Here is a 576,716-nt window from a genome sequence, read left to right as displayed (position 1 = left end):
ACAGCTCAGTGTTGTCAGTGAACTTGCTGAGGGTGCCTCGATCCTACTGTCCATGTCACCAACAAAGATGTTAAACAGCGCCAGTTCCAACGCTGACTCCTGAGGAACACCAGTCGTCACTGCTCTCCACTTGGGCGTAGACCCTGAGGTAAGCAGAATTATCAGCACTTTAAAATTACCATTTTATTGGAAAGGGCATAGACCTATCTTGAAGGGCTAAAATTATATGTTTTACATGAACTGGCAAATTTCTTAAAGAAACAGAGAAATTTAGGGCCATTTTTCTTTCACTTGGTTCAGTTCCATTATGAGTGATTTGAAATTTTAAAAAACACCTCTACTGTAGTTTTTTTTTGGAGATCATCCTTTGCTGGATATTCCCTTAAATCATAATAACATTATCTATAACAAAATAGATGGGTTTTATTAAAGCAAGTGGAAAAGCTGATTTCCAACAGTGATGCTCATTCTGATTGCTGAGATTCAAGGCCATAGATAGCTACACACCCACAAAAGGGACCTTGGACAAGCCGAAGTCAGTGCCAGAATTTTACCTTATTCATTGTAAAAAGTTTTAATTTCTTGATGGATGTGCTTGTGTCTTTGCTTCCTTCTCATATTTTGCAGCATCTCAGCATGCCTGTTTTGACTGTCTTTCTATTTTTTCTATTTCTAATACCTCTTCACTTATTATGCATAGGAAGAGGCAATGAAAACACCCATAAGAAAGCAAATGAACACCAGAGCAACATGTATGCCTTCACTCTTCCTCCTGCATCTGCTATAATTCTACCCTATCATATTTCCATCCTTGTCCTTCCCTCTTAAATCCACAGGAATCAAGAAATCTGTCACACTGCCCATACTTTTGAAATACACTTCTCAAAAAGAAAAAGTTTTTAAAAAAATTTGCCTAAACGCCAACAAACCTGAGAAGATTATTACAGATAACAGTATTTGATTCGGTGAGAACCTTTGGCAATTTCAGTAGACAAATCCTCTTCATTTAGCCTCTTGCCTCAGCTTTACTAAATTGGAAGAGCATTAGCACAGGATACTCAGCCATGGTACTGACCCGTGTGTCATGAGACCACGGCCAAGTTAACTGTAGCTGCAAGAGAAAGATCAAAATGGCAAATTCTGATTGCATCTGGAAGGGATCTGGAAAGCCACTGCAGACCTGGAGTCTGTACACACTACTTACCCTTCAAGACTACTGATGATATCCTGTATTATCTACAGATGTGCACTTTGAACTCTTGGGTCAACTCTTGGGTCAAACACTTGGGACTATTGGATCCCATGGAAGCTTCAAGTACAAAGTCCTATGAGGAATCATTGAAGAAGGGATCAGCTCCCTGATCTTTTATTGATCCCAGTTGCCTGCTGGAGGGCTGGTGAAGCATTGTTTAGGAACAAAAACTGTCCATGAGAGGAGAGCAAAAGTGCAGAAGACGGCAAAGCAGAAATGCTATCAATCAGCCATGCAACACAAGCAGCTGTCCAGGCCAACTAGCCAAGAGCACAGAGAGGACTCTGCAGTGACAGCTCATCCAAAATGTGACCCGCTGCCTGGCCAGTTTGTTAATACAACTCCAGAGCTTAGGAGTTGTTTTTAATAAAGCTCTCTGTCTGAAAGAGAGGAAAAAAATCATCTAGGACAGTGCTGATTAGGCATAATCTGTGCTGGTTGGGTGGTTGACTGCCACTTTGGGTTAGTGTTGAAACAGTTGTACATCCCGGTCTCCAGAAAAGATCAAGACAAACAATCAGGCTCAAAAGAAAGGAACCCTCAAATCATAGAAAGACTATTTCTGGAAGATAGAGTTTCAATTTGCAGATTAATTCTGGAAAGTTACCAGGGTTTGCTTTGCTTTATTTATTTGTATTATTTACCTTCTTATAACATGAGCTTCTCAGTTCATCTCTGCCTTCACTTGTGTATCTACAGAGCCCAGCACAAAGCAAATGGGTCTTAGGTCTAGCAACACTAACGTGTTACAAATTATGCATAAACCTTTTTAAAATCTAAAACTGTAACTCTACCAGATATGAAAACTGTCATGTTGTTACTCCTTGTTTTTCTACGTGCACTTATGAATACTTTATATCTTTCTTGAATCACTTTATTTCTTCGGTCAAATGGTTTTTGTATGAGGGAGGTTGTGAGCAGAGTAGTCCCGGGAACTAGATGCAAGATTATTTCTGTATTTTGGAATAAACGCTAGCAGGTTTGTTGTGCCTTGATGCAAATGCAAAATGCATCACATTAATGATGACTCCAGATCAGGGCCCTGTACAGCGGTCATGTTTTATGCATGAGATCTCTGCTCCTCCAAGGCACATCAAAGGTTCATCGCTGACCACTGATAAACACATTCATCCTCATTTGAAAACTTTGTTGTAAGCTGTGTTCTTCTCTTGTCTTTCCTAATGGTCTCTGAGTAAACACCTCTCCTGGGAGATGCTGCAGTCCAAAGCCAGGTTTCAGCTGAGTCATCAGCTCTCTCAAGGTTTCCTTGCAGCATTTAAGGCATTTAAGGTGCATTGTTTTTCAGGACTTCTGAGAATTTTCACGTTCTTTGTCATGTGCTTTTCTTTCAGCCTAGAAACGCGAGCGATTTGCCAAGCTCTGGGCCTGGATTATTGCATCGCACTGAGCTGCAGACATGGTCGGCGGTTTGCTGGGAGCTGGGTTGTGACTAAGTCCCACCACAAAGATGTTTAAAACCAGCTGGAGAGTTCCAGCCTGCAGACTCCTCTGCAAAGGAGGGAGCTCCAGCAGCAGTGTTTTGGAGAGGAGAGGGGAAGAGACTAAAGTACCTGCCTCCCCGTTGTCTCCTCTCATTGATTTGGGCCTTTCTGGAACACATTAACCTGGCTGCACTCTTGTTCTCTTCCTTAGTTCCCACTTCTGCCTGGTTTTAGGTGTCCATTCTGACACGAAGGAGCATGTCCTTTCTTGAACCATCTTCTGATGGGTCAGGACTTGTGCTTTTCCCTGTTTGATCACCCACTTTTCTGGACTGACTGAAATCTATTTGCCTGGCACATAATGACAGAAGCAGGGCTGAGATGTTGTGTGAGATAGATAAAGCATATCATGTCTCGTCTATCACAGTGAAACAGAGTCTATGCAGAGGTAAGGGTGGGAAAAGCAAAATAATTTGATTATTAAAATTCCAAGGTGAAAGGTGTGTCTTTTTTTTCCTGAAAATGGTGTTGGGGCACTGTGAGATCATAGAATTAATGGAGACTGTCCTTATTAAATGGGTAGTTGCTTCTCATAGTAATAAAAGAATTTATGGAAGACCACAGCAGTTCAGCACATATCAGCTTAAAATACATTCAGAGGCTAATCATACAGCTGCCTGAGAGCTATGCAGAGAGTACTGAATTAATCAGGTGCTTTGGACTATGAAACACTGCAAAAGAAAAAAAAAAAAAAAAAAAGAAACTGAATGAAAAGTGAAAAAGGAAAACATGTCTGCTCGCTGAAGTGCCTGTAACTGAAATGGTACCCAGGGACCCCTTTAACAGGAGTCAGCAAAAGAAGTGACCTTCATTATCGAAGTGCTGACTGGGCACTTTCTGAGGTCTGCTTTCCAACGTCTCAGAAAAAGAAATATTGGGCAAAAAAGTGTGCTTGGAATAAACAGCGATTCACAGCCTGTAAATGGACTGGTTTTAAAGGGGAATCCTGGCAGCGTCCCATTTTGGGCCTGTAAATGACAGAAGGATTTGCACTTTGTTGCTGACTGGCTGACATGTTATTTAGTCTATTTAGTCCTCAACTCTATAAGGGAAAAATGGGCATAATAATTCCTCTTTTCTCCAAGCTTCTGTCATATCTATTGGGCTTGAAAGCACTTCAGTGTAGGAATAACCTTTTTTGCTATAAATACCTGTACTCGGCATGTGGTGTGTGGACACCCTGCAGAAATCCTGTGCTATTTGTCTTGTTTAATAAGTAATTGATAGGTGTGTTTTTACTCGCTTGATCATTAATGTAAAGTCAGTATAGAGTGACATATATAGTCCTATATCCCTGCCAGCACTGCACAGAGCTCATTGGCATGCAAGTGGACAGCGGAGGGTCTCACATGCAGCTTTCTGGGGTAGATCTCCTGGCAGCGCTCTGTTCATTCAGGTAGCAAGTGCACTAATTGCGCACAGTGCAGCAAATTTATTCCAGCCAGGAGCATCCGTACAGCAGGACATGGGAAGCTGCTTTGAGAGAATTGCTGCAGAGCGATTTATTTTTCCATAGCTGCTGCAGTCAATTGCCCTAAGCGTGTTAGCGGGGCTCTCCGTCAGGATGTGGTCACGGAAATGCCAACCTCGCTGAAGACAGCCGGCAAAGAGAGCCTTGGGGTATCCCGGGACATCGGAGGGTTTTGTTCAGATCACTGCCTGGAACAAAGCAAATGAGTCTGCAGGTTCTTGTGATACATTTGTCACCCCGCTTTCCACGACACGCTCTCCACTGTGACTTTCAACACCGCGCGGCTGACACTTGAGGTACAGCATCCTCTTCATGAAATTGTTTTGCCCTTGAAGATTGTAAGGGGTCCTCTGACTTCCCTGTTCCCGTGGGCAGGTCACAGTTGGTGGCAGATCCTGGACAAATGAGAAGGTACAACGTTCACTTCCTCTTTGCTGCTCAGACCTGTAGCTCTGGCAAGGCCAGGGTATAAGTATTCATGTATCCTAATTTTTTTGAAAAAAAATAGTGGGGTTCATATCACTGGACTTTATTTAAGGCACATAGTTTAAAAGTAGTTCCCCACTACACTTAATGAGAAAGATGCTACCGCAGACGTGTCCCTTAGGAGGGGATGAATCACTCATAGGCACCGCCTGCTCTGCAGGTTTTTCAGAGAGAAGCCCCCATCCACCCTGAGAAGGATTCTCACCCTTGAGACTTCGTAGCTTAGGCAGCAAAAAAGTTTGGGAGAAAGTGATGGTGATGAACACAGTCGTTGCTGTAGAAGAGAAAGATTAAGCCCAGCTCCTCAAAGATATATTTAGGCCTCTAACTCCCATGGCAAGCAGGAGTCCTAAGGGGCTTGGCAGAAGCTGATAGAGTTACAAAATCATCAAGATTAGACAAAGCTGCGTTTGCTTTCCTTTGATCTATAATTCTCTCCTGGATTTTAAGAAAAATGCGTGGGGGGCAGGAGACCTTTCCAAGACTCATGCCATTGTTTTGCTGCCAGGCGCTGCCTACAGGCAGCACAAACCTGAGCTCCTGCTTTCAGGTGGGGTCCATGGGGACGTCTGAGGAAAGGTATGGGGCAGGACTTGAGGCAAGGACTTGTGTTCATGGCGCCACCCATCGGGAAGGGTGTCAGATTTGCCATTAAGGGACAAGCAGCACTCCTAAAAAATTCCCCAACCATAAAACAAAATTCTGCTGAGCTTTAAAACTCTTGTATGCAAAAGTATTAATAAGCAATTCAAAATTTTAGTTTTGCCCATTTTATTTCTTCTACAAAAGCTAACATTTTAGAAACAACAGAAAAATTAGAAGGGTGAAGAAAGCAAAGTCACATGGGATGACAAGCACTTCTCTCTTGGTGTTCAGGAGTTACTCATTAGATGGTGTCTTCTTTCATTGACTCATCCCCCAGATGTACGTTAAAGACAAAATGGTGTGGGTATAATGATGTGGATGAATTCTGCATTTCTTGTTCCTCTTTTTCTAACCATTTTCAGTTTAGAAGCTCTGTCAGTGTCCAAAGAGCTTCTAGAACCAACAGTGCTGTTACCATGATCACTCTTAACCTGGTATAAACTCTGGGATGCATGTCATAGCAGGAAGTGAGGGGTTTAATGATTTCTCTATGCTAACTGCCATCTTTTGTATTCCCAAATAGTTTTGTTGTTGTTGTTGTAGCCTATACTGTTGCATCTGATGGACGAACAGCTGGTCAATTATTTCCTACAGTCAGAAGCAACGTTAAGGGAGTCAGTAACTGGACATAAAACAAAATCTGGACAATGTAGGACTTGGCTCACTTGTGTATTGTATACTAAGAACTAGCACCAGCTGCCTTAAACTGATGGGTACATACACCAGTTAATCTTCCGAGGCTTTATTTTAATAAGTAGATTGAAGAAAGGAACCCAGGTGCAACATAGATGAGGAAAGAAGGTCTTCTCCAAATGATCACAGTATTTGGTGGCCTCAAAGTTTCCAGCAGATGGGTTCATACAGTACTGGTCACGGCTTCAGCTGTCACTGATTTTTCAATTTTGTTTGACTTCCAGTTTGTTGCCTGCCAAAGCCCAAATAAACTCATCTGAAAAATGACAAACAGGATGGTTTGGAAAGTGGGGAAGTGGGACAATAACAAGGTCAGCTGTGACAGAATCAGGACCAGTCTCACCATCATCTGCAAGTATCAGGTTTGTTCTGTTGGTAATGCTTCAGCACTTTTTTCCATTTCCCATATTTTTCCTATAACAGTGTGTGAGTGCATATGTTCTGATCGGATAGGAGCTAAAGAGGCTGTTAGGACAATGAAAAGTAAGACCAGATCTTGATTACCTTCCACAGTTTTACTTATGTAAATTGTCAGGGATATTGCAAAAAAATCTTGAGTAAGAAATGAAGGATTTGACAAGGGAAAGTGGGAAATCACTTAAAGCCAAACTTCCTTGTTTGCAAGCACTGACAACCTCTGTAGCATTACAGCGTTAATTTACAAACTTTAATAGAGGCCCAAAACCGTAAGGTCCTCTTTAGCCCATGAGTTTCTTCTCCAGCTCTAATGCAATCTGTGATGTAGTCCTGTGTAGATTGGTGTTGTCTAATGCTTTGCTGAGAGGACATAGAAATGAGATTGTGAAGGAATCCATGTCAGAGTTTAGAAACAACGTTTATTTCTGAATTTCTTTTTTTACCATAGAGCAAAATGATGTTTCTACACTTTATACACGACAAAAATGTTACAACATATCTATCAGACAATAGATGATGCATACTGATATCTTTCTTAAAGAAAGGATAATTCAGAGACCTAACGGTCTTTATTGACAATTGGTCAGTGGCAGTGACTATTGTTGCAGAAAAAATATTTTCAAAACTATGAGTTTAAAAGGTGCAGAACTGCATCATCATGAACTGCCTGATGGAATGGTGCCATCCAAAGCTGAGGAGTTACACTGGCAAGACACTAGCTCATTCAAGGTGGTAACCACCAGCTGCTTTTCAGGTGTCAAGTAACTAGACGTATCAAAATGAAGTTTAGTTCCATTTGTTGATCTTTTAGAAAGACATAGTTATTGTAATTGCAAAATGAATATTTAACTTTCCCATTCTTTGAAAATTAACGTTCAAAGCCCGTCATTTACAAAGGCAGTGACAGCCATCTTATCCCAAGATGAAGGACTGAAGAGGAGCAAGGCAGAATAGTGAAGGCTTTCTGCTAGGTCAGGGAACAATATTGAAATGATGAACTGGAAATTACTAAGGAAATAAAATTGCCTAAAAAATTTGTTGAAATTTTCCTAAGAGAAATTAACATGATGGAGAAAATTCAGCAGAGGGAGGGCAGAGCTGCTCCCCAAGTGTGGGAGGTGCTGGGGAGGAAATGAACCAAATGCATGACTTGTCCTTGGGTACTGGCACAGGACATGTCTGTGGTAAGAGTGGAACAGTCAAGCTGAACTACCAGCTGAACTGAAGAAGAGACCACACACTATGGGCAAGAGAAAGATCTCTGGTAATATCCTGGCTGAATCAGGAGTCTTATTCCTAAAATATGCCTCTACAGCTTTAGGCAGAGCCAGTCCTCTCCCAAGTGCTGAACTGGCCAGGGACATGTACAGTGGGACAAAAGCCCAACAGGAGCCTTTTCCTCTTCTCATCTAATGCCTAATTATAGTGTAAAACATTCATAATAACATCAGTAGCCTCAGCTGATGGGATAGGAAAGATTGATATTTGCTTTAGGGTGCTGGAGGAGAGGGAAGGAGCCTGAAGCAGAGGCAATCCCAGTAGTCTGTGGAGCACGACTCATGAGGGGAATATCGCTTTGGATGGATGGTAATGAATTGGTCACTATGAAAGGACAAATAAATCTAATGCCAGCTTCCCAGGCTGCCTCCCTGTGTTACAGATGTGCATATTGAGGGCAGCGGTGGCTATGGAAAAGCTCTATCTGAAGAGCCATAATCTCAAAAGTTTTGCATGGTCTTTGTGACTATAACTCTGCTCTCTGAAGTAGGGCCAGTATTTCCTTCTCAGGCTTCCTTCAGAGGAATTCAGCACAGCTTGACTATCTCAATCATATATGAAAGGTACATAGCTAGTGCTGTTCTAGGTGTTTGCACAGATGATCTCTTTGGGCTTTTCCTAGGCATAACACGAGCACTGGAGGCATTATCTTCAGTTACCCTTTGTAGCACTTCATTGTGCAGAACTCATTGAATTTGGTATTTACACATTTTTTCTGATGCTTCGTAAACACAAAGCACCTCCTACTAAAGAAGATATTAGGGAAAGTTGTACCAGTCTAAAATTTTAGAAGCTCCATTCCTTTTGTGGAAATTAATACTGATTTGCATCAGTGTTGCTGCTGAGAAGAAATTGTGGTCCACGAGGAGGATGCTGGAATTTCCACTGTGAAGGGAAGAGTTCCAGTAAAAAATGCATGGGAAGTTGCATTGAGTAATCTTGAATATTAAATGAAAAAATAGAAATATATGCAACTTTTTGAAAGTAAATTCTGTCTGATTAGAACGAATGATTTGGGAATACTCTATAAGGTAATTAAGCACCTATTAAATTAGAAGGGGTCAATGCAGAAGACTGGGAATATAACCATGTCCAGAGTCTGCATTCCTGCATCATGGTTAATTTAACGTTGCACCCACATTAAGAAGGTCTCAGCCTCTCCTGGAGTCTCCCCAGCCCGTCCCCTTTGCTGGCTTCGCTGGAGCAGCATCAGAAGACCTGCTGCCAAGACACGGGATATCAGCTGCTCAAACACAGCTGAGGGAAAGTGCAAAACGTAAGGTAGGGTGTCAACAGTCAGCGTTTTGCTGATCAATAGCTGCTGATTTTTGAAGGATACACAGTGAATGCTCCAAAATTAATTGCTGGAAGCTGATATTAATGCATAGGGGAAAAAAAATCAAAGGAGAATACATTTAAACTCCACCCACGAGTGATTTCTCCATGCAGAACACTCTAGGTTATATTTTTCTGCCAAGGGTAACTCAGCATCTTTCCTCAGTAAGAATGAATTAATAGTTCAGTTCTTAAGGCAAAGGCATAAAACTTACCTTTGCTACTTAATATTTTAAAAGTGCCACCTGCAGGTGTTGCTTTGGCCCTTGATAATTTTTTTCATTTTTCTCTGCCCACTGACTCGCACTTCTTTGTACAAAAGACCCTAGAATACCACCCTTTGACCATGTAGGTGTGTTTGCAACATCCCTTCTGGAGCTTGATGCAACTGAGCTGAACCCCTGGTCAAGTCAGAACATTCACAACCACATTCATTAGATCCTGTATCTTTAAATGGAAAGGAAATCCACTGTTTTATCATGAGAGCATGTCCTCCTGGGAAGCGGGAAAGGAGAAAAAATGCTATCATAAAAGTAGTTTATAATACCCAAACACGAATATACTGAAATATACTGCTTGTAATTTTTTTTAGAGAAATACAAGAATGTATATACTGGCCACTTTGCCATGCTGCAGACTAGAGAGCAGAAGTGGGTTTTGAAAATGGGGGCTCAGGAGAGTTAGAGTACCAAAAAAGTGCCAAAACTGAAAAATTCTCATGCACTGCAGCTTGTATTTTTCTGCTGTCCTGAATACAAAGATCTTTCTAGGTTGGGTTTGGGTTTTTTGGGGGTTTTTTTTGGTAAAAACAGTTCCTTTGCCTATGCACTCATAAAGCCATTTAAAAATCCTCTTATTTTACTGCTTTTTCTGTGACAAAGAAAAAAAAGCCCATAAAATCAATTTTCATTTAAAATTTTACAATTTTCATCCACAGGATTTTTTGAGCAGATCAATGTTTTTTAATTAGCTTCAGTTCACCTTGTAGGTTCATGTAGAAAAATTTGTAACTGCAACACAGGGAGGTCCACCAAGGTGGAGTGTGTACTTGCTTCAGAGGGCTTGTCAAATATTTGTCTGGAGAGCTCTGGGGAAGCCCATGATTGATAAATGAGTGGTAATAAAGGAGAAAGTAAGTTGTATTTTGATGATATGGAGTACAACTCCACTGAACAGTCACCTCCTAAAGCTTTACCAGCCCAGGAGATAATGGCCTGGCTCATGTACCCACAAACGAGTAACATAGGGTTCAGGTCTAGATGGAAATCTTTGCATCTCGCAGCCTTTCAGTAATATTTTTGGCCGGAATTACAGCTCACATTGCGTATCATCATTTTTTCCACATGAAGAGAAAGCATTGCCGCATTTGGAAGATTAAAAATTGCAATTCATTATTCAAGATACCTACTGAATTGCCTACGTTTCCTTTGCCTTCATTAGGAGTTATTAGGATATTTGTGGGTAAACAGCAGCTATTCCATTTGCACTTAGCCGGAGTTCCTGCCCTGTCCATGCAGTAATGTTATAATCAAGTTTTTGTGACATTACCCATTTGTCACCATGGGAACAATTTTGAGATCACAAATATGGGCTGTGGCACTAATGAATAAATAAGGAGGAAAGAGTGCTGATTACAAAGAAGGCATTAAAAATTTTTGCAATCAGCAGTAATAACAATAGAAAAAATATGCATGACAGATAATAAATGAGAAAATTCTCAGCATTACAGTTGGAAAACTCTACTTGTGTCCTGCACTGTTTCTGTGCATTAGGCCAAGATGAATCTTCATGAGGCTGCCATCCGCCTTGGAGAAAAATAACTGCTGATCAGAGCTTCATTTTAAAGGATGAGTTTTCATTACAAGAATAACATTTAACCAGTATCAGCTTCCAAAATGTTGTGAAGAGAAATATAAACCTGAAAATGACCTTGAACAAAAATATTTTCCTTTCCGCATATGATTTTAAAATACTTAATAATGATGGATTTTTTTTGTTTGTTTTTGTTATTTGATGAAGTGAAAAGAAACCAAGTAGGACCCTCAGGCTAAAATATCTTCTTATATTAGTAGAAGAATTCTATTTTGACCAGATTTCTGGTCTATCTACAGGTTATAAGGAACCTTGGCTGCTGGTTGATGATGCTGGTTGATGATGATGTCACATCCCTACAGACAGTGATTATTGTTCCTGGAGTGGGCTAGACCTCTTCTTAGACCTGTTCTTCCAAAGTCTTCAGCATCCAGCATAGGCCAGTGGGTCAGGGGGCTGCACCCCAGCCGGCAGCCTCGGTGATGCTCAGGAACTTTGCAGTTCTTCTGACCCCCATGTGCACACCCAGGGGAAATACTGGGTGTGGGGAGACTTATTTGCAATATAATCTACGTCACAAACGTGTTCATCTGCATCAGCTGAAGAGCCTGGTGTCAATTCTTCCTGATGGTGTGGGTAGATGACAGACCTTCATGAGTCAGATCCAGGACTGGCATTAAAGGGAGGACCAAGCAGCCCATCCACAAGATTTTTTAATACCGGGTTCAGAGTCTGGCTCAAGTGCACTGGAAAGCTGTAAGCTTCTTCCTTCTCTCTGCCAGCTGCTGCTCCCAGCTTTGCTGAAGATACCACGATCACTGGGGTTTAAAGACTTTCACAGCAGCAGCAAAGGCCAGTCTGCTGGCATGTCTGATGCACAAATGCATCCCCCCCTCCCTGCTGCTGCCCCGCTGGCCTCCATGTTCTCATCCAGCACTTTCTCTTAATTTCTCGTTATGAAATAAGGCAGCTAGTTCATGCCACAGATCCTTTAATTCATTCTCATGTGAAAACATTTACAAAAGGCTTGTGGGTTTTGGCTGTCAAGCCATGGAAAGCTGGTGTTTCTGACAGTGCGTTTAGTAAACATCCTTCCTCCCACAGGGAGGGGAGAGAACAACTACAGTTTCCAGCTCTATTAGGGTAAAGACTTTTAATCAACAGATTTTAATCAAGAAGGTAGGCAGGATAAACCACGTAACTAATATATTTGGCTGTCATGCCAAGCTCCAGATAGTGTCTGTTGAGGATTGTAGAGGCCAGGGAGGACAGGAAAACATTAATATTGACAATTATAAAACTCAATTATGCCGAAACTTAGAAGAACAATGGAGCAAAAGCAGATTCCAAGGCTCATATGGGATAAGCAGTAACAGCACAATGGAATTATGTCTTCTCTGCATTTCATTAACAGTTGGCATTAATAATAGGAACACTGCTGTCACGTGAACTCCTGCGTCACTGAGTTCAATGTCCTGCTACTTTAGCACTTCACTGTGAAATCCCTTCTATAAATTTATTCAACACAGAGTAAGCACTGCAACAAATAAAACACAGTGCCAGCATGTGTCTTGTGTGAGCAGAATCTGAGCCTCCCTGTAGCCTCCCCTCCTGGAGATGAGGAGGTTGTAGACCAACCACCTCCAGCTTTTTGGAGAGTACCAGTGCAAAACTATCCATCAAGTCCCTGACACCACTGCCATGATCCTCGTTATTCCATAAACTTTTTAGATTTTGCAATAAGCCAAATCATCTCCTCACAAGCTTCAGTAGTTATTCAGACAGGGTTTGCAACTTTTTTCCTGGGTTAAGCCACCTGGCCAAATAGTGGAGTTTCATCCCTGTCTCCATCTGTGATTGTGCAATCTTTTGCAATTATCTTTTATGGTAAATTCAGAGAAAATAAGTCCAACTCTGCAAACAGTTCATACATTGATTAAATTAACTCATATTCTTGTTCCCATTGGAGTGGTCCATAGTCTTGTATCTGTACAGAGAAGCTGTCCTCACTAAGATTTTCTTGTCACTGTTGGCTTCTTTTCTGGACACTCATGCATTCAAAATCTATTTGTACGACAAAACAAATGTAATTTTTCAAGAGTTTATGAAATCACCTCTTCAATTTGTTTGTACATAATATACACTACAGGAACATACCATTAGTACATACACAGATATTACTGGATGCGTTTTATTGTTCGAGTATACAAGTTGCCAAAATCACACATTTAAATATACTCAGAACTAGAACTCACATCTGGAAAATCTGTCTACCAATATTGCAGAGAAGCAGCCACCTACTCTAGGATTTTGTATTTTTCATGCTTTTCTCTGGAAGAAAGGAATACAAATGACCTTCAGATCTTAAGGGGAAAAACCACTTTTCTCAAATGTTTAAACAACATGTGTATGTAGAGTTATCTGTGCTGGACAGAGATAATTCTGTAATATGCATTCAGTGATATTAATGTAATATGCTAATATGCATAGCTTATTTTATACGTCTTCTCTTTAAAGAAGTTAGTATTGCAGTCCTCATGTGTATCATATCTCACTAGAGCAAAGAAATGTGACTTTATTTCCTATTATCCCTATTATTTTAAAATTTATTTCTTTCAGAATCCTCAGAATTTTTACCCCTGAGGGTTTACTGTTCTTTAATTTCTTGTGGTTTTTTTCATAGCTTCCTCAGAGACCTCAGTCTCTGCCAAGGCCTCATTCTAAGCTCCCATGGGAAGTGCCCTTGGATAAAGAAATTTTGCATTGTATTTTAAATGGAAAGGCAAATTGAAACCCCATCAGCTCACTTTCCAGCTACTTCACCATCCTTCAATCAATTCATTTCCTCTTCCTTATCAAGAGGTCCCATAGTCACCCAGTAAATTTTCTTGTTACTAGGAATTTTGAATAACTATTACTTCTTTATTCAAAGCTCTTTGTGATGTAAGTGAAGGTTTGAAATTGTCAGCTTATTTTGGTGACAAGAGTGTTACCATACTCCAAATGGCCTGACCTGTTGTTTGGCAAGTTCCTACCCTGCAGCAAAGACAGACTTGCAAGGTGACCTGCTCGCTCTCTGCAAGCTCAGTTGAGTTTCATCAAAAATCCAGGCTAAACCTGCACACAATTCCAGCTGAGCAGCTGGAGGGGTCCAGCTGAAGCAATGTGTCCATGTACTTTGTGCCTGAGGGCAGAATCTGGCTTTTCCCTATTTTTCAGCTAAAACAATTAGGACACAGGAAAATCCGCTTGAGAGCCACTCTCTTTCGATTTCACAGAATCTCAGAATCATCTAGGTTGGAAAAGACTTTGAAGATCATTTAGTCCAAGCATTAACCTCACACTGACTGTTCTCAACTCCACCATATCCCCAAGTGCTATGTCAACCCAAACTTGAACCAAATTTGATGGGATATTTTCAAGTAGTCATTTTTCCTTACAGTTCTATATTATCTTTTCAGCATTATTTTTTTTTTCAGCTTTAGTGCCCGTTCTAGTTGAATAGTGTCTTTTTAGAGTACATAGCATCTTGCTCTACCATAGAAGTCCAGTAGATGTTTCCAAGCAAAACACACCTACAAGACCTACCAACATATTTTCACCATGACTTTTACACTTGTTACCTTACACCTTAACTGTCTGTGGCTAGTTAGTTATGTGGCTGTTTCCACTTTCTGCCTCCTCGTATGAAATTTCTTTGGATGTGTTCTTCACTGCACTGGCTGCTGAGCACTACCTTGGTCTCTCTCAGGGTGCCATGCAGTCAGTGTTACCTTCTCTTCCTTTGAGGGAATCCCTTGTTGCACGTATCCGTGATCAGATGATCACTGTTCACATCTGGTCCCAAACGTGCATTAACACTCTGGGAATAAACAGGACAGAGTTATGCTTACACTGTATGGGAAGAAATCAAAACTTTAGACCGTTCATAAAAGTGCATTTATGTAAATTACCTTTATGTTCCACAAAAAAAGTGATTCTGATAAAAACAATGCCGAAATCGTATACTTTTAAAGTAGAAACCTTGATGCCAAAAATATTTAAGGCTACAAAATCATTTATTTTTCTTTTTTAAGGTTGAACAATCTGAACATCTTTGAGTTGCATAAATTTTCCACAAATATTAGTTTATATAATATTCTGTAATATTCATCATATCAGAAAAGATATAATCAACCCATTTGACCATTATTAAAATGTGAATTATATACAATCCCCTCTCTCTTATTATTACAGTTCTTTTATATTTCTTAAGCCACATGAAATTTAATAAATCTTTGCAGGACTTAATAAAGAGCAGAAGATTTATATATGTACTGAGACATTCATTTAGTCTTCATAGCCGTATTGAATTTATTTTCATCGGATTCCTCATCACCTGCTAGTTACCATATTTATTGCATTCTCTCCATTGCTTCTCAAAGCACGTACACTTGAAATGTTCTTCGAAGACTATCTGTACAGATGTTGTGTTCATCAGGTAAACATAACAAAACCGCCTGGTCAGCCAGGACATTTGACTTAGAGTAATTGAGAGGTTGTGGGTTCAAGGCATCACTGTCCATTGTGTGACAGCTCCTGGAAGGCATAGTTGCTCTTTTTTTTTTTTTTTCCAGAAAGGGCCCTATGGTTTCAAAGAATAACCAGAAATCTGCCTGAATATTAGCAAGAAACAAGTGTTGTATTTGATAACAAATGGATTATTTATGATGATTCAGACCCAGTTCTGAATCCATTAGTTCCTCAACAATTACAATGTGCAGGTTTTTCCAGAGAGGAAAAAATTTCCTTCTGAAACCAGTTACAGCAGCACTGCCTCCTGCAATGATCCCCAGATTGACTGTGTGACTGCCTGGGACCTCTCCTGGAAATTAATGAGTATGTCCAGAGATTAATAGGAATGAAATTGCTTGAGACTCCAGACTGATGAGGATCTGAGAGATCCACCCTGCCTTTGTAATACCGGTATCTCTCCTTGAAACAAGGGACTTCAGGGACAAATTATGGGACTGTCCACATGCTCTCCTGCCTCCACAGAGTGGCTTTCAACTGTGTCAAGAGTACAGGGCAAGTTTGCAGCAGACACTATGAGAGCATCAGTTTGGCTCAACTGCCAGCTACTTCAGCCCTCTGACCAGGTATTGGTCACCATTAGTGAAAAATTTACCTTGTGAGGAGTAAAATATGTTGCATCTACTCAGGCTAAAGTTGTGTTTAAAATGCTTTTCTGCCCTAAGGCATGAGAGATCCCGCTCCTTACTAGCTGCAGGAACAAAAATAGGTTCTATTTGTAAGAAGTGATTCTCTCCAACTTCCACTTCAGCAACTTCTTCATCAAATAATACTATTTGTCTTCCTTTTCAACCTGGCCTACAGGGCTAGACCAAAAACCCCTCTGGAAGGGAACCACAGGTCAGTCCCTGTTCGGTGTTGGGTCAGCTACACTTAAAACAATTCAGTCATGGCACTAAAAAATGTATTAATTGCCAGCTATCTTATCTCTAATCAGCAATGGAAAAGAAAATCAGATTACCTGGGTAAAAATCTTTTTGACTGAATCACTTCAGATCAAAATTTCATCTACTGCATCATCCTGCCCTCAACTACAGCCAACAGAGATGGTTAAGTAAGAGCATAACACAGTGCAAATAAACAGTGAGACTTGCCGGAAAACATCTTTTTTTTTCTTATTTCCAATGACTAAAACTGTCTTCTTGGATGAGGTTTGGCATATACAGAATGATGAATCGTGTATGAGAACAGACCCTAATACCATGACAAGATTTTAGTTAGCAATTGTTCCCCACTGACATTCAGTTAAGTGATGCCCTGCTCTCCTAGAAAAGCCCTTGATGTCTTAACATGATTACATTTATATTATTTGAAAAGATAACTTTAAAAAGAAACAACTTAGCATACAAAATTAATGCCACTGGGACAGGTCATGTTTTGAACTATGTAAAATTTTCTTGAAATGATTAACTTGTTTCCCTGTTTTATGCAGATACCTGGCATTAAGCATTTTCATGAAATTTCTAATTTTTTCTATTTTTCGATACTGCCTGTCTACAAAAATGTTATTTATTTATTTTGCTGCCTGTCGGCAAAGATACAATCCCAACTCAGGAAAAGAAAGAGTCAAAATATTGACTGAAGCAGTACCAACAGAAACACAGAGAATATTGCTTGTGGTTGTAAAAAGGCAGTTTTATTTGGAGAAAATGCAACTCTGCTAACACTGTGGAACTACACATCTGTCTAAGCATTTGTAAAGCTGTTTCCATACCTCAGAGAAAGATTGCAACATGCCTCACTCACTGAAATAGAACAAATATGTCCTGGAAAATTGTATTAGAATAGCCCAGATGGAGATTGTCAAAATATAAATCTTTGTAAGTAACTGATATATATCTCAGGGAAAAAAGAAACAAACAGCACATGTAGGCCACTGCTAATGAATCACATTATTCATAATGCTGTTAATGACTCAGGCATGGATACCTTGTGTAATTAAATTATAAGGAAGCATAGTTTAAGCAGATGGAGCTTGTCAGAATTTTAATATGCTGCAAACTCCATTTCATACTAGAAACAAGGCTAATTGTTTTGTCAAGATTTATATTCTAGTACTGTTTTTATATATTAGAATCCAGCAGTTTAGATTTTATCTTTCCAAATAGCTACATCCTATGCACATCAGCCTGAGAGTTGCTCAAATGACATTTCTTGATTTTTTTTTTTTGTTGTTTCAATGACATCTCCTGAATCCTTAGTTTAGCCTCCATTTCTACATTCCTCACAATATAGATAGGAGTTATATCGGAGTAAAAGTTTTATTCTGAAAAGCTGTACCAGCTTCCAGTTCAGGGATTCCCAGGGAGCAAAAAAAATTATTCTGATAGTAGCAAAGACCGCAGAAGTAACACCATGCTAGATATACAGACAACAAAGTGCTATTAAGGAATTCTGAAAGGTAGGCAACCAATTGTGTCCATCTTTTTTTCAGATAGATGAAACCGAGTAAACACCAACAACACTCTTCAACAGCTCTTGACCCCTGGTCTCTGTGATTTGCTGTCAGCATTTGCATAGGGCTGGGTGTGAGTTCAAGGTAAGAACCCATGAGACCCTTCTCCATGGATGCGAAAATGTAGGACAGTGACTTTCCTTCAATAATCTGTAAGTAAGAAAAATCTCTGCCTGGTTAAGGACACAGAACAACAAGCAGTAATTTTTGGACAGAAAATGGAATAATATTTTTGGTAAGCGTGTGTCCTTTCAGGCTTCATTTTTGTCCTATGTCCTATTTTCAATTGATAGTCTTAGAGTATGTGAAAATAAACACACTCAGTGTGGAATAAATAGTCAAATAGGATTGCTGCATAGAATCGTAGAATGGTTTGGGTTGGAAGGGACCTTAAAGCCCATCCAGTCCCACCCCCCTGCCCCAGGCAGGGACACCTTCCACTAGCCCAGGTTGCCCAAAGCCCCGTCCAACCTGGCCTTGAACCCTTCCAGGGAGGGGGCAGCCACAGCTTCTCTGGGCAACCTGTGCCAGGGCCTCACCACCCTCACAGGGAAGAATTTCTTTCTTATAGCTAATCTGAATCTACCCTCTTTCAGTTTAAAACCGTTACCCCTCATCCTATCCCTACCCCCCCTGATGATGAGTCCCTCCCCCCTTTCCTGTAGCCCCTTTCAGTCCTGGGAGGCCGCTCTAAGGTCTCCCCGGAGCCTTCTCTTCTCCAGCTGAACCCCCCCAACTCTCTCAGCCTGTCCTCACATGGGGGTGCTCCAGCCCTGTGATCATCTTTGTGGCCTCCTCTGGCCCCACTCGAGCAGGTCCATGTCCTGATGTTGGTGCCCCCAGAGCTGGACCCAGCACTGCAGGGGGGTCTCACAGAGCGGAGCAGAGGGGGAGAATCCCCCCTCGCCCTGCTGCCCACACTGCTCTGGGTGCAGCCCAGCACACCGGTGGCTTTTTGGGCTGCCAGTGCACGTTGCTGGCTCACAGTCAGTTTTCCACCCACCAACACCCCCAAGTCCTTCTCCTTGGGGCTGCTCTCCAGCCCCTCCTCACCCAGCCTGGATTTGTGCTTGGGGTTGAGGCACTTGAGGCATTTTACACGATCCCTGTCCATGGTCAGATCTCTTCTGACATCCTGTACATTATAGACTTCTATATTTTACCCACATACCTCTACACAGATCCCAGAAAAGTCATGTAAAATATACCATTTTTGTTCTTATGAGACTAAACAAGGGACACTGAGGTCTACCAGTACTGAAGACTCTGGGGGAGATATGATTAGATGAGGTATGAAGAGATCAAGGACCTACACTTAGAGGAAGGCAAAATCCAACATCAGCACAACTGAAACTAATAAAATTCTTACTAGGAACACCCCTTTTACCATTTGTTTATGGCCAGCCATCCAAACATACCCCACACTTGCTTATGCTCTGTGCCTGTGTTGCGCTTAGGGTGAGAATAAGTTTGGCAAGAGATAAATCCCCTTGCATTCTAGCTGGTCCTCAGAGATTAGAGGGGCTAGGGGTGGCTGGACTTATTCCTTAATAGGTCTGTCAATTGGAGCCATAACTATAGGTCTGACCCGGATGCCCAAACAGCCCGTATGCTGTAGGTCCGGTTGTCTTCAAAAGAAGCCATCAGATTCACAAATAGTGCGGATTAGTGGCCGTCACTATAGGTCTGACCCAGCCCAAACAGCCCATACACTGTAAGTCTGGTTGCATTCAAGAGAAGCAGTCAGATTCACAAATGGTACAGTTTATTTTCATGCAACATCTACAGATTCTTTAAGATTGCCTACAATAAATGCACAAACTGCAGGTTGGCTCTATAGCACTACACAAAAGAAAAGGATTGCAATCACACACACACACAGTTCCCGGGCATACACTCGGCGTAGCTGAGGAAGTCTTACCAAAAGACATCCCTTCTGGGGGGGCAAGAGCACAAACCCATCCATCTGTCCCTCCGATTTGGTGTTGGATTATCGTTCCTCCAACTTAGGTACAAACTTGGGGTACTATGTATCTTAGTAGGTATGGTGAGTGGGTGGGACGGTAGTCAAATCATTATTCTGTCAGTAATGACATAATTAATTTCATGGTGCCAAGAGGTACAGATGGTTTTTGTGGGAAAAAGAGGGAGGATGGGAAGCAAGGTCGAATTGGTACGATGGGTGCAGCTGGGTTGTGTGGGAAAGAAGGGAGGATGAGGCACAGAGTTGGACGGTTGCTACAAAAAATCATATTTTGAGGGAAACGAGTAGAACAGGAGATAAATCTGTCCTTGAAGTGAAAGAATGGGACCATGCGACCTGCACCCCGTTTCGCATTCCTCATTGGCGCCACATCAAACACAAATCACTGGACCTTCATCCCGTCCTGTGTTTATTCTGGGCACTCTGTGTCGAGGAAAATGTGTGCTTCGCAGATTTCTCACTATTTTGCTGTTTTGCCTTCCTCATGCTTCCAATACCTAACAGTCTGAAAAATGGAGAAATTTAGAAGTGTTCCTCAGCTAGTTCCTTTAAGACTCAGATGTGCTATGAAAATGTTTAATTTTCCTTTGTTAACTCCTACCTCATCAATGCTAAAATGGAAAACGGAAGTATCTATTGAACAATTCTTCCTTTTCTACATCACCACTCAAAGGGTTACAGTCTCTATGTAGCAATGATCTATATGCAAAACCTGGCCTGAAGAGGTTTTTTCCTGATATTTCTAATGACTGTTACTTATCTTTAATCCTGATAGGGATTTCCAACTCATTCCTAACTCTAGTTTCCCCGGCCAGTTGCTTCCTTTTTCAAACTTTGAATTTATTTCCTTTGCCGTGATGCCATAGCCCTCGGTATTAACTAGGATGGATTTTCAGACAGTTTTGAAACCATGAACAGCTAATAGGGTATTTTTAAAAACTGCGGTCTTTATACTTCTCATTTTAAATATACACCCCCAGGCTATACTGCCAGCAGCTCCATAAATTCTGGACCGTTTTCTTTGAAGGCGCGGGTCTATGTGGTCTGAGTTTGGGTCAAATCCAATGATCACTGGTCCCCGTCGACCACCACCTCACTGTGCACTGCTCACTTTAAAATCTTGACTCAGAGTCATTACAAGAAGGTTGTTTATCAATACCAAGAGGGTGTCTATGTTGGTTTTTTGCTGTGTTTCTGTGAGACATATTTAATAAGGTGTCTGTCTGATGCTGCCTCATGTGACATTTTCAGAAGCTGAAAAGTGGGGTTATATGTGAAACCACCATATGGTAAGCACGATCAGTGTTTTGTTGTCAAATTCAGAGGACATTTCGAATGAATTCCCATAAGATTTAGTCATGAGTTCAGTTCTATTCAATGCTTTCTTAATAGCCTGCGTGATGGAATAAAGAACTCACCCACACAATTTGTGGATGACAGCTATGAAGGACTGCGAGAGCTTTGAAGTTAGGATGGAAATTTTGAACTGGACAAATGACACAAAAATCATAGAGAAACAATCCATCCAAGACAAGGGCTGTGGTGTGCTTTTAAGAAGGAAACATTGGAATTTCATGTAGAAAACTGGAATTTCCTGATGCAGAACAGTAGGGGGTTAAGATGAATACCACAGATAGCCAGAGAGATGTTGCAGAGCACACAGACACATAGCAGTACAATTCCACCTGTAGGACCCAGGGACTTGGGAAAGGATCCCTAGGGATCAGGAAGACTGCTCCCCTTCCCAAAAGCAGGGCAAGCTGATCTTGAGATATAAGACCATCCATTAATGCAGATTTTCACAGTCTCGTCATGTAATTTATTCCTCCTCCTTTCTTCCCCCACATAAAACTCATAGTATATGAATCTGATGAAATCAGAAAAAATTAATATTTACCTGTTATGTTTTGGGACCTCTGAGATAACTTTAGGAAGTCCTTCTTCTTCCATCCCTCTGGCGGCAGTATGTCATCCAGTTTGCAAACCTTGGTCCTAAGGCACATCATTGCCGTGAGGGAGTCCCAGGTGTGCTGGGGGTTTTCTCCCTGTGAGGCTCTACATCCCTGAGCTCTAAGCCTCCTTCCCCCTCCTCCCAAAGCACAGGTTTTCAACTCTTCAGTGCTTTTTTTGGTTACTCAGGCCACAGATTGCTAAGACATGTCTAGCCAGAACATGCTTATAAATCATCCTTGTTTGGAGGGGAAGCTGTGCATATAATGTTGTACCATTTTCCTGGTTTGGGGTTGGTTTTTTTTTTAGTTCCACATCTCTTAATTAAATCATGCATTTACAGTCCAAGGCATAATCACCTCACTGTACTGAACAAGTCACAGCCTGCACTTAGATTATTGCATAGCTATTCCATATTAAATTATATTCACAGCTATTAAAGGTGAAAGAAAAAGCAGTATTGAGGAACACGTGGCTACTGCTGGATGGCAATAGCCTTACAGAAGGCATTACAAGATCCACAAGGTCATTTGCAATTCACCATGCCTAATTAAGTTGTTCTCAACATTAACAGCTGAAAAGCCATTCAAAGTAGTTTATGTATCAGCTTTGTTAAGTAGAATATTAGCTGTATGGGGGTAAAAGGAAATAATGGACAAGGGAAAATTCCTCACATCTTAAACAATCAGGACATGATCCAAAGAAAAACTAATTATAATGATTCCTTTCTGTGCAAGTTAACAGATTTCATATGGGGAAAATACACTGCCATGCCAACTTTGGGACCTGACAAAGCCAAAACAACTTTCTCTCTATTACAGCTCTGAAGAAAAGAAGACTGAGAGAAGGCTTTCACAGCTCTTACTGTTCTCATTACAGCCCAGGAGGCTGCCTGGAACCACAGTCTACTATTGGAGTAAACCAACAAAATTCAAGCTTTTAATGTTGGTTATGCGGAAACATAAAATACCATTTCCATCACTGCATCCTTCTTCCTTTGAATGCATGAATATACTTTAGAAAAATGTATAAGGAACTCCAAAACAATAGGAATATTAAAATAAAAGTGAACACTGAGGAGACCAGACTGTAGATTTGATCCACTACAACAACACCCTAAAGTTTAACTCCCTTCTTATTCTCTGCTCATGGCAGCTACAAAGAATAATTTTTTTTTTGACTGAATGCGTTTTTTCAGGCATTTCATTTCAGTTGAATGAAAAAGTGTTTCTCCAGAACTGAAATTGTCTCTGGGAATTCTACCGTCCTCCTAATAAAAAAGATGATCTTATTGAGATGTTTACTTTCAGGTCATTGAGAACTGAAATAGAATATTTTTATTTTTTCAGCCCAGTCGTGGTCTCTGCACCACTTCTACAAAAAGTCCCCAAAGTCTCACCAAATTCCCAGGCACATGATTTTTCCTGCATTGCTTCCAGGAGAGCCCGTATTTCTCTGCCAGTCTCCCAGCCCCTCTGCGGGCAGCTGGGGAGTGATTCCTGCCTGCTGCGAGATTGGTATGCAGAGCCTGTCCTCACGGCAGACCTGGAGCCAGCGGACTGCTTTCCACCCAGATGACCTCGATAAATTTATCCAGTGAACTGCAATTAAAATGAACTGAGTAGTTCCGCTCAAACCAAGACATTTAGACCATCTCAGTAGACGACATTGGGACATTCAGCATGAAAATGCCAGCGATTCATAAGTTGGCTTTGTTTTACACAATGCAGAAAATTAAATGTCTCTCTGCCTGAAGAAAAAGTCAGCTTGTTCACACTGTTTTCCTTCTTAATATGAGTCATTGTGACACAGGAAAGGAAAGATGTGGTGGAGAAGCCCAAATCCAATTGTCCATTGAAGCTAGTGCATATTGGAACATATATAATTATTCAATTTAAACTGTCCATTTGAGAGGACAATAATAAATGGATAAAGACCGGAGATACAAAATAATCTAATAAGTAATTATTAATCAAATTCTGACCAACCCGCTGTTTGCAGTTTTACCTCTCGAGTCTAGAACCAGCATTTCTTTAAAGTACAAAAAAATTTCCAAAAATTAATCACTCTTTTTGTTCTTTGTCCTAAGTAACAATTTATTGTATTTTACAATCAGCAGTAGGACTTTGGGAGTTTATATCTGCAGCTGTTCACTGCAGCTCCACAGCCTCATCTGACATAATTCAATGCAGCATTTGTGACTTCAGTGGAGCAGTGTATAGTTACACTGCCTGACAATCCTGCTTGCAAATTTTTGATGCTCTGAAATCCTGCAGGATCTGCCACCATTTTTCCTTGCTAACCACCTCCACGATGCTTCTGAGACCGTGCAGTGTGTATGTGACAGGGAAACATGCCTCGCTGCCTTTGACATGGGATTTCTATGCCAGGCTGTGCCGAGCATCGCATTCAACTGCCGGCGTTACATCACAAGCTGATGCAAAGCACAAATCCAGAGCTGCTGAATTGATGGTTCAGGTGATTCTTTAGCTGTCTAAATGCTAAAATAGCTGCAGTAGTCAGAAAATGCCAAACCCAGTGATACACTGTCTACTTTTGAATTATTCAGGATACCCTTCTCAAAGATCTGAAAGGGCTTCTTTGATGTATTCTGCAACATTCACCAGGGTGCCACATCTGCACAGGAGTCTGCTGTTTGCACATGTTAGGGTAGAAATCCCGTCTTTGAGCGTATCCCTTGAAAACACAGCACTGTATACAGGGCTCTATGCATCATGCATCACTTCACTGCCTTGGAGGATGCTCTGTGGATGTGTGAGCTAAAAGCAAACCGGTTAATGTTAACATGTCAGTTTTCCAGTTTCATGTGATCTCATTCTTAGAATCATAGGGTTGTTTAGGCTGGAAGTGACCAAAAGATTATTGAGTCCAACCGTTAACCCAGCACTGCCAAGTCCACCACTAAACCGTGTCCCTAAGCGTCACATCTTTTAAATACTCCCAGGGATGGAGACTCAACCACTTCCCTAGGCAGCCTGTTCCAATGCTTGACAACCCTTCCAGTGAAGAAATTTTTCCTAATATCCAATGTAAACCTGCCCTGGTGTAACTTGAGGCTGTCTCCTCTCATCCTATCACTTGTTACTTGGGAGAAGAGACCAACCCCCGCCCCCCCTCGCTACTACCTCCTTTCAGGGAGTTGTAGAGGGTGATGAGGTCTCCCTTCAGCCTCCTTTTCTCCAGGTTAAACACCCCCAGTTCCCTCAGCTGCTCCTCGTAAGACTTGTGCTCCAGACCCTTCACCACCTTTGTTGCTCTTCTTTGGACATGCTCCAGACCCAAAATGTGTTTCTTGTAGTATCTGCCTTTCACAAACCCATGCTGTCTGGGCCTGATCGCTTGTTTGTCCTGTATGTGCCATGTGATAGCGCTCAAGATGATCTGCTCCATAACCTACCCTGGCACTGTGATCAGGCTGATAGGCCTGTAGTTCCCCAATCCTCCTTCTGGACCTTCTTGTAGATGGGTGTCACATTTGCCAACCTCCAGTCACCTGGGACCTCCCTGGTTAGCCAGGACTGGTGATAAATAATGGAAAGTGGCTTGGTGAGCACCTCCACCAGCTCCCTCAGCACCCTTGGGTGGATCCCATCCAGCCCCATAGACTTGTCTGTGTCTAAGTGGTGTAGCAGGTCACTGACCATTTCCCCTTGGATTGTGGGGGGTTCATTCTGCTCCTCATCCCTGTCTTCCAGCTCAGGGGGCTGGGTACCCTGAGAACAACTGGTCTGACTACTATAGACAGTGTGAAAATATGCTTTACTGATCATCTTATTCCACAGCCTCTTGGAGCTACTGGGGAAAAAAAAGTTTATCGAACAGTCTTGTGGTCTCAGACTTGCAGAGGTGCTGGTGGAGTGGGCTCTCTACCATGTAGGATATGAGGAAAACAGCACACGTCCTACACCTGCTCTCACCCCTGACAGCCATGGCTTTGCAAGGCGCTTCACTGCTTGTGTTGAGTGTGTTCAAATGCCATTTTCACCTGCAAATGACTAAGCAGACTCTATATAAATTTTAAAGTCAGGGTTACTGCCCTGCATACGTGTCTGGCATCAGCACTGTCTCTCCACAGAGAGAATCTTTTGTAACTCAGTTAAGAAAAAGCTGTAATTGTTGACTGTCAGTTGCCCCCCCATCAGTCCCTGAGGGATGCTCTTTGGTCAGAGCCCCAGTCCCATCCCACACAAGTGCAAGAAAAGAAGAGCACACAGCAGTGTGTGTAATGAGCAGAGAGCTCATTAACAATTAGGACATCAAATTTGCAGAAAACTTAAAGTATTTATTCATGCTTTCTTTGCCTAAGCTTGAATTCGTTGTGAATCTGGAAAGGGAAACTGGACAAGTTTACTGACAAGAAGGAAGTCTCTGCCTCTCAATGAAGTGTTGGAAGTGGGGTGAGTAACCTGGAGAAGTGCAGCAGTTATTCTCTTCCCTGAGTACCCCTTTTGGTCTTTGAGATGGGAATACCGTGCTACCGAAATTACTGCGCTGAACCAGTACATTGTTTCTTAAACTTTTGCTGTTATGCAGAAATGTGTTTATATTGCAACACAGTTAATTGAGTGGGAAAAGGACAGAGAGCGCAACAAATCCAAGTGCATTCCTGTTAATTCCAGTACTCTGCCATGGCATGCTCAAATAGTAAAACTGCTATTAACATATTGTCAATATGTAGAGCAGGGAGAACAGCAGGAACTCCTTTGGACTCTGACCCAACTCATGCTGCAGTGTACCTCCCAGCAAAGGATAGGCTTGCTTACCTTTCTGTAAGGACAGGGTTGGAGGATTTACATTTATGTGCAAAAAAAAATCCATTTCTAAAGTTGTCAGCTACAACAAAAAACTTCTATGGTTGTTCTACACCTGAAATGAGTGAGCAAAACAGGGGGGGCAGATCCTGGGTTGGCCAGGGTTCCTTGTGTTCTGCTCTGGGGCAAAACGAAGGCTTAAATAGCTGATATTGATGAAACTATGCAGATTTATATGCATAAATGCTCTGGGTTGCTACCTATGGACCAGTACAGGCTGTCAAAACCAGGCAGCTCCTTGTATTTACTCTAAGCATTGAATCCAACCCTACTACTCTCTAAATTACATGCTAGACTGGCTTGTTTTAACCAGCCTCTGTGCTTACAGTACAACTCAATCTCTTGTCCCCATCCTCTTGCTACTTATGTTTCAGGTGAAACAGCTTTATGCAAGGAACTAACTGGGATTTGATGAGGGAGATGGACACCAGCCAGGGCAGGAGGCCAAAAGCTTACCTGCCACGGCCTTTTGATTAGCTTGGCAGTTAGTGACTTGCTGTAGCTTTGCACAGGATCCCAGCCTCCACAGTGAGACACCTCATTGCTTTCATGCCCTTACCCCAAGCCCATCGTCCTGTGGAGCTGGCAGTGAGCCCACTGCCACCTCCCGGCGCCTCCCTGGCTGTAAATTGCCGGGGTTGGCTCCCATGTGCTGCATCCGCTGTGAAAAATGAACTTTCAAATAAAGAAGAAATGCAGTCCTATAAATCTGTTGAGGAAAGGGAGAGGAATATACTTTGCACGTGCTTGGGTTGTAGAATAAGCGATTCAGCCACAAAGCTTTTCTTCTAAGAATAAAGCATTCAAAAAAAAAAAAAAAAAAAAAGACGTGCAGAAAACGAGAAGCCTGCAAAGGCACAACTGGTGCTTTTTTGGCTTGGTGCTGAGTGATGGGTCAGAGTCACAAAACCTCCTTCCCCCTGCAATGCAGCCATGCTCTCTGGCACGCCGGGAGGTCGGTCAAACCGAGCTGCCCAGTGGCAGGGCCCCAGCTCTCACGTTCTGCACGCAGTGGCAATCCCCCCATCAAAACACACTGCGCTCTTAAACGCCAGGTTGTGCCATTTTTCAGGTTGTTCAGAGGAAGAGGAAACTGCCTTAATTTCTGTACTGTTATATTTCACTCATTATATTTATTGTTTCTTACTGTGCTCGTTTATTACAAATGCATATTCTGCCTTGAAGTTGATTGTCTCGGCAATTCATCATTCCTGAAACCGCTTTGCTTTGCTTCCCTGACTTACAGCCCGGAGCTTGCCTCATCTGAATCGCTTCTCTTTTGTTATTGACTTCACTTTTAGCCACAGTTTTTCAACCAGGCCAGTAATCTGACTGCCTGATCATCCCCGAGTGCCTTAACACGTGGCTGTGTTGCAGGGGAGAAGAGGTCTTGAGGCTCTGACCCGTCATTCAGCACTGAGCTGAAAAGGTGCATTTATGTCTTTGCAGAAGTCTCATTTTCTGTCCGTATTCTTTGAGTGCAGTATCTTCAGGAGAAAAATGTTCTTTTTAGATGGTCAGTCAAGAATTATAGCTTCTTACCTTACCTGAGTGCTCTTTTTGTACTTCTCTATGTTTATTCCTTCCTCTCAAGGATGGATAGAGCAGACATTCAGTGAGTAAAACACTTGCCATAGGAAACTGTAATGTTAGCCTGAATGCCTGAAGTGTTCTGCATTCATCCCCAGTAATACCTTCCTCTGCAAGTGGTGTATCTCCCCTGGGCTAGCAACAGAGCAACCGTCAGCTCACAAGTAGCTTTCAGGGGAAATTTAGCCCTTCCTGTCCAAAACCCTGATTCCAAAAATGGTTCAGCTGTTACTAAATGGTGAAAGTGTCTAAAATCCATCAATCTGCTTTTTAAAACAGTTATGGGGTTTGGTTCCATCCTTACACATAAGAGTAGTTATGCTTTGTTTTTACTTGATTCGAGTAAAAATAAAGACACCTGTGATCATGTCACTTCATGGTAGATTTTCTCAGTGCATTTAAGTGACTTCACCCCCTGATGGGCGTTATGGGGAGTTGTAGGTCCACCCACAGCACCTGAGGGACAGTGGAGATGGGCAGGACCGGGGCGTGCTGGCATGCCTGCAGCACCCTGGGCTTTATCCCTGAAGCTGCCCAGAAGCAGGGCGTGCAGGCACAGCTCAGTACATGAATGACCCCAGGCACTGCAGTACCTCAGCCCTTCAGAACATTGCCTAAAATAGCAAATATAGCTCTCAGGTTTAGATAAGAAAATGTCCATGAAAAAACCTAGAGATACAGTTTCTTCTTGTTGTGGAAGAATTTGTCAAATCTGCACTGAAGCCAAAGCACTGTTGCTGATCGCCCTGAGTGCTTCACTAAGAACTGGTTATTTCACAAAAACTTCCAAGCTGCTGATCCCTGGCCATCTGCTCTCTGGAGGCTTAGGCTGGCCTAAATGCTCTGCTCAGCTTCTAGCACAGGTCAAGGTGCTTCAGCTGATGGCGGGGGCTTGTCAACCTGCTGGGCTGGGAGCTGAGTTCAATAAGAAAGTGTGTTTCAATTTTAAATATGTTGGGTCAAAAGATCTATTTCTTAAAACAAACAAATAAAAATAACTACAGTGACGACAACAACAACAAAACCACTTAAAAAGGGTTGGTACCTAAAATATGAAAGTCATCATTAGAATAACTTGTTTTAGTTTGGAGAGTAGAGTCTAATGAACTTTTTTTTTTTTTTTTTTAATATTAGCTCAATTTCTATCTTACACTATCTAGCAAAGAAATAGTTGCAGGAAGACATAAATTATTTAAAAAAGATAATTTAATCTGACTTTTGTGTGACTTCATTTTAGACTTGATTGATCTAAGGTTGAACAAGAAAGTTTAGTCCATTGAAACCAGAATTACCAACTGTAATGAGAACTATGCTGGTGTTGAATTGTGGTGGTTTTGTACCAACTATGTTTTAATTTCAAATTAAAACTCTTCTTATTCTCCCAAAGTCTGCCTAGTTTTGCCCACAGGTCTCCTGCACACCAGCATCAGCATGTTTCCTGAATGTTACCTTGCAAACCTCATACATGTGGGAATTACTATGAAATAAAAATAAGCTTGGGCTTGTTCACATCCACCTGCTGTTTTCAAGATGAAAACACATAGGAAAGCAATTTAGAGTGACAGAACACTTTTTAATTAAAAAAAAAATGTTTTTATGGAAGCCTAGAGCATCAGATGAATTGTGAACCAGAGGAGAAACATTATGTTTTGGACTTACTAACATCTCCTGTACGGCACAGTACTGTTAAATACCTTGGAGGTCCACCAGGAACCTAAAATTCTCCACTCAATTAAAGCAAGCTAATTCAAGGCAGCAGCATATGTCAGACCTTTTTTATAAATGTTTCCACAATTTAGAACTTTTTATATACTGTATCTAAATTGTCAAATATTTCAAAGCTGTATTTTCTTTACTTTTGTGGGTTTTTTCCCCACAGACTTACTGAGACTTCCTGCAACTAGAAAAGACTCGTTTTGGTCTTCCCCCAACCTTTTGTAGTTTACCGGGTTTCAGTATTTCTTTTGCATGTTTGAAAACATACCACTGGGATAGATAAATGCCTTTGCTGACATACAGTGTTTCATCTACAGCTGCAGCAAGGCGTATGCTTCACTCCAAGTCCCATTAATAACATAACTTCAATGAGCAGCAATTTTCCATAGTCAGTTCTGACTTTCCCAACTTTTAACTAATTCAGGCAAAAAGATACTTTTCCACTGCAACAAAACTAATCCTGTAGAAAGTCCTGAAAGGGGCTGTCTTTGTTGAGTCCTGCTCATGAGGCCTGCCTTTCCACATGGTGATATCCTCTTCAAGATGGTTAGAGTGCAAACAACCTCTAAGCAAACACTTTATAACTCTTTTTAAAGCCTTTCATGTCTTTGCCCAGCAGGTCTTGGTGTCATTTACCGCCACTTTTGGTCCCCGAAGCAGCACTGCATGTGGGTCAGCAGGTCCCCCAGCCATGTCCGTCTGTCCTTGAAGCCTGACCTGATCCATAGAAACACGTGGCAAACAGGACCCTTGCCCAAACTCCTGCCTGAGATGCAGCTCTGCAACAACAAGATGAATCTGGTTAGCTACTCACTGCTTGTCTACCAGGAAGCACGTCAGGAGCCAACTAAAAGTAAAATATTTTGACATATCGGGAACGTTCAGATTGCACAATTTCTATCCATGAGTGTGTACTCGCACCGCTGCCCCCACCTCTTCCCAAATGTGCCTGCAGGACCTCAGCTGTGTTTCCCCCCCTGGCCTCCCACCATCCAGGTGGCCAAATTTGTGCTTACTCAAGTCAGGCTTTAAGTCTGAAAACATTTGTGTAACATAATGTTAAGTGTACGTACTCCACTCACGTGACTGGATATGCTGTTGTATTGACAGTCACACTCTGGTGTAGGGTTTGCTCGAGAGCTTCTCAGTTTGGGTGGTTTAGGAGCAAATATAGAATGTTTCCAACCTCACTCATGAATGGGGCAAAACTGAGAAGGGGTGCTTACGTCAGTAATTTCTGGTAGGCATTTGTCCTCTTATTGGTTAATAGACACTAAAGTAATTGACAGAGATATGCTGGTTTTTATTATTTTTTCTATTGGAAGACAAACAAGTTAACACACAAGAATGAAGTGAGTTTTGACTTTGAGTCTTCTGTTTCAACCTGACAGCTCAACTATGTAGTTAAAGAGGAAAAATAAATAAATAAATATTTTCAGTTTATTGAAATATAATTTTCAGCTGACTCCAAACATACTTGTGATGGTTTCTCTTCAGTAGCTTTGTCTGTCCTCTCTTCAAAACCAGACATTTTTTAAATGCCAGATTTTCTTGAGAAATACAGCTCCTGCCCCAGTGCTGCTTAGTGCCAGTTCAGCTGCTTTTACAGGGGAGTGCTGCACAGGGGAGTGCATCCCTTCCAAAATCAATACTGTAAAACATAAGAAATATTTCCAGCCTTAACTTTGTGCAAAAAAGTGTCAAGGTTTCCTGGACAGCTTAGGGCTACCAGAATCTAAGCAAGTACAATTAATATCTAAGCTATAGGAAGGCTACCAAAGAGTCCTACTAGCACTGAAGCTGCTTTGACTCAGAAGGATCAATAACACTTATTTGCAAGTGTTTAGAGTACATTATTTGCATTTGTGAAGGTAATGAAAATACTATTGAATTTTAATTAGCATTTTCTGACTCTTTTGGGAGAACTCTGATTCAACCCACTGATACTTTCAGTATATTTCAAGACAACATTGTGGGCAAAATTCAGAATAGTTTCTGATGTTCTGCCATTACAAAAAACACCTCCAAAGCATAGATTTCCATAAGCTACCCACTGCCACAAGTTATTACAGAAGCATAATAATGGTTCTATTGTACTATAAATTGTTTTGTCATTTTAAATTTCTGGTAACTGCTGAGAAGAAAAATTAAATAAATAAAATGACCAATTTTTTTTTATGAAACCAAGCTTCATCTGTGAAAATGATTTTTTCTACTGCACATAATAACATTTAGATAAATAGATCAGCTTTTTCTCTACTACATGCTCCAGAACAAATAATTGTACTAGATGTCCATGTAAATGTTTTAGATAGAAAAATACACAATGGGAAATAATAAATACTGTAAGTCAGAATGGTCACACAATGTAGGATTGCTATTCATCTGATGAGAATGGGTGTACCGTGAACAGGCTTTTCAGGTAAGAAAGGTAGATAGAGTAATACACAGCTATTTTAAAATAGACCATTAAAAAAAAAAAAAAAAAAGCAAGCAGTAAGGTTGTGTTCACAGAAAAAGTGAAATGCCTCCATTGCAACGAATGTTATTAATGTGTAGATAGAGTTGAGACATTCAGATTCCTTAACTCTCAATTTCCCACTTTCAATCCATTTATATCTTTAACTGTTCTTGGCTCTACGCTCCAAGTGGGTTTTAATTCTTATTTTAAATACATGTTTCCACACTAGGAACAAGTAAGTAAACTCTTTTTTATTGATCATCATTACTTCAGCAATGAGAGTGAAGTAAAGCTTCAGACTCATCAAGAATCAATCGCAACTTCTGTCAGGAAAGACACGACCCAAGTGAATTTTCAAAAGAACAACCTCCTGTGCCCAGCATGGAAGTTCTCCAAGAAGAAAGAGCTTCAACACAACTGATGTGGTCCTTATCCGGTCCATAGTTTAGGTGAGTAAATCCCTTTCAGTCGGGCCTGGATGGTGTTCTAGAAGCTGGCAAGAATAGCTGGTGCTCTGTACATGGGTGTGGTTTTTCAGGATTAGACGTATATTCCTATAGAGGAGGTTAAACAATAGTGGTGAAATCTTTGTCTGAATCACTTGGCCATAGGTAGAACAGGAGCTCAGAGAAATAATCTAATCTGAAGACTAGCACTGCTTTAGAACTGAAAGAGGCTATAATCAAAGCCGTGCAGATCAATGCAGAATGAGATGAGCGTGACAGGTGATCTCCAAACATAGCTCATGCCAGCAAAACGCAATAGCTTTTCCTGTAACAGCTAATTTTATAAGCATAAAACCCACCGTAGGACCTATATGTTGGGCTTTCAGTGTAATGTTTACTGCAGTGACACATTTCTAGTCAATTTGGAGATCAGAGTGTAAATTCAAGACGACGGGCTTAGTATAAAGAATACAGTGATATGATGTCCATGGCTGTGGGAAAGGACCTGATGGCTTTGTCTCAAACCAGAGAGCCTCTGTGGCCTCAGAGTGTGTGGTCCTCACAGAAACCACACTGAGTAGGGATGTTTTCAGGCTCATCCTGGGTTGCTCTGAAACCTGGTACCTGATGAAACAGCACATCCCTAAGAGAAAAACTCTGCAAAGGGGTAAGCATCATCAGAGTACTCTTTTTTCCAGTCCCTCTTCCACAAAGGGTGTCTGAATGGACCATAGCCTTACACCACACGCTGCTTGGTCCCAAGGATGAACACAGGTGGTTTATGGCATTTACAGGGCAGAGTTAAGAACTTCAGTACAGAGGTTGGCATGTCTGGAATACATAAGAAGAAAAACAAACCCAAACAGTCTTTGTGATGCCCATCTTCCACAATTTGCAGAAATTCTTGGTATTCTCTGTCAGTATCTTCGATGTGTCTTATACACACATCATCTGCATCACATCTGCACACGTATAACACCATCCAATGCCAAATTAAACTGTGACAACTTTGGTACATGGTTAGAAATAGGGTGTCTGTCAATAGTTCGAAGTAAATAGCTTTGGCTCTACACGCTTGGAAGATGATCTTGAATCATCTCTGCTACCTGCTAAGAATGGCTAGTGCAGTTTTTTAATTCCTCCATTGAAATTCTGCCCCAGCTCTAGTCCCCTCGTTGCAAGCATCCCATTCATCAGCTCTCTCATGCTGCTTCAATTAAATCCTATCGCGCTCCGAGGCAATGTAGCATCCGCTCTGGAGAAGAATTTCAATTCGGTAAACAGGCCTGTAAATATGCTGCTGTGGATAAATTGGCCATCAGTGTGATAGAGAGAAGTAAAGTAAAATGTGTGATTACAGCTAGTTTTTATGTGCTAGGAAGCCACTGAGACATTATTGAGAGCAGGAACTATGTTTTTGCACCCCGTGCTTATCAGGCAGTTTTGTACCTATTTTATATTAGCTATTTTCAGGCAAATGTTCTATGTCTGACTGATACTTCTCCCTTGGAAAGCTACTTTTAAAATAATCTTGACCTAGATTTTTGTAATGAAAAGCAGCAGACAGTGCCAGAAAATGTTGTGCTGTTAGTGCCATTTCATCTCCATTCCTTAAACACAGTTCATTTAAAAGATACAACTTTAATCCACAGCAGAAGACTGATGGACAAACACTTAGCTTTCAGACTTGTGTGGATTTCAGGCAGAGTGCTCGACTCAAACATGTGTCTGCTGGTGGAAGAGAGGGCTGTCCTTTTGCAGAGTGTATTTCTGGTTGCATCCTTGCTTGGTTTTGGACCTCTGCTGGAGGCAGTAACGATGCAAAGACAATTTTTGGTGGCTTGACCATCATCCAGGAGGCCAGGGTAGCACTCCTTGCCCATCTTGTTCCCTCTAAAGCTGATCCCAGAGCCTCAGCAGTGAAAAAGGATAAACTCTTTTTTTGTAGTTCACTGGCCAGGAGGACCCCTGGGCTGTGGATCAGCAGTAGCGACCTCATTTTGGCACCCTGGGGACCAAGCAAGTGCAGTCTGGCACTTTATGCCAAAATATTAGTGACTGCCTGAATGCCTTTCCCATCTCCCAGAGGGATCTGTACGCTGCAGGAATTACATACATCAAACATTCCACTGCATCCTCATAATCGTTCTTCTTTATAGCAACATGTCCAAGAATGAGGAAACAGCCCTTAGGAGCAAAATAAACTTTTACCTTTTACCAGGTAAATCTTGCCCCAAGCCCAGGTTCTCACAGACAAGCACAGAAAACTACCACATCTCTGACATGGCAAATGGCAAACAGAGGAAAACACCCCAAACACAAAGATAAAGCAGTCTCGTTCCCAAGCTGAAGTCATCTGGTGACTTTCCTTCGAAATGCTGAGTTCAGCTACACTCAGACTCCTGAAAGCAGGGAAATGTGCAATAAATAATTAAATTACAACTTTATTGTCAAGGTGTTTCCCAAAATAGAAATGTTTTCAGAAAGGATTAGCCATATTCACAGGAGGTAGGGCCTTCGGAGCGTATTAAAAATGCTGATTTGGAAATAGCTTAAACTGCTTATTGCTGGCAGCAGGGAGAATATCTTGGGGCGGAGGTGATCCCTCATACACAGTCTTCCCTGGCATCTGCTGTTGCTCACCTGCAGACAGGACACCGGGATGAAGGATCTTTAGGGGTTTTTTTATGTAGAAAGCAGTTGATACCCACTGATAGGCATTCAACTGTTTCCCTATGCAGATGAGGAGCAGCTTTTACCCATTCCTGCATCCTGCCACATCTGCTCAGGTCACATCCTGATGCACGGAGACTTCCACAGGGGAAGTGATGGGGGAGTGCATTAAAGCTAAAGCTGTGCCTATACCATGACTTTTCAATTATACACTCTCCAGAGCTGGAGTTTAACTTTCTTCAAGGTCACAAAGCGCCATGGACCAACCTTATTTCTGCAATGACCTTTGTCCTTCTCTGTTCAGCGGTGCCTGGAGCAGTGATGGGCTGGCTGTTGGCTGCAGTGATAAGGGGCTCTGGCATGTGCCCAAGACCTGCGATCCCTTCAGGGAGGCTGGGAGCTTGTGGGACTGACCATGTGTCTCTGCAATGTTCATTCAACCTGCTGAATATTGATACATTTTGCTTATCCCTTCATACCTGTCAGGATGCATTTCTCTGGAAAAAGAGGGAGAAAAATCCAATATCTGAATGATTTCCTTGGACTGTCTGTGTTCATCTTGAAATCATCCGTGTATATATGAATATGGGGTATAACAGTTAGAAAGGAAAGGGGAATTGATTTATCCTGTTTGTTGGTGGTGGATTAGCCTGAGTTTCACTGCTGCATATTGGTTATGTTCGAACATGAATTCCTGTCTGTGCTATCCTCACAATACCTAGAGCATATGGAGAGTACGTCTATAAACAAATAAAACAAGCACATGAAATATTGTTCTTTTATAGCGTGCTTTGCCTAGAAGAGCTTGATGATATGCCATTGCAGGGGTGAGAATTCAACTGCAATAGTAAGGCCATGATATTCAATGAATTAAATTTTGACAAGCTGTGTCTATACAAGTCTATGAAGGCGGAAGAATCCCAGTTATTATGATTTCAGTATGATCTGACATTGAGACAGCTCTGCATGGGCCAAAAGCACCCATCAGAGCTCCTGGGAGTGCTCTTCCGTGGCCTTGCTTGAGATCTATAAAGTACATACAGCTGCATTAACTGCAAGCAAGCTCTATCCGTTGGGTTGATTATAGACTCCTAGTCAATCTTTTCAATCTGCTCTTGCAGTTTGAAATGCTTGTACTTCCCTTCCTTCTTCACCTCTTTCACTGCAGCACAATAGTCAAGAGAAACATTAAAGGTTCTCGCTGCCAGATGAAAAAAAAAAAAAAAATACTGCACTGTCTCCCAGTTGCCCTTGCACAAATCCCTCAGGTTGCTGATCATTTTAGCCAGTTTTCCAGTGTCTTTCATAAGATGCTCCTTGTAAGGCATTTTATTTCCCTGTAGGAACCTGAAGCTCAGCAAAATCCATGCCCTGAATAAAGGAGTTATCCACTGGAGCTGCTGCATCCCTTTTTCCTCTCAGTAGATTACTGTTTTATGCAGTGAGATGTGATGAAGGACAGCATACAATTCAACTCTGATGGGAAAGAAGGAGCTCAGAAGCAGCTTGCACTATATTTTGGGGGAGCCATATCACCTCGTCAGGACCTACCAAATGTCAGCAGAGTACTGCACACTGGCAAAGCTGGATCACCCAAACACCAATTGAAGGAGGACTGCCCAGGGTTGGGAGCACTGGGAAGTATTAACTGGTTTATTTATGGTCCCTGTTAGATACTTTCAGATACCCTTCCTCTTAGCCCCAGACATTTTAGGTGCTTAATGCTGTGCTATGAATATGTGAGACCACTTCACCCATTCATTAAAAACGAGATCTGCCATAGTGAGTCAGATGAAATAAACATCTAGCCCTGTATTTTGTCTCCTATACAGCCAACAGGGAAAGACTATGAGGACACGTACAGAATGAACCTTGCTCTGGTATGTGCCCTCCTGTAGAAGGGCTACAGCTGGCACAATGATGTTAAAGTAGCTGGACATGTGCAGAAGATGTGTGGCAACAGATACATGATGCCATAGTGGCTATTGTCTGGACACCCTTGACCCATGGTACTTGCTGGAGCTACCAGCAGAAGGACATAGCATTTGCAGGGTTACTCACTTCCCAAGATAAGTTTTAGAAGGAACATGCACAAAAGGAAAAACAAAGGCACCAAAAAACCCTCAAAAATATTACTACAGGGCTTTCCTGTATTATGAGCCTGAAGACAGTAACAGGAGGAGAATTATGTCAGAATTGGGACCGCAAATGAAGACACTTGAGAGCTACCAGTGTAATGTGTTGTGTGTATTTTTTGCGTTAGTTTCTAAGTGTATTAAAACATTAATTTCTAGCTCTGCCTAAAAGCTCTTCTGCCAAACTCCCAAAAGGATCTGCATATTAAAATCACTCAGGTATTCATACCCTTCTCATGCAAATTCAGTTCCAAATTAAAATAACTTGTGCAAAATCTTGTAATGTATCTTCTTTTTTCCACTTTCTGTTGCCCAAGTTCTTTCTTTAATCAGTACCGGCTGGGATAAATCAACCGGAGGATGCTCTGTTTGTAAATAGGTCATCAGTCAGTCATTAGTCATCATCCAGCATGACAGCTCACCTCTGCTGATGTTTTAGCGCATTGGCAACAGTCTGGGGAACACAGCTCAAAAGCTCAGTTTAGGAGGAAGTCGTAAAGTTTGCGGCCTCCACCACCTTGAATGAAAATGAGCTGGGAAGGTGGGAAGGGAAGAAAGCTCTCTCATAATTTGTAGAGGTGATCCTGGTTTCAAATGCCACTTCAGGGATTAAGACAGGGATGCTGCTTAGCAACATTTCAGCTATGGTCCTTTGTGGATATAATCACTGTGATCTTCAACAATTGTATTGCTGTAATATAGAAACTTAACACGTGTTATTTTTACAGCTATTTTCTTCTTCTGATCATCTTCCTAAAATGTTGCAGGGTTTTAGATACTCCTAAAATAGATTTCTCTGCTGTGCTTTGTGTTCAACTTGAAAAACAGCAACAAATTCTTCTTTTTTAATTTTTTTTTTTCCCCCATCACTGAAAGGTCATGAGCGATAAGAGATTTCATGTTGGCAGCATCCAGCAGTCCCACTTGCACATGCAACACTATTGTTGACCTGGCCTCAGCTCCCTCATCTCTCACCTTAGCCAGAAGATGCTCCCCACAGGTGTCCAGAGCACCACTGCTCAAATAACGGGGCTGGCAATGCTCCATTTCTCTGTTGTGCATCATCTAAAAATTACCAGATCTGATCCACGGTTTTTTCTGTCCTCTGAATTTACGGTTTCTAGCAGGCACTTCACAAGAGTTTTGTTGGGGGTGGTCGGTGTGTATGCGTATTCTAAATTTAAACTCTAATTTTGCAGAAAGGCTTCAACAGAATGGAAATCTGAAATTTTGTTACCAAATTCAAACAGTGTTTCTATTTTTTTTACCATTTTGAGTTTATCCAGTGTAATGACTGCCATTCTTTACTGCACGTACCTTGTTTTCTGGAGCCAACTATTCTCTTGCAAAATGCTTATTCTGAGGTAGTTTGGGAAAGGAACTGTGTTTTCACTACATGAAAATTATATTTCTTTACCAAAGACTATAATTGCTTAGAAAGTGATACAGATGGATTATTGTTCTAATTGTCCAAAAGCTGTATTGCATCTCTGTACCAACAGGTGGGAAATTCAATATTCTTGACTCTTGTTATTAACTGGAACAGCGTTATGTCCTCTAGGGTATGATAAGAGCTGGGGAATAAACAAACCACCTGTAATGAGTTACCATAGAAAATTAAAATTCTCAAAATCAGTTTTCTTTATTGTGTTAAAACAGAAAATAAAATTTCCATTCTCATTTTCATTTAAAGCATTTAATAAATAATTTATTAACATTTTTTTTTTCCTTTTTCTCCTTTTTTCTTTGTTTTTGTATTCAGGTTTTTTTTCTTTTTTTGCTTTTCCCCCTTTGGCTTCTTTTTGTTCCTATGACACAATAGGAATGGGAAATGAAAACAAACAGAAAGTGCAAACCAAACTTTTTTAAGATTTAATTTTTTATAAAATACTTAATAAATTAAAAAAGCCTCTATCCTCAAAGACCTGACATTTACAGTGGTTATTCCAGCCCTTTTCCTTCTCTTCTTTTCCACTTTTAGGGTTCACACTGTCAGAGACTTCTCAACACCTCCAGCCTCCACCTGGTCCTTTGGTTACACCCTATCTTCCTTTCTCCAGCTTGCTCTTACAGGGATTTCCTCAAGCTTTGCTTCACTGACTGAAACAACCTTCATCGAGTCCACACAGAGCTGCAAATACATCCTGTCCACAAAATAAAATGTGAATCTGTCTCTATTAACAGCAGGGTAAATACTTCCTACGTAGCCTTAGGACAAAAGTACGTCACTAGGACCAAAGAGTATTGGTGTTTCAGGTCCACTGTCACCTGGTGCTGTGCTTTGTCATGACTTTATGAGCTCTTTAATGATGCCAAAGTGGACAGTCCAGCATTAGGATAACATGAGGATTAGTTACTTACTATAATTAGGGATAGTTTGCCCATGATTGGTGTCTACTCGTGATGACTCTGGAGAGGCACCCAGTTGCTTAAGTAGTATGCTGATCTTGTATACTCCTACCTACCAAAAATCTGCCTGGAAACCTCACCACTATCTTTAAGGTACTGTGACCCTCACTGTTCCGACTGTCATGTCTCCAGTTAAACACTAACACCGACACGCAGCATCTTTTCAAGGAATATGTATTTTTCAAACTGTGACATCTCACTAAGCACCCAGGTTCCAGCTCAGCCTTTAGCTTTTGATTTGATACAGGAACCATGGATCCAACACTCAGAGCAGCCCAGAGGTTGGCCCTCCTGCCTTTTGGCAGCAGCCAAAAGAGAAAGAAGTTAATTTTGGTTTATTTGAGTTTATTAACAGGCTTGATGTGACGAGGTATCTCCAGGTAATGTAGATCTACCTTGGCATGATGTTGTGTCATTTCTTGACCCTTCACCATTGCAACCCAACACGCAGCAGTTGAGCTACTGCCATCACCCAGGGACAGCAGCTTTGTTTTTCCTGGCACATCAAAATCCACAAATTCATTGCTGATTAAGAGGGTGATAGCTTCTCACCCAGGCTGTGCTGCACTGAATCATGGCACTGCTTTCTGAGCACCAGATTTATCGGCCAGCCCCATAATGTGTTAAATTGTTATGACACATTTTGCTTGTTTAGAGCAACTGCAGTTCTAATTAAGATTAAAAGCAAGTTATGACTCAGAGTCCAATAGAAATACAATGTGAATTACATCGCCTTAAATTTAATTTACTTACCCATAGGCTGAATATCCTCATGAATGTAGGACATGCAGCAAAACAATTATTCCAATTAAAAGGAAAGATTTGGTTAAGCTAATTTACATTTTAGTCCAGTCTCAGCTGTCCATTAAGAGAGAAAATCAAAGTGGTTAAATTGAATTATAGATTAGGATCTTGTTGACAAACCCTAGAGAGCAAGAGACCGTCAGGAATAAGCAGAAAAGCAGCTGTAACAGATTCATGGGCAAAGTCAGAAGAGTTTCAAAAACTCCTGGCACTAGTTCAGATGTACAAGTTATAAAACCTGAGGTGACCACTGACGATTTGTCCTTCCACACAGCACAAACTGCTGGAGCTCGAATGAACACAGGACAGAGCAAAGCAGGGCTGGAAAACCAAAATATCAGAATAGAGAATTCACTGGTGACTTCTTTGCTAAATTGTTCCAGTGATTAATTAACTACCACTGGCTGAAGCAAGCAAGGAGCTGCATGGTTACATCTGGACTGGGGATCAACTTGAATCCTTCAGAAGAGCCGCGGGAATGCTGGTTGGACTGGTGGAGGCAAGACAAGGAGCTCACCGAGTGTCCAGGCACCGGTGGGATGTGAAGGAACAAACATTACCCAGTTTGGGACCAAAGGCTGGACTGCGTGGGTCGTTAATGAGAGCCAGCTCTCAGGCACAGAAACAGACACCTGAAACTTTCCCGTCTCTGGACATACCATTAGTCTGTCAGTGATTTATACAGCGCCACCAGACCGAGCAACAAGAGTTTTTTATGTGTTAAAGAAATGAAGCACAAAGCATACCCGAGTACCCCAGAGCTACACGTCTTTTGAATAATTACCAGTGGTTTGGGGGTGATGATTGCAGGGGCAAAATTTATGTAAAGACATCCACCTCTGACCACGTACAACCTGGTAAGTGTGTACATAACTGAGGAAGGCACAAGAACGAGATTGTCTCCTCAGTAGCGTAGAATCCATCAAAAACTGCTGTCCTGAATTTTTATGACCTGACTTCTTTAACACTTATTCAATATGGAAATTTTTATGTAGTTCTCATTAACAGATCGCATGGCCGTGCTGTTACACACAGTGTTAGGCCACCAAGGGAGAAAAGTCTTTTTCAACGGGCAATAGATACGTTGCCCATAAATACATTAGGCCCTCTAACAGAAAAGTATGACAACATGTAATTCATGCGACTGGTGCCTGACTCGTGATGACCAAGACCTTATACTCTGTTTCTGGTTTCTTTGCCTTTCTGTTCTCTGTAACACAGTGAGATTTCAACAATGATTATCATCAATTTAGAAGATACATGGAATGATAAAGACAAAGGCAGGCAGAATTATATTATTTCTGGTGAAAATTGGAACATAATCCTGCTGGTCACAGACTTGTTATAGGGGTAAGATTTTCAAGCTTCCCCTGTTACAACATAACCATGTAGTTCTCCTGGATACACTCTTCTGCCCCAGGATTTTCTAAAACTGTCATTCTCATCTTGCACCTCTCATTCACTACCAAAAAAAATCAGTTCATCCTCCTCTCCTGCTATTCCTCAGCTGACGACGTGACTTCTGCTGTTACTGGGTTTTCTCTTGTGCTGTTTAGAAAGTACTCTGTAGGAATACTCTCGCAACTGTTTGAATAGCTATTTTATTACTTTTGATCCAATTCCATTTATCTTGAAAAAATGAAAAAATCCTACCAAGAGATTACATTTAGATATCCGTATGGTATAACGTTTATTCTACTGTTGGCCAGTATAGTGCTGCTTATCTGCTGCATGAATTGGAAAATGTACTTCAAACAGGGAAGTGTGAAATATAAATGAAGCACAACTGACTGTCTGAAGGGATTCTGTGGGTAAGCCACTACTTGTGATAAATGGTTAAAAAATGAATTGGTTTTGTCTGTATTTTTATTATTATTATTTGACTTTTGTTGTTGCTGACCTGCCAAATAAAGAAATCAATTTCCTGAGAGGTTTCAGAGTTAGTTTTGTGGAAAGTTCATGCCTTTTTTTTTTTTCTTCTGATCAGAAGTGTTAATTATGGGGGTTTTTCTCCATTGGTTTCTTACAACACATATTCCTATAGTATGATGGTAAACTAATATAATTTTCCATTGAAGTCCTTAAGACACTCTCTTTTTTACAATTTTGACATTACCCTTCTATATTTATTAGTGAAAAAATGTAAAACTTCACATTCAGAAACTGTGGCTTTATGTTTTTCATGCTAATTCAACAGCTTTTTATACTAACATTGCAAAGGAGAGCGCCTGGCTGCCCCAAGGAAATCCATTCTAATTTTGATTTTGGATTTCATAGTTATGTTAAAACTGGAATTGCATAAAACTGATTTTGGAGAACAATTAAGAATTTCATTTCTACATTCTTTAAATAGAAGTCTTTAAATATTCAAGTTGCAAAGCAATGTTTATTCTTTCAGCTGTAAGTGAAATAATAAAAAATAGCTCAGAAATTCTGAGTCTTAGTTCTTGTAATCTATCTTTATGAAGGAATCCCTCCTCACATCACACTGCAGACTCCTTCACAGTTTCCTAATAAAAGAAAGGGAATGAATTTTGGTTAAGGCTTTAAATTTTAGGTTTAGAAACAGCAGGGAAGTGTTACAGGCCTGGGAAGTTATAAATGTGATCTGGAGATACTGAGTCCTGTTAATGCCCACTGAAACTGCAGCAGATTCATTAATTTTTAACCAAATATTTTTAACCAGAAAATCCCAAATTCCTGAAACTGAAAAACCTAATGGGAAACAACTTGTTTCAACTAATAATCCACAACTGTACTAAAAAGAAACAACTATTTAACATGGTCAAAATGTCAGAATTGAAGGTTTCATTTTAATTGGCGGTAAATGATCTAATGCATTGATCTAAACATGCACGGGCACACAAAACCAAACAATATCCTTTTTGTGGTTTCTTTTTCCATTGCTGTTGGCAATACATTTCAAGCTATTAATTTTTCCGCTTGAACATATTTCTCTTCCTTTAAATAGCAAGGTTTAATATAAGCTGGAAAAAAGCTAAAAAAACTACTAAAAAACTACTCCAGCCACCTTTGGCAGGGGCGAGCCCAGCTTCCATGGCAGTCAGGCTGCTGCATACACCTCTCGTGCTGGGTACACACTGTTGCTAGCTGATGCAAAAGGAGAAATAAGTGTTAAAAATCATTCTCACTCTATTCTAGACATCCTTAAAGCTGGCATAGCTGGAGGGGAAGATTTTTTTTCCGTGTGATTTATAACAGAATACTATGCACAGTGGAGAGCCTGTGTTATGCTTTGTATTTGATTTCTATGGGATTGAAAGAAAATAGAGGAGCCCTACCTGTGTGTCACGAACACAACGATGAGAATGGATGAACCCTGTGTGCTCTTGTGCGATTGCAGCAGGGTGTTGGATTTGATTTGTTTAAAAACAAGTGTTTTCATTGTGCTGAGGCATGTTGGGGAGGCTGGAGGTCTCACAGACTCTGTCACTTCCCAGCACCCCAGGGTAAAACCAACAAAACCAACACCAACATGAAAAGCTGCAAATATTGTCCAGTTAGCAGACCAAGACAAGGGTTGGAGATAAAGCAGATAAACATTAGCTAGATTGTCTCCTGCCAAAAGGTTAAGGACAAATCCACATTTAGAGGGAGTATGAAGGCAGCAGAGGCCGCTCCTGGGCTGGAAGGACAGACTTGGTGGCAAAGCATCTTCCAGGGTGATGTTCCACCAGAAATGCAGGTTACAGAGTGGTTCTTCACTTTCACATGTTGTGTTTCTACCAGCTTGGCCCAATCCTGCCGTGAAATCCATTGCAGCATGAAGCCAGCAGATGCTCTGTTCAGGGCAGGAAAAAAGCAGTACTTCCTCACACAGTATGCTGCTCTGGCACCACTCGGTCTCAGGACACTGCGGATGATAAAACTTGACACGGGTTTAAGAACTGATTAGGCAATTTCATGGAAAAAATAATAAATATTTGTCTAGGGCTTTGCATTAAGAGTAGAGATATTGATGGTCTCTCAGACTGCCCCGTTTGCCCCTGCTAGAACCTTGCTCTGAGCTGGGAGCCCCTGTGCAGTACCCTCTTGCAGACATCAGCCATGCATGCCACCTCTGTCAGGTTTCCATGACAACATGGAGATGGATCCTCCGGGAGGGAGGGAGGGAGGGAGGGAGGAAGGAAGGAAGGAAGGAAGGAAGGAAGGAAGGAAGGAAGGAAGGAAGGAAGGAAGGAAGGAAGGAAGGAAGGAAGGAAGGAAGGAAGGAAGGAAGGAAGGAAGGAAGGAAGGAAGGAGAACACCCAGAACATGGCATGCCTTTCACAGTGCCACAAAAGTTTCATGGTCTCCCCAGTGAATTGCAATCCTATAATCTCTGAGGGATGTCCCTCTGCCCTTTTGCTTTTTATACTCACCTGCAGACCTTTAAATGTTAAATAGGAACATGCTTCACCATATAGAAAGATTGATGAGTCTCTGGTAGTGGATGAGCTTCAGACTTCCCCTCAGGAGGCTATATGGGACCATACCAACCTCCTTGCGTTCACATGGAGGCAAATATTTTCCCCTTGCCTTGCCTGGTGGTCATGGCTTTCCACATTAGCTCTTTCTAGCGACTGTCAGGTCTTCATTGGCATTTGTTTCTCATTCAAGGTTTAGGCCATGCTCTTCCCAGTGTCCTTATGATGTCAGTGGTGAAAACAAATGAGTAACAGGAGGCAGAGGCTCACGCAGATACATCAGTGTCAAGTTCATGGAAGCATGGATGAAGTTAAACAAGTCACAGTATTGCCATTATTGCTAGTGAACTTTTCAACTAGGAGAGTCTGTGAGCAATTGCCAAAAGGCTCCTACCACTGCAGCATCTTCGCAATTGCACTGAGGTTTGGCTCATTTTGGACCCTTTCAAATCAAGCCAGTGAAATACTCTGCTTTTTTTGACCTAGTGTATGTCACCTGCAGAAAATGAGATTTAGTTTGGATGCCTCATCAGTTCATCTGTCCTGGAAGCTCATGAACTCCTGGGCACATCATTTCCTCCTCTGTTTCAATGGATGATAAATCCTCACCTGATGAACCACTGCAGGTTTTGAAGAACGAAGACTGTACGTGCGTCCGCCAAAAAGCTGTAGCAAAAACCAGAATTAAAACTTAGCTGCAAAAATAGGGGGCTTTTTACTTTCTTGATATTGGTTTTAAATCTCACCATTTAATACGGCAGAATTAGGAAGTTTATTCCAATAAGCTCTTCCAAAGACTGCCCAAAGAAGCCCACGGCCATGTGGCCTTAAAAAAAAAGCCAAAGTTGTTTCTTATAAATGAAGAACACAGGGAGCACAGGATCATTTGATAGCAATAGCTAATATTTCCAAATCCTGTTATAAATGTTGTTATTGAGATAAAAGAAGAACAATTTTAAACTCCTGAAATTTGCTATCAGGTCTTATGTAAAAGCTTTCTGTGAACATACTTGCAGATGCCCTTAAAGAACTATCATTGTGTATGTTTTTAGCTTTTATGAGAGATAGCATTATCTGATAGAATAAAACTTAGGATAAAAGGGAATAAATGCTGATGTTGTTTTTAATAAAAATCCTTTAAATTCATATGGCATCATATTATGTTTCAGTGTATGCTTGTACAAAGCCTAATACAAGTGGGTTTCATACTCTGCAGTGATTTGCAAGTGCTGTTGTAATAGAGAATAAAAATGTTGCCTTTTGTAATATAGATAAAAAATTATCCCTTTTTGAACTTTTTGGCTTGATTTGAATGCACATTTTTACTTAAAATACTGCTGAAATGGTTACTAATGTTTTTAATTATTCAAAAAACAATTCCATAAATATATTATACCGACTACTACAACGGTTTTCTTAAACATGTGGATTGAGTATGCTGTTAGGAATGTGTTATATTAAAAGAATTGTTCTACCTGAATTCTGAAAAACCAAACCAATAGTGATCTCTTCCAAAAATACTTTTCTTTTTTTTTTTTTTAAGTGGATCTAATAATGAATCAGAAAGGTAAGCATATTTAACACAAGTAGAACAAAGAAAGCATTCTGGTATTTTCATTTTCTCATGACATGTAAATGCCATAAAAAAACCACCAGATATTTGTAAGGCAGCATTCAGGATAGAAAGTAACTTTTTTTTTTTTTTTTTTTTTTCTGAATTGGAAAGTAGGCTGTACTTTGGTTAGTTCTTACTTTATTCAGGCACATTTCTCAGGAATATCTGGTGCAGTGATATTGCAGGCCATAAAATTGCATTATTTACTTTCTGTCATTTGTGAGGACCTGAGTTTATAGTCATAATTCACTGTTGTTTCCTTTCACACCTCGGTGAGATTGATAAGATGAGACAAATAGTTTAGCATTTCCAGCTGCAAGACACAGTGCCTGGAAGCATTTAGCTTCCAGAAATAAACCCAAAGCTGCTCCTTTGGCCAGCATTTACAGCTAATTTCCTTTCTGGTGAAAGCTGGAATCAATCACCTTTACGATATTTTATCACCAGGATCTGGAATAGACGGGCAGATGGATCTACTCCAGAATAATCAGATGTTTGCCTTTTCTCATGCTTTTTGCTTTTCATGGGGAAGTGTCTCCAAAGGTGCAGGAAGGCTGGTCTGGAGAAGCACCTTAACTAAACTGCTGTAGTGCTCTGGGTTTGCTGAGTGTTACAGCAAGAAGAGTCACCATACACAATTTCATCCTCTCCTATTGCAATGGGAATTTGGAAATACAGAAAAAGACATATTGCTACTTTGTGAAGCGTGCCCACTTTATCCTTAAAGCATTCATAATTCAGGGCAGAAGGTACTGTACTTTTCCCAGGAGACAATCCACCAGCCTATTTTTTTTTATCTAATCTCTACTGGTTGTATCTTTGTCATCTATTTTTTCTTAGCTACATCTAGCAAGACTCTAGCAACACATTACTGAGCAGTCATTATGTCAGAGTAGTGTCGCAGCAGTAGAAATCTCAGTATACATTAAAGAGTATGCAATCTATCATATGGGAGACCTGGTCTGACATTCTGGAGCTTGAAATGGGCCACTTCTAGGAACTGTTGCTAAAATAGACTTGGGTACTTCATAGATAAGCAGAAGTGATGTTGTTACTTATGTTTTCTTCTGTGCCACTAGAAAAAAGCCCACTGGAAACTATTTTTTCCATTTTACAGGTGAACCTCTAAAAAAACCATGTATGTTTTGCCATGCATTAATTTCCCCTGGACCATATTCCTCTATTTTACTTACACAAGTATCATAAAAGTCAAGGTCAAAAGCTTTACTAAATCAAAATATAAGATGTTCTTACCTCTCCCCAATCCATTGAGCCCATTACAATGTCACAGAAAGAAACTGAATCAGCGTGACATGATCTGAATAAGCCATGTTGAATCTTCCTTCCTTGACATCTCCTAAGTCTTTATCAATACCTGTTTCAGGACACATTGCAGTATTTTTGCAGGAATTGAAGTTGGTTGAGGTTGAAGTATAAAAAAGCATTACAAATCTTGACCTTCCCTGAATTATCAGATGATAAGTTTTCATACTTCCATTGCTGGAGGATCAGTTTGCTCTTGTTCAACTATTAATAACTCAACAGAGTGATTTCTTGATGTTTCTTTCTCTGCAGTATCTCATCTTGTGTTTCATACCTTCTCATTTTGTCCCATCATATGATTGCTATTTTTTTTACTCCTTTGCAATGAGGTGAAACAACTTTCAATTTCTGTGGCCTTGGTCATCATCTTGTGCCCTTCCTCGGCCCTGCTAGGACAGGCTGGTGGATTCATGGAGCCGGAGTTGCTGAGGTAAATTGCTGTAGGCTTTCCACTGATGGGACTGTGTCCCCAGCTTCGGAGTATTATGCACATATGACCAACCCAAATTCAGCTCCGTATTCACCAACCCTCCAAGCTGCTGACTGGCTTAGTAAAGTCACTAATCAGCTTGAGTGGTTATTGCAAAAGCATGCAAAAATCAAACATATCCTTCCAGTCAATCCTAATTTCTCAGTTCAGAATTTTAGATTTTAATTTTAACACACAGTTCAGAATGGTGAAAATATATCCTTATATTATTATATTAATCCAGTTGGTAAATAATTGTTTGGCAATAATGTAAAAAGGGTATAAAATGTAAATGTGTGTTGCTTACTTTTCAGCCCCAAATAGAGAAATGTTATTGGAGTTGTAGGATTTGTTTGGTTTTTTTTTCAAAAATGATATGACTAAATTTTCACTTTAAGTAGTAGGAGAAAATGTGAGATTTTTTTCTTTGAAGGAAAAATAATGCAGAGAAATGTTTGAATCACGAGTGACTGAAATTGTAGAGTTAGAAGAATTTTTTAAACTATATTTTATATGTAATCAGTTAAATCAATCAACAAGGTTGATTTCTGATTGCATAGGGTATTTAAAACACAAAGTGAGAATATTGCAACCATTTACTTTTCAGGCTGAATTATGTTTGTATTTTCATGGAAATATTATGCTGTCTATGACTGACAGAAAGATTTCTTGGACTTTTTTTAATGAGTTTTTGTAAATCACTTCAGTATGTTACATTATTGCCATCTCCTTAATGGCTTTGTGATTTTTTTTTTAAAGGTTATTGAATATTTTTTTAAAGCACAACTTACTGCTTTTTAGTTTTACTAGGAAAAGATAAACTGATGTGGAGGTTGAGTGTAGCTTAGCAGAAAGAAGAAGTCTAACAGTATGAAGACGTAGGTCAAACACAAGAAGTTGTAGAGCAGGCCTACCCATCTGGCCACAACTTTCATTACTTCATATGAGAGTTGCTTTCTGCAGAGAATGTTGTAGTGCTGATCAAGCACCTGAAATGAGATGATGAAGGGTGCTCACGGCAGCCCAGGAGGATGTGGGCTCCTGCTCCTCTGGGATATCTTGATGGTGCCAAGCAGCCTGCTGGAAAACATAGCCAACTTTGAAGCCAACTTCATTTCTCCACATCCTGGCACGTACCTTGGGCCACGGTGGCATCTCTGAGATCATCAACTGCAGAACCAAGGAGAAACATGAACTGTGGTTCACAGCAGGGCAGAATCTTCACGTCTTTTGCTCTTTTGATCAAACAAGATGAATATGTATACAGGACTCTTCTTCTGTCTTTGCATGTTACCTACAGACACATGGTTGAACCGAGCCACTAGGCAGGACTTCTGTTCTGCCTTTTGCCTGTGCTTTTTAACTTCTTTTATTTCTCTTCTGATCATCCCTTATATTCTTTTGCTTTGTTCTTTTATTTTTGTTTTATGGGAAGCTTGGTACCTAGTGATGGTCCTGGGCCATGAAGGCAAAATCATTTCTTGGATGATCTGGGGAGTGATTTGAATACCACACAAAGCCAGAAGACAGAAATATTGCAAACTGTCTCATATGGAGGGACTACTTGGTCCTTTATTTATGGGGGTACACCGATCTTTGATGTGCTGGATGGAAAAATTTGTGTTGCTTCAGGCAGCAACATGAAATAGCAAAAATTATCCATCTATTTTCTATTTGCCATCGGTGTATTTGTTCAAAGTCTAGTATGGGTAGGGTGGAGCAATAAGGAAAGGTGGTGAATTCTGAGCATCATAAACTGAACACAGAAGTCTAGCCTTAGGAAGCCTAAAAAAGAATAAGGAAAGTCACAAGTATATAGAGGAAAAAGCACATTTCTTCTGGTTGGGGTTCTTGGTGTTCCTTTTCAGTATCTGCTGAACTCATCATCTGACTGAATTAACTGAATGATTTTATCCTCCTCCTTTTGATTTAAAAAAATAATCTAAAACAAGTAAAAAAGATATGTATTTTTAAAAAAATTCACATTCACTCCTTTTTTTATTTATGAGCTATGCAATTCCTTCTGATCCATGTGCATATATGTCTCCAGCCTCAGCCACTTTTAGTCTCTTCAGTATATATCGAAGCAGGAGCTGGTCATTAAAACGGTTTTGCTGAGTCCCACCGAAAGTTGTCTAAAAATCATATTTTACTTTTAGCAAATTCATTAGGGACTTAGAAGTAGGCAAGGAAAGATGCTGAAATACCTCAAGCACACAATCATTAGCTTCCAATAAGGCCTTTGAAAGTATTAACCTTTAACTGACTGATCTATTTATTGAGTATTGATCCATGGATTTGCTAGATGGAAGATGAAAAACTCTGGACACTCTCTCTGCTTCTTTGTGAAGAGTAATAGATGCACTCCCTGATGCCAACCTCTAAGGCATCACATCCGCTAAAAGCTCCTCTTCAGCTCTCCTGAGCACTTTCAGATATACCCATTTTGGGAGGCATTTTTTTAAGAGCTCCCCTACATTTTGAACTATTCTTTAAATCCCACATATTCAAGTAAGTTTTGCATGAATGTGTAAATAAAACAACTTTTTTTCTAAGAAATAAAACCACACAAACCCAAACATAATACCTATGAATATGTTTTGCCTTGAAGCCGTGATCATAAAAAGGCTGTGCTAAAGGTGGGTGTTGCCTGCTACAGAGCTGGTTTGTTTTCCTGCTAAAATCATAGTACTTCTGTAATTTCAGGGATGCAGTCTGCTCTCCGTCATGTAAGAAAGACCCAAATTTGAACCAGTTTTGGGCATGCAGAGAGCTAATGTAACCGGCTGGAATCTATACAGGCCCTTTAATGAAGAGAAGAGCTTTTGTGGTGAGTTAGAGCACTGAGCTCCTCAGTGTCTCAGCAGATGGTCCCAAATCTGGCATCCAGCAGGACTATGTGTCTGCTAAGGAATGCCCACCTCTTTACTAGCTTATAACTCTCCTCTAAAGCCCTGCAGACATCTGTAGAAAACAGATAATCTGGCAATAATCACTGAGGACAAACACTGGTTTCCAGTACAGACTGGCAAATGGCTAAACCCTGGGTTTGTCACTTGATCACGATCATTGCCTGAAAGTGGGGTTGTCACAATACTGTCCCAGTATTAGAAGGGTTTTTTTTCAGGAATACAGACAAATCTCTTCTTTATCTGAAGTCTTTACAAAGAAAAAAAATGAATTTAGCAAGCAAGAGACAGTTTGTTCACTGTAATGGGCTGTCAGAGCTTGGGAATCTCAAGCTATGACAGCCCATTACCGTGAACAAACTGTCTCTCTTCTAGTTTGCATAGGCATTGCATATTCTTTTAATATTAATAATGATATAGAATTAATGATTCTAATAACCAAGCTATTGTAAACACATCACAATGTACCTTTCTCACATTCTTTCCTAATGGGGTTATTCAATTTTAGCTCTGTAAGACTGCAAAGCAAGAAGAATACTTGATCCCAGACCAAGAAATTCATCAGGTCTCCCAGAGACTATCAGCTGTTTGGGCAAGACTTACTGTGTAAAACAGTGATTCTCCATTTTATCGGAGGAAAAGGAGATACATTAGCTACTGCATGTCCACAAATGGTTCTTGTCTTACTGACACTGGAGACACCAGAGCAGGGAATGGTCTCCTTTGAAAAATCCAATATTGCTTTGTTCGTAGGCTGGTTTCCATTAATACACACACCCATGAGAAGACAACAGAATATGACCAAAGTTGCCTTCCATGAAACCAGACTGTTTTGTCTAAAAATGTTTTAACTCTTTCTTTTCAGACCTACCTTGATGGTCTCAGAACAAAACCCAACCAAACTTTCATATTATTAACCATGCTGACTTCTCTATTTTCCTTTGGATCATCTCTCCATCTTTTTTAAAGTATGAGGACAACACTGGAAAACAGTTAACCATTAAGTATTAACCCAGCTTTCCTTCAAAGTAAAGTAGTGGTTCACAAACCTCCTCAATATTTTCCTTTGGGATGCTTGTATCCTTTTATCTGAGATGTTTGATTTCAGCAGCTACTATCTCACATCTGTCTTGCTGACAAAGATAAAACTCTCATTCCACATACAACAGCAAAAAGATACCTGCTGGATACATCTGCATTTTCCATGTGATCTAATTCCCTCAAAGGCCTCATATTTCATTTTTAAGAAATGCTACAACTGCCCACTGGGCACTGCCTCGTCCTTGCTCTATTTGCCTTCCCTTATCAGTCATTCCCATACTCCCTTTTAACGATGAGAGCAGTTTGCCCTGCATCGCTTTTATTGCATCTGTGGGATTTTATCGTGTGTGAGCACATGTCCTTGAACATTTCCTAAGTTTCATAAATATTCCCCGCATTACATTGGCAGGGCTAATCATGCCAAAGATTGCTCCGAGCTTTGGAAGAGAAGTTTTGATTATCCATACTCTCTGGTGTCCTTTTTGTCAAATACTCTCCAAGTATCAGAGCGAACACCCAAGCCCACAAGCAATAAAACACTGTTGAGGTCTACAATGTCTCTCTCACTATGACAGTGCAAGAGTTAATGCACTTTTAAAGACTTGTAGCTCCTTGAGTGTCTCAGAGTGCGTAGTTCTCCTTGCTTTTAGACACCTCATGGAGAGCTGGAAGGTTTCATAACCTGGTGTCAGGCATGACAAATGTGCTAGCTGAGTGGGGCACTCAAACTATAAATGAGAAATGATTACTCCAGGAGCACCTTGATGAATTTGGAGAAAATCAGAGATCGCTTTCTGTCCAGATAGTCAGTGAAACAAATTAATGGAAAGGTTGCTGAAATGATAATAATCTGTAAAAGCATATGTTATGAGTAGCTAATAATGTCCCTTCTTTGTTGGAAGTGATTATTTTCCTTTAGCAGATCTGAACAGCTAAGTAACTTGCATCTTTTGCTCGTTCCATTCCTCTGTACCAAATTACAGTACAAAGAGTGAAGTTATCCTAAGGGTAAAAAGAAAATAGAACAATATATTAAACCTAGTTGTAAGTAATTGCATATTTTCTTAAATAGTCCTTTTAAAAATTACATTTTCTCAAATCCTTGAATTATGCAGCGTATTCAAGACATGAAAACAGACACAACTTACATGCTCTGAAAAAATAGCTGCTATTTTATTTACAATCTTTACATCAGTGGGACAAAATTACAAACATTTTAGAGTAAAATTTACAGGTCTAAGTGAGGACAAACTAGGGATGGATTGTTAGCTATAAAGAACAATCAGTTTGCATAGAATGTCATCATGTATTAATTGCTTTTTATGGATTTGTGGTATCACAGGTCTTACTATATTAAAGTTTTTGTCACTAGTTTTCTTGTTTCCTGGTGATTAAAGGGAACTGCACTGGATACCTTGTTATGTAGCCAAAGCCTGGGAGATACTGAGATTTCTTGTCCAGGCTAGTGCTATGATTATGTCTGCAATGATGTACCCACTGCTTCTTACCAACAGTCAATGACTATTGTTAATACTCCATGTTAAATTAAATTCAGTTGTCCATTAAAATTGTCATCATCATCTCTCCCTATTTTAGGAATAGTAGTGTCAGCTCTAGCTTTGAGGACGTGTATGTGAAATATAGGATGCTTGACCTTGGAGAGGGAAATTTTAGGTGTGGCTAATTGAGGTTTTTTATGTAGACTTTTTTGTTCATCTTTTCCTGAAGATATCTCTGTTCAGATATCTTCTTAGAAGATTCTCTGTCTTACTGTTGATGGGGATCACAAACATCTCTTTCTAGTATGTGCAGAGAGAAACTTTCTTATCTCTCACTTTAGGATGTGAGATCTTTCATGTAATAAATTTGGACTTTTAAATTTTGCCCTTCTTACCGTCCTTTCCTGTTGATGTATCCAATTCCACATGAGAATATTCTCAGGGACAGTCACTGTTAGTCCGTATTTTGTGTTTCCAGATAAAGCAGATAGGATGGGCTCTTCCTGATGTTCCTCAGCTTCAGAAGGACAAATGTTTCCTTCTTTGGGGACCATTAGTAACATGTGTGGTGCCTCTGTGGAAAAAAAAAAAAAAAAGTCCAGTAAGAGGTGTCTGTCTGGAGTGGAGGCACAGAGGGAGACTGAACAAGGTCAGAGCAACAGGAGGTGCTCCATGGCAGAGCAGGTACAACCCCGAAGGGAACGCGGCCCAGGGATTACCCATGCCAGTGCAGAGGGAAGGCATAAGAAGGAAGGAGCAGCAGAAGAAAAGAATAAGAAGAAAGGAGTGGCACAGAGAAAACACTACAGTTTTCCATAATTTTCAAGGAAAGATGATTTGAAAACTTCCCACATTTATCCAGTTACATGTCTGAGTAAATTTTCTATTAATAATTAAAAATACTGCCATGGTTTGGAGGTAAGGAATATATATTACCTCTGTTGTTCTTTTCTTCTGAGACTGAATGCATAATCTCCATCTATATTAGAAGTGGTTCCCCTGTCATTACAGAAACATGACAGATTGATACCTCCATTTACCAGCTAGGTTACTGCTGCAGCAAATTAACATGAAATACACAGAATTAAATTAAACAGATGTCCAAATGTGATCACATATGAACAAAATTTAAGCTTAAATAATATGAAAATCCATCAAAGCTTTCTGACTGTATGTTTTCTTCACCTAAGAAGGTCTATGGTTTCACTACAGTGAACATTTCAGTCTGCTTTCAATTTGGGGGAAACCACAGTTGCCCGTCACCTGCAGAGGGGAAGTTTTTTGTCTCCATGTTCCAGGAGAATTCCTATCTAACTTTCCTAAATTACCAGCAGCATTAAATACATTGTAAGAAAAAATACAACAATTTCTCCTGCTGCAGGGCATGACAAATTTCACTTAACCATAACAAAGCCATATCTTAGGCATCAATTCTCATTTTCTGTACTGGATGATCCATCATTTTCAGGATAGGCCAATCTTGCTCAAAGAAAGGAAAAAATTCCTATTCTTCTCCCTGACAAAGCTTTCAGATCCATTACACTGGCATTTTAATAGATGAACACCTGCAGGGTATGAAGTGTATTCATCCTTTAAAAGTTAAAACATACAAAATAAGGTATATTATACATAATAACTCCTCCACCATCTCCTAAGCATTAAAATGTAGAGTAGATTTATGCAAAAAATGTCACTACTGACATTACTGATACTATTAAGCAACGCTCAGCTTCTTGGCTAAATTATATTTTAATATCATATAGTCTTGATACAAAAGGCATAACAACTCTCTCCCAAGCTTAGGTCCTAGGAGGCCTGGCTTTTAAAACCCAACCAGGGGAAGAGTATTTCTTCAGTTAACTTACATAATGGGTGCTTGGTAACTATGTACCCCTCGTATGAATTTCAAGTATGTTTGGCTGGAGAAGCCTTTCACAGTCAAATAAAAATGCTTGTTGAGCAGTGCTGGTAGCCAGACTCATTGCAGTGGAAAAGCATCTGCTGCTGGAGTTCAATCTGGATGAGTCTGTAAGAAGCCAAATGAAGTTCTAAAGCCAAATTCAATGACTTTGTGGGAATGGAACAACGATGTCCTATGGAAATGCTTACTATTGTATTTGTGTAATAGAGTTATCCATTCTGATTGATTAATCATGGAAGGAAAAAAGATAAAAGGGGAAAGAAGATGCTGAGAACATTGTACAAAGTCCTTTTCATCTAGAGAGACTTACGCAATCTTACTAAGTAAAATTTCCCAAGGAAATGAACGACCAGAAAAAACACAATTACTTCAACCAAACACCTGTTTTAAAACAGCGTATTCCCATGTGGAAGGCTGGTCCTGCCCTAGGGAGATCCTCTGTGAGATGGTGGAGATGGAGGCCTGTGATGCTGGACATGTACAACCTCTACACCCCAAGGGACAAACAGGTCCCTGGCCACTCTCCTGGGTCTGACTTTGGTGCTGCCGTGGGATGTCTGGGAAACACTCTGCTGTGCAAGCAGTCATTCACCGCCTCACAGCACTGGGACACAAATAAAGGAAGAACAAAAGCAAAACTGCAGAGAATAGGGGTAAATTAGGAGAAAAAGAGTTACAGCTGGAAAGAACATAAGGCAAAGTAGCAATAAGACACTAGAAGTAATGAGAGATAGAAAAATGTCATTTTGTCATTTCATGGGCAAGAAGAAACAATGAATAAGAAAGAGGCTTGAATGTTTAAAGCCCATTTTTCTCAGTCTTCATAGGAAAAAAAAAAGAATACTAATTAGGTTCTTCTGAGAATTAATATTAATGTAGCTAACAAAAACACAACGCAGAATCAGTGCAACATTATTTATCTGAGTTATAAATATTCAGCTCATCAAGACCTGGTGAAATCCATCTGAGCACTCAGGGAGCTAAACATAGCAATTTCTAAACCATTAGTGATTACCTTGGAAAACTCAGAAAGGGGTGGTAAGGTCCCCAAGGTACAGGAAAGAGCAAATACGGGACCTCTTTTTAAAAAGAGAAAAGATAAGGAGACAGAACTATAGACTTATCAGCATAACCTCTGTAAAGAAGGACACTGAAACATTGTTTAGCAATCTATTTATAAGTGCTAGGAAAAGAGTAAGATGATAAAACATCCAATGTGATTTTCTCAAAGGCAGTAGTGTCAAGCCAACAAATTTTCTGTTATCAAAAGAGTAATTGGAGAGAGAGGAAAGAGTCCCTATTTTTGCTCTAGCAGCTCTTTCTACATAGTTGTACGTGACATTCCCATGAATGAAATATGATGAAGGTGAAATCATCAGATTATTGATGGGCCATCAGCTGAAACACTCTGAGATTAGTTATCAGTGGTCTATTTTAGGGCATGTGAAATGTGTCTTGCAAAGGGCTGTCCTGGATTTAAATATTTTCCTTAGCATGCAGATAATGAAACAGAGAATCTGGGACACACTGTGTGGCTGCGAAACCATTGATAGTGGTGATACTAAAGAGTATTTTTTTGTGTTTGACAAAAATATCCTGAGGATTGCTTAGAAGCTTTTGATCCTGTTTTAGAGCAGGGAGATGGAAAAGATGACCTCCCAAGGTCCCTTTGAGATGTATTTTCCAATGACCATATTACTCTCAAACTTTGATAATTTACTAAAGAGATTGGAAAAATCTGTCTTGTCATTAAAGTGATGGTGATTATCTGCCTTTGGGAAGATTGTTCATGCTTATAGAAATGAGATATTAAGACGACAAATACATTACAATAACACTACCACTACAAAGTGGGAACAGAGTTATAAGTACTGAGCCACCAGTTTGCGTGATTAGATAGATGTGGTAAAAAATGCACAACAAACTGGAAATTATTGACTAATAAATATGAGGGAAAATGAAACAGAGCAAGACACAGGAGTAGTTAAAAATCAAAATTGTGTGGTCATATAGGAGAACAATTAGCATCGCTCAAAGGCTCTATATTAAGAGTATTAACAAAAGTTTTCTGTTTTCTCATATCATTTGTTAGTCAAATGGAAAGAGAGTCTGGCTTCATTCTGAGCTGTCAGTGATTATAGCTGTGGCTTTTATCTGGTTTTGATAAAGCAGATTAAAGGATGTAAAAAAATGGTCATACTGGGGGGAAGCACAGCACCTCTCTGCTCATGGATGAGTTTTTGAAGTGGCCGAAGGAGCTGAGCATGTCAGCCACAAAGCCAGCTCCCTTCCTGTTCCATGGCTTTAGTAAGCCTGGGTGGTTCCTCTCCATCAGCATCCTCCTCCTGGGGAGGAAGGGTTGAGCTGGGTCTTGGCTCACCATCAGCACTGCAAGGAAAGCTCAGGGAAGAGGAAAGACACAGGGAAAAAGAGGGGAGAAATACCGGAAGGACAAAGAGAAATGTGCTGCCTCTGGAAGGATGCTGCTGCAGTGTACGCGTGGTGAGGTGGCTGTGATCTACAATAAATGAAAAACAAAGTCCTTGTCAGCCTCTCGAAGGGACTCTCCTTCAGTTGTTTGGTTACTGTCCTTTCTCCCATAGCAAACTCTCTCTCATTTGAGAAAGGGATAACATCCAGAATCGCTGTTATTTTATTCAAGAAATAGATCCTCCTCACATGCAAATTTTGGTCCAGGTTTGTTTTTTTTTTGTTTTTTTTTTTTTTTTTTTTTTAATATGTCCTTAGACTATGTCACTAGGCATATATACTTGAATTAAATGCAGCCACTACTCCTTCCTTTTGGTCTCTCCAGGCATTTCATTGATACAGAGGACTGGCACACTTGATACATGCCCTTTGGCTTATTTTGAGCACAGCTTTCAGCAGGCAGGGCACTGCTGGTCTGGGGGACACAGAGACCATTCTGGGGTTCCCCTGCCCTGCACGGCCACAGGGTCATGGCTCCCTGTTGCCCATCCTGGCTTAACCGTGCATCACAGTTTGTTGTGAAAAATGCAGAGAACCCGTCACTTTATAACACAGTATGAACATGCAGGCAAGCAAGTGCTCAACCTTGGTTTTTACGGGGTGAGGAATGTGCTGGAAGCTCCACTTTGAATATTTCAAGCCTCTTTAAAGAGAAGCACTGCCACCAGCTCATGGGAGCTCCTCAGTGATTGTCCCAGGGAACGGGCTGTTGTTTGTTCCAAGTGAAGGTAAAATAGCATCTGGACTATCACTCAAAGAGGTAACAAAATGCTCAACTAGGGAGGACTATTCCCTGCAAGCAGAACCCTCAGTAGGAGCTGTTGTTATTTCTCCACTGTGCTACTGGGATCCTCTCACCCCAGCTGCAGGCTTTCACCTCAGCAGTTTGCCCACATTAGCAAAAAGATGTATCTGACTTGCTCCAAACTTCCTGTTTCAGCACCAAACATCCTCCTTCAGTCTATAGCTGCAGAGAAAGCTGGTTTTCCCCATTGCCTCAGGCTTTGAGAAATAGCTGTCATCACCATGCACCTTCTTCCACTGTACACAGAGAGGGCAACCTACACCCAGCTCTGAGTTTCTGGCTTTCTCTGCATGCAGTGTTTCCACTCTGCTTTTCCTCTCTCCCTCTCCTGCTCATCCATTTAGATATAGCGCTAACAAAGTCTCGGGAGTTGTTAAAAGCACTGGAGGGAATTTTTTGAAATATATACACTGTTTGTGTAGAAGGATTTATTTATGCGCTCATTTCTAATTCACCCCAGTAGCCTCACTTTTCCTTTCGTGTGGTGTACGTTAGTTTATTAGTTAGCACGAACTTTAAAATACTTCAGGTTTCTGAGATCAGATGTGAAATAACGGTCTTGGATTTTGATACTAGCCTCAATATTGGAAACACGGTTTAATTTTAATTCTATTTAAAATGTCCTTTCTCTGATCTTGCATGATTTTCCTACCCATGTAATGAGAACAGAAGTGTCTCCTACCTCTCAGCCTTTGGCTGTCTGGTGCACTGAGGCTATCGATGCTTCAGAACAGAGGTGGTGGTGTCAGGGGTAGCTCCACTCTCTGCTGTGATGAGTTGGTTGTCTTGGCGAAAGCGTCTGTAGAAATGCAATAATAATTATCAATATGAAGATGTAAAACATTGCTATTTAGCATAAATGAAAACAAATTCTGAAACATGAAATTTAAGCTCTGGATTTTGAACTCCATTGCAATTTTGTAACTCCTTGGGACTTGCTTTACCATTTATTTTTCTTATTTTTTTTTTTTTATCTTATACACAAAGTATTTTGTGTCAATAGAGTAATTTACAGGGGGCTAGTAGAGTTCTTGGCCTTTTATAAATTAGTGTAATAGAATATTACCTCCTTCTTTCATTCTCAACCAGGAATCCTCATGATTTATGACATTTAATGACACTTGATGGCATAACGCACTTATTTATTTTAGAATCTCTGCCATGCAAAGCACTGCACAATGAAAAATGTCATTTTTTAATGGTGCCTAGAAGATTCAGAAATAAAATGTAGAAAACTGCACTTTATTTCCATTCTGGCAGTCACATTCATTAAAGCAATTAAATTAAATTGAAATTAACTTCAGAAGATCTTCCACATGCTTAAAACAGCATATTTCCCTACAGTCTTTTGTTGTTACTATTCTTTTGACATTACTGCCTGATCAGTTCAGAAATGGTGATTAATGACACTTAAGAAATGAACTTGATTGCCCTGAATGCTTGAACCGATTATTTACGAAAATATTGGAACGCTGAACACAGAATATTGATTCTCTTTCACGAGATGGTAGACCTCAGTCCCATCCACGCTCACAGGGCTTGTCACTTTACTGACATAATAAGTAATAATCCCTCTCATTTTCCCCCTTCACATCTCAAAGCACTTCACAAACATGACTATTTCTCTTCACATTAATGAAGCAGGTTAAGGAAAAGGACTCAAACGTCCTTAAATCTAGAGCGTTTATGCTCCACCGCTATGCCTGATCCAACAACTTAGCTGAAGTCTAGCACTGAATGGCTGAATAAAGGGAAAATCCCCACATACACCGCATATCCTCAGTTCTGCCTTCTTCTGAGTCAAGATCACTTACTGAGAAAATGTTCTTCCGCTGACCAAATAGCTGAAAAAAACCTGAAACACATCCTGCCAATGTGCATAACACAAAGCACAGATTTAAACATCAACTTGAGCAATGATAAAAGTGAACATTAGCAGTGATAGAATCTTTATAGTTGCTTTGGTATCTGAAGGATTTGCAGTATCTGGGACAAATTTTACCAACGTTTAAAGTAATGAAACTATGGACAATAACAGATGCCCAGATTTTAACAATTCTCTTGGTACAAATATTAATTGAATGGAGGATAAGAATTTCCTTTTTATTGGCTATAAGCTGCAGATCACAGTTCTCGTTAGGTTTTTTGCTCTGTAGCTGTTGCAGGCTGTAGATTTTCATGCAGGAAATTTGTGTATATCATCCCTATATACAGTCATAAAGATAGCAGGGTGAAAAGTTTCCAGGCAGAGCCCTGGGTACCAAAGGCCGAAGGGCTGAATCTTCGTGGATGCAATAGATATCAGGCCACTTACCAGCAAACCAGCAGCAACATAACGTCAGCAAATATAAGCTGATAATTTGGCTATAATAAATGTTGTGGTGTTTCTGTATCACTCATCAGCGGCGCCGTTCACATGTGCTGTGAGGGTATATTTAAGAGCATTTTAACTCAGGGATGTGAAAGGTGGTTGTGGTGCTCCTTATGGATCCAGGAGTGGACAGAGGCTTCCTTAGGGCTCTGCACAAATGGAATTACTATTAATTACTGCACAACCTGCCCTTTAAGGGCAAACACCCCACTTCCAAAAACCAGGTTGGGAAGTCAAATAGAACAATGGGGTGAGCTGCCTTTTACCCTTTGTTTAAGTGATGGACCCTGTTTCCCCTAGTAAGCGTTTCCACAGCAACAGTAAATAGTACCCCTGTTGAGACAACAGTATATTGCACTCCTGCTGAGAGGAATTTGCATTTCATTTGCAGATTATTATACCCGAGGCTTAGTCTAAACTGCTTTCAAATTTCCTTTGCTTCTATTGGGTATTCACGCCTGTGTCTAGATAGAATTTAGAAACTCGAAATTATTCTCATATCACGTACAAGACCATATGTTTCACCATAAGAAGTTTGAAATAAGAAATGTCCATCATTTTGCATGGATAGCTAATGTAAAATGGACAGATTAATAAATCCAGTAAGAGCCACATCCTCTTTCATCTACACGGATATACTTTCTATGGATCAAAATGGAGTTACAGAAAGTAGCTGGCTATCAAATTTAAAAGTTAGGCTGAATTTGTTTTGGAAAAAAGATATTTCACAGAATCGCTGAGGTTGGAGGCAGCTCTGGAGATTGTCTCATCCAAGGGGCAGTGAGAGCAGGTTGTTCAGTGCTGCATCCAACTGGGTTCTGACTGTGTCCAGGGATGGAGACTCTACAACCTCACTGAGCAACCTGCTCCAGGGTTCAAACACCCTCATGATAAAAAAAGGTTTTTCATATGTTTAAGTGGAGTTTCCTGTTTTTTTTTTTAATTTGTGCCCATTGTCCTGTTGCTGGGTACCACTGAGAAGAGCCTGGCTCCATCTCCATCATTGCTCCCCACAGAATTACAGAATCATTCAGGTTGGAAAAGACCCTTGGGATCATCGAGTCCAACCATCAGCCCCACTCTACAAAGTTCTCCCCTACACCACATCCCCCAACATCTCATCCAAACGACCCTTAAACACATCCAGGGATGGTGACTCCACCACCTCCCTGGGCAGCCTATTCCACTCTCTGACCACTCTTTCTGGGAAAATTTTTTTCATAATGTCCCCATCAGGCTGTGGATAAGATCCCCACCCTGAGCCTTCTCCTCCCCAGGCTGAGCAGTCCCAGCATTCCCAGCCTTTCCCCATGATGCTCCAGTCCCTTCATCACCTTTGTGGTCCTAAGCTGGACACTCTCCAGTAAGCCCATCTCTCCTCTACAGGGGGGCCCAACACTGGACCCAGCACCCAACTGTGTCCCACCAGTGCTGAGCAGAGGGGCAGGATCCCCTCCCTCGACCCAGAAGGGTGGTGGCCAGCCTTACCACGACGACATGTTGCTGGCTTGTATGCTGCCATCTAATATTACAACATCACTCTTCTTCCTGCCTGTAGATTTGATCTCCTTGTTTGTATTACTCACTTCTGTAGTCCTTTCGGTTTAAAGCATTCTTGTGAGTAAACGCTGCTCACAGTGAGGAGCTGGTGAGTTGGGACTCGCTGTCAGAGTCCTGGTGCATGTCAGCAGCGCTATCTCCACACCCTATCTCAGGTTCTGCCGTGCTGTATCTTTTGCTTGAAGTCTCTTGCTTCTGTCCCCATCACAGAAGTCAAATGCCATAGATATAAGATAAAAATCAACTAAATAGTTCTACTAAACAGATGGGCAAGGCACATTATTAGCACAGTATTGTTGAGTTAAAGCATCTTTGAGAAAAAAAAGGGGATGATTAAATACAAGTTCTAAATGACACACATATAAAGCAGCATAACCAAAAACTTCAGAGCACTTCTAATTCCACCGCAGTTGCTCAGAGGCTCAGTCAGACAAAGCTGCCCTTCTGCTGGCAAGGGTGCCCAAACCCTCAGCCACATCACTCTACTCTCTGCCAATGAAAAGATGAAGGTGAAATGCTTTTTTGATCATTAAAATGTTGTAAAATATATTGTACAGAAATGAGAATTCAGGAAGCAGCCAGACATTATGCTTGGTAATTCTTGTATCATTACTAGTTTGCTGGGTCACTTTGCTTTTGTAAATAAGTGCAGTGGTACAGCTCTGTTTTACCAGTGATATGCAAAACCACTCATCAGGTCAGGTAATATCTGTAATAACACCATTAGGGTATCAATTGTTATTAGAATATCTTTCTATCTAATATGTTAAAGGGAAAATGGCTGGTTTCACATTCAAAACTGTTCTTGGAAAATGCCCACTTTAACAAAGAACTGTATTCTATTAAGAAAATAAATCAAAAGTATGGAAAGACTATGTCTTGGGTAACTAAATTCTGAAAAATATTAGGGCTGTGCTAGGTTGCCAAGTCAGGTGCTTAGTTTCTATTATGGAAAACTAAATTGTATTATTGCTGCTGTTCTTGCAGGTTTTCATATCCAAGTGAAAATTTGATACATGTTGGAGAAACTTGGGAAAACCTATTTCTTCACTAGGTATTTTTTATGGTAAAAAACCGTGCTGGGCAACAAAATCCATTACTTATTATCAACACAGAGGCAGACAGACATTACTGGAGTAAAATTTCAGCAAGAGGATGAATTGGGGTGATGCTCTTTCCAAGACATGGTGGTGCAGAATGTGCCCTCATCCAGGCTGGGCAGGCACCAGGATTTGCGTAAAGCAAGAGATCAGTCTCTGTCCTGAACTTTCCCCGAGATCAGAGCAGTTGCCAAAGTGCAAAGGTAAATTCTTGAGACCTGTTCCAGTCCAAAATCTGTAGGATTTCAAATGGAATTAATGAGGAGGTGGGAAAGGGCAGTAGAGAAGGACTGCTCAGGACCAGCCCTGGGGAGGTGACTGGGGACCACTCCTGAAGGCTGGGAGAAGAGCAGATCTGTTGGTATCACCTTGTTCAATAACAGGGACATGGAGAGCACGGACGGGCCAATCCTACACTCAGCTACAGAGATTTTATGCATTTAATCTCCAGGGCCGGGGCAAGAAGCAGCATGAGACCATGCTGCCTTGTATGACACACAAGGACAGCAGGGATCGAGGTGCTGTAGTGGGTCCTTTGTGGCCTTGCTCTGTTGTTTCTCAGACCTCCCCACAAATGAGCTACTTCATTTTCCCTAAGCCATAAACTGTTTGGACAGTGACAATAGTGGCCGTGTTTTGCTTTTCAGCTTACAAAACTGCGATAGATGTAAAGATTTAGCTACAGGCTTTTTCCAAAGTAGCGGTGAAGACCTCACATGTATGAGCTGTTGTCCCTTTGCAGTATTTTCCTTAGGAGAAATAAGCATGGTAATATTTCCTCCTTAAGATGCCCAGGACTTAGAGCAAGTTCAGCATCCAAATTACTTTTTTGATATTTCTAATTACCCTTTGGCCTTCAGTTCTGTACATTTGACATGGACATGGCTGTCCCCTGCCACCACCCCACCTGGGAGAAATGTACCTTTGCAGAACTCGAAAACATTTTTCTTCTCTAAGATAAAAGATAGAAAAAGTAACTTATTTCACAATAATTCTTCTTCTCTCTCCCTCTTTTTTTGTGGTTTTTTATTTGTTTGTTTTGGTTTTTTTTAAATGCAGGTAAGAACTAGATCCTGTTCTGTGAGAGAAGACTCTGATTCACCATTACTACGTTCCTGACCCATAGGGCTATTCTACAATTTTATGGACCTTAATTGAAAGGAAAAAAAGCCAAATGCTGCTTGACTGCACAATAACACGAAACCTTATTAATAGTTACACATTAGTTATTAACCCCAGACATAGCCTGAATCATTTACTGAGGCAACCAGTCTCTTTTGTGAAATTTAGGTAGTGTTTGGGCAAAATAGAAGATGGCCCTGAGAAGGAAGCACCCCTCCCTCTTTCTTCAAGTGACAGCCAGTGGTCAGATAGGAATGTTTCTGTCCCTGTGAATTGTCATTTTTTTGTGTTTTTCAAGCTTCCACAGCTTCAATGAAAGGAACAAGCAGCGTTCTCAGTTTTTCCTAGACCAGCCTGAATCCTGATGGTTGTGGTGTTCCCTCTAGCACCCAGCTGAGGTCGGCAATAAAGGCAGAAGTGTCCTGGTCTGTGTGAATGTTGCAGTCAACCTTGCATGGTGATTTTGTCTGGGGAGCTGTGGCATGTTCAGAGCATGGACAATCTGCTGGGCAGGGAAAGGAGGAACCATGGCTTCCACCTTCCAACCCACAATCCTGAGGACAGAGCAGCCCCATCCAAATCTTTTTTCCTGGTTTGATTTAAAGCAGGTCTTCACCACCCTTTTTGGTGGCACTAAAGGAAATGTTCGGTATGTACGTACAGACAGTGGCTCACGTCCCCAGCTTCCTCCATTCTTGTGTTCTTATTGCCCATCTCACCTCTCCGTAGCCCATGGGATGCAGCAGTGTCCTCTGCACTGCAAGGGCTGCGCAGAGGGAACCCCAACTCTGCCAGCTTTGAGACCATCTACTTACTGCATGGTGGTTCTGAAGAAAATGTTGGAAGTCCTACAATAAATAAGTTGGGAAAATAATAAGAATAATACATTTTCTCATTCCTCACTGCAAGCTGTTGACTTATTTCTTAAGGAAGGTGGGTTTATATCCCTTCCCAAAATAATCATGGAGCATATAAACCCATTAAATAATTGAAAAACCACTGAATATCTTACAAATGAAATATAGAGAACTAAATGAATTTGGAGGAGCATTATTCTAATGTCCTTCAAAAGTGTGTCAAATGCTTCTGTCTTACTGCCTGTTACATTACCCAGTCATTAAACATGTATTATCTTTTGAAGGAAAAGCAGAGATTAATGACCTGAACCAAAATGATGAATTCACTGTGCGAGATGAGGTAGACTTCTGAAACAAGCCAGCAAACAGAGAGAAGAAATATTAAAACTAGATAAATAATAGAACAAGAAGGTCAAAGAAGGAGAAATTAATAGGCTGTTATTTTAAATTATTTGAATTCCATTCCCTACAGTTTAAAAAAATATTAACCAGATATATATTTATATTTTCTCTGCTCTGACTTTCCTCTAGAAGGAAATTTCTCCCTATCATAGTGAAAAAGTTCCATATTGCAGTAGAAACCGAGGCTGTTTTAGATGGAACCTGAGAAGGGAACTTGTCCTTTGCTGTGCTGCTTCTGATGAGGATCCCGGGGCAGCAGGGCTGGGAGACCGAGGGATTCACTGCATCGGGCTCATCCTTCTGTGCAGCACGAGCCCCACCACTGCCACAGAGGGAAACACAGCGAAGCAGTTCTGAATAACCACACTTTGCCTTTAGTGTTTAATCATCTCCTTTGTATGCCATACATGAATTATAGTCACTGAAATTGAAATTTGTTACATAAAGGATATTAATGTAGTTAATAAGACAAGCAATCGCCCACCAGTGGCCCTAGATATATCCAATAAGTTTTTAATGTTTTTTCATTGTTGCAATTTGCTACTATAAAATCACTAGGCTAATTTATGTCTGCTTCATCTTTAACAGGAGGTTTTCTGATGCGAGTAGCTTTAAATATTGGTCCTTTTTCCTAACATTTGGGTATGCGATATTTTCAAGTAGCGCTGACCATTTTCAGGGTCAGTTTGCTCCAGTGTTCATTTAACTCTGTTCAGAGGAACGTATTTGCGTTTATGGTAAGGAGTATGCGCTGAGTGGGCTGTAAGGCCATAAGGTGCATAAAGTTGAAGCAATTACTGGAGCTTCATGGCAAGCAGTGACACAGGCAGGTGCCAGAGCAGCATGGGAAGCCACCATGGCTGTCCCATTGCATGGAGGAAGGCACCACTCGTTGCAGGTGTCAGACCTGTTGCCTCTCCAAAATTGCAGAAGCCATTCCAGCTGGGGAGGACACACATCACTTCTTGACAAAGCGAGAAATTTTTCTATGCTCCTCCCGTAGCGGTTCACACAGGTGCGTAACACTTCACCGCTGGTTTGATGTCTTCGGCTCAAGTGCAGGGTTTGCAGTAGAGAGAGGAAAGCCAGGAGTTTGTTCCCTACTAGCAATCCTCCCTGGGAACTGCAGTGAGGAGAAACAAATGTCAGGAGAACAAAAATAAATGGATATAAACAAGCCATTTGCCTGTGCTGGGATGGAGACGGAAACAAAGAGAACTGTAATAGCAGGAGATAGGAGGGGTTGCTGAAACAGTCACTGCTGCAGAAGTCTGCTGCTGTCCTCCCGGATTTGAAAAGGTATCCCAGTTTAGAGCTGCCTTTGGGGCAGAACAGCGGGAGACCATGCAGAGAGCAAAGCGAACAGTGATCAGTGCGCTCCTGAAAAGCAAAATGACTGTTAGGGAGGAGAGAGGCAGTGCTCAGCATGAATGCCGGTGGAGACTGAACCTGATGTACAAAGAAACAAAGTAGAAAAATATCATCGGGAAACTAACGGAAATGTACATTCTCAAGGTAAGGAGTGCTACACACATGAATAATGCTAATTCGGTGAACTGCAGCAGCATGCCTGGTGCTGCCTTTGGGGTATTTAAAATATATATTGGTTTTGTAAACCCATATTTGCAATTCAGCAAGTCTGTGACATTCCAGGCAGCGAATAGACATGTTGGTCAGGGTAAAGTGCAGTTATTCATTCCCTGAGAGGAACACATTTTAAGGTGTGCTGAGTACCAGCTAAAATCTTCACCCATCCACTCTCCTGTTAAGAACACCATCAGGTTTCCCAGTGATGGTGCCAAAGCAGGAGATGGTGGGAGTGCGTTGGGCAAGGAGTGTGGCTGGTCCCAGGGTGTCCCATCCCCAGGCAGCGGCCGAGCCCCTCACCGTGCCCAGGAGCTCCTGGCAGATTGCTGCCTGTTAGCAGGACTGAGCGTGCTGTACTGAGGAATGAAAGAGATCAAATATCACAGAGCAGAACATAGTGCAAAGTGGTAAGGTTGCAAACATGGGATATATCGAGATTTCACAGTTCGCATCAAGAAAAAAGCATGACCGCAGTACCAGTGCTCTTCCTTTGTAGGTGAAAAAGTATTTTACTGCTTACTGGGAATAATGACAATTTCTACTCGCTGTGCACTGTTCTGTGGACAGATACTGCATGGTTTTAGAAGACTGTTACTGCAAAATAGCATTAAAATGTTTAAAACTAGCAATCTCTAAGGCCTTGAGCTACTGACAGTAACGATTCAAGTTCAGGCATGACACGATGCAAACAAAAGGTACCTATTGCAGCAAAGTCCTTCAGAGCGCCTGTAAAGAGCTCTCTGACTTCTGGCCAGAGCTTGGCAGGTAGAAAAAGAATTAGTGATTGAATTTATACCACAAGAAAAATGCCACAAGTATTAATTTTGCAGAGTTGCAATGGCAGATCACAAATTATTAGAGCCCACACTTAATGAATCATGAACAGGATCTGCTAGATCAGAGGACAATACTATTGCTATTGAAAAGGAATTTTTCTGTGGTCTCTACCAGGACATAGACCTGTTGTGCTGGGTCACACAGTAGGGAACAAAAGCACACACTGATAGATAAGAGAGTGATTGCTTTTAAAATAATTGAGATACTTGACAAAGGGATTAGCTGGGACCTGAGGTCCAAGGATACAAAATGCCGCAGCTCATCACACAACCTCACGTAGTATTATTACTAGCAGTGGGAGAAAAGACACACTTAGTAGATTGTGAGACATTACCTAAAGGTCCACTCCTAACTTGAAGTAGTGAAGAGCAATGGTAAGACAAAGGAGTCCCCTACTGAGTATTCAATTTGTGAATCAGATTTGAATGTTTTGTGCATCATATTGAATATCTAGTTTCTTGTAGTAAATAAGATTTTCATCACCAGGTATGAGTCTCTCTTTCCTCTCACTCACAGATGCTGATGTTTCTCTTCTACTTTTCCTCCTGGTCCCTTCACCCTAAACCAGTCCACCCTTTCACAGTCTTCCTTGTATCCTCTTTAATTCCCTTATTATTCTCTATTTTCACCTCTCATTGTCCTCTGGCTGTTTGTTTGCATGACAGAAGCATTTACACATCTCAAAAAATACCCCAGTGACTCTACTGATCTGTTTCACACAAAGCCCAGAAAGTGTTTTTATCCTTTGTAACCTCACAGCTGTCTTTGAAAATACACAGCTATAAGTCTTTTTGCTGTTGTGTCCTCATTGTCTCTCCTCTCAGTGGCCCTCACCCTCACCTTTCCCACTTCTCTGTGTAGGTACCATAGGACTGAGAACTGTAGGACTCCATTTCCTTCCTCTCCACCTTAACCACAGAGACTTCAAGTTCAAGCATAAGTTTAACTACTTCTAACAACTCTTCAGCTCCCAGCCTGTGTGTGCCTGTCCCAAATTAATCAGCAAATATCTCAGATTTTTATTATTGGCTGTTGAACCATGAACTCATGTTCAACACAACTAATAAGCTTCCTACTTTTCCAGGATCTCTTTGCTCCTACCCAGGACAACAACACAGTTGCTAATATCGCTAACAATCAAAACAATTGATCACTATGTATCTGAAGCAAAAAAGGATCAAGGAACAAAACAGAAAACTTTTGTTAGTACCTTTTGTGACGTAACACGTACCCATCCTAATCCTCTATTCCCCAGAAGGAAAGAATTTCACCAGAGGGAAGTTCACCTGGCTGAGAACCAAAAGCTTATTAACAGGGGGAAAGAGTGGTCCAGGAGTGTCTTGCCCATTATGAAATAAACTGTAAATATGAAACACACATTACATTAGAATCCTGACAGGTTATAAAGAGCTATTGAACTCTGATGTCATGGTTTAACCCAGCCAGCAAGTCAGCCCCACACAGCTGCTCTCTCACTCCACCCTGGGGGGGGATTGAGGAGAGAATCGGAAGAGTAAAAGTGAGAAAACTGGTGAGATAAAGACAATTTAATAGATAAAGCAAAAGCCATGTGCACAAGCAAAGAAAACAAGAGATTCATTCCCCACTTCCCACCGGCAGGCTGGCGCTCAGCCATCCCCAGGACAGCCGCACTCCATCACACATGTTGGTGACTTGGGAAGACAAACGCCATCACTCCAAACCTCTCCCACTCCCTTTTTCTTTCCCCAGCTGCATGTGCTGAGCATGATGTCATATGGCCTGGGACATCCCTTGGGACAGTTGGGGTTAGTTGTCTTGGCTGCGCCCCCTCCCAGCTTCCTGTGCACCCTCAGCCCGCTTGCTGCAGGGGGGCAGTGAGGAGCAGAAAAGGCCCTGACACTGTGTGGGCACTGCTCAGCAATAACGAAGACATCTCTGCATTGTCAACACCGCTTCCAGCACAAACCCAAATCCTAGCCCCATACTAGCTACCATGAAGAAAATTAACTCTGCTCCAGCCAAAACCAGCACACCTGGGAAGATAGATCTTTCGTGGGAGGCAAAAACCTACACAACCCTAATGGCTGGGAAACGCAGTCTTTATCTTTAAATGATAGACCATGGAACATGGGAAGAAAATCTAGAAATAATTCCATGGACAAGGCAGTGTTCCACAGAGAGAGGAATGAGAAATCTGTATTACGTATTTTTTCATCAACAAGTCTGGCCCGTGACTCTCATCTTTCATCACTTTTATCTTTCTTGACAAGGTCTGGTCTTTGGGGAAAACGTTCTCTTCTCTTTCATGATACACCAAAGGAACAGCAATATTCTTACACATTTTTTCCTTGTGGTGTTAAGAGGAAAGGGAAAAAAAATAAAAGACTTAGCTGCAGTTGATAAATCAAATCACTTATTTTCCTGTAAACACTTTTGTTAAATCTTGACATATTAACTTTGCCAAGTATGACACACGGCTGGCTTTTCCACCCATACCTCCAAGCCAGTTCTGCCAATCATTTGTATGACTTTGCTGCTCATCATAGCAGAGACAGAAAAATAAGCCTTTGGCTTTTGACTGCCTTCTTTTTTTAGCAAACTTGATAGTGAAAAAGAAAAAAAAGACAACATAAACAAGAAGACTAGAGGGGAACAGAGATTTGGTCAAGTGATAGCTCCAAAAGGCAGCCTCCAAGAACCCTTTGCTCATTCTCCCTTCCCTTGCCCAGTCCCTCCTTTTCACTGCTGAAATCTTGGAGGTGGCTTAACTTGCAAATATGCCAAAGAAAACCTGTTGCTGATCCATTTTGAGCCTTCTGGGCAACTGGTATTTGTCTGCCATCCTCTCACGGGCTCCATGCCACCTCCCCAGCCTGGAGGTGTCTTCTGGTCAGGAAATAACAATGCACCTTGTTACAGCTGGAGGAGGATCTGCTGGTTTAGGTCACTTCATGGTTAATTTTTTGGCTCCAGTAAATCCAACCAGATAGTGATTTATTATGAGCTTCTATTTTGTGTCATTTGTTCTACAATAATAATATTCAGAGATTCATGTCCTTGTTGAGGAAGAAAATCAGTACTGCAAATCCCTCTGACTTTCACCCAGCAGCTGCTTTGGGACATTGCAGTGTCTCACTGACTTCATGCTTTCCCTAGTGCTCAGGCTAAACCTTCCTTGCCTTGGGGATCTGTTCCCTTCTTTGGGTGTCTGCATCTCCCAGACAGCCAGAGATATGATGTTACCTCTGCCATTAGGAAGGTAATCCACCCTGCTCCTTAATAATTTTTAGTCTTCTGTCAATACCCAGCCTACCAAAACTGCTCTAGATTACTTGCAATCATATTCTAACCATGGCCATTCCTGCACCCTCTGTCATCTGCCGTGTCAAATCCAATGTGTCTTACATGTAAATGCATCTCAGGACAACAGACATGGGAGAAAGGGACTCTGCAGGAATACAGAAATATCAACAGTAGGACAGATGAGGGTCCACTCTGACTATACCCTTTATTCCATGTGGGAGATAAGGACAGAGCATTCTTTCAACTTCGAAGGAAGAAAATAGTTAATTTAGCTGAAAAACTTTTATAGTTGTTGGCTACCGTGACCTAAAGTATTTCAAAACAAGTGATTTAATTTAAGAATTAGTCCATTGAAATATAGTGAATTTCCAGGGGAAAAGAGTAAGAGAGAGACAGGGATCAATTTCTCAATATTTACACATTTCTGCTTACGTCTCTCAGGACTCAAACACACACACAGGTGAATCTCTCAAAGATAGTGTTAAATCCAGCGCTGAACCTACAGTTTTCTACAGATAACCTCAGATCTGTCCCTCACTCTCCCCCCCATGGTGTCATACACCTTCATACATTTTGATGACAGAAAAAGACTTTTAGATATCAGATCCCTTTGCTCTGAGATTGAAGGAGGAAGTTATGTGACATACTTGCTGATAATGTTTCAATAATAAAATTCTTTCTACCAAACTATTAATTTCTTTATGAATTCAGCCAGCAATGTAATGTGTTCTATACCACACCAAAATACCATTTTGAACTGTCACTGCTTATTCTAATAGCTTGATTCTTTCATACTTCATTATTCTTTTAATTGAAGAGACATTTTCTTCCTTCCCTCACTGTCATGAATTTAAGGTTGACAGCTGTTTAATTTTTTTTGTAGCACACCTAGATTCAGAAACCATTAAAGAGCAAGGTGCTACCCAGGGCAAATCTGAGCTGAACATGGACAGTATCCATCCCTCCATCTGCTCCTGACGGCTCAGCAGGGTTGAGTGACACAATTACTGCAGAGGCTGCAGTAAAGACTCCTTGAGTTTTAGGTTTTAGGGAAATTTTGCCTGAAGTATTGCACTTTTAATTAGTGGAGAATTCCACTCGCCAACAGACTGAGTATTGCTATATTCCTCAAGTGTACAAGTTTTACTGCTAATCTGCAAATGATCTGCTTTTATTCCTCTGTATGCCTCTCTGCTGCTGCGAATATCATCATTCAATCACCCTTGTTTCAGAATCTCCTTCAGCTATTTTTGTATTTAATAGGGCACATCTCAATCCAGAGAAGTTAGTGTGATCTCAGAAGACCTGGAGATGTTGGCAGAGCTGAGATAACTCTGTAAAACTGCATAAAGCTCAAGCTGTGCCAGGGGATGAGGGAGGCACCAACGCAGCCAAGGGCTGTGGCTGGGATGTCAGCCCAGCAGTCATCCCGGTCCAGGGATTGGACCCAGCAGTGCCAACACGTACCTATTTGATCCCCATGTCAGAGACATGGGGGGTCCTGGGGGTGTGTTTTAGCATCCCATTTTCAACTCTCACTTAGGATACAAAGAAAACTTTTACTTCTTGATTTGCCAAACAATAATGGAAAATATGACTTCTAAAGGCTTAGAGATCGGAGAAGAAAATGGAAAACAGATGTATTTTAGGGGGGGAGAAGCAATGGAAAGATTTTATCATTTGAATCCACTGATCATGAATACAAATTAAGGACAATTGCTGAATAAGTGTTGATAGCAGTATATTTACCTGGTATGTCAGCAACAATAAATAGCTTTTTTTCCCCTGCTCTAACAAACACTATGGTATTTTAGACTGGCTTCTGGAAGGCTGGAGAGCCTTCCTGTGTAAGCTGATGCCTCCAGTGCTGTGAAAAGCTTGGCTATTGCAGACCTTGTCTGATCCACTCACCGAGTGCAACCATACAGAGATGTCAGCTGGAGCTGAAAAGCAGTCAATCCTCAGCCTGGGTATCAGGAGCAAATCAGCCAGAGCAAAGTGCCACTCTGCTTTGCTGCTCCTCGCATGTGAGACTGCCCAGTTATGTGTTGGACATCATCCTTTTAAGGCTGATGAAACCAGCAGCAGAAGCAGAAAATGCAATGCCCCATGCTGGAACTATTCCTTACAGGGTGCAGTTCCTGAACTGGTCCACAATACCAGGACCATCTACCTCAGAGCTACTGCCCTTCCCTGGAAGGCTGTTACCAGCACCATTTTGTTTAAGGTTGAAACATAAAAGTCTACAGAACAAAAATAATAAGCAGCAGGATAAGGAAATAGCAAACAACATTTGGACAGGACAGTTCAGTCCAAGTGAGGGAATCTAGCCGATTCAGCAATCTCAGGATCTTTCTAGACAAATCTTCCCCATTATAACAGATAACATTCCTTGAGATAAGCATCTGGTAAAGACAACAGGAAAAGAGTCTGTAACTTCCACTCTTTAAGAAGAGGGTTACACAGAATAGGAAGGAGAAGGGACACAGCAGTGACAACTGCCCTGGGGATTCTGGCAGAAATCCTGAAGGAATGTATAGAAGAACTGGATTATTTCTGCAGCAGTTTATCTCCTTAAAGATGTTATTTTGAAGACTTCTTTCAGTTCACAACAAGATCATGACCTCAAAGGAGCTGACTGATAAAGATGTAGCAATTGTACCATGGCTCCAGTCTTCACAGTATCTGCTTGACCATTCAATGGAAGAGTACGCTCCAGGAAACAGACATGACGAGGCTTAAGCAGACCTGTTGTACAGCTGATCAGAAAAGAATGATAATCATTTTGGAAGAACTCAAGACATTTTTGGCACAGCAGGAAGTTGCCTTGTTGATCAGTGCAGGCACATGGTGGCAATCCTCCAATGTCTATTCTGCTGTCTAATGCGGTGATTGAGTCTTAAACAGTGCCTAAATCTCCATCCACCCCGCAGAAATACATCTTGCCAAAATAAAACATTCCACCAGTCTCTGTGCCAGTCATCTGCAAAGCTGTTTTGATGGGGATAAAGCGGAGGCAGCAGATACTCATGGCTCATCCATGAAATGCAGCCTTCATGCAAGCAGCAGTTTGCATGCAACACTCTCATGGTAATAAGTGACAAAAGTTTCTTCTCACCTCAGGGTCCTGTGCTAGAAACTGAAGGATCTATATGCCCAGGAAAAAGGCCGTATGATCTCATGGAGTTCAACAAGGCCAAATGCAAGGTCCTGCCCATGGGTCGGGGCAATCCTAAGCACAAATCCAGGCTGGGCAAGGAGTGGCAGGAGAGCAGCCCCGAGGAGAAGGACTTGGGGGTGTTGGTGGATGGAAAACTGACTGTGAGCCAGCAACGTGTGCTCACAGCCCAGAAAGCCACCCGTGTGCTGGGCTGCACCCAGAGCAGTGTGGCCAGCAGGGCGAGGGGGAGAGATTCTCCCCCTCTGCTCCATTCTCATGAGACCCTACTTCAAGTACTTCATTTAGCCCTGGGAACCCCAGTAAAAGAAAGACATGGACCTATGGGAGCAGGTCCAAAGGAAGGTCACAAAAATAACCACAAGGCTGGAACACTTCTCCTATGAGGAAAGGCTGAGAGAGTTGGGGTTGTTCAGCCTAGAGAAGGGAGGCCTTATAGTGGTCTTTCAATATATATGGGGCTTATAAGATGGAGAAAGACTTTTTATCAAGACCCATAGGACAAGGGCCAATGGTTTCAAACTGACAGAGGGAGATTTAGATGAGATCTAAGGCAGAAATTCTTCCCTGTGAGGGTGGTGAGGCCCTGGCACAGGTTGCCCAGAGAAGCTGTGGCTGCCCCCTCCCTGGAAGGGTTCAAGGCCAGATTGGACGGGGCTTTGGGCAACCTGGGCTAGTGGAAGGTGTCCCTGCCTGGGGCAGGGGGGTGGGAACTAGATGGTCTTTAAGGGCCCTTCCAACCCAAACCATTCTGTGATTCTATGATGTCAAAATAGCATTCGAAAGCAAATGAAGCATACCAGTTTTTATATGAATTCTTCCCAGCCATTTCAGGTCTGTCACCCCAGATCATGCATAAAGCTATTAGTTCATTTATTCTCTGAATCATTACTACCAACTGTGCTAACTAACATAAAAAAGACTAATGGATTCCTTGAGGGAAAATTTATATGCAAGGGTCAACTGTTTTTTCTTTTTTAAAAGAGGCAGGCAATTATCACTACTTTTATTTAATGATGCCTTCTTTGAATATATGTCATATTTCTTGGAATAAAAGGCTACAAATTTGAGCATTCACTTGAAATAGAATTATTAATTCATTCAACATCAAATCTACTGTCTCATAATTACAGACAATGAAAAGCTCATCTCTCCCTCCTAACAGTGTCAAGCTGTTAATGCCAATCAAAAATGCTGAAGAACATTATAAAAATTGAACAACGCAAGATGAATGTTGAGACTTACTGTTCAGCCCGATCGTATGAGATGCTGAATGTCATCAGGGCACATGGCAAAATGTCAGTGTTATTTTCTTGTAATCTGTAAAGGAAAATAACACAATTGTGTTGTAAGAAAGATTAGTGTATATTTTGAGTGTAATTACAGCATGGACTATGTATCTTGAGCTAGTATTAGAGTTATGGCCAAGAGAAGATTTCTTGTAAAATACTTTTGACAGAGAACGACCTATGGTGGGTTTTTTTTAAAGCAAATACTGTACAATTTTAATTTCATTTAAAATGTCCTGTTTAGCACTGAAACACAAATAGCAGCTTTTTTAGTTTTAATTTAAAAATACAAAATTTTATTTTCTTGTCAGCTAGGAAGTTTTCGTGAAGGTCTAGGAGAGGCCACACTTCCACTTTTTTTTGAAGCGTCAGTGGCAGCATGCAGCAGTCATTGTGAACTCTTCATTCTTATTGGCTTCTCACTAGCACTATCCAATGAGTAACTACGACTCAAAACACCTACTTAAGCAGCACAAAACCTTCATGAAGTTTAGGTTTAAACTTGCAAAATCCATGTTTGTCTTGCAATGCTAAAAGCAAAGGTATTAAAGCTAACGTACTAAAAGCCATGTAGTTGCTTTTCAGACGTGTTAGACCTCTGTGCCCTCTCTGCCTTCTGGAAAGAGCAGAAACTTGGCGTCTCTGAAAACAGCCTGTACAGTTTTAAGAGGTTAAGCCTTGCATTTCACCCACAAAATACTGGCATACCATGCAAAAAGACACAAGATCTTAAAGAAAATACTTTTGCTTGAGGAGCTACTCACCCAAACCTTATTCTGGATTTGTGTTACTGAACTCCAGCCATGGCTGGTGTTGTCCTGTACGAGATGTCACCTAAGTGCTTTGTACCAGACAGCCTCAGCTCAAGTGCTTATGGTTCAGAGAGACAAGGTGATGTACCTCTGGCACTGGGACACTGAGGCACAACTGCTTCAGTAGCCAGGATGGCAAGGGATCTCCAACTGAGGCAGGGCCCAGTTCTCCAGAGCACAAAGCCCTTGCCCAAAGCAACTCACATCACTCCTCTGCCATGGTGCAGCACTGGCATGGGACAGCCATTAGAAGCCGCCCAAACTTGTTAGGCTCCCAGTAAGAAGTGGAGCACAACCTCCCAGCTTCCCAAGAGAGTTTTCCACCCCTTGGGTCACTGCTGTGCATGATGACTGCAATGAGGACCCACGATCACCACAAAGGGGGTCACAATCCTTCCATTTTCTTACTGGTCTGAAGGTTGTTGTTACCTGTTCATCTGCCCTTATTTAATAGATCAGACTGGGCTGGTTTACTCCAGGTCTCCCCTTCAGGTCCTGCAATGAGTTGTAAACATTGCATTTGAAGGCAGGCTTCTGTAAAACGATGTACTGCCACAGCTTAATAAAGCAGCCTGAAAACATGACACTTGGTTTAATAACAGTCTGTGTGCTTTGCTATCTTCCCTAAAAGCTTAAGCAGCTCTACCTTGTACCCAGCCATACATCTCTTATTCGAAATATCAGTCCTTCTGTTATCTTCCAGAGTTCTCTCTTCCAACCCAGCAACTGGTCTCAGTACCCAGCAGCTCGGTCTATCTCCAGAGGTGGACTTCAGCCTGTGGATAGGAGGCTCCAGCCTGTTCCTCCCAGGGTCTATAACCTGACAAACATACTATGGAATGAATTCAATAGGAATTCACAGTAAACTCCAAAATAACCACCATCTTTCACAGAACTATTTTGAGCAGCTTCGTATTTTTTCATATGATGGATTACTCGTTTCCCGCCTTCTCCCATAAAATCATCTCATATTGGCTTTAAACTAAGTTGCCCAAGTCCATGGAAATGTACTGCATTATTTGATTCTATAGTAGGTGAGTCCCTAGGTTTTAAGATCAGTTAATCATACATTTCCCTGTCCTTTACAATTCTCTCTGTTACATCATGCTTTTCCGCAGCAGCGGTGTCCAGCAACTAAACCTTTTGCTGCACGCTGAAATTTTTGCTCTTGCAGATATTGCTGAATTATGTGATGTTCTGGGATAATTTTGTTGTCGCCAGCTTTCTCTCAAGTCCAGTGCTTCTTGGTATGCTTTGTTACATTATGATGGGCATGTTTTATGATGAATGGAATATTGTTTATTTCTAACATACAGCTATTCATTTGTTTTCCATTAGTTGGAAAGAAATGAGGCAAACCTACTTACCTGCTGGTCCCCAGGCAGAGTCTAGAAGGAGGAAGAAAGATTTTAAATTATGTGGGCTGATATAAATGCTAACTTTTAAGCACAAGAGGTTGAAAGTATGAAATCAAAATGAAGGAAAGAGAAATAACAGCCAGTCTGAAAGATTTTAGTAGGGAAACATTTTCACCTCTGCTCCTGAAGAAAGGGTTTGTCCCCAGCCTCCAGAACAAAATGACGTGTAGAAGAAAGAAAATTGCTGCAAGAAGGAGTAAGTGCATCGTGGATGGGATTTTCAGAACAACACTAAATGCTAGTTCTTGCTGCACTCACTGGAATACAAATTAAAACTCCCATAACCATTGTCAACTGTAAGTAACTTACCTCTTCTGCATCAACCTACAAAGAGACTGTAGATGCATTAACTCTGCTCTGTTCAGAGCTGAGGTACGCTCATGGAGTGCCTGGGCAGGAGCTGAGAGAGGGACCTCTCCTATGTCCTGCTCCTGCAGTGAATCACTAAACCCCTTATGCCTTGATTCTAAGCCACCTTAGAATCAATTTTATCATCATAAAATCATCATCATAGAATGGTTTGGGTTGGAAGGGACCTTAAAGATCACTGAGTCCCACCCCCCTTCCCCAGGCAGGGACACCTTCCACTAGCCCAGGTTGCCCAAAGCCCCGTCCAACCTGGCCTTGAACCCTTCCAGGGAGGGGGCAGCCACAGCTTCTCTGGGCAACCTGTGCCAGGGCCTCACCACCCTCACAGGGAAGAATTTCTTCCTTAGATCTAATCTAAATCTGCCCTCTGTCATTTTAAAACCAAGACCCCCCCATGCTATTTTGCCCTTACACACATATCTGACCACCAGTCAAATCAGAAAAATGGAAAAATTACCTAATGGAAAACAATAAGATCTACCTGCCTAGCAGGGATACCTCCTCTCAACTCAACTGATCCATGAGGAATGGGATTGCCTGATGGACACCATTAGTACAGAGTACAAGAAAGAATACTTCTGTGAACAGTAGAAACTCTTGAAGTTAGGCTTGACGTAATGAATGTGTAAAGCCTTGAACGCACTCCCTGGTGCCTAATATTGGGTCAAATAAGAAAACAACCATTTCTCAGTTATTGGAGAAATTCTGAGGAGGAAGTAGGCTACAAATTCCCTTGAAGAGCTTATATATCTGGATACCTGTACATCACTGCCACATTTGTTTGAAGCTGACTAAAAATTCGAAGATATATTAAGGAAATGCGAAGGAGTTTGTCGGGTGCTCTCAGAGCTGGATTGCTTCTTTAGGAAGCCAGATTAAAGTTGCATTAATTAAATTGGAGAAAGTGAAATCACGCAACAGCTGCCAGACTTCTGTTTCAAAATAAACTGTCCTTGCCCAGGAATAATCTGATTCAGTACCTTTTTAAGGACTAAATATTTTGCAGTCACAGAAACCTATTTCAAGCAACCCAGAAATACAGCTCCAGGTATACAGTATTACACCTGTACAAATTACATACACTGGTTACGTGGATTTTACAGAAATCTGGGATAAGACCAAGCAAACAGCCTTGTTTTGTGGGGAAGAGAGGCTGCCCTTCAGCGATTGAGTTGGCAGCACAGCCATACAATACGTTGCACGGGGGCCTGGGGTGGGGGCACACAACAGTGAAGGACAAGAGGGAGCAGCAGCCACGACTCTGCCTCAGGACGTGGGTGCCCGCAGTGGTGGCACTGGGTGGCTCTGGAAAAGATGGGACCTCTAGCTGTTATTTCACTCCCATCACCAAGTCAAAGCCAGGGGCTCGGGGTTACATGCACCAGTGGTTTATCGCTCCCTTGAATATAGACAGTGCTAAGGACATCCTGGACATGGCATTTTGTCTTTTCTACCTCTCCTGCCTTTTATCTTCCTTTTTAGGTTGTGAATTCCTTGGATCGGGAATATTTCATCAGAACAGCATTCTGCACCTGGCATTGCAGAGCCTCCAAGGCTGCAGAAATGCAAGTAGTAACAATAATAGTAACATTAATAATAATATAGTAGTAATGATATAAATTACACAAAGCTGACACACTCACCACTGAACTCATGCCAGCAGATGCTGCTTTAGCAACTAAAAAAACTCCCCAAAAAACAAGTCAGCAAGGTGAGAAAGCAGAATCTTTGCTCACCCAACTTGTGTCAGACTGTTAGCCAGGTCATGAGAGACTATAACAGTAATTTATTAAATAGGGTATGAATTAGATATATCAAATTAATATTGCACAAGTATTTTTAAAGCCCATGTTTTGGAATGCTTCAGGTAATCAACTAAACATTGGAGTAAATTCTTCCCCCCCCCCCCCCCCTTCCTTAATTTGAAAGGAAAATGGGGGGAATAAATTATGCACTTACTGCAGGCCCTTATTGCCACCTGTATGTTTGCTAATAGCTTTTCTTTTCCTTCTGAATATGTATTATTTATGCACGTTAAAGAACAGCACACAGCACAAAAGGACCTGGCCCTCAGCCTGCTCTCTTAAAGCAGGAAAAAGCAAGGTCATGCTGCAGATTCTCTGTTTCATAGTGAATGACTTTATATGCTAATTCTGTGGGCTGGTAACGTAGATTGAAATGTCTTAGCATTCCTCACACACACGGCAAGGTGGAGTGGGATTATTTTATGTTGCATTTTGTTTTGAGATTCAATAATGTGGGGGAAAAAAACCAAAAGTGTTCTTCATTCCCCATTTTCCCCCACTAGAAGCTACCAAAAACTCATGGAAACTTCACAATTGAATCAATACTGAAAACATTTATTTTCTTTTTGCTTCTTCTGTTTTTATTTTATTGGTTTTGGTTTTTAATTGAAGCAGAACTATTCTATTTCAAGACTAGCTGCAATTTTGCAGCAACAGTAAATAAAACCCAAGTTACTCTGGCTCTATTCCACACTGTTTATAATTTTGCTCACCAGGTACATCTCACCTGAAAGCAGTACCTTGAGCAGCAAAGCAAATACTAGACTGGTAGAGCTGCCAGTGGACTCACGCTTCTGTGGCTTCATGGACCTCTGCCATGGTGGAGACACATAAACCATCTGAAGCCTCTGGTTCAAAGACATGAGGTGCTGATGAGCATGAATGTCTGTGCTTACCTTACCTGTCAGGGAAAAAACACATGTGGCCATGATCAAAGCAACGCCCACCAAGGAATACCTTTACTCCCTGGGCTTTCTCTGGAGGCAGGAGTGCTCTCAGAGCAGATTTCACCATTGCTGGATGTTCACCTCCACCCCAAAGAGCATGTGGCTGGGCACAGAACATGGTGGTGGAGGGGGCTCCCCTGGCCCGCCCTTGGCAAATTGCATGGATAAAAACACCCAGCATGAAAGGAATGTGGGTGCAAACCACACAGGTGTGGGCAAACACACTGTTCTGGAACACACTGGGACCCAAAGCTGACCATGTTATGGAGGAAGATGACCACCACCTGGATTAAGCAGTAAATCAGTGATCACAAAAAGACTTTGGGAATGAAGAAGCTTGAGAAGAGGTAGCAAAGCAGCATGAACATTTGTAATGGTAGGAAGAGACCTTGGGTGGACAGAAGTAAAAGCTGGTTTGATGCTACCAGAAGCAGCCCAGATGCCACCATGACCTCTCCAAGGCCACACAGAGCAGCCTTCCTGTTGGACACCACATTTGGGAGGGGTTTGTACACACACATCCTCTGTGTTTGCATGTGTGCACTGTAATTACAACTTTCTGGGATTAAAGACAAGTGTTCAGAATTTTGTAGCCATTTATCACCATTTTGTGAGTGTCTAGCACTGTGGCTTACCTGTGGTACCACTGGTATTGATCCTGAATGTGCAGTTCACTGATTGCCAGTTAATTAAGTGTTGTTAATAAATCAATAATCCACTTCAGCCCTGATTTGGTTTAAACTGTGTGAGGCAAGCAGGTTTTTTTTCCTGCAGCAGAGGGGTCATGGCGGTAATTCCCCATCAGGGGATCAGCCATTTCTAGTGAGTGCAGAAAGAGATGGGAGGGAACCTGGGCTGCGTCCATGATCAGTTGTATGTGCTATGAAGACTATAGTTGGGATGGACATGCAGAGCAGGGGACTCCCAATCTTCCCATTTTTCCCACTGCATGAGTAAAGCAAGCAAAAGAGATGAAGCTTCCTACAAATAGCACCTTGGATGGGACCTCCTAATATGAGGAGCATTGTGTAACAGGAATATTAGTTATATATTAAAAATTCAAAGTGCTAAACCTCATGTGCTGCTTCCACTCACTATGCTATTGCATATACACAAACAGCACATTCACTTCTGTCCTACTGCTTCTGTCTTTCTGATGCGGCCATGAGACACTGCCTGTACCATAAGAACTCATCGCAGCCTGAGCAGAAAGGCATCAGTGCAGCACATGTTGTGGGCACAAGCAGATCCCTGTGAGCTCAGGGTCCCTGTGGACCTCAGCAGCAGGCACTCAAATATCACCCTTCCCTGTGAGGTTTGCCAAACCCTCCCTTCACCCTCCTGCACCCCCGTTCTGTGCACAGGATGGGCTACAGAGTGATACAGAGAGTCAAGAGCTGAGCAGAACCTGGAAACATCCCTCATCCCATCCCTCTCCCTAGGCTGCAGCGCACCCCAGCACAGACCCAGCACACCAATACAAAGCAGATACTTCCCCAGCAGTAAACACTAGATGAGCCCTATAAGGCCCAGAGGACAGCGCTAACTCAGAGCTCTCCTTGACACACCTCCAGCAGCTACAACACCCCAGGACGGCCTCTAAGTCTTGAATTTACAAGCTTGGGCTCTCACCCTCATGGCTCAGCTCTTCAAAGAGAGCAGGCTAGGACATACTAGGCTTGTGGGGCACAGGAAAGCTGCTATATACAAAGCTGGGGGCATTAATTGCTTTGCCTTTTTTTTGTGTTTTCTCTGTTTTATTTTGGAGAGTGAGTCTGGGTAGAAAGATGGGGTTGGGGATGGGCATGTAGCTGCAGGTTCTGTCCCAGTTCTCTCTGGCAGGCAGACACTGCAAAGAGCCAGTGGTGCCTGGGTGGTGTCCCCAGGGCTTGCAAAGCTTGGAGAGAGCCCAGGAAATGCTCTTTACAGTTTGTCTCCTGCAGCCTCTGCTTAGCACAAAGATGCAGCTGAGCTGGGAGGGATTAGGGAGGAGGTCTGTAAAGGGACCAGAAGTTTCTTCTGGGAGAGAAGAGGAAGAGGAAAAAAAAAATATCCCAAAACTGGTAGGAAGGAGAAGTTACCATAGCAACTAGCACCACTTTTGCCAGAGAAAGTGAGGAAAGAATAAAAGATAAGAAAGTAGTAATCAAACCAGCTTAAGGAATATAAAAAAATAGAAATTGTTTATGAATTATATATAAGTCTTCTAAGAACTCTTATAAATCAATTCAAAGGAAAACAGATATGTTGAATGAATTTAAAGAAAAGGAAAAGATACTATTTGCATTCTAACACTTCACTATAAATTATGGATTTTTTGTTTGGCATTGCTGCTTTGTTTGGGAAACAACTCTGTGAGGCAAGTGAATTAATGAAAGTTCAAATATGTAAATATAACTCAGACTCTGTGATGGAGCCATCTTGCTGCTTACACCAGCACAGGATAAGCAACCACCAGTTTGGGAGAGCAGGCAGAGAGCCACTTCGGTTTTCACTGTGGCTCTTGTGAGTACCCCTGTGGAGAGACTGAATTACCCTGAGAAGTAGCTTGCCCTAAAAAGAAAATATTTTCTGGCATAACAGATAGTCATCTTAAGAAATTAATTGTCAGAAGAGACTCAGTGGTAAAAAGGACTAAATATGGTTAAGAAGAACAAGATTTTAAGTTACAAGAGTGAAAATACAAAATCTGAGCAGAGTCTTCATTACAGAGTTTTGCAAAGATTATGAAATCCTCATGCCTGGTACATAAAGCAGTTTGAAATCCGCAGTGATTGGAGGAAATGAAGCTGAAGGTTATTGCACACCCAATGCATCCTGCCTTGCACTTTCCCAGACCAGCGGGTGCTGCCAGCACATGGGATGACAAGGACCATGGGGCTGGCTCACACCCACAGTGCCTCTGTTCACCTGGAGCTGGGTTTTCCCAGTGATGTGGAGATGTTTTCTGTTTGCCTTCCCTTCAGGAGCGAGTCTGGGTGGAGGGCAGCCAGTGCATCAAACCCATGAGTTTTTCCTGACTTCCAAAACACATCCCTGAGGTTTCATTTGCATCTTCCACTTGTGTACCCAAAGCAACTGAAAGACATGTTGTTGCTCTCTCCCAATGTCCTAACTAATGCCATTAATCACAGGCCTCTGCAATCGTATTGGCATGCTGCTTGCATTACTTCGTGAGCAGCACACACTTGCTTCGCCGCTCCCTGCTCCGAGGACGTCCTTGATGCAAGACCTCTCTTTGCATTCTGCTCCTCTGCCTCACTGAGGTACATTAAAGTCTTTCTCTGTAAGAAGTGTCCCACTCAAATACATAAATCTTGAGCTCCTAAAAGCAACTTCACAGAGCAGGTGGTTTATTTATTAATGCACACATTTATATAAAGTGCCAGTTGCTGCAAGGGCTTACTGTTTTAAATAAATATACCAGCCAGACAGTGCCAGACAGAAGAGGTCAAACCGCTCTGTGTTAGCATGCACGCTGCAAAGGCTTCAACACTCACTCATGGAGATGTGCTGGCCTCTGAAGAGGAGCCTCATCGCTTGGTGGAGGCAGGCTCAGCAGCATCAGGAGAAATCCACTCTTCATGATTTCACCCCAGCACAAAAACCCCCTACTTCAGCTCCCTGGGTTTGGATGCAAGTGAGCACCCACAACAGCAGGTTGGACACAGGCTTTTCCAGAGTATCCTATTTAATCTGATCAGAAGTGGTGAAGAGAACAAGGATTAAGTTCCTAATGGCCATATCTTCTAGGATACTCAGGCATGGGAAGATGCAGGCAGACCTACAGGCATACAGCTGAACTGAAGATTTGCTTCGTTACGTATACATGAGGATACGTTACGTATACATGAGGATACTGGGCACAAGGGCTTGATCCACTTGGGTCACCAAGTCTCAGTAAACGGTAGCAAAGGGAGATCCTTTCTTGACCATTGCAGACCCCACCTGTGCCTCCTCCTGCATCTTGAGACATGACCTACTTTTGAAATACCGCTTTGGGAACCCAAAACTGACACCAATGGATGTGAGACACTCAAGTGCTCTGTAAAACCTATTCCTGCCTGCCACAGTCCCTTCCATAAGGGGAGACCTTTTTAATATTGTATTACATTGCACTATGTGGCAGCTTCATAATAAATACATGCATTACATACCATATTGATATCAATCATATCATTAATATTTCATATTGCACTGTGCATAAGATCTACTAGAAAAATGTAATAGAACATGGAAGTGGTCACATAAGGGTGAAAATTTTCATAAATACCAAGAGCATCCAGATGTAGAATATGAAACATGAGCAGAAATAAACAGAGTTTGGGACAGTCTATATGTGATGTTCCCTACATATGTACAGTTGGCTACAGGCCTACAGACAGTGTTTCCTAAAACTTCAGACTATGAAAAATGAACAAGTTTGTGCCCATCGTGCCTCACTGCTGTCCCATGGCTCTTCTAGAGGCTGACCAGACTAGGTGATTTTTTTGAAAGAACAAATGAAACACCTTTCCCCTCCATAAAACTGTTGAGGTATTCCTAAAAATTGCCCTTTTTTTTTTTTTAGTTCCTTTAAAGAAGGAAACCCTCAAAAAAGTCAAACAGTAAGTTGTAACTTCAGCTTATGTTTTTTTCCATTTAAAAAAACAAAAACCACCCAAACTAAAATATGTCTTATTAAAAAAAATCAATAAGAAAAGTATACTGTGTTCTACAAAATTATGCTTAAATCTTTTAAAAAGTTTCTTTTCCATAAAAATTAGTTCAGTCATAGGGTAGACACTCCTTTGATAAGCATCAGAATATAACTGATTGCTCTTTTACAGGGTTTTTTTTCTGTATATTGAGGACAAGCAATGCTACCTCAGCAGAAGAGGTGGAAAACTGAAACTGCACCTATGAGTCTCCTGAACCCATTTTTTTACCTCTAGAAGCCTTTTGAAAACAGAAGTTCTGCAGTATGTGAGCCCCACCTCAGAAACCTCAGCTCAGGGAGGGGGGAGGGGGTTCAAAAGAAAAAAGCTAAAGATGGCATTTTACTAATTTAGGAACATGACCCAGATTGCCGAGGTCAACACATCACCTTGCTGTAAATAGCAGAGGAGGAGCCAGTGGTGGGAGAGGTATTTTCCTCTGTTAGTTCAGATCTTTTTTACTTTCCGTTGACTTCTCAACGCACCACTAAATCTGTCATTTGGTAAATTGGAAAATGTGTTAAAAGCTGTTCTGAGTACAGCTACGTGAGCAAAGCCAGCGCCAGCAAAGGCGACCAGGAAATAATGCTGAACATACACGTTGGAGTGTGCATTGCACAAAATGCAGTAAAGCATTTCACGTGCCACAAACCAGCCTGAAATGGAACCACTGACTGATGCCAGGCAGCGCCTCTGTCACTGCCGATATCAAACTCGCACACGCTACAAATTCCCCATCATTTCCATGAAACTGTTTTTGCTACTGAAGCAGCTCAGAAGCAGCAGAAGCTGAAATCAATACCTGGCGCTTTTAATTAATAATTTTCTGCTACCTCCAGTCAATTATAAGAACATTTTAAAGGAATGCAGTGGAACATTATGACATTGGAAGTTCTTTCCATTCCGCCAATCTTTGTTTCAAGTGTAACTGAATATTTTTTTTATAGGGATGACAAAAGTTGATGTTTGTCACCCTCACATGGCCTGCAAGACAAAACTTGATCACCAAGTTCTAATCTATAGATTGGGATGATGAAAATATTTTTGTTTCTTGGGGAGGCATGCAGAAATAGTAGGGAGAAGGAATCAGTTTGCATCAATAATGGGAAGAAAAATGATTTTTTTTTTCTTGATAAAATAAAAAACTGAAAAATTCTGTTTCATCTGAAACATTGCGAAAAGGCACATGACAAAGCTTTTTTCAGGCATAGTTAGTGCAACTAAATGGAAGCAAGGTCTGGCGCTAGAGTGCTTTGGTATGAGGCAGCAGACAGGTCATAGGACACTTGCCCACGGGCACACCATGGCTCAGCACGCCTGCTTTCCAAGGAAACATTGATGGAAGCATTCATAACTACTGCTGGTTAGAGAGAGTGCGCGTGCTATTGACATCTCCTGTCAATGCTTTTCTGCTGTTGTACAGCACAGGTATTCCCTGGACCCAATGGAGAAACAGCACCATTTTCCCTGATCAGTTTTCAGATTCATTTTCTTGGATTAGACAGTGATTTTCTAAAGGATGTAAAAGAGAAAAAAAAAAGCAAAACAAACTTGCGTGAAGATTAAAATTTCAAGGGAACTGTAAAATCCATATTGTTTACTTGCCTACTAAGGATTCAAGCCCATTGAAGAATTTTCAGCTAATTAAATTGTTTAATTGGCCAAAAGTTCTGGCATTAAATAATGAAAATAATTTTCCATTCCCAAGACAGAGTATCTAACAGAGCGGCTCCTAGAGTACAGAGAAGAATGACATTAATTCAGTCTTGGGGTGCTCACTGTGAAGACTTATTATGTCAATTCAAGTGTCCACTTTTCAAACTATTTACTTGATACAAAGACGTGCAGGGGAAGATGGGCTGTATAAAGTCCCCCTGGGTGGGGACAGGAATGTGCCACTCGGTGGAACATTTAACCTGTCACCTTTACCAGTCCTGGTGGTCTTTGTACAGATTGGCTGAATATTTCTGTGGTATCAAGTCTATGCTGCCCATTTAAGTAACTTTGAAAGAACAAAAATATCAGCCACTCCATACAGACTCATTCAAACCCCTTAATTTCAGACCCATTTCTATCAGTCTATCAAATCAAAAGGAAAGTGCAAAATGCATAAAGTAACAAAGATAAATTAAAGTATGAACAGCCTTTCATAGGAGTAATAATTAAATAGCCCAAACTCAGCTTGGAAGGAAGCGCATGACAGAAGTCTGTAAAGTCAAGAACGGCCTGAAGAAACTGTGCAGGGAATAATTGTTCCTGTCACTTCCAATAAAAGAGCAAAGTAGCATCAGAAGGGAGAGACTCACAGCGGGCACAAGAGGTTCTCCTTCACGCACCGTGCAGATAATCTGTGACATCCCTTTCAGCAGGTTCTTGTGGATGTTCGTGTTAACAGGGACTCAAAGAGCAATTGGATAAATACACGAAAGAAGAAAAATATTGAGAGCTATAGTGTAGAGAGATACTTGAAGTCTCTTAGCTGCAGCTCTCTAGGGAGTACTCTAAGGAAATATGAGCACATGTGTGTTTTAATTTTTCTTTGTTATTTCCTATTGACACTGCTGAGGACAGCACGTTACACCTGATAAATCTTTATTGTGGTCTTGTAAAGCAGTTGGTGTGGTTTTAGTTTTGGGGAGCTGCTGCTGAGGGTGTGGGTTTCTTTCCACAAAACCTATTAGCTGATGGAAAAATTAATTTCCCCTTTCTAATCATTTTGTGTGTTCTGTGGTCAAAACAGAGCTGTTGCCTCTGAAGGTCTCTGTGTCCCAGTGCTGTTTCCACAGGGCACAGCATCTGTTTTAACAGCTGCCTGCCAGGAGAGTGAGACCAGAGAGAGAGCACTTCAGGCAGGTCAAAGCATCACTATAGCCTGGACATCACTATGCAGAAGCAATATCGAAGGTGTTATGGGCCAAAAGAACACAACTACACCAGAAGCAACCACCACAGCTGTTAGTTCTTCCAAGACCTTCTCTCTTCTACCTGGAATGAGAGCAAAGGTGCATTCCCCAAAGTGCTCCTGTAACGCCTCCTCTGAAGGCACATGGAGAAGATTATCTTCCTTTTGACCAGTTGTGGCAAACCTACACCAGAGTTATTTTTGATATGCTACTCCTTACACTTCTCACAGAAAATTTGTAGTTACCTTGACCCTCATGTTAACTCTGAAAGACATTGCCAACAGGGATGGGTAACGCAGAAGCAATGAAGTAGTAAAATAGCTGTTTAACTTTTAACTAATATATAGTTACATGCTTGAAGCATTTTTTGTTTTTCACTCCAGGTCTTCAAATGACAGGAAAAATTAGAAGTGTATTCTGTTGGGTTTATTTCTAAAATTCTTGACCTGCATTATTTTAAGCCCTAACTTTTGAAGTAATCATAGATACAGCCACATCCCTCAAAGGCATGCTGCTATTAACAGTGTACTAATTTTAGTGGATGCATTATTGCTACAGAGCGCAAGGAACTAATTCATATTACAGTAACGTAACCTCAACTGTATCCTGCATAATGTTAGCAACACATGGAGTCATAGTCAAGGATGAAATATTCCAGTGCCAAACCATATTCTCTTTATACACTTTGTTCAGCAGGTTAGACACTTCTTCCCACTGGTGAAAGTCATCAGTCAATAAAATTAGTCTAAATGATCATACAACAGAGGGCTGTGGCCTTTCATCACAGATAACTAGAAGGCCTCTACCCACTAGATGGTATTTAGATGGACTTCAACTGCATGGGTGAGTTAATTTCCACAGGCTTCAGAGTATTTTTAGTTTTTATTTTAGTTACTTTAGTTACTTTAATTTTAGTCACTTCAACACATTCTTTCTTTCCCCTGCTCCTGAGCTGAAGACTATTAAATATGTTACAATGGAAGAAATTTATCCCTGCCTACTACAATATAAAGGAAAATAAAATAGCATACAGCAGATGACAAGACGCAGGTCTGATTCTGCTCTCACACTGACCAGCGACATGGACATGCAGTTTCTGTCACTGATGCAGCATCACCACATTTATACTAGCACAATCAAAAGCAGAGCTCAGCCTGAAGGTTTTGGTTTTTTTTCTGGTTTGGGTTTTTGTGGGGTTTTGTTTTGTTTGTTTTTTTAAATACGGGAGCACATTGTTTAAAGGCTTTTAATCTTAAATGAACTCGGTTCATGGATAGAGTGAACTGGTATTCCATGAATGAAGTTCTGCCTTTTCTCCAGGCAGCCTGAACACTAAGTTTACTGTCCCAGGGATATAATAACCCAGGGAGCCAGTTATTTCTGCATGAGAAAGCCCCATGTTGAGCAAAGGATGCATATTCAAGACTACAGTCACCTTAAAGCACATTACCAGGGGATTTCACTTACTTCTCACTAATTTCACATTAATTTCACACATCTCTCTTAATAGAGTCACTGCATTTCAAAAATAACACATGGGGGAAAAGATTCACAGAGTGAGTAAAACACTTCATAATTTCTTTACATGCCACACAAAAGCTTGCTACACTTTCACACAACCCCCAAAGACTGCACCCCTCTTTGAAAATGAAAATAATAAAAAGCAATTTTTGCTGCTTTTGAGCTGATCATGTCCAACCCTGCTATGAACAGGGAATGAATCCAGGTCCAATATGTACACATGCACTATTTGACAGAAGAGGCAATTCGTTAGCCAGAACAGGAACTGGGCTGTTACTAATTAGTAAGCTGTCCCTAGGAAACTTTCCAGAATATATAAATGCTCTAGTGCATAAATCCAGGTTGTCATGAAAACAGTCAATGATGAAATTATTCCAATCCAGAGCCATTTAAACTAGCTATAAATGACATATCCACCTTCCTGATTCAACCAATAATAAAAAGCAGTTAGGAAAACAGTCCATATTGATATGTAGTTGGCAATAAAGTTTTTCAGAGATGAAACAGCAGAATATCTGTTTTTCCATAGTCATTTTGTTGACTAATGTTTAGCAGCTCTTGCACTGACATAATTGCAATGTAAATAGTCCAATTAATTAAATTATGAAAGAAAGTGGGGAAAAAAGGAGGATAATGGACTTCAAGAATGAATAGAGAAAATATACCCGAAAACAGATTATCACATCAACATTAGAGTCAGTGAACTTGATAAATCACAATTAAAACACCCAGAGAGCACTGATAAGTAACTCCTTGACATTACTACAAGAACAGAGAACAAACCAGAGACCAGCCTCCAGAAGGACCCAATTTTCACATGGGGTACCCAGTACAGGTTTACTTTATGCTTCACAGCAGCTATTACAAACTCAACTAGGATTCAGTAAATTTACGTACCTGAATCAGTAAATCATTATTAATCAAGAATTAAGGTGCATATATTTAACAATAGATAAAGGGTGAGATTTTTCCAGCAATTTTCAGCTTTCGCAAGGCCTGTTGCAGACTGCAGAACCTGAGCACAGCTAAGGGTCTGAACTAGAACCCCCCTTGGACCAGTCCAGCTAAATCCTCAGGCTGGCTTTGGCTCACTTTGCTTCAGGCCAGTTTTTCTCTAGAGGGAACAGAAGCACCAGTCACCTCCAGGAAGCTCACTCCATGTTGCCATAGTTGTCCAAACCAGAAAATTAAATGGTGGTTTTGGCAATGCCTCTCACTCCCCAACCACATGGTAGGCCTAAGCAAGTAGATTATTTTTTTAGCTAAATTTATGTGGAATGAATCCTTTCCTTAGTTTCCATCAACTATATCAACAGCAAATCCCATTGCTGACAATTATTTTTTTCTGTCATAAACCATATTGCACAGAATGGTTGAGGTTGGAAGGGACTTTTGGAGGTCATCTGGCCCAACCCCCTGCTCCAGCAGGGTTAGTTATAGCAGGTTGCCCAGGGATGTGTCCAGATGGCTTTTTAATATCTCCAAGAACGGAGACTCTAAAACCTCGTTGGGTAATGTGTACCAGTGTTTGGTCAACCTCACAGTAAATAAAATTTAAGCGGAATTTCCTGTGTTCCAGTTTGTACCCTTTGCCTCTCATCCTCTCCCTGGGCACCACAAGGAGAGCCTGACTCCATCTTATTTTCACCCGCCCTTCAAGTATTTATCCGCATTGATAAATGCCCCTGAACCTGATCAGTCCCAACTCTCTCAGCCTCTCCGCAGATGAGAGATTGCTCCAGTCCCTTCACTATCTTCATGACCCTTTGCTAGACCCTATCTAATATGTCCCCATTCTTTCTTTTCCTGGGGAGCCCAGACCTGGACCCAGAACTCCAGGCATGTCCTCATTGAAGTAATTTGTCATCAAGTTCACAGTTAAATCACTACCTGATTGACCACACACCAGGAGGCTGCTGTCTGCTTGTCTCATGGGAATAAAATCATACAGCTAAAATAAAGTTGTAACACCAAAAACTTTTTCTTTTTTAAAAAAAGGAGTAAAACATTTTTTGCTTATCGGTCAACAAAAATACTGGGTAGCAGGAAAAAAAGAAATCTGATTAATTCATTGTCTGACAACTGAAGATAAACAGTTTTAAATAAAACCAACAGATGTGTATATAATCACTCTATGGAGGTGAAAGAACAAGGAAAGAGCTGATGACTGGAGAGAAAGCTGAGGCAGACTGGCCACGTTCAAGACAATAAACTTGATTAGGTTGGATGGGATCACTGACCACGTTGCTTGTGTCACACTGTTTACCGACTTCTTTTTAAAACCATGAGAAACTTCTTTATGAACTAACTGTCTGATTACAGGGCAATTTATATGTACACAGTATGCTGCTTATTTATATTAGTAAAATTTCTTGATGTAGCATTCAGAGCTTGTTGTTTTAGATTCTGTATGTATAGGCAGGAAAAACAGACAAAAGACCTAACTGACAACGATAAAAGACAAAAAATGAAAAATGGAGTGGAAAAGCTATGTAAAGAAAAATTCATGGCATTTATACGTGTATTGGAATAGGTATACGTACCCTTCTTATCAATAGAGAATGCGGGCAAGTCATACAAATAACCTCATTTTTGCAGCTCATTCCTTTTCTATTATTACAACTTCAACTTCTTTTGGGCAACAAGGAAGAATGAGACTTGAGAATTTGAAGGAAGATGGATAGATACTCTTTTCTACCTCTTCCAGTCAGAAGGTCACACCATCTGATCTTGTTATAACGTAATCTGTGCTTTAATTGTACACTTGGGTTTTTCAAAGAAATAGATTATTTTATTTTTAAAGGTATTTTAAACACTAAAGCATGCTGGTGCTGGGCAGACTATTCCCATTGGCTATTTTGATAGCACAAAAAATAACTTTACCAAGGTGTTAGTTAAATTTCAAAAACTAAATCCAGTTAGCTAGATTCATAAATAAAATATAGCCAGCTGGAGACAGAATGTAAGTTATCATCATTCAGAGTTTGGAGAGTACAAGATTACTACTTTTAAACTAAATTGTTTTTTAGGTCAACCTCACCTTGGAGAGAAAAATCAGAAGTCTGATATTCTTAAGCAGTCAGCCAGGAACTGTAAGACTACATAAATTTCCAAGAAGTATGTACCTGTGTCATTAACAATGCAACTATTAAATATAAGCAAAACAAACGTTGACAGCATGTACCAAACATTTGCACGCAGACTTGCAAGAGATTACCATGAACGTTTTGCTGTCAGACCACACGGGACGATCCAAAGCATCTGTAACGCATTTAATTCACTCTCAGGACTTTGGAAGAGAACAGGGATCTTTCTCCTAGGGCACTTGAGAGCAGTCACCTTGTCATCCAGACTGTTGGATAAAAGTTGGATAAAGTTGGACACTAAATGCTTTCAGCGTTGTGAGTTACCCTGACAAGTTTGGGCTGCAAATCAGGCCCATAAACACCATACAATTTAAAAGAAAAATCCAAAATACTCTCTCTGAGGTCTTACTGCAGAAATACCCACAAAACCACTTCAAAATCATGTCTCAGGTAAGCTTTCAAGTGCTCTTTTCCTCTGTCGCAGTAACACAGGGTAGGACATTGCCCAGCTGTCCATCCTCTCCCCTAACCCTCGGCCACGATGGGCACTGATGGGCAACAGGAATACACTGCTCGTGGCTGGCCCTTGGTGACTGACTGTGTGTGTTTCAGGTCTCTGACCTTCCACTGCTCTCATTGTAGCCTACAGACAATGATATTATTTTAGAAATCTCTCTAACATTTTTTTTTGTTTTCAGTTAGAGGATTGTAATGGCTTATTCAATGTAAAAATTGTGTTTCAAAATTGGTACGAGTCCCTGGAAAAGTTCCTCTGTTAAACAAGTTATTTAAGTTTCAAACTTGTATCTTACCTTTAGCTTTCTAAAATATTTTCCTTCTCTTTCTGTATATGTATTACCTTAGAAAGAAAAAAAAAAAAAGAATGTTTGGGCTTTTTAAAACTGATTTGACCTGTTCTGTACATACCTCAGCTTACCCCTAATGCATTTCTTTCTATATTTTGTACAGTTTATAACAGGGTATGAAAACAGACAAGACACCGATATGATTTCAAGCATGCAGAAGTGAACAGTTCTTACCTGGAAAGAAAACTATGTTTAAAGGATAAAATAAATTATTTTAGATTTGGCTCATAAATATATAGTTTCTCATTTGGGGTGTAATGGGTATATGGGGCTTCGATGAAGTTAAGACTTTTTAATAACACAGGAGATTGATACTAGCTGTCCATCAGTTAAATTAACAATTTCATCTTCTGACTCATTCACAATATGCTTTTGTAGGACAGACAGCTTCGCTCTTCAACAATATTTTTGTTTCTTTTTAGCCTGCTCACACAGGAAAAGGAATTTATCTATAGGTAAATGAGAGGCTTATCTGACAGGTCAACAATAATTTTCTTTAGAAACCTGCCTATGTCCACAGCCCAGTGAAGGCAGAATTTACCTCACTGAGCTTTAAGCAAGCCAGTTCGGGTACCTCAAAAAGGTAAGGTGTAACAGCATAGGTCTGGGCTACAGCTGAGATACCCATCTCCTGATTCAAGGCATAACATAGCTTTTACCCATAGAGTGAAGATACAGAACAAGGGAAAAGACCCCAGATTTAATTGATCAATGGTTTCTTAAACGCAGATCTATAAATAATTCAAATTCTTCTCATTTATAATACAGACATTCAGAACTACATTGGCTTCATTTGCAAGTAGCTACAGTGAATAAACTACCTGTCTGGCTGGAAGCTGGCAGACATAGTTGTAACCATATCATTCACATATTCATCAGTATTTCATGGCTGCTAAATCATTCGCCTTCTTGGAGACTTTGGTCCTACTCTGATTTGTATAGATTTCATGGCTGTATGACTTTTGTATTTCACTTTGTATCTCAGTGACAGAATAATTTTGCTGTACCAAAGCCATCTTACAATGACAGACTATGGTTTAGTTTGCCCAGAAATAATCTTGAAGGGGAAGAAACCCAAGACATATGAAGATTTGCACGTATGGTAAGTGAGAACATACAATGGAAGTGATCTTTTCAACATAGCAGAGATAAAGCATAGAGAAATATTCCCCCTTGAATCTGACAAAACAGGAAATTAAATAAATCAAGACATTTTAATGGTGAGAGATATTAACTGTAGAGATCAACTGCTAGGGAAAATATTTGGTTTTAATCTCTTAAAAATCTTCAAGCCTAAACGCCTTTCTGGAAAACACATCTTAATCAATCACCATTTATAAGGCAGAATTCAAAGGTAATGGAGAAATATGAGACCTTTGATGTAAAAGTTACCAAATTAGAATACTTTGAATTTCTGCTTCTAGTTACAATATTTCTTATTGCAACTTACCCCACATGCATTAAAACTTCACACAAGGAGAACTCATTCTTTGGAAAGATCAGTCCCAGTGAAACCAAAAGCACCCATGTAGGGAAGGCTGTTCTTGTTTTCCCCTTAAATTAAACTGAAGTGATTACAAAATTTGGAACAGCTGGAAGTGGTCAGTGGTCAGCTGAAGGAAATCACAGGAGTGGTTCCTCAATTTGTCAGGACATGTGCTGTGTTTGAATGAGGGTTCCCTTTTTGTTATCATTAGTTCTTTACGACTCTAAGAAAAGGGAAAAAAAAATTAAAAAAAAAAAAAAAAGGAAGAGCAGATCTTAAATTTCTTAAATATTTGTTGTTCAGTTGGCTGGTTGTTCCCAGTATCTTTAGATCAGCAAAAAATCCAGGGCATCTTTTATGAGCTGCTGTGCCTACTTGTTTCTTTAAGTGGCTTACTGGCCTTGAAAAAGCTTCCCGTTGTTCTTTTGTTGAGTAATGGAGAATTTTTCACACAAGAAAGAACTACCTTGATTTACACTGAGGAAAAACAAACTGTTACCATTCGCGGGCCATATATCCTCTAGGATATGGCCATTGAACTCTTCATTAAAAATTTGTTAGCTTGAAGATTTATTACCAAACCTCCTAGAGAGCTCTAAGCAAAGCCCTGGAGAAGGGCACGGGAAAATCCCCTTAAAAGACCTGGCTGGGAAACCCAGACTGACTTCTTCACTAAAATTAACTAGAACCGATACAGCCCAAGGAATATTTCAGTACTATTTACTAGCATTTTCCAGCAAACCTCTCCCTTGACTTCCCATCTCTTAGAAGACTCCTAACTACATCTCGTCACAGCAAATCACTCTTGGGGAAGGTTTGCACCTCGCCATTGTCAAATCAGCTAAAAGCCCCCCTGGGGTGGAGGGTCTATAAGTCAAGTTGCCCAGTAAATGCATCCATCGCAGCTCTTGCATTGAGGCTTGACCAGGTGCCCCTGGACCACGCCAGGTCTAATCTGCTCCTAAGGAAACCTCTCCATAGAGGTGGAATCCTGATGATTTCACTGTCGGAGATGGAAACGGTTGCATGATAGACAACCTCACCTCCAGCGCTCGCCTTAGTCCTGCCGCCCCATGCTTTCCTGTTGACACAGGCAGAGAAAGGGGCTGAGTCTTTCGATAACAAACTCTCAGATGCTACAAGATTCATAGCCTTACTAATCTCTGTTCTCCAGTGATCCAGGACAACTGATCACCATCACTCAGATGATCATCAGGTCACCCTGCTCATCTGTGGGCCACATGGATGTCTGCTGATACTTTCTTGCCAAAAAGGCTTATCACATCCCCTTCCATCATCTCTCTTCCAGACAAGACAAAGCCATTTCTCACACCTTTCCTCAGGAGAAAGGCCAAGTTGCTCAAGCACCTTCTCAGTCATGGCAGTGTCCTGTAGGATACCCAGCTTCTCTGGATATCTCCTGAGTTGTAATGCCCCAAACTGAACACAATTTTCCAGACCACTGTTAATCAGTGCTGAGCAGACCCCAGTAGTTACATCCATCTTGTGTTGACACATTTCCTAACAATCCAGAGCATTTTTTTGGAGATGAACCATGGTTTATTTCTGTACTAAGGAAGTCAATGCATTCTTCTCTGGGAAATCATATTTTACTAGTAAGTAGAATAAGCATCTATTCCTCTCCCGATTCCCACTACATCTTCTTACACCTCCTGCTCAGCAAAGGACACAGTGCTGAGAGAGAGCATACTAACTCCTCTCTTCTCATCCAGATTAAACCTACTGTGTTGTTGTGTGGTTTTTTTTTTTTTCTTCCCAATGAAAAGCAAATAAATGAATTTTCAGCTAGATGCTGAAAAGTAGCCTAAACATAGTAGTTCAGTCCAGGGTTTCCATGAAAATATCTTACCAGAATATTTCCATTTCTCCCCTCCACCCTTGACTGCGTCTCTGATAATGAACTGTATCTCATACTAGTTTTGAAGTGTGGAGCCAGGTGTGATTTTCAGCAGGAGATAATCTTGGCTTTTCTCATATGTGAAATGAAACTCTCAGATCTTAATTATAATCCATTTGAATGAATTTTCAAATAAAGCAATTGGAAAGAATTTTAAATAATTTCTGCCTAGATGAAAAAGAATAAGCAATAACTTTTGGCTTAAAAGAAAGAGAGAAAAACAAAAAACAAACCCACACATTTCGGCTGGCATCTAGTCTTAAATTTATAGAAGGGAAAGCCAAGAAAACAGTGGATATGCTAGTGTGCTGCTCACAATATCTTTGGAAAGGATAGCAAAAGCATGGAGACACTGGAGTTTCTCTGCAAGGATTCATCTCACAACTGGAGGCAGAGGGATCTTGAAAGCAAAAGCCAGCACAGCCAAGAAGCAGAATTTGTTGGCTTAGGAGCGCTAGAGAGAAAACATGCCCTTTTCTGCATCCAGACATAAGCTCTAATAAAGTTGTGCTGCATGATGTTTTCTAGACCTACATTGGTCAGTCGTGTGGGTCTCTCTGAAGTGTGCTGACTGATAGATATACCCTTAAAGTCCCAGGTGCCAGAGATTTAGGCACATGAGTGTGTGAACATGATCCCTTCCAGAGGATTGTTCACTTGTGCAAAACTGAACATTTGCATAAATCTGGCAGGATTAAGAACTTCAGTTGCATTTTCCAAGTTATTTCAAAGCAAAGCATAACGGGTGTTGGTGAGACTCTGAAGACTCATCCAAAGCTGGAATAATTAGAATTTACATGAGTTTTCCATTGGATTAAAGTAACCAAGATTAAAAGAAACATGAGCAATACTGCCAGTGCATGGAGGTGTGCTTGGAAAACTGATTAACATGCATTAAAAAATAAAGAAAGATGGTTACTTATGAAGTCTTGTCTCCTTTAAGATTAATCAAACGAACCAATAAATCTAATACATTCTGAGTAATGTCTACAACTCAAAGAAAAATGCAGGACTTAGTCTGGATCTCAATATGATCATGTTCCTTAAGGGACTAAAATTAAGGTTTATTAGAAAAATAAATATACCACTTAAAAAGTGAAATGGAACACGTACTTTTAGTAATGAATTTAAATTTCACTACATACAGCAACAGCAGAAGCAGGATGATTAGTTCTTCAATTAATTTTTCATCTTAAATAAAAGAAATATCTCTATATTATAGAGGAAATACATTTAATATGCCAGCTAGGTATAGAATATATGTCCCAGATGTGAGAAGATTTTCATTAGGAACGACAAAGCAAGAAAATATGGTCTTCTGCATATCAGCAAAGGAAGATCTCAATTCAATTAATAAAATTGAAGGAAGTTTTACTGAGGTACCAATTCTTCATCCTTCTCTGAAGAGATTATCGTTGTCCCAAGGAGTATGTCCATGAATCATGTAATCATCTTGCAAAATGAGCCAGATCCTGTGCTTTGCTTAGGCCGTGCAAAGATGTTCAAGAGGGGCTGTACAAAAGGCACACAGCTCCAAAGTGCGTGTTCCCCTTCCTTTTGCACTGAAGCCCACACACTGCTGTATTGGCTCCGGGGGGAGGACGCAGCTCTCCCTGCTTCAGCTGAAGCTGCTGAAGGTGGCACAGCCATGCTGCCTTTTGTGGTTACACTCTTTAGTGCTGCGAATTTTGTGATTTTTGCTGAACAGGCCAAATGCAATCAAGGGAAAAGTGGCCATCTGGACTCATCTGGCCTCTCCATTGCAGAGACGGCGATGAGAAGCGATACAGTGCGATACGAAAGCATTCATTAGATGGAACTGGCTAAAGCTGCGTTTGCAGGGAGCACAGTCCTGCTGGCACGGAATACAGCCGCACACCACAGAGCCCCTGAAGAGGATCGCATTGGAGATAAAAGCCTGGCTAAACCTGCTGAAACTCTAAAAATTCTTGGCATGCTCAGAAATTATATATGGTATGCAAAGGCTGCAAGGTGGGGGTGGCAGGGACATGTTTAGAGTGCACAGGCAATTCCAGGACTAAGTGGTATCTGGCCAGAGGTTATTTTCATTGCAATTTTGGAATCTTGTGCCAACACCTCTATCAAATAAAGCCCTTGAGCACTCAACCACAACACTCTCACTGGACCAGGGCAGAAACTGCCAGCAGGAATGTGGTCAGTCTCATCCTGTCCTGGCTTAAGGTACGGGTTTGCAACCTCACCCACGTACCCTCTAGCCTCTCACTGCTGCTGGTGCTCATTTCTCACAGGGAATGAGGGCAGATTAGCCTGGAGGAGAGAGTCGGCACCAGTGGCAGTCAGCAGCCTGATCACCATGTACATCCGAGGATCCAAGCGCTGGCCAACCCTTTCTTTCCCTTCAGGAACACACCTTAGTACCAGCCCTGGCTCTTATCTCCAGGCCCATCCTTGCCCTCAGCGCCAGCATCCAGTCAACCTCCCCAGATAAGCCAGACCTCTCACTTGCAGACTCCCTGGACAACATTCAGTCCTGCTGGGACAGATTTCACAGCCTACATCTGCTTGGAAAATGTCTCAGTGCCTTCAGCTTCCTTCTTCCTCAAGTTGCTTCAAGCCTCGATGTCTCACAACATCCAATGAGGTGGAAAGGCAGCGGTAGCAGTGCAGGAGATAGTGGATGTGTAGAGAAAGACCGATCTTTGAAGGGGGGAGTGGAGGAAGGAGGTGGAACTCAGTCATGGGGCTGGTCCCAATAAAGTCAACAGCCACTACCATATTTATTTAGAGTGTCATATGCTCAGCTTTGACCATGCTGTGATATGACATACTGGTCATTAAATGACAGCAGCCCATGGAAACAGATGAATTGCAATCATAAAGTCTCCACACAAGGTGACTTAAATATTGTTATCTCCAAAGCCAAATTCTGCCAACTGCTCTACAAACACCAGTCCCATGTATGTCTCCCTTCCCAGGGCAGGATAATGGATTTGTATGATTTAAATCCTGGCATTAGATACACAGAGAAGTCCTAGCTAGGTAGGGCCTCGTTTTACAGGTCTATAAAAGACTGAGTTACCATCAGGAAGGCACCACAATGTTTCTGCTTTTAACCACATAACAAATATAAAATCCTGCCTGATTACTGATTTGAAAAATATACTTCTGCTGTGAGGCTCATGTCTACACTAAGAAAAAATGCATACAGTTTAAGTGCAGATGAAATTCTTAGATCACCTGGGTCATAACCTGAATGTCACAGATCATTAAACTTCATTGGAAACCCCTATTTCACTCTCAGGGCAGTAAGTGAATGGAAATCTTTCATTCTTTGCAAAAGGATCAGCTGTTCTGTGCCACAGGAGACCAGCACACCATGGATGCATGGGCTGGGCAGGGAATGAGATAGATGGCCCATGCTAGACTGTCCTGTGGAGGAGAGCAGGAAAGAAGAAAACAATCTCTATTAGTTCCATCTGGTTAAAAATTCCTGAATGACCTGCAAATACTCCTGCTTACCCTACAAATGTGAACAAGAACCATCTGGCAGGCATCCGGACGGAGCAGCCACAAGCAGAACCTGCACAGCCACCCTGTCCATCTCCAGCTGGGGCAAATCTCTGCTGCTTCAACATAACAGCGAGTAAATACAGCCAGAATGAGTGTGAGCAGCTGTGCCTGGAGGTGGATTCCTTCCTGGCACCTGCAAGCAATTGCCTGAAGCTGTTAGACATGAGATTTGATTATAATCATGGTCTTCACGTGTTTGGAGCGTGCTTTGGGCAAGACAGGCTTTTCTCTCCTCTCTTGCCCATGAAGGGTGGGTGGGAGGTTGCAGAGAGTCACAGACCCCAGTGTCAAAGAGGACCACAAAGGCTGACTATGGCTGGATTTCTCTTCCTGGAATAAATCCTATCTTTTACAGTAAAATCTAATCTCACCTGACACACCCAAACTGATGGTAAACTCACCATTTCTCCTGGCAAGCTGTTTCAGTGTTGGCACCTACACCTGCTAGCAAATTGCGCCCTATTTCCAGGATTGATGTCACTAATGCAACTCCTGGCCTTGGGAGGCAGAGCTGGTCCCAAAGGAGGCCAGAAGGGGTTGGATACCCTACGCAGTATAGCAATAAACTTCCGCAGATTTTCAGTAGCCTGGTTATGGCAGTGCCCTGTCTTTTTAGGTCAGACAAAGGAAACTTTGCTCTCCTCCTCCTAATTTCCCAATAAATACTAAGACTATAAGATTAATCATTCTTGCCAACTTGCTAATTTTACTAGGAAAGGGGTGATCTAGCTAATAAGAGATATCTTCATGTTCTCTACTTTTCTTCCTTGTCCTCACGTCCTGTGAGTCTAAGCAGGAAACTGAGCCACCTTTTTGATAGACACTGAATCAAAATATCCAAAACCAGGCACACCTGCATTCGTTTCTTATGGGTGAAGTGGACTTGGTCTAGTATTAAGACTCTCAGAGACATACCTGGAGTACGGCATAACTAACGCTACCACTCAAACCCTCACAACATTGACACACGCAAGGACATGTGGTCTTCTAGCATCCAAAGCACTTTTTGCTGAAAATGGTGCTTTCACAGTGGGTTCCTGGTGTGCAAGCTTTCACATGTAGCTTTGGGACAACTATGAGCTCTGCAAACACCCACCAGCCCATGCTGTACCCAGGCCCACAGAGTCAGGCCCCACTTCAGAGAGCTGTCTCTATCCACTAAGACTCAGTGACAGGTAAAAATCACAGCATCTTCCTATTTTCCTTTATTTTTTGAAAGATGATTAAGTCTTCGTTATCAAAAGTCAGACCTAATGCAAACAGCCGCTGCCTCTCTTCCTGACAGTTCCTATGTCCCACAGGGCATTGCTATCATTATTATAATGCTGTTGTTACTAGAAACAGCACTAATATCAAATTTACATCCGGTGCTCCTATCAGGCAGCCTCATTATACCCAATATCGAACAAATACCCAGGGACGCATGTTCCCCGCCACGCAAAGGGATGCTGTCCCAGATGTTCCCTAGACTGAATCAAACAGAAAATGTCAGACTGCACTTTCAGCCGGTTATCCTGATAAATAAGTCTCTTTAATTAAAAAGAGCTCTTGATTTTTTTTTAATCTAATCAAATACTTTTTTTCCTTTCAAGTGGTCAATCTCCCCTGCATTAGCTCCATATTAGTATTCGTCTGTGTTCAAACCCAGCAGGGAATGGGACTTGCACTGAGAAGCCTCTTGCTGAGTGAGCAGCCGGACCCATAATGACAATTAGAAAGAGGTTTAGAGGCTATTTAAGCCTCAGTCAGTCTCTCTCAGTGCCTTCACACAGGATGCAATTACCACCTATTAGCAATGAAGACAATTTATTAGTAAGTTTTTGAACTTTTTGCCCTTTAAAGCAAAACAGGTTTTGTATTTGTCTTATTTCTCACTTTCTGTAAGGAAAGGGAGTCTAAGGACATTATTAACCCTTTGGATGGATCTCTCCAAGGTTAATGAAATGAGGCAAAGGTGCGAGAGAGCATCAGTGATGTTTCACAAGGGAATTGGAAGAACAGCACTGAAGGAGAGTTGGCAGAGGTGATAATAACCAGAGGAAGAACGAGGAGGACATACAGGGTAGAAAACCCTGACTGTTAGAAGACATTCATCAGCCTGAGAAGAGCTCCTGGAGAGGTTTCTAAGCGTGAATGTCCTGGTCCAAGTCCTGGACTGCATTTGCGAGAGTTACCGTTTGCCTTTGCTCATTGAAAGCCAGGAGGGGGAGGATGTGTGTCCAGAGGAAGGCAACAAAGCTGGTGAAAGAGCTGGAAGAAATGTCCTATGAGGAGCAGAACTTTGGGTTTATCAGTTTGGGGGAAAGGAAGTTGAGGGGTGACCTCATTGCTCTCTACAGCTTCTTGAGGAGGGGACATGGAGAGGGACGTGCTGAGCTCTTCTCCCTAGGATCCAGGGACAGGGTGTGTGGGAATGGTTCAAAGCTGGGCCAGGGGAAGTTCAGACTGGACATGAGGAAGCATTTCTTTACCGGGAGGGTGGTCAAACACTGGGATAGGCTTCCTGGAGAGGTGGTCGATGCCCCAAGCCTGTCAGTGTTGAAGAGGCATTTGGACACTGCCCTTAACAACATGCTTTATCTTTTGGTCATCCCTGAAATGGTCAGGCAGTTGGACTAGATGATCATCATAGGTCCCTTCCAAGTGAAAACATTCTATTTCTATTCTATTCCTATTCCATTCTATTCCTATTCTATTCCATTCTATTCCTATTCTATTCCATTCTATTCCTATTCTATTCCTATTCCTATTCTATTCCTATTCTATTCTATTCCTATTCTATTCTGATTTCATACCAGAAGGTGCCTGCCTGTGGGATCTCCTAGGAAGTAGGTGGGGAAATGCAGGACAAGGCAGCCAGGCTGGACAGCAGTGTATCAGCACATGGTATTTGTTGCACATTGAGACAAACTCAGGAGGAAAAGTTATTGTGAGGCTGAGTAATTCTTTTTGTATTACAAGGAATATGAGCAATCATTCCCACCTCTTTTCCAGACCCTGCTAGAATTAGCAGACTTCTGTTATGCCCTCTCTCAGTGCCTCTTTTTCAGGCTGAAGAGCCTTGACTTTGTCTCCCCCCCATGCAAAACCTCTTTGAATCCTTTCCCTTACCCTTCTCCGTGCAGATGGCAAAGGCAGAAAGTCTCCAGACCATGAGCCCTTTCAGGGCTTGGTGCTTGGGAGCATGGCAAAGCTGTTTGGAAATCTGGCTGATTGAGTCATTAGAGTGCCTTATTATCACCTAATTAGCAGTGTAAATATTAAGTAGTGCCTGATCCTGTCCTTAATATCAAGTCCTCGGTCCCTAATGGAAGAACTGGATGCTGGCAGCTACACTGACCCCAGGAGATTATGGGGGCAAACCTAAAATAATAATAATAATAAAACACCAAGGGATTCTCCCTTCTCCATGGCCACTGTTCCTTAATGTCCCTCCTGCCTTAATTCAGCTATTGCAGGATTGGGCCTGCTGGTATTTTCAGGCCACTGCATGAACCTGGCTTCCTCTCAATGCATTTTCCCTGGCTAGACTTTTTGCTGGCCACTAAATCTTCCCCACACTCAAGAAATATTCACTGTAGACTCCCCCTCCCCAGGGAGCAGTAACAAAACAACATTACCTGGTGGCTCATTTCCAAAAAAAAATCGCCATTTTTAAATAAACAAATTGTTATCGTGATCTCAACTGCCCTTCAAGCCCATTTGAAATAGGACAAAAATTTCAGGACTTATGAAAATGAAAGGACAGAGATACAAAAACGGTTCACAGGAAGATTGTGTAAGCCTTGTTCCCAGAGGAGTTAGGCTGAAAATGTCAAGTATTACTGAACACAGCAGAAACACAAATTTTTGCTGCACTCAAAATACATTGGGATTTACATCCCTCATCAGAATGTCATTTTTATAGCTATTTTTTATTAATTTTCCCTCTGTAATTAAGGAATATGAGAGAAGCATTGTATTCTGGTGGGATTAGAGCAAATAATGGGGATTGTGAAAGGCCTAGAGCCACTACAATAATACTTTAATCCTTGCAAATATACCCCTGTCCTTCTTGTCATTAAAAAAAAAAAAAAAAAAAAAGCAACATGCCAAAAAGCTCCAACAAGAATAAAAAGCCTTCCCTAGGGAGACAGATCTGACAGTCCTGGCAGCTCGACATGCTGTGCTACTCACGTCCAGAGCACTAATACACCAACTCCACAAAAAAAAGCAACTGATTAGGGCTAAGGATTGTCCTAAACATGCAGTCTATCCTACAGGCTAGGCTTGCCATTCAGTCCTAGCTAATTTTACTGTGAAGGGGTCCTTTTCCCACTGATAAAAAGTTTCCACAAACCGGAAGTCAGCTAAAACCTATCCAACAAATTTAACGGTGGGGTTTTTTTTTTTTAGGAAAACAGTGCCAAAATCAAACATTTTTGCATAGATGTTTATGTCAGTCTACCAACCTCCACAAACCTTCCTAGAATAGTCTGAGGCAGATTGTAGACAGGGTGACAACTGCAGGCAATGATGCACAGCACCTCCGTTTGACAGTGGATAGCTTAGCTGGGGTGTAAATATGATATATATAATACTTCTAACAGTAACATATATAATACTGGCTGTCTTCATACTTCATGTTATGTGCCCCTGGATCTCTTCTTGGCCCAATGTGGAGCTAAGACATAATTACCATGAGCGGAAGGGGGAGCAGATCAATGTGTCTGAAATGAAGAAAGGGCTGCAGCCCATCAGTGTGAGTACTGAACATCCTAAGGATAGGATGAGGGCATGGAGAACGGTTTCAGGTTGTGAGATCCAATGGGATAGTGGAATTTTTTAAGCTAAAAAAGAAGAGACCAGCAGGTTTGTTTTTTTAAGATGTGAATTTCAGTGTGGTGCTGTTTGTCACCATCTGCGGTGGAGGCCACTGGAGAGCCAGACTTGCCTGGAAACTTGAGTTTTATCTTGTGAATTAATTTGAACATGTGCTTAGAAGCTGACAGCTGACAGTCACAAATCTAATCAAGAAAATGATGGAGGCAAGCACCGTAACTGAAAAGGGCAAAGAAATGTCAGTGTTTGCAAAATGTAACAAGAAACAAAGTATGGTCTTATTTATGTAGATTGTAGCCTCCTTTCACCTACAATAAAAATAGACTTCTAATTCTGAAAGGTTATAAAAAAGTTTATCTCTGCACAGAGACCAACACAGCCACAGAAGGCCCCACAAGGAGAGCTCCCTCTTCAATGCTGGTTCGCTCTTTCTGCACTCATTCTTCCAGCAGCGTGACATGGACACACAACACGGCCAAATCAGAGCACAGCACTTTACCCTTGATTTGCACCAAACACCAGAGAAGTTTAATGGTTTACTTAGACCTTTTCAAAATATATAGTAGCTAGCCAGTGAAAACCTGGAGCGTTCATGTTCTTAAATGAGCTAATACCATAATTCAGGAAGAAATAACTCTTTGTTACAGTACTCTGGAAACCCCTTGATTAAAAGTAGGCCTGACTGTGCTGTACACGCACGGAGCTGGAGATGGCTCCAGGCCCCAAACTGCAGCCTCAAGAGCTGGATAAAAAATAGAAATGCCCAGATCATGCCTGCAGAGGAGAATGGGCATCAACCCCATGATTGCTGAGGTCCAGATGGACAACCTCCACAGAGGACCACGTAGCCACTGACCTTGACAAACCCAGACTCGACATGTAGTAAGGTCCGGGTTGGATCTGGGCGTGCTGTGCTACACCACGCTGTTACACAAAGGCAGAGATACTCTGGATGGCTTGTGTGCCCATCGCATCTATACCCACACGGCTGGCACAGGGAGGAGTGCTCTGAAATAGCAGGGTCTGGCATGGCACACACATCTTCATGCAGTTTTCTCATGTTTTGCTTCGCAGGGATTGTGTGGGTATTATAGAAAGTCAAAGAAATGGACTTAAACCCTCAACTGTCCATACAGCTGAGTACAACCTGGTTATTCTGCTGGCACCAGGCAAGGGAAGGAAAGGCCCAGGTAGAGGAGAGGGTGGCATGGTCTCTTCGTGGTCTAATCAAAACCTTTTAGTACCTAGCAAGAGGAGGAGGCATGAGATGGGGAGAGAGAGAGTCCTCCACTGTTACATCGCTCAGGAAGGCCAGGACACATCAAGCGAGAAATATCACCCACCAAACCGAGTCCCTCCCAACTGCCCTCCGCTCTTCACTGCAGTAGATCTGGGGTCAGGAGCAAAGGCAGCATGCAGCCAAAGAGGAAAAGACAGAAAATACTGCTGGCAATTGAAAAGGTAACCAAAAATACTGAGTGATTTTTTTTTTTCTTTATAAAATGTACATAAAGAACATATACCCTTTGAGGTAAAAGTGAGACCAGTTTGTAATTTAACCAGATACATTAACAACAATGACAAAAAATAAATCTACAGTGGGTGTGCTAGTAAAATAAGAGACCAAGTTTTGGCTATATACAATACTTGAGATCGTTAAAATGTAATAATCATTATATATACATTAAATACATACAATTACAGTTATTTATATAATATTTACACACACAAACACACAGATTTTTTCCCTTTGCAGTTGGTAGTGTGCAAGCAGAAGCGCATCTGATCTTTCCTGAGAAGGTGCTGAGGCTGCTAATTCCTACTCACAGCAACGTGTGTTTCTTCAATCTCTTTTGTGGTCATATCCGTCAAAACCAATTCAGTAGATTTACAGTCGTGGTTGTTGCAGTGTTCCTGTTTCTTCCCTACAAGCGGGGGACTGCAAACCTCCAGCCCGCAGAAGGTGAAGACTTGTTGCATGCAAAGATCCTGGATCCTGAGGAATCGGCGGTGATATTTCTCCCGTTGTCAGCCATGACCTTAGCTGTGAGCAAAGCTACATTAATATTCATTTGTCCAAGCACTTGCCAACATTCCAGTCTCTTTCTCAATGGAAAAAAATTTACAGAGAATAGAAATGGAAGGAAATTGGCTGCAAGTCACCTGTCATAGGTCCTTGGTAGGCTCCGATAAGGTGACATTCAACCTGACCATGTCATACAAAGAACCAGCTAGGAGAGACCATGTTAGGTGAGGCTACCAGGATGCATGCAGACACATCTACAGAGGGAACGCAAACATAACCGTCCTATTTATGTTCCTGTTTCTTGTCAGGCGGCAGACACAGATTTTATAATTAAAGTATTATGGTTGCTCTCAGTAAGTTCAGAATGTAGCGAATGACCAGGAGCTCATGGCTGAACTTGGATGTTTTTGGGTGTTTGAGAAGGGGCACAGGGGAAGGGGGGGAATTACTGCCCACATGTACAGTGTCACTGTGTTCTCTGATGACTTGATCAGTTTGTTCTCACTTAAGTGGTCTCATTATAACACAACTATTGCTCTGAGAGGTATGGGTAAGATGCTATTTTCTTAAAGGAAAGTCTCAGTGTCACCACTGAAACCTCTGAAAGACTCGCTTTCCAGAAGCACTCCAGTGCAAGTGGGATGGCATCTTCACAGACTTTAGATGTGGTGTTCTGGGGAGAAAATACAACAAACTTCCCATGATATAAAGCTCCTAGTACAAGCTCCCTAATCTGACAGATACAAAGGAAAATTATATTGGAATTTAGTAAGTCACACCAGGATATACTACCTCAAGTATCCTGTATTTGGGCTATTCATAGCTCTAATTTTTTATTATATCTCTTTTCTAACCCAGAGATACAAATATTGTAGCCTGGCCAAAAACAGCCAAAGGGGGACCTGAAGGTGGTCTGGGGATACAGAGGGAGAGTAGCTTAACACCAGAAAGGGAGGAAACTACGTTTTAACACTACTGGCACAGGAACAAAAGATGCTAAACTGACCGTGAACACATCTATGCTGGCAACAAGAATGGGGGTGGCAAACGTCCCAGCAGCGAGGATTTGCAACAGCCTTAAGAGGGCAAAAATCAAATGCATCCTCCCTCTTCTACCTTTTAATTGGTTTTAAGATTGATGAGTTTGTGAGCAGGGGCATGGTGGGTGGCAGCAGGCGTGCCCAGCACATCCCTCCTCAGCCCAAGTCCCGCAGAGCTCCTTTCCCTGCCTACACCTGCCTGTGCCAGAGCGCGTTCCCGTGGGATCTACGGGGTGACACCAGAGTTAGGGGTTTAGGGAAAGATGACATAAAACTTCCGAACACTGAAGGTCCGATGACTGTGGGAGTGCATGGGCTGTGGGTCGCTAAGCTCTTTTGCACAAAGGAAAAACAAATTGTTAGGATGTGCTGGCTGGTTTAATTCCTTCTGTGCTGCTGAGAATGACACCGGCATCGTGGTGGGGCAGCCATAAACAAGGGAGCATGGTCCTGTGGTGTTGCTTTTTTACAAAAAAACAACCAAAAAAAAAAAAGAATTTAAAATGTAATAATAACCTTTTTTACAGCTTTTTATAGTTTTATGGGAAGATACAAGAATTAATCCAGATGGCACCCAATCTCTTTATTAGCATATATAGGCAGAGAGTGCTTATAATACCAAACTGTATCTTTTTTATTGAACTGCTCTAGAAAGCCATTCTTGTGATGGATCACAGTTCTTCTTGGGGAGGAAGAGAGTTTCAATTATCCTTTGATACATGAAAAAACATTACTAGCAAGTAAATCCTCCAAAAATAAAACCAGGTAAGCCTCTTCCACTAAGGGTGGAAAAAAATCTGATCATTCTGACTGAATTACTCCCTACAAGGGATTTCACTGACCTTACAAGGCAGTAAAAGAGAAAACAAAGGAACAATAAGCTGTTTTTTCAACTGATCAACTTTGTTTTAAAGTTTGGGGATACCAACTGCTCCAAAAGCTGTTCAAACTAAACTACACTATTTACATTGGTGAATGCAGCAGAGATTCAAGTGCTGGGTGTCAAGAGGGAAACTGGTCCACCAGTGGAGATTGGTATTTGTGCGTGGGGCTTGCAGCCATTTGGGGACTGGCAGCTGCAGATCCATTTCAATTGGGTGAACCAGCAGTTCCTTTCCCAAATTAAGAGGAAATTTCACATTTCCAAGGATTTCAGTGGGCCTGACAGTAGCACACCCTTAGATAACTGTCTCCAAAAACTGGCTGATATGAGATGGGCTTGGCGTAAAGACCCTATCCTTCACTAGTTAACGCCTTCATCACATAAGCCATTGCCACTTCGATGGGCTCTCAAGGAGCTGCTCTTGCTTTCAAATAATTGTAGTGGGATTTGTAATGTGTTTGCCCCCTTTTAGTCTATGCTCTTTTATCCCCCCTTGTGTCCCATCCAGGATCCAAGCCTGGCTGGAGGTGGCTGGAGAAGTGGTGGGTTGGGAGCACAGTGAGATCAAAGTGCTTCATAACTGTATGTGGGATTTCACATTCCAAGGACATGCTTTGTGAAAGAAATGAACTTGCATGGCTTTGTTGGAGGCAAGGAAAGGGAAGCACTCCAATAATGTCCTTATTCTCCCAGATCATCCTGAGAAAGAATTAAGAAAAACTGGAAAGTTTATCATAGGCTCCACCTACCTTTGCCTTGGGAACCCACAGCTAACTCCCACAGCCACTCCCACAAAAAACATGGTCGCCGATCCCAACAGCCAAGTGCTGTAGATTCTGCAAAGGCCACATTTGCACAATCATGTATTTGATGTCCAATTTAAAAATACATCAGAAGCATTACTGGATTGGATAGCCAAGAACTGAATCATAGGGTTTCGCAAATTTCATAGAAGAGTGTCCAGTTCAAATTCCCTTTGTCAGACTGTCAGTTCAAAAATTTTACAAATACTACATTTATTGTCACACCAAAATGAAAAAGAAATAAAAGATCAAGACTAGGAAATACATATCTCACTTTGTATTTCTTACAGTTCAGACAAAGTAAAAGCCCGTTGCCTTTTCAGTGGCTTATATTGGGAATGTAGAGGAAGATAACACTACTCCTAAATCAACACCTGAAAAAGAAAACCAGCTTCTGCACCCAAGCAGAGTAAAATGGAAATAGGCAATGGGAAATAAATTTCCTTCCGCACAAAGACCTGGGCTTTTCAGGACAAACAGATTATCCTGCCCCAAAAGAAGACGTCTGTGGTCTTTGTCTGTCAATCAAAAATCTTTATCAAATACTCAATGTGGTCCTCGACCAGAGGAAAGAAAAATCAAAATACAAAGAGGAAATATGAATTTCAGCTTGCAGTCTTAGCTTGGGATCTAAACAAGCAAGCACAATCTCCATTTCATTATCTTCCGGCTGCCTTCATCACAGCTGCCCAAGCATGAGAGGACATTGCAGGGAGTTTCCAAATCCTCCCTTCCCACAGAGTTCCCCGTCACACCGCTGCCATCAGCCCTGGAGCTGGAGCTCTGCCTGCCACTTCCAAGATGCCTCTCCTGGCCTGTGGTGAACAATTGGCATCCAAATTTCAGTTTACTTTGAGTCTATTTTTGGAAGGGATAAAGTCAAGGGAAAAACGCAAAAATATTTTAAAGGAAATAGAATGCATCACATTTTACTTCAAAATGATTGACAGATTGCCACTCTTTTTTTTTTTTTTTTTTTCTGTATTCCTCATTTCATCTGAGCAGGACAGTGAAATCGGGTGTCATAAAACACAGCAGAACAAGGTTTGTCATCAGCTTAGCGTGGCAAGGCATCCCCCTGAGTGGCAGGGACCTCAAGCAACACCCACCAGGAGCATCCCTGCAGCTGCTGCCCAAACCAGAAAATGAGCAAAAAGGAGCTGCCTAGATCACACGATGGTCAGAAACAGAATAGGAAACGTAACAGGAGAGTCTGCTGAAAAACAACCCCGTGCATCCACTTCTGGAAGGGCTCCTAGCAGCCTCGGGCAAAGCCAGCCCCTCTGAAGACAGTCACAGCAAACACACCACAGAGAAGCCTCTCAGATGATCCCGCAGTTCTGTGGCTTTCACGAGAGATCAGCGGGAGGATACGTGTGAAGGTTGGGTTTCCACAAATCCTGAATTACCAGACACACCAACCTCTTAAGCAAAAATATGCATCAAGGTCTCACCATACCTGACCTGGTCCTCTGTTCACAGTCAAAATCCAGTGCTTGCCAGTGGGAAATTTGGGGGTTTTTTAGGGTGTCAAATCCCACAATCCATCCAGACTTGGGGCTCCCACCGTCTTCCAAGCAGCCTTCCCGTCGCAGTGCGGGGGATGACAAACTGCCTACAAACCAGGGAGCTGACAGCATCCTCGGAAAGCTCCAGCCCCTGAGCATCACCAGTATGGACCATTGTATCTTCAGACAACACCAATTTATCAGGGGAAAAACCAAGCCATCCCAGTCACACCCATCTGGGGTGCACGGGCACATTGCTCAACAAACACACATACCACTTGGCATACCTTACCTGGAAAGAGGCTTTATTGAACATAGCTGTAAAATTATCTCTTCAGTTGAATTACTGAATTTGCACAAACATTTCTCTACAGAATAAAAAAAATCAAGCCTTGTCATTGTTTTACTGCATCTTGTTGTGCTTTTTATACTCATATTTGCAAATATTAGACTCGTTTGTTTGTTTGTTTTTGTGTTTGTACTCCAATTACTTGCATATCAGGTTTTTTTTAATCCTAGGGTGCTGAGAGAACACAGAATAATAATTATAATAATTATAATAATTATAATAATAATACTCTTCTTTAGACAAAAGTCTTTTTTTTTTTTAAATGAAGTTAAAAGCTGAGATAATTTAAGGAAAAAGGTCTTCAAATTGTCATAACCAACTGTAAGGGAACTTTACAATGCAGTGGAAAACCGGCTGGCTAACGGTACGTGTTCGGGTAGCTCAAAACCATTTGTACAGCTTTTATTTTTTTGTTGTAAAAGTGGATTTTTTGTTTTTTTGTTTTTTTGTTTTTTTTAAATTTCGCTACAGTAACAAAATAATCTTTCGCGATCTGCACAGAGTCTGGCTCCAGGGCAGAGGCACGGCACCCTGGGTGCTTCGCTGGCGCCAGGTTTGCAGAGGTTGCCAGGTTGCTGGCTCTGCGGTTCGCTCGGGGTCTCGGTGCGCACCGCCGTCCCCCACGCACGCCTCCCCGTCCCGCTAACGCTGGGGCCGACCGCCTTGCGAATGGAGGTTAGAGTAAGAAAATCACTTCTGTGTTTTACCACCTTCTGCGCTAAGTGTATCTTAACAACCTTCTCCTCTGGTTGACCCACTTGATAACCTGAAAAAACAACAACAACAACAAAAAAGTGCTGCTCCCATTTCCAGGACCAACGGAAGCTATTTTCTAATGGATAATAAGCTGAAAGGCCATGGCTGTCTGGAAGGTTAAACAACAAACATCTCATCCGAAAGGGCTTACGCAGCAGCTTAGGTCCATCCATCTCCAGAAGCGGCTTCGTCTCCTTGCCTGCAGTCTGCACACCCAGGCTCCGTAGTTTGTTTAGAAAATAGTTTGCACAAACCACATTTTAGCAGTGCAAGCTTCTGTGTTGAAACTATTATTATTATTTTATTTTATTTATTTATTTTTTTTTTAAATCAGGCTTGTTTCATTGAAGGCACTTGGTTTCCATGGCAATTTATAAAAGACGGTGGTTTGGTTTCTTCACTTCATTAGAACAGATGACTTAGTCGGGGAGGGGAGAGGGGTGTTCGAGTGGCCGCAAGCAAACTCCGATAAGCCTGTGTAATATGTAAGCCCAGGTCGCATATCCTGGATAGTAATGCATGCAAAAGGAGACAGCATACAGTTATCAAGCATAGCCATGAGAAATGAAACATAAATGTCTTAAAACAGCTCTGATTTAGGGTTATTCTCTAGGGGAGGTGACAGCCAAAGTAGAAAGGGCCTACAATTATTTAACTCTATACTAAAAACCTTCTTGAAGGGAAAATGAATGCCAGCTCTTCACATACCCTGTTTACAGTGAGGTGTTTCTCTCTCTCTCTCTGTTTTTGTTTTTATTTCCTCTCTCTCTCTCCTTCCTTTTTTTTTTTTTTTTTGGCAGGCCATTAGGTTTCCATGGTAACAAGCAAACTATTCATTTGAAACAAAACCAGCCATGACTTTGTGCTTTGACAAGGGTTTCTATAGCTCTTTTCCGAGAGTTCAACCAGATGATGCTGTATTCATTATTGACCACAAAAGCACCTGAAGGTCTCTTCCTTACTTAGGCCAGATCTCGTTCTCACACGTGGTTCATAGTGAGTTACACTCCCGTGATGCCTTTTATGTCCCCAGTGCTTTTTAATTTTTTTTTTTTATTTATTTATGTATTTATTTAACTTTTGAGTCAGTCAGTGGAGGAATCTTTGGTAGTTTGTTTTTAAATGTCCATTTTACAAAGACTCTTTCTTCATGCCAGTGCCTGGTGAATCTTTTGTAGCCTCTGCCAGGATAAGGTCACCTCTGATGACTTAAGACAGACATGAGGATGATAACTGGGATAAGTCGTATATGCGCTAATGTCCCAACAGCACCTGATCGTAAATCTACAAAAAGGGGGGAAAAAGGTAGAATTAAAGAGCTGCCCAGACACAGTCAGCATTGCTACAAGGCTTAGAAGACAAAGGGCTCAGCCACCATAATCTGTCCTGCACACCAGCACAGAGGCAGTCGGGGAGGACAACGGGGTGGTGCTCACTCGGGCTGTGCCTGCTTGTCACAGCGAGTGCCACCGACCTCCCTGGCAGAGCCCTGGTCTCTGCACGGACAGTGCTCTGCAAGGTCACCTCCTACAAAGAGGGGACGAGAATAGTGCTCGCCAACCAAACGAGGCAGGAGACGTTGGGATAAAAAAAACACCTCGCTGTGTAGTTAAGGGTCTGTATTGTAATACACACATGGGGGTGGAAGGATGAAACAAGGTCCACAGGGAATCACAACACTGATATTCATTAATTTCATATTGTTTGGACCCCCTGAATATTTTTTTAATGGTGCTTTCTCTGTCTTCCCACCGCCAATCATGGCCGTCCAGCTCAGCCCCACCATGGAGTGCAGCCCACTGCTCTCGCCTCTGCCAAATGCCTATCAGTCCTTCACTTGCATCTCTGCTAAACCAGCATTTTCCTATCTGAACAAAGACATTTTGACTCCAGAGCTTGCTTCCAAGGGAAACAGTTCACTTTAAGCCTCTCCAACTGAATCGAACAATATATTATTCTCCTGGAGAAAATCCATTTTAGAAGATGTCTCAAATTTATAACCACAAGAAGCAATTTGCTCTCCCCTACGTGTGGAAGAGCCACTTACTGTTGGCCGGTTGGTCTGATTTCATACACTCTCCTTCTACAATTGATACATCATCAATAGCAATATCACCTTCGATGCCGGGACCCCGGATCCCTTCAAATATGAGCTGCACAAAAATAAAGAAGCAACAGATCAGAGGATGAAGAATGGAAAACGTTCAGCTGCATTTTGTGCAGCATTACACTACATCAATGGGCTTGGAATAATTTACAAACACTTTCTATGGTGCAAAAAAACTGCAAATGAGTTCAGATGTACTTGTAAGGTGAACACAGAAGATATGTGAGCTGTGAAGGCTTTTACTCTTCAGAATGAGCTGAAAAATACCAGAGATACTAGTCATCTGCCTAGTTGTCTACCTGGTGCCTCCAGGTCAGCTTCACCACTATGTTAACTGTAACATGTACTTATGTAAGTATGATATTTCTGGAGCCAAGAGCAGGATTAAACGGAGGAAAAGATTTAAAAAGATTTGGGGTGTTTTTCCCAGAAACTCCTGCCACCTGAAGTGAGTCACAGAGGCACAGGCACAGCTTGAAGAACAGCATTTGTGACGTGTTGAAGGACTGAGCACCCACTTGACCACAGACTGCATGAAGACACACAGAAGCCCAAAAAACTCCATAGCAAAATGAGGTTTCTGGCTCTTGAAGGTAGCCCAACCAGTCCCTCCACCCCATCTCCCACACTGGGATCCCATCTGCCTGCCAGTGGTGCTTTTCTGCAGGCAGGAGAAGGACAGTAGCTGCCCCCCTGCAACCTTCCCCTGGCCCATGAAAGCTTGGGAGAAACCTCTCAGGAGCCAGGTTGGTGTCCCTTCACCCGTAACACAAAGCTGTATTTATCTCAAGGGGTCAGGAAGGGACCACCTTTGATTTGGAACCCCTGAGGTCCCACAGTGATCTCCTGCGATCACCTCGGTGGATTTTAACCTCCCAGATACCCTGCTGTGGCAGGAATTGATGACGGTGACAGCCATGCTTCTCTTCTGCCCCTTTCAGTGGCTCATCATCATGTCTAGAAGCTTTGATCCCTTCTAGGAACGGTCTTATATTTATCAGAGGACATTGTGATGTGTTTTATGGCAGGGAGGGTCAGGGTATAGATTTTATTCCTCTTTAAGGCTTTAACCTCTGCTAAATAGATGCCTGTGATTTCAAGGTCCTATTAATCACTTTCCATCAAATATTCCTAGTCTGAAACCCCAACTGCTAAAGCTGGGAAAGGAAATGGTGTCTGTATGGAGATGGGTGGCTTGTTGCAAGGTCAGTAACATTATTTGTCGTGATGCTTGTTATTAGCTATGGATTACTATTGTACTAAAGAAACAAAGTTATCCGCTCTCCTTCCCCAAACCCAATGTGATGCTGGCCTGCCATACTGCTGCTTAATTAGCTTTGCAGAAGAAAGGACTCATTCTGTGTTGCGAGAAATTTATTCACTAGAAAACTTCAAAGCCTTTCTAAAGAGATGAAGGAATTATGTAAGGAATATATTTCCCAAGCAGCACCATTTGCACAGTTATCTCTCCTTTCCCTTTCTTCCCCCCTCCTCAGTCCTTTGAAATATTTTTGGTTAACTTAGATGACAAGTTTTTTAACTTTAATCTGCAACAATATATGCATGAAATTCAATGAATATTATAAGGGCGTGCTGTGGCACTAATGGAGACATTAACTCTAGGGGGTAGAGTCAATTTGAAAAAAAAAATTAATTCCATCTGGAGCAAAATACTTAAATTACACTTCATAATGATCTAACTGCATCAGGGAGATGTCTGGGGCACTCGGATGGGCTCTGTTGTCATTGATTTCAGCAGGACACAGATCCAAGCCTCTTCTTTTGGCAGCTTCCAACATTTCTTTGCTCATTAATACAGTTCAACCAGAGCTGCTCGTTTGAAATGAATACCTTTCATTATAAATGACGAGTAAACACTCGGGGCAGTGGAAGATGACCCTGTAAATCACAGGGCTCCAGCAGCGAGTCCAGCTGGATGACTATCACCCAAGGACCGTATCACAAAGGTGCACGATGCCACCGGCATCGCACTGCAGACGCAATTCTCCACTCTGCCTTTCCACGGAGGGCACGTCCCTCAACCTTGGCCACAGATACATCTCGTCCTTTTGCTAAGCTGAGCGTCTCCAGGGGGTGCCTGACCCTGCAGCCGTAACCTGGCAAGGTAAGGCACGTATTTACAGCCTGCCTGTTGTGTCCTAGGCCAGGCGGCAAGGTCTGCGCTGGGAGCACTAAATAAACGTGAAAGCTGTGCATTTGGAGCTGGAGACTCCATCGGTATTTTATTGAAGTGCGACGCTGTAGGTTAATTACTCTAACAAGGTGGATATTAATGCAACAGGGAACTGTAATTGGGAAAACAGTAAGTTTTTCCATAATTTACCCTGTTGTCTGAAAACAGTGTCTCAAGTAATTATCCCTCTGACAATTTTTCAACTTTACCTCTGATGATGGGAAGTATTCAGCTCGAGAGGAGGGTGTCTTCTCTTCTCCCCCAAAGTACAGCTTGCCCTCCTGCTCCTTGGCAGCAGGCATATAACCAGCCAATGGAGTTTAAAGTCAAATCTTTCCTGATAATGAAAAACACTGTTTCCAGACAAAAGGACTCTATACAAATACAACGGCCAGCATTTAATTAAAATCTCCATTTGGCAGTGCGTTTTATGGGCCTCAGAGACGAGTTGCTCTTAGCCAGCTTGGCCACATGCTCAGAACAAATCACCACAGATGAGTGTTGGCAAGGCCTGGAGCACAATCCAGCCTGCAGTTCACAGCTATTTGTGGGACGTGCCAGATGATCAGAATCCCCGATCAGTATCCTGCAAAAGCTATTATCTGCATGTCCGTGACTTTACAAAGCTGCTGTTAAAAATACTGCATTGAGCTGAAGAATGGGGGGGCTTGCATGGACAGCAAAGGCCACTCTGCTCTCTTAACAGAAGAAATGGAAATAAGCCCCGAGTGCCTCCAGGGGTTCAGCTTGTGCTTCTTCAACAAGATTTCAGACAGATTTTACCTTCCTGGCCAGTCTCCTAATGGTAGAGAGGAGCCTCATGACTGTCCCCAGCCGGAGAGCGTGATGACAAGGGTGTAAGCCCCTTGCACTCACTGTAAGGGGATGAAAATCTCAGTGGTCATTTAGTTAAGGGCAGATCAGGCCCTCTTTTGCCAAAAATGTCTTTGACACAAGAAGGTGTCAAGGAAAGTGTAGCTGAAGGCGGTGGTAGTGCTCCTGCTCAAATCTGGACAAAACCTGACACCTTCCTCGATGCCAGCGTGCAGTGTATCACTTCCACTTGCTCTTTTTTTGGTGTTTATTCTTTAAAAATACCTAATAAGTGAATATCTTACTGAGATAGATTTTATGCAATACTTTTTCTGATTCAAAGCACTGTTGGCCTCTCAGTTCTTCATGAGAGAAGCTTTGGTATATATCACAGGGACCGGGAAGGTATAAAACAAATCTGAGCTGTGCTTTTACCCATATAAATTAACACATAAAAAGTTTTAATTTCTGTGTCAGTGTACTGTGTTACTACAAAGATTCACTTCAATTCACTCTCTTTAAATTTAACTGGGAAGTTTATATTCTTTCCTACTTAGACTCCTAAATGGAAAATAAAGTTTGCTTGATGCAAGAGCTGCTAAAAAAGTAATTTAAGGTTCCAACCACTCTGACATTTATTTGTTATATTTGTGCAGAGCTTTATGGCTTTACATTCATTTTATGCTGAGGCCTTTAAACACAACAATGTAAAAGGTGAAAAACAGCCAAGTAGAGGAGCTTCCATTTTGTGTACCAGCTAGTGGCACCAGTGAATATAGTTTTAAAGCAATGTGAGTGAGGTGCACCAGTAGCAGAAGTGACCCCTGTAACTTTTCTGAAAGCGACGGGGCCCTGTGCAAGGGCTGATGCTCAGACTCCACGGTGAAAGCAGCAACCTGGGTACTGGGAGGTGCTGGCTGTGGCCTCTGGCTGCCCTGCCAATGCCTCACCCCGGACGGCCCCCCTGCAAGGCAGACACCCCAGCTTGCCCCCCCACCCCCCCATGCGTTCCTCTCCATGCTGATGAGCCCCAGGTGTGCACCTCATCACCCTCCTCCGCTCCTCTGCGTTGCTGGTGCCAAACCCTTTGCATCTTTCTGCCTGGGGCTGATGTCCTCGTCCTTCCCCTGCTTCTGCTAAAGCCCATCCCAGGTCTCAGGGACCCCTCTCAGACACAACTGCAATCACTTCAGTTTCAGCTTCCACAGCTGTCTCTCCTCTCCCTTTACCAGTCCATTTATTACGTTCAGATACTAAATCATTTTTCTCTCCTTCACTGTTCAGACTTCTTTGATTTAACCTAACTTCACCAAAGCAAAACTCACCCACACTGGTCAGCTCCCTTCTACTTGGCCCCAAGCTCTGAGTGTACATTAAGACTCGTATCCCTCTTCTCTGCACTCTTCTCCCCAGTTCTGCTACTTTGTTCCACTCAAACATCATGGCAACACCATACTTCGCACACCCCTCTCCTGCAATTTTCCTCTAATTTTCCCCCATGCAATGCTTCTGCGATCACATATGCCAAATCATTTCTCTCTGTCGTTGCCTCTCATGCATGGAAATAAAAACAAAGGGTCAGGATCAGTAATTACCCATAAAGTGAATCCCAATCTGCATGTTTAAGATAGCAGTTTTGACGTGCACTGAATGACTCTTTTTTTCCCAAAAGCCATTATCTCCCCCAGGAGACCTGAAGGTTACAGAGAGGGGAGAGAGGACCCCGGAGAACATCGCACCGCAGGGCACAGCTTGTGACTCCCATCTTCCATCACGATACTCCCAGGCTCAAACACACGAGGGCTTGCTCACGGCAGCTGCCTTTTTGGGTTTGTTCCAGTTACAAACAGCTCACAGCGGGAATGAGAACTGCCCATAATAGTCTATCAGCATCTCACTGTCAAACCAAAAATGAAATGTGTGAAAACCTGTCATAACTTGCATGCGCCTGGTGAATGAGGTGTGCAGCTCTGCCGTGCCAGGAGCTCTGCACAGGCAGCACTGCTGCTCTGGCACCTTTCAGTAAAGACTCAGAGATCATTCCTTTTTCTGCAGAAAACGCATGTATTTCGAGACCTCTAACACAGGCACTGTGCCATGGACCCTAAATATTTTTTCACAGGAAGTAATTTTGTATTCTAGTTGCTAATCTAAGATAGAAAAAGGTTTTATATTGGCTGCTAGCATCTTCTGAAAACTGAAAGACATTTTGCCTTCAAGGAAATAGCTGCTGCTCTGCCATTAAAGTGGGCATTATTAAGCTCTATGGTGCTCACCTATTTAAAGCAAGGAAAGGAATTGTCTGTCCATAAAGCAGCTTTCAGAGCTGAAACGAAGCTGTGAAATCCTGTCAGAAGGAAAGGGTCAGTGTACACAGGCCCCCCGCTCTGAAAACCAAATATTCCCGCTCCCGGTGTGCAATGCACAAGCCATTACCTGAAATGAAGTCGGGGGGTTTATATTAACGCGGGCTTGGTTCCAGTGCTGTCCCTTATTTCCACTTGAAGACCACAACGGGTTCTCTATCGCAGTCTGACCTTTCAACCGCAGGTAAACGTTCAAGCTTCCTAGAAAAGAGGTGGAGAACTGGAATTGGTTAGGCTCGCTGATGGAGCTGGGTACAGCAGCAGTCCCCTGCCCAACCCCCCTTCCCATTTTGCATGGGCCTCTGCTGGGTCTGAGTGGATGTGGAGAGTTTCTTGTTGTAAATTCAAAAGCTTTTAAACCTGGGAACACTGTGAACTGGTGATGTGAATTCACAGCGGAGGTAAACTGAGCGCGCGGGGAGTGCACTCCCCCGCTGGGACACGAGGCTTCCCAGGGTGAGGTGGGCAAAATGAGTTCTCCATGCTTTAGTGAAAATGAGGCATTTATAACCTCCTTACCCAAGGAAAATAAGCAAGTTGGTTGCTTTATGCTTAGCTCGCACTTATAAAGACTGTCCAACTTCTCATTTACTTTGTACATCGTTTAACTAATCAAGTGCCATAGAGTCTGGCAAATCTATCTCAGAGATAGATGTGATGTCCTTACTCCTGCTAAGGAGTATTTTTGAAGGACAACATAATCCTCTGAGTTAAAATAACCTCGGTAAAGTCCCTCATTGTGGAGAAAAACCCCACAAACCTGGGTCTTGCCCCTCTGCTGACCATTAAGTTATTGGTTCCAGCACAGACCTTATTTGCAACAGGTAACAGATCATCTGCATTCAGCAGCCCTTCTCTCTGGTTAACGTCACTGGCTCAGACCATGAACAGAAACCAGACTGTCTTGGTGCACCAAGAGACAGCAAATGCATCGACTTCATTTATCAGGGTTCAGTAATTCACACAGTTTGGAGATGTTGTTCCTTCTTGCCCACCACTGTTATCTGCAGATGTGCGGGGCAGTGGCCTCTTTGTACTATGTAAAACATTGCATTTGCCTTCATTCGAGAAAGTTCAGACAGTCAAGTTCACACAAGACTACTGTTTTTTTAGGGTGTCAGACATGGCAGCTGGGAAGCTCATACAAATTATATTTGCAATGAGACCTCTCAGATCTGAGGCAGCTGCACAGTGACTCAGCTCCTGCTAATAAAAAGTTCTTATTTCTAGCAATAGCAAAAGTCGGTGCCTTGAAAAACATAAGGCTAGACGTGTAATGGAGCAGCAAATATTCTCATCACGGCTATTTCACCAGGGTGCCCAGAATGAGGCCATACATCTTCTTTGAAGGAGGTGGGGGAAGCAATGCTCGCCAGAGCGACTGGGCAGCACCGTGTCTCCCACCTACCTCCCACCGCAGCATTTTATTTTTCAAATGCAGGGGAGGGTGCAGAAGCAGCACAAAGGAAACACGGCTTCGAACGAGGACATTCCATCCCTGCCTATACGCACACTACTGGGTAAAACAAAAAGACCTGAAACAAAAAGGGCTTGCAAGAAGGGGAATGCTCAGGAGGGTTCCCCAGAGCAGCCCTAGAGCCCAGCCCAGTAATACGTCACAGGGTTGTGCAGGGCTGCTCACAGCAAGTGCCTGCTCGGCCTCAGCCCTCTTCCAGACAGCAACAACAGCTCTTGGGCAAGGTTTATATAGGTCAGCTACAACAGTTTTCCTTTCCTTCCCATCTGCTGCTCTCTAAGACTTTTTTCAACAACTGCACTGGGTCTGTGGTCTGAAAGAAGGCAGAGTCTTAGACAAGACTACCTAAAGTTATAAAATAGAGTTATATATAATGTTATTTTTCTAAAAGACAAAAAGCAATGCCCATATCAAGCAAGGGGTGAACTGCCAGCTAATTATTTCACCTGTTTGTGCAGGCTGATACAGCCCATGCCACAGGGCTGTTTGGAATAAGTGAATAATTTGGGTAGGAAAAGTATGCAATGCCATTACTGAAGAGGTTACAGAGATTTAAGATTGTTCATGGCATATTCAACCTCTCTGTGTCACATAATTTCTTCAAATTAATCACAGAATGATCGCAGTCTGACTTAAAATACAAAATAGCCATTACTGTAGCAGATATGCTCGGTTGTTGCCCAGCATGTTGGTTATACGGATGTACCTGCCTGACCCTCGTTGCTGGAGATGCACACACACCTGCCCGAAACGTCGCTGACAACTTAACTAATGACATCTGAAACAGATGCTTATCCTTGAAATTCTGCCGGTAAGGTTTTGGAAAAGTTACACGGCCTTTGCAAAGCTGATGCTGTGGGGGAGGATGGGTTGGCCATAGGGTTCACAAGAACCCATCTAAAGATTTCAAACTATTCCAAACTCTAAAGAAATAGCTAATGAAGTGACTCTTGAGTAGGAGACAAAAACAGCGGACAGGAGTAACAACTGTGAATTAAGGAACAAAGTTTACTTCCTGACAGCATCCTGCCAAGAGAGCGCGGGGTGCTCCGGAGATGTCGCCAGCCACAACACTGGGGTGGCACTTTGAGCGCTCATCACTCTGCAAACACAAACAGCTCTCACACTGGGCCCTGACAGCATGTTCCGCTTCCATTTTTTGTTTTGTGATGGCTCTCTAATGACAAGAAAAATTACTGTTCTTAGAGCATCAATTAGAAGTGCCCCATCTTGGGGTGTAGATGGAAAAATCAGACCTATAGATTGTTCTACAAGATGGTGACAGCTCTAATGGAACTATAACCTATTTCTGTCTTAACATAGAGACACGATAAGGACAGTGACTCTTCATTTTCTTCTTCCCCAACAATGGCTTATTGTTTGCTGCAAATCAAGTAATGGGAACTTTTATTTCTGTTATGTTTTAGGGATAATCTACCTTCTCCTTTTGATGGGTGTGGAGCGAAGCGCACGCAGTTTCTCTGGCAGCCAGCACTCTGAGAGTTAGCACTGTGCGATCTGTCAGGAATTACAATCTGACTTCTAAGTAAGAGCCATCTATTTCAGGTAAAGAAACACTTTATCTCTCTGAATCTAACTGCCATGGCATGGGATGTAGGTCCTTGTTTATCTCATCAGAGCTGTGCTGTAGCGTTAAGTGCTAATCTCAGATCTGTGCTCTGCTCTCTGCAAAGACTCCCAAGTACCTCTCCTTATCACTACAGAAATTTTCAGCCTCTTCTCCAGAGACACCGAAGACCTGAACAGAAGGCACAGAAGCTGAGCTGGATAAACTAGTAGGGTGTTTTTTCCCAATATAGGGCAACAGGCATATTCTCAAATTGATGTCACTGGAGTCACTTGTTTTTAAGAATGGAGAATGAAGTATCTTCGCCCCAAAGCCTCCAAGGCCAGTCCACAGAGGATCATTCCCAGATGATATTTTGTTTTATTAGGGATCCTTCAAAACCTTGTCAGAAATGCAGAAACATTTTGAAGAGCACTGAAACTGTTTTGGAAACAAAGTACTTTGCCCCTGAGACATGGGAACAATAACCCAAATACTGCTTGGAAATCTTATGGATACTGATAACTAGGGAGAATAAAGCAATCCAGTGGAAATGCACCAAAGTCTGCTGAACTTTGCTACAGCACTTTGGATGAAAAATCAGAGGTTAATGGCCATGCAACTTCTCTGAACACGCTGTCACCAGGTCCAAGGAGGAAAAGGCTGGAATTTATTTAGCCAAATTCCCCTGAAAGACACTTCCAGTTTTCAATTAAGTCAGGTCAAGAATTAACAGCTCACAGTTATTCAAAAGAGAGATCCTACAGCACAGAAGTAATACACGAAGTCTCAGCAGCTCCTATCCTGCTCTTGTGAAGAAATCTCTGAGCTGGCAGCACATATTACAGCCAATAGCTGCCCTGACTGGCAGCGCTCATTCCCAAATGGGGATAAGAAACACCTTCTATATGTCAACTGCAAATTCCAGAACAGGCATGAAGGGTCAAGGCTTCTAACAGCCTGTGATAAAACAGTCAATCTGTTCTAGCAATAAGATTCAGAATTATTCATGGGGCATTAATACTTAATTAAATGTAATTCTTCTGAAAAAAAATATTACCAATTAAATATTTCCCACAGAATGGTTGAGGTTGGAGGCACCTCTGGAGGTCGCCCCATCCAAACCCTGGCCCAAAGCATGATAGATCAGAACAGGTTGCCCAGGACCATGTGAAATTGGATTTTGGATCTCCAAGGACAGAGACTCCACAACCTCCCTGGGGAACCTGTGCCTATATTTGACCACCTTCACAGTGGGTTTTTTTTTTTTTCTTATGTTTAAATAGAATTGCCTCTATTTTAGCTTGTGGCCACTGCCTCTTGTCCTGTCCCTGAGCATTTCTGAGCTTCAGCTTCTTTACACTTTCCTTTCAGGTATTCATATACATTGATGAGATCCCCCTGACCCTTCTCCACGCTGAGCAGTCCCAGCTCTCTCAGCCTTTCTTCATCTGAGAGATGCTCCAGTCCCTTCATCGCCTTTGTGGTCCTAGGCTGGACTCTCTCCAGTAAGCCCATGTCTCTCATGTACTGGGGGGCCCAGCACTGGACCCAGCACCCAGCTGTGTCCCACCAGTGCTGAGCAGAGGGGCAGGATCCCCTCCCTCGGCCTGCTGGCCACACTCTGCTTGATGCAGCCCAGGAAGGTGGTGGCCATCCTTACCATGAGGGCACATCATCTGAAACACAGAAGGAGGCTGAGGGGAGACCTTATCGCTCTCTACAACTACCTGACAGGAGGTTGTAGCAAGGTGGGGTTGGTCTCTTCTCCCAAGTAAATAGTGATAGGGCAAAAGGAAACAGCCTCAAGTTGCACCAGGGCAGGTTTATGTTGGATATTAGGAAAAATTTCTTCACCAAATGGGTTGTCAAGCACTGGAACAGGCTGCCCAGGGAAGTGGTTGAGTCACCATCCCTGAAGGTATTCAAAAGACATGTAGACATGGTGCTTAGGGACCTGGTTTAGTGTTGGACTTGGCAGTGCTGGGTTAACGGTTGGACTTGATGATCTTAAAGGTCCTTTCCAACCTGATTCTATGATAAGGTTTGATTTGTCTGGGCAAATCACTGTGTGATAATAACCCCTTTCCTAACCCAAAGTAATTTCTAAGACAACAAACCTTTAAAAACTCATTCAAGTAGTTACCTCATCAATATAACTATTCCTACAATAATCATGTGCTTAAATCATTGAAGTCTTAGAATTTCTTCACTCATTAGGTTTTTCTTTTCATTATCCTCATGTGAAAAATTTCAGTGACAGTTCACATCTGGGAAATCAAATGGTATATATTTTCTGATTTCATAATTTATTTCTTGTATGCATGTTGCATTCTCCTGTGTTTCATAACATTTTATCATTATAAGGAATTGAAATTTTGAATTTAGTAGACAGGTATGAGCATTCAAACATGTGGCTGACATTATTAATTTATTATTTTTCTGTCAGTCTGCTCCTTAAAGACAGAATAACATGTTTAATTTTGTACAAAACTATTCAAAAGTAGATAATTTTGAGCATTAGCTAAAATGATGGTAACTACATTTTTTAACATTAAGGAACAAAAGTGATATTGAACCATTTTGGCTTTCGACAACTAGGTGTCCACATTGCCATGATCAAATCCGATGCAACTATGATCACTAATCATCACCATCTTTACTTGTGGGTCAGCTCCTTCATCAGCCAGCATTATACATGGCAATTCAAGAAATTACACATAAAGAGGAAAGGGTGGTCTCAGGAAAAAAGCTAAGGACACAGACACTTGCTGAAAAGGTAGCCCGGGAAAAAAAAAACAAAATTGCATCGATGAGAAGTCACTGTTTTCTGGACAGATGTCAGCCTCAGTGGTTGATTTTTCTTATATTTTATCCCAGCTGTAAGGTATTCCAGAAAAACTCTTTGACCCTTTATGTTTATAGCTTTGCTCTTCACTGTCATACACCAGAAATAGTCTGGTATATGACTATATAGGCAAGTTTATATTTTTGTCATTAAGCATGGCATGGCTCAATCACTTCCTTCCAATAAACAGCCAAGCTCCCACTGCAATACCGAGTCAGGAGAATTTAAACCTAGGGCTGTATTCACACACTTGCAGTGCAGAGACAACTGAAAAAAAAACCTAAGTGAACTTGTCTGCTCTATTTAAAACCTGAACTCTGCCTTGGGTCAGAAAAAGGTTTTCTGAAGCAACCACCAGAATGCACTGTGAGGATGTGCTTGCCCTTGAAATATATATAAAAATATATCTAGTCGGGTCAGCTTGGCACTGGAAAGCCTCTTGACACACTGGTAAGCACCAAGCACCCCACAGGGATTTACAGGATTTATAAAAATTGGTTCTCTATCATTTATACATTTATATTTTCCCACACCTTTTTTTCATACCATGCCAAGAAATTAAATGTGTGTGTTGAAAGAGCTACGACTAAAAATAGACTTACAGATACACCTTGAAAATATATACTCCCACAGCTTGTGAGCAAATTGTTCACGACTTTTACAAAGGAGCCGTGTGCTGCTGCCTCGCACACGGGCTGTGCCACTCCAGCTGCCAGCACATGAGGAGTGCTGCTGATAATTGCTTGATCCTGAATCTAGCCAGGAGTGACTCAAAACACCGTGTTAGTATGAGGCAAAGTCCTTGAAAATATCACCTTCTCTGTTTTCACGCTCTAAAGTTCCCTGCTCAAAACCTCACATGTGCACTTCCCAGCTGTAAGAGGGGCCCCTGCTAGCGTGCTGGTTAGTGGAAAACATAATTTTACAGCGATTAGGGGTTATTGGGCACCTCTCTTGCCCGCTTTGGTTGTAACTGGCCCTTGCAGGTGTTGGCAGTCCTCCCGTGCCTTTGTTCCATACAAGTGGCCATTTCTCCTGCTATTTCTCCCAAAGTGAAAAGACAAGGTCATTGGCTTTCTCTCACCTATGTGCTGTCCATACATGTGATAGTAGAAGCTAAAACAATAGGCTGTGTTCGTAGCTCCATAAGGATTTTTTGGAGCGACACTGAAAACAGGACTAACAAGTCTGGCCTTTTCTCCTTCCAGCCTGGGGCGTGATGTCTCGATGTACATGTAGAAACCTAGGGGAAGTCCAAATGGAAATCATTAGGTTACAGTCTTCAAAATCCAATACATATACATGCAGGAAGACACCAGGGCTATGAAGCATCTTGATTCATTTCTCACATTCATCTGACATCACCATGTTTTCTGGAATATATTTCTTCTGCATTAAGCCCATGTGCTTTCCACAACTGCTTCAAAGATGCATTTTCTACCGAGAGTAAAATCAGGGCTAGCAGGTCAGTACTCGTAAACAACTTCAAATCGATGTAACGTTGTAAATGCACAAGAAAAGAAAAAAATCTTTATGACGGGGTTCAGCCTTCAGTCTCAAGGTTGCAATTTGTTCCTATAAACAGTGTGCAGGGAGGACTTGTAAAGCAAAGGGAAAATATCTCGATGGAAACCTTTCAAGTAACATTTTCAACTGGCCATGTCAATCACATGTTCGAAAGCTCACTTTCACGAAAGAAGACATTATTCATTTATTCTGATCCTGGACTGTGCCCACAACAGAGGCAGTATTTACTTAATCCACCCAAGCAAATACAATGCAGAGTGATTTTTTTTCCCCTTTGGTAGTGCAGGCAGGGGGCATACAATAAAATAGTATGAGTTACTGCAGTACTTGATAAATTCGGCACAATATGTCTGACTTTTCAAATGCAAATATACACTGCAGTCAAGATGGCACACTTCTGTTAACCAGGGTAGCAGATTGAAAATTACACATTTTAACAACACCCAAAGTAAAAATGGGGCAAAAAAAATTCTCATTGTGACAGTCTGAGAGAGTCCAAGTTAGAATTTAAATGACATAAGCCAGAAGAATATTTCAAGATGTGCCAGAATATTTCCCCACTAGACTATAACACAAAAGCAATCGCTTTGAAAATGGCACAATAGAAACAATACAAGATGCTTAATGGCACCATTAGCGGGTTGTGCTTTGGGACCAGCCGCACGCATCAGCACCAGCAATTTCTTTTAGAAGTCCTTGAAGTATGTTTATTCTTGGTACGATCAAGAAAAACGAAGTAGCTGGCTGAATTGGCTGTCCTGGGCAGGTCCCTCACCCCAGGAAGCAGCAGTGCCGGGGGAACAGGCACACCGCTGGCACTTACCTTCCTTAGAGCCAGTCCGATCTGCGTTTGGCCCCGTGTTCGGGGTGTATTTTGTGTCTCTAGTGGCAGTGCTTTGTTTTGTCCAGTCAAAATTGTCCGTGTCATCTTGAGTAAAAAGGCAAATGTTACCATCCTCAAACCCACAGTGGAACTCTCCTGCCAACGCAGAAAATGAGCAGAAAGTTAGTGGCTGACGTTATTCATCCTACGCTTCTTTGTCAAAGTACTTGTCAATTATAGCAAACACATTGTGGGATGATGCTTATTAGCAGCACTGGAAAATCAACGTACATTTATTTCACGTCAGCTTCTAGTGTTTAGTGTATGTTTTCTTTTGCAGTAACCTCAATGAAAAAGAAATCATGGTCATCGACGTGTGTTGGTGTAACTTGAAATTGCATTCAAATCTTATTGTATAGCTGCTCCTCACGTACTCAGATGTATACAACTGCCCTTAGAGACATTGTCTCTTCTTACCCAGCTAGCATTTTTAAAAATCTAAGAACAGGCAGCATGTCCATAAAACATGAACTAAGGGAAGAAAAGCGATAAGTGGATTATTTTGGTTTAGGGGTAAGAACATTAGGCAAAAGAGGACAGCAACTTTTCAAAATGAAAACGTTATCCCCAAGTGACATCTCCTAAACTATTATTGGTTTTCAATAGGGAAGGGAAAGCAAGTAATAGCTAAAATGAGAGCAAAGGAGCTTTAGTGTAGACATGAAGAAAATCTCTAAAAATCAGGACAGTGAAGCACATGAATGGATTGCTCAGGAAGAGCACTGAGTTGCCATCACTGGATTATAATAACCAGTTAGACAAACACCTGAGAGGAAGGTTTAGGTCTATCTGAACCTATATGGGCAGGACAGGTAACTGTATCATGTCCTGAAGACATCTCCTAGACTTTCACTAAGATTTCTGTTAGGTACTTGACGTCGGGTGGTAAAAGCTTAAGTCTAAAGAATAAAAACACCAAGAACCCCAGAGAGGATTACTGGGAACATCTCCTTTGCAAAACAGAGGTCCCTGAGACACACCAGTCCAGTGTTCCTACCTGCTGGGTTATGATGGGACAAGAAAGTCCTACTGTCAGACATTTAGGAACCAAAATAAAACTTCAAAGTTCAGTTTTCATCCCAGAACAGAGTAAGGCCCCATGTAAAATGTGCAAAAGCTTAATTTTATGCACATGAACAGTTCCTGCCAAGTTTACTCTTCCAGCAAAGTCAATTGATTTATCTGAGAAAACAAGCAAATCTCTCTTCTCTAGGGAGAATGCAGCTGTCTGCACACTGTGTCAGCTATGGCCTTCTTTATAGGGGTGCAATTTATATTCATTGTTATGAGGAACTCTAACACCAGGCGCCATGGGATTATTCATCTGTGCTACACTGAGAAGGTATATAAATGTTTGCAGGTTTGGGGTTTCAGTGAACTATAAATCCACTTAAGCCAGTGGAGCTTCACTGTAAATCAGTGAAGACAGAGGGACCTGGAGCTTAGCTTCGATATGTACTGCTAAGCAAGGATGCTGGTCTGAAGCTTATTTAAAATCAGGTAATACTGCAGACTGAAAAAGCAGGCTTGAAAAATTCATCCCAAAGCACAAGGTGCATTAGGAGTGATTTCCAAATCTTCCTCCTTCTGCTTCTGCTTGTCCAAAGAGCAACACAAACTGTACTCCCTCCACAAGTCCATATAAAACACCATTCTATAAAACCAGGTTATCACAAAAATGCAGTCCACAGAAACTTCCTTGGCTATTAGTACCTCGAGCAGATTGGCTTGATTTCTCAGTAAATCCATCAACTTTATTAGATCCTCCAGGAGAATTAATTTCCTAAAGCACAGTTCTTTAACTGGCAAATATAACTGATAACCATCAGCACGTTGGGGAGCCAATTTCAGGACCTTGCACCTTGGTTTGGTTCTGGAAGCAAGGTCTTCTCAATCGTGAATTTTGAACGATGAAGAAGTGGCAATACAGAAAATCATTTGATGGAGGAGCACCATCATGAGCATTGCAGAGGAGAAATACAAGTAGAGGCCTGATTGTGGTTCTTCCTGAGAGGTGAGCAAATCAAAAAACGAGGCCACAAGGAATACACATGGGCAGATTACCTCCAAAATCCCTTGAGAAAGAAGCATGTGAATAGATGAATAGATGCAGACCAACATCTCCGTCTTTATCCCAAAGACCAGGAAGAGAAAGCAAAGACCCTGACAAAGCTCTTGAAAGACACAAGGACTCTGAACAAAATGCCAGCTGTGCCTCTCATCTTCAAGAATACTTTTTATGTGACTTGAGCTCCAAATTTGCTTGGTTTACACTATATTTTGTGCATTTGGCTTCCACCTCCACTTATGCAAGCCCTTCCCATAGCAAAAATGGTGCTGCTTCTACACAACATGATGAAATTAAAGGGCAAAACAGTAACTAAAGGAGAAAAGTTCTGACTACCAGATCCAGTCCTGCAGCAAAGTGAATTAACACAAAGATTTTTCAGCCATTCAGCATTTTCCAATACTGCCCCTCCAGTACCTTAAAAGCTGCATTTGCATGTCGCACCATGCCCTCAGAGCTTCATTAAGAAATTCCACATCAGCAAAACAAAAGATTTTTCTTCAAGTTAAAAAAAAAAAAAAAAAAATCAGGCCAGATGAAAAGAGGTAAGTAAAAGTTTGCCATTTATTTAATAGGAAAACACTAGTTTCATGTGGGACTCCGCCATTTAGAATACATTGGAAAAGGTTAGTGCTAAATATTCTTGGCACTAAACACTTCTTAAAAACTGACAGAAGAATAAAAATGGGAAATAGTTCCTGAGGATCAGCTCAGGACTTTTCTTACGCAAGAAGTAGGAGCATTTAAATAGATCTGGATGGTCTTGACCTGTTCATTAATGGGGCACACTGAGTGCAGGAGGAATAGCCAGCCCTTCCCCAAGCACCCATGGGTGCTCCAGCTCATGACACTATGGTTTGCTGAAAGCACTAACAATGGTGTAACTTAACATTAAAGATAGTGGTCAGTGTTTGTCAAAGCAAATGCTAGCTCTGGAAGTAGACTCAGGTTATTAATAATTTCACTGGCAATTAGGGCAAAATCTGAAACTGTTCTCAAGGTGAAACACTCTTCATTATAGTATGAATTTTTGTCATCTACTTCCATAAAATTCATAGTCATTAATAAGACTAACATCTAATCTCTTCCATTATTCAAGTGTAAATCCTAGTTGTACTAATTGATTCAAAATCCTTATGATTTACATTAAATGGTTTATATTATTATATGTTACAAAATAAAATGTAGATCTGAGGCTAACTCTCAGTGTTTAAGTCATTTGATGCTACTTCCTTATGTATTGCAGAAATTTCATAAAAAAGAAGGATTTATGCAATGTGATTATTCAAGAACTGAAGCAGGAAGAATGTGACTTCAGTTTCCAATACACGTATCTTATCCCAGTTGAATACAGCTCTTATTTTCCATTCACAACAGTGTAAATAAAATCAGAATTCAGCCCCACAGGTTTAGAAAAAAACCAGAACTTTTGTAGAAAGCACAGGTAACAATGAGATTGAATTCGTTATGGGAGACACAGAATCTCTCTTCTCCAGCTTACAGTTTTGAACCCAGTTGCAGACTGAGATTTCTTCCCTGTCAAAGGATTTCACTCAAAAAGTCTTTGGGGAAAAAAGGCAAACCAAAATTTTAACGTGTTTTGGTCATCGGAAAGAAGTTACCCTGGGCACTCTATAGTTCTGGTGGGCGAACTTTCCCAGCACTACCAGTGCAGACTTAGCAAGCAGCTGAAGGGTGGCCAGGATGCCAGAGCTGCCCCCCCTGCCCTGAGCTAACACACTCCCCATTGCATGGGCCATTTGGATGTCACCTGTACTCGACCACGTGGCCACTACAGCTACAGAGACGTTTTGAAAATTACAGTTTCAGATCTTAAAATCATAGTGGACTACAGTGTGAAGCACGTGGGATTGCAATGCGTTTTCTTCGTAACATCAGAGAGTATATATTTAATATATTAATTAGCAAGGATCTCATCTACTGCTCATTTAAGTCAATGGGAGTGGTTCCTTCAGCTCCCGTGAGCTTTGAACTAAGCCCCAATTAATTATTAATGCATTGCACAGGATCTTCTGCAAATAAGTTTAAAATTTACAGATAGGCTTAGCCGTTGCGTGTGAGAGATGGAGAGAGAGGCTGCTCGCACAGCCCGGTGCTGCTCTTCTGCCTGATTACGGCTGCACCACAGCACCAAGAACGGCAGAACAAACCCCATTCCCTACACAGGAATAGTTTTTGTATATGTTGTTAAAGCAAGAGTACTGGCAGAATATGTTGCAACAGCACAACATGTATTCACTGCGGTGTGGAAGAAAATCAGGAAGTAGATCGATGTGGGGACTGTTAGGAATAAGGTGGTTTTACTGGGACATACTAAAGCTCCAGCCCAGTCTCCTGTCTGCAACATTTGTGGGGATTTGGTGCCCGTGGAAAAGCGTAAGAACGAGCTGCAAGAGAAGTTCTTTCTACCCTGCAACATCCCTGTGCCCCAGCACCAGCACATTAGTGAATAAATAGAGTTTGCATTTTCAATCGTGCCTGCGGAGCTGCCTCCTGTGAATTTGTCTAAGCACTTTCACACCCTAGTTACACTTTTGGTCTCCACATTTCTCTGTGCAAATGAGGTCCATGATTCCTGTATGCGCTGCATAAAAAAACATTCTTCTTTTGGTTTTAAAGCTGCAGATGAGCTTCTGACTACCCTTGGAAGTATCAAAATAACTCAAGAACTGCAAACGTAGTTCTTATGCAAGGGCAAATGAATTTAGAACATTTCATAAACTGACTTTTCCTTCAAGATTTTTATCACACCTGTTGAGGCGCAGACACAGTTCCTACACAGTACTTGAACTTTCAGCTATTTAATTTATCGGTATGTAGCTACTCCCATGACTAAACCACAGCATCACCCATACACAGAGAGCTGCGACGCCCACAAGTGGATGTTATTTCAGAGCATTAGTATTTTCCTTTTGATGACTGTTTGGGCAGTGGGAAAGAAAGATGAGCTGGAGCTGTAATTTTTCCTTTCTCCATCTACTCTTGCTTTAGTGCCTTGGTATGACACCTTCAGCCACCAGCCCAGCTTGCACGCAAAACTAAGGTGGCCCCTGCAATCCACAGGCTGCAATTGAAGGTGAAATACTTATAATTTTCTTTTTAACTGTAAGGGACAACAGGTGCAAGGACAATTTTATGCACATAAAAGCTAAAAAGATAAAGAAATACTTACGTAGATGTGGATTTACTGGAGCTGGAAGACAGAGCAAAAAGAAAATTAGCACAAAGAAGAAATTCTAATTCATCAACATTCAGATTATCCTAGATTTCCTGTTGTTCCCACCCCCTCAAGACCTTGATCATGGCTCCTACATCAACAACCAGCAAGGCTGGTAACATCCTTTTTGAGCAAATTTTGTGGCTCCCTGGCTATTCAAAGACAACGATTTCAGTGAGAAACAGTAGCCTCTCCCATCCACGATGTGTACGCTCCATCACTAGGACCTGCAGCTTGGGGAACAAGATGCTGTGGTTAAGCATCAAACCTAGATTATTGGCGCAGATACTGTAAGGGTGGGGACAGCTGCAGAGCAGAACTCCAGGGTGATGCCTTTGTATACGAACTCAAGAAAAACTACAGAAAGGAGGAATTCATCAAAAGCAGAGGTTCTGCACTGGACCTTGTTCATCACTTAAACTTTCCTTTTAGCACTGCTCAAGAATACTTAGCATAATGAATTACTGTTCTACTCAATAAATAATACTATTCTTCAAGATGTCTGTGTAAATATGAGTCTTAAGAAACAGACAACACTTGCATTCTTCTTAGAAATGCTATTTTTTCTTTTAAATAGCAGAAAACATAAGCACAGCAAGTTTGTGAGGAGAGGTTTGATCTCACTAGACCAAGAGACACAACCAAGAAAACACATGAGAGTCTTCTGGCACATAAACCCTTTTCCAGGGAGGATATACTTGAAAGAAATTTAAGACAATGACAAAGGAAGGTGAAGTCTGCTGTCCTAAAAAGCTGCCAGCAGTGCCAGCACATCCTGTGCCTGCAGAGGAGCCACCTTCCATGACCAGGACAGGGACCCACCAGCACGGCTGGGTCCTAGATGCTGCTCTCCTGGCCCTGTGCTCTCAGAGACAGGAGCATCACTGCAGCATCCCACCTCCCTGCATCCCACCTCTGCCCACTCCCCATCCCATGGCAGGAGAAGCCTTGAGATAACTTTGCTGAAAAATATTATTTCTGTCTGTTCTTTTATGGGCCTGTGAAATGCCCCGCATGACAACTGGGTATCTTTGGGGCAACTGGTAAAACCAGTACTCTTATTTCACAGACCCTTGGCAAAATTACAAAAACCTCTATGTACACAATTCTCTAATATTGAAGTTCATTTATTTATCACCTTAATAGGCTGAAACAGAATGAAAGTCAAACCTCAGTAGTACCTACAGATATCTTAACCATGGGAATGGCCACCCAGGCTGAGGTCCAGAGTAACCTCTACAATGCTAAAAACTGGAAATCAGGTTTGAATGAGAAATTAGTCTGCGGTTCTGTGCCACCTGTTTGCAGAAGGGTGAATTTGAGGATGAATGGCTTCGGAAACGGCCCTTCTGCTATAAGCCCTTACACATGGGAGAAACAGAAGGATGCTAAGCTCACAGTTGGAATTGCATGTTACTAACAGAAAATTTGAAATAAAATTTTATCTCCAAATAACGGGTACATCTGGTAATGCCAGGCACCATGTTGCTCCATGTTTTCTTGCTGCCCTTCTCACACCTTGTCTACAGACATGAACTCTAGGTTTGTGACAGATTCTGCATAGTTCTAGATTCAATCTAAAAGTTGCAAAACAGCTCTGAATTAGCAACTCTGCCATTTTATCTTGACTTTTCTGAAACAAATGAACAGTGATTTGCCCCAGTGCAATGTTCTTAAGAAATGTAGTCGTTACATTATATTAGATAACCTCATAGCTTTTACCAACAAATTACCTTTCATCCTCCAAGAAACATTCATTTTGTGAAATCCTTGAGTGATTGAACTTGGAATTAGCTGAAATTGCTGGGAACTACATTTACTGATGCTTGATTTGTAACTAAACATACGGGCTTTTATGGAAACGATCATCAGCGTGTAACCTTGAGTCATGCTATTCAGATTGTTCACAGCAGAGCAAAAAAGGCTTCTTGCCAAACTAGCTTCAGTTTGCACTGACTGACAAGAGCAGAAAAGAAAATTAAAGCAGTTAGGCTGAACTTTTCTAAGATCATAAAGTAGGAAAAAAAACCACCACAGCCAAACAAAAAACCCAGGCAGATCACTCCTCTCAGTAATACAGCACACTGCTGTAAGACAATGCGTAATGGCTCTAGCTCTCACTGCGGAAAGGTAAGGCTGCTGCGTGCACCACACACAGGTAGCAAGTTAAATTAGCCATAAAGGGAAATTAATGGATGCCTGAGAGAGTAAATTCCCAAGGCTGACTTTGAAATGTCTGGAAAATCTGCGCACCTCAGAGGGTTATCACTGCCCTGCGCGGCCGACCCGGTTTTGCTGGCGGAGAATCTCGGGAGGAGAACAAAGTGTCATGAAATGTTTGAGCTTGGTTAGAGCCAAGACGGATGATCCCTTAATCTTCCTGCCTTTCCTCCAGCAAGCAGAGAATAAAACCTGCTGGAATTTCAGTTTTTTGGATGATTTTAGGTTTCAGTGATCTGTATTTGTGCAGATCACAGCAGAAGCACGTGGGCTGAATGTTTTTTCTGAATGCTTGCCCTTCTATTAGGTGTAACTGCATTTATACCAAGACTGTTAAATTTCCCACAGATCCTTCCCAACACAGACGCTTGTTCAGCTTACAAGTGAGGTGGCCTTCAGGGACCACGACATGATGTCCTTCCTTTAAAAAAAACCAGCTGCAAACCAAGCTTTCTTAACCATGAAAAACATAAAGCCAGAGGTAAGTAGAAGCATGCTAGATGTTCAGCTGCTATGTTTTCTGCCACTGGAAACTGGTTCCTTGTGGTAATTACAACCAGCACCTAAAAGCTTTAATCAAGATCAAGAGTCCACACCTCTAAGCACTTGGTTTGCACAGGAAAAGCAATCTTCACTGTAAATATTGCTAATCTACAAGGACAAGGCTTTCTTCCTCCCATAATAGCAATTATCCTAACTTACTATTTATAACACTGGATAATAATGGAAATATATATCTGTGCAAAGTTATAAATCCTATCATCTATGCCCTATTTGGTGCCAATCTTATTTTTCTGGGGCTAGAAATATAATCATAAGAATAGTAATAAATAATAACTACAATATATACACTCGTCGTCCATACAGAATCTGGGGAGTGTCTAAACCTCATATGAAAACGTGCAAGCTGGACTACAAAGTAACTGGCCACCATCATCTATCTGCTGCTGATTCTACAAACCAATAGTAGTAATGCTGAGTTGGGTTTGGTTTTTTTTTTTTTTCATAGAAGGGATCTAAGCTTGCTTCTTTGATCACTGGTTAACTTTAAAAATATTTAAACATAAGTGCATGCCTAAAACAGCAAGTGCTGAAGCTTTAATTGGAGGAGTTGGGAGGACTTTACAGCCAGTTCGTATCAAATAGGCTGACACAGATTTATGTAAAGTGATGGAGATAATATTTAAACTGTTACTACGAGACATATCTGTTTTGTATTAGCCTACAAAACACTCATTAGTGCTACTGAAATTGCCCTGTTTGTATTTACTCGGCAGACTGTGTTCACTAGCAGAGTAACATATGTATCTACCAAAGAATTTGTCAAGTGATGTTTGGCTGTAATTATCAATGTCACTCCTACTGTGATGATTGCTCTTTTCTCCCGTCCTTTTGGCATTCAGAGGAGAGAATAATTCATGGCAGGCAAGGGATTTCCCTATGAAATGCCTGCACTATGGGTAAGTTTTTGATTCATGGGATTGGATACTGTGAAGTTTTTATTTTGTATTTACAGCTCCCACTTGGGATGGCAGGGTATACTGTAAAGAGCTCATTACTGAGGTTTTCCTGCTTTAATATCTCCTTATTTTGGACACTCAGATGGCTACCAGCAGGATAGCACATTGGAAGCTGTTATTTTTATATATTAGCAATTTCCACGTTAATCCCCAGTTGTGGGTTTTAATTTAAAAGGTGATGTGCTCTGCATCATGTACAAAGGAGTGTAACCCAATAAAAATGACTTCACAGGTAGGATTAATGTGGCTTAACTTTACAATCTAGAAGTTAGACACCTCATCTAAGAGTGTCATTGGAGTGTCTCTGAAGTCACTGGAGAGATATGGGCATGTCCAGAGGGTGATTCATACCCCAGAAGAAATCTGGAGAATCCTCCTCTCCAGTAAGGCAGCAAATGCAGCCAATGCTCTAGAAACGTCACATTGATCCTTACACACTTTATTCTAGAGAAATCAGTTCTGCACAGTACCTACCCAAGATTGTCCTACTACAAAAGAGAAGCGTAAGCTGTCAAAGTAAAAACTAGGCAGTGCGCGGCCTATCTATCCTCTATTTGCACAACAATGAAAACTCAACTGTAAAAGTTAAGGCATTTCTTAAAGGCAAAAGACTGCTACCATTTTTAGCAACTCTAACTACAATGTGTCTGATCTGCTTTTCACACTGCATTTCTTTAAAATGGGGTGAAATCCTGTTAGCCTGCTTAAAGTTTAAAAAAATGAGGGGAAAAGTGTTCGCAATGGGAATCCTCGCCAGCAATACAAATACATCAGTGCATTTATACCTAAGAAAAGCGCTTTTGTACTCCAAGGGTGATTGAGCACCAGACAGGGTGCCTAGAGAGATTCTGAAGTCTCCATCCTTGGAGATATTCAAGACCTGAATGGACATCGTCCTGGGTCCTGGTCCTCCAAAAAGAGTATTCCTAAAGTGGTGGGATGAGAAAGAAGGGGTGACACTGCCAGAGGCAGGTGTGCTTCTGGGGTACTGAGCCAAACTGAACACACAGAGGCACATCCACACACACAAAATCCCACTGGAACTATGAAAATTCAAATGTTTTCTTCCTTGCCCGAGGTCTCACAATCAAAAAAAAAAAATAATGTAATGGGAGAAAAATGTAAAAAATTATCTTAGTTCTCCTTTTAAGAAACATTCCCATGATGTCTTTTATTTCCTGGGTAATGTTTATAATTATTTCTTACATTGATGCAGGCCTGCTGCTGTGCATCCTGCTAGCCCATTAACTGCTTTTCTAAGACTCCAGCATTTCAGATTATAACTATTGGATTTACACTACAATAATGTATGTGATATCATTATTTTATAGCTGAAGCTATAACATCCTTAAAATTAGCTTGGTAACAGTTTGCTGACACTATAGTCATTGGACGAACGCTGAGATAAAATGCATATTTTAAGCACACAAAGCCTCATCGGTTCTGGGATCCCTCTTCAAAGGGAAGTCGCTTTAGGTTTATCTTATTGATTAGCATCTGGCTCATGATTTCTGAAGCTGTGAATTTGTCAGCACCAGAGTAATAGCACTGCGTATTGCTCCAAAAGCATCTCTCCATCTGGGGCACAGGCAACGGCTTCCTCTCTCCTGGGTGGCTGGATTTTGCATTGGCACCTCATCAGCACGTTTGAAATGGGATGTTGTTCACATCTGCGCTAATGGCAGATTCTAGCAGAAAATTTTTCGGTAGACAAAATACGCCTTTTATGCTGCATGGGAACGTTCTTCCTGCCAGCCAGGGGCTAGAAATGTAAATCACATAATGTTTCCTTAAAACCTCAAACTCAGCACGGTTGTGAGCCATAGCTGAGACCTCAATCAACCTCCTGAGACTTGCCAGAGTACAACCACCACCAAAAAGGAGCATTAGTGACTGAGTGACCTAAATGGTGTTTTTTTCTCCTTATAGGAGTACTGGTCAGTATTTAAGTCATGGGAGAAATTTTGAGGCCTGTGGACGAGGGCAGCGGCTGCCTGGCACGAGCTGGCTGTGAGGATACAGGTCTCCCTATCACAGCCAGCCTGGAGAGATTGGGATTGCTGCAGAGAAATCCCAAATGTCTGAATGAAGCTTCTGCTCCTGATCACCTTCGGGAAGACTCTGGGTCTTTCCCTTGTGCACGTGGGGAGCCCCAAGGAGACCGGACTCCTCCCGCTAGTGCCAGAAAATAGGCACTTATTAGGGTAAAGAGGTCCAACAAGGAGCCAAAGTCCAACAGGAACTGCAGCACAATGGCCATCATCTCCTCATTTGTATGTCCACAGATTTAGCAAACAAGTCCTTTCTTTAATTGAGAATTTGTTCTCAAGAGCTTTGGGAAACGCAGACTTTGCAAACACTGTCCTGTAACAGGCAAAACCTAAGATTCACTCACTGCCACCATTAGCAAATCTGGCATTCAGTGAAATGTGCCACGACATTCTTTAGAACTGATACTTGAGATTGCTTAATGTAATTTTTCCCCTTGATATTAAAACAGTGATAAAAATAAATTATGATGAGATTGAGTACAGCTGAGCTAATGATTGATCAGGAAGAATTGCACACACAATGCACAAGACATTTAAATTTTTTTTCAGATTTGTTCACCACTTAAAATTATTTGATAACAACTTTTGAAAGTAATTCTTGATCCATGGGTGGTTTCTGGGCCTTCTGCTGCATGTGATTTCCTGCTTTGGGCTCTCTGATCTGCACAGCACTAATTACTGTTGGATCCAGCTCCTGGAGCAATTGGACCTATGTGGCTGGCTGTGACTTGTGCGTCACATGGCTTTTGTCTTGCAGGATTAGCAGGTTCCTCATGATAGAATCACAGAATGGTTTGGGTTGGAAGGGACCTTTAAGGATCATCTAGACCACCCACCCTGCAATGAGCAGGGACATCTTCAACCAGACCAGGTTTCGCAGAGCCCCATCCAACTTGACCTTGAATGTTTCCAGGGAGAGGGCATTTACCACTGCTCTGGGCAACCTGCTCCAGTGTTTCACCAGCCCCATTGTGAAAAATTCCTTTCTTATATCTAGCCCAAATGTACCCTTCTTTACTTTAAAACCACTACCCCTTGTCCTATCACTATAGGCCCTACGCCAAAAGTCTGTCCCCAAATGATAAACTCATGCTTTCATGATTCCATGTTTACAAATATCTCCCCCTGCACACACTTCGCTTTTTCAATTATAAAACATTTCTGCTCAGCACATCAGGTTCCATTGCAAACTGCACAATGATATCTTTAGCAGAGCTACCTTCTCTCTAAGGTACCTCTTGCCCATTCATAGTAATTTTTGCAGAAGAAAAACAGAAAAGCAATTCAGTTATTCATTAAATAAATATCCTAAGAAAGTTATTTTGAGGGATTTTTCAGAGCTCTAGGAATGAATTCCTGGTAATGCTGGGAGACTGAATGGAAGGATGTATGGATACTGTATTTGTCATGGCAAGACCTTTTAGAGGAAAATATCTAAATGGCCTTTTCCACTTGCATAGGACTAGAAACGGTCACTTTCTTTTTTAAATCATTCACATCCAAATAAAAACTTCTCAAGAAGTGCCCATTCTGGGGTGAAAAAAAGTATTTTGATGATATCACAACACTGATTTGACACTTGCAGATTACGACTTGTTTTGCAGAGTTCTCTTCAAAACTCATTGCCCTTCAAAGCGTTCAAAGTAAGAACAAACCCTCAAAATGAGCTATTTCACAAAGCCAACATTAATCTGTTCTATTTTTTTCCTTTATTTCACAAAAACTTTGATACGATTTTGCATTTTGGTTGTTCAGATCATTTTTTTTTTGTTGTTGTTATTCTGAATCTTCCCAGAGGTGGAGACTTTAATTTCTACCCAGTTTTACCCAGAACCTTCCTTCCTGGAAGCCCCTCGCAGCATTATTTGCAGGACTGGCAGTCAGTTCACAGCGTGCAACCCAGCCGCACCCTGCACAGCAGACAGAATTGTGCAGAACGCACCGCAACACATTCGCTTGTACACAAAGGTCTTCTTACCACTATACTTGATGACCCGAATAGTTGAGTCCCCCTCCCCAAATCTGGTGATGGGTGTTAGACGGACTTCATACGCCTCTGGCTTGATCAGCTCAGTTAGGTTGTAGGTAATTAATTCTCCCTTTTGAATATTTCCATTCACAGTAATTTCCTGTTCCCACCAACGCTGTTGTCCAGCCTAAAATCAAAAGAAGGATGCAAATGTCAGAGCTTTCGGGATAGATGTTCTCTGCACCTTAGAAATGAATGGGAGCACACACAGACCTGGGCAACCCCAGGTGTGTCCTTAAACCTTCAGACAGCCCACGAGAATTAGAAATACAGCAAGAACACAAACCTCCCTGAAATAACCCACTACTGAGCATTTCTGTAAGATATAGATGACTGATTGCAAACCCATGTCACCAAGAGGCCACCCTTGCCTGCCATCTGCCTTGTCCTCCTCTGCCCGTGCAGGTCCCGCACCAAACCTTGGGCAGCCCAATGGCATTTTTAAAAATCTCACTGAATCCTTCCATCTTTAGGACCCTAAATTTCTTTGCAAATCTGCCCCTCTCTTTAAAACCTACTTGTCAAAAAACCTTAATTTTTTTCCTTAAAAATATGCTGTTCATTTCAGTTCATTTCCGCAGCTTACTGAGGCTGAGTCTACTGGCTCTCAAACGCTACGCTTTCAAACCTGACCAGGTAAATTGGCTCCTCATATTTAGTAGCCCCATTCCCTCCGTGATTTTAAAATAATATTGGCCAACTGGAGCCGCAGATGTGTTGTGTGCTGCTGTGTACACCAGGCTGGGACAGCCGTGGCTCCGTGAGCTGGGTGCTGCCTCCTCGTTAGAGGCAACGAGGTTTCACAGCTGTCATTTGGGACATCATTTGAAGCTAATAAGAGCACAGTGAAGAACTGAAATGCAGTTTGATTTCCAAGCACTTACCACTTTTGTTGATGAGTGAGAAAGAAATAGGTTAGCTATTAATGGCCTTAGTGCATAATTATCAGCAATCCTTGTAGTCTCAAAGATGGATGGATTTCAGAGAACAATGAAAGTCAATAGGAGCAATCAAGAGGCTGTTTTATTAAAAAAAGCAAAGCATAGATTTTTGTGCTTTATAGACTGCACATTCTTTTCAACATCAAAATCCATAGTTTCTTTTATTTATATGTCTTACCAAGAAATGAAAAGAAAAAAAAAATCTAATTAAGAAGAAGGCATCACAAGAAGAGAGTGCCACATTGTCTCTAACATTAACTAGTTTATAGATAAGCAGAAATCATACACATTTTGGGCAGCTGAGTGATTTGATACTGCAATATTACTTGCAGATACTCTGCCTTATTACAGACACTATCTGCAGAAAAACAAAGGAAAAATCATTAAATATTTACCGCACATCCCAAGACAACTGTACAGGTGCAGTGATGCTAAAATCAGATGTTCCACTAAGCTTACTACACCTGCCAGCGCGCTCAAGTTCTTACCTATTACATGCTCACCAATACAGATTTTTAAGGACAGCAAACTTTTTATTTCAAAACTTTAATTTGCTGATGCAATAAAAATGCACACTGAAATCGCTGAAATTCAGTACTAAATCTACCACATTTCATCCACATAAATTTGCAGCAACGTTAACAGACTCCAAGCTTTAAATTCATAGCACTGGGACAGAGATGTCAATACTGTATCATCAATACATATTGTAAGTATATTACACAGGTACAGCTATATGCCCATTAAATAAAACTCAGACTGCAAAGCAAAGAAGCAAGAGAATTTCTTAAGAAAGTTGGGATGATGGAACAGCTCTAGACATCAGCTTTGCTTTGCTGCCACCGGTCAATGTGTGTTTTACTGCACTTTGAGTCTTTGCAGGGCTTGAGTTAGACCAATGCTGAGCGCATCTGAGATGTTACTTCAGGGTTTCTGCTCTTGCACATGCTGGGTGAGCCATGCTATAAGGCTCAGGTGGCTTTTCAGGGCTGGCCCTGCAGGGGTTAAGTCATGCACAGAAGAAACACCAGGTAAAAAAAACTCAGATTAGGTTAGAAATGTAAAAACAAGTTACCGTAAGGGAAAACCGCGTTGCTGCCTGCCTGATGTGCAAGGCAGAGGGATGTTGGTTAATACAAATCCTGCACATGCACAGGGCAGTGATCTGCCTTTGAAACCTGGCCCTGGCACCAGAAAGCTTTGGGATGGACGTGTGGGTGTAGAGCAGGACGGGAAGTAAGTGCATTGCTGAGGGCACCCCAGTGCAGGGCTGGGAGTCGCGAGCTGCTGAGCCCAGAGATGCTGCAGCTCAGCAACCTGCAGCGTCTGCCCCGAGAAGCACCACCAGAGCATCCAACCCCAGCCGTGTCACCTTCTCCCTCTTGCAAGCATTAAAATGACCCACTTCATAAGATGTGATATTAATGAAGTGTCCACCACAACTTTGTACAGAGCCTGAACGGTGGAGCGTTCCTCTGTTAATGGTTTCCCAAGGCCACTAAGCTATAGAGAGTTATTAAATGTAATAACGATACTGAAAATATGTATCTTTAAAAGATCATCCCAGTGGAGCTCATGAAAAATTTCAATTTGACAGATTCTGTTAGATGCCAACTCTTTCACAGCTTTGTACCCAAGTACCGAGACCAACAAAACAAGACAAAACCTAAGATACAGGTTGTTTAAGAGAAATTCAGTCTTTTCTCCTTGTCTCTTCTTTAGATAGCCATGAATAAGAACATGCCATGGACACCTGCTTCACCCAGGTTTTGCAGTGTGATATTTTGACATCGCACAGCTCGCGAAACAAACATCAGCATGCATTAGGGCAACCGTTCCTCCCATCCTCTGCTCTGTGTTTATGCCACACACACCAATCCTGCTCCCATCTCACCGAAACCTTCCAGGCACCACTGAAACCCGGCTGCCCAGGAGAAAAGTGACAAACACTGTGTATGGTCAATACTACGTCTGGAAAAGCACGTGAAGGTGCAAGGCCAAGGCTCTGCTTCTCATGCACACCAGGTAAAACAGCCATTGAATTCTGATCTGCATTGAATGCTCACAACAGAGATGCACAGATTATTTAAAACATTGCAAAAACCAAACAGAAACAGCACCGGGACCTTTCATATACGCTGAATAATGCATAAGCGCACCTTCACAGGCTGTCAGGGAGCCCTCCCGGTGACGGGTAAGCCCTGTCTTGAGTAGACCCTTATCACAGAATCACAGAATCAACTAGGTTGGAAAGGACCTTGAAGATCATCTAGTCCAACCATTAACCTAACACTGCCAGTTCCCATCTACACCATATCTCTCAGCGCTATGTTGACCCTACTCTTAAACACCTCCAGGCATGGGGACTCCACCACCTCCCTGGGCAATCCATTCCACTGCCTAATAACCCGTTCTGTAAAGAAATACTTCCTGACATCTAGTCTAAACCTTCCCTGGCGCAACTTGAGGCCATTCCCTCTTGTCTCTTATCCTTGAGAGCAAAGCGATGACTGTGCTGCAGAGACAATATTAAGGATAATTAAGAGAAGATTTAGACTGTATTTTTAAAGAGGTGCCTGAGGAACTTGCCCATATGGATCTTCTCGCTGGACCCACGTGGACAGACAGTCACCACGCCCAGCGTGGTCAAACTGGAAAGTGCTTCCAGAGAAAAGCTGCTGCACTCAGGAAAGGAACTGGAAACAAGCCTTTGTGAATGTTTGTAAATGTACCAAGTTACCCAGCTAGTCAAATAAAATTTTAAATGTACGAGTATTTTTGGGTTTGTATTTCTTAAACACAACTTTAAAATTTTCTAAACTCGATGTGGCCATTTTAAAATGTCCTTCAAGTAAAATGACCAAAATAAATGAGAATTTTTTTTCTCAAAGAGTAACTTTTTCATTCACACACCCCTGCTCCCACACTGAAAAAGAAAGAAATAAATAAAAATAAAATTCCTGAGAAACTCCATTCTACCCAATATTTCTGGCCCTACCAAACTGTGGTAGGAGCTGAACTCACAGTATCTTTCTAGACAGTGATTACAGTAAGGCACCTAGTGCTGTTCCTGGCACAATTTCTAAAATGTTTTATAATTAAGACTGAGTCTTTTATCTGAAATACGTGCTTGATTTTAAATTAAAATAATAAGCAGCAATTTATAGAATTCTCAAATGGGGAACAAATTTATATGCAACTAATTCAGCCCACAAATGGAAACCTAAATTCTATATATTTTTCTTATTTGGTCCAAACAGCTCCTCAAAAAATTTAAGTGATGTTTATATACTGGAACAGAAACTACTCTGCAGACCTCACAAAGACTGCTGGTCCTTCAAAAGGAAAATTCCTTGATCGTACTTCTGATTCCAATTTTTATTTTATTTTATATTCTTAAAACCAAACTATCAAGTTGAATACAAGCAGTCTTCACAAAGAAGATTAAAACCATTGACTATGTCCCCGAAGTGAGTGGTATACTACCAAACATAATTTCATGATTGTGTCTGTCCCTTTCAAAAAAATTAGGAATCGGAGAAACATAAAACTCTGAAGAAAATGACCTAATTCTCAACATTTAAAAAAAAAAAATATACATCATTAGTGGGTTTTTAAGCCACATTTTTTATGCCAGCATGTTGGTTACCAATTACATTTGTGAGTACTGTATTAACAATACTGTGCTTCCAGTTGTGTGAGCTAATACTGACTTTCTGGCAGCTGTTTGAAGTAAGCTCACCTTTCCTTCAAGGTACTTCTGACTCCTTTACAGTCGTCTTGTAAAAATATTCCCTATTACACCTCATCTTTGGATAAGGAAATATGAAAACAGAGATTTCAGCAAATATTTTTGATAATTAATACTTCATGTTTAAAGTTTACAATTAACAAAACTAGTCATGAATTTGTAGCAAATTCAGCTGCTGCTTTAGATTATCACCCTTTTCTACAACCACCCAAACAAAAGCAATAAAGAAGCTCCATTATTTTATTCATTTTGCTAAAAGCAAAACAGTTTGATTTTTCATTTCAGTATTATGCATCCTAAGTCAGTAATGGATATTGGTATTTCTCCATAGGAAGCAACACACATCTTTTTGCCTTGCAATCAACACCAGATCCGTTCTAATTTTCATTTTTACCATGGAAACCAGAAAAAAACACAAACACCTCAAAACTGTCACTAGGTTTGGCACAAAATGTCCCCTTGCCCGATTTTTTAGCTCTGCTGTTGAACAAATAAATAAAGAAAATCAGTATCTGCACAGCTTTCGCCACATTCAGCTTTCAACCTTCTCTTTCCACTGGGAAATTAAACCCAACCTCGCACTGGAAGTGAAGCAGCTGAATGGAGGCATCGCTCCCGGAGCTGGGGACATCCCTGACAGACCCCTGCCAGTCGCTGCCTTCCAAATCTGGTGTGAAACAGCAGCAGCACCCTTGGCTGACAAATATTAAAACTGTTGAAAATAAGTGTAGCAGTTGAGCTCGTTTACTTGCTGATACAGAAAAAAATGAAGGTCAGATCTACATGGAATCGGATGCAACCGACTGGAGGAACAAGGGTTTTCTAGCGCAACATTTTTAAAGGTCTGCATGATGCTGAGGCACCTAACGCCAACAATGAAATGCCCAAGACACCCTAAAAATAGGATTTAGATTCCTACAATGCCTTAGGGTGGTTTAAACTCCTAGCATGAAACTGGGCAGGCTCTGGAGGCACCCAAAGCTCTTGGTCACTCACTGGTTGGCATTAAAGCACCAAGAACAACCCAGCTTTCTGTCTTTGCTCCTGCCTCCAGAGATCTGGGCATCTATTCTGGGTCCCTTGGGTGGGAAGGAGCCTAATCCGCATCACCCGCTTCCTCGAAACCACCTGTACAGCCTCTCCCTAGCATTCAGGCTGAGCTTTTTTATATCAGAAAGTGAAGACTGATGCTTCAAAGAGAGAATACACAAGCAAACACAACTGTAAAACATCTGCCTGCACATCAAATCATGTGTCCAGATCTTTAAAATTAGTAAGAATCAGGATTGGCTTGAAAAAGAATTTTTGAAGGAGAAAAATTCTTATAATCAAAGCCCTTTACCTTACGAAGACAAGGATGAAACACATTTTGGGAAATTTACTTTGACAAGCTAAATCAACAGTTTTCCAATGGCTTTTGAATATTTGTAAAGCACTGAGGAGAAATCACATTAGTTTCTGGAGCATTTGTTAGCATTATCATGTGCCTAACCTGTCATTAATTTAGCAGAGCATACCTACGTTCAGTCAATCCAGAGCATGGAAGCCTTCACAGGGACTCCTTGGTTACCTCTGAATATTTAGAAATCTTTGTTCCCTAAAGCTAGCAGAAAAGAAAAATGTATTTCCCTGAAGCCTGAGAATAGGACTGTAAAAATGTGGCAGTGTTTTATTGCAGCAGGCTGAAACCATCTCCTCTATGCTGTCAATGGAAGGGTATTTATTCTGTGCCTGCTGCTGAGAAACACTATATTCTCTAAAATACTTGAACATATAGATTTCTTGAGAAATTAATCCTATGGGATGATTAAATATTGATTGCCTATATGCACAGTTATGTTTATAAAAAATAAACACATCCTTAGTCCATTGTACCTGGCCTATTGATTTCAACCATAAATTTCTTCATTGACTCAAAAAGTCAGACAAGCATCTCCTTAATTAATGACAACTGAATGCAATGTAAATTAATCTACTGTATACTCCTATAAAAAACTGTGGCAGTCTTTAAAGTAATTTCTTCACAATTTATAACAATGACGACAATTGATTTTCCTTAATAAAAAAAAGAGTTTTCTTTAGCAGTTATATATATAAAATAGCAATGTTCAGTTCATGGGCAAATACTTCTTCCATCTGCAGCACACCGCAAGGGAAAACTCCCATTTAGTGTTTGCCTTATTTCTGCTGTGGAAATCCAGTGGCTGCTCTTTAACAATTTTGCCCAGCAATATAATCAGAGCTATCTGGTCTTGAACATAAACCTTATCAGGTAGGTGTCTCCTGTGTCATCTTCATTTCAAAGGACAGTTACGGCCCTGAAATGACTCACAGTGACAAATATCTGTAATTCAGGCAAAAACAACAAGGCCAGCTGCAAAGCATGTTCTGCCATGCTCATCATCAGTTTATTTTCCACTGTGCATCCTGTAACACCACTCTTGATGACATCTCTTTTCTTTTTTGATGTTTTCACACACTATCAGTGGAACTGCCCAAACCTCACACTTGTTTCCGTGCCGAGCTGGTACCTGCTCTCTGCTCTCCTGCAGATGCCAGACGCTCTTGAAGCAACAGAGACCAAGAGGTCAAGCCCAGCGCGCCATGAGGTTTGCCAGGGACGTCCCCTGAGCTGAAGTGCCCTGCGTGAGGTTGGACACCGTTCTGAGGCTGGAGATATTTGCTGGAGGAGCATGTGGCCACCCCTCTGCTGGGCAGGACCTGCCTCTGCTGCCACCAGCACCCAGCGCTCAGCCTCCCTTCACCAGGAGACGAGGCACGTGGAAACGGCAGCCACACGATAAACCTCTTCCTTCCCTCTTTTCTGCCTGGAAAACAGTATCTAAAGCACATTTAACAGTGGGCACAATCCTTTTCAATTAGCTAACTTCTAATCCATAAGAACAATCGCAGGCATGTAATCGACTTTCTCCTTGCAGGATTACATTAACAATCATTCTGTATTTGCTCCTACCATTTATTTTACTTATTTTGTGTTTACCATGTTGTGTAATTGGTTTTATGTGGCAGACACAAAAGCATAAAAAAAATTACTCTTTTTTTTTTTTTTCTTTTTTAAGGAACTAAAAGTCCTTGAGTCTTTACTAATTAGGAACTTGGAGTCCAAAGATGCAGAATGTTATAGACACAGTTTTTATGGTCTACAGATTGATGGATGAGTGATTCAGATGTCAGAAACATCTGTCCATGATCCAAATTTATGGCCTGATATTTGAAGAAGAAAGAGACAGAAACAATTTAAGGAAAGCTGGTATGCAAAAGCTGGAAGCTAGATGATCCAACAGTTAAGTCCTCTTTAAATATGCATTACATCTGAGGTTTTAAAGGCAGGGTGGAAAATGGTAGCCCAGGAAAAGAGAGGTCATTTTCATTAGATTAAAATCAAAATACAGCACAAATATCTGCTAAAAACTTTTTTACTGGAAGAATAAATACACTGCCTTCTGTTTTTCCATACAAATTAATGATAATAAAAACATCTGTTATGATATCAATTAGGACACTTCAGCCCATTTGCTAGGTAAACTGTAATTTAGGATATTTCATAGCTGGGAGGTGGTTGTTGTTTCTTTGCTTTTAACAACCTTACACACAGGGACAAAGGGCAAGCTCTGGATTTATAACAGGTATGACTTTTTTTAACCAGAAAAGCAATAAAATTTATTCCCATTCACTTTTTTGTTTGTGGCAAAGTTGATGCACATCTGTACATGCACGGCTATGAGAACTATGCTATGGCACAGACAGAAAATTATATACTCCATTTGGCAGGCAGTGGCCATGCAACCTTCACAGAGATCCCTTTCACGAACACATAATATGTATTTGAATACGTCTGACCCTGTACGCTGCTGAATGAAAGCAGAAGTTAAAAATACAATAAAGCCGAACGGTGACCAGAAGGAAGCACACAGAGAAGTGACCTGCTCCGGGCTGTTTGAAGAGACTTTCTTATTATCAACTGACTGGGACCGCAGACATCTGTAGACTGAAAATAAAGGAAAGGTAGGAACTTTAATCTTTCAAATAACAAGCTTGAACAAGTTACTCTCTGGTTTACAGGTACCGCTTGACTTTTTATTACTTCTTTAAAGCGGAGCTGTTCATTTTCTAGGTCACCGCGGCTGCATCGCTGCCAGCAGTCCGTGGAACGTGGCTATTGCCTGCTGAGGAGCAGAGCAGCCACCACGGAGATCAGAGCTGCAGCCCCTTCGTGTCTGCTCCGTGAAAGTCTCACTTGTTTCATTTGTGTTCATCCTGCTGACAGTAAATATCAGAGAGCTGGAAGCACTCGCTCATCGCTGCTTGAATGTTTGTGCAACTCAGGATTCACTGTTATCATTTATAAAGATTTACCTGAATCTGTCTCCGGTGAAAGACAAACTATGGAAAGGAAACACCTCCACGTGATGCCCAGACAGCACCAGGACTGTCCTGAGCAGCTTCCACCCTCTCAGGAGCTGGTATGGAAAAGCACAAAGATATTCACAGCTGCTCAAGCAAAACTGAACATGTGCTCGGTGAAGCAAGAGCTTGAAGGTGAGGTTCCAAAGAGGGTTTGTTCTGGGTGGATAAACATTCAGAAACACTCTGAGTGATGTTTGGGACCATTTTTGTATGCACTTTGAAAACATACAAGAAAATGTCAAGGAAATTCAACATGTAGGGTTTCATGGCCTTTTACACAGAATCACCTTGGTTGGAAAGGACCTTGAAGATCATCCAGTCCAACCGTTAACCTAGCACTGACAGTTTCCAACTACACCATATCCCTAAGCGCTATGTCAACCCGCCTCTTGAACACCTCCAGGGATGGGGACTCCACAACCTCCCTGGGCAGCCCATTCCAAAAAATTTTTAGCCCCAAATCCTGAATTTGCCTATGTTCCTAACCTGATGCACGCTATGCTATATGCATTTGCTAATTTATTTCATGATCTTCAGGCTCCCCCCATGGCTGAACTCCACTTTATCACTGAACATCTAATGAAAACAACTACTGGAGCACTGGCCATCTCCAAAGGCCGACCAACAAACATGTACAAGGATGCTTTGAAATACAAAAAATTTGGAGGAATCTGGGTCACTAATTCCAAAGCCAAATCCAAAACTGAAATACATTAATGTCAGAATATTTTTCAGAGAGCTATTAATGAGACTGAAGAATGTTCCTTATGTGCAGACAATGTCTTGGCAGACCTCAGCACCTTCAGAAGCAAGCAGAGGGTGACCAAATCTATGCAGTTCACCATGATGAAAGACAGACAAAGTTGTCCTCATTCTTCAATTCCAATGTTAAGCAGGATAGTTACAAATGAAAGGCTATGTGCAATAGTGACCCTGAGAAATGGAAACTCCCTGTACTCTACACTGCTTTTTCCATAAATGCTACACGCAGGAGGATTTATCATCTCCTGAGTAACACTGTGATACAGAACAGCTGCCCTGATGGCGTCGCACATGCCAGTTTTATTGCCAATTAGTTTGAACGCATCCTCACTCCATGGTTTAAATTAAAAAAAAAAAAAAAAAAATCCAGTCTGCTATTAATGATAGATAAAGTGTTGTACCCATCAGCTAACTCTACTCACAGATCAGACGCTGCACCTCACACTGACCATATTCCCCATCGACGTTTCAGGACTTGTGATTGCTCGCTCCCAGACCCTGCCACAGCACCCCCAGTGCCACCTTCCCTTCCCTGGGGTTGAAGTCTCTTCTGCTCCAGGATCAAAGCTCACCTCAGCAGTACGGAAAACTAATGTTTCCTGATTATCATATTGATGCTTAATATCAACTGTCTGTCTGGCTTACTGCTTGCGGTATTGTTTTGGAACTTTTCTTGAAACAAAGTTATCTACAGTTTGAATAAAAATGTGAACGCTACTAAGAAGTCAAGTATAAAAACCTTTTGAAAAATTATTTTCTTTCTTTCTGTGGCTGTAATATGTGGCTCTGATCTCCCCAGAGAACAATGAGTATTTTCATCACTGCCATCACCCATGCAGTCCTAACCCTGTTAGATTCCACCATGCCATGTTTGGCTTGACCCACTGGAGATGCATCCTCTCTGCCTTCATTTTAATGGGAACAGTGGAAACACCCGTTGACTGAAAGTGGGTGGTATGATTTTGCTCTTGGTAGAGCAAATCTTGGTCACAATGTGACGCTAATGTGTGGACTCAGATCAACCACAACCTTGAATGTGATGACACTGCATTCAAGTCACTATCTTTTTTTTTTTTCCCCTCCTTAAAGAATCCATTTTAAGACTTTAAAACTGGCTGGCTCCCAGATGAATTCACTGAAGTCTGCGGGATTAAACAGGAGCTGCACTGTTCCCAACCTCAGCGGGGCAGGTTCTCCTGCTCTTTCGCTACTGCTAGACATCTGCCAAGAGTTTTTCATTTTTTAATCCCTGTTCTGTTGGACGTTCACAAAATGCGGCTTAATTATTAACCCCCGTTAAGGCTAGTTTTCAGAGAAAGTTTTCTCATTCCTTCTCAGTGACATATCAAATTTGAAGTTCATGTATTGGGAAACTGGGCCGGCACTGACTCTCACACTTCAAAGCTCACAGTACAGCCACATCACGGGCGAGCTGGGCACCGCCAGCAATGCTCCTGCCAACAGCACGATGTGGGTTTGCATATTAAGCAGCGGGTTCATCTATCTGCAATAGGCAGACCATTCTTTTTATCAGGGCAACAAGAGTTATAATTATCAAAGTGGCATCAAGATTAAGTTCCTGAGTTTAAATTAAACACTTCATGCTTATACCAACAACTACATTTCCATGATCAAGAATCTATCTGTCCCAAGACACATTTCATATTTCAGTGGCGACGACTTAGTGAGAATCCCACAGTGCTACAACCTTCTCCGGATGGATCTCGAATGACAGATAGTGCACTCCTGTCACTACTGAACTAACTAATTTTCTTGTGATTTCTAAAAGCTATTTACAAATGACCATATTTTTTCATACAAAATAATTACACAGTGACAAATTAATGACTGTAGCTGCAATCAAGATGACAAACCCAACCCTTTTAAAGTACGGCACGCTGGAGCTTCGCTGCTTAGTCAATACTATGAACAAGCAAGGTTGTCTTGGTAAATGAACTGGAAAAACAAGGCTGCATTTTAAGCAATCTACATGAGTCTCTGCATAAATAGATCAAGGAGTAACAATGCGTTAAGACAAGCGCATGATGCCAAAGTGCATTTCTAAGGAAAGTGAACATACTGATTTTGCTTAACTTTTTAAGTAAGAATGAATTTTTGCCAATAAATAACTGCTCAACTGTCAGATATGTATGTTTCAACAAAGCATTTTTTAAATACTTAAGACAATTGCTGCACAAAAGGAAAGGAAATAGCCACTAGATGTTTAATGAAGTTCTCAAAATGTAAATGTGATGTTTTAAATCAGCTCAAAAACACAGATGCATTGCAGTAGGGTGCTCATTTGCTTACTGAAAGGCAATATGGTTTGTATTCAATTTAAACATACGTATGTTTCAGAGAATAAACAGTTTTCTAACAACAAAAGAATGGATGAAGCAGTTGTCTATAGGAACAAATCATGCTCATCCCAACAATTTATAAGTTTTGTAATGCACATTATTTTACAAAAGGGCGTACTTAGTATACATTGGCTAGTATGTTCTGATATAACTACAAACATCCCTCAGCTAGGAGCAAGCAAAACCTGTGTTTAAGGAATTGCCATGCTAATTGTGTTATTAAAGAAGGATAATTATCATTTACCACCTCTTCTCTCCAAACTGCAACTAAAATTTGCACAGGACTTTTAAAAACAAAGAAATTCTTTCTAGCCTCAGCTGGATGAACAGAGACAGTACAACACTGGAACAGAAACAGGTTTTGTTTCATAATGGCACTTCTCTTTTTTTTTTTTTTTTTTTGGCATAATGTATTTTTTATAATGAATTTTTTCCTAAATTACATATATCTGTTTCAGTAAGGACAGAATTTATGGTGAGAGGACAGCGAGACTATGTCCAGTAAAAAATACCCAAGTGTCTAGAAGACATCTGGGGTTCCTAATCTATTATCTTCAGATTGACACCAAAGTTAAGACTATACAAAAGTAATAGCTGGTTTTGCAGAAACCTGGAGACAGGAGACAAGGGATCATCCCAGCAAGAGGAAGCCCCAGTCTGCAGAGTTCCCAGTGCTGGGGTCTGTCCTGCACCAGCTGTCCCTTACTCAGTCATTAAGGCTGCTCACGGGGAGTAATGTTTGTCAAGTCTCAGCTTTGATCACTGGCAAACAGTTAATTCATCTCATTTTTATTTTTTACATCCAAAGACCTGCAGTGTTCATTTTGTAAATGCACTCATTAACAGCGCTAGGGAAAATCCAGGCAGACCTCAAACAGATTTAATAGTTTTTGTTCAGGCACCATATCTAGATGTGCAGATACTTATTCAACCTGAGTGGCCTCAGAAACAGGTCAGGGAGCTCAGAACATAAATATTCCCTTTAAAGGTTGCCAGAATTGCTCATCCCGGAGGGGAGTGCAGAGGGGAGATGCTAAGGGATGTGACAGCTTTCTTAGCCACACAAGAGCAGTTCCATTTCTTACCAAGGACCAGAAATACAGTGAATACTCAATACTTGGCTGACAGAAAGAACACAAACTGGACTTTTTTCACCGTGAAGTATTGTGCAGTGAAACTCCATGTTCTTGTTTGAGTTTGGTAGCCCTTGGAGTCTAAGCTCTTTTGTCATGCTCTTTAATTCCGAGAGCTGCCCCTGCCGTCCCTATATCTGGCTGCAGCGCTGAGTTTGAAGATAACTTGCCCATGAGACCAGATGCAAAGCCTACAGAAACAGAGAGATGTCTCAGGAGGGTGGTGAGGGGAAACACTGCACAAAAAAGCCCAGCATGAGAGTGACAGCATGTATTCTTGGTGACATGGGACATCCAGATTTCAGGTGAAGTGTCTCTGAGGGTGAATCTTGATGCTGCCTTTAAATACACAGAGGTAAAATCCCTTTCCCAAAGCGAGCCCTACTAGCAGTGAATATTTCTGACCGTTCTCTCTGTTTCAGTTTCATAAAATCATCTCAGAGGAATGATGTGAAAAAAGTTCCTTACAGCCCATGAAATAAGGCACGGATGTATCCTACTGACACGGGAAGAACGCAGCAAATCTATCTTTAGAACAGGTCTTGAAGGTGAGAGAACAAAGAAGACGTAAGGACACATATGGAACAGTCACAGGGAGAGTGCCGAAGCTCATTCAATGAGCAATATTTATCCAGTGGGTCAAACAGCTCTATTCTGGCATTATTTAATTTTGGGTCATGTGATGGTGTCAGGAATAGCTTTCTTTAGGCTACTTCTGCGTGCGTGAATGCCGCGTGCTCACTTCCCGTGCAAGGGGCAGTGGCAGCCAGGAATTCGCTGACGTGGGGGGATACGGAGATCAAAAGCGCAAATAGTCCAAAGGGAACTCAACCAGTTCAGAGAAGAACGGTACATGAGGGGACACAAAATGTCACAGTTGAAGGACAACCTTTGGCTCAGACACCTTCCACCTCCATTCCCCTTTGGGTTGCACCTCTCCTTCAGCACCCATGGCTTGTCTGGGGTGCCAATAAACTCCTGGGATAACGGACCTACACCTTGAGCGAGGGCAGCTGAGCTTTATCCTGATACCCTAACATATTTTAACAGGGTACCTGCAATATACTATGCAATTTATTTATGATTCCTAGGCATTGATGCTGCTCTGAAACTATCTTCACTAAAGAGGAGGCATCCCTCTATCAGAATTAAGTTTCTGTAATGCTCAAAGGCCTTTTCAAATATTTATTTATGTTATATTTTACTATGATGAAAAGCATGCTGCATGCCAGACACACAACTCTTACTTGGCATGCATTTGCCTAAGGACACATGCCATAATTTTTATGTAGATCTTCAGTTTTCAAAGTTTCATTGCTCTGTTTCTCTGTTAGTTTTCATTTTTGCATGAATATTTCTGAGCAACTGTATGACATCGTATGAAATCAACCCTAACAAGAAAATCATTGCTGTCATTTACAGATTTTTTTTAAAAAGTCCTGCCTCAAAGGAATTTATATAAATAAGGCAGAGTAATGAAAAATATTTCTAGGGAATCATATTTTTAATTTTAAACCTGGATCTGATCAGCGTCAAAATCCTGACTGCCTGCTGTTTGCATTCATTGGACAACTACACAGCAGCAGGGTGAAAAAAAACCAATCGCGAAAACACACATCCCATCTTATCTGCTCTTCTGCTGTTTGTACTCTAAGTGGAGCATGTTTTCATTAAGGGCCCAGCTTCTGCTGGAGGGGTGCCCACACGTGCTAGACAATGTAAAGAACCGGATGGTGATGGTGATTTGTGCAATTCAGCCACCGCTACCCGAGGCTCTGGCTGCAGCCCACAAAGCCAGCGCTGTGCTTCGGTGCACACACAAGGTACGTCAGGATGGGGAGCCTCAACCCTACCACAAGGGTTTAAATGTAGTCAAAAGCAAATAACTCATTTACTAAAACAAATTCCTGCAGCTTGAGTAATTTTTTTCTCGCTAAATTGCTCTTCAGTTTACTCCATTTTCTCCCGCATGTTTCCTAAAGTTGGACTGATGCACTGCATTTGTCAACAGTAACCAATTCATATTGCAGATTCTTCTGCTGAGACAGAATAAATGAAAGTTGAGTGTTACCACCACGCACAGGCTGAGGCTATAGCCTGGGACTTGATTCTGGCAATGTTGGGTGAGAGCGTATACTTCTAAGTACAAATAAGTCTGTATTTTTTTTTTTCACTGAAGGGAACCGTGCAACAAAAGCCTCAGGTTACATCACTGTTGCTGCTTCAAGCACAAGAGGGTGATAACCTCCTTCTCCTCATGCAGGACTTGTCCTTTAGGGAATTACCGTTTCACCATTGTTGGCAAAAGTCAAGAAGGAGACTTGGCAACAGAGATCTCTGGCTCCTGGAATGCATAAATGTACACAAAGCAATGTACAGATATGCCTGAGACACCCTGAAGACAAATATCAGATATTGCCCAAAAATGCAAGGTATCCCAGGAGGGGGTTCCACAGAGCTTGCTATGAAGCTAGGGAACTCATACAGTCTGCCCCAGGTCCATGTTTTTTTCTTTTTGATTAATGTGATCCTACCCTTTCTTTTTTTTTCTTTTTTTTTTTTTTTCTTCTATAAACATCTTTCTCAGCTTTCACAATACTGGTGGGACCCTCCTTGCCTGCTGCACCTCTCTTCCCTATCAGATCTGACCAAAACGATAAGCTGGGTTTAGAAATCACACGCAGTAATTTTAGGACATACTCATGTGTCTTGTTTCCTTAAGAAACCAGACTAAAAAGTTCATATGAATTAGGTATTAAAATTAGTAATGAAATAGCCAGAGTTTATGCTTATATAATGAGAATCAGACCAAGGCAGTCCCAGCAGGCAGTAATTGCTTGGATCAAATGAGTATGTTAGATTTTGCCTCTAAATTTTTGTGAAGAAAGGGAGTTTAGTTTCACGGTCCACGTTTTGTGGTAACGTGAATGGGCACAGCTCTGCCTGGGATGTTTTCTATTTGTATCTCTAGAAAATACAGCCCACAGCCTTCAAAACAAGCTACTCCAGAGGTGCACAGCTCAATTCCCAGACCAGGGAAAGTGGTTACCGTCAGGAGCCTCTTTGGGATCAAAGTCAGAACTTTGGGACCTGGCAGAAAAAGATGTATTTATGCGTATAACTTTTACCTCTGAATTTCTTAAGAGGTAATCAGTAGAATTTTTTCAGAATCATACGTAAGAATTTGCCTAATCTATCCAAAGATTGGGAGATGTAACCATTTTTAAATGGCAATTAAAAGACTTTGGTACAAAACTTAAATGGCAGTCCTCAGCCTGCTCTCTCGACAATCAAGCCTCAGTCTTGTGAAGAATAAGCAAAGGAGGTATCAGTATTGCAAACTGAAAATTGTAAAACAGAACCAATGCTTCTCTAATTCAATTTACCAAACCCAAGAAAATCAATAAGAAACATGCCTTTGCATGTTGCACTCTTATTTTTTTTTTTTTTCCCCCAAACTGTCTCTGTCTCATTTCACAAGTGCAGAGATAACAGAAAATAAAGCAAAGCCTTGTCTAGACTTCCAAAAAGAAATGCACGCTGTGAAATCTTTGGGACAGCTTACATCTCTCTGTAGAAGGCAGCTTAAAATTTTTCCTGAAAACAACAGTAGAAATATTTCAATACACATGTGAATTTTCAACCCTCTCACTTCCTCCCCTGAAATTAATTACTACAGATGCAAGTAATTATTTTTGAATGGTTCTGAATACAACTTCTGGATACATTTGGATGTATAGCTATTTTACATGTTCTATAGCAAACCCAATGAAAATACCCACCTTGCAAACATCTTTCCCTTTGCAGTAAGATTGTGTGATGACAGCACCATGATCCTGATAGAAGGAACATCTGGAGAATTACTGCCTATCAGGTGGGGGCCTTGAGTGTGCTAAAATAAATTCCTCATAAGTGACTTCCATTCTAAATACTTCAGTAAATAACGATTTCCATTCATTTATTTCCATTTTCATTCTATAGGCAGAAAAATGACACTATTCTTGTGACTCCCTCCTTCAACTGACAGGACCTTCCCTCTCCTTTTTTGACTTTCTTAGCTTCCCTGATATGTTATTAAACCAAGCTCCACTTCTTTTCTCAAATAACTTTTCTAGCATTTGCTGTACCAGTTTCTCTCAACTTCTCTTTAACTAGTGCTTAAAATGGCAGATAAATTTCTCCTGTGTCCTGCTTTCCTACCCTTAAATTATCCTCTTGTGCCTGAGACATGCCTTTATTTTAACTCTGGTAGGTGTCAAGAAGCAGGATCTGACAGAAATGTGTAACACTGTTCTGGTAATTAATACACGGTGGAGTCTGACAGCCCTATTCCAGGAATATTAAGAAAAATAAAGCAAACCCCAGAGAAAGAGGGCTGGAGAGACAGATGGAACCTGAGCCCTAATTCACTGCAAACACATGCCTGTGTGTCCGAGAGCTCTACTCATGGAACGCAAACATGTCAAAATCCTTGTGTTTTCAATATAATACTATCCCTTTTGGTCACTGCAACAGGCAATGTGGGCTCTTTAGGGGTCAAGGAGGTAACTGGACTTGCTCTGCCAGGTAAAGGCTGTGTGCAACCTGCACGGCCATGGTCCTGCAGAAGAAGCTGTAGAACCCCTCCATGACTAGATCAGGATCGCTGAGATTAACTAACTTCATTTGTTCTTCCTCTGCTTTCAGATCTGTATCTTCAAGTATGAAATGTCTTGCCCCCGTTTTCTGCCAACAAGTGGTCAGAGACTCTTACCTATTCCTCTTGACTATACCCTGCTCTTGCTGTATCCCTAATTTCCAACTTACTCTGCCATACAAGACTCTGGCAAACACAAATGAGCATCTCAAATGGAGCTTAGTTTAGGCTTCATGTGTCTCTTATTTTTATGCTCAGATCTGTACTCAGGTTCTTCCTTCAGCAGTAGGAAAATTGCCACTGATGCTCTGAGGTACTAGAATGATGTGCTGCTCTTGAATCAGGAATGTGTCCTCCTCTCACTGCCAGCCTGGAAAAACCTCATGAAAACTATGGGGCAGAATGGATGGGCTCAATTCTTTCTTTCCTTTCTTTGACACGTGGAACTCAGACAGCAGATGTTCTCGCACAGATGTACCAAGATAGTTGGTCACCACTTTTATGCTCTCTAAATTTGGGCATCACGCAGGAGAACGCATGGTAGTGAAAGGAATACTTTAATCTTTGCTTCCTTTGGCTCTGGCAGCCCAAGTAGATATTATATACATTGCGGTATTTCTCTGTCACCTTCTGAATCTTTCTTTATGGCAAAGGTTGGCAGCAGGACTGGCCGTACACTGAATCCATTGTCCTCAAGGGCATTCCTCCTTTCGGGAAAGGGACCAACCACTTCAAGTCCCTTTTACCCTGCCAAAATTGTCTAGACTGGTTTTACAAGAACTGCAAATCAGTCCAGGTCCCTTGCTATTACTCCTCATCAACTAAATGCTTTTTTTTTTCTAAGTGAAGAAGCCAGAAATTTCCATGAGGAGAAGACCACATCCATAATAACTCCTTGGAGGGACGGGGCCTGGATGCATACTGCAGAGCTGTGCCGTCTCCTCAAGACATGCTTGAGGGCTCTGAGCACTATCAAAGCACATGAACAGCAGCTCTTACACTCACTCAAAAAGCAAAACTCTATGGCCACTTAGTTAGCACCGCATTTTTTAAAACGGTTACTTGTCACTGTTCAATTAAAGAGGAGCGCAGCCATGCAGACTGCTTGGTGGCTAGATGCTCCGTCACAGCAGGCTTGGCAGATAGTGCAGCTCAGCATCCTCAAAGCTGATTAAAACCCAGCACCGGGAAGCCACTGCCCATGTGCTGCATCAACTAGAAACACAGACAAGAGCCTGTGCTTGTTAAAAAAATAACGTGAAGCGCAGAACGAATCCCCAAAAGGCAACAAGAGGAGTGTCTAGGCTTAAGCAGAAAGTGAAGTGCTCTAAATAATTCCTGTTCCTCCCTGATTCTCCCAGGAGGGAGCATCCGTCACACACTACCATGCCAGCAGGACAAATTCAACTGAACAGACTTCTGCTCACCATCAGTGTGCTGTACGTGCAGTTTGTAGCTTTAAATAGAGGGGTGGAGGGAGAGCTATAAAATGATCTGAATGAAAGACATATAGATAACATACATATAAATGCAGTGATTCTTATGGATTTTCAATTCACTTCTTAAATTGATTAGTTTTGTTCCTCAAACGTTTCTTTTCAACGTTACAAAGCAACCATGGAATCCTGAAGGTCCCGATAGCACAACAGCTGCTCCTGGCATCCATGGTGAAATAGCTCATTCCTCCTCCTTGTACCTCTACATACACAGAACTGAATTATTTTCATTGCATGCACCCCGCTCAGCACGGCATGGCTCCTTTGCTTTGGCATCTCTGTTCCACCTGCTTTCTGCCTGCACTGAACCTCTGGCTCTGGCCTTTTCTCTCCGGTAGTTTCTGTTCGCAGCAAAGCTTTTCAAAACTCTTTTTGCCTGAGCTGGTCATTAGAGACATCTCCAGCTCTACAATCTTACTACATGCCAACCAGTGAAGAGACTTTCTTGTCGTTATAACACTGTATAATGTAATTATTCCTAGCAGAACAATCTGTCTTTAAGGAAAATCCTCAGTCTAGCACATTCTATTATCAGGCTTCTTTGCCCTTTAAAAGTTTCATTATTAAGCACATCTTCTGCGTTGCTTTCTACAACCACCTGGCAAATACAGAAATGGAGCTAAACCACTCTGCATCTCCTAAGAAACTCTCACTTTTGTAAAATGGCATTAAAAATATTGTCAATATTACAGACTTCAACAAGAAAATTCAGCAAGCCTAAACCTGCAATCTACTAAATATTCCCAAAATCCTGCCTGGATTCTGTCTCAAGTGAAGCAGCAATGTTCAGGTCAGGTAAAGAGGAAGAGATGCTTGTGCTCTGATTTTGGCATTCTTAATACAAAAGCAATTTACTGATCAGATAAAGGTAATGGTGTTAATCGAATCAGAAGCAGCTACCGAGACACTCACCCGGTGCATAGCCCACTGGCCGTGTTTTGCAATGCATTAGAAGATTAAAACGAAGATTAAGAGCAGTCCCTTCTTACAATAGCGGCACGCTGGGCTGCAGGCTGCTCTCTAGTTCAGACCCTCGCTTCAACCTGGAAACCCTCCAGCCCTGACTCTGTGATGAACTTTGCGCAGCTGTGAGCTGTGTTTTCTGCCACTCCTGAAGGATGCTCGTCCCCACTTTTATTGTTAAATAAAAGCCACAGAAAACCCAGTAAAAAATACATTGCTAAGTCAAATAAACTAAACACAAACAGTGAAGAAGGCAATCTGCTGGTAGCTAGTACCAGTAGGTGCCAACAAAAATAAGAAGTTTAATTATCACCCTTGTTTCAGGGGGAATTACTGCAATAATGGATGAGTGTGTCCAGATAGCTCACTAGGTTCTAAATCACCCGCTTTTAAATGTAGCTTCAGATAGACGAAAGGAAAATATTTTGATTAGCCTGACAGAGACTGTTGTCAAGGAAATTAGAGCAAAGTAACTCGAGATAATTGTATAAATAGATAATTAAAAGTAAAGTAAAATGAAATTAAAAAAAAAAGAAGCTAAAAATCCGAATGCAATTAATTTAATTATATATTCTTTTACTTCAGCATTTTTTTTTTTTAAATTTTATTAATTCCTCTCTGGTACTGGGAATAATGGAACTGATTTGTGCCCAATGATGCAAACACATATTGAGAGTCACCAATTTTCATTTCAAATTAGTTAGATTCAGTCAGAGACAAACTCTGAGTGAAGAAGAGCCAGCACCCTCCAGGTATCAAAGCCCTTCCCTGGACGTGTCCCAGTCAACTGCACAAGTACCACGGAAGTTATACAAGCAAAAAACCCCATCCACTCAGCATAAATAACATGCTCAATCGGTATATTTATTTTGCAGCTTACAAAGTTAATCACAGTAGGAGATCTGCGAGATAAGAAAATACTTTCTGCACTCACATTTTCAAAAATATATGTCTTCAAGAACCTGTCTTAATCCCCGGTCTCTTTCTCCCCGCATGAACTATTATTTCAGGCATTGAATAACCAAACATATACTTTCTGAATCAATCTGTTGTGATATTATTTGAAGAAAAGCAAGCTCAACAGGAGAGCATAAAACAAGACCAAAACAATATCAGATAGATTCTCACGAGTAAGCAGCAAAACATCCTCATTTGATTGTAGCTGGTCCTGGTTGGGAGTGGGAGCTGGGGGCACATGCCCAGGACCCAGGGTGGTGGGACCCCTGAGACCCCAACCAGGCACGGCACGGCACAGCCAGACCCCAAATCTGGCAGCCCAACTGGTAAGGTACAGAGGTGGACATGGTGGTCAAAGAGGTGTTCACAGCAAGGCGCATCATTTTCTAACCATACATTTGCCCTTGAGAAAGCCTAGCAATGCCGAAACCCAAGCCATCAGTATCAAACTGGCACACTTGCAGTGTTTGGTGTGGACACACTCTAGACAGGATCGTGAACGAGTGTTACAGCACAACAATTTTCTGCCTTTAGAACATAAAATTGCGAGATTTTGTATGGGCTTTGCTATAGGAAAATGCAAGTGCAAAGATCACTTTGCCCTGCAAAGGGGAGTAAGCAGAGGTGTGGCCATTTAACGAGAGTTTAAGCAATGCACAGATTGGTTCTTTCACTTTAATTGACTATTAAACCTCAAGTTTGTAGCAATAACCTTCAAACAATTCTTTTAGAATTGTTAAAGGGAAAATTAACAGGGATGGTTATGTTAATTCAACATTTCCTCTGCAAGTGGGTCAGTCCCACGCTTCCTTAACAGTGCCAATTCCCATTGAAAAGTTCACAGTGAATCTATGAAGACACAAGTGTGATCAGCTTTAATGTGGTCAAAAAAGACGTCTTGGTTCTCAGGGATCACCGCGTGCTCCCGTAGGAAAGCTACAGCTATCCCTGTATTTATCTATTTACATGGAAGATCTAAGAAAAAATATATAGATACATACAGAGAGATAAAAAGTTTAATTTCACTGCAAGTTTCTTTCATGTAATCTTTCCAGCATATCTTGAGCCACAGCCTCTGCAAACTCTCTGAGGAACAGCTCTTTAATCTCTGTGTTTCACACTGCAAAGGTGCAAATTAGTTTCCAGGATCTGCAAGAGGACTACCTCTGCAAGATGGCAGCAAACCTACCAGAAGGAGGAGGAACAACTCTGACTCACAGAAGATGAAAAGAAGGAGGAAAAAATAAATAAATAAGTTTTAAAATAACATAAAATGAAATTTAAATAATAAATACAATACAATAAAATAAAGGCCTGGCAGTCCTCACAGAGGTCAGCAGACTTGAAAGGCACATCCTGCACCAACGAATTTCTTTCCTCACCTGCCTGATCCCTAAGCGATAGGCGAGGATGCGGTCCACAGCGTCGGGGTTCATCTGGGTCCACTGGAGACTGTAGGAGTAGACACGGGGTCTGTTCTGCCACAGCGGGTTGTAGGTGTCGTAGTAGAACTCGGGTGCGTAGGCTTTGCCTGTAGGAGACAGGAACAAAACCGGGGAAAACAAAGAAACCAGAGAATGATCAGGCAGCCAGTTTTGGAGCCAAGTGTTGAGACCTGTTGAGACCCAGCCTGCAACCATCCCCTCCCGCTGTGTTTTGAGTCATTTTGTTAAACATCTTCTTCCAGAAATACATTTTGGAATTATTTGCCTGCATCCACTTTTTTAAAGGATTTGTGGCTATGGTTTGCCTTTATCCTTACCTCACTCCACAGTGGCACCCACGGCCCAGGTGTGGGTATGGGAGGGGAAAAATTAACTGAGCCCCTAGCAAAGGCAAGCTGGAGAGATGTACCATGCCTCTGCACTAATTTTTCATGGCCCAGCTGACTAAAATAGAGATATCAAACCAATCTGCACTAAACTGAGCAGAGAAAGACTCAGTGACAGCTGCTGTACCTGGCACAAATAATATGAAATGACAGCTGTGAGCTGGAAATACAAGATGGATATTTCCAGTGACCGCTGCCTTCATCACATCTTCCCCTCTCCAACTTCCCAAGTGAAAATGCATACAAGCTATCCTTTGTAACACCGCAGATGTGCACGCTTACATTATTTAGCTGAACATACTGATTTGCACAACAGAGGGAATCGACATCTCACACTGCATGTTGGGTACACGAGTGTTTCACCAGAATGATATTACAGCCTTCACCCTTTATAAATATGAAAAACCTAAGGATGATTTCCTGAACACAGGCCAAAGTATTGCTTGAATTCAATAAATTCGAGTTCCCTTTGACTTAAACCCAGGAATGCTAACGACACCTTTACATACAAATTACCTTTGTACCTGTATGATGTCCCATAAAGAGTGATTTGTCTATAATAGCAAAAATGACACAGGGTGCGCAACCTGTTTGCCGAGCCATGGGCATGTAGTGGCATCTGAGATGCAGTAGGGCAGCTGAGCCATCTAGACCGGGTGGATGATATGACACCAGAGCTATAAGAGACCCAGGACCTGCTAGAGCCATAGTTGGAGCTGCGTGCACCATCCTAGAGCATCTCATATGCCACTGGGCACCTACATACAGGCTAATAAGTTGAGTCCATAAAGGCTACAAATAGATGTGGTAGGACAAGGGTGTCTGCAAAAACCTTTGAGGGAACTTCACTCCACTGGAATACACAATTCCAACATATCCCCCAAACAAATCTCAGTGGATTTGTCCTAAAGGAAAGTCAAAGAACCTTAGAGCACACACCAGTATGTGTCAGAGAGACATAGATCAGCTTTCTATTTTTAAGTCATTTTGCATTGATCTTTTTTTAGCATGTCATACCAACAACGCAGCATTGCTTCCGTTTCTTAAAGCAAAAAGGTTTGGATTGACTTGAAACAATTTTAACAGCTGCATTTGTAGGAAGCGTTGTTAACCACCAGTTTTTGTCCTGACTGTTACAACAGGAACGAAACCCCTTTGGTTACCAAAAAAATTGGTAACCAAAAAAATTAAATTAAAAAAAAAATAAAAATGGGTGCAGCCCTGCACAGAAGGGCTTGGGGGTACCAGTGGATGAAAGGCTGGACATTTGCCAGCAATGTGCGCTCGCAGCCCAGAAAGCCAACCATGTCCTGGGCTGCACCCAGAGCAGTGTGGGCAGCAGAGTGAGGGGGGGGGGATTCTCCCCCTCTGCTCCACTCTGTGAGACCCCCCTGCAGTGCTGGGTTCAGCTCTGGGGGCACCAACATCAGGACACGGACCTGCTCGAGTGGGGCCAGAGGAGGCCACGAAGATGCTCGGGGGGCTGGAGCACCCCCCTGTGAGGACAGGCTGAGAGAGTTGGGGGGGTTCAGCTGGAGAAGAGAAGGTTCTGGGGAGACTTTAGAGTGGCCTCCCAGGACTGAAAGGGGCGACAGACTCTTGATCAGGGGGGAGGGATAGGATGAGGGGTGATGGTTTTAAACTGACAGAGGGGAGATTTAGATTAGATGTAAGGCAGAAATTCTTCCCTGTGAGGGTGGTGAGGCCCTGGCACAGGTTGCCCAGAGAAGCTGTGGCTGCCCCCTCCCTGGAAGGGTTCAAGGCCAGGTTGGACAGGGCTTTGGGCAACCTGGGCTAGTGGAAGGTGTCCCTGCCCGGGACAGGGGGGTTGGAACTAGATGATCTTTAAGGTCCCTTCCAACCCAAACCGTTCCATCATCCTATGATCTGTCATGGAATGGGTCCATCCTTGCCCTGCCTGGCTCTGCCTCCTTTCTCTGGAGTTTCTATGATTTGAGCTTAATGCTATTAGAAACAGAATGGGGGCAAACACAAACCAGGTTCTGCTGTGTTAAATGTTACTTTTTGTCACTTGAATTATGCAAAAAGGAGATGAAACATGGGAAACCAAAACATTTGTAGATGTTATCCTCCTGCGAAGGTCTAAAAGAGACTTGTTATTAGAGAAAAACAGAGGCAGAGTGAGGTCTTTCCACCTCCCAAAGCTTATACCTCTGTCCTTCTGTTTCTGCAAGGGTTTTTCAGTAATTTCAGTAATTGTGAAATGCAGTGAAAAAACCAGAACAGCCTCATGGGAAGACGTGGTCTGCCTGCTCATGCCGACCTATGGGAGGGGTATGCATTCGTTACTCACCTCCCTTAATTCAGTTATTAGCTTGTGCCAAAACGCGTGCTGTATTTAGGGGTTTTTTTTTGTCCTCAAAACTATTCTTATCTACAGGTGTAAATAGATATGGTTGGGGAGGCAATTTGACCTAGAAGTCTGAGAATTTCAACCATCAGAAAGGTAGACAGAAGAGGGGAAAAGTGTATAAAAAATATTTCTTTTTTAAAAAAGGGACAAGGGGAAAATAATGTGAATATATACCAATCTTGTAGTTATTGATAAAGCTTTTATCTTTGGGTGTGTCATACCCTCCAGCCATGCTTTTCTTTACAAAGGATGAAAAGCCCTTTTAGCCAAGATATTTTTGCCAATTGCCCAACAAAGCTGCACATTCAATCAGACAGGACTAAAGTAGGTATGCTAGTGCTGAAGTAGCAAACAACAGTACTCCAAGGACAAGCAAAGCAAAACTGCTGTTTTTAAAAAATGAAATGTAAGATAAATGAAAAGATCAGTGGTCGACAAGATTTGTTTTCCTTATTTATGTGCAGTGGAAATAATAGAGAAAAGCTCAAGCTGAATGCAAATTATAATCTTCCCCCTTCTATTGCAGGTGGACATAATGGCATCTTTGGGGGTCCACAGAAAGGATCCATAATTAGACGCTTCTCACAATATGGGCACTTGAACAACACAGTCACCTTTTGAGAAATAATGAGGACTCATGAAGAGTCACATTATTCTAAATCCCTCTGAACAGAAGAGCTTTCTGGTGTGAATGGAGATGTTGAAAATTTAACAACAAAACATTAAGATCTTAACTTGTGAACTTCAGAAGTACAAGAAAGCTGGGCAGTGTTTCAGAGGGCACAAAAAGCAGACTTTGCCTTTGGAGGGGTGGGAGCTATGGGACACATAGGCACTCTGCCTGGGCTTGGCAGGCATTCCCCCCACCACAACCATTTGCTTTGACTCTGGACAAACACCCCAACCAATCCTGCCACCACCCAACCGTGCCTCTTCCAGAGTCAAGGCTGTCCAGCAAAGATAATCCTCCACTAGAGAAATGAAGAAATGATAAGAGTCGAACAGACCTAGAAACAGCCTTGGCTTAGCACCACTTGACTGTAGGGAGGCAGAAGCTTCCTTGAAGAGAAACACCTGCAGTACAGGTTAGCTCAGCAGCCCTGGCCATGCCTGGAAGAGGTTATCACATATTCTCCACCTGCAGAGATGTCCCCAATACCTCAACCAGGCATCCCTCAGGGCTGCCAGCTCTACCTCAACCTGCCTTTCTTCCTACAGCCATGCCAGCTTCACTTTTCAAAAGCAAACCCCCTTGTTTTGTTCCGAGTACAGGAAACATTTTCCTGGCTCACATCATTTGCCCTTTTTAAGCACAGGCAGCAAAAATGGCCTTCCTCTCACTCCCTTCAGCTTTTGCAGCATTCAAGGATTTTTTCAAACGTTTTAGGACAGGCAGGCAGAGCTCAGCCTGTCCCTGGGACCAAACCTTGCGAGGCTGCACCTAACTGGAGGTAGTGGTAGCTGACCAACTGGCCACTCCTCTGCTGCCCATCTGCTGCTGGGAGGGACCCCCTGGTCTGTGCCAATTCAGATATATATAGGGGAAAATGGTGAAACTCTTCTCGGTCCTCAGGAGGCTGCTGGTGAGAGGAGCAGCACACTGTGGCCATCAGTCGAGGGGTAAAGGCAGGGTGAAGGCAGGGTGAAGGCAGGGCAGCTTCTATGGATCCAGGAGCACTGCATCCCTGGGAAGGGCAGCCTCTCACTGATGTCCCAAGGCAGGAGAGTTTAATACCATGATATTCTTTGTTAAGGCAATCTGAACTTGGGTTTAGAGCTCCATTAACATGTACTAGTTTTAATTAATCCCTCCCTCTGTGCTCACGCTGCTGGAATCTGACTGTGATGCTTGGGGTTCTGCCAGGGAGAGGATTGTTTGTGCATTGTTTGTTTTCCTTTCTATCACTAACAAAACATTTTTTTTTTCAACTTCTGAATATGTAGGATGTGCAAAATAAAGAAGGTTGGGATTGTGCACACGGGGAGGGTGCAAGTGGGGTAAGGAGAGCTAATACTGTATGCAGTTTTGCTCATCTGGGCTGGCCCCTGCATGAAACAGAAATTCATGGACAGACCAAATGTTTCTGTTTGAAGACTACACTGCTAAAATAAAGTGTGAATTCCTCCCCGGCATGCTTGCAGAGGCCACCCAGCATGACCAGCACAATTACACATCCTGCTGCATTTGTTGCTGTTGTTCCATCAGCCTGAATGCATCTGCATATGAAGTCTACAATTATCAATTATGGCTAACGGCACTCCTGGGCACACAGGGCTTGTGCAGGATTTTAGCTGGCTCTCTCCTCAGGTTAGCACAGGGGGAAGAAATAAAACCCCAGCACCCAATTCTCCACTCCCATTCTTCTGGATTCACAAGCACATCCCAGCCCTGCTGAAGCTCCTGAATAGTAGAAACACTGCAGAGGCCTGTGATTACTGGCAGTGAGCAGCAATTTTTCCTTCTTGCATCTTTAATTTCTAGAGGCCAACCAGCTCTTTTTATGGGGCATTATGGGTGCATTTTCTGCATCTGCACTTAACACCCAGCAGCCAGGGGAAAGTCCTGCTGACAGACCCCCTTCCAGGGAAGCAGCCACAGGCTCTATAAGAGAGTCCCCCTCTCTGTCCTCTATCACCATAGTTAAAATTTGCTACATATTAATTTCTATGAAAGTCTTAAATAGGACTTTAGGGAGATGCAATACCAGGTCTCAAGAAATACTGATCTGAGGACATGACTGTGATTAATCAGTGTGGCACAAAGGAATGTAAGTCCCAAGGTCCTTTCTGAGTAGCAGTTCCCAATCACTAATGTGTCTTCTGGGTGGGACAAGAATATACTCACTTCTAAAATGTACTGAGCGTGAGGACTTAGTTGAAGAGTACTTCAAATAGTGGATAGCCAGCTAGGGACAACTTAAACAGGTATATTCATAGGAAGAAAAAGCTTACTGCCTGCAGACAGTAGCAGTGATCTGAGCCAGCTTCAAATGAGACAGCATCTCTACTGAAAGCAGTGTGGCTGCTCCATTGATGTGCGCAGGCAGGAGAAGCCAACGTGGCAGCAGGCAAATCAGTTCTGAACTCGTGCAGAGCGTGGAGGCTGCTGCCGTCCAGCAGAGCGTTGCCCCGCACTCACCATCGGCTCTTGGTGTCTCAGGAATAAGCACCAACACAGGAATAAGCACCAAGCACTTCTCTGCTGCTTGGCAGCATGTGCCTGCGGGCAAGCGGTAGGTAGGGCACTGTACAGCTGCTTATATGAGGAAGAAACTATTCATTGTACAGCAAAGTGAAGAAAGGCCATGGAAAAATATACTTAACAATGATGAATTTGGAAAATACTTCCATAAAAGTGTTTTATTGGAAGTTTGTGTTTTGTTTTTCTGGTGACAGGTTGCATTTGTTCTAGGTGCTCTCCCTTCAGCACTGCCTGCCGCTGGGCAAGCAGAAACTCCCCTCAGACACGTGCGCCGTGGGGATGGGCTGCACTGCTCAGCCTAAACCTCACTGAAATGCACCCAGGCCTGGCCAGGAAGGAAACAGTCCCTGGGTGAAGGTTTCACAGAAAAACATGGGATTTGAGAGAAGAGGAATGAAGTGACTCTGCAGAAGCGATGGAGCAAGCTGTTGCTTTTTTCCTGGGGGCCGTGGGAACACCCTTCTCCTGCCACACAAACCTTCTCTGGAGCAAAGCCAGCCCAGGGACAGGATGCTCTGAAACGGCTCAGGGCTGGCTGGGGACACTTCTCAAGGTCGAGCAGCTCTGCTGCAGCTACGGCATCGCAACCACCCTCATAAATGAGGTAGCCAAAGTGCACTGCCTCTTTCTTCCTTTCTAGCATGAAGGCTCTCCACAACAGGAGCATCCCTGAGTTTCTGCAAAAGTTTGCAAAACCGCCTCAACAGCTCTGGCACCATCATCACCTCTGAGCCTTAACCACTTCTGCTCTTGATTTACAGAAATACTTGCCAGCATGGCGTGGGTTACAGCAGGACTTCCTCGGGCACTCGCTAGTACACAAGAAGGTACAGCTTATTTGATTACTGATATGATGTGTTTACCCATGTTTCTAAACAGTAATTAGTTTTTCATTCAATGTGCACCAGCTGACCAAACCATAAGCAGACACGCATCTTTTTCTGATGTATGGATGAGATGACAGCAGCTCACTAGTATTAAAGAGCATACTATAGCACACAGTGCTAAAACATCATCATTTTCTGATGGGTGAGTCATTAAGTTACAAGCCTAGTTTCGGTAATTACTTATTACATAATGAATCTGAGAGTGGATCAGGAAGAGGAACAAGCATCACCTGTCACCAGACCCAGTGCTGCAGAACAAATGCAGAGCTCGTCCCCAGTAACAGCCCTTCTCACTCACAGAGCCCTTTTGCAGTCATTGGCATCTGTTGTGCACCATTTGAATTCCTCCAGGCAGTACATCCAAAACATTATCTACCGACTCTCCACTAGTGTAAAGTTAAAAATGGTATGAAAGACAATATGGAACTGATCCACAGACAACAAGCAAACAAAGAGAAAAGCTGCTTCAACTGCTTACCATTAAATTCGTGCTACGTCCCACTGCACCGCTGGGATCTCAGCAAATGCCAAAGTACCGTCCTGAACAGAAGTGGGTTGATGCACTTACTCGAATGGGTCCTGAACTGGTACCTATCAGAAAAACTCCTCGACCAGGCACAGGAGATCTTCCTGGGGTTCTTTTCAGACCACTCAGTCATTTATCCCTTAGAAACTTAGGGAAATAAAATAATCTTCTAAAAGGATTGTTTCATTTCAGTTGCCAGTACATGGTTTCCAAAGTAACGTAAGAAATCAAGAACATGCACGGCAAATTTAAATTGTAATGAGTGCAAACATAACCCACTGATTTCCAGCAATGGCAATAAACTAAACAACAACATTCTCTCCCTAATTATAGCAGCTGACTACATACCCCAGATGGAGTTTCAGAGTACTGGGTTAGTGTTTATGCTAGCTTGTCATGCAGAAACAAACAGTAGTAACTGTGCAGGCACAGCACCAGTAACAGTGACAGCTTTAGTAGACACGCAGACAGAGCACTAAAGGAATCATTTCCTTCCTTTGTCTGTTTATGTTCCCCTTATCTTCATATCTATTTCTGCTAATTCGCCTGGCGTTAGATGGTTTGCGAATGCAGCATCTTTGCCATCTCTGTTCCATACTGGTAGCACATATGCACTTTAGCTTATCATGACAAGGAGTTCAGTATAAGCGATGATCAGGGTGTCTTGAACTTTATAACAGCAGCTATAAACGTTTAGAGAAAAATAAAATAAAATCAGAGATTTACAAATACTTCCCCTTTTGGCAAATTCAGCTCCAGACCTTTCTATCTTTAAAATGCATGAAGAGTATAAATCCTAAACAAAACAATATATTTAACTGTGTAAAATACTGGGAGACACAGAGTTTATGAAAAATGCTGCCCATTACTGTGCTCTCTTTTATTACAGGATATATATTTTATGAAGGATTTTCAATAAGAAAGAGAAGATACTTTGTTCTTTATTTGCATATGTGAAAGGAAACATATGTCTTCTCCTAGATCTGCTCCTCCTCCCTACACAGTCCCACTCCTGCAGCCTAAGTATCCCTGTCACCTCCAGCCTCCCTGGAATCCCACACCTCTAGCTCTCCACATCCCTGTTTTGGGCTTTCCACCATCACTGACCCTACCGCCTGTGCCCATCCATCCCCAGTCCAGGCTGGAAGGTGGCTGATACACAAGCGGTTCAGGATGAACACCACCAAGGAATGCATTTCAACATTTGAAAAAGTCTCTCCCTATGATTTTCTGGCCAAAACTGCTCTTAGTGGCAAACATCCATTTTCATACAGCCTCAGTCCTTCTGGAAACTCCAACTGGTCAGGTACCAGAACCACCTGTCCACCCTTGTTCTCCCCAACTTTCCTCACAGCTTTCCTAAACCAAGCTTTCTCCTTATTGAAAGCTCATTGTGCTTTGCAGATCAGTCCCCGCTGCAGCTTTCTGAGGGTCCTCTGCTCTGTGACACCATTTAGAGGCTCCACCCACAGTTCTCTTCAGTATTCTGTATTTCATATGCTACCAGCTTCACACCAGAAGTTAACAATGCTTTTTCTTCCATAGCAGTCTAGCTCTAACCAAACTAAAAGCTTGGTTTATTCCCTTCTCCACCTACGCAGCTACAGATCCCCTCTTCCCCTGCTTGCAACCACCATCATCTTCACATCACATACTTTTGGATGGTATTTTTCATTTGGAACTTTCCACAGAGCCTCAAATCTTTCCATTCGCACTATTACGTCGCAGGTTGCATCTGCACAGCATCGCTAAGATATTGCCTGGTCAAAACTTGAGGATTGACAGCAAATAGTGCAGACAGGGCCTTCCCTTAGTCCTCCTAAAGAGTGACTCCAGGGAGTGGTAGTGTTTGGAGACAAATACAGATCCTGAGAGTTGCAGTTCTGCAGTTCTACAGTCCGTACCTGTAGCCCCACTTGTGAGACCCAGGTAAATTCTGAAATAGTCATTTATGCTTGTATGAGAAAATTAACACTGATACCCGGCTGGTCAGACAGGAACAAGGCAGAGCGGGCTGCAAAGCAAAGCCCGGACTAGAGCCCAAAGCTCTAGGTCATAAGTTGGGGTTCCTGCCCTACCGAAAGCAGGTTTGCCCACAGGAAGATCTTTGGGCTTTGCTTTCCAGGAAAAGACAACCTAAGCTGTAACAGAACAGTCAGCTGAGCAGCTGAAGAGGCAGGTAAGTGCAGAGTAGTACTAAAGCTAATCGAGTACAAGAATTAATAATAAATAATCCCCACAAAGTAGGCAGATGAGGCCGCTCGTCTAGGGAATTCTTTACTGCAGGAACAGACAACCACATACCTGCTGCTCCCATCACTGTGAACTTGGGGAGGACACTTTACCACACTTTCCAGTAAAAGCCTCTTCCAAGGGATAAATAGATTTGCTAATATATTGTAACTGGCAGGGAAGGAATGATTTGGGAATCAAACTGAGCTTTCAAATGTTTCATTAGAGCACAACTTTAAATGTATACATGCTCTGTCCATCCTAAATGATTTAAGAGGTTCCCATTCCAGGTATAGGAAAGTCTGCTTTGACCCAGTAAACCAACATCCCAGTTAACACTTACACTAATACAAGTTTAAGCCATGGAGTACACTACACATTTCATCCATGAGATGCCTTCTCCACGTGTTCTTTAATGATTTTTTCCCCTTTCTCCCTGCTTCTCCTGGTCCAATCCCGAGTCTCACACAGACCGCAGCACTTCAATCAAACGCCTCGCCACCGATAACCAAACGTGACATCTGCTGGCTGAGCCGCGGAAGAGCCCGCGCTGCTCTCTCTGCAATTCCTCCTCCTTCCAACACAGTAAAAAACATTCCTTTTCACATCGAGACCAGATCTCACCAAGAACTAAACACAGCGTGTTGCAGAGTTTCAATTCATTTGGGCCTAACGCGTCTGTGTTTGTTGACAAAAAGCTTCAATACAATTTGAAATCACGTTTATAACACGGTACAACAGATTTGGATTTCCTTTCAAACAGGTCGTGGTAAGACGTGACCTGTGCGATGACATTTTGAGGGATAAATAAATCTAGTTTAGAACAGTCTCTGAAGCTGGCAGATTCACACACACAGCCCCCTTTTTATTGATTGGCGAGCTTTCTGCAAGCTCACATGCACATATATACATACTTGCCATAATTTCATGTATTTTTATTGGTATTTACACACATACTTACATATACCCTACATATATGTGTGTATGCATGCATGTTTGCAGACACGTGTCTGTGCCTGACTAGAAAGCTGTTATTAAAGCAAGGTGAAATACAGCTCAACAGAAAACACAGCAAAGCCTCTGCTCAAGGTGGAGGCGGTAATTTACCTGTCACCAAAGTGAACTCTACAGAAATCCCCCAGGAACTGCGGGCGTGGAAGGGGGAAGCAGTGTCACTTGCCAGGAAGTGCTAAAGACCTGATAAACGAACGATGGGTAGGGAAACCAAAGAGGTGTCATATAGAGAGCAGGATGCTGTTGTGAAATCATAAATAATAACGTGTCACCACATGCACATAAAGAAAACTGTGGCCTCAGAGAAGGGGGTGAGGTGGGGAAACTCTGACAGTGCCTGGCAAAACACATATCTCGGGATCAGAGTGCAACCCTGAGTCACAGAGGAAAAATTTGCAGCCAGGAGAGGATGCGGCTCCGTGCAGTCCTTTGGGAGCAACACAAGGAACAGGCAGCTGGACCAGCTCCATTCATCCCTCAGCCAAGCTGCTCCACGGGTGAGCCTGGGGATCACTCATGCCACTCCTGAGCATCCCCCTGCTGCCGGGTACCACAGTTCTCCCTCCGCACATGCCTGCGGCCATGCCCACCCGTGGCTCCATCCATCGGTCCCAGCTCAAGCCCTGCTCCTTGGCCAGACTCCCCTGATGCTTCCTAAGCTTATCAGGTCTTCCTAGGCAGCTGTAAACTCTTGGCATGCAGAGTCAAGCAGCTGCCTTAGTGCCATCCCTTCCCTACCATGGGCTCCTAGTTCCTGGTAAATACAACAGCTCGTGGCTGCTCCAATCCACTCCAGAACCAGCATGAAATATCCTCACATCACACAAGCAAACAATCATTTTGGAGGAAGAAACTAAAGAAAATGCCAGCCAGAAAATGAACTGCCCCTGCTTCCCACCAGCAATATTGAACTGCAGGTTTTTACTCCTCCCTGGGCGTTCCTTGGGTCAGCTCCACAGTGGCGATGCTCAAGGGTTCCCTGTTAAATGCTCTTTAGTGCACTTTCTTTGTGCTCTGGGGGATTAAAACACTGCTGAAATTATTTGCAGCAATGACAGCAAGCAGGATTCTTCACGGGGAGGGCTGGGTTCAGCTCCAATATTAACTGGGGCATGTTCTTCACTCCCATGTATGAGGCTCCCCCAAAACACACCTTCAGGGTTGCCAGTAACAGAGCAGCCAGCCCATGGAAGGGATGTCTTTTGCTCTTCTTTTTTTTTTCTGCTTATCCAACATGAAATAACTATCACCAGCCCAGAGCATCGCACACACAAGCATCATCCAAGGAGGCAGCTCCATGCTCTCTAACTCTTGGGGTCATCAGTTTGGCACCCAGACATAGACCCTACAGCCCAGCCACCAAGAGCTCTCTACTTCAAAAGCTGCGCCATTCATCTTTATTATTCTGGTTGCACAAAGCATCCTGTGGTCAACAAGAAGGGACACGTTTACTCTTAGTTATCAGACTCTGGAGGGTACTTTGAAACATCCTGGGATGCAGTGGCAAAGTAGAGAGGCAGCAGCAATGTTGTGCTTGGGGACATCTGACTGCAGCTCGCCTCCCTCCCCTGGGGACCACACTCTATTATCCCAAAATGCTGCAAACCATGGAGGTCAACTGCACATCCGATGTTTAGACACATTCCTGGAGGCCACATCCACCAGTGCCCAAGAAACAGTGGTTTCCCATCCCCCTGGGATGGCAGCCTCCTACAGTACTGCTTGCCAGCAGACCGGGAAGCAGGAGATGGCAATGTCATCTGGAATCCAGACTCACACTGAGCGTGTGGGACTGGTCACTACTGGAAACCCCTGCCCAGGATCTAGCTTAGTGCTGGGATTTCCCTCGGATTGGCTTTATTGCACTGCAAAAGGAGAACCAGGCCAGGCTCATCATGTTCTGCCGTGGCTTTCAAGCAGCAACGCACAGAAACACGACTAAAGCCAAACAGTACATGCAAGTGGTAGTTTCTCAGGTGGTTCAATCCACTGTTGCATTCACAATCCTTTCCTTTTTTGGGTGCACTAACTTTATTTTCCTTCTTCCCCCAGGGCAGACTTGCATTAAAAATTAATAAGTCTGAAGCACAGTGAAAACCTCAGATAACCCCTCCCTCCACTCCTCAAATTAGATACTTCAGCCTCAGGATGGAAATAATTAACTTCATTTTTCTCTTCTTACTAGATGACAGAAAAAGCACGGTTGAGATCCAGTAATAACACCTTGCCACTTTTGCTAAAAGGTCACATTTGGCACTGCCTGCTCCACTGATGACCTGCGAGAAGTAAACATCCCAAATTTTAAAACTCTGCCGAGTTTGGAAATTAATTGTCAAGAAGGCAGTCTCTGGCTCAGAGTCCACTGCCTTCACTGGGCTTTGGACCAGGAGATTGGTGAAAAAACCTGTTAACACAGTAAGAACTGTCTTTCGTATTTGACCACCCACAGTTTAAACTGCCCCGGTCAATCATGTGGGGTAGGGCAGCAATCTGCTTCTGAGGGGGCTGGCAAAGCTCCTCTTAATTCAGATTCTCCACCAGCAGGAGCAAGTTCAGCGGGAAACAAAACAACATCAATACTTGGCGTGCTTTGGAAACGGTCTTTCCTGCTGTACATTTTTAGGAGACGCTCTGGGCTCTGCAGCACTGTTATAATCTCCACGGCCTTCAAGGTCTTTAATTAAAACCACATACCTACTGTGCTTAGCAGATGAATAAAAAATATTTTTTTTAAATGGCAGTGATATTTCAGGAGAAATTTTAAAGACCACACAAGTGAGAACATAGGTGACATATGGTCTTTGACTATTTTTTCCACTTCCTAGAGTTCCCAGCCATCCATGACTGTCCCTAGATTGGCAAACTTGAGAAATATTTAAACAAGCAGGGAGATAAAATTACTTATTCTGACATTTTTGCGTGTATTTCTGATTTAAGGTAAGCATTGACTAGTTAATATTTAACTAAGGTAGAGCTTAACTGCTTATTCCTAAGGTCTGAGAATACAGCAGATCTCTTGCTGCAGCCAGGAAAGCTGTGGTTGGACTAAGGAGGGCTGCTGCTCCCAAAGCGGGGGAATACACAGATGTGGAGGACAGATGTGTCCTGCTCGTGAGGAGCAAACAGTGCTGCAAGAGACAAAAACCAAACCAAACCAAACTTGAAGAGGCCACGTGCTACTTTTCCTGGAGGAAGAGATGGTCCATGCCCAACTCCAGCTCCATGATGCGTTTTCCATCGGAAACAGGGCTGCCGCGAGGTGATGCTCGCAAGGGAACGAGGTGCATAGGAAAGCACTTCAAGTTTCAGACCAAAGACACCAGGTGGGTGGAAAAAAATAAAATAACACACACTGCCAGTTTGAGTTTGAGACATGGAACTGGGATACAAGACTGCTGTAATCAGTGACACAGTAAGAAATTTTCTGCTGTTCTTGGGAAAGATATAAATGTTACTGCAACCATCATTAAGCTTTGCATGAGAGACTGTAATTTATATAGTCAGTTTATAGCCTGTAATATTCATTTAGACTTACAGGAAAGCTACTAAGTTATAGCTAATAACTTATAGCTAATAACTTATAGTCAGCTTGTAATCAACTCTTCCTTAGAGAAAGTGCTACAGACAGCAAGGATTTACAGTAGTTTGTATGGGTGCCTTCATAAAGAAATAAATTAATTCTAACAGTAATTCAAACCACTCGCTCTACCAGCTCTCCCCGTATTTAAATCTAACAGACCATGGGTGCTAGAGGAGCCTCAGCTCCATACAGGCCCTCAAGGCTCTACCTCAAACTCACAGTTCCTCACCAAACCAGAGCATTTTCCACCAGGCTGGAAGGACCCAGCCCATGATATATATCTGTCCTGAGAAAAGGGAAAACAACACACTGAGCTATCAGTGACGTTAAACACCTAGTCATTTCTTCCCTCATCTTCCCTGTGATACTTTTCCACCACTGTCAATCAAGACACTGATAATCCCAATGCCACCAGACTTGCAAAGCATCCACATGCCCCACAGAGCGACTGGGACATCTCTTGTAAACACAGCAATCTCCACAGGTACCACACAGGCACAAGGGCCAATTTTAACAAAACAACCAGCAAAAAAAAACCCAGAAGAAACACATCAGACAGGGATCAGCTATCCCAGCTGTGCTTGGAAATGTGTCTACAGAAATCAAGGGTTTTGCCTGCTTCTAACATCGCTGCCCTGTGAACTTCTGCATTATCCAGGCACCCAGATCTTTAATGTGAGCAGTCCTGGTGAATTAAAAGCTATTTGCATGCAGGCAAAGACCCTGAGTGGAACAGCCGTTATGAACATGTCTGCACACGGCAGCATGAAAAAAGATGAAAATGCAAATAATGTAAATGGCTTGCATGTGTAATCTCTGAATTCCTTCTAAGAAGGGAGGATTGGGAAGAAGCAGTCCAGTCTGGGGCACACGTCAGGACGTGCTCCCACCAAGGCATGGTGAGACGATGCAGTGGAGGTGTACACGCTTGGGAGTTTCTCAGGACAGCAGCCGGTGGGCAGGACTGTGGGTGACCGCAGCAGGGTGCCACCCAGATCCCAGAGACAGCACCAGCAAGCTAGCTCTGCAGTAGAGAATAAAACCACACCAACACAGCGCTGGGCTTCATCTCCAAACCCTACTTGAAATGCCAAGAGGTCTCCAGCGCGTTGGGGAGCAGACAAGGCATGAAGGCATCAGCCGGTGTCTCCATGCAGCACTGCAAGACCAGGCAGCCTGTGCTGGCAGTGGTTTGAGCATCTCTGCACGGGATCACGTGTGATCCACCACGTAGCACTGCCCAGGGTCTGGCTCAGATGCGCTGTGTAACACTCCTCCGCCTTGGCAAGCGACTGGCCGGCGAGGAGAGAAAGAGCAGGCGAACCCGACGGTCAAAGGGACAACGAGGGCTCAGAAAGCAAGAATACGTTGCAAAATCATTGATTTCAAACTAAATGAGGTTGAAGCAACCGATATAAAGTTCTGTCCATCAGTTATGAGAAATGCAATGGACAGATGAGGTATTAATAAAGCTGATTTCAGAAATGGGATTGCAAGCTGCTAACATGTTTTTCAAACACACCATTTCAACATACAATTTTCTCCATTTTTAAACACTGCATCATTTTCACATAACTTTAAGGAAAGTCTTGCCGGGAACTGGTTTTCGTTGTGCTATTGAATAATGGTAGGACGAGTCAGCTAGAAGGTGAATTATAAGGTACAGTTCAGCCTGGAGATTAACGCAGAGGCAAGCAATACCAGATGAACTCGAGTGAAAAGCAGCTGAATGCAAAGACAGTGTTGGATTTTGGACTCCACAGAACAGGTGGCAAACGTAACATGTAAGTTTTCCCCCCACCAAGTTTTCAGTCAATTCAGCGGGACTTTCTGAGGCCCAGAGTCTAACTGGCTGGACATAACTATTATATTAGATATATTATACAATATAATTAATGCAGAAACAAATGTAATTGTACTAGTGTTTCTTCATTTCATTTTACATTGTCTTTCCACAGAAAATTATCCTCAGTTTTGTGGCAAAATGGGACAGAGATGAATTTTCAAGGCAACGTAAAACGCTGAGGCAGAAGGCCGTAGCACACGGGCGCGTTGCAGCCCGGTCCCCAAGGAAGTAAGGAGGAAGGCAAATAACCAGGCGGTCCCTACCTAAAGTCACAGTCATGGGCAAAGATCTCCACCCTGTCAAATCCCCTCTGTGAATACTGCATCCCCTTTAGGGGAATGAACCTTGTTGATATTTAAACATGTTGCTTCTGTGTCCCTGAATAGGCTTTGAGAAGATCTCTGCATGTGACAGGCTTTGCTCCATGGCTAGATGCCAGCTTCCCCTCAAGAAGCCTAGATCCTTCCATACTAGTTATTCCTTCAGCTAAACCCCTGGATTTTGCCCGTGAGCAAGTGAAAGCCTGGGCCTGGCATCAGAAGCCCTGCACTCAGGGAACAGGGCTCCACAAAAAGGCAGTTTCTGCTCAAAGTTGAGGATAACCTGCTGTAATCCATCCCAAGATGATGATTTCTCAAAATGGCTAAACAACTTAAGAACCAGGCAAAAAATAAAAAGTATGCTACTTAAATTTTCTGTATGCACAGATAATTTAAATCCAAATTGCTGACTTCAATCTGTGCTTCTGACTCTTCTGAGGTTCAGCTATGCTCAAAGACTGCCAGGGAGGCAGCTGTTTCCAGTAACGACTCAAAACACAGGCTACAAGACAGGAGTCACGTCACTGAAAAATGGCTTCATTCTTTGGCTGCTCTTGCTAATGGCAAAGCTTGGTGGATAATTTACACAGGTTATTTTACTCCTCAAACACAAGCAACAAGCAAAGGGGTAGGGTTGGTTTGTGCTCTGGATGATGAGCAGGAGCGTATCCCTGAGATCTGAGGTCATAATTCAATAACACACATGACTGTCAAAGCGGTCTTGAGTCTTGCTACAGTAAAGAAGCCAATGACACAGTGTGGACAAAAGGTCTCAGAGGAGTTTAATTAATTTAAACTGACTGTTATTCCACTGAAACATCAGAGCTGTGGCAATGCTCATGAGTTTGGCTACACTATTCAAGAAAATTAAAGTACATTAACCAAAGGTGAAGTGTGGCTTCAAACAGGTTTTAGGTTATGAATCTCCAACTTACTCCCTTTCTCATTTTTGTTTTCCCTATTACCTCTCTCTTTCTTGTCAGGTTTCTCTGTCACTCTGTACTGTTCCTGTTTCAAATTGTGTTTGAGTTGCCCAGACTCTGAAGCATTTCAGTAATTTTTGGCAGTAGGTGGCTCGCAAAACATCACTGCTCCTCTAGCCAACCCTGCCACGTAGTCATACATAAGTGAATTTTTTTAACTAATTCTCAATTTCTAGCTGTAGAAAATATGCTAAAGACAATTTAGGAATGGACATAAACTTTTTCTTTGGTCAGAATACAGTCTTATTAATAGTCCACAGATTATGCCTTATGACTTCTCTATACTGGGACACGCTAAGGTCTGAAAGTGTTTTATCAGTACTTTCTTAGTGCCAAAAAATTCTCTTCTATCAAGATAATCTCTTACATCGATTATAATCTGTCAGAGGCTTGGAATCATCTTACATGATTTTGTTGTACTGGGGTAAACAACCCAAAAAATCTTCAGCATACACCCAGTGTCTTTACATCATTTTTTAGTACTAAAAGAAAGAAAAACGTTTAGTTTAGATCTTTTAAACAATTTTGTTTCCTTTTTGGCATGATTCTGTAAGGAATTGGGCTGGGACCAAAAGCCAACAGACTTCAAGGTTGCCTAGACCCTGCCGTCAGACAGAATGGGGACATCCCTCCCATCTTGCCTCACTGCAGCTCTCAATAGTTTGAGCAAGTTTTGGTAAATCTAAAATATCCCTCAGCTGAGAAGTACTGGGAGCTGCCTCTAGAAATCTGTACAGCATGACCTCCATTTTGAAAGGGAATGGAAAAATAGCCAGGGTGGGGGGAGAAGCAAATGCCCCCAGCACTGTGCAGGGCTTTGGGGACAGCAAGACCTGGCATATTACTTTGCTGTTCTGTTAAATTATTACCGAGTCAGGGTACAGCTGAGCCCCATGCACTTACTTAACAACCTGCTGCCATCAGTCTGTTCATTTGTGGGTATTTTTTTATGTACGAAGAAGAGAGGGAGGCTTTAAAACACCCGGAGATGCCATTAGCAGCCATTCACACACAGAGGACTCGTTGTGCCACCATCACTACTTACCTCGTTGGAGGCATGGCGATAATAATCTCAGTCTCTGATTGCTTCTCAGAAATCTCCTCATGGGAGGGTTGGAGGTTTTTTGCGCCTATAGAGGCAGCAGGGAGCTGTCCCAGCCCAAACCTCACGTGGCATGCCAGATAGTGCCAGTGCAACGTGCTTCTATCCTTGGGGCTTCCCTTGATGTGGCCACCTGAGAGTCAATGATGCTCCTCAAAAAGAGCCAGGAGTTGCCTTGTATGGAGAAAAACACCACGGCCCCAAGATGAAAAACACAGTGGAAGACTGACGCAAGCCACTTTGGGAACCCTGCCACAGCATGTCCAGCAAGGCCAGGAACAGGCAGATGTGGCCACCAGACACAGTGCTGCCAGTCCTGGGGACAAGGAACCCACCTCTGAAGGGTCTCAGCCACAGCACACTAATCTACCCACCCCAATACCACCAAACAGAAGCCAACAGTGGAGCTGAACCACAATAAAAGATGCAATAAAGAGCTGGTATATTGAAAAGAGATACACAAAGTTAATTATAAGAATTAAGTGAATAACTTTCTGTTGATTCTAATTTTAACTGCAAATGAAAAGCAAATTTTGATTGAAATCAAACAAAAATTGATGTTTCCCTCTGCTTTTGCTCTTAAAAACTGAATCCTGAAACAATTCAGTGTTGAAGACAAGATCCAAAGGACAAGGTTCCAAACACTCAACCTGGAAAAGAGCAAAGTGTTGATGATGGGGAAAGATGCTGCTGCTCCCACTTTCCCAGCAGAACCCCTTCACTCTTTATCTGAGCTCTGTAATGAGCTAATTCCGGTGCTATGAGGTGCATTGTGTTGGCTTTGGGGAGAAGGTAGGATGAGAGTGGAGAAACTTTCATCCTCTCCTGCTGACTTTGTTTTCTCCTTTGTATATGGCACTTGAACTTCTAGAGCAACAGAGATGTTGGGGTGTGCTCAACCCCCCTCTATCACCGTTGTGCTTCCCATGGTGGACACGCTCCACAGCCACGTCCTTCCTAAAATGAAAGCATGAACCTATTGATTGCCCTGGATCTAGCTCATTATTTTATTTAGTTATTTTTTACCCTCAATCCTTCTGTATTTCAGGCTCATTTATCAAATAACTATGCCACTCATCCAAACCTCTACTCCACAAAGTAACACTCCTGTATCCAGAGGGCTCTTCCCAGAGCACACATATATTCTTACTAGCCACAAAACTGATTGAGGAAAAAAATAACCCTGTTTTAAAAGATTTAATGGGACCTCATTTCTGGACGCATATAAATTATTTAGATTAGCACAAACATGAATTCTGCAGTTGAGGAAAAAAACTATGTTTTACTGCACCAAAGAAGCTGTTTTGATGTTTGATTAGGTTTTCTTTGAACTCAGCAATTTTTCAAAAAACATACTTCATTTTACTAGATTTAACCTCTCTGACTTAATCTTTGAAGGCCCCCATTTCTTCTTAATTCTGTTAAAAAGCCATTTCTGCTGTGTACCGTATCAGAATTTGTTTGGTTTATTTCCACACACACAAAAAGTTTCTCTTTTGTTAATATTTTAAGTTTTTCAGGACAGTGAATATTCCTTCTTGTACAAGTGTGAAATGCTTAACACAAAGCAGATACTACCCCACAGCTAATAATAAAACAGAATAAACAACAGCAGATTTTGGTCACGGCATAAACTGCATGATAACCAAAGGTGGCAGTTCTTTTGGACTCTAAAATCTGAAACTCGTTTCCTCTGGAAATTTGTGCAAGCTCTGGAAAATAAATATTAATGGAAAAAATGTTCCTATAGTTCACCTGCAAAAAACCCCACCTTCTGGATAACCTATATTATTTAAACATATTTTAAGTAAATAACAGGGCTGTGCTGCCAGCTCCTGCAGCAAAGCAGCCCGTGGGATGGAGAAAAGGACCTTGCCTTGGTCTGTGTCGAGAAGAAGGGGCCATGTTCTGCCTGATACCCTTCCTTTTTATTTGGCATTTTGAAACTACCCAAAGTTATTGACCTAATTAACATATTTGACATATCAGCCATGAAGCATGTTCTTAACAACAAGCTCATTTACATTTACTCCTCCAAGAAGAAGAGAAAAGATTCTCTACCTATACTAACACAGCACTTTCTCCAAAAAAACAGCACAGAGGTATTTTATTTGGTTTTGGTGCTTTTTTAATCATATTTGATTTTTAAATTCTGTTTTCTGGAGAAAGTGGCACCACTAAATACAGGTAGGTTTTCAGTAAAGCTCCCCTCACAGTCACGTATTAAAACATTAAAACAAAGCAGCGTTGACTCTTAACTTTTTTCAACACACAACTGCATCACTGTAAAGAAAGAGGGAAGAAAATATGGGACATTTTCATGCTTGAAAATCTATCTGCTACACCTTGAAAAATGGAAATGCCAGTATACCAGTCTGGGGACATGAAACAGCTCAGTAACTGACCCTGAACCCTTTTCTCTAAGCTGTCTCTAAACTTACCCTGTTTTCAGGAGCTCACAGATGTCAGACATCAGTTTTCCCCATCACACAGTGATGAGGTCACGGGGTTGATAACACTGCAGTGATAGACCCCAAATTTCTGCAGCGTGCTGGAACTTGACTTTCCCAAGAGCACAGCACGCATGGGCAAAGGCAGCGTACCTGCAATTTAACAGTTTAAGCAAATTGTGCAGAAAATAGTACAAATGCTAGGGTTTCATTTGGTTGGAGAGGCTGTGTCTTCCTCACTGCTCCCATTAGCTGTCCTGGCTGCACCACAGACAGCTCTGATAGACCACTGACTTGCAGGCATGGTTTGACCATGGCCAGGACGCTCCTCTTCAGTAAAGCACATGGAAGAAATCATCCCTCTGTCACTATGATATTATTAAAAGTGGTTTTGGTACTTTCTGGGGAACAGATACATCCAAATCCAGGCTGATCATCACACATGATCATCTCAGAGGGACCCTCACCTGAACAGAAGATGTGGGCAGTGACACAATATGTACAGTGTTACAGCTCAACCATCGCACAAGAGGCACAAAAGAGCACGTGGGTATCTCCAAACCAGTGCAACACCAGTTTCTTCCAGGGAGTCCTGCTCGGGAGGAAGAGCTGGGCTGGACCAGCTGGCACTGCTGGGTGGCTTCAATTCTCCGTGCTGCTGAGCACTCGTACATCCCATGAAGTCAGCGGGCTCTGCACTTGCTGACAGCCACAAAAATAAGACAGCTGGTCTTGTTAGCATTGAATTGAGGGTTTTTTTTAAAAAAAAGGGACAAAAAGGAAAAAAAATGCATCGTACTCCACTTTTGCATGGCTTTAAAGCAATTTTCCAAAACAGACATCACTGTGATAGCATCTTTGTTAGACTGTAAATCAGCAGTAAGGAGATGAAAATTCAATCCAAGGCTCTCAGTAACACTACCCAAGAGAAGAAGATAAAGAGCAAAGGGAATCGGACCTCAGCCTCGGCCTTGCACTCTGGCAGATTTCAAAAGGATAACCATCAGAAAATTGGCCATTAAAGCAAAGTATCTGAGTGCCTGCTGACAGACGGGAACGCACCGCCGAACTACCCAGGGCCAAACTACCAGAAGTATCTCAGCGGTTCAGGAAAATGTCACGGCTAATCTCGAGGCAGATGAAGTATCTAAAAGCAATAAGTAGGTTAGTGCTCCATGGTCTGGAGCCAGCAGCCAGTCACAAACAACCTGCACAAATTCAGGCAGAGAGTCCAAGCAGCACTTTGATTTCAGAAATGTCCTCAGACAACACGTACATGCTCTAAGATGATTTGGACTTTAAAGAGTAATACTAAATTGTTTTATTTAAAGTAATCTTTATGACAGGACAATGAATTAAAAAAAGAAATCATTTGTCTAACACTCAAAGAAGGTAAAACAGAGGATTTTGGGGCAGGAAGCAGATGGAGCACAGAACTGCAATGGAATAAAGAAGGATAGTAGCATCCCAGTACCCGACAGGGCAGGTCAGCTATTTTAAAAGAAATATTTGTGTATGTTGTTGGTATATTTGCGTGGACATTCTTTGACCTCATGTGATTTTTTTTTTCTATGCTTTGAAACCAACGTGGGCCATGTGGGGAGAAGAGAGCGGGGAAGGGAGAGGATGAGAAGGGTGAGAGAGGGGAAACAAGAGGTCAACCTTCTGCAGCCCCCCTCCCCTTTTCATCCTTCAGTCTCCCCCACTCTTTGAGTACTAAATTTGGCTTAAACTAGAGGGAAAGGATATCAAGTGCCTAACAAATAGTCTAAGGGAGAAAATGGCTAAATTGAATTTTCTCGTAACGTGGCAGAAAGCTGGTGAAGACCCGCTCTGCCTCTCTGTGTTGCCCTTCAGCAGTGGCCCCTGGGGCGCCCAGCTGTGAAACAAGCCTTACTCTGCATTAACATGATAAAATGACAAAAAACAAACTCAGGAGAAAAAAAAAAAAAAGCTGAAATAAACAAACAGGAATAATAACACTGAAGAGAGGATCTTTAGATTAAAAATTAATGGCAGCTAGCTAACGGGCACTAGCACACTGCTGCAGGGCTCCCGCATACCCGTGCGGGGACTTGCTTGAACAGAGGGGACACAGAGGATGGATGCAAGAAGGCATTGGGGAGATATCACAGTATTAGAGAAGCAGACGCATAAAGAAGGAAGATTTCAACTTTAGAAAAAATAAAATCCACCAACCCTCAAGGCCGCTGGTGCTGACTCTACATGACAAATTTTGAATTCACCAAAGTGGATCAGTTTTCCTTAGACTTCAGTCGAACCAGGGTTTTACCCTGCCAAAAATATCAACAGTAAATGGTTTGGAGGGAAAATTTCACATATTAAAAAAAAAAAAAAAAAGATAAATATTTAAAAGAACAAAGCAAATATAATTCCTTAATTCCCACTGAGGGAAATGTGTATAACAGAAACAGAAGTGTATCTACCAAGGAGAATATTTGATTTATTCTATGAAAAGAAAATGTCTGTATTTCCAGCACTGCACTTGCCTTTCCCATATAAGCTTCCTAAAAGACCAACAGCTGTCCCTAACAGCCCCAGTAACACCCCTGTGACTGTCATTTACCATTCCCTTCTGATTTTTAAAATTAAGGGGATGCTACCAATTGAACCACAAACATTTTTGTGCCAGCCAAATGGACTTTAGTGTTGCTAAGATAGAAACACTTCACAGTGTAGAATGGAAAGAGAAGAAAGAATATTTTTTTTTCCAGATTTCATTTTTCATAAGCACTTTGTGTTAATTGACCCGGGATGGCCAGCTATGCAGACAATATCCCTGTATATTTACTGAGGACATCAGCAGGAGAGAAAAAAACAGAGCTTTACGCCTGAAAAATATAACTGGATATGTTCCTATTAATGAGAGAGGGTGAGTGACAGGCCTTGGTATATGAAATTATTGTAATCTGATTCTTGAGCCTGATTAGATTTCCAGTAGATGCCTTCCTTTTAGCCATGACCCAGCAGCAGTCAATGATTTCAGGGGTTGGGTATTTTCAGCATGGGGAGGTGCATCCATCCTGGAGGATGCAGGGAACGGAGCAGGAATCCTGCCACCTCCTGGCTCGGGAAGCTACAAATCCCATTTGGCAACACTGAACCTTTTCATATCGACAAGCCAGAATAATTTCCTCCAAAGTCCCTGAGGAAAGAGCCAAGGAGCTCACCTGCAGTAGCTGCCAGCAGAGCCTGGACTACAGGAGCACAGCCACCATCCCTGAACAGGGGTAGGTGAGGCTTTGACCACTGGCTGGAGGCTACCGGCTAGCAGGGCTCATACCCTGGGCAAAATAGCAGCATGATTACCACAAGGCTTTCCAGACAAAGAATTAGAGCATAAAATCATATTATCACTCCCCACTTGCGCACATTTGAGGCTCATAGGTTTGTTTGGCAGAAGCTGTCCTTTTGGCGGGGGAGGACTGCAGCGTTACAGCATGGCAGCGTTGGGAGGAATAGTCAGGCCGTGCTTGCTTCAGTTCTGGGTTACAGTTTTGTTTAGAAACAAACATAAAATGAATTGGCACGCACCTCCAATGGGTGAAAATCTTATTCTTTGGTAATTCTGCCAGGGACCTGGTTTTGCCCCTACATTATGATTACTGAGTTCTATAGACCCCTTAAACTCACAGTGTGTGAAGAGCTGGTGCTACAGAAAAGATAAGATGGTCTCTTATAGCCTTAAAGCTTACTAAGGTAATGAAAATATTCATTTAAACTGTGCTGGCATACGTCTCATTGAAGGAAAAAAAAAGTGAATAATTGTTTTCAACTCAGCAGTTAATCTTTCAGTAGTTTAGGAAGACTATTCTTCTGAAATATTTTAGACAGGTAGATTATTCTTGATCCCTACATTTCTACTTCCACGCTTGCCAATGAGCTTTCCTAATGTGTCCATGTCATTGTACTCATCTGAGAGCTGTTACCAAAAAACTGAACTGGTCAACCGAAACTCACACAAATAACCCAAAGCTCAAAACAACTGCTAGCAGTTATCGACTAGAACAATGAGGAGGAACAAATGGTTTCAGAAGAAAAACCAAGCATTGCAAGCAAGAATTCACTAATGCCTAGCACCCCTTGGCCACTGGTAGGGACTACCCAGCTGCAGTGACTCCAGTTTCTGGCACAACAGCTACAGGTTCCTGGAAAATGGAGAGGAAAACTGCTGAATTTGAAGCATTTGTAAAGACAAATACAACACAGCTCTCGCATGTCCCTCCACCAGTCTGGACACTGGTCAATCATTCCACGATGGGTAACCACGCAGTGAGGAACAGAACCGACATTAGAGGCATTGCCATGTCTTCCAGGCCACAGACATTCAGTTCAGCTTGTGAAACTTGTGCTGATTTACTTGCCTTCACGCTGACAAAAACCCATTGTAGACTGAAAACAGTTCACTGGCAAAATGCTGACATTTTGGGATTGTGCAGGCAAAAAGAGTACAAAGAATCTGTTGCCAAACAAGTTTTCTAAAATAGGATTTTTCCTTGTCGCTTTACATGAATCCCATGGAGTTTTTAAGAAAAAAAAAAAACAACTAAAATGGGAAGCTGCAAACAATATACACTTCTGTCCCTTAGTTCAGTGCAAAAGGCCTTCCCTAATAAAAAAGGATTAACGAAGCTATAAAACTTTAAATGGCAGAACACCGTTTAATTCAGCTAACAGGGCCATGGAGAAGAACTTGATATCCTGCAATTTCAAGTGTCTGCAATTTATTTTAAGGTGATGCCCTTGTGGCAAAAGCATCCCGGCTTTCACAAAAGGCTGGCTGGTAATTCTGATAGGATTTCAGCTCGATGCTGTACAGACCCCAGCAATATCACATATGGTGCCAAGGGCGAAGAAGAAACACCGAGGCAGAAATCGCTGAACAGGTTTCTAGCGAGGATGTTCCCGCAAGGCTACGTGAGGAATCGCACAGCTCCTGCTGGGGATGGATGCCGGATCATACAGAAGGGATGATTCAGTGTCCAGCTCCTCAGAGTCAAATTTCCTAAGGCATGGAGGAAAGGAAGGCAGGAGATGGGAGATCCTCAGGCAGACTGAGCAGACACCCCAAGCTAGACTGCGGATGGACGCAGGCGGGTATGTGCATGCCCCCAGGTTTGCTCACAGTGTGCTCTGCTCTCTCTTTAATTCAGTAATGCCAGGAAGCTCCAAAGAAAGGGAAAGCTGTGGTCATGCTGGTAGCTAACAATTATAACCTACATAATTACGAGTTGATTGGCTTGACGTTGCTCTTGGCCAGAAGCACTGAAAATGTGACGCAAGACTGGAGAAGTAAATAATTAAAGATTGGCTCGTTAATTAATGCAATATTTTATGGTGAAGAAAATCCACAAAACAGAACAACACAAAATCAATATTCAAAACCGTCTTCGCTCAATGGTGGGATCAGAAGTTAGTTGGTAAAAGTAACTATATCAACATAATGCCATTAGTAGCTTTCTTTACTACTACCCAGTGTTACGGTTACTAATTGAAATAGTATCTCACAAATTATATATAGCATTGTCAAGCCAGCACCATAAACCACGGACAGACAGATTGCACGATGTAATTTAAGCAAAGAATCATGCACGGGTGTGTATTTGGCCCCTTCAAACATACCGATTAAGCAGCCGCAAGAATTTAACAGGGATGAAACAAAATATTGTTTCCCTGACTTAAAAAAACCTCCTTGGACAGCAAATTTTGTGCACAATTCAGCCTGAGGCAGCCACCAGCACAGCAAATTGCAGCACAAGTGGTTAAAGCTTGCCAAAGTTATAAGCCGCCGAAGATAAAGTGTTATGCCAAGACTTGTCAGGTAACCTCAATTATGGGTAATCTTAATCCTAAACAGCTCCCCAGGTGCGCAGAATATTGTTAAACAACCCCCGCTGTAGCACCAGCCCTTCTGACAGCAACGCAAGGGCTTGCTTGATCAATCTCTTGCACGCTGAGAACCTAGAAAATATAGTTTAACCTTCCCTGCTTTAAGGAAGCCCAACTCGCTGGGGAAAAGGTGTCTCCAGGGTGGTCTGGGCTGGCAGGAGCCAGGATGTGACCCAGGGAGGGCTCAAGTCTGCCCAGTGAGGAGACTTTCCGGGGAGGAGGACCCTGCCAGCCTCCTCCAGCACTAAACTCCTTCCTCCACCTGCATGGAGGCTTCTCAATAGTCAGTGCCATTCATGACATTTTCTGCATTTTTTTTTTTTTTTTTTTTAATTTGCTTCCAGCCTTGGCAGGGTTTAACACCACACCACCTGAAATGTACTTCTTGTTGCTCTTTGGATGTGATATGCACTAACAACCACTGAGTAAAATATATAGCTAGCGAAGCTATGAGTAGCATGAACTCAACTTTGCTTTCCCACAAATACAATTTTGCTTGTATGTTCTTATTTATCTTTAAGACAGTAGCAGGTTAAATCTGCCTCAGATTGGCCCACCTGATATAAATTAACCCCCTTTTCCACATGTGATTTATTTTGCTTTCATCTTCTCAAATCTGGCTCAAAATACAAATGCAGTAAAAACAGGTTTTGCAAACTCTAGGGCCACTATAAATCTTTTAATCCAGGCTGCTTTTAATACTGTACTGAAAACCTTTCTCTTAGCATACCAATGCTTCTCTGCAGCCCCTGCAACGTGAGCATTGCAGCACACTGCTACTACATGAAAACCTGGAAATAAAACCAACTAAAAATGGGCTACAACTCCCATTATTCCACCCAAAAGAAAAGCTCTCCACTATCACCAGATTCCTGCCATCAGGTTATTTATGTGGCTTTTTTCTCCATGTGCGTGTCTAAGAAGTGACCTGTTTTTTTTCTGTATTCACATTCCTGGTGAAACGTAAGCCTCCTTTTTAACCACTTTGTCATTTTTCTTCCACACGCTTTCAGTTCCCCAGTGCTTTAACTTCATCTGTCCTGATGAGACTTGGGACCAGAATACAGCTGCTGCTCTTTCCTGAGAGCAGTTTCAACTCCACGTGTCAAAGAATATATTTATAAATATGTCAGTTTTAACCTTAAAAGACTAAGGAAAGCATGAAAGTAAAAATGTTACTTTCAGCATCCTTAATCCAACCATACAGCATAAATTCGCATAATGGTATAAACTAAAAATGAGCAAGGCACACGGAGGGCTGCAAGACAGAGTATATCATAAAACCATTTTAGTACTAATTTTCAGTTATGTGGCTTACTTTGGCATGGTAATAAATCACAGAAAGCCACTCAGATTGCCCCAGTCTTGGCAAAATAATTGCCTTAGAATAGGTTTCCACAGTATCAGGTCCAAAGCGTGATGAACAGTAAATTGAACTGCATTTACTCATTTGAGGAAAAAGACTGTTTCTCTAGTTTCCTTCGGAGCCACCTTTTGGATTGAAGTCCAAAGATTTGGAGAAGTTGGTGGCTGTGAAAAAACTTCGACGCAGGCTCTAAACAATAAATCAGCCAAAGGCTTGATTACATTTTGAAAGGAGCAGAGCCATCCGTCACTGGGGTGCACCCACCACATTTGTGCCGTGCACCATGTCCCGATGAAATCCCTGCCAACGAGATGCCATTCAGCTAACTCCAGAAGAGAAAAAAAAAAAGTATCCACATGAAAGCAGGCCCACATTTTTTTCCTATAAAATCAAATTTTACTGAAAAACACCGGGGAGCTGAATCGAATTGTTTCTTTTATTCCCACGACAGATGTGTACAGAGGGTCTACCCTGATATCCAGGACTTGTGCAGAACAGGGTCCCTGAAGGGGCTCTGCAGCTCATCCATTAAATCCATGCCCTTGCTGCTGGTATCAGTGAAGCTGAGAACAACTCCCATTTTCCTAAATAATGGCAGGGCTCAGGGAGCTGCCAAGTTGCCAGCAAACCCAAAAGCAAAACCTCATTTAGATTAGATTGTAGCTGGACCTGAGTTGATTAAACAAGAATAAAATCTCAACTAAGATAGGGGATCTTTCCTTCTAAGATAGCTCTCCTCTACATATTCTGAATTTCTTTTGTTGGTTTATTTTCCCATCACTCCTTTTCAAGCAGCTGATGGGAGGGATTTTGAGCTGAAATAGGGCTACACCTCCGACATCCTTAGGGAGGCTGGGACTGCTCGTGCTGACCTCCAGAGAGAGCCTATATAGGGCAAGTGGCTGGACACCTCTTTCAGCTGGTGCTGAGGAACAGGGGCTTCCTGACCCATCGCAGACCTTGGGAGGAGATGCTTCACTTACTAGAGATGCTTTTTTCCCTCCAGTGACTCTAAAAAGTGTCTGGACAACCAGCCTAGAGGGATGGGAACCTACAGCTGATGTGACTCCAGCGACCAGAGTATTTCAGCTTGGGCACAACATCTGCTGCAGGCACAAGGTGTTGCAGGATCAAGCAGCTGAGTCTTCAAGTCATGGTACCTAATTTCCAGTAGAGGAAGAATCAAGACTTTCACACCTACACACCCAGTTTAACATTTAAATCCAAGATACTGAAGATAAAAGACATATAAATTTTGTCTCAATCCAGTGCATTAATTACGCAACACGGAGTAGACCATGGCAGGGGTTGCACATCCTCCCCCAAGTCTGGGACCTTGTGTACTAACTTCACAAAGACCTTTGCTTTTTGAGAAAAGGAACAAATTTCCACACCCGTCCGTACTTGGGTAGCTTGAAGTGGCTTGAGACTGTGGTCTGCCCACCCCAGTCTCCGAGCTTGCTGAGTGTACCAAAAGAGAAGAAGAAATTGAAGCCTTATTGCAAACTTCAAAGAGAAGAAATTTGCTGCCTGACGACTCTCTCAAAAACATACTGACAATGCCGGCAGAGAAGGGATATTTACATTTTGCACATAAAAATCTTTATCCTCAAACCACTGAAATAAGCTAAATCTCCTATTTTGTTTCCCACCTCCCCAGAATCCAAACCAGATGCCTTAAGCCATGACTCTACTTTCAAGGATGTATCTCTTTGGTAATTCATTAGTTGACGCAGGAGTAGCATTACCCAACGCCACGCAAGCCTGCAGCACGCTCAGTCCATCACCTTGGCCAAGACACCGCCAAACCTACCTGTCACAAGGAAGCTGCACCGGCCAGCACCCGCTTCGTTGATGATGTTGCAGTTGTAGATGCCATAGCTGTCACGGGAGAGGCTGCTGACCGTGTACTCGGTGGAATCCTGCACGTCAAATTGGCCAGTGCGCAGCAGCTTGCTGCCCAGGCGCCACTCGTAGGTGAGGACCCGGGTGGGATACGCCCTCAGGACTCGGCAGCTCATGGTGATGCTCCGGCCTTGGCCTTGCCGAATCTCCAGAAAAGTGGGCTCCACAGCAGGGGGATCTGCAGGGGACAGGAAGGGAGAGCAGGAAACTTCTAAGAGAATTAGCGTGAGAGATGGAGTTGACCAGCCACTGCTGGAAGGTCAAAGCACCACAGCATAACCCAGCATCCACGAGAGGGGAACTCAATAACGGTCAGTATAGAGCCTCGATAGATACCGATCAGCCAGTGACAGAGATGTACACATCCACAGCATTGCGTTCTGCTTATTGACCTTTTCTGGGGAGTACTTAAAGACACTGTGCTGCCTCATCGACTTTATCACTCAAGATGCAGCGAGAGATCCCGTGCCCGTGCAGCCCAGGAGGCTCAGCCCTCCCGAGCCTCACAGAGGAACCACAGACTCCAACACACGGGCTTTCTGGAAGAGGAAGGGGGAGAAAATTTTTCACAGAAAGAGTGGTCAGACAGTGGAATAGGCTGCCCAGGGAGGGGGTGGAGTCACCATCCCTGGATGTGTTTAAGGGTCATTTAGATGAGATGTTGGGGGATGTGGTGTAGGGGAGAACTTTGTAGAGTTGGGCTGATGGTTGGACATGAGGAGCCGAAGGGTCTTTTCCAACCTGAATGATTCTGTGATTCTATCGCTCTATGAAAAGGAGATAAAAGCCTTGACTGGGTTTAGATAAAGCGCACAAGGCAACAACAACCCTGGCACAGAGTTGAGGCAGCGGTTCTGTGTTCAGTGGGGGACCTGACTGCAGTGGCAGAAGATGGATTGATGAAGCAGCACAGACACCCCTCCACAGTCCATCCCGGCAGCTGCCTTCAGGCTCCAAAAATATATATAATCATACATCAATCTTTTCTATCTACTCAACTGGTAGTTTTGATATTTCAGTAAGCACAGAATGGGCCCATTTTCCTATGACTTGAATTAAACTGCATTTTAAATAATTTAGATTTGCAGCTACAAACTGACAAACTTTTGATTCCAGTGAAATACAAAATAAATAAAATATAGCCTACATACTGTGCATGCAAAAACCTAACTTTACCCTCCGCTTTGCCTTTTGATAACTTAATCATTGCAGAAGAATAAGGGCAACCTGGACAGAATAATGTTGGCACTCAGCTCTTGTCAGCACAGTTATTTAGATCAGGTAACGTGCATGAGAAACGGGCATGTGCGTGCAATTGGATGCAAAACAGTGAGTGACAAGACACTGTGGTTCTTTAAAAAACACAGCTCATTTTTTAGCCCATGAGAAAGAAGAAATCCTGAAGGCCTCCTGTGCCAGTAAGATACATGAAATCTTTGCATCCATATTAAAAGAGCTGTCTTACAGACATAAAACATACAAATATAAAATGCCTGACAAGCTCTGCAAGAGAATGATCTTCACCGAGTCCACGCCGTGCTCTGTTCAGAAGGAGCTTTCTTTTACCATTATGTCTACAGGAGAATCTTGCCCTCAGGTTCATCATCGGTTGGTATCTCCATCACAGATACCAATAACCTTCAGACTCTTGATATTTATTTTCTTACATAGTGGTAGCTGTAAACAGATTTCCTCAGCTCCTGTAAATTAGGAACCATACTTGCACATATACTGCTGCTTGCCATCTCTTGCTTAGACAAGAATTCAGCTAAACACAGAGTACTTGAAATTAAGAGAAATTTTGGAGACTGCCATAGTAAGGCAACATTGTTCATGACATCCAGCTATCGTATTTGTAGCTCATTGCAGTAATCACCCTTTACCTGGTATCATGACCCAGGTTTGGAATTACGGGGAGAGGACTGCCACGATTTGGCAGCAAGGTGAGCAGAGGGGCAGAAGTGGTGAATAGCATCATGATGAAACAGCAGATATTAACTCTGAGGACAACTGCGCCTGACTGAGATTCCCCAAAAAATGACTAATGAAGAAGAGATGATGTGGAAACTACCAATTCAAAACCCCATCAATCCCAGCCTGACCTTTCGTCTTCGTAGACTAAATATCGTATGGCTTCGTATAATTCTGAAGCCAGATTCTTAACGGGTACATGGACTACAGCATAGCCACAGATAACTGCAAATAAAAGACCAGAAATCGTAAATCCTCAATACCGCAAGCCTTCTTTCCATTGATAATATCCCCCAATTTTGGGTCATCAGAAAATTCCATCACAGCGTGACTATTCTTTGTGCCCAGGTACAGAATAAAAACTACAAAAGAAGATAACTTCATGAGAAATTCCACTAGTCTCTCTCTCCAGCCTGATATTTGGCCTTTCAACGCAACCCAACAGTGTCTTCATCTGCCCTCACTGTACAATTTCTCCACCTTATTCTGCTTCACTAATAGTTTCCCAAGGCAGTAGCTTTGCAGGGAATTGTTGGCTTAAAGATAAGTGTTATTCTTGGGAAAGAAAATGTGCCAGATCTTCGCTTTCTTCTAAGGGAGAGCTGTTTAGCTAGTCAAGCCTGATCTGCCTTCACAGATTCTCTTATTTTCCTCTAACCACCCTGTTTTACAATTGCTCGTACTTTCCAGAAACCTTATAAATCATGAGATATAACGGATATCAGAGAAATTACTAATCAAATTTACTACTATTTACTATTATCCAGTCATTTCTCAACCCTGAGAAGTAAACTCTCCGGGTTTTCTTTCCATTTCAGCTGTGATAATTCCATATCCATAATCTCTTCAACCCTATTTCCTTTACCCTCACAGCCAGCACCATAATATACTTTCAAATCCAGGTAAAATTATCACCAACTTTAAGCTGGACACAGATGAGCAGATAAAATGATACAGCATAAGGATGCTCAAACACCATCTGCCTGAAGACCCTCCTGGCCCAGCATCCTCCACTGGTCCTGAATGCCTGGGGGTGAGGGAGAGCACCGAGGGCACTGGTGAGTTCGGGACAGGAACTTTCTGAAAGCTCTGCGCGTGATGTGTTAAACCGCCTCTAACGGATGATTTTGTTATCATTTCCCCCCATTGCTTATAAACCCATTTGAACATCCAAAATTTGCCTACAATTTGCAATGATGTCCTTTTGTTTGTTTTGCTGCTTCCATCTGATGCACCATATTCAGTGAACAATAATTCTCCGTTCACCTCTCCATGGCAGCTCTGCTTTAATGACTTTCAGCATATATTGGTATTCAGTCTCCTCTTTCTTCTTCCCCTGCTTTATTTACTTATAAGATACTTTTAGCCTTATAAATAGCTTTTAAATGAAAGTTTCCTCTGCCTTTAAGGTCAAAATAGTCTTTAATATACAGAATTTTCATCTATCCATGAACAGATGATACGCAGTGACAGAAAAAGAAAATTAACTTTGGTTGCTCATTTCAGAGTTACAGTTTTGCAGGTAATAACTTTAATGGAAAAGGAAAGGGATGATAAAAACTACAATATATGATAGTAGCCAGAGCTCACAGCTTATTTTTCTGTTTTTTGTTTTTACAAGATAGTGACTTCGCAGCCAGTGAAGGTGCTAGTGTCTCAGCCATCTTCTGAGAGTAACGATGTTCAGAAGTAAACTTATTCTGTAGCTGTTCGGAACTTATGAGCGTTTAATTCATTTGTATTAGCTCTTCCCTAAGGTTTTAGCAATTTGATTTAATTTACTTTGCTGTTCTTATTCCTATCTTTCATAATTCTAGTATTAATTTTTGAAAAATATATGGAAAAGCCGCAAAGAGAGTACAGTTCATTCTCTTAAACAATTATCTGTGGGAAGCAAACAGTCTGAAGTTAAAACAGGTTTTATATTAATGTTTAATTAATTTTTTTAGCCTAAGTACATTCACGTCTTAAGGATTATAAAATGGAAAAAGAAGACTCCCTAGCTATCAAGAGAAATGACAGCAAGGATGCTTGTTTGTTTTAAACCAGACAGCTGCTCTTCGTGGTGCGGTTCCTACCATGGTCTTTATTGTAAGATTTGTTAAAGGGAAAACATACAATTCAGTGAATTTATTTTGACTGTGTGGCCTCGAGCAGAGAATTTACCTGCTGATTTGATTTCTCCAATTTGCATTCTAGCCTAAGCAGATTAATTATTTTCTCTCTCCCAGCTCTAGCAACAGGAATAAATATGAAAAACTGATGCCTCTGCCTCAGCGTCTGTTGTCTTTCTGGCCACTTTTTATTTGATTCACCCAACAGAAATGTTATTCTAACAACAATCTAGGTCAGCTACAGAGAAGGAGCAACCTTTAAATACTCTTGGGGTAGGATTTGCACCACAGAAAACAAGATCAGTAAATGAAAAAATCAGGCCAGGTGACACCATCTTATCAGGGGGCTGAGAGTCTCGGTGGGCAGGGGACCACACCACTGCCTTGCAGACCAACCTGCAATGGACTGGGCGATGTGGGAGGTGGGACTCACACCCTCCCAGCCAGAAAATGGTGCTAAACCACCACGTATTTAAAATACCAGTGAAGCTGAGACGATTTAAGCAAGCACTGTTTCCAATATCTGATTGAAACATAAAATAAATTATTTTATTGCCTGAGGGAGGTGCAGCGGAAAGTCAGGGTCATTCTAGCTTAAAAAGGCAGCCTTTCTTCTTTCTTTTTTTTTTTTTAAAGTTATTGAGAGCATTTTTGCCTGTGAGGGAAATTTACTTGCTAGGATTTGTATCCTGGCTGGTAATGAAGGCTTGGGCTAGGCAGTCAATTTTTTTTTTTTTTTTTTTATTTTGTGTCTACGCCTGTGCCCTGATATATCATGCCCAGGCTCTGAAGATTACTCTCAGGAAAATGGTGTGACATTTCTTCAACTTCCAGCAGAGGCAGCACTTCATCTCCCAGGCCACATCAGTGAGTATTTTATAGGTTACAAAGTAGGTATTACATATTATGTTGTTAGCAATGGGGTTTGTGTGCTTTTATAACAAAAAAAATGATTCATTGATACATATGTGTAAATATACCAGAATTGGATGCACGGGAGTCTGCTATCTGAGATGTGCTTGTATAGATCAATAGAGTGAATATAACATATATAATGTCTACTTAAATATTTTAATGGGTTTTACCTTCCTCCACTACTATTTGCTCTGAACCTAAAAATAAAGAAATTCTGTGCACTTTTGTTTGATATACAGCTCTGCAGACTTCCTCAGCAAAGCTGCTCAGAGAAGCCGCACTGCTGGAGTCCCTGTAGCAGACAGTCAGTAGATTTGACAGTAAAGCTGTTTTTCCTCTTTTTTTCTTTTTTTTCCAGTTCTAACAAGGTACCTTAGCAAAAGGCCTTAAAAAAAACCCCAAGCTCCCATGGATTAGGGTGCACAGGTGTGGGTGGGGGAGTCTTCTTGTGTATTCATAAAAGACCTGAAGACAGGAGATATGGGGAAAGAAGAGCTGCTGAGGTCACAGTACCTGGGATGTTGGCAGGTGTTGGTGGGGCTCCCAAAGATGCTCAAAGACACGCGCTGCTCACCTTCACGGGCAGCACGGCAGGCTGCAACACTGGGGATTTACATCTGAACCTGGCTAAGAGCGGCTGCAGAAGAATACTGCAATATTGAGTAAATCAGTAATAAAACCCTCTCACGTAATTAATTGATCAGTTGCAAAGGAAAACCCAGCTCCTAATGAAGTCCAATCTAATGGAGCCTAATCAAGTGGTGCCTTTCAGGAAGGAGATCTTAGAGCTGCCCTGGATATTTCTCTGAAGACAGCTCACTGTTCATTAACGGCGCAAACAGCCAACGATGTCCAGAGCTAACTGAAAGGAAGAGACCCAGTGAAGCTATCGTGCAGCAGGTTTAAGGCAAATGTCGGGAAATATTCCTTTAGACAAAGCACTGCAGCCATTTGGACAACTCATTGCCATTTTTTGTTCTGGAGGTTAAAGCCAGAACAGAGTCAGACCCAGCCGGGCATGATACGCCTACGAGCGGCTGTTAAAACCGGTGGTGGGAATACAGCCTCCAGCAGATCACTGGATGCTGAAACATGCTGGGGAAAGATCTCTCTATTCATCTGCACTGCAGGACTCATTACGATGCTGGCAAAGCCTTACACGATTTCCACCCCTCCGCAGTCGTTATTCCCATGTCTCTCCATCCTCCAGCTGTTCTTTCCGGGCGCCTCCAGCTATTCTGAGGATTATTTTCATATGCAATTGAAAACTAAAATGAAATGGCACTTTAAGCTTTCCAGGTCCTGACTTGGTTTTATTTAACGCAGTAGAAAACAAACCATCACCAAAAAATAAATTCAAATCAGCTTCCTGGCTATTGTGGAGAAGCAGCCAGACTGATGGTAAGGGCTGGAGAGCTCCAACAGTGCTCCCTTCCAAGGGATTTGTATAAATACTCAGCCGGGACCATTAAACTGCTCTCAACCCAGCTCTGCTAAAACAAACTACCCACTAAAAACCCTCTGATGGCAAAGGATGCGCCAAGCAGCACGGCTGGGAGCAGACAGCAGCTCTGCCTGCAGCATCCACCCTGTCAAACCTCCTCCGCTGTGCTCCTCTGGTGATGAAACCAAACCCCCCAAAGCCCAGGACCCTCTGCCTGGGGAGGCAGGGGAAGGGGAAGCACCTTCGCTTGCCCGTCTGCTCTGTTAGGAGCCGCTGGAGAGCTGCCTCTGCTTTGGGCTCTGCAAAAACTCTATGAGTCAGTCCTCTCCCGGTGCCATATAAAATTGCTCTCAGATATGAGAATGGTGGAAGCACTATGCAAGTCTAGACAGTTAAATTATTTAGTCTTTACAACTCTTAAGTGATTTACAGCTGCTGTTATCCCTTTATACAGGCAGGGCATGATCTCCATGAAAATGCCTCCAACAACTTCCAGAAGTAGCTGGATAACAGAGCATCTCAACCCCAGCCCATCTGCACCTTTCTGAAGATAAATAAACACTGTATTTCTCTATATAAATAAAAATCAAATATGCACACATTTGAAAAAAATAATAATAAGCCCTGTAAACTATAAATAACATTACAGTTTAAGGTAACAAAATGTGGGGTTTGGTGGCAGAACTGAGATTATGGGACATAATATTCCCTTGGTTCCCACAGAGGTCTGCAGAAAGCAAAAGCATATATATGAAAATAAGTGGGGGAAAAAAGAAAAAAGCATAGGCTCTGTTTTGTGAAGAAGTTGAGAGATCCTAATAATGCTGAAGAGTTAAGCAAAAACCAACTGTGAAAATACTCTTCTGAGGCAATAGGAATCTTCTTACAGTGCTGGCCTTACAGATCTTGCTCAGTGTTTTTACCTAGGCAGAAAATTCAACGGGATTTGACCAGATTTTAAAAGTACATTTCAGAATTACTGTATTTCTGGAGTCTATACTGTAGTCAAATTTGCGGTTTTACTTAGCGACTCAGTTGGATGTGGAGGGGACTGAGTGAAACCTGAGAGCCAGGACACAGAGAAAACCAGACTAGATGGCCAGAGAGCTTCAGGAAACTTGAGTATGTAATGATTGTGATCCCCATGAAAATGACAACAGTAATTTTCCAGCCAGAGCTCGGATACAGATATTACAACCTTGGGTAATGGATTTATTTCAGTGAAATGAAAACATTATGTCCGGAAATGGAAAAAATCATTTGCACATCTACCCGTAAATTAAAATAGAATTGAAAAACCAACCTGGAACCATGCATTCAGAGCCCTGTGCACAGAAAACAACCCACGGCATGCCAAGGGGAATCCCTATTTGCATGGAAATTCACTTTCTAGATGTGACACCATAGAAGTTTTCTGAACTTTTTGGACCATTGGACAACCACCGAGCCTCAGTGTTTCTCCTCGGTGTGGTCAGGCAGGAGCAGTGCTAGGGAAGGGAGCGGTAAATGAGCTGTCTTTCTGAAGCACACCTTTGATAATTAGAGCTAATTAGGATAGGTAGCACCTAGACCAACAAATGGAGGAGGGAACATTCACATTTACAGTGTTTATCAATCATTGCTTTTACAATATACCACTGGCACTTGAAAAATACCCTAACAGGCTATTTTTAAAAATACATACCTACCACAAATTACTGTATTCTCATCAGTCCTTAAAAAACACCTTATGCAGGAAACATCTCAGTACTCAGGGCAGGTGCGCAGCTGGCATGAATAGCCAGGGCGCTGGGGGTTTCATCAGATACACCTATGGGTGCCGGCTGAGCATCTGCCCCAAGCTCTTACTCAGTTTCTGTCTACTTTCCCAAATCCTCATGAAGTAGCTTTCAGAGATCCTTTTCTTGTTGCGAGACTGTTGAAAAATATTTAAAAAAACTTTTATATGGAAACAAAAAGGAAAAGGGAAGATTGTTGCCTGTGGTAGAACTATTTCAGGTAGATTTTCACACAGAATCTCAGAATCATCCCGGGTGGAAAAGACCTTGTAGAATCATCCAGTCCAACCATTAACCTCGCACTGACAGTTCCCAACTACACCGTATCCCTTCACTACAATAAAAACTGAGTAATATATAAAAAAATAAAAAAGGTATATTTTAAAATAAATAAATCACCAACATTTATACTTAAAAAACCCCCAAACAAACCTAGAAAACTAACTAGATATCTTAGAAACTACATGGGTAACCTCAATCCTGCAAACTTGGCAGTGAGCATGCCAAGCCCCGCATCGGCTGTGCCAGCACCTCTGGTTTGCTGTCAGGTCCATCCCTCGGTCACCCGCATCCATCGGTGTGTCTCTCCCTTGGCTGAAACCCCCATCACACGCTCTCCGGGGCAGGACCCGTTCTACCGAGTAACACGGCTGTCATCCACACAGCGCGACACCGCCACGGCAGTGATTACAACTGTCAGAGAACATGCTAATAAATGAAATATGACAGCACTAACAAGTATGCAAACATTTTCCTCTGAGCCTGGCAATACTCTGTGTTGCCAAATTCAGTTTATAAGCAGTAATTATTCTGGAAAAAGGAGAACAGGGGAGGTGCATTGCCTTAGCACGCACAGATCTCTGTATGCCAGGAAGAGGAAGCTGAGAATTATATTACAGCCACTCAGGTAATAAGATCTATTTATTTTAGGTTATAGTGGTAAATTTAGCAGCCCTACCCATGTACAAAGGGTCAGAGAAATAAAAATCTGCTTTTACTCTCTAGCTTTTTTTTTAAAAAAAAAAAAACAACTTTTTCTCCAAATGAGGATAATTACTATTGCTCGCAGAGGATTCTTTACTTGACAAGTAAGTTGAGTCTTGGAGCAAATTCCCTTCCAGCAATTCTGGAGGCAGAGAGGACTGTTCAGCTCTCACCCCAAAAGCGTAGGGAGCACATTCATGCGTTTCCTCGCTGTGGAAGAGGTCAGAGATGAGCAACGCTCTGCCCAAGCTGCACTGTAAGGGTGATGCTCTGAGTCTCTCCTAGGCTCCTGTAGGGTGACAGTCACGGAGAACTGTATGGGGGAAATAATATATGAAAATGGGGAAGCTCCTGAATCTAACTCCTTCCAGATAAACATGATGGTGTGCATTATCACCTACTTCCCCCCCCTGCCCCCCCCCAGTTGTAAAATTAATGTTAAATAGCAGTTTTCATTGATAGTGCTCAACAAGAACTGTCTTCAACATATCTCAATGGAAAATTGACTTTCCCCTAAATAATTTTCTTTTTCATCAAGCTGCTATTTTCTTCTTACAAAGTCAGGATCATCTGAAGCTCATCAGTGTCTAATTAGTTTTCAGATTATATTGGTTAAAACCAATAGTGGTTTTCTTTGTTAGTGAATGCTCGAACACTTCTGTGGAGAGGGTCTAACAGATTCTCACAGTGAAAAACTTGCCGTTTTCTGCTCCAGGACTCTTAACAGTATAAATTAGACAAGGCCTGTGGGGACAGCATTCAGTGAGAGCTGGAAAGGTGAAAGAGGGAGCCTGAGCTCACAGCAGCGAAAGGTCACAGGAGACACAAGTCGCCAGTGCTTTTTTAGGTGCTTTCCATACTCTGTTTAATATACCAAAACTGAAATAACAGCAGCCTGGTGGGGAAGCTGCGCTGACACCGCTATGTCACGCGAAACCTGTCTGACATCCTAGAGGATGTAACAGGGTAAAATCAGCAAGAAAAAGGACTCCTCTTAAATATATCATTCTTGTCTTGACATCCAGCCAGTGTCCCGGAGGAGGCATCTCTCAGAGGACATGTGGCAGGGCTGAGTTTCAGGTAAGAGTGAGCCGTGACCCCCCCAAAGAACCAGGGAATGCTCCCACTAGAGCTGCAAGCCAAAACCATGTATTACCTTCAGGGTCATTATGACAGAGACATGCCAGTGGGTAACTTCGGTTAGCTAGCGCAGGGAGGTGATCTCTCCTCCTAAACACAGACAAGACCTGCACGAAGAAGTCAGAAGACCTGACACACCCTGGTGTTTATTCCTGGCACACAAAGTGTTGCACATCACCTTATCTACAGCACCGAGACTGGCTCTCAACTTCACCCAGCCAGGGGACAGCATATACCAGACTGAGCTTTCGATAGAGTCTAAAGTTTTCCAGCTAATCTAAACTTCAGACCTAACAAGGTCTAAATTTTAAGTCAGATGGATTTTGAGTTGGGTAGACTTCAGAGTAATTTGTCTTTTTTTTTTTTTTTTTTTCCACTGGCTGCACCAGCCCATGTTAGTGTGAGGTTTGCAGAAGGGTTTACAATCGCAGAAGCCTAGTCACCACTCTCAAGAATTTGATAACTTTGATTTTGCAGTTCAAGTTGCATCTGCTGGCTGTAGGCATTTGCTGGGATTTTCCTGGCTGATGCCTCTGTCCTGGTCTGGTTTCTTGAGAAGACAATAAATTTTCTGAAAATACTGAACCAGCAGCAAGCGTCACACAGCAGCTCTGAGTTTTATAAGATCAAATATTTGTGCTAAAACACGTGAAACTTTTGCAAGTGAAAAATATTCAAATGAGTAAACAAACAAGAAATAACTTAGGACTAAAGCTGCAACATTAATTTCCCCACATATCTGCAAATCATTATTTGCTTTATTTGACTAGCTGTAGCGAGAATGTGATTGTTGAATAATGATGAGCTTCTTTAAAAAGCCATGAAGTGGGTATAATCCACAGTCTTTCAATAGCGTCTACTCTGTTGATGATCTTTTATGGGCTATGCTGCTCTTCCTTATATTTTGTGAAATGAAAATTGTAATGTCTGAAACTATAAATCTTGAACACTACTGTGGCAACTCTTTCTATCTTAAAAGATGTCACGAAGGAAGCAGTGTCTTAACCCTTAACAGCTGTGCCTCCCTCTGCACAGGCAAGTTGTGGCCCCCAAATTTGCCTCTCCCCTCCCCAGGACTGAAGAACATCTCTGGTGAAGCAGGGACCCACTGGTGACACCCCGCAGCCCACATGCTTTGCAGAGAGCTAGCTGGGAAAAACTCTTTTAACTTATTTTAAAGCATTTTTCAGCTGAAGAGATACTGCACACAAACATCATCTGCCAACTTTGCGGGGAGGTCTGAGTTGTATTTAGTTTTGCTAGCCGTGCACTTGGTCTCAAAGTGTTTTATGGACTCATAAAAGAGACTGCAATCCCACAACAACGCTGTGATGCAAAACAAAGGCTGTATGTCCCCATCCTGCGTAGCCATCGCACTGTGCATGGCTGCAAGCCACGGGAGTTGCCTCTGCTCGGAGCTGCTCCCCACCAGCAGCTGACGGTCATAAATCAGGGCATTTGTTTTGGAAGTGGATGAACAAGTTGTGGAAAAAAAAAAAAAAATGGCACTGAAGATTTGTCAAACCCCAGGAAGCTTGCTTTAAATTCAGATATGGGGGGGAAAGATTTCCATACCCGTCTCTTGTTCTCCCTGGAGCAGACTTCCCGCAGTTACCAAAGGGCTGACCTACCCGGAGATCAACTCAAAGCAACATCTAAAAGGAGTCCTACCAGAACCGCCTTTCTGTTGCACCTCAGTGTGGTCTCGTCACGTCCATTCTTCCAGACCAGCCCTAACCAAACTGCTGTTGATCAAATCTTCCCCTTCCCTGCTGCTAAAACTATATTGTTTCCCCTGTTCAAATGTCTTCACAGGCCTCCTGGATATTTAATCAGTGAATACAAGCTCCTCAGCTGGGGAGAAACTCAAGATTCAATGTGACTTTAAAGAAACTGGCAACATAACGACCTGATTAGACATGGGAACAGTTATTATTATTTTAGTACCAGACTTGCTGTCTCTCTCCATTACCTGTCCTCTAGTTGCTTATTTTCCCTGTTCTACAAGATGTACCCTTCCAGTTACTAGGGGGAACTCCCACCTCAGACCTCAAAAAAACCCACAAAACCCTGCTGCCTTGCAAAGACCAGAAAGGTCTCTGCTTCTTCTCAGGCCAATTTTTGATGTCTGAAGATAATTTAATATCTCTCTTCCAGAATTTTTTTTTTTTAGGTAGGTTAAGATGGAAACTGAAAAACAAACAAACCAAACTCACATAAACATAAAAGAATTAATGGAAATAGTACATAATATTTATTAAAACATATTGGTTTAACTCCTATTAAATCTTATATGCCTTTCTAAGAGATAATCAAATAAACATTCAGGTAGACTAAGTAAAAATGTTAATTTTAGAATTAAGAGATCCCCAATTCACACATATTATTTATTTCCTTAAAAGTCATCCAGAAAATAACTACAAGATTTAAATATGTCACTGTTAAATATTATACTGCTTCAATCAAAAATCCCTAGGATTTAATTGCAAAGAACAATTTTCATAGTGGTTAAAGAAAACTACCTCATGAAAGGTTAAAGAAAACTTTAACACACTTTATCACTTACATACTCAAATAACATCTACTATTCACTTAGTATTTGCTATCTGCTGTATCAAGCAACCTTCTTAAAAGCCTAACTGCAAATATTGAAAAAGATCTTCCCCTGCCTGGTGCCTCTGAACCAGGGCACTCAGCTCCCCTCCCTTAGCGATCCAGACAGGTGTCTACACCCGCGCTCTTCACTGAAGTGACTCATACCAGTTCCCTTGAAATATTTAGCAGTAAAATCAGTTTTTTAGGCCACTCAGTCCCATAATAAGCACTTCATAATTTCATAGAATCATAGAACCATAGCATGGTTTGGCTTGGAAGGATCATCTAGTTCTGACCCCCCTGCCATGGGCAGGGACACCTTCCACTAGCCCAGGTTGCCCAAAGCCCCGTCCAACCTGACCTTGAACCCTTCCAGGGAGGGGGCAGCCACAGCTTCTCTGGGCAACCTGTGCCAGGGCCTCACCACCCTCACAGGGAAGAATTTCTGCCTTAGATCTCATCTAAATCTCCCCTCTGTCAGTTTAAAACCATCACCCCTCATCCTATCCTTACCCCCCTGATCAAGAGTCCCTCCCCCCTTTCCTGTAGCCCCTTTCAGTCCTGGGAGGCCACTCTAAGGTCTCCCCAGAGCCTTCTCTTCTCCAGCTGAACCCCCCAACTCTCTCAGCCTGTCCTCACAGGGGGGTGCTCCAGCCCCCCGAGCATCTTCATGGCCTCCTCTGGCCCCGCTCGAGCAGGTCCGTGTCCTTCTGCTGTTGGTGCCCCCAGAGCTGGACCCAGCACTGCAGGGGGGTCTCACAGAGCGGAGCAGAGGGGGAGAATCCCCCCCCCTCGCCCTGCTGCCCACACTGCTCTGGGTGCAGCTCAGCACACGAGTGGCTTTCTGGGCTGTGAGCACACGTTGCTGGCTCACAGTCAGTTTTCCATCTATTAACACTCCCAAGTCCTTCTTCACAGGGCTGCTCTCCATCCATTCCTTGCCCAGCCTGGATTTGTGCTTGGGATTTTTTGCAGGATCATGCCCTATAATACTGGGCACGTACAGAGCCGAGAGTATGCCCTGCCCAAAGCACCCCTCTGAAATGCAAGCACTAAGAAACAGCATGAATTGGGGAAGTTAGGGCGCACATCACAAACTTGCATGGTGCAAAGAAGCAACGTGCCAACGGGGAGCAGTTGTACTACACGCAGTGCTGAACAGCCAATAAATCTCTGGCTGTGCCCCATGCCTGCTTCCCAAGTTCAGCACAGACTCAAATGCATTAGGACAAAGGCAGGCTTTGGAACCATTATCACCAATACTCACATTGAATCCATATCTTTTACTGAATTATTTTTCTGGTCACCATCTGGTCCTTCAATAAAAGTAAGCTCTGTCAATCTATATGATTTCCTTTATTTCAGTCAGAGAAGCACAAGCATATTTCAGTTATTAAAGGTCTTCCTGCTCTATGCTTTTGTATTTTTAGTTAAAGTTCTTTGGAAATATTAGATACTTCAGTAGAAATCTCAGGCTACAAAACAATAAGGAGGAAGTCACCTTCTTTTAAATAAAATTTTCTTGAAAGGCCATCTCCTGATGATTACGTCTTTCATAAAAGAATAAAGAACTTCTAGTTCTTGTAACAAAAACATCCTCTTACATCAGATCTCGCAATCTTTGGAAACATTTTTTTTTCACAGCATTACCATGACATCATCGCATTTCATAGCACAGTCGCTGGTTGGTGCACAGAGCTCCCTGATGCTGCTACAGCACAAATTCCCAGTGGCATGGGCTGCTCTGCCAGTACTCCCAACATGGGCTCCCTTATTTTTCTCTCTTGCACTCTGAATCGGTGCACTTTCTTTGCAGTGTCACTAGCCTGCTGCTTGCTGAGTGAGTCCTTGACCTTGTTGACTGTATCCACTGAAGGTCTGAAATCAGGGGGGTCACTCAGAGCAAGGAGTAGTGGCCAACTCAAGCTCTTACCAATGGTGCAAGACTCTTCAGGATGCCTACAGTAGGGAAATAACTAGGGAAGCTGCTGTAACAGCACCAGGATTGGATCGAGGTCAATACAGCACAAGGGTGCAATGAAATGGCACTATCCCAGCCAAGGGACAGGGTAGCACTGAGTTATTTTTACTTTTCCTCTCCGATTTAATATCTTCTACAGCTCAGAGCAGAGCAGAGATGACAGATGTATTGCATTTCTATCTCTGTCCATCTGAGCAGACAGATGATTGTGGTTCTCCTTCTCCCTTGAGTTCCTCATTACCACCCTAGGCCAAAAAAAGAAACAGCAAAGAGACAGGCTATGGAGTAGGAAAAAAGATTCCTGCATCTTGGCTAAGTCCCAAAAAGATAAAGTTGCCTGTGAGAGGTACCTGAGTTATTCTGCACTCAGATATTGGAAGGATGGCTGCTGCTCCCTGAAGTTAGGATGATGGCCAAAGCCTTCAAATTTTAGTGCAACTCACTAGCCACAGAATGATTTGATGGTGCATAGTGGAATAGTTTAAAAACAGATTTTCCAAGAGAACTTTTATGCAGATGGTGATGAAGTGGTTTTCAGCCTTAACAATCCATGAATATAAAGTCTTCCCGTTAGAACTATCATCACATTTCAGAACTATTATTCTCATAGGAGCTACATTTAAGCATTGTTATTGCTTAGCTAAAGCCAGTAATGCTACAGTGCTTTACACCAGCCCAGGAAAAGCTCCATGAATCTCATGTTGCTTTGCATTTACTAAAAATACCGTGCGGCATTAATACAAGATCCTAACATATTTCAACAAGTGTCTTTTATGCTTGGCTTTTGGATAAAAGTAAATGAAAGAAGATTTGAAAGGCCAAATAAGACAAGTAAATAGCATCAACTCTAGATTTGTGTGACTTTAAACAAAAGTTAAGTTCTGCCATTGTCCTTCAAGCGCTGGCACACAAATAAAAGTTCAGGACTAAAGCAGCAAATCATTCACAACAGCATGTACTTTATAATGAAATCTTACAGAGCAATTTGCTAGTAATTTATGTCATGTAGCAGCCAGAATCAACCACTTATGTTTAATTTCCAACAAATTAGAATTGTCCAGGGTAGTAATTCTACCTGCGAAGTGATTCCTTTTAACGTAGTACATGTATGTAGGCATAAATACACGGTCATTGGAATCCAATTCCTACAGAAACCCCCATGGCAGCCATAGCGTTTTATTTGTGCTTTGGCTAATAGATCCTCTGCAGTGAATGAAGCTATGCAAATTTTTATCATTGTGAAGATACATTACAAGAATTAAAATGCAATGCCTGCATGAAAATTAAATGGGGTATAAAAATAGCTGCGACGGGTTCTTTCTAATGACTTCTATGACAGATGTAGGCATGATTAATGACGACACAATAATGCCTTGGCTGAACTTAATCACTAACACATCAGTTAATATTGACAAAGAGGAAATGAATGATACTGAGGCATCAACACCCAGAATCACTAGAACAGAGTGCATGTTAACTACTTGGGGAGGCTTAGCATAAGCAGAGGTGATACGTCATTCATAGCGCTGGGTCCAACTCACCTGCCTGACTTCTCGACGGGAGTCCTGCTGAACTCACGTCACCAACCATGGTCCTGGTGATTTCTTAGTCATCTGGGGGCTAATAAATCCTCCAGGAACCAATCCTTAATTTGTCACATTTTTTTTGTTTGTGTTTTGTAGCTGAAATATTTAGATGCATGAAATATGCTGGGACCTTTGAGTCTACAAACTATCTGGACACGTTCTGAGATCCAAGGGGTCCAACAACAGAAGGGACAATTGCAAGTAGCTGCTATGGCCCCCATGCCTCCAGAATTTAACTCCAGTATTTTCACACCATAACTCAACTCTGGGCTGGAAGATACAGACTTTTGCAGAAGACGTCCAGCTCAATTTAAAGATCTCTGACAACGAACATGACTCCACAAGCATTTTTTGGCTGTCCAAGCGATTCAAAAAATACATTTAATTCCTGGACCTTCCTCTACTTACTTTCAGAAACTGTATACTCAAAAAGTTATATACACATATAATCCATGTATTTTTTTTCTTGAATAAATTAAATAGAATTAGCTTTTCTGGTCTCCCATGGCAAGGCAGTTTTTCCAGCTCTTGAACAGAAAACCCAGATCCCTTGCTGGATGTATGCCACAACACTGCATACCCTAACATTGCACCACATAGCTGATGGACACACATGGCCTGCGGAGGGATGTCACCAGGGAAGCAGTACACAGGGAGATTTCAATTAAATTCCATGGGTATTAGTACTACATCCTGAGTGGTTTAATCAATGACCAGGAAGGACACATGGACTTCTCATTGGGAAAGAGGACATACAACACAAGGATTAAATTCATATTAAATAGCAAAGTAGACGATGCAGTCATACCTAGAGCTATGTTAACTGGCAAGCTGGGCTTGTTCAATCAAATTGCAAGTTTCTGTACAAAAGCAGAGTTGCAAAGTTCTACACCAGCACCTGATGGAGACCAAGACGGTGCAGTGCAACCAGCCCAGGCTCTGCACTGCTGCCAACCTTGGACTTCTTCTGGGGTGGGAGAGGCATTAGGAAAGACCTTTTCATCAGGAGGGCAGTGCAGCACTGGGACAGGCACCATCTTTGGAGGTTGTGCAGTCCCCATCCTTGGAGGTTTCAAAACTTGGCTGGAAAAGTCACAGCTGATCTGGTCTAGCATCAGTGGTAGAGATGCTCCAGTGCCTCTGAAAAGTGCTGGCTGTATCTACAGGAGACTGCAAAAGCAACAGAGACATCGCCGTGCACAAGCGGTTCACCATGAGCTCCTGGCACAGCAATGAGCAGCTGGGGAAGCTGACAGGGGGAGAAAGGAAGGGACCGTACCTCTGCGGGCAATGCCAGCAACCCCCGCTTTGCAAACACTCCCGCTGTCTGCATGCTTGAAAGGTTGTTAGGGGAGAGCCTCAGAAAGAGATGGAAAACTGATGTGATGGAGAGACAAAATGGCTTACCAGAAGCAGAAAAACAAGGAGTTTGATATGTTTAAGTTCTTGAAACAGGGATAAAGAAGTGACTGGATGGCACTCTATAAACACATCCACACTGTGCAAACGCTGCGTCCTAGGAGGGCATTCCAATGCACAGGAAGGGAAGGCGAAACAGGAAAGAACAGGTGAGAAATACGTGTACGGGGAAATTTGGAGCAGACATAAGACACAGATGTTAACAGCAAGACTGCTAAAACCGCAAAGAAAGCAATGGATCCACTGTTCCTTGTTATCCTCAGACGGAGCTATTGACATAAGTCATTGATACAAACGGTCAGTGACATCTGCAGCAGTATACAAGAACCCTGACTAAAGGATTTAACTGCTCATTTTAAACACTGCACCTCATTCCTGCAACTGCTCCTAGAGCTCTTCGCAGTTTTCCAGCACGAGGCAGGGGAGTCACAGCCCAGCAGAGCAGTCAGCAGCAGCCCTGGTGTCCTGTAACTACAGACGTGCCACCCGTCACACCCAAGGCTAGAGCAGCTCAGCCGTCCCGGGGCGACCTTCATCCCCCAGAGACCGTGGGAGCGTGGGCTCCCGGAGATGCTGCAGGGTTGGGGCCACCGCACTGCAGCCACAGCCCCGCATCGCCCCGCGAAGTGATGGAGAAGGATGCTACCGCCTCAGGTACAACATGCAATGGGGATAAATCTGAAAAAAAACAGACAAAGAGAGGAGGCAGAGTAGAAACATGCTGAGTGAGGAGCAGAGTACATCTGGAAACACCTTGGGGGAGATTCCTGCACAATGTTTTGCAATAAAAAGCGTTTTTCACCTGGACAGGGGAGGCAAATAGATGCTCTGACAAGAGCAGAAAATGTAGGAATGTGAGCATAAAACAAGTGTATGGACTTAAAACAACGCAGAAAATTTTTTTACTGCTGCCCTGGATGGTGTTTGCAGCAACCTTTATTTGGCTTGAAACAGGTATCAGTTAATTCACCTACATACTTTTTTTCTCTTGTGGAAAAGGTCATTTTATAAACAAATGGGGTTTTCTTTTGCTGCTTTGTAGCAAAGAATCACCAATAAGAAAACAAATTTATTTCTTTCTTTGTCAAGGCTGGCTCTATTCTTGGGAGACTTTGGGCCATTTCATGTGCGAAAGTCATAGCATTAAGCTCCATTATGCTTGTACTTTTGGGCCAGGTTAGGCTTTCATCTCCTTTAGAGGCTGGGACATATAACAAACATCAAGAGACTACAGCCACACTGAAACCAGCTGAACTGGCCCTATTTTTTAAGCAGCCAAGGTCAATGCTTTCAAATTCAGAGGTCAGGGTTTTAAACCCTGGAGACAGCTCAGCCTGGGACTCTGTTACAGCCATGGAAAATGAGAGACAACAGGCTCCAAGCAGGAGGGCAAATTGTCTCACAGGTTACAGAGACAACTTTTGGCAAGTTTAAAAGAAAATAGGAGAAAGTAATTAGTGCCAGAAGAGAATAGCTCAGAAACACGCCAGCAGAACAGGGGCAAAACAGGAGTTTCACAGCCTATTCTCAGCCCAACCAGCCACTGCTCTCCTGGACCATTCCTTGGTGACTCCTCGAGCAGCAAGAGCAGAACGAGATGCCCTCAGCTGAGGCAGAATGTCCAGTTTTGGGTGTGTTTACCCTGTTTGAATTAGTTGCCCTGTGTTTAGCACATCTTAAGTGGTGGCACACGAATGAGAAGTGGAGAAATAATGTGTTTGGTGCCTATAGCTCATGAGAGAGATGGTGAAATCTGCGCTCTGCAGTCCTACTGCAGGAATTACACTGCATAGCACTGAAGGTATTGAACTGCAGCAGCACATCTTAGGGACAAGGGGAATGAATCACTTTCCCACTCTGGTTAACAAAATCCCTTGAGAACTGGCCACGGCACATCCTGGATACTCTCAGTGAAGCCATTCAGAAGAAGAAATAGAAAACCCCTTTCACTCCTGCCAAAACATCCCAGATCCCATCTGCTTTGTTGATCGTATTTGTTCTTCGAGGTATACAATGGGTGGAAATCCTTGGGCAGAAGAGGGAAGGGCATTGCAAATGAAGGCTTGGTTTTATAGGATAAAAGGGAAAATCACTTCCTCCCATAGGCATGCGGATTTAGTCTGAATTTCTTCGGAGTTTTTTGTTTGATTTTTTTTTATTCCTTTTTTTTTTTTTTTATGATTCATTTCTACATCCAGCCTCATGGGACTACTGACACAACTTTTTTTTCCAGACGTAGCTAAATCTCTGCCTACTCCACTCAAACCTTTCACTCAGCAATATCCGGATAATTGCTGCCTAGGCTGCTCCAGCACCATGAGTTGAATTTTCCAGGCAAGCGATTGAAAAATAAACAGGTCTGAGAAGGCAAAGGGCAGTGCTGGGTCTGCGACAGGGATTTGCAGGGCATGAACTGAAGATCAGGGTCTTATGGTAGGTCCCAGAGTGACCTCAGGACAAAGCAGGTCCTGCCAACAGTGGACGCTGCGGGAAAGAGCAGCGCACGGGGGCACGATGGAGATCCCAGGACAGGAGCAACTGGGGGCAGCTCCTGCAGCAAGTGCAAGCGTGGCACAGCAGATGTTTCTAATTGCAATCTCATGCATCGGTGCAAAACCCTATCCTCTAAACTGCAGGGTCCCTCCTTAATCCAGCAAAATGATCATCTCGCATGCTGGTTTCCTCTCCCACTGCTCTACAGTCCTGGCAGCTGAATGTCAAAGCAGCTCACCAATGACTGACTTACAGCCCAGAATGTCAATGTGCTGAGAAAAGAATAAGCATCAGGGACAAGATGGGCTGAAGTAGTTCCCTGGCCTGAAAGGAGAAGGGATGCTGTTCTCCCCCTACACACCATATCTTGCATCTTCCTGCCAGCTCTTCCCTCTTCTATGGGCTCTAAGAAATGAATATCATTTATCACTGTATTATTTATCATCATAAATGAATTGAATATCAGATTGGTGGGGGCTACACCACTTTTATAATTAAACCCATTCTCTTCCCCCCTTTCACCTGATCTGGAAGATGCAGAACAGTTCAGAGTGGCTCAGCGTGCATGAAGTGGTCTGCTAGGGAGTCGAGATACTGAGCTGAAGGAGAAATGCTCTCCTTTCAGGCTCTGTGGAAGAGCGAACTTCTTTTAAATCAACTTTTAGGCTTATTCACTTCTTACAGCAAGCACTGCAAATGATATAAATCTACGAGTTTCTTTCAAAGCACTTGAATCAATGCTCTGGTAAACCAGATCACTTCTCCAGGACGGGTTGCAATCAATAACCCCATCAAATAGGCAATGGTGATCGTGAGAGCGTGTGAGAGGGACGAGCCAGCCGCCAGCGCTCAATTCACTGGCTGGTATCGAGCAAGGAGGGCAGAAAGGAAGCTGCCTCAAAGATATTAAGTTCATATAATTTTAATGAAAAAAAAAAAAAGTTGCTAGAGAAAGATTCAAGATCCTATTAACATCCTCACTGACAGGAAGATTGAAGTGCAAGCTTGACTTTATTAGCCATGGCAGGACGCAGATGGCGTTGCAGTGGACTCAACATCATACCGTAAGCGCAGCTACGGCTGGAAAGCATCTTTATTAAATAAAATATAAGCTGGAGATGAACCCAAAGGAAGCTGTGCTGCTTGTTTCCCTCACCAGGAACTGTCTTACACTTTTTCCTATACATCCCTCACTCACCAGCTTTTACTCCTGCTATCCTGAACCTTCGTTTCCTAACGACAGCTCCTTAGTCCTGTGCCAGCCACACTGACACAAAACCAGAGTGAACCCTATTCCCATCCTACCCCTGTTCCTCTCCCCCAGGGTTATATTTTGAAGAGTTGGAATGGTTCAATTATGTCCTTACTCCTGGAATGTCCTCCCCACTAATTAATTTTTTAATTTTTAATTAACTCCTCAAAGCAATGTCTTCGTGTAATTGCATTTTCTTAAGGACAAAGAAAACTTTGGGATGCCACTTAGCCGGTTTTGGAGAGGTTGTGTTAAAGGCTGCTGTGACTCCGAGTTAGCACCTAATTGATGGGCCTGCCCAGAAGACAACAGCTCCCTTCCCAGGAAAAAATGCCATGTTTTGAGTTTGGTGTTTGCTCTAAGTCAGAATGAAAAATGATGGAAAATGGTGGCCTTTTAACACTTTAAAGATTAAAACACTCATGGAAAACAAACAAATAAAACAACTTTGACCCCCAAAGCTATGAGGATGCTTCAATATCTGTATTCAGCGCAAAATCCAGGCACCTATTTTGGAAAATTTGGCTGTAAAAGGTTTCAGCCACTTGTTTCTACCTCCAGCAATTAGGGTTTGAATAGCTCTTTTCGTTTTTGTAAGGATCTTACCAAAACAACAATTTTGGCTCTGTCACGGCCTTTAAGTGTACACAACAAGATCGCAAAAGCCCAGGTTCACCAAGCTGATGGATCTACACTCTGAATTGGAAGCAGTTGTTCTAGCCTGTATAAACACTTATTAATTACACCACTCAGAAAAGGTGCCCAGTAATGAGGATTTCTATGTGAGATCAAACCCTTTCTCTAAATCAAGTAAAGCATGGACTTAAAAATACTAGTCTTTGACACTGCATGCAAATGTCCTAGCAGTTACCCTGTGGTTTGGTGTGGGTCTTTCTGGAACAGTATTGAAAAAAACCCAAAACAAAACCAAGCAAAGGCAACCCAGAAATCAGTCTCTAAAGCTTTTGTGACACTTTAATCCACCGCCAGTCTTTGCTTTGACAAGATAGCTTGCTGAAAGCATCATATTAGATCATCTAATGAGCTGGGGGCTGTGACAGCTCTGCTTGTGATTTTGAACATGCCATAATTCAATTGAAAAACAAAACAAAACACGCACTGCAGAAAATGTATCTGCTGCCCTCTCTAATGAAATGTGAGGCTCCCTAAAAATAAAACAGAGCAAATGCAATCACAATACATACACTGGGTAGTCCTAAGACTGCAGTATCCATTAACAATCATTTCCACCAAGAGGAAAATAAGGCAGTCCTGTCCGGTATATACAACAGGTCTCTCCAGCAACCAACCAGTTGCTGGATTTGGGTCATTTTTGCTGACCTGAATACATGTTTTGGAAAGAACAGACACTAGAGAAAACGGGAATACAACAAAACCTCCAAAACTGTTTCGTTCCCTTGTTCACCTGAAGGATTCTAAAGGGAGCAAAGTATTTCACAGAAAGAAACATTGACAGAGCGATGGAGGTAGCAAATGACACTGGAGGCAGCAGTGGGATAAAAGAGCCCCCACAGAGGAAAATTTGGAGATTCTGGACAGGGGACACAGCAAATGGCCACCAGCTCTGGTGCATGAAGCACCTGCCCAGCTCCCCCCAGCTCTCCGAACGGGCTTGGTGCGACCACTTCCAGCCCCTCGCACACAAACCTGGGACCACCAGGTCTGAGAGAACAAGGTGCAGAAATAGAGAAACCAAGATAAATAAATCTTGTAGGCTAAGATTTCCATACGTCAGTGCCTACTGAGTCCTCCATTCAAAGACTGAGACTGAAAAATGGACTTTGAACAATTCTGCCCATTTATTTTTAAAACCCTTTGCCGGGCTCTGCTCCTTGAAGGAGGCAGAGTTGTTGCGGCAGTCAGTCTCACAACAGCTCAGCTTTCCCTCCTGTGAGAGATGAGGGAGTCTCTTGTTTCCACTGCCAATGGCTCCCACTTCCCTCCACCCTACTTTTGCTCACATACAAATGCTGGGAGGGATTTGCCGCTGCAATTTTTTTGGTTTGTTTTGGTGACGGTGGGATGAGCTCTTTGAGTTTGTTCAGTTGTTTCTTATGATGAAAAACGCCCTTGCACAAAATTAAGGCCACAGCGTTTGCTGGATGCTGCCTCTTTCAGACATCCCCTTCTTTGAGTTGCCTCCAGCCTGGCCAGCAAATGGGCCACCACAACACGGGGAGAAGGGACATTCGTGCTTCCCACCCATCTGTGGCTCTCAGAGATGTTATTTGAAGCCAAATATTCCAATGTTGTGGCTGTGCAGGTGCAAGTTATCCACCCCCCTACAGTGGCATCTCCCCATAACAGCCTCATCTGACACCACGGTGCTTCACGCCCTCTGTGGGGACTCCAAAAGGGATCCGTTTGCTGTGATGCTACCGAAGCAGAGCAGTACCACCCCAAACCCAAGCACCCAAGGTAGGAGGTGGCAGAACCTGCCAGTGACCCCAGAGCCAGCCCTGCGTGAGCAACGTGCCCCGAAGCTCAGCCACGGGGCCGCAACATGAGCAGCCACAGGGAGAGAAAGAGTTACAACCTCCTAAAAAGAAATAAGCACACAATATCCCACGTTCTAAGTGTGGGTGAGGCCATATGACTCTGCACTTTAATGGTTAGCATTAAACCAGAGACTTGCTCTGAAATGAAACCACTGTGAGTAGATCAACCATCATACAACAGCAGAGAACCTATTTTTAAAGTTCACTTGTATTTTCCTAGTGCTGACCGCTGTGAATAATTTAATCCCCTTTCAGAAGACTGCTAATAAGATGCTGCCTTTCGAATGAAACAAGCTGCACTTGTGAAACTTGGGCCTGGATTTGTATTCAGATACAATTTCAAATAAATAAATAAATACATAAATAAATAATTGCATAAATAAATAAATAAAGCTTATAGCCTCTGTTTCTGGGGCTGGTTTTTGGGCAGCCACATTTGTCTTGTGTCCAGCAATTTTATGCAGAAGGGAATAAAGTCCAAGATTTAATTATTTGCCTCCTCCCACAGGATTCCATAAAATTTTATGTTATTTCTTCTAAGTACGGCTTTTTTTTTCCCAATGTTTTACACATAATTGCCTTTTTGTTTTCAGTAAATCTATATATTGCTATTCTCTTTCTTCCAGCTGTTTCGTCTACTGTTCTAGTTCATCTACCCTCTCAACCAATTTTATCAAGCTCTGTTTTATCTCCAAAATTGAATTTTCAAGGTTATTGAAGAAATATGTTTATCTCTATTTTCATTTCCTCTCTGAACTCCGCCAGGGCTTGTGTTAGATTTATTTTGGAGCTCTGCATAGTTAGTGGAGTTGCTGGGTTTATTCTACTTCATTGCTATGAAAAATGTACTGGCATATCCTTCCTGAACGCCCTGTGGTTTCTTTGCTTTTTCCACCATTCTACTCCACAAATCTCACCTCTCTTTTCCACTAGAGATCCATCAGCCAAACCACAGGTCCATTATACAGATACCAACTATCTTCCATGATTTGTAACTGGAAGGGAAAACAAATCGTGTCTCGTTTCAATCTATAGCACTGCACCCAGCTGATATGCATTATCTCATTTTAAAAGATTACATACTGCATAATTCCAGTGAATGTGAAAGTGTAGCAGATATCAATTAACTGAATCATAGCATGTGCCTTAGGATACTTTCCTCAAAATCTCTGGGCAAGAGTAACCTTTCTCAAACATAAGACGAGAATGGACTTTTATCAAACGTCTTTATTTTACTTAAACAATACAAACAAACCCTACCAATAAACTGAGACCTGTTAGGCTAGCCCACAGGGTTTGATTCCCCACCACTGGATCCAGAAGTGTGACAGGTTCCCAGGAAGGGACGAGCTCTGTATACGCATTTTGTACCTTGCAGACATGTTGCACGCCTGCGGATGCAGGGAGGAACCGCATCTTTGCTATTTCTGATCATTCCTGTAGAAAGCTCCTGGTTTCTTGCAGCATTTCCAGCCGCAACAACCTGTTGTGTTTAACAGTGTTCCACAAGTTCTCTAACATAGGTGCTGCCTATGGGAATGCAAGAATACTCTGTGTGATTGAGCCACTGCACAGCTATCACAGTCAACTAGGCTGGAAACCATCTGATAAACCTCACTGCTGTCACGATTTAAAACCTGCATGTATTACTGCATCCTCAGGAATATGAAACACTGCAAATTATTAGTGTCTCCTCCTGTAACACACAATCCTGCTTTGCACATGTTCCATTTTGTGTCCAGCCATCACGAACGTGCACTCAAACGCACAGATGAGTCTTGATGCTGCCTTATGGAGAGGCTCAGAGGGATGCATGTCTGCACACTGAGCATCCTGGATGGCCAGGGCATCCCAGGATCAGGTTTTCAGGCCAGCCATACCTCAGTGATCCCTAGACCAGCTACTGCAGCCAGGCAGACCCTTCTCTACATCCATTCCGAACACTAACAAACAACCCACGTAAGCAATACATTTGCCCTGGTCTCCAACAACAGCAGCTTTCGTTTTAACCTTTGCAGTTCTGAAATCACCGAGGTCCTTTCAATATGATAACTCTGTTTTCCTCTACATGAGCAATGCTTCCCAGGCAGATTTCTATTAAAGCAGAATGATGTAGGTTCAGCATTTGTCTGCTGCTGGGCTTTGACTAATTTTACTTTTGAGAATCAGAAGTAAAAGGCTGGACAAAAGTGCAAGAATAATGTAGATAAATTGCTTCTGGCTACCCCAGGACAGCTTTGGTGAGTAACTGGAACTGCCCTAGGGCATGTGGACCTTACTACATGGCATCAGCAACTTCCATCAAAACATGCCCATCTTTTGTGCCATGGCCATCACTAAGACATTAAATATAACTGTCCCCAGGACTGCTTTTTGAGGAACTCCTCCCTTCAGAGTAATATTTCTCTTTTAAAAAGTATCTGTTGCTGCTCATCTTCGAGCCAGACCCTTTAGTTGCTTGTTAGACACACCTGAACCCACTGTTTTTACCAAGGTAGATATAAACCACAGTTTTGTAGAGTTAAAACAAATGGATATTCCACCTCTCCCTTGCCTCAAAATTAATTTTACTTATCAGTCTAAAATGACCAACTCTTTTTATGTCATTGATCTTTGTCAAACCAGTGCTACAGTTTACACTTCTTTTCCTTTAACTTCTTAAGTTATATTTACTTTTGAAGGTTTTGCAGAAACTTGAGGTCAGGCCTGTTCTCGCTAAGTTCATATTTATTTTACTTCATCTCTAATACAGGACTTCCTTTGACATTCTCTTCTTCTGACTCAAACACTAGTTAGAAAACTTTGCTGCAGGACCTGAGACCTCATGAAACATTTCTTGAGGAAATCTGGACACCCCAAATGCCCCATCCAAGCAAAATCCAACTCCAAAAGTAAAGCTTCATGAGTCTTATTCTGGTAATTTCTCCTTTCACATTCTTACTGACATTATTCATCCTATTTTTCCGTCCTGTCGTTCACTTCAAATAAAGACCATTTCCAAGTATTGACTTATTTTTGGACACGCTTTGATGATTTTGAGCTCTACTTCAGATCTAGCTGCTTCTTTCACCGATCTGATACATGCAGAGATGAAAACCCTTTCAGACCCATGTTTTCTTATCCTATACAAGGCCCAACTCCAAATGGACCCTGGACTCTCTCTCCTCAGCCAGGCACTTTTGAACTTCTCACATAACTTACTTTGTTGAATCTCCCCTATAAACTTCTTCTGTTAGCCAAAGCCATCTTTAAAGCAGCCATAGACCCACTTACAGTGGGAATCCCTTCCAACCATACTTTAAGTCTCATGATTGGACTGGCAGCCAGCCCACCTAAGAATCTCATTATCTAAAATTCAGAGTAATTTCAGTTCGAATGTAATTATCCAAGACTACACAATGGACACAGGGAGGCACAGCACCACCACCATAAAGTCAGCACATTTCCATTACAGTAGAAGGGCTAAGTAAGCTTCTCCACACCCAGTCAGAATTTGACATCACCCTAAAAATACTCCCCTGATGAAACAAGTCTCTGCATGAAGAGCAGAAGTAATGAACCCTGTTTCTCTTGCACTTCCTTCTCTTCCTTTTTCTCTGGATTCTCCGGTGCCCAATGTAGCTTCTGCAATGGTTTTGAAATGGGGAAACAGATAAAGAATCCATATTCTGTACCACCATCTATTTTAACATAATCACAGAATAATTTATGTTGGAAAAGACTCTTAAGATCTTTGAGTCCAACTATAAACCTAAAACTGCCAGGTCTACCATGAAACCATATCAATAAGCACCACATCTACATGTTTTTAAATACCCCCAGGGATGGCAACTCAACCACCTTTCTGGGCAGCGTGTTCCAATGCTTCACAATCCTTTCAGTGAAGAAATTTTTCCTAATATCCAGTCTAAACCTTCCCTGGCACAACTTGAGGGTGTTTCCTCTCATCCTATTGCTTGTTACTAGGGAGAAGAGACTGACCCCCACCTCTCTACAACCTCCTTTCAAGTAGTTGCAGAGGGCGATGAGGTCTCCCCTCAGCCTCCTTTTCTCCAGGCTAAACACCCCCAGTTCCCTCAGCTGTTCCTCACAGGACTTGTGCTCCAGACCCTGCACCAGCTTCCTTGCTCTTCTCTGGATGCACTCCAGCACCTCAATGTCTTCCCTGTAGTGAGGGACCGAAAAGTGAACACAGTGAGGGGCCCCGAACTTAACCCAGGAATCGAGGTGCGGTCTCACCAGCGCCAAGTACAGGGGTAAGATCCCTTCCCTGTCCCTGCTGGCCACGCTATTTCTGACACAAGCCAGGATGTCATCGGCCTTCTTGGCCACCTGGGCACACTGCCGGCTCATACGATGCTTGAGCTTTTTAGTTCTCTGTCACTAGGAAGAAGTCAGTTAACATTGCATACCAGACTTAGAAAGATTTTGTACAGAGAGAAAAACAAGAACAACAGAAAGTGGACGCTGGTCCCAAAAGATCACTCATGGCAAATGCTCCAAGAAGCAGCGAGCATGCTCTCCTCCCCAGAAAACACCCCTCTTTCAGCAAGATTAAAATGCAACCTCAACCTTTCCGTGCATGCTCTGCATGCCAACCACGCTCATCCTGGACCATGCTGCATGGCACCAGCACCCAAGGGAGTGCACATAGGTAAGGCCTCAGGTACATCAAGTGTTAATGATGACGTTACCATACATATATGTGTGATAACTACATACACATATCAGCACACAGAACTATCAGAGGTAGTTGGGAACTGGGCGCATTTTTTAGCTAGAAGCAATCAGCAACTATACATTGTTGAATTTCAGTCTGATGGGCACTGATTATATATCAGACATGGATAATTTTTTCCTGAGAAACCCTTCTTGATTTGAAAAGAAAATCAAGGCGGCCCTTAAGAGTAGCCATAAACTGCTAATTTCCTCTTTTCGCAGAAGAAAAAAAAAAAAAAGCAACTATCAAAATTTCTTTTCAAGGAGGCTTTATGAAGGACTGGTCCTAGACTAAGCAATATCCCAAGGGCCACAGAGTTTTGAGATGGGTGGCAGCAATCATCCTGCATAATACATCTATGCGGAGTAAAATGCTAATTACCAATTTTCAGAAACAAAGCTGTATGAGCTCCTGTGAAGGAGTGTGATTAGAGGATTAGTGAGATATGGCTGGATATGTACAGATTTGTTCTGTGTGAGTGTCCAACACGGCACGAATAGCACAGCCCAGGGAAGATGCTTTTCATTCATTTCTGTAGATCATTTAACATCAATGTTCTTATTCTCGTTTGTCTTTTCACCATCAGCATGTCTACATGCTGCCTACACACTGCAGCACGTTAGTGTTTGGATCCAGAATTAAACTCTTACGGGTTAGACAGAGTGCCTTAAAGAGATGCAAAGATGAATATTACTATTAAAGGGTTGTAGGCTCACAGCTCCATAAGGTTCAGTAAGTACTAGGTATATGCAGGAGAATCCCTGCAAAGGTCAACAATCTTTCTAAAAACTTTCCATCTCATAACTGCCATCACCTGGTGAGAGGGAGCACAGCCAAAAGAAGATCAGGCTGCTTTTGTTAGCGGTTCAACACCTTCATTTTTTTTTGACCAACAAATTCAGGCTGGTCAAATGTAGATCCAACAGCAAACAGGCTGCCAGATTGAAGATCATGAGAACAGAAATTAGCAAGACAGGTAATACTGTAAAGAGAATCACAAATCTGATTACACCTGGGCTAATTAACATCCAGGTCAGAAGTCCAGCGAGGATTCAAATTAATTTTCTCCAAGGACCAAATTCCCTTCTGGCTTATATGAACACAACACTAAAATCAGTGGAGCTATCTCCATGTTCACCACTAGGAAATATGGCTTTTGTATCTTAAAGATACATACCAGTGCAGCAGAAAATGCCTTAAAATAAACTCTTTGATCTTTTGAGACATAAATCTTCCAGTCCAAAGAAAATGTGAGTACAATTGTGGATGCACTAAATAATGACCACACCAAAGAAATTCAGGGACAAAATCAGAATTAGATAAGTTCAAAATATAGGAGGCCTCTGTGGATGTCTGAGCTTATTATAAAGTCCTTTAGTCTTCTTTCTCCTCTAATCCATTAGACAGGAGACAGTTTGCTCTCTTAATGAAGCTGAAAACAATAAATATACAATAAACATTGTATATTTACATCAGTGTGGCCTCTTTCATGTTGAGCTTTGGCACTCAAAATACAGCAAGAGCATACAAGGTATTTGTTAATAAAATCAGTGGCTTTCCTCAAAAAGGCTTGTAATGTGAGTAATTAGGAAAAGAAATCAATTGGCTAACTGTAGTGTAGGCTTTAAGCTCTAACATGAGACTTCGAATGAGAATTTCCAGCTCAGGCAGTCAGATGCTAAGGACTAAAGTGGCAAAACACCATTAACTGGGCACATGCACAGGCTAAACTTCACACTTGGGCAATACAACCCTGCCAAGAGCCTAACCAAAAGGAGAGATAGAAGCAAAGAGGGAGAAGGTGGGAACTTCCGTGATTAGCACCTCCAGGAACTGAAAGGTCAAGTCCTGGTAGCTTGGTTGTTTAAGAGTCAGTGCCTGAGAAGTCACAAATTTGGGGCCTTGCAGGCTCCATGAAAGACTGGAATGAATTTTAATCTCTACATGATTGAAGAGAAAAGGCTAGGACTGCCTCAAATCAGGCTGAGGCAGAGGTGATGAATAGGACAGAGAGGACTTGCAAGTGAGTTGACCTTGACATTGCAGTCAACTATCTTTTCTGAGAAGAAAAACAGAAGAGTGTAACTCAGAGGCTCTGATTTCTATCTGGAGAACAAAAAGTCAGCCTAGATCTGCCTCAAGGATATGAACAAAAGCACATACAGCACATATAAACTTGACCTGTGGTTACTCTAATTTTCCTGGTGGCACTGTGCAATATCAACAATTTCTTTGAAATTAATTAGAAACATGATATATTTTCATTCAGTTTTGGAGACACACCACACAAATAATGTTTGGTACAGAAGAGCCAAGCTCTTTCTTTCCTTTGGTGCAGCAGGATTTTCTAAGAGAGCTGACCCTCCTCAGAGATCAAAAATAATTCACACCTGTAGGAAGAACTGAGCTTAGAAGAATGTAAAGAGTACACAGATATAGTCACACGGGAGGGGCCTGGACAAGCATCAGTCTAAAATAAACACTGAAACCTCTAGAGAAAACTGGTGGGGAACCAGGGAGGTACAAAAAGGCTACCCAATGACAAAGCCAATGCCTGCCTTGAAAACGGGGGTGGGGGTGGGAGAAGGAGCTGAAGAGCTACACCCCAGACACCTTAATTTCAGTTCCCAGAAACATTCTGAACAAACAATTCAATAATTTGCAAGCGCTTGGAAGATAACACCGAGATGAGTAACTGTCACTAGGGATTTGTCAACAGCAAATCATGTCAAAATAATATAATTTCCTTCTTTGAGAGTATGAGAGAGACAGGTGGTTGGTGAGAAATCACTGATATCCTGCACCTTATCTTGGCCTGAGCCAGGCATCTGATGCTTTTTCTGTGACGTTGCTGTAGAAGTGTGACCTGGTATGGTGGGAAACTTGAGCACGGGGTGGTGTAAAACTCATCAGACAGCCACATTCACAGGGTCCTTGCCAGAGGCTCCTGGCCAGAGCCTAAGGGTGTATTGCAGGAGCCCTGGGGTCTGGGTCTATCCAAGCCAGATGCTTGGACAAGGAAAAGGAGCTGAACAAAGACAGCACGGAGAACTGTTGGGTGGAAAGGGAGTCTGCAAAATAATGTCTTGGCTTCACAGTAGATCACAGCTGAGTGGGAATCAGCAGTGTCATGCTGCTGTGTGTCAGCCTGCGATGGAGGAACGGGGCTACACCGCAACGCTACACCTCTCCTCTGCCCACCAGCTGTAGGCAGAAGGGAGCATAGCTGTGCCCAGGCTTGGAGATGCGCTTCGAAAAGATGAGGGTTAACCTTGGAGAATATGGATGAAAATAGCAATAGTGATCACATCTAGACAACTCAGTGTGTACGGTAAATCTGCAGGAAATGGGTCCATGTTGTAAAGAGAAACCTGAAGGTCGACAGGACACATCTAACTAGGTAAGGAGCGACCAAAAGATGATAAACTGCTCTCCATCTCCACTGTGGGTTGGAGGAAGAATAAGGGGATAAACTGTATGAACAGAGGTCTGAATAAGAAAGAGCTGTAGGGCAGGGATGGACAGAGGGCATGCGGAAACTGGAGAACATGAACAGTCTTGACTGATGCATTTTAGAAGCCAGGTAGGGCTGTCTTAGGGCAGCTTCCACCAGCGCACCACAGCCACAACACTGGCAATTTCAGAAAGCCCTATGCATGTGCATATTAAGAAAAATACCTTTTTTGCTAATAGCTGTACAATTTCAACTCTAACAGAGCAAGGTGTTTGGTTCTCTGGGTTCAGTTACAGTGCTTTGCTTAAAAAGGGTAATAAAACCCAACAGTCTCTCTTTTCATACCACCAAAGATTTAATGGAGGAGATACGTAGAGATGCCTGTATTTTCCCTCCATAGCTCTGAAAGTACAAAAGCGTGTGTTGAGGGTACCAAAGGCAATACAGGAAAAACACATCTAATGAGATCATTCAACAAATAACAGGCTTCTTCACCGATGAAAATGCTTGGCATGGTTTCATGTTGTAAGCCTAAACACATTGTAATTACCGTTACAAAACAAGTTACAGAACATACTGCATCTGTTGGCCTTTCCAGTGCAAACCACGATGTCCAAGAGAAAAAATAACCACGCCTCATTGCAGAGGCCAGTCCCCTGTTGTCTCATTCTAACGAACAGCAGGCATCGCTTGCGGCCCTGCCCCTCTGTGTGCAAGCCAGTCCTGTCACAAACAGGAAAATGAGGATAGATAGAGTCTATTAGGTGTTACAAACAGGGTAAAAAGGAGAAACTATGCCAATAATAAATATGAATGATAAAATAAATCTGAATAAGCTGCTACACCTTGAGGGAAACAGTCGATTAAAACAGGGATAAAAATGGCTTTATTGATAAAAATATGTATTAATGGGCATAGTAACTACAAAGGAGCCTGGAAAAGTGAGAAATATGTATTAATTCTGAATGGTTGGAATATATTTTCAAGGGCCTGGACTACCCAGAAATAACAATTCCTCTAAAAAAATATAGGATATGCCTTCTCTTTGTTTACTCTCCAGAATTTTTATTTACTGACCCAATAATAAATGAAAGGTGTGAAAATTCCCTTTTGTTATGTAGAAAACATCTGAATATAAGAAGGACAGTGCAAGAAATCCTGTTACTAGGAATTTTCTACCATAAACTTTCCTCAGGAAAGCAACTTGTGCAGCTTACCAATGTTGCCACCAGCCTGCGAAGACCCTTCATGGTAGATGACTGTGGCCCTCACAGCAAGAAATGGAGGTCAGAGCAGTGCACGGTATTGCTGCTTGGTAACGACAGGCATGATTTAAATCTCTTTGCACCAAGCAGAAAGGTGGTGGAGCTGGACAGCGAGGCCAAGTGCAGGGAGCACAAGGTTACGTCCATACCCCACTAAGCCATTGACACAGAAGATGCACAACCTACGTGTCTCTGAAACCCTTCATCCACTGATGCTGCTGGCAATACTCCTTTCATCTTCAGCAATTTAACTCATAACGTGGTTTCTTTGCTGGGAGAAGAACAGTAAAAGAGGATCTCTTGCAACATGGACGACACAGATTTTTCCAAAGCCTGATGGGAGCAACCCAAAGAAGAAGGGTCTCCAAAAAAGCATCACTGCCCCAGAGCAACAAAGATCCTCCCAGTTTTCACAGCATCTCAGTGACTGCTGCAATGAGTTTAGCATCCTCTGGACTAGCTCCATTAGAAAAACCTGATTATATACCAGCACAATTCAGGTCTAATTTCATTCCTGCTGCTGAGTGAAAGGAATGTGCCTGCTGACACAATTTTTTCCTCCACAGGTAAAATGATTTGCAAAAATTCTTATTAACAGCAGTGGACAACACATCTGAATAATAAAAATAAAATCTGCCATCGGGTAGTGCAGAGAAAGTGGCAACCTTTCTTTAAATATGCATGTAGCCCTAAAAGACTCTATTTTTGAGACACAGTCACAATGCCAAACATTTGAAAGTTAGACAGGAAGACAGTGATTTATAGAGCAAAATAAATAATCATATAAACAAATACATGATGTAACACAAAAACATTCACGGACAAAATTAGTTGCATGTCTATGTCAATCCAAATAACCTAAAACTTTTAACGCTTCACTTGGCAATCACAGTTTTAGTTGAAATGCATATTTCTTTCATTATGGGAATAAATCTCCAAAGTAACATGGGGGAAAAAAAGGAAATATATTTACCAAGCATCTTCATCAGTTAAAATGGCCAATGGCAAAAAAATCTAGCTGAATGCCCAACCTAATTATTCCAATTCACCTTTCCATGAGTTGGTTGGTTTTGACTTTGTTACAACTTTGCTGAAAGCACGCGTTTGGGCCCGAACTGTATGTAACTTTTTACAGACACAATAAGAACTGCTGGCAAGCATCTTAAATTACTAAGAAATTAGTAAAGGGGCCAAGGGGAGATAAACAATTTAAAACACCAACAACAGGATAAAGGTGTTTGCTGACATTTGTGTTTGTTTTTTTTTTTTTTTCTCTTAACTCATGTTTTTTTAATTTTTCCTAACTGAAACATTCCTTCTCATTCTGCTGTGGTTATTTCTAGGGACTTCACTGAATGCCACAAGTCCTAGCATAGTCTCACAGATTTCCCTCTCAACTTTTCGGTGGTAACTCGCTGTACATCTGCTCTTTGATTTCTATCTCTTAACTAGTTATTAATTGTGAAGCCAGTCTCTCTTGCAACATAGTTTCTTTAAAATGGGACATGGCCTAATGCACAATACCAATCCAGAAGAAAACCTTCATTCTTGCAAATACCATATGTAGGAAATAAAGCCCCATAGACAGTCCACTGTCCTTTCAGGCATTCCCATTCGCTCTCAAAAGCCCATTAAAGCCTTTCCAAGAAACAACCAGGTTTTTCTGGTTCCTTCCAGGAGGTGCTGCATATCTGGTAGCTGTGCAAGCTGACACACTAATCAACGTGGGTGCTACCAGCTTCTTCTTCCCCTTGTGTTATCTCTGGCAGGGTCCCTCTGCAAGGACAGCACTGTGAGGAGGAACTAATCACTTGTTTGCACGCCAAGGGAGTAACACCTTCCTTGCTGACGTGGGAGCAGAGCACTGCCTGGTTAGGCAGGACCTAACCGTGCCACATCTCCCCAGTACCTCCCCTCACTGCTACAGACTCAGGAAGAAAGCTCCAGTGTCAGTGTGTCCTCACAGAAACCATGAAACCAGTATTCTACAGACGAGGAGAGCAGCGAGAGCTGTCGTGCCTCTGCAGCACTTTAGCTCTGCCAGGAAGTGGGAGGGAGCATCACGCTAACCCTGGAAGCTCCTCACCCTGAAGAAGCCCTGAGCGTGAGTCAGCAGCAGGATGTCCCTGGGTGTCCCAGACCTTCAGGGATACCAAATCTGCATAAAGGCCAGGGAGTTTATTTAACAGCATGTGCAGACACTCTCCTCCATAGCTTCTCTGGTGCTGGCTCCATCCTATCTCCCTCGAATTTCCACAGCCGTCCCACCCACCTGCATTAGTCATAAAACTATTAGAAAAGGCACCATCCAACGACTATTTATCCAGTCCTAAAACCCACGCTGGGATGAAGCAGGGTGAAACATCACAGAAAGATGTGTTCTCACTTGATGTACAAGAGGGGAGACACGCGCACACACAAGCCTTTCTTGACTTTCAGAGGTCTATGTTTATATTGGAGACTTCCTGCCCAACTTGGTGACATTTAGGATCAGAGCATCCCTGTGCTCTGGGGAGAACAATCTTGTCCTTGCATTAGCGTGAAATAAACCCAGACTCCAGCACATTTCAACCTACCATTTATACGCACTGAAGGTTTTTAATGGAGCAGAGATGCTGTTTGCTTCATGCTGATCCTCCCTCTCTTGAGTTTCAAAGGATGGCCTAGCTTCATGGAGCTAACTTGAAACAGCTGGAAGTACCAATACACCAGCATCAGCGAAGAGCTACCACGGTTAAGAGAGAGCAGGTTTCTGTGAAAAAACCTGAAAGAAATACTGATGGATTAAGAACTGCCATTCTCCCAAAATTATCAATTTGACTACTCAGATCCTGGATGCCGTCTCCAGAAGAAATAGAGCATTCAAAGACATCCTATTCTGATTCTTCATATTTTAAATATAAATATGCAACATTTACATCTACTCCCATTCCTCCTCCCATTCTCACTTCTTAAAAAAACAAAAAACTTTTTGTCTAGAAGACTCTTTGGTCTTGCCCTCAGACACTACTGTGAACTGCTCTGTGGTGTAAGACTATCTTCTACATGACCAATTGTCAAAAAGAAACCTCTATGAATAATGCAATTTTTTCCAATAACATCCATGTTTATGCTTCAGGTTCTGGGGTACTCGCTGCTATGCTGTCTTTTGGAATTTCTAACAAGAAAAAGATACATCTCAGGAGATTCTCTGAGCAACTGTAGTTTTAATATTAAATAAGAAAAAATTCAAATGATCTCATTCTCATTTACAATTTTCCATGTTGCCAGTGTTTGCATATTCATTACCTCTCCAGGTCACCAGACACACATTGACCTTGACCTTGTTAAATGTCAAAAAGCTCCCAGTATTTTGCTTTGCTGATCAAGCCATCAATTATTTCCATATATTTTTCCTCCCTTGCTCCGTTCAGATGAATTATATAGAAAGCCATAATTGCTTATGCACTATGCAGAAATCGTTCTCCATCGTCTTTCACTGAGAATTTTACAGAAGAGATTTTGACCGTTGTTTTACATAGAAGCACTAAGAGAGTTTTCTGGAAAATTTCTAGTCTAAGAACTAAGGACCTGGGAACTCTACCCATAGGTTAAACACAAGGACAGTGGTAACAATATCTGGACTGCCTAAATATATATCACCATAGGGCAGACTGAATCTTTAGGCTCAGGAAGGCAGCGTGTATCTGTGCCATTTGAGAGCGACTCTGGGAAAAACCTACAACCCAGGGATGCAGAGTTCCTCCAACACAACACACCAGGATGGAGAAAACAACTTCTGAAAGCAAAGCAAAATGATAAAGGCAAATGGGAGCAACATGTATTTTGGTTTTAAAGTTGCTAAGGTAATTTATTAATTCCCATACTCCCAAAAGACATAAAAAATGGCTCAGAAATATAAAAGTAGCGAGGCCTTCCCTCTCTCCCCCCACAAAGAGCCTAAATCAAACCCAAATCCCATCTACAGAGAAGGAAGTCTTTCAGAAAGTAATAAGCTCAACAGTCTGGGAATGTATCGGGTTATGTAAGACTTGTCCTGAATACTAATCAGCTTCTTCCACTCAACTCTTCACTCGTAACATAAGGGGGAAAAAAAGTATAACTGTGATGTAAATAATGCAAATTTAAAATGTAAATACAGATTTTCTTTATCATTCTAACCTGCTTAAAAATAGATTTTAATGATTATTTAAAAATAAAGACATTTTCCCCATTCAATTACTCTTCTTGCCTATGGAGATTCCCTGACTATCCCCTTTTTAATACATTTTCATAGTTAAAATTTTATAAGCAGATCTGGAAATCTAGAAGGTTTCAGTCTCTGGGAGTTTTACTTGCACTCCTGATCCCCACTCACGAAACAATAACATTAGCTCGCCTGGCTCTGTCCAGCAATATGAATGAAGAACTTGAGAGTGCAAAAATCTTCCTAAGTAATGAGCTGTTGTCACAGTCCCAGGAAACACAGGGCACGTTTCTCTGGAGATGAAACTCACTGTGAACATCTCCAAACTAGAGCAGTGATCCCCGGCTCCCTTCACCATCTGCAGTGGTGTAACTCCCCCCTCTCTTGGGCCGCTCGGTGCAGTTTCCACCCCCCGGGGCCGCACGCCAACCCAAGATGGATTGGGAAGGGCAGTGAACCAGAGTGTTAAGGCATGCCCTTAGCACACCCAGTTCCTATGTCCCCTACCACTCGGACACAGGAATGACAATCAATCACCTCCTGACAGCCCAGCACATCCATACTTGGGTCGTAGCCCAAAGCGGGTGAGAACAGAACTCCAAGATCTAGCAAGTGCCAGGTGTGCACAACTGGTGAAAAGTACCAGAGTATTTCATCAGCCAAGTTGGGTTGAAACAGAAGAGTACCTGACAAAAGCCAATTATCCCAGACCCTACAAATAGTCACCCTAAGTGAGACCCTTTGAGCTCTCCTGGATGGCAGCAGGATGTGACCAGCAGCATCTCCCCTGAGCTGGGACACCTCTCAGGCTCAGACCCCTCAAAGTTTGAAGACCCTCTGCCCACAAAGCCAACGAAAGGCCAGGGCGAAGTCAGACTTCCTGAGACTCAACTATCGTCTGTTGAGGAATGCCAATGCACTGTGAGTATTTGCTCCAAACTGGAGAAGAGGGAAAGTTTAACTACAGGCTAGCCTCTTCTATGCACCTCGTTACCTATCTATGTGTTTAAATATGCGCATTTGCCTTCACAAGTGTGGGTGTCTACATAATTCGCTGGATCCAAATATTTCTGTCTGTCTCTGTGTGCGTATGTTTTGTGTTTATACATATGCACATACACACGTTTTGAGTTAGGGTACCTTGTAGTAAGTTAGTGTGAATCTTGTAATTATCAAATCTGTAATTAAGTTGCTGTTTTAATTATAACATTCTACCAAATTACCTCGTTAATCTCTAAATTGGTCAGTCATTAACTGCTGCTAAAATTCAACCTTTTGATCAGCCTCACACCACTGATAAATCTTGAATTGCTGCTAAATCATAACTGTATCAAATATTTCATTGCAACATCATCCCCAGTCCCTGCGGGGCTTTGTCCACCCACTTCAAAAAAACCCCATCCATGGACTCAGAGTCTGTAAGTCTCCTGGCAAATTACTGCAGGGATTAGCCACCCTACCTGTTAAAGTTTCTCATAATTACTTTCCTAAATCTCCATGAGTTTTAAGCTCATTAATTCTAGTTCTGTTTTGGATGGAGAACACTTCATTCCTTTCTTTTGTAACAAACTTTTATTTCATTATTAATATAATATATAATATTTACATATAAATATTTCATCAGGCACATATTTAGACAGTCACAGAATAGATATGGCAATTTTCCGAGCTGCCAAATTGCCTGTCGAAAGCATAAAAGATTATTTTTTCCCATCTTCAGCTGCAAATAACATCTACAATCAAAGTAAAGCAGACCCAGTTCTGAACTCTCCTGCCGATGTAAAACCCGAACAACTAATTTATGCCCCACTGATACACTGCAGATTTGCAATGATGCACCTGAGATCATAATTCAGCCTCATATTTCTTACTAATTAGCTCTGTTCCATTTCAAATATAATCCCTAAAGAATGTTCCCCTTCAGCGTGATTTCATTAGTTGTTTAGAATTTATTACCGAGTAGGAATGACATACATAAACTGGAACTCAAACTGAAAGGCAAACTCAGAGCATTACAATGTGGCCAACTGCTCTGCCAACCAGGTTACCATGAAATATCTTTGATGTTTTAAGAGGCTTTACAAGTACTTGGAGACCAATGCATTTGGAAAACAGTTTATATTATAAACAATATTTTATGTAGCACCAAAGTAAAACTGGAGCATATAAAATCCAAGCCCAATGTGCAGCAATGTCCACTGTGAAAAATGATTCTGTCCTTCCTGCTATCATTACTTGATAAGGTACACGATGTAAACATTTGATTATATTGTACCTGATGGCATTTTTATTTCCCAAGCATTCTCTTCCAGCAGTAAAAGTGGTGCATTTAAATTATTACTAGATTGCACCCCGTCTGCCAACAGCAGGCATTTATTTATTTATTTTAACTTTTATTTATCCAAATTTGCACACAAGAAAATGGTGCTGCGAGCAGGTGCAGGGCTCTGAGCACTGTCACCGCAGGCAATTCCACTTTCCACTTGTCTGTCTCGGTGCCCTTCTGAAACTGAACTGGGACGAGCCACCTTTGGGAGCACGTGTCTGGAACAGCCCTTCCTTTCCAGATGCCACACTCTCAACTCAGAGCAAGGAAGCCACATCCTAGAGACCTTCCTGGTTCACGGAAGGAAGGTTCATGCCCGGTGGGGTTTCTGATGGGTCCCTCAAGGGCAGGCACAAGCTTCAGCAGGAGCTGGGGCTCCCTCTGGACCAGCATCTTTCATTTTGGGGGGAAACGAGCAGCGTGCCTTGCAGCAACAGAACAATATAAACAGTGCCGTTGCACAAGCACTTGAAGTCACCATGAGCCAGCACAGGTCTCTAAACAGTCACATACGTGCCTCCTCTGCCCCACTCAGCCTCTCTTTCCCATGCAGAGGCACGCAGCAAACCACACTGGGGAGATGAACTAGTTAAACCCTGGCACTTCTGCTTTGCGAAGCTGATTTTGCACCTCCCAGTAAACCGCTCGTGTCATTTAAACCTGCAGAAGGGATCCTCCTGGACCCAGCAAACAACCTTCCCCGTGAAAAAAGCTCTCCAAAACGTGGAAGGAAGATGCAGAAGGATAAATGCTGTTCTCTGAAGGGCTCACACATTGAGCATACTATAGATAACCGCACATCCCAAAGAGCCTAGTCATGGGTGAGAAACAGGCAGAAAGGCCCTGCAAAAGCGGGCGCAGAGGAGCAAACCAGGCCAGCAAACCAGGCTATTTGGTGCTGCCTGCTCCTCTCCAGGGTAGCGACACCAAGACAACATCCGTGGGTCCTAGGAAAATCTCTGCTTTCCGAATGCTGTCTCTGCACACACGGCTCCTGGGGAACCTGCGCCAGCAGGACTCCACAGACCAGGCTCTGCTGATGACTTATCTACAATGACAGAGCTCCCTCAGCTCTGTCCCTAGCATCACAACTAGCTAGCTTCATCCTTCTTTTATCCTGTGGGGAAAGACAAGCAAGAGCGAGAAATGCACTCAAGCACTTTACAGAGTGATCTTTTACTCTTGTTTTTCCCCCAGAGGTCTTCTCCAACCTCCCACGAGAGGTGGACAAAACAGTAGCAACAACGATCAAATCCCACTGAAGGTGTTTAGCTCTGCCTGCTGCTTCCATGATCCTAATTAATCTCTCAGAGAAAAGCCAGCAGCGCTCACAAATTCTGCCAAACAATAAAGATCAAAGTCAGTAAAGCCCATAGCTTGTGATGAGTGCCAACACACCTAAGATAAAAAAAACACAGGATAATAATAGCAATAAGCAAAGGATACGAGGTTTATTGATCAAATCAGATATTGCACGTCTTTCCTTACTACAGCATCCTCAGAATCTTGTCTCCAAAACCTCTCGGGTGGGAACTGTTATTTCTATTTCACAGAAAGAGAACTGGGACAAAGAAAAAACATCCCAGAGACATTCCTTAGGACAGGCTCTGCTGATTTCTGTGGATGCTTCATTCTCCATAGCCACATAGGGAGCACAGGCACCTAACACTCAAATGGTTAAAAATTTTAGTTAAATTCCTCTCTAAGATCTACTCACAGTTAGACCTCAAAACAAGTATCATCTTCGCTGTATTTTACTGTTGAGCAATCAACTTCAGGACATGACAAGGATGGCATGACTCAAAGTGTACCGAAAAGCACACTGACCACGTCTTCTCCAACAGACCTGGGCTCAGGGAGATGAGTCTTCCTTCGCTTTTGGTTTCCCATCATGCATTTTCATTTTCCTATTAGAATTTTTAGAATCTGATGGTAAACATAAAAAAAATCAAAAATCTTAAACCACAACTTGAGGCCAAACTGACGAGGCACAGAAACCAGCCATTTTCTTAGAGAACTCAGTCTGGGATCCTGGCATCACTGAGCATGGGGTTAAAGGGATGGCAGAGGAAAAGAGAGGTAAGGAAAAGAAAAACACTGTTAAAACTGTTCAGATGAACTGCAAGTGGGTCGAATAAAAAAAAAAAAAAAGCGCCTTCATCTTTGAATTTATCTTTCATTTTTCTTTAGTTTGAACCAACAGGTATGACCTAAAGCAGTAGTTCCACTGAAAGATTTGCCCTGTGGAGCAAAATAGAGTAATACACTACCTCGGGGAGACAGAAATTCCTACTCTCACAAGTAGAAACTCTTCTGACACCCCAGAGAATGGGAACGTACCCAGCTACCAACGACCATGAACATATCTGGTTACACACCCACGCACCACACACAAAGTGAAATCAATGAGTTATTATATAAGTGTTTCATTAAATATCTTTCCCTGTTTATAAGTGATAGAAGGATCTAAAATAAATATTACAAAATTCCTGAAAAGAACTGATTTTTATGACAATTAAATAAATGCTATCCTCATTATGGAAATGATGCTGAAGTCGATGTGAACACACGTACTTTCCTCCCACAAGAAAAATAATGAAAGCATTACATAGTATCTGCTTTGTCCATTCGTCTCTAAATTGTCACTTGCTGGGATCTGAATAAAGTGGGTAGAAATCTAAAAAGAACAGATTAAAGAAAAATCTCCTGTAAATACCTGTTATACCCCTGCTTATTATAACCATTTTCAAATTGTGTCTCTCATCTCTTTCAGAATATGTGAACTGCTGCATCTAACATAGAACTAAACTTACATAAAAACAGAGCTTTTTTTCAATCAGTAAAATATTGTAAATTAACAGCAATCCAAGCAATGCCTCCACCAGCCTTTGGAAGTCAGCGGGAGTCATCCCAGTCTACCAGGGACTGGCTCAGGTCCTGAAGAAGTACAGCTGGTAGGAAGTCCTCATCCACATCCTGGGCAACATTCCCCAAGACACAGACCCAGTCATCCCTTCCTCTAACATGAAACACATGATTACCTTCCTGCTGAAGAAAATAACAGCATCTACTTAAGAGCCTTGAAATGGAGACCAGGATAAATGATGCAGAGCTTGCTGGATGAATAAAAGAATTTCTATGATGCGAAAGACTCAAAACAGTCTTCCAAGGCAAAGTGGGGGACACATCACAGCTGTTATACAGAACCATGTCAAGAGTGCTTCTGAATACTTGTTCTTCTAGTATCCCCCAGTGAATTGAGCTTCAGAGGATTAAAAAAAAAAAAAAAAAAAGGCAAGCAAAGCTGAAAATTACCTTTTATTGCCTGAAAACACAAGGAACAGAGCTCCTTATGGGCTCATAATGCTCCCAAGGAGCGAGATGAGAAATTCTGGGCACTGGGGACAGGACAGCCAGCTTGTCCCGGTCATTACTTTGTGGGTTTGCTGTTTGTAACTGCTGGAGTAGATTTACTTCCAGAGCTTTCCCACTGAAGGTCTTGTGCATCATCAGGAACATCCTCCACACCCGTATTTGTACATGAACTGAATGACTTGAAGAAGCCTCCATCATCCACACATCATCGCAACCAACCCAAACCCAGATGTTGCAATAACCAGCCTGGACTCTGCACAGACATATGGAAAAGATGATGTACGTCGACGAAAAGAGAATATAAACTAAATGATTAAGATGAAGGATCCCAGCGGCCAGAAAACAAAATCTTTTCTAGTTCTCATAGCAATTCACTGACAGAAAAGGGGAAAGAAGCCACTTTACCGCCTCCTTGTTCGTGGAGACCGTTGTTCCACTATTTGTGTAGCGGTTCTCGTTTGCAGATTCACAGGGGACTCTGCAAATCAGTTCTTACTGAGTTTATTTTTCATGTTTCCTCTCTGCTGTTCAAGATCATCAAGGCCTGCAACACCACATAGGCTGATCTTCAGTCCAAGCTACACGAAAATCTTGCACATTATCACCTTTCTCACCCACCACTGTTGCTCTCTGGGGAACTAGTCTTTGTCATGCTGCTGCCATCCTCCTGAGCTGTCCCAAGCCAGTGTCCCAAGAGCAACAAGCCAGGGAGTATCACAGCAAGTTTTCACAACCAGTTGTCTTTAATTTACAACCATACTGAGCAATCTTTTCTTGTCTTTTTAATGTTTGCAATGAATAACAAAGACATGTCCCAGCAAAGTTGTGGTAGCCAAAATATACCACATCCAGCCTCTGCGCATACACCTGATAAACTGCAGCAACTGAAAATCCCTGCAATGGTTTTGTGCTGCTGCTCTCTGCATTTTCCCCAGCATCGACCCCTCCTCTCTTGCACCGTTCATGCTGTGAGGGCCCAGGACATGGCATTACCAACTCTATCAGCCCTGACAGCGACCTGTGCACGGTGGCATGTCCATTTACAGAACAGACTTGGGGCCCTGTCCACATATCTTACGCTCTGCCCTTTCATGTCTTTCATCTTCTACCTTTTCATGATGTTTACCTTCTGTAGATCACCTCTTCCATGCAGCTAAAACTAAACACCTACAATGATGATGGCTGGTTATAGGGGATCTGAAAGAGAACCTGCGTGTCATCAGGAGTAGTCCTAGTCATGATAAACACAAACCCATCATCAGAATAACCATGATCCTAGTAATAATAACATGAGTTGTTATTAAAATTAAATTTCTTGTGTCAGCAATTAAAATTCTTGTGTCAGCAAGGGCTCCCCCGTGCTCACAGCTCTGAATTAAGGCAGCTCACGCAGGCTGGTCCAGTCCATTCGTACAGGAGCCAGTCTTCCCTACAACAATCCATGTGCTTTAAAACTTCCATCAGTAGGAGACTAATCCCCCCTGTGATCATTTTACACTCTATAGGGTAAGACAGACTTCTCTGGAGGATGACCTAAGATCCAAGCCATTTTCTGCAATCTCTAGAGACGGAGCCAAAAACACCCCTGCTCCCAATTCAGATCCATCAGTGTGGGTGGGATGAAGCCAGTCCTAATGCAGATGAACCCACAACCAGGAGAAGCCTAAGTGAAAAGGGTCCAGATTGCCTGCAGGATTGACTCTCAGGAGGCTTTTGGTGACATTAATCCACGTGACTGCTGGCTGGGACAGAATCACGCTTTGATAAAGCCGGCACACCAGTAAATAGCTCTGATGAAAGCGCTGCAGATACCACAACATGTAATCAAATGCATAAATAATTTGTTATACAACAGACCTTGGAAAAAACAAATCAGTTGATTATTAGTAATAACTATGTATATTGCAGCATCTCATCCCTGGAGGCCCCAAAAGAGGTCAGTTGTGCTGAGCACACAACACTTAGAAAGCAAGTCTGCCATAACATTTGGGCATCTGAAACTGGAATAAAAGAGAGCTGCACAAGACACTTTATAAAAAAGTAAAAATAAGTACCAACAATACAACAGACACACGAAAGCCATTTAGAGAACATCTTTATCAGATACACAGCAACAAAGAACGGCTCATTTTTTCCATAAACCACATCAAACCAGACTTTTCATTTTCCAATAATAAACGCTGAGCATTTCCAAAATAATTGATTTTCCCTTATGCTTTCCTTCCCACTCCTGATGCTGATGGTTCACAGTCAGTCAGAGCAGACTATGCAGATCTGCATGCAGATCAGCTAAGATGGAACAGCTTTTTCTCATTTTTTTCTTCTTGTTTTACACAGTATCAACAAATGAGATTAGTATCAGATGTGCATTTATAGAAATATGTCCTCCTATGTCATTTACTTGTTCCTGTGTCAAGAAATTTAAAGGTAGGCACTGGGGAAATAACGATTGCCTCACACTTTTTTTTAAATATAAATAGTACTCCTATGTCATTTTTACTTCTATATTTACATTAAAACCATGGATTCAGGGAACTACAGAGCCAAAAAACACAGCATCAAAGATGTAACAACCGTAAGACTCTTGCTTCAGGGGAGAAGTCAGTCAACTTTTTCTCATCAAAACCACATGGAAAGAAAAGAAGGATCTACTTACACTGTACAATGAGCTGTACCAAAGCTTCTCTGGGTTTCACATTAAACCCATTGTATTGGCTGGTCTGGCACCTGTAGGTCCCCGTCATCTCCCTGGACACGTTCACTATCCTCAGGATCCCATCGTAGCTCTCCGTCTGCATCGCCCCGTCTGGCATCGCCACCTCCTTGTCTGCTCGGGACCAGAGAATGATGGGCTTGGGCTTCCCTGTCACCTGGCACTGCAGCTCGATCGTGTCCCCTTCCCGGGTGACCAGGGGTGACTTTTCTTGAGGAACAGTCAAATTGGGTGGGACTTCAAAGGAGAAAAAAAGACGTTTCAACAATCAGCATTACAGAGACATCAGGTGGCTTTCTTGCTTGTACAGCCATAACTATATATGAAGAATTAATTTATACACAGACAGCGGCGCACAGTGACTATATATTGGAAGACTGTGCAGTGCTACTATATTTATGAGGCAGTGTGCTCAGCTGCTTGAAGTGGTTAAAACAAGATTTAACAGCCCCAGCTATGGCACTTATTTGCCTCCCTGTACATCTCTGAATGTCAATATGCCGTACCAGTGTACATCAGCACCTTTGGACCACCAGTCGCAGCTAGTACTTTTATCACTGCAAGTTATGTCTTTCCTTTTTATCAGTATTTGGCACTAAAACCCCTTTTTTATAACCGACTGGCTGCTGATTTTATCCAGCTCATAATGGCCGCGCAACGAGGAAGAATCGTGCCAATTCAGAAATCAGCTCAGAATTCAAGACCTGAAACTGAAATGCAGTTGGCATCTATCACAGGAGGTTTATCGAAGTGTTATTTTTTCCATAGAGATTTGCATTAACAAATCTGGAAGAAATACCTGAACAACTGTTTCCAGCAGGATTTAGACAGCCCTTTGGAGCAGGAATACCTGGCACCACTTGCGATGCCCAAGGACCCATCCTTCCTCCCCTCCGCAGTCTTGCAAGAGCGAGACTTTCTCATTACCCCCAACGCCTCTCCAAATTATGAGCCATGGTGCTGAATCACCAGCCCTCGGCAGCAAGGAGAAGAGAGCTTGCTGCAGAAGAGACGCTGCTGTGCAAGGTGCTTGATCAGGACAGAAATGCTGCAGAATCCCTGGCAAAGGCATCAGTGTTTGCACAACAGGCATCCCAGTGAGCTTCCACCATCGGTCCCGTCAGAGGTGGCCCCTCCATTTAGGTGACAAGAGTTTGATAATTACAAAGCACCGTGAGCTCCGCCGGCCTGATGAGAACTGTTTTGCCATGTCCAATTACCGTTCCCATCTCATCATACCTATATTGGGTTTATAGCCAATCTCTTACTCCTCTCTTAGCACAACACAAACGAAAGCTCCATCTCTGAAGCCACCTGCAATCTCCAGATCACACGTGGTGCCTTCGGTGCTGCAGACCCTCTCTTAGAAGGAGAGGAAGAGCTGTCGTGTGGATATGGAAAATATATGGAAAAACGTGATTTAAGCACTGCCTACCCTCTCTTTTCTTTTGTGCCTTCTGAAAACTCAGCTGCCCTTACAGGTCTTCTGTTCTGACTCATGCAGAAAGATGCTTTCTGTTTTAAAACAGTCCCTCCTAGGAGCATTACCTCTCCACACTGTCCTGCCCTCAACCACTTTGCTTCAATGCCAGGACTGACAAAATACAGCTTGCACTGCGACTCCTGTCTGCAGGAAAAAATAATCAAAGGCTATTTTCAGGCCTCCAGAGGTGGAAACGGCAGACTTGTACCACTGAGAAGCAGTTCCAGTTTCCCCTGGGATCTACCCCATGTATACGGACCTGAAAAGCCTGCTAGGAATCAGAGTTTAAATCAGTGACTTTCATAGGTACCAAAATGCTGTTTTCAGCTGTTTTGAAGACTTTAATAGCTCCTTCTGAATCTGGTGAGACATGCAAAAGTGGAAATAACTTTTTTCCACAGGAGAGCAAAGGAAAAATTATTTTATACTTTAAAAAAAGAAGGAAAAAAAAAGAAAAATAAAAAGGAGAAAGACTGCTTAATAAAACATTCCCAATATTAATAAAATATTCGTATTTTTCACTTATGCCCATGTGTGCCATTGCAGGTCCTGAGCACAGGCCAGTGCCCAGGAGACCTGGATCAACTGGAGAGAGCCCAGAGGAGAATCACCCCATGAAGATGCTTAAAAGCCCCCATCTGAGGAAGGGCTGCAGGACATGAGATGGTCCACCCCAGCGAAGGGAGGGTGGTACAAAGCCCTGACCACAGTCTTACCAGAGCTCAGAGAAAAAATACAGAGGGAAAAGGGTGCTGAAGGTGGCGAAGGATGAGACAGAAGGAGCAGATGTGTGCTGCTCTGTGGTTCTCCAAGATATTCTGATTGCATTTCTCCACCAGCGTGTGCCCTTCCCTCTCCCTCATTTCTACACCCCATGCTTTCGCTGTGAAGAGCTTGTGCTTGACCTGCATCAGTCAGGTGCTTGTGGTGGGACTCCTCTACCTTCTCTCCCAAAAGTGAGCACATCTAATAGATACCAAACGGCCACTTTCTAAAGCAATACTCCATGAAAAACTGGGAAAAAGATATTGTTCCAAGACGGAAAATACAGTTTAAAGAGGAAGGTTTGAAAGCATACTGCGCTGCCCCCCTGCAGGAAGGAGCATCCTTCTGAACATTTTTTCCAGCTCATCTGGCTTGTGGCTTCTCAGCTTAGTTCAAATAATACGCAGCTCTGGATCAGTAAAAAAAACCATTTAGTTTGTCCCTTCCCCCCGGGCAGTGGATCTGCTTCCCGCTGTGCATGTGCGTCGATCAAAGCATGTCCCAGTTGGTTCAGATGCTGCAGGCTCCCTCGAAGCTCTCCTCTCACTCCCTGCCCCTCCAGCACCTCCAGCTGCCCCAGGGAAGCACAACCTCCTCCCATCTCAGGGATTCACTGACCATGAGAACTGTGAGGCCAAGACCGTGGGGTCACAGCCCTCAAACAAAATACCTGTTGTCAGGAGGGAGAAGGTCTGTGATCTGCTACGTACCCGCCTACAGCGCTATCGACACTTCTGCTTTCAACCCCATGGTCCGGATGGGTCCAGGACATGAGTTTTCCCTCTGGTGGTTGTCCGTGTAGACCTACTTCTGGACATGTTGTGCTGTCAGCCTGTTCCAGACTCCATCCTTTCCAGACTGTCATCAGAGCAACAGGTCTGGACTATAAAATCATGCCCTGTCTTGGCCTCAGAAATCACCCACTTTCTGGCTGGGGCAAGGGCTGTGACTTCTCATCTCAAGCACTGAACCAAGAGTGGTCTTGGGCAAATGCTGCCTATGAAGGCAACACATGACAGAAGAGACAAAAAATGAGAGAGGAGGCAGCAAAACCAGCTTTGTGTGTGGAGGCTGACCCAACCCTTCACTTGAAACAGGGATGGGAGACAAACTGAGGAGCTGTTCCCCAGATATCCTCAACTTTCTTCTGGGTTAAGGAAGTCCTTCATCCAGCTCGTCAAAGGAGGAGTAAACAGACAAATTTAGTGTTTGCATGAGGTGGATTTAGAGAGGAAGGGTGGCAGAGATGTTTGGGTGGAAGTAGGGGCTCAGGAAGACTTGCAGCCACACTGTGGGGATGAAGGAAGGCACCAGCCCTGAGCTCCAGCTGTGGGAGCCTGGCAGCTGCAAGAAACAGCACCTCAGACTAAGAGGCAGGGGAAACACAGAAATTTGTACACTCAAGAGAAAACTATGATTCATATAAGGAAGAAACCAGGAAAGAATATACCCTGCTTCTCACAGTCAGATGTAGCTTCTGGAGGCATTTGAGAGGAAGGAGAGTGAATGGCACAGGACATGCATGTTTGGGGGGGAAAAAAGAAGTAATAAAAAGAAGATGCATGCCAAAAAGGTCCTGTGCAACTGTGAGCAAGTAATTTACCCTCTCTTTAGCTCAGTTTTCCTTCTGAAAAATAGAGATAACAGTACTGCAAAAACTGCACACTGCCAAGATAAGGACCATAGCCTACGAGGTCTGCAGGCATGCCGATAAGATAGGCTGTATCAGTACCCCAGATGGAAAGATACCTTAAAATACCCTGACTCATCTTCTCCTGTGGCATTTTGCAACACAACCAGTCTCTGTCACATTGTAAGCCAGCCAATATATTATTATGGTTTACTGCATTTATTAATGTTCTGGATACTGGAAACAGAGAAAGAGAAAGGAGGGACAAGGCCATCTATTAAAACAAGTCATTTCATGGGCAATGCCATAAATAAAAAGCCTGGCTGAAGCTTTCATGTATCACATTTGACTGACAGTGCCCAAGACGGTGAGCTCCCACAAAGTGTTTCTCTACCCCCACCGCAGCGGCTATGGGCACGGGTCCCACTTAACTCAGATGATGAGTTTCTGCTGTCTCATTAGAAGAAGGACAGCATTGAATCTTTGCTCAGGGAGGAGTTTTGGTAGGGTTTCCCTTTTTTCACTCCCTATTTATTTTCACAAACTCACAGGTACTTAATTATCTCTGATATATCTATTCTGATGTCAAATTAGCTTAAATTAGCTACAAGGTCAAAAAATATCAGGGGGTGTGGGGGTTTGCAACACGCCAACTGAGAGGAACAGGCAGCCTGATCATGTATGACTTGTTTTCATAAGCAATAAAACTAAAAAAAAAAAAAAAACAAAACACAAAAGAAACTCAAATCAATGCAATGCCCACAGAGAAATCAGGAAGATAGGGGGTGTGTGGTGTGTGCAGAGAGGGGGAAAGCTAGAGAATCGAGAAGAAAATGATAATTCAGAGTTTTTCTTCCTTTACTATGATCCAAGATGTAGGGAGGCCCCAGCATCAGGCGGCTGAGCCTGCCGTGGAGGAGGGTCCGGGAATTCTGCTTGAGCAAGGGTGTAGAAACTTAGAATGACAGCATCATTTAGGTTGGAAAAGACCTTTAAGATCATTGAGTCCAACCATTAACCCAACACTGCCAAGTCCACCACCAAGTCCCTAAGCGTCACATCTACGCATCTTTTAAACAGCCCCAGGGATGGTGACTCCACCAGTTCCCCAGGCAGCCTGTTCCACTGCCTGCCATCCCTTTCTGTGAAGAAATTTTTCCCAATAACCAATCCAAACCTCCCCTGGTGCAACTTGAAGCTGTTTCCTGTCGTTCTATCACTTGTTAGTAGAAGCAAGGATGCCTGAGCAAGGGTGCAGAAGCAAAGATGAATGAGCAAAGGTGGGTGAACAAAGGTGCACAAGCTAAAGTGCATAAGCAAAGGTGCAAGGGTGTGTGAGCAAACATGCATGACCAAGGCTGTGCTAGCAAAGGTGCTGCCATTGGGGCGAGCAGAGGGGGGGGTGCCAGTCAAGCAAGCAGAAGCACCAAGTAATCAGGGTGCTGCCAGCTGTGCCAGCGTGCTACTGGCCATTGTTGGGGCATTGCCAGCTGTGGCAGGGTGTTGCCAGTTATGTCGGGGTGCTGCTGGCTGTGTTGGGGCATCACCAGCTGTGCCAAGGTGCCACCAGCTGTGCCAGTCTCCCTGTCCCAGCGGGTGCTGCTGCGGCACAAGCCGAGTCTCGGAGGGGCTCAGCCCCCCTCGTTGAGGCATCAGCATGTCTCCTGCAGCACCAGCTAGAAAGCTTGCTGCAAATAAAGGCCAATTATGTTGCTGCTTGTGCAGAATAATATATTAGTTAAACCCTATATTTGAAACAACAAAATTACCTTATTCATGCAGCAAGTGACTTAAAAAATAAGTTAATACTCTTAGCAGTTCAATCTGTTTCCTGAAGCGGAGGGTTATCAATTGAAAAACAAAAGTGTTAGTAACACTAAAGTAGCACCTACTTTAAGAACACATACTGTTATCCTTTGAAATTGGCAGAGGCACACGCAGAAGAGGGTTCCTGTTGATATATGTCCACTCCTGGCTCTTAAGTAAAATGGTCTGAGACAACCTTTGCCTCTGAAAGTCGCTGACTCACCAGAAGGTCAGATGGCAGAAGGTATCACTGTATTCTTGTCCTTTTTATTTTATTTTTGTTCAACTGCTCCTTAGGCAGACATGTCTGGGAAACCAGACTAGATCCTTCTGCCTGTTCTCCTGTGGTAGTTCTACTGTAATTCCATTAATTCAGCACAGTCACTGTGTCTACAGGAGAATGGGGACAGGACCAAAGTAGCTATTTCAAAGAAAATGCATGAGCCTAATATGTTTATTTGCTGGTATTCTGGGTAGGTCCATTCTAGTTCCACAATGTCTGGGTAGACATTCTGGTTCTGGTCTACTCTAGATCTTTGAAATCCTGATGGGTCAAGTTATTGTCCCTATTTTGAACCTCTGGATAGCTTAATTAATTCCCAAAGAGGCAATGGCAGAGGCAAGAATCTGCTGACACAGAAATCAAGGGGCAGAAGATGACCAGAGTGAGAGGACAAGGAGGCCCTAGAAGTGGTGACCCCATGGTAGGCTTGGGAGGGGACAGCACAACTCCTGAGCTCTTTACCAGGGATTACAGGTGGCACAGGTGAAGTAGGGGCTACTGTCGCTCTGTATTTCCTCAGGTGCCTTGGACAGGCAAAAAGGAAAGCCACAGCCCTCAAGCAGTGAGTGCCAATCCTAGCAGTGATGGAGAGCCTGCGGGCTTGGGAGGAGCTGTGGGCTAGTGTGATCAGTCTGCTTAAAACAGTCTAATGGTAATAACTAGTAATTATAGGATAGAGCAGAGCAAAGGAGTGTTTGAGCTGCATATCAAGAAATAATCTGTAGTGGAGATTACTCAGAGATAATCTCCCAAAAGAAGTGTTGGAAGTCACATTGTTCAAGTAATTTAAAACGAGCCTGGATAGGGAATATTGAAGAATCTGCACTGTTCTGGCTGGGAGATAGAGGTGAAATTATTTGCGTATCCTCCTTCTCTAATATTTATGAATTTGAAGGTCTGAATCTCTCGTATTAATCATCCTCTGCCAGAGACATGGATTTTGGTCCCTGTTCATGATTCATACTCCTTATGTGATGGAGGGACTTTTTAAGGCAGGGCAGACTAAGCTGTCATATAGGAAGCCAAGCTGGTATATAAAATGTATTTAAGGAAGATCATTTAGCCTTTGAAGGGCAGCAAGCGATAATTATTCAGGTTCTGTAGACATTTCTGTAAACAGAGACTAAAACTGCTCAGTGTGCCCCTAACATGCGGTTCTTCTAGGAGGGAGCATATGCTGAAAGGGTCTCCTGAGGTGAGAAAAGAGCCTCGGGGGAGACTGCTGATCCAGCAAAATGGTTGGAAAAGCAGCTGAAGTCAAGAGAATTTACTTTAACCTTTCCATGGCCTTTCATCACTATGAAAGATCCATCTAGTCGTGTGGAAGGTAAATCGAGCGACCTGTAAGGAAATCAAGTCTTGATTTCACGGTCGCTTTCTGTTCTCATTGCTCCAGTTCCCTGAGTGCCATCCTGCCCGTATGCAAAGAAGAGAAGGCACCACAGCCCATGTTTTCTTGGGCACAAGCCACTTCTGATTGCAAGTGAAGACATGAACATCAACCACCAATTTCCTGAGATCTGCTTAGACAGTAGAATAATTCCAGGATCAGTTCTTGTGCCTCTATGTACTTTTAATACCTTAAAACACCACCTTACTCTGCAGTCAGACTCTGAAGAGGCACATTTTAAACCCAGAACATACACAGCCAGCAGCAAATTAGCCAAATTAGCTTTCAGTGATCTCGCAGGAGTCATGCTGCGGAGCTCCATGAGCCATATGCAATGTGAGATGATGAGCTGACTCCACAGCCCTCCGGAGAAGAATAAAGAGACTCCACAATACGTGGTCGCTAAAGAGGGTGTCTGCTTCCAGAAACCCAGCAGAAGGAAATCCGCGGTGGATGAACACATCCTGGAGAAATCAGATGTCCTGGGGGAACCAGGGGCTGGGGAGGGAAGGAGCTGCAGAGCAGGAGATGGCCCGTCCTCCCCGCAGGAGCAGGCAACCGAGCAGCTCGGCCAGCCCCGCTGCAAGCTGCGTGACGGGAAGGGACGGCGGCTCCCAGGGATAGAATTAAAAAGAAAAATCTCTGCACATTAAGTACTAAAATAGAACTATAAAAGAAAAGCTTTTTAACAAAATCTGGCATTTATCTGTCCCTTCTGTTCACCTATTCCTTTCAAACATAAACTCCAAAGATAATGGCTCACAAAAATAATCAATTTACTGCAATAATGAAATGTCTGTCTATTTTCCGGCATGTCTCAGGGTTGCCCATGAACAATCACTCTGGACAGTGCTTAAGGTTTACAAATATCTTAATTGGACCACTAATTATCTCACAAAAAGCACTTTTTCATTATGCAAAGAGACAGTACTGTGATTTTAATAAACATTTAGAACTAAAATGAAGGTCTCTTTTATGCCTCATCAAAGGAAGAACAAGATGACCAGAGGACACATACTTCACAAACAGATCAAGGCCACACGTCCAAACACATCAGCCTGGACGTTTAATTAATTCATTATTTAATAGATAGCTGATTAGCTTAACAGGGAAGCGCTCTTACCATACTGCAGGGAGGATACACAGCCTCATATATACTAGTTCTTCAGGAATTTTTCTGCCTGTCTGTGGCAGCACTTATGGAAAACCAAATTTATTTGTCGACATGACTAGCCTTGGAGGTGCAACAGGAGACCTGGAGGCCACCAGCCTGCCCGGTGTTCATGCCCAAAGTCCATGTCCCCCTCTGGGATCTGCCTACCCCAGGGTACCTGGGGTGGTACACGCTCAGCACATCTTCAGGTTCACCCAGAGAAGAAGAATTTGGTTGACATATTTGCCATGTAGGGTATCTAGTTGTGCTCACACTGGGTGGGAGTGAAACAGTAGAAAGGACTCTCTTGGGAAAAGAAGGGTCACCATCACCCTCCAGCCCAAGAGTATCAGCACTCTCCTCCATCCAGCCTGTCTAGTAGCAATTCAGAGCAGTGCAGCCAGAGAATAAAGTAAAATAACCCACCTGAAACAACAAGTCACTTTACTGCACAATGCTACCTCTGGGGGAAAGATGAAAAAAGAATCAGCCAGAAGTGACAGATGTGACATCTCTTACTGTACTGATACTGATTTTAGGGGGAAAAAAGACAGTGTTAAGAACCTGTACTGAACAGAGCAGACCATACATCACCTAAAGCCTTATTCTTTCTGCTTTGAATACAATATTTAAAGCAGAGAAAAAGATCGCTTACAAAGACTAACACACTCTCCTGATCCACCTCTCTTTTCGGCTTATCACAAACCTATTTTACTGAGGTTTTTTTGTTGCTGTTTTAACATTTTCTGCCTTCAGATTCCCCATGACATGCACACACACACACAGAAGAGCCATCCTGTCTTTCAGTAACATTTGCCCAGGTTGGTGTTATGGATGACAGGGCTTTTATAGGGCAAATATTCAACATTTGAGTCTTTATTTCCACTATTGAGCAACCTACCTCATGAAGATGTGGGTGGGGGAGGCTGCTAGGGGATTACTTCAGGTCCATTTATAGAAGATACTCAGGACATAAATCTACACCCTTCCTTCTGAAAGTACAAAATGACAAGGGAAAACCATTCCTGCTAAACAAGCGTAATGCCAAGTATGCCAAGAGATTGGCATGTCCCTTGCACAACCACACGTCCCTTTCCAATCTGCCGGAGGGACAGAGGAGACCTAACTGTCTCCCTCCTTCCTTACAAGGTGACACAGCCCCTCCTGCCTCACTTGGTGACTCCAGGAGGAACCTCATGTAGGTCAGGAACAGAGAATTCTCCCCAAAACCAGCAAACAGACACACAGCGCGATATTAATGTATGCGTGCAAGTCCTGGCATTTGGAAAACATGTTTGTGCCTAGGCCTTATGTTCATAATTACCACAGCAGTAATGAATCCCAATGAATCAGTAATGACCTTCAAAAGCACACTGAAACTATTTCAGCTTCCACTTAATCGGGTAATGAAGTCATACAATTAGGCAGAACTTCTTTTAAGATGCTAAATAAGGCTGATCCCAAACACTGTTTTTTCTTCCCCCTTTCTGATTTTCTTGAGTGTTACGGGACAGTAGATTTAAGAGCTGACATAATTCATCACTGCCTGGAGAAACTGTGACAAGCTTATAGGTACGGCCATCTAATGGATGTTTCCAATAAATCCCATCAATTTCCCAAATGATTCCCCAGCAAGTACAGATAATATAGTGGTTGCTGTCTGCCAGATGGGCAATGCATGACTGCACAAGCGTCACTGTCCACCTCACCCTGGCACGCAGGTAGCAAAGTTTGCATGCAACTACCATCCATCATGCCAAACTCGACTCTTACCCTATGATAATCCTCTCAGTTCTTTACCTGTAAGATGTGCATTAATAAGCTTGAAGAACATGTTTCTTTTGGCCAAGAGACAGGCTGTTCCCTTGTCCATGAATCTGTTGGTGTTTCTATCCTTGCAGTCTCCATAGGATAATGGAGGGAGCTCAGGAGGTCTCTAGTCTAAGCCCCAGCTCAAAGCATGGCCAGATGCGAGGTCAGACCAGGCTGCTCAGGGCTTTATCAGGTCTTCACAACCTCCTGGGATGGAGATGCCACAACATCTCCGTTTCCCACTCGGACATCCTCATGGAGAAAAAGTTGATCCTTATATCCAGTCTGAACTTCTCATTTCAACTCATGCCCATTGCCCCTCACCTTCCCAGTACACACTGCTGCAAAAAGCCTGGCTCCATCCTCTTGATACATCCCCTGTCCCCATGGGACAGCTGCTGTTAGGTGTCCCAGGGCTGTCTCTTCTCCAGGCTGGACAAGTCCCCTTCCTCCAGCTGCTCTTGACCATATTCACACCCTCTGCTGGACACACCCCACCTTGTTGAAGCTTCTCCTGCATCGGGGGTCCAAAACTAGACACGGTATCCATCAGCCTCCATCACTGCCAGGGCACACTGCTGCTCGTCTCACTCCTGCCTCCTGGGACCCTGCAGAGCTGCACCCTGGCCAGGCAGTCCCAGCCTGTACCACTGCAAGGGAACAACCCTCCACAACTACCTCCCCGAGCTCTGTGCATTGCTCCAGCACGGACATTCTGAAGATAACCAGAAGTCCACAAAATTGTGCAAAATCATTTCAAGAGTTAGCAAACAGTAGAAGTAAATACCTCTGGTTATACTTACAAAATTTAGCAAAAAGAAGCAAAATATTCAAGGATCCCTGAACAATAACACAAATAGCAAATAATAAAATAAGAACTAAGCTAAATAAAATTAGTGTTTTCCTCCTGTCTCTAAATGTTTGTGTATGTGTGCATTATGTTTCAGGGTGGGACACAGCAAAGGTGAACTGTGTAAATGCTGACTGCTCGTTCACTTATACACACACAAATTTTGACTCTATCAGTGAACACAATTCTGCATCTCATTTGCCAAACACACCTTATGCCCAGTCCACCTTTCCAAACTATGCTTCACCAGCTTGGCTATAAAGATGCTACAAAAGACTGTGCTGAAGGCTTTACTAAACTCGATGCAACAACTTTGCTTTCCATCCCCCTGCCCACAGAGACAGTCTTTTCATCACAGCAGGCAAGCAGGTTGGGTCAGGCACAGTTTGCTTCTGATAATCCATGCTGGTTGTTTCCAGTCACCTCCTGGTCCTTCACATGGATTGACATGACTTCTAGGTGAACATGCTCCCTGGCCTTCCCAGGGACTGAGGTGAGGCTGACTGGCCTGCACTCCCCTGCATCTCCTTCTTGAAAGACGGGATAAAATTCCCAGTCTTTGTTGGATCTCCTTAGGTCACCACAACATTTCAAAGGTAATAAAGTGGCCTTGAAGTGACACTGGTCAGTCACTTTCTGTCCAGTCAGATACCACCTATCCAGTCCCATGGGGGTTCTACATGTCCATTTTGCTTAAGTGGCCCCTAACCCAATCACATGGCTTTACTTCCCAGGCTCCTATCCAAACCACAGGTCAGTCCTGTCTCAGCTCCCTGCTGTACACAATATTCTTCATGAAACCCTTTAAGTGGGCAAACCTTCCAGAATCCTGTCAGAAGTGATGTGGCACTCAAGAGGGATCCATGGGACCAGTATCCTATTGAAGATGGAAGGCAGGCTCATGTATTAAAATCTAAACAATAATTTATCAAGAAAGTTGAAAGAGAGACAGTTTAGACGTGACATGTACTGGCGAAGTATTATGATGTAAAATTTGGAGAACAGAACTGTGGATATACTCTTTGAGGCAAAAGTGTGCATTTAATCTTTTTGAAAAAGTAGAAAGTATATACTTGAATGTGTTTGGTAAAAATGGGTCAGAAGTTGTCTATTAAACATTTTCCTTCCATGCTATGAAAAGGTTTTCCAGTGTGTTCTTTGTTGTCTTACTTCTAATGGCATGCACCGCATGCTTTATCCCAGTGAATAACCACCACAGTCTGAGGAACAGCACAGCAACACTTCATATAAAAGACAGGATGGATAGTAGATATAATAGACTCTATTTGCCTCTTCATTTTAACATAAAATAATGTTCTGAAAACAGAAATGCATTTTTTTTTATCCTTCTCTGTAGAAGTCAATCAGCAACAACTCTTTTTTTTTTTTGGTTGCAACTAAATTTGGCAAGAAAAAAATTCTGCATTCGGAATATTTTCTAGTTAATTTTCTTAACATGGACTACCTCAGTTATTAAAGTCAACTCTGTGGGGAAAAGTCTATGAAATCCACGGTTACAAACCAGCTATTAGCAACGAGAAAGAAAAGCAGGCACGTTACATATTCCTACGCTATAGTACAAGATATTTATTATCAGTCAAAGTAACAGCCAAGGCTGTAGCTCATCAAAGAGAGAGATATTTCAATCACTGATCTGGAAACATACGTAATAGATACCTTAAACTTTTTCCCTACTGGGAATAAGATGATTCACCAACATGCAATGCGTAATCTTTAAGAATAAGGAGCTCCTTCCTCCATACTTGGCACTGACTGATCAATTAGAGTAGCTGGATGGATTCAGTGGTTGACATCACACCCTCCTGTTTCTCCTTGTACTTTCCTACCAGCTATTTTTTCATGACTCTGGATGCCTTGAAGTCCTAAATAGAGGCCAAAGTCCTTTTATAGAAGCATTAATTTTTCTGACAGTAAAGAGGACACGTCTGGGTAAACCAGATACTAGCATGTTCTTGGGAAAGTGCATCACATGCTACTATTCAGGTTTCTGTACTTTAATCAAAGCAGCTCAGGTCCTGATCTAGGGTCTGTTTAGATATCTTCATGGTGAGAAGCGTTTGGTGTACACACCTTTTTTCCCTGAGTAAAGGAAAGCCATAGCTTCGCTATTTAATGGTTGGACTAGATGATCTTCAAGGTCTTTTCCAACCTAGATGATTCTGTGATACTGAAGTAAAACTGCTATCAAAGAAACCCTCCTTACCTGTACTGCTGGAGATGTTGACATCAATGCTGATATCCGATATACCACCTCCCTTCAGAGATGCAACGCACGTGTATGTCCCAAAGTCAGTGAATTTCAAGTCAATGATGTCCAGGTTTGTGGTGCCAGGTGAAACATCGGGGTCAGTCTGTGTAATGACCATCCTTTCAGAGCTTCGCAAGGGACGTCCATTTTTAAACCAGCTGAACATAAGCTCTTCAGAAGGGATGGCTTCCACCTGGCAGGAGATTTTCACCTCTCGCCCAATCTGGATGTTGTCATCTTTGTGATATGGGTCAGGGGTGATCCAAAAACGTCCTTTTTTTAAGGCTGAAATATGAAAAAAAAATAATACTATAATAAAGTATAAATTTTGCATATTCGGACTTTGCAAAGACTTATGCTCATGCTTCACTTTATGCCTCAGTATGATTTTAATAGGGCCTGTAGAAAAAGGACAAGGGGTAATTGTTTTAAACTAAAAAAGGGAAGATTAAGACTAGATGTAAGGAAGAAATTCTTCCCTGTGAGGGTGGTGAGGCCCTGGCACAGGTTGCCCAGAGAAGCTGTGGCTGCCCCCTCCCTGGAAGGGCTCAAGGCCAGGTTGGACGGGGCTTTGGGCAACCTGGGCTAGTGGAAGGTGTCCCTGCCCGGGGCAGTGGGTTGGGACTGGATGATCTTTAAGGTCCCTTCCAACCCAAACCATGCTGTGATCCTGCAATGTTCAGGAAGTCACTGAAACTTTCAGTACACATATTTAGCACATGGTTAATTTTTTTGCAAGATAAAATCTTAATCAAATATCATCACAGAGTATACATCACTAAAGTACCTGTCATTTCCAAAATGAAAAATAGGAAGCCACAGCACCTAAATGATGCTGAGCTGCTGACAACCGAAAAGTAACCAAAATATTTAATGAACCTTCAGTGGTTTTTATCCATCTATGGAGGTATTTACAAGCCATTCCTCACCCCCATGCTATCAGACCAATGAGAGAAGAGGAAATAGAGATATCAACCGAACATCACTAATACAATCAGTAGTGTCATCTCCAATCTTTCTGGAAACAAACATAGCCATGCAAAATAGCTTTGTACCAGCTGGTTAAATAAGAAGAGGTAAGCACTTGCCCAAGGCTACAGCCTGCCCTGGTTTACACACCCTGCTCCTTCCCTGTGGCAATGTGGGGGTTCCCTCCGTCCCTGCAACTGCCGTACCCCAACAAACAGCACTGCCTTGTTCAGGTGGGGAAGCTGTGGCCGGCTCTAAAAGGTAAGAGGGCTGAAAGTACATCTTCAGGCAGTGGTCAGTGGGAAAAGGCAAAAAGATGCTCTTCTGAGATGTGACGATGTAGGACAGCCCATCACGAGCACCTTGGTTGCGCTTCCCTGGCTGGGTCTTCTCAGATGAGGAAAACCCATCCTGTACTCGTAGGAGAAGCATGAGGCTGAAGGTTGCACACACAACTGAGAGAAGAACATTATCATTGAGAGGGGGACAGTGTGTCCCAAGGATCTCTGTCTGCATCCAAGACTATTCAAGCCTGCAGTACAAATTCAGTTAATTCCCTAACTCACAGCAAAGCCGAGATAAGGTACTCTCAGTGTTTCAGATGGGAACCCCAAGGCGAATGAGTGTTTTGAGACCATCTCAAAGGCCGGCTCAGTGCTCAGGAGCGCCCTACACCCATGCAGGGTACGGCAACTCTGGAAAATGTTATTTCCCACCATCTTCCCAGTGAGATCAGCGTCTTCTACTAGCATTCCCTCATCCATCTATTGCACAAGAGCAAAATAATACTGCAACTCACTTAATATGATTTTTCTTGCACTCTTTAAACGAGCATACAACTATTCAGAAAACATCACCATTTACATGAATAAAGTGATTGCTCTAAAGCAGTGTTGGCATGATACTTATTTTTGGAAGAGTGCTTCAGAATCAGCCATTAAGTCTTTCAAATACACATATATTTTGATGTACTGAATATAAAATAATACTTATACAATCCCAAGATTCCTCTCCCCCTATATATGTGTGCATAAGTATGTATGTATGTTTATATATGCTACCTCCAACTGGAATGTCCGGCAATGAAAATACCAGCTAGAAATGTTGCAAGTAAATACCCAGAGGTTGAATGCAAGCACTGCAAGACAAAATATTTAAATCCACCATTTCTTGTCATCGTGCTGACTTGTGTTGAAAAAGTTTTCCAAGTTGTCCTGTTTTCCCCTCCCACTCTCTCTGCCCCCATCCAGGCACAGTGCCCCACATGTGGAACATTTGGGTCAAGGACCCATTTGCAGCCCTCTCATGTCTGCCCTCCTCTATTTACACGCTTACAGCCAATGAAGCATGACGTTACAAACGGCAAAGGCCACAAGGTGAAAATTTCCCTGGATCCCATATTTTGGGTAATCCATACTTTTCACTTGTTGCATACAGAAAGTGTAACAACATCAAATGGAAATAGATGTATGAGGCACCAAGCATGCTAAGAAAGCACGGTGCATCGGCTCCTTACATCTCTACAAGTGGTGAAAATGTTAATTCAGACTCAATTTTGTTAGTTCAGTACCTCCTTGAACAAAACAGCTCTTTGGAGCTTGGAAATGCCATGCTGAATTAGCACTTTCACAGCTTTGAAAAGCATTAACATTTAATTAATAATTAGGGTTTTTTTCAATGTGGGAAAAGCAGAATAAAATCTGGCTACTTGTGGACATCCCCTCACACATGGTGTGAGAAACTTCTTCCATTGAGAAAGCTGGCCCTTTTCATCAGAGAATGAAAAAATCATTACATTTGCTGTGCTGATCAGGTATGGCATGAAAGCAATTTGTCTGGGTGCTGCTATTTAGTTGTAACTGTGTATTGAAGAATCCAAGTGGTTGATGTGTTTTTAAGAATTTATTATTGTTTCATTTATTTAAGAAAGTTTTGTGACTTTTATCTAGATTAAATTTGCGACAAAATGCACCAGTCCTTACTGAGCATCTGTCATTCGCTTTTAAAAGCTGCAGCCAGTTCCCCAGGAAGCAGAATGAACACAGGCTTTGATTCAAGAGGACGAAGCATACATTGTATGACAGCTGGAAACTGCCACAGCAAGTAACTTTGAAACACAAGCTGAACTTTTTTGTTTGAAAATGGAAGAACAAACGATGCTTACATACACAAAAAACCAGTAAATATATTATGCAAATAATTTTCAGACGGGGAAAAAGAAAAAATAACTCGATAGGCATGACGAGCAGCACATTTCAACCAGAATTAGTTGCTAATAACCTCAGTAAACTATTTTTATTTCTGAATTTTTCTCCTTTGCTTCAAGTGCTCATACAGATAATTTCAGCAGTTTCTCATTCCTATAAGGGAACAAAACAGTCTAGCAGAGAAGTCCCATTAACTTCCCTCTGTCCTTTGTTATGGCTAGTGCTACAATACCATCTGCAAGATAAGACAAGGGGTACAGAACCTCAAACTTTAGGCCATAATCCACTTACTTCATGGGCCAGGAAGGGCTCCACTCTCTGGCTCATGGACTGAATTACAAAAACAAAGTTTTGTGGCTGTTTTGTTGGTTTGGTTTCATGAAGGCTGCATCACATACAAGAAACAACTGGGCTGGATCATCCACTTGTCCTGACCTGCTACTGCAAACTCCAACCACCAGAGAACTGTGCAGAGCAGAAACCTGATCTAAGTATTCTTCTGTACATCCGAATACAAGGAGTTCAGAGGAGGGCTGTGACTCAGTGCACTACATGCAAAAAGTTAAGGGAGTTTCTAGGAATTCTGAAGTGAAGGAAAAAGTTTCATTACTCTATTCCTCTTCCTCTTCCCTTCCCCCAAACCAAACTTCTTAAGGTCTCTTAAGTCATGGGAGCATACACGCTCTAATCATCAGTAACAGCCATGAAATCCCCACATCAAACAATCCAACAACTGTGTAACTACAGCCTATGGTTGAAAGTCAATGTATTGTTTTTATAAATGTAATCTCCAAGACTCCACAAACTGCACAGTTATCAGCATTTTCTTCTCTCATCAACAAAATCAGCAGAAAATTTGACTTTAAAATACAGTTAATACAGTTAATTTGACTTTAAAATACAGTTAAGTAAGATCATTAAACAACCCATATCTGTAAATCCCTAATCGTACTTGGCACCTGAATAAACACAGTGATCTCTACAATTAACCTGTGTATCTCGGAATTCCTAATGTGCCACCCAAGCACACGAAAATCACCATACATACCTGGAAGATGTCCCCAAGAAACCAACCACAGGTGCCCAAAGACATCTGATAGCTGCAGGCACATGGAGCTGGAGGGCAGTGGGAGCAGCACAGGGCCATGATGGACAGACACACTTCTCTCTGACCTGGGACCCGGGACTATGGCCAGAACTGTCCCAGATGTCATAGTGCCAAGTTGCTCAATATTTGGCCCAGAAGCAGCCCAGTCTCTCACTGGAATTCCTGATGAGCTTGCTCCACCATTCATTTTCAAGGATGGAAAGCACCGCAAGCTGCAGTACTGCCACCACCCCTAAGCAGTAATAAACCTCCCTTCCCCAAATCCTGAAAATGACAGCAACAGCTACGGTGCTACAGCACCTTAGGAGATAGAGCTCTTTGTAGAAAGGGGAAATTGAATCTGGATCTCCCACTCCAGACTGATGAGACTCCAAATCACTTCACATACGGGAAACTTCCTGACCCAGCAAGTCAGAAACCCTTCCGAGCAGATGAACCACTCAGTTACACTGAGATGGAGAAGAGGACTGTGTAAGTCAGAGTTTAGGGCACTCTTGGTCGGCAGAGACAGGAAGGGCTGGGATGACCCTGCTCAGGTCTTTGAAAGAAAAGTTATTACAGCAATGAAGGGCTCCATTAAGCTAGTCTGAGACCCAGAACTAACAGGGTTGCCCTTGGCAAAACAACATGGGATCAGTAGACCTCTCCAGAGTGACTGTGCCTCCAGCAGACTTGGGAATACAAAGCTGTTTCCTGCAGGCAAGAAGGTCTTGAGTCTAAGCTACACATATACTAGATGTGGTCTCCAAAAAGATATCAGACCTGACAGATTTTCATTGTGTGTCATATACTGACCTCTTGGGAACACCTGAGTTGAGCCTGGTAAAAATATACCAGGAAATGGAAAAGTGATTTCTGTATGTGTTCTGCACATGGGTTTGCATTCACAGTCAATCCCCAGGAAATTTTCCCCATGAATTTTCATGGAAAAATCCCCATGAAAAGTGGTTTGGACTATCCTCATGTGTAGGTTCTTGGACCATAATTTCCAGGCATCCCCCTATACAATGTCAAGTATTTTGAAACATGCAATGGATTCTGGCTCTGGCTTTTCACTGTATTATCAGTTATATTTGAGGCATCATTGGAAGGTTTCCATGGGGTTAGAAAGAGCAAATAAGAGAGACTCAAGGTTAACCAGCAAAATGTGGGAGATGGTGCTGCAGACATGCTAACCACAGCTGCTTCCCAACAAAGATTTCAGAACATAATCAACGCGAAGGGCTACAAAATAGCAGCAAATATGCAAATAACTCTAACTGTACTTTGAGAATCAGGAAAGAGCCAGTCTTTCTCCAAACCCCAAAGAACTATGATGTGATCAAATAAACAAAGATAAAACAATTTTTGTCCTCAAACTCCTCACAAAACTGTCTTTGCCCTCCCTCATTAATTACATTTCAAAGTAATAAAATGCATTTCAGTATCTCAACTAAGGTCTATTTGCATTCATCAGGTTACGTCGTATCTTGCCACCACCACCCCAATCAACCCAAAATGCTCCTTTAATGCATCAAAATGTTCCTATCTCGTCAATGCACATTTCATGACATATGAATGGCATCAAACACCATAATTGAATAAACTAGCTGCTGCACTATTTGCAAGCTTGGACATAATAACTATTGGCCACTGGCTGCTTCCTAAGCTGATGAAGGAAATTGGGAAATGTTTGGCTTTGTGTTTGCTCTGGTTTGTGTCTGTGTACAGCCCGCAGCAACAGCAATATTAAGTAGCAGAACTGTGTAAATTACTGATTTTAACCTTGACTGAGCATTCGAATGCCACATGAGGTCCAGCCTCTGTGCAAGCAGCTTCATCTGATTTTGATTGTTCCCCTTCACATTTTGTTAAGGCTCGTGAGCAATTCTGTTTCAGCCTGTTCCCAGTGAACAAGATGAGAATGCCACCTGATAATCCGCCAAGCAGATGTAAAGACCTGCATGTGTCTTGGAGCACCACAAGTATATTTTGGAGGTTCAGTGAATACAGGATCCAGCATGCCACTTGTTTCTGAGCACCCAGCACTGGCATTTTATCAAGTGACAATATCTTTACCTCCAGATCCAGTTCACTTCCAGGATCCTCCAAATCGCTGGGGGTTCTGTGTTTCAACCTCATCCCCTGACTCAGGCAAGGAGCAATCCCCTCCCAGTGCTCAGACATTACTGACCCCTTGATGTTTCCCCCTCACATACATGAAAAAGATTTTGTGCTAATTGGAAAGATTCTTGACTTTATTTTTAAGGCCTGCAGAGAAACAGCAAGGAAAAGACCAATGATCTGATCTGAAGTTCACCACAGTGAACGATGGTCCTTCCATGACTTCTATGCGATTTAGATTAAATCCTTTGCTGTGAATTCTGTTTCACATCAAAGGAAAAAAGCAGAAAAAGCACCGTGGGAACAGTTTGCTTGGAAAGTGAGCTGCAAAACCCAGCTTCATTCTCAGGAAACTCCAGTCTGTTAATCCAGACATAGGCTGCTTGCTTTAAGAGACTGAGAAGCAACTCTCCACATTACTGCTGTGATCTTTGTACCAAAAGATGATTACTGGGATGATTCATTGGTTCTTGAGAGAAAGATATAAGGCAGGCGCTGGGTAAAGAAAGTCAACTCTTATCACCAGCTCTTACTTCAATCACACCAGGTCCCTCATCTCCTCAGAGCCTTACAGATGGGAAAAGCAATCCTGCTTTCATACAACTGCAATTCAAAAGATTCACAGCCTTACAACAAAGATTTTAGATAGTCCCTAAAAGACTCGTAAAGTGTATTCGTAAACCTAACCCTTTTTCCTAATCTGTCAAGACATCTTGAGAAGCTAACTTTTCTCATTGCATGCTGTTGCTCATACTTGCAGTCTGTGCTGATTCCCAGATTTTGGAGAGGAAAATAAAAACTCAACTTCCTTCCCCTCAAGGAACAATTCACTGATTTTGCCTGTAGCTGTGGAGGTGTCAGCCACAGCTCACCTGCGCCTGTCCAGGTTTAAGGCACCAGATTTGTAATACAGAATTTCAGCAATAAATAAATACAGCAGTCAGTTAAATACACAAGTTCAACATACAGAATGAATGCATTTAATGTATGTGGTGTAAGCACCTGGATCTGGTTTGATAGATTCCACGACTAACACATGATCTTTATTAAATCATAAGTATCCCATCACTGAAAAATAAGAAAAAAATAAAATTACTTGGTTCACTGTCACTAAAGGCACACAAAAATGTGTAGCAGTACATCAAATGATGTTTTACTGCAGGAATTCTGAATTATTTATGTTCCCCTGAAATAATATCTTTCAAACTTCAAACAGCAGAGAAAAAGGCACATTTCAACTTACATCATTACTCCGATGCATCATTTCTGTGACCTGAACTTTGCTGTATTACAACAATACATGTAACTAATTGCAAAGCAATCACAAATTTGGATTAATATGCAGATCCCCTCTGTTAAGTGAAACAAGATCTGTGTTTAAGCTGGGGGATCACGGACCACCAGACGACCAGGAGTCTGTAACACTGGTTTCCTATGAGATAGGGACCATCCTACCACGTGCCCTCGCAACACAGGTAAACAACAAAACAACTAGTAATACCTCTTGATGCTTTCTTAGACACCTGTTTGTCAAAGCCATCACCTGACATCTACACAGCTGGGCTGGGTTCCACATTTGCTTGTCTGAAAAATTAAATAAATAAATGTATGAAACAAAGGAATCTGCTCCAGTAGCACACCTTGGAAATGGCTGTGCAGTCCATGTTGTCTGGTTGCTTTATTTTTATGTGAAAGCCCAGCATAAATGTACCTATATAGTCAATAAAAAGACATTCCAACTGAAGAAAGACTCATGGAAATCCTTCTCTGATGTTTTTTCATTAACATATCTGCCTCTATCAAATCAATAGAAGCAAAAAAAGTTCCTATCATTAGCTCCAAAGAAACAGTCTTTTGTTTATTTTAGCCATGGGCAACAAAGCTTCATTGTCTTCAGTATTCTACAGGATATTGCCTTAAACTGTATTATCAAACAGCTAAGCTGAGTAGAAACAGTTTAACAACTGTCCAAAATATCTTTCTCACTGGTGAATATCACAGCGTAGTCCGTTAAACTTCATTCTGTTACATTAAAATACATTTTGACATTATTTTATGTACAAGGAATACTGAAAACTCAAATTTGCTTTTGCCAACCACAAAAACATTTGAAAGGAAAATAACAAAAAGAAAGTAATTCAGTATTACAGTCTTGTAGCCTTATTCTAAAACAGAAGAGCAAAACCACACTCCACGTAACAAAGTTTGCAGGTATCAGCTCTCCATAATGAAAATTTATCTGGCCTGTGACATCTGTACAGTCTGCACATCAGTTCTGGACACAGACGAGACTACTCTGAAGTGTCCCGTAGATGATCACTTCTGCTCCTTTCTGATGAATGACTGTCGTCCATCATGCTCAGCGCTGTTATGGACAACAGCCACGTAAGGAAAAATTCAATAACAAACAGGAGACTGCATTTACAAAGTGAATGCTTTTTAGGGCCACGTTATTCTGCTGTGAACGTCACGGCCACATCGACACCTGATGCAAAGTAACGTCTCACCTTAGCTTCAAGCCCAAACATACCTAAGATCCAACCTGGAACCGTGCTTCATGCCATACTTCAAAGGAAGCAACCTGTAGCCAGGTCAGCGGTGGAAAATTTTGCTCTAGCGAAACTGAACCACATGATGATGGTGGGTTTGAGTTTGGAGCATGGTGTGACTCTTGGACAATAAAGAATAGGAAGTTTTAGTAACAGGATGCAGTCGTAGAAATTGTAAGTTTGTCGGATAAAACCCGTGTCCAGCTGGTGCTTTAAAAGGTCAATTTTCCAAACAGTAAGGGAAATAAGATTAACAGATTTGGGGTAATAATAGAAACTGGAGGGGGGGGGGGGGGGGGAAGTATGTCTAAATTTAGTGTTACTTAGAGAAGGTGCATTTAAGGCTAAAATATATGGTTAAAGGCTCATTCATCTGCCGGTGAGCAATTAAAATAATGGATAGAGGAAAGAAAAGCTGCAGCTCACAGTTCCATCTGCAGTTCCTCATTGTCACTGAGTGCACTGAGCACTTCCAATTAGACAGTACATCGGCCACAAACTGAGCTGCTTAAGTAGCAGCCTTCCCTCTGGATGTGCAGGCTCTTCTGTTTCCTCCTTCCACTGTTCACCTTTGATTTTTTGTGCTATCCTAACACTCAGCTACTACAATCAGTGTTTTGTGGGTTTTTTTAATCAAAGAGTGATTGCGAGGCAAGAGACACCTCTTTCCATCCAGCTTTTGTCTTGGAACAGTCTTGAAAACCATCCTGGCTCCACAGATCACAAGAAGTCATCATCTCCTTGGGGTGTTTAAACCGGGTCTCAAATAATAAATCATGGTAGAGGAGCCCTGGAAGGGTCTGCAAGATCCACCATACGGACCAAATCGGCGTACATTTAAATATCTTTCAGTAGGGACAGTCACCCTCCCTGGTCATTCTTGAAACCGAAGCAATAAACCTCACAGAAAACCAAAATTGTGGGAATCTGCCAACATGTGCTTTGTCTTCCAGTCAGTTCATAGGACCTAGAAACTCCTACAGTGACCACCTTGTGTCCAGCCATGGGCTTCACCTTCTTCTCTTACAGAAAAACAAAACTGGATGAGAAGAAAGTGGATGGGATAGATCCTTCAACATCTGCCTAGCAGCAGCCCACAGCATTTTTTGAATTAAATACTCAAAGTCTTCCCAGCTTGCCTGCACAGCAGTTGCATCTATTTTGTACTCGTTATTCAGATTCATTCTTGGCTGATGGGGCACCACCGGGTCTGCCAAGGTCAGCATCACACCGTTGGTTTTTTTCTCCTCAGGCAGGGAAAGCTCTCTTACCTTAAGGCTCATCTCTATAACCCCATAACTGCTGAGATAGGGAAACTTTCGTGTTCTGAAAGGAGGCCTGCACATTTTGCTCAGAATTAAAAAGTCAGTCTAACATCAAATAAAATCACCCACAAGCTCTGAACAGAGCTAGCTTCACCTGCATTATCAGAAAATAATGCTAGTTGATGTTTTCACATAAAAGAACTCTCTCCAGCAGAAAATACACCTGACAAGTGAGCAGGCAGGATGCACCTTGTTTGGGTCATAAGGAGAACATTAGAAAATGGCATAACTACATAAACATTCACAGAGCTTTTAGGGGGAACGCACCAACATTGACCACCACTCTCTAAATTTAAATTTCTTAAATAGGGTATTTAGGACTCTGTAAGACAGTTATGACAAAATTATGCTGCCTGAATGTTCCCTATAGTCACCTTTCTGTCCAAAGACAGATTTGAAGTCTTGCTAAAAAAAGACACATATTCTCAGCATTTTACCAACAGTTCATTTTGCTTCTGTCAACATGGTTTTAACTTAAAGGTTTTTAAAACCTTAACTTTCGGTAGCTATCAGAACAATTAAGTTGTCAAGCATCTTCTACTAGAGCATCTCCAAACTTTTTAATATCAAGTAATTATTTGGCACTTACAAGACCAGATGCATTCACGTTTTCAATTTAAATGCAAATACTGTGGAGAGATTTCAGGTTTTGTCTCTATTTTTATAAATGCTTCTAATTTTTAAAAGAAAAGGATTTATTATTCTGGAGATGCCATGTGGCAGGTGTCTGTTTGTACGTATGCTCTAGTTAATTAGCTCCTATTTCTTTCACTGCTTTTCTTTTGAAGGAATAGGAGGTGTATACTTCTTTGTCATGAAGAAGACTTCAGTTTACAAGTTACTCAGTATATGATCCATTAAATAGATGAAGCCGAGATCACAGTATGTGAAACAGCATGGTTTCTCTTTTAACTGCTTTTAGAAGTAAATATTCAAGAGAAATAAGCATAATCAGAAGAGCAAAGACATATAGGTTCATAGAAATATTCAGGTGGGAAGGGAGCTCAGGAGGTTTCTAGACCAATCTCCTGCTCAAAGCATGGCCAGGTGTGAGCTCAGACCAGGTTGTTCAGGGCTTGAAACCTCCAGGGATGGAAATGGCACAACCTTCTGCCTCTGGTTCCCTGCTTGTGAAAACCAGGAGTGACCCCAGTGGTGTCACCCCGGTATAAAGCTGATTTGGGGACAGAAAATGCAGTGTCCTACCAGGGACCAGTCCCATCTGCCAGATGGAAGGCTGCTTTCATCTCTGATTTTAAGCAGATGCAAATAAAGATTCAAACACTTCAAAGTGGGTACATGAGGGTGAAATAGCAAAAAATGAAGGTTGATCAATAAGCAGTGGTGACAAATTGGCAGCTGGCATTCAGTACTTTTTGAAACCCCAGGCAGAAGAAAGGGAAAAAAACATTTCCTGTGCTACAAAATCTCACGCTGTTGCAGCTTGCCAAGACAACGTACCCCACGCAATCCCAGCCAGGCTTGCGGGCTCAGGGCTGCCCCATCCCACAGACTGCCCATCGCTCAGGCCAACGGCAACTTCACAAGTCTCGTCATAAGCCAGACAACAATTGGGATATAAATTAAACAATTCAGAGAAGCTGACACAATCTCCAGAGGGCTGTGCACTTGCCAAACAAATTATAAATCCTCTGAACATTGCAGCTGGGTGTTTTCCAGGGCCAATGCCTTTATAAAGTTTAATTCTTGTGCCAAAGCTGTCAAAAAAAGAAAATAGCCTTGCTGAGTTTTCCTGGATGCCCGAAAGTAATATATCGCAAACCTTCACTCTTCTCTTTGCCCACACACTGCAAATGAAACTCAGCACACAGTACTTGCCTTTCTTCCAAATCCCAGAGCAAACCCCCAGTTTCCAAGGCTTCCACACTGGCTTGTCCCCATCTCCTGCTTCTTGTGTGGCTCAAGAGCTTTAGTTGACTGCAGGATTTTATTAGAGCTGGGATTTGTTCCAACATGGGATGCATTTCCCTTCAACACTTTGTTTTTATCCCACAGTTCAATGCTTCAAAAATTAATCGGGATCCTATAAAACTTTCCAAAATGATTTGTCAGACTGGGCAGAGACCTACCAATCTCATTCACAGTTGCCTGATGCAATATCAGTAAGGACCTCAAAACACATTTCAAGGTCATCAAAGTACCTTGGTAACATCAGAACAAAACATTGTGCAGTTCTTTCTTCTCTTCCTCTCCCTTCAAGATGAGATAAAACTTTGGAAAACTCAATTTTTATACCAAAATGATAATGTTGTTAAGACTTCACAGATCTCATCACGTATTAATCAGCCAAGATCTAATACAATATTAAACTATGACACCACAACCCTGCCAAAATAATTTATCGTGTATTAGTAGTTAACAATTGCTAGCCAACCAACAAGTAGGGATAACCTTTTTTTCTTGTCCCTGGTGAATAAAGACGGTGTCTACCTGAAGCAGCCCCAATACAAGGGTCAGAAGGAGAGAGATCAAATGAATACTGCATCTTGAAAACCCTTCTGATAAAACTTCATCGATATGTGGTGTCCAACAGGCACCACATGATGTTGCAGAGCAGCAAACTTATTTAAAAATAAGATTTCTGTACACAAAAATCCTGGGAAGTCCTAATGAAAGGGCAGAAGAATCAATAAACCATCTACATTTTTATATGGAACCGTTTTATGAACTTGTCGGTGATACACTCCAGCCTGGGAGAGAGTGCACATGTCTGAGACGACTATTGCAGATAATAAAAATAAATGGACTTATTAAACTCTGAAGCTCAACTTTTTTACACATTCATTCTCAGAGCTGTAAACTTTTAGGATAGCACACTGGTAACTTATGACTGTAGCAACACGCTGGATGGGCTGTAAGATCAAGTTTTCTAGGCTAAAATCTTGTCTCATTGAAATCCCATTCACAGGGTGCATCTCTCAATGGAAGAATCAGAATTGGCTGGCTTTTTTCTGGTTTTTTGGACTAAATTGTACTCATGCTTACAAAGCTGGAAGAGGCCCCAGGGAGAGCAGCAGTGCTGGCTCCTGCAGGTAAGCCGGGAGGGCTGGCATGGGGTGGGAGACCAGGCTGGTGCCCAGCCCCCAATTCACTGTTCTATTCTTCATCCTCACCCGGCACAGGAGTGATGATGTCTCCCAAAGGGAGGAGTCTCCCAAAACCCATTTGCAAACATTTGTCAAAGGTCCATCTAAACCCCACATGGGAGGAAGGTATTTTGTCTTGTCCAACAAGACACAGCAGAAACTAAGCAAGGTGGTGAGTGCTGTTAAAACAGGGAGTTAAGTAAATTGCTTAAGACTGTGATAAAAAATATACATCGGCATAACACAAGAGGGAGGACAGGGAGAGCCCCCGGCAGGGTGAAGGTGCCCAGCTGCTACGGTGGTTCAGCAAAGGCAAAGCCCAGCCCTCCGTCGCAGCACGGCCTTCACAGAGCCTGGCTGATGCCACCACACAGCAAAGCTGCTTTCAAGGGATGGCAGACCCACCACAGGCACGTTGTGATGGCAACAGGAGAGGATCTCAATGTCAGAACAGTGAGATATAGCAAGAGATTCCTGGGAAGAGCTGGAAGGGTGCTGGAAGAAAGCTATTGAAATTGCAGGTGGAGCTGGTCGTTTTACAAACAAAAAGGTTCTATGAGAGATGAGATGAGATGAAATGAATGCCTGGGATAAAGACAGCTGGATTCCATGACCCAGGGGAGCCCTTCCAGTCCTATTCTGGAATACAAATTTCAAAACCTTGGCACTTTCATGAAATCACTCTTGCTTTCTAGTCTGCCCCAAGGAAAGCACAACCATCCCTGGATGCTGAAAGCCAGCACAGGGGCTGTGAATTTCCGCCCTACTGAAGCATCCCGGGGAGCTCACCTCTGCCAGCCTCCCGCGGCCTGCAGCACCCATGGCCACACAGCACCACGAAGCTCCACGCGCCTGCACGGTCCTTCATTAGGAAGCCAACAGCATTCGTCACTTCTGCATGGTGTAGTAATGTCCGTTTTATGTGTATGGATGTTTGCCAAGGCCTTCGGCTTTCTCCAGCCATGAAACAAGCACTAGTATAATCAGTCTTGTGTGAGACCTTCCCAGAATACAGAGAGAGGGAAAAGGAGGAGAGAAAAAAATGGTCCTTCTGCTAGTTGCACAGAAAACTCAACATTTTAGACTTGGCATGCTGGAGCCAGCATCCCCAACCAGGGCTCCCGCTGCCACAGATGATGCCAGCTAACGATCACATGCATCAGACGGATGCATCGCTCGGCCACTGGACAGTGTCCAGCAGCTGCACAACCGCCAGGGTGACCCTCTGGGTGACGACCGTCATGAGTGTCACCAAAACCCAATTTCCACCTTTAGGAAAAAACTTATGAGCCTTGCCTCTGTTCTGACACTCGGCATCAGCCCATGGACGCCCTGCTCACATTTCAATTAACAGCATTTGAGGATATTCAAGGGGTGACAGCAGAGGTGATGATGTGCAACCAGACAGACTTATTTTTATCCTTTACTTCATGCAACTGCTCTAAAACAAGGGAAAGTCTTAAGAAAAAGCTCTGGGATGAACAGAGCCACTGCAGGAAAGCAGAAGGGTAAGTAGGTGTGGGAGAATGAACATCACTACTACCAGATTACAGGACTTTTACTTTTTTTAAAATCTATTATAAAAGCAACAAAAATTTCATTTATTTCACAATCTGCGTCTTCATTTTTTTTTTTTTTCACCTTCTTTTTAGCAGTCACTACTACACAGTTCACATACAGTTTTTAAAGACATAATGGAATAGGTACTTCCAGCAATCTTGGCCTTCAAATGCATTTCCCCAGAGTGCTTTTTGTTCAGCAAAAGCTTTTGTGCTAATGTTGAGCACAGGTCATTATTTTATATTTAAGCTGACAGGGAATCCCACCCCTTTGAAAAATTAACTCCAAACACTATGTTTCTGCTTCACAGAAGGGAAAAGTCACAGTCGGAGTCAATAGGCACTAAAAAAAACGTTGTAGTTACAATGGAAGAGACAAAGTGATCTATTTAAAGAAGGTATTGGGAGAAGTTGCTGATGAGGCAACAAATCCGAGTCGGTGCACGCTGACACCCTTCCAAATCATGTCAGTGCTCTGCACTTTAAGACCTGTACAACATTCCTCTGGTTCTACCTGTTTCCCAATCTGATGCACAGGTGTCCTTCAAAGATGCTACCCAGCATTTTTGCTCTCTTACTAAATGGAGGAGCCACCTTACATCCTCCATCATCAAAAGCCTTTAATTCTTCATTGACATATTTGTAGCTACAGAGAGATTTTATTTTAATTTTCCCCTTTGCAGTGTCTTTGGAGTATTTGTTCTTCCATGCTCTCATAATTCTGAGTACCCAGTTTGAGTCATGTTGAAAATGTATAATTTTCCAGAAGCCGTAGACATATGATTATCTTGATTCCTGCCTCTTTTGACATTTCCAATTGTCACCCAAAATCTGTATGGTATTGTGATGATCACGCTTTTATGTCATATCTTAAGGATTACAAGGCCAATATTACCATTTCTCTAATGCCTTTTGCTTCCCTCTCCAAATACGCATCAAAGAGAGAATTTTAAGGGAGTAAAATAACCTCCAACAGAAAGTCTAAAAGATCCTCAGGCTAGAAGAGTTTCCTGGGACACAGGATAAGCCAGATGTTCAACTCCCCATGCCAGATCAAGGCAGGGAACTGAGCCTGGGACCACATCAGAGGTGAGGTCTGTAATTACCAACCTCCTGGCAATAATGTGAAGTCCTCTCTGTGTGCACGGGACATTAAGATGTACCCAGATTGCCGTGTGTGTTGGCCCAAGGGCTGTGAGTAAGCAAGGTTTTGCATTTTATTTTAACACAAAGGGGTGTGTGTGCGTTTCCTTCTTACTTTGATTAACAAAACATCCATAAGAAGACTGATTATCATTTCCCTCTAGTTGAGGCCAACAGAAGTATACAGTGACAAATTCATGACAAAAGCAAATTAACAGAAATACTTTGGGTGGGAAAGAATTGTGAAAGAAGCGCAACAGATTTCTCCCATCCTGACCTTTATGACAAAAGATTTCCACTGCATCAGAGCAACAGTTTTTCTCTCTGCCACGGAAAAGTCAGAAAAACAGAACATCCTCCAAGCAAGCACAGCAAAAAATACACACATCAGGCATGAGGTTGTTGGGAGCTTTGTTTATCCAGAGGGGGTGTGCTGGATTTGCTACTTGAGAGTGCACTTTAAAAAAAAAAAAAAAAATAAAAAAAAAAGGATAAAAACATCAAGTTCTACTGGAATGAGAGGAATCAAGATTCCCTTAGAGCTTCCTCTGCTTTCTAATGGTTTTGTCTAGAAATATGCTATGGGAAGCTATTCTAATCATGTCTGAGAGCAGGATGTGAAGATGCCACTGATGAGAACACCCACCAATACTCAAATGCTAGCAGACTTGCAATCATTTAAAGAACTCATTAATCTAAAGAAAATACTTAGAAAGAAACTTTCATAATGAGAATTGGTGAGCAGCCAGCTTTGCTGAAATGAGAGAGCATTTCTCCTTTCTCTGGTTTGACCCAAGACACCTTGATGGACGACAATGTCTTTGATGGAATGAAATATTTTGCAATAACTTTGGGTACAGTTAAGCTGATAATGGCGTTCTTTAAAATGCTGTATTTCACAGACTTTCTCACTAAAATTTTGACAGGTAAACAGCACATGGTCACTGACTTGCCTCTGGTGAGCTCCTGTTCAAAGCAAATGGGGGAAATGAAAGATAACGTGTTATGTCTGTACCTCTTGGTACTCAAAACAATTTCTCTTTATCATCTCAGCAAAACTTTCATTAACATTATCTGACGGCCGAAAGGGAAAGGCACTAACACAACAGCTCAGCAAACAGAGACAAAGGGAGCAGAGTTTGCAGCTTACAGCTTGCTTAAGAAAGGGATATCTTTAAAGGACGCTGCTTTATCCAAAAGTGTTAATTTAACCACTTGAGGAGGCAGCGTATGAGGGAGTCTCTTTCCTCAGAAGCTGTGTGCAGGGCCTGTTCATCCAAACCAACAAGCAAGCACCCAGCTTGGTTTTGTGGGAAGAATTTACAATCACTTTTAAGTTATACAAGCCAAAAGCCAAAAAAAAAAAATACAAAATATTCAAGATGGTTATGACTAAATGGCTTCCTCCCCGCAATGGCAACTTTAGTCTGCTTTTTATTTTAAGAACAAACACCTCCTTCCATGCCAATGCTCACTGGAAGGGAAGGAAATCAAGTAACAGCAGAAAAACAGACAACATATTAAATGCTTATGCGCATTAGGAGGCTTCCAGATAAATCCTGTAGCTAGCAAATGGAAAGCAATGTACTGAGACCATTACTGGCACCTGCTATCCCACCACTCCTTCAGCAGCATATGGCAACTGCAAAAACTAGTTATTTACAACCCGCAGAAGTGGAGAACACGTATTACTAGTTATTTACAACCTGGAGAAGCAGAGAACTCACATTACACAGCACTTCCACACAGGCACATTTTGCACCATCTATTAGGTGATACATATTCCCCCAAATCATCATATCTGGTCATCTTGCCATTTCACTACACTGATCCCCACTTTTTAAGGGTCCCAGGAAAGATGGAGGGAGGAGCACGGAGGTGACCTGAACACACCTCGGTGTCACATCAGCACCTCACTACCCGAATCTGCTCTTTAAACACAGCCTCATCTGTTGTCTTTATTGCTCATTGATCCACATAATTTCTGCCTTTCAAAAAGGATAAATTACTTCTGTTACTCATTCATTTAGTTTCATTTGTTTCTTTTTGAAAGATTCTCTCTGGTTTTAGATTTTTTAAATTATTATTAAACACGTGGCAGTCATATGGCTTTTATTTGTTTCTTTTTGAAGGATTCTCTCTGGTTTTAGATTTTTTTAAATTATTATTAAATGTGTGGCAGTCATATGGCATCGTTTACAATGGGTTTGAAGTCAGGTGTGGTGGGTAGTCACAGACTTAGGCAGTTAGTCACAAAGATAGGAAAATGCCCAGAAAAAAATCAAGACCTGCTGAAAGTAAGGTAGCATCCATGGAATGAAGGACATACAATAAAAGCACGTTCAGATAAATGCATGGTGAAATTTAGTGAATTTTAAAGGGAACAAATTTCATCTGAGCTCTGGTGATGCTTTGACACAACTTCCCATTTCTTTCAGGGTAAAATTAAGGGATTATTGTCTAATCCTGGGATGGGTAGTCCACATAACAGATGATGTGAACTTCAACTACCAAATGCTTCTCCTGCAAGGCTTAGATGCTATTTCAAGTAAATAGTCTTTTCTCCTCAGCTGCTGTGTGAAAATTCTGATACACAACAACAACCAAAAAAGAGATTAAATAGAAAGAAGCAATGAGCTACAGGAAAAATGCTAAGAAATATATACACAAAGTAAAATCAAAACTCTGATATGAATTTCTCTCATATTTCACTCTTAAACGCAGCATCACTTTTAGCAAAGATATATCAGTCAAGACCAGAATAAAGATTTTTTTCTAAAAGACAGTTCTTCCCCTTTAACAGAAATAATAAGGGGAAAATCATAGCAGGTAGCAATGAACCGAGGCTAGAAGGGAGCTGTGCTTCATTTATTTAATGGGTTGTTCCTCATTGCGGTCCCTTCTCAGAATTAACAGGGCCACACAGCAGAGAGGAAAAAAGAAAAAAGTCACCTCAAAAGCTTTAATGATATTTTGTTCAACATCTTGCAGCTCCTAGGCATCTCATAGGCATGGTCTTCTATAAATAAAAATGTGAGGGCATATTATTATTATGCTATGACTCATGAAACTTGTATCTGCAGGGAGCTAGGGACTTTGGCTTTTCCTCTGGGCTCTTTGGTGCTGTCTTCTGGGTCAATTAAAATATTGAGATCTCTTTCCACACAAAGCCTTTCCTCTCCCTTTGCTTTTTCCGAGTGTGTGTTTCACTCACATCTCCCTTTCACAACCTCATCACAATTGTAAATCACAGCAAATTAATGTCGATGCTATGTTCCTGAAACAAGACTGCTTTTGCCTCTTGACAACAAAACTCCAAAGTCAAATATCAAAAATTCAAATGGAAATGCAGTATTACAAATAAATCTGTGGACATCTCCTGAGAAACTCCTGCAGACTTAGGCTGATGCAATGCTCTCTCCCTGACCCCCAGAACAGAAATAGCTTCTAATTCCTCGTCCTGCTGAAGAGTATGATATGTTGGGCAATAAGAAGTGAACAGGGGTTATGGCTCTCATAAAATATTCACACCACTGGCTCTCTATACAGCAGTTTCTCCTGAGTATGATTAATCACATGCTATTATTTAAAGTTCCTATAGTGTGGGAGTTTATGTTTCACTACCATTCACAGATTAGATTATAGAAAATTAGTTTCAGATGAACTGTTTGGTTCAGGTAGATTAATCCACTCTGATGATGCCTATCAGCCAATCGAACTCCTTCTTCAAACCAACTGGCCATGTCCCTGGGGTTAGCCGGAAAGCGATAAACAACTGGGGAGAGTTTCTCTCCACCTGGCAGTAATTGTTCTGCAAGCACTCTTCTCTTACTTTTATCTAAGACAGACATTTATCCTGCTATTTAGTATAATTAAAGCACAGGTACTAATCTAAAGCTCCTACCCAGGGAGCAGTTGTCTGATGGCAGCAGATTCACAGCATGCACAACAGCCTTAATTTCAATAACATGTTCAGCTGATGAGGAGGAAGAAAGGGGTGAAGTAGGTAATGACATCTCCAGGAGCTCAGGATGCATTCACTGCCAAGACAGCACGTGCAGGGGATCAGCACAGGCAGCGCCCAGAAGACAGGGTGTCCTTTGGCAACCATTTGCCTCCAATTTGGACAGGAGAGCTGCTGCATCTTCACAACACAAACAGGCACCACGCCACCCCTGTTCCAGAGAAGGGGTTTGAGCCCAGCACAAGGGCCACTGGCTATTTGAAGCCAACAGTAATTAATCTCATACATTATTAGAAATGACCAGAAATAAATTTGGAAACACAGGACAGCACTATGTGAACACCGCTATCCTGTCAGATTAGGATTCAATTAATCTTCCAAAGTCAATAGTTTGCCAGCTCAACTTACCTCTTACGATGATGTTGGTGGACTTTTTCGCAGGATTTCCAACATTGTTATTGGCAATGCAACTGTACGTGCCAGCATCTTCTGACGTGATGGCAGGTATCGTTAAAGTGCCGCCGTTCAGGACCGTCTTCTCGGGCAGGATGCCGGCAGACCTCACCCACGTCAGGCTGGGGGCTGGCTCCCCTCCTGTCGTTACACAGACTAAGGTGATCGCTTCTCCAGGGTTCACCACTATCGGGTCATCCACAAGAAGCTTAATTGAAGGGGATGCTGCAAAACACAACAGGAAGAGAAAGATGTAGCGGGGCTACGTCTGTGGTATTGCTCAGTCCTGACAAGCACACTCAAGCCAACCAAGATCAGCAAAGGCACGTCGGCTGCAGCGCTCTTCACACGACTACGTGCCCCCTGAGAAGGGTGCTCCCCATCCTGATGCTCCCCCTGACACCACATTTCTCACCCTGCTCAGTCATCTTTCACCTTGCTGTCAAACTGCAGATGAGGATTTATGTATGATCAACCCTGTGGCTGTACTTGGGAACGAATGTATAATGTATGGCACAGGTGCCAGAACTCTGGATTTTAAACCCTGGAAGAAAGGAATTAGTAACAATCTTCTTATTTGGCATGGAAGGCATGTTGTTCTCTTCAAGTCTGATTCTACCCATTGAAAACCAGCCTCTTAGTCCACCCGCCTCCCCGAGGAACGCCTTGGGCTACCAACTGAGATGAATTTGTACAGTTTGGGTTGGGTCTGTTGAGTCAGAAAGAGTCGTCTCCCTTGGGACAACATCTCCATGCACACAGAGAAACTGAAGAATCCAGCACAGATGGTTTTTACCCTGTACGGCCTGTGCAACCTGCAGGTCACAGCACCAGCACACAGCGTGGCTGCGGCTCCATCTCCTCACAGACACACAGGAGAGGTGCAGGCTTGGGTCCCTACTAATTTCCATACAATATCCTATGATCAGCTGCAGGGGCTTTGTTTGGGCAGGACCACCAAAGCTGAACTACACTGCAGCACAAGCTAATGGAACAATACTGCTGCTCTCAGAAAGGAGAAGCAAATGATTAAATTTCATTCTCTCTTCTTGCTTCTTCTTTTCCATTAAATATTTGCATATGATAGCAGAGGAGCAACAGAAATGCTCAATATGAAGAGACAAGGCAAGGCAATTCGGTTTAGATTCTGGAATTTAAAACCACAATCTGAGCTGTGACATCCCCCGTCACTTCCACTGAGGGATCCACCTTTGCTGAATTCAGGCTTTGCTTGAAGGCAAACCCTAAACTGCATAAGAGATGAGCCAATATATAAACACATATTGCTAGTTCAGAAAAAGCAATACTAAATAAACACAGGCATAAAGGTGAAGGATTGAAATTCTGGGCAAAGAATAGCAGAAAATGTGACAATAAGAAATGAAAGGAACTAAAAATCTTACATCCAAAAATCATCACCGTTCTCATTATTACAGAGTGTGGTGGGTTGACCTTGGCCGGACAACAGGTGCCCCCAAAGCCGCTCTATCACTCCCCTCCTCAACTGGACAGGGGAGGCAAAAATATAACAAAAGGCTCCTGGGTTGAGATAAGGACAGGGAGAGATCATTCACCAATTACCATCACGGGCAAAACAGACTTGACTTGGGTAAATTAGTTTATTACCAATCAAATCAGACTAGGGCAATGAGAAATAAAACCAAATCTTAAAACACCATCCCCCCCACCCCTGCCTTCTTCCTGAGCTCAGCTTTGCTGCCGATTTCTCTCCTTCCTCCCTGGGCAAGCAGTGCAGGGGACAGGGAATGGGAGTTGCAGTCAGTTCATCACCCATCATCTCTGCCGCTCCTTCCTCCTCAGGGGGAGGACTCCTCACACTCCTCCCCTGCTCCAGCGTGGGTCCCCCGTAGGGTCACTAGTCCTGCCAGCAAACCTGCTCCAGCGTGGGCTCCTCTCTCCATAGGGCCACAGGTCTTCCCACAGGGTCACAGCCTCCTCGGGCACATCCCCCTGCTCTGGCATGGGGTCCTCCCCAAGTACAGGTGGATTCTGGTCCCCCGTGGACCTCCCTGGGTGCAGGGCACAGCTGCCTCACCATGGGCTGCACCAGGGGCTGCAGGGGAATCTCTGCTCTGGGGCCTGGAGCACCTCCTGCCCCTCCTTCCTCACTGCTCTGGGTGTCTGCAGGGTTGTTTCTCTCACGTATTCTCACTCCTCTCTCCCATCTGCAATTGCTCTTCAGCAGTTTTTTCCCCTTCTTAGATACATTATCCCAGAGGTGCTACCACCATCACCGATGTTCTCGGCCTTGGCCAGCGGTGGGTCCGTCTTGGAGCCGGCTGGTGTTGACTCCATCAGACACGGGGGAAGCTTCTGGCAGCTTCTCACAGAATCCAGCCCTGTAACCCCCCTGCTACCAAAACCTGGCCACGCAAACCCAATATGCAGAGATATATTGTTGTGTGTTCTGCTTTATATAGGAATCTTATTTCAATATTAAAGGAATACACACTAATCACTAAAGACAAATACAAGAGTCAACTATAAAATAAGTTTTCTTTATTTGGAGTTCACCCAAGAGGAATTAGCTTCCTCTGCATTCAGAAGCTGGAGCACACAAATGGGAAGCGCTTCATTTACACCTGTCCTAGAACAGAGAGCAGGCAACCTCCAGCCAGGGAAACTCTTTAAGAGAGCAGAAAAGAAGAGGTTTACAAGCAAAGCTTCCTATTCGAGATCCTCCCAGCTTGGGACCCTGCAGATACTTCCCAGCATAAATTCCTCAGTTCATGGGACCAACTTAAAAGCGAAGAAACTGGGTGCACGGCTGAAAAATCAGACAGAAAACAAGTCAGCAATGCCCACTAAGCGTGTCAGGGCTTCTTTGCTCACGTCCTCTGACCTCACATTGTTTCATCAGTTGATCCATCCATCTGCCTGTGTTTTGGGATTAGAGGTATGAAACTGGGCAATATGTCATTTTTCACACTTCGGTAGATTTTGCTTGGGCGAAGGCAGCAGAAGAAGGGATCGAGGTACCCACTGTGGAACTAGAACCAAGCTCCAGACCTGCAGGGTCATCACCAACCAAGGGGTAACACTCAGCTGGCCCCTCTTTCTCTCCCCCTCCTTCCCTCCTGAGTTTAATGATTTTTCCTGAACAACTCTGGCAAGGAGCTGCTCTTGGCTCTCACTAAACATCAAGTCATGAGACAGGGAACAAGAGAACCACAAATAATGCTTCAAAACTTGGAACAAAAGATGAAAGCACCAACAATGTCAACCCAACCTGGTGGTGTTGTTTACCATAATGGCCTCATAATCCTCCAGATGAAAGGGGGCCCTCTGCCATCCTTCAGGTAGAGACAAAGATAGCAGCTGATGTGATAAAAATGCTGTGATACATCCCTTTCATCACAGCACTCAAAACAGTAAGTACATGAAAATTATGGTTTGCATACAGTAATTTCTGTTTGCTTACACCACACATTTCACTTAACTACAACCTATCCCACTAGACAAACACAAACAAAAATTCAGCAATACACTCAACTACTACCATTAAAAGCCTGATTTAAACCAAAGAATATTAAGAAATTCAGAAGGGATGTTAAGGTTTCCAGCAGATGAAACTCAGCGTAGCATATAAAGGGTCAAATACCTATTATGAATAGAATATGAATCCACAACAACAACAAGCTATTATTCTGGTATTTCTCTGCTTGAAACCTTATACAATCCGCACTGAATTGTAATGCACCAATAACACAGAATCTCTTCTTTTCAGCTTTACGGTGCAACTGAGGATAGAATTGGGTCTACCACACTGCCTGCCTGATTTATTGTCACGTGCACCTTGCCAAGCTCTGGCCTAGGAATAGCGAGACTGGACATTTCCTGGTGGTCACTTGGACTTTGTCCTTCCACCGCTGAAGCACATTCAGCCCCACCACCAGCCCCACACTCGCCCATCTCTGAGAGCGCAAGTTCCACTCTCAATTCAACCAACATTGACCTCTCCTCCTTCCCACCGGGGACAGGGAAAGGTGGCAGTCAACACCCATCTGCTCCTGTGCCAGACACGAACTGAAGACCCCTGGCTTCTCATCACAGCTCTCACTGGATGTCTCAGCAAGGAAAAGGGAGAGAGAAAAAGGGAGAAGCAGGGAGAGTTAGTCAGGGAATGAAGGAGGCAAACGGCAAAAAACCCTAATGTCAGTAACTCCAGTGATGCTTTCAGACACAATGGGGTGGCAGAAAAATAGCTTTAGCTCTAAGTTAGACAGTGATTGTGTTCACTTCTTGTCAGCCTGGACCTAGATTTGGAAATGAATGGGGCTAAATCACAAGTTTAGTCACCTGCTGGAAGATCTCTATTAATTAGCTTGGGTTCATTAACAGAATGTAGGGCTTCTTCAGGTCTGCTTTACTGGATAGCTCCTCTGTTTGACTCCATCCAGAAATGCTTTCCCCTCCCAAAGTGGAGGAACACCTCTAACTGCTCCCCACAGGATGCTGCAGCAATGCAGCTGCAAACAGCTGCCTCTCCCCATGGATTGGGCATGCAAAGCTGTAGCAGAGAAAAGAATAACGAAGGCACAACAACAAAACTCCATGTTACAGCGGGGACAGTAAGCCCTGGACTGGGCTGCTCAGGGTTGCTGCAAAATCTCTCTCTCTTCCAGATTTTCTGAGCAAACATCTGTTAGACAAAAAGTTTAGGACTAGCTCTTGTTTGAGCTAGGGAAATGGAGCTATCATGCGAGATCGCTCCCTGTTCTAGTTTCAGTGACAGCAAGAGGTACTGCCAAAAGGCGATTCCTCTTATCTACCTTGAGCTATCTTCTTGCAAGAATCTTCCCCTGTGGTATCCATCTCTCTGCTGACTGCAGACAGAGCCCAAAGATTAGTTTAATCTAGACAGGTAAGATTTAGATGACAGAAGATGGGTGACATCAATCCTACCTTTAGGATGAGGATTTACAAATGCATCAGGAGCCTATAGATGGGAATGGGCAGAAAGTGCCATTTTTAATAACATACATGTGCCAACCTCGCACTGATCCCAGTGTTTCACAAATCCTCTTAGATCCTTGCACTTTCAGAAAACTGAAATTTTGTTCTAATCCTCTCTCTAAAATGGATTTATTCTCTCTTTCATTTATTTGTAAACTTTTGGGGCTAAGCACCATATACAGCACAAATCTGAACTGTGTAATTCATCGCCACATATTTTTTTTTGGTCCAGCATGATTAAAAAATGGAGTAGGCATTTATAAAAATGACAAGATGATCCAGAGCAATTATAATAGTTGATGATTATACCAAAATATTGTTGAAGGATTATTAAAACTCATGCTTCAGGGCATAAAATGTATCTTTTTCTGGAACGGGAGGGCAGGCTATCACATATCTCTGCCGCGCACTTTTTATGCACTCTTCTGAAATGTCTCCTTCTGGCTCTTGTTCAGGGCAGACGTGAGATCTGATCCAAAAGGACAATGCATGTGTTTATAAATCCTTTGCATTTGTAAAGCATCTGGTGTGACTGAACCCTAAGTAGGAGACCCACAATGCAGTCCCAGCAGCTCAAGCTGTGATATTTGTTTAGATAGCAGGAAATCATGGAATTGAGTTGGAAGGAAGAGGAGATAAAGGCGTCTCCAAAAGATTTTATTCTTATTAAAATAACACTACTGTAAAAGCCAGTACGTGCAATTGCATATTGCTCATACAAGTCTGAAATGTGTTGGTTTTGCCTTTATGGTGCATGTTGCTTTGAGAAGTCAGGCTTCAGCCTCCAAGACACTAATGGCTTCACCCAATGGCATCCACACAAAGCGTGGGAGCAGACATACAAGTGTGAGCCAAGCTCCCTTCCATTTCTACAGTCCAGCTGCTTTCCCAAAACAAGGCTGGAGCCAGTACTGACATTCTTCCTGTTCAGTTTTTGAAGGCACAGAAAGGTAACCTAAGCTTTCTGAGCTTGTGAAGACCCTCACATCCTTACAAACAGCTTTCACATGGTCCCAACTGAGATTATTCAAAAAGACATATACTGCAGTGACAGTAATCCTGCAATTTATGCCTCCAATCTTGATTTTATTATTTAAGTTTTATAAAATTTAGTTTCACCAAGCAAGGTACTTTGCTGGTCACCACATTTACACAGGGCTCTTCATACATGGAAAGCACTTCAAAACTGAAGTGCCTCAAAGCTCCCAGAACTGAGCAGGTAGATGTGCAATCAAAAGAAAAGATGCACAACTGTACCAGCCCAGAATTTTCCTCTGCTAAACAGCTGCCTCCTGGCATAAGGACAAGGTCCTCAGGTTCTGCTGAAACCTTGCTGAGATCCCACAAAATTCCACAGAAAGTTTTAATTCAGAGATATATTTTATTATTGTCTACTGCTGTATTCTTCTGGATTTGGTTTAATCTCACATATGTCACTTACTTATTTCTGCTGTCTTCTTTCTTATTCGTCTCCTCTCCTAAGTAAATAGTCTGAATTTTTTCAATTTTAAGCCCCAGAGCTCCATCTGTTCATACTATAAAATGCTGGGTCACAGTTCCGGTCATGGAGACACACACACACGCAGATACAGGACTGATATTCTCAATTTCATGTGAGTTGAAGAGTGATGGATTTTATAGTTTTAATGATGTTCAGTACCAGTTTGGAAAGTTAAGCATCAGAGCCAATAGAACTGCACAATATCAAAACTGATGGAGACACAGGAGGTGCTCATGTGTGAAATCTTATAAATTTTTACAGAATTCCTAGTGCAACAAAACTATCGCTGCCAAAAGAAGTCAATACTAAATGGAGCGTATTATCACCCCCAAAGCCACCTCAAAAGCTTCACCCCAGCTGAGGTCCCTCTTAGAGGATTATGAGCCATCAGGATTAACGAGACAAATTATAGGGCCATCAGGTTTGGCAAGCAAAGCATCTCCCAGCCAGAACCTTCACGCCGCCACCGGCAGAGACTCAGCCAGGCAACCTGCCCAGCGGAAACTTTCTTTCAACTCTCTGATATGAATAATAAAATTCATTATCAAACAATAGCAAGCTTTGGTAAATATTTCCATGGGTGAGTGCATGGAACAAGCTTTCCAAACATCGTATTTGGACATCGTTATGAGAACGGCTCAGTGTTCAAAAGAGCTCTGCATCTTTTCTCCCCTTTAGAAGTAGGGGTTTCTGAGCGCCAGTCCCACATTTCAAAGTCATGGTTGGTTTGCCAGGGGACAAAGACAGCCGCAGTGCCACTGCGAGCTCTTCCCCGCGAAGAACAAGGCACTACTCATGACGAGGGAAACTGTTCAGGTCCCCATTCATATTGCAGCTGCATCCTTTTTAAAGGGACTTCAATTCAGAGGCTTTCGTGTGCAAGCACTGCTTCTGCATCCAATGTATTTCATGGGACAGTAGAGCCTGGCTGTGAACTCAACAGTGCATATGACAAAGTGCTCTTGGAAGTACACCCGGTCACAATACACTGCCCTGCTAGTCAAGTGACTATGGAGAATTTAAATCAGAACCACATCAATATTTTTACCTAGTATTGACATGCGCACACAAGACAAGTTAGGCACTGATGACACACAGATGGAGATTAATTCTAAAACGTGGCCACAACATATACCAGTCCTCACAGAGTAATAAAACAGCATGCAACACACACTGGTTTTGATTAATGACTGGGCAAAAGTTTCTCAGATCCAGCACAAAGCTAGCAATCATTAAGTCATCATTAACACTCTGAGATACCTGCTTAACAACACTGGTTTACCAAGCACCTTCAACATAACAACCTAGTTGTACAACAAAATGCTTCCACTTTAAACAGAGCTGCCACGGAATCATTGGCAGGGAGACTGGAAACATCTTCTAATCAATGATCTGATACAGATGTTCACTGAACTTGAAAGAAGCAGAGTCTTTACTGCTGCCTGAGATGGGTATCTGAGACAGATACTATGCAGGAAGGAAAAAGATACGTCACTGATGTAGCATACAGAAAAAACCTGATGCCAACCTGTGTTATAATTACAGTGAGACAAATATATGTATTTAGACTGGGTATATGGAATTGAGAAATATCACAACTGGCTTTAGGGATTACTGGAAATGCAAAAGAAATCTAATGCTTTAATAGCAATATCAAAGTAGAGGCAGAAAGTCATGTCCTTGACAACTCACTCGTCTATGATGAATAAAAACGAAAGTACATTATTTCCTCTAGTTTTGTGAATTATTTCATATGCAGAACTGAAGTAATAGAACATAATTGAATTATACTTTCATATATATATATGTGTCTGTGTATGCATCCGTTTAATTTACAGCCATGATTTCTTGCAGGAATTCAATGCATATACTCCTAACTATACACATTATGAATAGTCCCTTTCAAGTCAGAGCAAAAAGAGAGAACTTCTGAGGTCCCTGCTGAGCTGGGAGCATCATTTATGTACTTATTTACTCAGTAAATTTCAAAAAAAAATAATAGATTAAAATTCCCAGCTGAGGTCCAGATTTTGAATTACAGGGTAAAAATAAACTTTTTATTGACCACACTGGCATAGCCTCCTGCAATATGGAAGGTCCCTTCTCTTCATCATTAGTCCTTAAAAAAAAAAACCAAGAACAACAAAACCAAAAACAAAACCAAAAGAACCCAGAACTAAACAACGATAAAAATCACTTTTATACACCCATCCTCTCTGCTTTATCCTCCTTGCTGCTACCGAGAGAGCCACAACCTTCTGACTGCTATTTGACAGTCCTCCTTGTTGGTCTCACAAAAGAGACAACTCTTCCAGGCAGAAAGTGCCAGCATGTATTGAACCAGCCACTATAAGATATTCCAGTGGTCCAAACTGTCAAGAAAACATGCACCTACGTGCGCCAACAGTTCATCTGATCTCAGGACATGCAAACGTAGCTGCAGACTCTGCTGGGAAGGGGCGAGGCTTCCCAGGACAGGTTCAGCTTTTGTCTTGGCAAGGAGTTCTCCAACAAAGCCAAGGGAGAAAAATTATGCAGAGACACTTCAGCATGAGCTCTTAAGCAGGTTAGAAGCAGAATTCATCACAGAGTCACAGGATGGTTGAGGTTGGAGGCACCTCTGGAGGTCATCTGGTCCAACCCCCTGCTCAAGCAGGGTCCCCTACTGCAGGTTGCCCAGGGCTGTGTCCAGATGCCTTTTGACTATCTCAGAGGGTGGAGACTCCACAACCTCTCTGGGCAACCTGGGCCAGTGCTCAATCACCCTCACTGTAAAAACATGGTTTTATAAAGCCACTGTCAAGTAGCAACCAGTCATGTAGAGCTTTTAATTTCAGAGGTTTCTTGTTCAGGTGCTGCATGCAATCCAAGTGCGGAAGAGCAGCAAAATGCTCCAGCTGTAATGACTTCCAGTTCTAAAACCTCTGTGTTTAGACACAGAAAGCAGATATGTTCACCACACATCTCAATCCTTTTTTATGTTTTACTTGCTCTTTTTCCCCATTTCATTTTCACTGCCTTTAAAATTCCAAGACTTCTAGGTGGCAAAGGAAATAAAGGCAAAGTTCTCAAATCCCAGTTCTTTGAGGTATATGTCCGTCTTTTGACTTCACACATGGAATTACAAAAGTAATATATTCCCACACCAACTTTCAGTATTGCAACTGGTTTGGGGTTTACTCTGACACACAAGGTGAATTCTCATCTTTGCAAAAGAACCCACACCTGTTCTAGCACAAAGGGGTGGCTCCCCCCTCCCCAGGACAGCTGCCCCCAACAATTGCCAGAGCCACCCATTAGTCTGCGTGCCGTAACCTCAGACATGCATGTGCCCTCCATGTACCAGCAGTCACTGCTCAATTTGAATATGCTACTGGACCAGAGATTAAAAAAAACCCTCATATTTTTCACTTTCCCCTGAGCCTGCCACCAAAACAAAGAGTCTTAAAAGTTGAGTAAACTGCAAGACCATCTTGTCTGGGCATACAATCAAGCATGGAAAATTATGAGGTTGCAGGGGAAGCAGAGAGAGGAGTTAACAGGAAAGAAACAAAGCAAAGCATGAGATTGTATTTAGCAGGGTCCATTGGCAGCTGGACTCAGTCTTTATACGTTCACATATACGTGAACAGGCTGGCCTGGAGCGCCAGCCCAGGTAACCGTAGCCCGCTCCCTGCGCTCTCCCTCTATTCTCAATAGCCTTTTTTTTCCTCTTCCAACTTTTTCTGAAATCCTCTGTTTTTTAACCAATGGGGATGCAGCTTTGATGACTCATCTCTTTATTCCCGATTTGCCTGGCTGCTTTTCATCCAGCAGCAGCAGCACTTTGATGACTCGCACTTTGCTCGTGCTGCCGTTCACGCACAGATGTGGCATTGATAGCTCCAACAGGGAGGAAGGGAGGCGGATACGTTTGCTATTCAGAGCACTTCCTCGGTGGTTACGCTCTGGAGACGACTACAATAGCTCACAGCTCCCACGCTGTATGAACTATTCATTCTGTGGACATTTTATCAAGAGGGTACGAAGGGAAGGCAGGATCCTCCCTTCAGCAGCAGAGCAGTGTTAAATCAGCTTAACCCAATCACGAAACTGTCCCCTTCATCACTATATTTAGATGCACGGTTGTACACGTAGGCTTAAATTCATCTCGGCTAATTTCAACCACCCAAAAGTCAGGCATGCAATCCGAGGTCATGTATCTCGGTGAGATATAAGCACCCCTAAAGCACAATTCCTGCTCTCCAAAAATAGATGGGATGAATTGCTCTTTGGAGCCATCTCTCTCTCTCTCTCTCCACTGAGTACAGTGCTCCCTGAACAACTGGTGTAGTACAGACACCTAAGCTTTCAGACTGCTAGTTAGGTGAGACAAATCCTGTCTTGCAACACCAACAAGCGCCCACACAATTAGCGGATCAGGAATGACTGGCTAATGAGGAGCTGCAGAGAAAGGACCCTCAGGGTTATGGTGGAAGGCAATCTGGACACAAAGCAAATACCAGCAATATGTGCTAAGTAAAAGGGAGTTTTTATATAAGGATGTATAAACAAGAACTTTGTTGGAAAATGTACGGAACAAGCCCTGCACTGAACCCCGTGCTGATGAGGCTGGGTGCTGTGGAGCACTCTTCACGCCCTGAAGCACCGAACTTCACCAAGGAGGTGGACAGAGGAGATCAACAGGAACACAGAATCATCTAGGTTGGAAAAGACCTTGAAGATCATCCAGTCCAACCATAAACCTAACATTGACAGTTCCCAACTACACCATATCCCTAAGCACTACGTCAACACTGTGAGGTAGAGATGATGCGACTCACAGGCAAAAAATAAGGAGCTAGGTTCATTATCCAACAGAACAGATGGGACAAGAGAACTTATCTTCAAATACATGAAATGTAGATGCAAAGGGGAAGAGGATAATTCTTCTTCATACCATGGTGGACAGGACCAGAGCAACAGGCCAGACTGACCACAAATAATGCAGTACCTCTGCTGCTGGCAGCCCGGTTAAACAGACATCGGTAGGGTGAATTTTAGATCTAGTGCCTTCCTGCCATGAAGAATGAGACTAGGCAACCTCTTGGGGTCCTTCCCAGCTTTGTTTTCTATTACTCTCTTTTGCTAAAGCATTAAAACCATCCACCTTCAGTATTCAGCCCTGAGTATCGAGCTGGCTGTATTTCTTATCTGACGATTTCAAGCCTCTTTAGTGCAGGATCACACCTCGCTGTCGCGGTCTCCAAGAAGGCCAGGGGATGCTAAGAGAAATAATTTTTCAAAATGAGATATTATCTTAACACTGTGTTGTCTGAATGAAGGGAAACGAAACAAGTTTATCATGACAGACTACTGCTTAATGGAGGAATTAAAAAGTGAATTAAGCCTTTCTCAATTGGTTTCCCACTACATGCCCCAGACAGAACGCCGGCTTCAGCTGTGATTTGAATGAGCTGTGTCATGCAGCTGAAAAATCACATATTGAAATAGTCATTGTTCGTGGTAAAAGTTACTGTTGTGGATGATTTCTATGTTGGAGGCTGCCAAAAATCAGCCTCCATGTTATGTATTAATGATCACCCGCACTAAGCAGCCTGAACTGGCTGCTAATATACAAACTAATATACATTTTCAAATTAATCTGTGCCACTAAAAATGCTCTGTAGATCAAAGACAAAAGTTTTATTTGCTTTCACTCAATCATATTAGAGGAAATATAAGGAAGCCCAGAATTTTGGTGGTTTTATAGGTAAATATCCTGTCTTCTGACACTTTGAAACAATGAACACTCTTAAAAGCATTCGTTGATGTTATTATTAGACCTAGGCATTCAGATGTGCAATTCAGAGTTAGCTGTATCTAAAGTTACCTTTCCCAGCTCTGAAAATTAAAGACTGAGTCACATGTAAACTGGTGACAGATTTTAATCTCATCTGTCAATAATTCATGTTTGACACAGAGCAGAATTATGCTTGGAATAACATAACTTCTGTATTTCTAAAAGAGACTGCATTTGTTCCTGCTAGGCATCTTCAAAAAGAAGCACCTCCTGACCAACGTATGGTCCAGGCTAAGGCAGGGCGATAGGTCTTCAGGACTTTCAACAGTTCTTACACAGACAACAATATACTGGGGAGAGGAGATAATGCTGAATTCAAATAACAATTTCCACAACACTGTTTTGCCTTTTAATCCCAGACTGTAGCATGATCTCCATCAGAAGGGATCTCTGGAGGCCTCTGGCCAGAGCCCTGCCTGAAGCAATGCCGATTAGATCAGGTTGCTCAGGCCTCATCTAGTCAAAGTTTAAGCATCTTCCCCAAGGTGAGCGAACCTAGCTCCTTCAGCCTCCTCCCACATGTCACCTTCTCTAGTTCCAGACCATCTCTGTGGCCTCCACTGGTCTTTCTCCAGACCATCCAAGTCTTCCTTGCTCTAGGCAGCCCCAAACCGAACAGAGCACTGCCATGCAGTCTCACAAGCACTGAACAGAGGGGAAGGATCACTGCCCTGGACCTGCTGGCTGCAGTTCTGCTAGTACGGCCCAGCTCATTGTTGACCTTTTTCACATGGGCACATTGCTGGCTCATCTTCAACTTGCCTGCGGGGCAACCCAGCTCCCTTTCTGCAAAGCTGCTTTCCAGCCAGTTGGCCTCAACATGTACTGGTACATAGGCTGGTCGTTCCTCTCCAGGGGCAGGATGTGGCATTACCCTGAGCTAATTTCATGAGGCTTCTGTCTGCCCTTTTCTCCAGCCTGTCAAGACCCCTGTATTGACCACTACTCCCAGTCTGGTATCTGAGAACTTGCCAAAAGTTCACTGGGTCCCATCATTTGGGTCATTAATAATTAGGTTGTCCAGTATTGCTCCTGGTTTTGATCCCCAAGAGATGACATGAGCAAATGACCAGCAGTTGGACATCATGTCACCAAAGGCTGAGCCAATTTTCCACTTATTATTTGCATCTTGCAAATCTGGCTATAAGGAAACTATGGGAGGTCATACCAAAGTTCTTACTAAAGACAAGGCAAGAGGATGAGAAGGTATAATAGAGCAATCAAGGTGGTGATTCCAAAACACTTGTAAGTGGGAACAGGAATGAGAAAGGTGTTTGGGACTTGCTCCTGTGAGAAGACACAATCTGTAGCACTGTGCTCCCCTCACCCCAGAAGCCTTTGCTGCCAGCTCTGTCTTTTGTGCTTCTTGCCATTTCCAACTGTGAGGACTGGAGGAAAAATTTCACTGATTTCAGGAATACAAATACACTAAGAGCTGTAAGAGGGTGAAAAACATGAACGGGGAGAAAACCCTCTGAGGCCTTGGGGAAGAGACGGGACAGTAGGAACCCCAAGAAAATCCCCACAGGTAGAGTAGGAGCCAGAATCGGATCAGTCAGATTTCTTCTTGGGTACAGCATGGACATAGTGAGGCAACAAAAAACGGGTAACGTAGACAGAAAGTGTGGAGGTCGTGACTCAGTGTGACACCCACCCTCACAGCTGCTCCTCTTCCGACAGCATGGATTCAAGCACACACACTGAGAAAATTGTCAGGGTTCCTCCTCCTTGTCAGAATAACCCCTTGATTTCGTTGCACAGCAGCTGCATTTGGTTTTACAACTCCTGCTTGCATTAACTTACCCAAATTAACTTCTATGTGCTGATTTTAAAGGGACTCAGTCTACTAAAAACAAATGAGAGTTGCAAAATTAGTCCCTTAGCTGTTCTTCCTCACATCTTGACTTCTATTTCTGTTCCTGCCAGTCACCAGCAATCTGCCAGCAGGTGAATCACTTCACAGTGTTTCTGCTTCCCTTCAAACTTCTCATCTATTTAGATAATAAATTTGCAGAGTAATAGCTGTCTTTAGATAACAAGTGGGTCTGTGCTCAACAAGTGCCTCTACCTACTGCTGTGCAATATTACTGCTAATTGTCATCTTGGGCTTCAGCATATGCATGGTCACATGCTTCTGAGATGATCTCAGCTTCTCTCATTACAACATCCACTTTGTTTTTTGTATTTTAAACTAGTCTGCAGTGGAACAAAGAAATCTGTGTGTCTGAAAAATGATGCCAAACAGACACATCGATGGTGTGCCTAAGGCTTCAGCCTCACGCAGACCAGATGTAATTAACACACCGCTGTCGAATGAAGGGGGTGTGAGTGTACCTAATTATACCTATGTGTAACACTTGAAACCTGCATCATGTCCAAAGTGTACTGATGAATACATGTTCATCTGATGGCATCAGCTTAATTAGCTCACTAATTATTCAAGAAGTATGCAGAAAGTTTCCTTTGGATTGGTTCTATCACAGTAATTGATTGTTACTCTGGTGATGCCACGACACACAATCAAATAATCAGCAAGACGGAGTAAGCACAGAAAACAAAAGGGTCACAGGGACAAGCTGGCAGACGGCACTGAACAGAAACCTGAACTACTCACCCGGAGACGTGCCTGGTGTTCCACAAATGAGGGTCTCGACTCAGGTGGGAGCACAGGCATGTAGATGTATGAAAGACCCTGCGGCATAAATACAGCAGCAGAGCACCTGTATCTGCAATGTTTTCCTTGAAACAAGAGTCTACACTCATGCCCGAGTCACCTATAGCTCTTGCTGAGGGAAGGCAGGGAGACTAGAGTGTTTCAGAGAAAGAAAGAGGAAAAAAGAAGCGTTCATGTGCCTCTGTCACCATATTCTCCAACAATATGGGAAGATTATCAAGTAGAAGGTTCAACAGGTGACTTTACTGTCATCTGTGAGAACCTCAGTGGCCCTGGATGCAGAAAGCAGGGAGGGTAGTAGCAGGATATTGTAAGACCAGTAAGGGTTTCCAGGCATACAGTAATAGTTACACTGGGTTATTTTTCACGTCTGCTGAGCACACTTCCTCAAGCACAATCTGCCAATGATCATCACACGTGACGAACGCTCGTGGCAGCGTTCAAAAGTCCTGCTGCGCGTCGGCGGGCGGTGGCAATCACTCTGTGCCAGTGCGGAGCTGAGGTGCTCCCGGCAGCCCCGCAGCCTCCCTGCATGCACTGCGTCCATCAACCGAGGTGAATGGCAAGCCACTGCGCACAGATGGTCCACAAACCCTCGCCAACCTCGTCTGGCTGGTGTCCCTGAGCAACCCAAGCTGGAGAGCACATCCATGGCAGGCAAAAACCTTCCCGACTTTGCCCACAAGTCAATCGATCAAAGCGAGCCTGACAAATCGTGCAACAGTCCCCATATCCTGCAGTAAAAACCTGAACTCAGCGAGCCAAATCACTACTGGAACGAGATGGAAACCCACAGCTGCTGTAAGCCTCAAGTATTCTCCTTAGTCACCTCTCTCATCAGTAACATCCAAGTCCAACAAAAACTTCTCACACCGGTTATGCTTACAGACCTGATAAATGCAGAATAGCCAGATTGCCACCAATTTTACATTTTGATCACATAATTTGCAGCTGAACTTAAATTCACTTGTAGCCACATTAATTAAAATAAATATCGTGAATGTTTGCCACATTACAGACACTTGTTTGTGTCTCCTTTGTTTTCATTAGATAGGCACCTCCATTACATGCCTCCAGCTTTAAATTAAAAACAGATGGACAGACTAGGACTGCTCTATACCAAAACAGATATCAAGTTCAGGATCTGATTTTCATTACTTTGGATTTATCCTGGATTACTCTGGATTTACAATTTATATAACTTCTATGAAGTTACACCAGGTGAAGTTCTACCAAAGGACTTCTATATCAGATGAAGTCATACCAAACAAGAAAAATTTTGTCTCAGCCATCAACGCATCAGTCATTGTCTTTAATGAGTTGTTGCAGTAATCAGTATACATATTTAATCTTGACCTTGGTGATGGTTGCAACCAAGTTCTTCATGAGAAAGTGTGAATCCTTGTAATTTTTCAAGGCTTGTTTACTTTGGAAACGACTCCAGAAGAGCAATTCCTGTTATTGTAGCAAGACACCCTTCTCCCAAAGTAAACATGACATTTGTAAGGTAGGAATAGTTCATTCTTTTTGCAAAATGAGATCATGATCACCCATCCTCGGTTTGGAATAGCTATGCTATTTGATGTTCCCCCATTACTGTAACATAAACTTCTGTTCTGGATGAGGTCTGACACGGACAGAGACTGTTGTGGATCCAACAGCAAAATTATCGCTCTGAGAAATGGAAGCGGTAACAACTTTCATACTCTGCTCTCATAGATGAAGAAGGTGGATGAGTTACTACTGGTGTTGAGAGGAAAGTTGCTCCCACCTATCAGCTACACCTCCCCATGGCAGACACGCTTTCATGCCTCTTCTGGTGTGAAACCAGAGCAACTAATGAGGGGCAAACACCTCACATTACGATATTTTTTTTCCTAGCAAAATAAATGAAAGAGCAAATTAAGGGCTTCCAAATAATTTTGCCAGATACCTTCAGGGCTGACTGTAACTCCCCTACTGCCAGCGGCAGCTCTAAAGCTGAGCTGTGAATTTGCTTTGCAGTGGGTTGTGTACAGAAATGGTACATACCACACAGTTTTGAAGTCTCTGCTGTCAACTCAGAAATTTAGAAAAAGCTGAAGGCAACTCCTTGGAATAAAGTCATGAGGACAGAAATAATGTGAAATGTGCAAGTGCAAATAAAATTCATAGTTCGTCTTAGAGGCACTCAGCATGTTAATGCCTCAGCTGTTTCATTCATTTGCTACCAGTTCTCAGTGCCCTGAGGCATTCGCTCTTAAGGCATACATCAACAAAAATCTAACCTGGAGTCTTCAAATGTTACAATATTTTCTGCAGAACTGTTCTCCAGAAAACGCTTCTCTGAAATTTCTAGTTGTTTAGAAATCTAAGCTGAGAACTTTGCTCTTTGGCATCAGGTTTATAAACCATTTCCTACACATCCTCTGAGGATCCTGGACACTGAACCTTTAGCAGAGTTAAAATCTGTAATTTCCATCCTCCTGGAAACCAGCATTCCCAATTGCACTTCTTGTGATCAACCACTGGCACGAGGCTCTTGAGATACACAGCAGTGATATAGCCACAAAGAGAGGGAGATGTACAACTGGCTGTTTGCTCAGCCAGGGAGAAGTCCACAGAAAAGAGCAAATGCACAAGAAATTGTGTCTCCGGAACATGGAGACAGCTTGGTCAGAGACTACAGCTAAATGCCTAGTTATCTTTCTGCAAAGTATTTTAATGCAACTGCTTGAATATTTTAATTTCAACCAAACAAGTCTGAAAGAAAATATTTTTTTAAAAATCAATGTCAAAAATCACTGTTTAAATCAATGCAATAATATATCAAATCAATTATGTAAAATCAATCATTTAAATCAATGTAAGAATATAAAAAGGTTTTTCCTAAAATATTACGTTGACCAAAAATAACTAGCTTTCAACAAAGCAGTGAGAGAAGTATTTGAGTATTTGTTTTCTCTCTGTGCCCAGCCTTGAATGACATGTCCCTTCCTCTTACCTTGCTGCAGTATCTTCTTTGAAGTCTATCCATAACCATGAACCTCCCTCACACTGGGGGAAACTGTAAATCCCAATAATAAAATCCAGCGAGCAATAAATCACAGAATCATAGAACAGGTTGGGTGGGAAGGGACCTTAAACATCATCTAGTTCCCACCCCCCTGCCATGGGCAGGGACACCTTCCACTAGCCCAGGTTGCCCAAAGCCCCGTCCAACCTGGCCTTGAACCCTTCCAGAGAGCTTCTCTGGGCAACCTGTTCCAGGGCGCTTCTCTGGGCAACCTGTTCCAGGGCGCTTCTCTGGGCAACCTGTTCCAGGGCGCTTCTCTGGGCAACCTGTTCCAGGGCGCTTCTCTGGGCAACCTGTTCCAGGGCCTCACCACCCTCACAGGGAAGAATTTCTTCCTTATGTCTCATCTAAATCCACCTTCTGTCAGTTTAAAACCGTTACCCCTCACCCTGTCCCTACACTCCCTGATAAAGAGTCCCTCCCTACTTTTCCTGCAGCCCCTTTAAGTACTGGAAGGGAGCAATAAATTGAGGAAATAGAGAGCAATAAATCAAAACTCTTCTTCAAATCTTAACTTTGTTGAGAAAAAAAGAAAACACCTCAAAATGGGTTCTCCAACTTGCTCCTGAATAGCTCTTACCACTGTGCAGCTGCATACGGTCACGTATGTTTTAAGCGAGAGAACACCACCAAAACACAAAAGACCACAGGGACATCAAAGGACCCGGGAGGGTCGCTGCTGGAGGTCCCACCTGTTTTATTAGAGAGTCGGAAGGACACCATCTTGTCAGGGATGCTGCAGACATTCCTCACCGAGGCGATGCAGCTGTAGTTAGCGTAGTCCTGAGGTCGGAGGTTCTTCAGCTTCAGGATCTTTGTTTCTCCCTGCAAGAGAGAGCGTTAGGAAAGGACTGAGGCAGGGCAACAAGCAGCGATGCAGGAAACACTGAGACTGGCTTTCAGGAGGCAAGAGGAAGATGCAGAGGTGGCTAATTAGAAGCTGATGTTGAAGTGGTCAAGAAAACATATTTATTTAATTACCTGAAAGAATAACAGCTGGCATAACCTAAAACTGTAGCCCCACTTATATATTAAAGGTAAAAGAAAAGAGAGCAGCAAGGGGGAAATTGGTTTGACAAGAGTCTTTCAAGTTGCATTATTTGGGATAATATATCTTAGGGTACCGATCTATGTGATGAAAAAAATCACAAGCTACAGAAATCCTGCTGTTTTCCTTTGAAAATGAGCTGCTGATGGATTTTATTTTTAGCCAGCAGTGTAAATGATGGAGCAGGGACCTGAACGGGATATGTAATGAAGGAGTTCCTTCAGACACAATCAAGAGAAAACTGAAAAAGATGAGATTTCCACTGCAGTACTATGTGAAATGGGCACTGCAGAACCAGAAACTCAGGAGAAACAGTAAGTTGCAGAAATATGTACGTAAAATCTTACAGTATTCTTAGAAACAAGAGTAACAAAAAGCCAAAAGGAGTGTCAAAGACAAAATCCTGAACATGAAGAGATGTCATGGGACAGAGCAGGGAGACTGAAAGCACAGGGAGCACAGCAAAGCACATCGGGGTGTCAGGCATGAGGATGCAACAGCAGAGAGGGCTGCGAAAACATCAGATAAATCTTTATGTATCAATACCTGCACATTATTCACTGTAGCATTAAAATAACAAACTTCCTCGGGCTCTCAATCTCCTCCTCCAGCTGCCCGCTTTCAAGTCTTTGCCTGCATTTATAGTGATAAGCTAAAAATGTATTATGCTTAGACAAGGCTAAGGCAGAATGCCAGCCCAGGGAGGCAGACACTCCGAACGAGCTCACAAAGCATCAAAAGAGCAAACTTCGGAAAATGTTCATTATCGTGTGTCCTGTTAAAGCTGAACAACTGTTAATACTACCACAGCTTGAGCAACATACTTAGCTTTTTTTAACAACATTATGTGCACCAACGGCCCAAGCCTATATAAGCAAAAATATAGTAGTTTGTGAAAAAGCATGTAGAGAAGTAGCCAAACAAACAATAAAAGAGAAGCTATAGCTAGCCAGAGAAGAAATGAAACAGTTGTGAGATCAAGCTTGGTAGATTTTTTGAGTATTGGGACTGAAATTATAGGATTAAAATTAAGCACATGCTGATTTCGTGTTTGCAAGACCAAGTCTTTGAAAGGCTGTTCCTAAAGATAATGATCCTACTTTAAGAAGAGTTTATCTGGGCTAGAGAAGGGCCTGGTCCAGGTTAGCAGGAATGCAACTACCAAAGTCACTGAGTTCTGGAAACATGGAGCAGCTGCACCTCATCAATTCATTCCTTAGTTGTGGACTCCAAGCTGAACTTGTGGGCTGAACTCACAATGGTATTCTGGATCACGGCCCCAGATTTATAAAAATGTATATATTTTCTTCATTGGTTTGGATAATTAGTCTAATTATGCCTAATTGCATAATTATTGTAAATACAGCAAATTTAATCTTGTACTCAGGCTGTGCAATTACAATGTGCAATGAGGATGATGCAAACTCTTGGGAAAATATTCTGCATCGAGATTTTGGTTTTGAAAAGTTCAGTATTTCAAACACTTCCACAGATGAGAATGTGTATGCTCAATTTTTTTCCCCATGGCAGCCAAATTAAGTAGCTGACATTACCTGACTCACAAAAAAAGAAAAAAATCTGTTCGAAGTTCAAGAATCTATTTGTATACGCCCAGTTTTCCAGGTGCCTTCTGTGATTTAATAAAACAAGAAAACCACCGGAAAGAAAAACTGGTCTTTTTTGGGGTACAATGCCTTAGAAAATTTAATTGTGTAACTACTTGTTTTCCATGTCATTTAATTTTCAGATTGATAATCCACCTTCAAAGCAATCAGAAAAAATGCCACCTCAAATTTGTATCTCTTGATGCTCTGAAGTCAAATCCCCTCTATCCCTCTCCACATCAGTTCTTACTGTCTGTTACCATATCATAAGCTGAACCGATTATGCAGAGGTGTGCAGGAGACGTTTATGACTCTTGAACCTTTAATTACATCTTTTCCTCTTATAAACATATATCAGATCTTGTAGACACGCTGACAAGATGCACTAATTCAACCTGACCTCCAATAAACGTAAAAAGGTTATAGATAAGCTTTCACTATCAACATGACAATCTGATTTATTCATTAATTCAGCCCGGACAGAGGTTTTAAGAAGAATGCTCCTAGTAACCTAGAAATATATTATTTTTTTTAATATTGAATCTAATTTCATGTGACACATTTTATTAGATATGCTCTTATTAGATGATAGGGAAAGTAATCATCAGCATTTCCATATTAAAATATAAAACAAAAAGTCCCACATCAAGGGAGTCTCACACTTTTTAATTAAAACATTAAAAAAACTCCTGTTTACACACTTGAGGCCAAGGAAACAAGCCACAGATTTGCTAAACTGGGTCCGTACATGCTAAATTAAAAATAATCTCATCGCATTTAGGAGACCAATAACTTGACTATGTAATCTAATTCTCATCTCTGCAAGGTTCCAGGCTACATGTTTCTCAGTAAAATACCAAGCCACTGTAGTAATATAAAGCTGTCAAGTACAATAAAAAGAAAAAATGAAGGTGCTCTCAAATCATTAGCTGAAAATTATTTATGGAAGTTACAGGTTGCTTTCTGCTATGAAGACCAAATTACCAGGCAGTTTTCACCTCTATCTTTGCTCGTTATTGCTTGAGACTTTCCAAAACAATTTTTCAATTTTTTCTCCTTTTTTCTTTTTTTCTTCTTCTTTTTGCAAACACCATCACACACTTTTGTCCATAGACAATAGGATATGCCACCTTTTTTATTCTGAGACTGTGCAAATGTGCTAACAATAAATTAATCTGATCTAATCTGACAGACTCTTTTGATGGCCCAGTCTGCCTTCATGGCTGTGAGAGAGAGTAGAAAGACTTAAAAAAGCACTTATTTCCATTTTTGCCTCCTCATCTTTTAACTGTGTAATTCTGGAATAAAAACTGATATTCAAGGAAGTGAAAGGCAGAATAAAATAAAATTTAAAAAAAAAAAAAAAAAACAACACAGGGAGTTTAGCTTTCCTGAAAAGCTTTTTAGGCTGTATCTTCTGTGCAGAATCACTTTGCATCGTATTGGAAAAGATTAGGAAATAGCAGTCAAATCAGAGGTTTGGGCTTGCAGTGCCCAAGCAAAAAGACTTGAAAGGGGCTCCTGCAGATAGCACTCACTGTGTATCTTCCCATAATTTACTATTTCACAATTTGACAAAAAAATTAAAAGACATGTTTTATATTAGGGAGTCCTATCATAACACACGGATGCATTTGTGCCGGGATGTAGTTATCTGGAGGGCATGCCCACTTACCCACACCACAAACCCAGCAGGGGTATGCAGGCAGATCCAGTCATAAAGAATCTGGTACAAGGAGCCTAAGGAAGGAAAAATACTGTACTTTCATTCCTACCTGGGTAAAGAAGGGCTCATAGATCTCCACTCCTTTATCAGACCCTTGCAGCAGTACCTCTTGGCCGCGTCGCCAGCTGTACCGAACAGGAGGATTGGAGTTGGCAACGCACCTGAGAAACACTGTTCTCTCATAGTAAAACTGCTCTTTTGCTTCCCCGATGCTCTGGTGGACCGTGACTATTGGATCGTCCAAATCTGGGAAGACAGAAAGAACAACGGAGGTAAAGTCAGGCTTGAGTTGACTCTACGATGGCTCTGCGATGGGCAGCGCGTGAATCGCCTTCTACACAAGTCAACAGCAAATCAGAGGCAATACAGCTCTAAAAACCACAGACGCACATTTTAGGACTTTTGCAGCAGAATTCAGTTTTACAGTTTGTTTTCATTTGCACAGCATCTAGCACAACTGGATCTGCATTTACGACGCAGGCTTTTGGATATAACAATATATACACTATCATGTATGATAATGTCTGTCAAGTTTCTGTTATGTTTCCACTAATACTTAGGTTTCATCTGGTTTTCATCTTTACTACTTGTTTCTTATGTATGATTTTAATTTAAACGTCTCTTAGACAAAATAGTTTATAAAGCTTAGGAAATAAATAGACAGACTAATTTGCATCCTAATGGTAGGATCCACTAGAACATAGATCTTGCGCATGCAGCTGTTTTCCTTTAAAGCAGCAATTTAATACAGTAATTTAATGCATATTCCCTTCTTTTAGTTACATGCATTTAACTTCAAGCAGGTAAATTCATCACAGGCTTTAGAACACACTTCTCTTGATTAAAATACAGATATCATATAATTACTCCCACTGCATCAGCTCAAAGAAAATTAGATCCCCACAACAGAATTCACTCATATATAGGGAAAAAAATAACGATAGCCCTTGGAAAGAGAGTACACCTAATTAATTAATTTGGGCTTTGTTCCATCAGGAACAAGTAATACCTGTTTGCAGGGTGTTACTATTGTTTATCACGAGCTTTCTCTGAAGGTACGATTACATCAAAGAATGAAAAAAAAAAAATTAAACAAAACAAGAAAAGCAATGGCTAGTTTTACTAATTACTAGTTAAAAACACTTCACCCCCAAATGCCGCGGTAAGCAACTCTCTGGTGAGCTTTAGGGAGAAGCTACACTGCCTGGAGGGCTGGCAGCCAAGGGGAAGTTGATTCTCTAAATCTAATCCCTACATTTCAAAGATACGTCCAGGTTTGCCTCCAACAGTCACAATACAGGCACTGATGCTGTTACTCACAGAGAGTACAAACAATTTGCCTAACTATACCTCTACCAATCCGGTCTGCAAGCACAGAGCAACACCGCATTTCCATGCGCAACTCAGCGTTGACTGAACTAATTTCAGCCCCTTACCAGCAGTGCTTCTTCCTCAAGCCAAAACATACACAATGCTTTAAGTCGTGCTTAATTACTCATCCGCAGATTTAACCCTATTTTTTGCAAAGTCTTGTGAGAGCAACTATCCAAATGTCAATTCATCAGATTTATTTAAGGCCACGGTTCAGCAAAACGCAGAACGAGGTGTTCAAATCTTTGCATGACCACCGGTGCTGGAGGGAACGCAGTCATGCTCAAAGGCACCCGCACACTTGACTCCCTTTTCAAAGGTGTTGAAAACAAGGACTGTCGTTTTGGGGAAGCATCACATGCATTTTCCTCCCATGTCCTTTCCCCAAGAGCTAGACAAACACCGCTGAACCACCATGGTGTATTGTGCAAGATGGACCATCAGCATGGTAGTTCCTAAAAAACTGGGGGGGTTTAATAGTTTTATAAACTAGAGGTGAGGCAGAGGCAGATGGCATTACTCATGGAAGCCCATCATTAACAATCTGAATAGATTAACATGTTTCAAACGTCCACGCTGAAAAGCAGTCTGCACTTTAAAATTATTCTTTAGATGCTTACATTTTGATTTGCATAACAAGAATAAAGCTTGAGAGTCTCTTGATTAATTAGAAACAAAACATGTTCCAAAATTTGGAATAATTCAAGCAATAATATCTTGTAATAGTGCACGGATTTTAGGTAAATGTTACCTTCATTCTACTCTACAAAACATTTAATTTAATATCACAGAAACAAATTATGAAACTGTTGCTCCAAATTAGGATGGCATTTTCTAATGAGAATTCATTTTTGTTTTAAAGGTTATTTTAAATCACAGTAGCATTTGAAAAGGGATGAGATTGCTGAAACGTTATGTCTTCTATTCATGCAATAGAAAATAAAAAGAAGGAAATTAGCTTGCTTCAATTTCTAGGCCAAAACACCTGTTCCCTATATTTTGATGAACAACAGAACATTTCACACATGAATGCTTTCCCATGTCTATTATTAAAGCACTTCCTTAGACCACAAACAAGGATCACTAACAGCCAAGAACCAGCAACACCGAGTCAAGGGACTGCTCCTTGAATCTCTCACCCTTCAGTGAAGGAGCATCCCCCTAGGTGAAATACCCAAGAAGTCCAAGTCGTGACTCAGCTTCACTTGTATGAAATTAATCAAGACTAGACAGACTAAATTACTTAAAGCCTAAAAACAGGACTTAAGGCAAGGCCTGCCAGTGTAAGGTGGCAATCAACACCCCAACAGAAGACAGGCTGAGGCCGACTGGCCAGAAGGCAGCTTTGCAGAAGAGGCCTTGGAGGACCTGCTAGAGAAGCTGAACAGGAGGTGGCTGACTACATCCCAGGCTGCAACAGCAGGTCCAGGGAAATGATCCGTCCCCTCTACCCTGCACCTCAGAACACATCCTGAGCACCTTGTCCATCCAGGTCAAGACATGGACATACTGGAGCGAGTGCAGAGGAGACCACCATGATGATCAGAGGACTGGAGCAGGTGCCATACAAGCAGAAGCTGAGGACCTGGGTTTGGCCAGCCTGGAGAAGATAAGATGAAGGGGTGATCTAATTTCTGTCTTTGACTGACTAGGGAAGTTACAGAGAAGATGAAGGCAAACTCTTAGACGAGCAGAACAAAACATGAGCCGACAGGTATAAGTTGCACCAAAAGAAATTCCTTGGTGAAAACAAATTCCCCATGCAATGCGACAAGTGCCCAGAGAGGCTGCAGGATACCATCCTCGGAGACTTTCAAAAGCTTGACTGACACAGCCCTGAGCAATCTAACCTAAGTGTGAAGTTGGCCCTGGTTTGAGCAGGTTGGACAAGAGGCCCTTTCCAACCTAAATTACTCCATGACATCATGAGCTGTGATGCCATCGCTCCCTTGCGCTACCTGCTCTCTTGTGAAAGGTCCAGGCTCGATGTGTGCTCACCCCCTCCAACACCGGGACCCCTCGACCACAGAGAGAAGCAGACCCCCTCCTTCCACATGGTGCTGTACTATGACAGGGGATGGATTTTGAGAAGAGTGTAAGGAAACCTCAAAGAAATTTAAGTTAGGAATGCAAATGTGGCACAAGCCCTCTGCCAAAGCATTTCATAACGGTCAATTAATAGAAAATTTGCACCGCAGAACTTGACTGATTTTTCCATCGGCAGTGCTGGAAAGATCTCAACAGCTGCATCAAAGCAAAAGAAGCAGCACTAATAGGAGACAAAATAATGCTTGCAATTGTTGTGAGATTTCACTGAACACTCAACTGCCTGCCCCGCTGTTGGGCAGGGTTAGACAAATGTTTTACTGGATTGTTATATAAGACTGTATTTTGCTCAGGCAGTGTGAGGGCTGCAAACACAATACGAAGTATGCTTTTTCTATAATACTGCCAAGGTATTCTGCAGAGTGATTACAATGGAGGCATGCAACTGCCAAATTCATTGCCTTTAGACAGGCTATTTTAAAGTCACCTAATCTTGGTGGCATCAATGCTCACTTGTCAAAGCTCTCCAGAACTCCAGTTTCAGTGGCTAATTTAACTTACTGATACTCAAATTTCCAAATAGACTTAAAAAAACCCCAACCAAACAAAAACTATTTAAAGCTCTGTGCGTATGTGTATCTGTGGGTGTTTGTTCCCTAAAAGCACTGGAACAGTCACAGGGCCTCAGCAGTCTGGGAGGGAAGCCATGGGCTTCAGGTATTGCCCAGCAGTTAACCTGGGAAGAGGAAAGAGGGGACATCGCTGAAGAGACAGGGAGATCTTACTGCAATGGAGAAAGATTGAGCATGAGGAAGCTCAGCTAGATGAATTGTTGAAGTACTTTACAAGAAAAAAAAATAAAAATAGAATTTTCATTTTGGGTTGATCAAATAATGAAGAGTTAACTGACTAATCATTCTTTAAATTAAACTGAAGTCACGGGTGTTGCTATGTAGTTAAAGCCTATTAATCAAAATGAAAATAATTACAGAAGTATGTTTTCCACAGAGGTTTATGCCACCATTAGGTTCAATTTTTCAGTCTTTAATCTTTGAATTGAACCAAACAGTTTCCAAAACCCAGATGGCACAGGCATGCTAAACACTGTATTGGAAGAATTCCCTTTGCACATCCCTAAGCTCTCAAACAGAAAAGCCAGTATATAAGCTGTTCAAAACAGGTCTAATCTAAATGCACTGTGAATTGCATCACGACGGTCAGAGATGTTGGTGTGGAAGGTGCACAGAAGTGTGGCAGATGCTATTAATCTCCTCTCTGTGCTGAATTGCAAAGCACCGGAGGCATCGCACTGTCTGTCAGTAGGAAACACGGACCATCTCCTGCAACCCTCACCTGAGCTCCAGAGGAGCTTCACATATACAAACAGGAGAGCAGGATCACAGACTATATCTGCTATATCATCTTTCTTCAGCTGCTGGGACTACACAGCTTGCTGATTTCATTTGTTAATTAGCTGCCTTTGTCTTCAGATGTTCAAAGCAAGTGATGCTTGGAAGTCAGGATAATAATAAAACACGCATCTGGTAAACTGATTGAAACTGCTTCATCAAGACACCCAGAGAGGAGACAGCAGTGACGCATATATTTAGCCTATCTCATAAGTTATTCTTAAATATAAAAATACAACGTTTTTCATGCTATTTTCCTTACTATAGCCTCCTGGACCTAGCACAAGCTATCAATAATTATGCAGGTTTGAAGTGCTTTGTGGTACTGTACAATATAAAGCAGTTACACATAGTTCAGAAAATACACAAAAATTCAACAAATACATATTTCTTGCATACCTATGGAAGGGATAACGAGCTGTCTTGCGTGCCATCCATTAGTACACGCAGTGTGGAGACACAAGAGCTCCAAAGAAGCTGGAAACAGGGGAGCCAAGTTACCTGGAGCTCCACATAAGATATTTTTCCCTCTACAGCCCTTTAAAAGAGATTTATTATGCATCTGCAGTGCCGTATTGCATGTGCAGTACAGATACAGCAGTAGAAAGCAAGCATCATTTACAAGGCCAGATCCTAAAAGAAAGCAAGCCTTTCTTCCTTGCTCCCACAAGACTAAGAGCGTGACCCCAGGAGACCCCTGATGAGCTTATATTGATGTCCAATACCGTTTTGGGAAGATCAAACACACGCTAGAAGGCTGCTAACATGGTCAAACACAGAAGGACAAACAGAATGACCTTAGTAGTCAACAATACCCCACGCAGCTCGAGAGTATTTCTGCCTGCCATGCGTTATGAAGGGCTGGAGTCTATCAGCAAAGAATCCGAGAGGAGAAATGTAATGAACACTCGGTGATGGTTTTATGGATTAAACGTTTGCTTTATTCTTTTGATGAGGTTATAAATACACCTGATTGAAACCCATATCAACCGCTCCCACTGGATGAACGGTTCATACCAGCATGTCCTAATGCTATGGGGAGGATGGCACAGGACACACAGCCCTGCAAGAGGGCAGCAATAGTTTTGTTTATCCAAGGATACCAAACTTACCCAATTCTCATTATTTATGAAACAAAATTAGCACTGGAGGCCCTGGGCAGCAGATATGCTGGTGCTGAGGATTTTGCATTCACAGCACAAACAGCAGAAAAAAGCAACACTTACTACAGTACTGAATTTCTACATGCCTATGCATGTGCATACACGAATAAAGATCAGTGGGTTTTCCAAATAATGAAGAGTCGGATGCTCACACAGAACGATACACATCTATGAACTCGTAATAGAGGTTAACGGCGCAAGACTGTACCCTGGCATGGTCTGAGAGAGACGCCAGCAAAGTCCTCTCAGCACAGTTCTGAAATAGATGGGACTGCTGGGATCACTGTGTGCAGTAAGAGCACGGATATAATTTTCCTTCATATATAGAACTGGTGACCTGAGTGCAGGACCCTAATCTGGTGCCAGGCATTGTTAAGCAACATTAAGAAATTAAAGGGCAAAGAAAAGAGCAACAGAAAAGTACTTATGCACTAGAGAAAGTACTTGTGACTTCATCTGGCAGTGAAAGATGTAAAGAGCAAGACGCATTTAATTTCTCAGAAAAGAAGACTGAACGGTAACTTTATTATTGGATGTAAGCACCTCATGGTGGGAAAACAGCAGGTACAAGAGAGTTCTTTTGACTACCGATAATATATACAACAAGTAACAATAGCTGGGAACTGAAGGAAACCCAATTCAGTATGGGAAAGAATCAGACTTATTTTTCTGAAGATGAAGCAGTTGAACAGAGAACAGACTACCCGGGCATACAGAGGATTCCTCACCTGTTCAAACCAACACCAGACGCTTTTTTAGCGAAATACAAAATATTATACCCAATGTAAGAAAAGTTGCAAAAAAAGCCAGATACAGCGGTAAGATTAAGAAGGTCAAACTAGATTGATGTCATGGTCAATTCTAGCATTACATTTTATGAAAAAATGTAATTAAAGAGAGAGTTGATTAGAGAATTCCATATCATTATTATTAAATCAAGTGCACTTGAATCAAGAAATTACATTATTTAAACTATCTTTCCATTCCACTTGCATTAGACTATACTGGAGTGTCAGCATACTTTGGATCCCCACCCTGCCAGACATGGCTGTGAATAATGCTGATGAACTGTGACTACCACCAACAAAGCGTGTGAGAAACAAGAGCTAAAGCCTCTCTGACACTGCAGGGATCGGAAGGACAGTGAGATAACAGGACAGCAGTTACAAAAGTACTTGTAATGTACGATTCTGCTACAGGATTTTCACTTTCCAGTAATTTATCTTCCTTTTATGAACTAAGATTCAGCTATAAGTATACAGGAGTTGGACAGTATTCAAGAAACACAATTTCTTATCCCAATATATACAATTGCTTGATGAGGAATTCTGCAATAATGGCCCTGTTATTATCCTTGTTCTTTAAACAGGTAACCTTGTTTTTATAATTTTCTCTGTACCTGTAAAGAAACAGAAGATTACATGATTACTATGAGGACAGGCTGAGAGAGTTGGGGGGGTTCAGCTGGAGAAGAGAAGGCTCCGGGGAGACCTTAGAGCGGCCTCCCAGGACTGAAAGGGGCTACAGGAAAGGGGGGAGGGACTCTTGATCGGGGGGTAGGGATAGGATGAGGGGTGATGGTTTTAAACTGACAGAGGGGAGATTTAGATGAGATCTAAGGAAGAAATTCTTCCCTGTGAGGGTGGTGAGGCCCTGGCACAGGTTGCCCAGAGAAGCTGTGGCTGCCCCCTCCCTGGAAGGGTTCAAGGTCAGGTTGGACGGGGCTTTGGGCAACCTGGGCTAGTAGAAGATGTCCCTGCCCATGGCAGAGGGGTTGGAACTGGATGATCTTTAAGGTCCCTTCCAACCCAAACCGTTCTGTGATTCTAAAAGAACAAAGAATTTACCATCCAAGCCAGAAGAAACAGCACTAGAAGGTAAGGCCACCTGACATGCATGACTGACACATTACTAGGAATAGCTGCAACAAATAGGACTTTTTAATATGATAAGTAATTATTGGTTGAATAATCCCAAACCTACTTAATGCTTGCTCCTTTATTTTTTAAAGAAAAGAAACTTAATTTTGTTGAAGCAATGAACATCGAACTGGGATTACAAGGTCTATTTTCAGACCACATCCATCTCCAGTTAACGGCTTTGGTAGAATTCTTCCAGAGACTACTCACAAAGTTTAAATCCCTGTTAACAACTACATTCTGAATATACTGAGTGCAAACAGTGGTGCCTTGGAGAGCAGGTGTTCCTGGTAACACTCCACTGCTCTCTTACTGCCTTCTTTGGGACTTCGTATGTTCTAAAATGAGCACAAAAATATTTTACTTTAGTAAAAAAAATATATGACAGTCCACACACATAAAATAAAAAGTGCCAGGTTTCCTTACCCCCACCCGTGTATGTTCTGCTCTTCCAAGATTCACATTTATTTTCCAGCCTTAAACTCTTTACCATTAAAAATGTCAGTACAGAAATCTCACCAGTGCTCTGCATACTTTCTCGCAATCTCTGCTCTTAAAGATGACCATATTTTTTCCCAGTTTCACTTGAACGGAATACAAAATATGCATTTTAGGGGAAGAGAAATAAAAAGAAAGCCAGGACTAGACAAAATAAATAATGGTGAGTGGATGATGAAAAAAGAAGGGCATGTAAGAATCTCCTTGGAGGCAAATGAAGATGACAAATCAAACAAAACTACAGCAAAGAGAAAGAGGAAAATGAATCTGCCCAGAATATTTAGTGCCCACACCTGAACCCAGACAAGTGAAGCCTTTCTGCTGACTTGAAAGAAATCCCCCAGCCAGTGCATTGCAGGAGCACAGGCAAAAATCCCATCCACCTCAGAAGGGACCCTCAGGAGGTCACCTAGTCCGCATCTTGCTTCTCTGAATACATACGATGCCTATCAATTCTGCATGATCAGCAAAAATTCATCCCAAACCATTATTATAGCATATAAATGCAGTTGAATCCCAAAGAGCAGCTAAGATTTGCTTCCTTAAATAATTGCATTTGGCTGCCCATCTGCCAAACCCCCCTTTCCCCAAAACCTTCTGAGCTTTTTAGCTTCTTTTAGTAAAATTTCAAATGGGGATTGAGATCCCAAAGATAATTAACCTCCAGCACATTATATAAAATCGGTGTATGCACGTGGGGAGAAGCGGGCACTGGAGCATGGCTCAGATTAGCTGAGAGGAAACGCTGCACGGTGAGCTCACTGTGGCCAGCTGGCATGCAGCCAGCACCCTGGCCTCAGAAACCCATGGGTGCCCTCCACGGAGCTACGAGGGAGTCTATGGGGAACAGCAAGTCTCACAGAATCATTCAGGTTGGAAAAGCCCCTTGGGATCATCGAGTCCAACCCTCAGCCCGACTCTACAAAGTTCTCCCCTACACCACATCCCCCAGCATCTCATCCAAACGACCCTTAAACACACCCAGGGATGGTGACTCCACCCCCTCCCTGGGCAGCCTATTCCACTCTCTGACCACTCTTTCTCTGAAATTTTTTTTCCTAATGCCCAGTCTGAACCTCCCCTGTTGCAGTTTAAAGCCGTTCCCTCTTGTTCTATCGTCTCTTAAGAAGAGGGAAGGGAGCTGGAGGCATGGGGAGGAAAGACAGAAATCTGTAAGTTTTATTAATTCTGTTACTCTATTTATACAAAATAACGTATATTTCTGCAGGTGGAGGATGTTGAGCTGTTTGGTTAGACGTCTTCTGCAGTGCTCCTGGTAGCCCTGCACATGCTGGCTCCCAGGGCTGAGCCTTCCTCTGCACCTTTTGCTCCTTACATAAAGGAAATTAAGTGAAGGAGTGCATTCATTTCTGGTTATAACGAGACAACCCACACTACATTTCCTCAGAACAGCAGCAAAACTTCACCTTCCGGAGTAGCAGCCTGCAAAGCAAACCATATGCCAGGGAAGTTTTCAGATACATACAGTTGGCAGAAGGGGAATACTTCCAGTTCACAACAGCAAATTTTAAAGGCACCGTAAACTGTAAACTCAGTGCTTTATATAATCTAGGCCTATTTCTATTATGGCTCAAATCAGATTCCTACAAGCAGACTGAATTTTCAAGCCATTAATATGGTCTATTTTTCCACTCGAGGGATATTTACAGCATCAATTATCTTGAACCTCATCTTACACGTACTCATTTCAGACTGATCTAACTACAGCTATTATCATGTGTTAGAGACAGCTTTAATTTAGAAAAAAAAATAGCATAAAAGGCATTCAAATAACCTTATAGCACTCTTACTAGATTTTTTTCAAGGAAGAAAATAAAATCTGCATATACAGCCAGGTAACACTATGGAATTAATACTCCATAATTAATTGTGAGCTTTTTTCTTTAGCTAAAAAATACTGATGTCAGGAGTATTATATTGAACAAATTCTGTGAGGTACTTCCTCAGCAGCTATTCGGGCCTAATTAAACATCATTGAGATGAGTTTAACATGAAAATAAAAATCTTCCTTGGTTGTTCCTAATAGAAATTTTTACATTTCCATTCCTGCATGCATGCATATTTAATCTTCACTTCTTAATTGTCACAAGCAAGGCTGTCAATATGTATTCGTTGTTTTAGTATTTACTACACAAGGTCTATGTCTTTGGCCACAGAAAGAGAAATAGCAAGGTGGGCGGGTGCGCTGTGGCAGCTCTCGCTCCTGCTGACCAGCACCATTCCCCTGATTCCTTGTTTTCTGTCTACTTCTATCTTTCATCTCTTTTCTCACACAAACTGTGTCTGCCAGCATCCCGTGTTAATACATCCCCTCGTATCATAGTTGTAGCACCATCAGTGTATTATTCTCATGACAATATTCACCCATAATTGACATAATCATATGCACGTATTTTAACCTAATGGAAAAATAGACCTACTTCTGAATCTTTTAAAAACTGTCCCCTTTTCAGAGCATCCCTAATCCAGTCAAACCTGTAGCAGAACTGCAGACAGACAATTGCAACTTGGTGCCAGCAGCAAGGGAACCGGAGCCACAGCCAAACCCTGAGCATCCCTCCCCGGCTGGATGACACTGGGGGACAGCCCAGGTCCAGGTCTGTCTCCAGTGCTCAGTCTCTGAGTCACATTTAATGACAACACATCGCAAATGCAAGACAGACAGAGCAGGGAGTCTTCCTCTGTTCCTAAACAACCAGGAATCAGAGTTTGCAAGAACTGTGCATTTGAGTGTCTAGAAGAAACACTGGAAGGAGAAATATCTCTGCATCTCGGCGGGAATGGGTCACCAGACACACCTTTGTGCCTTTGCATGCTCATCCCTGGCACATGGGGATGGCTTCTCCCACAGGGCTCCTACCCCGAAGCAAAGCACAGGCCTTCCCACCCGCCCTGCTGCAGAAGCAGCAGCAGCAGCACCATCTGATGAGAGGTGACAGTGCAATTACACCTCCCGAAGCCCCAAACTCCATGAAAAAGCCCCAAAACAAAGAGACGAGTGCAAGCAATGGCAAAGCACAGTCAACAAACCAAGAAAGCGCCCACCAACTTAAGCTACGTTGCTGTATTTTCAGCCTCCAATGATTTTTTTTTTTCTAAACTGAGTTTATTTTAGCTAAATTACCCAACGGCAAACACAGGCTAACACAGTCTGGATCAGGTGAGGCCAGTTCTCATCAGTGCTGATGCACACGCAGAGGACCAGGAGTTTGACAAGGCGAACACAGGCCAGAGCAGTCTGCACCTCCACAGGCGGTCGCAGGGAGCCGTGCAGAGGGTTTGGGTGATCCTGTGGCACAAACTGATTTGGAGCAAATGAATCCTAACGACGTCACGTGTTTTTAAATCAGCAAATAAGTTAATACTACTTTTAGCAGCCTGCTTCGAATTTTGCACTCAGATGAATGCCTGGGGCTCCTGGGGAGTTCGGTGGGTGCAGTGCCTGCCTCTCAAGCTCACGTTTCCATCTCCAATGGAATAGAGGCTCCCCTCATCCCCAAAAACCTTGAGGGGTTTGACCCTGGCATTCTCACATGGAATAAGCACTCCTGCTTCAGCTGCAAAATCAAACAGGAGTCTTTATTTATAACCACAGAAGCAATTTTTTTTCTTTTTTTCTTTTTTTTCTTTTTTTTTTTTTTACACAACTCCCTGTATCAATTGGATCCTCCACAAGCTAAGGATTGGCCTACTGACTTCACTGCATCTGCCATTATCTTTTAATAACACTATAAGAAGATTTTTTTTTGACAGGAAGGGATCGTAGGGTGTTGTGGAGCTCGACAGGCTGCAAACCCACAACAGCACTTGGATCCCTGCTAAATCCCCAAATTACCTCGTGTTCTAGAAAGGACGCAGAGAAGCATCACTCCTGACACAGCCTCGCTCTGCTGTTGGTAAGGGGGTGCCACTTGCGACAGACGGTGACCAGAGTGGGGCAGCAGCAGTGCTGCCAACCCAGCCTAAATCCCCGCAGAGTCTGTCACAGGTTGGGAGATACTTTCGAGCTGTGGGGTTTTTCCTTCTTATCAACCTGATGGAGTTTCTTATATTTCACTAACGCTCAGCCCATGACTGTGGGGCAGAGGGATGGCTCCTCCCACTCAAAGCTGGCCTGCAGCCTCATCTGTGCGGCGTGAAAATTCAACAACTGCAAAACTTTGAGCCCAAAAGCACCTCTAAACCCCATCCCCTCCAGGGATGGTGAGCACAGCCACTTTGCTTTCCAGCCACGTTCTACCACACTCAGAGCTGCTCCTGCTAGCTGCCCACAGAACTTCCAGAAACAAAAAATTTTGTCCTACCGTTGAAACACCTTGTAACATTTTTTTGGTGAGGTTTGTTTGAATTTCCACAAACAATGGGCACCAGTCCTACACTTACCAACCCATACAAATAAATAGCCCATGATAAACTTTTATTTTTTCCCTCTCCAGAAAATAAGATGTGCCAGGAACACACTGCGATGCAATCAGACTGATGAAAAATGTTAATATGAGAGTTTGAGAGCCTTTTTGTGGAACCAGAGGCTCGACCTTGCATTTGTTTTATACTTGGCTTGCTTTTATTGAAATTGCTGTAATTTTAATAACATTTTCTAATGGCTTTGAATGTCTGTTCTTACTGCTGGTTTGTGCCTTCTGTGTCTTCCTGATACCCATCACTTTGTAAGAAACAAGCACACACAAAAGTAACCTTTTATAATTCCACATAACCACCAACCCTGTGTTTTAGTGATATTTCAGGACAGCAAACTACTGATTCAAAAAATGCTGCATTTTTATTGTCAAGATCAGTGGTCAAGTCAAATCAGAGACTTCTTGTAAGTGAAGAGATTGCAAATGAAAGCATGGTAGAGCAAGTCCTGGACAATAGACAAGTTATTTGGTCAGACAAACTGTACCTGACAGATGCAAGTCACATCACTTAGCGCTGAAATAACGTTGGAAAGCACTGAAATACCGCAGCAGTCATACAGGATGGAAAGAATCTCCTCTTTTTCAGGAAATATGCATGTAAGTATCCCAGAGTGATGCCATGTCAGCAGTCTGGCAGTTATTCCATGGTTGTTTAAGCTAATGACAAAAATCACAACTTCACTGCTCCATCCCTGGGTGACAGCAGTATAAAGAAGCTATAGGGAAAGGGAGGAAGAGACTTTGGATCTCAGCTGTTCTGACCAGGAGTTTAACAGACTGCAAAAGGTGCAGTGCAGATCTTGTAGAGCTTACAGGACAGACTAAGACTCACCTGAAGAATAAAAAATTCTCTAAAATCAAGGTAACTCTTTCTTAAAAACAAAACAAAAAACAATCGAGATATTTGCTACACTGTTCAATGCTTCAATTATGATTTGCAACGAGAAAAAATAAATCAACAGTATAAAGGATCCTTCCCTTGCAGTCAGATTCATTTGCCTGGACATACTAGAATTTAAATCTAAAGTTGCAGAAGAGAAGGGAAACGAGCAGGAAGGTTCCTGCTGTGCAATTCGAATCCATGGCAGCAGCTGAGGCTCAATCAATCACAGCACCATCACTTCCCTACGAGTTTTTGGAAGGGATTTTTGGGGATGGTCTACCAAACTAAAACTGGTCAAAGAGAAATTTTCTTTTGAGCTCTTCAGTTGCTCTCAACAGACCTTCTGGCATTTTCTCATGATTACTCCAGAATTTCAAAGGCAGACTAAATTAGTTGGTTCCTTATTATGAAACTGCCATGAAACACAAAGTCCCATGGGAATGGACACATGTAAAGCAAATTAGGCCATAGACTGAAGAATTAAAGAACATATTCCAATCAGTCTACACCTAGGACCATATTCTGAGATATTTGACTGCTTTACTGGAAGTAGTTTGGTAAACTTGAGGTTTCACCATATTTTCTCAGTTTGTAACAAGTAGCAATACTTGCTAAATAGTTTCCCAAGAATGATAAACCTTGGAAAGTGCATTTATAGCTCCTCAGATCAAAGAGAGAGGCAATAAAACGCAGCAAGTCCAAACGCATTAGCAGCACTATCTACACCAGTGTGTTAACACAGTTACCAAATCAATGCTAATTAGCCAAAGAAGATCATTCAGAAAATGAAATTGAGCTTTTCCTTGCAAGAGTCGTGAAACCGAAGTGAATGACACTGAAGTTGACAAATGACTCCACTGAAGCTGAAGAAAAGCTAGATTTTTATTCATGTTCTCCTTATAGATATTATTTTTACTAACACCACCGCTGGATATCAGTTCATATATGCAGAACTGAATGACTTCCCCACAAGTGCTCTGGCAGTCTCTTAATTAGCTGTTGACTCACACTCCTCCTATCGACTCCTGGAGTCTCTCCCAACGTTGCTGGAGGCTCCCCAGTGAACTTCTGTATTTGCAGCTCTGGCCCAAGCAGCAGGGTTGAAAGGTGCACGGGCCAGGAGCTCTGTGACCCCAGAGAGCCGGGCTGTGCCAGATTAATTAACACAACCAAAGGGTCCAATTGATGAGCAGGACGTACAGAATTTGACTCCTGCTTCTGAACACGCAAACCAACAATTATCACACGAGACCTGCAGAATTAGTCTGGATACCTTGAAAAACATGTGCTGCCCAAATTTACTGTCCTCTGTGTCACCATCCTAGCAGGGACATTTAGTTATACAGTGACAGCAGCAACTCCCAGCTCCGCTGGGCCACGCAGACCCAGAATGAAGCTTCCTGCTCTTCTTCACCTCATATTTATTAAGGTCTTTTTTCACGTGACTTTGGCCAGGCTTACACACTCCCTGGCAGTGTGCATGCCAGGAAGGAGCCCCTACTTTACAGGCTGGCTTGTAAGCATGCCTCCCAGAAAGATATGGTAAATATTTTTATTTATGGTTTATATGCAGAGTTTGTCAACTTCCATTCATCTACTTCCAAATCAAAGTCAACAAAAATTTTCATCAGAATGCTCAATATCTGTCTGGTCAAAATAGGAGGGACACATATATTTTGAAGTTTTTTTTTCCACCCGTTCCACTTACATGGACTAAGAGCTGACACAGACGATGGACACACTGCATGATTACACGTCTGGGAAGATGGAAAGTCACAATGTCAACTCCTCTTACTGCCATGGCTGACTCCAAGAGAAGGTCTCTCACGCTGAACAGCGCACGTCACACATGCACAAGCCTTTCAGGTTGCAAGACTGATTCTCTTTGATGCTGTGCAAAAAAAAATCAGGGAATCTAGTCCATCAGCTACTTAATATATGATCAGCTGATGGTACTATATGCGAAGCATGTAAGAGAGGTTGCATATAAACCTCTTTGGTCTACTGTGAATAGCAATTTTTTTTGAGAACTCATAGCTCGTGAGCTGAGTTTGGATTTCACTGTTCCTCTCATCTGCTCTGTATCACAGCCATTTCACTTTCCTCCCATTCAAGGAAATTGGAGAGATCTGAGTAATCAGTGAAGACCAAGATATGGGAAAGCTTTTCAATCCAGTATATATAAAACCAGCGACAAGAAATCTTCATACGTGGCATCCTAAAATCTCCAAAGGCAGTTCAATTTTACTTTTTTTCTAACCTACAATTTAGTCCAGTCTAAAAACAGAAGTGCAATATACATTTTGCACTAATTCATTAATTACAAGACTTTACAGAATCAACAAACAGTTGAAGTGGAAGAGATCTCTTGTGATCACCCTATCCATGCCCCTTGCTCAAAGCTGGGTAAACTAGAAGCATGTTGCTCAGTTCCATGTCCAGATTTTTCTAAGATACCACCTCCAAGAAGTCCTTGAATAACAGAATTACATTTGGCTCCACACATGCTTCTGAGTAATGGATCCCCTTATGCATGTAATGGTATCCAGTGACAGGACCTGTGGAAATGGCTCAAAGCCGCATCAGGGGAGGTTTAGACTTGACTTAGGAAGTGTTTCTTTACCGAGAGGGTGGTCAAACACTGGGACAGGCTTTCTAGAGAGGTGGTTGATGCCCCAAGCCTGTCAGCATTGAAGAGGCATTTGGAAAATGCCCTTACTAACATGCTTTATCTTTTGCCCAGCCCTGAGGTGGTCAGGCAGCTGGGCTAGATGATCACTGTAGGTCCCTTCCAACCAAACTATTTCTATTGTATTCTATCATTAAATTAATCATGCAATAGGTTAATATTTATTCTTCCTCATTTATTTAAAAAAATAATAAAATATGTTTAAATAATGCTTAGCAAATTCTTTGAGAATAATTAATAGTCTTTAAAATGGCTAGCAAACACTAATGTGCTGCACTTGAATCTTCATGAAGTTATTGCACTATTTCAATGGAATTTCATTTTTTGTTCAGCATTTCCTAAGTAAAAAGAGAGAGAAAGCAGTAGCATGAGCAAGTGTAGCTGCTAAGAAAACTTCAAGAATGGGAGGTGAGGGAGATGACAGAGTAGTTTGCAAATAGGCTGAAGAAGCAGCACTAAGAGCCATATGCCCCTTGATGCATTTAAATAAGAGGTTAATTCAAATGCACAGCCAGTTGAATTGCTCCAAAGTTTCCTTTCAAGATACTGATTTCATTGAGTTATAGGGATTAAAAAAGCAAGCCTGTGAACACAGTATTTTTGACTAGTATTGAATTTCCTCAAGGTGACTTTGCTTTCACTGAGTTCCTCCATAATTAAGTTATGGAAATAAATAAATTCATAGTCCAAGCATGTGGCTAATATTTTTCACATATGCCATTTAACAAAATTAGAAATGTTGATAAAATGCTATGTTTCTTTTTGTTTGGTTGGTTTGGGGGGAATGTTTGGTTTTTCTTGGGGTTTTTTTTAGCAAAGTCAGAGATCAAGTAGTCATGCAAAGAAAGCCAGGGTTTCCTTAAAATATTGACAGTCTAGTACCCTTAGTATTCTAGACCAGTCTTCTGAAGAAGTATTTTTAAGATGGCATATGTGTTTTGCCTGTGTTCCCCATCCACAAAACCCATAAAAAAAGCAATAAAGAAGGCCACAGCATGGTTCCAGAAGTTCCTAGTTAACTGATTAACTCTAAGACATCAGCACTTTCAGCTTCTGTTACCACCTAAACTGCCTGTACCTAATGCACAACAGCTCATTTAAAAAGCTAAATCTAGCGCTGGTCTAGTCTGGAAAATAATGACCATACTTGTAAAAAACAGGTCATCACCAAATCACCCATATCACAAAACCAATGAGAATTAGGCGTGGCTGACCGCTTCTGGTCGGCCTCCGAGCGCCGTGCTGATCTCCATGCTGAGGACAGACTCAAGTAGGTTATTAAAGCTCAACATTTGCTGTCCCACACTGACTGACAAGCTGGAGGATTTCCTCGAGTAAGGAAGAAGATGCTGTAAATAACAGCATACGCTGCAGGAGAGAGAGATGGGGAGAATGTAGGCTGAATTTCAAATGGTACCCACTGAAGCATCTTTAGGATGCAGTCTGTGATTTCCTTATTTAAATGGGCAGTATTCTCACAGGCCCAGAACTGTCTTTTTTCTTTTTCTTTCAAAAAAGGAACAAAAACCCCATCCTTTTTCTAGTAATCAATTTCCTTGGGATCTTTACACGTTGGGGTGGTTATTTGTCTCCTTCTACTCAATGTTTCCCAAAGCACATTCACATTTCCAGCATAAATTCCAATGACAGACCAGGGCTGCAAGATTCTCCTGCTCTGGTTTAAGTTTTTTCTGTTCTGGTGAGCTGTTTGCCAAAAAGCTAACCCCAAACTTCCAGAATTAGAATACAAACCCTTTAACAAAGCATACATGCCCAGGGCTTGTCCATCCAGCAGAGCTCCTGCCCAGGAAGGCTGGCGTGAGTCTGTGCTGTGCCAGTGCCACATCCCCTCAGAAAAGAAGTATTTTCTTAACAGACCATCCTGCAGCATCACCTCTCTGATGCCACAGCAGTATTGAACCAAAGCGATGCCTCCTTGACTCAAACTATTGGAGTGCACGAGCCATGCAAAGTAGCAGCGGTTGTGCAGATTGCCTACAAACAGCTGGTTTGCTTCTAAATACTTCACAAAAATATCAGCACCGTGAATTACTCCCCCTCTTAACACCCAAGTGTCTAATTGTTTCGTTTAAGAGTTACTGTAGACTTATTAAAAAAGCAGGAAGATGCCACCCACTATATGCTAAACTGCCGTTGGCACTGTAAGAGATGTTGTATCGAGGTTTTTTTGGCGATGCTGACATTGCTTGCAGGTTAGGGCACAAGAGCAGGAAAAGGCAGGTGGGTGAGTCTCATCTAAACTAATACCTGTCTGCATCAGGATGAATTACGCTCACTCTCAGAGTGCCCATTCTTTTCTACCTAGTGCTAATAAAAAAAAAAAAAAGAAATTTAAGTAACTGGTTCAGAGAGGACATTTACATGTGGGCACACGTATCCCACCACATACAAATGGATCAGGTGTGGTCACATTCTCAAGAAATTGTTTAACTTCATGATCCTATTGATGAAAGAGAAGCACTGTACACGTGACCAGCAGTCCCCAAACTCTCTTCAAGATTCCTGTTATAAATATCCATGTTTATCATGGGTAAATTCCAAAAGATCTTCTGTGACCTGAGAAGCTAAATGCTACCATGCCTTCGAAGAGCATCTTATTTCATCTAATTAAGAAGGCCTAAATACTTGATCCAAGATTTGCTTCACTTATACACTCCTGGATTGTGCAGTCCAAAACCCAGACTCAAATACCTGGCCTCTGTACTAAATGTCCAAAGCCCATGAGGCAACTCAACAGAGGGCTCAGCGGGGGCAGATGTAGTTTGCAGAGCCCTTCCAGGCTGGGTCTCCTAATACCAGTGCTACCAGTGCCCATCTCCTGGAAACCCCTGCAGCAGACAGTACCAAAAGCAATAAAGCAATTATCTAACACTCATTGCTTAAAGTAACTACTCAAAAAGTGGGATAGCAACCCATGACTCTCCTGTTTTGGATTGACACCTCTCCTTCCCAGAAGCCTGCCCTGACCATGGGTAGTTCTGGGAAGCAGCACTCTCCCAAAATGATGCCATGTTCCAGTAAATACTACAATATCAACTAATCCACAGAGAGATGGTGGGTAAGGACATGAGTCTGTAGCTCAGCATTCAGTCAGCTCTTTTGGAAGGGGAAGATCTGTGTCCCTGTTCCTGTGCCAACGCTGGAGGACTGAGGGCATGTGGGCTATTTATCCTTCCCCTCATCACAGTATCAGAATATACCTTAGGGTAAAAAAAAAACCAAACCAAACAAACATTAGGCAGAAAATTTCCTGAAGACTACCCACAAAAAAAACCAAATACAGAGTTTCCAGGAAAACTACTGGGCAGGGAATCCATGTAAGATCTAGCGGCAATGAACGTCCCCAGCTGCAAGGCCAGTGCTGCAAGCATTCAGTTTTCAGGGGAATGGTGGATATTGGACAACTCCTGATCAGTCAAACCACCCCTCTCCTTGCACAGGAAGAGACTAATTTCCCAATTAACTCTTCAGCACATCTACCAGACCCAAACCCACTGTGTCAGCTTTACCGGGCTGTGGCTAAACTGAAGCAAGGGCACAAACCTCCATAAAGCAACACCCAGGACGAGCTCCTAAGACAACTGCTCAGGCTCCTCTTCCCTCTCCAGCAGCTCACAGAACACATTTACCTCTTCTCATCTTAGCAGCAATGACGGAGAAACGTCGTGGCGCAAAGCAACGCCAGTGATCCTCCAGCCCTGCTGAATTACCGTGTCACCAGTAATGAGATGGGTGCACTCAAGAGGGCCATCCCATACTGCTCCATGAGCACTACAGTTCAATGCACAAATATGTTTTGCTTATGGATGTAAATGATGGGCTAAGCTTATTTTAAAATTGCCTGTCCTTCAATTTTTTATTATTATTTTTAAGACAAAGAGGGGGAAAATGAACGCATGTAGCTAGTTTAAACTGACACTTCAGTCAAGGGTACAGACTGGATGTGTTATTAGGAGGATGGTAAACAAGCCTCCTTTTTTGAAACCCAACCTGCTTTGCTATTGTCCATATTGTTGATTCAAATGTTTCTACTTCAATGTGCCTTAATTAAAATGTTAGCGGTCAATATTTCCTTGAAAGCATCTCGAGAAGTTTTTATTCATGTGTAATTGCTTTGCAGATAATGCCAGAGGAAAACAATCAAACAGCTGGCAAATAAGCTCTCTGTTGGGATATTTTAACACATTCCATGTTCATCTGTTTAATTTAAAATCAGCCCATGCCATTCACAGCCTTGCAGACTGCACTGGTGTTGGGCTGGGCCGTTTCATAAACACAGTGGGACCAACTCTGTTTTAATTTATTTCAGTAGATCTCCTGGATCCGGCAGGAATATAATCACAAAATGAGCAGTGTAAGTACATGGGAATTCAAGTCCAAAGCTTAAATAACATGGACAGATTCCTCTCAGCATTGATGAATTTATGTGAAGATAAACTGAATAATGGCCTCTGAGCTGGTTTGCATTTTCTGCTTTCAAAAGAGACTAATTATTATTTCACACACACACACAAAAATACCAGCAGTCTATCTGCAACTCTCTTGAGCTGTATTTTTAGAAAACATAATGCGTATATAATCCAATATGATATATGGTTATGTTTGGGGGGGGGGTTGGGGTATTTAGGAGGTGGAGAGGGTTTGGGTTTTTCCCCAGTTTTTCCCAGTTCCCAATTACCTAATCTCTGTATGTTCCAATGGACCTTCTGCATTTTTCCTTCTTGCAGAAAGGCCACCTCAGCCTGTGACGGTCTTGTGAGGAAACCACATCACAGACCTGGTGAGGACCGATGCTGGGAACAGAATCATGGAAAAAAGGGACCAGAAGAGCCCTCAAACTCTGGCTCATCCTTTCCTGTGCCCGGAGGCAGGGGTGGCTCTGCCACTGCCAGCACGGAGAGATGCTCCTCCAGCCTGTCCCCAAAGAGCTCCCTGTTCCCTGCAGCTCCTGTTTCAGTATCTGCCCATCTCTACCATCAAACAGCTTTTCTTGTCTAATCTAGATCTCCCACTGCAATTTAAGCCAATTACTGTCTGTCTTATCCTTTGGGGATCTTCAGAAAAAATTCTCCTTCTTTTCTTTTGCCCATCTGAAAGCTCCTATTAACAGCACCCTTCCTTGGCTTGGCTTTCTCCTCTTCGCTGTGAACAGTCCTCATGAATCATTTCACTCCTGCATCAGAAACCTCTCCTGCTCATCTGTCACTCCTCTGACCTTTTCCATCGATTCACATCTTTGCTGAGGTATGATGCAGCACTCCCCAGACCAGGAAGCACTAGAGCAGAAGGGCTACTTCAATTCCTCACAGAAATATCCCCTCACCTCCTTCCAAGTGCAATATTTCTGCTTTCCAAAATTGCACAGCACAGTTACAGCACGTTCAGACTCCACTGTAGCTCACAGACCCTCCCTGCTGGCTATTTTCCTTTGCAGACTCTGAGGACATAGATCCTGCCACCTTCTTACCAAAACACACTTCACAGATCACTTTTCAAAACTGTCCAACCTGTTTCTAAGGTCAAAGCTGCCTCCTTGCAGTCCTTCTCAGCTTGGTGTCACCTGGTGCCATTTAACAAGAAGCTACAAAAAGCCATTTGAGACATCAGCTCTTTCAAATTCTGGTTACCCAATGTTTCAGTTTTTCACTAATCACTGGCTGTTTAATTTATGAGCAGTGCCTCCAGCACACTGGAGCAAGATAAAACAGGACACATTAAATTTTGACACTACACATGCTCTTACATCCCATTAGAAGTTATGGATCACACGAAATTCCCATCTCACGGTATATTAGGGTGTCACAGGAGGGTATGTTACAACTTACTTTAACTGCAGTTTTACTAAGCGCAGGCAATGCAGATACTTCTACAAAAGCAAAGGAAATGCGAACGAGATAGGAATTTTTTTTCCGAAAATCTGCATGCATTAGAAGTTCCTACATGTTCTATCCCAGTGACCTACCAGATATTTCTGGAAAAATATCTGGGGAGAAAAAAAATCCCCCCCAAACCCTGTCAACAAGTAGCTAAGCATGGAGACATCGGCATACCCACAGCTGCTCTCCAGCCTGAGTCTCCTTTATTTCAAGGAGAGGATTAAATAAAGATTTTTCTCCAAACAAAGTGTACTTTGACAGGGGTCACTGTCAGGGCAGGCTACCCACAGGGAAAGGGGGTATGCATCAGATTGCAGTTTCAATTTTCTATAAGGAACTGCACAGACAGAGGTTTTCAGATGTAACGCCCCTACACCCCCCCGCGCTCCTCCTCCTCCCTGGCCTTGCTCCAGGGATGCTGCCTGTAGCTCCGGAGGCCACGCTACCTCCCTTGTGCGTGGAGATCAACAGGGTGATGAAGGCAAAAAGCAGCGGAGAGTGAAAAGGAGGGAAGGAGCATGAATAGATTTCCTGAAAACTGTAAATCAGTAGGTAACCTGGCTCCTATTTTACAGGAAAATGCAGATTACAGGAAAGCTTGCCTTAATGCTGGGAGGCTATTTAAAAATCCATCAGAACTCTAAAATATGCTATTAGGGACTCTGCAGTCCCAACACCTACTGCATAAAAATCCCAAGCTATTAGGCAAACCAACATCATTTCAGATCAGGCCACCAGCAGGTTGCCAAGACTTAAAATAGCAGCTGCATTTAAATTATATTTAAACAAGAGAAGCGGGAAATTCAGCTCTGATCTTCAAGGTCTTTTCCAACCTAGACGATTCTGTGATGAAACTCAGCACTTGGCCCCCAGAAGGTGAGCTAAAACGAAGCTGCCAGGCACCGTAGGCATTGGTGGGATGTCTAAAAACCCCAATTGATGGGGCTGCAATTAGCACCTGAAAAACCTCGGCGTTACAACGCAAGGGAATCACGAGGCTGTGCTCCAAGAACCCGCTGAAATGCTGCTCTCCGGGTCTCCTTCCTGAAGTCTCACTCGTTTGCCAAATCCCACCACCCCTCTTGTCTTCTACCAGACCACTCGCAGCATCTGCTGGGGTTTCAGTTTTCTGGCTCTTGTATTTGCTAAGCAAGTAGGTGACGGTAAATACAAGCCTCACCCCAAGCATGGCTGGCATTAGAAGTACTGGAAAACAGAAAAACCCACAGTAATCCCACTGTCTTCCCATCATCCCTACCCATTTCACAGGGGTGCTTCATCACACAGCCGCAGACGTGAGAATTGCTCTTCCTTGCTCTATGTTACCAACACTCAGGAAATTCTGGGCTTTGTTATTAAAATGTGACACAGGCACCGATTGTCACATTACTGGTGCTTTTGACTTCAGCTCTTGTTCCTTAATTCGACTGCCCAGCACTTATGAAATTAGCAGAGACAGAAGGCATGAGACCAACGATAAGTTGCTGCAAATAGAAGCATCCTGGAAATGTTACAAGTCCAGCAAATCACACATGTAGACTCAGTGGCTTGTAGTAAGTAGGGATTGTACCCCCTCTGTTCCTGGGCTATACTACTCACCCTCTTTCCCATTTCAGAAATCTTGAGGAGGCTCCTCCCCTTCATAACCATTTTTCTCTCCATCCCTGCTAATAATAATCTTCGTCTTCCCTGCAGCGGAGCGCACAGACACCACACTCCCAATGGGATCAGAAATAACTGAATAGGGCAACAAGACATCAAACACAAACAGCCTCGTGCCAAGTGCACAGGAGTTTATGCAACCCCGCTGTGCCATCTCAGCTTTGGGGGTTCACAATAAATTTGCCTGCTCAGGAGCATCCAGGATTCAGATCAGCACCCTACGGGAAATCTCTACACCAACCTACACCATCTGAGGCTTGCATTTTCAATTGTGTTTTTCTACCAGGAAACAGAGGTGTGCAACGGTTTGTGTTACAAAATTGGACATAGAGACCTGACACCCTGTCTAATGCCCTCATTTTGGACAACTAAGTCTTACATCAGTATGCTTAACTTGACTCAAGCACCCTAATGTGAAACACTTGTGGAAAACAAGCCTCATCCAGCACAAACCCAGGGAAGGTGCAGGCAACCACATGGGCCAAAACATCTTCCTCCTTTTCTCTTCAGGATTGAACTCAAACACACCCCAAAGGGAGCAGGTGCAGTGCCTGGGGCAGCAGCAAGCTCTCCAGAATTTCCAGTTCCCAACAGGTTTTAAAGATAAAATTTTTTGTTATGACCAGTATGTCACAACAGACCATTCTGCAGAGCTGCCTGGCAAACATAAAAGTAGCAACAAGGGACTAAAAAGCAGTTTAGGAGAAGGACACGTACACTTTCACACTCTACATCTGGTCAGTTTAGGGGTTTCCACACAGAGCTGAAAATCAGACATGCAGTTATGGAAGTTAAATAGAACAAAACAAAATAGAATAAAATAAAAATATAAAATAATAAAAAAAGATAAAAGAGAAAGCCAACCAGCAGTTCGCCTTCCTTGCAGCCTACCAGAAAGGCTCTGTGCTGTCGAGGCACTCGGGGCTCAGACTGGAATGACCGTGTCTCCCAGAAGAACGCAGCTGCTCACTCCACCCCAACCACACACGAAGCTCCTTGCCAGCCTCACAGCCCCAGCAGATCTTTCTGAGCTGAATTAAAACAGGAGAGCTCACCATAAAATATCTGATCAAAAGTATGCCACAAGCCAGGAATTCTGTGGCTCATGAAGCCCAAAAAGCATTTTATCATTGTGGCTTGATTCTGAACATACAAGTATTTTGTTGGCATGTTACAAGCATTAAGTACAACCTTTCATCAGTGAGAACAACATCAGGCCTTTTTTTTTTCCTCCTGCTTGTACAAAGATTTTCATTGTAGGAAATAAAAATGCACACAAGCTAGTAAGGAACTGATAACATTTAACAGTCACTGCAAAGCTATTTAATTCAGTCTGAACAGTGTGTCTGCTGGGGGTGTAAAAAGGTATTGAAATTACTGTAAGTGCTCTACATTTGCATTAATATTTTATGGTAGAGCTACCTCACTTATTCCACAGTACACAGCTACATCCTTCCTTACCCTTTTCATACTGTTGCCAGGGACCACTGTGGTGAATAATGTCCACGTGCACTGTGCTAGGCTTTGCTTAACGCTCATAAACAGGCTTGCTCTCAGCTCCTCAAAACTTATGTTTTTTTGATGAGCAGCAGAGGTGCGAGGGTGATTTCTACCAGTACTACCTAAAACAGCCTCTGCGGCGTCTCAACGAGCACCATCAGCAAGGACAGCCTGAGACGCCACTAGCACCCCGTGCACAAGACTTTTCAGGGAAGGTGTAAATGCAGTAATTAATGTCTCCACAAACCCCGTCTTACCAGCTCTGCTGTTTCCCGCAAAACAAAAACGTTGCATGAAATTGTCCCAATCCATAATCCACTGTCAGACACCTACCATAAACCTTCTCAGCTACTCAGTCAGATCATTAAGTCTGGACTCCTGGGCATTTGATATCCAATTTCCAAATTACAGGTACATGATAATAAGAATAAAAAATCAAATCTAGGTGGAAGCAGTAGAGCCCTGATGCCAGAGGCTCTCGTGAAATACATTTACACCATATATATCTTCACTTCCACTAAGAAGAACAGTTGGGTTCAACTCTGGTGGCTTTGCTGTGAATGTACAGCAAGACCTCATTTCAGAACAACTCCGTGAGAGCTGAGCCCGTGGCAGAGAGCCCACCCTGCTCCCCACAGCAGGGAGCAAGACCTCAACGGAAACCAGCACCAACACACCAACAAAGAACACGGCACTTTCCCACTCAGGGGAAGCAGGAACCTCTACACTCGCATGTGTACCAACTGTATAAAAACCAGGAATAAACCAGGTCTTGTGCTGTGAAAAGTAGTCTTCAATCTTTAGACAAATTCTTTTTCATCAAAAAAAAAAAGGATGAAAAGTTACAGAAAACTTTCTGAAATATACACATGCACAGAAATTTAAAAAAAAAAAACAAACAACAAAACAAAACAACCATTAAAAAAAAAAAAAAAAACAAAAACCAAAGACAAATCTTTACAGAAGGCGTTTCTGTTTGTACGCCTGAGGCAAACCTCTTTTCAGATAATAAGGGGTAGCTCACTGATTTGTCACTGCCCTCTGAAATTCTGCAACACTCCCACCCTTGTCTGGGCATTCTCCCTTACCCTCGTGGGTGATGTGCACATGCATAGCAGGAAACTAATTTCAGCCAAATACTGCTAAGCAGCCTCTGATCTATTTGTGAGACACCATCATCTGCCCTTCAGCTTCCCAAATGCATCCTCCACTGCAATCTTGTACCTCCTCGGGCGATAATTAGGCAGAATAATTCTCTGTGATCCAACTGTCCAGCCAAAGGATTCATCAGAAAGATAGCGAAGGATAAGCAGATTCTCCCAGGGTAATGAAAAACGCAGGCACAAGTAATGGCCAAAGTGATGATAGAGAGTGGAAATCTACCCCTTTAACAATTATTTTAGGGAAAGACACAACTTCCTTGAGATTTTTACGTGTTTTACTGCTCTGTTGCTTCAGCCATTGCAAAATTCTCAGAGAGGGGCTTGAGCTGTTGGCCACCACCTGGCATTTCACTGAGAGGATGGTCTCAAACCTCCTTTGACAGCACTGCGTGTCAGTCGTTTTCCTCCTCCATTGCTTTCTCACCATGCTCTCAGTGAAGCTGCAGAGGAATCAGCTGTGTGGTGGCCAAACTGCACCAGGTATCTGTAGTACTGGTGAGCACCCCCAGCTGCTGTAATTCCAGTGACCTGAGACACTGTGCACAACACCTTTCTCGTTTGAGAAAAAGAGAGCTTCAGAGTGGTGCTGGAAACAAAACGAATCACAGAATGGTTTGGGTTGGAAGGGACCTTAAATATCATCTTGTTTCAAGCCCCCTGCCACGGGCAGGGACACCGTCCACTAGCCCAGGTTGCCCAAAGCCCCATCCAACCTGGCCTTGAACCCTTCCAGGGAGGGGGCAGCCACAGCTTCTCTGGGCAACCTGTGCCAGGGCCTCACCACCCTCACAGGGAAGAGTTTCTTCCTTACATCTAATCTAAATTTCTTTCAGTTTAAAACCATCACACCTTGTCCTATCCCTCCCCCGTGATCAAGTGTCCCTCCCCCCTTTCCTGTAGCCCCTTTCAGTCCTGGGAGGCTGCTCTAAGGTCTCCCCAGAGCCTTCTCTTCTCCAGCTGAACCCCCCAACTCTCTCAGCCTGTCCTCACATCTTCATGGCTTCCTCTGGCCCTGCTCGAGTAGGTCCATGTCCTTCTGATGTTGGTGCCCCCAGAGTTAGACAAAGTCAGTTTTTGGCTCATAGTCAGTTTTCCATCCAAGGGATGGATCAGAAAGTAGCAGGTAGCAAGGCTGGCCATTAGTACATCTGGCTGTAACTTCAGCAGTTGCTTCCAGCTCACCTAGGCTGCTGACCACACAAAAATCCCACTGTGGCTACGTCCCAGCAATGGAGCTAAGGCAGTCTCTGCCTGTGTGACGCTACTCCAGCTGAGTTGTAGGGACACAATCACAGCAGACCTACCAAGGCCCAGCAGTCCAGGAAGCCACGATATTATGACTTAGTACCAACTGGTCCACACTAACATCCAGTTTTCTGCAGTCTCTGATACTCCCACAGAAAATCCTCAAGCACACAAGTGGGGCATCTTTAAAGCAGCGGCTGGTACTCCTCTCCTCTTCCCACAGGGAAACTTATTCTTACTTTCCAAACACATCTGCAGCTCCAAAATCCATATACTTACAGAATCACAGAATCGTCTAGGTTGGAAAAGACCTTGAAGATCATCTAGTCCAACCATTAACCTAACATCCTCCTGGAATGTGGGGGGGGCATTCTCCCAGTCTCTGTCTTCTGGCTGAGGAGGCTGGATTCCCTCTATACAACTAGTCTCGTTATTAAAGACTGAGGCAAATAAGGCATTAAGCACCTCAGCCTTTTCCTCATCACTTGTTACCATGTTTTCCTCCTGCGTCTAGCAGGGGATGGAGGAGTTCTCTGGTCTTTCTTTTGCTTCCACTTAGTGTGGATTGAACCCAAATCTTTCGTTTCTATAAGTTAGGAAATGAACTGGGGTCTGATGAAGACATTCATGCCATGGGATACCCCAGGTGCTATGAGTCCTGTGCCAATCCAGCGCAGACCCAGGCCATGGCGCTCCCCAGAGCCGTCTGGATCCAGCCAGCCCGACCTCTCCCAACACGATGTACTGGGGAGACATGGTCCTCCTCCAGTAAACATCATGCACAGCCATTTTCAGAGGCTTTAGTGTTGTAATGCATGAATTTGACCTCAGAGGGGGAATAATCAGAAAGCCACAAATTAAATTTGTATTTCTCTCATGTTGAAAGATTACAATTATCAATACTGGAAAGCTTTTAAATGCTTTCCCCATCTGCATAATATCTCATTTCAAAGTGTCTTCTTTTATTGTATCATGCAAAAAGAGTGATGAAAGATGAATGTATTTGCTTTCCTTATATGCCAATGCTTTTGCTATTGCTTTATATTTATTTTCCTTTTTTTTTTTTTTTTTAATTTGCATTCATTGTTTCTGGTCATCCATCCAACCATGTGAATGACGATTTAAGCATGTCACTGGGCTTCTAATAAACGAAAGGCCAAAAAAGAAGATCAAATAACATATCAATGAATATTGGTAGATACCAGAGATGGAAATTAAAAATGTCATTTCAATAAGAACGCATGATTCACTGCAGCCACTACAAAAGGCAAACACAAGTCAAAGAGGCAGCACAGAAAAGAATGAAGCAGCTGAACTATATTTTCAATCCCTGAATTATATCTTAATTGCTGCGGCCAGAAGACTGGTATAAACACCTGAAAAGAAGCATGCAGAAAATATGTACCAGGAAAATATGGGATTAAGGTGCCACCCAAGCCCAAGCAGGATATACCCTCAATGCAAAGCCTGACACGAGCTAAACATGTGCTGTGCACATCTACAGCCAGCTCCTCGCACAGCCCTGCTGCTGTCACGGAGAACACAAAGCCCAGGAGTTCAGCACCCAGGCAGCACTCTGAGCGCACTCAGAAGGTGCCAGCGCATCAACACCACATCAGATGCTCCCTGTGTGAACCCCAGAGAAAAAAGGATTAAACTGCTCCTCAGGCAGTATAGTCATACTAATTTTAGTAGTCCAACAGCTACATCTGTGCTATTTAGAAAAAAATTTTAAGGGAATACTATAGCGGTCAGGATAGAGGTTCAGCTCACACACATGCATCGCTCACCCTCCTAAAAGCCATTCTAGCAGCAACAAAAACATGTGAATCTAAAGAAGTGGATGCTGCCAGTGTCGGTATTTTAAAATCTGATGGTTATTTCAGAGGGAGAAAGATGAGTGAGTTGGGTTTTTGAAAGGGATTTAACACTCTCCTGCAATGGAAACTGGAACACATGGGATGGTGAAAGACTGACATGGCAATTATCCAAGGAGGTGCTGTAAGACTCACCAGAAAGCACCGTCAGTACTCCCTTTTATCACCAATGTTGTACGCATAAAACATCCTCTTGCTTTAAGTCCTCCCTGTGAACTTAGCATTAATTGCTTCAGTAGAATTAGTGTAAAGAGCTCAATTTTGAATACTTTTCCATATAAAATTCCCCACACTCTTTCCTTCCCCGTGCAAGGCAGACTTGGCCACATACTAGCAGTGTAGTGAGAGGCAATCGGAGGGCAGCCTTCTTATCATTCAAGAAGAGCACACAATTATCTCATCCAGATAAAAATAGCACTCCGGGAGAAAGCATCACCTCCTCCTCATCCCAGCAAGTTTAAATCCAGCTTCTTAGGACTGCGGTGAACTGGGGAAGGCTGAGAAGGACACGGAGCAACGTGAGGAGCAGCTGGCAGTTTCAGCTAATCCCCTTCCCCGTTCCCAGTATTGTATCTTCATTATCACCTCTATTTTGCTGTATGTAAATAAGCACATCACGCTAGTTGTGTGCGCACGTGTGTAAATGCCATTTATGAAGAGATAAAGCAAAGCCGTGGCACATCCCAACAGGCACATTCAAGCCCTTTGGCACTGCACCGCACCAGTTGGAGCACAACGAAGAGTATTTTTGCTGTGACTCGACAGAGTAACTATTAGGGATTAAATAATTATCGATATTGCATTTAATTCTGCATTCTAACAATAGGATTTGCGCAGAAAATTCGGTGTGAATTTGGACTGCCGAGTGTCAGGACAGAGCAGCATGGCTGCCATTAACACTAATGACAGAGAGGGAGAGCAATGCAACTAAATCCCCCTGCACAACACTCAGCATTTCCTTTTCCAGATTGATAAGGGAAATTAGCGTCACCATCCCTGAATTACAGACCCTGCGCTCCCTCTGAATAACACTTCTCCTGCAGACTCGTGATTGCACATGCTACTAGGAGACACACTCGAATGCTGAAGAAGATTAGCAGTTTGATATTTTTGTCATTTGACACGTATTATCAGCAGCATTTCGTGTCATCCCAAGCCAGGAAAGCTGTGATGCTCCTTGTTTGCTAAAATAATCTGTCAACACTGAACATGTTTCAGTCAATCCCACATCACGAACATTAAAGCTGGGAGGTCTCATCCCTCCTGACTCCAAAAAGCCTGGGAGACAGGTACAGCCACAGGAGGTGTTTTGTCAAAGTCTCCAGTCTGAGACAGGAATTGATGAAGTCTTTAATAAATGACACTGATGAAAAGGGGTACTCTTCAGAAAAAAATGATCCCAATTATTAAAGGCATCAAGACTGGGCTTAGAACTGAGACCAAAGCTAGATCTTGCTTTGCTGTCTTCTTCACTGACACCACAAGATCAGGATGCTATCCTGAGCGCTCACAGGCCTTGCTAACACCGGTCCTGAAGCTTCCTGCTGCTGTTCACAGCCAGCCCAGGGCAGATGCTGCAGCCGCCAACAACACAAACTTCCTTGCGGCAACGGAGACGATGGACAGCACAAGCAATTGCTGCAGCCACGTGCCACGAGACCCATCAGAGAAGTGGAAACCATACGAATAACCGGCAAAAATTTGAAATGAGAGATTTGAACCTGGAAGTGAAAGAGTTAGGGAAACCTCACAGGTGGTAAGCAGAGAACCAAGATGACTATGACCCCCCACAAATATTACACTTAATATACGTGGACATCAACAGGTATTTAGGAGGAATAGCTAGGGACCTGCAGGAGCCTTCCCCGTTCTGTAACTGCACTGGTGTTACGCAGGACAGGAACTGGTCCAGGGCATATTCCCACCACAGGATAAACTGTGTGCTGTGAGTAAACTACATCGACCTGTCCCAGCCTCCCCCATGCCATAATGCTATTGCAATGCAAAAGCAGCCAAAATCCAGTGCACACAGAAGCAGCTGATGGTGGACAGACTTAATATGTTCCATGCGAACAGAATACCTTGTGGTGGATCCAAGTAGTCTTGTGTAAAGACACGGTTTCTAGACATAAAGATGCAAGCAAAGATTTAAGTAGATCTCTGAGCAAAAGAAACCGTTGTTTCCCCTGAACATCTTAATCCTGGAATTACAGATTTTTCTCAACAAGCAGTGTATGTCTCATATACCACGCAATAAAATCTTAACATACCTGTGCACTAGAACTGTTTGATAAACATTTCTCAGCTTGACTTCCAAATCAATTTCAGAAAACTTTTAACATAAACCTGACCTTTCGCTCCACCTTCTCTTACTCAAGCTGTGTAGCCTGCCCTTGTGTTCATAACTGTCTGTGAAGCAAGAGGAATACAAAAATACATTTTCAATTAAGCAATTAGTACTTTTTTTGTTAAAAATCTGGTAAATTGTCCTTCAGGAACAAGCAGAAAAGCTTTCCTGTAGGAGCTCTGCTTCTTTAAATAAAAATAATTTATACTGTAAGTTTCCTTCCTTATAAAAGGAGAAAGTGTCCTCCACGAGTCGAGCAAAAATTTTCCTAAGAGTCAAGTACAAAAGCTTTTTCTTCAAAGAGTAAAGACGAGATGTACTTTAAAGAGATACTTCCAGAGGAAGAAGAAAAAGAGTTCAAGTCTAGGATGAATACAGCTTGTATATATGAGGCAGTTTCTTCTCCTGGTGGCTCAGCAAGAATGGAAACCTCCCTCCTGAGAATATGCTGCCACGGGGACCGAGTGTGTTTGTTTTAATCTGATGTGAGAGACGAGGATCTTCAGCCAAAGCTGGGAGAGCAGCAAACTATTTTCTGAGACACAAAGTAAGAACAGAAAGTTGTCTTCTAAATAAGAGATTGTTACCAGTCTATTTACCACAGTCCTATCCCTCCAGAAAGCAAAAAGGAGATTTTTCTAAAAGAAACTAGCAAGGAATCATAGAATAATTTGGACTGGAAAAGACCTTTAAGATCGAGTCCAACAGTAAGCCTAACACTGCCAAGTCCACCACTAAACCACGTTCCTAAACACCACGTCTACACGACCTTTAAATGCCTCCAGGGATGGTGACTCCACCACTGCCCTGGGCAGCCTCTTCCAATGTTTGACAGCCCTTTTGGTGATGAAATTTTTCCTAATACCCAATCTAAACCTCCCCTGGTGCAACTTGAGGCCATTTCCTCTTGTCTTATCACTTGTTACTTGGAAGAAGAGACTAACCCCCACCTCGCTACAACCTCCTTTCAGGTAGTTGTAGAGCACCATAAGGTCTCCTCTCAGCCTCCTTTTCTCCAGCCAAATACCCCCAGTTCTCTCAGCTGCTCCTCGTAGGATTTGTGGTCTAGAAAGAAAACCAGGAAGATGAGTTGCAAAGTGTTGGAAGGAGGCCCTGGGCCTGCCCACGAACAGGCACGGACTCCTCACTCTTTCCAAGAGTAGCTGTAGATGAAATGAGAACTTTGGCAACACTGAACCATCTTTTTTTTCCTTCACCTTTTTTACATTCAAGTATTTTGAACCAAAAAGGACTGCTAGTTTTCAAAGGTTTCACTTAGATCTGCATATGTTAAAGAAACAGAAGAGATTGTAGCAAAGTTTGGCGTAATCCATGATAGCTTTAAATAGGTATGGTGCCACCACCATCACCTGCAGAAACGCCAGCAAAATTCCCTCTCCTCCTTGGTGCATCACTAGAAAGTGTCACGACTAAATGCAGCTTAATGGGTAGGATGCACCTGAAGGACTTTCCTTGAGCTCTCAGAGATTTAGTCATCTAGCAGGCCTGTCTGGTGTGAACAAGTAAAACCAGCCCATCGGGATACACACTTACATATGCTTGCCTGGAAACAACATGAACTACTCATTCTTCACAAAGAGCTTTTTTCTCTTCAGTCCAGCAGAAGATTTACACCCCTGGCTATTTTCTAAATGATTGCATGTGTTTAACTCCTTAGCTGTGTTCCTTACCCATGAACACAGTTATAAAATGTTTAGGGTTTTGTTTAACTTAGAGCAGAATAAAATACTATGCCCTCAAGCAGCATATAATTCAGACTAATAGCCAAATACTTTTTAGAAAGTGGTAAACCAGAATTACAGGGTACACCAAAAGAATACCGAGGAACCATTATGCCTGCACTGAACTCGCAGAGATGAAGGAATAAGATGCATCTATGAACACTAATATTATTTACTTCCAAATACTGAATGAATCTGCCCATCTGGATCCTGTTACGCAATGTGCAAACTGAGACCCAGCATCTACTCTTTGCAGATGGTCCCAAACAGAAATGAGCGCTGGGTGAGAGACAGGGATGGAGATTTTCAGAGGAGTGCAGTTCACGCTTTCATTCCCCAAGCATTTTGGGCAAGACCCAAAACACATCAATCCAGCCAGACACCAGCTGCTGGTGTCCTACTATTGGCAGGTTTCTGCAAACTTTCTGCAGTCACCCAGGAGCTTTAGTTTAGATCTTCTTTACAGAAGATGCATCAAGTACCTTTTGAACACCTTGGACCAAGCGGTTAGATTTGGACAGTATCATCTGAGATCATGAGAAATTGATAATGAGATAAGCCACCTGACACGTGCAGATGCATTCAAAGCACCTGGCAAGTTCTGATGGAACCTTCCTGCAAAAACAAAACTAAAAGCATTTTCAAGACTGCAGAAAGTCCATAAAAATAAAGTAACCACCCCCTCTCCTCTCACACAACCCAACACTCTAGCTCGTTCACCACTTATATCTGTATAATTAATTATTGCAGTAGTAACAAATGTGGCTCCAAGTGCTGCTGAATGCCAGAACTAACTGGAAAATGAAAAACAGGAAATTACTGGAGAGTGAGGTTTCCCATCCAAATGTTGATATTAAAATTTCCCAACCAGCCAGGAAGTCAATGATAGAGATAAATGAGGAAACAAAGATTTTCTGTGGATTTTTTCAACAATTCATTTTCAAGCTACACAGCTATAGTACCTTTTCAAATTTTAAAGTAGAGGCTGAAGATTAAAATTAGCCCTTAGGAAGTGCTCTTGATCCAAAACTAATGTGCATCACAACTTTAACGTTGTTTTCTCTCGTTAGCTTTAGAAGCCAAGATGCCTCCAAAGTGATTTTTCATTCATACTGTTCTTAAGAAATATAAACATTTTACTTGTTTCCTTAAACACATTTGAGAGTTTCATCAAAAAATTAAAAACATTTCTTTCTTGTTCTGATAGAGTTTAGCTTTCAAAAGGGAATATCATCTGGTTTCCACAGGTTTTTGACAGTTACCTAAATCTGTAAGAAAACTGTCTTTCTCTATGTAATTTTACTAAATAAGTGTTCACTAAAAAACCAAAACACATTTTGATAGAAAATGTTGGCTAAGTACTTGTGATCATTATGGTTCAATTTTGGGGTATCTGAGCAAAAACATCTCATGATGCAATTATTCAAGAAAACACCCCTGCCCCCAGTATTCCTGCTCAGTACCGCCTGGAGTTCTTGACATAGCCCACACAACATACAATCTATAAAGTAAATATTCAACAAACAGAAAATCAAACCAGAAAATTTCAACTAAAAAAAGACAAAATTATTTTAAGCTACTTGGAAATTTTGACAGGAACATTTCAATTTCCAACACTTTGATCTCTTACAAGCTTTTCTGTGGGGTACACGTTTTTTAATCCTAACTTTTTCACAGCTAGATCCAATCTTTGCTGGCACCTTGAGCTTACTGCAGCAGTACTGTCTACCTGCAAATATTTGATCATTAATAGATTAAAATACCCAGTGAAATATCAGGCTGTATGTGAAGGGAAACCACCGAGGATTTAATCACAGCTGGAACCTGAAGTTTGTCACGTTCCAGAAAAACATCATCTGTATTTGAGGTATATTAAGAAGGAGCATATGATGTAAAAACCAAAATTAAACCCATAATAAATCCCAGACAGCAAATCCGTGAACACGTATTAATAGCTAAGCAAAATATTATACAAGGAAAAAGACATATTCCATACGGAAGACTCAATGAAATTCAAGAAAAATCAGAATTTCAAAACAATGTTTCTCAACCATTCCTGATCAGACCACTGATGTTGCAACTGCCTTTCCTGCCAACATCAGTTTCATAGCCATGCCTAAAATTTAGAATCAAGGAGAATCTAATACATGGATGCTGGGGTAAGAGAGTAGTGCTTCAATTGCTCTTGGGGTTTTTATTGAACAGCTACACAGAGCTGACCCATGAAATGCTTTCAGCAGCCGGGTGTGCGTGGAGGACTCTGGGGCTCACCGGGGCAGCCCAAGCCCCTGCCCGACCCCGGTGCCAGGATCACGACCTGCACCACTGAGCCCTGATGTTGCCTGGACTGGGCATCCTGCTTGCCCCTCGCTGCAAACCTTGGGCCAGCCCCATTACAAACCCCAAATATTTCGTATGGTGTGCTTATGCACAGTCGTTACGGTTGTCTGTTCATTTATTGAACTCCAACAAGTTAATGAGCAATTACTTCCTAATTCAGTTATTGTTCATAAAGGATTTACAGATTTGGCATTGGTATGTTATAGCTCGTTAAGCACATCATGAAGCTAAGTGCACACACTAGGCAAGAAAATCCCCCAAAAGGCAGTTGCCCCCCTCCACCAATCCCATAACTAACCCACAAAAACTGTCACCACTTGGGTCTCTAAATTAACAAACATCCTGAGAGTCATCTAACAGGGGACTTTTTGGGAAACACAAGCCCAATGCTTGTATAGTCATAAGACAGGTTTATCTTTGAAGGACTCAGGAGACAAAAGGGCCAACTTCGAGTTCTAGCTATTTGTTTAACTATGTATGTGGCACGTAAGCACATTTGTTTACATGACACTACATTAGAGGAGTCTCCAAATGCACACTGCAAAGACTTTCTATCTTTGGAGCATTTCAAACAGATTTAGAACAGTTTTTCTTAATCTGAAGCGTACACAAAACTGCAGTTCTTTGAGGCATTCAGGTCTTCACACTTCCTAACAGCTGAGTCCAGTGACATAATTTACAGCCAGATGCAAAGTTTATCATTAAACCTACAGCAATAAACTATGGGATCACAAGTGAGAGCTGTGCTTCATCCGAGTAGCCCACTCACTGACACTGGAGTCTGTGCAAGTCAGGCTCAATTTTTTCTTTTTTTTTTAAATTCCATTTTGTGCATTTATTGCAGTAGGATGTTTTCAACTGTTTCCTCTTTTTCTGTCAGCTCTAGTGACCAATTGCATTACAATCCCAAGACTTCAAATTTTCCACTGCCCAACATTTCAAGTGCAGCTTTTAATACAGTGTATCACAGGAAGAGATTGCCATTTGAGGAAGAAAAAAAAAGCAACATCTTTCAACAGCAATGAAAGCAAAATAGGAAAAAACATCTGTACTTGCTCTCATATTAATTTCAAGGGCAAGTGCAGCCAAAAGTACCAGAGATTAAAGGCTGTGCTACAATACCAGATCTTCACCCTACAGAAGCTGCAGACAAATCTTCATCTGATATCTAAGCAGGCCGAGTTGTCCCTCAGTTTCAACTTTCTTACCAAAGCATTGAGATTTTGTTTAAAGATATTTCCATATGCGAGCAGCCCCACCTGACTCCATTGGGAGTCTTCTAAGCATAAACACTCCCGAAAGCTACAGAATCTGCCCTAAAGCACTGTTTAAAACTGGACTTCACAGAGAGCTGGTCACTTCTTTGTAAGGGCAGCTATTATAAGAATTTAATAATAAAAAGCATAGTAGAACTTTCCAAGCAGTTTACTTACAGTACACATCCACTCTTATGGACTTTATGGCTGGTGAACCCAAGCCGTTCTCAGCCTTGCAGTAGTAGCGTCCTCCCTGGTGTCGCTGGATGTTGGATATCCTCAGGGTTTCATTGAAGACACTCGAATCTTGAAATCTGTCAGAGGCACTTCCTGCTGTTTTGGTCCACCTGATCTGAGCAAGCACCAAAAAAGATTGTTACTTTAAGTCTGTAAAAGTGAGCAGAGTATAGATCGCTTCACTGAACCAAGAACCACACGTGCGGCGGCCAGGATTGTATGTTGGAGGACTCTGGGAACTTCTCCAGAAAACTGAATAACTCACATTTCATCTAAGAGCCCCTGAATAGTAATCTTTCATTTATCACCCTCTCTTAGAAATAGTTGATTACTTTTGATGGAAACACCCCATTAAAAATAAATGCCGCCAGCAGAGAGATGGAGAACAACTCAAGCCACCACCAGTGACACAAAGCTGGAACGGCTGCAGAAAAATTCTCCATGAACAGCAACAAGCAGAGCTCACCAGAAAAGGTGGCTGTACTCGTGCACCGAACATGGGTAGTTATAATTGAAATCATATTCATGAAAGATGAGGGCACACTGGAAAGCACCTTCAAAACAACTGATGGATTGTCTTTTAGCAGCAGTGAAATCCAATTTTAAAGAGTCAAATGCTCAGTTGCTTGAAACTGCAACAAACTACCAACATCTATTTCCTCAAACAGGTGGTTTGGTTTTTTTAATGTTATTTACAGCAGTTAGATTGCTTTACTCTAGTAATTATTTTCCAGAAGCAAAGACTTTTTAAAGGGAACTTTTTCATTCCAAAACTATAAAAATGTCAGTAACAGCCCACTACAACCAACAGCTGCACAGAGGTGGAGACTCACAGTGCTAACACCCATACTTGATAACCCGAGTCCTCGCCTGCATGACTCAGTGGACTAAGCAATCTCATGAAATGCACCAGACCTCCAGAGACTTCCCAGGTACCTCCTCCTCCTTCAGTTCACCCTAATTCAATGACCAGGACAAGCAACACTCAGTTCCAGACCACAACTGCTTTTTTAAATGGTAGGTTTTTCTTGCCTATAGAGGCCACAAGTGGGATACTTGCATGAAGTGAAGTTTACGTCTCATCTGATGCTTCACAAAGCTGTCTCTTCTCAACCCTATCCACTAATTCCATGCCAGGATGAAGACCAAAAATTCTGTGGTCATTGATAAAAATGAGATTGACACAAGACAAGATAATAAATATTTGACTATTAGTTCCCAGGTTACAGTCCCCAAAGATTATCCAAAAGTAGTCAGTGAAGCCATGATTTGAAGAACAGCATTTAGACATGGATCTGTTGGGATCTGCTAGGCCAGCTGTCTACAAGCAACCTTGAGCCATCATTGGCTTGGGCTGGACAAGGTGTTGCAGCCTTGGCAGCTCAGGCAGTACACGCCTGCCACCAGTAGCAAGTGCCTGTCTCCGTGCCCAGCCAAGCCCGAGCTGGACACGCTGTGCTTCCAGCCCTCTCCCATGAGAAGGAAGGTCCCATGGCTGAGCCGGGCAGTGCTTGGTGGACACCAAGATGGCCCGAAGGGTTGCCTTGGCTGCAGGGAGATCATTCCCCCAAGGTTCAGAGACACTTGAGTTCCACCATTCCTAGTCCTGACCCAGAACTAGGGTCCAGATCCCAGTAACCTGCACAAGAGCACAAGGTGGGCAGGGATCAGCCCTCCTCTCATCAGGAACTTCTCCTGGACAGGAGAGATCTTCTACAAAAGGCTCCAAACTGAAAAATTCATGACCAGCTGTAGCCCATGTAAATTCTCCTCCCCTTGAAACAAGAGCAGGTGTGGGCTTCAGAGGCTGAAATTACAGCAAAAATACTTCAAAAAAAAAAAACCTGTTTCATCTCTTTCTGGCTTGTTAAATTCATAAGCCTGACTGCTTTGCCCTCTTGCCAGGTGACCTGCATAACTCTCACACAGTTCTGCTGCTCTGGGGTAAAGCAAATATGCCAAACTCCACATCTACAACATTCGGTCTGCATGTGAGAGAGACACTATTAGCACTGCTATATTTACCAGTCTCAATCTGTCTGTACTTCTATTCTAAACTCTTGGCTCTAGGGCTTTTTAAATCATCCATATAAATGTGCTGCAGGATAATTTTGGAACACACAGCTTCTGCGTGCTGCAGAATACAATTTCATCATATATATTTCAAATGCTTGAGAAGTATTTTAAAACAGTATTTAAGACGTTCACTGGATCTCTTGCGTGCTTTACTTCCCTTTATGGAATCAAAATTGTAAAAACAGCTGTTTGATTTTTAATTTGAAAAAAATTAATAGCACGACTTCTCTCTTCCTCCCTGACAAAAAGTTTCCAGTCGAAGGCAATCTGCCCTGACAAAAGAACATATAACTTAAATAACATAAGTATTATCAGCATCTATGTAACTGGTAGCGTTACATAACTTACACAAAAACCATAGCAAAGTTTATTTAGATACTGTCAAGACTTTTATCTTTTTTATGACTGCAAAAGTATTCCCCCTCCACTGCATCTTAACATTGATGTATCTACTCTTTATTGTTAGGAATTTTAACAGGATGCTGTGTGACTGTCAACAAAAGTAGACTTTTCAGCTTTAAAAAAAATATATATATACACATGTATATTTTAAAGGAAAGAGAAGTAATTTTAACATATTAACTAATTTCGTAGTGTATGTAGAGATCCCTGAAGAATAAAAGGAACATTGTCAACTAGATTCTCTCTTAAAAGATATCCTCCAGGAATGCCACTGTTCTGATTTAACTTCATTATTTATCTTAGCTTTAACTCAACATACACACAAAAACATGCTGATCAATACTACATTGTAATTTATCGAATGCACTTCGAAGAAAGATGACTCTCGAACACTATGCTAATGCAGTAATCAAAAAATTGGGCACAGGAAAGCCAGATGTCTGAGGCTGAAAAACTCTTCAGAGAGATCCTTGGTGGCTTCACCCACTGCAAGCTCCAGTCCACGATTCGGGGTGACCTCTAATGACTTTAAGAGACTGAGACCACCAAATCCATCCTTAGAGAGGGAACATCTCATGGCTGTAGTGTCCAAGCCCTCGCCACTGCTTAACGTGGTGACCTTCAGAGCAACCCCTGCCACAGCACTGATGTGATCCCGTTTTCAAGGTGGGGAGCAGTGGCAAAGGGGAACCACAAGCTTGTGGGACACTGTGGCAGGTATCAGCCTCAAAGCCCAAAGCAGCTTCCACGCTTCTTTATGGCAGAGGATTCAGAAAGCCTCTAGATTACTAGCTTTTTTTTTTTTTTAAAAAAAAAAGCATTAAGTTGTATATTCACGTATTTCAGATACTCCAGTATTTTCAAATAACTTGGCACAAAGCAATTGCTCACCCAGATGCATTTTATCAGTGTTTGCTATTCATAATCTGCTCCTGTTTGAAACTTCCCAGTCCCTAGTGCAGAAGCAGCACTGCGTGCTCTGCGTGTCTACTCAGAGAGCGTGGATAACGTGGGAAGTAAATAAACCCTGTTCCACCCAGAAGTCAAAGCCATTCTTGCTTGTAATGCAAAATTTTAATTAAAAAGTTACATAAATTGGACTAATAAATGTTAATCCATTACGCAGATACTCGCTGTCTTCTGATGATACAATTTTCCAAAGTATTCACTGTTACTCCAATGCACCTTTGGGAATCCCACCCATGTATTGTCATTGCTCTGCCGTGTAATTATGGTCTTGATTTATAAAAATCTTTCTTTTCTATTTTTTTATTTTTTTCTTGCAAAACATGCAGAAGTAAAAAAATGATTTATGAGCAATTTAATTTAAAATTATTCAACTTTTAAAAATTAGTAAGTTATGACCCATCTAGCCATATCACGACCTATGTTCTTGTCTGATTTGTATATGCCCGTAAGTTCTCTTAACCATCAATATCTTTGACAGTATTTTATTGGCTTAAGCAGATGCCCTGAGACACACAGTCATATTTCACTCCACAGCTTCAGTTTTCTCAGTGAGCTGTCCTGCAGCTTCAGTAAAAGTCATAGACTTTACACTTTTAGACAAAAAATGCAGGTTAAAAAAACATCAGAGAATATTTTCCCTAACTTTTCTCAGTTTCAACAAACTTCTCGTGCCCAAAAAGAGAGCAGCAGATAAGGAAAGTATTTAATTTTGACATTATGAAAATCAAATACTTCTGGTTTAAATACTGTCTTGGTCAAAGATTATAAACATTAAAATATCTTTACTCTGAATACCAAACATTTTGCTTGGTTCAAAACAATAACCACCACCAACCACTCCACCCACCCCCCAAAAAAGCCAATCAAAAACCACAACCATTTTTCAATGGAACCTTTTCTTTCTTCCATGGAAATAGTTGGTAGAAAATGAGGTTTTGACAATCATTTTCTTATACAATAACAATGAAATCTGCCTAATGCAGCAACTGCAAGTAAATACGTTCCTTAAAATATATCCAGTGCCTGCACTGGGGGTTGGTACCACATCTCACAGCCACTGAGTGCAGTCGCTGCCTTCTGACATTGCTAAGAAAACAAGGATGAGGAGAACCTCCTGATCACTGTTATCACCCCCAGATCAATGCCTCAAATTAAAGATCTCCTTTTTATGAAGTAAGAGATCTTTGCACAACTTCACTGGGATGTGCTGGAACATTTATTCATGCCTAAAGACATCAGAGCCTTGGGGAAAAGCCATTTTAAAACATACCCACTTGCCCCTTTTCTAATAAAAAAAAAGGAAAATAAACCCTTCCATTTTTTTTCATGAGATTATTTTTGTTCTCAGGAAAGCAATGGGTGGGGCAGCAGCTACTGAAGGCAAGAAGCACTCGCTGCTTTCACAATAAACACCAAGGACACAATGCACAAAAGACCCTTTTTGGGCCAGGAAAGAGAAAGTGACTTCTGCTCCTTTATTTAAGGGAACTATCTGAAGCAGTTGTGAGCACATGCATCTCTCCTGACCTCTTCCTTCTCTCCAGTGGGGATGTAACCACACTGCAGACCTCATGCCCTCTGAGGTACACCCAAACTCATTTCAAAAGGGTCAGTCTGGGGTCTAGCCACAGCCTTGTGGAGATTTCCATATGCTGCTTTGTTAGACAATGAAAAAAAAAAAACCACAAACAAAAAACAAACTATAAAACACACAAAAAAAGAGAACGAAACAAAAAAATCCAGGATTCCACATTGGATTCAAGTTTTCATTGTCTGACACCAAGAGAGACCATTAATACCCATATGGAATTAGACAAGAAGAACATGCTTTGACCCAAAATCACCTTTTTTTCAAAAAGTTCCCCCTTGCCTTCTTGCAGGTCACACAGCCAAATGATTGCAGATGTAAACCACCACCATGGGACTGGCTGGGATGGATTTTGTACCAGACTTACAGGGGCACAGGTTCATGGTGGAGAGCAAGTTATTCAACTCCAAGGTTTCTGCACAGAACTGCTCCACAAAGACCATCACCAGGAACATCCAACAGCTCCTTGTCTGAATGGCTGCCCACTCACTTGTGTCCAGACAAACGCTTCTGCAGGGCCTTTTGATGACTCAGGGACAGTCAAATCAAATTTACACCTCCAAGGGTTTCTAAACATCCTTCCCTTGGTCACCTAAAACAAATCACAGCTATTCCTGCACCATGCCCGCAGAACAGGAGATGCAGCACTGATCTAGAACACCACCACTCTGCAGGACACCACCTTGCATGTACTTTTACAAGGACACATTTAGTCTAGGAAATCCATGTGTTCACCACGTCACCCTCACCATTCATGAAAGGAAATATTTCACATGTCTAAACCACAGGATTAACTATGTATAGCTAAATAAAATGGGAGGGGGATGTTGCGTTTTGATTTTTTAGCCAACTGGAGGCAGCATGATGCAGCACACCCGATGAGATTGAGGGGACAAAACATCTGTCATTATTGGAAAAGATGTTGCTGCAGGCTATCAATATGCAACAGTGGTATGAAAAATTCTATTCCTATTTATCTCATATGTTAATGTTTGAAATCTTGGGCTTGAAAATGGCTTCAGGTAAAAGTACTGTTCATTCTTCAAAACTTCTTACGTGGAATATTAGAGTGGCAAAACAGCCAACTCAAAGCAAGCCCTGCTTACTGCGAAAAAATGATGATCCTCTGTCTTGGACAGAGCTAGAAAGCTGTTATTGGTGTGTAACCAAACGCAGAACTGAAAAGTCTTTGGTTTCCAAATGTATTTCTTCAAATTTGCAGTAGCCAAGACGCAATCATCTGGGAAAACTGGGTTTCATTGCTCCGTACTTGGACTGCTCAAACTTCACAGAAAAACAAGAGAGATGACTGAGCCATGCCCCCAGGCCAGGCATGTGTCTGTTGCCTTTATGGGAAAACTCGTGTGCTTATGTTTACACACATACTAATGCTTCAGCAGGCTGGCATGCAAAAGCACAATTTTTTACTCATCTAACTAAAAGCAGTGTATGACAGTAACTGTTAACATGCAGGACATGATCAGTTCTGATTCGGTGCCAGAGATCACAGAGAAATCGTTATTTTCCAGCGTGATTGCTATAACACATAGGAAGAAAATATTCTCCAGCAGAGGAAAAAATGTGGTTATTAATTACAGAGAAAATCAGCATTAAAACCGCAAAGTTACAAGCAATCAAGTCCTACAGAAGAACTTCAGTGCTTTGTTCACATTTCACTTCAGCCCAAATCACACCAGTCATAGCAATGCTGTGGCTGGAGTCTACGGATGAAGACCACAGCGTTGTGACTCCAAACTAGTAAGCTGCAATAAATGAAAGGGTCAAGAATAACAACTGAAGACTCCAACACCTGATAATGTGAGAAAAACTATATCTAAGCTGACTATTCCTTCATCTCTGAACTTCCTGCACTTCTGCGAGACAGGATTTATACCTAAACCCAAGTCACCCAAGCCCCACCGGTGTAATTCAGCATCCCAAAGGCAGGAGTTTTGTAAGAACTGACACCCTGTGCACACCAATGACGCATCTCATGGGTACACTGAGCAAAGCACAGCTCCTCCCAGCAGCAATTCCAACACCTAATTGTATCAGGAAACTTTTATAGCAATCGTGTGAAACATCATCTTATCCCCCCATCACCTTGGGTTGCATGTCATATACAACAGGGTAATGGTCAACGACACACTGCCACTAAAGAAAACAGCAGGCTTAAATTCCATTTTTAAGTTTGAAGACAGAAAACAGGCTAATATGGAGCAATGGGATATATATACACACAGAGTCCAGAATTATTTTAATTCATATTAGCCCTAATAGGAATCTCTCAGATGTGAAGGAACAAAATAGCCACACGAAAAAGACCAAAGCTGGCAACAAATCCAACTTCTACACTTGCCACAAATTTCCCTTCACAGTTGGCATTGGTTAATTTACTATAAATGCTGCAAAAGCATTTGTGGAGCTTTACCACACCACAGCTCAGCACCCATGAGCCGATGGAGCAGAGTCCATCTCAGATGTGTCACCAGGCAGCAGACATGGGGATGGGGTAGCCCAGACCAGCACAGTGGAGTAACGTAAGGAAAGGATGGTCTTTAGGTAGGACATGCCCCAAACAAAGAATATACCTTTGTTTTGGTCTTTCAGATTATACGTCCATTTGACTTTCAGAGAGGTTTCCCTCAATAAAAACTACATCTTGAAACACAGTTTCTCCAATTTTACAATTTTAAGGCAGCAGAAGTTACTTCACTGTTCTTAAATTTAAAAGGCTCGTGTCTCAGTTGTTCCACCCAGACTTGAACACGTTGTCATCAAAACTGCTCAAAATTACGCACCTCACAGGTCTAAGACATCTGAACACCAAGAATTAAGAATTTTGGCTTTGAAAGTGCAAAGGAAGGATTTCTTACACGCAAAGACTGAAAACCTAAAGACTAACTGAATACAAATGAAGACATTTTAAGTGATCGCTAAACAATTTAAGAGGAAATAAATGACTTAAGAATGTTGCGATCATTAGGTAAATTGGTAAAACAACCCTCCTTTAGACCCTTCTTATAGCATCTTGCTTAGTTGAGTAAGTCGGTGTTTCTTTATGAAAAGGTAGTGTCTGGGGAAACATCTATACATACTTTCTCAAAAAACCTTTGAGAAACCTGCTAAATGATTAATTGCAGCAATTTATCCTAATTTGACTATAATGTTTTTCCTTATGAGTTTAAGATGTTTCACTGCTTCAAAAAATTAGCGCTTCTATACTGAAGAATCAATATACATTTTACTATAAATATCTCATGGAAGGATGGAGGTTTTTTCATTCTGCACGGCAGGAAAATACCTTCTCTAGCATTAACTGGGAAGGACTGAGTTCAATGAATTTCACAGAGCCTTGTTGCTACTGATGTCAGTACCATTTTAAAATTGCCAATAGCTACATGACTTACAAGGGCCTTGCGTGGTGATGTGATATTTCCCTGATGGAAAATTATTTACTGTCCACCAACTAAGTTATTAAAGGGGTTCCAGGAAATGATCCAAACATCTCTGAATGTTGTATTTTTATTACCTCAGCTTTTGTTTATCCAGCAGCATTAATTTGCTTCAAAATGAAATGCAACTTTTCACCTTCATAATAGAGAACATAATCTAAGGGCAGAACAAAGCAAACATAACACCGTTGAATTCCTAGTTATTAATCTTTATGGTGACCTTTTGATGTTGGTATAGCACGTTAAACCACCGGAGTCATAAACACATCCTCATAACTTAAACACATCAAAATTCATTCACTATAGTTCTTAAATGGTTAAAAGGAAAAGAAATATAAGACGTTTTGTAGCTTGTAGCTACTACCACTAGCACAGAACTAAGCTTGGTGATGAGACCGTATCATATCATATAGAATCATGTCATAGAACAGTTTGGGTTGGAAGGGACCTTAAAGATCACTGAGTCCCACCCCCCTTCCCCAGGCAGGGACACCTTCCACTAGCCCAGGTTGCCCAAAGCCCCGTCCAACCTGGCCTTGAACCCTTCCAGGGAGGGGGCAGCCACAGCTTCTCTGGGCAACCTGTGCCAGGGCCTCACCACCCTCACAGGGAAGAATTTCTTCTTTACATCTAATCTAAATCTCCCCTCTGTCAGTTTAAAACCATCACCCCTTGTCCTATCCCTACCCTCTGATTAAGAGCCCCTCCCCCCTTTCCTGTAGCCCCTTTCAGTCCTGGGAGGCCGCTCTAAGGTCTCCCCGGAGCCTTCTCTTCTCCAGCTGAACCCCCTCAACTCTCTCAGCCTGTCCTCACAGGGGGGTGCTCCAGCCCCCGAGCATCTTCGTGGCCTCCTCTGGCCCCACTCGAGCAGGTCCATGTCCTTCTGCTGTTGGTGCCCCCAGAGCTGGACCCAGCACTGCAGGGGGGTCTCATGAGAGCAGAGCAGAGGGGAAGAATTCATGTGCTCCATGCCAATCCCACCACTACTCTGAACTACCAGTGAACCAAAAAGTTGAGAGATTTTTTGGTTGTATAAAATAGAAAATAATCAGATAGATTAGGAGTTCTACATTTTCTCTACCTGAAACTTCTACAATTGCCCTTGGAATAAAGTCTAAGGTGACAGTCCCACTCTGAGGGTTATAAACTGAGGAGGATGTTGAAGACCTGGCAAGGGTATAGAGAAAAGCCACAGTACTCATTAAAACAAGAGAAACACGCTCAAGAGCGCAAGTAATAAGCTCAGCAAATTTGCAGTATCAAATGAAAAATCAGGGAAAAGCAATCAACATCTTGAAAACATACATGAGGGACCGAAATTCGATAACAGATCAATTTTTCAACATAAAAGGCAAAGTTAAGTCAGTAATAAAATGGATTAGAAATCACTTTCCATTTGCTCAGCCCTAAGATGTTTATGCAAAACATCTTCTATCCAAGACACTTCACTAAATCAAAGTCAGCAGTGCCAAAGGACCTTTCCAGGAGTGCTGGAACTTTCAGCACAGATCCAGGGATGTGAAATCTCCTCCCTGTGCTCACCACCAGGAACCAGCTCTACAGACCAAACCATCGCCGGGTACTGAATTTCCACCACCCAGCAATTCTGAACAACTGCAACCAAGGCACCATCTTCACAGTCTCCAAACACATAAAAACCCAACTTTAACATAAAGAACTCTTTCTAGTCCAGTTTTGCAAGCAAAGTGCCTTACATGGCTGCTGGCCTTCCCTGCACAACCTTTCAGAGCCCAGTTTTACCCAAATTCAGTACGGGCATGCAGCTGGCCTTGGAGCAGTACAACCCTCACCTCCTGGCACCCAGAGGTGATGCCTCTGTCCAGTTTGGGGACAGGGATGTGGGAGGACATTAGAGGACAGAGGTCTAAGGAGCTGCTGTTCAACCACAGCACAAGCAGCAATGGGAAACACCAGATGCCACCAGCTCCCACTTTCCCAGAACTACTTGTCTCTCTCAAGAGCAAAAAGGCATAAAAATGTGTTTCTGTCATTAAACTGAAGACAACTGGAGTCTAAACAGAGAGAGGAAAAAGTGGCTGCTAAACAGGATTTTTCTACTTTCAAGTCACTCTTCATAATAGAGTTGCGTTTCAAAGTGACAAAGCCATCTTGAAATCCAGGCAGTTTAAAATTGACGCTTTTTCCTTTTATAACAGTCCTTTCAGGTATTATTTCTGCTTCTCATTCTCTCCATCTCTACCCATTTCACTCCCCTGCAAGACCCCTGGGAGAAACAGAGTATTCAAGAGAAACAGCTCTACAGATCACACCCAAAATGCTGTCAGAGACTTACAACAAGGAAATTGATAAAGACAGAAGAAAATGTTTCTCTTCTGGTCTTTTGATAATACAAATCTTGACTACTTCCTGCAACAATCATTAGGGGGGATTTTTGGGCAGACATGCAGCCTTTAAACTGACAAGTGTCAGGAATAAATGGATCTGAAAATGAGAAAACAAAAGCAGCAGTCGCTGACGCCAGCACGGCTGCATACGTGGCGAAAATAGAACTGCAACACAAAGCTATTTCTGTGCAGATGGTGAATGCTATGAGGCAGAGACCTAAATACTTCTAGTACGAATGAGCCATCAATAGAAAGAAAAATGCACTTATTTTCCTTCCGTGCAAAAACAAAAACATAACTTTGCTTCCAGAACACGCTTGTACCTCCAAGGGCTAAGTGCAAAGTTTGGCGGATCCTTAACGCTTTGCTCCCGCAGGAACACGCAAAGCGCTGCCTTCCCCCCTCCAGCGAAGCTCAGGCCTGCAGAGGTGCCACCGCTCGCACCGCGTGGCAGCTGCACCATCCCGTGGGCTCCGGCAGTAACCCAGGCACATTTCTGGCCCACCTCTGCTTGAACGAATTAAATCCACTTAACTGAACATCATAAAATGTTGGGTTTTAAATAGCTCTTTTTCCACTATGTTGTCTTCTGCAAATAGCACCGAGGTTATTGATTTCCTGCGATGCAATATCAGTCTGTTTACTTAAACTAGTTCCCATTTTAAAAACTTCATAAAACGTAATCCAGAAAAATCATGCTGTACTTCAAACACCACTGATAGCAGACTTGGTGCACAGAGAGATTCTTAGAAAAATCCCTTCTACATATTGAAAGCTGATGACCACCGGGCTCTGCCTTTACATTCGCACTGGACCTTATCAGCATTTCCAACAGCACACCCTGCGTTGCATCCCTCCGAGACTGAAGATGCACACCTGCCTTATTTCCAGACATCTTTCTGAATTAAACCCTAAATCTCAGCGATCCAGTAACATTACCTGTGCTTTATCTTCCTTCCACAGGAACCGACGCTCATACATGCTGAATTACACCTTACTGTCTCATTGAGCTAAAAATGAGAGCGAGATCCTGAGATTTAACTTGTTTTAGCTGCGATGACAAAGAAAGGAGATGACATTTTATTTTCCTTGAAAAGTGGGAGAACTGGGAAGGGGGGGTAGCAGGGAGAAAAGGGAAAAGAAGAAACTTGACAAGAGAGAGTTGGCGGCTCAGCTGAGACGGCAGCTTGGTATGAAATGCTATCAACAGAACTTAAGGCCAGAAAAGATCAGCAGCTGCCGAGCACAAGTCACAGATACTGCATCAAGCCCACGATTTCCTGTAACATAAGAAATCAGAGGCATTGACTGAAATTATCAAACAGCCAGGTTTGTTTCAGTTTTTTTAAAGAACACTGTTTTTCCTCTCAAAGTGCAATTTATGATTGTGTTGTGTAACTAATAGTCACAAATTATTAACCAACATCATGACATGAAGGCCAGGGCTCTAAACTGCTTCCAAAAGAAAATAAACATTCATTGGAATTAAGTCTATCCATACCTAGTTACCATAGTCATCAGATACAACTTTCTGATCAGGCAATTCCTAAATATCAGACACCCAGAAGCTGCAAGATGAAGCACATCCTACCTCTACGCTCCAGGTGCTGGGCAGGAGATGGGACAAGGGCTCAGTCAGGATGGAAGTTCCCAGGTTTCTGTTTGAAAATGTCAGTGACAGACACCAAAAACCACCTCTGCTGCCATGTTTTTGCTTCTGCGTACACTTTTTTTTCCCCTTTGTTTCAGAGGATGAAGAACCGGCAAAATCTCCTTCTGACAGTGAAAAAGTCTAAAACAATATTCAACAATGAAGGAAAAGGACAGAGTCTCTTCCACTCTGTACCTGACACAGTTGAGAAAGGTTCTAGCAAGACCTTTATTCAGGGAAAGAAATTGAGCACATATTTGAATCCTACTGACTTTAAGAGTTTAGCTTCTTTCCAATTCAGAACTCAACAAGAAGAAAATTTATGAGAAATCCAGTAATCGCAAATAGCATCATTCATGTCTTGCTGAGCTTTCCTGGCATACCTTTAAATGACTCCCACGAGTGCCAAGGAAGGGATCTGGGAACAGTTCCCACATATCAAGAGAATTGCAAATAGACATTAAGGGAAAAAAAAAAAAAAAAGAACCTGGTTCAGCCTGCAACTAGAAATAAAAGGACAGGATTAAGGGAGAGAATTAAGAACTTGTAGAGTGAAGGCTAAGAAAATCATAGCGATATTAAGCAACAATGAACTGAGATGATTTGTGAAGGGAAACGAAGATAGCTTCAAATCAGGGAATACTTAAAACTGGAAGAGTTGATAGCACAGGGAAGAGGGGCTACAGCCACTAATTCAGCATTGCCTGATACACGGTAACGAGCCATCCCCAAACGCAGCTGAGGAGTTAACTGAGGCTCTGGACATCCCACTAGGCTTCTACTGTGTGAGCCTTAACCAATTTTTAGCAGTTGGAAAGGACCTGCAAGGCAAGCTGGTGTGTCAGGGGAAATGCATTGCAGGGGCTGGTGATGAGGCTCTAACAAGCCCCCACCCCGGCTGCGCTGCCACTATGAGCCCGTTCTCGGTATATTAAGGTTGTGCTGTTGCATTAAAATGGAAAAAAAAAAAATAACGTTGAGCTTTCCCTTCCTTCTACATTAAGAACCCACAATTATGAAGACAACGCAATTCCCTCCCCACCCCAATCAAAGCCCACACCCCAATCAACCACCAAAATCCAGCCTGTGGAGGTCAGAAAATCATTGTCAGAGACCAAGGCAAACGCAGCTACAGCACAGCTTTTTGCTTCAATGCTCACCTTCCTTTTACAAGGAGACTACAACTTCGAAGAGGCAGCTGAACTTCAGCCCACCAAAAGTTAAATGGCCAGGTCTTCTCCAACTCTACATGGCTGGCTGGCTCTTCGAGTTTTCAGACTGAAAGGGTTATTTGTTTTTTATTGTGATTTTTACTTTCTTTGGCTGTTGTGCAAAAATTCCTTGATTTTACAAGAGATTTTTAGTTAATTATGTATTTACCTAGTTAGCATAATTGTCTTCAATTATGTAATTAGTGTTCATATGTGTAATCATTTGAACATGTAATTATATCTAATTACACCATTAAAATGTGCAAGTCATAAATATCTTTATCATTTTGATTGATAGACATACAGGGAGGAAAAAAATCTCACTTGTTATTTTTATCTCCTGGATCATGAAATCTGCAAGAGTAACAGGATTCAGCCTATAATGTTGCTGTAATTATTTATAAGGACCTATCAAGACTATACCAAGGTTGTACCTTTCAAGGAGAGGTAGAATGAATTGAACCACTCAAAACTAAGGAGTAAAAAGTCACCCCGTGCAGCAAGATTCTTCTGTAAAAAAAACCACTAAGAAAAACAATCTCAAAATGCTTATTGTTTAGTGTCTAATTATGCACTTGCTGTTATGAAGAATAACAGCCCACACAGAAAAAATAATACAGAAAAAAACCACACGCAGTTGTTCCTGCTTGCTCTGATGGAAAGTGCTGTTGTGCCCTAGAAAGGGATTTTAAAGCTCCTTGTACTTTTTAGCTCCTTCCAAAACAACCAGTGTAGCCATACTTAGCAGAACAGTAACATTTTTTAGTTCTGCTTAGCTTTATTTCAGCAGCTGTGCCTCATGCCCTGTAGTACAGTACCAGAACAAATACCTGGCGCATACCAAATGAATTAGGACAGCAACAGTCAAGTCTTCTATTTAATTGCTTTTGGCTGGGAAGGCAAACATTTACACACAGATTAAATAGTTAAGCTTATTTAAAGTTCAGCTTCTCCTCTCCAGGTTCAGATTTCTTACCTTTACTAACAGACAGAACAGTCTATCAAAAAACAAAACAAAAACAAAAAAATCCCACATGTGCCTAAGCTGACTCCAAAAGTTGGCGGTGGGGGTGGGGGAAGCCTGACACAACAACTAACATAACAAGAGCTCTTCAGCACCACTTGGGAATAACCCTCAATTACAGAGCATCCTTCAGCAAAAGGCATATGGTTTCCAGCCTGATAAGCTCCCTCATGCTCTGCAGAGCATTCAGATACAAGTGCTTAGGTGGATGGCAGCAAAAATAAACCCGGTACTTCCCAAAACGGCCCCTCCCAGCTGCCAGAGGCTGAAGAAGAGCTCAGCCTACGATACAATTTTATCTACGAGAAGAGCATCACAGAGAATAAAACCACACAAGAAGGATCACGGAGGGGTTGTTAACGGTCATCCCAGAAACAACCCGATTTGTTCAAACTCTATCACCACAGACACCTCAGAGGGACTAGGTTTTGTGAGCAGCATTTCTTTTCTTAAAATGCAAAAGCAACAATCTCAAGAGCCTGCCTTCATAGCTGAGGGTGGAGCTTCTGGTCCTCGGGTGCCATCAGGTCACTGCTGTGAAAGCACTGTCTTTAGGAGCACGTGGAAGACAAAACATGAAGTTCACTGCACTCAGAACCACAGCGTGATGCAGAACCACCTTCCCTCTGCTCCCTGAATTTAGTGGGAGATAAGAAAAAGGCTCTGAAGAACAGTCAAGCCTCTAAAGTTCCACAATTGAACTGTCAGTCATGGAAGGGCACACTGGTGTTAAATAAATCTCCCCTTGAAGGGCATCAGCTCTAGAGACAAACTCTGGAAGGCACCAGCGTCAAGTGTGCAGTCACACCACACCTTCTCAGAGGCACTAACGCACGTTTGGACCTTCAGATCTAACCGATGTCATGTTGGGAGAACAACTCAAATGGGCAGCAAAACAAACATGGTTTCCAGCCATGAACACTTCTTGCTGCTATGGGAAAATATACGAGGAGCTCGTCGCTCTGAGGTTTTACTTGCAGGTGTAGGAGAACACGTCTTTCACTATGTCCACGGCGACAGGAACGATCCCCTATTCTGCTCCATAAAAAGCATCTTCAAGCGTTTCTTCAGGAGATATTTTTTCACAGACCAGCTACCAGAATGTACTTCTGCTTCAGCCACAGCAGATCTGCATATGCTGCTAGTTTCCCTGGGTTACTAAATTATCTCTTTACTCATCAAATACATTCTTCTTCAGCAAGCAAGACCTCACAGCAACAGACCTCATTCCAAATCCACCCACTTCATTTTTGCTTATGAGACTAGTATGTTCAACTGTCATGGAAAAACAGCTACTTCTGCAGCATCCCAGAGCGACTTCTCCATCCTTTCAGCCAACATCCTACCTTTTAAGGGCCATCAAGGAAAAGGAAAACAAAAGCTGACAATATACAGACAGAAGCCAAAGACTGCAGAGCACTGCTTGGGCAGAAGATGTAGGGGAAGGGGAGAAGACAGATGCAATCCATTCAGCGGACAAGTGTCCATATTAACTTGTAATTTTATTATATTAACTGTAATAAACTGGAAAATTTTGCTGTTTTCCTTGCGATTACGGGAGAATCATGCTCTTTGTTCATTGGAAGCTTTCTGTAAGGGATTTCTGGCAGCTTTTAAGCTTCCATAAGGGTCAATATGAAACTGGTATGGTAAAAATCACCCACGGGGATTGTCATTTCCAACTCCACGTGATTCTCTGATAGTCTCATTTCAGTGATTGCTGATGCTTTAGCAGGCCTACGCTCAATATTCTCAACTGAGATAGTGTCACTGAGATACACACTTCACTTGCCCTGATGTTGCATTTATCTTGATTTAAGCTGACCTCTTTCCCCCACCACTTGCAAGCCCTTTTTAGAAATCTGCAAACATATTTCTTGTCGAGAGACAGCAGTCACCCGGAACCAGGAGAATCAGCAAGACAGGACTGGTCAAATTATTCAGAATAAAACAACCAAGGAGTTTAATTTTTTTATCAGCTTGCAAAACACATGCCTTTTAATCCGGCTTCCTGCAGATGATAGGGTGAATGGCTTTACGTTTCTTTCAGTGGCAGATTCACAAAATATTCAGTGGGATAATGTGCTGTTTGCAGCATATGACTTGAGTTACCACATCAAAATGACATCATTCAAGACAGGATTACATTTTATGGTTACAGAGGGAACAGAGACAAGTCCAACAAGCCCTTATAATGTAACTTAACTGTGAGTTTTTAGAATTAGATTGCCACTAGGCAAGGACTTCAGCTCCAAAAGAGGTTTTGGGGGAAATGTCTTCTTTAGGGATTTGTGTTTTCTCCTGGGTTGGTTTTTGGGAAATCTAAATTCCTATAACCTTCACCAGCAATGCCATAACCGACAGAAACGGCTGAGTCTCACCACCTCTGGACCTCCCTCTTTCCTCACTTATTTCACCACTCTGCCTGCTCTTACTTCAAGGCTCCCATAGTCATCCTCAGGAAAGCCCTTCCTCCCACAGCTGAGGCTACGTAAGATCTAACATCGAGAAAACACACAGAAGCATTGAGACAAAACTACATTTACTGACAATATCAATAAATGAGGTTTAGAAGCAAGGAAAGGCAACTTTTCAAACACATGGGGTACATGGGGATATCACAGAGCATGGCAGAACCCCAGTCCATGAGCGTCTGGGGTTGACAGGGAGCTGACATGCACCACAGTGCTTCGCTCTCCTGCCAGCTCCGACAAACCACCTCCTTGCCGAGCAGCCGGTATCTCCATCAGCAGACATATGTAACCACGGCACATTATGGAAACACCTTCATTATTTAAAATGCATACCACCTTAATTACTCAGTGCGATTAGTGTAGCCTTCTCTAATGTTTCAGAACAGAATCCTACCTTCACCTTATTAGCGTGTGGAAAGAAAGAATTAACATTTTCTGGCACTCCATCCATTAAAATATAAAAAGCAGCATTTCAGAAAAACAAAACAAAAAACCCACGTGATGTTCTCTTTGATCAGCTGCAAGTGAAACATAAAAGGCTCCTTTGAGGTAAAGTGAATGCTACATTTTCTATTTTAATTGATAGGAATTCTTATTAACTGCCACTGATGTGGCCAAAGAAAGTAATTTGTGGGGAGAGGGGGTTACTTACACTGGAACAGCTGTTTTCCTATTGCATTCTGCATATCCTTATTACAATAATTGTACTCTTGTTAGGAAAATTGATGATGATTTCGTATGACACTCCTCTCAGTTCATGGGAAGACTTTACAAATGTTCAGTGAACACCTGACAAAATCCAGCCTGACTCATGACTAAATTAGCCTGCATTTTATGCTGTAAAAAACCTTTCATAAACGTTTGACTCAATAAAGCTCACATTTAGCTACGAAGGACATGTGTTTCCATTGTTCTTCAGCATTAAAAGAAATATGTGATTAAACTGTACATGCCATTTTTGCTGTTGATTTATTTGATGTTTATTTGATGCTTTCTTCCTAAAGTATAGGACCTGAATTCACACCTCTGCAAAGCACTGCAGATACATTCAGTGTTCACTCACTACAACCCTCCCCTGCTCTGTCTGACAAGAGAAATAACTGTTAAACGTGAAAAAAAAAGTCTGGGACAGAAATCACAGCATCCACAGTGAGGGACAGCATTGAAAGACAAGTGAGCAAGAGACTCCTGGAGTGGCACCAGGCTTCTTGGGACCGAGACACTCGTCCATCTGAGCACATCGTAAACCGAGCGCCCGACACGCTCTAACCCAGCACGACAGCACTGCTTTGTGTAAAGAAGAGCAGTTAACCACTCCACGGACATGCTGGGACCTACCAAAAACTGAATTAATTCTAGAAGTTTGGCTTATTCCCACCGCTTGTTTGAGACAGGAGAAAAAAAATCCCAATAGCAAGTGAAAGCAGTGGTCCTACTTTGTCTTTTTCATTCCCTTCCCTGCTGTCACTTCTAAATGCAAACTCAGAAGGCCAAGCAAAAGCTGCTGCTGACTTGGGCTACACTGGGCTGGACTGACCTTTCAGACTCTCTCCGCACCATGGTTTTGCCCTGACAAGGACAAATGTACCAGCCCTTTACCCACCCATACATTCTCCCTATTGATCCTCCTCTCTAATTTGAAAACTTTGTTGCTTTCTGCTTCTCCAAAGAGGCTCTGCGTGTGAGGAACTCAGACATCCCATCACACAGGAAGGTGCTGGCCAACGTCTCAACACAGGCCTTGTCCACCCCACCTACATTAGGTTCAGCATGCTTCCTTTGGAAAGGAAAAAAAAAAACCCACAACACAACCCAAAACCCAACAAATTAAATGCAAGGCAACACAAGGCTTTCTCCTCACTGTGATATCAGTGCTTTTCTGTCCCGCCTATTGCTTCTTTCAGTTGTTTATTCAAGCCCCATCATCCCACTCAGCACTGGATGATAATTAAAATCAAACAATTGCTTCTTCTGCAACATAAATCAGCAATACGAACCCTGACAGCCACACACTGTGGACAACAGCTGCAACAACGCAGGTGCAAAACAGGTCAGCCCTGCTAACTCCAGCCCATCCTGATGTGGCTTCCCCGGGTCAACCCAGGCACCTTTGGGGGCTCAAGCCTACACTGAGAATGTCCCCTGCCAGCCACCACCTCCATTTCTGTAGGACAGGCTGTGTGCTCAGTACCCTGTTGCTCCGACCAAGCTTGAGCGAGCTCAGCATCCCCAACAGTCCCCTGCAGCCAAGGAGAGTATCTGTACCACTGTGATCACCCCCTTATAGAATCACAGAATCATTCAGGTTGGGAAAGACCCTTGGGACCATCAAGTCCAACCATCAGCCCAACTCTACAAAGTTCTCTACACCACATCCCCCAGCATCTCATCCAAACGACCCTTAAAAGGGATAGTGACTCCACCACCTCCCCAGGCAGCCCATTCCACTCTCTGACCACTCCTTCTGGGATTTTTTTTTTCCTAATGCCCAGTCTGAACCTCCCCTGTTGCAGTTTAGTGACAGAACAAGAGGGAACGTCTTTAATCACCTGTGAGGAGAGACCAGCACCAACCTCTCTACAACGTTCTTTCAGGGAGCTGTAGAGAGTGATGAGGTCTCCCCTCAGCCTTCTCCTCCTCACACTAAACAGTCCCAGCTCCTTCAATCGCTCCTCACAGGATTTATTCTCCAGGCTCTTCACCAGCTTCGTTGTCCTCCTCTGCACTCGCTCCAGCCCCTCGAGATCTCTCTCATATTGAGGTGCCCAAAACTGGACCCAATACTCCAGGTGTGGCCTCACCAGTGCAGAGCACAGGGGGACTATCACCTCCCTACTTCTGCTGGTCACATTATTTCTAATACAAGCCAGGATGCCGTTGGCTTTCTTGGCCACCCGGGCACACTGCTGGCTCATGTTCAGCTGTTTGTCAATTAGAACCCCCAGATCCTTTTCTTCCAGACAGCTCTCCAGCCCCTCCCAGCTCCCAACAGGCAGGGTGCGTGTCCCCAGGGCCACACACGCCATCCTGGCTCTGCTCAGGGTGTGCAAGCACCGAGCTCGGGAAGCAGAAGGGATCTCCTAGCAGCCTCTCAGCTGCAAGGGGAGTAGCTCCTTGTTGACAGAGTGGCCATCAGCACAGCACTCCACTCCTACAAGTGGAAAGAAAACACAGCATAACAGAGCCAGGGAGAAAATTTTGGGTCTTCCAAATGCAGATCCTCCCATGCACTGCTTACCAGGAGAGCCAAGCTATCTGCCACTCTCTACACACACAGCCAGCAATAAGTGCACGTCTTTTCCCCATCCCTGAAGGGGTTGAAGAGTCGGGTTGACACAGCACTGAGGGATCTGGTGGAGTTGAGAACGGTCAGTGTGAGGTTCATGGTTGGACTGGAGGAGCTTCAAGGGCTTTTCCAACTGAGATGATTCTGGGATTCTTAGTCCCTTGATTTCAAAGGGATAAAATGACACAGTCCAATAGTGCTGCATAGGAGAAGGAGTGGCAGAAGGATGTGAGGGGGTGGAACCTGCTATGGTTCTGCAGAAGAAAGCCTCAGTGCTCACTGGGGCATGTTGCATTCTCAAGGTAGTCAAAATGCCAGAGCTCGCTGTGAGCAGAGAGCACACAACTCTGACAACTGGCCTCTCCAGACTCCTGGAGCTTGGTCGGGGCAAGGGGACAGATGCGGGGACCCCATCACTTGCCAGAGAGCATCGGGCCATGCTGGTGGAGACAGAGAGCGCTGCCACAGCTGCCCCCACTGCCACAGCGAAGCAACTGCATGAGGACTCGGGCATCCCCCCCCTCCACTCAGCACATTTTGCATCTCAGAATGTACTGCTCCTGGTAGGATAATGTAACCCAAGGTCTGACAGCACACAGAGGTGGAAGACATGGGGAAAAAAACATACAAAATTTAAAAAAAAAATAACGTGGGTGAGGTTATACCGATGAAATGAGGTCTTTAGCATTCAGCCTTTAGTGGACAACAAGGAATATAAAATCCCCGCCACTCCCGGCTCTTTCAAGATGCTGCTGCCTCCTCCGACCCCTGGGGCCCAAATGTCACTCCCTACCTTGGGACAGACCCAGTCGCTGCTGCCAGCGGCCAGACCCTCCCAGCACAGGCTAGAGCAGCCAAGGAACATTACCATAAGCTACATCCCCCTTCAGGCTGCACAGGAGAGCCTCACTAGTGCAAATAAAAGGTCACCTATTACCTACACAAACCAGCAAATAACGTATTCACGTCATGGGGATAAGTGGCCTTAGTACCTCCTCGCTCGTCTCTTGCCGAGCTGACACGCAGGCACAGCACAATGCTCGGTTCCTGGGCTAACGTCTGCAAAACAGATGGGTCTGAAGGTTGACACGGCAGCCCCCCACCCTGCGGGACACCCAGCCAGCACAGTGACTGCCACACGGGCCGCGGGCCCAGCTCAGCCAGCCACACACCGAGGAGGACTCGTCCCGTTGCCCCCCTCCCCAGACGGCAAGGGGCTTTGCAGAATTTTGTTCAAAAATCCAAACCAACCTCTGGGCAAAATCCTGAAAGCAGTAATTTATGAAAAAAGGGCTGCATTTGCCCACCCACCGTTAGCCTCACCTGAGCATGGATGTGGCATTTTAAAAACTTAATCAAGGAAAATTAGTTTCTATGGCAACTAATGGCACATTTAATAGATCAAGTGATGAGTGCTGTGTATAACAATGCTGCAAATTATGAATAGCAGTGATACATCAAACGCTACACAATCACTCCACAGATAACAAGCAGACATGCAATGATGTGTTGGGGTGCTCAGAGCTTTCCATATAATTAGGAGTGAGGCTAAGTTTTGGGGAACAACAGCACACATTTGCAATTCTCTCCCCTTGAAATAATTAATGCAGCTTTATATTATTCTCCCCAAAAGCCTCACTTATATTGCTTAGACCTCAACAAATTTGGTTGATTACTGTGTTCAGTTTTGGGCCCCTCACTCCAAAAAGGACACTGAATGACTCGAGCGTGTCCAGAGAAGGGCAAGGAAGCTGGTGCAGGGTCTGGAGCACAGGTCTGATGGGGAGCGGCTGAGGGAACTGGGGGGGTTTAGTCTGGAGAAGAGGAGGCTGAGGGGAGACCTCATGGCCCTCTACAACTCCCTGAAAGGAGGGTGCAGAGAGGGGGGATGAGTCTCTTGACCCAAGGAACAAGCGACAGCACAAGAGGGAATGGCCTCAAGCTGTGCCAGGGCAGGGTCAGACTGGCTCTTAGGAAGGATTTCTTTGCAGAAGGGGTTGTTGGGCGTTGGAATGGGCTGCCCAGGGCAGGGGGGGAGTCCCCGTCCCTGGAGGGGTTGAAGAGTCAGGTTGACCCAGCGCTGAGGGATCTGGTGGAGTTGAGAATGGTCAGTGTGAGGTTCATGGTTGGACTGGAGGAGCTTCAAGGGCTTTTCCAACCAAGATGATTCTGTGTTTCTGTGAAATTTTAAACAAAGTTTCAAAACAGTTTCCAGTTTGAAAGTGCAACCACCTCTCTGAATACATCTCCACCTGCCTGCAACTAACCCTAGGGAGAATTCTGTAGCCCGTGGTGGGAAGCCAGAAAGGGTAAATCTGAAGACCCATTTCCAAAGAGAGGCCCCTGCAGAGCAGTGTTATTTCAATACAACTTGGAGCACATCACAAAGAGGCACATGCAAGTCATCAGCCTGGTACAGAACTACAGCAATTGATCAGAAAGTTAAAAGCAATGCCTGGAAAGACAAAAAGGCATAAACGTGCACTTTGGTAAAGCACACAAGAGTGCTGACATGAAAGAGGAAAAAAAAAGAAAACATTCATTCCACCTCCCAAACTTCCACCTGCAGCAGACACCCATCATGGGCAGCCGCACGTCATGGGAAGGTTAAACCACAGCAGTGTGTCCTGGTACCACGGCGTGCACACCCACACCAGCCCCGCCAGCCTTGTTTTAAAGCCCTGAGAGTACTCTTTGGGCAGAAACCCCATAAGCAGCACTTTCTCTTTGCCTTTTCCAACCTGTGAAGGAAGGAGGAGAAAATACAGGTCCCACCTTGTCTGGTCCAATTCCCCACTGCTACAGTTCCTCATGCCCGTGGGGAGGGAGTGTAAAATAAACACCAACACACAGGTGGTACAAGCAGAAGGGACTTTCCTTTGACAAGTTGATAAGCACATGTGTTCCAGGGGTCTCAGTCCTGCCCTTTTCCCCAGGAAGGGTTTTCAGATCTACAAGCACTCAGTTGCAGGCGTTAATGTGCACACAAAGCCATACTTATGTGTAAATATGTCCTAGATACAAAAATTGGATATTCAGGAGCCACCTTGCAAAGCAAAGGAGAAGGACACATCTGCAAACTTCTGAGAGAGATCATTTTCTTTCTTTATATCCCAGGGGAACTTTTAATGTGGTAGAAAGGAACACCACATAGACACTGTGCTGGTAACAGCAGTGCTGCAGCGCAGGAGGGTGAATAGAGCACCAGCAAAGTCTCCTCTCCTTGGGGATAGTCCATGGGATGGTGAGGATCAAAGAGAAAGGTGCTTACAGTGGCAGAGCACATAGAGGAGCCTTTGGAGATGCCCTGAGGACCATCTCCACTCACAGTAATTCACAGAAATGGTCTGAGGCTGACTCATAGGCACCGCTCTAAGCCACAGAGACACTGTGATCTTTTTAGGCAATGACTGGACAAACATCAGACAAGACCTGATGTCCTCTACAGGCAGCCAGAGGGCTCAGCTTGGTCCTTCTCTAGGCTCAGCTTCTTAAGCTGACCCGTCCTGTAGCGCTGGCATCTTCTCCAGCCCATCGCTAGGTCTGGCACATGCTTGCCTGCCATCTGGCTGAGACCTTCAGAGGACCCAGAGGAGGAAAGTTCACAGGAGATTTTCCTCTACCTACCTGGCTTTTGAACTGCCTCTCAATAGTTGTGGAGACCCTACTGTGAGCTCAGAATCAGGAAAGCAAGTGAATGCTAATTAGCCCCCAAACCAGGAAAAAAATTCTTTGTTAAGTAGAGTGCATGATTTTAAAGAGACTTTAATTTTGTAGGTGTAATTAACTGTAGCTCCAAACCCCTAGCTATTAAGGTGCTCAATTACTAAACTCAGCTTGCAAATCAGGAAGAGAGCTTTCTGCTTTAGCACTTGCACCCGCTCTTAAATGCTATTCCCAAAACTGAAGGCTTGCAGAAGGTACTTCCACAGTTTTGCTGTAAAGACACTAAATAAAGCTTGTTACTAACACTAGCCTTACATTTTGAATGATGTTTTTACTTGAGCGCTGCCGCCTGGCTCCCACACCTCGCTGAGCCGGAACGGAAGCAGACGCTCCGTTAACGAACCAGCACAATGTTTGTGAAGACTGAAGCCCAAAATCCAACTCTTGCCTCCACGCAGTGGGGACCGCACATGCGCTTACGGGCAGAACTTGGCAGCCTCTGTTTAGCTTTAACGCCGTCACGTGCAACGGCCAAAGCAGTAACAGTGAGCAGAGACACAAGGCGGGGGAACGGACAGCACGTGCAGAAAGCAGTTTGCTCTTGGTGCAGAGATGCATCATTTCCCTGCCTGGCCCAGTGCTAACATCCTCATCCCCCTCCATGAGCCACTGTTGTGGCAGCGTGGCATTTCTACTCCACAAGACATCTAGGCGCTTTTCTTCCAGGCAAGAAATGGTCCCTTATCCAGTTGCTGCTGAAGCACAGGGCATCAGTTGGCCAAAACTTGAGTTTACTGCGGAAAATAAGGGATCTATATATATCCCAGAGTCATAGTATTAAAAAAAAAAAAAATAAAGCAGACTATGGCCATTCATTAATCCAAGCAACCTGGTAAAACCTTGCAAAGACTCCAAACCCTGGTGCTGCCCACTCTGTATTTCGGTGGCCAGCACCACCCGGCAGTCGTTACCCCAACACGTCGTGGCTACTTGGTGGGAGAAATGAAGACGATACAGCCTCCGAGAGCCAAAACACAATCCCACCAACACCTCGGGAGACTGAAGGGCTTTTGCAAGGTGGAAGGGTCCAAGCCACCCAGCATCGGTAAAGGCCACGTCTTGGAAGGAAGGATGCAGGATGGATGGTCCCATCAACTGACTCGCAGCACGCTTTCACCACTTCCTTTTCTCCTTGGTTAATGGGTGTTTTCTGCCCACTCCTGACTTGGGGGGAATACAGCGAACACCGATGGGGGATTTTATAAGTGCTTAGTGCAGGGTTTACTTCTTACAGAGTCTAAAACAAAAGGTGTTTCTATGTATGCCAAAAATAATTGAAGAAGTTTGAGAAACACATGCAACTTGAATAGCATTCTTAGAATAGATACATAATTATGTATTTTATAAACTCGCTTCCTGGGGTCTGATAAAATATCATTTTGAAAATAATTTCCATACGATTTGCAAACCAAATATGATAACCTTCTGTGCAAAATTGGTAAAAAATTGAAGTACTAAGAAGACTGGCAATTACCACAAAATGTGGATGGGAGTCTCTTGCAGAAAAAAGAAAAATAAAAATGTATTTTCACCACTTGCATACGCAAGGAGAATACGAAACATCTTGCCAGATATTTCCCCTCAAACCCAACTCATATTGAAGGCTGTCTGAACATGAGAATCCAACAATATATTATCAAGTTTCACATATAATTTCTGCACATATAAAATAAGGCAGGCTTAAAAATAAATGCTGTATCACCCCTTCCAGCCAGGCACTGTCTCTTGGTCACAACAAAAACACACTGCAGACCTCCTGCTAAAGAACCAGGCCCATAAAGCAGAATGTATCCAAGCAAAATAAAAACCTTACACTACCTGTATTTAAAATACCCAAGAGTAATTATTGGTGAGTAGTTCTGACAGCTAGAAAGAGTGAGCACCAGCTCACTGATTTTACATCCACCCAGATCTCCAGCCTGACCCTGACCGGTGCTTCTCCCCAACAGCCCCACTGACAAAATCAACACAAGCGGTGGTGCCATTCACGGCAGTCTTGTTTAAAAGAAGCCAAATTCCACAGGCAACGAATCCAAGGGGCTGTGGCTCCCACAGAGTTGCATGCCAGAGTTTAAATATGGCAATGCAAAAAGCTATGGTGTCTTAGGCTTTTTTTTTTTAAAAAAAAAAACAACAAACTTTCCAGAGCACTAAAATTGAATGGAAATTTAATAGGAAGGTGATAAAAAGGCTAATGTTCAAACGCAGCCCTGCCAAGCCTCCTGTATTTCGCTGCAGAATCACCCATCTGAGACTACCAAAACTATCCCCCTGCTCACAGGCAATTAATCTGCAAAAAATATTGCGAGTCTCAGAGCTGTAACACGAGAGCGAGCGCGAGAGCGCAGACCGAGGTGCTGGCTGACAAAAAAAAAAAATCTATAAACAGGTAAAATGAAGAGAAATCAATTTTCCACCCTGAATCCCTGATGCGAAAATAGAGATTTTTATGAAAAAAGCAGCCGTGTGGTTGCTTTCTTGATAAGATGTTTTGGTTGAACAGCCTTTTTTTTTTTTTTTTTTGATTCAGCAGCATCATAAGCTTTGTTACTGCTTGAGATGCACCTTTCATAGCTGGTCCAAAGCATCTCCCGACAGGTGACAGCCCCGCTCACTTTGAAGCTGCCTCAGGCCTCCAGGCAGGCAGGTTTGAGAGGGATCTTTGATTTCAGCCGCACCAAACCTCACAAGCTGCTGGTCAGCTTTGTTGGAGCAGATGGAGGAGATGGTTTGAGAACAAAACATTCTCCAAGGAAGCTCACTGGAAGTGTTTAGTCTACCTTTATCCTACTCTTTTCTGCCTGTGCACGAACATGCTATTTACTTCCACCTAAACACACAGCATGCCAAGAGCTGCTGCATCCAGAGCCAGCTGCTTTGGGTCTTGAAAAGTCATTAAATAAGCCTGGATAAGAAAAGTTTGGGAAGATGGAATTAATCCCACATTACTAACAGGCGCTGAGAGACATGGACTGGTTTCAGAGGTGGCTGGAGAAGGCAGCCACCCTGGGGCAGATCCATCTCCCTCACTCTGAACAGCACCTGGTGCCGTAACAAATCCCCTAAAAAGCATCAGGGTGTCCTCAAGGCAGGAGGTGCTCCCTTCCTGTCTCAGTCAGTGCTACATTAAAATGTTATTATCAACTTTTGTTAACGAGGTCTGTATCAATCCAGGGTCTCTCACCTGGCTCTTCCAACGAGGAGCCACCAGCATCTTCCCTGCACGTCCACAGACAATGTTCAATGAGCCACCAATCAACCATGGCGTGAGCAATGCCAGAGCAAAGAGGGCAATTGGCAAGGGGAGAGAACACAATAGCAGGGGAATAAATACTTTTCATACCTTGTGAGGCACTGAATATTAAACTTCATAATAACAGAACTGATATTAAAACATCACTGTTCTTATTTGGGGTGTTAACAAAATATCTGGATACTTAGCCCAGTCTGGGTGTTCTTAAGCTTTTTTTTTTTCTCTCTTCTTTCTCCTTCACATGGCAAAGGCCAGAGAGTGCTTAATTTAAAAGAAAAATGTTTTATAACATGGCTTTAATGTGTGACTGCATCTGAGAGGGTGAAGCTGTGTGCAGTTAGAGTTTTCTAAGACACAGCCTGACCAACACCTTCCCTGCAACCAGCACAGGCTAAACTTCAACTTTTATTTTTAAATCTTCTCATTAAATTGGAAGCAGCTACGGAATAAACAGCAGAGAATCAGCACATTTCTTATTCCTGGAAGGACATCACTCATCTGCAGACTTGGGATCTCCAGTGAACACCCCTTCCCCAGCTCCCACCTGTCCTATGTGGTTGCAAGAGGGAGGTGTTTAATTCACCACCTTGCAAAAAAAAAAATCCTTACAAGGTATTCTAGCATTCAAAATCACATACAAATACGCTCACTGTGAGGGGTGGTAATCTCAGCTAATTACAGACGGACCCTCAGCTCTCACTACTCAGCTTGTTTCCCAGCAGAGCAAGATGAGGGGACACGGCAGAAGGCAAAGTGGCAATGGCAGAAGAGGGAACAGAGAGCAGCCTTGGTGCAACAAGCAAAGGAAAAAGTGGAAATGGAAAAGCAGAGCAGGAGAAGAATAAAGCATTACACTTGCAGGGGTCTTAAAAGTTCCTGATCTAAAATAACCTGTTAACAGGGTACCCTGGGCAAAGCGGGGGGTGACGGGGGACATGGCTGTAGCAGAGGTTGACAAGAGGCTTTGGCTTTGAATGTGATGCTATAAAATAGAGTTAGACCTGGAAAAAGGCAGGTTTTTTCTGTTTAACTTTCGTTTTCCGCAGCGCTGCAATGCTGTGGTTCCAACAGCACCCAAGACCCAGGTGCACAGTGAGACTCCCCCGAGTTCTCATGTGCTCCCTTCTCCAGCCGTTCACTCTGGTGCATACTGTCCGCTTTCGGTTGTCTCTGTCCTTTGTTTTTCCTTTCCTTCTACCAACCTCTGTGGATCTCAAACACTCACATCAGGACCCCATGTTAAAGTACAATAGAGATTTGCTGCTTTTAATGCCACGTTCCTAGCCAGTCATTCAAAAAACGTCATAATCTTTTCTGCAGTTGATGGGGTTCTGCAACACCCCAATATTGGGAAGTATTTCTTTGCAGAAGGGGTTGTTGGGTGTTGGAATGGGCTGCCCAGGGCAGGGGGGGAGTCCCCATCCCTGGAAGGGTTGAAGAGTCGGGTTGACCCAGCGCTGAGGGATCTGGTGGAGTTGAGAACGGTCAGTGTGAGGTTCATGGTTGGACTGCAGGAGCTTCAAGGTCTTTTCCAACCCAGATGATTCTGGGATTCTGTGAATATCAAACTGACAGCCTGGACAAAATATGCCCCTGTCCCCCCACCTCCCATTTCCAGGGTCCTGTTGCATTGATCTCTACCACCCTGCACCACTCTAGTCCTCAGCAGAAGACTAAACTTGTAGAGGCGCGGTGACCAGCAGCGGGGCTGCCACAGGGCACGGCGGGGGCTCACCTGTGGCCGAGGATGACCAGTGACCAGGCAGGTCAGCTCCAGTGTCTCTCCCTCACGGATGGTGTAGACCCTCTCCGAGTAGCGCTCCTCCTCGATGTTGCACGCCAGGCCCGAGTGCACGATCCGCACGGTTGGGGGGGCTGCAAGACCCAGAGAGAGAAACCAGGTGAGCACCATTGCCCGCACCCCGGGGGTCTGCTCCGCAGCATCCTGGGATCCCGGCGCACCCCAGCTGGGAGAACCGAGGCCAGAGGGGGGTATTTTCACCACGGAGGATGCCTTTGCTTACTCAGCATGTGCATATCTGGCACCAGAAGGGGTTGCCACGGTGTTTATTAATACCTAGCAATGCCCTGAACAAAACCTTCACAAACTCATTTGCATTCCGGTTATTTTTGTTTCCATTTCCAAATGAACTCTGCATTATTGTTCTTTTTTATTATATATCTTTCTAAATGCACTATCATGTTCATTATGCAAATGAGAAGCCTTAATTAAACCATTAAAATTAAGCAGGAGAAACAGAGGGACTGATGCTGCTTCCTTTCAAAGCCGATACCAAAACCCTGTTGCTGTCAGAGGGATCAGAATTCGGACCAGAGGTTAAGTTCAAGCAGAATCCTTACTTTACTTTTCTTGTATATGCAACCTGAACAACAGGAAGTTATGCTGTTTTACATGTTGTACAGGCAGGAAAATTGCAATACTGTTGCTAATACCACACGTACAAATTACAGCTCTGTTTCAGCAAGTCTCCAAAGCACGTTCCCGGCTCTACGATTTTCTTTACTTCTGAACTGCGAAATTCACAACTATTAAAATTTTCAGAGAGTGGATCGATAGGATAAGGAAGTTGAGTTACAGTCCTACTGCCAAATAAAATAACATAAAGTAAACAGCAGAAGAGATAAAATGTAATTCTGGTGAGTTTTAAAGTCTCACTATTTCACCTTCTCTGCTCGTCAGTGCACTGTTCCTGTTCAGTAGAAGCGGATATGCCATAAAGTCCTAACTGAAGTCTTAAACCACAACCAGCAAGCAGAACAATTAGAGCTGAGCCCAACAGGGCTTGAAGCCATCGAGATCCCAGCGCCGTTCCCCGTGGACAAGAGCTGGGACATCGTCCGTGTGCTCCCCCCACATCCCCTGCAACAGCAACAACCAGCCCCCCAAGACTGCAGCTCCCTTTTCGGGGCTCTGTGCTGCACGTCGCCGGTCTACTGCTGCTTTGATCGATTTGTAATTGCTTGGCTAACGCCCACGTCAAGCGCCAGTGGGATTCCTGGGGTGCATTGCTCTGGCACCCCTGCAGAAGTTCCCCATCAAACATGCCATTACGGGTCCGACCCGCACACGGCGCCCAGCTGACACAGCCCATTCTGTTATCAAGTGCTGCACAATGCCTAGAATTGATACAAGCCTGCTAATAATTCAAATTTCTGACCCTTGCTCTCCAGAGGCTGAAGAAAATGAGACTCAAGCAAAGGACCCTGAACAGGACAGTGTCAGGTCAATCAAATGAACAGGAAGAGAATAATTATTTCAGGCTGTAATGACTAAGCCTGATATTCCCAGCTACCTTGCATTGCCCCTGTCCATCTCAGTCTACTATATTTAGATCATTTTTCAATGTGCTTGGCCTAGGTTAACCTCTTCAGCAAGTGTTTAAGAAACCTGGCGGCGGTAGAGCCTCTCTGCAGAGCACCAGCAGAAGAGCTCGGGCAGGGAATGGATGTTTCCTGCACTCCTGGTGTGCTCACAGATCTAACGGCAGAAGGTGACAGAGGTCTAGAGAACCACCAGGATCAGCAGAGCAACAGCTTGGTGGGGCCACTCAAGATTAACCAAGCAGGCACAAGAGCAAAAAGGCCCCCCCTGAGCTCACAGCCTCCCATCAGGTGGGGGTGGCCCAGCAGCTCCAGCCTCAGCATTGAACTCCTGAACTTTAGCAAAGCCTCCAGCAAGTTCTGCTCCTCGAGCCACCCCGTGCCAAGCGTCACAGACCCACCAGCTCGCCCCCTCGGCTCTTCTGCAGGCAGCCCCTACTTAACAAAGATGAATATAGGTGAAAGACCAACACGCCCCTGCTCTTGGCAGTTTTATAAGGCCAGCAAAAATCGCTCCTTAGCATCAGTTACTTCCGAGCACAACACGATGACTCAATACATCCACAGTGCTCAGCCTATGGCCACATTTAGTCAGACAAGTATATCTACCCGCCTCCCTACACAGGAGCTGCCTCAGCTTTGCTACCCTACGGCTCAGGAGAACTGTTTGGCAGTCCCAGCACCCACCCCGTACAAGTACACAGCTGGCACTTTGCAAGGCTAAAGATGCTATTTACTGTTTAAAAGAAACAAATCAAACCTATCCACCTTTTTGTAGTGTAGATCCAGGCTGCTCTTCCCATGGAGCTCACTGTCCCTCCTGCAAGGACAGATGTCCTTGTTTACGAGTCAGTCCCATGTGTCACATACTGACCTTAAAAGAATGTTAATTCTTAATTGTTATTATTTTTTCTAAGGAGAACAGCAACACTAATGCTCAGCGTACTGCGGCTTTCCCTGGGCTAGGAGAGCTGCTTCCCCTCCACACGCCTCAAGGGTTCAATGTCCAGGGCCACGGAGCATCCTCCTTGTTCTGCCACGTGCAGCCACTGTACAACAGGGCTCTGGGCCACGATTGAGGCTTTTAGAATCTCCCACAATACAGATAATAAAATACTGAAATGCTAAAGCAGTGCTGTGGAACAGAAAGGTAAAACAAGGTTCAGCATAGATCATGAGACTTCTGATAAAATTAGAAGAGTCAGCAACATTATGCCAACATCCTGCTGCCTTTTAAATCCATATTACATTAATATTACATTTTCATTCATATTATATTCATATAACTCCAAATTACATTAGAAGTGTCCTTCATTTTAGTGTCTATGCCACTGCTCCATATCCATTAGGTTTTGGAAGGCAATACAGAAAAGAAAAAACACCCCCCTGTGTATTATTATAGCAAAAGAATACACTGCTTTAAGAGGAGATCAAACAAATAAAGAAAAATAAAAAATATTCTTACTACTTTAAGTTTTAAAGTCTTATGGTTCAGAAGACATTGCATAATTATGAAATGTCACCTCCCTCTCTACTGCAGGAATATTTGTTACAGCTACTTCTGAAATATGCCTCCAAGGATTTAACACCAGACGAGACGTTAAAGTAATATATACTCAGCATTTATTTGGTTTGTGGCACTTTAGAAGAATTTGTCTTGTGATTATACACAGTAAATATTGCATGAAAGAATCCATCACGGTGCTGTTCCCAGCAATGCGCACACACGACGCATGGAAAGCTAAGTGTCAGGTCAGAAGGAAAGGCCATAACAACAAAACCAAGAACAACCCTGCCTAGCTTCTGCTGCAAAGACCTTGTGTGGCGCCATGAGATTTCTTCTTTCAGATGAAAAATGGTGCCAGCCTGACCTTTCACCAGATCTCATTATTTATTGACGTTACATAGGTCCCCTTTATTGGCTGCTCTTTTCCAGCAATTTCAATTTCTTTCCCTTCTCTGTCTCTTGCACACACATACACGCCCACACAAGTGATTTGGTTTCAACTTGCAACAAGTTCCCTAGACAGTAAAAAAATAAAAAGTAATACATTTTCTGTGAAGGCAAAATTAGAAGTGTCCAACGCTGAATATGTATGCAGGTATCTAGACACTCCTAATAAAAAAAGACAAAAAAAAAAAACAGGTGCTGTGATACATGCTAGCTACCTTTGAAAGCAAACACGCAGAATAAAATGTATTTTCTAAAGCAGTGCAGGAGTCAGTAGAAAAAAGAGGTTTTTTTCAAACCAAGCTGGTCACCCAGAAAAAGCAAATAAACAAGTGAGAGTTAGCATAATACTCAGCAAGGAGATGCTTCATGACTGACAGGATGTTTGTGTAGCTGTGCTGCAAATAAGAGACCTTGGACAACTGGTGGAACGCTCCAGTCTGCCTTTCTGTTTAATGTGCTGGTAACTCTCTTGACCTTAATCACAACGTTTACAATAATTGGTATTTTTCTATAAAAGCTCAGCTGCTGTAATCTTATTAATAAATGACCATTTCAGCTCTTACTGAAAAAAAGGTCTTAGTCGATGTGATTGTACTGTTTCCTAACTGCTCAAAACAGAAGATGCACAAAATCTCAAAAGTATTTGTTCATTATTTCTAAATTAATCTCAGAAGTTTCTAGGGCACGAGATATTTGTTTACATGTGACTTTGTGACACCATCTGATAAAAAAAACATATCAAAAGGTAAATTATTTTTTTGATAAGAGGGTTGAACCTCCACAATAAGCACCCTCAGCTTCTCAGTCTTCCAGTGACAGCTAGAAGGTGAAGCCTTTTTCCTCCTTTTCCACACATCCCCAACCACCTCCATCTTTTGATATGTATTGATTCATCCTGGATCTACACGCCTGGACTTGCACCTATAAGACCAACAACAACAAAGAAATTGCACAAAACCTTTGCAAGAGCTTGTTCTCATGCTTCACCAGTACAAACCGGGGGCTCTGCCAGCTTCAGGCAGCCTCCAGCAGGTCACTGCAATTAGCGGGAGCAGAAGATGCCTGCTTACGAGATGCAACAGTGACCACTTCATAATTCCAAATCACTTTAAATAAGAAAGAAGGCCTTAAAAGAGACAAGAATCTCATGTCTGAAGAGTTATTGCTGCCTCTTCCCCATCCCTCTCCAAACCGCAGCATATCTGCCATTCCAGAAACAGATCCTGACATACAAGAGACCATATGCCATAGATCATAAGTTTTTAATACTTGCCCAGCAGGAGGAACAATAAACAGCAGTGTAATGACTTGTAAGGGAAAAAAAAAAATAAATAAATCTATCTGTTCCTAGAAACAGCATCATGGTTCCCCTAACTCAATAGATACTCTGCTGATAAGCCTTGTAGTGTCAAAATTAGGTCAGGCTGTGACAGTAGTGTTGGGAAGCGGCAGTGTGATTTAATTAGCTCGGTGCCTTCTTATGTTAGTGCTATCAATCAAGGCAGCTTCCTGAGCTCCGGAATCGCAGTTTAAGTCACAGACATATGGGCGAATATCAAGCAACGTGGCACAAATCAGTCCAACCGAGGAGGAAAAAAAAAAGTTGATTTCATCCTTCTCTTGCTAGGCGAGGTGAGCTCAGGGCCAGCTCAGAAGAGGGGAGTACATCACAGACGCTACCATCTGCATAAAGTGAAAGTAGGTAGGAAATACTTACAGGAACCTTTTAAACGGTGGACCTCTGCCTGCTATCACTCACCTACTAAGGCTACTGAAGGTAACATATAGCCATAATGCTATTTAAAAAATAAATTTAAAAAAAATACTAAGAAGAAGATATTTAAGAGTTTTAGCTAAATATTTTCAAAAATTTCCACAGGAGGACCCGTGCTTGCTCAGTAGCAGTTTGCACAACACAGATCGAATGAGGAATGTCACAACTGATTTCAAACAGCCCTTACCCGGGCAAGCCCCTCGTGCAGCTCAGCATCACACAGCTTCCACCTGAAGGCCTCCTGTATTAGGGACCTGGCATTTGCCTCAGCTGGGACCCAAAATGAAGAATGTAATCAATATCCTGAATGTTTATTTAATGAAAACTTGTTGTATAACATTTCCCATTCCCCACTTCCCCCAAAGAATACTGCACTTTCAAAAAAATTTTAAAAAGCTGGCACAATAATAAATTTATTAGTAGACTGAGTATCACCTAAGCTCCAGTTGGAAAAGGACACGACAAATCCCACATTACCTGCAGCACAATGCTCTCAGCTCGGCATCAAGGAGAATTATTGCCATAGGGCAGTGCATTCATCACGGCAATACCACCGAGACTCCCGGTCACTTCATTTGCAATTAGTAGAATTAAGAGCTGATATGAGAGTATGGGAAAACTTAATTCTGAGAGTTGCAAACACATCTGCAATTATATCTGCAGCGGAGCAGGAGGGAGAGCTGATGAGTAACGTAGGAGTAAATGCTTCTGCTCTCAGACCTACGTCTGCCACGCTGTCCCCACCCCGGTCACTAGGGCGGTGTGGCTAACGTGCAAGGACATCGTAGCCATACGCTCATACGGTGACCGATTAGTGGCCAAGCAGAGACTGGTCTGGAGAACACCCAGTTCTCCAGGGAGTTCTGCACATACATAGGCATTCGTCCTGCTGCAGGACTGGGATTCATATTTTCCTGGAGGAGAAGCAGCATTTTATTCATGACAAATTCTACATTTTCCAGCAGAATCATTACGGATCTTCTATTTCACACATATATATGCACACATATATGAGCATATACAATTTTAAATTACATTAAGTAATCCTGCAAGTTCCACAAATGATGAAGATCTTATCATCGCTCAGATTAAAGGAAATAATTACAGAACCTGAGTTCTGATATTGTTCAGAGTTTAATTCTCTCACCATTGTTTTCCAACAAGGTCTCGGTCAAATCAGTGTAAGCGGAACTTTTCACCAGCAAATAACTGTGGCCAGAGATAACTACATTAGGGAGGAACTGTAACACTGAGGCTGTCCATGCCTGGCAGCAGCCCCCAAGCAGACAGTTTCCAGTCTAACTGGCCTTCAGCTAATTACAGGAGTACAAATATAGAGCATCCTTTGCAAAAAGCTCTTTCAATGTGAGTTTTCTATGAAACTCAGAGAAGAAAATAATCCCTGAAAAATACAAGAACTTGGTTTCTAGTTAGCTTTAACCATTCAACAACTTGCTGCTTGTTTTTCCTTAGTGTTTATTTGTCCTTAAACATCTACCCCTGTTTAGCAATACAAAGCGAAGTTGATAAGAACAGCTGCTCTCTTCACGGATGAATTGAAAAGACCCAGAAGACCCAGGGAAGACCCCAGGCAAGACAACATTTCAGTCTCTCCTCTGCTCAGCCTGCCAGGACAGCCACCGTGCCCACCCAGGTGGGTGAGCTCAGCTTTGAAAGACTTCTGTACGATCCCAACCACCCTATGTATTTCTGTACGTATGGGTCTAACACAGGCTCCCTCTCCCATACACAGAATTAATTGATGTCGGTGCGGTTTTATTTTTTTTTAAGTATTTTTGGGGACTATCCTGGAATATCAGATACACCATCAAGCATCAAAGAAAACCCTTCTCCTGACACATACACGTTTCTTGAACTAACTCTGCCTCTTTCTACCTCCGCTGAGCCATCAGAGACACCTCACTGGGATTCCATTTCTGCTGCCGTTTCCGCAGAAGCAAAGGGCGACCAATGCAACTGCCGTTGCTGGGTCACGATCATGCGTCCCTGACAAGGCAAAGAATTAAGAATAATTTCCTCTATGCTCTTGCAGGAATTTATCTCCTGACTCACCTCTTGCTCTTTCTTTCACCCATCAAAAAGTCAGCTAATTAAATTCAAGACGATGGACTGCTCTTCTCCACACTGCAGGACTGCTAGCGCGCACACGTCCTGATAAGATTTACAGATTTTGGCTGCCAAGTTTCTCCCAAAAGAAATCTGAGGACAACAAGGGTACCTCCACTTCAACCAGCGCTGCGCGTGGGAACACACTCATGGCAACAGTCTCTCTCTTGACCTTGGAAATAAAAACTGAATTGCCTCAAGTATTAGCACTGAGGAAACGTTCCTCTGGTACCGGACTTCCAGACAGGATTTCTGGGGAGTTTCTTTGGGGGGGTGGGGTTGGTTTTGTTTTTAAACTGGGTCGTGGCTGCAAGTAAAAAGAAAGTCATTGAGACACACTACCTTGTAATGTTTGCTCCTGCGTGACACCCTTAAACTCGCAATTATAGCTCAGCACAGTAGTCATGTTTTCCTATGCCACAGAAAGTGCATATTCCACACTTTCTGTACTAAAATAATGGCCCCTGCAATTGGTACTTCTAAATTTCCCAGCTTCTTATTCCAGCACGCTCAGAGAATGACACTATCATGATTTCTGGGTTAGTTCACAACATGCCAGGTTGATGTATCCTTTGCACACAACAAATGTGGCATCTTTCCAAGATCGCACCGATTTGGGGGGAATTATAAAAACAAGTGTAGAGGGAAGCCTTCCTACACTACATCCTCCTCCCAGAACTGCTTTTTGAGTAGTTTGCAACCCACAGACTGCAGGCAGTGGGTTCAATGAATCTTCTAAAATAAGAAAAGAAATGATCTACAAGTGACGGGCTTAATTGAAGCAACACTTTGTTGTTCCTGGCATCACAAAACAGATGATGTTGCCAGACCTGTTTCAACAGTATTATAGTCTGGCAGTAAACATGTCTTACTTATTTGGCTGTTCTGAGCATACAGTAATATGTTGACTTTCCCCCACCTAAAATGGCAGAGAAACATGAAAATCAAACACATTAAAAATCACCTCTCTGAAATGAATCCTGAATTCTTAACCACTGCTCTCATTTGCACGCTTTGACAAAACATCTTTCAGAAATGTATTTTTAACCAAAAAAAACTCTGGTAGCACAGTTCATGACAAGCAGCACCAACATGACAAGCAGCACCAAGGAGGTGGATTCAGCCCTGCAAAAACTGCACACACACACACATATATATATATATAAAATGCTACAGAAAGAAGCCACAGGTCCCAGCACAACATGGCAAAGGTCATGTCTCTCTTCAGTAACCTGAAGTTTTATTAAGCTGAGACTGTGATGAATCACAGGAGGGAACCCAGACCCACGGCAGGAGCTCTAGGCAGGCACCAGACCTTGCCCAGGACCAAGAATGTCCAGAGCAGGCCAACTCTGGACCTTCTTCCTGTGATCCATGTAGTCTCCCCTGTCCCACTGTAACAACAGAAGCTTCATTTGCTGCTAGTACAAGCTGGCAGAGAACTACCTTGCCTCCACCTCCCCTCCGCAGCCAAGCATAGCAAGGTCCATTGAGAATCTCTCTGAGGTGCAGAGATGCCTAGACCTATTAATTTGATAATGCCACTATTACATGACACCTTGCTCAAAGCCGTGCTGAGGTCCAAGCCATGGCACATCCATAATAGAGCACTTGCTGATGAACCAACGGAGTGCAAACAAGCAGAACGAGGCTGGGGCTGGCATCCAGTAAGAACATTAAAATGCCTTTCTCCAGGCCCACGCTTTCACATACTGCTAGGACCTAGTGAACCACAAATCACTGTCTGCTCCACAGACCTGTACTTACCTTCAGGATCCATGATGGGGTCAGCTGAGTTTAGGTGGAAAAGCTCTAAGCTCCAGCTTTCCTGGAGCTACCTAAGCCCTTGGAGCCAAGTCCATCCTGACTTGCCATCATGAAGCACAGCTTGGCAGCATCAACACTTGGAAGAGGGATGCCCAGCAACACATGCCCAGCCAGGGCACCTCACTGTGAGGGCCATACCTGTGCTCCACCACCTGCAGATGGGCCATAGGCATCTCATTAGAGTAAGGATGGAAACATTGAAATGGTGCAGAGCACTGCTTAAAGTCAAAGAAACCGGACCATGCTTGTAGGGGAGCTGCTGGGTGGCTGAACCACCAGCTGTGGGAGAAAAGACAGCCCAGAAGGATTGGCTAGAAGGAATCATAGAATTGTTTAGGTCAGAAAAGGCTTTTGAGATCATCGAGTCCAACCACTAAACTAACACTACCAAGTCCACCACTAAACCATGTCCCTAAGCACCACATCCACACGTCTTAAATACCTTCAGGGATGGTGACTCAACCACTTCCCTGGGCAGCCTGTTCCAGTGCTGAGCCCAGTGCTGCCCACAAAGAGCTTGAGGACTATTCCCAGAGCTCCTCCTTCCCTTGCTCATGCAGGCACATGGGGTGGACAGGATTCTTGGCCCCACATGGCTTGCAGATACAGAAAAGAAGGTCAGCCTCACCTCAGAGCATTGCCACAATCAGCCTTCAAACACACACACACAGCTCCCCTGCCTCCTCCAAGAGCCAGGTAGTGTTTCACTTCTCATCAGCCTAGGCAAAAGCACTAAAAATACAGTTCATGAGGGTGTCCCCAAGCAGGAGGAAGCGCTGTAGGTGCTACAGATCCCACGCAACTGCCAGCAACAGGGATCCCGTTGTCCTGAAAAAAAGCCAGTTCTTGTTTGGCTCAGCAATTCAAGTTTCACTAAATGCTGTACAGGCCTCAGAAAGGGTTTTGTTTTAGTTTGCTGGCTGAAAAAAAGACAGTTTAATATTAAAGAGGAATTTTAAAATACATAACCTTACATGAATGCAAACGGAAAAAAAATGCTGCTTTATAGTGTTAAGCAAGAATAAACAGCTTTTTAAACAACAATTTGCATTTCTTGTGAGATAGCACAAAGCTGTCCCAGTGAGCAGGGACTATCAAGAAAACAAACCTCCTTTCAGGAAGAAAAATAATTTCTTGAATTAAAATTGTGTTTCCTGTACTTCAATGTCTCACACCTAGCTTTTGCATCTTTGTTTTGAAACACTCGGTGTAGGAGTAACTGTTGAATGACTGGAATACGTTCCATTGTATAAAGCAGAAACCTATTACACCAGATTTTATATATTCCAGGCACTATAAAAACTTGTGTAATTCTCTTTAGCTTCAGTAGGGAAAGAGTAATACAGTTAAAAAATAAGCAAACCAGCAACAACTCAGCAGAAGCACCAGGGAAACGACTTGTTTTTCTATTAGCTGTTGTACTCCAGGATTTTAATATTTTTGCAGGCTCAGCCAGCATGCACCCCCAGCCCTGGGCACTCTGGGGTGGGAGGGAGACTGCACACCCCAAGCTGCAACGGTGCCTGGCACCTATGGCTAAAAACCAACCTGCCCAGGGCTGCACAGGCTAAAGCAGGATTAACCAAGTGTGTTCTTGCAGCTTGTGATCTGTTAGTTCAGCCCTAAAAACCAAGGGAGGGAAAAAAATAAAAATAGTTCTTTGCGGGAACTGATTTGTTTGAAGCAACTGTCTGGATTAAATAATAAACGTTCAGTTTGTTAGTGCAAGAGGTTGTCACGTTCTCGTGACTAAGCCCAGTCCTCCTACTCCCTGGAGGAGCGGAGCGCTCTCGATGCTCCATGAGGAGAGGGACCAGGCTTCCAGGAGAAAAGCGTTGCCCGAGGAGAGCAGCAGCATCGCGCACGGCCCACCAGTGCCAGCGGTCACCAAGGAGCTCCCCGCCGCCCAAGGGCGGCAGGGCCAGTGCAACCTCACCATCACCAATCCCCACCAAACCCACCAGCGATGAAACATGCCCTGGGAGGGAGTAACACAAATAATATTTTTTATTATTGAGCCTTTCAAAACTGTGTTTCTCGTTGAGAATTTGTCATCAGACAGAAAGTGCCCATCTCTGATTTGTTTTCAAAAAGTCCTTTAACACTGGCAAAAGGACAGTGATAACAATGATTTGGTACAAACTCTTTTCGCATATACAGAAGTAGTGTATCCCCTGGGAAGAGGATCCAGACCAGTTGTGGAAATGCCCTTCTTCGAGGCTGAAGCCTTGGTAGACGCTGCCATGGCTGGCCTGGCCTAGGGTTGGCGACAGTCCCACTTCAGATTCTCAAAGCCAGTTTCAACCAACACATCCACGACTGTGATTCTCCCCCAGCTCCTGAATTGCATCACTAACAATTGGGTTATTTTCATTTTCATTCCAAAAAGTGAACATAAATGAAGTAGAGCTGTTTTCTCTCTCTTTCTGGTATAAAATTATACCAAGCAAAACCAAGTACTTTTATAATCATCATAATTTCTGGGGGAGCTGCACACATAAAGCTTACCAGCCCCTGCTCAGCTTTATAGACCACCTTTATGCTTTGTTTGCTGTGAACTGATTCGTGCCCGTTGTGCCACAGAGTTGCAGGAGCTGGGTCTATCTAGGATCAGGCTGATCTCAAGAGACTATACGCACCAGCACTGGTTTTAGCTGGAGAGAACGAAAGCATAATCTCATTCTTGACCAACCTATTCTTCCAGCTTCTCTGGGAGAGAGCGAATATGGGGACTGAGTTTCCCCAGGGCAAAAATCACAAAACACCTGACAGCAGGAGCTGGATTAAAATACTTACGGGTGACACAGAATGGGAGCAGGTGGGAGAAAGTATGAGAACATGCATGAAGAGGTGAGGAATTCAGCGGGTGAGCGAGGTGCTGCAGTCCTCATAAGCAGAACAATCTCCAAAGATCATTTTAAACTGGGGACAGAGCTGAGAAAAGAATTATAGATGAGCATTGTCTCATGTTTTTCCATGCCTGTCTCGTACTGGCCATTGGCATGATTTCTTCAGGAAGAGCTTATACAACCTTCATCTCCTGACCTTCCTCGGAAAAGAGGACCCACAAAGCCCAGCAGTCCAGCCCCCAATCACTTCAGTTGCAAATATGCTTCATCAGTTCAACCATGAAGCAACAACCACATTTGTCATTTAAAATGTCCATAACAGCCATTTCAATCACTTTGCAATGGACAAGATGATTTGCCTTAAACACACCCGTTTCCTTCAGGCACTGGCATGGGGAGCAGAAGTGGGGGCTCTGCCAGCCCTAAGCCTTTTCCTCCTGTGAAGGAAATCTGGAGCACTGAGTTGTGGAGCCATTCCAGGCAGCCCAGGGAAGATCCTGCCCACTCATAGCATAAATCAACACATTTCCAAATTTTGGCCAAAGCATGCCACGAGGCCAGATAAGCAGAAGCAGGAGGGTGACTGTTTTCCTTCCCGTTAGTAAATCACAGGCTGTGCTGGTACAGAAGGCGGCTGCAGAGGACGACTTAAAATGGAGGGGACAGAGATCCTCAAATGCTGCGTGATGCTTGCATGATTTTCTGCACCAGCTGCCCTCACACAACTGACAGTGGTACAGGATCATCGGACCCACCACCCAGCCAGCTTTGAAGAACTACCAGGAAATAAGGAGGAGATGTTTATAATAGCCCAGTTTCCAATGGCCTGTCCTCCGGGGAGAGGCTCTGCATGGGCCAAGCTCTCACTGAAGCTCTGCTGACACTGGGGAATCGTTAACATTTCTCTGTCAGTCAATCCCCACCCTCTCACCTTTGCGATTTGTTGATGTCTACTAGGAGATGGGCTCCCACTGCAATTTTTCTACTGGAAGAAGTACTGTTAGGACACTCCTTTGTGTTCAACCATTGCAAGTGGAAATAGTTCCACAAGATCTAGCAGCTGAGCAGTCTTTGAGGCTCCTCTATCAAGTGTGCTTCCAACTGGTCCAACCCTTTCAACACTAATTGGGAGTTGGATTGACAGACAGACCAGCAGAAACACCATTCACCTCCCCATAGATCTTATTTCCTTGGGAAGCCAAACTAACAGCTTGGTATTGATGTGCTATTGGCTATGTATCTTGCCTTCAGAGTTAAGTTCGCTATCAGCATTTCCATGATTTATTTGAATAGGCATCAACGAACGATCAACAAATCAATAAAAATTAATGATGAAAATTATTAAACTCCCACCTTGGTACTCAGGCAACATTAGGTTGTGTATTACTGTTTATATGCTTTACCAGTCCCGTTTCAGTAGCTGATGACATCTCCAATTTTATTAACAGAGTGCAATTAGCCATTAAGTTTCATTAGAGTCGCTCCTTTCGTGCAAAAGTTGCACAAGCCTGTTAAAACATTTACAGTGGGAAATGCATCTCGTTTCTCCTAGCCAAAATTAATCACCGGTGCTAAGCTTTTCGGTAGGCTATGCAACCCCCAATTCCAGAGGCAGCATGCACTCGAGCGGTGCCACATCTGATCCCCGCTACAGTCAACCAGCAGTGACTTCCCAGGGGTGGGGACCGGCAGGTATGAGCCCCCAGCCATCGCTACGCTGTTTGGGCATTTGCAGATGAATGCAAGCAAAATGTTATCAAGCAGAAGAGCTGCGCTCTGCTTTAGTCACCACATGCTTGGCATGATGATAAAGCACAGCATTGGGGCTCAGGCTTTAAGAATAAAAAGAGGGAGATAAGGGAAAAGATGAGTATATTCCTTGCAGCTTCTCTATTGTCAACAAAACCCTCTGGCACACTGGATATGTGGCTTTCCTGGATGTGACACACTTAAACGCAATCTGTCTCTCAATTTCTTCAACTTTATATTCTACTGTGAAACTGTACCAGAGACCTCAGCAGTGCAAAGGCAAAATGCCCAGGGCATACGCCAGTCAGACATGCTGACCTGCTAATCCAACCCGCACCACACGGCTGGGACCACGACTCCAGCTCTCATTGTGCTCCACGCACAAAAGCCACTGACCTGGTGCTACGCAGGAGTCAAGAGTTGCCAAAAACTATGGCCCAAGAATGATTCAGATTCCTTGCAAAAGGCACTGGGGAAAAAAGCTCTTATAAAAATTACTAGAGTTATTTTGTTAATTCTTTTTATTATTTAATAAAACACCACGACAAAGTCAAACACTTCCATCATTGTAAACTCTTTGTCCATTCCCACACTTAAAGAACAAAGCCAAAAAGTTTAAAAGCTCCTCTTATAGCTGAGCTCTGCTAAGCAGCACAAGGCAAAACCATATTATTTATAAACACAGGGAAGCCAAAATCAGCCATCGCTCCAGAAGTAATTTGCAAATCCTGCGAGCGGTCTGCTCCCTACTATCATTTCAATTCAGATGAAAAAAGAAGACATTTTTAGTTCCTATCGTGAAGTTGTCTACTCATAGTACTGGATGTCCAATAGCTGCAGCCCAAGCAGAGTGACAGATCCTATAAAGGGTGAGGCAGAGTAGTAATCTATCTCTGGGTTTCTTAAAAAAAAAAACCAGCTACTCATGTTCAGCCAGTCAGTGTGCAGTCCTGTTTATTCTGTTTTCAAATCTTTGCAGTTGCTCTGACAACAAGTTTAGACACAGAACGCATGGAAACAAAGCGAAATGCAGGACAGAGGTCACCAAAGGGTTTCTGAGGACAGGCTAAGCCAGAGACAGGATTCACCATTCAAGAAATCACAGGCAGAAGGCACTCCACGTGCTCAATTCCTAACAAGGTGCTAAGGCAGAGGATGAAGGCAAAAAGGGGGATTCTCCCATAATCTTGTCTGGATGCCTGCAGACCCCCCAGCAGCGCAGCTCTTCCCCACTGCTTCCTTCATCCAGTCACTGGGAATTGGTCATGTAAGACCACAAACTCCCCTTATCCCTCCTCCTGGGAGCAAGTCTGTTCAACAGCACCAAAAAAAGAAAAGGAATGGCAGAGGAGAAAAAAACACACAAAAACAACACACAAGAAAACAACTTTCTAAAATTTTCTTCCTTCATCAGAAGAGAAGTTATGAATTGACTTTTAAATCCAAAACATGGAGATCAACTTTACACTTTGTCAGACTACTGATTTTTTTCCCCCCCTTCAGGAATTCTATCAAAATGGATTTCATTTTTTAATTGGAACTTAAAACATTTGCAAAAGACAAGTAATGAATAAGCAGCATCTGCCTGCCCGGATTTTTGTGTAGACAAAGAGATACAGTGACAGAGCAAGTCCCCTCTGAGGACCCCAGCAATGGAATAGTCACAGGGGAAATAAGATTCAGAGGATCTTTTTAGATCTCAATCCTAGTGAAATACATCAAAATACAGAAAACATCCCTTTATATCTTCATATCAACACAGACATTATCACCATTAAATAATGTGCAGAGCCAAGTGCCAATTGGAATTTCTATGTGAAACAGATTCTGGTGACAGTCAAGGTGTTTCCAATCACATTTCTCTCCTTACATCTATCACAAAGTGTATTTTCACGCGAACAAGGCCTTGATTTGAAGAGTTTAACAATTCTTCTTGCATATTTCCCCAGGCAAAGCAATAAACTTCTGGTTGCAGAACTGACTTCAATGCACAGGCAGCGGAGGAACTTCACACAAGAAATGTGAAGCCACAGCAGATGAATTCTTGAGGGATGAGCTTTGGGGACCGCATCTTCAGCTGGAGTAATTCAGCAGCACCTATAATCAACTTCAGTAGCAGTACTTTGATTTCCAGCAGCTGACAATCTTGCCCTTACACTGCTGCTCTGATCTCAGAAAACAAAATGCTTGAGAAATAACAGATGAAAATGGAAAAAAGTGTGAGCAGATTTCTTCAGAACTACTAGATTATTGGCTCTTTAAATGCACTCCTAATTAGCGTATCATCAGCTGTCCTTAATACATTTCTCAGCACAGCAAACTGTCAGATTATGTGGACTCCTGGAATTTCAAATTAATTGGAAGAACTAAAGACAGCTCTCAATAATGAAAATATCCACATATGCTTTAAAATGTTTGTAATAAAAATAACAATTGCATCAATTCTTCTTCCTACCTCAAAAAATAAGATTATGGCTACCTAATATCCTCCTCATTATCTAGGTGCTCGTAAGTCACAGAAGCATTTGATAGTTTTAAATTATAGCTGATTTCATAAGTGTCTGTTTAAGAACAAGTTCCAAAAGGCTTAACATCTCACCACACGCACACGAGCGCCCAATCTACACAGAGGCGGATGTAGGCGCAGGAAAAGGTTGAAGCTATTGCTCAAGGAACATCGAACACTTTGATCAAACCATATTAAACTGCAGTGAAAAATAATACATCAAAAGCAGCACTAATTCCCCTCTGCGTGAGCTGCTAGCATGGTGGCACAGTGGGAGACATCCCAGGAACCCAGAACTCAAGCCACAGCACCAGGGCTGCCCTGGTGGGCCAAGGTGGCCACCTGAACATGGACCTCCCTGGGCTGCTCTTTGCATGGAAGAGGCCGCACAGAGAAGAAATAGCACATGAGAGGGTTTTTTCTGGGTTTTGTTTCCCTCTGGAGCAGCGTTAAGCATCTCTCTGAGGATGACAGGGCTGAGATAGATTGTGGGTGCAGAGTATAGGAACAGTCTTCAGTGAAAATGAGGACTTCCATACCCCAACTCTTCTTCAGGAGCCAAGACCTTCTTGCACTGAAAGTCTGGGCGCCTCCACTCAACACCCAAGAAAGCCTAGGAAAAACCAGATTATTTTCATGCATTCTTCTGCTAGAACTTGGCAAAACCAGACCTCTGTACTGACTGTGCAGCTCTAACTCCTAAATATTCAGCAGATGGTTCTTCATTAACTGAACCCAAAATGGAAATGAACCAGCAGGAAAGGAAAAAGTAGCAGGTTTCCCTGTCTGTGTGGTTAAAATGCGCTGCCCACATGAGCTGTTTGGCCACCCCAACGGTCTTCACGCCACCCCGTGTCACAGATGGGTGGAGGCTCGACAGTGCTGGTCTGGGCTAAGGGGAGCAGACTGAGACCAGCAAGCTTTGTTCATTTCCAGCATAAAACTGATTCCAAAGGTGCCGATGTAAGTAGAGAGATGAAAGTGGTCTTCTGATGAGGTCGAGACAAAAAATAAACAAAACAAAAAAAAACCAAAAAAACACCCCCACACCAATAGCCTTTTTGGTTTGATTTAAATGAAATTTGCACTGAAAACATTCAGCTATATCAACATTTAATTTCGCAAAATTTTCCACCAACACTAACAGCAAAAATAAAGCCACCTAACATTTTCTTAAGGAAAAAGTTCCCCTAACCATTTTATTTGCACACAGACGGCAGGGGACGAAGGAATAGTTCAGAATTACTGTAAGGGTCAGACAATATAATATAAGCTAGTTTAAATTACCTAGTAATAATGGACTTGCTCTTTTGTGATTTACAATAGGAATAAATGCCAATGGAGCAAAACTGGCATAAATGGGAAGAAAATACAGCCTTCTGCATGCAGTATAACCATCAGGATAGATTCTCTGTTTACCTGCACAAGTGCATTTTCATCAGATTTCAGTAAGGTCACAGCTTATAGCAACAGGATGAGAATATTCAGCTTCCTCCACCTCCATGACCCTTCTTGGGGCCCTCACAGGTTGATTTAGATCATAAATTGCACAGCAAACTAATACTTTTTGCTGGTATTCAGCTGAGACTTGATAAACCAGATCCTTGCTCCTGGTTTTCGCTAAAGCATGTTCCAGGGTCCTGACTGGGCCATGCCACCAGAGAGATGCACAAAGATCCTGCTGTCTCCCACCCCGGCCTGTCTCTTCCCACTCACTCCTGCCGAAATCCCTGCCTCCCACCCTCCCACCGGGCATTTGGAGGATGCAGGTACCCCCCGTCTCCACTCACACCACCACAGCCCACGGAAAGAGAGGAGGAGCGAAGGTGCAAACCCACCTAAAAACCTGCCCAAACCAAAATGGAAAAGTGCCTCGCTTACAGTCTTTCACTTCTGGTTCACAGGTTTTATAAAACTTCTGTAACAGCTTGGAAAAATGTTCCATGTTCTAAGAAAACCGTTAAGCAGGTGGAAGGAAGGAAGAGGTGAGGGTAGAGGTGGTGGCTTTTAAGCTGCATACAGCATGTGTGCTGCTACAACCGCGCTTAAATAGTTTATCTGAAATCAATTCTGAATCAGCTAAGCTAAAACAAATTAAGTTACTCTTAAACTGAAAAAAAAAAAAATGTCCAGGCTGCTATCTGCTGTTTAAGAAAGCAACTCAGATTCAAAAAGGTGATGCAGAAACTTTCTACATCGCATAATACTGGTGCGTAAGAGATATTTCCAAGCTCAAACAAGCAACGCCTAGGAATCTCAGATGATGAAGCCACCAGGCTGATGGACCTGGTTCTGCAGGCTTCACAGGATCCACAAGCTCAGCCTGGGGCTGCTGTTGGACCAGACGTGGGTCTGCTCCGTGCTGGCTGGATGGCAGAACAGACACGATGCAACACCTCCAAACTGGCCAGAGAATCTGGAAATGGAGCGATGGAGCCGTTTGACAGCAGCTTCTGCTCAACAGCCAAAGCACTGAAGAGAACCAGCACTTGTTTTACCCAGCAGCCATCTCTCTGAAGAGATGCTCTTTCCATGGACTTTCACCTGGGGCATCTTGTCCAGGGCTTTCTGTATTAAAAGGCAGTATTGATTTCCTAGGCAACACTGAACAAGTTAACATGATGAACAAATGTGATCCCAACATGTATTGGCCTGTGTTTCTTCTCAGAAGGAAAACGTGCCTGATACTTACAATAAAGGTACCATTCAAAAAGCTCTCAGAAAAAAGATCACCCATGGAGCTATTAATATCAATCCTCGAGCATCCTGGGCTGCGAGGGGAGGCAGGGATGATGTCCCAGCACAGCACAGAGGAGACTTGCCCATAACAGAACAGCCTTGATGCCTGGCACAGGCACTTACCCTCCGGAAAACAACGCATCCGTGACACACATAGCATCTCACCCCGTGCCCATCACCAAAAACAAAAAGCCTTTTTGGCCCTGCACTGGCCGCTGCAGAGCCCACCAGCTGCGGTGAGGCGTGCTCACCCCCCACCCAACAGGGTCCCCTCCATTTACCTGTGGCCATGCCCCACACATCAGGAGGAGCTACCCAAAGCTGGATGAGGTCACGGCGGCTCCAGGCTCACCATGACACAATTCATGAGCAAGCTGGGGCTTCTGACCGCTCCGAGCTGCGGGTCACTCCCACGGTGCTGGCTGTCAGCCTGGCCCTGCTGAGGAAGGGGGGGACAGGGTCCCCGGCTGCAGCACAGAGAGTACACCTAAACCTCACTACACCCAACTGCACAAATACAAGACAAGGCCCATGATCCCAAGGAGCCCCTCAACACTGGGAGGACACAGACAGGTCCTCTCCAAAGGGTGCTCTACCCTCTGCCTACCCATGGGCCTGCCCACACACCCAGAAAGTGGAGGACTTGTGAAAACACTCAACAGAGAGATGACAGAGTCTTTCCATCCTTCCAGTGGCCCCGGGATCAAAGCTTTGCAAAAGAGAGAAGCCATATCTACATCAGTTTCTTGGGGTTTTTGTGAGGTTTTTTCTTCCCCCCAAGCATCACAATGTGTTCAGGGCTGGATCCCGCTCTTATGGGAAAGTGCGTCATGACTCAAGCCGGAGCAAGACGCAGATTTTCACAGCACGATTTAGTTCCCATGCTGCACAAATGTGCGAACATGGTGTCAACCTACAGCCTGTTCTTGTGCTGTGATGTTCTCCCACTCCCGCCTTTCCACTTTCTATCTCTCTGGGTGTATCGAGGCCAAAGAACATTTTACAATGCACGACATAAGACACAAGCATAGACCCCTTCAGGACTACAATCATAAATATTAGGTGTTAATACAGGAAACCCTCGAGATGCTCAAAATCCAGCATTTCTGTTTATACTTACTGACAGCAGAAATCCATACTTTTGTTAAAATAACCAAGCATGTATTAATTTGAGCCCATTCTCTTCTCAACAGTGCTTCACTAATGTTTTACATCCTCTCACCCCTCGCCCTGCAACGCTGCTGTGTGGAGCCTGCTCTCTGGCTAATCCTGTTTCCCAACACCTCCACTCCTCACCTTACACAATTCATCCAGGCATACGCTGTTGTGCTTCTCAGCGGTATTTCAGCCACTGTAACTGCCACTGAACGTCAGGTGTTGAAGGTTTCTCTTCTGACAACCTTAATACGACAAGAGCTATTTATGAACTAATTCTGCATATCTGGAACCTGCTTGTGCCCCATCTCCCCTGCCAGCTCAGACACCTAAATGTTTACAGTCGCTGTTGAAATCCACTGCATTTATCCTCCTTAAAAACAGAGCTCCAAAAATCCGAACAGTAAAAGTGCCAGCAAATACATATTTTATAAGATGACACATTAAGATATACATCTTTATATAGGCAAGATCGGTCTAGAAGGATTTCTGCCCAGATACTTTGGTATGGGCTGAAGCCAAATGGCACAAAATCCCTTTGAGCTGCATAACTTTAGACCATTACTGTCTTTGAGAATGAGTTAAGCAAACTTTCAAGAGATCAACTTTCTGCATCCATGGGAGAACTGCCATCTGGCTGTCACCTATGATCTCCACCAGCTTTGCCTACAGTCAAACCCAACGCCAAAATCTCTCTTTCCATACCACCAGCCCTCACACCTCTGCAAGCCAAAGCACTCACACGGCCCAGAGCCATAAGGCATGGGCCTCAGCTGAAGGGCATGATTGTGCAAGGGGTAATTCTGTGTGTGGGTCCTCAGAGGACCCACAGATCCCCAATGAGACTGTGTGAGCCAAGCAGCCAAGCCCCATATCACACGGCATGAGCAGCACACCCTTCAGCTCCACTCTGCGCTTTGGCCCATTGGCTCACACTTTCCTTCCTCCGTTCAACATGGCATCAATACTTGAGTGCTTGTCCACCTTCAAACAACTGTGGCCCACAAAATGTTTACTAAAATAGGATAAACCAGAAACCCAGTGTCACTTGCTTATTCTGCATCGCTTTGAACATGAAAAAGGAAAGCCAGAAAACATGGTTTGATATCAGAATAATGTTGAAATAATGCAGACATGCATATCAATAAATGTTTAAATTCTTTAGAAAGTTAAAAGAAAAGTCTTGAACTAGACTGCCTGCTCCACACTCGTGTTACATGGACTGGGAATCTCACACTCTTGTGCTGCAATGCTCATTGTATAAAGTTGCAAGGAAGATAATTATTAGTCATTGTTAATGTTGCAGTTCATTAGGAATATAAACCCAACAATCGCTCTGTGTGCTCATTATTCAAGCATCCATAATATGACCATTATCAAGAGACACACTAGGCAGGGCTGAGCTTTGACCAGACTTGGCACAGCAGGTCAGAAGTTCCTGTGAACTTGGACCCAAGTGCGTGGAAAAGCAAGTTTTGAATAAGTGAATGAGGATGCTCACAACAACTCTGTTCAGTCAGGATGCAGGAACGGAGGGCGGGCGAGAGCTGCAAATGTGAACAACTGAAATCATCTACTTCAAATGCTGAACACCCTGCATGCTCAAGGAGAAATGAATTACCAAAATTAATCTGCAAATAATTTCAAATAAACAAATTTGTGATGACCGAAAGCTGTTTACACACAATTAGCAATCAGAAAAAAGAAGAGCAAGCAGAACAGCTCTCATTAACTTCAATAGGCTCTAGATCAGGCCCTGTGAATGAGTTGGTTATTACAAAGTTAACTGAAAGAGTTATTCACCCAACTCCATTTATGCTTTTAGACAACACACTGATAACCCTCTCTTAGCGATCATTAGAAGTGTGGGAGTTACAACGGGACCTCACAAGGCCTCCAACCACTTCATCAGCCCCTCTTCTTGCAGCCCACAAAGCAGCTTGCTGCTCGTTGCCACGTGTTGCCTCCATCCCTCCAAGCGTTTTCCACTCACAAGGCAGCACTCAAACCACGCTCAATTATACCCAACCTCGCTGGGGAGGCTCCACCAGGCACGGCTTCAGGTACTTCAGTCAAACCAAGACTTGTGCTGTATCTGCTGTGATTTTCATTCAGAGACTTAAGAGTAATTCAATGAAAAAAAGCAATCAGCTTCGTATGAAAGAGTGTAAGAATAATGAATGAAGCCTTTAGTCTTTTCTGTTAAAGCTGTCGCAAACAAAGTGTGCTCCATAGTCAAATCACCTGCCATCAAGACAAAAAGTGACATCTCTGAATGAGAGCTCAGTTGGAGTTTATTAACCAATAACAGCTAAAATGAGGCTGAGGAATACAAATCTAACTGAGCTTTCTTCCTCTTAATTTATTTTGTCAGAAGACAACCAAAATGAGAAAATGGAGGCACACAGCTTTCAGGCGTCAACATGAGCCTCTTCATTTACCTGCTGGTGGGGACCCGCATGCAGAAACACTTCGCTAACCCAGGAGATGTCATCACTCCCTCAAGCCAGCCTTGAGGGAAGCCCACCAACAAAACAGCAGGCAAAATTTATTCCATCAGTGAAATACCTCCCTCCCCAACACAAAAAGAAATGTTGGGATTTTTCAGAAACGGGAAATACAAATCAAAGGCTACAAATTGTAAAGTTTCTTAAAATTAAGAAGTTTCTTTTTAAGCAAATAGGAATATCTTGACTTTTTTTTTTCTCAAAATCAGTAACTTTTTGTTCATCAACAAACAGAATTGGTTTGCAAAAGGTAAGATTATCTTACCAAAACTCAGTCAAATAATATTATTAATTCCCCATACAGCTTCACATTGATCTATGAAATGTAGAAACTGGCACGGGGTAGGAAAAGCACCAGCAAACCACGCAGAATTACTAACATATCTCAATATTTGTAGCAATCTAGTTGTTCAAAACCGCACAAGGTCCTGAATGCTTTGAAATACTGTCACATACACGGTTATTTGATTCCCCCCCTCCCAGGGGAGATGGGTTTACTCATACAATATTCAGACCACCACCCCCAAGCAGTAATACCCTACCCTGTTTCGGCAACACGTTTTCTGAAACATGTTCCACTTTGGCTCAATTTATTTTAGGTCTGGTTGCCTGGTTTCAATAATTCTAAAGATAACACAAGTGTCATGAGATATTGATGGAGAGAAGTATTTTAATCCAATTGCTGTTAATTCTTTGGTCCCTTTCACAGCGTAATGACCCACTTAGGAATATCCATTGTTTGCAGAAGATACAACCATAGAAAAACCACAGTCTCTATCAGCGGTCAACAAGGACACGAGCTCGCCCTTCCATTCAGGATGAACACCTTGGAATCCATAATGACCTATATAAAGGCTGTGAAACAGGTTCTAAATACACATATTATGATAAAACAAAGTGAAACAGTATCAGTGCAACCTCCAGACTTCCCTGCTGTTGGCCAAGTTATCACCTTGGTCCAAATGTGATGTCTTCAGTTGGATGCTCAAGAAAAGGGACAGCCGATCTAAAAAGAAAAGACTATTTCAGCTTGTTGAGCTACCAAAGCAACAGTCAAGCTGCGATACGGTTACGGCCTGCAAATCCAAGCAGGGGATGTATACCGAAAGGAATTCTCTCTGCTGCTTAAGAACAAACTATAATCGATTGGCTGGAAATTACCTTAGGATGGTAAATGGGAAAGTTTTTACTCATCATAGGAGGTCCTAGAATATCATGGCAATAACTGGAACGAGCACAAGAGAGATGCGTAACAACCTTCAGGTTGAAGTTTATGAAATTTATGAAGTTTATGAAATTAATCATATGGGATAGCTGCCTGCAATAACAAGTCACAGGATTTGGTAACTCAGAACCATCACTGTGGTCCTGTGTTTCTCCCCAAGTTATATGTTATTGACCACAATGTGTCCCGCAAAGCAGCTTTCCAGGCTGCTCCTTCCTCCCTAGCGCATCCACAAAGACCCGCCAGGGACTGACAGTCTGTCTGAAGGATTCATTCTCCTACCTGGCACTGGCTCTGGCAGCTTGGCTCACGCTTCTCTGGAGTCTCTCCCAGCGTGCCTCCAGGTTACCCTAAATCAGATTTTCTGTTGTTGCTCTAATGGTCTTATTATCCACCCATGGCAAGTTGAAATGTACTTTGTTGCCCTTCCAAAGGTAATTCTCATTCAACAGCAAAATTTACATCTCTTTAAAGAAGGAATAAAAGGAAAAAACATCTAAGATGGCTGATTACGTTCAGTTGGCAGAAGAGAAACCTTGTTTTGACTTTTACAAACTGCCATTCCTGATTTCCCCCCCTCATACATAAAACTTCCATTTTCAAACTGCAACTTTCGCTCCAATACCAAATCTGTACCCTGCTGTGCAATTACTTAACAGAGTTTAATCCCAGTTCTCGTCATAATCCAAACAAAACATGTCTACATACATCTAGAAACCTTGGAGATAATTTATCCTGGTGATCCTTCATGAAAAAAGATGAGAATGTTCCCAATATATTACTGAAGCATAAATACAAATTAATCACCTAGACATTTGTTTGTATGTTTAAGCATATCATATACAATTAATTTATCTTTAAGAATTACTGAGCCAGATTCTCCCAGCATAGATCAGGAGTAATTCCATTTACTTAACGGTTTACCCTCTGCGTAGTGTGAGACTACCTTTTACTTACACAACTTTTTTTTACTATAGAGGTATGTAATCAAGATTTGAGGTTGCAGTATCAATTTTTAACGCCTCACTTTACTATTCACAGGGTAACAACTTGTAATATTTAGTCATTTTAGCATTACTATTTCTTGGGGTGTTTTGTGATTTCTTAGATTAATTTTTTTAATGCATGTCTTATCATGTAGCACCAAATTAATGGAAGAAAATCCTACCGAGGGCATCCTATTAAACACAAAGATGCCAGCCTGATTTGGGGAGGCTCAGCATTGAAGGTGTCTATGAGCTGGCAGATGACAGCCCACAAGCATCCCTGCCTGTCTGCCCTGCTTTGTGCATTCCCACCACACCCATGGCCTCCTCCTCTGTGCCTCTTCACATCAGTGGCTGGCAAGTAAATCTGTTATCCCACGGCCTGCCAAGTCTCTGGACCAGCAGTCTCACACCAAGGAGCCCAGCAAGGGCTCTGCACACTCCAGACTACAGCAAGAGACTTTGCCGTGCTCTGGTGACAACAAGGTCTATCAGGGGCTGGTGGCCACTTTACTGCCTTGGTGGCCCACCACCGCACGAGGATCTGGGATCACACCATGGAGGGAAATTTATGATAAACGCCTGGCATTAGATTTGTTTGTAGCATACAGAGGATGAGTTAGAGAGTTAGCAGTTATTACTTCCAATAGATAAAATATACATACATGCAATAACGCAATCCCAAAGATCAAACTTCTGCCCAAGACAAGCCTCAGCATTAGCTAGCAAGACTCCCGCGTGCCAGCTTCTGTCCAGTGGCACACCAAGTGCTCTGCTAGCAGCATATCCAGACACCGCCGAGTTCCCAGCCCACTGGGATCCAACCTCCATTTACTCTCCAGCCTGCTAGGGACAACTGCCAGCATAAATTTAGAAAAAGATGCAAATTCCTTCTCCGTGGACTTGCTGCATTGCTCCGCCACCACCTCCAGCCTCAGAAGGGGGCACTGGTCCCATTTAAGTAGCACTGCACTGAAAAAGTACCACTGCTAATGGGATTATCCATTTCAGCCCATTCAGTAACTCAGAGCGACTTCCAGAGCATCAGCTTAGCCTAAGACATTTCTCACGCTCAACAGTTTAAACTAAACATGACTGAAAAGCTGAGTATTTTGCTTATTTTTAAACACCTCCTCCAAGATCTGCCCAGGTGTTTAAATATCTGAGGCTTATCAGAGATGGCCTGGTTTTGCTTTTTCCACATAAGATTATTTGGATTAAGCACGTACATGCTAAACATTTGGAGTTTGAAGTCAATGGAAGGTTGTTTGATCTAATTAAGCTATGGATCCGATTTTTCTTTTTTTTGTTTGGTTTTTTTTTTTCCTGTTTTAAAGCAGTTCCAGCTTCTGGAACTCTTACTGCAGGATACAACATGCAAACAGCTCTTACATGCTGTTCAAGACCTGTGGGTGACCAATCCTTTCAAGCAGTATTTGTACATATTCCCCACCCCTTCCCTCAACAACCACTGAAAACACTTTTTGCTCTCAAATATAGCAGGATACTTGTTTCCTCATTTTTAAAGCTGAAGACTCACAGTGCCAGAGCAATTGTATTGGTCTGGAGGGCAGGGAGAGCGTGCAGGCAGTGGATGGCAGGGCTTTTCGCTACTCTCCACGGCCGCCCAGGCAATGAGCTCCTGCCAAAGTCACCACTGCTGCTCCCTCCCCTTGCCAAGACCATCCTCCTCTGTCCCAGGTACCTGGTGCACCCCACACTGTGACACATCCCTGCAGGGTGACAAGTCTCCCAGCCCCAAACCAGCAGGCTAATAATAATGTGTCAGAAGAGCTTAGTGTTATTGTGGGTGCAGACAGGCACCTCCAGATAAATTGACTTTTTCCAGCTCCCATGAACTAAAGCAGCAATTACTATCTCCTTTATGATGATATTTCCTTGATGTCCACTTCAGGTGCTCACTTTGGGTTTTTAGGGTTTTTTTGGGTTTTTTTTCCTTGCTTGATCCCCAAGCTGCTATCCACTTCTGCAGAGATCCAACCAGTCCTGCTCACCACATCCATTTTTGCCAGAATAGCTTATTCTTAAAACAGGCTCGGATGCTGACCCCTGCTCATTCCCCAGGCGCTCTGCACGCCTGCCTGTTGTGCTCTGGGTGCATCAACAAAACGCCCAAGATCCTCCCTACTACTTATTTAAATGCTAATGATCACCCACTTCTTTTACAGGCACCATGGCACAGAGCAGATGGGATAAAAAGGATATAACAGGGATAAAAAGGACTATGCCAAGATATACTCTGAATTCTTGCAACAACTGACAAATGAGAGAATCCTATCTGATACGTCACCGATAAAAATCGCCTAAAATCAACACAGTCTGCATCAAAGTATTATGTGAACTGAACTTTAGGCTTTTTTTTCCTAAAATATATATAAAACATAAAAATATAAATATATATTTTAAAACTAAATGAAAACATTAACACTAACAACTAGCCACTGGGTGAGGCAAACCTGTGATAAAAATAATCTTGCATACTTTTTTGCCCTGAGCCAAAAATCCATATGCATATCATCTTATTTCATGGGTCCAGTTAAAACACACCACTTCCTCCTTCAGCAATTTCAGTGTCTGGAGAACCAAAACTGCCACCCAGTTTCTGCAGAGAGCAGGAGGACACGAATCTGGCACAAACCATTCTGGCCCATCCTTTGATCCCGAAGTCAGAGCTGGGCTTGTTCACATTCACACTACAGATTTCCCTGTTAAGTATCAAGGCCAGGTGGCAAACAGTGAGGAAGACCCACCACGATGGTGTAACTCTCCCTTACCCACTCCTGCTGTTGTTCACCTGCCGAGTCGCTCGGGGGCTCACTGTGGGCTGGATGGGCCAGGGAAGTGATGGAGGAAGGAAGGAAGGGCTTTTCTTTTGTGCAGCCACAATGAACAAATTATCTGTGCAACCTCCTCAGGAAAACCATTGATGTTGGCTGGAGAGGCAGCTGCTCACCCATCTTTGCAATGCAGGAAAGGTCTTGGGCTGGAGCCATGAAAACATGTGACAGTGGGAAAATCCGAGCAAAAGAAATAAAGACAAGACTGTTTCCAGTGATGCACCAGAAACAGCTTAATAAGGAGGTCCCTGTTCCTCTGAGGAGTCTGACCATCGCTTCAGGAAGCTGCAGGGTGACAGGGGGCCCAGGAGACACTTCTGTTCCTCAGGGCTGTGAAGGTGGCCCTGGTTCCATCCACAAACCCCACGGTCAGTGAAGGAAAGGGCAGCCTTGAGGGAGAAGCACCTTCAGTGGTGGCATCTTCCATTTCTTCTACCAGGTTTCAAGAAAATCCCCTCATACAGAGCTGGCCGTGTTTACTGTACAAATACTAGCTACTCCTTTACTAATATGTTTGTCTTCTGCTAGAAGAATACAGAAAGCCTTTTAAGTATCCTGCTGTAAGAAACTGTGAAGAAACAACAGCCCTGTAGGTAATGGGATGCCTGTTTGTAAATCATAGAATAGAATCATAGCATCGTTCAGGTTGGAAAAGACCTTTAAGATCATCAAGTCCAACCGTTAACCCAGCACTGCCAAGTCCAACACTAAACCACGTCCCTAAGCACCACGTCTACACGTCTTAAATGCCTTCAGGGATGGTGACTCCACCACTGCCCTGGGCAGCCTGTTCCAGTGCTTGACAGCCCTTTTGCTGAAGAAATACTTCCTAATACCCAATCTAAACCGTCCTTGACAACTTGAGGGTGATTCTTCTTGTCCTATTGCTTATTCCTTGGTTCAAGAGACTCCTCCCCCCTCTCTGCACCCTCCTTTCAGGGAGTTGTAGAGGGCCATGAGGTCTCCCCTCAGCCTCCTCTTCTCCACACTAAACCCCCCCAGTTCCCTCAGCCGCTCCCCATCAGACCTGTGCTCCAGACCCTGCACCAGCTTCCTTGATCTTCTCTAGGCACACTCCAGCCCCTCAATGTCTCTCTTGTAGTGAGAGGCCCAAAACTGGACACAGTATTCAAGGTGTGGCCTCACCAGTGCTGAGTACAGAGTGACAATCACTGCTGGCTACGCTATTTCTGATACAAGCCAGGATGTCATTGGCCTTTGTGGCCACCTGGGCACACTGCTGGCTCATCTTCAATCAGCTATCCACCAACACCCACAGGTTCTCTTCCTCCAGGCAGCTTTCCAATCATTCATCATATATTCAGGTCAAAATAATAGCATGTAATAAGCCTGCACTTAAACACATGGATACCAGCATTATTTGAAGGGAAAAGATATTACAGATAAAGCTGCAAATGGAAATATTAGGGGAAATGCATTGCTTTTCATTTACTTTTCTTGATATCTTAGGAAAAAAAAAGCTTATTATACTCCAAAGCCAGGCTTGTGACATGCAATAATTACTTAAAACAAAGCCTAGCGAGCGCATCCATTTCCAGGTCAATGAATCCAAAGATTTTTAATTGCTTCCCTGAAAGTTTTTAATCTGCCCACCACTTTTGTTTTTGCACTACAGTTTACTGGCCAGTTTTAACCATGAAGCATGGGCAGAGCAACAACTGCACCTACTAACCATGACCAAAGAGTCAGCACCCTCCGAAAGAGCCTCCATGGTTGGGGTGGCTCGCTCATCTTCTCCCCATCACTGAGGAGACAAATCAAGCGCTCTGAATCTCTAAAACCCATATATACAGAGCTTTTTAGTACATTGACCAACACATTTTAGCTCTCCACTGTGTCAAAATTCATTTTTAAAATGCTGACAACCACAGCCAGACCAGTGCTGTCCTCACCTCTGAAGCATGGGGACATACCACCACCACCCCAGCCCTCCTCGTGCTGCTGTGGCTCACCTTCGGTTAGTCTCTTGCTGTGAAACCCAGATCTTTGCAAGAGGTTTCACTCTCCCAGAGCTCCTCAAGGACTATGTCATGACCACAGAACTCACCTCCCCTGTTCATGGCCTACACTCACCGCCTCTATTTTCTATTTTTACCAAATCTAACTTTTCAGACCTCAGTATGCAAGTAGACTGTTTTCATCACTGTGTACTCAAATTTGTTTCCAGACCATTGTATGGACACAGTAATTGGTGGTAAATTCAATCACCTGAAGCTTTTGTGACACCACAAGCACTAATTCCCACCAGCCACCATTCCCCATGAACTACTCCTGCTCAGGAGAGCTGCCAGTCCTTAAGCCTTTCAATGTGTCAGGTTTTGATAGGCTGCAGGGATCACTTTTTAGAGTGATATTTAGTTCTAGGTCAAATGGCTTCTAATGATCTAACTTCAGCATCTTGGTGAATTTAACTTTGCCAGTTAAACGTGCAACCTCATAGGAGGAGGAAATTAGGTCTGCGTGACAAGACCACTTTTCCACATCCAGGCAAATGCCATGGATAATGTTCCTAACCTGTTCATCTTCGCTGATGGAATACCACACTAGACCTACATAGGCAGAGAAACTTTGATTTCATCTTCAAAAACTAGCATTTTCCAGAAGACACAGAATTTTATCAAGAAATTACTAGCAATGTTTAGTAGGAAATACCTGTAGAATCCAAGCAAATCAAAAAGCAGGTCCATTTAAAGAAAACAGAGTAATTATTGTGCTGTTGGAAACAATGGATTTATGGAAATACTTTTGTTCTGTTCTAAATGCCACGCTAAATAACACAAAGATGTTCACTTTTACAGAGTTCTGTTCCACACACATGGCTCTGCAGCAGGAATAGAGTTTTTATATGAAAATTTTCAGTATTAGAAAATTCATTGAAATACTAAACCAGGAAAAAAATATGTATTTTCATTGTTAAAGCCACACGCCCTACTTCTACACCAAGTTGTTCGCAGTGGTCAGAGCAGAGACCTTTGCTGCCGTAGCTGAGGACTCGGCTCTGCTCTGAGCGGTGCTCATCAGCTGTTATTCTTCTGATGAACGCACCACAGAAAGAGACTCTGACATACTCTGCAATAAGCTGGATGGTACATTGGGATGGTGAGTGTTTGTGTAGATTCAAAGAGATCTACCGAGAAGCCAGAGCACAGCTTTGGAAAAACAGGCTAATTTATCAGAAAAAACACAGACATACTGAATAAAGTCCATAAAACAAGAGCACGGTTGAGATTAATGCCGAATACACAAGTGGCATAGCATGACAAACACCTGTGCAATGCTAAAATGGCTCACGTGCTGAAGGATAAAGCAATGTATTCCACATCACACACAAATACAAAGGGATGTAACCTTAAAAAAAAAATACAACACAGCTGAAAAACTACGCAGGGAGAACAGCAGCGAACAAACTTGGGCAACCTCTTAGTGACTGCAAGTGCTCTTCCAGCCATGGCCCCATCAGACGTAGCCCGCCAGGCAGGTACACACAAGAGAGCAGGTCTCTCTCTCTGCGGAAGAAGGGAAAGCTTATCTGTATTTTCCGCCAGCACTTTGAGCAGTAGGTATTACTTTTCATAGCTCAGAGGCATTCCAGACAGACTCTAAAACTCTTCAAAATCTTATCTGCCCGCTTCTAAGAACTAAAAAAAAAAAAACACCCAGCAGTTCTCTAAACAGCGGTTCAATACCAGAAGTATTTTTGTATTTGTGCACAGATATGAGCTCATGCTCTATTTTATGTATAAATAATGCCTGTGTATTTATAGATATACTCACCGCCAAGAAACTTAACTATTTTAACAATTATGCACCATCAGAAAACAGTATTTCAAAACCATGCCATTTCCAACAAAAACTGTGAGCCAGTTTAGACCTACTGATGTTCAGGACGAAGCCTGAAGTATTGAACACTCTTACTGTCTCCAGAGGGAATGACTTGGGTTGATACCTTAAATACCAGGCATCACTGTTTTCTGAAATTGCTCATTTCCTTAAAAAACCCAACTGATTGCAGTAAGTTATCCCATGGGAAAAACCATGCACGCACCTTCATGTCATTATTCAAGAGGCTGTAATATCAAATATCTTCCTAATACTCCTGGAACCAAACTCTGTAGACAAAAACATCGTGTAGTTTATCGCAAAAGACATTGCCAAAACAATGGCTTTTAGCAGGATTTATAGGATTATAACTGGAGTATGTTGTTCTTAACAGCAGCGTTGCACATCGCTACTGACAGTTATTGGAGGGTTAAAGACATTAAGTGGAAGCTCACAGGTACTTTTTGAAAAGATAACATCTAACCAGAATATGACATTTGGGCTCCAAAACTTGTAATTTCACAAGGAGCAAAGTTTCATAAAATTAATTTAAATTTATTTTATTTTTGACTGAGCCATTTTCCTTATAAAACTTTTGATACTATGGCAGAAATAACATTCAAGAAAAATACTGCTTATATTTTCCTTGCTGCTGCTTTTAAGTACTTGCTACCTAAAACCCAAGTCAGACTCTGTTTCTTTTAATTCTCCCATTGAAATCCATTAACCAATTCCTATGCATTTTCCATAATACACACACGATTTACAGGCTACGTATCCCCTGTAAAGAGCAAGCTGCCCACAAAAGCCTCGTAGTCTGCCATGCCTGAAGATTTCCTGATGCCTTGAGCCAAAGGTGTGCTCATCAGTTTTAACATCAACCCCACGGCCCAACAGCCTTATCGCACGCACCGAGTGTTGCATAAGAACATGAGATAGCTGCACGACAATAAATATTCCTGTCTGCTGTGTTAACAGCAGAAAGAATCTCCTCTCCTCATTGTGTCTCTTAATGAGAGAAGGCAAAACTCCTCAGCAGGTAAAAAAAAATGCATACATTTTTAGCTTTTCCCATCCCATGCATCTGTCACATAATTACACGTAATCCTCCCAGAATTTGAAGCACAGTACAATAGAGGAAGGACTTTAGATTATAAATACCTTAGGTGAAATAATGACACAGAGAAGTGGGTCAAATTTAATCTGTGGATTAAATTATCAGCACTAGAAAATTATTTTCTCCAAAATATCCATAAAAACCATCTTTTCTAATCAGCATCTGTGAGAAACTGAAGGGTAAACAAAACATTTAGAGATTTCAACTATTAAGGCTCTTTCTCAGTAGATTAATAATCATAGAAAATTATCAGCCTGCTATTTCAGATGATCCTAGAGACTTGGCTTGGAGAGGAAAAATAATTTATTTCACAGCTTGTCTTCAGTTTCTAAAGCATTGAGGTTAGCACTCCTACACGGGAGAGAGGCAGAGACTGTACAGAAGAGAGAAAAACACGCAATTGTGCTGGATTTCATAACCTTTTCTAGTCGAATCTGTTCTCTATTTCTTAAATCCTATGAGCCCACGACAGAGCTACGGAGCAGACCATCCCCGATGTGCATGACTGAGTACACACTGATACAATAAATTGCTCAATCCTGCGCTAATTAAACATCTTACATGCCTCCGTAGTTAATTGCCAGAAGCTTCTTGTAATCAATCACCACTTGCCAGAGTGAATCATCCCTGGAGTCTCCCTCACCAGCGGCTGCTTTGGGGGAAGGCCACCCCGGCCACGCTGCGAGGACTCAGCAGCTGCTCTCAGCCCTCCCCCTTCAGCAGCGTGCTCTGCTCTACATCCTCATCACACCTTGGCTTGCCCCCATCTCCTGACCCTCAGCTCCCTCACCGACTTCCCTGGCCATTGAGTGATGCTCCAGGCCAGCTCCTGACCCAGCCTTGGCAGCCCACCACATGCTGGGTTTTCCCTGTACCACCTTACCCTTAAGGTGTTAAAATAAATTAAGATTTATCCTATTACTCAGAAGTCTTGAACAGCATCAGTAAATGCCATTTGAAAATTCACTGGCCAAAAAAAATTATTATTTTTCTCCCTTCTGTGAAAATATGAGAAACTCTTTCCTCCCTCTCCTACATACAGAAGCATCCCCAGAGCAACGCTCCCATCCACAGGCACTGCATAAACCTACTGCTCACAGGAGGAAAACTGGAGAAACTAAGACAAGGGTCCTGCTGCCCCATCGCTGTATCAGTTACAGCCTGGGAATTCAGCACATGGAAAACCGTGAGGAGGAACATGGGCTGGGTACAGTGGTTGGTGGCGAGAAATCTCCTCGTTGGTACACCTACGGAAAAGTTATCTAAATATGAAAATTGTATTAACAATTGAAGAACATTGAGAAAAAAAAACAATGAGGGGAAAAAACAACAAGGGAAGAAAAAAGGGTGTCACACACAACTTAATCTCCTGGATATCCCTCGCTAAGCTAACAGCTACAGGAAGACTTTTGCACAAACTCATCAACAAGATGATTTGTTTTCATTGGGAGTCCAGGATGCAGCTCAGGACCACTGTTACCATCCACTAGGATGAGCACTCTTCAAACACCCCTGGGGTAAATTCTGCTCAAAGAGCTCACCAGTTCCAGAGAGGTGGGGGCTTTCAAGTAACTAGATGCAGAGAGAGAGAATGCACCACAAAAGCAAACCATGATGCCAAAATGGTCAGTGTATCACCCTGATTCCCAGCTCACCATCAGCTACTGAATCATGGCCAAATCTGATTTTACTGGGTTTCTGTGTGTTTTTCTCTTCTGTGGTAGCATCACAGCAGTAAGGATGGTTTAAGACTGGTAAAGGTTGTAGTCATAGGTGGTTTTTTTTTTTTAATGTCAGAAACTGAGAGCCAGAAGACCTCCTAACAAGTCATCTTCAGGTCCAAAGAGGAAGGAGCAGACTTGAAACAGTACAAGGCTGGAAACCATCTGTCTGACCCCAGAATCCTAGAATGGTTTGGGTTGGAAGGGACCTTGAAGATCATCTAGTTACAACGTCCCTGCCACAGGTCTTTCTATTGACCCACTGGAGAGAGTAGTGTGCTTAGCCTTGTTTTCAGTGATTGTGGAAATCATCTGGGAATTAAAAATTTTGGTGGACACTTGCAGAAGATACTTTTGGGAAGAGAGCTGGAGGAGGGCAGTGAGGCAGCTGTGTGTTAGCATGGAAGTATTTTAGGAGGCAGAGTTGCGGTGTGGGAATCCCAGGGAGGCGCGAGGCTGATAGCCCAGGCAAACAGCAGGAAGGCCACAGCGATGGACCATGGGGAGAAGAGCCACCCTCCAGCTCCCAGCTGCTACACAGCTAGATGAGATGATTGTGGACCACCCTCTTGGAGATACAGATCAGGATAACACCTCCATTGCATTCACTCCTGTAAGCAAGGTTTGGCTGTTACCCATGACATCTACCTAGTGTCTCCCAGAAGATCATCTAACTATCAAAGAGAAAACCAAGCTACCACATCAGGCTGAAACAGCTGCTCATGATTTGTTCCTGCAGTTCCTCCTAACCCTGAATAACACACCAAGTCTTTTTCTTTTCTTACTGCCTCAGCAATGTTCCTGAATTTCCTTCCATGTCCTCTCGTTCTTCTTCTCTCTGTAATTCTCCAAACACGAAAACTTCCCCTTACATTTATTTTTTTTTAGTGCCTTTTCAGTTTTTGACAAACAGAACTAAAGCTGCTCAGACCTGTGTGAATAACACAACAACGAGGAAGAGTCAACTCCCGTCTTCCACCCTCGTCTCATCGAAAAAGTAATGAAAAGCAGCACACGACTTTCCCTATTTTTAGCTCTGCAGGTACGGTTTCCAGGAAGACTTATGCACCGTGACACCCCAAAGGGCCTGCGGGGCACTCATCTCAGAACTTATTATTTCACTTCAAATGCCTTGGATGAGGAGAAGTACATATGAAAAGCAGGTCCTTTTTTCCCCTCTGAGGCAGCATTTAAGCAGACAGACAGCACAGCTGAGGTCACAAAAAAAGCAGAGAGATGTTACCATTCAAGTCACCCTTTCAGATTCAGACAACTAAAATACAGGCCTCCTTAAAGACACTAATTAATTTCAAACATAATGAAGCGTTATCTTCTTACAGCGTTTCAGCTATTTCCTTCACTGGTAGGGAAGATTTAATGATAATGGAACTCTTGAACCATTTCATGCCATCACATTTGTTTGTAACGCACATATCCTGGAAATAGTTTACAAATCCAGCTCTTAGTTTTGAAAAGATATTTTTACAGCAGCTCTCTGCACCAGTGGTTTGATATCAGATCTGCATCTGGCTCAAGTCTGGCTACTGCACTCATGGAATAGAAAGGAAAATACATATTTGACTTCAGAAGCAGAAAGCGTGTCAGGCTCTCTCAGGGACAACTTAGTCTCCTGACTAACTTTCCAATCATTTAAGTACAAGCATAAATGTTCATGAATTATGAGATGACTTACTGTCTCCCCCAAGATGCTTACTGTGTGTCACAAACACAAAGTAACAGGACAAAAGTGCCATAGAAATTCGATCCTTCAGCAAGAAGCTGAGAAGAACCACTCAAGAAGATGGAAGATGGACACTGTAGGGTCCCCAGAGCTGCAAGATCACTTCTAGAGAGAGCGCTTCAGGACTGGCTGCTGGTCCATCATATCTACGTCCTTAGATGCCCAATTAGGGTGCTTCATTCTGTGGCCTGGTTTTAGGCAGTCCTGACCATGTACCCTCAAAGTCAGGCCTGCTTTGACAAGCAGCACTGAACACTGAAAAACCAAACAAATTGCTACTTTCCTGTAAAAATACAAGGTTGTGCACTGATAGGAAGGAAGTGAGAAAATAATTAAGGAATAAAATGGAAACTAAACAACAGCTGTTTGGAGAATCACAATACCATGTGGAGCTCTCCTACATTTCAGGAATGGTTTTTAATTACTTCACTCAAGCCACAGCTAATTGTGCATTTCACACATGTGCCTTTAAACATTTGGCCATTATTACATTTTCATGAAGTTCAACCCTGACTTAAATTCACACAGACATATTACAAACCCAGCAGCACCACAGATGCAATAAGCCAGATGCTGAGTAAAGCCAAAGGTAAGTGAAAAAGATAACATCATTAAAAGCTTACACAATGCTTTATTTATGGACCTTATCTCAAAATATTTTTAATTTTACTGCACATAAAATGACAAAAAGTTATTGCTGCTGTGGCACGGTGCTGTTTGCTCTGACACTCGCCTTCACACAGCAAAAAGTATGCCCTTGAGTTTTTAGAGAGAAACAAGTGAGTAGTCCTGCAGATGTCAAGGGTCATTTGCTCCTAGAAGCTCATAAAGACTTACACCTGATTATGTGGGTTTTCTGGTTGATTGGTTTACTGTTTTGGTTTGGTTTTTTGTTTGGTTTTCTTCCCTTTTTTGGAGTTTTTTTTTAGTAACATGGAAAGCTGAAATTTCTGAAATAAGCCCCAAAAATTTACAGCACACGTTTAAGGAGAAGAGACAACATTAACTGGCGTTACAGGAGAGAAATCTGGATACAAAGAACAAATTTACCTGAGCACAGGACTACAGGATTATCCTGTGATAAGCCAAACTATATTGATCCTAAGACGACCTGTGAACAAATAAGTCTTGAAAGCAATAAAGCCCTGCCCCAATGATGCCCAAATATAAATCTGTGAGGAATCAGAAACAATCTCCTCACACTCAAAGAAGCTGCTTCACTGTCCCAGTTACCAATTTCTCGCATCCCCAAACATGACTGCCATAGAGGGATTTATTCCAAGTCCATCTCCCAATCTTTGATTCTCTATCCATCTCCTTAGACCTGCAGAAAGCTCACTGAGCCTTTTTGCCTGCAATCATTGCTAACACCCACCCAGCACTGCCCCCTGCCATCAAGCCTGCCTTCTCTTGGAGCATTTACAAGGGCAAGATGGAGAAGAAAGAGGTCATCAAAATCCCTCAGGAGACTCGTCGTGTGCAGAGTTAAGCCTGCATAGTAGGTTTTGTGCAAGCTTTGGGGAAAGATCTGCACTTCTGCTGGGCTTGGAGCTTATTTCTCAAAGAGAATATCCTGGACATGGGGAACATAGGGAATAGGGACTGAGCATGGGAGAGAATATAAATGGAAATCCTAGGGAGCAAGAAAAAGCTCGAGAAAAGAGGAAAACTTGAAAAAACAAAGGATATAAGAGCAGCGATTGATTGGAAGAAGGAAAAGGAATGGATACAGGTGAAGGGAAAGCAGCAGGTGATGCAGCTTTAAGATTATATATAAAATTACCTATTCATGTATGCTTTATCTATTCTGTATCATGATACAGTGCATATATTGACACAAGAGCCATCCATACCTGCACAAATATATGAGTAGTTGCAGGCCATCACTCTTAGTAAAATGCCAGCATGGCTATGGGATTGAATTACAATACCTACACCTTGCTGGATTAAAAAAAAAAATCTTCTGCTTCCTGTGTTCAGCATTAAGGTAATCTTCCAATCTCCAGAGAGCAAAGTATCCAGTGTATTCTCACTTGCATGCCAGAACTCAGGAAGCAGCTTAATCTCCCAGATAATCCTACCAGGAGCAGTGCCCAAGCCTGAGGGAGATGCCATAGCACTGAACATGAAATTGCTCCACTCCGCTGCGAGGCAAAATCCAGGATGCCCAAACTGCCCTCCTGTTTATCCAAGGCTGCGTGGTGAAGGGGTCTAAAATGCAGCACTCCAGCTGCGTCACCTCTCACAAGACTGATCACAAATTTTCAGCCTTATATTTTCTACAGTAACTTCTCATTTAGACGTTTCTTTCAAATTGCTTTCAAAAAAAAATAAAGATCCTGGATTTTGAGCTATTTTTATATGAACTAGAGTACTTTACACAACTACCTGGACATAAAATATTTCAAGACAGTGCAATGGTGATGTGTTTCTCTATTGTGTTGCTCTCCTCTTTCCTCCTTACAGCTTGGCTTCATCCACCATGCCAGGTAATTTCTTTCTCACTGGGCACTCTGGAGCCAACTGTTAGCATCCCTTCCAAATTTAAATGTCTCCAGAAACACCAGCTCTGCCAAGCAGGAAAACAGAAAATTTTGAGCTCGTAACCTGTCTCAAACCAGAAACTACCACTGAGCAGAACTCCCTGCAAACCAAGATATATTTCAGCTGCGCTTTGCCAAGGAAAGAGGGGAGAAAAACGCTGAAAGGAGATTGAACTAAGGCAAAACTGAGGACAACATTCTCGCTTTCTTCTCCTAGATTTTAAGACTGTTGTATCTGGCACAGACTACCAGCTGCCTTTAATTGTTTTATACTACACACTAAAGCAGACTGGTATTGCACCTGCAATTACTTGAAAGACTTAAGAACCACACAAAGATCATAAAATATTGGGGACTTCAGGGCATGCTGTAAATCTGTACTCAGACACAAGGAGCTGCAGCAATGGGAGTTTTAACACCACCATGCCCTAAGCCGAAGGAAGACTTTGTTCTACTGCTCTAGGGAAAAAACTTGATCCTAGAGCATACTTCCACCCCACCCGAGGAATACTGCAGATGTAGAGCCACTCTGCCATCCCAGCACTGAGAGTGCCTTTTAAATGGGGAAAATGTGAAAGCTACAGCTTAACTGCTCTTAATTCTCTTTTCTCACAAGGCAACTCAAATGATCAGCTACCCAAAACCTAACAGTTTCACGCTTTCCAAGGGGCTTGAATTCACACAACACTTTTTGACATATTACTTTATTTGCTGGCATGCAGTATACGTGTTTTCATCTGCTTTAATTGCTTATTTCTGTCTCCTAATTTAATTTGTACTACTATCCAAGTTGGGGGTTTTTTTTAAAACCACTCATGTTTTGTGTTCATGCAGCTTTGGAAACCCATTTGGCATGGATATATGCTTTGTTTCTTCATGCTGATATCTTCTTTGTAGCAGTTATTCCAATAGAGTCTGTCAGTGGGACACATTCCAAAATATAATGTAAGTGCTTCCAAGTTGGGTGGCAGTATGTGTATTAGGATGGAAGGAGGCCAAGCAGGTAGATGGAAATAAAGGGGACTACATAGCTCCAGTCCTCTCTTTTCCACTGAAGTGTGGATAAACCATTGAATCACAGAATGGTTGAGGTTGGAGGCACCTGTAGAGATCATCTGGTCCAACATCACTGTTCCAAGCACACCAGCTAGAGCAGGTTGCTCTAGGGAACAGTCAGGTTTTGACTGTCCCCAAGGCTGAAGACTCCACAACCTCTGGGCAACCTGTTTGGCAGGAACATGGAAGGTTTCTGGTCTTCCCACCCCAAAGTCCACACGTTCTCAACCTACAGGCTCATGGCTCACGAACACGAGCTGAACTACCTGTGTTAACAATACACCACAAGAACACAACCACCTACACAACTGACCTTCTGGAGCCACACTTTAACACCACTCAGCAACTTCTGTATTCATGAAAAGGTCTGCAAAGCCTTGGAGGAAACCAAGAAACAAACCAGCTGATATTTTCTTGAGTGGAAATGCTTTTTCAGGAAGGTTTTCCTCAGTGACAGAACAACACAATCAGCTCTATTTTCCTGCTGACCCTCTTTTTGCTTCAGCCTGTCATCCAAATACAATATGCCTAAGATGGTTTGGGGTTTTTTTTCTGCTTTCATTTTTATTCTTAAGATTCACTTAACTCACTTCTGTCATGAAAATGCATCCTGCCTCATGCAGCCCAGCTCAGATTCAATTTACACTTACACTGAAACACCAGCCACGTGTAGCTGAGGCATTTGGTCTGTACTACATTATATTTCCCACCTTAAAGCCCTCACATGACTAGTAAAGTAGCCTCAAAGCCAGGGAATTACAGCGCTCCTGCAATTTGCAGTCATTTGGTCCTTTATGATGCCCTCAAACAAATCAGCCATAAAAAAGGAGCAGATAGAAGAGGCGGTGAGTCTCTCTTGAGGATTCTGGTAGGGTAGAAGGTGAGGAGCTCTTCACTAGGATCATCACTCAGAGGTTGCTGCATCAGTTGTACATTTTTCAGTCAGTTTAAATATGAAGAGTTAATGCTCATGTTCTTGTTCAGCATTTCCAACTCAGGCCTGTACCATCTAGGTGATGTCCCAAATAAGATGCAGTAGGAATGTGTTGAGGTACAGGTCTCAGGGTGCTGTAGGTCCATGTTCCCCAGGGAATGGTATACATCAGCACGAAAACAGACTGTGGCAAAAGAAGATGACCCACAGCCTGGCTGAAATTCTTGCCAACTGTGGAGAACAGGTTGCTCTAGCGCGAGTCATTTATGGGAACTACTGTTGGCTACAGGTTTAAGCCTACGTAAGAGTCTCCAGAGGAAATTGTAGCGCTCAGTCCAGGCAGTTTGTTGCAATACTACAATTAACCCCAAGCTCAAAGAGTGTGTAAATCTCCAAAAGGTAAGACAGTGGAAGAAAGTCAGAAAAGGCAGATGATCAGAGGTGCAGAGTACATGGAAGCAGGCTCCTCTGAAAACTGATTTCTTCATTTTCACCCTCCTCAGGAGGAAAAGACAAGCATAGTGGGGGACATGCAAGGATTGCACGTGTTCTGCATAGAAGATAGAGTCATACTGCGTAAAAAAACCACATTCAGCTATACAGGGAACTCAGGACCTGTCATTAGCTCCAGAGACTTCATAGCTGCTGCAATTACCATTCCAAGGTCACTCACCATAGCTCTCAGCTTCTTCAAAGGTCTTGAGAAAAGTAGCTACAAGCTCCAGCTCATCTTACTTAGAACATAAAAAACCATAAGAAACCTCTACAAAGCAACAAAACCTTTGGCCATCTCAAGTGACATGCATGAATAGCCAAGACATGATCTGGCACACTGAACTGCCCTCTGTCCTTCCTCTGCTGAGTTGCCAGCATGTGTGTGTGTATAATCATATTTTCTCTACGCTGTTCCTAGTACAGCCCTCTCAGCACTTTCTCAAAGCAATACATTATAGACCACAGCCTTTCCTCTGTGAGAAAAATCTCTACGGGCAAAAGTGGGAACAAAAAGGCTGGGGTTGACCTTTCAATTCATTTTTATCTCCATGGGCACACCAGATATCTTGTATTCATTTAAACAGAGCTCCAATAAGCAAAGCACTATGTAAAAATGAGACCACCTCCCACGAGGCTTTATTAGTATGCCCCCAAAACCTCCAGGTGACTTAAGCTGAAGTGACCTCTACTGCAAATAAAGCAGGAGCCCTGAGAGTGTTTGGAATGGTGTTGTCAAAGAGAAGCAGCAGCCTGGAAATTGCTGCAAGCAAATGAACAGCACAGCAGGGAGCAATTGGTGTTTTAGGAAAAATATCTGTGATGCTTCCTGGTTAGCTAATCACACACCTTGAGCTAGTGCTGGTGGGCTGCCAGCCAACACCCCGACCTGCTGCACGCTCGCGATGCTTTCGGGGTGATCGCGCTGGGGACCGGCTCAACCGGGGAGAGGCAAGGATGCTGGTCAGGCACTTGGCACCACCACCCACCATCCTGACATGTTAGCTTCTCCACAGATGCCAGCAGATGCAAAGCAGAAAGGTTATAGCTACTTTCTGGTGTAGAAGCAAGCGATTACCTGCCTGTTGCTACAGCCAAGCAATAACACACAAGAGGCAAAATACCCATCTTGGCCCTTCTCCTCTTGACTTTAACATCCTACTCCCAGGGACAGGAGAATGAGACTAATTTAGGGGCTAATTCAAACTGAGGAGCAGGCAGGGATGGAGTAGGCTGTGTAAAAGGTACAAACAGAAGCAAATCTACCCTACAGCAGAGATTAAAGCTAATACCAGATGATGCTATTTTGAACCTAATGGACTCTGAGCTGTATATTAGCAGTGGGTAACCGGGAGGTACAGATGTACCTCTTGGAGGTCAGGTTTTCATGAACTGACTTGCACGGGAGGCTCTGGAAATGCAGTCTTATTTTCTCTAGCAAAGTAAGCCCTTTCCTCCCAGGAATAAGTCAGTTCTCATTAAAAAATAATATACACATCCTCTTTCTCTGTTATATATGTTTCATTTCATGCCCGTGGAACATTATAGTTTTCCAGAGAAAGACTCGGGTATAAAAACTACAGTCACACACTCACATGCTGATAAATGGGAGTCCAGACAAGATTTCCAGCTAAACAGAAACTCAGGATATATAATAGGGACAAAATTATTATTTACATTCAAACACACAAACAGTAGCAAAGCATCCCTTTCCGGGGGAAAAGAAATGCTGACACCAGTTCTCAGGCTGGGTGGCTTTGTGTGCAACAATCTAGGGCCTTCTGGATGGAAACCTTGGAGCTGGAGAGAGCAGATACCTACGTTCACACTGGGGCACACCACGTATACAAGACAAATTCAAGTATAAGTATCCAAATATAAAGGCAGTAGGAATAAAAGATCTTGGAACTTCACTGTCCTGGACCCCAACTCTTAATACTACAGGTATCTCCAACACCTAGCCCTTTGTATAAACTATCCACCTTGAAAGTGCAGAGCTGTTTTTCACCCCACTGCTACTACTAAAAAATTGTTCCGGAGCCTCACTGTCCTCATGATTATAACTCTCCTTCCTAATTGGAGTCTCAAATGTCTTCTTGCTTTGTTTTATATTGATTTGTTCTTGCACAATTGCTGTTCTCTGGCTTAAATATCTAAATAAGCACTTTTGCCTTTTCTGCTGAGAGCACTGGATCCCCCCTCAGCTTGCAATTAGCTAAGTTAAAGAAGCCAAACCCACAGGATAGAAAGGCTTTCCAGCTCCTGGCTCTTCCCAGTCATCTTTCTCTCCCATCACAAGCTCAACTCCCTTTTGGCATCAAGCAAAGGCAGATGTTAGCTGAAACATGTAGGTAGAAGACCAGATAGATTTAGTGGAAGACCTGATACATCTCACTGTAGGTGGCCCTACCATTGGCTAAAACACATTCAATGCACTCAGTGTTTTCCCAGTACAAGTAGGCTTGGTGCATTCAGGCTGGAGAGCGAGGTGGAAGACTCGTTAGGAATACTGTAGGTCAGTAAGAAGTAGTAAATTAATAGAAAGTGATCTGCAGTGCCTAGGACTTTATCCAGTTACCCAAGATGCAGAAATATGACTAGCCAGTATCAGTGCAGGGAAGTGCAACTGGGAAGTTATTGATATTCCAGTGTTTTGTGATGCATGAGCATTGAAACATATAAAAAGAAAGGCTGTGTGTGCACAGAGAGATGCATGGCCTTCTACAAGAAGCCCTGTGGGAATGGCTATACCCTCGCTGTGAGATAAGCTGACCTACAGAGATTCAGTGGGGCACATCCAGCTCAAACTGTGCCATAAGTCTACACCCATTGGTACCCACGTGGGGGTCAGGCAGCAAATGGTGACCACCACCACCTCAGGCAGCACATCAGAGACCAGGGTCAAAAAGGGCGAGGGGTTCCACCTTGGATCTAGAGGTAGAAGTTTGGTCTTACTTTGAGTTTGTGCCAGAGACTATCCTTAGTCAAATCAGATTAGGCGTTGGAATGGGCTGCCCAGGGCAGGGGGGGAGTCCCCATCCCTGGAGGGGTTGAAGAGTCGGGTTGACCCAGCACTGAGGGATCTGGTGGAGTTGAGAACGGTCAGTGTGAGGTTCATGGTTGGACTGGAGGAGCTTCAAGGGCTTTTCCAACCCAGATGATTCTGTGATTCTGTAAATATATGCCGGTCAGCTAGGTGCAGATACAAAACCAGAGGTAGCACGAGCCTTGTTCTCACATGTGCGTGTGCCACTGAGTGGTGAACCTTCACAGCCACATGGGCTTGGCTGACATCATTATGCTGTTTGATCAGCCTAAGTATCTTTTTCATAACCCATTTAAAAGGAAAAAAACACTTGGGGAGAAAAGGAAGACTGGACCCAATTTTCTACCAGTCTACAAGTTGTCACGTAACACTGGGTGGCCATGAGGCATCTCAGTCATCCAGACTGCATGGCCACCATGGCATGAGCTGCCTGCACGCAGCAAGGCAGCTCCAAGACAGCTATCTGCATTTCACCCACCCCAGCAAACAGTTGTGACTGCAATCTCCCTTTGGGAAGGCTGCCAGCAGGTGTATGATAACAAGAGGTATCTGTGATGATCACACTGTTTCCCACATCAGCAAACTTTAATAATGACTGATAAGCTTTTCATTGAGTGTGTCCTTTTTCATGCTGTTAGGAGCTTCAACAAATTTATACATTAGCACATACATTAGCTTGCTCCACAGAAAGACAAGAGACTTAAACAAGCACAGAAAGCCCTAGCCCTGCTATGAATAACAAATACATAGTTTCATTTTTCCCTCCAGTCTGTTTGCAATGCAAGACTATAGCCCTGTTCACTTTTCAGAGGACAAGGATGTAAGTGACAGTGTCACCTCCAATCCTCCACAGACCTCAGCCTTGAATGCCAAATCCTCCTGCAGCTTTAACTTCCCAGGTGTCACAACAGTCACATCTAGGTTGCTGTCCTTCATGTCACCAAACGGCTATTTTTCAGAAGACAAAAAGCATATTTTAAGGAGAAACAACACTCCAAGACTGAGATTTCTGTCTCTAATGAAGAAATACCCTTTCGTGGCTGTAAGGAAGCAGCGCAGAATGAGATTCATACTGAATATTACAGATACGCTACGTTGCTCTGTTGTTTCGTCCAGAGTATTATCTAATTTAGAGAGGAGCAAAGAAAGGGCACTACTGTTTTTACTGAGGAAAAAACAAATTCAGAGATTTTGCAGGCATCTGGGCTATTGTGCTGCAATCAGGACCGCAGAACAGAAGCTTTCATTGAAAAACTGATTGCAGAGACAGCATTATTACATAAACGAAGGCCTTCCCATCCGCAGCCTTGCAGCCAAATGCTGACAAACATAAGGAGGGATCCACATCACCTCACTTAGCACCCAGATCTGGGGGTCAACCACCACGGACATCACTGCTTGAAGAGCGATGGCTGCTGCTCCTCACACATAGCCGGCGTAACCAGGTCAGCTCTGTGAGCCTCCCCTCTGCAGCCCCCTTCTAGTGCTGTATTTTTGGGTGATCTCACCCTCATCATGCTTATCTCACCTCCAGGTCCATCCTCTGTGACAGCACGTCCCCCATCACCAAGCACCCAACTGAGCTGAGCAACTTGCTGCTGTCCTCAGCCAAACCCCCCTGAGAGGGCAGTCCTTCCCTCATGTCTGTGTGTCTGCCTTTCCTAGAAAAGAATAAAGACCACAGAGGGTGGATGCAGAGAAACAGCAGCTCACTAAGAGTCTTAGCTCAATTTTAACTTTTCTTTAGATCCCCCAGTGTATAATGCCTCTGCTAACCCAGCTTAATAGTGTTTTAGGCCAAGTTTTAATTGTTTCTTTTCTTTCCCATAGATATGTCACTGCAATGAATGATGGATAACATGGCATCTGACAGTGATGGCACTGCTGTAGGGATAACAGAGGCTGCAGATAGACAAGCAGTCCCACAGTTTCCCACAGAGATGCTGTATAACCTTGGCCACCCCTCAGTTCCTGGGCAGGAATTCACACTCTCATACTGTCACTCCAAAAAAAACCAAACAAACCACCATGTCTCATTATTTTAAGAATTTCCTCTATCTTTTTTCTTAACATGGTCTAAATTCATCACCCAACCTTCTTTTCACTCCCCATCTGCCTCATCTCAAGACCTACATCAACACCATCTATGAGGACGAGGCTGCTCAGAGGTCCCAACCACTGCTTTGAAGACCCAGATGCTCCTGGGCTGAGGTCTTTCCACCAGTCTCTTCCACTCTGAGCACCTGTCATGACTTTGGAAGCGACAACATGGCTGCAACGTGCTCATCATATGGGCCACGGGTGGAGGGTACTGCCAGTTCGGCTCACCTGAGTAAAGGTCTGGATCCCTGGGCTCCCCAGAAAGTCCTCCTGGCTCTGGGCATATTTGGGATTGCTCAGCAGAAGTAGGCATCTGGATCCTGAACGTGATGACTCTCAGCTGAAGCACACTAACAGCACCTTGATGTCAATTCAGTAATCATACTCTCTGGGTCTTGAATTTGCCAGAACTCAGACAAAAATCCTGGAGGCAGACAGAGGACCTTGATACCTGACAGTTCCTATTTTTAAAAGGCACTGACAAGTTGCTAGATTTAAAAACTGACCTACTTTAGTGGCTGTTTCATATTGAATCTTTTCGCTTCAGGACACCAGCTATTCTTCTGCTTTTTCCTCCAAAAAGCATTTTTGTACTTTGAAATAAATATAAATATAAAAAATAGACATGCCGCTCCAATTATGGCAGTTTTCCTGCCAGGTTAAGTGCAAGCTATCAAATATTTTTGTGAAATATAGACCAGAAAAGTACCAGAAAAATATACACAAATGGTTTCCACTGTCATGTCCCTCGTTTCACACACAGTCATTTACATATTAAATAACCGCATACCTTTGTGACAGGCAGCACTCCTATGCCCAGTTTGAGATAAGATATTTCTGAGCGCTTACACCAACCTGGCAATCACAAGCTACTCAAAGGCATAAATACTTGAAGAAATAACAGCGATATTGCTTCATCTCCCAGAGTATCGGGTAACCTGCTGACCAGAAGTTAGTACCGTTTCCTCAACACCGCTGCTTTGCTACAACTACTAGGATCACACCCCTAACTGGGCTGTGATGGGAAGGACTGGTTATCCCCCTTCTATTAATGACACTGGCTAAGGATGAACCAAGCTACTGACAGCAGCAATTGTGTCTGTGGTAAAAGAGGTATTATACATATCTATTTACTGCAAATAAATATACTTTCCTTAAATTGAAAGCTAACTTCTATTGAAATGGCCTACACGCATTTTGCAATAAAACAGAAACTGGAAGAATTGTTACAAATATTTCTCCCAGAAACTTATGCTCAGTCTAGCACTAGCTGAATTTGAATATCTTTCCTTATGCAGGCACCCAGATTGCAAGCATTTGTTTAAACTTGCGCCACCACCACGTTTTACAGCCCAAAAATCTTTTCCCTGCAGAGCAGAAGACCTCAGTCCAACACAGGACTGACTTTACTGCTAAACAAAACGTCGTAACAGGCAGCCTCTCTACAGCCTTTAAATGAGCCTTAAAAATTTATAATATGATTAATAATATAATCACTAGTCTTGCTGGATTTTCCCCGAAAGCACGCTCTCTTGGTTTCTACCTGAAGAGAAACTGCATCCCAGCGCCCCCATAATGACAACTCCATGTGCAGTGGCAACTATTCAAGCAGAGTTTGTTCTGTTCAGTCAGTTCCTTCCCAAGAGGAAAACAGTTCAGCCCAGTTTCCTCCTTTGGTCCAAAGCACAATGCTTCAAAGAGTGTCAGCATATTGTTTCCGTAGGCAGCTGTACTTGTTAAAAGACACACCAACCTGTGGAAGCACCTTCCTGACTCTTACTCCTCTTGAATACACTGGATGAAAGTCTTCAGATTTTTCAGCAGCAAGAGAGGGGTTTTGGCTAAACCCTCGTGTCTGCAACAAGCAGCAAAACAATTTGGTGTGCTACTACGAAGGAAGATACGGCTTAATTAAAACTGAAAAGGAGATCAATTGCATTGATATTTGAAGAAGTGTTTCCTTTAGAGATATGACCGCACATTTCTATTAACAAAGCTTATCTAAGAAGTTTGATACCTCCTTCAAACAAATTCAATCACAGGTAGCCCTGCTGAGCTTGTCTGAAGCTGTACACCTGCATTTCACTGCTTTCTTGGAAATGCAATAACCAGGCTTGTGAGAGCAAGCTGGCATTATATGGCTGTGCAGGGAAGGCAGCTGAAGGACTCTTTCATTCTGGGAGAGAAAAATCACACTGTTCGACCAGACGCTCGGATAACCCAGTGACGGGCACTGTTGTAATGCCAGCAGCACACGGCTACAGGTGAAAGCACACCAATTCGACAGGAGTCGAGGAAGGGATGACAAGCAGTGGGGTGTGGGGCTTTTTCAGATTTATTTTCTCATTATGAGCTGCGGGTAATGGTCAGCCTGAGGCGACGAGGTGCAGGAGCACACTTTGTGTCTGCAGGAGGAGACAGCTGGCCCTGCGCTCAAAGGCAGCACCGCACACCATCCTGCTTTAGAGTTTATCAAAGCATTACTCAGATCATCAATTACAATTCCATTTTGAGAGAGAAAACGACGCTAATGAAAAATGAGGAACAAGAGCAACAAGAGAGAGAAGGGAGAGGAGGAACAAATAGATTCGTAATGGTCTTCCGGAGACATTAATTAGAGAATGAATGCTATTGCAGGTAAGTAGCAGATATATTGCAGTTTTCATAGTGTTTCAAGTGCAGAAGTGTTAGTGAGCTGCTATATAATTATTCTTTAGGTCCAGGTACTTGAAGTCTTGGTAGAAACAGTAATTAAAAGCAAAGTAGAAAAGTATCTGGAACATGTAATTAGACAAATTTGAGATGGGCAGAGTGTGGACACTGGGCAGGCAAACTGTGTGCAGATACCTCCACTGCTCCACCAGCCTCTGGCGCGTGTTACCCCCGCAGGAAGCCCACCGCTTCCACACCGCTTCGCTGAGCTGTTGGTGGTATGTCTCGTAGGGCCTTTAAGACACAGACCATTGTCATCATCATTTCTCCAGCAGCCCTAATCCTCAATTAGAAACACAACCAGAATAGAAACTTATAATAGAAAGAGCTGGAGATGTCAAAAACAAGGCCTAGGAAGAGGTGGCCTATGGGTAGACCACAGTAATCCCAAAAGCTTCCAAGAAGCAGCCCACTGTACCAGGCCCTCAGTCTGTCCCTTTTGGTGTTCAGTTGATCATTTATTCACCTGAACGGGGGCTCAGCAGGCCCAAGCTGGGCTGGAGACACTCAGAGACATCTCAAGCTCCAACACAACCAGTTATCATTCATAAGGAGCTGTCACATGTGAGCTGATCTGCCACAGCAAACAATTTCTTCTGGGCTTGGCCGGGACTTGTTAAGCCACAGTAACATGGTCACAAGGCTTATGTTACAATGCTATCCCGAGGCCTGCTTACAGACTGAATTAATATCTGAGCTTTGGTCTGTCTTTTCTCAGATTCATCCCACAAAAGTGAACAAAAATAACACCATCTATTTGTTTTAAGATATATTTTCTTAAACAAGCACATTATGAGCATGACATGCTGAGCATTATGCAAGAGCTAGGTTTTCCTGGCCGCTGTGGACGACTATCACAATAATCTTCACTTACATTCCCGTATGCTGCTCTTCCACAAGCACTCACTCTCATTCAGCAAGTGAGAACTTACTCAGGATTTCTCAGTGTTCCCTTCACGCAGCTGGTATTTCCACTCCGTGCCCACATTTTCCACTATGCAGAGATATTCATATCCTTGTGGGGGTTTTTTTTCCCTAAAATGGTCTCACTGTAGTTGATTAAAGCTGAAATTTTAAAGATGTATAAAGGTGCACATACTTATCTAGCTGTGTCCAAGTGACTATTTGTGCACTGAAATAAAGAAAGATCGGACAATTAAGTGCTTCTGAAAAATCTCTTCTGTGCCTACGTGAATCCCCTTTGTGCCCAAATCCAAAAATTCATGTTTTGCAATACCCGATTCATAGAAATCCGAATCCTTGCTCTAAATGCCTTCGCTCTGGAAAAACACGCAGAGGAGCGTGAGGGTGTCTACGTGGGGCTACAAAAAAACCAGTTCCCTTAGCAAGTGACTGCCCAGCTGCTCAAAACAACACTCTGTCTGATCAGCTAGTCCTCATCCTCTGACACCTCCTGGCTTCTTCTCAGGGCATCCCACCCTACTTCTCACTCCTCTGTGCATTGAACGTGACTTTTACAACACTTGTTCTCTCTGGTTTTGAATCAGAAAAGGCTCCTCAGACTCCACTGATCACACATTTAGATTTTTCAGGCGCTCCTAACTTGGTCAAACATGAGCATCTTTTACAAGAAAAGCATATGTCTCCATTAACTATCAAGGCATTGCTCTACAGTACGAAGGTGCCAGAGCTGCCTCAGGGAAATGGCTCTAAGCCTATCTTTTAAGATGAGCAAAACAACGTAATCTTCCTTACTCTCATTTTGTCAAATGGCTGAAACATATTAGCCGAAATATTCCTGAAAACCTGAGTCCTACGAGGACTCCCTAAAGGGAAAATTGAAGCCTGAAGAGTTGAAAATGCCACTCGGTTATATGCTATCAAAACTCAGATGTTATAATGGGATCTATCAGGCAAACTCAACCATCTGGGCCATTATAAACCAGTCAAGCAATTGGTCGGAGATGACTCCTCTGGACCATCGCAGTGCAGTTTCAGTGGAAGTCTGAGAGCCAAAACCAGAGATCTCAGTTGGATCACTGTGTATTACAGCATTTAATTCACCTGGTAGATGTCCTCATTAAATCTGAACTGGTGTTTTTCCCGCATACACATAAAGATAAAACGTAAGGTCATCTGCGTGGTCTTTGTATCCATCTGTCACATAAGCAGTCATAATATATTATATTTAATATGGCAGCCATGGGCTTTTTTCCCCCCAGAAGTGTCCTTGATCTACAGGTAATGCCTTCCTGGAAGCCCATATCTGGGTCTTAACAAACAGTACACTCCAGCATATTGACTATATATCAGACTTCTAGCAGCTCTGCTAAGTCCAGATGATGCACTTCATCCTCTTTGAGGCCCGCTTAGGTGGCTCCCAAGCACACTCACATCAACCTCAGTACAGCCTTGTACATCATATGGGCACAGGCATTTGGGTTTCTGTGCTACCACCCTCTCCAGCTGACACAGGGTTTCCATTCACAGGGCAGATACAAAAATAGACATTTTTATGCAAAAATGGGTAGGACCTGCCTTCTGGAGGCATGTGGGAATAAGAATCCACCTCAAAAAAGCTCCCAGCAGGGCAAGAGAGAGCTCGCATTTTCCCGTCCTTGGGTGCTTCATTCCTTTTGCATGGGGGAGACCCACACACCCCGAGCATCACCTGGTGTAGGTGCCTGCACACGAAGCTTATGGTGTCCACATCAGTGCTAGCAGGTACACACCTCCTACGGACCTAGAGCACTCAATGCGTACCTGATTTAAGGGCTTAAATACTTTTTTCTCCATCAGCTCTATAAAAAGCATAAACTCCAGTCTTAGACACAAAAACCTCTCACAAAGATGGTATCTAAAGCACCCTTACTGTATTTTTGTTAAAAAACACAACAGTGATAGAGAAGCTTCCCAGAGCCTGGGCTAAGAAGGGGCACTGCAGGGAGACCTTCAGCATCACCAGGGACTGCCCAGGCACTGCAAACACCTTGCTCTTCCCTTGGGCCAGAAAATAGTTTATTTGTAACTATAGTATCAGTAGACACTTTGCATCTTGATTGCCTCAACTGTTTGGGTAGAGGAATGACCCAACTTTCAAATAAATTCATCACATCCAAGAAGCACGAGGCTTCTGTTCTCAAAGTCCTCACGGTATGTATGACCCTTTTTTCTGGAGAATGTGCCCACTCTATACACGCCAACAAAATCTTTCTACATGACTAATTTTCAAGTTGAACTGCCTTGATAAATAGACTGACTCACTGCAGAATTTAACTATGCATTAGGTCCTATTAGTGAATTAGGCCCTTTTGTTTTGCTCCAGAGTGCTGTCAAGAGCTGTAACAGCTTTCCTGATTAATGAAGAAGGGAGAAAAGTTATTTCAAAGACAAGGGCAGATTGGAATTTTCTTCCCTTTTTCTTTTTTTGGTAACTTTAGAAAGATGGAGTATTCCATCAGTAAGAGCAGCAGAAGATGCCACAGGCTTTGGCCTCAGCCTGATCCATGCTGCGGATGCAGAACAGACACCTCTGCTATTTGCTCTCCCATCCCCACCCCAATCCTTGAGCTTTGGTTCATGTTACATGAGCTCTAGCACAGGATCCCTGGTGGCTTCTGACAAATGACTTGTGCCTCCGCTTGCCCCTGACCCTGCCTGTAGGTACCACGGGATATATCGTGGTGAAGATAGCCATTTTGTGAAGTGACGGAAAATGGTTTATTGGTGTTACATGAATGACCCAGGTCTGGTTATCTTGGAGTTGTTAGCTCCGAAAGACACACCTAAATATCTTTTACCACATTTTTGCCTTGCAGTACCCCATGGTTTTCATATTTGATTGCACACCCACACCATAACGCCGATCACCTTATAGCATGTATTTTCAGTGGAGACTGTTACAAAGTAAAAGCATATTTTAGCGATAGCATTGATCTTCAGGGCTCTCTGTATTGAAGGAACTCCATTAGCTACGTCAATGGCTTCTTTGTTTTCCTTTATTTTTTAGCATTTCCTCCATTGATCTGATACTGACTGGACAAGGGTTATGCGTCTGGGACTTTTCTTTGAGAAAGGAAGGGATTTTGAAACTCAATCTTAAAACAAACCTCAGAACATGACCGTATTGTGCAGTGTTTACTTCCCCAGGCATCCATATCTCCCTCCATGGTGATGTGCTGGACAAGAATGGGATGAAACTCAAAACCATGACATGTGGCCAAAGCTAAACTGTTTTGCCTGAGGAGCTCCTGTATGAGACCCAAACCCACACTCAAAAAGGACTAAATCCTTTCTGAACAAGGAAGGCCCGTACCCCAAGAGAAGATGGAGTTTCTTCTCCTGTTCAAACATGTACAGTAGAAATAACGGACAAGGTACAAAAGTGCAAAAAGGAACAAAGAAATCACCAAGGGTGTGTGAACGCTACAGGCCTCTTCTCTCAGGATTTGCTTTGCTGCATTTGCTCCTGTTTATTAATAACCTGCTTGTGAGATGTTGCTAGGGACGCTGCTCTTCACAACAGATTTCACTTCTGAGCTGGGGTGGATGCAGCAGGAACACCAGCCACATGATGAAGCACCAGAGACCTTCAGCCATGTCACATGCGGGTTTCCACACATCTGAGCAGAACTTGGGCTTTTTGGCCTTATGAAACCAACTGGGTGCATCTTTCCAGAGCCTGTGGTTGAGATGGTTGGGCATCACCTCTGAATATCTCAGCATAACCTTATCTATGGCCAGTTTTGTCCATTTACACATTTACCAATTCAGCCTTTTGCCTAAATTGCCCTTTTTCCTGCCACATATTCCCACAGCAATGTATTTATGGACATCAGACAGATCTTCCACGCCTAATAATCACAGGCTCCAATTCTGAAATCTTTCATCTCCCACTTTGCACATCCTAGTCTGAAGGTCGACAGAGAATCAAAGCCTTCATAACAGTCTGCCAACAAATCTTATTTAAAAGAAAAAAAATCACTAAAAAGTCAAAAAAATGTGTCCACATTTTCCTTCTCCTGCTTCAGGAGAAACAGCATCTTTTCTTTTTTTTCCTGTATAGTCTGCTGCCTATCCACATTCTGCCAGTCTATTTTGTGTTAAATCCAACCTGTGTCTTTTCATTCATGTTTAAAGTGCCAGGCATAACTCTGGTGCTACATAAATAATAAATAACAACAGCATGACATCAAATAAGGCAGTTTAAGAAATGCAGCTGACAGTTTTTTCTCCCTTGACATTTTTACTGAATTTCTTCACCTTTGTCATTTGACTTAATGGCATTGCAAACTACATAACTGTAATTACTCTTTAGTTTCTATTAAGATATAAGTCTGATGCTTCACCAGGATAATACCTGAGAGAGGGGGAGGTAAGGCAGGAAAGCGAGAGGGAAGGCTTTCAGAGTCAGAGCGATTTCTTGTAGGTGGCTGTAACAGTTACAGACAAATAGGAACAGCAAAGTAATGAGTCAGAAAAAGGAATTCAATTTCTTAGTCCTGCAATAGGAAGGTACGTGATAAATAGAAGGGAAAAGAGAAGACAAACAGGATATTGTTATACCCTGAGGATGTGATTACAAACAGGCAAGTCCTAAAACTTCCAAGCACTCAAAGTGACTGGATTTCTGGGTCCACCTTCAGCACAGTTCCCCACTGAGAACATCTACCTTTTGTAAACCTCTTCTGACCCCGATCCAAAGTTGTAAACACATTTCAATACCTCACTCCAAACACTGGTAAAAGCCATCCTCTCACCAACTATCACAGCAATTCATTAGAAATCCCAGACCACCCAGAAATCCTCTGACCAAACAGAATTATTGCCAACAGCACATCTGAGTTGTCTGGAAGCATGCCACGGGAAGGAGGAAGTATAATAGGAGAGTCCTGTGCATTTACACACACAGCATTCGTTTATTATGTTTTATCTGAAACAAAGGTAAATCCTCATTTGGTTTAACACAATGAAGATCCATTACACTGGAGCTCTGTCACTACAGAGCAGGAAAGGTCTGGGCATGAGAAATGGTCCTGTAGTCCTCCGCTTGGAGACATGAACAAAAATACAGTCCATCAACCTGTACAGCATGAGTAAGGTCAGCCATTAAGGCTGAATAAGCTGAACCCAAAGCAATGCTCAGCTGAAGATGATGAAGGAATCACGCAGGCTGCAGTGCTTCAGGAGACCCATGTATTTTTCGTGCGTATTATCTGGAATTATTCCTACGTACCTGTCAACCCACTGGTTTCAGTGAAGTTATTTCTGAGTTTCTTCAAGAATGGAAAGTGGCCTTTCTGCTTTCAGGATTTGACCTGAAATCGTGTATTTTTTGACCTACACCATTTTCGAAACTCCAGTTTTCAGATTCCCATTTGCCATCATCATCTTCAAGTAGACAAAGACCATTTTGACTTATACCACTGCTCTGAAAGAAAAAGATTTAAGGGGGATAACAGTAATCCACCAGCACCACAAAAGCATCAAAAAGAGTCATCCCTGGCAGAGACTTGCTGGAAAGTTCCCAGTCTCCCACAGCGCACCCAGCTACTACTGTCAGTACAATAACTTACATCCTGAGATGTCCCATCATAAGACAACCATGGACCTTGTGACTTCTGACAAATTCCACCTCACTCAGACGCTGGCTCCTTGAGTATAATCTTCATTCTCCTGACCATCAGGAACATCTTTTGAGATTATTTTGAAACCAGAAACAGAATTCAGACCTTGCCTGATGGTCAAGTGGAGAACAAGCAAACATCCATCACGTTATCTCACCCACCATAATTATGGATGACTGCCATATTTTTACAAGTGCTATTTCCTGGAATTTTCACACATACTTGTTGCACTTCATTGTCCTGTGATGAGGTGCCTATCTGTTTATTCCACACCTTCTTAGATCAACAGGTAGATCTCCAGCTAAGAATACCTCAAGTCAAAACGACCAGTAAGACAATCACCGTTAGCTTACGAAACTGCCGGCCAAAGCTGCCTATGCCATTTTTTTATTGACTTTTCAGCAGCAAGTCTTACTTCACATCCTCCAGTTTCAGTGCCCCATCCTGCACTCACAAGGGTTTTTCTGCAGATGTTTTCTCCACTGTGTCAGGCTGTGTTTGCTGCTTGTCACAACTCCTGTCGTGGGTCTCTGCAAGACCCCAGGGTATTATTGCAATAAGTGCCTTAGCGTTAAGTGCCACACACCATGTTCCCAGCATGGATTAGCCCTGTCCCCCTCGGACACAGCTGCCCAGGCAGGTTATGTAGGACACATGTTTTAGTGAAAAGCATAGATGTTATTTCTGAGAGGTCCTCAGTCACTTTTGGACTCTAAGGTCAGTTTGAAGCAGAAGTTATCAAAGATGGCAAGGGATGCTAAAAAAAAGTCTGCGTGGGACTCATCCCACTTAACTTTAGCCAGCCTAAATGTGGGGTCTAACCCAAGTAGGTTCCTACTCCTATAACCAGCATAGAAACAGGAGCAATGCCAGGGGATGAATCATTAAATTAAATGCCAGGGGATTAAATAGGATCACCCCTCTGTTAGGGTCGGGCTCCAAAGAGAAATGAGATGGCAGCACATGCCAAAGGAACGATGGGCAGAATGAATCCAACCTGGCAGCTCTCTCCAAAAGCCTCCCCTTGTGTTTTGTTCAGCACAAACATGGCAAAATGGCTCTTCCCTTACTGATGGGCGAACTTTCTACTAGTTTGACTTTGTTTCCTCAATATTAAGGACCCAATCCCTCCATGGTGCTTTGTCTTGAAGAAAGAGTAACTTTGGCCCAGTACTCATACTTGAAGCTCATCTCCAGTTAACAAGTTGTAGAATAACCAATGAATAAATGAAGCAGCAATTGATCACACACTTTCCAAGTTCCCAAATATCCAAATACCTGTTTAGTTCCCTGTGTTGGTGCAGACAAACCAAATGTGTTCTCCGTAACTGAAAACTTTTGTGAAGGCTTTACTCTTCAGTCCTGGGCATGTACCTAGCCTAGCTGGAGACAGTGGAAATCTTACTGGCAAAAAAATACAGAGTAAGAGTCAAGGGAGGTATGAGCCCAGCTACAGAGAATGAAAGTACCTAACTACAGCAACAAGAACAAAATAGAGGAAAAATAAGACATGGCCTGCAGAATAACCACAACTGGCCCCTTCCCTTCACCCCAGGCTACACCCATGAGATAGAGGGGACAGAAACGCTGATTTGGTCACTCCATGCCAACCAGGGTTTCCCCACAGTCAGATATCTACATGTTTTTTGACCCCATAAGTATAGTACCAAGGGGCTGATACAGGGTTCTGCACTGACATTCCAACTATGTCTTATTTAGACCCCCACGTCCTGCCTTTAGACCCCCATGTTCTGAATCCCTTTAAGAGTCTTTTTTGCTTGTCATGGAGAACCAGCTTGCATTTTCCTTCTCAGGCACCTATAAACTCCTTTCTAATGGAATAACAATCATCTAGTGAACTTGCAGATCCAGGGAGCAAACGAGCCCTTCCACAACCTCCTTCCACAGGTCAGAGAGATGTTCCCTGTTTTCCTTCTCTAATTCATGCAATCCCAACAGATCTGACTGTCAGCCACGACCATGTCTTAGGTCACTAAGCATGAAACAGAAGTGTTAGCATCAACCCTCATTTTTCATCTTCTTCTAAGCATATGAACCTGCTCTGTCTCCAGCAGAGCAGCACTCAATTATTCTCTGCAAAAAAAGAAATAATTTGTCTACAGATATTTCTTCTTCTTCAATCGCTGCTTCTTGTAGCTGTTTTCATGTCCCCATGGGTTACTCACCTCTTTCCTTTGATGCAAAGGTATATCATATAATATTAAGTTTCTGAGGTTAAGTTCAGGGTGCCTGCACCAGAATGTTTCATATCTATTTATCTCCATCTGTACTCGTATGTGGTATTCAGGGAACAGAAAAAGAACCCATGGGTGGAGTTCAGTAATATGTCCTTACGCTGCTTGGTTTTCCTTGGATCCATAAAAATTTGTTCTCCTGAAGCGCAAATAGCTCATTCCTTAAAGATCTTAGTATCACTTACTAAAAGCTGTTATCTGTTTACCTAGCATTACCTGCAATGAAGCTTTTAACAAATGTTTTCTTTCCTTTTTTTTCTTTCATTTTTCTCCTAGTAGATATTGGATGCTTTATGATATTCTTCATTTATTTATTTTAAGGCTTGGATGTACTTTTTATACTCCCATATTTTCAGAATAAATTGACTTCTGAGTCTGAGAGCTGCACATTACACTGAGGGATTCATGGACGTCTTTTGCCAAAACTGTTTTCATTTAGATTTCAATGCAACCTCATCTATCTTCCACTGAAGATTCACTTTCTTCTGGCTTATCAGATTGAGCATCTGAAGATATAATACCAACAGTGTGCCAAGACAACTGCAGTCCCCCTGGATAATCCAGTTATTCAAGCTGGAGCCAATACCTTATCAGCTGTGCTGGGAGTGACCTTCTGGTTAGACAGGTCCAGACTCAACACCCTCAAGGACGACTACAAAACTGTTCCCTTTGATCACGCTTTTCAAATTCATTAGATACCTGAGCAGACCACAAGATGGTTTGATCCATTTTTATGGGAAAACATTTACAGGTGCTGCTGCCATTTCCAGGTGGAAACACATGGGATGCAAAGCAAGAAGCTCCCTGGGGCACAAGACCTCCACCCTGCTATAGCTTCAAGATGTGATGCTGCTTCTAGCAGTGCTGTGAAGCCAGCAAGGACCTGATCCAACTCCTGCTGAAGTGCCAGACGCAAGGGGACTGGAATGGCACATTGAAATTTCAGCGTGATTGCAAACAAGTCCGCTCTCTGATTTTAACAACAATCCTGTTTCTACTTCAGTACAATACTCCAAGAACACCTCTGCCAGTAGGAGCTTCACACTCTCATCACTTCCACAAGCTCTTCTAACCTCCTCTACACAGCTGCTCGCCCCATTTCTCCAGACTGCAGCTTTTCTCCCATTAACAGCTTCCACCCAGGTACCACCTGCCCCCAGAGAGCTGTTACACTACACTCATTGCCAACGCATTGGACCATCAAGAAGGAGGAACAATGGGTATCTAGGAATGAAGTAGAGAAGAATAAGTCAACCAGGAAAAAAAAATGCCCCTTTGGTCGAAAACATCTTCCTGCAAGGGGACAAAAAATTCCCTCAATACCACTAATCGTTAGGACATTGATCCATCAACCATCCACCAACTAAGTGATCAGAAGCAGGTCTGAGATCCTGGTGGAACATGAACAACTCCCACCTGGTTCACCAATAAATGGATATTCCTCATTTCTTCACTTGCAATTATAAGCAAACCCAGGCTCACAAGCCCTGCTGCCAAGCAGACTGTCCTATTGCAGGCCAGGAAATCCCAAAACAACCCAGGGTCCTAATCATGTGTCCAGGGCACTGGACATGGTGTGGAGAATAGGATGCAAAATCCTCTTCAGAGTACAGTGGAAAAAGGAACCATCCTCGCTCCTCATCTGAGCAGCCTTTTCTGCTCTTCCCTGCCTTGTATCTCGCTGAGCAAAGAGTTAACTCTGCGCTCAGACAGACTCTCCTTTGTACTCACCAGTAACATTATCATCGTGCAGCGTGTATTCATACCAGACACAACCAACAAAGGTCTTCATCTGGGGACTGTGTGTGAAATGAAAGATCATGCTCTTTGAATAGTGCTTTGTGACACAAACAAATGGAAGACAAGGCAAGCAAACACGCAGCCCTGACTTTCTGCAGCAGTGCTGGGTTAGGATGCCGTTTCTCCCAGCAATTCCCACCTCCTAGCAGGCAGGCGGGCTCATCTGGCAGGCAGGGATGCTGCTGCTAACACAGCGTCGGCATCTACTGCCTGTTCCCATCAATAGTCACCAAATCTGACACTGAGGGGATTAGCTGCGGCTCTGGGAGTTTCCTCATGCGTGGCATGTAACGCTCCCCCTCCTTGCCTTTTAGAAGTGCATTTAATGCCAAGGTGCTGTTAATCCTGGAGACTCAAGGAGACTTCTTGGTTGTGAGGACTAGTCAAGGACCTATAGATAATATCCTCTCTATTGCACCGTCAGAGATGTTGGGACAGTTCTTGCTTTACATAGACTTCATTCTCTGTATGATTTCACTGGATACTTGGATGTTTCTCTGTCTAAGGATCCACCAAAGCTTTCTACCAAAAAAACCATCAACTTTGGGTCAGCCTTCCTGCACTCCCATCCCCACCCTGGGGTATTCGAACCCATGGGGACGGCTGCAGAAAGCCTCGCACCCTTACGAAAGAGCTCGCACCACGGTGGCTTTGGAACCCGTTTTACATCTTCCTTACCCAGATGCAGCACTATAAATCACAAAAAAAGCATTGTTGCTTCCTACAAGTGCCACGCTATCGATTTTACTGATGTTTGTGGGATTTACTGTGATAGAAGCAAGAACAAGAATTGTTTTCTTTGGGCAGAAAGAAATTTACTTTGCCATCCAAAATATTTATGAGGGTTCTGTGACATTATTTAGGATATCTGTATTTAATGTTTCTCCTTCACATCATCTTTTACTCTTTTTTTGATCTTGTGGGTGAGCTCCCCTGTACTTTAGGGGTTGATCCCAAGTTTAAACTGCAGTTTTTTGTTTTGTTCTGCTTTCCATTCTTAGCATTAGGAACCAAGATTTCTATTCTGCACATGCAAACCCATCGCATAGATATATATTAAAAGTAAAACACCCAGCACAACTGGAAGGCCATGTACATAATAAATGACTGCAAAGCCATGGGGATAGCGCTGTTATTTAAACATTAGGGAGCAAATATGGTTTTGGTTTTCTTATAGCTAATTAATTCAAGATTTAAGAATATTCTGTGAAGGACGGAAAGGACATTGAGGAGAGGAGAAACTCCTGTTTCTTTGTTACTCTTCAACAGTATGTGTGGAACAAGGAGAAAAAAATTAAGTGTTGTGACAGAAGAGCATAGTACCCCATGGGAAAGGCTGTGCTCCTCTGGCCCCTTCCTCGCGGCAGCCCCACAGCGGGCGGGCTCCTCCACCCCACGCCATGGACCTCCACGCCAAGGCCACCGGCGGTGAATGTGCCGATTGTGCAGGGCACGACAGGCAGCGGGAGCAGCTCTGATCCGCTCCCATCGCCCCGGCTCTGCTCCAGGCTAACAAAAGCAGCACAGTAGCTCAGCAAGCTGCAACGCAAACAGCACAAGAAAGCGGTGTTTTGTTCCGCCAGAGAGACGGAGAACTGGGATTGGGATTACTCATGGACATCTGAATGCTTGTTACGCTCATTTGAATATTGTGGGGGAGGGAAAAAAAGTTTCTGATTCTACATTTTGCAGAGAAGTAACAGCTGCAGCTAAAGGGAGATGTAGACAGGCACTTTTGCAGCAAAACCACTCAGCTCCTGCCCCAGAGGCACGACTGCCGCAGAGGGACCAGGGCAGCGCAGGGAGCCGCCGCTCAGCCCCACGGCGGAGGAGGAAAGCTATCAGTCTGCTCAGATAGCAGACGACATCTTTAATTAACAACTGCATCTTCAATGGCAAAGGGGAAGAGCAGAGAAGCAGATAAATCAGTACAGACAGTCGCTCTGGCTGCCAGGTCAACACCAAAACAAAGAAAAACACCAAGGAGCTTACAAATTCCTTTAAAATAGGGAACTGGAACCAGGAAATAACATACAAAAGCTTAAATAAGCCTTGTAATCAGCATTAGAAGAATTGCAGCAATTTAAATTGCCAGTGGTATGTCCTGTTCTGAGGCAAGGGGCCACCGGCTGTTCCTGCTCCCCCTCCCTAGCACACTCCAGGCTGCAAAAGCGTTCAGGTCCCAGGAATATCTGCAAAGCCTGCCAAGTGCAGGTTTTACCACAGTAAGTCATAGAAATAGGGTGACAGCAGAAACGTTCAAAATAAAGATCTCGGCACTGTTCGGTAGCAGCAGCACGCTCCTCGTGTGGTCAAAATGGCATCATTGCCTTTCAAAGTCAGCAATTCTGTCAGATCGTATTTTCCCAGCGATCACTACGGCGGTGGAGAACACAGTCTCACACCAGTAAAAAAAATATCACTGAAGTGCCAACAGTTGAACAGAGCTGGATTTTACAGCTTTAAGCGACCTAAAAATAGTGGCACCTTGGACGCTGCCATCCTGCAAACTGGCTCTTGCAAGGGTAACCCAACTAACTCCAGCAAAAACCATCCGTATTTAGAGCAACACAGAGGAAGGAGAACCCGAGAGATTAATCAGAAAGTGTTCCTCTGCTCCATGTTTTCTCCAGGTGCAGTTTCAGCCACCAGGAGTTTGTAAATTCAGCCCCACACGATATGCAGTAAGGTCAGGAGGTTCCCAGGGATGCCCCAGGCCAGCAGCTCAGTTCTTGCTGACACCCCAAAATACAGAGAGGAAAACACACGGCCAAGGGGCAAAGCATTGGATCTTACAGCGGTTGTGCACTACATCCACAGAGCAAAGGGGGTATAAACATGCCCCCCTTATTCTCCACTGAAGAATTTCTTAATTAAAGTAGCTGTAAGCAACAATACAGCATCCACTGGGAAGGTGGGGGGGCAGGGGGGGCACTTGGGGACCACTCGGCTCCCGCAGGCTGTTGGTGCCCTCACCCCCCTCCCCCCAACAGGTTACACCACGGTCCCGTCTCAACGCTGCGCAGCACTAACCCAACTCTTCATTGCCAATAGGGAACTTTGCCCAACTATTTTTACCTGAATTCTGGTTGTTGAATGTACAGGTGCAGCTGTTTAGGTTTTCAGCATACAACAGTAAAAAAAACCACATATATTTGCTGGTTGCAGGGTGCACAGAAGTGTTGCCTTGGGTACACAGTGCTGTATCTTGGACTGCACCCCTGAACTCATGGGAATGGTCCCGTACAAACTTGCCAAGCACAAGCACAAAAAAGCTTATTTTTATATCAGAAGAAAAATAGGGGTAAATTGTTATATTGTTCACTGCACTTTTTTTTTTAAAGAAATAAAAGCCCCTGGGCAGAACCAGCTCCCAGCCCACCACACACACAGGGCACGGCGCTGCAGGATTCTTCCCATCCTCCAGCCTTCTGCACATGCAAACCGCTGCCAAAACGTTGCGCTGGGTTTATGACGACTGTGACTTACTGGTGGCACCTAACGACATCCGAGTCTGTAGAGAACTTGGCCCTCGCAACGTCACTCAATAAAACACAAAACTTTGCGCTGTTTTTTCATGGGAAATGGGTTTTAACCACTTAAATTAAGCTTGTTCAGTGCAAACTGCCAAAAGGGGATGAAAGGAGGAACAGAAAGAAGAGAGGAAACAACTCATGCCATTATGAGAATTAAGAGTGAACACAACTGGGAGGTTTGGGGACAGGCAGACTTTCCCGTGCCCTTCACCCTGTCACCCGAGCCCATGTGACAGCAATTATTTGTCCCTATGTGCCAGAAAGCTCTTAATCAGTGCTGAGAGGAATAAGTAGTTTTTCTTTCTGAGGCCTCTTCAGGAAGAGATTTACGAACACCCTCGCAGCTCTGATCTTGATGAAGCATGGCATTTTAGGCCAAAATTACTCCAATCTCAAATGATACTTAATAAATCAGTTAAAAACGCAGCCTCGCGTCCTTCGACACGGAGAGCAGATCTCTCGGTCCCCATGGCTGGAAGGAGATGTGCCCACAGGCACCCCGCCCTGCCCAGGGCGCTGGCAGCCTGAGCTAAAAGCACTTCTGACAAGACCCCCATGGTCTTGCAGGGGGGTGAAAGGATTAATGCAACAGTGGGAAATCTTCCCAGCAGCATTTCCATCCTGCAGGATGCTGCTTTTGAACCAGTTTACCAAGCTAGAGCAAACGCCGTCCCTACAAGCGCCTGCATCATTCAGCTCAGCCTGGCAACCCGCCCTTTAATAGTGCTTGCTCCAGGAAACCGTAATTTGGCTTTTCAGAGTTGTTTTTAAAAGCAACACAGATTAATCACCACAGTCTCCATCCATACCTGGAAGATTTCAAGCCTTTAGTCTCTAAGCCTTACACAACCAGAATTGCACCTTGGGGCCTCTGGATGCTCACGTATGGAGTTCTACTCAAGAGCATGTACATCAGATCAAGATCTTTTTAATTGTTTTCAGAGGTTATATAGGAACGCACAGAGATTTAGTGGGTTTTTATACCAGGCACAACACAACATAGCAACCTCTCTGCAAAACGGCAGATGATTTGGCAGGGCCACTGCATCTCAGTGAAAGATCTCCCGCGCAGTCCCACCTACTCCACATTTCCCTTACAACCTGGCAATGCTTCTACGTTCAGCTCGATTGTCAGTTGTCCCCAAGTCCTGATTTTATAAAAAAACATTAAAAAAATATCACATCTGGCTTTTAAACTCCCCTTCCCCACTCAGGTACCAACAGCAAGACTGATGAGAACAGAGCTGAGCATTTTGTTTGTCCTACCCAGAAACTGCTTCTTATAAAGTCCTTTCTATTTAATTATTAGCTTATATTACTTATAAGTGCTCAGCCAAAGCTACAAGTTGAGCAGTCTGCAATGATCCTTCTGTATCTGCATCCCCGTTTCCAACCGTTCCTCAACACCCACATAGGTGAAAGGGTGTCTCTGCCCTAACTTCCCTAATCAACCTCTTCTGTCTGGCCTCCCTTAATTGCTGCTGCACTCCCTGAAACTCTTTCCCAGAAGGATGCTCAAGGCTGGTTTCAGTGGTGCCACAACACCCATATTGATGTCTAGCCCGTGTTTGCTCTGCCATCGCTGTGTTCTGCACTCAGGCCAGTCATTGCCACAAATAGGTTTTTTCTTTTTTCCCCCCCTCTCAAAGACACAAAATTTAGCGCTGAGCTTTCAAAGGGTGCTGTTGACTCTGCTCCATCAGCATGAGCCTTGCTCTCGCCTTAACACAGGATCCCACCGCTCTCCTCCTTCACCCATGGGTGCTGGGCAGAACCAATGCCCAGTGCAGCCAAGGATGAACCAGCATCAGGGTGCCAACCATCACTCCCCTGGACACACAGTGACTGCAGGGGCCATGTTCCCAGTGCTAACGAGTCTAAATGACAGTAATTCTTGTTACCACACAGAAATAAGTGTTTTCCGATGTGGTATTGCAAAACAACATGCCCAAGACAGGGCTGTGGGCAGCAAGGTCTCACTGCCCAACTCTGCCCACAGGCATGCAGGAGCTTCACCCCCTGCCTCAGTGCTCAAGAAGCCCAAAAACGTCTGGCATGATCAGGGAGACAAGTTAATGGTGTCTTTTCCCATGCAGAGAGCAGGCAAGCTGTGGGGACCAGCTCTCCCAGGAAAGCCTACGATCCCATCTTGCAGCCAGCTCCCAGCTCCACCTTGTTTCCCCCAGCCCCATCCTGCAGCACCAGGAAGGATGGCTGAAGCCCACACACATTTCCAAGGTCTGGCAAAAACATCCCGGGTGACCCTAAGCCCTTCAGCTCATGGTGAAAGTGGTTCCACCTCATGGAGCGCCAGCTCACCAGATCTCACTGCAGGGTGTTTCACAGCTCACTGAACCCACTCAAGCACTTTCTGCCACACCAAACTAACGTTACATAACTCTAGATGTGAGTTGGGTACTTCCAACTTCATTTGGGGGGCCAAAGACAATGTTAGAGACTCTCTTGCCATGAGCCACCCAGGTCTAGGAAAGCACCAGCCCAGGTGCCAGGTAAAAACTAAAAGCATATCATTGAAAAGCAAATAAAAAGGTCTGGGCTGCAAGGATATAATGCTAAGCAGCAGAATATTCGTTTGCTAATGTAGCATCACCTCAACCTCAAAGTGTTTTTAAAGTAAACTGAGTCGTATATGACCACCTGTGTTACATTCTCCTGTACAGAAGCACCATGGCTCAAACTGCTGAGACATTGCAGTTGCTAAGGTAACTCATCTTTTGCAAATACATCCTGGGCTACCATGATAAATTCAGGGGTTGTAAGATATTAATTGCTCCAGGAAAGAAGCAATTTTCCAATGGAAATGCTGGGTTCCGGTCTTTATGATGCAAATTATTGTACCTATAATATACTGCTTTTATAATCAATCACATTTTCAGAAGAGGATCATAAAGGTCAAGCAGCAGTATCTCCATACATAATTAATATTTGTTTTGATATAGCCACAACTGGCTGTTTGGTTATTAAAGTTTGTTATTAACTATTAACCTTGGCATACAGCTTCTTTAACACATAACTAGCAGCTTCTTTCATTTAATAATTATATTAAAATAGAAACTGTGTCAACTACAGATTAACTTTAAAAGCCTCCATGGGCTAAAAATAATGAACTAATCTACATTTACTAAAAGAACAGATTTCAGATGATTATTAATCCCTTTTCAGGATGCAGGGGAGGGGAAAAAGTTTGATCCTCTATTTCTAACTTTTAATGTGATGAATTTGCACTTAATCCAAGGCCTGCAGTCGACAGGACTAGAGCATCCAAACTCCATCTACCAGAATCATGCCTGAGGGCTGTAGCTTCTGGAAGCCCCATCCAAGCAGCGACGGGATGTGACAGACGAGGCTGAAGCTCACCGAGTCCAAGCTGCCAGCTCCTAATGTGGCTTTTGAAAGGCTGAAGCTCTAAGTAGGACATTTGCTGAAGGAACTGCTGCAAGTTGCAGAACAATCAAGTGATTTACACTCTTGAGACCAGCCACATAATTCCAATTATATTACACTGAGTCTTGCCACAAGAACACCAGCTGAAAGCGAGCAGGCGAGCTGGTGGGGACACACAGGGTCCTCTGCAACTTGACCGGCACCTCGTATTTCCCAGTCTCCTTGACAGAGAAGCTGTTAAACAATTACCTGTGTTTACAGAGGACCCAAGCTCAGAGGGCCAAGCTGAGGAAGGTCACACAGAAGCCGCATGCGGCAGGTTGTGGTGCATGAGAATGTTGCATCAATTCAAACCATCTCCCCTGCCTCGCATTGCCACCACTGGGAACGCAGCTATACTACTATGAAAAGACTCACTACAGTGTAGTTATTCTAATAGAAGCACCATAACCTATGTTGTTGAGCTGGTAAAAGGCTCCTTTCTACTAATAAAAGTAGAAATCAGCAAGACCTAGACAAGCGATTATCTGTTTAGGTACTCAGATGGTGATACCACTATATAATGTCTGTAAAAACAGTCCCAAAAAACGGTAAAAGCCAGGAAGCTCAACATCTGACCCAAAAATAAGTCCTGAGTGCAGAAGGTAAGCTATTCCATGCATGAGGCATCCCCTTCCCAGGACAGGGAGCACCTCCAGCACGAGCTGCTGCTCACCAAAAATCCTGGGAACTTTAATGCTTCCCATAACACAGCACTCGTAGGCAGAGACGATGATGGGGATGGAGTACAGTCTGTGGAGATCCACCCAGTTGTCTCCAACACGTAAGCCTGGCCAACACACAAGGGAGGCAGCAGGAGAAGCTCTGCCATGCTCTTACAGACATCGCATCTGCTGGAGCACTTTAAAGCACAAAACCAGCCCTCACCTGAACCCTCCCTTCCTCTGCAGCTCTTGTGGCACATCACATAGAGTAACTGCTGTAGCTACTTCTCATGAAACAGGGATGCTGCTGGGACTGGACCCATGTCTGTGGCTTCTACACTATGAGCAACTCTCATTTAAGAGCTCCCTTTAACTGTAATTCTCTTAAGGAGAGTGAATCATACAAGTAGCCTTTGCAGTGGAGTGTGCAGCTACAAAAGCAGCTGTGCCGAGATGCCTGAAGGCACTGCCCATACTCTCTTGGACTTGCAAGACTTCTAGACCAAGCTTAAACACACAAGACACAAACCTTTGGGTAACGAGCATCGACAGAAGTTGGATAAAGGCATAGTGCGTGGAGACACATTTCCTGTACTTAGCTCCTGTTTCAGTTCTTAACTTCAGGAGTAAATACTACATAGGACCTCATTCCCAGCTGTGATCTAGGATCAGCTCCAGCTGGCTTCTCTTCAGCAGAGCCCTTGGTGACTCCCAGGGGGCTGGTGCACACTCGGCTCCTCCTGCAGTCTAGCCAGGAATACCCACACACATCTGCATGCTCTTGCATGGCCCCCAAAGTCTGTGAGCCTCTTGCAAAGGAGGTGAAGTCCTAGAAGTAGTTTTCTGCCATAACTTCCAAGTGTGAGAGACAACTAGCACTGCAATAAATCCACAGCAAACAAGGCAGCCTGGTGACACCTGTGAGGAACAGAAGTGCTGGCATCCCATGGCTTTCCCGATTGAATTTCAATAGGGAAGCAGTGGGGTGCCAATCTTCAGCCAGGCAGCACTGAAAAGCTTCACCTGAAAGGGCACTCTGGGAGAATCATCTCACCTTAAACACTTGCCCTGTTTCAGGGTTGAGAGGAATGAGTTATTTGCTGACACTTGACAGATTTAACCCAAAACATATTTTTTCCCAGACACCTAGGCTGAGGTGTGGGGTATAAAAATACCCACTCCAGCAATCCCCTCGCTCACTTGCCATCTCCAGAGCTGCTCTTCACTCTCACACCTTCTCCAGCTCAAAGGTGCAAAGCGAATGTCTACTGCTTATCCTGGGCTGCACTTAATTAAACTCTTGTTAACAGCTAAGTGAGAAATTTTCTTGATGTAGCACTTTTTATTGCATTGCTGTAGCAGGACAGATGGGTAGCAGGGACAACAGTATTGATTATTCCTTCTGGGGACCGCTCTGGTGCTAAACCTGATGGCTCATTTTCCAAGCCCTGTCTGGCCTGCCATACAGGGAACCACACAGTGCAGAAAATCCAAGAAACATCGTTAAAATGCCACAAAATAAAATATTCCTTCCTTTGCTGGAAGGAAAACATTCAGGCTGGAGGTGGCAAGTCACCCCACTGCCAGTGGCAGGAGCTGGTTGCAGGCATGGTCTAGCAAAGATTGAAATCAAAGGTTGACCCAAGCCATTTCCAGAGTGATAACCTAGGGTTAATAATTTTATAAGTCTTAAAGAAGTCAACTCTATGCTCTGCACGCACGTACACAGTTGCATAAACAAGGTCTTGGCAGCAAGAGGTAGCTGGTGAGACAGTCTGTGGGATGGCGAGACAGACAGACCAGCCCATGAAGATCTCTCTTGAATCAGGTAGTTAAAAATAAAGGACATGTGCTCTGGTGCCTGTCCAGCATCCAAACCTGCGGGATACACTGCTGCAACTTCAGCCAACTAATGTCACGTCTCACTTCTCCTTTGTCTTTCCTCAGCCCTTTTCCCTTTCCCTGGCTGATGTTTACTAAACCTTTCTTTCACACAATATTGCAGGAGGAGAGGTGGGGTGGACACAGCTCTCAGGGTCTACTTCTGCATTACCTAGTGCAACAGCAGTTAAGAAATTTCTCCAGGGCACTAAGATTTCCTCAGAGAGCACCTCTGAGCTGCTGAAATGACAGTGCAGAGCAAAGGTGTTGAGAGGAAGGGAAATAACTGGTCCTCTCCAAAATCACTGGTCGTTGGAACCAAGAGCTTTATAATTTCTACTGAAACATGCACAAAACTGTCTGTCTACAAAGCAAATTCACTACCTGCTGTCTTTTTAGACTAATTTTGTTGTTGTTGGGGCTTTTTTTAAGTCATTTAAAACCTTTAGTGAAGAACTAAGAAGCTACTTAAACCATCTCAAGGCCGCTCTGGTCGTTTCCTGAAACACTCTCACCTGGCCTGAACTCTGTTTAAATCTTGGCATCAGTCAAAAACATCCTATTGCTCGCTCAGGGTGGGGAGCACTCGACAGCATTCCCCTGCGATGGCATATCTGCGCCATCAGCACAAAGGGAGGGAAGCCTATCTCTGCCTAGTGTCACTCAGCCTTGGCATAATCACATCGTCACAGCAAAGCCCAGAAGTCCCTGCACGGGCACATCCCTTAGGAAGGGCCAAAACCAGCTGGGGAATGAGAGGTAAGAGTCATCCATGAAGCCTTGGACCCAGCAGCAGCCACTGTGCAATGCTCAACTGGGGCAAAATTCAGAGGAAAAAGGTAAAGACCCACAACTATATTTAGAGAGTATAAAATGCAAATAGCATACTGGATTTTGAGAGGGGTGAGGGGACTGCCTCGTGGCTTGCTTGTTGGAATTTAAACAGTCATTTCTGCAACTGCCACATTTTGCTGCAATTCCCGTTACTTTCTATTCAGAGTAAGAACAGGGCTGAAGAGAAAGACTGCGGGCGTCTGCACTGCTTCCCCCTGGATCCCACACTCTGATCCCAGCTCACGATGCCCACCCCTCACCGTGCACCCAACCGCCACCCCCCCACCCCCCTTCCCGCAGCGCTTGGCTCCTGCCTGGCGCGACAGACACCGTGGGAGCACCTTTGCAATAGGCAGGGGATTTGCTCGCAGGGATTAACTGCTGATTTCATCCCAGCCCACGGAAACACACCACAACGGGCAAGTGGTGTCGCCTCCCAAATGCGTGTTTCTGTGCAAAGCATGACCCGCTATTCATTTAGAAACAACAGGCAGGCGGTGTGATTCATTGCCTTGCCTACCACCACACAACTCATTTAATACAACTCTTCCTGTAGTCTAGATTTTATTTTGTCTTGTCTGGTAGAAGACTCTTCTCTATTTTTGAGAAATCTTTGCATTCAGTTCCTTTTACATCTTCAACGGCCTTGGTTGGGGTGTGTGTTTTCCCCCACCTTTGGTAACGCAGTTTTCACATCTCGCTAAATCCTATACAGACTGCTCAGAGGATGGTTTTTTGATCTTTTAATATCTTTTATAGCTTTTTTATTTTTGGTGAGAAGAGCTGCTACTTCTGTTACAGTGATTCAGCAAACTGCTCTGGCTCTGTTGCAGGAAAGCACGCAAGCAGTTTTAGCCAGACTGGGCACCCGCTCAACATCAGGACTCCCTAAACTGGGACATGAAGTTGATTATTGCTGAAGCAGAATATTGGAAAGCCTTTCAAAAATACTCCCGTTACCCATCTGTCTCCATTTTATCACAGCCATCACTGGTAATTTGTGATTGTTTAACCAAATTAATCACGCTCTTGGAAGCAGGGGGAGCAAAGCCCTCAGACACCTGAACCTCCACTTTCCCTCGCTGAAGTACCTGCCAACAGTTGATGCTGCGTGATGGGGAACCTGCTCAGTTTTGCCTTCGTAGCCAGACCCGGTCTGCTTCTTCAGTCTCCAGCTCTTGATCTCTTTCAAACTCGAGACCCATCGCCCTTCTGGCAGACGTGGTTTAGTCCATCATATGGTGTAAACTGAAGCTTGGGGAACAGCTCACGGAAACACTTTTCTGGTGTTTCTGTTAAAATCTGCTAATCTCACACATCTTGTACTAATATAGGGCCTATTTAGACACATGTTGTAAAACAGGTTCAACAGATAATATTTAGGCTATAGTTGTACCCTCCTTGTGGACAAGGTTGCTTTTCTGAGTCCCTAAGAAATATTTCTTGGTGACTAGCCATTTTATTAAGTTCTTCATAAACAGCCTGGGGGGGAGAATCTGGCTGCTCCAGAGACTCCCAGGTAGTTTTCGCTAGAGAATTGATCCATCTGTACGGAGATAAGACACTTGTTCATAGTCAATATAAGTTGTTCCTGCAGATGCAGAAGTGGCTATATAGGACCGTGGTTTTGTACACAGTTTAGTTGTGAGATGTTTCATCCACAGTTTGCAATAACCTGACAGCGACTGCCCATCCTGTTCAAGAGACTGATTCCCCACTCCAGCGTGACCCTAGACCAAGATCCCAATAAATTATTTTTCTTACCTAACTCTCTACCCACAAGTGTGTGTGCACTGGTGAGAGGACGGGACCAGCCCCAGCACCGATGCTCACGAACAGGCACCACCTTTTCACACACCGTACAGCAATGGGGTCTCTGTGCTTCATACCACGCTTCCCAGCAAGCAGAGCTCACTGCTGGGGTCCCCGAGCTCCCGTCCCTGACCCAGCCTCCTGGGAACATCACAGTGACTCCAACTGGGACTAATGAAGCAGCACATCACACATCCTTTCTCCACCCCATGACTGGGGCAAAAGACAACAACATACTCTCCAGTAAATAACCATATTTTGTCACTGGGGGTCCTGCCCTGAGTCCTCCTGTCCCAGGAACAGCTTGCTCTACCTGCACAGCAAAATTAGGCCACCACATTTTCAACACACAATGCAGGATGTAGCAAGAAAATTCACCTCTTGCATTTAAAGACGACCTTAGAAACCTGCAAGCCATGCAGGGAGGAGAGCAGAACCAAGCCAAGAACTCCAACACTACTCACACTGAATTAAGAGCAGAGTGGTTTCACTTAGTATGTCACGCTATGTCTCAAGGTCTCCAAACCCTCCTGGAAGACCAAAGCAATCTGCCGTTTGCTTTAAGATACAGAGCATATCAGAAGGGATCGCAATCTGTCCCATGCAATGTCAGTCAAAAGACTCTTTCAGGTTAACAGAGGTTTCCCTGAGGATTATTCAGCCCTCGCCTGCAAGGCAGGCAACAGCCTCCGAGGCACTGCAGCCACACTGCTGGGGAGGACAAGCCATCACCACACTGCAGGGGCAGCAGCGCTGCTTGGCAGAAGCCCATGCCCAGTTTTTACTACTTATTGTGGCACTGAAGTTTCCCTTTCTTTGTTTTTCCCCCCAAAAACAAAATTTAAAAAATTCTGTTGGAGCACGCAGACTGATAGGGACCTGTTACACCTCTCTAAGCCACGAGATGAATGAATACACAAGACAGTTTGACCAGAAAGCTGCAAAGCCACCCAAGCCTTGTCCCCTAACCCTGGTGTCCATGGTGTCCCCTGTCTCGCTGCCCTCAAGACCATTCATCCCACAGAAGCCCCAAGATGTGCACATCGCCTGGTTGCTTCCAAAATACACGTAATACTTTTCCCAGAGATAGGGGTGTCATTTTTTTACCTCTACAGAGCAGCGCGTTGTCCCAGAAATCTTCACTATCCCCAAGACAACTTCTTCTGTTGGTTAAAACTGGTCTCTGGGTTCAAAAGATTTTTGTTCAAACAAGATGGCAAAGAGACAGATGGATGCACGGAGAGCGGGCCAACTGCCTCGCTGCCTCTGAGCCAAGCAATAGAGAGGCAGTGGCTTAATATAGGCTCCATCTGCCAGGCCATGGCTCTGGAAAGAACTGCAGGTCGGAAAGCATATAAGCGAGCTCTTCACTAGACGTACATGACCAGATTCCCCACACAGCATTAGGGCTTATACAGGCAACGTGCTCTTTACACAGACAGTGGGTCAGGCTCTCTCCACGGCTGTGAGCAGAGGCCTCCACCATACTGAGGGAGCAATGGCTGCACCCCTCTGTGCTCGCTGGAGCAAAGCAGGTGCTCTGCTCCAGACTCTGGAGGTGTCCTTGGGGTGCACCACCCCTCCCCAGTGCTGTACTGTCAACATGAAGCCTCCTGAGTCCAGTGTGGCATATCCTGCTGCTTCCCACCCACAGCAGCCCCAGAGCTGCCTGTTCCCTCTCCTCCACTCCAGAAGGTACAGGGAGACTTCTTCAGAATTTGGTGTCCACTTCTTAAAAGCCTAAGTTCGGATCAACAGGTTCCCTTGTGGGTGTCAGGAGAGGTTCCCACAACCCAAAAATTACAAGAGCTCCATCAACTCCTTAGTGAAGCTTTTCCTGCTGGGACTTCTATTGTGATACCCAAAATCTGTAGTCTCTTGGAAAGCCCAACATTTTACATCAGGGTTGAAAAGTGATGCTTGAATGCATATGGGAGGCTCCCTCCGAGACCTCCTCCATGGGAACAACTCCCATGTCAGAAATCTTGGCCAAACTACTATTCAAAACTCATCTTTCTCCTGTATTTGTTTTCAAAACAGTGACTTGGTTGGAAATAAGTGCTGGGTTGGCAAAAGCCTCATAAAAGGCTCATGACTAACATGGGCAATAATGCTGGTGTCACCTACTTGTCATCACTTTAAGGTAATTTAGCAAGCTGATGGCTTTGTGTGAAGAACTAATGACATTATTTTAATCTGTAAAAAATCAGGCACAGGAAAATGAGCTTTTGGCATCATACTAAGGAATAAAATTAATGCACAATCTCTGTATGCCAAGCTGAAACAGTCTTTTTTGGATGCACAGTTTTAAGCATTCAAGTATTACTAATACACTTGCAAATTCGAAGTGAAGAGGCATTTAAGTTTTTCTTTGCTTAATAAAGGATTTCTTTGTGCTGCACACTAGGAGTTTGCTGGGGCCAACCCCAGGGTAGATGCAGAGCAAGCCCTCCCCGCTCTGCGCAGCTCTACAACACATCACAGAGTTCCCAAATCCACTAGACACGAGTGCTCCCGGGGCTGGGGGCGATTCCCTCTCATTAGCCTGGCCATGCCTGGGTCTCAGCTATGCTTGTGGCTCTTGAGCCGCCTTGTAAGTCACCCACGGGGAGAGAATGCAACATAAATACACAAATTCCAACCAGCTTGCACAGAGCTAACCCCAAACTTGCAATTGCAGGGAAAAGCTTTAAAAGAAAAAAGACCCCATCCCCAAGGAGCTTGCTTCAGGAATCAAACTCTTACAAAGCCTTGGAAGAAAGGAAATTAACTGTCTCCTCCTTCTTATAGTTCAATAATTTGTTTGTGAAATAAATATTATTGTATTCGAAGTAAAACATTTACTTTATCTAAAGGAAGAATTCCCGCCTGCCATTCTTGCACATCTTGCTCGGTGTCACATCCCAGCTCTCAGTGTGTTCCTGCAGCTACAGCAGAGAGACCTGTTGGCTGTCGGTGCTGTCAGACTATCACATGCAACACATTTCATTCACATTGGCTTATTTGCAAGTCTTAATTTTTTTAGGGTTTTTTTTTTACAGCTTGCTTACAGTGAAAACCTAGATAATACTTATAAAAGAAATTATTACAAACATGTTGTGAGTGTTCAGTTTAATTCTTATTTTGTTCTTCCCCACTCATCCCTGCTGCCTTGCTCAAGGTGTTAACCTCACAGTCCAGCTCTGCTCCCTGCCTGCCCGGTGAACGCTGTTACTCCCATCCTGGCACATGGGGTTGTAGCGGTTAATCCCAAGTATCCAGGTTTTCCTGCAAATCTGCAGCACAGGAAGGGACTGAGGGCAAATTTTCCCATTTCAAAGTGCTTGTTCTAACCTTGGAGAACTTTATTATATGGTTATATACCTAAAGGTTTATTTAGGTTTAAAAATATCAACAGCAAGAATTAACACAGACTGCATCTTGTGTTTCTATATATCTCAGAACAAGTTATTTTAGGATTTTAATTTTTTTAAACCAATGCATAAAACCACACTTTTTGTCTACAAGACAAAGCAATTTCTGGCAGGCCGTATTCTCAAGAAACATCTTCAGCACAGGCACCAGAAAAAATAAGATATCGATAAACCAATAAAGATGTCTTTAAAGTTTAATGGATGATTCATAGGATGTGATTTAGTGCAATGAAAAGTCCAATGTAATGAAGCAAAATTTAATTTGAAATTAAAACAAAACAAATTGCCATTTATTATAAGTAACTGAGAACATGTATCGAACTGTTCAGTTCGGTGCTAGCTGACCCAATGACAGACTGGCACAGCACCAGGTTACTAATCACTAGAATAAAATATCTGGATGTTTTTACATCTCCTCAAGTATTTTGGAGCAAACCTAATTCTTGGACGCCCTTCTTGGCTCAATCTCAAACTGGCCACAGCCTGGCATGGAAAACTGCCTCTGCAATGACTTTGCAAACAAAAAAACATACCGGAAAAAAATGTAGGAAGGCCTGTCCCTCTTCCAAGGAGAGTCTGGCTCCATGACTGATCTCCCACACGTATAAAAGCATTTTTTGGGTTTAGAAAAGGCATTGTGGGATCCCCCAGCACTGGTGCAAATACACAGATGTTAAACACAGCAAGGGAGAAGTGCAAGCCCTCTTCCAACTGAACAAAAGAGGAGTCTTCAAATGTGCAAAAACAGGAAGAAAAATTAAAAAGGGAAAGTAAATCAGGTGTGAGAGCAAAGAAGAAAACAGCAGGAAGACCCTCAAGGAGCACAAAAAATGATCACTGATATCAAGCTTCCTCATCTGTTGCCATAAAGAGCTACCAGAATAGTTGAGGCTTGCTTCAATCTACTGTCATACCCAAGAACTGGAGAAGCAATCAGAAGCTGGTTTGGTTTTCTCAGCTAAAAGAAAAATTGTGGTAAAAATAGTTCCAGTCAAAATGAAACGTTCTCAGCAGTCCCAGACTGAATCTTTGTTTTGTTTTCATTCCTAGGACTGCTTTAAAAATAAAAGCTCATTTTGACATGAAAAATTAATGTGTTTCCCTTTGAAACGGAAATAAAATTTCACTTTTAATTGCTATGTTATTAACTTTGTCTTGCTGTTTGCTGAAAGTAATCTGAATTTCTGAGTAATTTGTTTTGCTTCTCATGCTGAAAGCTCCTTGTAGAAAACAGTTCATTTTAAAAAATTGCTCAGCTATCACTAAATGCACATGATTTGTATCAGAAAGGTGCAAAGCAGAATTTGCTTGTGCCTTGGAGAGTTCTATTAAAATTAAATAATTGTTTTGAATTTCTGAGGTCAAATTGCTGAGAATTACAGTTTTTATTCTACTGCTAGTCATACTTTAGCTGGTGCAGCTCTGGTTTATCAGGGAACCTAAAGGAAAGCTTCCTGTCCTGGCTCAGCAGTGTGGGGTGTCAGGGGGGAGGCAAAGGAGTTAAACCTCCCCTTAAATGTTGCTGAATAATTGCTCTGCTAGGAGGGGAGAGAAAAAACATATGAGACTGAACTCCACCTATTGTCTCTGCTCAACCAAGACCCAACAAAGAGCAAGATGATCATGGAACGACATCATGCAAATTATTTCTAGTTTGGCTTGCTCTCTACTTTGGAGTAATTCCTTCCCAGCCACGTTTGCTAGAACTGCATTTACCTACAGTCACCTCCTCTCCTCTTCAGGTTTTGAAATACCAAGACCTAAAACCTGCTCAACTTCTCCATTCCAGGAGGCTCCTCCAAGGATTGTACCTTCCTCCTCCTCTCCAGACCACTTCCCAAGGAAAACAGCTCCCTCCAGACTCTGCCCATGGGACTCACCAGGACTCCCCACACAGCCCCATCCCATTTCCCGTGCTGTGCAGCTGGGGACCAGAGCTGCATCCCTCCTCCCCAACAGCACAAGCAACCATCCAGAAGAACCTCACTCTCCAAAATGCTTCAAGGAGTTAAAACTTCGAGAAAAACTTCTAGAGCAGAAACAATTGCTAATTAAAAATCTTTCTCTTGCCCAGCAGAAGGATGGGATCTATCTGCAGCCTGTCCCTTGGCAGGGAGCTGGTCCTGCCAACACCCGGGCAAAGCCACACCACACATCCTGAGCCACAACAGACCTCCCTCAGCAAATCATCGGGTGGACAAGTGAGGATTTATAGTGACTCCAGGGCTGGGAACTGCAGCAATAGCAGGTAACGCAAGAAAAACAAAGCGGATCCATAACCCACCAGCATCATATGCTGTTCTGCCACTGAGAAACTAGATTTAGGAACAAGAAGAAAAAAAGTGGTGAATATGAATGAAACCAAAGCAGTGAGCAGACTTTTAAGGTTTCACAAACTTTTCTGCTCACTACATCAGGCTTCATCCGGGCTCGAAAAGGGTGAATCCACAGAACTGCTGCTCTAGATGCCAGAATACACCCAGATTTCTGTCCCGCAGTCAGGACTGCTCTAATCCACTCAAAAGTCACATAAAATTTGCACAAATTTTATATGCATCTTTATATCAAAGAGGTTGATGAGAAATCACTGAAAAGGTCTTAATGGCCAAAATAAAACAGTAAGTTTTGCTAAGAGTTATTTGGAAGAAGGACCTACAAACTTCTATCTTACAAGTATCTTACAAAAGGGGACAGGAAAAGAACTGAAGTACAGAAACAGGCAGAGAGGCTAATATTGGGCAATCATGAGAAAAAAAATAAAATGGGAAAACAAACATTCACTGGGCCCTTATTATGCAAAAATTGCACTTTAAATTTGCCCATCTCCCTGATTAGGCCTATTTGCAATCCTAAAGATTTGCTTGACATTAATCAAGTCATATTAAATGAAAAGATTACTCAGCTCATAAACAAACTGCCCCCCCCAGCGCACGAGAAGTTTCTCGGTACTACTTTAGGTTGCCACACCAGATTTTCCCTCCTTTTCTCCTGATATCAGGTTTGCAGGCGCAGGACCAGAGGACACAGGCTTTGCACAGCTCGGCTCTCGCTTCCCAACTCAGCGCAGACATGCAGGCTGAGTGACTTGTTGCAATACCATGGTTTCAGTTTCATCACACCGTCAATGAATTCCTGCATCATTCACCAGCTGCCGCAATCACTGGATAGGGGCTGCCAGTGCACAACACTCCCAAAGAGATTCTCCACACCCCAGACACCCACCTCCAGCTCCCATTGTTGTCCAAAAAGTGTATTTGTCACCCGGCGTGCAGTAGGTCAATAATCACACCCTCAGGAGAGACACTGCTTATTTAATTTAGGGTTCCACAAGCCTAGATGCTCAGTGGTTTCCCACAAATCAAGCACACCAGAGCTCTTCCTGCTATATTTATACACAAAACTTGCAGAGTTAGTAATTTTCCAAGTCTACAATGATTGGTTAGTAATTTACATACAATTATAGTACTGCTGACAATACTTGTACATGCTCAGGGGAAGGGTCATCACCTAGGCAAGGGTCTTCTTGACTCATGGGTGTAATTTTTAGTATTAGAACGAGGCTAGTTCAGTGAAGGACATATGAACTTGAGTTTGCTTGCCAAGTTGGCACTGTACCCTCTTCAAGGTCTAAAGGCTCTGGGATGTCCTTGCCCAAAGCAACCTATCTACTTGTTCTGCTGATGAGGGAGGCCTTTAACATAGACAAAGAACATCTTTCTTGACCTAAGCATAATATTGCTACATTGTTCTAAAAGTTTAACCTTCAACACCATCACCACCTTGGTGCTGACCAAGAGTCAAGTGGCTCCTCTCAGCACTTCTCCATGCTTTGGTGGTGGTACAGTAACTCTGCGTGATGTAAAACATGCCTATAGCTACCTCCTGCAGTGCTCAGCCAAGCATCCCAGTTAAATACGGGCAGGACGAGGCAGTTTGCCACAATCTTGTGATCTACAAATTAAAGCTTTGCCTTCATTGCTCCTCCATCAGCTGGCCTCCAAAGGCCTGAGGTACCTACAGCACTTCTGCCCAAAATTAAATAAAGCCTTTCTCCTTCCCAGCTCGAACACAAACAGACCACCCGGGTCCCTGGTGTCAAGATAAGGGATTTCAATATAGTTTCATGGGCAGAGGATCCAATTTTTGGAGAGTACTCGATTCCCCTATAGGCATCCCATGATGAAGCCGGGTCTCCACAGATGCTCAGAGCTACAGTAGATCAAGGAAGGGTTGGAGTAGTTTTGAAAACTTTTTCCACACTCAAGTGACAAAAATCAAAGCTACTGATGTGCAGGACCGTTGGGAGTTGGACACAAGGGACACTGGTGACTGTTTCATTAGCTGTAGCCATGTCTGCTACATTGAAATTTTATAGCATCACTGTGTACGTTAAAGTGCATGTAATAGAAAAAAACAAATTAGGATGCAGAAGAGTGGCAGTTTTCTTGAATATCAAGGAGTGCCACTGTTTATTAATGTTGACTTGTACAATTTTCATTGAGTTGTGGCTTGTTCATGTCCAGTGAGGCCTCAGAATGGCTGCTGTCACACAGACTGGAATAATCCATAAAATAGTTGTCTCCAACAAGGAAAGGAACTTTTACTTTTTAATTTTTGTTAAGGATTTAACTGCATTGACAAAAAAAAAGGGCAGCTCAGGTTCAAGGTTGTTCTTCTGTCCCTAAATCCCCTGCTCAGCAGCATACTGCATCCAATGTCCAAGTGCATCTCCTGCCATGCCTGGAGGTAAAGGCTGAGCTGAGCACAGTTAACCCTGGACTTCTTTCCTTTTCCCAGTTTAGTTAGCCCCACTACATTGTTGTGATGTTGATTCCATAGTTCCTTGTTCATCTTCTGCTCCTGAGTGTCACAAATGGTTTCTTTTCCCCCTTTTGGTACAAAAGCTGCCACAACAGCATTGCTACAGCTTGTAGAGCTCTTTCTGTCTGTGTTTGGATGTAGCCAGCGAGAGCGAGCAAGCTGGAGCCCAACTCCCACACCCCCAAGGAGGAAGACTCTTCCCCCAAGGCTCACCCAAAACCACCCAGATTCCCCATCTTTTGTAACAATAAAACTACATTCTTTGCACAGCTATGCAAAGTCCATGCCACCAACACCCTCAGCAACACTCCTACCAAAAGGTCTTTTCTAACACTATTAGATATGAAGTGGCCCCATTCATCCTTCCTTCCAACCCTCTTTTCTGATGTCTTTGGGAGACTTATTTTTCTTTCTGCATGGTCAAAAAAAAAAAAATATTTTTTCTTTAGGCAGCTGTCAAGAAAGCTGAGAGAGAAGTGAGGCACATAAAGCATTTTCTTTTCTCTCCAGCACTGAGGAGCACTTTCTGCCAACATGATAACCCCGACCCCAATTGCAGCTGTCACCCTTTCTCCACCAAACTGGGACTTGGCACATGGAGAGGGTGAGAGGAGTCCTTCCACTCATACCAACAGATAACAAAGCTGAGACCCACACAAACTTTTTGCACTCACAAAGACTCAAAATGAAACATATTGCCTCCAAACTGATGACAGTGCTGGCTGTACAGAGGAATATGGCCAGCAAGCGGGAAGCAAGGACCAGTGCTGGAAGATGGACCGTGAGCCAAGACCCGGCTTTTTGGCTTGCCAGATGAGCACGCATGCTCTGCCAATGAAAAATGAAGAAGCTTCAGAATTTCCAGAAGGGGGATATTTAAGTTGGACAAAAAGAGGCTTTGTTTGCAAGTCTGTTGGGTTTTCTGCATTTTTAGATATTAAACAGAAGCAGGTTCAGAAGTAAAACCTCGATTCAGAGTGGCAAAGTCATTCTGTTCCATTAGGAAATGTCAGAACGGAATAATCCATAAAATAGGTTTCCTTTTTCAGGGTTATTTTTTTTTTTTTAAATCAGCTGAGGAGTTCAGGATGAATTCTTAAATAATTCAAACCATATTGATTGAAATATTCCTCCTCACCCTCCTCCTGACAAGCTTAAAGCTACATGCGTAAACAGTGACCTGCAGCCAGACTCTCATCTGATTGCAGGAAAATATCATCCAAGAGGTGAAGGAGGACCTTGAGCCCAGCCTAGGAAAGGGCAGGACCAACTCCAGGTACAGGGGCAGCACCAGGTGAGCTTTTTCAGCCAGTGCCTCCTTCAGAGCATGGAGAACACATCAAAACAGCACCTTAAGAATGATGATCCTGAGGATGAGGCAGATCAAAGCAAAAAATCTTGCTGTTGTGGGAAATAAGAAATAACAACAAAGCACTGTCCACAAAAAAAAATAAACCAAATCTCTCCAGTTAAAGCTTATACCATAACGGGGGGTACCAGGAGAGGGGCCACACACCTGCACTACAGACAGAGGCACAACCAAGTACAGACAGCAAAGGACATTCATCATCCTCATGTGGAAACTACCACCCTCCTCCTCTGCTGCTGCCATGCTCCAGCCCCAGGGAGACATTGTTCACACCGAGAGCTAAGAGCAAAGCATTGCTGAGGAAAGCCACTTGCTGTAATGTCAAACCACTGCTCGGACATCTGTGCATGGTGGACCCATGACCTGTTCACTGTTTGTCTTCAAACAAAAGGCCCAATGCCTTTTCTTACAGGACAGGGAGGGGTTTCCATGGCTAATTTTGACACCTTTCCCCCCCACTGGGGAAGCTGAAGGCTCCTGCTAGCAGGAAGAGTCTTGGCAAGGGCACCGCAGGGTTTTGGGGCTGGAGCACAGTAAGCACAGACCTTGTTAACTTACAGACTTAACACTGCCCATGTGGCCATGTAGTTTAATGATGAGACATAAAAGGAACTAGAATACGAATTAAGCCAACTGTTTTACTTCCTGAAAGGATCTCTACCTTAAGAGCAATGGTTGGACTCGATCTTAAAGGTCTTTCCCAACCTAAACGACTCTATGATCCTATCTCACCCAATGTGAAGGAACTGGCCATCTTCACACTGGTCAAAGAAATAAAGAAGTGGAATATGTTTCACCATACTTTAACATGTTCCAAATTTTCCCCCCCTCAAGCCGTGCACATACACAGATTTCTAAGGCAAGACTTGAAAGGGCAATCATTTTTATAGCAATGCCAATGAAAGATCTAACAGTAACTTACATTTCCGATGACTAAAGCAGAGCTATTTCAAGGGTAACTGAGGAACATAATCAGGAATGAGTCCCAGGCTGCCTTATGCAGAAGGCATTTAGTAAAGAAAACAGCCCTAACTAGAGCTGCAATGAAATATGTTTTCCTTCATTTACATCCCAAGAGTCTCTCTCGCTCACCCGTGGCCACGCTCCATGCGCAGCGCTACCCAGCTCAGAGCAAAAGAGCTGCTGGAAGCACTAACAAACAGATGTCATTAACACAAAGCTCTGGCCCAGAGAAGCGATGACCACAAACTTGAGGCCTCCCAGCTCCCATTATCTTGGCTGTTAAAAGAAAGGGGAAGAATGGCCTATCCAATTCCTGTTACATCAGTTTTGGGTAGGAAAAATTATATTGCTGCATCAAAACCAAGCACGTTAACTACGGAAAAGTCTAATCCAAAATCCAAACTCAGCTCAGAGTCCATGACTGCAGATGAAATCTGAGATTAAAGGATGTTCACACAGTTTTCTTCCCCTGCCTCTGATTGAAGCCTTTGTATTTTGCCACAGAAGAGTTAAGACAAGCCTCTCTGGCTCCTGTGCAGCTTCTCCTTCTGTCCGCCTTTTGAGAAAGGGACATCTTGCTCCCTCTTTCTTTCAGGGGACTTCAAAGAAAGCCAATTATTCATTCTGCAACACTGCATCACTATAATAGCTTCAATAACAGCTTATAGTTACAACCCCCCTAGGTATTGCTGTATTTGTACAGAGAGGACACAGACTCCTTTAGGAGTTGCACCTGCAGAAAATATTATAGACAAGAGGAACCCCCACTCCTTTCCCCTCCCCAGCCATCCCACAGGACAGTGGGGCCATCTCAATCTCACCTGCAGCTCTAAGCAGAGTAAGGTGTCAACAACCTGATGTGATCCACATGGTTACGTGCATCTTCTGCTCTTCCCCGCGCCCCTCATGGTGGGGGGGGCTGAAGGAAGGACTTGGGGGGAGACTGATTGCCCAGACACCATTCCTCTTGCAAGCACTACTCAAAACTGTATCGCTGACTGCTATTGTTAGGTGGATTTGCTTCTCCTGGAGTTACATTATGGCATGCTGGACTTTTACATCTGGAGGCTACCAGTTGCAATCTAAGACCTTTGAAATTTATGTAATAATACTTAACAGCTAGTACATGTCTATGACATGCAGAACTCCATGAGACACGAGTCTCAATCTTCCAACCTCTCTTGCCATTCCGGTATATTCCAGCTGAAACAAACTACAAAGCTCTCCAAGAAGTGTCTCGCATTCTGCCAACCCAACAATACATCCTCATTCCCACTTTTCTCAAAGAAAGGATCCTGATGTCATCTACCAGAAGGGAAAATCAACACAAGAACCCAGAGCAGATTCACAACCAGGGCACTCACAATCCATCAGCACAGCTCAGATATCAGCAAATAATCTTCAAACATCAACAAATATTTTCCTAGTGCGAGTCTGCTGACTACTTGTCAGACTGAGAAAACATCAAAGCTCGATTGCGATTCATTTGGAACAGGACTTAGAGTACATATTGAAAAAGTCTAGAAAGGGTGTATGTGTGTGTGTGTGTGCCTGTATATATATAAATAATATCTCTCTATAAAAAAGCATGCCCGCTTAAAACATGCCTGCAGCTGCATTTTACAGATAACAGAATCTGACTGAAATGTGGGAGTCAAACAGCCATTAAAATCAAGAGAAGTCAAGTAAAAAAGCCACCCTGCAGATGTGTAAGGAAATTACAACATGGAAACACATCCCTCGGAGAATGATGACGGGTGAAATTGTTGCAGGTAAAAACACAGACACCGCTCTTGTGCTTTTTTAGCCCTATATATAATCCAGAAACACAAGAGAAGAGAAGACAATCCAAGGTGACAAAGAAAATGTAACTGAGGAGCTCAGGGGAGAACTGCAGTTATGGGCTACTGATATTTTATTGCATTTTTTCCAATCAACTCCACAAACAAGATGCACATTATCGCTGCAATTAAACCACTTTTTTATATTTCATTCAAACCATTTTTTCCACAAAGCATATACTCTACAGGGATGCCTGAGTACACGCTAAATTAAAAAAAAAAACCACCACACAATCAGCATCAGCAATTATCAGAGTATCACATTCTTCTGAGTCCCATTAGCAGCGTGCTAGCTGCTGCTTACACAACATATCTGCGCCTACAATTTTGAAGTGAAGGGGTCTAAAACCCATTCATTTGATGAGTTTAGGGGGAGTTAGGTACTTACATACCCTGGTGGGCAACACTCCAATAGTCTCAACTCCCAGGAACTGCTGGGGACACGAACAGTGTTCAGGTTTCTAGAGGAGTTGCTCTCTTGCTTTCAACAAGAGTTTCTTGGAAAACCCTATTCATTTTCTTTGACCAATTGTGTCAGAAATAAAACCTTTTAACTAAAAATAGCTAGGCTGGACTACTTGCTAATTTTAGAGGGTGCATTTGTGGAGACGCTGATCTTTTTATTACAAGCAGCACAAGTGTGCTTCACTCATGCTAATAACCGAGTAGAACATTACACAGAATGACAACCATAAAATCATCCAACTACCATTCTGTACCTAGCACACATCCTGCTCTCCACATAACATATATTCACTTACAGCTCAAAATATCCACTGTTACGCAATCCCTTTGCATGAAAATGGAAGTCTTAATTTGTTGACATGACAGGAGTTTTTAATTATTTGATCCAAACTGCGTTTCTAGCAAATGTTCCCCTTGCAGTACCTCCAGGGCCAGCTGCAGAGGATGCTGTGTTATGATGCTGCAGAAATCACCAACTGAAATTATGCCCACCCCTTCCATTTTATGAGCAGAGGATGGTCCTCCCATCTTCTGCACCTGCTCTCAGCCATTTCATACGTTTTCTGCATAGACCAAAAGTCTGCAGTGAAAACCCAGACTGGTGAGTCTTTCCACTGGAAGGTTTTGTTGTTGAATTCAGCTGAGCCATCGTTTCAGGAGGGATGCTGCAAATCTTTCTTCAGGGACTCAACAACCACTGTCTGTATTTTGTGATTTTCCCCCAGTGCTGAATGCTTTGTTTAAAACATCAGGAGAGAGGATTTCTAGTGGGAGCTTGTGAAGTGCTCCAGGAACATCTCCCAGGCCCATGGTTCACCAGGGCAAGCTGGGCACCAACTGGGAGGCCCACAGGCACAGTTGGCACCTCTCCAGCAAGGACCTACACCACCACCCCCCACAATAAACCGCTTCTAGGCCAGAGCTGGTTCCCACCTGGTCTGCCTAAACAGGAAAGTCTGGGATCATCAGGAAAAAGATAACAGGAACAATCCCACTGGCATTAGTTGGGAAGCGGAGCTAAACATCCTCCTTGTTCATCAGCTGAGGTCACCTGTGGCCTTGAGGCTGCAACCCACACTGCAATTTGACAGAATAGCCTGTTCTATTTCCTTTTAATAGATTTTATTTAAGAAAGGATGAGCAAGCAAATATGCACTAAGCAAGCATGTTTACAAGATAATTCAAGATAGGACAGAACGATGATCAAATTGTGGTTGTAACTGAGGCTGAAACCAGTAAGTTTAAAGAGCTCTAAATCATCAAACCACCCAATTAATATAACATGTAATCAAACTGAGTTATGAGATTGAAAATGAAAAGAAATTATTCATCATTGGTCTTGCTGTGGGAGTGTGCAAGTGGGGAAACAGATCTGTTAAATCTGAGACCTAGTCAAAGGACTCCTCAGCTGAGGAGGCTCCGTCGTGCCCTCAGCACACAATGCATGTGAGACCACCAGCAAAAATTCTCTTGAAATGTCTTCAGACTTACTCAAACACTCTCTAAAAATGCAGTTTTTCCAGGACAATTATTCTAGCCACTTTAGTATTTCACTAAATATCCTTTAATAGTTTTGTTTGAGGTTTTTTTTTTAAACTAAAACCCCCCCAAAAAAGTAGTACACAACCATCCTTTGATCTCAAACTTCTAGGTGTTTGATGGGCATAGGGGTCTCTCATGATTGGTCTTTCTCATGATTGAGTCATTGAAGTTCTGCTGGGTACAAACAAAGTTTGCCACGTTTTGTGTGCTGGAAAACGCTGAATAAGTTCACTCAATCTGCCCCCTTCACGAGGCTAGAAAAAACTCTCCAAATGTAAAGTGAAAAAGATTTATAGAAAAAAAACTCAGTAAAAATAAAAACTATCTATAAAATAAATCACCCTCTCGACATGCTGTAGCACCTAATTTGGTAAGATGCCTACGCCAGGCTGAGATCTAACCAGTTTTTATATTCTTTAGAGAGAGCGCCTTGGCTGGGAGCAAAGCGGCCTCAGAACCGGTCTCAGCTCTGCCCTGTCACAGCCCCAGACACATGCCTCTACCCCAACGTCCTCCTCTGCAAAACAGAGGAAATTAGTCTGAATTTCTTCCATAAAACATTCCGATGTATGCAGACGAAATCACGCTACAGTACCACACCACCACTGTTTCTCGCTGCACTGAATGGATACCATTCCTGAAATACTCCATGCTTTTTAGTAAAAGATGGATTTCAGATGTCAGACAGACCTGACCCTCAGTTCCCACATCCATAAACACGGACTGGTCTCTAAAACAGGCACATTCAGCCTTGCTCATATCAAATACCAAACTCTTTTGTAGAGAGGTGACCTCCACGCCGCATCCTGCGATCGCTCCCTACTTCTGCTGTCTCCAGTGTTCTCAGATCAAGGCTCAAGCTCACTGCAAGCACGACCCCAGGAAGAGCTACTGGCAATGTCATTAACTCTACCAAAAAATACATGAAGAAAATTTCATTATCATTACACGTCGGCGCCAGGAAGCAAAGGTAAAAAAATTCAAAAAAAGAAAAAAAATCCCTCTGGATTCCTGGGCCTAAAAGAGACTGTCACAGGTATATATAAAACCATGTGCTTTTAAACAGTATTTGTATTTATATGGGTAATTAAAAGCAATAGCACAGAAGCAGCCTCCCAGCAGTGTAACGCCGGGACAGGTTTCCCATCGCCCTCCCCAGCCAGGCTACAGCTGAGCAGCCAGCCAGCGGCACAGCACAGCACACGCCGTAGCTGACATTTTATTAACAGCTCCATTAAAATAATCGGGAGCGCATCCAAGCAAACAATCCCCAATCAATAGCAGAGTTTAAATTAAGACCTCAGCTGAGCCGGAGAGGTGGGGCAGGACTGAAAGGCAGCCAAAGCAGCGTGGTGCAGGCGACATCCCCGCCCGGGGCGCGATGTCTGACTCACATCTCCGCTCTGAGCCAGAAGTTGTTTAAAAAAATAAATAAATAGAGAGCAGAAACCCACCCCATCGTTCCAAGGAGGGCTGATCCCCATGGCGCAGCAGGACGATGGATGCAGATAGAGTACATGATCCTGGCTTCTCCTGGCTGGGGTCAGAGCTTCACAGGCTGGAAGCATCTCAGAGGGGTGATCAGCTTCAGGAGCAACGCGTCACCCGTTTGCTCTGCACACAGCATGCGCATCCCTGGCGGCTGCTCTCTCCACTCCCAAAGTATTTGTAGCAGCCAGGAAAGTGTCGGGGAAGTTTCCTAGGCAGCTCTAAGATGCTCCCAAACCACCGTCCTCATGGCACAAGTTGCCTCTCCAGCCAACAGTGCCCAGCTCCCCGTAGCACTTTCAGAGCCGTGTCCGAGAGGACCAGGATGGGAAGGGGACACACCCACCCTCCCTGAGGAGAATTTACAAAATGCACACCATCTGTAAAGCTGCGTGAACTGTTTCAGGGGCAAAACGTTTGCTCTTCAGAGGGATGTTTATGATGCAAGTACTCAGATACAAATCATCTCTTGTAGGGACAGTTCAATGCACAGACAAGGAGTGGATTCCTGCCACGCGCAGAGAAATCACACTGAACCCATTAGTGGCTGAAACTGCCCCAAATCTGACTCTCCTTCCCCTCCTGCTGCCCCATGCCTCAACAAAATGAATAAACCCAACCTCACAGCAACATCCCGATGATAAAACCCGTACGTAGCTGTACGACGGTCAGGTGTTCTGGGGATGGTGGATGCAGCCGAGCAACATGGCTTGGGACAGGTTTTGCTCCTTATGTACAGTAATTGTTCCCACCCTATCCTCCATCTTCATGTGCAGCTCAAAAAAAAAAGGCACCAAGACACACTGAAAGTTAACTCCAGTCCTAAACAATCTCAGGTGGCAACTGCATTTCCAAGCACTTTGTGTCCCTTGTCAGCTGCCAGGAGATACAAAGGCATTTGCTCCTGCCCCAGCAGAGCACTACCCAGATTGAATCAAACTGACATTAACCATCACTTAAAAGGGATAGTGAGGAGGCAATTAAAAATACTCCTTAGATTATGACATTTATTACATTTTGCAGTAATATCAAGGTGCTATAGCACACTGTGTACTCACTCTGGGCCAAAGCTGACTTCATCAGCACACCCAGGACTGTTTGCTAGAGCAGACCAGGACTAGGGCATTTGAAAGGGCACATGCCCTTGTGAATGATGATTGATTAGCACTCCACCAAATTAAAAGCACAACAAAATAAAAACCTGGATCATTAACTAATTCACTATTAGAGTAAATCAAGCTGTGCTGCATTACACTGCTGCTTTAGCAAAGAAGAGCAGGGATTTCTAAAGAAACAGCCCCACACACGCAGAGAGCATGCACACTCATTCCACTAGCCCACTGGCGTTTGTTTTATCCTTTTGCTAAAAAGCAGCAAGTCCCAGTTTGCATCTCCAACATCCATTAATCATCTTCTACTGACTTTGTTCAACAGAACATTAAACGATGAAAACTTCAGTGTTGCTCTTTTAAACACTGAGGCACCCTTTTCATCTGCCAAGGATGAGCAGTTTGGTTGCCAACTAAAGTTAAACAAAGCAACAGGAAGACTTTAGGCCGGCAGAATATAATGGTCCACGCTGGATTTTGGCCAAATGACTAGAAGTGACCCCACCGCATTTTTAAATTGCCATCTGGTCCCACAAGCAAGAACAGCACACTGATCTTCCAGGCCAGAGTAAAATGGATGGCATACAGCCTGCACTTAACTTGCAATTAAATTTTCAGTGGTTAATGAAGCATTACTGCAAACATAAGCACCCATGTTCCTTCTGTTGGCAATGAAGAGAGGGAGAAGTGTCTCTTTAGGGGGTCTCCAGGGGAAAACCCCATCAGAGAGCAGTGGCTTTCAGTGGCATCTCTTCACTGATTTAGATAGGGGTGGTGACTTCATCAGCTGAAGGTGAAGGGGTTGGTTCATCAGTTGGGGTTGGACCTCTTGTTTTCTCAGCTGGTTATGATAGAGGTTAGCTGTGACAGTCCACACTAGCTGGCTCTGATGGTGACATCAAGTTAGATGGGACACATTAAGCTTAAATACTCAAGCACCCAGAAATCCTGGAGGATTATTGGAGTAAGCTCTGGACAGACATCAATCTCATGAAAGTTTGCTGCATAAACTATCTTCAAATTTATAATAAAAGTGCTCCCAACGCTCACAGCAAAGGTACACAGCCTAGCCACAATGACATATTTTTCCTGCAAGCCCTGCAGACCCTACCTGGCCTGGAGCAGAGCTTTCTGCCCCTCCTACAAAGCTCAGCAGCTACCCCAGAAGTAGCAGAGGAACTTCCCAAACAGAGCCAAAGCTGCTGGGGAAGCCACCACCAGCTTTTGGCCAGCAGCACAGAGACACAGTGAAAACCTGGTTGTGTCAGCAATGCCAGCAGGTCTGAACTGAGCACAAAGAAGGTGTTGATCCAGGTGAAGAAAACATTTTGGCTTTTTCCAAGATCAGCACGCTAAATTTTATATTTTTTTTTGTCAGCACTGTCAATGAAGTTGCAGGTTAACTGAGGCAGAAGGTGAGAAAAGCCCTCTAGGTCTGTATCCCCCAGTGTAGAGGTGCTGATGTGCAGGTTTGGGCAATCACTGAATGAACCACACAGACTGCTGCTGCTTGTACTGACATCGCAGCCACGCAGCCCATCGCATCAAGATTCTACCTGATTAGAACCAAGAGACATCCCCAGCCTTGTAACACAGCCCGTCACGTTACAAACAGGCTTTTGCTTTGCTTTGGAAATGAAACTAAAGTGTCCCCATTTCTTCCTTCAGCAGCTTGCAAACTGAGAGGTGTATCGAATGGGAACATAATGCCTTCACCAAAACATTTACTTCCCTGAAAACAATCTTCATACAGCGGAACTGACAACGTTTTTCAGTAACACTCGAAGACAAGTCAAGGACAGATTAAAAAGATGCAGTAATCTAATTTTTTTTTTTCCCTCCAGTAGAAAATAATGCTTTCAAATGTAAAATATCTACTTCACTAACTTTGTTGTACAAAGCATATTTGGGAAGAAACATGTTATTATCATTTCAAACCAGAGTAAGTGGAAAGCTTTAAGTCTGGGTTATTAGAAGATGTGATCGAAGGTTTGCAAACACTATAACATACAGAAAGCACTTTTATAGCAAAAATAATTATATAAAATATGCTGGGAGGAATGGCAAGTGTATAGAATAGTTAATATCCTAAATATACATGGGAACCAAACAGCAAGAATGAGCCCTTGGCACCCTCTGCTTAAGATATGCTCCTACAAAAGCACCTACTACCTGGACTGCTTGGTGCTGCCAACTAAGAGGATGAACCTACCAGGGCTGCTTCCAGCCAAAATTCTGCATTTGGAGAAGAGTAAAGGTATTTGCACCCTGTATCAGCAGTTGTCAGTGTGCTGGCAAAGCCTGAGGAGACTAGCCATTGGATTTAGGTGCTACAGAGGGGCACAGAGGAGTTTGCCAGCAGTACATCTGCCACCGATCAAGGCGGCACTGAAATGATCTCTCCAAAACAAACATTTTTTCCACTTCCTGCATGAGAGACACTACTGCATCCTCCCCTGTCCTCTTTGATGGAGGTAGACAGGAGGTCCTGGGGCACCCAGGCTGGTGTCGAACCTCTGCACCCACAGCCACTCTCCAAGAGCTCTCACAGCAGCTCTCTGGCCAAGCCCATGACATGCACCATGACCACCAGCTCCAGAAACATCCCTGCTAATACATTTTCTGGAAACCATCTCTTTCCTTCTTGCAAACACCAGGCCCACACAGTTCATCTGCCTCTTCCTCCAGTGTTTCTCAAATAACTTGATGACCAACTGGCTCTGGGTACTGCCTCAGGAGACTTCAGCAGAGCATCGTGTGGGTCTGCTAAGAAAAGGATTTGGATCTGGGATTGACACACAGCATCATCTCCAAGTCTGTCATACAACAGCATGTGCTTCACCTCAACAGTATGTGCCTGCCAGCTCCCTGCTGTTGTTCACACTGCTGGACATGAACCACACCCTCAGCAGGATTCATCCATGGAAGTCCTAAAACGTGCAAATCAAAGATACTGCCCCCCTGCCGCCACGCTCTGGCAGACCAGCAGCTCTGGCACAGGAACCCACAGTTGCCCCTTGCAAGCTGCATGGCACAGCGCATCTCATGGCTCCCCCCACGCAGCCCACAGACCTTTTCTGGGTTCTAACAAACACCCATCACATTGTCAGCTTGTAGGGCTCCTCCTGCCGTGGGCAGGAGGGTGACACAGACTGTGACTCTGCCAATTGTGGTCTCCAAGACCAGCCCAACACCCCTCCCAAGGGGCACCCACTGTGCTTGCAAGGCTGAAGTGACAGCAGAACACATCTCACCCAGGAAGACTAGAAACAATTTATGATGACCCAATGAAACAGGGAATGAAGTCACCCCTCCCGCTCGAGGCAAGAGGGTTATCTTCTCCAGCCCTTCCTTTGCCAGAGTCATAACACAAACAAGCTTTCAGTGCAATTTGCAGCTGACAGCCCGCAGCAGGACACAGCTGAGGGCACACAACTACAGCAGACCTGCTGCTGTAGCTTAAGTCAGTATGAGGTTTCTCTAGTCCCCTTCCTACCACAGAAGTGTGGAAACACTTCTTCCAGGAAACTTCTTCCTCCTGCACACCTCCAGGCTTTCTCACCCAAGCTGTGCAGACAAGCCAAGGACAAGGGAGCTTTAAACAACCTCACCAAGAAGGATCCTCTCCCCCATCCATCCCCACTGGCGCTCGTCAATCCAAAGCCATCTGCGCAGAGGGCCGCGGCGCTACCACGGATGAGAAGATGCCACCAGCCGCCCAGGGAGCTGCAAACACGTGCTCAGGGAGGAACGAAGACGTGGTTGGGTTCAGTGCTGCAGCCTTGCTGCTGCCAGCAGTGGAGGAGGCAGCTCAGCACCCGCAGATGAGACACGGGCAGCCGCCCACAGGCACTACACACCCCGAGAAAACAAGCTTTCCCCAGCAGCAGCACGTGTCCCTGAGCACAACAGAGGTGGCTCTGGTGCTCTGTGAGCATCTCTGGAGCCACCCCATCATGGAGGATAAGGGGGTTTTCCTGATTGCCCATACCCAGCAGACTGTGAGCTTTTTGGGGCAGAGACTGTGCCCAGCGTGTTTGTCACCAGAATGAATTAGGGAATAGTCACAATGGAAAAAATTACCAAAATATGGAGAAAACCTGATTTGGAGGAAGATGTCCTCCTCACGGACATCTGAGCCAGGCAGAGCTCAGCCACTGCACAGCAACATGCCACGCGAGTGCATAAATTCATCACGGGCAGATGGCTGATTTGACTAAACCAGCCTTAGTTTACACTGGAGCTGATCCATCCATCCCGTGCCAGAGAGTTATGGCTCATGTCGAATTCAGCTTCGCTACTCCATAAATTTCAGGAGAGGGTGTCTCAGGAGGGTAACCTTCACTTTTCAGCATATTCCTTGTGCATAAGCAATGGACGGGAGCACAGCGTACGGCTCAAAAGCAGCCATGGAGAGGAGAACGTGCAGAAGGCTACCAAGAATGGTGAGGGGAGGACATGGAGGCAACCAGGGCCAAACGCAACTGGGAGGGAACATGATTAAGCTGATGCCTTTGAAAAGTACCTCACACTATTACAGAGCTCAGGTTTTGCCTCTGTATCTGCCATTTGCAATTTAAATCATGGCACTCAGCTATGCAAATCCATATTTAAAAGAGGCAAGAAATAAACAAGTGTTACAGAGGCTCTCAGAGCATCTTGAGGCTTTGATAGTATATTTTTAAGTGTATGCAAATATGGGAATAAATGATGTGGTGAGCTTGCATATAGAGGTATGTATGAGGCAGGTCTTGTTTGCACCTTCATTTTTCCAGTTTCACTGATTGGATCCCTCCATAAAGGTTATGTAAGGGATGGGTGTATAGATACCTGCAAAACAGAGCTTTTAATGATTTTTTTTTTAATTTGAAGTTATCACTTACAAATATACACAATTTCAATGGCACGCATCCACATGAGTCACTTTTATTCAGTCCTTCTCCCAGCCCCAGTTTAATTTCATTTTCTAGAAATTTGAATTTAAAAAGTCCGCTGTTTTCAAGAATGACAGCAGTGAGGAATAAACCTTCATAAAAAGAAACCTAGTGGCTTTTTCCATATTTTTTGAGCTACTCCATCACATTCCTGCTGGAGCACAGAAATCCAGTGTAGAGAAGAGCAACCCTCAGCCTACAGACACAGTAACTACCTGGAAAGACGCAGCTGTACGTTGAATCCAAGTGCTCATGCAGCATCGGAAACCCTCTGCCAATACTAAACACAGTTACTTGGGAGCATTGTCAGTGCTCCAGTGTCCCCCAGAGACACCTCTCACCTCTTCCCACTTCCAGCCCCTTTTGGTTTCAGAGTACTGTCTTTTAAAATTGTCTTTATCACAGGCATAAGCAGTAGACAACCTAAACTTTGGGTAAAAGCCACGTTTGGAGGAAAATTACTATGTGCATTAGGAAAAAGGAGGGAAGAGTGCACTAGCAGGTTATTTTGGGGTGTTTTCCCCCACTTGTCATTGTCTGGAGTTATGTAAAAAGTTGCCATTCTAGAGTCAGCCCAAGGAAGACCACAAAGTAGCTCCCACTTGCATCCGAGTTAGAAATAAAGTCTAATCTGTAACGCATGTGGTCTTTTGGTTTCTGGTGTTATTATTTGACTGTGTGATTACTGGGGCTCACCATTATCACAGCTTTTGTGATCCAGTGTCAGAAACAACCTGGGAAAGACTCTGGCACACCAGGCTCTGCCACGCAGCGTGCAGCCCCCGCGAGCCCTCAACCTATCAATAACCCCACCCAGGAACAGTTTTCATGCCACACACTGACAACTTCTGATTATTAGAAGTCCAGGAATTTCTCCATGTCCCTTACCCCCAACTCCCATTTCCAATATGCCATCCAGGCTTCTAATTAAAATCAAATTTGAAATTATGACACTCATTTTCACAGCCTTACCAATACCTTGGGGCCAGTGTTCCCAACACGCCCCCAAACCTGCATGGCCAGGACAAGCTCAGCCTTGACAGGGTCAGACCTCTCCACAGCTTCATGGCACAGCCCCACTCCTCACCCCAGAACACCCAAACAGCAGCTACTGGCCCATACCAGGGCTCAGACAAAGCAGAAACTGCAACATGATGAACATCCCAGATTACTCTGAACCTCCTCTTGTTATCCCAGCCATTAGCAATTGCTGGACCAGCAGACCAATCTGCCCATCTAACCACTTGAAGACACTGCACATGGCAAAAGATGACATTATTCCTGCATTTAGAATCTAAAAACCCCACTCATTAATCCAACAATATATTTCAGTGGAGATACAAAAGTTTTAATTCTCCTAATGAGGCTGGGAGTCATTTTATAAGATGCACACGTTGGTTTTTGTGTTCCTTTGGATGGGGTTTCGTGCTTTTGAAGTGGAAATTTTGCAGCTCTTGTGACTTTGCTGTTTCCAGCTCCCTTATCCCCAAGGAGATGCACTGGGAGAGCACTGAGCCTGCTCACAGAGCCATCAGTGCTAGCAAAGTACACGGCCAGAAAGGCCACCACATTAACAAGTATGGAAAGTGAGATGGCATCTGCTTTTCATCACATAAAACAGAAAGAACAACCAAAACTCTACCTTGGAAAATGCAAGGCAGACTCCCAGTTTCTTAGGGAACCATCAGTGCCACCCTGCCAGGCCACAGGCTGGGGACATGTTATGTGCTAAAGCCACCTCTGACTGCATTTAACACCCAAACCCTACCTAGGAGCAGGAGAGAGTCTATGGAAAAGATTCTTTCAGAGATTTAAAAATGCATTTCTGGCACTAACATGATGGGCTGGAGCCAGTTTTAGCTGCAAACCACAAAATCCATAAAAATTAATTTTTGCTTCTAGAGGAAACAAAAAGTGCTTGCTGGGCAGGGCAATCATTTCAATTTGTACCATTCTGTATATGCAGAGATTAGACGAGATTACAGGGAGTGGCTGCAGATGCGCAGAGAGATAACCTAAGGGGACTTGGGAGCGTTTACGCATTCAAACATTAAACCAGTATCACTTGCTTAGACTGTAGCCATCAAAGCATATATTTGTGTACAGGCTGCTGCTAACTTCGATATAAGGTCTGTGACCTCCAAAAGTGCAAAAAAGTCTTTTGCTGTGTATTTGTGGTTTACTACGTATACTGAGAATACGTGTCTCACCAACATGTAAGTTGTAGGAATAATTTTTAGCAACTGTTATCACAGTGAAAAATAAAATTGAAGTCTTAAAATCCCAGCATCTTTAAATGCAAAGACTCTGACCTCTAACTGGGCACCGAACACTAAACAAGCATTCCCATGGCTGGAGTCTGCCAAGTCAACATGAGAAGCAAAGAGCCAGAGTAGCCCAAAAGAACTTCTTGGTAGGGTTCAGAACCATCTGCAGAAGGTCCAACCCAACACAAGTCAATAGGACCTGGCTGAGCCCCTCATGCTCACAGCACACAGGGCCATGCAGAAACACACACCAGCACCCCACCACCACACCCAACCCTGGTGATGCTGGAGTGGGGCTCCTGCACCACCTGGACCTGCTAGCAGGGGTGTAACCTCCACCCTGTCTCTCCAGGAGGATCTCACAGCCCTTCTGCCCCATTAATCCACACATTAAAAAAATTAGATGATACTAGCTGCTTCTGTAGCTCTGATGAATGCTCACACATCCTAAATTAGCAGTTACTTGCCTGGTATTAGTTTTTATTTATTTGTTGTTCTGGGGAATAACATTACCACCCTGCAGCACTGTCTGCTGATGGATGGTTTTAAGACTGTCACCAGCAGCGGTGACAACCCAATGCCTCCAAACCCAGGGAAAAACAACACAAGGTGTTACAAGGGAAAGTTAAGCAGAACCAGAAGTGCAGATGCAGCTCTTGGGAGGTTGCTGGGTTTTTTTTCCTCCTTCACAAGTCATTAACAAGCAGTCGGATCCTACAGTGATAAGATGCAGAAATTAGCCATCCTGTATTCTGAGCAGCATCATGGTTCCTGCGGAGTGTCTGGATAGTGAGGGGCACCTGCAGCTACGTGGCTGGCTGGGTTCCCACCCAGCAACCACGCCAGTGCCGCCACAATTTATTTATTGTGCTATTAATGATGCGACAGAGCACACAACCTGGATCAAGCATGTTTTTCATTTTCTGTTCAGGTTTAAAGTAATAAGAGAAAACACCACCAAATGAAGAGAGAAGAATAAATTGAACAATGTACCTGCTCTATACATATGAGTGGGGATCTTGAGAAAGCTATTTATGCTTATCTAAAATTAAAGACTATAATAAAAAGTAATACCAGCAGGAGTGGATAAGGGAAGAGCAACTGACATCATCTACCTGGACTTGTGCAAAGCATTTGTCACTGTCCTGCATGACATCCCTGTCTCTAAATTGGAGCGATGTGGATTTGATGGATGGAGCACTCAGTGGATAAGGAACTGGCTGGATGGTGGCACTCAGAGTTGTGGTCAGCAGCTCAATGTCCAAGTGGAGAGCAGTGACGAGTGGCATCCTCAGGGGTCGGGGTTGGGACCAGGACTGTTTAATATCGTCGTTAATGACATGGACAGTGGGATCGAGGCACCCTCAGCAAGTTCCCCACTGACACTGAGCTGTGTGGTGCGGGGACACGCTGAGGGAAGGGATGTGCCATCCAGAGGGACTTGGACAGGCTGGAGAGGGGGGACCTGCAAACCTCATGGAGTTCAACAAGGCCAAGGGCAAGGTCCTGCCCACGGGTTGGGGCAATCCCAAGCACAGACACAGGCTGGGTGAGGAAGGGCTGGAGAGCAGCCCCAAGAAGGACTTGGGGGTATCAGTGGGTGGAAAACTGCCTGTGAGCCAGCAACGTGTGCCGACAGCCCAGAAAGCCACCGGTGTGCTGGGCTGCACCCAGAGCAGTGTGGGCAGCAGGGCGAGGGGGGGGATTCTCCCCCTCTGCTCTGCTCTCGGGAGACCCCCCTGCAGTGCTGGGTCCAGCTCTGGGGGCACCAACAGCAGAAGGACACGGACCTGCTTGAGCGGGGCCTGAGGAGGCCACGAAGATGCTCAGGGAGCTGGAGCACCCCCCTGTGAGGACAGGCTGAGAGAGTTGGGGGGTTCAGCTGGAGAAGAGAAGGCTCCAGGGAGACCTTAGAGAAGTGCCACCTCCACTATGCTCCTCACTGAGCCCAACACATTCCTCTACCAGTAATCAAAAAGTGGGTCTGTTCACATGGTGAAGGGAGCTCTACAGCTGCAGCCTTAATTACTCAATCACTTCCTACTTTGAGATTTGGCAGCACTGGAGCACAGTATGGTTATTGCCCTGTATTTACCTTACCTGCAGCATATAACCAAGTCATCAGCTCAGTTTAAAGGGTAGTAATTGCTTTAGTTGTATTTCTCCCAGGCATGGGAGTCCTCAGCTGGAAAGGGGAAGGACATAGGCACAAGCAAAGACAAGGGAAAAGGTTTGTCCCCAGTTTTAAAAACCATGATACTGGAGTGCTGTCCTGACCCATAATCACTGCAGAAGAAGCTGAAGCCACACTGATGATTTTGAGTACAACCACACACTTATGGACCCTCCTCTATCAAACAGAAATTACCAAGCCACCACCCATGATGAAACAGAAAACCTTCTCTCAGCGTGGCTACAAGGGCATGTTTCAAAGCAAGGATGAGGCTGCACCACACTCGCTTTGAAGGGTTAATGCTGGATTTGTCATCACTCACAGCACTCCAGTCAGCATCTGTGGTTGGTCAAATATTTCTGGGCTCACACCAAAGATAATTGGGTTTAGTTCTGATGTGCAAAGGCCAAGCAGTGCCAGTCTTGTCTGTCACTGAAGAGGATGGGAATGCAACATGCCAAATGGACATGTATATATCTACATCATCCAGAAAGCTGAATGACAGGTTGGGGTTTGTTTTTGTTGTCACAAGTCAACCATAGGCACTCAATGCAAAATAAATACATAAAATACCCAGGAAAGATATGATTATTTCTCCCAAAGAAAAAACAGCCTGTTTATAAATCCTAGATATGGAAGATGTCACCCTAATAAAACCTTCCTATTTCTTCAGATAGCCCCATTTGTATTGCATCTTATCTGAGAGAAGCAGGGAAAGCTTTGAGGAAATCCATGGTTATGCCAACCCTGAAACATAGGCAAGCCTTCACCCTGTTCACTTCCTACACAGAAAAATTTAGGTTTTAATTGTCACCTCCCACTCCATACAAAGCACAGCCCCTGTGCACACAACAGCACCTCCCAACACCAATCAGACTTCTGCCTTAAACAGAGATAAGTTTTTTAATGGCCAAGGCCTCAGTGCTCTCTTCCCCACCAAGCCAAATGAAGGGTTGCAGATTGCCAGGCACTTTTCATTTGTGAATGGGCAATATTCAGATATTTAAAGTTATTCACATAGAAAGTCTTGCATTTAATTCAGTGTTATAGCTATGGAAGTGGACAAATGAGAATACAGAGATAAATAAGTGAGGATGCACCACCAGCCGTAGGTGCCGAGTACCAACATCTCTGGAACAGGGCTGCTTCCTCTGACCCACAGCCACACACCTCGCCCAGCCTTAATTTTTAATGTATCTGCAAAGGGAAAAATAAATACTAATTTCCCCCTCTACTACTGCAGCCTTCAATTCTAGAGATACAAAACAAACAAGTGTTTAGTTATTCAGGAGGAGATGGGTGCCCTTAGCATGTATGTTCAGCTCCTAGTGCTGCCACTGACTGTTGGAGAAATAATTTCATCTTTTTGACCCAGTTCTAGAGCTGGGCAAATATTGATTTTTTTGGTTCACTTGCCAAACTGGGGGAAAAAAAATTTAGGCTGAACTGATATGGTATTTGCTGTTACCACTGGGTTTTTGATTTTGTTGAAACATCACCATCTTGGATCCTCTTACTCAAACACAAAATATTTATGTTGTTGTCCTCCACTTTAATCTCTTCATTAAATATGAAAAAACCCAAATAAAAATACTGAGACACAACAAAAACATTTTAATAAGATATCAACTGAAGGGAACTCTTGCAGTTCTCCAAGTTCTTTCCCCATTTCTCAGCTGCAGCTATATCCAAGAGCTATTTTCATGTGAATAAATTATTCATGTAAAATGAAACAAAATGAGAGCTGAACTCTGCCCTGATGGCCAACTCCAAATGAAGGCAGCAAAGTTCTCTGAACCTTCTCCTATCTATTTGGTTTAATGGCTTTAGGTATATGAACTATGCATTTGTAGTACATAAACTACATTAGAGATATATTTTTTTATATATGTAACAAATAAGGACTGCCTTAAGGTAGGTGTACAAGCATTTTTAAAACTGCTTGGGGCCCCAATCTCAACTGGAACCTTTAAGGTTGGCCATCATACAACAACAGGCAATGTGACTACTCCATTTCAGTGCTGGAACAACTACCAGCATCTCCATAAATACACTGGGCATTTGTTTCACATACCAGCAGTGTGAGACTGTCATGATCAAACCCCTCAAACCAACCACTGGGAACCTTTTGATAAATATTCATTATTGTGGCACTCATCTAAGAGGGAAAACTGCAGAATAATTAGCAATCCTCGCATACAAGCTCAGGATGTCAGGCAAGATGTGCAATTACAGTTTTGCCATGGCACTCAAGGGGTATTTAATGAGTTTATTTGGTTGAACATTTGTTATTTTCTGAAGCAGATGTCAACACTTCTATTTCAAGAAAATAATTCCCCCCCTCACGATCATCAAAATGTCTCCAGTTATTCCATATGCCAGGAGGCAAGCGACTGCCCTCCTGAAAGTTACAGAAATGATTCAAAAAGTGAAGACAGGATGCTGAAAAACAGCATCAGAGCTCCCACCACACTGCGATCTTCAGGAGAAGAGCAGCTTCGGAAAACCACGGAAGCTTGTGGGTGGGAAAACATAAGTTCTGCCACTGGTCGTTTAATGTCATAATTACTTTTCACATTGATTAATTGCTCTTTAGTGCTAGAGTTAGAACCATGCAAACGCTCTGGCAGCTTCTTAGCTCTCTTATTGTACGATTACTTCCATGCCAAAAAAAAAAAGCATGAAATACCCCAAAACTGCATTCTCCTGCTCAGCCCTTTAAGGCGAGACAGCTGGTCTGCAGGTTAGAAACCACAGCAGTGGTTCAGGATTTGGGTCAGGCTTTTGGCACAACACTCTGCAGATCACATGGATGCACTGAACTCTGGAGTTAAGCAGCACCAGGGGACATTCCTGGGAGGTCACCTGGAAGGATGAGTTGTTGGAATGATCCACAGTGATTTGGCCTGGGCTGAGTATGATGATTCTGTGATTCTGAGTAGTTCTCAGAGCTGGGAGCCCACCCCAACAGGCAATGCCACACGTGCACACCCTGTTATTGAGGTGAGCAGAGTTCTGTGTGTTTAACCACACTGCTCCGTGCCAGGTTGGGGCACTCCCAGGGACCCTGAATTTAGCTGGAGATACAGACTGGAAATCAAGACAATAGCTAAACTAGAGACAGCAGTTTGTGGGGTACAGATGCTCTCAGGATCCCAGCACCTGAGCTGGGGTAACATATTCACTTTGAGCTTTGCCCACCCGCTCCCCACTGTGCTCCTTTCCTCCAGGTGCAGCACAGTTCTGGGGTGTTTTAACTTTTAGTCCATCCACTACAGACAGCTTTTTACACCCCACTTATGTTGGGGACCTGCATGTCATTCACCACAGCCATCAGCTCTCTCCTTCACTTGACTTTGCTACTGTTGGTATTTCAGAATCATCCCTCGTTTCCCCACCTGCATTGTCCTTTCTGAAATCCATGTACCCCCAAGGAGGATTCAAGCAATCCCACTCTGCCAGAGCAGGGTCTCTGCTGTGCCTGCTTTTGCAGTCTTCTCTGGATTTTGTTCCTTGCTCCTTCAATCATTTTGATTTCCAGCTTTTTCCCAGCTACTTCTTTGACCTCAAGCTCTCACCAACTCCATTAAATCCGAGTCGATGTGTTTTGGGGCATGTGGTATAACTGCACTTCCTGGACAATACTCAACCCATGGGAAGGGCCAGTACATCAAGAGTTCCTAGAAGTAAACTCAAAGTTATTGCTTTTCAAGCCCATAAGAGTCACATTGTCAGGCTCTTCCATACTATCACGAGAGCTGTAAATTTACTTTAAAAGCAACTGAAAGCTCAGATGCTATCTGTGCCACCATCCTGAGCCTTTCCAATGAAGCTGACAGGGTCTTGAGGAGCACAGAAAAAATACTGTTAGCCCTTCAATAAATTCCTCATAGCAGTAACTACTCACACTCATTCTTCCTGCTCAGGCTCCAAAGCACTTTGCAAAGAATATCAAAGACTTCAGAACTTGTACTCAGGAGGTGGGACATGCACATAGACATGAAGCCTGTGAGCAGTAAGGAGTCTTCCTCCATCCCTTCATCAATCGAATAAACTGTAATGGAACTAACTGAAAAGGCAAAAGAATGTTCTGGACCAAAGCCAGAACAAAAAATGTGCAAAGAATTACAAAAATTTACAGAAAGCATTGCTCTTAACAGGGGTTTTCCACTTCTGTCTATAAGATGGTCCCTTAGAAAACACATGTGCATCTTTAAAGGCCTCCATGTTGCACTGGAAATAATCAGAGAATTTCACAGGTTGCTTCTAACCTTAACATCCAGGAATCTTTTATTTTTCCTGCCAGAATACAGAGATTTGCTGAAGAATGCAGCCCCATTCAAATGCACACATAATTACATGCTATCAGTGTGCTGCAGGAGCACTTCTGTCATCTGCTGGAAGAACCAGCATCCGAGTTTGTCATACTGGCACTGCAAAGGAAAATGGCAGCAGTCATTCTTCTTCTACGCGGCTTCATCTGGTGCTGTAGTCTCTCAAAATCATTAATACCATGAGAAGGTGGCAGAGGGAACCTGCACTGGTTTTCATAACAGAAGAACTAGGAGGCAGCAATGAAATTATGTGGCTGCTGCTTCACACCACGCAAGGAAATTGTGTAGCTCTCAGAATATTTTGAAGACCAAAAATAGAAAGAGTTTCAAAAGCAGTGCAAAGAATTGAAGAAGGAAAGACTCATTTAAGACTGAAATGCAAAGATATGTGTGCAACCTCCATTTTAGGAAATCCTTCAGACATGGCAGAAATCAGGAGGGCACAGTGGGGGAAGCACCATTTCCAGAGCAGACCTTATATTCTGTCTGCAGTCATCTGCCACGAGTTCCTGTGAAGGAAGACAGGGGACAGTGTCTGACCTAGGGAGGCCATTCTCAACCCAAACCAAGGGCGTGAGCATAAGTCACAACTTCTACTCTACCTGTTGCACATCAGCATGGAAGAGACCCCCTTGTACAGTTGTGATGTTTCCTGTAAATACATACGAGTAGCCACTGTAAAAAGCAATTCAAAGCTGTTCAACTGCAGAACCGGCAGAGATGATGCTCACTCATCACCCACACTAGCTACTCAACCATCCTCCCAACCTGCCCTGGCCATGAGGTAGGGGGACAAGGTAGTACTAACAAGTCTAGATGTCACCTTTGGGTGGGCTCATCTGGGTCCTGCAACAGATCCAGGTCTGAGAGCCTGGACTTTGGGATGACCTTGAAGGGTCTGAGAGTGTCCACCCATAAGAGCTTGCAATCCTACCTGCAGCCTTTCCGTGGATGCGTATCTCCCACGGCCAAAGAAACACCCTGCCAAAACAAGCACGGCCAAGGGAATTAAAGCTTTCCTGTCCTGGAGAAGTAAACCTGTGCTCCCTGCACAACCACCACACGCGTAATTGCTTCCAATGCAAAGGCAAGTTGTTGACTGGAAAGAGCTGGAAGAGCTCCTGAAGGAGCCTGGCAGGAGGAGGAGGCAGCTTTCCTGCAAGGATCGTGGGTGCCCTACTAGGAGCAGGGCACACGTACGGGTGATAACCACACTGTGTTTCGACAGCCAAGTGTCTGTGGAAATTCAAAGCAACTCTTGCGCTCCGTCTGATGATCTGAACTATTTTCCTGTAAAGTCTTGATTATATTCTTTATTTAGCGCTTATGTAACAGGATGGTAATTTTAATGTTCAGTCTCCTGAGCTTCATAGCCCTGCACTGCACTCCACAGCAAGAAACAATGTGCCTTAAAATAATCTTTGACTTCTTTTTCCTTGCTCTTTCTCTCCCTGGAGACTTGAAAAAGGACTTTCAGAACTGTTTTACCTGAAATATGTATGGCTAAGAACTCTTCAACTCACAGCTGCTCTAGTGAGCAATTTCATTCATGTGCTATAAAAAGCCAACATGCTGAACCAGTTCAACTTTCGCTGTTGCCATTTGCTTAAGCAGCATGATGTCATTCTGCACATTTTTATTCAATTCACACAAAATGAAAGCTATTTCTCTGTGATAAAGGAGCATGTCACACAAACATAATTCCACAAGACCTACCTACCATAGCCAGGAATAGAGGGAAAAACAATGCGTTTATGTAGTTCTAACACTTCTACCATGCTGCCTAGTGATGAAGCAATTAATGACGCACTCTGAGATTCTCTCTCATGGCACTTGACACACGAAGAACACAGACCTGCAAAGCTCCTGCAATGCCCCAGACCCTGAAGAATTGGGTAAGAGACATTGCACATAGACATTTACAACACTGAATCCCTGATGAGTCTTTCACACCCTGCACAGAAAATAGAAGACAAGCCAAAGGTTTCTAGCCCTCCTTCCCCCATCTATAATTCTACAGAGAATTCAATCCCATCCAGGAAACCTCCTAAGCAGTCCAGCTCAGAACTTTATGGCAATGTACCTATATAACTTATATAATGCAAGGAGCTCTGCTATGTTTATGAAGAGCCCTTGCACATGAGCACCACTCACTCCTCCCTCCCCATCGCACACATGCAGGAGATGCAGCCTGGTACATCACTGCACAGCCTTCAACCAAGGAGCTGCTGTAAAAAGATAAAAAAATACAATATCAGGAATGCCCTTTGCAGTCAGCAGGCTCAGTTGTACTCTGGCCCAGGGTACTGCCCCCCTCCCCCAGCTTTCACTGGGAGGAAAGGGGAAATCCTGATGCAAAATAAATTTCTACCCCCTCACTGCTTATTTTGAGAAATTAAACCTGCTCATGAGAAACCTCAGTGCAGTCAAGGCCATAGGGATATCTTTAGCAATAGCAAGGCAAAAGACAAGACAGGGCCATAACTGCTCACACCAACTATCTGAGCCATGGGCCACCTCAATCTGTAGCTGTTACAAGCAAGGGAATAAACTCAGCAGGAGTTGGATCCTGTCATCCTGAAGCTACCTTCAAGCCTTGGACCCATGAAGAATCCCCACACACTCCTGTACTTCCACAGTAGAGTCCTGAAAGCAGCAGACCATACCCAGTCTCTCTCCTGACTGCCCCAAAATCCTCATGGGAAACCACAACATGCAGATATATATGTTAACCTTATCCCACAGCTCTCTCCTGTTACATGATGACTTAACTCAATATCCATGTCGATGGAGTTTGGGGCACTACCTGTTCACCTGCCAGCATTGTGGAAAGGATCAAGGTTCCTAGATACAAACATAGCTAAGCAAACCACAAGGAAAAGCCAGTACCCTTCCTAACAGTATTACTACTCTTTAGAAGATACACAGCTTCTCTCCTGCACCTCAGTCCTTGACCTAAGGACCAGAGTGGCCCATCTAACCTCCAGCTGGAAGGCAAGACATCTTCCACCACACTGTTATTGAATGTCACATCACATCCCAGCTGCTCAGCAAACGTTGTCCCCACACCAGCCCACGCTCTCCTCACTTTACCCTGTTTCTTGCTTTGACAAAAGCATCTGCAGGTGAGCAGAACACGTCTTCCAGTGCCACTGGATTAAGTGAAGCCTTTCAAGGAGAACCTGGTCCCCGCCGCAGGGCTACATGCGATTTTTGCAGTACTCTGCACTGACGGTACAGACAACGTGGTATGTAAAGCCTCCACCTGCCTGCCACTTCATTTAATATACTGCTTTTGCAAGGTATAAAAGACTGCTTTACCTTAGGGCAAGTGTTCAGGTTAGTTAGATGGAAGTCTAAATCTAAATCCCATTAGCAAATAAGAGGATCTACATACAAAAGGGCCCCATGTGGCAGCACGTTGTGTAGCTCTCCCTGCTCTACGTGTCTTCAAGGATACACTATGAAAAAGGACTACAGCATCTCACACCAAGACATTTATAACACCGCAATCGGTTGTAGCTACTGGGATACACTTGCAAAAAAATAATCATCTGAATGACAAATGGGAGCAGGAGTTCCCCTGACTCTGAACATGGGCTGTCGCTAATGGAAATGAAGGTCCACAGCTGCAGGGCTCTGTGCAGGACCCAGCGCCCATCCCTCATCTTCCCAGACTCATTCAGACTGCCTCAAACTCAGCAGATGGAGCGCCAGAGGTGCCAAGCCTTGGACCACAGCTCAGACAGGCAGAACTCACTCAGCACCTTTGCCAGCAGCCTCTGTGTGTTCAATAGGATTTCAGAGCCCACCTCGAGGTGCCACGTTCACTCTCTCCGTGCCACAACACAGGGCTCTGCTCCCTGAAGGTCAGTCTGAGAAGGTCTGGGGTTTGGTTCTGCCACAAACTTCACATAATTAATACTTTTTTTCCACCCCCCATAGCTTCCTTTTCCACATGTAAAGAAGCAAGCAGGGGAGAGCAGGAAAAGCAACTACAGAGATGCCTTCATTTCACACAAAGAGCACCCGTCATGCTGGTCTGGCTCAGTAATCCCTGGTGGTCTGCACAGGCAGGGAAGCACACCACACACACGAGTGACACTGAGGTGCCAAACGATAGGGCTCCTGCAACCCAACGATGGGAGAAGCAGCTCAGGCACCAGCCCTACAGTACTGCAGAGACAAGGATATTTTTTCTTGCAGTGACTGCCTCCTGATAGAAATTTCTAGTTGTCTCTACATATAGGAACATGAACTGGTAATTGTTGTGCAGCTGGGACTGCACTGGGTTTGGAAAGCGCAGCCCACAAAATTAAGCTCTCTCCAAAGGGACAGGAACACAAGTTGCACAACAGACACTATGAACCAGTGGCCTCTACATTTGGCCACTTGACTGCTTTGCATCTGTAACATTGCTTTTAAGACACCCATAGCCAGCACCGACTCTGCTCTCCAAGGAAGCAGAGGGCAAGTGCTTCGAACCCCCACGTTCCCTCGGGGTAGGCAGAGGCTCTTCCCAAGCACAGCCCTGGACTTGCAGGGTGCTGCTGCAAGGGATAGGGGACACAGGGGTGGCAGGGCGAGGCAGCCTGGCTGCTTGCCTCGAGGCAACACCAGGTTTAATTGCAAGGTGAGACTTGCCCCAAATAATGCAGTGCAGTCCTCCGCGGGGTTGATGTGAATTTACAGGTCACCCAGATAAATAACCTGAGCAGGACATGCGTGTGAGGCTTGTCGAGCCATAGAAGCAAGCTCAAAGCACCACTCTGAGCTAAATACTTGCTCTGCAGTTCTGGACCCCAACACCTACACACTGTGCCACCTCCAAATGCCATGTGTAGGCTTGGGCTGCGTCCCTGGCATAGCTTCCTCCAAGCTCTTCACTGCAACAGCCCTAATTAATAATAGTCCTCAGAGATGCAGAGCTCTCAGGACTTTACATCTGCAAATCTAGAAGTGCTTTCCAAAACAAGTTAACTTGTTTTCAGGAGGGTACTTAGCCTCATCCTTCAGATCAGGCCTACACTTAAATCTCTCTTCAAATAGGCCATAAACTACTTTCTCCCCTTTCACCAAAGTGACTACCAACTGCACCCACGCAGCAAAATTAACAGCTCCAGCTTCCCCAGTACCATTCTCTGCGTTGTTGCACTGCACCGGATCTTTGCCCGGGTCAGCGCTGATCCCCCTTCCCTGCAAGAGGGGAGGACACTGCCAAAACTCAGCACCACACATTAATTGCTACCCCCCAACTCCACAGGTATATCAGGGCAGCGAGACACAACCATGCCATGTGCAAACATATCAAGCTACTAAAGCCAGGAATATCAGAAACATCCCCACACTGGCATGGGGCTCAGCACAGGGAGCAAAACCTGCCTGGGATGCTCAGTGCAGTCCTCAACACCTGAACTGCACAGTTATACCCACCTCAGCAGTATGAGAAAGTCAAGAAGTGCACAGACATTTCCTGACTACCAGGGAAATAATGTAGTAACTCAGGGCGTAACTACAAAATTTTGCTGAGGGTTGTAGTGGGGAACCCATTTTAGGATGCTTCCACCTACATTTTCACTCCTGCCCCGTAATTCGCATCTCCTGGGTTCAGCTGGGACAGCTGTTTGTGAGGACCCACTACAAATGGCATCTCTGAACACACCCAGCTTAAAGACAAAAATCAAGGTATTTCAGCACAGCTGAGAGGGCAGAAAACACAGCTAGAGCCATGAGAAACTCCTAACACACCTTTGCCTCTGACAGAAGACCCTCACCAGTAATACTGAAGCACAGAAATTGCTGGCAACATTTGTTTTTAATGCACTATCTATACGTGGTTCCAGTTAAGAGTCATTTGGGATTTTAAGAGTTTTGCACAAAACGTAGCAACCCTTGCTAAAAGTATAATCCACCTTCTAGAAATAATGTGAGCCAGGAGAAGATCACTGAGCATCCCTTTATACAGTTTAAGAGCATGTTGCATTTCAGCACAAGGAATGCAGCTTTCAGTGAAATCAGGTATAACTGGAACTACTGTAACATCGCTGCAAATCGAAGCATCCAGTGGCTTCTCCCAGAGCTCCCAGGAACCCTGTTCCTCAGCACAAGGACATATAAAGTGTTTGGGGTTTGTTTTTAGAAAGCTATCCATGTCAGTAAGAGCAGAGCCAGCCACACGTACGTGTACAGGGATGAGGGTGCAGGGTGGGAGAGCACTGAGCATTTCAGGTTTCATGCCCTTGAGGACACCCTCAGATGAGTAAGAGCACTCTCCAGCTCCGAGAGCCAGCAGCAAGGAACAGGCATACAGACAGCATGGTTGAGTAAGCCTCATTTTCCTAGGACAGCAAGCCAATAAATCACTTGGCCACAACCGTGTTAAAACCTGGAGTATTGCTTTTTACTCAAACAAGCATTGCATTGGTTTGTGCCTCCTTTCATATTCCCAGGGAGGCCGCGATGCTCTCAAGGTCTCCAAGACCACTACTACCTGATAGGTTGTTAAAAGGAAGATTTCTGCCTTGAAAACACTTTTTTTTTGGCAACTCTACACCAAGAAGAGAAACAAAAAGCCCTGTATCTTCCCTTAGAAGTCAGAGGGCTGCACGAGAAGTTTCCAGATTCCTCTAAACGCCACAGCACCCAGGTCCTGCTGTTTCCCCCACACCTCTCTCCACTTCAGAAGGACCTTTCAAGGACCTCCAGCAGCCACAGCTGAATGGTGCCACTTCCCATCGTGTTTTCTGCATCGTGTCCCGATTTGTGGTTGGGTTCAAGCACACCCTCGGGGATGCCTTGTCTCCTGTTCTGGGAGAGACTGTTCCTACGGGGCTGCCCTGCTCCTGGGGACATAAATGACCACCTCTGACCCCAGAGCCAGAGCCACCTTCTCACCAGGACTCAAACCCACGCCGACACACCTAGACACAGATATGCCATCCATCCTCCTGCATGTTGCTTTGCCCAAATACCCTTTTCAAAATTAAAGGTCTACTGAATGTCTTCAGCCCAAAAACCTGAATCGTGTGGACACAGGCACACGTTCAGGAAGAAATCCTGTTTCTGGCAGGGTAACAGTATGTCTGGTTTAAGTCTGAATGCCTTACTGGGGAGGGTATTTTCCATTTTCTGCATCTCCAGTTTAAAGCAGCCCCGTGCACTTCTGGCAAGCAGACTGCACCTCAGCTAACACGAGATGTCCCCTGGTCATTTTAACCCTCCCTTCCCTTTAAATAAAACCCATCCAGGCTGTGAGTTAGTGTTCTCACCATCCACATGTCACAATAAAAGATATCATGTAGTACCCTAGAGGAAGTGTTTTTCCAGGGAGGTTGGGGCAAAAGATTCCTGTTGTGTCCGAGACACTCTCAAAGTGAGCTGCTTCAAAGCATCGTCCATTTTTCAGACCTGTTTTGTCCAAATACAGCTGCTCTGCCAGTACATACTCCCTCTCAAGTCCCCATTCCACCTTTTGCAGGCTCTACATCGTTTTCTCTATGAAAGTCCATCAAAAGAAACACACAGCTCAAAACAAGCAAGACTTCAAGAGTTTTCCTACCACACGTCATTGCTTTTGGAAAGGCAAAGCTCCTTCCTGCAGGGGTGAAAGATCTATGGGATGGTTTAGTCATGCACAGAACAGAAGTTTAAGTCTGTGCCAGACTGCAGAGCAAAATGAATCAACACAACAGTCCTGAAACCCTTATGGGGAGCTGCTACTCAACAGAACCACGCTCAGAGACTAAAGAAGGGAGATGAACTTCAAGATTCATCTTAAAATGAAACTACACACCAGCAAGCCCAGAAGGTGGTTATTTTGCTAACAGATCCCCTGGACTTATTTTAGCTCCCACTATTGCAGGGATCAGAAAAGATACCGTGTACTTATCCCTGAAGAACAAACAGCACAATGCCTCAGTGTGCAATAGGACAGCTTTGCCATTGGGATTATTTGAGTTTCACCATTTCATAACTCTTTAAATGCCTGAAAGCTTAAGTGTTGCTGTTTCTGGGCTGCTTTCTTTATCCTACACAGTGCCCTGACCAGGGTGTACCAATTTCTTACATTATTGTATCACTAAGGCACTAGACTGTTCTAGTCACACATGTAACATTACAGAGATGAAAAACTGAAAAAGGTTTTTTTCCCAAGCAAAGGAGAATGGATTCTGTTGAATTACAGTATCAGCCCATGTCAATAGCAGGTCTCTCCCTAGAAGAGCATGAGAAAGTCTTTCAGTGAGCTAATTAGAGCACGTACTCAGCACTAACCACCCATGACCCGAATCAGAGGCCCAGGCTGCTTCCTCATTTCCCACCTCTCTCTGCTCAAGTTTGGGAGGATTTGCTCAGTGTTTCTCTGATGCACATAGGACATACTCCAAGACAATCAGAAAGCCATCACCATTCTTCCTTTGATTACCACTTCCTTCCTCTGTAAACCTCATTTTCACCTTCCTATTTAAAAAGGCAACAAGCCAACGAGCCTTGCAAGACCCTACCATATTTTCTGATCTTCCAATTTCTTTGTTTCGTGGTTCGGGTTTAATACATAAAAATGGAAACATTCCACAGGACCTTCTAGAAGTTACTCTGAAGTTGGACAACAGTTTACAGCTCTCCAGCATCTGGGGCTCACCCTGCTCCATCCCTGTCCCTCTCCAGCAGCAGCAGGGATGGGGTCAGTGCAGCAGAGCCGACAGGATTCACACTAAAATGGGCTCCTGGCACCAGATCTCCTGCATTCACCATGCCTTTGTGAAAGGCAAATGAGCCTTTAATACTTCTTACAGTAATTAATAATGCTTCTTTTTTTCCCTCCTCCCCTTAAACTAAATACTACCATGACTGCTTCATAAGGACATGCTAATTATTATTTACATTGCAACAAATCCTTGGAAATCCTGCCAGGAGCTGTGATCCCACTGTGACAGGTGATGCACAAACACAGCATAGTCCCACCCTAAAGGCTTTGCAGGCCAACTAAATTTGTCACAAAAAAAGGAAAAAGCTCTAGTTTTCTGCCCACTGCTAAAGCTCTTTGTTTCCTTGGCACACTTTTCCATCTCTCTCCTCAACTACCCACCCTACATAGTCCGCCGATGACTTTTGCATCACACCCTCCAAGTGGCTTTTAAATTGGGAAACCAGCCTCCTTCTTCCAGACCTTGAGAGCTTTAATACTCCAGGAACCTTGTGTTCCCCCTGCACAGGGATACCTGAGAGCAAACACCTCTGAGGGAGCATCCACAGAAAGTCCCAAATTGAAGTCCGTACACAGACAAAATAGTTTAACTGATCCATTAAAGCTTGTCAGCTTTGTACAGGTTTTGTACAGCTGGTCGGAGTTTTGCTTTAAACGCCCGTGCTTTAGGTAAGTTTTATTAACATTTTAATGTGTAATAACACAGTCTTACAATTATGAAGTTAACACAACCATACTCAAGTGTAAAACGCATTTCCTGCTTTAAGTGAGCAGCTGTAAACTTCAAATTTTAATTGAGAAAAATCAACCTTAAGGAGATATTAATCCACACGTGATTTTGTTCTTACTTCACAGTGATCTCAAACTAGCTAACACTAGAAACTTTTCTAGCACAACACACACCCAACAGCATCTCAGCAATGCAAGAGATTTGATCCTTTGGGGATATTTTAAATTTCCTGCACAGTTTGGGAGTAGCACCCAGGCTCCCTGCATGCCGAGCTGGTGGCCAGGCAAGCAGCAAACTCCGCAGGCTGCAGAGATTAAACCTCTGGCACAGAGCACATGGGAAAGGTCCCGAGTTCTGTGTCAAAAATCGGATTTGAGAGAGAGAAGGAGAAGACAAGAAGAGACAGACACAAGAGTAAGGTCTTGCTAAAATAACATCAGGAACCATGACTATAGGTGTCTCCAGGCTCACTTTATCCTCATCACAGCAGCACTGAGCTCTGCCCAGGCTCAGCATGAAGCCCAGGAGCTGAGCACAGCTGGCCTGCAGCTGGCAGACACTGCACACAGCCTCTGCAAGACAGCCACCACCTCAACAACCTAATCAAGATTGGCGAGAGACACACACAAGGATTAGCCTGGGTAAACCTTGTATTCCAGTGCACAACACAATAAGCACAACAGGTTTTCTAGTCAACATCTTATATTTAACAACATCAGGGAGCCAGCGGTGAAGCTTTAACAGCTATAATAAATTGCTTCTAAAAACCCCACAAGATCATCCTCATCATCCATTACCCATCTGATTTACTCCGCTTGCTGAAGTTAAGATAGTTCTAATATGACTGAACCAGGCACATTCTCACACACCTGATTTTTATGACCAAATATTATTGCTGCGCATTGACCCAGCGCTGAGGGATCTGGTGGAGTTGGGAACGGTCGGTGTGAGGTTCATGGTTGGACTGGAGGAGCTTCAAGGGCTTTTCCAACCTGGATAATTCTGTGATTCTGTAACTGGAGAATTTGGGCAAGCAAAGGGTACACCCAAAACCAGAGGTGCATTTCTGGAAGGCCGTGACCCAAAACCCACTGTTACACAGGGGAGTACAGTGTCACACCTGGGAACAGCCCTCACCACCACAGCGAACACTGTGCAAACAATCATCCAGTACAAGCCTTGTGGAGAGCTACTCGCTTCGGGAACACGTTCTACAACAGCAGAAGTCAAATTCTGTTTTATAGACCCCAGGTCCTTCTTGCAAAGAGTGGCTTCTACCTGCATCAGCCCTTCCGAGGAGGATGTGTGGCACAGACTGTACGACAGACAGCAGGGAGTCAGCCAGAAACACACAACCGCCATCCTCAGAGGGACTAGTGCTATCAGCTAACATCGCTCAGCACTCAAAGAGCCAGGGCTTTATTTAATATTCTTCCATATGGTGCTTTATAAGCTAATAACTGCAGAACAAGCAGCCAAGTGCTGTACATTCGCTATCTGAAGGATGTGAGGAAGGAAGGAGCACATTCATTCCTTGCAAGAGCAAAACCACTGGTGAGTCATTACAGGCTTATGAAATAGAGACCATCTTGGCTAAGAAACCAAATGTGCCAGCAAAACACCTGGTGGGTTTTGCCCACATTACAATTGTAGAATTGATTCCTTAATGTGCAGCCCTTGGCTTCTATTACCCTTCATGGGAATGGCACAAGCACAGCCCTGGGCAATGAGTGGGCTACCAGCCCGACCGCCTGCAGGCCAGACCCCATGGGACCAGCGCTGGGAGCACATCCGGGCACACTGACAACGACATCTATATTAGAGCCATGTTACGAAGCCTTCTGATGGCAGAGAGCAGCACAAAGCCAAGCAGCCACAGAGGAAAAAAGCATAACAGAATTCTGCTATAATGGATAAATAATGAAATAACTCTAAAAATGGAATTTTTACAGCAGAACGCTGATTTGCAGAGTCCCAGTGTAAGCAGAGCACTTCCCCATTCATCACACCAGTAGATTTACTCCTCTTTTATGGATTCCTCCCCCAGGCTGGCTCACTTTTATCCCCACTGGCATGACTTATCTTGCTAACCTTCTTTCTTCCCCAACCTATGAATTACCACCAAATCAGGCTGCCAATATAATCATCAGCCTGGCAGCAGCAGGAGCCACAAGCCACCCACCAGCACCCACCCACCATGGCTGCGCAGTGAAAAACGTCCCTCAACAACCACATCCTCCACCGCCTCCCAACAGTGTTTTCTTCAGACAGGGCAGAGCCACCGAGCACGCTCACTCTGAGACTCACTTTGCCGTTCTTACGCAAAAATACATAACAGCATGTGGTTAAAATCAGTTTGCCAGAGCAATTTTAGCCATATTGTTGTGACAACATAAGAAATAAAGCAGGATTTCCCAGTTCTTGTCATCCTGTGCCACAGAAGAAAACTTGCCAATACCTGTTCTTCCATTTCTTTTTCTTGATCTTCCAGTGGCAAGATGGACACTACCCATATTTGCTGGCTTTAGAGGAAACAAGAGCAAATAAAATGGAAAAGCAGGACTGTCCTTCTAAACACTGCAGTTGACTTTGGGCCAAAGCTCATGAAGAATCACAGGATGGTTGAGGTAGGAGGCACCTCTGGAGATCATCTGGTTCAACCCTCAGCTCAAGCAGGGCCACCTAGAGCCAGTTGCCCAGGACCATGTCCAGCTGGCTTTTGAATATTCTCCAAGGATGGAGACACCACAAGCTCTCTGGAAAACCTGTAAAAGGCTTTTCTGTACTCAATTCTCCCCCTTTCTGACACCAGAATAGGTAAAGTGTTTTTAACCCCTTTTTAAACACAAGACCCTAAAAACAAACTAGGCTTAAAATAGGGACAGTGATAGACAGGTTCCTCTGGACATATTTCACCACACAACCAATTTGTGGAGCAGGTTTTCAACACCAATCCTAACTAGTGTTGCAATTTAATTTATTCCTGTATTAGCTACAGCTGTGCAACTCTCAATGGTGGAGCACTGCTGACCCACAGATTAATCTTCAGCTGTCCTCATTAACACACACTCCCATCTGCTTCATTTCTGCCCACATGTATATGCACACCCCCCCCTCATCAGAAGCCCAGAGACTGACCAACACAGGTCAGCACTGCTCCAAGCCCGTACCCTGCTGCCAAGCACGGTTACACAAGCTGGGGATGGCCAACATCGGGTTTGATGCACTTGGACTGAAGATTACAGACCATCAAGACATCAGGATACAGATGTATTTGGTGGAAGCATGGAAAAAGCTGCTCCAGCCTGCAATGCTGTCTTAGTAGCAGGATTTATCAGTAGCAGAGATTATATAAATCAGCACAAGGGCTGAATCACAGCCCCACAGTTAAGGTATTTCCCCACTCCCCTTCACAACAGTTGTGTTTCCAGCACAGCTGCTCCCCAACACCTTCACCAGAGCCATCATCCACCACACCAGCACAGTTATACTTCATACCCAGAGCAAAACAGCAGCCTGGGCTCCTGCCTCGGAGGAGAGGTGTCATGTAAAAATACCAGCTGCCAGCGCTGACAGCTCCGGCAGCAGGTTTGCAGCACAGGCTGAGCTCTTCCACAGCCACTTTCGCCTCCAATCAAGAGAGTGCTTCCACTCCAGTATAAACGTAGAGGTGAGAAACCCTGCTCACCCATTGCATTGGTACTGGAGAGCGTTTGGGGTCAGAGCGACGTCTCCTCCCATGCACTGTGCTGCATTTTCAACCAGCAGTTCGGGAAACATGAACAGAAACCAGCTGAGCCCAGAGATCTGAACTTCTACCAGCACTGGAAGATGCCAGGAGTGCTGGTCACAGCACTCAACAAGGTGGCTCGGCACCATCCACCCATGCCCCATCCAGCTGCTTTGACCCAGGGTCATTAATGAGAATCATACAAGGGCAAGATCATGATTTTGTTTGTAGTGAAACTGGAGCCACTCAGAAGTGTTATTCATCTGATACACAACAGCAATGCCCAGAGGTCTCAGCCCTCTCCCACCCTCCTCTTGGCTGACTCACTGGCACTGATTTGGGTGGCTTCAAGGTTTCCTCTCTGTACCCTACTGTGCTAAGACAAAACTCAGGTCTCCCATGGGACGCAAGCCATCAGGGTCCACTGCCTCAAGAATATTTTGATTACAGTAGAGTCTCTAAACACAAATTCAGTCATTTCATGGCAATGCATTTCAGTAAAACCTCTCCCAGCTTGGCCAGCTGAACGCCACACAGCTGTGGCACTGCATAAGGGAGCAGATGAGCTTTGGGCAGATGAGCATGTCCAGAGAAGGGCAACGGAGCTGGTGTAGGGTCTGGAGCACAGGTCTGATGGGGAGCGGCTGAGGGATCTGGGGGGGTTTAGTCTGGAGAAGAGGAGGCTGAGGGGAGACCTCATCGCCCTCTAAAACTCCCTGAAAGGAGGGTGCAGAGAGGGGGGATGAGTCTCTTGAGCCAAGGAACAAGCGCCAGGACAAGAGGGAATGGCCTCAAGCTGCGCCAGGGCAGGGTCAGACTGGCTCTTAGGAAGGATTTCTTTGCAGAAGGGGTTGTTGGGCCTTGGAATGGGCTGCCCAGAGCAGGGGGGGAGTCCCCATCCCTGGAGGGGTTGAAGAGTCAGGTTGACCCAGCGCTGAGGGATCTGGTGGAGTTGAGAACGGTCAATGTGAGGTTCATGGTTGGACTGGAGGATCTTCAAGGTCTTTTCCAACAGAGGTGATTCTGTGGGCACATCTAGAAGAGTATCACAGGCAGCAATGGGGAACTGAATTCTGGGAAGAGAAGGCTATTATGCATCTTCCTCACTCCCAGCTACAAGGAGTTTTAATGCAGACAGAGGGCTGGAAATTTTTGCACCCAGATGACCACACAAAAGCTCCAGTCATTGGAACTGCAAGTCACAAACACAAATCCCATTTGCCATGTGAACACTGGGTCTGTCCCGCCTTTACAACACCAGGGTTGGTGAACAAGACTACACTTGCCCTCATGGATCAATCTGCCACATTCATCTCCAGTGCAACAAATCCAGCTACCAGCCCATGATGAATGAGCCACTGGAGTGAAAGAACCTGCTAACTAAGCTTCAAGTAGTCAGTATGTCAGTCAAGCAAGAGGAGGAAGGTCTACAGAAACAGCAATACCCACATCTAAATATCACCCTGTTGTGTTTCCACACTTGGTGTCCACCAGCTCTGTTTCAGGGTTCACCAGCCAGCTTATCTCATACTGCCAAGACAACACTGTCCATACATAGTTGAGTCCCCAGGTCTCTCTATCTGAATTCACTATTACCTGAACAGCTCAGGGAGAGCACAGGGCACCACTGTTTCTCCAGAACATCAAGAACTACCTAAGAGTGAAGGAGCTCAGACCTTGGCTGGCAGGCACAGAAGGGAAGGACTCATTCCTTAGTTAAACACACTCATTTCTCATGCTTGCCCTAAGTCTGTGCATCACTCCTACAACTTATCATAATTCTTAAAGCAAAAATACCCAGAAACTCCACTCCTTTCTCTATGAGTCATCACATCACACTGGGGAGAGGGCTCTCCGGGAGCTCCTACGTGAGTGCTGGGAGGATGGGAAAGCCCATTAGTGAAATCCCATCAGACTTTACTGGACAGGAGTTTAGTTGCAGGGTATTGGTATTACACTTCTAAAAGCCCCTGAAGTTTGACGACTTGACTTGCTTGAGCGTAGAGTAGCTGTGGGCAACAAGATGTTCTCTTTATGAGAATGTTTAGCCACAACAGTGACAAATATTTTTTTAGGTGCCTGAGGTAAAGTTAAGCTTTCTTATAAGGCAAAACATATACAGTAATTAAACCAACTAGAAAATGTGAAGGCTTCTGCCTCAGATGAGCAGTCTCATAGCTTATTAGTGAAAAGCTCTTCAACCTAGTTGACCACAGATTTTTGAAGCAGATCTTCTGTTTTATCCAGAAATATGCACTTGGCTAAAAGCAGGCACTGGCTGAACATTCACAGCAGCCCGGGAAGGCATTGATACCAACACGAATTAAGTCACACCACATGAATACAGAAAAGGCTCATTCGTACACATTAATCATTTCAGTCCTCTTTTCTGCTGACACAGACATCCCAGCTTCTGCATGGGAAGGGACACCTCAAACAATTGTTCATCCACATCGCCATTAGCATTTACAGTCATGTACAATGAATTAACTGATAATCAATTAATTAGCATTGCGATACAACAGGACACTATAGGCTAGACAAAACCCAGCTGGCATCATGAGCTGGATCTGACCTCCAGCCACAAAGAAAGCCAAGTAGTGACAACAGCCTTGCTCATTTAAAATAGATCACTCCAAATGTCCGTACAAAGGAAGCTGATGGCACATGTACAGTCTTATTATAAAAGGAGAAATTATTGAAAGGGGACAGATTTCTTGTCTACGACTGGAGATCAGCTCATTTCTCACTGACCTAAGACTTAGGACACAACATATCAGACGTGGTTCACTGCTACGCAAGCTCAAGTGGGAAATTTCCCCCCCCACCTCCTGCCACAAAACTTTTCTCCAGCAAAGTGGTAAACTCCAAAGCCTGACATATTCCATAAATTCATGACAGCATTTTTGAATAACTAGAAAACATTTAAATGTTTTGACATCTTTTTAAGTGAAACAGTTAAATTTTTCATTTTGAAATAGCTGTTTGAAAATTCCCTTCTGTTTTATATTGAAGCACTCATGCAGGTTAAAAAAAAAAAAGCCAAAATCCAAACCAGAACAACCCCCAGCACATTTCCATTTTGTCAAAACACTCTGATCACCTGGGATGACTCCTGCAACTCTTAGAAGTTACCACTTATCCAAGAAAACACATATTTCTCCTTTCACCCCAGTTCCAACCTCAGTGAGCTTAGACCAGGACAGCCCATAGACCCAGTTCTCCATACAGCATCATTTTTCTCTCTTCCTCACTGGGAGTCAGGCAAACATCATACACGATAACCTGGAGAAGCACATGGCAGCTCTGCCCCAGAGGCACAGATGCAGCACTGGGACCAGAGCATCCCTACAGACCCACCACAAAGCTTTACTCAAGAACCCACAGAAAAACTGAGCCCTACACAAAAAAGCCAGCTCCTTAACCACATTAATCTATTCATACAGCACATACAAGAAAGCATTAGCTTCCCCCACACACCTTTCCTTCCCACCCCACAGGCAAATGAGCAATTTTAATCAAAGAAAAGATTAAAAAACTCACATTTGGAAGAGGAAAGTAACTGGAGCACCCCAGCTTTACCAGCTCACTCCAAGGCTGCTCCCAGCCCCTATGGGAAGAAAAGCAAGCTACCAGGCTGGCCTTGCTTTAAGTAATGATTGGAATTAATTACAGCTGTGGGGCTGCTGACATGCCCCTTTTAAAGAGCTCTACAATTGACTTTGTATTGGCAGCCTTGCTTATGTGCAGAGGAAAAAAAAAAAAAAAAAGGGGGAAGCTGTGCTAAATTTGAGGGGGCGATTGCAAGAAAGTGTCTGATACACAAAGTTCTCTTTTGTGTTATTTGGCAGTGATGGGGGGGGGAAAGGGCAAAAAAATGGGGGAGTAGGGAACAGCCCTGGCTGGCAACTGAATTAACGAGCTAAGTGGCAGCTGGGTGTATGGGATGCTGTCAGCTGCATGAAATCACGATGATTCCCTCACATCTGCATCTCACCCCTCTGCAGAAGAGGTAGAGTACGAGGCTTGCAAGGAGAGGAGGAACTTTGCCCCATCAGTCGAGGAGATCTAATGCTAGGGCAAAACTTTTTCTAAAACGGCTATTGTGGCAACACTCCCTCATTGCTTTGACCCTTGCAGTGTCAAATGCTGCCAGGGCTGCTTTATTGCTTTATATTCCATCAATATAATGCTAAGCAAAAAGAAAAAAAGAAAGCAATCCAACACCCGGAAGAGCAGAGTAACTCCACCTTGAGGAAAAACAGCTATTAATCAGGTGGGCAGCCTCATGCAGCATCCAATTCCTTCAGCTCCTTCCACCAGGAAATACTCATTTATTTGCTAATTCATAATCCGAGCCCCTGAGCCCTAAACCGTAATGACCTTCAAGTTTTTAGCTCAGTTTGGTTTTAGCTTCAGTTTTTAGCCACTGGTGGCATGACCAGGACAGGCAGCACCATGATGGGAGTGGATGGTTTGATGGAGGACAGGATGGAGGTGGGGGCATAGGAGGAAATCGCCACCATCCTCCCCCTCTTCTCGCCTTTCTCCTGCCCCTCGCCCACACACATCTCCCCTTTCAAGCACAAAGAGCCACCAAGAGTGGGCAGATCGCACAGCTGGGATGGTAAGGAACCTTTTTATTGACTCTTGGGGAAATCCTGGAGTTTTTCAGGTATCCAGCTCCTTTTTTTATTAAATACCGCTCTTAACAGTACAAATAATTTTCTTAGAAAAGGGGTCACATTACAAGATAAAGGACTATTAAGTCAGGAGAGGCTGTTGTTATAAACATTATCTCAATGACTTTTTATTTAATCAGTTCATCAGATTGGCTCGTCCTTCTCCAAACGGATGGGTTAGTCTAATTACAGAATGCAAATCACCCCAGTTCTCTCCACCGCGTTACTCCCACCAAGCACATTTCAACAGCCAGCTCTTCTTCCAGCACCCATCTCGCTGTGAGCACATTCACAAGGATTTTCGGTTTAACAATGGTACACTAAGATGCCAGATATTCAAAGCAAAAACCCGCAGTCAAAAAACTGCACACTCCTCGTTCATGCAGGACCCCTCCGAGCTGCTCTGAGATGTGCCACCTCCATCAGGTTCATGAGGAGTTATCATCCCACCTCCACCAGTCCCAGCGTGGCAAGCTGGGAACACAAACCAGACTTTTCTTTCCAAGCATGGGGCAAGAATCAAAGCATCACTCTGCCCTGTTTGCTCCTGGTCCCCCATGCTCAGAGGAGGGTCTCCTCTTCCTAGGGGAGATGCTCAGGGCGCTGTGCCACTCTGAGGGTAGGGACAATATAGAGACGTGGCCCAGGAACACAGAGAATGGATGGGGAAAGCCAAAGAGCAGGACAGGCTGGAGAAACGGGCTGACAAAAACTCCTGAATTTTGGTACAGACATATACAACGTTCTGCAGCTGGGAGGAAACAAGCCCATTTGGCAGGGCAGGCTGAGAAAGTGTCTACAGAAAAGGTTTTGGTGCACTCCTGCAGGGATGAAAGCCAGCCACGTCCTGGGCTGTATCAGCAAAAGTACAGGGAGCAGGTCGAGTAACCCAGAGTGGCCCAGAAAAGAGAAGGTGAAGACACTAATTGCCATCATCACACCCCAAGTCATAGAGAAGACAGAGCCAGTGTCTTCATGGAGGTGTGGAGCAAAATATCAAGAAGCAACTGGCACAAGATGCAGGAAGGGAACTTGATACTGGGTGCAAGGCACAAGATTTTCACAAGGGGTTTGGCCAAACACTGGGACAAGGACCCAGAGGGTGTGGGTGAACATCTTCAGAGATGTTCAAAACTGGACCAGGCACGGCCCTGAGCAACCCATCCCAGTGGTGGAGTTGGCCCTGGTTTGAGGAGGGGTTGGACCAGAGACTTCCCTAGCCCCCTTCCACCCTAAACGATGCTCTCATGGTCCAATACTTTAAAGTACATCCCCCCTGCACACAGCAGCTACCGTGCAACACGATGCTAATGAAACGCTAAGGCCACTCTTTCCAAAGAGTTTGAGCAGAAGCAAACTAATGTGGGTAAGTGATTAAGCAATTGAAAAGAATGACTTCAACTGCCAAATGATTGCAATTGTGCTCAGTGAACATATAACCCTCATCCCTGTAATAAAGGCAGTGACCACACGACGCTGTGGAAGGAACGCTCGAGCTGAATTTTTATTCCCCAGAAGTAGGTTATTGTACAACTGTGTCAAGACAGCTCCACAAACCATCCAGGGATGACTTTGGGAAAGGGAGAAAACAAACGTGAGCACAAATCCATAACTATCTAATCACGGCAGCTCAAAACGGTGAGACAGTCAGCAGGACTTACCTGCAAGCCTGTCAGGCTCCTGTTAGACCAAAAAGATTTCCAAAAAGCAGACACGGACCACTGGAAGAAGCTGCCCAACATGGAAATCCAGGTTCCCATCCCAGCAGGGTCAGGCTCTTCTGGTGGATGGCAGGAAGCTATTTAACGCCTGTGGAGGTGCAGACCCTTGCGACACGGAGGCACTAGAAGTACTTTCTCAAAACATTGAACAAATAAAAGGTACCTAAAATCAACACCATTTTTATAAACTTCCTCCCAGACTGCTTGAGGCGGACTGCAAAGCACAGTAGCTCCAGTAACACCTCATTATGCTACGTCACCTCCCTGGTATGGAAAATACTTTCAAGTTCAGCATTAAACCTCCCCCAGGCTCAAATATTCATAAGACAAGAACTGCCCCGACAAAGCTTAACTCCAGTTTGAGAAATAAGACAGGAGCCCGGAATATTAACCCAAGTATTAACAGCAACACCGGCTGCGCATACCTGCGAGGGAGCCTTAGCGAGCCGTGCTGTGGCACGAGCACGCCTTGCCCTGCACGCGGATGGAGCAGGCACGGCTCCTATCAGCTCCTCAATTGGAATTGAGCATCACAATGCACCCTGCTAAAACGGGAGGCTGACTGACTGCTCGTCGGTCGGCCTGATGTAAGGCTTTTATCTCCCTGCCTCTTTGATCCCTATCTCGCAAATCCATAGGACACCAGCCAGAATTAGTCAGTGAAACGATGTAAGGAATAGAAGTCCCAGCAGTTTCACGTTCAAGATGATGGCGCAGCTTTTTTGTCCGTCTCCAGAGGATTGAAGGCTCCCAGGTTGGTGCATCAAGGACAGTTAGATCTTAGCTTCACCAAATCAGAAAGGCTCGCTTTAAAACGGACACCAGTGCTGCATAACAAGACCCTTGGCATAGGGCTGCTGGATCCCGACTCTCCCACTGCACAGGGAAGATGACAGAGATGCTAAAAGACATAAGAGGCTGCCAGCACGCAGCAAACAGATGGCACGTATCCACCTGGCCCCACAGGACATCTCTGCCAGGGATGGAAAAGCACCAGAGCTGGTCGGTGGCTGTGGGCAGGCAGGCTCTCCAGGTCTTCTTAGCAGCACACCACCAAAGCTCCTCTCTGTCTCATCCCACGTGGTGGGTTATGAGGGGGGTGAATCTTTTCACAGAATCACAGAATCATCTCGGTTGGAAAAGACCTTGAAGATCCTCCAGTCCAACCATGAACCTCACACTGACCGTTCTCAACTCCACCAGATCCCTCAGCGCTGGGTCAACCTGACTCTTCAACCCCTCCAGGGATGGGGACTCCCCCCCTGCCCTGGGCAGCCCATTCCAACGCCCAACAACCCCTTCTGCAAAGAAATACTTCCTAAGAGCCAGTCTGACCCTGCCCTGGCGCAGCTTGAGGCCATTCCCTCTTGTCCTGGCGCTTGTTCCTTGGCTCAAGAGACTCATCCCCCCTCTCTGCACCCTCCTTTCAGGGAGTTGTAGAGGGCCATGAGGTCTCCCTCAGCCTCCTCTTCTCCAGACTAAACCCTCCCAGTTCCCTCAGCCGCTCCCCATCAGACCTGTGCTCCAGACCCTGCACCAGCTCCGTTGCCCTTCTCTGGACATGCTCGAGTCATTCAGTGTCCTTTTTGGAGTGAGGGGCCCAAAACTGAACCCAGTCATCGAGGTGCAGCCTAAATTCCCCAATTTTGAATTCCCCAAGAGCCTGCATGCTGGTGGAAGAGCCGGTCTCTGCGCAGCAGAGCTGCAGGACGGGTGGAGTCACGACAATGACTTAGAGGAACAATTGTGCTGGTGACTTCATTAACTGACAACTTTAGTGAACGGGATCCAACTGACAACCTTGGAGAAGCGAATAAACGCGCTTTGGCGATGAGACTATTTTCCAAACAACCCGTCAACGATCAACTGATCATGATTCTTACAAAACTTATACACATGAATATATGTAAGAAAGACAGGGAGAAAGATCAGAAAGAGGAAGGAGAAAAGAGAAGAGGAGGGGATAGGAAAAGGGGAATCACCACCCTTGGATCCCGTGTTGTCATAGAGTAGCAGTCTTGATCCGTAGGTGGTTGGTCAACAAAGACGCACGTGGGGTGTTGCCTTTATATAGTCTCTTACGCCTGCGCAATAGGTTGTTCCAGAAGGTTCTTGTTTTCCCTGGCTTGTGCCTGCACAGTGAGGCAAGTTCTGTCTCTGGGCAACAACAGGAGGGAGGGGGAGAGAAACAGCCCACCGTGCCCCCTCTCCGCAGAGCTCACTCTGCTTCTCCCCCACAGGGCGTCCCACTCGAGTTGAGACATCCTCATTACGAAGAGTTTATTTTTTTACGAACAGTTTGTGACACTCTCGCCTTTCCAAAGTCCTCCCGACCAAAAGCAAAGGTCTCACTGGCCGCAAGTGCCATTTAGCGTGTAATTACAGCCCTGGCAATCAGCATGCTAAATGCTGCCCTCTCCTCCCGTCCTCCTGGTGGTCCCAGTGACTTTGTCAATTCCCATCTGGTGGGTATAAACCATTTTTCTCAATTGTGGGGAAAACAAAGTATTTAAAAACTCGTGAGTTTTAAAGAAAATTTGTCATTTTAATAATTTTTAATGGAAACTGCGCTCTTCTAGGAAGCTAGAGACTCATTAATTTAACTACATTGCCCAAGTTATTTCCATGCAGTGCAGACACGACCAAGCAAGGCAGTGGCTAGCAGCGGCCAAGTGCGAGCCAACGCCAGCCCACAGCCAGGAGCTCACCGTCCCCTCACCAAAGCACCAGTGTGATTTCTAAGACACCCCGTTTCAGTGAGGCGGCAGCGGTGGACACCGAGCGTTGTACGAGCACACGCCAACAGCCGGGATACAGCCACTCCGGGCTCCCGTGCTTGCTGCACAGCCTGTGTACACCCCGCCAAAGCTGTAGGCAGCTCACACCTAAACCCACGGCCACGGGTGAGCTCATACCAACTGCAGTTTAACTTTCTGGGGAGTTGTTGCAGCATCCTTACCACCTCACAAGCTCCAGGAACCGTCCTTGACGGGGCTGGGTGCAAGGAAAAGCAGGGTGCCTCACGAGCCCACCCTCTCGCGTGGTGCAGAGGGGTACATGATGCTGTTGTGTGTTGGGGTACACCTCAGGTACAGGCCATGTGAGAAGAGCAAGGTGCCTGTCAGAGGCATCTCAACACCATTTAACAACCCGCCCTTCTTCCCCAAACATTCAAATGCTGACGTATTGTGCAGCCACATCCATTTATTAATAAAGTATGTTACGAGCTGAAAATGGTTACAAATGTCACACAGTTCTGCAAACGAGTACCAGCCCAACGTGTGACAAAAGCATCCAAAGATGAAATCCAAAACGAAATCAGTGAACCCATGAGCACTGAGGTGTGTCCCTCATCATGCAAACAGTCCTGACATGGGATGTTTGGATGTTTGAGGTGCCTGTGTCAGTCCACAGTCTGGGATGTACTAGCTCCAGAGCCATCCCCCTGCAAGCGGGACACAGAAGAGGCTTCAGCAGGAGCTGAGGAGGCTCATACCTCTATCTAAAGCATGTTTTTATTTCATCCCAAAACACCAGTGTTCTATAAGCCCACAGCTGTCTGTGTCTCCAGCCCCGGGACACCCCAGAGTACCAGTGCTGGGTGCCAGGCAGACCAGGGGGGCCCTCCCATGGGGCGAGTGGTGGGAAGGAGGTTTTTCATCACTGGCTTTTAGAAGAGCACTGCAAGGGCTAGAGGAGGTCTAAAAAGCACAATAAAGGCAGCAGTAGGGTGTTTTCTTCACCCTAAAATTACAGCTATCTTCTTGAGTTATTCCTTCATGAAAAACTGCCCGGTGAAAGCCAGGGGAGCAGCACGGGGGCTGGAGGATCACGCCACACCGCGTCCTTCGCACCCCAGCTGGGTATCGCGTTGCCCTCCCCGCTCCACCATTCCCACCCCCGTTCCCCTTCACTCCTCCGCTGGTGCTTACCGCTTGTGTTAAACGAGAGAAAATATTACTGCTACTGTGGATTTGTACTGCTAGCAGGCTAAAGAGAGAAATGCATGTTGAAACACAGCTTGCACTTGCTTGCCTAGCAATTCCTGCCTTGCCTTTTATTTTTTTAATCACAGAATCATCCAGGTTGGAAAAGACCTTGAAGCTCCTCCAGTCCAACCATGAACCTCACACTGACCGTTCCCAACTCCACCAGATCCCTCAGCGCTGGGTCAACCCGACTCTTCAACCCCTCCAGGGATGAGGACTCCCCCGCTGCCCTGGGCAGCCCATTCCAACGCCCAACAACCCCTTCTGCAAAGAAATCCTTCCTAAGAGCCAGTCTGACCCTGCCCTGGCGCAGCTTGAGGCCATTCCCTCTTGTCCTGGCGCTTGTTCCTTGGCTCAAGAGACTCATCCCCCCTCTCTGCACCCTCCTTTCAGGGAGTTGTAGAGGGCCATGAGGTCTCCCCTCAGCCTCCTCTTCTCCAGACTACACAATTAAAAATAGTTATCTTTTCATACTTGAAATCCACATTGGATGAAGTGTGAAAGGGGCCAAGGAAAGGATGTGGCTCTTCCCTAAGGCATGCGTCATGTCTCGGAAGAGCTTTACTGGCACCAGAGGAAGGTTTTCCCACCCCACTGTGGCGCCCTCCTGCAATGCCATTAAGAGGGGACACCCCCTCCCCAACCCCCAGTGTCTGCTTCCCCCCAGCCCAGCCACGCACAGCCCCCAGCACGGTCCCAGGCTCACTCCAAGGTTGATTTTCTTCTTCCACCTTTCATCCAGCGCTGCTCCCACGTCTCCAGTAAAATTCAGGATGGTGATGGTGGGGGTCAGAGCAAGCATTTCACAGCAAAACGTGAAGGCACCCACTCACCAAGGGCTGCATCACCCTCCAGGGCCTGTCCACTCCTGGCATGGGGTGTCCTGTGCCTGGCACCCACCTCTTCGTGCTCTAAGGCCATGTTGCAGCAGCTCCTGGTTGTTTCTGCCCCAGCCCCAGCCCCAGCGGCCTCTCAGCTCTCCAGCTTCAAGACACCAACACTTGTCTGCTCTGCATCTTCCAGGGAACTCTCACAGCATATGAGGGATAACCAGCTATTCCATCATGTCATGAAAACACATTTCCAAGCTACAAGATGATGCTCGGGGCATTTCTCCATTTGCTGGTGCCATGAGGCCCAACGATGTGGCTCCAGCAGAGCAGGCTCTGCCCAGGCGCTGCCTCTCAGAGCATGGCAGCTCCAATGCCTCCAGAACCCCCCCAGAGCCCCGTTCCTGGGGTACCCGGGCACTTCTCTCATTTTAAAGCCAATGGGACTTGGGCACATTGGCACTCAGAGGCCACCTGCCAAAAACCTGGCTGTAAGCAATGCCTAGCAGGGCTGGAACGAGGCGGGCACCATACGCACCAGAAAGCCCAAGGAAAGCGACGCTGCAGGTGTCACACACACAGGCAGAGGCATGGGAGGGACTTTTCAGACCCCTGGTCCCATCTCCTCCTCCCTTCCCACATTGAGTGTTCCTACCAACCCATTTCATAGACTGCACTCTGAAGGGTACTCGGCGCCTTAATCCTGTAATGTATTAATAACATAATTAAAGATCCGACCATTTGCTAAGTAACACATATTACTCCGATCGCTGCTTTGATATATTAAAAATAGATTAACTGCTTCCTAGAGTTTGAGGCCAGGAGAGACAGTGGGTCTCATCTGGGTTGACCTCCCACATATCTATGAGCCAGAGATTTCCCTTAGCAATCCCTATCTGTACCGAGCTTGCCAATTTAAGAAGCAACATTTGATTGTATATCAAAGACATTTCAACATCAGGGAGTCCAGCACATCTCTCGGTGAGCTGCTCCTAGAGCTAATTACCCCAGCTGTTAAAAAACCTCATCTTTATTTCCACTGTGGGCTTTGATAACTTCAAATGATTGCTGTTGGCTCCTCTAACACCTTAGGTGGCTGCTTGGAGCTAGCTCTTCACCACTGCCTGCCTCTTCTTTCCTGAGATAATTATAACATACGTTTATCTCCTTCTTTAACTACCTCAGTCAGTCATAACCACCTTAAGGCATGGAGCTCCTCTAGTCCCTCCTCACAAGACCCGTTTTTCAGATCACAAACCTCCCTGGTAGCCAAATATGCTGGCAACAAGCAATTGGGGCAAGCAGACGTCAAAATCAAGCTAAACGCTGCCAAGAGCGATGTGGGCCTGGAAGGATGTTCAAGGCCACCGCTTGGTCCTTCAACCTTTCATGGATGCAAGAAGCACTCATGGAAAGAGGTATCTCCTAGGCTGGGCCTCCAGTCTGCTCCTGGGCACCCACCATGTCTTGAAAGAAAGTCCTCCTGCCAGAAGAGCCGGGCTTCAAAATCTGTCTGAGAATAGCAAACCGACTTCCCTCCATTTTCAGCTATATTTAGCGAGGCCATTATTTCTGGAGATGGCAGGAAATAATTCAGCCGGATCCAGACATAACTCAAAATCGGAAAGAGGGTCTATAAAAAGATAAACCAAAGGACCTAACGGGGAGCCAGTCATGGGGACGCAGCGTGGCTACAAGGGAGGGCTCTTCCAGCGGTGATGGACCACTGCCAACACCGAACGCGTGCGCTGGGTCAGACCCGGGTCACGGCGACCGATGGAGCTGCCTTCCCTTGGACAGCTGCTCTCAAAAACCCCCTTTTCAAAAAAAAAAAAAAAGAGTCTCTTCCATCTTTAAAAAATATGGTTTAAGAAACAACTTATGGCGCTGAGCCCACCTGAGTCAGGGAGAGTGCTGGTGTCCCGGCACTGGCAGGGGGAGGCAGGAGCATCCTCCCCGCTTGCCTTTGCTTCCTGCATGGCCTGTGGCTGGGTGTCTCCCATCCAAAAGGGTGTTTTTCTGCTGGAGGAAGGGGATAGACCACAGAAGACCCAGTGCCCTACAAGAGCATACATATAGATACACGCACGTATAGGCTGGCACTGTGGTGGTGCAGGGAGCAGATCACCCCTTCACCGAAGGATGTCCCAGAAAATATGTGAGGAGAGAGAAGACAGAAATGAGCTTTACTCATTCATCTGTTTCCTTCCTGCCCGGCACTTCATCTGACTGATTCTAATTAAACTGGATTTTGCTCTTCTGAGCCAGGAGAAGTTTTATTTTATTTGTTTAAAGACTGCTTCCCTGGCACCGGATTCCCTCTAAATCTCCCTCACACGGAGTCCAAGGCAACATTTTGGCCAGAGACGCACGGAGCATCAGCTGCTCCTGGGAGGATGAGCAGTGCTGCAATGCCATCCAGCACAGCACGGAGGCAACTCGCTGCATGCCAGGAGGATTGCTGTGAGCTGTCGCACCTCCTGGGAAACGCGAGACCCGACGGAAGTTTCTGCGTCGAATCAGCAGACCTGGAGTCAGGTTTAATCTCCATCGCTGATCTTCTCCCACACATTCACTACTGAGCGTTTTTACAACTTGACTCAAGGTGTTTGAGCCCCTCGACCCCAAACTGCTGCGCTCCAGGGCAAAACCAGCCCCCCCTGAATGCACAGAGCAGGCTCCCTTACCTACGGCACAACCAAGAACCGGGGGAACAGAGTCGATCCCGATCGCTCGGCTGCCCGTAAGAGGCGCAACGGCTGCTCCCCCGCCTCCGCACGCTCCCAGGTTTAGCTGCTGAAGCTGAAGTTCATCTCAGACCACTGCCGAAATCCCAGTGTAAACATCTGCGGCGCGAGAGAGGGAGGAGGAGATCCCTCTCCGGGGCTCAGTTAAGAGTTAAAGCTCGCCACGATCAGTTGGCTCCTGCAAAACCTCCTGGAGCGGGCGGCGGAGGAGCCCACAGCTGCTCAGAAACGCCGGCCCCTGCGGCACCGCATAATTCCTCCCCTGTTCCCGGGGCCGCCGCGCTTCCCTCGCACAATATCCCGAATTGTGCGGGGTTAAACCGGCCCACACAACGCCCGCATTCACACCCCGCCGGGGCGAGCAGCGCAGTGGAAATACCCTCCGTCCCCGCGCCGCCCCGCTGACATCTGGGGCCGGTGATGCAGAGGCTGCCCTCGCCAGCAAAAACGGGCAGCCGGCCTTTCTAACGGGGAAAACGCTCTTGCTCAGAGTGGTTTTATTCCTTCCCTTCCCCTCCCTTCCTTCTTTCATCCTTCCAATCCACTTGTTCGACCGGGGCAAGTGTTAGGGAAAGGCAAGGTCAGCAGCGGCACGCAGACACTCTCAGCTCCGAAGCCAGCCGTCATTAATCCCCCCGGGGGAGCTGAGCGTACCACAAAATAATCATCATCATTATAAAGAGGCAGCCGGAGGCGATGGAAGATCCTTCCTGACACAGCGTGACCCCGCTCCACCTCCCCCGGGATACAAAGCGCTTGATCCGACCCCAATCAAGCTGCCATCTGGGTTGGAAGGGGCAGCTCTGGGCTTTGGGTTCCCCATTTCCCAACCTGTTGCTTTATGAAACGCGCAACCGGAATAAAAATTAAGTCCGTTGGATAACGTTTTGTGCTTGGCACGAGGAAGGAGGCCAACCTCTCTGACATTTAATACAATAAATACCTACGCTTCCACGTTACTTCACACCAGCAATGACAAGCCGGGCTGTTTTCTCGGCCGTGGTCGCTTCTCCCAACACTTTGCACGCTGAGTTCCCCCCCCCCCCCAATTTGGGGCACAGACTCGGGGAGTCTCTGACATGTCTGAGCACAGTGGATACTCATAACATTTGTGATCACTGGTTTTCAGGGGGCATTTATAGCCGTCCTACCGTTATGTGCATCTGCAGGCGGGACGTTCAGCACTTTTTGTTCTAAGAGTTGGCGTAAAACACAGTGTGGGGGTGCACGGGGGGATGAATATCGCACGCTCACACTTTTCCCGATGACATACCTGGTGTTTACACACATGAAAAGCTTCTCCTCAGTAGCTGCCCTGCTTATTTCCAGCTGAAATCAGGGGAAAAGAACTAAAAGCGCTGCAAGGAGCAGGTAAAACAGGGCCCAGTGGCCCGGGGGAAACCATGTGGCAGAGGGGGCTGCTCCGGGTGCTGGGGGGCTGCCGTGTCCAACACCCCCGTCCCTCGGGCAGGGCTGGCAGGGTCCCTCCTGCCCCCCCTGGGCATCCTCCAGCCCCCACCCAGGAGGTGGTGGCAGCGCTGGGGCTCTTCAGGCTCTTTTCCAGGAATTCACGCCGCCACTCCTCACTCCGCAGGGCACAAGGTGGGACCCCGGGGAACACCGCACAGCTCAGCGCCCAAACCCCGGGTCCCCAGTGAGCCCCCCCCCGGCCGGGGCAGTTTGGCACCAGGGAACAGCTGTGGAAATTTGCTCTCACAGAACTCCCACATTTTGATCAGCTGCCGCTTATCTCCTTAAAAACGCTCCGTGCCCACGTCGGCCTTCTCATTTAGCCATTTCTTCTCTTGCAACTTGAAGTTCCGTGAAAGGATAACCATCATGTTCTGAATACCTACATTTTCTGCTTTATTAACAGTGCAAGTCATGCATAATTTAAAGGGGAGGAAAAGTGCACACAGCACTTGAGTTTTTCTAGATTATTTCACCAAAAAAACAAGCTGGGCAAAGCAGAGCTGAGGAGTTGTACGTCTTGCCGGGGATTTTAGCAGCTTTGCTCTCCCCGCATCCCCGGAAGAAGCAGCGTGCGGCGGTGGGCACCGGGCAGAGCTGTGCCTGCCCTGGCTCCATCACTGACCTGCTCTTCAACCTTGGGAAACTGCTCCCGGCGTCGGTGCCTCAGTTTCCCCTTCGGTTCGGCGGCACGAGCAACTGACTTTTTAATCACAGCTTTACTATTCAGAAGCAACAGAGGAAAGTTAACGGGGACACATACAGCCAGACATCATGGGACTTTAATTAGCTTTTTGGTATGAACCCGGAATAAGCAAATGCGGAGTATTTATTTTGCATTTAAAGGCACCAAAACAGCTCTCAAGTGCTGCTGTTCTGCGTGGACATGCACGCTGCTGTGCCAGCACAGGGCAGAGCTGCACGGTCCTTCTCTGCACCTCCGGCGGTGACAGAGAGGAGCATCGTGGCAGGCAGAAAGACAGGCAGGCAGGCAGGCAGGCAGTGCCAGAGAACAGCTGGGTAGAGCTTGGGCAGTGCACACCACGAGCGAGACCCTGTCCCGGGGACACAGGTCCTCCTGAGGATGAGACACAACCTCCACGGGGGGATCTGGAGAGGAGCCGGGGTGGCCAATGGCACCTGAACGATGGGTCTGGGCAACCTGCAAAGCCACACGTTCTCCGTGCAGCGCTCGGGGAGAGTGGCCAAGCCCCCCAGCATGCTCCCGTGCCTTGCGAAGCCAAGCAGCACCCCGAGCCATCCTTACTGGGGGGGGGGGGGTGGGGGGGGGGGGGTGTGCTGCTGGGGCTCTGCCCGCTCACAGATGGGACACGGGACACCGGCATTCCAGGTTATTGGCGCAAAAGCAGGGAAACAAGTGGGTTAACTCAGCAAGACACCTTCCTAACCGCACCAGCCTGGAAGCAGAGCTGTGCGGATCTCGAAATCTTCAATCAGGGACCAAAAAAAAAAGTTGTTCAAATCCCACAGACATGTTTTTTCCAAAGCAACAAGGAGGAAGCCGGCTCCCTCTCCCAGGCTGGGGCTCACTTTTGCTAATGTAACTCAGGGCACGCTCCCTTCAAACCCTCCTTTCTCAAAATGGCCCTGGTGCACGGAGCGGGCTCTCCAAGGTGCTCCAGGCTGGAGGAGGCAGACCCTGGGCTCGGCTTTTTTTTTTTTTTTTGGCAGAGCGCTGTCGGCTTTCTCCAACCCACCTCCAGGAATCACTTGAAGACACACAAATCCACAGGAAACAGGTTTCAGACACAGTGCAGCCACATATGACTGACTTCACACCACTCCAACCCCCCGTCGACACCCTCACCAGCCCTTCACCCATCGCCCTTAACCTAAATTTAAGGCGTCACATTTTACAGGATGAAAACACTCCGTTACCAGACAAAAAGTCTTACTACAAACGTGCATGTGACATCGCTCGTGCAGTGCTGCTGGCGTTCGGGTCTAGGGCAAGAGCTCCCTTTCCTGTAGGCCCCCACCATCCAGGCTCTGCCTGAACAAGCCCTCTGCTATTCCCGACAGCGGTTGCTCTTCCAGCGCATCCAACAATATGTGTCTGTGTGTCGGGGAAGGCAGAGAGCCCCGGTGCTGCCGGCACCGAGAGCTGCGCGTTTGTAATCCAGCCGCCGCGAGCAGAACCCCTCAGACATTTTCAATTACACTAAAATTTGGCAAAATGAAGAAAAATAAGGCAGGGAATGGGGGGGGGGGGGGGGGGGGAGGCGGGGGGGGAGAACATCTCTAGCTGGGGCTGCCTTGCTGGTGGGCAGCAAATATTTTAGTGCCGACACAGGCGCAGGGGCTCGAAGGCGCGGATGTCAAACGGAGCGTTGACTGGCAAATTCATGAAGTCTCCTCAACACCAAGTGCCGGAGACACCGCTCCCGGCAGCCCCGCACCGCCGCTTACATAACCCCCCGCCGCCGGGCCGGGGCAGCACCGGGGCAGTACCGGGGTATCACCGGGGTAGGGGCATCACCGGAGTAGCGCTGGGGTAGGGGCAGCGCCGGGACTGGGACATCACCGGGGCTGGGGCAGCGCCGGGACCCGAGCAGCACCGGGGACTGAATATCACCAGGACCGGGGCATCACCGGGGCATCATCGGGGCCGGGGCATCATCAGGACCGGAGCATCTCTGGGACCGGGGCATCACCGGGGCCAGAACATCCCCGGGACCGGAACATCCCCGGGACAGGGGCAACCCCGGGACAGGGGCATCACCAGGACCAGGGCATCACTGGGACACGAGCATCACCGGGGCCGGGTCCAGCGCACCGGGCGGCGTCCCCGCCGCGCAGCACCGCGGTCCGATGGGGGGGCCCGTCTCTCCCCGCTGCTCAGCTCCGGGCTTCGCCGAAACGGGGCCAACTTGGGGGGAAAGAGCAGGAGGGAAGGCGGGGGGGGGGGAAGCAACAAGACCCGCGGCCCCAGCGCTGGACCCCGCGCAGCCGCCCAGGACGCGGGGGCTGCAAGCGGGGCAGGGGATGCCGCCGGCTCCGCGGAGCACACACACCCCCCCGCTCCCCAAACTCCCCTTTTCCGCGTCCCGTTCCGCGGCGGCGATTTGCAAGTCACTGCCGGGGGGAGGCCGGCGGAGCGGGGCGCTCCCCTGCGCGCCCGCCCGCGGAGCTGCCCGCGCCGTTTGGCCGCGGGGACTGCGCGCCCCCGGCGGAACACCGCGAAGTTTGCGGTTCGCCCCCGCCCCTCGCTCCGCGGCCGCGGCCGGTTAACAAGTGCGGCCCCGCGGCGCTCCGCGGGGCGCGGAGAAACCTCCATAGCGGCGGCGACCACCCGGGCCGGGACCGGTCCAACACACCCCCCCCCCTCCACCTTTTCCGCGCAATGTCGGCGTCTCATGGCAACGGCGCTGCCTCCGCGGCCGCGGAACGGGGGAGAGACGGGACCCCCCCGCCCTCCCGCCCCGGCGACAGTCGCGACAAGGTCACGGCGCGCCCCGGACTCACCGTACACCCCTTGCGCGGAGCTGCCCTCCAGCAGAACCGTCAGCAGCCCCAGCAGCGCGATCGCTACATCCATCTTCACGTGAGCATCCACATATCCAGCCCGGCGGGGGGGGGGGGAGGGATGGAGGGGAGGGGGGGGCCGCGGATTTGGGAGGGGAGGAGGGGGGGGGGGGGAGCGCAAAGGCAGCGCAGCGCCCGCCGGAGCCCCGCGCTCCGCTGCGGCCGAGCCGCGCACGCCCGCGCAAGGCAGGGCGGCGGGGGCAGGCGGCGGGCACCGCTCCGGTCCTCCTCCTCCTCCTCCTCCTCCTCCTCCTCCTCTTCCTCCGCCTCCTCCTCCTCCTCCTGCGCAGCGGGCGGCGCGGAGCGGCGCGGAGAGGCGCGGGGCGAGCCCCCCCCCACCCACCCCCCCCCCTTCTCACAGCGGCAGCCCCCTCAGGGCACCGGCCGCCGCCGCCGCCGCCGCTTCCCGGGGCCGCCGAGCGCCATCAGATGCCATCGCAGCTCCGCGGCCCCCGCATGGCTGCGCGGAGCCCCCCGCGGGGCGCGGAGGTGGCGTCGGGGTGGGGGGGGTGGGGGGGGGGCGGAGGGGAGCGCGGAGGTGTGTCCTGTCCGTGCGCGCAGGGAGCGGCCCTCACCGCGCCTGCGGAGGGGCGGGTGAGCCCATGGTGGGCTGCGGGGGGGGGTGGGGGGGGTTGGGGGGTGCGCGGCGGGTTCCCCTCCGCCGGGTGCGGTGGGTGCGGGTGCGCGAGTGGGGGGCGGCGGGAGCCGTCACGTTGCGCTCTACGTGCCGGCAGCCGGGGCCGCGGAGCCGCAGCCCGGCGACGTCAAAGCTGCGTGGCTGGCTGCTGCGCGCCTTCCTCCGCCTCCTCCTCCTCCTGTTCCTCCTCCTCCTCTTCCTCCTCCCTCTCCCTCGCCGCCGCCGCCGGGCGCGCAGGGCCGCGGGCGATGCTCCGGGATTACGCGGGGGGGTGCGGTGTTCCCCGCGCCCTCAGTCCGCGCTGGCTGCGCGGCCCGCTCCCGGTTGAGTAGTGGAGGGGGGGGCGCGTGTGACACAGAGAGGGGGCACAAAGGGGACAATCCAGCCCCGTGTGCCTGGCAGGCAGCGATGCAGCTCAGCACGCCCCCCCCCGCTGCCCATTGATGGGGTTCAACTGATTACCCCCCCCCCCCCCCCCCTTCGGTGGTATTTGGCCTCCAACAAGTATCTGAGAGACCTCAGCACCTCCCCGGGCTGCTCGGTGTCCCCACATTTTGGGGTCCTGTGCTGGTGAAGGTCTCTCGCCTCCCAATTTCCCAAAGCGAACCGAGGACTCAGTTGGGAACCTCCCTCCTCTCCCCTGCTCGCTTGGTTCCTGCGAGGATTGCGCCAAAACCACCGTTCCCTTCGGCTTCCTCCTCTGCCTGCCATAATTCAGGATTAGCGCTCAGGGCCAGCACAAAGCGACGTGCTCTGGACGAGGCAGTTGCACTGCCAGGGTTTGTTGTGACCCCCTGGGCACGAGGCCGGAGGCTCGGGCTCTTCCAGCGCTCTTGGGTGCTCTCCTGGGTGCTGGTGGCCGGGGCTGAGCTCCTCAGCGCAGCCCTTCGGGGATGATCCGCTGCGTTGCTCAGTGGAGCTTCCACCCCCGAAGGGCTCGGAGCCATCTGGTCCATCGTTTGGAAAAATGCTGATAGATGCACAAGGCCGGATTCGGTTCTCGCCAGGGCTGCTCCCTCTTCCTGACCTGGTAAAAAAGGGGGAGGTGGAAGGAGGGACGGGCACAGCGCTCCTCCACGCCAGCCCCATGCCCACGGAGCACAGCGGGAGCTCGTCACCGACCTGCTATCAGTTGGTGCCTGCGAGGAAAGTGTTGAGATTTCACTCAAAATATTGTGCCCCCCCCGCCCCCGACACATTGTTTGGTGCCTTTCCCGATGGTCTCACTGCCTCTGGAGCGAAGGTTTAATGCAGAACTGACCCTGTACACAACCATTTTCACGCAGGAAACCAGGGCAGGGGGGGATCCAGGAAGGTTTTCTCTCCCGGTTGAAGGTCGGGAAGCCTTGCAGAGATCCACACTGGTGTAGACACACGCTGAAACCCACATGGCTGTTGCTTCGCTTGCTAAGGCAGCCAGTAACACCAGCAAGGGCAGGGTGGTGCCTCCAGCTGCACTGACTCCTCGAGACAGACTGTGTGCGGCCCCTGGGTGGGGGTCAGCGAAGGTTTCTCCATGCGGGAAGCCAGAGCAGAATCACAGAATCATCAAGGTTGGAAAAGCCCTTGAAGATCCTCCAGTCCAACCATGAACCTCACACTGACCGTTCCCAACTCCACCAGATCCCTCAGCGCTGGGTCAACCCGACTCTTCAACCCCTCCAGGGATGGGGACTCCCCCCCTACCCTGGGCAGCCCATTCCAACGCCCAACAACCCATTCTGCAAAGAAATACTTCCTAAGAGCCAGTCTAGTCCTAATATTTCCTAATATCCAGCAGCGTGGCCTCCTCACTCGCAGTGACGTACGGGAGGAACCCATCGACTCTTGCCAAGCAGCTTCTTACTTGACTCTAAGACATGGCAGCCCAGTGGCCATTTAATGCAGGTTTCCTCCTGCTTCCTGGACAAAAAAAGCCTTCCAGGTGTAGTGGAGCCACTTACCCAGAGGAGGTGAAGGACTTCCAAGGTGTGGACATGTCCCAGTCAGTGCTGGGGCATGGAGGGGTGAGGGGAGACGGCAGCCTGTAGCTCCCTCCTGCACACCAAGTCCCAGGGAGGTTCAGCTCAGGAGACCCAACAAGAAGCCGTGGGCACCACTGGAGGATGGAGGAGGAGATCCTCAGCAGCTCTTGCGCTGCTCAGAGCTTAGCAAAGCTATTCCCTCCGTGAAACCACCCGAATGCATCCCATCAGCCTCACTGATTGGCCTCCCTATTTCAAGGGAGCCCCAGATGGCATGTCTGGGTCCATCTGATGCTCCTTTGTATCTGTCTTTCAGTTGCAAGGAGAATTTGGGGTAGTCTGCCTCAGCAGATCTCCAGAGGTTGCACTCGCAGTGCGGCCTTCAGGGGATTACATCCAACCTTTGGCTGCCGTTTGTCTTTTCTCTACCTTCAGCCTCTCCATCCTCCCACACACGTGCCAAACTGCCCCTCAAAGCAACAGCTCTGCCACGTTTTCTGGGCTATGGTCATCCCAACCCAGCCCAGACTTGCACCCAGGGCTCTGGTCCCCCCCCAAGCTATTTTTCCTCCCCAGAATCCTTCCTTAATCCTATGGCCAACAGCCCCACAGCGTGGAACATGGACATACTGCAAAAAGCTCTTTGGACCACGGGAGGACCGCACGTATTTTCTTCACCTGTAAAGCCCCATCCGTGGCAGGTCTTGGCAGGAGAAGCCCAGGGCCCAGCCCTACCCCTTCTTCTTGGAGATACCTCAAGTGGAGGTGGAAGGAAGAGAGGCGTGTACCCTATCTTCTGCTTTGTAGGTTGAACATCAATAACCCCTAAAGGGCTGATCCTTTCTCACCCCGTTTCCAGCCCTTACATGGTTAAATCCAAGATCCTCACAGCACGGATACATGTTATTTGATCCTGAAGGCTGCAATCATTAACTGGCTGCTGCTCTACCCTGTGGAACAGCCATTAGAAGGGACTCAGCATTTTCTTAGCACATCATTGGCACGCTTTCTTGGAAGTTCAGTCTTGGGCGCTGCAGAGGCTAAGGCACCTAGTAAACCTTACCACAAAAGCACCGCGACTGAAATTTGTGAAAATAACTCAGTCTGAAATTAAGCAGGTGCATAAATCTCTGTGGGATAAGTGCCCAAATGATTTCCACTTAATAGTATCATCTGGCATGGCTTTTTTTAATGTATCTTGCTCTTAAATGTTTAAACATTACAGCTACTGCTAGGATCTGCTGCGTGGTGTTAAGCTGTGAACCTAAACCCAACCATCTCACTAGATAGTAGTTTACTGAAGAATAAGGAGGAATTAAAATAATTCACCGAGTCAGAGCCGACAGTCACCTGGAGTTTCCCCCAGTCGCTCTCTATAATGACACTAAATAGCAGTGGGGCTGCTCCCCACTGAAATAAGTGAGCCAGGAATTGTTCCGGGGGTTGTGAAATTCAGCTGGTCTCATTCGGGGTGTTCCCAGGGCTGGGACTAGGCTTTGTGGCTGGGCTCCATCAGCTCCAGCGCTTGCAGTTTGCTTTGGGAAGGAAAATAAGTCGCGAGGAAGGTCCCCACAGACAACTTGCGTACACCACTGCGGCCTGAGAATCCCCCCCTGGTTCATTTTATGCCTTTCATTTATCGCTGGAAAGGCTCGCAAGGCTCATTTGCTGCTTTCAACCCCAAAATGAGTTCCTGTTTCAGTACCATCCCCTTCTCCCTGCCACCTTCCAGAAACACAAAGACCCTCCTCTTGCTCAGACGAGGTGGAGTGACCCGCCAGCGCTGGCAGAGTCCACCCAGAGGCTGCCCAAGACCACGCGTTGGACAGGTGATGCATCCACGGGGCGAAGAGCTGGGAGAGCAGGAGGACAGCAAGGTCGACCCAACGCAGCCTCCCGGGCCTCTGCTTGGGGTCCCGTGGAGGAAACGGGGAGCTCTGGGGCCCATCATCCATGAACTCGGCGGGTGTTTCAGTCAGGGGCAGAGCACAGTCCAAGCTCCTGATAAAAGTTTACTTTGTGCTGTCCAACCTTTGGGTGTCTGTAAGCATCAGGTTGCTCTTACTTTTATTTTTAACTGCTTGCTTGGCTTCATTTTAGCCAGCCCTCACACTTCAAGGAGCTGTGCGGTCGGTTCTCACAGCTGGGGCTGCAACGGTTCGGTCTATCAGAATATCAGTGTCGATTGTAAAAAGGCATCGGATCCCAAGGAAATTAATGGCAGCACTTTCCTGGGGGAAGTAACGGCCACCTTAGTCCCTCACCTTCTCCTGAGACAGGTCTGCAGCTGAGCACAGGGCATCTTCCCAGCCTGGGCGTTAACTGCCCTGTGTGAGCGATGCTGCCATACTGCTTGGGGCAGAATATTCCCATTTACATAAAAAGCTGACTGTACTTTTCTACCCCCAGAAATAAGGAGCCATCAGCGAAGCGCGTCGCGGTGGGCTGGTTTGCATTTCTCAGTAACAAGAGGATTTTATAACGGTATGTATCGCCAAGTGTGTGTTATAGTCCCCTTCGTTGCAGGAGGGAGCGAGGTAAATAAAATGAAATGAAATCAATCAAACTGAATTAGGCTAACTACTTGAATAACAAAAGTTCTGGGACTCTAATGCTTCCCACACTCCAGCAGCCATTTATTTCAGAAGCTCTTTTCTTAGCAGCTTTTTCATTTCATCCAACACCAGACAGAAGCAAATTATTTTCTCTCTTGTTGTTGGGAGCAAGTCTACAAATAACTGAGATTTGACTAAAGGAGACCATTAAGTACCATTAAGATTCTGAGTAATTTGACGGTGTCAGTGAGCTGTGCACGTTACTCTAGTCCCTCCTTATCAGTCAGACTGGCTTGAGATTTCCAACATTCAACAAAACTAAGTCAAAAATAAATAATTTAACTCGGTCTCATAATTCTGTTGAATTTGGGGACTGCACGTACCTTGTGAGGCATGTTTAGAGCGTGAGCAGATTATAAATAATTAGCAAACCATCCTGGAATGAGTATCTAAAAGAGGGGCAGGAAAGTATTTGTCAGGTGCCCGATTCAAGCGTGGAGCATTTACTGTTTGTGTTCTTGTAAAGGCGGAGCAGGAATCACCGTGCTGGGACAGCACCCGTCCCTCTACGGTGGCCCGGAGAGGAATTGTGTCAGCCCATTGAAGCCAGATATTGCATTTCCCAGCCTTTTTATTTGCATGACAGAGCTCTCCGTTGGGCTGGGGAGGCGTTTGCTTCGCAGAGGGACAGCCTTTGGGCGTGGAGGTGTCACGGGCAAGCGTACGCCCGACAAGAGGAACGCAGAGTAAATGGGAGCGTTGCCCTTACCCACCTCCCCGCCCGGGGCACAGAGCGGGTCTAGGCCCTGTGGGTGTCAGGTGGGATGGGCTCAACCAGCGTGAGCTGTGCGAGAGGAAGTGTTTCGCATGGCCTGACCATCACCCACCGTCCTCTGGTGGAAGTGCAAGAGGGGGCGGAATGCCGGGCTTAACCGCTGTAAGCAGCGCAAAAATTGGAGCATTTATTGCTGTGAAAATGTCACTTTTCTCCATAGCCAGGTAAGAGTCGACTGTCAGCTCTGCTTGGGCATCGCAGTCTATAATATTTTTGTTAAAGCTCCCATTTCTGCAGTTGCAGCATGATGAGAGTTCCTCCTTTTTTATGTAATTCTTACTTTTCTCTCAGACACACATACCCACTAAATCTCTACCCTTTGTACCAGCAGAGGAACAATTTACGAGCACAAACACTAAATGCTCTCCTTTCGGACAGCACAGGCACTTCCCAACTTTATTCTTAGCCCGTGGGTTTCAGCTGCCGCATCAGGGAGGATTTCCCTTCTTCAGGCCAGATGCTGGCAGTGAAAATAGCCACCGAAGGCCCGTTTGAAGTGGCGGCCCCAGATCCTCCAAAGGTTTCGGCAGCATCTGCCTGTGCCTTTTCACACTCTCTCAGTAAGATGTAGTTTGTTCTGAAAATTGAAACAGGCTCATTTAACAATGTTTGGGGCCAAACCTCCAAGGGATGGAGTTATTAGATAAATAACTAAGTGTGACAGACCCTTTAGACACACCTGTTATCTTCACTGGTGCAGTTTAAGTCTCAGAACTATTATAAATGACGTCAAACTACCTAATTTCAGGCTAGGTCTGCTCTCCAGGACTGGTGTGAATTGAGAAGAATCTTCGTGGCATCCAAGGATTTACATGGATGAAACAATCTGGGCGGCTGGTGGGAGATACACCAGCCTAAGGCCAAGTTAAATGTTATCCTGTGCCTTGGGCTTACTCCCTCTGGTGGGATATTCATGTGTTCAGATCAAATGCAGTCACTTTTGGTATCCGTGCACCCCAGGATAATGTCAGTTAACGGTCTGCCTGATGCTTCATGGCTGAAATTTGTTGTCTGGGTTATTGCTCTGGATCCAGAGGAATGGCTGAAAAAAGTGACTCCGTTTTAAGTGCCTTGGCAGCGGCAGCAGCCTCACTCGGAGGGAGCCCAACCCCTGGGCACTGCCCAGTAAAATCTAGAATAAGGTCCATCTTCTCCAGGGCTGTAGCCCAGCCCAACCAACCAGGCAAAATATTGCTTTCCGCTGATTTTCAGTAGAAGACTTCATCCTGTAAAAGTGGAAAGAAGCAAACTGATCTGCTGATCTGAAGCCAGGCAGGAGGAAGGGACCTCTCTCCTCCTCCTGGTACCCTGATGGAGGCAACAGCAAGAAGCCACAGCACTCTCAGGGAGTGAGGTGGGTTCTGTTTTTTTTCTTCAAACAAGCTGTCATTTTATGGTGAATATACTTACAATTTGGATTGGAGGGAAAATTTCCAAACGTCCATCGTGGGGTTCGGGAAGAGAGAAGTGGTGATCCGTAGGTGTGCATCTGTCTGTCTCTCACTGAGTGGAGACATCTCTGCACACACGTGTGCAGGTTGTTTTACATCACCCTGAGGGGGCGATGTCTGTCAGAGCAGCTTCAGGTTTACCCTCCTGGGGCAGAGTTCAAATCTATGTAACATCCCTCTGGTCTTTCACTCTTTCTGTAATGCATTGCTGGCTCTGTTTCAGTCTCCAAAATAAAACCATAGAGGCTGCAAATGAAACCGTTAATACCTGCCACAAGAACAGGGTTTTGCCGTCATGTTCCAACTTTGAGGCACAGTTGAAGCTTCCATGTGCGTCAAGTTGTAGGGGTGTACAGACACGATAACACCATCCAAACCATGCAAGAGCCTTCCCGGGCTCAGTGAGTCAGAGGGCAGTGGAAAACACCTGCAACAGCAATTCAATGTAATTAAAATACGGCAGATTTTTGGCACTCGTTTCCTGGATAACTCAGTTTCCTGTACGCCCATGAGCTCTTCATCGTCTCTGTGAAGAGAGGCAGGTCTCTGTTGGGGACTCCAGGGCCAGCAGCCATTTCATCCAGAGACGAGGAAATGATGGGGATGTGGGTGCTCCCGTTGGATCCATGTCTGTGTCTCTGGAGGTGGGTAGAGGTGGCCTGAATGAACTCATGCCTATGTACACGTCATCTGCTGTGAGTAACAGGAGGGTAGCCAGGGCTACCACCCTTTTGCCCCCTTCTTCTTAGAAAAGATCTACTTGGATGCTTGCTTGGGCTCGCTGAGCTTTGTAGGAAGCTCCCGTGCTCACATCTGCTGGTGTTTCTGCTCGACAAAGGGGAGCCCTGTAAGCAGCCCCTGCCTTCATGTGCTGGTCTCACCTACGTTTTGCCCTCACCCTTATCTTGCATCATGAGCCCTTAACAAAATGCTGGCTTTGCTGCCAAGCTTCATCCCTCCGTAGGGTTTCCATGAGTTGTGGTCATGGGCAGGACAGGGGAGCTGGGGCCAGGGCTTGCAGAGGAGCAGGGCTGTGCTCTGCAGCGAGCACCAGGCACGCCAGCTGTGACGTGGAAAATAAAATACCCTCCAAGTCCTTGGGCCAGGAGGAAAGGAAGAGGCCTTCTTAGATCCTCATAAGCTCAGCGGTCCCATCCACCACACCGACGCATCATCCCTGGAGGGATGGGCCAGCTAAATTTACTTAAACCCTCGGTGTTCAGACACATCCCCTGTCTGGTTTTGGCTTCCTACAATGGCAATGTTGTTGCACCAGCAAGACGTGTGTGTTCCTGTTCGTGCGTATGCACAGTTTTGGCTGCAAAATGCAGCACTGTTGTGTCAAATAATCAAATAATATTCTGCCCTGCTGCACTAACACTGACTGGCATGTGAACAGCGATTCCCCGGAGTGGAAGGGAAGGACAGCGTGAAAGAAATGGGTCACATTTAATTAACCAAGGAAAAATGGGGCTGCTCGATGTATTGGCTACATTGTGGGCACAAGCTTCAAATTACAGGCAACAGAAGAAGTTGGACATCGGAGCAATAATAAACAAAATACTAAAAATTGCAGTCCTTACTATAGCCTGGCTATTTTACAAACAAGTAGTGCACAAAGATAACTCCAATAAGGCTGACATTCCAAAAATAATGAGTGTCTTGTGCATTATCAGCAGAAAAAAAAAGTGAATTCTTGTTAAGTTAAAGGGAAATATTAATACACAACACTCCTGCTGGTGAAGTTGCCCCCGTTGCACTATGGAAATGAATCCTGGGAATTATTTAAAATAACACAATCAGACCGAGTTTATTTCCCTGAATAAAATGAAATCCCATTGGAGCGTCTCTATTCTTCTTCATAATGCAGGGGGAAACAATTAAGTTTCAGTAGCTCCTCACAACAGCCACTACATATTAAACACAGGATGGATTTTATTAGCAGGAGAGCTTCGCACAAGCAGAGGATGTCTTTTGAGTGCACTCTGCTGGCCGCGGGCCGAGGGATGAAGCACCACCAGATCCTGCTTTGCTTTCTCACCCCAAATCCTTGCAGGAAGGCAGTTCCCCTTCCAGAGAAACCCACTCCAGTTTTCAACTCACTGTGGTTAAGGATGAAAAAGAATAGACTCACTTTAATTCAGTTTGGGGGCTTGGAGGGGAGCTGATGGGATGCTGGGCATTGCCTCGCGGGCACAGGCAGGTTTTCCCTGTACACGATGCTCCTGGGCCACGTGGGATGAAACCTCCCGGGAAGGTGCAAAGGGATCGGCTCTGCGAGTCTCACACTTCTGGGGAACCTGGAGATGAACAAATTAATTTTTTGCTGGGCTATTACACTGCGAGTGCCGCTGATGATTCATGGCCGTGGACAGGGAGCTTAGAGGTGTCTGGAGAAAGTGTTAATAAAATTTCAGCAGGGTGAACACTGTGTAACTGCATTAGAGTCCAGAAGGTTTTTGACTGAGGGGACCAGCCTGCCAGCTGGTGCAAATCAGTGTGTAATCATTTACACCTGCAAAGCAGCTGCCCCCGCAGTGTCATACTGCTGGCAAGAGGGGGGCTGGGTGTGTGTGGCTGGTGTGGCCTTTGCTTTTTTATGCTTTTCTTCTGGAGGGTGTTGAGTTGCTCGTGTTGGAGAGGTGGGTTCCAGAGGTTACAACTTGCTTTATGTTTTGTACCAGCTCCGTATCAGAGATACTCAGAGGACACGTGTGCTGCGCACAGCATCTTTCTGGAGGTGAAGCTCACATCTCCCTGTGCTCCAGCAGCCAAACTGCTCCAGATGTTTCCTTGGGGCACAGCACTGGGATAGCCATGATGCAAACTGTGAGCTCAGCAACGCCTGCCCCCAAGGATAACATCTTTGGTGTGGTCCCTGGGCTGTGTGCCGCTGGTTTTCTCTTGTGTGATCCTCCGTGAGAAACTTTTTTTTTTTTTAATTTTTTTTTGGTCCTCCCTTGGTGCTGTTACTGACCAAAGCAAAAGAAATTTAGACCAGAAAACCCTGCCCTCAAGGACAAATATCCAGTCTGAGCACCACCTCTGGCAGCTCCTCCATTATGCCGCTGACCCACAAGCTCCTGCCCCCTCCCAGGTGGGGGCTGTGGTGCTTTGCCACCTCTCCCAAGCACCAGGAGATTTGCAGCTGGTCTCTGCCCTCAGCTGGGCCTGAACAAGCATATTGAAATTGTTTATGCTGAATAGAGCATTCTTAAAGGCAAAAATTAAAAAAAAAAAAAAGTTTTCAGAAGTGTGGACACCCAACTTGGTATCGTCCTCTTTAAAATGATAGCTCCTGTCAGGCAGCAGAGCAGCAGTGTAATAACAGGAGGCACTTTGCAGATCTCAGGCCCAGTAATTGTTATTCATGTAAAAGAACAGCAATCAAACCAAGACCTCCTCTTAAAGGGTTATATTGATTTTTTTTTTAAAGTATTGCTGCTGTGGACCTCGCTTTGTCTGTCCCTGATTACCTGCCCCTCCTTGAACCTCTCTCTCTTCTTGTGGATTTTCATGTCTTGTTTTTTGTTCTTTTTTTTGACTCTCAAACTGAACACCCATGCCTGCCTTGATTAACGCTACGAAACCCCAGAGAAACAGGCTTTCAACAGCTCTGCAATGCACTTTGTTGCCTGAGAAGTCTCCTTCTGGTAGCAAACATGGCTTCGCCTCTGTCAGAGGCTCTCCTGAGAAAGTCTGCTTGGAAATGCTTTGATTTTAAGCTAAGATTCATGGCTGGCACATGAGGCTAGAAATTAGCATGACAAGCCTGAAAGGAGAAAAAAGCCTAGGAAGTGCAATGGCTCTAAAGGACTTTATTTCCCAGCCACATGTTGATGCCAGCTGAGGATGGCCAGGAGAGATGGAGGGCAAGAGGCCGTGCTCATTCCTAAGCAGGAGCTTGTCCTGGGCTACTGCTCCCATGTGCTCGGGGCTGCACAAATGCAGGGGGAAGATGGTTTCTCATCTTAGAGCACATCTTGGGAGAAGCTGGATGCCTTCTCATTCTCTGATTCCTGAAATGAGCTTGCTTGCATCCCCACCCAATAAGAGGAGCTATTAACCTCCTCTAAATGTTGATAAATGGAGATAATTCCCTTTTGGGAAGTGACTCTCACCAAAAGCTCTTACTGATGAACCGACAAAGACTCTTTTGTCATCCTCATTTATATCTTGCCTCAGTTGGCCCCCAACTGATGCCATAAACTGCCACAAAGAGTTTTATGGAGCTTCAAGGGATGGATTCAGGGTTCAACTTCTTCATCTTAATTATCCATCCAACCTAGGCCTTGTACGTAGTGCATTAAAGAAACTCACAGAGGCACCTGGATGAAGTCTACTCCATTTTCATACTGGCCAATCTGAGCCAGTGCCCATGCACCCAGCACATTTAACAGCTATGTCTTCATCATCAGGTGTTTTAAAGGTGGTTTTTTTCTGTAGGAGAGGTCAGACCAGCAAGGCTGCAAATGCTGCCAAGGCTGTTAGCTTCAAGGAGCCCAGCACTGGCTCCAGGACCTGCCAGACCCCCTCCTGCCATGGGACATGTCCAGGGAGCATCTTCACCAGAGCTGCAGCAAGAGACTTGCAGTTGGGTCTTGCTGGTTTCTACCAAGTCACCTTTAGGTCCACAGTGTCCCTGGACTCATGGCACTAACAGAGGTGCAAGAGCATGATCCTGGAGGCTGGTTGGGAGTAATTTAGGAGCCAGGGAAAGTTTAGGCTGGGTATTGTCCCACATGGTGATAGCTTCACTGACCTTCTGATCATCATTATGTCCAGAGCATAACGATGGAGACAAACAGGTTGGAGTAATCCCCTCTCTTTAGCCCAAAGGGTGACTTTTTCCCAGTGACAGGTACCCCACAGACTAGAAAAGAGCCTTAGAGACACCCGCACAGTGGAGGAAACCCCTTTGCTTCACGGCGTGGTGGTGGCAGCGGATCAGGGTTGCTTTCCATGTGACCACTCTGTGGGACAGCTTTGCCAGCAGCCTGCCAGCGGTCTCAGCATGGCTCTTGACACCACATATGCCCCTCACCTTGCCAACAAGGACACTCATCCTCAGGGGCGTGCAGTGCTGCACAGTGCCTCTGAGCATACGGAAGTCTTTGCCATCACCCCAGGAGGTTCACGTAGAGGATCACGCAGTCTGGACATTGCTCTGCTTTGAAAAGCAATTTTAGGCAAGGCTTCTAGTTTTTTTTCCAAAATGTAGTGGTGATAATAACCCCTTCCCTTGGAACCCGGTTCAGCTGGACCCAGAGTACCAAGAGGAGCCAGGCTTCCCTGGACACATGTGACAAAGGACACTGGTTGATTTTTAAGACCTTTAAAACACTTATTATAAATGTTAGGGGAATGTGCAGTGTCTGGAGTAGTGGGGTTTGTGCAACGGTCAATAGGCAATGGTCTGTGCCAGCCTGGAGTAGATGGGGGCGAGTTCTCCATCTGCCCCGACCAAGCCCTTGGGGTGGAGCTGCTTGGAAATGTCTGCTTAGGTTACGTTACACCTCCTAAAGTCCAATAAATGCAGCTGCTGGGCTTTGGTGGCCGATGTGCTTTTGATAATCTAAACGTACCTGCACCTTTAGGCGTTTTCCTGTATGCACAGGGAATGCTGCAGTGGGGCTGATGTGCAGCTGCTGGACAGGCTCTCGTTCATCAGGAACTAATGTCAGACATTGCAAAACTCTTCTGCATCGCGAATTTAATTATTTATCCTGATTCAGGCCAATGACAGGAATTTGAGACTAAAACAGAGTGGAATTTGAGACCAGATGCTTTTAGGTGCAGTCTAGGTGAAGTCAATGGAAATGTCTCCTGGCTTTTAAAGAAGAGTGTAATTGTCTAATATGCACTAAGTTTTCTGAAAAATCTGCCTTTTAATTTACATCCAGTTTATTAGGTACTTCACACACACCTGTCTAATAATTTTAACAGTAAAAGGCTGTTCACCTCAATAATAGCTTATGGCAATGAGTTTTTCAGGTGGATTCAAGACAAAAATTACTTCCTTTTCATCTATTTTCAGAAAAGATGCATTTCTATTCCTGTTTCAGGTGAGTCAGACTTTTCTTCTCCTTCTGTTATTTTCTAATGTCTCTTTTTCATCTTCGCAAACTGCTTAGCAAGGTAGGCTGAAAAATGGAAGTGATCTGAGCTGAACCACAAACCTATTTCAGTTCAACTTGGGTCAAAATGGCATGAAGTCTCTCCACTTCAATATGATTGAAAAATTAATTAAATAAAATTTCAGCGGGCTCAAGAGCATGTGTGTATTTAATTTCATTCCACGGGCATGTTTCCCCTGTGTCTTTAATCACTGCTGTGGGGTTTCCAGGAGTTGTTCTGCTGTTTCGACTGGTCCTTGGGCACGCAGGAGCAGGAACTGATGTGAACATGAGCTTTTTGCTCCTGCAGCAGCGTTGCAGTAGTGGGCCTCACCCTCCCTCAGAGCAAGAGCCCCCGTAGTCTCAGCTAAGCAAGGACCAGGCTCCCACCATCCCACAGCGCTGAGGTCTGGCCCTGCTGTCTGCGGTGCCCACGCCTGTTGGGTGGGAGGTTTCAGCTTGTGCAAAAGCTTGTCTTTTTGCAGACGAGTCTGAAGCTGTTGCTGCGTGATTTGAGGCTGTGCTGGACCCTGGTTTTAGCTCCCAGGTGGGGATCTGTGCCTGCTGCTGTGCAAAGCTCATCTGCTCTCAGACATCTGCTGTGAGGAGATGTCTTTGCACCCCAGAAAGAGGAGACATCGAGTCCCAGGGCAAGTTCGAGCATCCCCAAGACTGTTTTGATCTATCCTGAGGGACAGCTCACGACTGACAGTCTCAGTGTCAGCATGAAGGTAGTTTTTGACTGCTCTTGCAACTGCCAATCTTTCTTGAGATGCAGGTTCGTAGGAGTGGGAGGAACATGGCATGAATTGGTGGCAGATGTGATGGAGGACCAGGGGTATGAAGTCTAATTGAGGACTTCAGCTATTCTTGTAAGAAATTACCCAATAAATTAAAATATCAAATATTCATCCAGTAATCTGTTTGACATTCCATTCAAACTCATGCATTTTGAGGGGAATACATATTTGGCCATTTTATTAATAACATCTCTATTATTTATGTATTTCTGTATTATTCATAAAACAGAAAAATAAAGAGTGTTTTTCTGTTGAAGTGCACATGTGGGAGTAGAAAGAAAAAAAAGAGTCTACCATACAATAATTATATGAGGATTACTGGAACTTTTAAAGATATGCACTGTAGATCATATTTCAGATGGGTCAGCTTTCCATTCCTCAAGGGATGGTTTTGACTATTTTCGGTTTGAACTAGGAGTTTCAAACCAGTTGCTGGGATGAAAGGGTTTAATTTAGGATTTCAGCCAACTTTCAGAGGAAAAAGGCTCATAGCTTGCTATCGTTATTACATTACTCAGCCTTTACTTTATTCAGAATGTCTTGAATTCCTTCTCAGACTTTACATACACTAGTGAGGTCAAGTCTGCACAGAGAGGTAACACTTTTAATTGGTTTGATGGGTACAGGTAGAAAACATAGAGAAGTCTTCAGCACATTTTCAAACCTGAACTATTACCTTTTCCAACAAATTTCTTTCTTATTCCTTTAGACTAACACATCTGTATTCTGAAAATAAATCAACAGCAAAGCGTGGGATTAATTCAGGTACCACTTTTAGTGCCACACCATGGGGGAAGGCTCACAATGAGAATCACTTAAAAAGGTTGCAGTTTGACCCTCACAGAAATGAATATGAATCTCTCAATTTCTGTCTTCTGGGTACAATGCTGGTCTCTGATGGGTGATAATGGCAGCACTGTATCACAGCATCTTCCACTGAAACCAAAATATCAAATGACTGCGTCACATAGAGACAAGAGGAAGGAATTGTACGGAGTATACGAGTTGCCTTGTGTTACTGCTTGTGGGGTCTTTCTCGATGAAGAAAAAAATGCAATGGGGATGGTTTGTCCTGTGCAATGAAGCTCAGAATTGGACCTTGTAGTCCATATCTAATTTGACAGCACCATCTCACCATCAACAGGATGGAAAAACGGCTCCCACAGTTTTGGCTCTGTGAGCAGAGCAAAGGCTCAGTGCCCTCATTCACGCCTAAGTCAAAACACTTGGAAGCAAAACCAAAAATAACCCCAACCACTAATTCCCAGAAAACTGGGCAAAATATGTTAGTGAAAATATGTATAAGGGTAAAACAGTAAGAGAGGTATCAAAGGATAGAATGAGTTAGCCATAGGATAGTTTTGCCTCATCTGTCTTTGATTAAAAGGATAATAAAGGATTTTCATAAAAGCTATTCTCAGTCTAGGACTGATAAATAATAGTATTTGACTGCATCGTGCACTCCTGAATTCCCTGTTGTGACTGAGGGTGGAGGTTGTAATATTCTTTTTTGCTTTAATTATACAAATATGATAAGAAGCGCTTGTTCTCCTCTTTCCCAACAGGGCGAAGGAAGAAGCTCAGACCATTAAACAGCTTACCAAAAGTTGCACCTTTGATTGGCCTCAGGCAGCTACATGCCTACCTCCAAGATTAAAATACAGTAAGCATTAGAGAACAGGCTATATATTTAAAAAACCCAACCGAGGATTTGCTTTCCAGTTGCAGTTTTAAAGCAATCTGAAGCATTTAACCACGTACGTCGGTGTGGAACCGGAGACCTCATGAGGTTGGCTCAGACAATGGCTGCATAGACGGGTTATCTGAGATGGGAAGAGCGGGACGCGGAGTTGGCAACGACATGGACCCAGCAGGCAGGTTACGACAGCTGAGGACAGGCCTCCCAGGACTTAAAGGGGCTACAGGAAAGCTGGGGAGGGACTCTTGATCAGGGGCGTAGGGATAGGATGAGAGGTGATGGTTTTAAACTGACACATGAGAGATTTAGATGAGATCTAAGTCCCTGTGAGGGTGGTGAGGCCCTGGCACAGGTTGCCCAGAGAAGCTGTGGCTGCCCCCTCCCTGGAAGGGTTCAAGGTCAGGTTGGATGGGGCTTTGGGCAACCTGGGCTAGTGGAAGGTGTCCCTGCCAGTGGACAGTGGAACTAGATGGTCTTTAGGGTCCCTTCCAACCCAAACCACTCTATGAGTCTATGATATATTTATGTCCAACAAACAGAGGTGAGTAAATCTGTGTCTGTATAGAAACACACAGCGACATGGATATGCACTGAGTACACAGAAATACACACAGACCTTCACGAGCACATGATTTAATTGTACTCTGCTGCCGTGTTTATATCAGCTTCCAATCCTTTCTTGAATCCCGTTAATTCTTTCAGTTTCTATAACATTTATTGACAATTAATTAGACAGTCTAATTCCATGCTAAGCTCTTGTATCAAGGTAGAGTTCCCTACCGTTTCATTTCCGTGAAGTCGCCCTCATCCTGCGGCACAGGACAGGGAGAGGAGGGCTCCCAGTACTCCCTCCAGCAGATCGCTCATTATTTTGCGTAGGTTTATTATGCTCCTTGCTGTTGGTCTCCAGCGTAAGGAAAACCAACTTCATTGTGAACAGAGGAGGTTTACAAAGTCTCCATTCTTTGTAAAGTTTTTCTGCACTAATTCCTGCTCTACATAAAATAATCAATACTGTATATAGACAAGTCACATAGTAGCTTGCAAATTTTTTCTGCATTATTTTCCATGTGTCGTCTAGTGTTTAACTTGCTCTTTCTCTCATGTTAAGCAGAGGACTCTGTTACACTCTGTGTTAACCCTGTTATCATTTTCACAACTGACACAGTTAATAGAGAAACTTGGGGGGCGTGAAGAGAGCTCAGTCATGCAAATGTGGAGGAGGCAAGAGGTACTGCAAGCTCTATATACCCACCAGGAGATAAAACAAGCACACCACCACTAGCTGGGTAAAGCCACAGACTTTCCTGGTCATACAGGAACCTGAGAGAAGATACTGAGAATGAGCAGAGACTTCCCAGCAAACAGAACAGGGGATGTGTGGAAAGGTAAATTTTACCTCAGAGGTCAGAAAGTATAAAAGAATGGCCAAGAGCCTGTTGCAACAAGTTATGTGGTTGTATAATCAAAATGGCTAAACAGAATGAAGATTAGGGATAATTGAGAAAAGGCCAAATGTCAAATGAATTTTCCTTTGTTTTCTGTAAGGAGAAGGTTGGGTAGGAGTCTGAACCCTCCGTCCACTTTATGAAATGAAAGTGATGCAGCAGAAATTGCAAAATACAAAAGCAAGAAAACCTCCAACTGCTTCATGCTAACTATGGTAGAGCCTATCCTCTTTACCTTCAGCAGTGAAAAAAAAAACAACCACAAAACGTCAGCATCAATAGCAAGGCAAGCCGAGGCACTGAGGTTGAGAGTCAGGTCTTTGTGGGTTTAGCATATACTGTACTAAAAAAACCTGTATATGTGAAGGGGCCTGTGGAGCTCTAGCCTTGATGGTTTGAACTCAATATTCTGCTCAGTCTCTAAACACCTTCTGAAGGAAAGAGTAATTAAGGATGTGAAAGCAAAGGGTAGACAGGATAAATTACATCATGGTTTTATCAATGTTAGATTACAACACAGACATTGCATATCTTTTTTTTATATATATATATGAAAACAGTTTCTTAGATAAGGGAAAAACAGCAGATCCAGGCTATCTAATTTAAGTAAAGCATTTGACTTTGTTCCCACAGGAAATTATTACTAAAGGTAGAGATGCTGGGGATTAATACCAGCATTAATACGAGCTGGTTAGGGAGTTGGCCAAAGGGAAGGTGTCTGTGTATGTTGAGCAGGGGTGTCTTGGGATGGAGAGAGGTGACTGCTAGAGATTACTACAGATATGTCTTTGACAGGTCCTACTTAATAGGGACATTCATGACATCAGAGGAAGAACCACAGATGAGTATTAGGTGCAGAATTTGGGGTGTCTACCTGAGGTGCTTGTGCTAAGGAGTTTGGCTCCATATGCAGCCAATGGGAGAGGAGCATCTGTAGGGATGAGCAGAGTCTCCTGGAGAGAGGCCAACCTGTTACAGACCTGCTGACTGGGAAGAAGCTGAGATAAAAGGTACAGACCCCTCCCTGTTGATCAGCCACGGGGAAGTTTCCTTGGTGAGAGGTATTGCTAATACTGAAGAGGACCAGTTTGTTGTAAAGGCATTAGATGACTTGAAAAACAAGATGTTTAGCAGCGGTCAGTGTAGCAAGCTAAGAGTGCACCTTTGAGCAGACCAAGGTGAGACAGGGTCTTTGCGAGGGTCCTAGTGATTTTGCATTTATTAGCACTGAACAGACACTGCCATCATGTTGCCCATCTCCCCTTGCTTATCCAACTCAGTGTAAGTACTCCTCACTCTGCTAGATGGGACTTGGAAATGATGAATTACTTCCTTATTAGATTAACTTAATATTTCTTAAAACTCAAGTGAAGTAGCTTTATTATGATTTTGTGGTCAGTGATATTTGATCAGATATTAAATTAATGGAATCAGAGGGTAATTTAGGTCGGAAGGGACGTCTGGATGTCACCTGGCCCATGCTCCTTTTTAAAGCAGGCCAGATACAAAGTTAAATGAGGTAGCTCAGGGCTTGGGCCAGTTCAATTCTGAGTATCTCCAGGGACAGATCCCTTCTCCTTATGGTCAGGGCAAATTCACATATTTCTACTTCTAGGAACTTTTGTTTGATTCATCTGTTTGCACAGTTTTCCCAAGGAGTCAGGACATTATTCACACCCACTAAACTCTCTTAATCTTAGAACAAAAAGCCCCCAAAACACTGGAAACCTGAATTCAGAGCTGGCTTCAGCAGGGTGTGAAGATGGTGACTGCTTCTCTCTTGAGAGTTTTAGGAGATAAAAAGGCCAATCAAACCGGTTGGTGTTCAGCCCTGATAATTGTTTCCTTTGGCAAGAGTCAGAACTCATTCTCTCAGGGAATTGTCTAGGAAGTGAAGCTTCACACCCAGAAAATTGACTAAAACAACCCGTGCCCACAGTGAAGGTGATGTGAAATACTGCAAAAACTTGTGGCATCCCCCAGCTGGGACAAGGCACAGCTGAGGGGACCGGAGCATCTTGCCAAGCAGGGTTAGACAAACCATGGTCCAGTGCTGTGTTTAATGCCTGGTCAGTCAGAGATTTCTGCAGAAGTGCAAATTACGATAGTTGTGAAGGTACAGACAAATCATGATGTGGTGGGTTGACCCTGCCTGGATCCAGGCACTCCCCAAAGCTGCTCTATCACTCCCCTCTTCAGCAGGACAGAGATAAAAATATAACAAAAGGTTCCTGGGTCGAGATAAGGACAGGGAGAGATCACTCACCAATTACCATCACAGGCAAAACAGACTTGACTTGGGGAAATTAACATAGTTTATTGCCAATCGAATCAGAGAAGGGTAATGAGAAATAAAACCAAATCTTAAAAACACCATCCCCGCACCCCTCTCTTCTTCCCGGGCTCCGCTTCACTCCCGATTTCTCTCCTTTCTCCCCCGAGTGGCACACAGGACAGGAAATGGGGACTGTGGTCAGTCCATCACCCATTGTCTCTGCCGCTCCTTCCTCCTCAGGGAAAGGACTCCTCACACTCCTCCCCTGCTCCAGCGTGGGTCCACCACGGGGTCACAAGTGCTGCCAGAAAACCTGCTCCAGCCTGGGCTCCTCTCTCCATGGGGCCACAGGTCCTGCCAGGAGCTTGTCCCAGCGTGGGCTTCCTACAGGTCACAGCCTCCTTCGGGCACATCCCCCTGCTCCAGCGTGGGGTCCTTCCTGGGATGCAGGTGAATTCTGCTCCCCCAGTCACCTCCATGGGTGCAGGGCACAGCTACCTCACCATGGGCTGCACCTGGAGCACCTCCTGCCCCTCCTTCCTCACTGCTCTGGGTGTCTGCAGAGTTGTGTCTCTCACATATTCTCCCTCCTCTCTTCTGCTGCAATTGTTCTCCCACAGTTTTTTCCCCTTCTTAGATACATTATCTCAGAAGTGCTACCACCATCGCTGATGTTCTTGGCCTTGGCCAGCTGTGGGTCCATCTTGGAGCCGGCTGGCGCTGGCTCCATCGGACATGGGGGAAGCTTCTGGCAGCTTCTCACGGAATCCACCCCTGTACCCCCACCGCTACCAAAACGTGGCCACGCAAACCCAATACACATGAAAATATAACCTTTTTTTTTGCATTGGAAATCGAAATATGACAGTTGGTTCATAAGAGTTGTAATGCACGTGTAGGTTTTTGGTGCAAGAGTCATCCCAGTGCAGAGAACTGCCATCAGTTATATGTTGATTGTCAATCCTCAGAAGTGTAAAAAAACATGTTTGTGCAGTTGTGGCCCTGCACCAAGGCTCGCATGAACTTACTTTGCCTCTTGCTCCTGATAGACATTTTCTGTGTGACACTGAACATGTCCCTCTGCCTTTTGCCTCAGTTCTCTCAGCAAACCAGGCACAACACTCCTTCCCCTCCCAGGGTAAAATCACACAAGGCACATTAACGCTAATGAATTCATTAATGATAGCACTCAGGTAACTATGGTGATGAAGGCCATGTAAGTACCTAAATAAATTAGAGGGGCTGTGCCAGAACATGGCCCTTCTACTACCATTTATAACAGCATTCAGGCATATTACGCTTCTCCAGGACTGATAAATTGTGCTTTGCAACATTAAATCTACTGCAGAATACAAGGAGGTTAAATAGTAAAAGTGATGTTCATTATACTGAAATTAAATAGGCATCAAAGCCACCAAATTCTTGAGCTATTAGCAGTGGAAACCAACCATGATTCTGCCAAAAAGCCAACTTGCTCCCATGGCTTGCACTATCAAGCTTACTTAGGTGAAAGCTTCCTAGTTGGCCATGCTCCTCACCTGGGAGTTGGGGTTGGGGGAGTGCTCCAGCCCCCACCTCGGCTTTGCTCCCCTCATTGGGGGTGGGGGAAGGCACGAGAATGCAACCATGAATAAAAAACTGTGACAAACTAAACAATACCAACTTGCACGAATAGCTGGAATTGTGGAAGGAAGCTATTTAAGGCATTTACAGTGACCTAAAGCTGCCACCGATTTCAGGTCTCCGTGTTTTCTCTTCATTTTTGTGTCGCTGCCAAAATCCGATGATTTAGGAACCTGGTTGAAATATTGGCTCACATTTCTTCCCCAGTTGCCTTGAATGCTTTCAGCGTGCTATTCCTCAGCGAGTCTTGTCAGAAGGATGTCTTTCACTGTATTATATCTCTCTGGAAGTGAATGCAGCAACAGATTGTTATTGCCATTCAGAAACCTTCCCTCTCTGTGGTTATGGATGAGAAAACTCAGAGGCACCTTCCAGAAATGAAGCTCCTTCGAAATCTAAAATAATTTTCTGGTCTACTGGTACCCTTTAGTATAAAGATGGAGTAAAGTGGTGAGTGGGACTGTCTTTGTTAAACAATCCCCTTAAAGGGGAAAGGCTAAGGAGCTTTAATACTTACCACCCCAGACCTACCGTAACGCAGTTATTATTTTATAGCTTTAAATCTTCACCGCTTGAAAGCAGCAGCAAGCAACAGCCTTGTTCAGCCCAGGATGGCACAGTCAGGTAGAGGAATCATTTAAAATGAAATTGTGTGGCACAACACGGGCAACTTCCCGTTATTCTCCAGGACCAGTGACGCTCCTGGCCAGCATGGCAGCCCCTGCCAACTCCATTCCCACCGGGCTCTGCTCTGTGGCCAGGCCTTGGGCTTGTCCAAGGGCATCCATGGCCACATTAATCCAGTTTTGGTTTGGCCTCCATGCTTTCTTATAAGCCAGGTAATGAGTCAGCTGCTGTGATGAAGATGGGTTGCAAGTTTTATGCAAGTTTCAGCCAGTCTCAGCATCACTCCAGCACCCCGTCCCATGTGCAGAAGCTGCTGAGCTCTGTGAGCAGGATGTGAGCAAGCTCCAGGGCTTTGGGTGGAGCATGAAGTGGAGTCAGCCTGAGACTGGTGGGGAAGGGAGGTGGGCTGGGGTGTGGGTCTCCCAGCATCCGGGAGAGGCTCCAAGACGAGTGGGGGTGTCTAGGTTCTGCTCCAGGCAGCTGTGTTGATGGGCTCCACGCAACAAGGGGAGCTGAGAGGTGGTGGTGTGTGGCACTTTGCACCTCCAGTTGAATGACTTCAGCAGTTTTGGGAGTGCTGTGTTCCCATGGAGCCATGGCAGAGCTGCTGGGAGCTGAAAATGCCGCACAGATGAAAGAAGCTCTGGCATGGATTTTACTTGAGATGACAATTCAAGGTCTTTGTGCTTTGCTGCAAACAACACTGAGCTCTTGCAAAGGAGGCAGTGCCCTCCTCCGGCAGCGTGCTGCTGGCAGGCGGGTGCAGATGTTCAGAGCACAGCTGGGGAGTGGGCTGCAGAACGCTTCTCAGCAGCTGATCTTCCCGTCGTGTAAAAATGCAAATACCATTTATGTTTGAGGCACTCTGGGAGCTGTGTGCCTGGCAAAGAAGAGCATAGGAGATCCCTGGCAGTGGAGAAGACTGAATGTCACGGCGAAGCTGTCCTTTGGTGGTCTGTTATAGTGGCTATCACAGAGCCATTCAGATCTGTGGACCCGCATAAAGAAATACGTAACAGCTGCCATAAATAGCACAGTCCTCGGCCCAGGACCTCTCTCTGCACCCCTGGTCCCCTCTTGCAGCTACTCCAGCTGGGACATCCCACCGTTGATTCATCCCTCTTCAGCCCTCATGGAGGCAAAGCTCTCCATGAAGTTACCAGGAGATGCCTCCAAGCACAAAACAAGCTGGGCGTTACGTTGCTTGGCCCCAGGAAATGAGAATAACATAGCAAAAGGGCAATTCTGGCTTCGTTAATTAAAGCTTTGCCATGAACGATGTACTTGGCTAATGAAGAGAGACACTAGGTAGGCACCAGGTGAATTAATATCCAAGTGACATTATTGCTGAAGCAAGGCAAGCTTCTGAGGGAGTGGCGGGCGATGGAGATGCAAAGCAGCAGCTCATGAAAGCATCTCAAACTAAACTTGATGCATTTAGACCCAGTACTTGTTACAGGGGAAACCAGTCAGAGTCTACTAAAAGTGTCGTGCGCTGGGAGACATCGGAGCAACATGATGCTCACGGATCTAGTGGGTGGAAACAGTTCCTCACTGCCAGGGGCTTCTTGGGGGAATTTCTGTGAAATAAGCATGATTTAAATGCAAACTGGGATTTACCTTTCTGGGAGATGCTCCTGTAGGAAGGGAACGCATTTATTAGCTTCATTTTGTTTGGGTTTTTGGTTGTTAAAGGGAAACTCATGTTTTGCAGTTGCGCTTTGATCGCTCACCGAAGCTGCTAGCCCATGCTCCTGCAAGGACACCTGAAGCAGCTTCCCCTGACAACTCCTGTTTTGATGCTTTTTAGTCCCCTTTGCCCTGTCTGAGCATCTCCTACAGAGAGGGCAGGGGTGCTGGAAGCCCCCAAGCCCAGGACCTTGCTCAGTTGCGGAGGAAAGCAGGTCCCCAAGGCCACCCCCTGGCACGGGTCTGCCACTTCCCCACAGGGTCCCAGAGCTGTGCACACTGCCAAGCACGGAGGTTTCCAGCTTCTAAACCCACCACAGTAACAAACATCAAGCAACTGACTGCCCAGGAGGTTTGCAGACATCAACTCGGTCGTCCCTGCAAGACCATCTGTCCTTAACCAGTATTACAGTGTGTCTTAAAAAAACATTCCCATACTGAGCTGCCCTGCAAATCATTCCAGCATTTCAGTTCAGTCTGAAGGGAAGGTACCAGGGTGGAGGAGCGCTCAGTGTTGGTGCAGATCTGCTGGCACCAAACTAGACATTGCCTGCACAGCCCAGGATGGTGACGCTGGAAGCGTGTGCATGAGCATAATTGTCAGGAAGGGACTGACTTAATCAATTCTTGAAGGACTCAGCCCAATCCTGACAGTCGACTACAGGCACCTGGGAACAAATGCAGAGGAATTGATCCATCTCCCATTTCTGCCAGTGCAGCTGGGGAACGCTTTCCATATTTCAGAAGGGAAGCAGACATGTAATGTGGTGGTGTGTCAGCAGGCAAGGCTGAAGCCATTTGCTCTGTCATTTTTAAGAATTCAGCAAAAACTTGCTCTGACCTGAAATTTGATAAACAAGGACATTGGTGCAGCATTTGCAAAGGGCAGCGGTTAAAAATACCTGGCATTAGTTTAACCCAGCTGAAGCAAGCCATGGGCATGATCGGAAGGAGCAAATGTCCCGGTTGAATTCGTGCTACGTGATGCATTAACCATGTCCCCAACAATGGCATCTCAGTGCTGCCCTCCACTCCTCGCACCGGCCCCTCGGTGTGTCCTGGGAGGTGTTAAACTCTGAAATCAGTCTCATCCTCGGCACTTGCATTCCCAAGCAGATGGCAGGACCTGGGAGAAGATGCTGAGGGGTCCCTCCCTGCTCAGGGCTGCGGGGTGCATGGTGGAGATGGAGATGATGGCAACTTATTTTTAAATATAAATTACACCAGCAACTGGAGGGTCCACTGTAGGGTGCAACTCTTTTTGAACTTCACACCAAGTCTAGTTCCTCTTTCATGCCCCTGCTTCTTTTTTCTCCTCTTTTTCCAGACTCCCTGCTTATTAATTATCAGAGAAATTATTTTCTTTGGTTGTGACTTCAGAAATTTTCAATTAGCCACTGTGATTGGCTGCATGTAAGGGAATTAATGTAACATATGCTAAGTGTATGCATGACCTATTTAAAGTGATGGATAATCTTTCCTGGTAAAACTCTTTTCATGGTATGTGCCTGCTACACATCAGTGAGTGTAAAACTTTGGTTCTAAGCAGCATTACAGCTTGTGCAACTGCACAGAGAAGCAAGGCAAAAACAGGAGCCAGGTGTTTAACTGATGCAAATCAACACTAGTTATTTTTAACAAAGAAATTGTAGAAATAACCTGCAGGTACATAGGTGGAAGGTCAAAGGATCACAAACCCTGAATGCAGCCAGCTGGCCAAGACCTTTAGGAAATTTGCCATCTGTTAGTGACATCTAACCTGAAGCTGAACATTTCAGCAAAAATGTTGCCCTGATCTTGAGTATTGTTGAAGAGCTGAAACCCCAGGAAAAAAAAAACAACAAGTTTTTTTCTTCATCATTCAAGCCCCTTAGATGCATTGCAGGTCTTTGTTTTAAAACATTTATTGTATTGTGTAAAACTTCCTCTTGTTTAAAGTTGCTTAAAATGTGCCATTTGGGGGATTAGAGAAGACACTACTTGAAAAACTTCAGCTTGAACTGAGCTGGCTTATGATGCGGGTTACCTCCCACCTCTGTCAGAGCCTCTTGCCCAAAGTGCCCATATCAAGAGTGCAGCTCCTGCTCACGTCAGGGATCCCACAATCATATTCAACCTTGATTTAAGGCCTTCAAGTGGTGTCAGAGCCACTGTAGGCTTAAATAAATTGTTTGAGTGGCTAACGGCTCTCCTTGTTAAAAATTTCACCACCTCATTTCAAGTCTGAAGTTTTCCAGGTCCATGTGATAAATATTATCCTTAATTATTCCTTTTCCTGCTGGATGAAAGAGCCCTCTCTCATCAGAAAATGTGTCACATGCAGGTACTTGTAAATGATGAACAAGTCAGCTCCACGCCTTTTATAAACAGACCCATCTCGAGTTTCATTACGAGCAGGTTTTCCAGGTCTCACTCTCTCCTGAAGCCCATGAGTTTTTCAGTGTAGACACCAAAATTGTATCTAGTCAGTGGGAACGGGGTCATAAATGCTGGGTGCAAATGTGACACACGTCCCTATTAGTGCTGATCTCCTCCTTGGCCGGCCGGTGGCTGCAGTCCTCTCCAGGCTACCTGGTGCTGTGGTGGGTGCTCAGTGGCATTTTTTCAGGTTAGTGCTTTGCCAAACGTGGTCTCTCATTTTATAAATGTTGCTTACAGCAGCAATTTGGAGCTGCAGAGGTTCTGCCTACTTGTTCATCAAAGTATCTCTGCAAAAGTAAAGACAGACCTGAATCAGCCTTGGGATCTGTGAAGCAGGACTGCTGCAGGGCATCATTTTCTTCTCACAGCATTTGGGAGGGGAGGTGGGAAGAGAGAGATCTGAGGTGCACAGACCCTGCTAAACCCAGAAATACAGGACAGAGATGATCCAAGGACGAGTCCTTAGTGAGAGGCTGCCCTGCCATGAACACTCCCTTTCAGGACACACAAGACAAACAAAAGCAAGGAAGGGAAAGAAGGGCACAGAAGGCACAGCCAGCATTAGATCCCAAGTGTTTGCCCAGTGCTTTCCCATCAGGCCAGACAACATCTCAAGATTTTTATCTTTTTGAGGCAGCACGCGCAATTTGGTCAGGCACCATTTTATGCAACCCGAAAAGGAAGGAAGAATTTGTTGTAAGGACCAATACTGCAAGCTCATGTGAAAATACAGGGCACCTGTGGGTGAGAGCCAATCTTCCACTGGATTTTTTTTTCCATAATTCCGATTTTCTTCATATAAAATTTACAACATTATTTTCCCCTTAAGTATGCTTGTCTGAAGCACAGAGTCCAACCTCCTTTGGCTCATGCTGGAGGCTTACCAAGGAGAGACTGGTTTTGCAGAAAAGCCAACAAGAGAAATGGGTTTCTGCCAGTGTTTGCAACTCCAGAAGGAGCCTACACAGCTTCAGGGGGAGACTGGACTAGTTCATGGAGCAGAAATTTGTTGAGAGTCACTAGCCACACAGACACTACTTGTTCAGTTCATGAGTTGCAAACGGCTGGAGGCAAGGATAACATGTATTTTCCTTGTGTTTATACTCTTTCCTGGATCCACTTTTTGGCCACCATGAGGGACAGGACACTGGATTAACTGGGCCTTTGGTCTGAGAATGAAGCTGCTGTTCCCAGGGTGATGTGTGTCCTGCAGTCTCTCACCGACAGGCACGTTGGGTACCCAGGATGCTCGGACGGAACAGCTCTGTTCCACCACAACTCAGGGCTCCTCATCCTGCAAGTAGGAGCAGCAGCATCCCAGTGTCTGGTTCTTGCTTTGTACACTGAATGACAGCATTGCATGTGGGACAGTTTTTCCATAGAAGGGTTTGGTGTTTTTCTTAATTTAAGTATAGTATCTCAGATGGCATGAGTAACGCCCTTCAAGACAGCCTCCATGCTGGTTGCAGGAGAAGCAGAGACCACTGACTGTCTGCTTTAAGTAGGGGAGATTTATGTTTCTCTGATATCAGACAAATCTACACAGTCTCTTCACAATTCCTTTCCTAAAGGACGAAGTTAACTTTAAAACAAACAACTAAATAGCTCTAGTGGGATATTAAATTTCTACCAATATGAGAGAAATAAAACAGCTGTAACTGTAGCAATTTATTTTTGTGTTATTGTTATTTCCCTTTACTGTGTTAAGGCTTGTGTTCTGGGAACTGATTGCACCAATTTCCGATGCTGTTACCTCTTGATGTTGTAAGTACCACGCTACAAGCAGATGAAGGACTTGTCTTTATTATGAATATAATAGATGTGCTCTTGACTTTACTCCAGTTAAGACCCTGGTGAAGACAAGGCAATTTTTAGCTTTTGTACCTCTTCCCAGAGGCATTTTCACACAGCCCAAAAGGGACGAGCCTTTGCTATCAGGCACCAAGAAGCATTAACTATCCTAGTGTGAAATACAGGTAAGACGCGGCTCTGTATTTATTGCTGCCATATAGCTGGTCAAAGCTATAGCTAGGGGTATAGTTTCTATGTGAAAACACAGTACATCGCTCTGATGGAAGTGCCTTACTTCATGAAGATATTACAAAAAGTGGGCTGAGACTACGGACTCTTGAATGAACATGACTGTGTTGGGTGGCATAAGAAGGTATGGGTCCTGGAGGAGTGCTAAATTAATGTGTTTTATCTCTCATTTAGGGAAGGCTACGTTGTCAAAACTCAGTGGTGTTCTGGTGTGCCCCTTTTCACTGGGTGGTTTGTAAAAAGAAAATTGTTCAAAACTTGTCCACTGTTTCAACAGAGGTATAATCTGCTCCTTGACTGGGTAGCTCTCTCTGAAAACTAGGAATAGCTTCGTTTTCAATAAGATTTTATTTTGGTTTAATTAGCTCAGTTTAGTAACACATGTTCAAGCAGGTGAAATCAAGGATGTCCACATGGAAACTCCAGAGCATGACGCCAAACTCCTAAGAAGTCTAGGAAACAGGACTTCTTTTTGAAAAGGAAAATTGCTTTTGTGTTTGATACAAAAAAGGAGAACAGATGTGGAGGAAAGTTTCTGTGGGATCTCAGGGTCCTGTGCTGATTTTTTTCCTTTCCTTTTCCACACGGAGGTCTCAGTCCCTGAGGAGATGGCCATAGCTGCCCATCCAAACTCCCCATCAGGCACAGCCAAACCAAATCAGGAAGAGATTCGTTCAAATGCTCTTCCAGATGACAGTCTCTGTTCTCTTTTAGGCAAACACTGGCAGTCTTGAAAATGGCCTAACTGGGTGGAAACGGCCCCAGGGAGGACTCGTGGAGTTGTGCTGGCAGTTGAAGCAGAGGCTCGCCTGCCCCAAGCCCAATGCAGATGATGGACAGAGGCTCAAAAATGAGGCCAACGGGGGAATGCAAAACCCTTGAAGGGCCCCTGCAGCCCCCTCCTCAGTGACTGGGCTCTGCTGAGAGCCTCCCTGCCTGGATGGAGACGTGGGAGGGGATGGAGACACCTGTGGGGGATCCAGCAATTGGACTCCCTCAAGGGTCCAGCATCTCGCTCTGCTTCTCCCTTTATATCAACCTGATCCTTCACTGTCAGCCCTTCTCTCAGCCACCCTGGGGGTTCCTGGCTTTGGGCTAGAAAGGTGTTAACACAGCGGAAAAGGGAAATCAAAGGGGGTGGGTGGCAGGTTAAAGCCAAATTACAGTCTAAAATGAGACTCATCCCGACGGAAGTTTCCCTCTGGAGCAGATCAGCAGCTACATGGGCAATGCTGACATTTCTCTTCCTTGCGTCTGGGATCCTACAAGGGGCTGTGGACAAGCCCAAGCTGTCAGTCACAGTGTGAGGGCAACAGAGGATGATTCGTGTGTCATGCAGAAGAAGAGAGACAGTGATTAAACATCATCTTTATTGGCCATTTCCTCACGGGAAGTAAATCAGTGTGGCTTTGCTGACTTCATAGATTTATGCTAGTCCGAGGAAATCGATCCGATGTATTTATGTTACTTTCTGCTGGAGGTTGTAAGTTCTGCACAGCAGGGACTGAAGGGGCATCTCATAAGGCAGCTGCACAGTCTGGTCTCAGCACACTGGGCCCGCGGCTGGCAGCTCCAGGTGGACAGTGCTGACATTGGCCTCAGGGCCCTGCCACCTTCCCTGGCCTCCCTGTTCAGGGGCCACTGGTGGCAGCAAGGGACACCTTTCACGGTCACGTTTCCTCCCATTTATCAGACATTTCCACACTTGTTATCTTCCTTTCCTCCTGGAAATGCTGTTCATCACTGCTTAGTTAATGACTTCACCTAAGTGCTGAGCCTGCCCTTGGCTCCAGCCATTCTCCACGTGCTCCCAGCCAGGGGCATGTCTCCCCACAGCAGAGCTGTGCTTCGCAGTGCCCTCTCCATCCCTGGTATAGACCCCAGTCAGAGGTACCACTTCTGATCAAACCAGGCTCTTCCTCCTGCTCCAGTCACCTCCAATGCTGTGTTGTAAGCACGCCGCTCTGCCCCTTCCCAGCTAAACGTGTATGTGTTTCACACTTACCCATCAATTATAGCACAACTCAAGCACAGAAGGAGCTGGACTCGCTGCTTCTCAGGATGCACATCTACTGCGCCACTGTAAATCACAATCTTGACTGTTTAGTAGCCTCTACGGCGTAGCCTGCAAAGTGCAGAAAGAGCAAGACTAAATTGTCACTTTTTCTCTTCAAAGTATGCTTTGTAAGTGGATGTTTTCAGTGTTTTCTTATCAACAAGTGAGGGCTTTGGGAAACTCAAGCTCTGGCTTGTGGCAGTAACATTAGTGAAATATCCAGCAATTGGCCTAATCAAGTTTTCAGATCCTCCATCCTGATGCCTGGGCACGTGCAGCGAAGTTCAGTGTCAGCTTCTCTGCAGAGGAACACACAAGAAAACAGAGATGTGGAAACTCAAAGCATGAAGAGTAACCCAAAGCATGAAGACCAAGCTCATTAATCTATAGAATAGAATAGAATAGAATAGAATAGAATAGAATAGAATAGAATAGAATAGAATAGAATAGAATAGAATAGAATAGAATAGAATAGAATAGAATAGAATAGAATAGAATAGAATAGAATAGAACAGTTTAGTTGGAAGGGACCCATAATGATCACTTAGTCCAACTGCCAATCTCCCCATGTGCATACTCTGATTCAGAATTAGGACAACTGTCATTCACCATAGACCTCTGGAGGAGGTAAAACTAAGCCACATTGAATTTAGGCCACCACGTGTCCACAACTAACGTGTATTATCTTCACGAAGTTGCGTTTACATTTCTCATTGACTTACCTGGAGAGCAGCCTTGAGATATTTACTGATAGTGAAAGTCCAGAACAAAGTTCATCAGCTTTTTCAGGATTCTTATCCAGCAAATGGCTTATCCAAGAGACAGGCACTCATTTACTGTAATTTAAATTGAGAAGTTTTAACTAGCCTCAGGAATACTGTTTTGCCGCCAGCCTTAACATCTATTAGCATAGTCATCACTTTTCTAGAAATCACTGTGGGTTTGGGGATGGGTTTTACTCTACCAGAAACTCCTTGAATGAGCATGGCCATGCACTGAATCCATGCCTCAGTTTTTCACTGAGGTAGAGGAGAAGATGCTCATATTCATCTGATGTTCTCCTTCATCGTTTTTGAAACGTAAAATCCTCAGAGCAGGAGCTGCTTGCTAATGTGCTTTATAGTACCTGACCCAGTCTCTTGGGGGATGATGTATTTTAGTAGAATTAATTACTATTAATAGTTATTTTATGGTATTTCAGGTAAAGGTTTTACACAAGTGTTGCTGAAAACAGTCGGTTATGCTGGGTTTTTTCCCTTACTTTCAAAGAAAGGTGGATCAATTTTTATTATTGAGGAAAGAAATCAGACAACTCTAAACTAGTCTTTAATTCTATTTCATGTAAGCAATGTATTGATTTCAGATTAAGTAATAGTAACCAAAAATGTTCCTTTAAAATTGTTTGTCTTCCACATAAAACCTTGTACTAAGACGTTTTATAACATTAAGTCTGGAATTGCAAAGTGTCGAACTATTCGCATGCCTTCTTACTTATCCAGTGATATGTTTGCTTTAGCCCATCTTTCACAACTCCGGGGCAAAACCTAAAGCTTCACCACACATGGCAGATCCATCCATCCTTGCTCTGAGCCGTGGGCACAGGGATGGTCCCTCTGCACACTCAGTGGCTTTATTCTCATCCCGATATGGAAAAGCAGACCTGGAGCACAGGCTGGTCTCCAGACAGGTATATTGTGTGTCCTGTGGCTGAGTGTCTGAACTCAACTCAAGACATTGATGGTCTTTGATGTGCTTTAGGTAGGGTTGAAGCTTCTGGCCTTCTGGCAGCATCCTAAAGCATTCCAGCTCTGGAGTTTGCATGCCGCAGAGAGGAGACTCTCCATGAGCCGTTTGAACTTCATCTCTGAGCTCCCTGTTTTGCTTCAGGAAGCAGCAACATTTTCATCCAGTATCTGGCTGCAGTTTGCTCCTCAGCCCTCATTAACAGCAGTCAAGTAATCATGTCGTTCCTGTGGTGAACACCTCTTCCATTAATGTTATTTTCCTTAAACAGACGGTGCTTTAAACGCTGGCGGTATGCCTAATCACTTGCTGCAGAAATTAGGGCTGAGCCAGAAAGGTGTCGCTCAGACCCTCTGCGTGCCTCATGCCCACTTCTTAATCCCAAAGGAGACACTTATTTACAGAAAGCCTCAAAATAATCATGTCCTAATGTTTCATTGCAGCCAGCCTTGCAGTGAGAGTCCACAGCAGCTCAGGCTGTTCAGCTTAACAAAAGGAAGGTTAAGAGCTGACTTGAACACAGTCCAGAGATTCCTACACGGAAAGATTATTGTGAGAATCGCCTTAAATTCTGAAAAAAAAAAAATGGGGGAAAAAACACCCATCAATGGCTGGAAGGTGAAACTTGACAAAGAAATTCAGACTAGAAGGAGGGCACAGATGTTGCTCTTTTTTAAAGAGGGAAACAACCATTGCAGCAGGTTTCCTAGAATAATGGTAAATCATAAGGTTTTAAAATTTTTACTTGGTGTTTAGGCATTGCCTCTTAAAGATGTCATACTGCTGAACCACAGGTTAGGATTTGAGTAGTTCAAGCACATGGTAAAAGATATGTTTGATATAGGTAACAGACAAAATTATCTGATCAGAGCAGTTTCTACTAACCTTAAAAATCAGTAAGTCGTTTTGATACCAGGTCATTCTGCAGTGAGTTTTCTGAGAAGTCCTTGCACTTGGGGCTCACATCCTTCTCACCCCGAGCACCACTTGTGCCAGCTCAGGAGGGTGCTAAGCACTGCCTCGACATGATGCTGCACTGCACCAGCCCAAGAGCCAAGAGAGATTGGGTTTGGAGGCTGCTGTGCATGAGCTGTCTCTGGTTTGAAAGGATGTCTGCAGAGGGGTTTCAAACAGCGTCTGTTATTTTTGTATTGCTTACTGAACGTAACAAATCAGTGTCCGGCCTATGAGAAAACGCCACGGCGGTAGATCGTAGCAGCGCCCATTGGCTGTGCACTGGGTGTAGGAGTCAACTGAGAGCTTCTTACGGATCCATTCCCACGGTCCTGTTACAAAAATGTCTCTGCTTTCATTATATTCACAGAAAAAGCTGTTTTGTAGAGAAGGCAAAACGTATACATTCCCTTGAGGCACACGCAAATGCAAATGCATTTGCACACACAGACTCACAAATTACCAGCGTGAGTGATATTTCTCATGGTAATGTTCACAACTGCTTTAGGCACCCATAAGTGACCCTGTTCATAGCTATGGGTAGAGAGACCTTCTTTATCTTTGAGTTATGCTGCCTACTTACAGCTTTCAACCTACTGGAGCATCATAGACTGGGAGGGACCTGAAAAAATGACTTAGAGTAGGGCTAAGGCTCTGCCTGTCTCCCCTGCAAATCTGTGTTTCAGCCCTTACCCATTCCATCTCTCTCAGACCACACCACCACTGGCTATGGCCCAACCACTTGATGCCCAGTTAAAAGCCCTGATTAGGTTCAGATGTCTCTTTCCAGTCTTTCTAATTTCTCAAAATCATTTTTTGTGAGCAGGGCTCCAATATATAATTTTGTTCTAAAGCTCGTTTTTACTTGCCAGGTCACCTGAAAAAGATCTTGAGCCCCACACTAAAGAATATAGTTTGTTGCTGATAATGCCAACTTACATGCCTTTTCCAGGTGAAGTATTTTGGCCTGATTGCAATCTGTTTAATTCACTGTACACCTTTGGGATACAACACCATGGTAGCTGAGCAACTCTTCGTCCTGGAAATCAGCTGAAATAGTCTTTTTTCCGACACGCTTGTACCTATCCTCTGTGAGAATTAGTCTAATCAGAGAAAAATAAGAAAGTTTGAAAGATTTTCAGGCTGCTCTGTCAGCACCATTCAGTCCCTTCTGGAGCCCAGCAGTACCTGGATTCAGCAATGGGCAGAGATAATCACCCTCTCCTTAATCTACCTCTATCTTTTTAGAGTAGCCCCTATCTCCATGTGTTAGGTCTGGCTGGGACAGAGTTAATTTTCCCCACAGCAGCCCTCAGAGCTGCGCTGTGTATTGATGGGTGGGAAGGTGTTGATAATACCCCAGTGTTTTGGTTACTGCTGGGCAGCGCTCCACAGCATCAAGGCTGTTTCTCCAACATCCCCCCTCACCAGTGGGCTGGGGGTGGGCAAGATCTTGGGAGGGGACACGGGCAGGACAGCTGACCCAGACTGGCCAAAGGGGTATTCCAGACATCTGCTCAGTGATAAAAGCTGAGAGAAAGGAGGAGGACAGGGGCTTTCATTATTTATGACGTTTGTCTTCTGGAGCAACCACTACACGTACTGAAGCCCTTCTTCCCAGGAAGTGGAAACTTCCCAGGAAGTTGCTTTTGCTTTATTAAACTCCCTTTACCTTGACCCAAGAGTTTTTTCCGTCTTATTTTCTCCCCACCCTGTCCTGCTGAGGAGGGGAGTGACAGAGCAGCTTGGTGGGCAGCTGATGTCCAGCCAAGGTCAACCCACCACAATCCACCCTAATTTCCTGAATCATGTCAACAGTACTAAGTCTGGTTTTGACAACCGCTTATGCACGTGGGAGTGATATTACTCCTTTTGTTTCCCAATGGATAGTTCAGATGCACTAAATCATTTGCACAGTAAATGTTTATAAGCTCAGGACACCATGACTGAGAGCATCCCAAATAATCTGTTCTCCACTGCCTTTCTCGTGAAAGATGGTCTGTTCAAGAGCCTTGGAAAATCTTTTCCGTACATTAAACCTAAATCTTCCACTTCCAATTTTCATCTCCTATCTCCTAAGAACTTTTTCATCATCCTTCAGCTTTGCTGAACCAAAACCCCCTTTATAGCACTTCTCTCTGCCGCGATGAATGTTTCCTGTACACAGAGTCAGGAGAACCTTAGAGGTCTACAAAACCCACTTCTTGGTACTCATCTGCAATGGCTTGGTCCTGCAAGGAGCAGTACTTGTTTGGTCCATAGACACAGCTGTACTAAGCATGAGTGTTGCTTTGAATAATGTACAGGGAAAGGGCAGTCCTGCCTCGACAGAACCACAGGTCTCCTGATCGGGGAGCAGATTGGGTTTTATTGGCATTTATTAATATCGGTGTCCTGAGATGATTCTGGGCTTGGTACTCTACAAGGAGATAATGTTAGACAGGAGCTATCTGTAGTTTCCCAGCCTATTTAAGATACAACAACCAATTGGGACAATAAGGAGGGGAGACTCTTTAGGTGCTGGCAGTCACCAGTATCACTGCTCTGCAGCAGAGGATATAAACTCCTCTTCGTAGTCTGAATAGTGTGGGTATAAAAAAAGGAGTTGCTAATACTTTCCACGCTCATAAATGTGTAAGTTGTAATGAAGCCATGAAAATTGTAACAGTGCAAGGCATGCTTTCTGGGAAGGATGAAATCAGATAAAATGGCAATTCAATTAACTCTCCAGATGAGGAATGAGTCTAGTGAGAAAAATCAACATATCACTGGCCTGGTGCATTTCAAAAGGCAAGACAGGCGTAAACACTCTAAAGCAATGTTTTATTTATATTCTCACAAATCTCTGAAAGAAGCAATATGTTTCCCTGAAATTAGTAAGTAAGGTGAAAAGAAGGTGAGAGCTCTGATTAAATTAATTAGTCCACTGGAATGAGTGCTGGGTCCCAAGTGCTGCTCTGAAAACCTGTCTGTATCCTGCTGGTATAAACCATGGGACGGGGAGGGCCTGAAAACTAGGACTCTTCTGAAAGGCAACATCTGTGATGGGACCTATTTCTGAACTTCCCATTAGCCTACTGTGATTAAGAGACTGCCCCGGGAGGACATTAAGTGACTTTTAAAAGCTAGGCTGATGTCAGGAATAGTTTAACTTTGCATTCACTCATTTTTACACTTTCTCAGTGTAACTGCATTTCCAATTTTATATTCCAGGACTTTATCCTTTTGCATCATGAAAAATAACATGCATGGCTTTCCTTTGAAATTGCATAGCTTTTTAAAGCTGTTCCGGTGAAGCTGATAGGGAAAGAAGGAAGATATGTTTTCTGAGCCCATGTATCCAAACCTCATTACAAATCTACTGCAATCCGACCCCAAGGTGTGGTCCAAGAGTCAATTTGGGCTGATATTGCTGAATGCCAAGAATAAGGAAAGAAATCTTCCTTGCTAGCCTTTCAGTGCCTCTTTGGGTAGGGACATTGGTGGAATGTTTATTTACAGCTGCAGAACTAAAGCCCTGGGAAAAGCTAAACAGGAGGAAATGGGATGAAATAAGTAAAGGATTTTTACCAATTAGGACCTCAGCTGATGGCCTGTGAGCAAGAGGCAGTTCAGTAACTTTGCTGTGACACAAAACACATGGACCTGACCCAAGACAATATCATCTATGCTAACAAAGGCAGCAATTTTTAAAAAATTATGTTTCTCCTATAAATATGTTCTTTCTGACTTGCTTTTGGGGAAGGGGGAGGTGTTTGTGTGTGACTTCCCCCCATTTCCTGAAATAAAACTTTTTTTTGAGCAAGTCAAGATTGAAGAACAGAGTGAGTCCTCTGTGTGCTCCTGGTGAGCTCCCTTCCTCACCTTGTCCTGCTCTCCTCCTCCTCTCCCGGCACCTGATGCCAGTGGTGGAGCTCAGCAGGCTCCTTTGCTATTTGAGGTTTGTGTGCTCTTCTGGAGAGAGGCACCAGCTTGAACAGAAAGCCAATAAGTGCTTATTATATTGATTATCACAGTAGGATTAAACTAATCCTCCGAGGGATCAATTCACTATTGTTAACTTCCTAGTTCTTGACAAATTGACAATGACTGATCCCAGGTAAAGTGATAATCCAACCTGGGAGGTGTAGCTATTTCCCCTGAAAGCTTCTCACTTCTCCCTTCACTCTAATTTGCTTGCCTTCACCCGAGGTTGACTGCAACGTTCCCCTCCATGGGCTGGGGTCATTCAGAGGTTTGAAGCTAAGCAAAAAATTGCAAATGGTGAATACAATGGAATGCCAGTTACAGAGCATGAGGGAAGAAACCCCTTTGGCAAGGCTGCTAAAGAGATGCTTTAATTCAATACTGCTAAAAGAAGCTTTGTTTAAACAAGTGTGCTAACTCCAGCAAGTTCTGCAAGGAGGCTGTGTTTTCTTCTTCCTCCATTGTGTAAATATAGATTCCTTTGGAATATTTATGTGCAATAACGGCTGCCCTTTAGATGGTGCCCCAATGTGTGAAACCTCTGCGATGCGGCTCACTCCAGCGCTGCTCGAGCACAAGGAAACATCACAAGGTAAATGTGAAGTGCCAGGACCCAGGCACCAACTGTTGAGTTAACTGAAAGGGAGCTGATGAATCCTGTGGAAAATTGTTTAAGATATGTGTCTCTGAAAGGTAACAAACCTCATATGACAGACGCAAAGCCACAGCCAGATGCTCGGAGTTTTTCCTGCCGCTTTTTCCCATCTGCCTGTTTCATCCCTAAGGGCCTTCCCTCCTGTTTTTGCTGCGGTTTGGCGAGTCGTTCACTCTGGATCCAGGTGCCAGGGAGAAGCACACCCTGTAGCTGGCTGGCACGGTGCTGGCAGGCGCGAGGAATTCCGATGGGACGCAGTGACTGGGCTGCAACCTCCCACGGCAGAAGGTTGCGCACAGCCGTGTGCAGGATCAGACTCCCGTCAGGTAAGGCTGCTGGCAGGTGTCGGAGACGCAGACCCGTTTCAGTAATCTCATCTCAGAGACAGCATCATCACAGACTGTTACTGTTGTGCTTCCAACAGTAAAGCGGTGCCACATATTTTTGGAGGGTGGAGGAACCCCTGATCGTCCTCCCGTGCTCCTCTCCGCTCACTTCTGTCATTTCTTCTTCCATGTCATGGACCAGACAGTCCTCTCTCACAGGCTCCTCCTGGTTTCTCATTACTATTCAATCTCCTGACACAAATTGGTCCTGTTCACTATCAGGGTGGTCCAAGGGCTCATGCAACCCTGGGATATGAGGGCAGGGACTGAGACCCCCTTAGTAATAGCAGAGCTGTCTTTTTTCACAGAAAAACCATCTACTCTCAGCAAAGAGGGGACATCAAGTGCCCACCAAGGAAATTTCCCATATTCCAAATCCTTTCACTGGCTCTTAAGAGGAATAAGACATAAATCCTAAATGAAAATTCATTAGGGTCTTCTAGTAAATCTGAACTAATGAGATTAATTAATCTCATTGTTTAATAAAGCAGGTTATTTAAAGCGATGATGAGAAGTGTAATGACAAAATTACTTGCTATAGAGGGCATTACAAAAATCACAGCAATGCCAAGTGATTAAACAGCTCTTTCTACAACCTTCATAGTTTTGTCTTTTCATTGTGTCTTCTGTTTGGGTTCATAGGTTTTATTTCCCTTGAAACCTTTGCAGTCTGTAAATTTTGATTAGAAAATTGAGACAAGCTATTGTGCCACGTCTCAGTGTGCAGTAACCAACTCATCTGGTCCCTGGGAGCTCACAGGGCAGCGAGCAAGGGGTCAGCCTACCTTAACAATAGCGCTGTGTGACCTGCTCTGTTTATGACAATGACAAAGCTAATGAGCAGGTTCAGGTTGTTTAAGTCATTCTCTAAGGGCTAATTGGCTTTGCCCTCAACCTAGCTGCAGAAGAGACTCAGACTTCCCCAAGCCATTTATTGCCTTACTCTGATAAGTAAAGACAGCTCAGTCGCAGCTGAGACTGTGGTGGTTGCTCAGTCTGGCTGTGAAGAAGCTCACTGTAATGTCTACCAAGCACATCAGAGGTGCTGTTACCTTCACTGCAGAGAGAAACCATCTGCACCCTTCTCCAAACAGGGTCAGGCTGAACAGGCAATAAGCCAAGTTTACCTTCAAAATTCCCCTTCCACTGGGGAGCAGGAGTCAGAGGGGCTGGTCCCAAGGGCTAGGAGGGACCAGCTCTTTATTTTGAACCCTGATGGTTGCGGTCCTCTGGAAATAAGCTGGGTACGATCCTCAAGGTTTTGGCCAGAGCAAGAGCAAAACTTTCTGGAGAGGTAGGGACAACTGAATGTTTGTGTTTCAAGGTGACAGTCAAGAAAGGAGTGAAAGTTGGACAGAGAGCTGGAGAGGGGATAGGGTCAGTTTGCTGCTCCTGGACAGGTCGGAGAGGTAGGGAAAGCAATTGTGGAGAGGTGCCAGCTCTCAGGTCATGAACACCAAAGTCATGGGTTGGTCAGTAAGCTCTTTACTTCCTTTGCTTAGTGCTGTGAGAAAGTATTTGGGGCCTTGGGATAGCCAGATGCCACCCGGCCATGATGGAGTTGTAGTGGGAAGATGAATTTCACTGGGACCACAGTTTTCTGTGAGCAAGAGAGTGATCCAGGTCGGAGTGCATGGCCATGGGAGACCTTGCTTGGCATTCTGACTGCCAGAGAGAGAAGTAGATAGACGTGAACTAAGTGAAAAGTTTATCAAACTTGGCTGAACTAGAACATCCCACATCTTTGCTTAGAAAGCTCATGAAATTCAAGCAACCAATTAGTATCACAGCTATGCAGCAGGAGCTGACGAGCCATTCAATAAACAAGTGATCCTTGCAGTACATGAAGTCAAAGGCAAAAACATTTCACACGCAAGCAAAGCTAGGGCTTGAGGCAGTCCCACAGCAAGAGAGGAATTCTCAAGTTTTGCATTAATTGGATTTTTAATGGGTTTCAAAACTGACTTGATCTGTGAAGTACTCAATAATTACAGAAGATTAAGGTGACACTTTGAAAAATGGGTGGAACAAGAACATGAATGAAGCAAACCTTGTTTTGGCCTAATTACAGATAAACAACAGATAATGTGGACTTGATAATCCTCCAGAATAAATAAACAGGAGAAACAGGCTCTTCAAACCATTCTTCATGCTGGCAAACAACCTTTTTATATTGGTGTTTGCTAGCACTTACCTCAATGCAATGGCAACAGCCAGAGATCGCCCTGCACTGCCCACCACTGAATGAACAGATCCACCATAATTCATTTAGCCACACTGTTTCCAGGAAGAGACAAAATTATCGGCCTTCCTTCCACAAAGGAGGCTTTTGTATGGGGAAAATGTAGCATTTCACTTCCTTGTGAAGGAATATATATGCAATTGCTGCCGTCTGTACAGTGGCGTCATGCAGGACACCAAGGACACTTGCACTCTAAAACTAGTTAAGCCTATGAAAACTTTTGTGCAAAATATTTACACCACTGCCACAGTTAAATGTGCAAGTTATCAGATTGTACCCACACACATGCCTAATTACCCATTATGCATGCAATTACATGATTTTAATGTGCTCTCATCATAATTACAGAGGCAAATTAGGGGGCATAATTGCACATGCAAATGTGCATGTCTGGCTTTTTTCTTTCTTTTCTTCTCTAAGATGTTAGGATCACCAAAAGATAAAGATAGGTCAGGCTTAAATTTCATTACCTGTTTTTTTAGGAGTGTTTAAAATATCATTAAGCAACTCTTAAATATTGAGGAGGGTGGCTTCAGCTCTTAGTGTGGAACCAAGCACGCAATAGAGCAGATGCCTGAAGATGGTGCAAGCTTCCACTGCTGAGGGTGGTTATCCCAAACCAGCTATCCCAGCTGACGGTTTATTTTCTGCACCTGCTTTCCTGGTTTTTTTTATAACCTTTGTTTCTGTTTTTGTTTTACGTGGTGCTCAGAATGTGATTATAGAAAGCCTGCACATACCAATGGGACTGTTTGTCCTCCTGGCAGCTGGATCCCAATCTGCAGTCCTGTTTCTGAGAGATGACCTTTTAAAGTCGTCTTGTCTAAAGGTTCCTGTGTTTTGCCTTAATTCTCTTTCAGATCCCAGAATAGTAATTTTCCAGATTAAACTCGGGTTACTGGGTGAAACATTTTATTTGTTTAAAATGTATTCCCTTTATTTCACTTTCCTAAATCTAGGGATGAAAAATGAGGGTGAGCAGATTATAATGCAGGATATTTTTATTCCAAGAAGGAGATTATAATACACATTTCTGTCGTGCTGTGGCTGAGAAAGATTGGGGTGCTGTACATTGCAAGCTGCAATTGAAAGCGGTCACCAGCTCTGCACCGATGGAATTACTTTCCATCTCTGAGTGGTTTTTGTGCTGGGTGCTGTGACAGCACCTCTCCCTCACTTCACCCGGCGTGATGAGCTTCTTGCCGGCTCTGGCTGCCGAGGAGTTTTAGAAGTGCATATTGAAATCTCATTCTGTGGATTTTTTCAAGTCTCGGAGGTGGAACAATAATAAAAAATAAAGTTTGGGGGGGGAGGAGTGGGGGGGGAAGGTAACATGAAAGCAGAAATAGTGCGTGCCTCCACCTGAGCTTGCCTGGTCAAATACAAGGTACATCCTTAACCCCTCCTGGTGACTGAGAAGAAAACAAATACAAAAGCATCCCTCCGTTTTTCTCAGCTTGGAGGGCTTGGTGGGACACACCTCCCATGCTCATTCACACCCTCCCGGCAAGGCAGCTGTGAAGCTGGAGCTTTTCTTTTTGGAATGAAAGAAGTACAGAAGTGACTTTCTGTATTGTAAAGACTCCTGGTGCACTCTGATACAATTCATAATGAAAGGAAATACATGTATTTCTTAAACCCTGAGACGGTCCTTTTGCCTTTCCTTAGGCAGCTGATAGAGTCCAGCTGTTATGGCAGCAATGACACTTTCATCTCCCCGGCGTGGCCTGAAAGCAGCAGATCATTGTTGTGCTTTAGAAATCAGTTGCTAGCCAGGGATTTTGGGGCCAAGCTACGAGAAATAAAGGGAACCTTTGATAAAACTTTTCCTACCCTGGTTACACCTTGGGTCCAGCCAAAAATGTTGTCTGACACTTCGAACAGAACAAAGAAGGGGTTTAAAATTGCCAGCTCCCCCCTGGAAAAAATCAATGAGCAATGTTTCCTTTCAGACATACCCTGATTAACCAAAAATGCATTTCATTTGAGTCATGGGTTACATCACCAGGGCTTCAATAGCATCTACTTGTTCCATGCACAATGTGCTGGAAGCTGTACGGGCTCCACTACTCTACAACCAACATTGTCCTTTGCAGAGGAAACTATCTACAGAGGGGTTTTGTCAGTGGTTTCACATTTTAATTGCCTGTGCAGTCTCAGAGGTGTCTTCAACATAGTTTCCAAATTAGGATGTGATACAGTGAACCCTAAAATTGGCAGAGGAGAGGAAGGGTGTACATGTCCTTGGTCTCAGCACCTGATGGCTCAGTCTTCCATCTGCACTGGTTAAGCACAATGGGACATCTCTGCAGGAAGACAGTGATGTCTCACAAACCACAGGTCCCACAGACTTGTGGTCCAGTGGGTACTTGTGATGATACGAAACACAAGAAGCATGGTCAGACTGGAAAAGAAATTTTAAAACTATAAGCACGCTATAAATTATAAGACAGAAGGGAAGAGAGCACCATTACTTTCACAGAATCGCAGAATCATCTCGGTTGGAAAAGCCCTTGAAGCTCCTCCAGTCCAGCCATGAACCTCACACTGACCGTTCCCAACTCCACCAGATCCCTCAGCGCTGGGTCAACCCGACTCTTCAACCCCTCCAGGGATGGGGACTCCCCCCCTGCCCTGGGCAGCCCATTCCAACGCCCAACAACCCCTTCTGCAAAGAAATACTTCCTAAGAGCCAGTCTGACCCTGCCCTGGCGCAGCTTGAGGCCATTCCCTCTTGTCCTGGCGCTTGTTCCTTGGCTCAAGAGACTCATCCCCCCTCTCTGCACCCTCCTTTCAGGTAGCTGTAGAGGGCCATGAGGTCTCCCCTCAGCCTCCTCTTCTCCAGACTAAACCCCCCCAGTTCCCTCAGCCACTCCCCATCAGACCTGTGCTCCAGACCCTGCACCAGCTTCCTTGCCCTTCTCTGGACACCCTCGAGTCATTCAGTGTCCTTTTTGTAGTGACCCAAAACATGAAAAAGGTAATGTACTGTCCCATTAGTACTTTTTTTTTCTTTTTCTTGCATAGACATCTAACCCTAGAGCTGGCAGCTGCAGTACAGCCAGCCTCCCTGCTGTCTTGGAAGGTGTGATAGGAAGGAAAACCCCACGTGAAGACTGAATAGTAAAAGTTGCTGCTCCATGCAAAGCCCCCAGTACTCGATTTGCACTGAAAAAGTGAGGGAAGGGGCTGGAAATGCAAAGCCCAGACAGAGGTGGGTCTATGCAGAGCGTGGCGGGGAGCTGCGGTGGGGAGCACGTCCTGCCAAAGCCAAGGACAGTCCAGGGACAATGTGGGGCATCACCCAGGTTTCAAAAATTTTCTCTCTTGAAAGGGAAAATCCCAGTTTTGCAGCCAAGCAGAGCAGTGCTGCTCTGGAGAGGCCTCCAGACCTGGCATGCCTTTTGGGGGCTCCTTTTAAACTGCAGCTGTGTGAAACGGCTGTGCATCCACTAGAATTGCAATTGCGGGTGTCCCTTCTTTGGGAAACCCCAGCCCTCATCTCTCAAATGGATGTGTTTCTCCTTCTTTTGAGTCTCAGATTCAGATTCTTTTTTTTAAAAAAGACCTTACAGTAGTGCTGAGCATGCACCTTGGTATCTGTTCCTGTGCTTCCGATGTCCTTTCTGACAGCAGTGTTGCTCACTTTCCCACTAATCACAGAACAATATCATAATTACTTTTCTTATCCCCATAAGCATCTCTTCATGCAGAAAAGAGATGTTTCCATGCATTGTTCTGTGTAACAGCAGCCGGGGAGCTCCCTGTCCTGCCAGAGCTCCCGTTCTCTCCGGGCTGTTTGAACACTGGGGTGTGAGTGTGCAACTTTTGCGGACTGAAGTTCATCTACAGGACCCGGTTTGGGTCCTCCCAGTCGGAAGGGTTATGCAAACTCTTTTGTGGGCTTCAGAGAAAGGCGATGCTGCTTTCTGCTGGGTTTTTGTATTCCATTGGTTTCAGTTGATTGTAGCTTTTATTCTTGAGCTGTGCAATAGAGACTTGACAAGGCTGCTGGCATTTCTTATATACAAAGCTAAAAGCTCTTAATTTGTTAGTGACATTTGTAAGTAAACATTGCCACACAGGTGGATGCAGCCAGTTTTACCTAAATAACCAAATCCCCACTAGACAGAAAGCTCAGTCATGCACGAGAATCAGAGCTCTTGGTGAATGACACTTAAAACCCCGGATGGAGCAGAGTTTATTGCAGAGCTAATTTTAGTGCTGCTACAGCTGGAGCAAACAAGCGTTGTGGCCAGAGCCCAGAGCCCGGCCGCTCTCCCAGATGTGGGGCAGGAGGATTTGGGGGAACAAGGCAGCTTGTCGGGAAGCTTTTGAACATATTTTATTATTAGATTTATTGCCACATTTTCCTGTGCAATAATGCATTTCTCTGAATGATTGCAGACAGTCTCCAGCCTCACTCTGTGCTGGATTTTAGTCTCATGGGCAGAAGACTTTTCCGATCCACAGACGCGTCCCCAGCTGGAAATATCTCAGACTATTTGTTGATAAGGTTTGGAAAGGGCTGAGACATCTTTTTTTCCCCCGTTCCTGGCAGGAGCAGGCAACCCCACCTGTACAGCGGGTTCATGCTAAAATAAATAAGTAAATAAGCTGAGACATGCATGTGTTATACTGGAAGTCTCCTTTAAATCCATTTATTCGTTACATTTAAATATAAGTGAGAGCAAGGAAGAGGAAAAAAAAGGCATCATCAATACAGTGGTTTTGTCATGTTTTCTGTGCGTCAGATGTTTGTTTTACTGCAAAACTTCATGGGAAGCTTGCTGCAAGCTGTCAGGGAATTGCCAGCAATTATTTCTCTGGTATTTGCTTAAATAGCCCTGAGGTTTAACATTGTTTGATGCCTTCTGAAATGCCTTGGAAAGACAGAACTCAGATCTGTGCTCCTGCCCAGAGATAAATTTATTTTCCAGAAGACGGGGAAATAATGCCACATCAGTCACTCCTACCAGCAGCGGGGGATTGCAGCAGCGGGAGACCTTCTCCAGCAGACACATTGTCCACATCGGGAACACTTTGCAGATGGGGCTGCATGCTGTCTTTATGAGACAGCCTGAAAGAAATGAAGAGGTCTGGAAAAAACAAACAAAGAAACCCCACCTGTGGAACATTTATTCCATTAATATCCCCCCACGGGGCTTCCCAGAGGCATCTGGCCCATTGGTCTGATAAAACTGTCCCCACATTGTCCCTCAGGGAGATCTGACCTTGCTTAGGGACCTCTGGAAAGTTTCCTGCATCGTTTGCAGAGACTGTAGAGATCCTGGGAAAACGTCACAGTTTTGAAGCTGTGCATGCAGACGCACGCACCCACAAATACAGTATTTTGGGGAACTTCTCAATTTGGTCTTTGCAGATGGAAATGACTTTGGATGAACTGATGTTTGGAGCTGATGCTGAGAAGGAAGTCAAAAAGCCTGAAATAGCAGTGCAATGGGTGTAGCATATATAGTTGTAAATAACTTCCTGAGCTTTTCTCACTCTCCTAATCAAACTTTTTGAGATATATATAATGAATTTTACTGTCACTGCTTTTGCTTAACAATGGAGGGCAGGAGGGTAGGAAACATTGCATGTATGTGCTGAAATAGACCTCTTGCTTCTTCCATAGTTAGGGTTTCTTTAATTTTTCTTTAAAAAGTCTTATTAATATAAATAGAATAGGTATAAACAGTCAAAATTAGATTATTTTGAACTGATTATTTAATTTAGAGTATTTAAGCATTTAGATTATTTAAGATATAATGTCCATACAGCTGCGGGGAAGTGAGCTGGATCGCCTTGTTCTGAGCAACCATCTGCGGAGAAGCCAGCTATGGGCACTGGCAGCATAACAGCCTGAATGCACACAGCTGGACTTTGAATTATGTTTAAATATTAATAACTTAATTGCATTATATTGTACATTTTAAAAATATATTTTTACTTGCAACTGAACAGAAGCCATTTCTGTCCCCGCAACCATAGTCTGCCCAGATTAATATTTTGGAGTATTAACATAAAAAAACCAATAACTGCACACAGATTTGAGATTTTGTTGGTGACCCGAGGTTTATACTTTCTGCAATAAATTAGAGCCAATCCAGAAAGCACATATTTATTACTGTCCTAAGAACCGTTAGTAGTTCTTCAGTCAATAAAAGATTATAACTCTAAGCCCAGGAAATGGTTTAAGATCACAACAGATGATTTACTGGGTTAGGAGAGAGGAAAACAATGTCTGGGAGGGAAAAAGCTCAGCGAGATGTTCTCACTAAGGCCTGTTCTACCCGGAGTAACAAGTGTACTGGGAGATTTAGCCTTTATAATTCAAAACAGATTATTGGCATTTTGTGACATGAACCTCATCATGAATAAATGAGCTCTGAAAATGGATTCTGTTCAACACATTTCCAAAAACCAATCACACATGAAATTGGAGGTGCTCACACGACACCCATGAAAGCACGGTCGAAGGTAAGCTGTGATAGAGACCTGCACGGCAGAATTTGCAGTTAAATTCCAGTTTGCAGGGTTTTTAGCTTTGCTTGGAGGGCTGAAGTCAAATCAACATTTCTTGTTGGTCTTCCGACTGCTGTGCCCTGAGCAGCATTTGTTTTCATAGACTCGGCAGTGAATGTGGCACATCAGTACAGTCTCTGTTCATCAAAAATGTTATGGAACATAGTTTTGCTTCTTTAGCTGCTACTGCATTTGAAATAACTTTCTCTAAACCCAGACAGGTAATTTTACAGAAAATGTTTATCACTTCACCTAAAAAGAAGTCAGAACCACTAGAAGTTCTCAGCTTTACAACAGAACAGAGAAAAAAAAAAAAAAACCACAACCTAGGAAAAATCAACATGTGAAATAAAAATTAGACAACCACAGAAGAGATGCAAGTTGCATAGCCAGGCCTGGTACCTTGCACAGCCAGAAGCAATCCACCAAGACAAGCTGGCTGGTGGTCTTCCTCAGAATTGTTCAGCTCATGTTCTCCCATCATGGAGTTATTTTGGTGAAAGAGCCAAGTAGAAGCTTTGACTTATGCAGGTGAGAGCCAAGACCTTCATCTGCACAGCACATCATGCCCTAAACATCCCAAATGCTGTGGGAGCAGAGGCAGAGTGCCAGAGAGCAAAGCCGGGGGCTGTCCTCCCCTCCTGCTGCCCAGGGCACATTTTGGCACCAGACAGCAGCCAGAATATAGACATAGACATATATATTGGCCCTCAGCCAAGTTGTATTTTATTTGCTAACCTATGTGAAATTGCAGCAGGCAGAAGGGACTGTGCAGTACCACCGTGCTCAGTGTCCATTTGATACGCACCCCCCCCAAAAAAAAAGGCAAAGCCACCATATTTCTGGCCCGACACTGCCTTTGCTATAGCTATGCAAAGCTTTCATTGCACAGCATGAGTCCCTGCCATGCCAGCTTGTTTTCAAGTTCATGAGCACATTTCCGAACCAGCTGAGATTCAGCGAAGCGAGTTTTGATCCTGTTAACTTTTCTTTGAAACTTGAAATGGCATCTGGCTCTGTCTGGGGAGATGCAAATTGCAGAGGCCAAAATTTTCACACGTCTTGCATGTCCTCGCCTGTGAAACAGTCCCTGCCTCACCTCCTTTGCTCTGCAGGAAATGCTGCACTACACTCAACCTTCCTGTTCTACCTTTTTAAATCCTCTGTTCTCCATCAGAACAGTTGAAAGAAATTAAGTTTTCTCTCTTTTTTTATTTTTTAAAAACACTAAGGATCTATATCATAGATTTGTTGAAATCCTAATGAGTCAGTCACTTAACTCCCTTGGGTTTCTGTAATAAATGGCAGCACAAATGGCTATGGTTCAGCTTAATTGGGCATCTCATTAAATACCTGAATATTAAAGCCACCAAACAGCTCCAGCCTGCTCTGAAGTTGGTGGGGAATGTAACTGATGGCACATATCAAAAGCTGGTTGTTACACAGATGCCCGAAAACACGTTTAAAAAGTAGCTGGGGATTTGTCCAGTGTGCTTCTGGTTTTTTTTTTTTCCAGGTTATTGTCAATAACTTAAGACGTCATGAGCTTTAGCATGAGCTTTGTGTCCATTACTTTTGGAAAGCTCGTGAAGAGTCCCCAGGGGCTGTCCTTGTTCTGATGGACAGGATTTACCCGTTATTGCACGGCCTGGCTCAGCTCAGCCAGACGTGGTCCCATGTCTCTCCCTGAACATTGACCCTCTTCTTCTGAGCTTTCAAAAGCTGAACTGAGCATGGGATTGCATCGACTGCCAGGCTTTTCTATGAACGAGCAAACATTTGGTTCAGCAGTAGAGAAGCACTTTGTTTCAGTGCTATCAGAGTAACAGGAAACAGGTTTACAATTATTTTATACTAACATCAGATCCACACAGCCTCAAATACACAGTTTCAGACAAAAAACATAGACTCCATTTTTCAGAACAGAATGAAATAAAAACTGCCTCCTGGGCCAGATTTCTGGTTTTGTGCTGCCTCCTAAACCTGCTAATTTAACCAGTGAACCAGAGACATCAGAAAATTAGCCTGAGTGCTTGGAACAGGGGATTGCCAGCCATCCTGAGAAGAGGAATCTCGTCCCAGGCTCCAGAGTCGCCTGACAACACCAGTCCCCAAAACCACCTCCTTTTGGTTTTGCTCCTCTGCAAGATAGGGATTTGTATTCCTCAGCATCCCAGCTACCAGTTGCATATCACAGCTATGGGACAGAAGCAGCTCTTGAATAATTTGTGTTGGGTTTGGTTTTGTTATTCTTTTTCTTTTTTAACTTGACTTGTCTCAGAGCTTCCACTTATTGACCTGTGACATTCTAGGCAGAACTCAAGGGCTCCAGCAAACCCCCGTGCATGCAATGACTTTAGCCTAAAAGCACTTGCAGGTCCAGTTCCTGTGTGTGGGAAGAGAAGCAGATGAATACTCGAACACCGAGCCAGCTCGGAGAAACACAAAGCCCTGGGCACCAGCTTGAGCAGTATTTATGGGGATGTCAGCTCACCGTGTCAAAAGAGCCTGAGATCACTAATGGTGTGATCTCGCTGCTGCACGGTTATCCATCACGCTGTCTCCTTGCCCTGCCAGCTCGCTCACATGCCCCCTGAGTGGTTTATAATGGAGAAAGCTGCTCACCCTGGGCTGTAAGCCAGAAGTGGCTCTACCTTTCCGTGGGGGGACAAATCCCTGGGTCAGAGCCGCTCAGATGAGCTGGCTGCTGGGGAGCCGCTGCAGGGTGACCGGCCTCCCTGCCAGCTCTCTGCTGTGCGGCACACGGTTTTGTTGGCTGAAAAAAGAAAACCAAACTGCTGTTGGGAAACAGCAGAGAAAACAGAGAGAGACAAGGAAAGAGCCAGGGAGAAGTTGTCACATACAGGAATGTGTTTAAACAAAGTCCATATGACATTTTCCAAAGGGAGGGCAGACACCACCAAACCCAGTCAGATGCAGGTGCCTGTCTGCTACTGAACAGAAGGTTTTAGGTTCCTAAATCACCTAAAAGATACTTCAACATAACTTTTGGGAAAGCTGAGAGCCCAGGGAATCTGATGGAATTACTTGCATTGACTTCTGGAGCGATGGGGTCAGCCTGGCATTCCCTGTACCCTTTTTATCTGCTTTATTTCTTAATGTCAGGAGGAATGTTTGAAAGAACAAGCTCAGTTCAAACAAAATCTGACATCAATGTTAGCAAAGAGACCTTTAGCATGTTCACTATCACTGGCAGAAGAAACTCTACGTGGACCACAAACTGGTCTGAACCCACCTAGAAGAGCATCGTGTACCAGCAGGACAGGAGCAAAGCCACAGAGAATGTTTCCTCTGCTCATAAAGAGGAGTGGACATGACAACTTCTTGGCAGGCTTGTTCAGGGCAGAGCCAAGAGGGAGGACAGTCCCACTGTGCCAGAGGAGGAAGACAATGGAAACAGAACTTGGCTATGGATCGTGGCAGTTTGAGTAATAAGGCTAATCGAGAAACCATGGCACAAACTATTTGCCACAATTCCAGTTGTAATGGTATTTAACTTCTTAACTAATCTCGTTACCTTTCAAAGGCAATCTCTTGCTGCTTTCTGGGGAAGTATGTATTGATCTATAGCCACCATCAAACTGCAAATTCAATTCCATTACGAAAAGACACAGATTGAAATAATCGCTTCCAAATGGGCAGTTGCTTAAGAAACAAAACAAAGAGGTGGAAATGGTTCCCCCCTCATAGGAGTCATCTGCTGGCAGGACAGCTCTCTATCGCAATGGGGCAGTCAGTCATCCACCAGACACCTTTACGCTCCTCTGGCCATGGGTGTATGTCGTGTAACGTGGGAGAGGAGACAACCCTTCAGCTTCTCCTGAACATTCAGGTTGTCCTACTCATTTCCAGGGAACCATCTGCAGAGCGAGGCAGGGGCCGGTGTAACGGCTGTACCAGGGCACGGAGATCAACTGGCCCTTTGAAGCAGGACAGCAGAGCCCAGCCAAGCTGAAGCTGGTGCTCTGGGGTCATTGTGGGACCGAGGAGTCTCTGTGGCATCATATAAAGGGATTTGGTTGAGTGGGGAGATTACACAGCAAACCTGCCTGAGCTTCTCCAGTCGGGACATGAGCACAAAGTAGATGCTTCTCCCGGCTGTGGCCCTGCCCTGCTGTGCTGCTGCCACTATTGCACAAGCTATTGGGATTACTGCAGAAAGTATTTCAGAAACTATTGCAACCACTGCAGAAGTTACTGAGAAACACTTGTGCTCCTTGGTAGAGATAAAAGCCTTTGGTACAGCGGCTACATTAGTCCTTTGCCTTCCTGAGATTATTTAGTCCTTTCCGTTCCTCACAGGAGCCTTCCCAGGCTTTGCTGGTGCAATCATAGGGTGGTGGGGGTGGATGGCAGAAGGGACTTCTTGACCCTTGGGATGACAGACAATGTAGGGGACACATCTTTGGTTCGCACACCCTCCTATCGCGGCGCTGCCCCAGGGCCTGTGAGGAGGGACAGTGAGCATGGCTGGGCCCAGGCTCTCTCCCTGTCTTCCTCCCGCTAGCTCTGGCATTGTGGTGGCTCAGCATCCCCACATCAGGGAGCTGTGCTCAGCCACCAGCCTGAAATGTTTTGCCTGCCCCCTTGAACACTGCCATAACAGCTTTCAGGGGTGTCAGATAGCAGCGATACGTCTGCAAAGCAAGTGTGTGGTTAAGCAATTCCCATGATTACACAGGAACTGTTGAAAGGCTGCGAAACAAATATAATTATCTTAACTCTTCTTCCCTTCAAAGAATCTCACAGCAATCATCTGTGTTTCTGTTTTGGGCAGATAGTATTGGTTGCAAGGCTACAGCCCAGTGCGCGATGAGGGAGAACAGAGCATCCAGGGCCCCCAGATTCTCCCTCAACCTCTGCAATCTGATTGCAACCACAAGTGAGCCCACTGGGGTTTTTACCTCTCCAAGTTTTGTTGCTGCAGGAGAATCAGCTACATTTGATTTAGCAGTGGTAAACAGGACAAGAGCTCAGCCTCTCTGCATCAGAAATGAGGTGTCGGGATCAGTCTCAAACGTGGCTGTGGCTGTCCTGGTTTCCCTTGCAGAGAATGAACAAGGCTTTGTGCACCTCGCTGCTGCTTGCAGCACCGGTAATTCCCTCCTGCCTCCCCTCTGGCCACCCTGGCCCCCAAAACCCCCTGTGCCGGTCATCTGGCTCTTGCCTTGCACCAAGCCAGGTGCCTTTGGGTGATGTTGCACCAAGCCATAATGGCTGCTTGGTCCAGGCTGGAGCGGCTCGCTCCTACCCTCAAACACATACACTGCTTTTAATTACTAACGAAGCCAGGGAGTGGGGCCCCTTCGCTGCCTCAGAGCTATGTGGTGCCAGCGGATCTCAGCCGGTACGTGATCTGGAGCTCTCATCAGCATGTAAAAGATGTAGCTGAGCCAGTGGAGATGTGGGTGACCGAATGACCTACATCATTACGGTGCTTTCTGTTTAAAATTAACTCGTCTCTAGCAGCCATATATTAGCAAATGCATTGAACTGTGTATGAAGGAAAAAAGGAAAAAAGGACTTTGATTTTCTAAGAGCTGGCTGGAGAAGTCTTTGAAGGAGGAGAAAAGGAAAAAAAAATTAATGGGCATTTATCCAAATAAACATTGAACTTCCCATTTTGTTTGCAGTACTGCACAAATCTAAGCGTACTGCTGGGATTATCACGGGGTTGATGATTCATTTATCAAACAAATCAAACATATATGATAATCCAGGTTTATTCTGGCATCGACTTTATTGTCATGCTATTGACTATGGTCATGAAAAAGAGCCTGTGCGAAACACAAATAGAGATTTTGTCCATTTTTATTAGATTTTGATTTACAGAGTGAAACGGCCTGTCTCAGTCCCCTGCTCTCCTTTACTGTGCCTCACCTCCAGCAGGTCTGCAGACACCGTGTTTCCTGAGCCCACAGCCGCTACAAACAGAAAGCTGTGAGAAACAGTTGCCAGGAGTACGGTCTGCCATAGTAATTGGGATAAAATCCTTAATGAAGCAAGCAGTGGAACAAACGTAGCACCAGGGGTAGCTGGAGCAGAACAGAGGGTGTCAGAGGTGCTATAACGAAGATTGTGCTTGCTCGGCTGATGGAGGATGTGCAAAGTGCAAAGTATCTCTTTGGGGAAAGAGCAGAGCAGATGAGCAAGACCTGATCCGCAGAAGTGCTAACTTGCAGCAATCTTGTTGATTTACAGAGCATGCTGCACATTTCTTGGTTTTAATATTTCCTGGTTTGGTTTCACATTCAGCAAAATTTCCAGAAGAGTCTGAAAATCTTAAAAGAGCAAATTTTTGAGACCTTACGTAGGGCTTAGCTTCTTTAAAGATGGTTTCGTTTTGGTCTCAAAGCAGCTGGCCAGAAGCATTCAACCAAGTCTGCCGAAGGAGCTGTTTCAATGCAGCACAAAACTGGGGCATCATTTTGCCCAAGTGGCAAAGTAATTGCTCTGAACTGGCAAACAGAAAATTATTTTGGTAAGCGTAAGCTGATCTGCCTGTGACATGACCTGACCAGGACAATCTCAGAAGTCAAACTAGGAGAGTGAACTGCTGGTTGATGGATGGAGTCAGCATGGGTCCAGGTGTCTGGAGCCATACACGCCTACTGCCCTGGGTCCCCACTGGCCTGGGCATCTCTGTAGCACTCAGTGGGCTCCTAGGAATCAGGGACGAGAGGATGAAAGGCAGAAGCTCACCATTGGATTGCACTTGCTCCTTTTTAGCCATTTGCAAATCATTTCCAAACTGGCTCATGTGTTTGGGGAAGTGGGTTATGCCTTTTGCCTCTGTCCAGAGTTGCTCCTTGGGTATGTCAAGGTCTACACACTAAGGAAAAGGCATTTTGGTCTACAGCAGCAGGAGGAGGTATGAGCTCTCTTCACCTTCTTATCCATCTGCCTCCTGGAAGTGTAGGGCAGGATAACGGTGGGACTTTGCAAAACTCAAGCGCAGTGCATGGATGTCAGGCTGAACGGGCAGTGCACTGTCAGGCTCAGATGTAGCCAAGGCCACCGGTCAAGCCGGTGTGCCCAGCAGGATTGTGTTGCAGCTGACACACCGCTTAATTGGCTTTTCACAGGAACCAGCTGTTAGAAACAGGAACTCTTACGAATCTGCGAAGAACAAGAGAGAAAACACCTTGTCTTGGCACCAACTGACCTCTAACTGTTGGAGATGACTCTCCACTGCTGGCTCCTGGAACACGGGGACCACCAGCCCCTTCTCTGCATTCACGTGGGTGCCCATGGGAGGGACTGGCTGCTGCTTACGAGTTTGCCTGGAATTGCACTGGGGCCTGATCCAGTGCTGGTGGAAATCGGAGTGTCTCTGAACACAGCCTGTGTGTGCAGCCTGCAGAGCTGCACATGGGGAAAAAGGTCCAAATCTGTGCTTGGTGGGAGCCCTCATGCACAGACCTGTGCTTGCCAGACATGCCTGGGTGCTGTCCTGGGGTCCACATGGACAAGTTAACCCTAACCATGAAAAAACTACATGGAGTAAACCTGCAGTCTCATCTACCCCACTGAAATTCCACGTTTATTATTGCTTTGGAGTGATGGATTTAACAAGCCACATTTAGAAGCACATCCTCTTCTCACTGTTCTGACTGCATCCTCCTCTTGCTCTTGTCTGGCTCCTTAATGCTCTCCAAGAGACTTGCCTGGCTCTGCTCCTCAGCACCGGGGACCTGGCAAACATTTATTGTGACAGTGGAGTCAAACCTCACTCCATAAAAGCTTTTTGGAAAGACACAAAGCAGCCTCCTGCACGTACGATAAATATGAAATGTCACTAACAGTCCCAAAGGGACAGGAACTTCATTCCCACAAGGATTTAAGGTATCCACACAGGACAATGCAAGGTGAGACATGGGATAAAATCCCACCAGCCTCACCCCTCTGAGCAATCTGAGCCCCAATTCCATCCTGCGCCTGGTTACAAATTCTCCTTGACTTTCTGCAGTGAATTGTACAGAAATGTGTGGTTAATCAAAAGAATCCTACTGGATTTCTTGCTTGGTTAGGGCAAATAAATATTTACGAAGGCAAAAAATCAGAGCTGGCTTGAAGAAATCAGAGATTGCAAGTTGTATTTGCTGGAGGCTGATGGCAGTTTGTTTTCAAACAGTAAAACCTGCCTTAGGCTTGACCATAAAAAGCAATAAAAATTTGATTTTTAAGGGGAGGAAAAGAGAAATAGTATTTTTTTAAAGCCTTTCACAGTTGTTTTTTTGTTTGGGTTTTTATTTTTCTGAATAATCTTTCCTTTAAACAGAACAGAAAATGTTGTTTCTTTTCCTCCTTCTCTTATTCAAAGCTTCATCTTTAAGTACCTTGTAACCCCGTTAGATCTCTCTTATTAGGGGTAGGTTTGTTACAGGCAGCTAAGCCTGCTGTTAATGTGGATGAATTAATTGCCAAAATATATAAATGACTCATCTGCTTAAAAAATAAGAGCCTTTAAATCGGGATTCACCACTTCTCTGCATCTCTTACTATTTCAAAGCTGCCTCTTAGAGGAGGAAAACAGCCAGAAGTGCTGTGTTTCTGGAAAAAAAAAACCCTTGCTTGTATAGTGATCATACCAGACACTGAGGGTACCAGGTACTTGGGGAAGGGACTCTCAGGAGGAACACTGGAAAAGCAACTCAGCTATTTCTCACCCATTTCACCCGAATTTATGTGTGCGGTGCCCAGAGCTGCCCCACGCCCGCAGTCCCATCATCAGATGTGGACACAGATGAAGTTTGTCCTCACCAGCCCTTTTTGTAGCTGGTGAACAGAAGTCAAACAGCAATGAGAAGCACTTTTTTCTTTTTTCTTTTTTTTTTTTTTTTGCCAGGGAGGAGAGTCCATCTGCGTGGGCAGGACGTTGAGCAGCAAGTTAAAGAGTCATTCTGAAATTTCTTTGTGACTCATTTTATTTTGAAATTAAAAGAAAAAAAAAATTCTGGAGGTTTTGCAAATCAGGCGTGTGTGTGGGAAACCTGGTATTCCCTTGGTAGGTGTCATCTCAGCATTCAGCATTTAGAAATAGCAAAAGCTCATATAAAACTACATGTACGTCAGGCTGAACGTGTGCCCACTCAGGCTGGCGTGGACCACTTTGACTGGTTCAGAAAGGTCTCAGCTCTATTCCACAATGGCAAAATAAAGCTGAGTGTGAGCTGTTTGCAAGTGTGCTGGTGGTGTTTCACCAGCACTTCAGAAAAACCGTTTGTAAAAAGACTATCCCCCATCTTTAACAAGGAGTAGAGTTTTGTTATCAGTTAAAATAAGGGATTTATCTGTGCACAACAGGGGCTAGTGCGTGATGAGGGGTCTAGTCAGGTGCTTGCAGAGGAAGAGTCAAAATCAAGTACTAGTCTTGGTGAAATAAAGGGGAATTTCATTCCTGGCTTCATGTAGGAAAGGCTCATCCAATCTGCTGCAGGACCTGCCTCCATCAGGGCTGATTACGCACGGACCATTCCCACCTCCAATGTTTGGCACTAATGAGACATTCAGAGCTTACAGGCGGGTCAACAAAATGATCTAAGGGAAGTTTCAGGGTCTGAGATCACGCATGAATGGTTCATTCACCAGTCATCTGGTTTTGTTTTCCTTCTACCTTACATTTCTGCAGGGATGGAATAATCAATTTATTATGAAGTTTGTGCTGTCCAATATTCTCAGTAATTTGGTTTGCCAGGTGGAAGCATCCAAGTCATTAATCATCTGTTTTGTACTTGATACTCTTTTAATATTTAACAACAGAAGAATGCATTTGTTTGTTTACCAATGTCAGGGACAAACAAGCCGTTATATCAATTCAATGCAGACAAGAAAGATGAAAACACGTTTTTAAAAAGTACTTTAAAAAGGAGTCTGTTTCTTTAAACATAGAAGAGCCACAAGGTAGCCGGAATAAATCAAGTCAGACTGAAGCTTCAGAAATGAGAAGAGCAAGTAAGAGAACAGCACTTTTCACTTTGCACTGGTAATGTCCGCAACAGCTTCCTCTAAGCCTGAAAGCGCTGTATTTCTTTATAATTATGTTGAGATGCGATTGCCTGCTTGGGTCAGGTTCATTGCAAGAGCTTTGCAACAACCCCGGCTGCACAAATAGTGGCTCTGGGGAGAGGGTCTGCAGTTGTCCCAGTATCCAGCGACCACATCCCTCTGTTGGGGGTCCTGGGGGGGTGAAACACCCAACAACAATGGTCTCTTCCACCTGGAGAGGAGGGCAGCGAGCAAGGGATCGCCGGGCAGGAATTCAGAGCTGTGCACTGCTCCACACCCACCGCGTGTCCTCCAGCAAGCTGCGAACCCCCTTGCAGCCTGCACAGAGCCTGCCTCCTCGGGGGAGAGAAAGGGCATATTCTTATCTCCTTAATTAGTGAGTGAAATCCTGCTCTTCACTTGCAAGAATCAGCCAGGATGCAGGAAGGCTTTGAGGAGCTGCTTTGTTCTTGCTGCCCTTTATTCGACGAAGAACCTTGAAAATCCCAGCAAATCACGTAGGACCAGACCAAATAATGTTGCATAAATAGCTGATGCTCGCAATGGTTGGTCCTTCTGCCCTGCAGAGCTACAGCCTCTGTGGGCACGTTTGTGCACACCGAGTTTGGTCCTTCAAAGGATGTGTTTGAGTGTTGTGTTGAAGCCGGGCCTTCACTGTGGTTCATCTGAGGACAACCTTGCACAGATTTGAAATGAAACCACAGCTCATGTTTAATTAGCTCAGCCTCAGACTTCATTATGGATTAGAGATTCAAGCCAAGCCCATCAAGAAGTGTTTGAGAGAACACAGGCTGATGTATAGGCTAGCAGTAAAATTAGTAACACCTTCCAAATCTGATAGCAAACCTGGGGAGGCATGAAGGACACCGCCAGCTTTTACTGCTTATTAGTGACTGCATGGAAACAGCCCCATCGTCTCACAGTCCTGGGCACTGGGTGGAGGATCTGCGCCAGCATGCAAGGAGCCAGTCCCACAGGTGCCAAAATGCCGTCCCATCGGGGCGACACCAGGGTAGACGCACTGGGCTGGTGACAGGGATGAGATGAAACCAAGAATCTGCAATGCCCAGCCCAGCAGCTGCTGCAGATCCTGCTGCCCGGAGAGGATGGGTGCATGTGCTGGGCCGGCCCTCCCTTGCTGTAACTATGGACAATAAAACAAGTTCATAACATCGACGCCTCTATACACATGTAGGTGGGTGGCACTGGCCGCTAACATTCTGGTTGCAGGGAAATAGATTATTTTTTGCCTTTTTGTCTTCTTTGTGGAGGCCACCCCTGAAGAGCCCAGCAGCCAGGTGAGGGCCATTCTGCAATGAGAGCTGTGCCAGGGACAATATGTCTCAGGGGAGAGCATCTGATCTCTCCAAAGGAGCCTTTTTTTGTCCTGGGGGAAGAGGGAAGAAAAGTAATAAGGATGTGAGAATGCGATTAACGTGATAGGTTGTACTGCAGGGAGCATATCCAGAAAACAAGTGAGCAGACTACCCCTGGTAGCGTTAAATGAGGCAAGAAAGGGGCATTTAATGTTCTTCGCTTCAAATTAAAATCCCCAGGAAGAACAATGATAATTCTTTAATTCATCATTAAACTATCCTAAATATTCCCAGTCCTTCTATCTTGTTCTTTATCTAGCAGATTTTTTTGTCATATTAGCAGCCTCATGAGTTATTATCTACTATTTGGAAGCCTTGATTTAAAAATCTCTATGTAATTAGTTCCTGAAAGTTCTATTTTTTCACCACCGTTTGTATGGATGGAGTAAATGACTCATCTCAGCTCTTTCTGTAAAAATATTTACAGAAACCCTAGCCAGTATAAAGGCAACTAAAAGCAGGAGGACTGGAGAAAACATTTCAAAATAAAACTCACTTTCAGAAAAAACAGATGAAGTTGCCCATAGATATTACCCTCAATTCTGTATTTTGAACAGTTGATTAAGACAGAGACAAATGAATTGAACTTGTTGAGCTACTGTGTAAATCTCTCAGATTTACGTAGAAAGATAGATTTTCCCATTTTCCCTATTAGGAGAAAAGCTTCTTCTAATGAAATAGGCCACCTGCTGCCACAATGTTAATCCTCTCCATGAGTTTTGGCCCGTAAGCGTGAGGCAACTGCATCAAAAACTGCCACTGAAAATGGTATCTGTACCTTTCCCTGCTCACCCATGCTGTCAGCTTTCCTTGGTGTAGGGAGTGATGACGCTGTGGATGAAATAAACCTGACCAAAAAATTACTTCTGTCTTACCAAAATAAAATCTGTTTCCTGAATTTCCCAGATGTGCTGAAGGCACCAGAGTGGTGGGAGCAGTGAGGGTGAAGGAGGAGTTCCGAGTGTCTCTGCCAGTCCCTGCACTTGGACAACTTGAAGAAGCGTCCAAACATGTGACATCCCTGGGCAAGAGATCACTCTCCATCCAGGACAGGGGACACCAATTGTCCTCCACTCCATGCTGCCTCCATGGGGTACAAAGGGGCTTTCAGGGTGAAAGGGCTCCTTGCAGACTGGCTGATGGGCACGGCTGTGTGAGAGCTCCCTACCAAGGCACCCCTGGGGACATACTCATTTTAGTCATGTAGAGCTTTATTTATTAGAGATTTGTTGTACCCCAAGACACCCAAAGTGCTGGGGACTACGGCTGAACTGGGAAAGAGCAAACTCAGTCCATTTTGTTTGAAACTTCCAACAGGAGACATACAGGAAAAGTTCAGAAATTTCCGAAACTCTAGAAATTGCAAATGCTGACTTTCAGTCAGATACAGTCACACAATACAGGCAAATGCCATCCTCATCATCTTCCACTTCATTTCAATTATACCTCCCAGAGCTGGAGAACAGATTACACTTCCCGTATTGCACACACTTTCCTCATTTCAGTGGGAAACCAACGACCAGTTATCCTGTCGCTATCTGCACATCCCATTAGGGTAACGAACAGAAGTCATCAAATTATAATACTCTTAATCACACTAAATAATGCCTCACGCTACAAGTTGCCCCATTAAAATCAATGGCCTATTTGTAGAGCGGAGAAGATCTCAGTGTGAGTAATGACATTAAAATCCCTCCCTGGCTGGGAATAAAATTTAAAACTCCCCAGTGTCTCCCAATCTACCTAACAAACAACAGGGGAAAGGTATTGACTGTTAATGCATCCATGTATATGATGTGTGTTTGTGAAATAGAGTTGTGACTCAAGTTCAGCAGATGAGGAACATTTAATAAGAAGGGACGCTCGCCTATGTCAGCCTTATTGATTGGGGGCACAATGGTGTCTCCTGCTGACAAAGTAAATTATTTACTCGGCCACAGGAGCTAGAAGAAAGCTCACGCAGCCTGTTCGATTTCAAATGGTTTTTAATTTTCCTTGGGGGAGAGGGAAAGCACAAGGCTACAGGACGGTCTCAGGGAGAAGGAAATAGCATAATGGCAGATCCCAGTGATGAGCCACTTACTTACCTTCCCTACAAACAAAAAAGAAATAACCAACAGCTCAGCCCAGCGTTTTGGCAAAGCATTTCTGTGACACCCATGTAGGTCGGGAAGCGCTGACTGCTGTCAGGCCGAGCATAGGCATTGTCCCCAGCCAAGAGAGAAAGACCAGGCTATTTCATCGATAAAAATTCCCAGAGAAGCCTGCCCATTTAGACACAAACACACATATACACATTCACATACATATTTTCCCACCTTGCATAAGCAAAAAACCCGCAGGAGAGCAGCTCACAAGGACCAAAGAATTGCAAATGCCAAATCCTAGGAAAAACTGTGGGGGGAAGAATCTTCCAAACTCCAGTGTTAGGGTGTTTTGGTTGGGTTGTTTTAAAAATTGGATTAACTGTAGGTCACAGAGGGTCACAAAGTTCAAGGAAATTACAGCTTGAAGTGCACGATGGTTGTGGGAGCAATCACCTCTTCATCCTGTGCCAGCAGCACCAACCACCGTGCAGGTTCTCCAGAATCGCGGGGGATGCTCAGCAGCATCACAGGTCAACAGGGCTGGGGGGCTGTGAGGTGGCAGGAAAGAAATGGTGCCAGACGACAGTAATGCCTTTTCAATATCCTAAAAGCTTAGGAAACTAATTCAAAAACCAAAGAGGGTTAAACAGGATTAAAAACATTCTTCTCTTCCAAACGCAGCTAAGAATAATCAAATTGTTATTCAAAACAGGGAGTGGATAGTGTTTAATATATCAAGCATGATCTTCATGAGGGTTTGTACCTCCCACATGCACTAATCTCTTGGCTGTCAGGCTCACTGCCACTTCTGGTTGAGAGGGTCCGAGGTGGGACGTGGGGGACCTCGGTCCTCAGGGAGGGGGCTTGCCACCAGCACGGCAAAGCTGCAGGGCCAAGGAGCAAAGGAATATATGAATGCAGCATGCCTGGGGCAGCAATAAATCTGATTCAGGATGGATGCAATAAGGATATTCACTGCATTTCTGTTGTCTTGGATGTGAGGACCTTTTTGTCTGTTAGCTGTATCTGCAGACAAGGCGCACCTCGCAGCCCCATCTGCTCTGTCGCGCTTTGGGGAATCTTCAAGGAGAGGAAACAACCATTTCCAAACCTCCCCTCCCTTCCCAAAGAAATCAGCTCCCAACTCAGCACACATAAAACAAGCCACAAATCTGATTCTCATCGGCCATGCTCAGGGCACCTCATGCCTGTGACTGCCTTGGTTTTGAACTAGTACCCATGTTTTTGAAAACCTGCTGGAAAAATATAGACACAAACGTGTTTGTAGTGCATCAGGGCCCACACAAAGGGCTCACAGTTAAAGGACTGGATAAAATTCCAGCAGAAAACCAAATTAGTGTTTCTTCCTCTTTCTTTCCTGTTTACATTTTTCACTAAAGGACTCACTGTTGTGGCCTGAAGCATCTACAAGGTGTTTGGACAAATAAACATTGGAGCGCAGGTTGCAAGGCATATGTCTACTTGAAGACAAATGCTAAAGCATGGCTGAAGTCCCCACAGGATATCAGCTCATGCAGGGGAGTTCAGCATCATTTACTGTTCAGACCTTCTGGCTTTGCCCACAACAGAAAGGGAATCCTGCGGCTCCTGGTCAATACAAGGATGAGTCAAGTCTTCCCAAGCTGTACATTATAAATGTTGCACCTGAGATGTAACTCCATCATTTCCCTGAACTCTACGGCCACGGGTGTCACTGAATCTCCCTACATCTCAGTTTCCCCAGCAGTAAAAGACATTCATAATTCTTATTGTGAAATTAGTTTGAAAAGAAGAAAGATAATACTACCTCAGAGTAGCGTTCTTCTGAAAACAGGCAGAGAATGTTTCTGATGGTGTTTGGGACCTTGTTTTGCAAAATATCTTGGGTCCTGCGAATATTGTCTGCCCAAATATGCACTTTAAAACGTGCACATTTCCTTTAGTGGTACAAAAGAAAATGAGTCTCCCCAGATCTGGGTCATATACCCAAAGCAGGGATGGGAAAAATGTTCAAACATCAACTCCCCAAATTCCGTGTTCATGCAGTCCGTGAACGTCCCAGCAGCATGAACTCCGAGGACCTCAGTGAAACAAGGGTTTCTACACAATGCTGTCCACACATTTGACATGAAGAGATTTAGACCTGGACCTTCAAGACTGTCCAGCAACTCATGGATCAGGTGAGTCTTTCCAAGGAATCCCACTCCCAATTGATGACTCAGACAAGCTCTGACTATGCTGTCCCAGCAGCTGCAAGCCATCTCTAATTTCAAAACAGAGGACTGGGTTTATTGTAGGAAAGGGATTGGGTATTACTATAGAAACAAGTAGAGGAAGGTCACTGTTGGACTTTATTGGACTTTTTTTTATGGAAGAGTGAGTTTGGCCTGGCGGTACTGGTTTCTTTCCTATTGAAGCACAATCTCAGCATGCCCTTTCACAGCCCCGTGGAAATAGGCAGCAACAGAAAACTTTCTAATTCTGAACCTGGCAATTTTCCCTGATAGATTGCTTATACCTGGCCATAAAACTACACGCTGATCTCTGCAGGGCTTTTTTCTGGGGGAAAAAAAAAAGGAACAAAGACAACCAGTGAGATACCAGGCAGACTCTGATTGTGAATGTCATCTTCTTTGGCTCAGGCACTGGTTAATTTGAAGTCACTGAAAAACCTCCCCTAAATTTCTTGGTGTTAGCTGTACAAGCATGTAAATGACGTTTCTTGTTAAAAATTTATAGTGAAAAGATATTTCTTTTGGGTCTGATTGTTCACAGTGTGGAGCCCCTGAGCTCTCAGTTTAAGTCTCAAACCCTTTACCAGAGCAAACTTCTCACTCTAACATGAGTTTTATTGGCAAAATAATGAGGTCAAATTAAAATATTACAACCTGAAGGATACTAAGAGATATCCTCTCCCTTCTCCTCCTCCCCCCACGCTCATTACCCTCTCTGGAGCACCATTTCTGGCGGATGACAGCTCTCAACAGTCACTCACACGTCTTGCTGCTCCCCACCACGTTTCTCTGCTCCTTGGCCAAGGCAGACCCACGGGTGTGGCGCAGATGTGGGTCTCCCCTGGACTTGCACTTTGGCTCTCCAAAGCCGGCTAGTTTTCTAGACGTATAATGCTGGTAATGATGCACTGGCCATGTCCTCTCCTTGCTCTTCCACACGGGGAAAATGAAACTCATTTAATTTCTGACACAAGTCTCGTCTCCCGGGGTGCTGGGAGCTAACTTGCTCTGTAACACATGCTGCTGCAAAAGCTGGGCGACTGCTGAGCCTTTTGGCACGTCCTTATGCTTTTTGTTGAAAACAGCAAATAATGAGACAGATTTTAGTCAATGGACGTGCACTAATTGACATCAGTTGTATTGCAATTGGTAGAGGGGAAAGTATATGGTGATTAACATTCAAAGAAGAAAGAGGCCTAGATTTTTCTGGCCTTTTCTAGATGATAAAGCTCTTTTCCTCTTTGAACCTGACAAAAATGAGCTGCAGAACTGGAGAAGCAGCACTTTGTGAGAGATAAAAAATTACAGCCCTAAATGCTAACCTGGTGATTTTTCATTTGAATCCGTGCATTATCTATGGAGCTCAACCCTCACACAAGCAGGTTTGGATTATAAATAGGGCTCAACGGGAGTTTTCAAAAGCATCTTTTACAGTGGATAGTATCTGCCAAAACCAGAGCCTTTTCCAGGAACATAAGAGTTTTGACAAGTTCCAGGTGTGAAGCGAGGACAAGCTTTAGCCTGGCAGCTGACACATGCACCAATATCTGAGAAATGCATTTTTGAGTTTCTGCTCGACCTGATTCCTACTGAAAACTTGGACTTGACTTGCTCTTCTCACAGGGAGACCAAGCTGCTGCCTGCTTTGGTGCAAGTCCTGCACCCTGTAAGAAGGGTTTAACATCTCCACTGATCATCTCGCTGAAGAGCAGGAAAGGTTTACAACATTGAACTCCTCACACCCTCCTCGTAGAGAGTTTAAACCGCCCCGGGATAAATCGGGTGGGTTTAGATTGAGGAAGGAATGATCTCTGGGGGAGGCCTTGGCACTGCGGTACCCCGGGCAGTGTGACATGGGCAATCTACTGGTAACATCTCCGAGCTGGTGCCGTGGCTGGAGGGCAGAGCTCGAGAACACAGGAAAAATATTCGGGTTTGATGTTTTGGCAGGTGAACAGTGGTGTTTGCCACACGGCAGTGTGGAGTTTTGGAGTTAGGGGGACGGCAGTTCCCTGTGTCTCTCAATATCCGCTGCCAACTGCTGCCAAACAGGGTATTTCTGAGGTGATTCATGCTACTGAAAAAAGATTATAAATCGTACACATTGCCCTTAGCATTCTGCGGTGTGGCCAGTCCCAAACCAAACAAAAGGTGGCAATTAGCAGCCGATTCTGGGCGGCTGAATGCCCATCCCGGCCTTTGTCAGCTGCAGGGCCCGGCCGGGCTGGGCGCGGCCTGCAGGAGCCGCCATGGCTGGGCCCGGCTCGTTGTGGGGCCTTTGTCAGAGCAGAGATGGCTTTGCCCCCCCGGGACGGGGCAGGTGACATTTGCATGGCTTTCGCCGACACTTGCTCGCTGTGCACCGGCTCAGAAGCTCGCTAAAACCACGCCCGGAGAAGGGGTTAAGAGCTCTGCACCCCCCCCTCCTGTGGGAGTCCGGCAGTTCCTCACTGCAGGAGGCGCTGGGTGCTGTGAGATCATTATTGCCACCCACGGCAGAGAGAGAAGGAAACACCCAAATCAATTTAATCAGCCACTTCGCTGCCGGGGTGTCCGGGAGTGGGCACACAAGGAATACAGGGGGTTTGCACACACACACACACACCCCGCCCCCCCCAGTCCTATCCTCAGGCTAATGGGCATTGTTGACATGCTTGGGAAGCCTTAGGGAAAGGTGGAAGAACTCACCATATTAGTGCCCATTAGATTCCTAATTGTTAACTTGATGCCCGGGTTCTGATCAGAGGCCTTTTTTTTTCCTGTTAGGATCTTGGAGGAACAGATGACTTCGGCATCCTGCTTGGCCATGGGGATCCATATGGACAATCAAGACTTGGATGACAACGTGGTGGCGAATGAATCTTGTGCAATTGGCAGCGTTCAGAAGAATGTGATTGAACTCGGTGCTATTGTGTTAATGTCACTTTAGGTCAAAAAATGAAGAAAGTGGCAATTGTTGCTATATTAAGCATTAAATGGATATGTTTGAATCTTCCTTGTTAGAATGATTAATCAGCTTCCTTCAATTTTGAGTGCAATACATTGTATGGTTGGAGGGTTGGTTTTTTTTAAGATTTGATTGTATAATCATCTAGGGATGACAACCCACAACGAGTATGGAGACTCACCAGGACCGCACTCCCTTTTAACCTTGGAGGCAAGAGGTGACTGCACCACCACTTCAAGGAAACCAGCCGAATCATGGCTGTAGTCACGGGTGGATTATGTGGCAGGTGCACCCACCCAATGAAAGCAGAGCTTCTTGGCTGCTGAAGGGTGGCAGCTACTAACTGCTTTTGTTCTCAGGACTTCGTGGTAATTGGGGCCTTTGGCCAATGGGAGCTGCTATTGGCTACAGATCAGATAGAGCCTGGGTATAAATAGAATTCTGGGGGGGTGGCCAGGCCATTTTGAGCTTGTTCCCTGGAGCAGCCCACTGTGGTTGAGGACTCTCCCCTTGGGTTGGGATGTCACCCAGGGAAACTCCTTGAGGTGTGTTGAGTAGGGACACTGCCCTGAGTGATAGACCATTTTGGGTTGCTGTTAAACCCTAGGAAGTTGTTCTGTTCTCCTCTCACAGACATTTGAACCTGTAATTTACGGAGAGCTAGTTAATTGTGTTAATAATAAATTTTTAATTTTTGGTGGTTGTTTATTTATTTGAGTGCCTCCATAACATTCCTCTCCACTCTTCCACCCCAAAACAGTGATGGTGACTATTTCCCTGCACCTCTCGCCAACAATATTACCTTTGACTTCAGGACACACCCTGTCTATTTTAGTTTTAATTTCAACCTCATTTCAAGGATATGAAATTGAATGTAATATCAATAGGCTCTTCTTCCCATCCTAGGCTCCAAAGATAATTTTCTTGTGAATTCAGGGTCAGATGGAGGCTGGAAAAAACTGGCCAAAAAATAGTACTAAAATATTCTTAACTTCCAGTCTTGTGGAAGCTTTTTACAGAGTTGCATATGCCCGATAATGATGATGTGTCACTTAGCATAGCCTAAGTGACACAAAAGAGAAGGGTTTTTTTGGGTGGGTATTTTTTTTGGTCCTGAGGGATGTGCAGTTGTTTCTCACTCACGTACAATGGACATTCTCAATGTCTGGCAGCATCTTTTTAATCCCTACCCTTATAGAGAAGGCAAATTGGTGAACAAATTTGTTTCTTTCCTTGTTTTACAGGGAACAGCTTCAAAAGAAAGTACATCCAGCATTTTCACATGGAATTCAGGTCAGGCATGCAAAGAGATTCATCAGATGATAGGTTTCTCTGTCTGACATCAGAAAAATGGCACAGGGTTTTTGACTTGATCATGTTAGACCTTTGCTATTTTGGGGGAACAAAGGAGAAGCCTTATTATTTTCTGCTACATATACCTTCCCCTGTCCCTATTGGTGTCACTCATGTAAAATGGAAATAATTGCATCTTGCTGACACCAGATGCGAAGGAAGTCAGCAAAAATAAGGGGTAGCAATGGGAATGTGACAAACAGGTTCTGTTTCAAGACCCCATTTGTCTTTTGAACATTTTTTGTAATCATGTTGCTGTGGCACAAGAGTTGTGTGGGTGCTGCTCACATCCAGGAGAGGATCCTTCACAAGCTGTCCTGGTGGAGGGAACACGGAGCAAAGCAGTGAGCATCCCTCTACACTTACATCCCTGGAGCAGGACGTGTTGTAGCCTGGGTTTTTTTTTAACTTCCATCTCCTCTTAGCACTACTTTTTTGGGGAAACGTGCCCCTAGCAGTCTCCCAGAGAGAGATGAGCATAGCTGATCCTGCCTTGGGGTTTGCTCTCTGAAACAGCTGAACAGTTCCCCCTTGAGGAGGAAATTCACTTTGCTCCTCAAAATGTTGCTCACCTGTTGAAGAGGTTCCGTTGGGAAGAAACCTAGGAGTTTCTGCAATGAAAAGAGCGGCAGCTGTGGCACCTCAGGGCTTTCTGGAGTGTGATTACACACTCAGAGCAATGCAAACACCTGCGTGTGCCCGTGGGCAGTCCTGACACTTCTGGCCCATGGCCCCTCACCCTGCCTAGCTGGGGGTTCCTTTAGAAAAAAACACCATTACAAGTCCACCTATTACTGCAAGAAACCATCAAGGTCTGAGCAAAATCTGGTGATCAGAGGCATTAAATCAGTTGCCAGATATGAAACAAGCCATCAGGATGGCCATATCTCTCTGGGAAAGAAGTATTATTTGAGATTTTCCGTATCATCACTGGGATTATCCTCATCATCTCCAGCACTGAAATCCAGTGGGACAGAGCCTGTGCATGTGGAAGACTTGGGGCCAGAGACTATGTTGACTATGGGTTTAGCAGAAACGCCCCAGGAGGTGGGTGCAGAGGGGGAAAACCCAGGAGTTTGCATTTCAGGGAAAGCTGGACAAACTCTTATCCCCTGAGAGCTTTTGTAGCTGAACTGTATTATTCAGTAAAGATCAAAATGTTTTGTGGGAACATGTCACTTCTGACATCATTTTCTAAAGAAAGGAATTGGAATGAATAATTTCAGCTCCTTAATTTTGATAAAGCTAAAATGTGTCAATAATAGTGAAATGTTTTGATAATCTCCATAACACTCTTTTGGATAAAACTAAAAATGTTTTGCCTCTCCTAGGGAGGATAACTGCAGATATTATTCTTGTGTGCCTTTTGCCTATTTGTTTTTCCCAACCTTCAACGTGGTCTTTTCTCTTTCTTATCCAGTGAATTCCACAGATCACTCAAGAAATCCAAATGTTTAACAAAATTCCCTGAAAAAAGGACGCATTTTGCAGAAGTTTACTGTGTACTCTCTTTTGCTGACTGTGAATCCTCCAGCATCCTGGAGTTCACACCATGTAGAGAGCAGGAGCTAAGGGCACTAAGTCAAGAAACTCAGACTTTTTGGAGAGCAAAGCTCAGTATGGTCAACACAGAACAGGTGTAGGTGGGTTAGCAGTGTTAATTCGTAATGATTGCAAGAAAATGAAACAGTGCTGTCCTTGTATTTAATTAGCAAAAGAATTCCTGTCATCTAGGCTGAGATCTTAATGAGCCTTTTTGCTCCAGCTGTCCTTGCTCCTAATGCAGGGGGGGGTCTCAAAATGCTCCATCTCCTTACCAAGGGTAGGGCTGCAGCCACGGAGGAGTGGCTCACCCAGAGCCGCTGTGGCCACAAAAATGGCCTCGATGTGAATGGCAACGCAGTGTGCGCTCCTCTGGCACTTGGCAGGAGCAACTCCAACCTTGTCCACAAGGTAGTCCAGACCCTACTTATGCTTATCTTTCTCTCTTCTCTTTTTATTTTGTTTCTCTTCTCTTTTTATTTTGTCTTTCTTCTCTTTTTATTTTTTCTCTTCTCTTCCTCCCTATTGTCCAACATATGTGTATGGGATCAGTCATTTCTTGTCTCCAAAATTTCATCTGAAAAAAGCTCAATAGGTTATTAAAATGGATGCTATCTTCCTTTCTTTACCTCCTGGCTGCTATAACAAGGGCTCTGCCAATGTATCTATACAGGCTCAGCAAAGCCAGTAGGAATTTTATCAGTAACTGAATCAAGTCTAAGCCACTGTTGTTCTAAAAATATATGTTTAATAAAACTCTATTATTTTTCCCCCTATATTCAGATTTTGGAAGTAATTTTCAGTCACTGTTTTGTAGCAAACGCCCTGCTGTTTGCCATCTATCCAGGAAAGTGGTCTGATTTTGAGCTTCAGTGGTCCCTCAGTGGTACCTAGTTTTTCTCTTCTCTTTGGAGAGGGAGCTGAAGGGTTGTCAGTGGTAACAATGGCAAAGAAAGATGATAGTCTTTAGGTTTAATTTAGAGAGTGATTTTAAAGAAATACCCTTCAGTTAAGCATAGGCTTGAGTCAGTAAAGCCATTAGTTTCAATACATTCATAGTTTGAGTTTGGGTATTACCAAAATATATGCATGCATGCGCACAGAAAGCCCTATTAATAAAAGGAAAACAGGTTTTGAAATACATAAATGTTTTTTTAAAAATGCCTTAGTAAGTATCTTATATGTTTATGTGTGATGATGAATTCATGTCTCTGCTTAGCATAAGGCACTTGACTGAATGGCAGCTTTAATCATTCACAAAACTCAAATATTCACGCAGGCAGCCTTGGGCACACTGATCCCTTTGAACCTGCTGCTTTGCAGTTACCACATTGGCAGTTTCTGAGTGCGCAATGTCACAAAGTCCAGAATTTGTTGTATACTTCAAGCCTCTAAAAGTTGTAGAAAAACCAAATACAAAGAGGTTGCAAGATCGGGTTGTTTCTCTTGATATTTTCTGACTGAGCCTCAGTGGATGCAGGGTGGCATTTTCTTCAAGATTTTTTCCCCCAGTGAATGGAGATTAGCTAGTTGTAGTGGGGTTTTTTTCCTGCTATTTCAGCTAGGAAAGTCAGGCACACTTTACAGAGATAGTGTTGATAAGTGCCATAGGAAAAAGGCAATAGGCCAGTTAATTTATCATGGCATTTATTTCATGATCACACCACTGGTTTTCAGATGCTTTATAAAAGAACTTGTGCTCAGATAAACAAGTGGTTTGCTGGCGCCTGGATTTTTTTCCCCTTGGGCTCATTGGGAAAGAGGGATTGTTTGCATGAGTGTGGCTTTAATTAATATTTTGTAACACGCTGAGATGCAGTTGCATATCACTAGTTTTAAAGACATTGGTTCCTAAAGAAAGAATGGAAAAGCCATCACTGTAGGACTTTTTTTTAAACAACTTCTCTAATTAAGAAACCTGCTGAGTGAAGTGTACAAACACATGATTAAGTCCATCTGTATTCAGCCAGGCACATAAGCACATGCATAAAGTTGGTCACGTGCTTTACTCAAGAGAAATTGTCTGATGAATTGGGACCTAAAAGAAAGCAGGGGAGGTACGCTGTGCTCTTCTCTTAATGATGCAGTATTTTATATTCTAATAACCAGCTATTTCACAATATGGATGTTTTCCCTTGGAAACACCTCGACGTAATATTTTTTGGCATACTTTTGTCAAACTTCGTTTTGAATATTGAACGACTTGGTGAAGAAAAGGAGATTTTCAAACCAGCCTGAGCTCTGAAAACCCAGAGTTCAGCCCTCCACTCCTGACAAGGATGACAAAGAATCTGCCGTGAGCATCTCATATGTTTTCATCTAATATGGGATTTCACATTCAGCATCAAAGTGGGAATTTTGCAAGGAAAAGCAGTGACAACACAACGTCCTTCAAAGGCTAAGTCAATTTTAATTTTTTAGGTCATTATTATTATTAGGCAGCAGAATGTGTGGTGCATAAATCTCATCCATTACTGATGGCTTTTGTTTCATGAATAATCAAGTCAATTCAATACAGGAACAGGCAGAAGAAGATAAGGATGTGAACGTCCTTTGCGAACAACCACGTGCTCTGCGGGTACAAACCTGCTGAGCTGCACTGACCCCACCAGAGTCACATTGATTTTCACCCTCAGAGGATCTGCCTCTGCAGTACAAAAGCTACTTGATATCCCAGGGGGACACTTGGGGCACCCTGAGGGTCCTCCTGGAGGTGAGATGGCTTTTCTTTGCCATGGCTTTTGAAGTCCTATTTTTGAGGTATGTGGTTCAGCAGCACATCATGATGGAGATGTGACACCCATCACCAGCGCTGGGTTCAGGCTCGGCAGGTGCTGTGCTGTGGGGGGAACCTCCCAGGGCTGCACTGAACCTGCTGACACCATGACCCTGGTCTGACCACCTGACATTCACCTTTTACATTCCCCATTTCCTTTTGGACAACGCAATTTCCATAAACCTGAGTGATTGTTTCGCTTTTGAGAAATTAAACCATCACCATCCCAATTTTAATTTCTATAATTTATTTTTATGAGGCGGTGCTGAAAAGGGCAAAAATAATGAATATTTTGAAAGATGTGGAAGTCAGACCTGTGTTTTCCCTGAAAGCTGTGCAGAATGTGCCTGTAAGAGAAGCAGGAATAATCATTATTTTAAAAAAGAAACATGACCACTCAAATATGTTTCTAGTAGCACTGCAAAGCCTAATGACCATATTTTAAGATTAAGGATTCTAGATAAATACACTGGCTTTTTCCCTTCCTGTGAAGAAGATCATGTTGGATAGAGGAAACTGTCCCATTTCAGAGAACTACGGCTGCCTTCTCAACATGGGACAGTGATGAGAAGAGACCACTGAAAGAATGTGATCTGGATTTCCTGGAAAAGCTGTCCATTATTAAACAATGTTTTAAAACAGTGAAATTCAGAGACTAGATAGCTAAAGAGAGAGTCTATAGCTGCACGCGACACTCCCTCCTTCTCACTCCAACCACTGTCTTCCATGGCTATAAGAAACATTGCTTGTATAAGACCAAATATGCTGATTAATATAAGGAGAGGGGAAAGAAGAAGGGGCAGCGTGGTCTTCATGTGCATGCCTAGGGGAACAGGAATGCAGGAAACAGTGTTCACTTTGTATATAGTATTACTGAGACCATTACTGTAATAGCAGGTCCAGTTTTGGCATCTGCACTCTGAAAGGAGATTGATAAATTGAAATGTCTGCACAGAGCTGCTATCAGAGGGTTCTTTACAGAGAGACACTAAATGCATTCAGTTGCTTAAAAAAAAGAAAAGTTAGGAGTTAGCTTGAGCACAGTGTATAAAGGATCCATGAAAGGGCAAAAACATTCCTCTTCCTGAGCAGCTCTTTCATTCAGGACTCAGTAAATAAAAGCCAGAAGAGCTGCACTGGTAGAAAAGGTACTAGTTATTCTATTGTTGGGTTTTTTTCTTCTTCTTTTTTTTTTTTTTTTTAATGAGGATTTTGGAATAGCTAAGGGAGGGATGTAACCAAATCTTCACAGCCTCCATACCAAGCCCAGAAAACTCTCCAGAGCCGTGCTTGGCCCCGGACGCACAGCAGAGCAGTTCATAGCGGTCACTGCAGCAATTCCTCCACCAGCTTTTCAGAGCCGCCCATCCTGGTGGTCCTTCCTGGACCCAACATTTATGAACCCAGGAATCCCCCTGGCACTTGTAGGCTAGGATGTGAAAATGCCAACGTGAGCTGATTTTCTGGCTCATCATTTACGCTATGAATATTTTATAAACCGGCTTGTTGGCTGGGATACGAGAGACATAAAGAAGTGAAAGAATCCACTTCAATGACAGCGAGCTTCTTTAGACAAACATAATGCAATTCGAAAGCCTCAACACCAGACATGAGTCCCGAAATCACAATGAAGACATAAAACTAACAGCACTGAGAAGCAAACTCTGTCCAGAGTTGTGAGGCACCGTGATCAGCGTCAGCCCACTGCCACCAAGGTTTTCCTGCTTTAGACCAGGCAGGAGTCAACTGTTGACCCATGACTTGGAACGTGGGGCAGACGTTGTTTCTAATGATCCTTTGGGAACTGAGTTTAAATCCACTGCCCTGAAACAGCTCCAAAAAAAAAAAAAAAAAAGAAGGGAATAGTTTAAAGTTAAAATCCCAAAGGCTACTCTGGTTTGAGGAAATCATCTCTGCAGTTGTAGGGTCTTTTTGATCACGGTCTATCTGGGAAAGAGTTTCCTGCTTCTCCCTGATGCAATTCTGCCAAGACACATTTTGGAGTGTTGATTGGTGCCAGTTCTTGCTTTATTTTTGGAAAATGTACTTCACACCAGAGTCCTGAAAGACCTGGAGGCCCAGAGCAGTGTGAGCTGAGCTGCCTCACGCAAAGTGAGAATTGAAATGGCTCGATTAATGTTGTGAACGTTGTCAGGAGGAGGAGGAGGCCAACAGGTTACTGGTGGCAGCTCTCAAGATGTCTTTTAAAGTTCTTAAATGAAAAGAACCTCCAAACCCACAATATTAACAACACAGAGGGCTTATTTGCACTTACCCTAAGGTCATTACTTCCTCCGGGTCCTGCTATGTCTCTGAACTTTCAAACCCTTTGTTCTTTTACAGTGGTGTAGCTGGGTTTTAGAAGTACTCTCCAAAATTGGATATATCTTTTTCCTGAATCTTCTTTTTAATTGCAAATTAGCAGTTTTCAGCTACTGGGGAGTGCTGTGGCTAATGAAAAAGAAAATCAAACATAGTAAAATGCATGACCAATTTTTTTAAAAAACAGATTATTGCCTTTACAGTACAAGAAGGACATGGACCTGTTAGACCAGGTCCAGAGGAAGGCTGTAAAAATGGTCAGAAGGCTGGAACACCACTCCTATGAAGAAAGGCTCAGAGAGTTGGGGTTGTTCAGCCTCGAGAAGAGAAGGCTCCAGAGAGACCTTGTTGCAGCCTCTCTATATATAAAGGGAGTCTTTTTACCAAAGCATGTAGTGACAGGACAAGGGACAACAGTTTTAAACTGAAAGAAGGTAGATCTAGATAGGATAAAAGGAAGAAATTTTTTACAATGAGGGTTGTGAGACACTGGAAGAGATTGCCCAGAGAAGCTGTGGCTGTCCCCTCCCTGGAAGGGTTCAAGGCCAGGTTGGACGGGGCTTTGGGCAACCTGGGCTAGTGGCAGGTGTCCCTGCCCATGGCAGGGGGGTTGGAACTAGATGATATTTAAGGTCCCTTCCAACCCAAACTGTTCCATGATTGTATGATTTCAGAGGTTAGAAACAGAAACTTCTCTAAAGTAACGGCTATGAAATCTACAATTCAGAGTATTTGCAGATAGTATGTCAGTGGAGAGTAAGATAACAGGGAGACTCTGTTTTTTTCTGTTTCACAGAACTGTACAGCACCTAGCACATAAGCCTATGGATCACCAGCATTCGCACCGAGGAAATCAGAAACCACTTGTGCTCAGGAAAGTTGTTATGGTTTCTGTAATCAAGATAAGAGTCGTTATACCCACCAGTAGCTGTCCACAGTACAGACATTTACATCTGAACCAGCTGCAGAAATAATCCTCACTCAGGGGATAAAAGTAGGAATTCCTGGAGTATTTTAGTCCTCTATATTACCAGGCAGTGGCTAATAAAAGGAGTCTGAAGCTGTTGGGGTTCTACAGTACAGCCACTGACACGCCCAGTGCACCCCAGTCCACATGTCTGGTCACTGAAGTCCCATGACATGTGTCAGTCCAGAGAGGGATCAATATTGTCCTTGCAGTTTTTCCTCCTTAGTATCAGCGCAAGCGTTGGATGTGTGGAGTTTCTCAGGAGTTTCATTTTATATGTCAGTGTGCTTTACTTCACTAATTAATTCTTCTGCCTGAGTCTGTCTCCTGATCTTCATTGTCACCTGGCCAAACCCTTCCAACATGCTCCTTTCTGTGCACTCTCAGCTCCACAGAGGACTCTGTTACCCAAACTGCCCTGGTCTTTGGGCTCCAGTTTGTAGCTCATAACACCTACATCTCTTCCTCATCATGATTTGCATGTTTAAATGCCCTTGGCTTTCTCAGGAAGGCAAGAAGTTGGAAGAAATAAACAGTATTTTCTTGAATCTCAGCTCAAGGAGGAAATAAATTTCAGTAGAAAGACCCAAATGTTAACACTATGATTGAGAAAAGACCCCCAGCTTTAGAGGAGTAGTTCTCATGCAGGAAATTTATGAAGGAAAAAAAAAAATGTAGAAATTAAATTAAAAGGTCACTGGGAAACAGGGAAGAGTATTAGGGTGAAAGACTTGTGCTCACTTGCAGGGAGAATATGCCCAGAGCTCGACACAGTTTGCTGCATAACAAGGCCAGCAGCAAAGAAATGTCCTTCTCAATCACAGCAGGGACTGACGGTGCCTGGCAAAGTCTGCGTCAAAACAGTTTTTGGGGTTGTCAAACAGGGCAGGGCTTTTTACTTTACATCCAAATCTTTTATATAGCCAGAGAACAGAAAAAATCATACCGCTGCCTGGGCATTACTTGATTATTATGAGATCAAGGTTTATCTACATATCTACATATGGAAATAAATGAACATGTACCCCTGAAAGGTCACTTCTTCAGTTTGTCTGTCTCCTGAATATATATACTTTAGTTTGCACCAGTTTCATACTGATTTAACTCTCCTGCTTTCAGGAAATTTGTCTCTGGTTTATACTGTAGTAAAGAAGAAATATCAAGTCCAAAATCTCTTTGTGAGACAGGGACAAAGGCTCATACTCTGAGCAAAAATGTGTTCACATGTTTAATCTGCTCAAGTATGTAGTTGCCTTGAAATCAGAGAGAAAATGTTGCCAAATACAAATCAAGATAATAAAGAAATGCTTTTTGGAGGTGTGAAAATTTTGTCAGAAAAGAACTAGAAACGTGTTTAAAGCATTTAACTCCTATTGTTTGGTCAAGAAAATTTTTCTTAATATCCTTATTTAATACAAGTGAATAATTAAAGAGATACCTTAGCTCAAACATAACATGTGAATTTATTATAGGAAATGTTGCATTAAGTTACAAAGACCAGAAAGCCAGCCTGATTAATAAAAACACTTTTTCTCACCAAAACTGTGCGGCTCTTTTGGGCTCTTAGCAGTGTTAGTGACAGACAAAAGGGGAGAAATCTGTCTTTGA

General features: G+C 43.8%; 1 protein-coding gene across 1 annotated transcript; it reads right to left on the bottom strand.

Moving 5' to 3' along the window:
- Nucleotides 1–113,750: 113,750 nt before the first annotated feature.
- On the bottom strand, nucleotides 113,751–500,875 carry MDGA2 (MAM domain containing glycosylphosphatidylinositol anchor 2). The gene is made up of 17 exons (XM_074869265.1): nucleotides 500,706–500,875; nucleotides 365,919–366,058; nucleotides 336,643–336,817; nucleotides 299,069–299,265; nucleotides 295,334–295,466; nucleotides 276,548–276,817; nucleotides 256,061–256,390; nucleotides 242,608–242,901; nucleotides 196,343–196,612; nucleotides 166,289–166,437; nucleotides 143,429–143,606; nucleotides 135,615–135,635; nucleotides 130,294–130,449; nucleotides 129,028–129,186; nucleotides 122,122–122,252; nucleotides 116,619–116,724; nucleotides 113,751–115,855 (listed from the first exon to the last, which is right to left on the bottom strand). The coding sequence occupies exons 1-17, from the start codon at nucleotides 500,776–500,778 to the stop codon at nucleotides 115,767–115,769; spliced, it is 2,871 nt and encodes a 956-aa protein (XP_074725366.1). The 5' UTR covers nucleotides 500,779–500,875; the 3' UTR covers nucleotides 113,751–115,766.
- Between the last annotated feature and the right edge of the window lie 75,841 nt (nucleotides 500,876–576,716).

Source organism: Strix uralensis, chromosome 4, assembly GCF_047716275.1.
Source record: "Strix uralensis isolate ZFMK-TIS-50842 chromosome 4, bStrUra1, whole genome shotgun sequence".
Taxonomy (NCBI): domain Eukaryota; kingdom Metazoa; phylum Chordata; class Aves; order Strigiformes; family Strigidae; genus Strix; species Strix uralensis.
Note: the sequence above shows the minus strand (reverse complement) of the source record. Positions and strands in the feature narration are given on the sequence as shown.

Bases quoted from the DNA above. Each gene is read 5' to 3' on its own strand.
- MDGA2 (XM_074869265.1), bottom strand. From the start codon at position 500,778: ATGGATGTAGCGATCGCGCTGCTGGGGCTGCTGACGGTTCTGCTGGAG. The intron at 242,902-256,060 runs GTAAGGAGGGTT...TCTCCTTTGAAG, and splicing joins CAACATCTCCAGCAGTACAG to TCCCACCCAATTTGACTGTT. The intron at 196,613-242,607 runs GTAAGTAGATCC...TGTCCCCTGCAG, and splicing joins GGTACAGCTCATTGTACAGT to ATCCCCCTGCTGTGGAGCCC.